General features: G+C 36.8%; 2 protein-coding genes across 4 annotated transcripts; one reads left to right on the forward strand and one right to left on the reverse strand.

Annotated features, from left to right (window-relative positions):
• Positions 1 to 43830: 43830 nt before the first annotated feature.
• Positions 43831 to 441987, reverse strand: CTNNA2 (catenin alpha 2; the record flags this gene model as incomplete). Of its 3 annotated transcripts, XM_079534790.1 has the most annotated exons (18): positions 43831 to 44118; positions 55049 to 55192; positions 68375 to 68509; positions 72326 to 72431; positions 74881 to 75062; positions 78367 to 78480; positions 84823 to 84974; positions 95313 to 95513; positions 98420 to 98576; positions 98829 to 98921; positions 134024 to 134176; positions 150815 to 150895; positions 369362 to 369565; positions 381446 to 381712; positions 383609 to 383728; positions 386888 to 387054; positions 399165 to 399360; positions 441886 to 441987. In XM_079534790.1, 18 exons carry the CDS (start codon positions 441985 to 441987, stop codon positions 43831 to 43833), a joined length of 2862 nt encoding a protein of 953 aa, XP_079390916.1. The 3 variants fall into 3 exon arrangements, with proteins under 3 accessions (XP_079390916.1, XP_079390917.1, XP_079390918.1); XM_079534791.1 differs by lacking the exon at positions 55049 to 55192; XM_079534792.1 differs by lacking the exons at positions 55049 to 55192; positions 68375 to 68509.
• Positions 192071 to 193636, forward strand: LRRTM1 (leucine rich repeat transmembrane neuronal 1; the record flags this gene model as incomplete). The annotated part of the gene is made up of 1 exon (XM_079534793.1): positions 192071 to 193636. The coding sequence occupies one exon, from the start codon at positions 192071 to 192073 to the stop codon at positions 193634 to 193636; it is 1566 nt and encodes a 521-aa protein (XP_079390919.1).
• Positions 441988 to 576716: the final 134729 nt, after the last annotated feature.

Raw genomic sequence — 576716 nt, forward strand, 5'->3', positions numbered from 1 at the left:
CATTTAAAGTAAGATTCATAAAAAGCTAAGTTATAGTCAGTGCCTTCAGAAAGCCACCGAAAAGAAAGTGAATTGCCCTCTACAAGATCTGCTGTGTCTCCAAGACCCATAGAGATCAAAGATATATGACCAGGTCATACAAGATGTATAAGATACAGGACCTGTCTATCCCTCATTTTCTTAATCTAGTAATAGCAAAAACTGCAACAGCTGCTATACAAAGACGTATTCCTCAGCATCCCAGGTCCTGCCGCTAGTGACAAGTATAGGGAAAAGATTTAAGAGGATAACACTCCTCTTTCTTGATGGATTTTGTAGTGCTGATATTTGTAGCTTCTTTAATCTTACTGTTACTGAAACTCCCAATTTCTTCAGTAGGTTTCTTTCCCCTCAGTCCCCCCACAATAATTACTGACATTATTTTCTTTTTTATATATAAGACCTTCTCTTTTAGATTCTCTTCAATGATAGTTTCTTTTTATTTAAATGCCTCCTAGAAGATTATATGTTTAGATAGAGATCCGTAAGTTGTTTTTGTTGGGTTTTTTTGGTTTTTTTTTTTTTTTTAAATCAGAGAATAATAATTTTATGTGTTGTTATATTTAGATTGGGCATCACTTGTTGAATTGTAAACTGTAACCTGTAGAACTACTATTGTGACTGAAATGTAATTTTGTTTGAATCAGGTTTATATGACATTTCTATTTGCCACCTATGTTGTTACACAACCTTTAGACAAAAGCTTAATAGAAATAAACCATAGTATTGTTAACTCAGGCTTCTAAATCTCTCTATGCTTGAATTTCAAACCCTGATTAAATCTGAACTACTCCTCAACTTTTAAACTGCCTGTGGGAAGCAGGTCAACTGGGGAAGAAAACAGCATCACAGGAGAGCATACATCAGCAGCTTTGGGGGTCAGGCAATATAACACAAGAGACACACCAAAAATTCAAAAGTCAGCTCATGATATATTGCTTTCCTTACAGCCTTTGAAATGAAGCTCTATCACGAGCAGTACAGTGATATATCGATGCTGTGTCTTCCTCACCCACCCCACCAACTCCCCTCTCCAGATCTTACACAAATCTTGATACAAATTCAAACCTGCACTTTTCTTATGTAGTCTCTGGTCACTGGGAAGTCTCCTTTGATTTCACTCTGGGGGAATTTTACCACAGAAAATTCAAATTAAGATACCAGCTACTCATCCCCCATTGGATTTTAGGGCTAAAATTGGGGTACGTTGAAAACATATGGCATAAGTGGTACCTAGATAGGAGCAACACCTTTAAGACTTTATAAAAAGTTACTTTGATAGAAGACATCTAAGCTGCACATTTTCCACCAATACTGGGTCAACAGTTGTCAGAGGAGCACCTCAGACACTAATTACAGGGAAGTAAAGGACTTATGGCAACGTCAGAGTGGGCAATCAAACTGAACAGCACTGAGATAAAAATCTTTAATAACCATCACTTCAAAAATCATATCTCCTGCTTCAAGTCATAGCTTTCCATTCTGACATTTTGCACTGTTCAGAATGATGTTATATATATTCCCTGCATACAGAAACACCTTTACAGAGAGTCAACCACAGAGGAACATACATAGTCAGTAAGTGAGCAGAAATAACTTGAACATATGCAAGGACACCTAAGGGAAAGAAGAACTCAAACTTCTCTGCAATTAGGCCTTCCACTTGCTGCACAGGTTTTTATTTCTGGCAGTAGAGCTTTAAGCAACTTCTGAAAACTAAGAGATCCAACCTTTCATCTATCGTCTTAATTATAGGAGTGAGTTTCACAGTTTAACTACAAACATGGAGTATTTTTTCAACAAGCACTTCAAAAAACAACAGAACTATTAAACTTTAATTGCCTATATCTTTGATTTTGCAGTTGAATAACATAACCTACCTCTCTTCTTCTTCCCTTGCACATACCTTTCTCAGCATAACACCCACAAAGTTGATTTCTCTTCCCCCTTCCTTTTATTAAGGGACTGAATAAACCCTTTACAGCTCTGCCTATGATGATTGCTTGAGTAGCTATTTTCTCCTGGCTACCAGGTGGGTGTTACATACTGCAGTTATGAGCAATATATCACACTTGGTGTTACAACCTAAATAACTTTCCAAACTTCCAGCAATTTTGTACAGTCTCTTCTGCCTCCTCTCCACGGGGTAATAGATTCATAAAAGAGACAACAAAAATGAAAGTACCAAAAAATGTCAGATCCTCAGCAATACCAAGTCAGACGTTCTCCAGTGGCTGTGCACTGACAAGATAACCAATTTCTGCCCTACATGGAAGTGCACAAAATGAGCTTTTCCTGATAGCAATGATCATTAAATCATCATTCCAATTAAGCATTTTACAACTTGAATCCAGAAGTTCTTAATCAGAGATGAGGGTATGTATTTCACAGTGGACTAAGCTACAGCTGCATCAGAAGAGCTTCCTGTAAGGTTCCTGTATTGTGGGTAACTTCACTCCCTATCTCATCCTATCAGTTACTGCTTGATTTGTTTACATTTGTCTCTCTCAAAAGGCATACCTCCTCACTCGTCCTTAACTTACTTATCTCCACTTCCATAGTAAGGAAAATCTATCTACAACACTTTGGGATTCCTTTTTCTTTCCTATGAAGTCTCTCCAGTGACTTTTTGTCCTTATCTCATTTGTCTCAAGGCTCTCCCCCTCTAATGCCCCTGACAGTTCTTTTAAAAATCTTATTATATTCCCATCAGTACTACCTTCAGTGTGACACTTTGTAGCCACTGTAACAAAGTCAGTACAAATGATCAGACTCCAGAGAACAAATCCACAAAAAATGTTTCTTGAAGAAGGACATAAGGAAAACAGAAATGAAATGGATTGTCAGAAACCACCTCGAAGCTACCATCTTCTCATTCAAAATTAGTGAGATTTGAACATTTCACAGGATCACAGAATTGGAGGGGTTGAAAGGGACCTCAAGAGATCACTGAGTCCAACTCCCTTGCTAAAGCAGGTACTGTACAATGAGTCACACAGGTAGGCCTCCAGACAGATCTTGAATATCTCCATAGGAGACTTCACAACCTCTCTGGGCAACCTGTTCCAGTGCTCCATCACTACTACTGTAAAGAAGTTCTTTCACATATTACTATGGAAATTCCCATGTTCAAGTTTTAGGCCATTGCTCCTAGTCCTATTGCTAAGCATGACTGAGAAGAGCCTGGCCTCATCCATTTGCATCCCACCTTCCTTTAGATATTTATAAATATTTATCATATTCCCTCTCAGTCTTCTCCTCTACAGACTGAACAGACCCAGGTTACTCAGTCATATGGGAGAAGCTTCAGGCCCTTCATCATCTCTGTGGCCGTCCATTGGACTCCTTCTAGGAGATCCCTGCCCTTTTGGAATTAGGGAGCCCAAAACGACACTGTATTCTAAATGTGTCCTCACCAGGGCAAAGTGAAGAGGGAGGATCACCTCACTGCTGGCCACGCTCTTTCTAATGCAGCCCAGGATGCGATTGGCCTGCTTGGCCACAAGGGCACGCTTCATGGCCAAACTGTTGCCCACCAGGACTCCCAGGTAGAATTATAGAATCATAGGATGGCTTGGATTGGAAGAAACCTCAAGGATCATCAAGCTCCACCCCACCTACAGCAGGCAGCTCATGCTCTGCAAGGCTCCTCTCCAGCAGGTCATCCCCTAAGCTGTACTAACACATGCAGTTATTCCTCCCCAGGTGCAAGACTTCACACTTGCTCTTGTTAAGCCTCATCCCTGTCTAACTCTTAAGTCTGTCCAGGTCTCATTGAATGGTAGCATAGCCTTTCAGTGTGTCTGCCACTCCTATCAGCTTTATATCACTAGCAAACTTGCTGAGGATGACTGTATCCCTTCATCCAGGCCACAGATGAAGATGTTGAACAGGACCAGACCCAGCACTGACCCCTGGGAAACAATGCTGGTGTTATTTGGTAACACAGATTTTCTTTGATATCCTGCTATACTCAAGCTCAGCAAAGGGAACCTGTTTTTGCTTTGGGTTTTCACAGTGAAGTCTACAACAGGTCTCCTTCAGTGCTACAAATGATGATTATAATCTCTCCCCTCTAGGAGTAACCTACATATATTTTTCTAAGTGATCATTTGTGAAGAGCTGGTGATCAGAAAAAGGAAAAAAGAATGTTACGATCCTGGTATGAACATGCAAAGACAGATCCATATTTTTTGCATTTTTTGCTTTCTACCAGAATTTATAAAAAAGAAAGTTTTTTCTAGTACTTTATGTTTATAGTCGATATACCAGCATCCATGCCATGTGACCTGACAGAAGGTGGCAGCTACATTGAAGAGAAATGTTATCAGTAGTCTCTAACATAATACTCTAATAACCTAGATTAGCCAAAGCCTTAGAACTACTCAAGATTTTCAAATGCTAATGAAACCTCATTGTGAAAATCAGTCTTTTCAGTAGGTAGGAAAGAATGTGATGATACTTTCATAGTTTTTTTCTTCTTTGTTTTGCTTTTAGTTACTTAAAGAGCTCAGAAAATTTCCAAATTTCAGAAAGAGAGGATGGTAAGAAAACATTTTTATAACTGATGTGGTTTTCTCCCTCTTTTCCCTTAATATCAAAGGAAGAAGGGAGAAAGAAAAGAAAACAAAGCAAAACCTGCTTGTTAATACAATTGAAAAATATCAAATTTAGAAGGGCTGAAAACATCCAGCAAGGCAAGAACAAAACAATTTTAGAACATTTGAGAAGCACTTAGATCTTTCCTCCCCCACTTTTTTTTTTTTTTTAATGCTGTATCACAGAGTAAGAGGATATTTTTTCCAAGTTCTTTTAGAATAATTTATATCATGACCAATGTGTCATGACTTATCCCATTTTTGAATTGCTGCGACATGACGAATGGCAGCTTGAGATCTCAGGGCCTATTCACATTACACTCTTTTCTTTAGCTTCAAACAAATTTAGCTACATTTTCAGCAACTCCAAGACAGAACAACAACTCCAATTGCTTGAAAGTCTAGTCTAGTTAAGGAAAAGAAAGTGAAAAGCAACCACTTGAAGGATGATTTGGGTAACTAATGACATTAAAGACTGAAGAAATTATTGAGCTGTAGCCATTCCTATTCCTGAAAACACCTCTTCTTCAGAAGAATCAGTTAAATCAAAGGTGAGTTTTGTCTTTTTATATTTATTTATTTAAATATATTTAGAGAAGCATATTGCCACTAGTGAATTTTCTTTATGTTCTTGTTGCCTTATTATCTTCAAGCTACCAACATATGCTGGTTCTAACTTTGCCTAAAAGTTCAGCAATTTCCAATTTTTTTTTTTTTTTAACAGTGTTAGTTTATTTTAGAAATCCTCCTTAATTCTTCCACCTATCCTTTCTATATGATGGCAAACTCCTGCTCCATGGTTACTTTCTTGCCTTCTAGGACTCCTTTTACAGCCTTTTTCCTACCAACAAATGACAGAAATATCTCAATATTTTAGCATCTTTCCCACAAAACAAAAGATTGTGTTTACTAATTTTTTTTTTTTTTTAACAACTCCTTAAGCTTTTAGGTCTATTTTTATAAATCATCTTGAATAAACAACTAACAAATGATACAAACTGGCTCAATCTTTCCAGGATGGTCACATCCAGATGTGAGCTTAGCACAAATAACAAAAGCTTCTGTTCACTAACATACATTAATTCCTTCACCAGATTTAATTTCATAAAGTATGCACATCAGTCCCCTATGGGAAGTTCCATTTTTAGACTATAACCTCAAAGTGCTTAATGGTGTCTGGGTATTTTGTATCACTACTCATATTCCCCCTTAATTTACCTGCTGTGGAGAGTACTGTGGGACCTCAACTGATTTTCCTCTCCCTCCAATTGTCAGAAATCAGTTTAACTCAATGCAATTGCATTAGTGGAAAATGATAATGGTCCTGACTCAATAAGGCACATTATTTGTTTGCTTTTTATCTGGTGCTAGTCTCACTGAAGTTAGCCAGCCTCAAGTATTTTCCAGAATAGGAATGCTTTCTGAGTAAGGATTAGAATATAAAGCTATTTAGCCTGAGCACTTTCCATTTAAGGTAACATATAGCCTCATGTAAATAATCCAGTGACCTATGATTCAGAACAGAGAGAAGAGGAGAAAAAAATGAGTTGACATGAATTACCCTATTGACATGCTTGTTCCAGAGGGATTTCTTAGGAATGGAGAACTATTGTATGAGAATTCCCAATCAGTGTCAAAAATAAAGGAGATTCCTAATTAGGAACACCAGTTACAAAAGCTGTAATTAAGAAAACTGAGTCTTTAATTTCTAAAAATTACATCCATCTCTCACATACACCAGTTCATTCTAAAACACCTGAACGAGTTAATCAGAAAAACTGAATTGAGCCACCCAGAGCAAAAAATTAATCTAATGAAAATCCAAGTTTTAATTAGTTATTGCCTAACATAGCTTTAAAACAAACAAACAAAGCAAACATACAAAAAATTTCTCTAAATTTATCTTCAAATTAACTGATAATCATTATCAAGATAGCATCACCATGGACAGTATCACCTTTCTGTAGCGTGATAAGCCTGTCTTATAAAACAAGACTTGTAGTAAGTCTGTACAAACTTCAGATCACATGAAGAACTGAATTTAAAGTCTTTTACCACAAATACCATTAACTTACTGTCTAGTAGAGTGCTAACACTCTAATAATGACAGGATATAATAAAGAGCAGATAAAGAGGAAATAAGAATAAAGTAAAACATGTTAAAGTCACTTAATGAGAAGCAGAAGCTTGTAACCTATACTAATGTTACATGAGCAATCCTGAAGATTTTCTTGGGGACAATCCATTTGCAAGGAATACTTGAACTTTTTTTTTTTTTTTTTTTTTCCCCACAATGCAAATCTATTACAAGCTCATTTTTTCAGTTTTTAAATCAGCTGAGGAACAGATTTGAGTTAATTTTATATATCCTACGTAAGATTTTTCCGTGCAGTCAGTGAACAAAATAATAACCCCTAGAAGGTTCAAAGGGAGTGAAACTATATCTTATAGTCACTTCTAACTATGATATTTATACATGTACAGAAACTAAAAGTTAAGAGGGAACCCTTTTTTTCAGTTTGCCAATTTTTAGTTCTTGAATAAAGACACAATACATGTGTTTTAGAATAATAAATAACATTTGCAAGATAATAGGTGCTTTGTTTTGTTTTCGGACTATCTTACTGTAAATAGAAAATGAATCCAATTCCAGTATAAGAAAATATACCGACAACCACGTGGTTCATGAGTGGGCCTGGTGACTCACTTCAATCACACGGTTCTCTCTTAAGTAAATTAACAAAGTTACTGATAACTCCAGTGGGTAATCATCCTTAATAGGAATCAATAGAAGAGCAGAACAGGAAGCACTGCATTTCTCAGATATTTGCTGAAAATAGAACTCTTTTCCCACATAAGGCCTGAAACCAAGCCCAAGATGCATCACACCCCTGGATGCAGATAGTTTTATTCCCTCTGAGTTTTTCTTCTACATTCTCCCCTTTCTTGAATACTGGTATTGATCTATCATATTTCTTAACATCTTGTTCAGCAACAAGACCACTCATTTCCTTTTTTCCCATTTCATTTTCATTTATCTTACTTGACTGATTATCTTCCCTGTCTCAAGTCAACTCTTGCTTTCACTTTAACCATTCTGCAGATATCCATTTTTAGTCGAGACAGTCAGTCCTCAATCCTAAACCTAATAAACTGCAAATATTTTATTTTTCTTACCACCTGTTTTATTCCCAAGATGCTCTTCCTAGTTTACTGACGCTACGCATTAGGCAGGATACCTATTAAGATGCTTTCAAAAGATAGTTTTCTTTCTGCTTTAAATCTGCATGCCCACATTTTCTATTCACTGTAGGGAAAAAAAAAAAAAAAAAAAAAAATCCCACCCCCCAAAAATCAACACAGAGCTGTCACCAAGAATGATCTTATTGAGATCGTACACAAAGAAAATCTTGTAGAGTTATAAACAACTTAAAACACAGCCTTACAACAAGAATACTCAGAAAAAAATCAAGCCATTTCAATACCACTTTTTCTAAATACCTTCTTTATTTAGTGAGTATAAACAATGCACTTATCCAATTTGAAGAGTGTTTTGTGGTGCACTCTTCACATCACTAAGCCAATTTTTTCCTTCTTTGTATATTGAAGTAAATTCCTTATTAAACCTGCAGCATAAAAACCCAGTGCTAAAATCATAAATCCTACAGCAAAATAATATTAAAAAAAAAAGTTTCTTTACTTCCCTCTATTGTACAGATTTTTGATTCCCAAGTGAAGAAACATAGCAATTAGTTGCCAGCTATACTAGCACCAGGATTTCAACCTGTCACAGCAATCTCTCACATTAGAATTGGAGGATGTACACTCAGTCGCCATGAAGAAGAAAGGCCAAAAACGCATAGCAGTTTTATAAAGAGGAGTAAAAAAACCTATGAAGTAGATGTCTATAAATCAGGGTTTAGTACAGTCAGAAGTTTCACTCGCAGGCAGTTAGCTACTACAACATCATAGCAATCTGCTCTTCAGTTATTTTACAACTACTCCAAATTAGGATGAGATCTTGTACCAGCTGAGCTTTGAGGCTAAAAAGAAGAGTTCGAGTAGGAGCTTCCTCTTAAAGCTTGATTCTCTATGTGGAATTTTAGTGGCTGAGGAACTTTGCCTTGCTTGACATTGCTTGCCTTGCAGATGAAATAAAAACTGTCAGGATTACACTAAGACCTTCAGGGGCTGTGGTAGACTCCTTTCAGAGCTAGGCTTTTAGGCTAGGGTTAGAATGACAAACCCAGCTGCCCCGTAAAGCAAAATTCACTGCTGTAGTGACTTTCTATCTAGAAAAAACTTTGCAGGTAGCTGAATCCCAGTCATTTGGCAGACAGCAAACTACTTCATCAAATCAGCCTGTTGAGTTGAAATCATTGAAGAAACCCCCCAAAACAGCAAGGGATAACTATTGCAAACTCCCAATTTCATTATTTATTGCAACAACAACAACAAATGATCATGCTCCTAGAAGCTTCTGCAAACACTAGAATGTCTTTTCCAAAATACTTATTTCCATATTTATGCTGATTCCAGATTGAACTTCAACTTCCAGCAAACAGGAGTTTCTTGTTTGTTCGTTTGTTTTCCTGTTCTGTTTTCTACTTTACCTTCCAGATTTTTCCAACAACTTCCTGGGAGCTATTCAATGCACCAATGTGATGCAGAGACAGGTTACCACACATTCACAGTGGAAAACCTTACTCCCTACCACATGCTCTCTGTCATGTAACAACTCCGTAAGCACCTTACTCAGCTTTCTCAAAATCAACGGATTTTACAGCAAGTTTAGTCTTAACCTTTCTAATTTCTTCTGAATGAGCTGAAGGAAACATCACCATCTCTCACATGATACCTCAGCACTTGATTGAGACTTTCCACTGTGGAATTTCCCTAACACAGGTAGGAATATATCAGCTTTCTATTTCTCCATAATCTCAAGACTCAAGTTGTGCCTTGTTACTTCAAATTACTTCGAAACAAATTAAAATAATAATAAAAAAACATTACAGGAAAAGCCACAACACTTCATTCACTATTACTCTTCCAATCCCTCCAATCACAGTGAGATATGAAGAACAATTTTATCATCTTTAATACCTCACATAAAGCATACCACTAGGTCAGGCAGGCAATGTCTATGGAAACAACCTGGTAGCATTCGGCAACCAAAGCAGAAACAGAATTCAAAGCTGATGAGATCATCAATATTTTCCCAAAGCGCTGATGAAAAGCTCGCGGTTTTGAGTGATAATGTCAGCAGACGAATTAAATGCTGATGAGACTCTAAGAAGCAGGACCAAATAAAATGAATATTGTTGCAGTGGGAAGAGAGAAATATAGTGTAAAATCAGTTTCTGGGTTTTTCTATCTCAAACTGTGTGGAAAACGTGCATTATTGATGGCAGAACATCTAAAGCATCTTTTCTCTCTGTATTGTCACCAGACAACAAAAATGTGAAGAGATCTTGCACCTGGTAGGAAAATCAGAATGAAAGTAGATCAAATAATACTTTAATAATAATAATACTAATACTTTATTCCTATACAGCGTTCTACCTACAGTTTTAACTGAATTTTCTGTCTTCCACACTGACTGTCTACTCTACTGCCTCACAGTCCATTGACATCAAGGCCAATCCATGCCTGTCTTTCTTATATTCCTTATGGAATCGTGCTCACTCTGCAGTTTCCTTTTTCAAGGAATATCCCTTGAATAAATATCACTGCTGCACCTTATGCCTTTATTATTTATCATAGCAAGAGCTTTGATATGCCCTCTACTATTTTCTCTGCTCATCCTTGCATCCATGCTTTCTCTGCTAGGTCCCATATCCTCTCCCCATTGTGTTTATATTGGTGCTAACTCTTCAGTGCTAGTTTGGTCAGGGTCTTTACATTTACATAAAATTCAGCACTGCATGCTACATTTTTTATATCAGTTACACGTGTGGCAAAATTAGAAAAATTGACAGGCCATTAAAAGAGTAATTGGAAACAAGCCCTAGAAGAAAAGCCTTCAGGCTTGTTGGATCTTGAAAAGAAATTAAACATGGAATCTATGGCAACAGTAAATTTGCACAGTGAGATCCAGTATTATTTCCATTTTTTGGACTATCCATAATCTCATAAAATATTGTTTCTTTTGCTGTGGAAAGTTAAAGCCTGGATAAATCCAGACTAACCCTGTTTGCTTTTATGGAATGCCACAGAAATACATAGAAGTACTGCAAATTCCTGAGGCTTTGCAGGCTTGAGACTTCTCTGAAAGGAGAAGATGATTTAAATGACTTGGAAACTGAGCATACACTGATGCACTAGTTAAATATAATGATATTATATATTATATATAATGATACAGTGAATCAAGAGAATGTGATTACACTGCTCTGAAGTTATATCTATGAAAAAAACCTATTGTCATGTTTCAAACCTGCAGTAAGGTCAAAAATTAACATGATAGTATTGTTCAAACCACAAGACTGTGCTTCAAATGCAAATAGCTAGACAATAAACATTTTTTAGAAGTACTAATTGATTATGCAGTACTGCTGGGTGCTCTTTCTCATGTACTACAGATGTTTGGGTACTTCACGTTCTAAATTTCAATCTTCTGTAAAGTGTATGAGCAGGCGTAAAGAAAATATAAGAATACTTAATGCCTTAGCTGTTATGTTTTCTTCTGCAGTTTCATTAGGTAAAAATAAGGGCAATAATATATTTTCTTTCTTTTCTAACATGTTTTTCTAAGATACTTAACTGTGCAAATGTATGTCCAGAAATATAATATATGAGAATGTAAAAAGGATCTCTAAGGAATCCTAACGTACCCTGCAGCTTTTTGATTACTGTGGATTGCACCTAGACAGGCACTGAGATTAGTGATGCAGAAAGCAGCACTTTCTCAAGGTAGGTCTGTTGTTTTTTCTTTTAATAATTCAGTATACATCTTTCACCAGATAGCAGGCATTCATCCCTTCCAAAGTGATATTCTTTTCTTACACAAAGTGTGTGCACAGCTGTGTTACAAATCATGAAAGACAACTCTCATTTGATGCTTTGTGCAGTGCCCAGAGCTATGTCTAAAGCAAAAAGGGGACCATTCAGATTACTTGGTCTCTTGCTGACTTCATGCATGCACCTTAAATTACTTCATCTATACTCAAATATTAACATTTCCAAACAAATCTTAGTATAATATTACTTTATCCACTACATTATTTTTGGCAAGGCAATCTCTTGAATAAATGTGCAAGCTGAAACTAGAAAGTTTGAGGCAATCCTCTTGATCTGTTGCTGATGTGAAAAGTGATGGTAGAAGAAAACATCATACTTATCAGCACTTATGTGATATATTTAAAAAGCTTTGTGATGGACTTGGCCTGGCAGAGAGCCTGCTCCTTTTTTGCACACAGGTGAAATATCAGCTCCGAGGTTTGGCAGAAAACAAGGAGGCTCATAGGATAAAGGAAGAAAATAGCCAAAACTGAAGACCAGATGAATGTGTGTAATCTCTACGTTTTGCCCTATTTTTGTGCTGAAAAGTGGAGAACAACCATCCTCCTTCCATCTAGGAACACAGGGAAAGGATATTTCCTTAGGTCTGCAGCTGGGCAAATATTCCTCAGACCTCATTTGCTACTGATGTAGGACCAATACAGCAGTTAAATATCCAAATTCCTAAGTGGATCAAAGAGCATTTTAAAACAGAAAGTAAATATTTAAATCTGTAGAGTTAAGAGTTTTAAATAGTGAATAAAGATAGGGATTAGAGAATATATATAAATCCTCCATATTTCCTAAGGAGCTTTCCTTGATGCCATGCATAAAATGACTGCATACTGTATAATATTTTGCACTGTCTACCAGACACCAGCAAACATATGATGCTGAAGAAGTAAATTCTCCAGGGAGGAATCCTTAAACAAAGTTCTCTTCCACCATAAGCAACCCAAATAATAGGATTTTTGAATCGAAGTTTTGAATTTTTGAAAGTATCCACATTGTGGCCCTGTGGGCTAAACCAGAGGAAGACCAAACAGAAGCAGGCAGCCAACAGATGATCTTAAAATGGTCTTGGTGTTTGAAGGTTAAGAGAGAAATAAATGTAGTTAAATATTAAGCTAAAAAATTGTTATTCTATTCAAATAATGTAAATTGATGGGTGTGATTTTAATTGTTATAACAGGATGTAATTATGAATAGATTAAGTTTATTCACAAAATAGTTGTGCCATTCTTCTACAAATAAAATGAGAAGAAACGTATTTTGTGGTTCAGAAGTTTAGCTAATACTAATGCAGTCACTATATTTACTGATGCGAATCTTGTTCAGTAGTCAAATGAGTTCCAATCAATTTTCTCATATAAGCTACATGTACGAATCTTAACTGGCAAATTAGGTAGATGTCATCTACTGGCTCCTTGGGGAAATAAGAACTCCCTGTACAGAATCATCAAATTAGTTTTCACCAATTGTATGAAATGATATTAAGTAGTACCAGGCTATGTTTTATTTATTCAGACGTCTGCATCAGGTATTGATAAGTCAAATCCAGCAAAACAACCCCAAGTGTAAACTTTATGAAAATGTCTACTACAAACCACTGAGTGGAGTGAATGTGACAAATGTTAATTTCTTGGGCAAAGAAGTATAACATACACCCACAAACTCTGTAATAGGTTAGGATATGGAAATAGGTTTCTATCTAAGATGTGGCATTAGAAGCTCAAAGGTCTGGAGGTGTAACCAGGTAAAATCTGCTCCTCCAAGATGAGAAACCAGTCTGGGAAGCCATTTGACATTGTCAGATGGGGGAAGTATAAAAATTGCAGTAATGAGGAAACAAGGTAGTCTCAGAGACCTCACCAATACATTTTTTGCGTAATATATTGTCACTTCCAATACTCTAAAACAATTCACTACAAATGAGTCAAAAACAGCATTGGCATTTTCACAACCTCAGCCAGAATCGCTTAGTAGCTGAACAAAACCAAACCTTACAAATCACACATAGAAAGAGATTATAGTTTACCTAACTGAGTTGCAGTGAGATAAATGATCACATTAATTTAATTAGAATTGGAAATTTCCTATTATAGGAACACTTAGCTGACATTAAAAGATATCTTTGTGCAGAGATGAAGTGAAATGTGAGATCTCAAAACCGCAGCTACCAATTACGAATGAAAATGTTGCAAATAAAGACACCCAAATTGACCTCAGATAGAGAGTTTTCCTGCAATGTTCCTACATCACTTAAGGAGTGAATAGGGTAAGCTTGTCTTGTGATCATGAAAGACGGAAGGTGTGAGAGACCAACAAGGGACAGCATAAGAAACATCCAATAGACTGTGCTCCTCTTCAAAGGTTTTAGCTAACTGGCTTTATTTTAGAATCATACAGACACCCAGGTTGGAAAAGACCTCCAAGATCATCCACTACCAATATTACCACACTACCACTAATATTTCCACACTAAACCATGTCCCCTTAGTACAACATCTAAATATTCCTTGAACGAGATGCCATTCCCACACAGAAAAAGCAAATTTACTGTGAGCATAGCGATTGCATATTGAGAGATAAGCATGTGTAAAAATATATTTCCTAAAGATTCCACAAATAGTGTAAGTACTTGAAAATCTAGTGTTATGAGAGAAAATAATGAAAAACAATTAACACAAAATTATTTTGCTGTTTTTGTAAAAATACTTGACATAGAGCACACAATCAATGAAACTAAAATTTGTTCTGAAAGAGTATTTTAAAGGGGGAATTAAAATGAATCATCTTTATGAGCATATGTATCTGGAGGAACAGAAAACTAGTAACAGCAAGCACATCTTATCTTCCTACTATTAAATTATAGAATTATAGCCTAAATTAGTCAAGATGTGACCACTGAACAGACTATACTTTGTTTTAAAACACCTAATCTTTGTCTATAGACATGAATTTTAGCCTTGGAAATGAAATATGTACACTGAAAAATATATTGAATAACCTGTGATACATAATGCATCTATACGTGGTGAAATAAATCACAAAACCCCCACAAACTTCATGGAACAAATATATATAGATACACACAGAAAACACCTCTTAAAGATAGTCCAAGCATAGGTTACTAAATAGAGACTTGGTTCAGAGACAGATTTGATATGTCAGTCTCACCCTCCTGCATAAGACTTATGAAGATAAATTTGATGCCACCTTCAGCTGGATTTAAAAAGACTCAAGAAATTCTTCTGGCATAACCCTTAAAGCTTAACTGTGTGTAACAGCCTCATGTTCTTCACTTTGGCAAAAGTAACTTCTTCTTGCATGCGTTTAGTGACGCAGCAAAATGTCACCGAGTCTGCTAGTTGAATAAAGATCCAAAATTAGAGTTAAAATCTGGCTGTACTGAAGTCAGAACAAATTTTGTAGGGTGTTTAAACAGAGCTGAGATTTCTTCCTTGTATTTGCACCAAGGGCAAATGACTAACATTGCTTACTAAGCTCTGGCATCATGGAAAAAAGAATGCAAAAGGACAGAGAAAAAGATGTTGAAAGATGAGAAGGGGGTTAATAAAGGCTTCATACCACCATTCCTGTATTACCATGTCAGTGCCCATTTGGAATCTGATAGCAGTGGCAACTATTTAATAACATGGGATATTAGGCAGAGAAGGGAGTGGTCAATCTATAACAATGTTTGCCTACTTATCAGAATATAGGTGTCAATTCTTTGAAGCTCAGTGAATTTTTTCCAATGATTTTCAATGATTTTGCATAAATAAGCTTTAAGTCCAGTGGCATTGGCATCCAAAACATGCTGGTTTTGCTCAACTCTTAGGGTTGGAAAATACATTTCTCGAATGCTTACTTAATGCTTATTTAAAAGAAAAAAAAAAAAAAAAGTACGTTTCAGGAAGGAGACAATATTTTTTGTTATATTCAATGTTACATGTTGAAACAATATTCCTTTTCACTATATGCACACAGCATAAAATGATTTCAAAAAGGTGACATCCAAGTAGACTTCGTTTGGGGCCAGCTGAAATCCAACTGAAACTTTTTTGGTTGGTTGGTTGGTTGGTTTTTTTGCACAGCTCCAGGCTTCAGTTGCATATTCAGATGGTGCTGAGTGGTACACTCAGCAGAACAAAGGAATTAAAATGGAAAATGAAGCAACAGCCAACAGCCTTTTCATCGTAGTCCTTCCAGATCAATCCTGAAGCACACAGGAGATTTTACTGCCATTATGTTTGCAGTACTTACCTGCTCTATCATTGAATAGGTAAACCAGTCAACACAGATACTGAATTCACCAGAAAAATGTTGGTCAGTGGAACCATGCCAGCTCAGAAAGAAATGGCCCACTGACATCTACCTCTCAGTGACAAAGGAAAATTTTCTTTCAGTAGCAGGCAGAATTGTCAAACTTTCGCTGTTAATTATAAAAATTAAAAAAAAATGTACTGCAAATTGACAGGAGAAAAAAAAAAAAAAAAACAACCCCAAATCCACCAACTATATTTGCTAGAGAGCCCATGAACCAACACTGACTCTGAATACTTCACTTTAGTTTGTGCTGACATTCTCGACAAGGTTCACTGACTCTTCTCTTTGGCACCGATTACCCAATAACATTAACAACAGTGATACTGACTCTTCTCTTGCTGCAATTACAGTTCCAAATTTGACAGCATTAAGTTGATCTATTGGATCAATAAAACATCTGCAGCTTCTCTCCATACAACAGTACAGAAATGCAGCAACAGAAAGCTGCAGAAAGGTTCCCTAGGTCCTTTCTGAACAGCTGTAATGGTCCCACATGTCTTGCATGAGACACGGTGTGAATAATGCAGCCCAGGATATGGTTGGTTTCTGGGCTGCAAGGGCATATTGCTGGAGAAAAACAACAGAACATGTAGCAGCTAAATATTTTTTCTACTGTGTACTTAACTGCTTGGTCTGAGCCATGCTAACCATGTGCAGAAAGCACAGTTACAATGCAAACCATCCCAACAAGGATTTCTGGGAGCACAGAAAGAAAAGTTAAGCAGATTACTTTATGTGAAATTCCAAACATATGCCCGTGAGAACAGATTTATTAGATTTATTGATGCCAGTGTCTGATCCTGTGCATGACAGCAGCTGCCCTGCTTCAAAGGATTCACGGTGAGCTAATGGGGGGTAAATGGCTCAGAATCCTGACATCTCTTTCTTCCTCCCCGCTCCAGGCATCAGTTTCTGTACTAGACCCCAGGCTCCCTGTGCTTGGGAAGCAGAACTCTGTCTTGCCTGGGGTAGACTCTCAGGAGGGAGCTGGGTAAGCTTATTTGCACTTGGCTCCCATTTCCCTAGCACCCACACAGGGTCAGGCACAATCAAGCCTGTTGTGTTTGAACAACTCTTCTATTCATTTTTCTCTCCGTGGGAGTTCACAGCTTGAGTAAGAGCTTATCTTTTATCTGGATGAAAAGAATATCAGCTGAATTTAGCAGCTTTTCTTGCATCCAGCTTGCATTAGGGGGTCTGATCTGAAACCTATGGCAGCTTTTCCAGTTCTTTCAAAGAGGTTTGGATTGTGCTTTTAGCAACAGGATTGTCTACTGATGAAACTAATAGCCCAACAGAAAATGATGAGGTACATACAGCCAAAGTATCCTGGACTGACTCAGCCATTCACAAGTTTGGCTAGGTGGCCCTATAAGTACATCTGAGGGAAAGAAAAGCATAATATGACTATTTTTTTTTCAAGTGCTGCGATCTTTGCAGCAGACAGAAGGGTGATTAGATTTACTCTGGGTAAAAAAATCCAGCCAGTGACTCACTGTGTACTGATTCAGTAATTTATTTCAATAACTTCTTGATTCCATTACCACTATAGAGACCACTAAGTAGAAACCAGGGATTCATTAAGCACATTCATTTAGTATGTGCCATTCATCCTTCTTCTAAATTCTACCAGTATTTATGGGTGCTATCCTGAAGATAATGCACTCCTGGAAGTTTCTCCACATTGAACAAATCTCAATTCAGAGGCAACATTTAAGGACAGATTTACTCAGATTTTCCCTGGTTTACACAACATATTTTAAGAAGGTCAGATGGCTACTGTTTTTTCTAGAAAAAATCAAATGAGAGAAAAAGTCAAAACTTGATTATTCAGCTATAGATTATTAATAGGACACGGAAGAGTACTCGTACTCAGCATTTTTCAAGTGATATCTATTCCTTTGGCTTCCTCTTTTCTAAGTTCCTTTAATATCCCAGATCTACTCTGTTGACAACCTGACACTTAAAGAGACACTTAAAGTCGCCACAGGACTTGTTTCTCCAGACCCAATATGATGTTTCGGGCGGTAGCATGGGGTACTGCATATGTTTCAAGCCACCCAGTGGTTACCTCCACCATAGTAAGCACATAATGCTTACCATTGCGAGATCGTGGCAAGATGATATAATCAACCTGCCATGCCTCCCCATATTTGTACTTTTGCCATCGCCCTTCCTCCCAGAGAGGTTTCATCCTCTTGGCTTGTTTGATGATGGCACATGTTTCACAGTTATGAATAACCTGTGCAATGGCATCCATAGTTAAGTCCACCCCTCGGTCTCTAGCCCATTTGTATGTTGCATCTCTCCCTTGATGACCTGAGGTCTCATGGGCCCACCGAGCTAGAAATAATTCACCCTTGTTCTGCCAGTCCAGGTCTATTTGAGCCACCTCAATTCTGGCAGCTCAGTCTACCTGATGGTTGTTTTGCTGTTCTTCAGTAGCCCGACTCTTGGGCACATGAGCATCTACATGGCGCACCTTCACAACCATATTCTTTGTTCGGGCAGCAATGTCTTTCCACAGTTCAGCAGCCCAAATAGGTTTACACCTTCTTTGCCAGTTATTTTGCTCCCACTGCTGTAGCCACCCCCATAAGGCATTTGCCACCATCCATGAGTCAGTGTAAAGATAGAGCATTGGCCACCTCTCCCGTTCAGCAACATCTAAGGCCAGTTGGACAGCCTTTACCTCTGCAAATTGGCTTGATTCTCCTTTCCCTTCAGTGGCCTCTGCAACTTGTCGTGTGGGGCTAGAAAAGATGTATTTTCCCTACTATGCCTTATTGGAAAATAATAGTATCCACCTATTATGGCATTTATTACACTAACAAATGTCATAAAAATACAAAGCAAAGAGAAACAATGGTGCCTTGAAGCTGGAAAAGAGCTGTGCGTGCTGGAGACACCTGAAAATTGAGCCTACTGTAGTACACTTCATGGAGCTCTCCATCAGTTAATACTTGTTCCATAGTGCCAGTTTCTTAAGAGCCCATTAATTCTTTACTTCCTTACATTTGTAATGCCTGAAGGTCACTGTTGTGAGCTTTTACCAGATTTTTTAAAGGCAATGATCTAATAAGAAGCAAACATACTTAAAGAGATTTTTCAGAAGTGTCTGCATCTAGCTGCATGACTTGATCCAAGGAATGCTATTGAAGTACTTGACTAACATGGACACCTGGCTTGGTCATCTTTCTAGTTCTTTATATTTGGCACTCAAAAACGCTAAGAGTTCAGATCCTTTGCTAGTGCAAAAAGAAAATGGTACAATAAATAATATCACTGCATGCTTTAACTGTCTCAATATTATCCACAGACATAACCACCATTCAGTCCGATTCTAACTTGGCAATAGCAAGCAAGGCATGAAGCCTATGACATAAATAGTCATGCTTCCCGGACCAAAGCAAAAATAAAAATCAAATTATTTTTAAAGTAGAAAAAAAAAACAACATTATTCCTTCACAACTGTACAATACGTTAAATTAAATGCAAGCAATGTTGAAGAATAAGCAGTTTTTAAACAAATTAATCAAGACCTATGACCCTAAGAATCAGACTTAAAGATTTTCCTGCAAGCAGAAGTACATTTTTTCTTTCCTAGTTGTCCTGGTCATCCACTATTGCACACACACATATTTCTGTAAAATAAATAAATTTTGACTGTCCCACAAAAACAAGGAAGGGCTTTTTCTGAGTCACCTACACACAGGAAATAAAGGATATTATGTAGCCTTGTACTGCTTTTATCTATGTCAGTCATCTGCAGTAGCCAGATGCTAGCTTTTACAGAGATTGGACAACAAAAATATTCTATAAAAGAAATACCACCAAGTATTGATTCCATCCCCTCAATACAACAGCTAGTGAAGCTGATCCAGACTGAGTGAGCATGTAAGTGGAACTAAGCCATGCCAAGCAGAGCATTGGCATACTTTCCTATCCTCTAGAGCAAGAAGCAAGTCTTTTAAGTTCACAGTTCAGATGCATTTCTCCATGGTAGGCAGCAAAACTGGGCGCTGACTCTTAGTAATGGCTAAGATTACTTTCATTAGCTGCCCCAGGAGTTTGATTAGCAGTATTTATGGGTATTTTTCACAACCCTGCAGGCAGTTCTGTCTTAGAGAACGAATATATATTAGGTCATCTAAGCAAGACGAAAATGAAAAACACCAGAAGATTTATTTCATGTTTCCAATATGCTGTGACCTTACAATACAAAGAATATGGACAATGCAGTCTTCTTATACGCTGATAAACAATAGCTCTGAAAACCAAAATGCTTCAGTCCTGGGGAAGCTCGGGTCTGATACTAAAAAGCTACCCAGCATACCCTACTTTCAGAGACTGAGATCAGTTTCCTTATGTGTCAAATACCTTGTTTTATGTTAAGAACCATAATGAGAAGTGAGATTACTTGTGGAAGAGATTGAAGGGTTAATTACAGAGTAATAAGTATCATTTGCAGCAAAAGGAAAGTAGGACTATATGTCACCTTGAACAGCACCAGCTCTTGAATTTAGGATGGCCTAATTTCAATCAGAGCTGCTAGTGACACAAGTTAGTAAGGAAATGATCAAATTGGCTAATGTACATGGGTTGGTTCATTTGTCAGTATGACTGCCACCTTAAGATTAAAAGGTCTAATTTCTGCTAAAGGCAAAAACTTGATTACAAGTGACAGAAATCACATGAGATCCCTTTTATTTCAGTATAACTCTCCTTTAATTCAACATGAGAAGTACAGCTGACACATGCATATTTCAGCTACTGAAATACTATTGACCATTATGTTCCGCTGTATTTCATTTCTTCTTTTGTTGTACAAATAATAAATCTTACATCGGTCCAACTCTGATCATCTTTTTAGTTATATTTCTTTTTTTTTATTATTATTCCATCACATATTTACAGTGCTTACTCAAAATAAATAAATAATAATAAAAAATCAAACCTCTTCCATTTTTTCCTCCTTCAGAGTTTTCATTTGCTCTCCTATCACTGTATCCTTTCTTGCATTAACATAAAACAGTTCGTCTGTGAAGACAGTCACTCATCAAAATCATTTTGAGTAATTTCAATTTCACACAGATCATGCAGATCTGAAGCCTCTCCATGCATAGATTTTCATCATAAGAGAAAATTTGGTCTCCTGTTGGAGTTGTTGACATTTCAGCTCCGACTCTTGTTAAACTCTGGAATAGATGTGTCATGGGAGCCTACCTACAAAATTGAATTGATCGCAACAATGACTCAGGATTAAACAAGATTATTATATTTCCCTTCCAAGGAGCATTTGCACAGCATTTTTTTTGTTGTTGTTGTTTCTTCTTTTATTCTGAAATATTTTGGACATTGTAAAATCGGTTTCTGCTCTTGTTCCATTTTCTTATGTTATTATGTTGTAGTCAAATCTAGAGTCCTCAATCAAGACCAGAGAAGCAGTGATAACAGGTACTGCACAGATTGTGGAGACTGTTACTATTCAAATAGCTTTCCATAAAGGCATAGTAAGTCTAACAGAGAGATAAAAACATTTCTCACAATTATACATCAGATCTAATAATGCATCCCAACTCTTCTAAGTTTTTCCAGCCATACTCAGTTTATGCCAGCTTCATTATTAACCATATGCAGTTGTGTAATAGACTTCTAGAGACTGTGAGATCACTGGTACTGATAAAACCTTACTTTGCATAGATAGAAGTCTTGGAAAGGAGAGGAACAAGGAGGAGAGAAAGCAAATTAGGAAATAAATGAATCAAGTTAAATGGCAAATACAATATGATTCTAGCTCTTACACTAGTTTTGTGCAGAAAGTAGTTGTATTCATTTGTTTTCTGATATATGGAGATAGATTGTTCAAGGCTATGTTCTGGCTTGTTTGCTTTTCTCCTCTCCTCTTGTGTACCATGAGTTAAAAAAAGATTTAGTACACATTCTAGAAAACTGACATGATAGATGATCTGATAATACATGATCTGAAAAAGACACTGAGGATTAAGTTACCTCAGAGACTTGCCCTTCCAGTAGTCTCAACAATGTTGTGAATTTTTTTTTTTATATTTTTTAAAGTGAATTCTGGAGAAAGATAAATAAAAATGACTCTTCAGAATTCTTCAAATGAGATTAAAGGTAAGCAGCATATCAACATACCCCATTTTTATGACTAAATCTAGTACAAATGAAGTTCAAAAACTTGGACATACATTTAATCTTACCCAATTTAGAAAAGTCTTACCAAGATTCTCCACACAACTCTATAGTTCAAGGGAAATCTTCAACCTCTACTATATTCCAAGGAGGTGGATCTGATGAGTCTATTTTTTTTTTTTTTTTTTTTTTTTTTTTAAGTTTTTTTTAAGTTTTTTTGTTGTGTTTTTAAAAAAGGCTTCCCCAGGCAGAGATTATCCCCCAAATATGCGTAAAACAAAGTGTATATTATTTTCAGGTATCTTGATAGTACTATTTGGAAACAGGAAATACTGAAAAAAAATTCTGTGACCTCTGGAAGACAAATATATGCAGATGACATGTAAAGATATCTGAATTCATGTTAGAAATAATCACAGAGGACGAGACACTGCTGGATTCAGATGGCATAAATCAATCAAGCCTTGTATTTCTGAGTAAGGAATGGTTTTATGGGGAAGCACACTTTCATTACATTACTTTTTCAGGTAGTGACTGCTTACATCTTTTCAGGCCCAACAAGTTATATGCTCATTAGATCACAGCCCCCAAGAGAGATTTGGAAGTTTGCTTCTGATTCTGTATCTAAACTTGCAAATTAGAAGTCATCCCATATGTCTTTATAGTAATGTTGAAATCTACCTCAACAAGGGTGATGATCATAAACTACAGAGAAGGAAATTTAGTCAGACACGAAAAAAAAAATAAAAAATTCAAACACTGGAACAAATTGCCCAGGACAACTTCTTTCACCTCTGAAGAAATCCCTGGACCATACCAGGAGCAACTGATCTAACATTAGTCTGAGATCCAATACCAACAGCCTTGCCCAAGGAGAAGGCAAGTCTCAATGTCCTCCAGAAGTCTCTTTCAGCCTTCATGACTCTGAGACTTGGATTCTAGTTTATTTTTCAGCTCTACATCTCCTTAAAAGATGGTCATCTCCATTTTCTTTAGCAGTTCAGAACTTACTGCACACACAGCCAGGATGTGGGATACATCTGGTTTACTCTTTCCCTTAGGAGAAACTATAATTTTTTCAAGAGGATACTGGCCACAACTACAGCCATTGTAGTGTGAGAAGAGGGAAGAAAATCATAGATTTTAAAGGGTAGGGGCTAGTTTCATTTAATACAACACAAGTGAAGATTCATTAGGTTAGAAAAAAAAGGGTGAGAATGCGTTTAAAACCTCAAGCTTTGTGATTGGTGGCTTCGTTTGGTAATATTCTGATTTGTGCTTTCTGCTCCTAAGACGTGTTCAGTAACTGTTTCATCAAGAAAACAGCCTTTGGTATGTTTAATACTGTCAGAAACAGGAAGCTATTTAAAAACAGTAGTCCAATGTAGATAATTTCCTCCTCTTAATTTTACCCCTACCCTCTTAATATTTTCTCTATAACATACATAATAAAAATAGTAATTTTTGTGACTAATGGAATTTCAGCATCCATCTTATTGTATGGATAATGCAAAACTCTATCTCCTGTTATCTCTAATTTAGAATATCTTCCTATTTATATTGTGATAGAGGGTGATTTGTAAATACACAGCCTGCTTCTCCTCCACATGACCACAATAATCTTCCACTAACAACAACCCTAACAAATAACCTATCTTTCAGTGACATCTACCTGACTATTATGTCTTTCAATTGACTCTTCTTACACAATTGAGTAACGGGATGGACAGAAGAATAACTTTTTAAAATATATTTCCTACATATAACATGAAATCTGTATCTATTATTCTTTAACAATGAGGAAGGTCTAACTCAGAGAAATAAAGGTATACCAACTCAAGACTGCAGACTGAGACATACTTGTGCTGTAAGAAACAGGAACACATGAGGAATAATACCTTGTTCCCAATGGTCAATCAGCTCTTTAAAGCTGTCAGAGATCTCTTCTTTTTGATTTATAAAATTTCTCATTAGGAAGTGCCAGATTTCCTTAAAATATTGCAGTACTGTTAATCTTGAGATGTAGGAAAACTCAAAAAGACTGGATTCTTCACACAAAATTGGCACATACTGTACCAATCTATGCCCTCAACATGTTTAATTTACCCGTCAGTTGAGAAGTTGATACAAAGTTTATTTCCATCTCAAAGCAACCCTGACAGTCAGGAAGAATCACAATAAAGCAATTTTTGGAATTCTTCTAGTTTTTACTTAAGGTGAGACATGCTTATTTTCTCTTCTTTTTTTATTAACAAAATAGTATGAGTCTCCCACTTGCCTATACATCCCCTAATGCTATGTATTCTAGAGCAGATAAGTTGGGATTAATCCTTCTTAACTCTTCATACTTCAACACCTGATCAGGTCATCTCAAATCCTCTTTTTAATTAAAGAAGAAAAATTCATATTTGGTCAGACATAAAACCTTTAGAGATATTTATGTCTACTTCAGAATACAACTAACAAAGCCTTATGTTTTCTTTTAAATGGATCTTTAGTGACTAGCTGGAATAAATTGAATAGCTGCATCATAGAGGTGTATCTGTGTTTAGAAAAATCTTACCCAGAATGAAAATCATACAATACAATTTTAGTCAGTTAAATCCTGCGCATCTAATCCTTTCTGATCACTTAGACTTCCTCTAGGATCATGAAGACTTACTGTTAAACACAAGTCAGACAAATCTGAATTGTATGATATCCAGAATATCATAATTTATTTTTGGGAATAAGTACTGATTTATTCCCTCTGGTGACAGGAACAGGGCTTAGGGAAAAGCATGGAGATCTGTCAGAAGAGAGGAAGATGGGAGTTAGGACAAGGTTCTGCACCAGAAGGTGATGGGCATGGAACAGGCTGCCTAGAGCAGTGAGCATGGCCCTGAGCCACTGGAGTTCAGGGAGCATTTGAACATCATTCTCAGCCATAGGGTTCGAATTTTGAGTGGTACTGTGCAGAGCCAGGAGTTGGACTCAATGATCTTTGTGGGCCCCTTCCAGTATTCTGTGGCTCTCGTCTATGATATTCTTCAACAATTCATATTTTCTGTGTTTTGTGTCACAAATAAAAAGCGGAGCAAAACAATTTATTTTCCTCCAGGCTGAATCCTGTTTCTTTGCTACTGAGAACTGTAGTGTTTGTGATTGAGTAGAAGGTGACCAGGAAACAAAAGCAGCCCCTTCTTCATTCAAAAGCATGAGCTACAAATTGCAGAATTCAGAGCAATCATTTAATGGAAACTTAAAGCTACAATAGCAGTTCATAACATTTGTTTCAATATAACTGGAATTTAGTTGTCACACAAAATCACATGAAAGATTATGACACCATCATAGAAAATGATGTTGTCAGAGGAGGTCTGAAAATCTAGTCCTCTGTGATTTTTACTTTTCCACTTACGTTGCAGTCATTAATTTTTTTCTTCTTATTGTCTTTTCTCTAGTGACCTATTTCTTAGGTAAACAAGATCCCTACTATCTTATTTTTAATTGTCTGCAATTATTAAAGAGCCAGTCTTTTTCAGTCACTGTTTTAGCACTTTCCCAACTAAAGACTATGGTTAACTCACTTTATATTACAGTAATCTTACACACAGCAGAAAGGCCGATAAAATAAAAACAAGCATGTTTAAGCTTCTCTCTGCTTTACTACATGCTGTATCCGTGCACAGCAAAAGGTATTCTTCCCTATAATAGCTGGAAATTGGTCAGTTACTGACAGTTAAAGAGGCTAAGTGGTCTGGGAGAGGTATTTTCAAGTCAGAGATAATAGTAACAGACCGTTGAGGCTGTGAAAAAAGGAGATTTTTTATATGACTACAAACTGTCAGTCACCATTACAAAAAAAAAAAATCTGAAAACATTTAAAAGTATCTAAATGCATCAAATTATTCTATCAAAATCTCATCTCCAAGATCCATTTGATTTTTAAGCCTGCAAAGCTATTACCAATTTTTCATTCTATCTTAGGTGATTTACACATCTTTGTAAGCACCATTCCTTGAAATTAAATCTCTTCAGGCAGGTGTGGGTTTTTTTTTTTTTTTTTTTTTTTAAACAGTCAGATGACCTGCAAAATGCAGAGGTAAAGCCAGGAGTCTTAAGGTGCAGAAGAACTGGAAAATTATCAGAGGATAAGGGGAGTCAGAGTATTTATGACTACTTGTGTTAAGGGGCACATTACTGAGAGCTCTTTTAACCCAGTGGGCTGAAACCTTACTGAAGTCTTCGTAAGTTCTCTTTCAAGTTGTATCAAACATGCTCAGGTCTTTATAATAGTTAAACAATAGTAAAATATATGATATATATCAGAAATGAATCTGCATTGGGATAGCTATAACCTGAGAATACTGCTATCTCCCAGCCATTCTCATTCAGAGTTTCAGAATAGTTTGGTCTAGTATTGAATGTGGAGGTTGGTGGCAATGCATGTGGCAGAGGGGTTGGAGATTCATGATCCTTGAGGTCCCTTCCAACCCTTGGCCATTCTGTGATTCTGTAATATTCTACACCTGTGATCACCACACACAGGAAACTTAGAGCAGCACTACTGAGAAGGGATTCCTCTGCCAACGCTCAACTGTAATCTAAAGAGCATCTCTACTGGTAAACAGTAATGCCAGAACCTAAATAATCTGAAAGATCAAGTTAAAACCAGCATATTGAAGCTAATGGGAATTGGAATCTCTTTTTAAATTGCTGAGACCTTCAACAGCTTTAGACCCAGAACTGATATTGATTCATCGAAATGAAGACCAGTAATAATAATAAAAAGCATACAAGCAGATAGAATAGGAAGTGGGGGTGGAGCAGATGGGGGAATAGGATGGAAAGAGACCATCTTGAGCAAGAACAAGCAGTTCCAAGGAAGGGGAATGCTAAATTATACTTCTTCAGATAGTATGCTATGTCTGATACATAAGACATAGTGTGTCTTATCTGGGTATTACATAAGACTGTAATTATATTATTTTTTCATGACACACTGATTTTATTAAATCATTCATCAGATGCTAATTTTAGAGTAGTTTTACCAACTAGTCATCACATTTCATGATTTCATGGGTTTCTCTACTGGTGAGTGGATTCTTCCACCTTTGCTCATATTTTCACCTCTTCAAATAATGCCTCGTGTTTCTCAAGGTAAAGTTGGTTGGATGTGCCATCAGCACTTTGGAGTATACAAGTCGTTCATTCAGTCTGAGAGTCAATCTAAACAAGATTACTCTTGCATATGATCCTCTGTATAGTCGATAGGAAAATTATATCTGATCTAAATGTTGATAGAGCAAACATTTTTGTCAATAACCAAGATTAAAAAAAAAAAAAAAAAAAAAAAAAAAAAGAGTCTTTTCCACATTAACAAGTTTAAATGTGACTTTTCCCATATGCAAATTTTCTTTTGAAAGCAGAAGAAAAATTTAAACTCTTACTTTAAAAAGTCTATTAGACTTTGTTAGATTGCTGGCAAGTAACTTCAAAAAACATTCAATAGAACAGCTTCAAACTGCTCTATTAGATATAACAGTGCTATTCAGTTTTCTTTTTCTGCAGACTGATAACTGAAGGAGGATTTATCTATCACAAGGAGAATGTCTGATCTGCTGCATATTATAACAGTTCTTTGGGTATTTAATATAGCAGCAAACATTTATTTATTCTGCCTGCACAATATAAAGTACTGTGGAAGTGATGTTTTACAATACCACACTTTCACAGCCTATAATATAGCTGACCTCAATTTTCTGCATGTAAAACAGGAACAGCAGTTGCACTTCTTTTTCTCTTCATCATTTTTCTGTTCTTTTTCTCCCCACCACCATTTTTTATTTTTATAAATGAGATCTCCACTGCTGAGAATATTATAAGACAATCAATTCTCTTATTTGTTCTTTATTCTCTTTGCTGCTTTCTCCAAACCTCCATCAGTACAGATCTCAAATGACTCTGCTGAAAGAATTTACAAGTGTGGCTGCAGGATTACTTTCACAAGAACAATGAATATGCGAAACGTCAGGAATATAAACTGTCTTTCCTAACATGCCCCAGTGTAAGTTCTTGTAATTCTGCTACTTCTAGCTTTCATGTTACCACTGACCAAACAGGTAAATCCTATGTCTAGGTTACTAACTGACTGAATCTTGCCACTTGACACATCATAACATGACAAAGAACCATTTATTTCCTAGGTGCAGAAAGTCAAGTAGTCAGCTTTTCACATTCTCTCTAATACCTAAGTCATGTATCTACACTGATGTCCTGCTTTGAGAATAATTCATAGAAGTACACAAAGTAAGATATAGACAGACTTGGAATTAGAACATGTCAGAATTTGAAACTTATTTTTGTGAGTGAAATGCTTTGTTAAAGGCACCAATTTTGAATATTTCCTAGTGATTTTAATATGGAGAAAATATACTTTTCTATGTTGTCTTTTCCAGTAATTTCCACTCCTCCCCCCACACACGCACAGCAACAAACACTCTAAATAAAACTTTCAGGTTAAAGATTCTTACCAGAAAACACCCAGTTTTGTATAAATCTGATTACAAATGACAGGTAGAAAGTTGATTGCTTTTGTTCTGCAGCTCTTTCAGTGAACAGGAAGGACAACACTCAATCAGAAACCAGTTGATACTCTCATTTAGTTTATTGGTCCTTCCTTTATTTACTCTGCTCTAGCCAACTCTACTGTCAGAAACATAATTCTTCATTTCTTCCTGAATCTTCTGGTGTGTTAATCGCTGTAGAAACCAAGTACTTCATAAATATTAATGAGTTAGCCTATTCTGAGAGTAACATCTCCATTCTATCAACAAGGAGCAGACACACAAAGATTAAGATCAACTGTACACACTAAATGGGAACATCCAGCCTGAAACCCTTGGAACATAGCTTCTTTCAGGGCACTTATCCCTATACATCACATTTTTGCAAGCACAGTACACAGCAACTAGGGTGCAAACTTCACAAGGTCAGGCTGCAGCCAGTCATCATCCAGAGTCTTGATGTGAGAGACTAGAAGAAGAAGGACAATTAATAACTATTTGCAAAGTCTGGATGGAAGTAACTTCCTGGATATCACACAAGTGAAAGGCAAGGGCTGGAATATAAATAACTCCTTGGAGCAGCATGTAGTTACCTAACCATGAGGCTCTCTTCTTTTCGCAATACTTTTTCACCACCGTTCCCAAAAGAAAGTGAGGGTGAAGTCTGTCAGAGACTGTATACTCCTCTCCTACACAGTCATGATGTATCCCCAGAAGCCCATCATACACAAGAAGGAATAAAAGAGGCTCTTATGCAAAAAAATTTTCTGTACTTATGTAATTGAAGACTGGGTCATAGTGTAGACCCATCAGGGAAGAGAATTTGGGAAGTAAAGCACACAGTCTAACAGAAAGAAGACAAACTAGAAGTACCTAATTTTGTAATATTAGTGATGTTTCTACCTTGATAATGGCTAATCATCCTCTACATCCTTAAGAAATACTGCTTATCTGACAAACTTTGCCTTTCTTGTAATGTCTAATTTACATTCTTTGAACAATATTTGAACAATTCTTTGAACAATCCCATGGAAGTTGTCCCTGTTTCCACTGCCTGTGCATTTTCTTCTTGCTCTCCAGATTGACCAGCAGGTCCCAGTTCAACCATATCAGTCTCCTGCCTTCCTTTTCTAACCTCCTGCATCTGGGGATGGAGAGTCTTTGAGTCCTAAAGAAATCTTCCTTAAAGATCTGCCTTCTCTGCTATGCTGCCTTATCTTGAAGCCAGATTCCCAGGTGGTTTTGTTGTAACTCCCTGAAGAGCTGGAAGCTGGCTTTCCTAAAATTAAGTAATTTTACTCCTTGCCTGTCTAATATCCCTCAGGATTGTGAACTCTACCATTGCATGGTCACTACAGCCCAAGTAGCCTACAATCCTGATGTCACCAATCTTTGGCAACTACCTCAAGGTTTTCTAGTAGCACAGGGGCCTCTAACTCTTCCTATTAGTTTTGTAATTAGATGTTAGGATATAATGAACTGGAGCTCAGCTGTACCTTGCAGCCTCATCTTTGACTGCAAGATTAATATAACCACATTAGCTCTGATTACTGTCCACAATTTCCAGTCTTGGACTAAAAATAATTCTGTACGCCCTGTATCCACATTCTTCAGACACAGACTGTTTTGGTATTTTAGATAAACAAAGTAATTTCAGGCACAGCAGCCTGACAGTGGTTCCTAGGAAAATAGTGGTTGACCCAGGATATGACAAATAAAGGCCTAAGGGAGGGAAACAATTCACGTTTTCTTCTGGAAAAAAAAAAAAAAAAAAAAAATCGATACCTTTTTTCATATAATTACATATTTCATTGATTAGGAAAGTTTATGGTGTCAGTTTTGAATACCTGATATTTCTACAAGGCAACTTTCCCATGGGAACATGCACCATTTGGTTTAAACAAATCAGAATAATAACCAACTCAAAGGTAGAATATTTAATAAGTTGAAAACTAGCTAGGCTATACACTACGTCTGTACTGAAATGCAAACTTAAGTGAAGAATTGTCACTGTGAGGTTGTGCTCAATGTACAAGCTGCACTGAAAATAGTTTTCTTTCTCTGTTAATCATTTTTGTTTCCTCAAAGCCACTGCATATATCTCTCAGAAAGCTGAGCTATGCCATGCAAAACTCCCCTAGAAGCCATTTCAGTTAATGATACCAATGAAATATTCCAGTCCTCTATCTATATGTTGAAGACACACAATGGACAGTGGCTCATTAAAACAGCTTGAAGAAATTCATTTCTGATATCAGTGCGAATATTCTGGCTTAAAGCACATCCAGCACCACTCTATGGGAAAGCCTCTGATCCACTTCAAAACAAAACAAGTTAGAAACAGCCTTAAATTTTTCTTCAACAGAAAAAGCTTCTTTTTCCATTGAAAGGTGTATCCGAATTAAAATTTGAACACAGAGAAAATCAGTGAACTATAAGCTTTCAATTCTTCAGTACAGATTTTTCTTACTTAGTATTGAAATACATTTGGTATTTTGGGAAAAGAAATAATTATCAGCTATAATTTTCTCCCAACAAAATGTCCAGAAAAAATACTTATAAATTAATATAAGGCTACTTTTTTTTTTCTCTCTGTACAAATACTGGCAGTTCCCTAGCTTGATCTGCTTGGAAAGGATGCAGTTAAAATCAAGTCCTAGGTGTTTTTTTTTTTTTTTTTTTTTTTTTTTTTTTTTTTTTTTTTTTTTTTTTAAATAGAGTTGACAGGAGAAAAGGAGGATTTTACTTAAGGATGCAACATCAAAATAGCTTTCCTGTCAGTTGTTGCATTGCTTCTCCTTCTAGGTAGCTATGGTGTACAGAAGACTTCCAAGCTTTGGATGCACTTGATAAACTAAAATTTTTATCACTCTTAAAATGCTAAACCACACTTCCTTTCTATGGAAGGACATAGGACATATCATTTGATTAATACCCTATTTCTTATTCTCCTCCAGAAAAATAAATAGAATCATCAAGGTTTTAAAAAACCTCTAAGACCATCCAGTCCAACCATCCACTTATCACCAGTAACTCCTAGACTCTGCCCAGCTTGTTAGAGAACTGCCAATGGCTGTTTCTTGCATAGAGCATCAGAAGAGTTCTCTGACTGACCTGGAGTCATAAGGGACAGCAAGATACTCTTCACTTCACTCTGAAATGTTATAAAACCAAAGCCCTATTTTTTCCAAACTTGATTTTCTTACCAATATTTAGATTTCCCATACTTGACATTTTTGCCATTTTTTACATACTCATGTCCACATCACTATGTTTCAAGACAATCTTGAATACTCCCACAATAACACGAATGCATTCACTGGTAGTAAGGTTTTTAAGACTTGACTTCTTAGAAGTTCACCAGAAAATTTAAGTAGCTTACTGATTTTAGGTCATCTGAACTCCCTGATTCAGATAGCCTTCCCTTCTAGCAAAGCCAAAACTATCTAAAAATATTTAGGATCACACTCCTGCTTGCATTGAGCCAGTCTCACATATTTGCACAGTGCACATATTTCAGAACTGTACACAGCTGTACAAATCTGTATAGACAAATCTGGGTCTGAGCCTGCATTAGTCAAGTATCAATAATCAGCCTTGTGTACTGGTAAAGGAGAGGGGCTTCACAGCGGAACTAAATCACTTCTTAAGCTGCTTTCCACAAGATGAGCTAAAACTAACACAAGATTTAAAGGTAGTGAGCTGCCACTGATTAAAATAGTGAAAGTAATTTTTTTTTTTTTTCCCCACCTTAAAAACAGTAAGTGCTCTTGGAAAAGATATGCTTGCTAGCAAAAAAATAAGTCTGAGTGAAACAACAACTGGTAGAGCAAAGAAACTTATAAGAACCAGCTCTTTATTGAGCATGAGCATATTATAAACTCAGTTAGCATAAAACTAAAGGGTTACCATGACAAAACACTAACAAGCAAGGGAGCATACTCTGAATTTTCTTCTGCTTTATTTGCATAAATGAAGGAAAAAATCACTAATGTTACTGCACATAATAAGAATCCACTTTATATTATTAAATTACACACGATTTCTTAACAAAAACTCAGGCAAATATAACTGGAATAAAGGATATTTGTGACAATTTTAAATAAGATTAATATGATTTCCTGTTAAAATTCTTCATAAGGAGGTACAGCAGTGGTGATATGACTCATTGCTTTAGCATTAACCATTCTTTACTGGCAGCCAATCTGCCAATATATGGATTTTTATGTAGAATTAATTGGGAGTAGATTTTACACAGCGTATTTCTGAAGTTCCTATTCATTTTGTTATTATTTTACCTTGCTATACGTATGCATTACTTTTGAAGTGTGTCTTTTGTCAAAAGTAAACTCATTTCTAAAGCTACCTCAGGAAGAAAGCTTGAGCTTCATGCGAACGTACAGTAAGAGCACACAGAATCATGAGACAAGCAGACAGAAGTGAGAAGTAAAACAAAGCAAATGGGTTAAAGATCTTCACTAGAATTCATGCAGTGTACACAGGCTGCTCCTGGGATTTCCTTTGCCAGCCCTACCAGTGGAGTCATGGCTTTGTTTGGAATTCAATGACCACCCAGAAAGGATAGCTTCAACACTACCTTGACCACAAAAAGCAACCCAAGTCTCCTCTGTTTAGATACTGAAGTTCATCTGATCACATCTAAATAGTCATCATACCTTTTAGGGGTGGTCTGGTTTTGTTTCCCCACCACTATAATTTTCCAGGTCTGCCTTGGGGAAGGAGACAACAAAAAATGTAACGAAAGAGAAAAAACATAGTCCACTTTCAAGTTTGTAGTAGCTGGGAAACAAAGGGTGTTCCAAAAGCATGTGGAACTGCCACAAGAAATTCTCCCCTGACCATGCAGTTGGGAGCCCTTTAGATGTTTTCCTGAGGAATCCCAACAGAGATGCTCTCAGGTACTGAGCAGCAAACTGAAAGAGGCGACTTAGACTCATGTCAAGGTTCACTGCTAAGAGTGTGTTTTAACAAGGTAATACCAGGAAAGCTATTGTCCCTCCTATCACTGTAGTCAGCACAAAGAGCATAATTCATGAGGAACACTTTTCTTCTGATAAACAGCCTGGGATAATACTGCTTTGGACAATTGTCATTCAGACATCTCAGACAACAGACATTCTTCACCATGTAACAAGCAGATAGGGCAAAGAATCTCAAAGCAGCTCTAACCAGAGAGATGGTGAGGGAACTGATAGAGAGCAGCAGGTCCTCCTGGAGAAAAGGGAAATCACCAATTCAAAATGGGACCAAAATAAAAAATTAAAAAAAAATAAAAAAATAAATAAAAAAAAAAAGGAAGAGAGAAGTGAGTGGGGAGCTCAAAGGAGGACACCTGTGCAGGTGGAACATGTTTTACAGTTATTTTGATTTCTTTTGTAAAGACTACTACAGTGAAAAAGATACAGCATTTTTGCATCAAAACCTGAATGATCTGAGCTTTTTCACATCAGGATTCTACTTGAACAGAGGACAGCTATGATGCAGCTATGCTGCTTATGGTTTCACACACAACTTTGACACGATCAGTCTATATCTCCAAGTCATGCCCTATGGCACATGATAGACACTGTCTCGGAAAAACACACAGACAATAAAGTAGGCTAGAGTCATCTAAATAGCAGGAGACAAAGGTCCATCGGAATTTCCTTTGTCATTTAAATCTCTATGCTATAGAGGCACTTAGTCCAGTCTCTCTCTTGCAGAAGGATAGAGGTGTTTGGCAGCAATATGCCTGATTCATCAACTCCTAAAAAGGCATTCTGATGCACAAACGGGGAGGTAACATAAAATACTACACAATTAAGGCAACTTAAGTAATGATAACTCTTCTTGAACACTGGGGAGGAAAGTGAAATTAACAGTAGAATCATCAAATCAATAATATTGTAAGAGACTGCTAAGATCATCAAGTCCAACTACGAACCCATGCCGCTAGACCACAGCCCTCAGTGCCACATCTACACGTTTCTTGAACACCTCCAGGGACTCCACCACCTCCTTGGGCAGTCTGTTGTAATACCTCACCACTCAGTACTTGAGGCATAATGCCAGTCTCAGAACCATCAAGTCACCAGTAATAAAATATTTATTTTAACAAGAACAGATCTTTCACTAGCTTGAGTGCAAACCTGAAATCCCACAGATTTTGGGAAGAATCTGAAAGCAATAAATTAAACAGCAAGGTACTCTACATGATTGAATTAACAACATAGAAAAGACTGCCTGGATAAGAAACACCAATCCTGGAAGGAAAAAGAGAACTTCTATGCTATCTAAAATAGTTCATCAATAATTAACGAAAGCTATTTTTGAATTAGTTCATGCAGGTGAGCTCAGTGCTTACTAAAGAAACATTGTGAATACAGGTTACCTATCATGAGTAATAGCACAAAAGGCAACCTGAGCATGAGCCTTTGAAGCTGTTACTATCACACTTGGACTAAAGAAACCTACATAAAGAAGTATTTCATGTTAAAATCTCCCTTACTATTAAGGATACCTTTACATCATAGTCTCAGATAAGAGTGACCTCTCATTAGAAGAAACAGGTTTTTATCACAGAAACCTCAGGGGAAACAATTAAAAGTAGTGATAGTTGCAGCTTCTAAATAAATACATCACTTACACAAAACAAAACAAAGAAAAGAGCTACTTACCCTCTACAGCATACAAAACACTTCAAGATCTTTCCACATCAACTTCCTCTTTGCAAGTTTAATTGATGCCTTCATTTCCTAACGAGCTAACTAAAGCAGCAAGCCATGATGAGGAGGGCATTATAGTGAGATAACTTCTAATGCCCAACACATGGTTCTCTACAAGTCAATCATAAGGTCAATTAACAAATATTTTCTCAGTTTTTGTTAGTAAGAACAGCATAAATTAACAGGTTTTAGAACTGCCTTAAGAACTTTTTTCTTTCTTTTAACATGTGAAAAGTATTTGAAAAGGGGATTAAAAAATTGGAGGGAGTGATTTCTTTGCATCTTTGTTAAAACCAGAACAGTATCTTCTGAAACGTCTGTCTTTTGCAGCTGTATTTGAGTCTGGAAGCAGCTTTCTGCTTTATCTTTCTGTAGCTGAAGGAAAGAATTTAGAACTCCTTGTGACTGGTGATGCACAATGCTATAGTATGGGACCACGAATAAAGTGCTTTTATTGCAGCCTAATGTAGACTGTGGCTTTGCCAAAACGAGGCTCAGTGTACAGGACTTGGTTGTTCAGTCTTCATAGCAGAGTATACTTTCAATGCTGCTGGAGCTCAGTGCTTTTTTTCTTCTCCTCTTCCCAAAGTTACTCATTTGAAAGCTATTAAGGTACAAAATATCATTCCTTTTACACAACCACTGTCCTTCAGCAATGGAATACAGAACTTGTGACGTTTTTAAAAGTAATGAAGTTAGAGAGCTACTTGCTTTGATTGCTAAAGTCTCAAATACCAGCCCTAAAGCATTAACAGGTAAAACATTTACAGAAGCCCACCCCTGTGATGAGACTTTCCATTGTTTCAATCATTCAGGTAAGCTGTGCCATCCATAACACACTACAGTTTCTTCATGCTGAAATAAAAGCTTTCCAACTAAAACCAGGTAGTACCTATAAAAGAGAAAGAGCAGGTAATAAGGATCAGTCAAACCTGGGAAGAAAACCATAAAGAAAGAAAGAGGAGAGACAACTAGCTAAGTTACCTAATACAATTTTTGATGGTTGAGAAAATGCCTATGAGTTGTGAGGTTATACTGCTCCTTTCCCACTCCCATAGATACTTTAAAGCAGGTACTGGGATGTAAGTTGTTGTGCTTTCACTTAATCATTTAACAAGTCAGTGCTGTATCCAAATGAAAAATAAGGAGTATGTCTGGGAACAGCAGAAGCATCTGAATATACACATTGGGAAAAGCTGGTTTTTTTTTCCAGTGGAGTGGTGACCAATATTCAACATGCAATATAGCTAATATATAAGACACATGGAGCACACTCCATGATCTCATGCAGAAAATATTTCCACCAAGCCTAACTAACATAAATCTGCAGTTTAAACTGCTTCCAGTGAAAGAGATTTCCCACACTGTCTGAGATCCAGGTACTGTGAGTTCTTGATACCACTGTCAGTAAAGGGAAAAGAGACTATAAACTACCCACATACACATGAGAGGGTGAAAATCAGTTTAGATAATGGCACTTGGGAAAATGGGTGGAGCTTTTCTTCCCAGGGTGAGTAAATAAATGGCTTTCTGAAATACCTCTGAGCTTCTCCAACCTGTTAGCTGTTCATACTGCAGATTTAAAACTCTGTCTTGAGGGATAAATGAAACAACGAACCCATAGGCTTTCATATAGCTCTATAACAGTCTAGTGACCTTAATTTATTCCACATATATGTCTCTAATAATAGATATTCCTTAAAGTCTCAGTTATGGACCAGGATCTAATTGATAATAAAAATTGTTTATGGCAGCTAGCAGGGTCTCTGTTACCACCTGAGGGTTCCTGACACCAGGTTGTGTAATACTGACTAATGCTGGGCAGTACCATTGAAGGCAGGCTAATGAGAATGAAGAGCCTGTGAGCCTGTGCTTTAGCTCAACCAGGCTTGGTTTCCATGTAGTCAAATATATAAGTGTATATATGTATATATGTGAACACAAGGTGTGAGTGAATAGATGATCTCATCTCACCTCCTTTCTGTCACAAAAGGTTGAACCTGATAATCTTTCAAGGTCACATTCAACCTTGAGCTGTTCTTTGATTCTATATGAGCTGCTCCAAAAGTAATGGCTCCTAGACTGTTTTGTGGGCCCACAACATCAGAGGTGGATGTTGGTGGTATGGCAATAGAGTTTGAACCTTCTCACAAACATTCCATTACATTCTATTGCTGTGTGATAGGTGGCAGCAAAGAGGCAGACTGACAAAATGACAGTGAAGTGCATATAGAGCAAAAGTGTGGAATTGTATTCCTCCATGCAGAAAAAAAATGGTACCCACTGACATTCATTAATGCTTGCTGAATGTTTATGGAGACCAAATAGTGGATGTGAGCACAGTGAGGTGGTGGGTGGTGCATTTCAGAAGCGGTGACGGTGACTGTGTGAGTCACCTCCGCTGGTGCAGATGTTTATGAGTGTGACATGCAGGCTCCTGCTCATCACTGTTGAAAATGCCTAGCTAATGGTAATGACTATGTTGAAAAACAGTGCTTTGCATCTGAGAATTTGCTCTATCAAACAGTGTTATTGTGTTCTTTGCATTGATTTTAGTTTCCATGGAAATAAAAAGGAGGCATTTGAAACAAATCCATACATATGGTCATCAAGGTCTTCAGAGATCTTACAAAGTTAGTACAGCTCATACAGAAGGTCTTGTGAACCTTAAAGATATTCCAGCTAAATAAAAGCAAACTGCTTTTTGGGGAGTAGTTTGCTACCTGCTAGAATTTTGGCCAGCTAAATATACTTGTGTCCTGAATGCTCCTATGTGTATACATGCACTCACACAAAGTATACACAAATACATACACATAATTAATGAAAAATCATCAAATAGCTTAAGACAAATTAAAAGGGTTCTTTTTTTTCTTTTCTTTTTTGAAATTATATTCATTTTAGAATCCAGATTTATGGTTCAGTGGGGAGATGGAACCATTAAGACAACTTAATACGACCTGCTGGAAATGCAGGCCAAAGAATAATTCTTTAATAATTTCTACATTTTCAGAAACAAACAAACAAACAAACAAACAAACAAACAAACCTGGATCAAATACATCCTTCTAGCAAACTAGTTAACTCGGAATATTATAGGAGGCTTTGGAAACACTGCTTTATTTTTCTTTCTTCCTTGTATTTAATTAGCAAGGGACAAAGCAGGTAGGTATAAAAATTTCACATTCTGCTTGTTCTCTATTATTACACAGGAATTACCAACCACCACCAGACCTTTGAAATTTTACCCAGAGAATCTGGTATCCCTATAATAATAGTAGCTATTCACCCATGACATTCCACCAGACATTAACAAAAGGAAGAACTATTTCTCAAGTAATTAAATATTTATTACTTTAAAACTCTAACTGGAGCAGGAAAATACAAAATTCCTAACTCCCACAGCTTTTATCAAGCTGTCAAGTTTTCCGTAATTTGGTGTTAACTGAGCCATGAAGAGAAAAATATTGAAAACAAGAGAAATGTGTGAACTCTTGCCTGAGGATGCACGTGGTCATTCAGTGAGAAAACAGAAAAATCCTTGAAACTATTATGATCTCTGTAGTTGTAAATTAGCATCAAGGTCAGTAGGTTCACCTGAAGTTAACTTCTTCCATTCTAAGATGACATATTTAACTCTATCCTTCCTTTGACACAGCTTCAGCTATGACTCCTTTTCTGGACAAACTATTGATGAAGATCTAACAAAAATCTTCCCTTTCTCTCTTCCAACCTCCTGCCTTTTTCCTATATATATTTTCTTTCTCTGCCTTGCAAACGTAGTTGAACAACAAAGATTGTTTGAAGGCATAATTAAAATAGAGTGAAATGAGCTACATTATATTGCCTTATTTCAGTTATAATAATTTTTTTAGATTGGATGATTGGTTTGAAAAAAAGTCAGCAGTGCACTTCTGTTTTTTTTTTCCTCGTCAATCTCATTCAAATATAAAATTTTATATGCAGACTCATTTTGAGCCTATAAATATACATCTTACTTATTAAATGCAAATTTTATAGAGAGGAAGGAAACTTGTTTTGGCCAGCTTTCACGTAGAGATGTAAAATAGTGTGATAGATATAAAAACAGCTAACCAGTATTTTGCCTGTGTGGTTTTATTTCCAGCACTGTGTTTCCACTCTTTGGTCCATCTCTTTTTAAAATGCAAAAGAACTGAAACATAGATTGGCATTTCACATTCTTCTACACAGAGTAGGAAAAAAATATGCGATGATAGTGAACCTGCATTGAGCTTTATCCTCTACTTCCTTATTATCAAAGCATTTGTTCAACTTTAAGCGTATGAATACTGCCATTTATATGCAGCCAAGCACATAAGTTCATGTATAAATTTAAAGATCACTGGGGATTAAGGATAAGAAATGCTATATGAGTAATGTACTGACTTATTTTACTAGGCTCAGGTTTCATTTCTTTGCCCCATCCAAAACTTCCACTCCTTTGTATTACCATGCTTTGTTCAATAGCTCCTTGATGTAAATTATATACTTAGCTGTTTTAACTCTTCTCACTTTCAAATTCTTAATTCAATAAATAAACCAACGAGGAAAAGTAATCCTAGGAAAATTATTCTGAAAGTTAAGTAAAAGTTTTCAGGCTTTCTGTATTCTGACATCTTAATTCAGAAATTGGCTGCTGTTCCTCCTGAAGAATTAATTTATAAAAATGAAATATTTTACTAGACCTTCTTCCATGTCTTGCTTGGGTGGGAAGTAGGGTTAGGGCCAAACTCCTTTCTCTAGACATCTCATGGCTTCATACCAATAGATACAGCCTTTCCTTGGATAAACATGTAAGTCACTTGTAATTTGGGTTGTTTTTCATAGAGAAATTACTGGCATTTGAATAATATGAAAGTGACATGGAAGACTGTGCTAGGATGAAAACTGCCTCTAGTTCAGGGATTCCAGGCTGACATCCACATTGATCTTCAAACCAGTCATTCTGTGTACATGTATCTGCTAGAAGTAAATATTTAAAAATAACTGAAGTAGGTATTTACAAAAATTACAGTTGTACTTGCTAGAGACAGGAATAGAACTGCTTCTCTTGCACTAGAAATACAGTCAGAAGGTAACATTTTAAAGGTTCTATGTGTTCAAGAATATGTATGGATTGTTTACATTCAGTCTGTGAACCAAGGTGACTGTCAAATGAAACACGCTTTCTGATCCAAGGTCCAGCACAGTTTTTCATTACAGTTCACCATTACATCACCATTCTAGTGATACAGATTCCCTTATGCTAGTGGAAGACTGAATGTACTGGACATTTCCAAAATCTTCATCCATTAGTTTACTCCTGTGTTTCATGTCAAAGATATTACGAAGACAGGCTGAGGGAGCTGGGCTTGTTCAGCCTGGAGAAAAGAAGGCTGCGGGGTGACCTCATTGCAGCCTTTCAGTACCTAAAGGGTGACTACAAACAGGAAGGGAATCAACTCTGTGAAAGGGTAGATAACAGCAGGACACCAGGAAATAGTTTTAAGTTGAGGGAGGGAAGATTTAAGTTGGATGTCAGGGGGAAATTCTTTTCTATGAGAGTGGTGAGGTGCTGGAACAGCTGCCCAGAGAGGCTGTGGATGCCCCATCCCTGGAGGTGTTCAAGGCCAGGTTGGATGGGGCCCTGGACAGCCTGGTCTGGTATTAAACACGGAGGTTGGTGGCCCTGCATGTGGCAGGGGAGGTTGGAGATTCATGATCCCTGAGGTCCCTTCCAACCCTGGCCTGTAATTCCGTGCGATATTGAAGACATGCAAGAATTCAAGGTGGAAACCATAGGATGAACTCCTAGTTAGTGCAGTGAATGGAGTTGTTATCATTGTGACAAGTGTGTCATTGTAACAATGAACTCTAAATTTACTTATTGAATGAATTAATTACTTGCTGATTGATAATTCATTTTGTCATCACTAATTTTTGTAACTTATTTATTCATCTTTTAGCCTATTTATTGCCCTGAAGTTACCAGAGATTTTTACCTTACTCAGTCTCTCCTTACATTAAACTAATTCCAGGTATTCATGTTGTCATGTATGTTTCCATGTTATAACACTTCTTTGAGATGAATAGATAAAAACTGCTTGAAGTATATACAGGTGCGTATCTTGCATGTAGTATCAACTAGTAATGTCTTCTTTCTGTTTCTTTATGGATCTTTCCATTCCATTGACTTTACTGAGTCAACCACTGAACTGATATGTTCTGGGTGCTTTATCTATTTATTTATGTTTTCACGTGCATCACTCTTCATTTCTCAATGGTAAATGTTAACATGTTACCACAATGACATTTTGAGAAGAGATGAGCCCCATCCAAAGACAAATAATTCGTCTTAAAGTAGGGCTTTAATTCAAGTGAACTAAGTTGCCCAGAATCATTATGGATTTTACCTTCACAAAATCTAATTTTCCTTAGCATTTTGCAGACACAGCCAATATTCTGCCTGAGTGACTGGCAATGAGTTTGTCATTGTGGCCAATTGTGTATATATATATATATTTCTTGAATGTGCCATCCTTGACTGTGACATTTTTGTTTGTCTGTTACTATTATTTTTTTTTTCTATAAATTTAAGATCCATATTTTGTCTCCGTAATTTCCTGTGTTAGTATTCCAATTATTTTTAGGTAATTTATTGATATCACAGGTTCCTCCAATCCATGTCAGACCACAGTGCACTGTGGGGAAAGCTCTTTAAGGACTTACCCACGTCTTTGACTGTATTTTAATCATATGTACAGTCTCCGATTTTTATTGGGGAGCCTTTTTATTTTACAGAACAACTGAAAAAAGGAAAAATCATAATTTAACTAGGAAGCATCTGAGAATATATTTCTTTATACAGACTGTATTGGAGAATAAAATTCTGTACATTCTGTTCTGAGGAATGATGAACATACGTGACGAAAGCATGCAAACACTATCTCAAAAACACTTCAAGGGATACACAGTCACTTACGGTATATCCCATTTTCTTACACTTTTTCAAATCCCTTATGATGTCATGAAGGTTCTTTTAATATATATATATAAATAATAATATTATAATTATATATTAATATAATATTATAATTATATATTATAATTATAATATAATTATAATTTAATATATATATATATAATGCAATCTGTTGAGCCAACAAAAAGAGAGTAAAAGCATATGATGCATTTCATTTTGTAGTAGCCTTTATACAGATCTACACAGTGTGGAATAATGATGATTTCCAAGGTTCTGAGATATCAAGCTTACTGAGTTATTAAATTGAACCATCTTCATGGTGTTTTTGAAGTGATGCAATCAAACAAAATTTCATCACCCACTTGACATAAGAGTTTTTGTTGAAGATTTAAACTATGGTTTTGACCCATTGCTCATATTTGGTAATAGAAAAAAAAAAGTATAATGTTGCTTTTTCTTCATGAAAAAATAAAAGGAAACACAAGGCAAAATTAATTGGCCTATCTCAACTGTGTTGCAGAAGGCATCTGCGCATCTTTGCATCAAAATAGACAAGCCATACAAATTGAGGATTCCAAGGTTAAATGAGTTTATTGAGTTAGTGGTTACAATGGTATGTCAGATACCTGTAATCCAAGCTACACCTACATATTTGCCTCTAAATTCTCACATTGTCAATTTCCGTGTCTCTAAACATTCCACCATCAGGTCTTCTATTACTAATATAATAATAATAATCATCATAATAATCATAATATAAAAGGCAATGTCAATCACCATATTGTGCTTCATACTCCACCATAAGGAATTCAATTGGCAAAAGTAAACCTCTGTTCATATTAATGGGAAAAATTGAAACGTGAGCAATCATAACACTACTAGAATATAAAGAACAAAATATTGTTTAAAAGAAGCAATTTTAAGATGAATTTGTTTGTATCTGTTTTAAAAATTCACATACTATAATGAAAATGACTTAAAAGTTATATCATTTAATTATTGGGCCACACATTTAAGCATATTGGCTAGTACATTTTTGCACTGGAACAGAAGCAATACAAGCTTTATGGTCTACCATTACAATTCCTTTTTTTTTTTTTTTTTTTTTTTTCATTTAATATACCTGCCAACCTAATGTTTCTTGCATGCATAAAAATTTCTGGGTTTAATCTTGAATTTGTTATTTAACCCAAGCAAATACTCCTGTGAAGCAAATTCTTTGGCCAATTTAATGCAATAGTTTAGTTTAAAAAGTAAGCTTGGACCAAGTCCACTGAACATTGGAAGAGAACGCCCTTAAATTTTGGCATTGCAGAAAGTAGTTACTTCAATAGAGCCTCAGGTTGCATGCAAATTGACACTGTTTCCCCCCCACCCCAAGCCAGACGCATACAAGTCGGCAGGTATGCATACAAAAAGAATATAAAACCCTGCTGGTAAAGCTTAGTGCTTTAGAATGAATCCATAGCTTTAAATTCACTTAAGGCCTGTACAGGGGAAATATGTTTCTTCTGAGACCCTCTTCTCACTCTTGTCTGATATTCTTCTGGTTTTTCTCTCTTTACTAGAGGTTTCTTCTCAGGTGCCTTCATCTTCCAAGATACAACTGGGGAGTTCACTGCAGCTGTACCATAGACCTTCTGATACTTAGTAGAAGCTACGTAAGATGCCTTCACTGTAAGGACCACAGCGTTCATCAGATTTTTAGCTGCCTGGATGAGTGAAGTGGCACTGTCCAGCTATGAAGAGAAAACAAAATGAAATACAGCAGGGTTACTCTGCGTCTGGATCGCTGGATCACTCCTTTGTTAAAGTCTAGATGCTCTGAGATCCCACTAAAGATATAATGAGTCCTTTGAGGATTAATAAACAGGCTTGCAGTAACAAGCACCAGAAGCAATATGCACCATATTAGGGGAAGACTGTGGTACTTCACATGAACGTTTTTAGTAATTCAGAGGGAAACCTTGTGCTGGCTGATTTTCCTGATTTTTTTTATATGGGTCAAGATTCAGTTCCCTTTTTTTTCTCCCTCTCTCTCAAAACAAAAACAAAAACAAAAACAACCAAAAAACAAAACTTCTCACTTTACAAATTTACAATTTTATTTTTGTCAGAAACAACAAAATAGGTCAGCAGACATTTTCCCAAGTGATTTTTTTTTTTTCCCTAATTATTCCTATGAATCCCAGGATAACATCCATAGTGATATCTACAGGAGTAATGTGAAGCCAGTGCTGAGCTTGTTCGAGAATCCCAAGTGAAAAGAGAAAAAAAGATGCAAAAACTCCTAAAGAATTAAAAATTTGAAACATTTAACCACATATTTTTTGGTTTCATAACTGTAATATTTACCACTCATGTTCACAAGTAGTAGTACTTTGTGATAAGCAAACTAACTTTGTACATACACCCCATGTTCCTCTTATGCTCAAATCTGCCTCAGGTGTATGGATACTCTGGATGTAGGAGGCCTCAAGAAGTTGTTAAACTTTAAACCATTGGGACTTTCAAATCAAAAACTTCCATATACTGAGATCAAGTACCTGTCCCTGGCCAAATATTTCAAAAGAATTAAAGCGGAAAGTGGGGCTTCCAAAGCAGTATCTCAGTGTTCCAAAATACAAACTAGGTGCTTGCCAAATCCAGCTAGGCATCCTTAAATCATTAGGTGCTAAAATATATGGACTTAAGCAGCACAGCAAACAAGTCTACTGTTTAGGATGTTCAATTATCTCTGTCTCAAAATGCAAAAAAATTGGTATTTACTTTTTGTGATGAAGCTTTTCATTTCTATCATGGAAGTTGGCTTAAAGTTTTATAAGTTTCTCCTAGTATTTAGCAACTATTAAGGATCCTGTGCTATTCTAGCTCTTTAATTCCATCCCACAAAAAGTTCTTAGGTGTTTTTAACTGGAATGAAAAGACTGTCCTCCTTCCAAACTTTTCCCACTCTATCTTTTGGGACCATACAATTACTTAACATGAATTTAAAACAAGGTAATTGGGAAAAATACTCATAAGGCAATTAAAAAAACACCAATGTAATTCATCTCAAACACACTGGATCATTAACAGAAGAAGAGAGTTCAGAATATAAATGCAGGAGAATCCTCTTTCTGAAAAGTATCGGTGACTGATGTGAAATAAGAATAGACATTATAAGAAGCCTGCACCGGGAAGCACATTCACCTATAGACTTACCTATTATTTTGAATTCCTCAGCTGTGGCCTATATTCAATATAATTCATTAAATACATAAACAGTTGTATACAGAGAGGTGCAAAACAGAAAAGCATTTTGATGATTGTCACGTAGTTGGTGCCATTTCCTGAAATACATAGTTAATTACCTGTCCACAGTAAGTATTTTTCTTCAGAACTAATTTGCATTTTCTGTTAGTAAAAGAAACTAAGTTAAAAGATGGAAAATTATATTATATGGCAGAAACATGACTGTTCAATAGGCAGTAATTAAATACAATTCAGTATAGTGTTATTCTATAACCGCACTATTGCATGATTTATAAGGCAATCTATGTTTGTTGCCAAATAACAGATCATACTCTATTAAATTAGGATATTCTAATTTACTGCTGAGATCTACAGTTAAACATTATTCACTATTAAATGATTCTTTTTGAAACACCAGTGGATTGATTCTGGGTGTAAAGAGATGCCACCAAGTAGTATTTACTTTGTAATCAGTGTGGGTAAACTGGATCAAGTCTATAATGTACATTCCCATTAATTCCATTTGTTGAAGATTTCTAATAGCCTTACATTTTCCGTGATTTCTTTGTGAAAAAAAAGTTCTGGTAGCTGTTTTAAATGTTCCTTTGCATATGCTAAGGAATAGAACGATGGAAAAAAGCAAGCTGAAATGAGGAAGCACATAAATAAGATGCTGAAATCCATACATAGATTGCAATCTACATCTTTAAACACATTAATAATTTTATGGAGCTTATTGGTAAGGTTGTGCAGGAGCATATGCAATTCTGCAAGATCAGTTGAGGACTGTAATGATGTCTTTTACATATTCTTATGCTGTTTTAATTACCTTTAGTTCCAATCTTCTGTTATAACACATAAGAGCACCCTATTTTCACCATTATTAATCTAATTATAACATGCAGGTACTTATACCTTGTCCTTAATGTTTATTTGTATTGCATTGCTTTCAAGTTTTGGAAACAGAAAAGAGACATAAAAATCCCAAAAGTGTATTTTCATATGACTGTTCTCCAAAATTTTTTGGTAACCATCCCACATATTCAGTTTAGCTACCTAAGCACTTCTAGTGATTTTCGTATTGCCTCCAGCTCCATGTTTGTATTCTGGCTCAGTAAAGAAGAATTTAACTGAATGAACATCATCACTCCAATTAACATTCAGATCTTAATACACTGCTGTGTTACAGCAGTTTAAGCTGTGCATAAGCTGCACAGTACAAAAGGCAAACTTCACCACCTAGCAATGGTTAGGGATGAATATAATGAAAGCTAGTTCTCTACTGGCATCACAAAGTGATAGTGTTAGATCTGCTTACAAATCCACTTAGGAAAAAAAAAAAAAAAGAAGGAGAAAATTTATCCTCACATTTAGAATTGAAAACATACTGCAAAAAACAAGAGAAAAGAGACTGCCAGAGAGTAAGAAAGTAGTATAGTAGTAAGAAAGTTTTAAGTGAGCTAATTGAAGAATGTTATAGATCATTATTGGTAGTTTTTATGAACTTTAGGAAGCAGGAAAAGAATTGTACATAGTTTTTAGTCTGGAAATATTTCATCTGGGGAAACAAAATGACCTCTGAAATTATAGGCCAGCTCAGCTGAGAGCATTCTCATATAAAATAATGCAAATTCTACAACACATTCATTGATAGGTGGATGGTTGGACTGGATGATCTTAGAAGTCTTTTGCAACCTTGGTGATTCTATGATTCTATAAATAAAGGGGGAGTAAAAAGCAATTAACTATAACCAAATGGTTTTGTCCATAAAAATATTTTCAAAGTAACCTACACCATATTTTGACGTGATTAAACTTAGGTTTGTTTGAAAAAATGCTGTTGGTATAACTGTAGCCCTTTGAATAGAGAACAATTGGTACAACATGACAGTTTGATTAAAAACACAGTTGATTCAAAATTACACAGAGAATGATTCTTAAATTCTCTAATAACTAAATTTTCAGAAGTATGTATAGGCAGTGGTGTCATCGTTACACTACGACTTTTCAGTGGGCTCTTGGAGAAACCAGTTTTCAGCTTTATATTATTTCTGGGGGAAAAAAAAAAAAAAAAAGCTGAAAAAAAACATCCTGGAAAAAAAAAGTCATTTGTACATGATAAGATTTATAGTTAACAGCTGGAAATGTGATAAGTCATAAAGAGGACAATTATCTGATAAGCTGGTAAAAACCACAAATGTAGTTCTCAGTTTGACTGATTTTCTAACATGTAATACCTACTTATAGGATAAGAAACACTTTTCTAGACAGAAGCAAGCCAACATCTCATCAATCACTATAGATTCTTAGGTAAATAGCCCTTTCCAAGCAATGCTGTGGAAAAGGATTAATATGAACCTTGATTAAATAAAAAGAAGGAAACTGATGAAATAGATTAAATAATCATATTCAATGATCATCACATGTCCCCAAATGCTGAATACCTCAATGCAAGAAGAACACTGAGGAACTGGAGAGAACATTCCACTAATAAGAAAATGACTGAAAATGAATTGATACAAGTCAGCAAGTAGATGGTAACAGATAAGTGACAATATTTCAGGTTTAACAGATTCATATCATATCATAGAATCACAGAATGGCCTGGGTTGAAAAGGACCATAATGCTAATCCAGTTCCAACCTCCTGCTATGTGCAGGGTCACCAACCAGCAGACCAGGCTGCCCAGAGCCACATCCAGCCTGGCCTTGAATGCCTCCATGGATGGGGCATCCACAGCTTCCTTGGGCAACCTGTTCCAGTGCATCACCACCCTCTGTGTGAAAAAATTCCTCCTAATATCCAACCTAAACCTCCCCTGTCTCAGTTTAAAACCATTTCCCCTTGTCCTGTCATCATCCACCCTTGTAAACAGCCATTCCCCCTCCTGTTTATATGCTCCCTTCAGATTAGACAAAGACATAACAGAACCTAATGGCTGGAAGGTAAAGCATGCAATTTTAGATATTAATTAGCTGAAAAAAATTAGTAGTGATACTAATTAACCACAAAATCATGAAGGATAATGATTCTATCTGTAGAAATTGTGAAATCAATATTGGAAGTTTTTGCTTAATATGTCTACTTAAGTTTATCATAACTTTTGGAGATTTTTAAATTACATGATTTCAGGGAGCCCATCTGTCACTTAGGCAGCTTAATGATAACAATGGCCCACACTGACCTTGAAACATATGAGTGCAAAAAATAGTATTCATAATTATTGAGGAATAAAGTTTAGTCTGTTTAATTGGTATAAATTGCGAAGAGCAACTTCTATTTAATATGTTGCACGAGAGGAAGTTTATCTTGGACATTAGGAAGACTTTCTTCAAGAAGAGGGTGATTAAGTGTTGGAACGGGCTGCCTAGGGCTCCCCATCCCTTGAGATATTTAAGATGTGTGGATGTGGCACTGAGGGACATGATTTAGTCGTGGGACTCAGTAGGTCAGGATGATGGTTGTACTTGGTGATCTTTACAGTATTCTCTTACTTAGATCCATGATTCTATATTGGAAAAGAACGTGGGACTCTTTGAATATTCTTGGCTAGAACTTGATTTGTAAGCCATTAGTGGATAATTTATGCATTGTCAAGCCATTAAAGTTATCCGACTCCTGAATTCTGGATGCATTCCCTGCTTCTCCTTTTTGAAGCATGTTTGTTACTACAAACTAAAAGTCAATTAACTCCCCCTATTGCAAAAAAGTTTACATTAAGCAATTATGAATTGGGAGGGTGAATCAGAAGTAATATTTTCCCAGGTTAACCTCTTATGCAAAATAAGATTTTCCTCCCAACTGTGCCTAATAGTAAAAATAGCACTATATATTTAAGATAAACATATATATTAAAAAAGGTTATATTCATAATACTTGTGTCTTATGCTTCTGTAGCATTTTGCATGCATAAACATGATATTATTACTGACAGCCAATGCAAGAATTGCCTATTCACTATTCAGATGCACTCATCCCTATGGTGGGAGACATCTGCTATTTTTCAGCATTACTACGCAATGCCTGAAGCTGTATTTCCATCAGTGGCTTGAGACTATGCATCAGGATTTTCCTAGATGCTCAGCTATTGTGAGTCCATTTGAATTTCTCTAACAAGCAAAAAGTCATTATTTGGAAAACAAAGTGGTTGCAGTGGGGATAAAAAGGGATATGTGGGTACACAGAAAAATGAAATTATGCTCCCATTTTCCTACCTGTTCATTTTCGTTTTTGACTGTGATTAACTTACTCCTTTAGACATGATGAATATTTAATTGTGGTGTTCTGGACGTTTTAGTATCTCCAAACACAGACAATCTTCAGCCAATCTAGACCAGCCCCCCCCCTTCCCCCCCCCCCGGCTTGAATTTGACTATCCTCATGGTAAAATGTTTTTCACTATATCTAACTGGAATCTCCCACATTCAAACTTATTTCCATTGCCTCTTGTCCTGTCACCCATGCACCCATCAGAAGTCTGGCTCTTCTATATCTTTCTCTTACAGTACTGTGTTAGACAACAATATCTTGACTTTGTCTTCTCCTCTGTATTCATGTAAACATATATATAAAGTAGTTTAGATGATGCTGATGATCAGTTCCACTGCTATAAGATGTCTTTTATCCAAAGGAAAAAAAAATGATTAACTGTAAAACTGAGGAAAAAAATATCATTAGTTATTGACATATGTTTAATAGGCCATTCAAGTTGTTTGTAGTACAACTACCAATTTCTACCAATTATTGTACCAAGTACAATACCAATTTCTTCCGGAAATATTCATGTTATCTTAGGAAATCCTAATTTACTTTGCCTATGTTTTCTTTTGAGAGTCAGTGTTTTATATAGCATTTTGCTTGAACAGCAATTCAGAAGTAGTTATAACCTCAGTGATCCATACTCCGAACAGTTATCGTTCATTAGTTGTCTGTACTTACTTGATGTCAAAAACTGTGACTGAATCTTTTAATATTTATCAGGATCCAAGAACTGTTCATGGCAGTAGAATACTCAGTAGCAGTTTTTCAGATGTCTACAATTAATCATTTTTTCTAATAATGTAGGCATGAAAAGTAGGTCTGCTTATAAAAAATTCAGACAATGTGTTTAGAGACCTATGCAAAGTCTATTTCTATAAATGAATTCTTATCCTGTGCTCATCCTATGTAGCTTCATGTGTTGGACCAAAGCATTTCAGTTTCCATCTGTACTTGGTGGAGAAGACCAAAAGCCAGGGAATACCTGAGATCTTTAATGAGCTCATTTTCTGTAAGTACCTCTCCTCTTTGATTATACCTAAACATATTAAATTGCACTAGAATCCTAAAGACAATATAGTGAACCTACGCCTGGGTGCTCAGCATTTCTGAAAAACTGTATTTGAATTCTGACTCAAGTGTTCAAGAATTTAAACATAATGAACAGTTTTGAGATTATTTTCCTTAATATCTTTGAGATTATTTTCCTTTTCATCCCCAAAATTGTCAAATGTTGGAAATGATAATGCTGCAGCCTAAGAAACTAATGAGCTTGGAACCTTCCTCAGAAGCTATTTTATTTATGTAAATATTCTCACAAAACAGTTTAAATAAGTCTATCCAGCAAAAAATAGGTAGCTTCCTTTCTGCCACAGCTATGTTCATAAAAAGTTGACATCAGTTACCTTTGAATACACACTCTTCAAAGACCCCAACACTAAATCCCAACTCTACATTTCTCTGCATGGTTCTGTTCATCTGCCTACACCTTGTTACTAATCTGAATAGAAAAGCCTATTGTTCTCCATCAATGGTAAAGGAAGTCTGGAGCGAGCAACTCAGATACAGATGTTTACACTTGGATAGATTAATCTCTCTCCATTTAACAATGGACATAATAGTCAGAAACTCTTCATAATTCAGGTAAAATGTTTCTGAATAATAAAATACTCAATTTTCCTCACACTATTAACCCATTCTTAAGTTTTTACTTTTTTTTTTTTTTTTTAACTTGAGTAGCGTTCTGTTTGTTACTGCAAGATCTCTTTCCCACTTTATCATTTGCAAAATGTGTTTGTTTACAGTGATCTCTTTCTCCTCATCTTGAAAACGTCCCGAGTCTTGGAGGAGCATATGGTGTTTGAAACTCATCATGATTATACAGATCAAGGGTACATAAGTGTGCTTGCTTGGATATGCTCAGATGGGATGGATAAAAATTCAAAGGATTTTGATCAAACAGAATCATGTTTAATGACGTTGAGTTTGAACTGTCCCAGGAATAAATGTCTGGGGTGTTAGGGTAGCTCTGCTCTCCTCTGAATCTGTATACTCAGTTCAAATGCTTTGTTGACAATTCAGACATGCTACGGTCACTGCAATCGAAATCAACACAAAGAGTCCCCTACAATGCTTGTGCACTATCATCTTCACCTCTTTTGCTTAAACAAGATTAAATCAAAATTCCTGTTGAGTCAATGGTATTACACCTGCCTAAAAGTGAAATAAGAGAGGGCAGGGTGATGAGCATCTATATGCTAGCTGACACCGTTTGCAAACAGATGGTGCATTTCACAGCTCTCCCTCATTTCTTATACAGAAAAAGAAGAAGGTAAGAACCAACCCACAAAGGTTTAATTCAGCTTGTGAGAGAAATCAGCCTGGAAAATACAGAAAATTTGGGAATTATAATTAACCATCTTAATCATACTGAGAAAACGTTTGATCCCCATATATGATCTACATTGTTAAAGTATTATTCACATCTCTACCAGTATGACTGAGAAACAAGGCTGTAATTTCAATGCTGACCTGCTTAATACATAGGTATAAATTTACTAATTTCTGGTTTGGGTTGGAGTCACTAACGCAGCTTGTGGATGGCAATCTAAACCAACACAATTTTAAAGAATGCTTTATAAGCAAATAATGTAATATATTGAGGTTTTCAGAACGTATAAGATTTAACAAATTTAGATTGGCATATATTGAGATAAGTTGTTCAGATATTTGCTTTCAAAAGTTTTCAATAAGCAAAATTATCTGAAAACTGTCTTATTATAATTCATTTTAATTTATGTACATGTAAATAATATAAGACTAAAAGAAACATTGTGTCAGAATATACATTTAAGCCAATGTTGTAAAATACAAGAAGCTATGCACTTTAGATGTTTTAATTTTTATACTTAAAAAAAATAATTTCAGAGGACAATTAGCACAATAAATGTAAAATTAAGCTATTTATTCTCCCGGTGAGGTTACTCATGCAAATCCACAGCCTGGGGTTGCATGACTAAAATTTAGTATTAGATTTGGTATAGGAAGATTCCAGATTAATTATCAAAATAGTTTACGGTATTTTGCCTATCACTGCCTATGCAAACACCCCTTTATAGATAAATATGCCAACTTCTGATTTACTCATCTTAAAAGACAAATGCCGAGAGCAATTTTCTTTGGATTTAAAGTAATCCACTGACATCTCTGTTTCATAATATCCCCCACAGTATCTCTAATTCACCTTAATTACTGAATGATACCAATTCTGATCTCCCATTCCCAATCCTTATACCACTTTTAAAAAGAATTTCTCTATGCTACCAATATGCTTTCATATAATTGCAGTGAGATTAGGGGCACTGTTCAGTTAGTCTTCATGCTTTGCCAATTCTGCGCAAAACTCAAAGTCTCCTACATTAAACAAGAATAATTATATGAAGAAAAAAACCAATTTTGTAAACTCATCAGCAGAAGACGTGCTTTGGATATTGATTACATTTTCCCTCAAAGCATTTGCCTCTCAGTAGTGCAAACCTCAAACCCTCTTTAACAGTTGAAATTCCTACAAAGATTTCCCAATGAAACATTACAAATTGACTAACCTGCTTTTTCTTTTCTACTCAAAAGATCAAAGTTTGCCAGGGAAGCTAAATTTTCTAGACACGATTTTGGCTTTGCATAGGAAGATTTAGAGACTTCATTGCTTTTACTAAAAGGAATAAGCAGTAATAATAAAACTCTTTGCAAATGTTATTCAAAGCTAGAGGAGCTAGTTATTTATTGGTGGCTCTTATTTTTCCTCTCTAGCAGAAACAGTTATTAGTGAAATTCTGGCAGCTTGCTTAACAAGATATTCACCCTTCTAGAATTTCACTAGGATCTCCTGTGCATTCATGCAAAAAGCATCAGTGAGTCATCAGAGTGAATACCTATCCATCACTAGTGACCAATTCCCAATATATGTCAGTGACCAGAAGATGGAAGGCTCTGCATCCTATTCCCAATTCCTCAAAGCCACCTAGTCACCTGAAAATAGAAGTATTTCATCAATCAGAGTAAAGACCACCTCTGCTGCAAAAGGCTGTGATTGCACTCTCTGATTTATAGACTATGCATTACTGCCTTTTAGTGCCTTTCACTGTGATATGACATGGCCCCACACGGAGCTGATAAAGAGCATTAAATGAACATTAACAGTAAGATTTGTGTATCCCCAGGGGCCAAAATCTTCATACGACCCTTCTTCTGCCCTTTAGTATGAGTGGTCTGACATCTTGACAGCTTGAGTAGATACCCAAGAGGCAGAACAAGAAAGGAAGATCTTCATAGTCCATCTCGTCTTTTTTAAAATGCTGAGGGATATTAAAACAGTAAAACAGTAATTCTTGGGGCAAAGAAAAACAGGTAAAAAGACAAGACTTTAAAATAAAAATAGTAATGTATAGGCAGTGACACAAGAAAAACACCAAGAAATCCAGAGAGCAACAACCCTATCAATCTCAAGTTCACATCACATGAAAAAATGAAAAGCTTGGACTTATAATTTCAAACATTAAGAACTGATCTCCTGGGTTTGATTTTCTGCTTCCATTTACTTATGAATTTTATCTATAAGACAACTCTTGTAATTGGTCTTGTAATTGGACTTGTAGTTTATCTATTGTCAATAGATAGCTTCATAAATATTCTGGATTAAAATCAGTAATAGAAAATACGGAAAATAAAAATCCTGTCCCGTAGAAGTTATCATTATCCATAATAAGTGATGATAAACACATAAACACCACCATCTATCTTTAATCACAAAGTGGTTGCTCAACACTACTGCAATTAAATTAATGGAAAATTTGCAACTGAGTTTAAGGTGATAAGAGAATACCTTTTTACAATGTAAAATAAACAAGTCAGAAGGATTAACCACCTGTAAATTGATCACCTCTGCAAACAAACATCATCCTTGTTTTATACATGACATTAGGAATTCAGAATGGTCAGGAAATGATTTTTCACTGGTGACTAAAACAATGCATGCAGTTCATTCTGTGACCCAGTGGTTAATAAAAAGATAAAAAACAATTGGGGAAAAACAAAAACACTAGAACACATTTTCTTTTCCCTCCACCCGCAGTCCTATAGAGAGAGTTAAAGACAGAGATGAGAGAGGAGGTTACTCACCGTTGAGGAGTCACCGCTTCCGGCCTCAAGCGTAGCTCCCTCAGCACAGGTAGGTGGGTGGGTAGAAAGTTGACTAGCCCTACTCCCATCTATGCCATCGCACTCTACCTCATAAAAGGTAGTGAAAGTGCTCTGAACTCCAGTCTGATTTCCGAGAGATACAGAAAAGAGAGAGTGAGAGAGAGAGCAAGAGAAATACTGCGCCGTAGCGTAGAGGTGAGGAGAGAGGAAAACGTGTGCTGAAGGAGCTATGCTTGGTCAAGGAAACAGGGACTCTTCCACGCTGAGTAACCCCGCTGTCTGGTGGTTCCTCTCACTTGCTCCCATAGCACAGGTTAGGCCTACAATCCCAAGTGGGATTGCTGATTGGGAAAGAAGAAACATTTTGTCACCTTTGGATAAAAATCAGAAAGGATAGAAAGTTCTATCCCCATTAAAGGCTGAATAACATCAGATCGGGCATGATTTTTATTGACCTTCTTTATCACATTATTTTAGGAATGGTTTGGAAAAGCATGGCAAAACAGGAACACTGAGGTAGTGATACCAACTTCAATTACGCTCATGTCCACCACTGCTTAATTTGATCAATAGACTTCAACAGTGCAGCTCTCTGGAATCATCACTGAACAGAGTCAGCCAGAGGGGATGCCACCTTCAGCAGTATTTAAAGGAAGATGGGGAAGAATTATTTTCTCACACTGAAATTAAGAATGGACAAACTGTGCTGAGAGAACAAGTGAGGGAAGTATAAAAAGTCTGGGCATATATTTATTTACAGAGCACACTTTAAGTTCCAGAAAATCAACAAAATTGCAAGCAGGTGATGCTTTTAAAGACTGCACATTTTTATACAATGAAACCATTACATGCTGCAGCACATTTTTTCAAACAACAACCTCAGAACTGAAACTGAAGGGCTTAAAAGGGGATATTCATTCTAATTTATTGCAAATGGAATTTTTATCATTCAAATTCTGGAAAAGCAAGTTTGAGAGTAAACATAATTGCTTGTATATAACCCAGCTGTGTACTGAAATGGAAGAAAAAAAGTAGTATATACTATTAAAATAACTCCATTAAATAAACCTGCTCCGTGTATGGGTGACTATTCAGTATCAGTAAAGAGTACTAGCATAAGAACCTGCTTATTGGAAGATGAAAAAATGAATGCTCCTTAAATCTATCTTAAGAACGTGTATTAAAAGCCCACAGTTAACACTGACATTTTCCCCTAGGTATTTTGTTGTTACAAGGATCATGTAAACTGTAACCTAATCATGATTATTGTCTTAGTCTTAGTCATGATTAATGTGTACACTTTGCTCTGTTTGTGTGCTCTCTGTTTTTCTCTATTTTTCTGCTAAAAAAAAACCAAGTGCCTGACTACTGTCTCATACTGGTCACTTCACCCAACAACAGAGGTCAGGTACTTTTCTTCTCTATCTTTAAAGCTTTTATCACAGCCTAGACCTGTAGTACCTACAGCTGCTAGTTTAAAGCAGTGGATTTTAAAACTCAACACATTAGCTAGTCCAGCCAACTAAATGAAGATTTATTGTGATTGTTAGAGATGATATATAACCTCAGGAACACAATGCAAAGCTAGGCTGCAGCTGATTAATGCAAAGTGATGATAGTGCTGTGAATTTCAGTTCTGAATTGAGTTAAACATATGTCTAACCAATTTCTTGTTACATAATCTTAATTTCAAGCCATTTGCATATATGAAGATAGGGGAGATGAAAAACACATTCTTTTATAAAAGAGTAGATTACGATATTCCATTCTAAACATCATGACCTATTGTCAAAAGGCTTTTCACTATAGGGCCTGATTTCCAATTTCTAGTATGTAATTCTATTAGTCCACCAGAAAGAAAAGAAATTTTGAACTTCTAAAGGCTTTTATGGTAAAATAAACCATGTTGATTCACAAGTCAGGTATCCTATGACCTGATCATTGCACCACAGTTGTTTTTGCCAAATAAAGTAGGAATAAATATGGAACTCTTGTGACCAGCAGACCTTCAGAAGCCTCTAATCAAGTGTGGTAATTCTGATTAAAAGAAGGATGTTCAGAGACTATATTTTTAAAAATTACATTTATAGCAGCAGTTCTAAGAGCTCCTAAAAAGAAATATATATGTATTTTAAATTGGAATAGAAACATATGAATGTAGCACAATTAGCTTCTAGGAAACTGAGGTTGGCCAAGGATATTCTCAAGGAATAAAACAAGAAATGTGGTCAATTTCATCACGATAATGTGGTATAAACAGTTTGATAGATTAGGTAGCAGATCATACCCAGATGGTATTTTGGCCTAGCACTGCTCCAATCTGAAACCTTGTTTTGATCTGTTTAGTATGATATCTATAGTTGACAAGATGATAATTAAAGAGGAAAAAAGACTGACTTGGGAGCAGACATTAGAATAGATAACTTGCCTAAACAGTGAACAAAAGCAGAGTATTGATATACTTAAATGAAAATATTTTTAAAATGTACATAAAATGAGGGAAATCTTCCAAGTGTTCAAAGGAATACCACTAAGATTAATTAAATGAATACGTGTAAGAGCAAAGAGACAGCAAATGAAGACTTTAAAATCTTTCTTAAGTGAAGCTCAGCTACATAAGAAAGCTATGTAAACTCACACAAGGTGACTGGTTTGATAACTTGCAACCAGGCACTAGCAAACAGGGAAAAAATGGTTCCATATTAATTCTGACATCAAAGATCTGTTGGAAAAATCACCAAAATATTTTTTCTTTCTTGCTCAAGAAGATGAACAGATCGTTAGGAATAAGCAGGAACTATTAAGGTACCAGTAGATACCATCTATGAAATTTGAAAACAGTAAGGTAATTAAAGACAGGGAGGAGTACCCACTGTATTGAAACGTTCTATGTTTTATTGGTATACCTACAGAAGGTAAAAACGGATGTATCTTGAGAAATCGAAACAACTTGAAAAGAGCAGTTCAAAATACCAACCTGACACACACCTTAAAAGATTGAGAACCTAACAGAGACACACACCAGACCCAAAGATGTCTTGTTGCTGGAGTAGATCAACTTGATGGATAGATTGCAAAATCTTTTTTGCTCATTAACCACCACAAAGAATAGCAAAACACGTTATGTAGAATCCTAGAATCTTTTGAGTTGGAAGGAAGGGACAGGTCATCTAGTCTAACTCCCCTGCAATGAGAAACACTGCAATGAGAACAGAAAGACTTGCGATCCATCAGCTTGCTCAGAGTCCCATTAAGCCCACTCTCGGGTGTCTCCAGGGATGAGGCATCCACCACCTCTCTGGGCAACCTGTGTCAGTGCCTCACCACCCTTACTGTAAAAAAAAAATCTTCCTTAAATCCAATCTAATCTAACATCACATCTGACTCCAGTCATAGAATCATAGAAAGGCCCGGATTGAAAGGGACACCAAGGGGGTGGCAGGGACTCCAAGGCCACAGGCAGGGCCACCAACCTCCACATTTAATACTTGACCAGGCTGCCCAGGACCCCATCCAGCCTGGCTTTGAACACTTCCAGGGACCTTCAAGTAGATGTTTAACTTTTCTAATTTTTTGACACTGAGAGTGCAGGTATGAGAAATTATGAAAATATTTCTGTATAATTTTGGATTAGAAATTACTATTTTAACTCTATAGAATTCTAATCGGTCTTTGATGACATTTTGGACAAGCTACTTGTATACTTTGCTTCATTTTCTGATGATACATTTAGTTATCTAGCAGCATAGTTTATACACTATTTTGACAAAGTAGTCAGAATGAGAAAAATAACTTGAGAATATCTAACCATAAGAAGTTAGGACTGACTTTCCTGATAATGGTTGATTTTTCACTTTGACTTCATACCAACATCTTAAATACATCGTATAAAAGAAAACCGATTTTATTTATTGATGAAGCTGCTTATCTGCTTCATAAGATTAAAGATGTGATGTGAGAATAGATAATTTTTTCATTTTGTTCTTGGAGTTTAACAAATAATAACAATAATAGCAATAATAATAATAAGAGTATGTTCACATCATGGAAGAAGCACTTCAGAAGTAAAGAAACAAGGCAATAGTTAACATTCCTAGTTTGGCTTGATCCTTTCCTAGAAATGCATTCAATGAAAATATGTCTATATTGTGTATTTTATTAATTTCTTTCCATGGGCGTCCAACTTTCTGGTATGGCTGGGCTGCAGTGAGTGAAGAGGAATTGTCTTAGGCCTCAAAAAAAATATCTAATATAGTTAATGTATATAAGTAATAAAACCTCTTTTTTTTTTTTTTTTACATAATTTTTATTTAAAAATATATATGTATTCATATATATATATAAAAAGGATGGCAACCAAAATACAAAACCAATGGGTTTGAAACATATGTAAGCTTGTTTATATAGTATTTGAAACTAATTTTTCTAAGCCTGGGATAACCTGTGTTTTTTTTCCCCTTAGGGGTATTTTTGTCTGAGAATCTTTCGATGTGTGCGTTACTTATCTGCAACTCAGGCTGTCAAGAATTATAATTAAAGTGAAAGAAATTCAAGAGTTTGAACTGAAGTTACTCTTTCATTATCTTCAAATGCATCATCAGATTATACTTTGGAAATGAGATTGTCTCACCACTATCAAAATGAGGAAGTGAAATAATTGTGAGATTTAAATGATGTTCTTCTGTATAAGAAACAGTTCAAATTGTCCTATTGTGTATTAAAGCCATCATATATGAACAAATCTCCATATTCCCACATTGGAGAAACAAATGTGATTTTTATTTAAGGATACACAACTGTGCGGTACACTAAGAAGGCCAACTGAGAATGCCATGGGGGAAAGGCATTCTTATTTAATACAAAATAGTGAAACTTGATCTCATGCCATCTCCTTTAAAAGAATGAAGATGGGAAAATAAGTGGATATGAAATAGCACAGAAATCTTCCCTTACATCAGTTTTTACAGGCATAGTCCATGGAATGTAAGAGTGGTTTCTAGGCTTTGCTAATTACTGAAGGGCTGGTGCAGTTTGTATCTCAGAAAGATAGCTTCTTCATATTCTCACTTTATACCTCAATCATTTAGTGTGACATAGAATAGGGAAACTAGCAGGACTGAAACCACAGATGCTACAATAGCAGATAGGCTTTGGATTTCTGAGTGGATATTACTTTAAAAATAAATGTAGTATGTAATGAATTATATGTTGAGGTTCAAATCTAAAATCCCTTTCTATGATAATATGTTTTTCAAGTCTATTTAATTTCAGTACCTTGCTTTGCTCTCATGGAATTAAGTGGTTTAATATTATGATATTAGAAATAATTTATCTGCAAAAAAACTCATCTAATGTGGAATTTCAGTAAATGATTCATTTTTACATTGATGTCTTAAGCTTCATTCATCTACTTCTCCTTACATTATACTTTTCCTCTGCATACACTCTGCCCACCACCAAGCCAACTTTACTCAGATGCTTTGAGGAAACAGCAATAATACTACTAAGAAAAAAAGAAAAATAGTTTTTCAAAAGTCTTCTGTGCCACTTTGCATGTGGAGCTTATCTATGATTCTCTAGATGCCCAAAGCTCAGGGTTTCTACATCTCCACAATCCACCAACAATTATCAAGGTGAAACCACGTGAACTCAAAGATTTAAGTAAGATCCTGTGGGATCTTTCACTTAGCTGAATCACAGCACCACTCAAATTTCACTTAAGGGAGACCTCTGGAGACCTCTTGCACAACTTCCCACTTGAAATTTAATTGATTGCCAACATTAGATCTGCTCAGCTGCTGTGGAGTCTGCCTGAGGCTTGGAAACCTCCAAAGATAGCATTTAAACAAACTCTCTGGGTTTGTGGTCTGTGCAGTCTTTACTGAGAATCAAAAGGTAATCCTTGTTATTGTTATATATTTGGAAGAGGTATTGTCAGCTGGATTTTTAAAGCAACTATATCAATTATTTATGTCTTTTTTTATTCTCTTCATCTTTGAGCTGCAGAGGATAATTAGGAAATCTTCACTGTTTGAACTATTAGAAAGCCTTAAAATAGTGTATCTATAAAATACATCATATATAACTAGTATATGACCACGAGGAATTTTAACAGCACTCATTTTGATTAATCAGCATAACTCAGTAATGCCTTTGTCCTTTAAGAGTAGTAACTTGACTCAGTGTGGGGATGATAAATTTTTTATGTTACCACATCAGCAATAGTACCTTTCTTGGACAGTGCACTGGGGGACACAGCCTTAGACAGCACGAGTTGGAGACTCCAGTATTAGTCACAAGTAGTAGAGCTCCAAAGAATTTGTCTCAAATAAAGGATAATTAAAGCCTGTAATGTGCTTCATACAACAGTACATTCTGAAACAGGGTACACTTAATACAGTTTTATTTCACCTTCTCATATATCAGTGAATCTGCAAAAATTCAAACACATGTGCAGAGGTTACTTATACGTATTTATCCCAAAAAGTACAGCTGAAATGTCTCCCTGTATTTTTCTCTTTCATTTCTTTCACAGAAGATAACATGAGCTACAGATTAACACACAATGTAAATCAAGATCCCTCATTTCCCCCATTTCCCCATTCTATCCCTCATCCCCTATTTTCCCTATCCTCAGCCTTTCTGTTCTGGAAGCTATCCTTTCACGGTGGTAACTTGTAAGATTACAAACAAATGCTTTTTCTCTCCATGCATGTTCTACTTGGAGTAATAGGAGAGTGGAGATTACTGCAGAGTCCAGAAAGCTTTATTTTCCTGAATTTACATCAGTCTTTACCCACCACTGAACTTCCTTGATTTCATATTCCTGTGTTTCTTTTTGTTTGTCTTTTTGTTGCTTCAATCTTTTTGTATCACCTATTTCATGGTTCCTGGGCTTATTTCCTTATTCTCTCTGAAGTCATTTCCTTTACCCATTGTTTCCATTCCAGGTCTGAAAACAGAACTCCTTTCCACCAATCCCTCCTGAACAAATCATTTCCTCTTGGTTTAATCTCATATAAGTTTGTTTTCATCCCACGAGTGCACATTTATGTGACTGTGTGTATACACACACGAAGTTTCTTATGTTCTATGTAATATAAGCTTCAAGCAAAATACTGAGAATAAAATTAATCAGTTTTGGCAGTTAATGGAAAACTACTGCTGCAGGTAAATAATACTATTCATATTTGGTAACTCATTTTTGTGCTACTCCTACTTGTTGTGGATGAAAGAATGGTTAAAAGTGAAAAAAAACTAGCAAAAAAAAAAAAAAAAAAGAAAAGAAAAAAAAAAGGAAGAAGGAAAGAAAGGAGAAAAGGGAAAAAAAGAAAGGAAGAAAAAGCCTAACATAAAAAAAGAAAAAAAAAACAACAAAAAACAACACAACATAAAATCAAATAATATTCTTAAACAATTTAATAATTATCTATTGAGTCCCTCTCTCACTTTCCTTTACCAATTGAGGTGTATCTATCTGTCATCTATTGCTATCACCCAAACCCCAGTTGTACAGCAATGTGAGTTTAGACAGGACTACATCTTCTCTCTGTGGCGTGTGACTCTGAGCACTGACTGTCAGCAATTATTCAAGAGTACCTGCTCTTAACCCTCAGCTTCAAGTAAATTTAATCACTAACAGATAAAACATAGAACTTCTATTACTGACATCCATTAATCTTTAAGAACAGCTAGGAAAAGTGTAGTTTAAAATGTTGATAATATATGTATTGCTTTTCGAAATACATTTTTTGGAAAAACAGCATGCCTTATCTCAGATGTTTTCTAATGACAATATTGAGAGCCTGTCAGGGCAAGCAGCCCAGCCCTGAAACATCTAAAAGCCAGGTTTTGTCAGTTTCTGTGATTTTACCTCATGTCTCTTTCTTCTGCTACAACTCAACAGTAAAACCTATTTTGTTGCTAGCTAAATAACCAGAGTGACTATTTTCTGCTTCTGAGAGGTTCAAAGAAAAGGAATCTGACACTTTTGTCAATTTGCAACTCTGTCCTCAGCAAACTTTCTTTTACAGGAAAGCCAAACTCTTACCTGATTCAGGAAGAATAAAATGACTACCAGTCTCCAACTTTCTCTCTCTCTCTCTCTCTATATTATAATATATATATATAATATATAATATAATATATAATAATATATATATATATAATATAATATATATAAATATATAATATATAATATAATATAATATATTATTATATATAATATATATAATAAATAATATATAATATATATATTTCTATATATATATATGTATATATATATATATATATACTCTTACAAACTTTAAATGCCAAGATTCTCTATGATTATCTACTTGCAAGCGAAGACAAAGTAAAAATAACAATAAAAGAATAACAGAACAGCTTACCGGGCTCAGAAATGAAATACTACATCAGTGGCTTAAGTAAATACATATCTATAGACTCTTACTTCAAATTCTATAAGAGATGAGCTTACTCACTTTTAACAGCAGATGAAGTCAAGTTACCTCGCTTTTCTATGGGTCTACAGGGCTTGTAAGGAGCTATTTGATAGCTCACTGCCCATTTGCACATCAACCTGTTTTTACAGCGCAGGGTAGTTGAGGCAAATTCAGACTTAAATTGAAAGAAAAAGATGTCATTTAAGATACTTTGTGTTTCCAGATATAGCAACCATAGACAGAACTGATGGACAAGCTATTTGCTAGCTTATATGATGTAACTGCTGGAAGCACACAGTTATTCTGTGATAAATAGCAAGTCTCGCTCATTTGTTGATGAGAACTACCTATTTCCATCACCAATCAAGAGAAAACATAGGGACAATTATTTTGAAATTTCTCATCTGTTCACATTCTCATGGGTCCAACGTCCCAGATCAGATGTTATGGGATTTTTGTAGTGTCACACCCTCAAACTCCAACTTGTGCCACCTCAGACAAAGTAATGAGTGGCTCCAGCCTTTTCACCTTTCTTATTCTCCCAAAGTCCTCACTTGGTTCACTAAGTCAGAACTTCCAGATAACCTTAACTGAATTGCTTTGTATCTTCAAAATCTTATAAGATTCCTTCTTTTATCATCACAGCTAAGCCTATTATGCTAAGATTAATAGGCTCTTGAAAATAATTGGAAATTGGACCCAGCTAAAATATAAGTTTAAATTGCACTGTGGCTATTGATTCAGTATTTTTGGACTGTGTTCAAAGGTACGTGGCTGTTACTCTGTATGACACTGCATTTTTATCTGGCTTAGAATTTTAGGACTCTTTGGATACATTTTCTCATAACATAGCTGATTATGTCTGTAGAGTTCTAAAACAAAACTGAAAAAAAAGAGAAAATAAAGGCATTCCTTAGATGCATCTTTTAGATACTCTTCAACATAGTCCTTTAGGAAACACCATAGCAAAGCTGCTAACATAAACAAGAGATAAAAAATCCAAGCTCGTAACTTAAACATATAGTAAGTAAATGAGGCAATCAGCTCCAGAGCAGCAGTGAAGACATAAGAGGATATTTATTCTGGGGTAAGAAATAAACATATTGATCTGTTTTACTGTAACAGTCTAGCTTACACGTGTCAGACAGGAATACTAAAAAATAAAGCAGCTCTGGAATTAGAATAAGTCAAAATCTTCATCCACATGCAAACATAGTAGTTCAAACCAACTCTATTCAACAAGAGTAATTTCTACAAAAATGTACCTATTAGCATAAGCTAAATATATGTAAATAATATTTACTTCATTGAGAGCAGCATATGCTCAGAACCTCAGAGAATTCATTCTACAACAATGGTGAAACTGATTATAAAGCAAATGCACATTGCATTAAATAAACAAAGGTAAAAGACAGAAAAAATGACCTTGATGTACTTTTCTTCTATGCTTATAATAACTGTGGTTGTTTAGTGTAAGAAGAGAATTAGAAATTGAATATTCAAAGTTAAAATTACAGAAACATGTATCTGTTTATTGACCAAGGTCAGAGATATTTACAATAAACAAAGATACATTTAAACAGATTTTTTAAAAGTCTTTTGATTCTTTAGGATATTTATTACTCTTTATATCATCTAATTACTCTTTATTTCATCTAATTCCCTCCTCTCTATTTTCTGTACTTTCTTCCCTATCGTCCTCTTCCAGTTTACAAGGTTCCTCACTGAAGAAAGACATCACATAGTTTTTTCTTATTTAGTATTTTATTTTTCAACACTCAACATAGAGGGCCAAATCAACAGATAGTATAAATTGGTCTTCTTCCATTGACATTAATGAGGTTAAGCTAGCAGATAGTATAAATTGTCCTTCCTCTATCGATATTAATGAGGTTAAGCTGATTTATGCTAACTCTCAATTGCCAGATCTAAGTTATCTGGGGAAAATAAGTTCACTAAGTGCATGCAAAGAATTTGAAGGGAAAGATTAAAGGAAAGAAAGAGCTAAGGGAAAAGGAATGGGAGACAGAAAAGGAAAAAGCAACACTGGGTTCTTTACTGAAGTAATTTCCACTTCAGGAGTTTGACATTTGCTTACTTTTTGATCAGTTTTTCTATTTGCAGCAAAGTCAATGATGCCAGAAAGAGCCCCTTCATATTTTATGCTAGTCTCAAATCAATCTACAGAGGAAAAAGCAAAGAGGATCAGCTGTATGTTTATTTTCAGAGATAAACCATATGGAACTACTGACTTGTGTGAAAAAAAATAAATAAATAGAAGTTTCACCTAAAGATATATATCACATTGTATACCATTATGCATGGTATTTTTGAATTTGTTGCAACACGTTCTCCCTAACGGATTAGACCTGTAGTAGCTGTGAAGTGGTTCTCATCTGTTGTTTAGCTTTAATTGGTTTTATGTCTCTTTCCTTTTTACATAAATATGCCCATACATAGACTTATTCATGCATATGAACATGTTATTTTCATTTATATATATTAATATGCTTAATAGTGCAAAAATTCAAGCAAAGATTATACTACTCATAATTATTCTGATCTTGTGAATCAATTTGAATTTTACTGTCATTCTTTCTAAACACAGTAGTTAATTATAATATTTGAATAATCATCTATGATAATTATATCAAAACAATTAAATACAATACATTCACATAAACTCCAATGGTCATAGCTTAAGAAGTTTGAATTCTGGATTTCTATTGTACTTCCAGCACTGTACTGTATGCAAGTCGCCAAATAATGGTATTTCATTTTAATGCAAATAAAATACTGTTTATTTGTAATTGGCTATCCAAGAGAAAATGAAGAAGATGAAAGCAGAAGCGGCAAGTAGACAAGCAGATGTAGATGTGCACTTGGATACCAGCTATCTGGATAGCAAAGAAGCATACAGTACCCAGCAGCTTGAAGATAAACAGCTTGAAAACACTCAGAGAAGCAGTGTACTGACTGTGTTACAGTAGGTAACAAGACAACAGTCTCTAAAAGGGATGCACAGCATCAACTTTCTACATCAACTCCTGTTTAGAGCAGCAGGAGAAGAAGCTGGGCAAGCTTAAACTTTTCTACATGTCTGTATTACCGAGTCTCTGTAATAGACCCAGATAATTTGTGGTTGAATCTAGTTTTGCCTTTGTCTACTACTGAGTATAAAAACCCAACCAAACAGAAAAACAATGGTGATGAAGCCTGGTAAGCAGCAGATGCTAACAATGCCAGACTGTAAATGATGAAGTCAAGCAGTTCGGCCACTTAAATTTCACAACGGATGGTGATGTTCCAATAACAAATAGATGCTAGAGAATCACGATGGCTTTTTCAGCATCCACATACACTGAATAAAGAGACTCGAAAAAGAAACACACACACCACAAAAGCCAAGCTGGTAGAAGCACTGATTTGGGTAACTGTTATATATAGATGAATATGAAAATTCAATGGGTATGAAAAGCTGGACCCAGATGGCAGTAGGTAAGAAAAGATCAAAGCATTTACTATGTAACACAGCTGTCAGTGATGTAAGGACAGATCACTCCATTAATACTAGCAAAATGAAAGAGGATTTTCCATTGCTGTGGGAAGATCAAGGTATTACAATTAGATATGTACGTACGTCAAGAAGTGAAGACCAACTGCAGGACAGATACAGGAACACTGAAGCAGCTCCTTTTAGGCTTTCAGAATGGTCGATCCAAGAAATCTTAACAAATGTTTAAGACCTTCTCCAGTGCTTTGCAATAAATCAAATAGTTATGTAATTGAGAATGTTTGTTCTGACTTTTGATATGTTTGAGGAAGGCCAGTGATTTCACTGGGGAATCTTATGGATGAAATGTAGGGCACAAGTTGTCCTAACAATCTTCGTACTTGATTGGGCTTAAACAATGAGAGGGTGCTTTTTCAAAACAGCATCTGAAAACAATCTTGTTTTGAGTGTGTCAGGATTTAAATCCACACTCAGTAGAGTCAAATGTATTACCTGTTAACATACACATGGTCTGTATTTGAGTTAGATGAGTTACAAAGGCTTCTTGAGGCTAATACTAGGTTTATCAGTTAAAAGAATGAAAAACAAAAAAGGAAAATATGAAGAGCAACAATTGCTACTACTTGGCTCTAGTAATCTCCCAGAGGTACACATTCAGCATTAGGAGAAGAAAAAAATGCAGAAAAGTCATTGATTACATTGAGCTCTGCTGTACACTCCTGTCTTTATTTCTAAAAAAAAGGCTTGTGAATAAAATGTTTGTGTTGTTTGTTAAAAATAACCGAAATAACCAAATGATAATTAGTATATAATCATCAGGCTAGGCAATGTATTTAAAAACAGCACGTGCATCAAAAATTGAAATATTTTGCTGGCCTTCCAAGAGCTTTTGCTGAACCTAGTGTGCATTGGAACCTGAGTGAATGAAATCCCATTAGTCATGACCATCTTAACAATATGCAGTTCATACAGAGCTGGCTTCTGCAGAGAAGAAGGAAATTACCAGTACTAACAAAAGAAAGAAGATTTATAATGAGCAAATATACAAAAGCTCCAAATAATTATAATATTCACAGCTTGGCAATTACTTTCTAAGCTATGGAATTACTTTTCTTTAGGAAGATTGAAGATTTTGCAAGGTTGCTATAAACAAAGGGTAATTGGAAAAATCAAATTGCTCTACTCAAATTATTGTAAGGTCTGGAATAATGGTGATAAAATTTTTGAAAAGACTACTTATGAATCACTTTTTTTGTGTGCTATACATTACTGACATAAAAAAAAAAAGCTCCTTTTTTAAGCACTGCAGTGAGAAACATAAATGACTAAATACAAATACCAGCTTACCCCTGATACAATAAGTTCTCCTCCCAAGTTCTGAACTTCTGCCTTCACTTTGCTGCAGATGTTGAGCTGGTGGCAGTAGAGGGCAATGCGCTGTAGGTAGGCTAGCAGATCCTGTTTGCAGGCTGAGTCAGGGCACTGCAGATGAAATAAATGCTTGATTAGATGTAGCTGAATTCATATGGTTGTTATGGAGAGGCAATCACAGGAGAGATTCGCAACATATATGACCATTATGTGGCTCCATTTCACTTTGTCATTCCTTGAAATACTTGCTGAAACATGAAAACTAAACTGTACACTATATGTAAGTCAAAGCTTATCAGTAGTAACTTGAAGATGCGCTGTAAGTTTTTTTTGCAAAAGGAAAAGAACATCTCAGTCAGATACTAATGAAACACAATGGAAGTAACAAAATTGTCATGTTTTGAAGGAGGTCTCTCTGGGATGTCAAGTTGGGATATACAGAATGGAGGAATCTATTGAGTAGCCAGAGATTCATAGGAAACTCCAAGTATCAGGGTGCCTGCTAGGTGTCCAGGTTAAGACGCCACAGGGACTATTTCCAACTGATGACATCCATTCCTGACTGTCTTGCCAGATTCCCTGGCATTTATGCAGACTTTCAGGGCACACAGCTCTGCATCAGATTTTATGGAAGCCTTTCTGGCACATTAAGGACTTAAGAGGTGAGGTTGCCTGGCTTGGGTATTGACAGACTTGGCAAAATTACTGTTAATGTCTAAATACCTTAGTCCGTGCCAGAAGGAAATAATTTACTAAAATGTGAGATATTACACAGTGTCTCAGCAGATGCCATGTGTCTTGCAGCCCTTCTTAACAATACAATGACACAAGTTCATGCATGTCTTTGGGATAGTTTTTTATACTCAAGAGAAGGCTATCTACAGTCCCGTACCATTTTAAACATTGTGTCAATTATGTGTTAATACAAATTACATTAGGTCAAATGTAATTTGACTTAGTGAAAGTTTCCTTAAAAATATAACTAGAAAAGGTCCAAATATAATTTGTTTACAATCTTTGGGACTCAATAGAAACTGCATAATCTCCCACAATAACAACACCATAATAAATAATTCTCTAGCAATTAATATTCTTAGTATTGCCTCAAGAGAACAGACCTTAGTAATTCACTCTGATGACAGAGAGCTAAAATTGTCCTTTGTTTCCAGCAAGTCTCCAACAAATACTCATTGTGGCTACACAAAAACGTTACACTGACAAGGACCTTTGAATGTACTGCTTGGGGATCAAAGATTTCCAAATACATTTATTCATATAAACATCCTAAAATGTTTATATTCCTTTTTTTTTTCTTTTCTTCTTTTTCCCCCATTGGTATGGTGAAAGATTCACAAAAATTGATAGAATTAAGCACATATGGGTCAATATCATCACAGGATATGGCTAGAGATAACTGTTCTGTCCTCAGCAGCCAGTAGGGAACGAATTCGTGGTGAAATAGATGCATGTACTGTCACCTATAGCCCTGAAAGCAGTCACTTAGTTTTTCCTCTCCCTTTGAAACTAACAGTAAACAAAGCTGGAGGTTCATTGTGCTGTTCAGTTAAATCTGTTCTGTATTTACAACAATGCTATAATGCCTCTCTTTCTCATGCAGTTGCCACATCTTTCAGGCATGAATTCCTAAGAGAACTCTTCTCCCTACTGGTGACAATTTAATACAGAAATATTTACCCTACTCCTGAAGTCCATGAACTGAAAGAAATGAACTTGAAAAAGCAATACCTCTAGAGAGCTGATCAGGCTTTAAATACAAGGACTTTGGAACAGCAAAAAAAAAAAAGTAAAACCTCTCTCACTGGAACAGTAATTAGAAGTGCAACTATCCACAAAAAAGTTTAGATCACGAATGTCTTTGAAGTTATGTAAGTTATGTAAAACATCATTAAAGTGTGAACATGAAAACAAACATTTCATTCTCACAATGATTTCCCTGCTTATTATTTAAGTGTGCATATTCCAGTCTCCTGAAACTGAAAATGTAACTCAGGACAATGCACTCCAGGAGTTGCATTATTTTTTTTTATTTTTAATTTTTACATTACATTCCTTGATAATATTCCATCTCTTCAGAGAATGTAGGTTAGAGATTTCATCAGCTAACAGATGCATTTCTCACTGTTACGCTAAAATGAATAGTTGCTGCATATGAAGGATAGGAATGGGTTTAGTGCGGGAAAAATGGTTGTTGACAATAAAGAAAACCTCAAAACCAAACTTTCAGAGGTTATAGGATAATAGGCAGATTTGGGTTTCTTGCCACTTTGGATGGTATTCCATGAGTAGTAAGTATTGCATGCTATTACATGCCTCCGTGAAGAAAAAAAAGAAATATTTATTTTGAAGAGAAAGACTAAAGACAAGGAAGTTGTAGTTCTCACTACCAGCTAATTTTATCCTGGTAGCAGTGAAAAGAAAGAAACCATGGGGAAAATTAAAAAAGAAAAGTCAATAAATTATATAATGGAAAAACTCTTCAAAGAAAGAATTATAAAACATTTCACCAACAGCGACAGAAGATTCAATTTCAAAACCTGCATAAGAAATACTTATAGAAGAATTTCTACAATAAATATCTGGTGATGCATCCACTATAATTACCACTGTGATTAAATTATACTTAAGGTTTTCACATGAATTTTCAAAACAATATAATCACTGATATTGTTATTGATATTCTTTGCTCTCGACCACTAGATGCACACTGGGTTAGAAAGATGGTCAGAAGGCTGGAGAACCTAACCTCTGAGGACAGGTTGAGGGAGCTGAATTTGTACAGCTTGGAGAAGAGAAGAGACTTAAATTTGATATCAAGAGATACTCAGAGCATGGTAAGGCACTGAGACAGGTTGTCCAGAGAAGCTGTGGATGCCCAATCCCTGGAGGCGTTCAAGGCCAGGCTGGATGGGCAGCCTGATCTGGTTGGGGGCACCCCTGACCAGTGCAGGGGATTTGGAAAAAAATGATCTTTAAAGTCCCTTCCAATTCATGATTTGGTTGCCAAAGGCTTGTTTGCTCAATGTATGCCAGCTAATTGGACATTTAAACTAGCATTAGGTGAATACACAAAATGACAAAAATGACAAACGACAAAAAGACAAAGGAAATAAGAATGAATTGAGCAAATTAAAGTTTAAAAAAAAAAAAATCACACCTTTTCATTTATTAATTCCTGCACATCCTCTCATGTTTCCTACAGGGTATCTTGGGGGATTGCTGGGGGAAAGATAATCATTTGTGAGGGAAAAAAAAATAATCATAAATCTAAAATAAGGTATCTTGAACCAAGAACTTGGGTTTGAAATCTGGCTCTTGTCTTCTTATTTGATGTTTTCTCTTGTTCTTCAGATGAATATATAATCCAGTCTGAAGGAAAAGAGCTGAAGTTCATCTTTAGAGTTGTGAAATGAAGTTAGTAATAGGACTGTGGAGACAGATTTTACAACCTAGAGGAGGAGGCTGTAAGGTGCAGAGCACAATACCGCAATGCAAAGGAGAAGACATGCAATGTCAAGGGAAACTGCTGGAAGAGGGAGCTGAAAGAATATAAGGAGTTATACACGTTCATCAAGGGTCACAGAGCATCCAATTGCTTTCATATCAGCAAACATATTAATCTAATCATAATAGAGTTTCCCAGTCCGGAATATGAGGCTATGGAATGCCTGAGGAGTTTCTGAGGTTTCAAAATTCATTTATTACTTTCCTATACCGCAGAAAAACAAAACAAAACAACCTCCCCTTCCCTCCCCCCCAAAAAAAACCCAAACCACTAAACAAGAAAAAAAAAGCAACTGTATGTTGATTGCTACAGAAGATTTTTCTTCTTTCTGCACAACTGTACAATGTGACTCATTGATAGAAACTGTGTTATTGTGTTGTATCTCTGATTATTTTTGCTATTACCTGATCAGCTACTGCCCGTGCTAGTTTGTCCATCCTTGATCCTGCCTCTGCAATCTTCTTGGCTGCATTAATGACATCAGATGTATTCTTCAGTGGTCCTTTACCTCTGTGAAATACAAAGAAATGATGAACAATATAGATAAATTATGAAAGGAAATAGTTTTAATGACCTTGTTTAGTACTTGATTTTAAAACAGTAACAGGGATGACTTCTTAATTTATTACAAATTCTCCTTTTAATTACTTTGTATAGTAGAGATTGATTAAAATGTGGTCTGCAATATTTCCTCTCTCTTATGAAATGCCTCTCTAGCAATTTAGTTTGATGGTGCCTTAAGCACAAGCTACACTTAATAGTATATGCATTTTTAAGTGCTTATTAAACCAATGTTCTTTCTGCATTACACAGCTATTAAAAACTATGCCATTCCCATGCCAACCGTTAATGTTAAGCCTATCAATTCTAGAGCAAGGCTGCCATGTTTTAGAAAGCTTTTCTTTTAGATATATCATAAAACAAAGATTCTCAAAGTATAATTCTGTTACATTTAAGACATGCATAATTTGCTTTAAGACTGATCCTATACTTTTAAGATACTGCACAAACGTCTGATTTTAATCACTATAGTTATGAATTGTATAGGAAAAAAAAATCATTGCAGACTTTTCTGTTTGTTTCAGACCCAAAACTTTTATCCTGTTTATAATAACATTTGCTATTTATAATAACATTTGCTATCTGCTCTACTAACGGTAGCAAATCCTCAATAATGCCTCCACTAAAAGCAAACTGATTTTCCTCATTTATTCATTTATTTTTGATCATATGTGGAGAAATGCAGCTTCAGACAAGACAGATGGAAAATTATGATCTTCAAGTATCCCCATTCTGTTGAACTTAAACTGGAGCAGAACTCCTTCATAGTGACCTCATATGCTTTCACATTCATTCCCTCAGCAGATCTGACCATCTCAAATTCCACACACTTGAAATTTTTTACTGTTTTAACACTGCAGTGGTTACAGCCAATCAAAATATGTGATGTGATACCTGATGCAAATAGGGACGCATTTGATTATTATTTTTTTTAATTTACTTCAAATGTGACAGTAGTTTTTCTCTCATATTAGTCCTGTTCTTTTGATGGTAGAAAATGCAATTCAGAACTTTCAGTTTGATGCTTAATGTATCAAACATTGTCCAGGAGGTTGCAGAAAGCATTCATATTCTGGGATGTTGCTTTAGAATGCTATTTCTTCATTATGTGAAATGATCACACTGCTTGGGCAGTTTTTCACTTTTTTTTTTGAAGAGAAGGAACAGAGAGCCAAAGAGAAGAATAATGCAAAGGTAACTAAGACTTCTCAGACATATCACCCTTCATGGGAGGCTCTGCATTGTCATTTGTATACAGGAGTTGTGAGTCTGCTGCCAAAAGAATAGTTGTGAAAGCACAAGCTGAGAGAACACTGAGCAAGCTGAGAGAATGATTGTTCAGAAAGAAATACAGGAGTCATCTATTAAAATGTAGATAAACTTTCTATATACATATTTAAAATGCATAAAAATGTTTGCTAATTGCTATACCAATTACCCATCCATGCAAATTAATTAACATACATATGTATGTAAGGTATGTGCAAACACTGTATTATCAATGCAGACACTGTTTCCCATGAAATACGCTGAATGCTTCAGACACAAGGCTGGATAGAGAAATCTATTTGAGCATCTCAGTAGATTGAATAAATAGATCTTTTACTTCAATCCTCAAAAAAACAGAAGGATTTTTGCCTAGTTTTATCTAATCATATTTTGATAAATATCATTTATACTCTTGGACTCCCATTAAGAGTAAACATTGAAATAGCTGTAACTTAATATGGTAATCTGTAATTCAAAGAATCTTATAAAAAGTTCTCCCTGGCGTCATTAACAATATAACCACATTTAAACAAAATAATTATGTTTATCTGATATCATTAGTGAATGATCTTTTGATGATTTGCAATTAGAAAAGAAGAAGACGTCGATAGAAAAAATGAAATGAAAGCAAAAAAATTAAAATCATTACTGACAGACTCCAATGAAGCATAAGATCAAGAAGATTTCATATTTAAATTGTCTTTTGAAAGAGACAATCTTTTTTTTGAAAGAGGTTCAGTCTTCAAAACGATACAAAGAGTTTTGCTGTTATTTTTAACACAAATCATGTTGAAATGTTGAAAGTTCATACAGGCACATGCTTTTACATTGGCACTAAACAAAATGTCACTTGAGTATAATAGGGTTGCAGACTGTCTTTACTGCTGATGTTCAAGATGATCTGCAAATAAAACTGATTCGCAAACAATACAAAAAATTCAAATGTTTTATCAAATATGGTGAAATATCTAGAGCAGCCATGCACAGAAAACCACCATCTCCTTAAGGACATAGTGTGTTATCAAGCTGTGTATCCCTCAAAACAGCACATCACATCAATAGGCTATGAAGTGCAACAAAAAGGAAAGATGTCTGAAGAAATCCTCAGCACAGACCATTTTGTTCTTACCTAGTGAAGTCTGTCATTTCCATCATAATCATGCACATCTGCTTTGCCAACACAATGATGTCATTACCACTGTCATCCCACTTGGCCACTTCTGCATCCAATTTGCTCTTTTCTTGGTGAAATATCTCTACCTGCTCAGCAATCTTAGCCTTTTCCTCCTGGGGGAGCTGAGCCATGATAGCCTGAAGAAAAAATATGGGAGAAACTGGACATGAAAAAAGGATGTGAGAAATATATACATTGACTCAAATTGCATTCTAGTGTCATTTCATGGCAGTGGAAGACACCAAACAAAATCCCTTAAGCATTTGACTTCTGTTAAGATGGACAGAAAGAAAGTATGTAGAATGTCTACAAGTTTTATTTTACTTTTAACATTTTTAAAAAGATGTGATATGCAGGTTATTCACTATCACATACAAGAAGATTAAGATTTAACAGAAATTATCTTTAACCTTTTGAAAATGAACAAAATCTATGGAAAAAGATAGACTGAATCGCTAGCATCTCCCTTAGTCTTGTTCTCTGTCAGAAGTACAGAGGTTTTCTGCTTAAATAAGCTATGACATGCAAGATAATACATTTGAAGTGAGTTGTAATGAATGTACTTTCAATAACTTTTAGTAATCTAATTGTATCATGAAAGATATGCAAAAAACTATTGCACAAGTTGATACTAATTTGCTTCGACATTATCAACAAAGTAGAAAATTCCCCCACCTCCTTAAAAAGAAAAGCCTGCAAAATTATACTAACTATTTTTGAAGATCAAATGGACACTTCCAGTAATGATTTCCAAGTTGAGCTACCATTTGGCTTTAGGGTTCTTAAGACCACATTATGTATTTAATGGGGTGTGACATATATTTAAGTGTTGTAACATTTTTTCTTGTTTATGTCACTTTCAATCAGCTGAAGTCTATCTCTACGTATTCTTAAAATGCTCTTGGCTTTTAAAAATTAATAATTGACCTTTTCCAAAACTGAAATTAAGAAAGGTTATAAACAGTAGATCAAAAAATGATAAATTTGCAAGCTAATCAAATTAAAATTCAACACACGATGTTTAATTAGGCCTTATCAATGTAACTCAGCAGCTGTAAATGTTACCATATTAGTCTTTTCACAGAAAAATGCATTGCAAGTCAAGCTAATAAATATATAAGAATACATATGAAGCACATACACTAAAACTGGTACATTAACTGAAATGAAGAGAATGTGATTAGGAGAATCAGAATTTGGAGAGCTGGTTTGTATGTCATGCACGTGTGTCTTCTCTGTGGGCATCTTCATTTGTACAGCCTTTAAACTGGTATACAGTGTTTTAACATTTCAATTCCAGCTACTAATACACTTTTAAACTTTTTTTTTTTAAACTTCTAAAGAAGCTATATCCTGTAGCAACTGCAGATCTTAAAGTTTTGTGGCTACTGAATACCGACATAAGCATTTCTACTGTAATGCTAATAGCTTTACAGAGTAAGCATATTAAATCCATTACAGTCCACAACTAAAAATCTAGCTTTTCTAAGGAAAGGCTTCAAATAAGTTACCACCATACTTTGCAGACTCACTTCAGTGAGTCACTCAAGACTGTGGACTGTGTGCCTTCTGCACAGTATGCTTTCATTTTGTGTTTTCATTCGTTTGTTGCATCCTGTGATATACTGCATTATAAGTTATTCAGTAATGGGACTGTCTTTATAGTATATTATGTTTATACAGCATGCAGCTGATCAAAGCAGAAGGTTTGAAGTGCAGCAGTGATAATAACCGCAATGAAAGTAATACAATTTAAGACTCCTAAGTCTCTAGGTGAACTAGATTCTTAGCAAAACTATTACTGCAATCTGTACTTGGTTTTCAGACCAAAAAAGGATTATGTGATACCTAATCCTACATGTAAACAAACAAAAACCAAAAACACACACAACCAAACCATGAAATTCTAGTATTACATTTCAGTACTTTTGTATTTGAGACTTACTTTAATAATCATTTAAATATTTCAAACAATATGTTATGCTTTCTAACATATAATAACTCCTCAAAGATATTCACCCACATCCACAACATCACCAAACCGGCGGGCATGGGATCTACAATCCAAATCACATCTTCCTCTAGGTGATGAGGCTACTAGTCTTTATATCATATCCAGGAGGCCCAACAGGAGAAACTACATTTTTGTTCTGGGGATGTAATGACAAAGAAACAGCTTTTCTGATATCTGCTATGGCTTCTGCCTTGCCTTGCCTTGCCTTGCTCTTTCCCCTCCCCTTCCCCTTCCTTTCCCTTCCCTTTAACATCTGTATTCAATATTCATGGAGATGAATCAAAGACAAGACTTCTGCACATTTCATTCCATCTGTCTTGCATTCCTCCCATACCTCTAAGTAAACCTAATTTAGGCTCACATTACCTTTTCAGTGTCTAAAATGTATGCTTCAAGCCCTAGCATACTGTTGTTCTTTATACAACAGCTGATAACCTCTCATGTCCTTTGAAATTTTTCATACTATCATTGCCTTTTGGCCTTCAAAGTTCTCAGCCTTGTAAATCCTCTTCCAGAATTAATAGTAAGAAGTCAACTTCCTTCCTACTAGCTTTTGCTATAGTGCTTGTGTATGTGTGTGGAGATGCTTCTTGTCTCATCCATTATTTCACTTCAGCAAGTTCTACTCTGAGAAGAAACATGTAGGCATGTAAAACAGCCATGGAAATAATTCAAGCATCTCTCAGTTCCCTGGTGGTTCTCTGCTAGAAAATTCTGGTGTTATTACTATTTTTCTTCTGTTATTCTTTTGACTTTCTTTGTCATACTGTTTGTCCCCCAAATTATATTGTTATTATTGTTTTTAATTTGAGCTGACCAGTCTGGTTAGTGTAAAATAAACATGCATCAGAAGGTTATGTAATCCTGTGTGTCAACAAATTTCACTTTTCCAGCACCTGTGACCCCTGAAGCACTCATCAGCTTAATTTGCAATCCCCATGTACAAGCTAAGGTCACAAATCACAATGAGTCTAGTTCATCATGATATAATTACCTTGGTAAAATTACATTGACTCAGTAACAAGTGTCTTCAATTACAATTAAATTACAGGGACTGCTCAGCTGTACTTGACAAGTTTGCACACTGGGAAACATGACTAATGTAAGATTTCTCTGGATATAGCATTTGGTGCCTTGACAACACTTATTTATTTATTTTAATTTGCTGAATACTCCCATAATTACAGTACATTTTAAACCTGTAAGGCCTTCCAGAGCAAACAGCTCATACAACGCAACACAGGATCATTCAATAAACTCGGTGCTTTTGAGATAGGTAGGACATGAAAAACTCTACCAGGGTTAGATTACTGCTATTGTGTCTTACATGACTCTGAAAGACCTGAAATCACTGCATTTGCCTTCTGAGGCATAGTTTTTCATTTGAAGCTACACCAACACTTAGCATACATGGGGTTTACACTCACCCTTGCACTCTGGCCAGCAATAAGCTGGTCATCTTCAGTCTGAACGCTTGTTCGGCTGCGAACGTCATAATCTTCCTGCTCAAAGTCTGAATCATCCTCCAGCTCTTCAGGGGTCTAGAAAATGAGACAGGGAAAGAAAGCAAGAGGAGAGATGACAATCTTATAAAGGATAAAATCCTGTGTACAGTAAGCTCTTATTTCATTGACTACCTGCCCAAAAAAAAGTTTCCCTTTTGTTTTAAATTGTGTGCCCTCTCAGTCAAGAATCGAAATTCAATTGTCTTAAAAATTAGGTTGTTTCAACTTGAGTTTCCTTTACAGATGGCATTTATCATTACCTTGCTGCAACTTTTCTTAATTCTGTTAACAAATGTAGTTCCACGAACAAACATCTTATGGAAACATTAACAACCGAATGCAGTATTTCAAAATAATCTTATTTCATTTATAAATGGATACTGCAACTGCTGTAATCTTCCAAATATGTATGCATGCAGAGAGAAAGAAAGAAACAGCCTGCTTTAAACCAGTGTTTAGTATTATATTCTATATGGATGGTGTAAGAACAAATATAGCCCTCAGAATGGAAGATTATATTGCTTTTGTCATTTGAACAGTGTCTAATAAAAGCAGTCTGTCCACAAGTAACTTTGGTTGGTACGATAGATGTAGTAAAAGAAAAAGGAGATCATAATAATTACAGAGAGATCCTCACCCTACTGGCTACCCACATACTTTAGTGTTAACCTAGAGGACCAATCAACACCGAAGAAGTCAGTCACGCTGGAATTTCCTGCTTGGAGGCACTGTCAAGTTTCCTAGCAGAGGTGCTAATCATTGCCAGTTGTCATTACAGCTCTTGAAGATTAATCTTGAAGATTAGCAGTCACCAGGAACTGTTCCAAACCCTCTAACGTAATGTAGAGAAGTCTTTTGTCGATATTTATATTACAGCCTGGTTTCCAACATGAAGTGCACATCACTGTAACAGAAAAATCAGCAGCTTTGCTAACTACATGGTAAAGTGCACATGACAAGAAGAAAAAACACAGCCATCTTCATATGGCTGAAATGAATTAGACATATATTTTGTTGCTGAACACTCGAGGAAGAAATAACCAAGTATGACAGTGTGGTAATGAAACACTGGCAGCATCTCTGAAGAGACACATGCCCAAATAACATGCCTAGCAAGTTGGAGAGAAGATGAAATCTAGGTTAGAAAATAAATGTCTTTTCTCCTCTGGCATAACAAAGAAAGGAACGATTGCAACCATTGTTGTAATGTCCAATGATCTTTTTGTCCAAGCATCTTTAATCACTTAACATCTTCTCTCTGCTAAATGACCTGAGGGCAGGATGTGACTTTAAAATCTGTCGCAAGCAAATCAGCTACTAACAAACAGCACATACCTCCCAAAGCAAGACAGAATATTTCCAGTTATAGGGCCCACCACTAGCCTGCAGCAGTAACTGGGTGGAATGTTTCAGACCCTTCACTGCAAATCAGCTGACTCTTTCCCATCTTCCAAGTCCAATCAGCCAGTCGGTTACACTGTCATTGTAAAACCAGCACCCTTCCTCAGGTACACTTTTTTTTTTGTTTTGTCTGCACACTTTTTTATATATAAGACTATAGAAGATAACAAGAAGCCCCTTCCCAGCTTTTTGTAGTCCGAGTTGCAGGGCTGTGTAAGGGCTATGATAGTTTAACGTGGAGAGAACAGCCAGGTGGAATATTCAAAATATTACATCCCAACAGTGTAAGCACACTAAGCACAGGAGGACTCTTATTAAAGAGAGAAAACATTCTCAAACTTCTCTGTTCAGGTAATTTATCCTTAAAGAAACATTCAGAAAAAAACGCATTGCTGTCACTTACTGCATAACCTTCACAATCTTAATGTCTGTGGTCTTTAAAAAATGGAAACTTAATCAGTATTGGTCTGTAACTTGGAGAAAAGCAGTGCCAAACAAAAGGACAAGGTAATGGAACAGTTATAACATACTACCAATTCAAGAAATTCCAGTATTTTCCCTATCTGCAAGTGAGATCTAATCCAGTACTAACTTTCAGATTCACTTTCTTAAAGTTTTCAAGTGTGGAGAATTCAACACCCTCATTTTCTTGCAAAAACAGCTACGCTTTTCATTAGGATGAAGAATAGCAGTGAATTGCTAACTGTAGGCTGCCATTTCAAACACATGGTATGTTTTTCACTGTTGTGCTGCTGCTTTGCTATATCTGATGTCTTGGAGATGCAGCCTCAATTTAAATCTCTCTGATTTGCTCAGAGACAAAGGAAAAAAAGAAAAAAGTAAAAAAAAAAAATATATAGGAAAGTATCTCTACTGAAGGCATTTTTATTCCTTAGCTGAGTCTTCCAAACTTATTAGAAGAAATCCAATTTTTGTGCACAACTAACATGACCATGGTATTTAAAACCCAGTTTCCAAGACAACAGTCTGTTACTTAATTTATCCGAGTTGGATGACAGAAGGACTGATTTGTTCCTGCAGAAATCTGAATCTATGGCCATAAAAACTAAGGAAACGTGGATTTGAAATCAGGGACAGTTTCTAAACAAAACTCTTACAACCAGCTGTGTAAGAAGGAGCCAGAGCCATTTTCAAAACAAAAGATTTTAAAAAGTCATTGATTTTGTAATGCCAATATGAATATGTGATTTATCATAGAATCATAAACACTGGAAAAGACCAAGATCATCTAGTCAACCATCAACCCATTTATGCATGAATTAGATGTAAAGTGATGCCAATATATAGAATTATAAAAGCTATTTGTTTAATATTTCACCAATTCAAAAATACTTAATGAAGATAAAGAGACTCACTATGCTATGTGCTTAAAAACTGTAAGATGCAATTGTAAGAAATTCAGCACTGTAAACATCAAGTCAAGTTAACCTTGTAATGAGTAGAAATGAAAATATTTCCCTATGTTCTACCACTAAAATACTTTCTACTTCTAAAAGCCAAGGAGAAAAAAAGACTATAATATGCTTTTATATTTCACTCCATGCTACACTGGGCTTTTTTTTTTTTTTTTTTTTTTTTTTGTACAAAGGCAGCTGCAGCCACAGTGACTCAGGTGCTTCAAGCACCATCTGAGTGGCAAAGACAAAGAACCTCTCTCACAGTATGTCCTCAGCTGTTTAATGATTAAAGTAAAAACTAACTGCACACACACTTGAAAAGCAAAAGGCCCTCAATACAGACAACAGACTCTGCTGTAGTGCCCTTTGGAGACAGACTTTTAAAAGCTGATGTGGTTCTGCACTAAGTCTACCTACCCAGAGGGTAGGGGATGTAGCAGGATCTTGGATTTCACCCCAGTGCTTATCCGATAGTTTATCAAGGCTAAGCCCCTATTAACAAGTAGAAGAGGATTCATACTTCCAAACTATTCAAGACCCCACACTCACACTGATCTCATCTCATTTTTATTCAGGCTAGGTGTGGTCTGCTCCCATGGAATGAAATTCCCACACTGTCAGGAGTGCACTTAATGTGTACATCTTCCCAGTTACCAAGTACATTCAAGTTAATGTCCTCCAAAACTGCTCCATAATGTGGATCAAAGTATAGCAAGTGGTAAAAACTGGAGTTTGGATGCAGAAGGGCACTCTTGATTTAAAAAAAAAAAAAAGAAAGCCTTGCTATTAGGGAGGCTGCCAGTAGTAAAGGCCATGTGTGAAGAGAGTGGTCTCATAGATGCAAAAGAATGTGGAAAGGTGCTGTTTAATTGTTCCTAGCTGTACAGCAGGTTTCCATCTAACAACTGAGAGAATTTCACAAGTATTTACGAAAAAAAAAAAAAAAAAGTGTAATTTGTTCCCTGTGCTGTAATTTCAAAAGATGTTGGAACAAAGCTATTATTTTCTTATTTTTAGATTCTATAATTATACTCCTAAATTTGTTTATACTACTTCTTCCGTTGTGAAAGAGATCTATTCTTCTGTACAGATTATAACAACAGCCCCCAATGCAAAATGAGCCTCCTTCCTCCTCCAAACAGACATTAAATTCTACCCTTTCCAAGGAAAAAGAGAAGATATGTTTCCCTCTTTCCTTCAGATTACTAAAATAATACCAACAAAAAATAATTTAAAATGTGGCTTTATTTCCTCAATGGAATGAGAGAATCATCTCCGACAAATTTTAATCTTCCATAGCATACTCAAACAATTACTGTCTGAAAATAATTGTTTGAGGCAGATGCTGTAAAAAGTTTGCAAGATTTATATATATATATATATATATATATATATATATATATATATATATATATAATTCTACAAGAAGTTTTGCAGCCTGAGTGTGCAGGAATTAAGAAATTATTAGATAAAAATATTCTCTACTTTGTTTTTTATAGCATAATGTCTACCCCTTAATTGCATTTTCTATTTCAACATGAGATGTCCGGATGGGAATACTAGAAAGTATCTCAAACTAAATTGTGTTTTACAGAAAATAAGGTTCTGAGTCAGCAAACTCTGGTTTATGTAAATTTATAGATGTGAATTTTCCCAGTTAATTCACAAGGATAATGAGACCATTTATTTGCTTTAGTTCTCTGCCTGGGTAAGGAGCACTACATTTAGCTCCATAAATAAGTTAATTGTTTGAATGCAAAAATACATCTTCCTAATCTGAGTAAGCAGAATTCATTAGCTCGTATCACATACAGAGTGAAAAGTGGTAGTGATACAATTGCAAAAGTAACCTGGGATGTTTCTAAGGAGACTGTGAAGCCTGCATGCTGATCAGCTTTGCAAGCTAATGATTAACAAAACAGCAAAATGGCACTGAAATAAGTGAACTTAAAATGGTGCTTTTTGCTAAGCCAAAAATCTCATTCCGGATAGAAGGTCTCATAGCAACCTCAGTGAGATAGATGTGCAAGTGGGTCCTGGGAGCCAAAACTCTGCGTAGGGGAGAGAAGAAAATAGATCTGTAGAAGTATCCATGCCATGATTGCATCTTATGAAGCAGTTTAAATGTCTGACTGTTGAGGACTGAAATGTGCTTAGAAGTGCCTTCTAGAATCACAGGACATCCCAGATAGGAAGAGACCCTTAAGGATCACTGAGACCTACTCTTTGTTCCACACAAGACCACCCAGAAATCAGACCATATGCCTGGGAGCACTATCTAGACTCTTCTTAAACTCTGGCAGCTTGTGGCCTTGACCATTGCCCAGCGGAGACTGTTCTAGGGCTCAGCCACCCTCTGGAGAAGAACCTTTTCTTGATGTCCAACCTGAGCCTTCCCTGAGGTTCACTTGTCCAAAAAAAATGTTTGGAAACATTTGCTACAGACTAAGAAACTGTATGGTCAAAGGAAGAACAGGTCTTCTTCTTCCATTCCAGACCAGAAGTCTTGCAAATATTCCAATGTAGCACATCTCCAAAAAGGATATGTTTGATCCAACAATGCCTTTAATTTAGGCTACCCAAGGGTTGCACAGGGTACAGGAACATGATTTATATTTTGCAGTTAGAAAATCAAGACTGTCAAAAGCTTTCTGTGTAGATGTTAATGTAATGTACTGTGACATGTATAATGACTAAAATGAAGCAATTTTGGAGTGCTCCAACTGCCTGAAGGCTTTAGTCAGTGCTATAGTAGATTCACATGCAAAAGTGTATGTTTTATGTTTACTCAGATGAGTGAGTTGTTGCTTTACCACTGTTGCTTCACAAGAGACAGTTTTCTTTGAGATCTTCACTATGAGTTCATTTGTATGTGGCCTTCATCAGGGCAGGTAAATTGTTTTTCATGCAAAAATTTAAATTGGGATGTCCAAAACAATCTTTTATTTTTAAATATTTGCCTTTGGACTAAATTGAAAAGTAAGATACAGATATACTCACAACTAGTTCGATATGTAAAAATAAATAAATAAATAAATAAATAAATAAATATGCCTGAGCAAATTGAATCAACTGGTTAGTCAACAACGAAATGACACATTCTTCAGCTCAGTAAACATTCAAAACCATCCCTGCAGAGATTCACTGGAGCTGCAAGATAATTTATTTATTCATTTAGATTTTAACCAGACTTACCTCATATCCTAGGCAGCACACATACATTAAAAAAACATTCTACACAAAGTTTGAAAATCTTAGTAATATATTGCTACTGCTATGGAAGTGGTTCTACTTAACACTGAGCTTCCATCTATGGGCAGTTGTGATCAAATAATCTCTAAAATGTTAAATAATATTTTCTTGCTCATCCCCTGATGTCTTTTCTTAAGAATACATTTTTTTTTCTGCACAGATTTTTATTATATGATTGTTTCAGTGTCAAGATTTTCTGGCAAATTATAAAACAAGGCTGAGTCCAAGTAGCTTTTCTATTCCTCTTATCCAGTGTGTGGCACTTTTCTTCAAGTCCCAACTTTTATTTCCCAGGTGCCTTACATACCCTTATCATCAGAACAGCTTTCCTGATGTCACGAACTCCATCATAAACCAAGCGGGAGGCATCTATGAACTCGTTCTCTTCAAATGGCTGTGGTACATTCGCACTCAGTGCTTCAATGGCAACCTCAACTTGTTCAGCAAAACGTGGCATAACTAGATTAAAGAAAATGAAAGGCAACAAGATTAGACACCTCCTTCTGTGAACATTCTCTCCCTGCCCTTGGGCATAAACACTTTTCAGTAGGCATGGTACATGTTGTTGTCACGACTTCAAGACCTAGGAAGGCTCACAGGGCAGTTTTACATGCATGCTTTTTGTACAGAGCTCTGGCACATTTTCTACTACAGACAAAACAGCCATCCTCATAGTCTTGCCACCAACTGAATAATAAAGAATATAAAAATCTCCTTTTAATTGATTCTTTACTAAGTTTTATATGACATCAATAGCTCATTATGTGAGCTATCAGGAAAATTCTTTTAAAACCTTTAAACTTGGAATGAACATAGTACAATATCTGTATCAAATGATCAAAGGAAAATATAGCTATTCCACCTACTAATTTAGATTGGGTAACTCTAGTCTGGCTCATATTGAATAGTAAAAGGGACAAAACACCTTTGGAATGCAAGAGTTAGCAAGCGGCCTCTGTGAAGGCATATAAAAAGACATTCTTTATTATCATCTTGTATATATTATAAAAAGTAGTCATAGCTATAAGGTAATGGTATTATCAAATGTAGCATGGGCTTTATGAAACATATCTTAAAGCAATTATTTGTTTACGTAAATACTTCAACAGCTTTCCTTGAAGTAACTGTAATAACAAAAGTAATCATTTCTTCTAGGAAGTAAATTTTCATTGTGACAGAAAACCCCATTTTCTTCTTAAATAAATGCCCTTAAATTTGTTCTTATTCATACTGAAAACAGTATATTTAATGCCTCTCACTTAACATCTGTTTTAAAGCAAAAATAATTAAAAAAAAAAAACAACACAAAAAACATGACGCAAGACTAGTTTACATTTTGAAGAGCAACTGGAAGCACTCACTGTTGTTTTCAGTTTCTGGCATTTCAGTAATACTCACTGAATGCTTTTTCTTAAAAGAGAAAACTTTAAAGGGATTAATCTATTTAAATCTTGCTTATGCTGACTTTATATATGTTTGTTCATGCACGAAGATGAAAGAACTGAATTGAATTTTTCATGCAGATAATGTTCAGTAAGCGCGAAAGTGCTTGGAATGTATTGGGGCAAACAGGAAAAAGTGATATTGACAACAGACTTCCAAAAAGTAAGCATTAATAAAACACTGCTAAGCAAAGGGGAAACATTTTAAGTAGGACTTGAAGAGTGATGGAAGTAAATACATATATCAAATTATCTTAATTAATGGAACACTTGAAAGGATATTAGGAGACTAAAGTAATTGCATAATGAACTCTAACCTAAAACAAACAAACAAACAAAAAAAAAACAAACAAAAAAATCCTTAAAAATATAATGAAAACAAGTTAACTAAGAATCACAATAAAAATATTTAGGGTCAATGGGATAAAACAAGCAAAGTTAGAAATGCAAAAATGGCAGTAGAAAAGGAGGCAAAGGATACTAATATTTAGGATTCCTAAATTTCTGTCCAGAATTTCCTAAACAGCAAATCTGATCAGGTATTTAACACAGTTAATAGTAAATGCAGCAGACCTGAATTACGAAGGGACAGTTTATCTATATAAACATACATAAATATATCTATCAAATATATCTTCAAATATACAGAATTTAATCTACAGTACTTAAGAAGTTAAAAAGCAATAACAGTTAATGTTTAGATTTAGAGATTTTAGAGAAAAAAGTAGGCATCTATTATTAGAAAGGTAAAAGAGAAGAGCTATAGAACATTCAATCTAATTATTAGAAAGGTAAAAGAGAAGAGCTATAGAACATTCAATCTATTTTCAGTACCGAGACAGAAGTGAAACATAACGTAAAGCAATAATGCTTTATTATTTTATAAATAATGAGCAGGTGTTGGACAGGCAAAAGGTTTGTCATGAATTGGGTGTATCAAAACATTTCAACATTTTCCTTGTCAGAGTAGCTAAATAATGGAGAGAAACACTGCCATAGAATCACAGAATGGTTTGGGTAGGAAGGGACCCTTAAGATCATCTAGTTCCAACAGGCTGTTACAGGGAAATCTTCCACTACACCAAGTTGCTCAAAGCCTCATCCAGCCTGAACTTGAATACTTCCAGGAAGGGGCATTCATAATCTCACTGGGCAACCTGTTCTGCTAACTGTAGTTTGACTTTGGTAAGGTTTTTGACAGTTACCCACATCCATTGCATGTGAAAGCTTCAACAATTTTAACCTTGCCTATGTGGCCACAAATTAGTCCATAATTTACATTATTACATATGAAAATTATCTGTTTTTAAAAATGGAAATAAACTACATTATGAATTGTTTACTTGCTTACCAACTGTATTTTTACATCAGTGCTTAGTTTTGATTAGATAAGCATGAAAAAACATCTTAAACTAATTAGATGCTATTTCCTAAAGGTTTTTCTAAGTTACCCTTTAACACAGTAAAGTTTATGAAAATTGAGTTGAGAGCTGTTAAGGTTATTGGGACACACTTGAGGAGCTCCATGACAGTGACGTATGGTAAATATCCAATTCAATTGTACCCACAAAAACTCCTGTTTTTCTTATCTGTCATATATTGTACAAAAAGGGATATTCTTAAGCTGAGAAGAACTCAGACAAAGATAACAAACCTGTATCAGGAGTTGAAGCTCTTCAATGACAGATGACAATTTATTTACCATGTAAAGAGACTTTGGCTATGAATTTGAACTTCAAAGATAAATCAGTACTTTAGGGAAAAAAAATGGCTTCAGTTTTCAAGCAATTTTTCTATCCAGAGGACTAGACATATATATATATATAATTTTATTTTAACAGCATCATTATAGCTACCTCTTGGAGGTTTCAGTTTAAAGAGACAAGTTGAGAAATTCTCAATTTTTTATATTCAGGGTTTTAAATCTAAGGGAATCAATCACCTTAAGACCAGAAGTTGTTCTCTGAAGCTAAACTGTTCTCAGACAAACTAGATACTTGAGCTCCTGAGAAACTATTGTTCTCAGACATACTGGCATAGTCCGCTTTGCACCCTGGCAAGCTCTTGATAAAGCTGCATTCATTTATTTATTTGTGTGCCAAGCACAAGTCAAAATAGTCTGCAAGTGACTGTAAAAAGTTGGACAAAGAGATTTGGTTAAAATTAATCAGAAAGCACATGCCATACTAAAGATTTTGACCACCACACTGTTGGAAGCTGGAGGGTCCCTGATAATCCCACACACATAATCTATGCTTCTACTAAAGATCACAGTTACATCACATAAATTGGTAGAACCATCAAGGATGACTGGCACAACTGTAAATTAAAAGTTACCAGAGGAGGTTAAGATAACAAAAAAATTCCATGAATGACTCACTCCACAAGAAAAAACAGTGCTCTGTTACAGAAACGATTCATTATTCAGATTTAATAGGTTTTATTAAAGGAAATATAACTTAACAAATTCGGACTTCTGGATGAAACTTCTTTCAGGTTTCTTTTTTTGTTGTTGTTTTGTTGTTCATTTTTTTACTCCTAAAATGGATTTCCAAATGGATTTAATGGTATCTTATTTATCTGAAGAAGGAACACCCTCTCCCAGGATATTTAAGGATTTTAAACAGGTATTTTAAAAATAGTTCTCATATTTATTTGACATATCCTGTCCAAGATGGCACAGTATCTCAATTGGATTTGGAGGGTGAAGTAGGAAATATACATGTCACCTGATTTAGTCTCAAGAGTTTGGTAAAATCGGGTACGATAAGAACTGTAAAATATTTACTAGAAAATTCTAAATACTCCATAAGTGGTTCACTAAATTGTAGCCCTAGATTATAGTGTAATTCTCAACATTTGAATCTTGATTATCATATTGCTAATTAAAATGAAAAAGCTTTATACCTGTCTATTAAAGCAATTTACCACATATGACAGCATTAGACTAACTGTCGAGAAGAGCAGATTTGATATAAATATTTTGTTGCTTGTTGCATATTGAGCAGAGACATGTGGACACATATATATTAATATTGTTTTGGTTGTCACATATGAAGAAGTGCTAGCATATAATTATGTTTATGTTTTATGTCACTGAGTTGGCTTTTCAGAGTTCGCTGTTCTGTGCTCAGAGATGTGGTCACTGATGTCTGTTGTAGCTAAATAGCCAGCAATACAAATGTAAATGCTCATTAGTTCAGGATGTTAAATTCTGTGTTTCAGGAAAGAACAAAAGTAAAAGTGAAGAAAAACTGGCAATGTGGTATTTTTAGTGCTATGGCAGAGAAAATGATGAAGTGTTACTAGTACTCAGCTGGCCCAAGCACAAGACCATCTTTTTTCTTCTTGTTATTCATTGACTCAACTTTTCCTTGTTGAAATGGTTAATGAATATACCTATTCCAGCATAGGAGAGAAATACAGCCTCTGTAGAAACAAGGAATATTTGCATGCAGCGGATTTGATGATCTTGAAGGTCTTCTCCAACCTGAGCAATTTTATGATTCTATAATTCTATGATGTGGTTATGCTACCAAGTACTGTGATATATGGACACATGTAAAAGAAAAAGCCCTTCAAATTTTAACCTGATTGAATTGTTATTAACAGGAAATGTCAGGGGAAAACTAAGGTAAACATTATTAGAGGAAAGTGCCTTGTGGCAAACATAGGCAATCATGTAATGAAAGGGTACTTCAAAAAGCATGCAAACAAGGATTGTAAAAGAAGGCTGTAGGGACATACGTGTCTCATCAATTTCAGATGTCTCACTCATTCTCCTGCCTACTTATGCAAATAAAAACCACATGCAGTGTATAGCACCCAACTTTTATTACTACTAAACAGAACTAACTTCAGGTTAATACTCCAAATAAAAGCTAGTTTTAGCTCTTCAAAAATTTAAATCCAGAAAGTAGTCGTGGGTTGTTGGATGCAAAATGTATCATACAACACAAACCAGAGCGAAATGCCATTTGTGGCATTAGCTATAAGTTTGTGTATATCTGCATGTAGATGTGTGTAGGCAAGAGGATGAAAGGGATACCAGTGATTTTATTTTAAATTTTATTTTAAATTAATGTAAAAATCACATTCATATTCACAAAACATTCTGTTGAAGCCAGTCAACCTTCACTGCATTTCCCTACCTATATTTTCTGGACATGGAATCACATAATCCTTAGAGTTGGAAGGGGTCTTTAAAGGTCATCTAGTCCAACTCCCCTGCAATAAATGCAGACATTCACAACTAGATCAGGTTGTCCAGGGCCTGATCTAGCCTCACCCTGTAAGTCTCCAGGGACAAGGAATCCACAACAGCATTGGGCAACCTGTGCCAGTGCCTCATCATCCTCACTGTAAGACCTTTTCCTTATATTCAACCTAAATCCACACTCTTTAGGCTTGAAACCATTTCCCCATTAGACATTAGTCTTATGCACTAATTTGAGGTATGTTGTGCATGTAAAGAGTATCTGTGCCCCACTGTTCACACTGCTGACACATTTCTTTTTCTGAGAGGATGAATTAACTCAGAGCCTTTCTGTCAGTGAATATAATGTCCTCAGTTTAGATAAATGTTCCTTTTACGTTGAAAAATTAAATAAAATTATCTTTTATTGTCATCTTTCTGATAATGAAGCTCCTGTACTCTCATGCATCTAGCATTTTTCTTTTGGCAAATTTTGCTTCTTTCTATTCACCTGCTGATTAATATGTCATACAGTATCAACCACAGCGCTGCCCCTGAAGTAATACAGGATGCATTTTTTTTTTTTTAACATGCTGAGAAATGGTCATTTATACTTTTCTTCTCTTTCTTAATCCATCAAAGACTTTAAAATTCACTCTGTTTTCTCATTTTCTAATCACCTATGTGTGAAGGATTTTATAAAAAAAAAAAAAACTTTGAAAAATCTGAATCAATTACATTATATTCTCCTTCAGTATATATTCCACTCTAAAGCTGTGAAAATGGACAGAAAAAGAAACAGTATTGAATGTGTTAGATACTGCTGTGATCTAATCATCTCTTACATGTCTCACGTAATTATTTTATAATATATTTTGCATATTTTCTCATTGTATTCTAGCTAAAAATTCTTTAAATCAAACCAAGCATTTCCTTGAAATATGAATGTAATTTTGAATCTTCACTGGCTCTTTGGTATAAAGTGATTTTTTTTTCCTAAATAATGTATTAAAATCTTTTTGTTGGTGATACCTTCATCTCTGCACTTCAGTTTAGCAAAACTCTAAAGTGTGGCAATGCATTGCAGAATAAAAGCCATAATTTCATAAACGTCCTTGGATATAGGGTCTCATTGTGAGGATGATAGTATCCATAAGTTGTACTATAACCACCTGGAGCTCACATAAAACATAAATTTAACATCATTCATTTTTAAAATAGTTTCCATTTTAGAATTTTTAGCTCTCCCTCAGAGTCAGTATGCCTTTTTGATTACTGATATGCTTAAATTTATCTTCTTGCTTCTGCATTTTTTTCATTTCATATCATTGCTGAAAAATCCATCTCTACAACATTTTACTATTAGCTCTGATAACATCATTTAGCTGCTTTTGCCTAATGATAAATATCTTCAAAGTTTGTCTTACTGTCACTGATAAAACTCCCAGTCTTTTTGCTGAATTGCCAGGAGTGCTTGTTTTGAACCTTAGTCCATTCAAATAATGACAAAATATAGAATTTGAGTCAAAATAGAAGTCAGAGAGAGAGACATACTTAAAAAGAAAAGCTAACAGGAAAAACAAAACAAAACAAAAGCAAACCAGTTATCGGGTTATTAGGGTATTTCTAAAACATGCTAAAAGCTGAAACTCCAGTTTCTGATCTGAATCATACAGTAGATGATTCCAAAGTTTCCAGTTTCTTTTGCAGGACCATGTAAACCAAAGAATTAGAGTACTGGTTATTCCCACTTGTTTTCCAGATATCGCAGTCCAAACTGAAGAAAACAACCACAGCCCTTTCCAGCCAGTTCTGGTTCTGTTTGTTTGGAAACTAATGCTTTTTCCCTTTAGCTGCTACAGCTTCTCAAGAAATTGCTGAGTAGATCGCGAACACCTCCTTATTAGAGGCAATGGGCCCTTTTCAGCAGGTTTCTGAGGTGCTCAGCTTTATGAAAGATCTCAAGATTCATATAGAAATTGCATTCTGCCTTCTCTTATTCCCTTGCCCTGCATGTTGCCCTTTTCCTTGTTTCTCACCTCCTTCTCCTCTCTCTTTTTTCCCTATCCTTCTGTCCTTCCTTCTTTCTTTTACCATATATAGTGGAATTATATGTGATGTATTTTTCTGACTTTTTAAATTGCATTTTTTTTTTCTCTAAAAATGCTAAGCAAATGCCAGTGGTAAACAACAAGGAGAAATTCAATAGGAGCCTACAGAAATCCCTGTCTGCCAATCTCTGGGCTGTTTTTGGCCCTGGTTCTGCCCACTGCTCCTAATCCTGACCCCCAGCCATGGCCTGACAAGGAAGCCACTGGCCCTTTTTCTGTAGGAAACCAAGTTAAAGATGTAGGAATACATTATTTTCTCAACTATCCCCAAAAAACAAGGACACAAATGAAAATTAAGCCCTGAAGCTTTAGTGTACTCCAGCGCACACTTAACATCCACTGAAATCTGTGTTTTGTCTTTGTTCTGAGTAAGACCCATAGATTCAGTGGTTTTATAGTTTTCATCTTAGATTTATAAGAATCTCAGCAAATGAGAGTCAAGCTTTTAGTTTGTTTTTAAAGGAAAATAAAAGTACCCAATTAAAAAGAGACATTAGCCAATACATCCTGATGTAATACCACTCTCAGACAATAATCTAGCCTCAAACAAGTGCTTGGCTGTTAAGTCAGTGGGTTAGTCAAGCACAACTGAGAAAGCACAGAAACAGTGGAAAGAAATAACTATACATTTAAAAGGAGATTTAGGCTATAAATTAAAACAACAAACAAATAAAACTTTAAGGTGAAAAGTTATTAAAGTAAGGCTTGCGTGATTGCATTTTCTCAAAAACTATCAATATCACTTACAGCAAAGATTAACTTTATTCCTCCAGTATAAGTTAGCACGTGCATTAGTGTTTCTCTTTCCAAAATATTATGTCTATATTTCTGATCAAATCCCATACTCACAGAACCCCATGAAATCCTGAGAGAAGGAGGCTTACATGTTAAGAGAAGATTTCCTTTTCTGAGCTGACAGTTAAAGGTGAATAATAGTTATAAAAGAAGTGTGCTCTGCTTATTTCCCTTCTATTGTAATTCAACTAAATTTTCTCCAGCTTTCAAAAGTACTTCATTTAGAAACAAAAGTTCAAGTAAAAATAAAGATAAACAAAAACGAAAAAGATGAGATGGTTAGAGTTGTGTTGCTCACAGATTTTGATATATGTCTATGGGCGGAGCCTGACTAAATGACTCATCATTGATTTATTCTGTACTAGATCTCAAGCTGAAGACTATAAGGAATATAGAAGAACACATTCATAGATAGATGCATATCTATATGCATAGCTATACAGATACATATGTAGATAGAGACCAGTTCTAGGGTAGAAAACACAGCATAAATTAGCAGGGCACAGAATGGAGCAGTGTCATCTAAATACCAATATTTTACTCTAGGGTTACAAAATGAGCCAATAATGCTTACTGTTTTGTTAATCATCAGCCGTTGAGAAATAGTATCCAACCACTTTGTAAGTGGCTTAAAAAGCCATAGACAAGAAATTGTGTTGCAGTGTGTAGTGTAATGTGGCTTTTCTCTCTTCCTGGTTTATTACTCATAAGTTTTTTTAAATTTTACTTAGTACAAAATAAGTAATTACGTTTGACTTTGAGGAACAGGGGATCAGTTTTAAGCACTGAGTCCAGCATTAATAAATTGATGTTGTCAAGAAGCACTTAGTCCAGAGCCCATAGCACTTAGTTATAAATCAGATTATATCAAAAAGTACATTAAGTAAAGAATGTAAGCATTCACTGTGTCCATTACTTGTTTATTTAATTGTGCTTTATAATTGACAGGTACTCCTTTGAAAAATTAGTAGTAAAATTTTTATATAACATTAGACGATAAACATTATCTCATTAAATCTGAAAAGATCTAGCTTATTATCTTATTTGTTTGTTTATTTATTATTATTAGATGTTAAGAAGAAATTTTTCACTCAGAGGGTGGTGATGCCCTGCACTGCTGCCCAGAGAACTGTGGATTCCCCATTCCTGGGGTGTTCAAGGCTGAGTTGGATGAAGCCCTGGGCAGCCTGAGCTTGTAGGGGGAAACCAGCCCACAGCAGTGGGACTGGAACTGGATGGGCTTTAAAGTCCCTTCTAACCCAAGCTATTCTGTGACTCTATGATTTTCAAATATCTACCCTTGTGTGCATCTACATAATACCTGGTTGTTTGTACCATGAGTGGAGATCTACTCTGTAAACTAAATGCAATTTAAAGTATGATGCACCTGATGAAATGCAGATCTCTGAGAGTGTTTGATACTACTGCCCAGACTGAACAATTCATGTGTACATACAGCAACAGGTAATACTGAGTAAAAAAGAGCCTAAAGTGTAGTTGCATACAGTTAGTCAGATGAATCATGCTCTTTGTCAGCGAAGGCAAAACCAAGTTAAAAACAATCCACATTTTTTTTTCCTTTCCATTCAATCTAGCATACTTCACAGTCTCTCAGATAATACATACTTTTTTTCAGATAATATACTTTCAGTTGCTCAAATGAATCTTCAAGGAAAATTTGTTTTGATTAGAATCACTTAAGTCACCAACGTTCACCTGCACAGACCACAGAATAATGTCTGTAATGATTTTATCATAGAATCCTTAGAGTTGGAAGGGACCTCTGAGGGCCATGTAGTTCAAATCCCCTGCAATGAACAGGGACAGCACAGCTAGATTAGATTGCCCAGGGCGTGATCCAGCCTCACCTTCGAAGTCTCCAGGGATGGGGTATCAACCACATCACTGAGCTACCTGTTCCAGTGCCTCACTACCATTTGATAGGGACACAAAATACATAACCAACAGCTTGAGATCTTGGAAAACAAACCATGTGCTATTTATTCAAATACACTGCAACTCTGATGAAGTATACAATCTTTGATGGATCACTGAATCTCTTCTCTTACACAGCTCTCGTCAATGTGACTTTTGCAGTAGCACTGAGTAGAAAACCAAAAAGCATATATTGTCATTAATTTGACTGCTTAGATTTTGTTTCCATTCACTGATTCCCGTCTAAGTTGTAGACTTGGTAAAACTAACTGGAGATTTTAATTGAGTTAATATTGAGCAATATTTCACACAAGCTTACCTGTTTCAGAAAGCAGTTTGGTTGCTTCCAGTACCTTCTCGGTATAAACTCCAGTTTCATAGTTTTCCATCTCTGCATTGATGATGTGAATGACTCTGGCTGCACGGCCTCGGATGGCCCCAGCAGTTCTATCCAGGGTATCAACATCTCCCTCCTGGAGTGCAATCACACATTTATTCACATCTTCCAGAATATGATTTTCTGGAAAGTGGGGAGAAATGCACGGATATAAGGCTCATTTCATTTTACTCTCCATCATAGCAAAGCTTACTGATTTTGGTAAAAGAGAAACATAAATACATTAAAAATTGTTATTTATCTTATGCAATCTTTATCTTTAAAATGTAGTTTTCTCACCTATGCTGAGAGTGCAAATCTGCAGTTTTTTGAAAAACAGTGACACTAATTTTAAGTATCACATTAAGTTCTATGATAAGAATATCGTAATAAAATTCATTGCAAAAAAGAACATGGACAGATATTATGCAGATACTCTAATAAACAGTTGGGCAATTTCCTGAAGATTAATTTACCCATTTCTATAAACGTTTAGTATGTATATTTCATTTGTGTCTAAGTAAGTTAGAAAAGAAAATGAACCATTTTGAAAAGATAACAGCAAATGGTCTTTGCTAATAGCAGGAGTCTGTGCATGAGCGGTTCATCTCCCTTGCTCCCTCCATTCCATCTGCACAAAGTATTAAGATGTGAATATTTCATGACACACAGTATAAGCATATATGACAGCATATTCTGAAGTAACAGTCAACTACAGTGAGTCTGCTCAGATGATGGAATATCAAGTAGGCTTATGGAAATCCCGGGAGTTCCATTAATTTTTCTTGGCACAGAATTGATCCATTCACTCTCACATGTTGCAGCATCATGGTTTATGTAGTACCCTCTCATACAGATAATGTGAAAGGATAAAGCAGACTTTGACTAGCTTGGACATCATTTTCCTCCAGCCAGTACAGATAAAAATCATTTCAATAATAAAATCATTATGGAATTTCTTATTTGAGCTAACTTGCTCTGAGAAACTCATCAACTCTAAACAGCAATTTACTTCTCCGTCACAGCCACAAGTAAGCTAAAAAAAAAAACCAACTGTACAAAACAAGTAAAACTAAGCCAATCAGTTCATCAGCAGCTTTTTGTTAATTCTCCTTTGCCACAAAAATAGAGTGACACTGTTAGAAACCCAATGTTGGACAAGTGGAGAGTTCATGAAATGGTTTACATGATGCTGAATTTTAAATGCAGAATGAAAACTGTAAGTTTGCTATGCTGTCACTCAGAGCCATTTGAAAGTCAAAACTCTCTGTCCGTATTTTAAAAACACTGCCTTGCTAAAATATTTCCTCACTATTTCCTCCAAACCATTTTCTTTACTCTGCCATGGTCAAATTTTACCCCACAAGAAGTCCTTCCTGAGCAGCAGCAGGTACTCTGGTTGGAATACAAAGTAACTGATTAAAATTAGGATGTGCCTTCCTTTGCAGTTACTGTATTAATAAAACATGCCATCAGTTGTGACACTCAATATGAAGAGGAGGAAGTGTCATTTTATGAGATACGTTTAATCAGACACCAGACCATTTTTGATGCTTCACTGGTTTAACAGCTGAAAAGAAAGCTGCTCTGTGTAATCCGAGGCTCCCAAGCTCAGAGCTAGTAGTGACAGGCTTTCTGGATGCATTAGATGTTTACTTATTTTTATATGATGGATATGTCTTTGAGCAGTATTAGAAAGAAATCTGAAAACAATACTTATACTAACTTTTCAGTTGCCTTGAGAAGTTTGGAAATAAAGCCAATTATTCCACATCAAAGCTTCTCAATATTATGTTATGATAAAATGTGATTTGAGAAAAAAGAAAAATGTCATCTGATTAAATAACCTCTAATTTTATGAATACAAGTGTTTGGAATGAGCAACCGTTCCTAAACAAATAACAAAATGGCCATTTAGAGCATATTTCCCAACATTCAGCTTGTGGGCTGGGTCTGAACTTGACATCATGTTCTGCCCTCTCCTTGCAGAACTATTTCTGCTGAAGTGTTTGCATTCTCAGATAAACCCCCACAATTCTGAAGTACCCTTGTATTCAGAGAATTGTTTTGGTTTTTTTTTTTTGTTTTTTTTTTTTGTTTGTTTTTGTCATGGCTTACAGTAAACACTCTAGCAGTGGCGCTGAATAGTGTAATTATGCTTGCAGTTCACCAAATCACTTCCTTGTTACAGATTATAGCGGGATACCACACCAAAAAAAAATTTGAAAAGCAAAGTGAAAAAAGTGAAAAATAAAATTAAGGTCTAAAGATAGTTAACTTTTACCAGGAAATGTCAAGGAAAGGATTTAGAAGAAAAGAAAATCAAGGCTAAGCTATCTTCTGAAGCTTGGCTATTCTGTGAGGTTAGCTTTCTGCCAGCTAGCCTTGGCAGCCTGTTCACACTTATTCACAAAAACTAAATTCACCTCTAACTGTAATAGAAAAATGATTTTTCTGCACCAATAATCATTATTAATCATAATTCAGGCAATTATAATATATATTGCATATATACTATATAATTTTAGTATAAATTGCATATGACTATCATAACAAAGTTGCTACAAAGTTGCATCATTGTTCAAGGAGAATGGAGAAAAGACAATGACTCAGTGTTCCTCCCTTGTCAGTTTCTTTTCTACGTAAGGTTTTGCTTTGTATTATAGTCCTTTCTAGAGAGCTTAGAGGTGAAAAAAAAAATGCTATTTCTACTACTATTTAATTCTTTCTGTTTGGATGCATTGTTACACCAATAAATGAGACCCAGATGCACATCTCTCTGGAAATGCACATACTGGTCATGTCCTAACAGTGTATCTAAAATGCGACTCCGTATATGCCTGAGTAAAACAAAATTTCTCTTTAGAAATAGAAGCACATATAGGATGCTATTTTCTGGAAGACAAAAGAACAACCACTGTTACCAGGGATTAATTGGCATGGCTTGGATGCTCCCACTGAGAACAGAAGATTTCCAGTAAGAAAGATGCTTTAATAATTATAGCTTTTTTCAGCTGTGGCCCATTGCTTTGATTTAGTAATCCCAGTACCTGAAACAGAGAGGAAATCATCCACTGAAGTGATGTCATCAACTGCTTCAGTAAGAACTCGCACTTGTTTCTCCCACTGATCCTTAAAGACATCCATGTTGTCCTGTGCTACTTTGCTCTGAGGTCTGGCAGCCAACGTCAGCGCAGCATTTATTACCTGTTATTCAAAATCAGTTTTACAAGGAGTGGCAACAATTTTCACAATCTAATGAACAAAGACTATTAAAAATAAAGCATTACACCCCATTCAATACCCAAGATATGAATGTATTTTTATTTTGTGCAACAGACACAGAAGACAGTTTAATGACAAAGGCAAGGCTAAAATCTTCAACCAGTGTCTGTCCTGTCAGATGCTCTCTAATGCTGAAAGAGTTCTCAGTTACTTTCCAGCACAAATAATGCTTACCTGTGGGCACAGACTATCAATCTGTGTTGCTGCCATACGCACTAGTTTCACACCTTCTTCATTATTTGAGATAGAACAGGCCAGATTTGCAACCTATAAAGAAATCAGCAGAATCAAGTTTTAGGCAAGTGACTCATGCCTTTTTCTCCTATTGAGCCTTGCCTAGAATGAAAGAATCAAACAAAAGGGGCACGATCCAGGATCTTCTTTGCTGATGAAGATAAACTTATGTAGATTATTTCCTAACTAAAAACAAAACACAAACTGAACTAGCCATTTTCTTTTGTTAGTTATTTCCCAAAGTCTTACCCTGCTGTCATTTTGCACTCTCCTGTATAGATTGAGAATAATCTCCCAAGATGTCACATGGAGAATGTAGAGCATCCAAGCAATTATCTGTGTACTTGCTTTTCTTTACAGGTTCATCCATACACTACTGAGTTTTGTAAAGATGAAGAATCCTAAAACATGATATGCTTTGCCACCCATAAACAAAATTTTGACACTGATACTCAGAAAATCCATATTTTTTTGAGTACCTTAATTATTTCAGATCCTGATAATCCTAAGCCAAAAAAGTCAAGCTAAAATTCAAAAGCTCAAAAAGCCCAAAGCTAAAAAGTCAAAATTACCTGAATTCTCAGGTTAATCACAAATGAGATCTAGAAATCAGCACATGCCGCCAAGCAGCACAGATCTGCATAACTGTGGTTTGGATACAAGCTGTAGAACGTGTTCTTGTGACTCCTACAGTGCTCTGTGTAAAAAAAATAAATAAATCCATCCTCAAAAGCTGTGTGCCAAGTCCATGAAGCTACCATGTGTTTTCAAAAGAGCAATTCATGCCACAAGGCACATAATTGTGCTCATCAGCAATATTTAAATCACAAAGGTATATTCTGGGCAGGGGAATACATGATTTTTCTTTTAATCATCTGAAAGTATGGCTCTTAATTCTAATCCGCATTAAGATAAACTTATAAAATTTTAAATATGCTTCCTTGATATTATTCACTGTGCCTGAAGGCATAACTATCAGTTGGAAATGATTCATGAATTAGTTCAAATACCCCCATCTTTCCAATTTTCCTCCAGCTTCCCCTTGTGGTATTAATCTATTCTCGTCTCCAATGCACACTGCAACATTAGCCCTGGTCCATCTGTTCTTCGTAGAACCTATTTCACTTCACAGTTATGTAGAACGTGGTTTGCATATATCACAGTGCCAAAGCCGAGGGAGGAAAAGAACCTAAGGCTTCGAAGTCTTACAGGCATTTCCTAGTCAAGATTTTATCATAATGTTGTGATTTTTATTTTCATTTCATGATGAGACAAATGAGTTAGTCTGTTTGTTAACCGCCTTATAGTGCTCATGTCAAAAATGTTCTCTGAAGCTGACAACTTCCAATTAATTTACCATTTCTCTACACTCCCTTCTTTGCGTACATCAAACAGATCACTTTAATCTTCATGAGAAACAAAAGCCAAGCAGGATAATAGTTAGAATGCAGTAACATGAGCAGAAATTACAGACCTTAAAAGCCACAAAATGGTATTAGGTTCAACAAAAGCCAGCTTCCTGTATTTAAAATAAGTGCTTTTGAGATTGCCCTTTCATTTTGTGATTATCATGATGAAAATCTGTCCTAAGGCTCTAGATGCACTGTACATCTTACTTATCAGACAGCAGCGAGATATGAGACTAAAAGAGACTGGGTGTCATGAAATGGCAATCAAGTGATTAAGAAGATCTTTCGAGTTCTCTTGGAGAAGGACTTTGCAGAACAAAGTCTGTGGAAGCAAAGCTTATTTATTCCCTGTCTCTGTTAATTATTCTTACAGCAGGATCTAATGAGAAAGTACTTAGCTATTGTAAAGTGTTCTGCTTTTCCAGGAAAGGATACAGAGGTAATTAGGGAAAACCTTTTTTTTCTTTATATAAAATAATTTAGAGTTCTGAGGAGTGTTTAGGGTCTTGCTACCAATAGTAGTAGTACAAATATAATCCAAGGCACCTTAAATATGCATCAAAAGAGCATTAGTTATCTACTTAAAGAAATACACATTGATATGTATCATGTATAATCCTAATCTAAATAGTTTTTGTGGTATATTTTAAGTCTTTTTTAAGTATAGTCCCATATCATCATCAGTCAGAAAGCAATATTAGTTTTGTAATTCAGCTGGGAGTATGCTGGCCTGAACCATGGGAAGATCTGATTAAGGCAAATAAGCAAAGAGATAAGGAAATTCTACAAAGGTAGATGCAACCTGGATAAAATTGAATTTAGCACTACAAATGAGAAGTACTATGAATACACTCAAAACTTATTTTTGAAACAGTGTGAAATAGACACTGCTTTCTAAAACTTACATTTCAGTGGTATTATTAAAATATAGATCTGTGAAGCCATACAAATCTTAGGTGCAGTCAATCACAAAATACCATGCTATTTAATTATTTTGATTGCCTTTATTATCAAGTACATAAGCATGACACCATCAGTTAATATTCCTGGCAAGATAAGGTCTATGCTGAATCCATAGAGTCCATGAGGTAATTCAACATACTTTAGCCTACTATAAATTTAACAAATCCAATATTTTTCCTGCTTATATTAAAAAAAAAAAACATGAAACAAACAAACAAAAAAAAAGCACCAAACAAACCAAAAAGAAGTTTAGACTCAATTCTACCCTGTTTAGCTGACATCAGGTGCTAGACCATGCACACAGCAAGGGGATGGAAACTAGATAACCATTACGGTCCTTTTCAACACAGGCCATTCTATGGTTCTATGATTCTCCCTTCTCATTTATCAGAGGAGGTACGCTATCCTTTGCCATTTTCTCTTCTAACCCATGTATCTATAAAATCTCTTTCTGTTTTTTACATCCTTAGCCATGTTTAGTTTCATCTCTGCCTTGGATTTCCTGATCCCACCCATGTGTGACCAGACTGCATCCCTGGATTCTTCTCAAGCCACCTCTACCTCTACTTTTTCCTTTTCCCTGAGTTTGACCAGCAGTTTTGCATGTACATATTAAATATAGCATGTACTGTGAAGAATTCAAACACTTCATGGTTGGGAATTCATGTAATATTCCACTCCAAAGATCTAACATTGGACAGAGTGGATAGCTTGGAAAGGAAAGTAAAAAGGGTGTATATTATCACAGCTGCCGATGTGCCAAAACTTTAATTTGACAGCCTTTATCTTTATGCTTCAAGTACTCTGTTGCTACTGAATCACTGAAGAAAAGAATTTATGAGAGGCTGTGGAAGTAACCAGGTAATGTTATTTGTTTATGTATTCAGTACTGTTTACTATGTTCCTGGAATTCATTGATTGCCTAAAGAAAACTTAACTTTGTAACCAGATGTGAACTGTCTGAAAAGTACATCTATGAATGAACACATTTTAAACACCAGCATTGATGAACCATGAATCATCCTCTAAATGTGTGGGGGAACTTAATAACAGCAAGCCTGCTGTGTGGAAAAACACTACTGTCCCAAATTTCAGGTCTGCTAAGCTACTTTTACACCATCAAAACAATTACTAAACACCTTAAACCTTTCCTTCAAGAGCATTGAAAAGTAATGAACAAGAAAATAAGCCCTGCAGCTCCAGTGATGTTGTATTTTTCTGAAATCGACAAAGCCACCGAACCAATCCTAGAACTGGGGAGGTGGAAAAGTGCACACCAGCTCCTTCCTATTTATTTCCCTGTCACTAGTATTGATAGCCCAGGATGCAACACTGCATTTTGCTAGGTATCTTTAATCATGTTTAAATTATTCAAAACATATGCAGAATCAGTCCCAATAAAAATTATTTGCATGGACTTGATTGTATTTCAGCCTCAGGCAGCCCCTGCATTAAGTGCAGATACAGGTGTGATGGAAAAGGTTTCTAATGTGAATTTTTACTACAGTGGTTGAAAGTATACATCAAGGACTGGATTTATTAAAACAGCAGAGATACATGGCAACTGGAAGTTTAACTACCACATAGGTAGACAATGCCTGCACTACTTTTTCTATAGCTGGTATGGGTAATAACCAGTGAAGACAGGCAGCACAAAGTAGCAGTGTAGACTGCTACTTCTCACAGCCTCATGTATTCCATCAGAATTTGGATTAATGCACTTCAGCTGGATTTGCCACGTGCACTACAAGTCAAGAAAACTTTTGCTATAGCATTGCACTCTACATTATTAAAGTAATCGAGGAAATTTTATGCCAACTCATGCTATTTTTACACTGATGAGAATTTGGTACAGCTATCTTTAGTTGTGTTTTTACACTACTCTATTTCAACTTTTGACTTAAGCTTGTTGTATTGTTATAGGTAATTAAGTATTATAACTATCAATTTATAATGTCCTTCAATCATAAGTTCAAAGATTCTTATTGCAGATAATATATATAGATGAGCTTTTAATTATTATTTTATTTTTTTTTATACCATGGGTTGTTTAGAAAGAACAGGATAAAAGCTCTATTCAGCTTCCTCAACCAACTAATCATTTAAGGCAAAGATTACAGTCTATGTCTTAATTTTGTACATTCTTTAGAAATGTGTCATACAAGTGTAACTTTCATAATGCATGCCTTTCCTATTCAAATTATTATAAATAAATGGTGGATATATTAGAAAATAGAAAAAGTAAGTCAACCTATATTTCCTTAAAACAAGGTTCAAGACACAAGCAAACTTACGTGCCTAATCCACACATCTGAGAAACTGAAATTTTCTGACTTACTGAGCTTGAGTTAAGTAAAACTCTTTTATTCTCAGTGGACTAAAGTTAAGTAAATAATGAGCTACCAGGTTTCAGCCGAGAAGAGGTTATTTGCTGAACAACAGCATCTTTATTAGTTTTAATTATCTCTCCATCCGTGTAGTAGTTAATACAGATACTGTTTTAATCTTTGAATCCTTCAAAATTTTGACATATATTAATGTTGGTGGTATTGCTGGAAACAGCCAGCAATATTGAGTGATATTTTTGGAGCCACAACTCAGATTTTCTAAACAAGAATTTAGAGCTGAGTTATCCAAGACCTTCAAACTATCCTGACTGTAGTCACTCAAGCATTATATTATGAGCAAAACCCTGTTCATCACTAGACAGGATGCTTTCGTACATACAAAAAGATGTGCCAAAAGTTACAATGTCACAGAGTGCAGTTTCTTTCTCTTCATGGACTTCACTGCCAATTTGTACTGCATCAAAAATTCTGTATAGTGGTACCTTACTCAGGACCTATTTCACTTGGGAATCTCAGCCACACAGTCATATAAGAGATGCATTTTTACAATATTAATTCACAAGTATTAGAAATCTAACTGAATGAACAGCAGAAAAAATGGAATTTCTTTTGTAAATTACAAATGATCTGAGTTTGATGTGTGCTCTGATTTTTTTTTTTTAACATCAAACCCTCAACATATATAAACTGCTCATACATTTACAGTGGTCTGTTCATATCTAAGCAGGTTGCTAGCAGAAGGACATTGGAAAGCTACAGGTAATTTCCAGCACAACAGTTGAATTTTTTATTGCATATTACCTACACTGAACCTACAAAAAACTCCTTTCACTTCTCAAAAAGTCAACAGTATATTCATTCATATAAGTTAGAGCAATGAGGCTTTACCACATATACAAATTCTCATGTGACTTCTACAACAGATTCAATGGAAAGAGCCTTAAGAGGCTTTTGGTAAAGTTCAAATTACCTCTGACTTCAAGAAATTCATTGTGTCTTGGACAAAGACATTGTGTCTTTTTCAAGAAATGTAAAAGCATTAGATGCCTAAGCCATCTGGAAGGTCAATTTAAAATGCAAAAATCCCAGTTTCAGATAATTTCTGTAACATACTATTAAAGTGACTTGTTTCGCTTCCATTTTCCAAGTCAGTTCTGGTACATGCCATGATTACTGTCTACAGGACAGAATGGAGGTGAGAAAAAATGAAGCACTTTGTAAAAATTATTCTACTTCACTGTTTTCATAGTTAAAAACAATAAAGTTAATGTTCAATTACAGAGCTGACATTAAAGAATACATGAAATGGATATTGTATTATGTCTGACTATCTTAACACAAGAATAATGATTTTAGACATGATGACTTTTCTATTTTTTTCTCTTCTAACATGGAATTTGAGCATACAACTGTTTCTTCCTAGAACGGATTAAATTTCTACATAGCACTGATGAGCTCCAACTGTGATAAACACTTCTGATTGGCTCAAAGGCCTCTTAAAACAAGAGGGGTAATCACTAGATGTGTTGGTGACGCTAATGTATATGTGTAGTTTCAGACTGATATTCCAGACAACAGCCATTTCTCAGCAGGGTAAGCTCAAACTTCTCCATGGAAAACAGGGGAAAGCAAACTGGTTATAGAAAATACAGGTGATTGTTTCTGAGCAATTTTCTGATTTGAAATGGAAAAAAAAGGATTCTGGAATCACTGATTTATTTAATCAATGCTGCTGGGTACTTATATTGGAGCACTGCCAGAACTATCAAGTCCCATCCTTAGATGGAGTGAACAGCTTCGTAGTTTTCCCACTTACCATACATGAAGATACATTCCCACAATTAGAACACACATCTGGTATGGGTTCTGTGTCCAACTATCTCTTAAAATAAACCAAAATTTGAGGAATTTAGAAAAGTGGCTGGAGATGTTATTGCCCTGAGTTGAAATCAATAGAAATGCGTCTTGCTCTGGGGGCAAACTTCCTTAGGAATTACACATGATCCTCTTTCTTGTACTTAAGAGTGCTTCCAAGTCATCCAGATGGAATACAATTAATTGTCAGTTGTAATGGGAAACCTACACTCCTACACCGTGGCTGGCTTGGTAAAAGATGGAGATAGAAGAAAAGGGCTTATCTCCTGGGCTCCCTGCCTCAAGGGTAGGAAATGCAGTGGGTTCTCGACTTCGGGTGATGGATGTGGATATGTCCTTTCAAAGATTTACTCCTTAGACTGGAGCCATTTCTGAATTCTTTTTCCATATTCTTACACTGTCTCTGCGCATCTCTTGACAAAATTATAACCAGCAAACAACTGTGGCAATGCATGAGGAACTAAGAGCAGGAGTTAGCCTAAAAAAAAATACTGCTAAAACCATATTACACCTTTAACTGGTCTACTTGAGAAACAAAGCACTGCACTGACAAAAAGCAGTCATTCTCCTACAAGAAAGCTGTTGGAGCTGTTAGTAATCTCTTCTCTATGGTCTATCTATTCAGGCAGCTATGTAGCAGATATCCTGCTCTAAACCACACAGCTAACACAGCTGCTGAGTTTTGGTAGGATAGGTAGAATTAGTGTGCTTTACTGATTTTCTGAGTTAGAGGTATAAATGCATTTTATATTGCAATGGTACGGGTATTTTCTTCCTGTCACAGAAAGCGAAGGTAAAACCTGTGACAAGAATTCCTTGCGTAGAGGTCAGAGACAATAACCCACCTTGATATTCCTTTACTTTAGTTAGTATGATCAGGTTACTTTTCTGTTTAATTTGACAGTAGGTAAAGGCTTTTTTAGAACTATTCTTCCACATTTTGCTATTCATACTAAAAACAAACAAACAAGCAAACAAACAATAAACAAGGAATACAGAGGAACAGAAAAAATGACAGCAACATTTCTGTAATGCCGAACAACAAAAAACCTTAATCAACAGTATCTTTTATTCCCCCAGAGCAAGCAAAAATGTGAAAAGAACATCTTGGTTTACATTCCAACAAAAAAAAGGTAGAAATTCAGCTTTTTTATATAAATCTTTTCTGTCCAGTTGTTAGGAAGGCCACTGTTATTAAAACACATAATGAATTATGAACAGTGTATACTGAAATACCCAAGGGACAAGGGAGCAATCGGTGTCCTACGGAAACAAGATTTAAAAGACTGCAGTGTGTATGAGTTGATCCCATAAAGCTGTTTTGACAACATACCACTGGCACTGCTATAATTAATAAATAGCATGTAGTTACCAAAGTAATCCATCTTTCTAATAACAGTCCACTAGTTTGGCAAACTATTCAGTGACCCTGGAACAGGGATGCATGCCTGACTAGGCTATGATAATTAAACATTAGCTACATTATCTGGGAGCAATATTTTGAATGTTGTTGGAGAAAAAAAAAAAAGGATTGTAGTAAGAACATAAAAAAAGACAAAGATAGAAACAGAAGCTTTGAAGATATTAACACAGTGTGTTGTCAGAGACCTTGGGGGATAATCACAAATTACAGTTAGTGAACCCTAAATAAATGCAATTTTTGAGCTAGATAGAACCAACTTTAGATCTCAAGTTGAGCATATTTAGAAAGAACTGTGTAACAATCTATTACAGCTGCTTGTGATTGATAGCACTGGTAGAGACATCTTCAAATTATATACGCATAACTACAACAACAGCAACTGTAACCATCACAAGGACTGGAGAAAAGCTGGTGGTACTGCATGAGAAGAAAGGTTGCTAGAGTGAAAGAAATCTGAGATTATCACGCTAGAGAGGATGTAAAATGCAAATTTTTTCAAGAGATCACAACTGATTAGTTCCATGCTCACAAACAAAAGCTTGTGAAAGATTATGATTGCCTTCCTAGGGCTGAACAAAGATATTTTTGTTTAGAATAATATATTAAAGACTTTATAAGCTACTTTATAAGCCACTTTATAAGCCACATTCAGAGAAAGAAAGATTTTGCCTGTAATTTTTGTGCAATGATTCTATAAAAGAGTTTTACAATCATTTAGAAATATTTCAACATTAGTGCACGATGTTATCATCTGCCCAAAGCAAGAATGTGTTGACTAAGTGTCAGTATTAGATGCCTCATCTTCTATTTATCCTACCAATATGACCTGGCATGGAGAGAGATCATGTTTGATCAAAACACCATTTACTTTACTCATCTCCTGAGTTGCCCGTTCTCCTGCAAGCACAGCTTCTTCTTTCTTGAAAAAGTCGTATTTATGAACACGATTTTTAAAATACAAGCATGTGGTATTAAGAAATCCAGATCATTTCACGGAAAAATAGTATGCAGAAATTAGAGGCATTTCACCAGTTCTATATTGTTAAAAAGAAAAAAGAAAAGAAGTACTATTCATTGTTCTATGTGCTGGAATTCAAATTATATTTTCCCTTAATTTAAGACCGCATTTTTTTCCTTATAATTTTATTTGTGCTTTGGTACTGATATAAACATGGAAATACTTGTCTTAGTTGTAAACTCAACCATAACATTTATTTGATTAAAAATTGTTACAGATACAATATTTCTGACTCAGTCTTACATTATATCCCTGTTCTCACACATTTGCAGTTCTATGCATGAAAGCTGATTACCTTTACAGAGGATCATTATTAGCTCATAAATACTCAAAACCATTTAACAAAACCAAGATTACTTTCCACGTTTTTAAAAGTGCTGATTTAGGTTTTTTCAGGCTTTTCCTTTGATTTATCCAAAAAAGAGGCACTTGTCATACCAATGCAGCTCACAAGCAAATAGTTTTTAATAATGAGTTTTGATATCAAGAGCTCTTTGTGCAACTTTTAGCATTAAACATTCAATGGGAACAACCATCTATCCAAGAAATCAAAACTGACATCAAAATTCTAGACAGGACTGCACACAGATCTTCAATTCACTGTGCTGCAATTTACTGTCATCTTGATGTTCAGAGACCAGTATAATAAGTCCATTCTCTCTGCTATTAGACTTAATAAGAATATGAATAATGTCTTGGGCTCCTTTATGAACTGCTAGTTCAAAAGGCCAATGAGTCCATGACAGAACTGCAGAGTCACTCCATCAGTCCACCTGAATAATTTTTTTTTAAAGCTTTTCATTAATTAATGTAAATTAGCGGATGAAGACCTCAGTGGTAATAATATTCCTAAATAATAAAGGAAAATAGGTCATTATTTTAAGGACACGCCTTATTAGCCCCTTAATGTGTCACTGAGGAATGAGTACACCTACTACCCCACACTGAGGAATCTGAATAGGTGAGAGGCTTCATAAATTCTGTGGAAAAACCTTCAGCTGGATCTGACATTTGGCCAGAAATACAAATCTCTAAGTAACCAATATTCATAACATCTGGTGTTCACAGAGCTGCTTGTCTAATAAAAAATATTTCTTCCTACAAACTACAAGAAGTGTACATCTGAAAAAACACAAGTAGGAATCATTACACTTACTGTTTCTGTGGGGTTATGTGGTGGTTATGAGAAGGCAGGTTTGTAGTAACAGGATGTTTTATCATGCTTTTTATAGGAACTTTTATAGTGGCATGTTGAAAACAACACCTTTGATACCATTCTGGATATGTGAAATACTAGGTGAGGCCAAGGAGTTCCTTTAGTGCTTTGGTTTCTGGCTTCTATATGACCTTTTCACTAAATCACCTTTAAAATCAACCACAGGCGAATGAGTGAATTATGGGACTAGAAGGGTCTATTTCTTCCCTATGTTGATCAGAAAGGTATCCTTTGTCAAATAAGAGGTCATCATTCAGCTTTCCAAGATCCATCTCTAAATGAAATGTTTCCTCATATATTCTCAGGAAGGAAAGAAAAAAAAAACAAAACAAAAATATAGGAAATATAAGCACATATCCAATAAAATAGATCATTATTAAGTCTCTGGTCAGGCCCATCACATGCTGTTTTAAGAAGCAATGATTTCACCTATGATCACATCCAGATATTTTTCTTTAACCCATGGACTGCTTGTCTGTGGAGCATTAATCTTCATTAAGATAAGCAAATCAAGCTTCTTTTAATTTTGGAAATATTCTGGTGAAGTTAGATTAGTTTCATTTGGAGCATCTTTTCTACTGCATAACAATATATCATTACTAGAAGTTGGGGAAATTAGAACCGAAAGCAGACAGATGATGCCCATCTGAAGACAGGATAAGGTCTTACAAATCCATGTGACAGATGTTTGCTAAACCCAGTCTCACGAATCTCACATAGATGATAGCTGTATGAATTTCTACTGCTCTACGTGAAACCTGCAAGTGGGGAAAACTTGCAACAGCATCTAGTGAGGTCAGATGTACCAGACCAACTGCAATGAGCAAGCACTAACCAGAACTAGGGCCTACTCACTTTTGTGATGTTAAGATTCAGTAACAGCATCAAGAAAAATGACATGGATCTTTTAGTGAATTTTGTTCACTAAAACCTGAATCTCAGCTATCAGATTTTGAGTGAAAAGAACAATACTCACCTACTGCACAGTAGTAAGGCTATTCTCATCCATTAAACAACTTTTGTATGATCATAATTTCACCAAACTTCAGTACTTGAAAAAATACAAACAAAAGCCCTTGAACTGTGATGTATTGGGAAATTTCATATGTCAGTGTAAAATACATTTGTATCTAAAAGAAATTTTGATGTTCCTTCAAAATTTTTATTCTGTATGTACTTTTCTTCACTTGAAACAACATCACAATGGATCAGTGTTTGAACCTAAGCATTTTCATCTTGTAAATTAAATTTCCACATATTACCTAGGTTCCTACACTACCTTCACAAGCTTGGAAGACCAAAGGAAAAATGTTAAAATACATCTTTGAAGGATTTTTATTTTTCTGGTGAGTTATCTTCAGAAGAGGTGACACACTGGTTTCTCTGATCTGCTTAATGCATTGCTATTGCTGTCTCTACTCAGATGTTTGTAATATCTTAGACACCCCAAGTAATGCAAATCTGATGTTATTTTTGAGCACTACTTGTATTATTTAAAATTTAACACTGTAAGCTCAACAATTCTATGTATTTGAAAGCCAATCCTTGTTCTAACAATGAGAAATGTTAACAGAAACCTTGAACTGAATAAAATGCCAGGAATTTATATATATATATAATCTTTAAATTGCATGTGTAAGAAGGAGGCAGAGGAGGTTCAAATGTTTCTCTAAAAAACATTTAAGTACTTGCAGAGTAAAGAACTGTAGATCGCCTTCGACATTTCAGTCAATGACAATTCTGAAGTAGAAATACGAAACTGACCAACGCTAAACCAAAACAGCCAAAACTCTTAATTGATTAAGAATTAGCCCAGCAAGACAAAGCTGAAGATCCTCAGATGACATACTGCATCTTCGCTTCCTCTTCTGCAAAACCTTAGCAATTTGCACCAGCTTTGACTCATGGAACGCACTCTTTGATAAACCAAAGTAGAAATGAATCTTACAACCAATCTAGTATAGAAAGAAATAAACAAAATAGGATTTTCTAATCATGGCAATTGATTATGAAAGCATTTCTTTCCTTGGGGAAAAAAAAAAAAGTCCACCGCAGTATTGACTGACTGAAGAATATGTTGTAGTCTGTATACAAATATATCTATAGTATACTACAACTAGAAATGAATGCTGTATCACAAACCCAGATTTTTCCTATTGCTTTTTCTTCTAACCTGCTTTTTTAATGGTTAATTTATTATAAATTCACTGAACCATCATCAGCATATATTAAACCGGAATTTATTCATCTAGCCACACACTGGGATTTGTTTAGTTATCAGGGGTCAGTGAACATGTAACACAGTTTTATAAATTGATATTAAACAGAAGAAACTGGCATCAGAATGAAGCCAGAATAACAAGAAACCAAAGAGCCAGTGAATATTTTGTTCCAGCTATTATATGCACATATTTCTTTTCACTGTCAGAGAACCGACGCTTTTTAAAAACATTTCATTTTATAAATCCTTGCTATTTTTTTCCATTGCAATATTTTTTAGCTCTCTAAACCCCTTGGCAACTTCCATGATGACAGCTTACTGCCAGTGAAAAGGGCAGGGGAAGGACTGGCACAAGTGCTCTGACAGTGTGTCTCAGAACCAAACATGCAACAGAGTTTTGTCCCAAAGACAGCAATTCCCAAATGGCAATACAACATGCTGCAACTTGGATTCACATTGCTACAAGTTTTTGCCACTAATTTTATTCTTTCTTCAAAAATTACAGCTTGCTATGAAATCGACACTACCAAACCATCAATTTTTCTCATGTATTTAGGACAACTTCGTCATCACCTTCAATAGAATTGATCCTGATATACATCAGTGCGAGTGATAGGAGAAATGAGCTCAGAAGTCTGAGCATAATGCATGGTGAAGTGTTTATTTACATAAACACAGGGAAACCAATTTCACTTATGAGTCAATGGAAACATAACCTACCTTAGGCTGTTCCAGTTGGAGAAACTACTCTGTTTGAATGACAGTCAACAGTCTGCAAGCTCTTGCTTGCTACCTGTTATACTAATTTTATGTTGTAATCTTCAGAAACACCACAAAACACTGTAAAATCACAGATAATTGTGTAGTGTAGTGACACAGAGTGCCATTGAAATTAGGTTACAAGTTTGTTGCTGCAATACTTATTTACCTGTTTGATTAAAATGTGATAATACAGCATCATACAAATATGCACACAGATAAACCAATACTCTTACACAACCATTTAGGGATTTTTTGATTAGGGAAAAAAAAAAAAAAAAAAAAAAAAAAAAAAAGGAAATGTTTTTCAAATTATTTGTCAAAATTCCTAAATTGTTTTTTCTTAGAAGCAAAAAAAAAATATATAAATGATGGTAAATGAACATTAATTGAGAATATTTGAGAAGAAATTGCGTTGAGAAAATACTGGTGTACTTCAGATCAGCTTTATTCATTTTTGGAATAGAAGATAAGAATAGAATAGAAGAACAAGTGATTTTTATGTTGCTCCATTCCCAGTTTAGGAAAGCACCCAATTTCAGAAGGGAGCACAGAAGTGATAAACTTCGAATAACCTGATCTCATTTTGAGAGAACGGCTTAAAAGAAAACACAGTCAAGTCGAAAGTCTTAATGTTCTACTTGAATTCACATGATTTATGGGAGGGAAAACAACCTACACTGTGTCAACAAGCTTAGGAATGCTAGTTTAATCTACACAGGCTAAAGGAACAAAGATGCAAACAACAAACTAACATTTAACACCCCTGCTGACATTTGACACTGACATTCAAACTAACATTCCAGCTAAGAATAGATCTTTAGAAAAAATCCTAAATATATAGTAGGACAGATACTGCATTCTTCTATGCTGGTAAAATTAGACATACTGGACTGAATTCATGTTATTACTCTGGATTTATGCAACGCAATTGAAGCCTGCTTCAAGCGATGTTTTTTTTTTTTTTCCTCCTAAGAAACACAATTCAAACTGGAATTAAGAAAAGATACCGAGCATGCCAGTGCAAGTCTGCACTATATTATGAAAGATTTCAAAGTATTTTGAACCATTTTTTATGCATTTATATAATACAGTATTGGCCTTTAGTGAGTTGCTCTTTTACATTTGAACTTCATACTTCCATTCCCAAATGGCCTACATAGAAGGACTCAACTTTTTTGTAAAAAAAAAAAAAAAAAAAAGCAAAAAAAAGCAAAAAAGCTTTGTTTTTAAGGAATGGCAGTATATGATTTCCAGATCTCTACATATTCACCTCAGTATGCAGAAAGTGGCCATATAATGATTAAAATTGACAATCATTACTCATAGTTTTCTGCTCCTTACTTCTCAATGTCCTTATGGTTCCTTGAAAGTCCAGGTCAGCCAGCCAGCAGCATATTCCTTCCACATTGGTATCAAAGTAAAGAAAGGAAAAAATGACCACTCTCCAAACCAATCTAGCTAGCTTATACAGAGTCATGAATATACTTCCCAGAAAAGAGTAACTCAGATTGCGGGTTCCCAAAAAGTTGCCTAAACTTGGATGTGGACAGAATGGATACTGAAGTCACAAGCTTCAAGAAGATGACTGAGAGAAAGTCTTTTACAAGCTGCCTATAGTTTACTTGTTCAAACTGAAATTTAAGCTCTTTATTTATCGAACAGCTACACAAATTCTTTAATTTTTCTACTTTAATTGGGAAGGGATTTTACACTTTATGTAATGGATAAGTCAATTAAAAGAAGAATTTATACCAAATCCAAATAATAATTATTATATCAAAATTGTAAACAATTTGCAGGACTGAAGTTTTCTTTGTTGGATTGCTGGCACACAGACTACTTTCAAATTAACTAAGATAATCATCTTCCTTAACATTCATTTATAGCACAGCTGCTGCTATCAAGCAACAAATTCTCTTCTTTAATAAGCTAAAACCTTAAGTCCACTGTAAAAGGTAGATAATGTATAATTAACTAGTATGTATTTGGAGAACATTTTAACTTATCAGTGATGCCTAACTCTGCTTTAAAGAAATTTTATCTTTTGTCTATGATAAAATAAAGTACAGACAAAGATTAACCAGAGACAATAATTATCTTTTTTCTTTTTTTTTTTTTTTTGCTGTAACTATTTTTCCCAAATGAGTTCAACATGTCATGGTGACTCAGTTCTGATGGGAGGAGCAGAAAGAGCTCAAGTTCTGTCAAAAATATTAAAAATTTGAAAACGTAGCTGATGTAGTGCTTGCGTACCAAAAAAGGTATTTATTTTTACCTAGCCTTATTCATTTTTTTCACAAAATCTAGAAAATCTCCCGTAAGTTGTCAGATTTCAGGTAGGCCATCATTGCTATCATTGAAAACTCAATACTTTGGGTTTTCATGCAGCATTATAGCAATGAAAACCAGCTTCAAGATCAGACAAATTGGTACTAAAACAACTTTACAAAATGTCAGGCAGGTTCTGCTTTCATAACACAGACAAACACTGAAGAAAGGCAAAAACTTCTGTCACCTCCTGCAAATGTTATGACCTCTCCCATTTTCATTCTGTTTCTCCAACACTAGTAGAGTCTTCTTGACTTTAAAATACATTGGGAAGAAAACACAACAACTCTGTTAGACATCGAGGGCTATTTCCATTCTTTGCCTCAAGGTGCTCAAGCCCACACCTTTAACTACTATAGACAACACTCAAACCAACTGGCTACAAAACACTTACACTTGTCACCTTCCCAGATATGCACTATATGTAGTCAAAAGTAAGTTTTCAATCTGAAGCCAAATGCAGTCAATTACATGTAATTCAGAACAGAACCTCTTTCAAATAGAGTTTTCAAATAGAGCCCTTGTAGCCAAAAAGGCCAATGGCTTACTGGGGTGCATTAAAAAGAGCGTGTCCAGCAGGTCGAGGGAGGTGATCCTCCCCCTCTACTCTGCCCTGGTGAGGCCTCATCTGGAGTACTGCGTCCAGTTCTGGGCTCCCCAGTACAAAAAAGACAGGGATCTCTTGGAAAGAGTCCAGCGGAGGGCCACAAAGATGGTGAAGGGCCTGGAGCATCTCTCCTATGAGGAAAGGCTGAGTGAACTGGGTCTGTTCAGCCTTGAGAAGAGAAGACTGAGAGGGGACCTGATCCAGGTCTATAAATATCTAAGGTGTGGGGGGCAGAATGGCGAGGCCAGACTGTTTTCAGTGGTGAGTGGAGACTGGACAAGGGGAAACGGCTGGAAACTGCAGCATAGGAAGTTCCGCACAATCATGCGCAAGAACTTCTTTACAGTGAGGGTGACGGAGCACTGGAACAGGCTGCCCAGGGAGGTGGTGGAGTCTCCTTCTCTGGAGATGTTCAAGACCTGCCTGGATGCCTACCTGTGCGACCTGCTGTAGGGAACCTGCTTTGGTAGGGGGGTTGGACTCGATGATCTCTGGAGGTCCCTTCCAACCCCTACAATTCTGTGATTCTGTGTGAAATAAAAAGTCATCCTTTTGTCAGATGCAGAATGAAGCAGTTAAACATCAGAAGAAAATTCTAGTTCTGGTAAAATCAATTCTACCCATTTGTTTACACTTAAAATGGGAAAAATATCACTGCTTGTTTATTAGTGTATTTCTCCAGAGTTAGAAAGTGAGTTGAAATAAAGACAATAATTACATATATCTTATGTCTAGAGTGAATGAACCCACATTAAATAGACATTCAGTTTAGAAACATTAACATATATTTTTTCTGTTTATTATAAGATTAGCTCACGTTTCAAGGTAAAACAATCCCTTTATTCAGTATGTTTTTTGAAGAGTAAGATGTATTTTCTTTTAACTCAAGTTATAGAACTAGTATCTCATCCAATGTATTGACTCAGAAGCAAAAAGACAATCATAGGAAATGAGATAGAAATGTTTCCTTTTAATGGCTTCTTTGCTTCTGGCCAACTGTGGCTCTAAAGCACCTTAAAATAAAAAAAAATCAAGATTTTTGAACAGGAAATAACCAAGATTATATGATCTTGTTATAGGGTTGTTTTTTCTCCTCTAAAATAAACATTAAATATTGTGAAGAAAAGTTTTACTTTCTTTAATAACTAACGCTTATCACCACAATCACAGCAAACACTTATTTATCTCACCAAACAAGAATGGTGGCTGTTATAATGAATATATAGGTGGTTCACCAAAAAGCCAGCACTTTGTTATTTTAGCTTAAGGAACGAAATGAAGAGTACAGTAACTGAACCAAATGAGTGGTATTGAGTAAAATAGTTCAATAACAGTAGTGGCATCATGTTTGATGTTGCACACTACTGCAGGAAACATGATCAAGCTTCTCAAATACGCAAGAATTCCTACATGCTTTAACATATTATTAATGCATTAATTTTATCCTCATATATTTCGTCAAGACTATTATTAAGAAGACTATATACAGAGGTGAGAGTGGAGCTCTACTATAAACATATGGCAGGTTCAGGAAAACTCCTTCATAATAAGAAAATAAAAATTTAAAACTGTGCTAAACAGACTATCTGTATATGAAATGCATGCCAAAAATAGAGCTGTTTAAATAATACATTTTTTCTATTTATTGTCTGCAATGAAAAGTCATCACAAAAAAATTGCCTCAGGTTGACACTGAATACATTTTATATCCTCTTCGATATATTCGACCCTCTCTGCAATTTTAAAGTAAAGCACTGCAACCTTCCAACCTTTGCTATTAATTTCTAGAACTTTTCTATTGGCCAAATTCAGTAAACATTCACAAACAGTTTATGTTGACCTAAAATAGCATTTCTTACTGGGAAAGCACTCATGAGAAATTTCTGGAGCTTCTGTCCAGTTCTAGGCTTTTCTAGAATAATTCAAACCTGCAGTAACACAGAAATGCACTTCTGGATTTAATATCCAATGCATTTATCTGTTTGGAAGACCATAATCAGCACAAGATTCATTTCAAAAGAATGGCTTTGCATGTTACTATGCAACAAACTGGCCACATTTATCTGCCACCTCCAAGCCTTACCCACTACTTACTGTCAGGGCTATTCTCTTTGGGATTATATTAGCAGCTGATGCCTCCAACACAGTTTAAGGAGCCATCCTACATCTGATTTCAGAGGCACTGTCATTGAAAATTTCCACTGAGTTTTCACGCAACTCACATTTTCCTGCACCATCCTGCCATTTTTCAGCCTTACACAGTCACATACTGATGTCAGTGCATTTATCAAACAATTACCATCAGTTACCTGAGAATTTGAGCTTCACAGACATTTTATGTGTTCCTGAGATACTTCAGGGTATTGACCTGACAAAATACACCTCAGTACACTGTAAAGTAGTTGAAACTGCATATCCAAAAAAGGAAGTTAAAAAAGAAAAAAGAAGCCCAAATTAATTTTCACTTGTTGCTTCCCATATCATCATCATTCTGTCTGTCTAGACATCAACAAGTAATATTCTAGGAAGAAGCCTTTATTTTAAAGGATACCCTCACTAGAGTCTCCAGGCACTGAGCGGATTTCTACAGATGACTAAACATTGTCTCCCTGCCACTTTAGGTCTATATATGTTCCCTACAATTCTTTCCTGTACCTCGTGTAACAAGGGATGCAAATGGTTCCTTCAAGAAGGTTTTCTTAAGAAAAAAAAATATATATATGTCAATGTTATTAATTAAGAGAAAGCAACTAAATATTACCAGTTCTTACATTTGTTCTCTGATCCTCTTTTATTTAGAAATTTAGATACATTTATCAGGAAAAAAAAAGACTTGGGTTAGCCCTTAGAGTATCTGTAGAAGGATCATATATTACCTCAATGTTCATCAGACAAAGAAAGTAAAGAAAAGATTAAGCAGAGATAGAAATTACATCGCCTCATGTCATAAGGAATTATAGTGGTTCTGACAGGTTACATACACAGATGATCATCTGTAATAAGCATCATACTTGCACAATCAATTTTAAAGTCCACAGAAAACAGATCAGAGATAAAGCATCCAAGAGATCGAAGCTGATATTGAAAAGGTTGAAGAGAAGTCAGTAGTGATAATTTAAGAAAATAAATTGTATTGTTAGAAAAAATACTTGCAAAACTTCACTTACAATATGCTCAAAAAGAGCACTGAGAACTACACTAAATATAGAGTTTCTAGGCAGGATGGGGAAATAGGACATCAGAGAAAGCTACGGTAATGTGTTACAAATATACCTGAGATGACTACAAGGGAGGTTCTTAACATTCTGGAATGAATTTAATTGTATACATGTAATTTCAAAATGAAATTTAGAAGATTTATGAGATTTATGATCATTATGCCAGTTAAATCCTGGCAGTGACTTCAAAATAGATACTGGGAAGCAAGAATCTCTTTCCAGAAGAGAGTTTGAAATTCTCTGGAATTTGCAGATTAGAAACCAACTTGAAATGAGAAGTTACTTTACAGAATGTTTGAGTAATTAGATTTGGCTAACTGCTGTTCTTGACAATGTTTCTTGCATGTCCATAACACTGAATATATTTGCACGATTCTCAATTACATCTATAGAGGCCTTTTTCCCCCATTGCTCCTTTCTTTAACAGCAAGCCTCCTGCACCTTTATGAAAAGTACTAAGATATTCTGCTTTCTTCTTAAGTGCAGAATTCATCCTGAATCCATATGCAAAGTTATATTCTACACGAGGAACTTAAGAAGAAAATTTTACCCTAAATTTCTTCTAACACAATGAAAGGCTCTTTTAAGCAGATATCAAAATGAAGAAATAATAATGATAATTATCACATAAGTATGACAAAATTGCATAATGAGGTACAAATACAAAGCTGAATTTAATCAAAAGGTCTTCTTGTAGGTGATTATTTATATTATATATATATATATTAACTTTGTAATAAAGTTTCTTATTAGGATGAAAGCAGAGTTTCAGATGCTCTTCTTTTATTTCCTATTTAATGGAGCCTGTTACCACCAGTATTATTTTGGTTTTCTTAGTGAGAGAAGTAAGTTTTCTAAGTATTTTATCCCCATGGTTCTCATTAAAGTCACTGGAAGTTTCTTTCATTTTCACAAAACTGCTGTGAAAACTGAACTCTTCATCTACTGCAATTACAGGGTTGCAATTGGCACTTGTTAACTATTCAGCTTGTTCTACAGAGTAAGAAGTTCCTGGAAGTTTATCTTATGGTAATATAATCATTTTAGCTATTTAATTTAAATGCTTAAAGTAGAGGTCAGCCAAGTTGATCTGTGTCCCATCTGTCGTGGTAAAATCACATGCCAAGATAGTTTCCATTGCAAATAAGATGAAAACAGGAACATCTCTGACCAGACACTGTGGACTAAAATAATGTCAGACCTCAGTCAAAGAGGTTGAAATTCAACTGACCACAGACAGCGGCAACAGATTATTCTTTTTCTGCAGCTCAAGGGAAAATACTAGAGAAACATATATCCAGCCTGTATGAGGTGGGAAACGTTGATATTTATGGACATGAGTCTTTGATTTTCTCATTTTCAAAGAGACTTTATATTATTAAAGCAAGGTGTCAAAGCAAGGAAAGAATCTGATGTAAATGAAGCATTCTGGGTTTTCATAAGAAGGTAATTACAAGAACATAATGCCCCCACTGTAAGAAATTGAATACAAAATTAGGAAAACAAAAACAATCTCTACAGGAGAAAACTTATACTTCAGACATTAGTAATTACAGGTTTAAGACCACTGGACATAACTCAGCATCAGCTGTTAAAAGGGCATTATTGCCACTTAGCAGGTTAGGCTCTCCATAGAGTTGCATGAGTAAGGTCTATTCAGCAGGAATGCATGGCACCTATTTTAGCTATTTTAGCTAAAAGCCCCTAACTTGGGACTGCAAAGAAGTCCTTGTTTTGTCAGTAAGAGATAAAGAGGGCAGAGACAGTAGCCATCTAAAAGGATAACTGACAAGTCTAAGGCCAAAGTCAGGGAAAATGAGTCTCATATTGTTTATCATTAAGTTCGTAGCTATTCAAAATTAATCCAGGAAATTTACTATATTTACTTTTACCGGTTTATATACAGCAAAGCGTAGGCTGCTTTTAATGGCTTCTAAACACTTGAAGATTCTTAAGATTCTTGCCTACTTCTATCTAGTTTACTATTTTAAGTGATATGTAAATAACAAGTCAACCAAAATCCAAGAGATGGTATGGTTTAAACCTAGAAACTAGAACAAGGAGAGTGAAAGCCTCAATGATGAACTGCTGAAAGGAATCACGATGATTAGACTTTTTCTAAATTTGCCAAAGGTCAATGGGCAAATCACTTTGCCTTATAGGATATTAACTGCAAAGTAAATATAATGATAAAGTTTCAAAAGTTTTCCCAGTGAGTTCAACACAAAACCTCAAAATTTCTAGAAGGAAGACTTTTGATACATGTACAAGTCAAAGATGTTTGAGGCAGGAAGTATAACCCAAATCTTTATGTAACCTGAGCTGCTGTATTTCCACTGAGTTCAGTCAAGGTGGAAGCCATGGATTGAAACCTGTTTGATGGAAGCTGTCACAGCTCCTGTGAAGATGAAGAAAGTCTTCTCATCTTATACTGAACATCTGCTTTTATATGCTTCCTGTTGGCTTTCAAAATGCCAAACATTTTTTGGAATATTAAATATTATCATAAAATGAAAAGAAGAAAAGTTTGAAGGTGTGGGAAACAATACTTCTCTAGAAGACAATTATGTATTCCTGAAGTGGCAGGTAAAAGCAAAGAATGGGATGTTAACAGTAATATTGGAAACATTTTTGTCTTCTGACATTAATGAAAGAAAATTATGGATCATTCTAATAACTGCCACCAAAATTGAATATATTTAGCTGACACCTATTTCATTTTTTAATTTAGTTATTTGCACATGGAGTGATGAATTTTTTCTCAACAGAAATTGATGAGTTTTATTAAAAATAAGAATGAACAGTAAGTATAAAGTAAAAGATGATCGTTGGCCATGACACGAGTGAGATAGAACAGAGGTTCTGCAGAAAAACTAAGGTAAAAGTGTACTTGCACATTGCACTCCAGAGCTCCTGCTGTTTTCTGGCTTTTTGCCATCTCATTCTCTGCACATCTTTTCAGATGGAAAAGCTGGTATCAGGGACTTTCACAAAAGAAAATATATGGTGTGACTCTGAACTTGCTCTCTAATCAAAAACGGATGAAGAAGAGAAAAAAATAAGATTCTTACTTGGGGTGAAAATGAGTTCTAGAATATTACATTACATTTGAAAGACTGGATGAACAGGCAGTAAATAAAAAGAGTGACTGAAAATAATCAAATGAAATGAATGATTTATGTCTGTAGTGCTTTTATATATTAAAGGTTTTAAAAATGACTTGTCTCAAATTAGTATGATTAATATTTTATGTTTATAGTTTATTTATTTTATGTTTATGTAGAACCTTTTGTATAAGGTTGTCAGTGATCTGTCCATGCTATTTAGACTTATTATTCAATGAAGTAAACAAGGATTATAGTAAAACTGAAATATATGACATTCTATGATTTTATGATAGAGATATGAATCCTGACGTGGAATTTGATCAGCCTTTGATTTTCTTTACTTAGACAGATTAAGTGAAATATTAAAGCTTCCTATAGTGTTTGACTTACAGTGTATAACAAGATAATAGAGCAATTCGTTCCCATCCTATCTATAGGAGACTGTGTAAAAAGTCTGCTGACCGCAATCCTCTGGCTGTGACGATTCTATCAATTCTTTATCCATCAAATAGTCTGTCCTTCAAATCCATAATTCCCCAATTTAGAGATAAGGCTGTGATGTGGGACCATATCAAAAGCCTTGCACAAGTCCAGAAAGGCAGTATCAGTTGCCTTTCCATTCCACTTCATCACAGAAGGCCAATAGATTGGTGAGGCACAATCTGCTCTTGGAAAAGCCATGCTGACTCACATATCGCCTCCTTGGATGTGCCTTAACATGTCTTCCACAAGAATTCCTTTCTCTCTTTCTTAAAATTGGGAGTGATATTTCCCTTTTTCAACTCACCACAGATGTCACTTGACAGCCATGACCTTTCAGATATGATGGAGAATGCCTTGACAGTCACATCAACCAGTTCCTTCAAGACTTGGAGATGCATGTCTTTTGGCCCCATAGATTTGTGCACATTCAGTCTCATGAGGTAGTCCCAAACTTACTCCTCTCTTAAAATGGGAAGTGTTTTGCTCCTCCAACCCCACAGTCTGTGTATGACTAGATGTTGACTTTTGTAGGTATGGCAGTCAGTAGCAGCTAGTGCCAACATTTCAGGTATGCACTTCAGTTTTTATAACACAAGCTAACAAAATTACCAAACATTCTTTTGTAAAAGGAATGTCCTTTGATACTGTCTGACAGGGATAACACAAAGCCTCCGATCTTTTCTTTTTTTTATTAACACTAGTCAGTTACACTAGTATTCCCATAGGAATAATTATCCTATCAAGAAAGTTATACTGCACATCAAATGAAATATAGCCATTGCTTCTTTTGCATTATCCCCACATCTGTCAAAAAATGTTCATTGCCTTATTCTCTTCTTAATGTATGGTGCTGAATACCATCACCTTTCTTCTGACATTTTCTTTTTTCTTCAACAAAAACATATTCGAAAGACTTTTCTACAGCATAACAAATGCTAGATTAGGATCTTATTAGGATTTTATAGTGGCTCTTAAATGCTTCCTTGAGCATGGTAAAATTTACAAATCCCTTTAAATGGTACATGTTATTTCTCAGAATGGTAACAGTTGATCTGCTATACGTTCTGCATGTCAATGTGTAAGAATCGTTCTTTTCTTATTTTGACTACAAGAGGAAAAAAAAAACCTAAAGCATTTAATTGATACTTCAAAGGGTACAATTGCAGAATTACAGGCTTTGAAGAGACAGTAAGAGTTTCAATGTTATGCAAAAAATACCAAAGTCAACTATTTGCCTTTGACAAAAGGTTCTGTTATAAAGCAGTGACTTGACTTTCTCACCTAGCTACAATAGCAAAGACATTCAGGTGACATCACCACCCTTAAATCACTCGCATTTTAGAAGCAGGGCCTTTGTCCTACAAATCTTTTAACTGCAAGAAACATAAATCTTGACTTTAGCTCTCTTCTCTATCATGTGCCTTCAACCATAAGGTATTGTAAGGAGATTAAGACTTGCAGAAACTCTTCTCTTGAACTTTTGAAGTCTTGAAACCACTTCAGTATCAACCGAATACATTTTTACCTGGTGTTTTATAACTTGTCTACCGTGACAATAAACTTACTGTGGAGATGACACTTCCACTCTAAACTCCTTTTCTCAGCTACTTACAAGTTTCTCAAGACCTTGTCTTCAAGCTGACATTCCTTATTTCTCTAGGGCCAAAGGAAAAACTTTCTGGAGCTTTGAAGAAAATCCACTTAACACTTTTAGTTGATGCTCTGAACTTCAAAATAAAGCAACAAGACCAAACATTTTTCATGCTATGCCATGAAGTCAATCCTTCTTACTATCATAGAATGGCTTGTATTGGAAGGGACCTAAAAAAATTTTCTATTGAATCGCAATACACACTTTTGTTACACTGTTATTCTAGCAGAAAAGTAAGGTGTATTTTTTTTTTTTTTGTTTAGAAATCTGTCTTCAAATCAACTTGTAAAAAGCATTTCAAACACTGAGGAGCCTTATTATCTGGATTACAGTCATACTCATCATACCTAGATATTTTCTGAATGAGTGTAGTATTTACCTAATGACGTATTTGCACTTCTATATATTCTCATTGAGCTCAAGTTTATATCTAGAAAGATAATGAACAATAGTTTACTAGATTCATATCTATCTGCAATGTCGGATTTTCATATTTATAATACATGGATTGTCAAGAAGTAGTAGTAATAATAATAACTAAACTCTTAAAAAACATCTAGTCCCATATATACTTGAGTTTCAGCACCAGTATTGCAAGCAACACTGATTTAACATTTTCCTCATATGCTTCTATAGAAAAGAACTTCCAGCAAAAGACGTGCAGTTGTCCAAACAACAACTATCCTCAGGGAAACAAAAGCATGGTTCATCTATCTCTGCTGGTTGCCTGAAAATCTATTTTCACAGAAACATATTTTAAAAGTAGCACAGGGCATTGAAGACTTAGATTATATGTGGGAAAACACAGTAACAGTTATTGAACTTATCCAGAATGGCAAAACCTGCATTTCCTCACTCAAAACAACAGAAAATCCCAGAAAAAGACACAAAAGCATTGACGTGACATGACCTTTTCAACTAAAGACAAAAAACACATGCTTACAAGTATTACTTCCATCTACTAAACGGTGAGAAAAAGTCATAAAGTTTGGGAAGTTGTTGGATGGATGTATAGGTAAGTATCTACATGAAGAATGGAGTTACTATAACAAGCATCTTCAGTCGCACAGATGAAATGTGGAAAAAAATATAAGTGCTAAAAATTATGAAATATCAATATTTAAATTACAGGTGGGGTAATGAAATTTACTACTAAGGGAAATTCACTGTGATGTTACTGTACTTTTAATCAGTTATTCCAAGAATCAGTGAAAAGTTTCCAATAAAAACTTGGCATAAAGAAGATTTAATTCATAATTTAGTCTTCCTAAATATTAATACAAGGTATTAATGAAGTCAAGGTAAATTGATCTGGTGCTACTGTGAGCACTCAAATATAGCTTATTGCAAGTTTCCCTATGTATCCTCCTTCTCATATTAAGGATTCCAACGAGTCACTCACATTTTGGCAGTGTGAAATATTTTGACACTTGTGCAGTGTCAACTAAATGGATACAGTACTGGCACGGATGCATACAGTACCATAATCTCCATGCTTGTTAGAACCTAGGTAACAGAATACAGGGACATAGCAGGATAGGTTACGCTGTGACCCACACATTGCATGAGCTCAAGCAACACAGACAGCCCTGTACAATGTCCAGTGAACATATGACATTGAGGTTTGGAGATAATGTTTTCACATTTACATATTTTGATCTAGATTAACAAGCATACTACTTAAGGATGCACATCTGAAATTTTGACTCATATCGCGAGACTGTATTTTGATTTGTTTATAAATCAAAGCTGCTACAGCTTTTGTTAGAAGTCATGAGATATATATATATTTTTTAATTACAATTTCTTTTTCTGTTTCAGCTAGAAGCCCCATCATTAATCAGGTCGTTTTCTCTTCAGGCCTTTGACGTGGCTTTTCCCTGTGAATCTCCTATGATTTTTGAGCATTACAAAATGCCCTTTATTTATAACTCATTTTCTTGCAAATGCTCTTTTCAGTCTCCTCAGAAGCACTTTGCTTGCGCTGAACTTTCTCACTTCCTAAGAAGTGCTAAACCCTCTGTTTCTGTTCAACAAGCTGAAAAAAGCTCAGGAGATCTACTCTCTTTTGCTACAATAATGTAAACTCTTAGCATACTTTCTATTCTGTCATGAGTTTGGAATATGAACATATTTAAACCTGTATTTAAACCTTCTCTTTGCCTCTCACTAATACCCTTATTTCTATCCTAAGTTACATGGTCTAAGAGAGATGTTCTTCATTTTTTTGCCCAGCAACATGCTGGATTCCCCATCTCTGGAGACATTCGAAGTCAGGCTGGATGGGACTCTTGGCATGTGATGGAGCTGTAGGTGTCTCTGTTCACTGCAGGAGAATTGAAACAGATGGCCTTTAAAGGTCCCTTCCAACTCAGATGACTCTATGTTGCTATGGTTAAACTCTCCTGTTTTACAGTGAAAACTGAGAGTATAGTTCATATCATCCACTGGTTAAAATATAGCCATGTTAATACATCATAACAAGAGAAAGATGCTAAATAAATGCTAAATAATTCACCGACGTAATTCTAAAATACCCAGAGCAACAAAAATTAATCCAAACAGAACTGAGAAAATATAGGAGTAAAAATACTATTTTTTTAAAGAAGCACTAGGAAAAGTAGTAGTTATGGTTAAGGCTTACCAATACAGAGATAATTAATACAATTTTCAAAAATCAAATGTGAGTCTATGAATAAAGAATGAGCATGGCTGGGTGGAGCTGTCTAGAAAATATCATCTCTGAATAAATAACATGTCGCGTACCTCATTTGCCCTGCCTTAAAGTCTTAACCTCTGCACCTCCACAGTCAGAGACTGGAAATGGGGAAGGTGTCTGAATTAGACATCACAGAATCATAGAATGGCCTAGGTTGAAAAGGACCTCAAAGATCAAGTTTCAAACCCCCTGCCATGAGCAGGGTCACCAACCAGCAGACCAGGCTGCCCAGAGCTACATCCAGCCTGGCCTTGAATGCCTCCAGGGATGAGGCATCCACAACCTCCTTGGGCAACCTGTTCCATGCATCACCACCCTCTGAAGTGAAAAACTTCTTCCTGATATCCAACCTAAACCTCCCCATCTCAGTTTAAAACCATTTCCCCTTGTCCTATCACTACCCACCCTCATAAACAGCCATTTCCCTTCCTGCTTATATACTCCAAGTATAGAAGGCCACAATGAGGTCTCCCCAGAGTCATCTCTTCTCGAAGCTAAACAAGCCCAGTTCCCTCCACCTTTCCTCATAGGAGAGGTGCTCCAGCCCTCTGATCATCTTAGTGGGCCTCCTCTGGACCCACTCCAAGAGCTCCACATCCTTCCTTTGTGCAGGACTAGGGAAGTAATCCTGCCCCTGTACTCAGCATTGGTGAGGCCTCAACTTAAGTACTGTGTTCAGTTTAGGGCACCTGAGTACAGGAAGGACATGGAGGTACTGGAACTAGTCCAAAGAAGGGCAACAAGGTTTGTGAAGGGCTTGGAGGGTATGTCCTATGAGAAGAGACTGAAGGAACTGGGGCTGCTTAGCATGGGGAAAAAGGAGACTGGGTGTAGAACTTACTGCAGCATTCCAGTATCTGAAAGGAGCAGAGTTGGTTTCTTCTCACTAGTGCCAGGACAAGGAAAAATGGCCTTGAATTGCACCAGGGGAAGTTTAGGTTAGACATCAGGAAAAACTTCTTTACAAAAAGGGTTATTAAGCACTGGAGATGGTTGAGCCACCAGCCCTGAATGCGTTAAAAAAAAAAAAAAAAAAAAAACAAAAACAACAACAACAACAACAACACAAAACAAACAAAAAAAAACATTTGGATGTGGTGCTCAGGGTTAGGGTAGTATGGATAGATTGTGGTGATCTTTAATGTCTTTTCCAGCCTGAGCAATTCTATGATTCTACAACTCCTGTCCTGGGGGCCCCAGGCCTGGATGCAGTACTCCCAACACATTGGGAGCAATTGCACAAAATAAAATGGAAGTCATTCTCAACAGTAAATAACACAAATCTTGAAGTCAATACAGTAAGAAAAGACATTATCTTGAAACAATCAGGGCAAAGATGTTTTGCATTGAAAAAAACAAAAAACATGATTATAAGAAAAAACAAAAAAAAACACAACTTGCTCTATGCAGTGCTGATTTTATAGTTATTCTTCTTAGCTAGCAGAGGAATAACATATGACAGCAGAGACGCAGGTGGCCTACAGTAGGGGGAGAGGCCTGACTATCAATCTTCTTCCAGATTCCTCTTGAGAACATATCCAGTGCCCTTAGTACATTGGAAGTGAGTAAAAAGATGAGAGAGTCAACAGAAGTCAGATAAGAAATTAGCTGCCCTTCTGCTAGGTATATCTTAATATTTGTTGAAAGATACATACTTCTTAGAAACCGCTCTACTTGCTCTAATGCATCCTTCTTCCAGCTGGAAACAATGGTCAATGACAGAGAAAATCTAGTGTCACAAGCAATACCCAGCTGCAACAAGAATAAATAGAAGGCAAGTGATGTTCCTAACCATTAGAAGGACAGGCAGATAGCACCTTCTGTTACCAACCTCTCTAAGATTTTTGTCACTTGCTGAACTTCCCACTTCCAATCACAGTCCATTTTCTGTGTTAAGAGAACTTTTTCTATGTTGTCAGAAAACTAATGGGTTGTTCAGTCACGAACGCTAGTAATAAATCTCAGCTGCTAAGTGAGGAGGCTTTCATATTTCCTGCCCAGTGGGAAGATATATCAAAAAATAAAACCCAAAACAAAACATAAAACAAATTGAAGGTAGGTACACCACATACCTGCACAGTGCTGATTTCTTGTTGCTAAACAGCATGGGCTGAGCAGCCATACAGTTAATAATTTAACACCACATCATGATAAAGATACCAAGGACTCACGCTAACCATCTGAAAGCAGTGACTCTGATAACTAGTTTTATTTCTCTTAGTGATGAGGGAGTAATTAAGGAGCTTCTCCCTAATTGCTTCAATTCCCTAATGGAAAAAAAAAAAACAAAAACCAACAACACGCCTACTGCAATTGTTTTAAATTCAAAATTTAGGCTCCAAAGGACCCCTTTCACTAATAGCATTATATACCACATCACTTCAAAGCAGTTCTTTCTATGGAAGATTCAGAGGATGACTCCCACTCTAGACACTGTGAATGTAGTAAGGTCATACATTTCAAACAACTGGTTAGGAGCTGTCATTAATCCCATAATACATGGGATCAATTAATTAAAAAGATACCAAGAGGTCCTATTTGTGTTATTATCTAATTTTAAACCACATAAACTGCTATTTGATTGGAGCGTGCAAGATAGACATAAACAGGTATTAAAACTTAAAAGGATTTTATCTTGGGATGATACTGTGCCACAGCAACCACACAGCAGAGTAGCAAGATCAGACTTGAAAAGTAAACCTCTACCCAAGCAGGTGTTATTCCCTGGAAAATATTTAAAATATTACACTGTAATTAAAAGGGGAGTAATTGGACTTTATCTCTTTCACAGACACAATATGTAAATGTAGTTTATAGACAAACTTTATATAAAATGTATAGGTATGTGGTTAAATAGACACTTTTGACTTATAAGTGGAAAATGCCGGGAAATTACTTGGAATAAATTTCTCAGCAAGAAGAAAACATTTTTTGTGAAACGAACTCTCTTAAGAGTAAGCAAACGAAAGCAATATTAAAGAATTGCAGAGAAAAGCAAAGTGGCCAAAGTACATTTTAATTTATAGAAAGTTCCCCATAAAAGTGCATATTTCCAGTAAGTGAAAACATAATGAAAGTGTTCAGTCATTCAGTAACAAATAGGGACCTAGTGGCTTTATATCTACAGTCCCAAAGGCAGAGATGTGTTCTATTTGAAATGAAGATGCCAAATCTATCACTTCCTTTCTTTTGTTTTATCTTCTACTCTTTTGAGAGTTAGAAAAGAGGATAAGAACAACAACAACCACCATTGCTCACAGGCTGCTTACGTTATGTAGCATATGCTTATTTTGTATATCACAGAAAGAACCATGAACAAAAAAGTTACCCTTGGATTCCTTTGCTATGAATATATTAAAGTGCTATGCTATGAAATAAAGAAGTTCAGCAATTTAAAAATAAAGAAAATGGAAAAATTAGTAGAAAATGATTGAGATAACACAATCAGTATCACAGCTTGTAGCCTGCTTGTTTGTTTATTAGAAAATTTTACAAACCTAACTATGTTGATGAAGCACCCCTCCAGTAAAGTTACTCCTCTTTTAGCCAGCCTGGATTTTATCAGAAAGTTTATGAGGGCAGGTGCTGAGGGACTGTCTTCATCATTTGCTGTAGACAATTGCTCCATTCCCAAATTGTTAACTTGCACCCATGTTTGTGTTAATAGTGCAGCCTGAAGATCACAGCAGGATTCTGTAAATACTTCTTCCTATGGAGGACTTCGCAAGCTCCAGAGCCAGATCCATACTGCCCAAAGGTAGAAATGACTTTTGCATGAAAGCAATCGTGAAAGTTTAGACATTGATTAACTCCTTTAATACCCTATCTTCTTCAGGGACAGGTGCACAAGAGCCTTGGAAGAGCAATTATTTCCATGCATCATTTTTTTGTAAGATGACTTCTGATGTGTTGATCTAAAAAACTAGAAGAGGAAATTGGTACAAATCCCAGCGCACTACAAATGTAGTTTATATAGTGGCTAACAAGTTAAAAATAAAGAGGCTCTGGCTTTTTTAACTTTCTTGTTTTTATTTAAGAGTTTAGTAGCAGCACAGCAGGAATTTTCGTCTCGAAAGGCTTCTGGTTCGTTTTGTCTTAAATACGTATACCCATCCAAGGTGAAGAGATGAACTACCTGCAGCAGGCATCCAGAAGAAATAACTGTAAAGAAGTTCAAGCCTTTCATATGCTCAGTTCAGATAATTGGACTTGTGGTTTTAATAATCTTCAATACATTCACGATGCTTACTAGGAATTAAGAACATCTGTTGCCCATGTGGGGAAGAAAGGCCTGAGATGGAAATTCAAACTAAAATAAGCACATGAAACATGAGGTTACAGAAGCAGCCCACAGCTTCAAAAGCAAATTTCTCAACTTGAAGGGCTTGAATTAATCTGATCTATGACCTTCTTTATATTCCTTGATTAGAACCAAGGTTTGTCATCTTCTAAATGTTATTTATCTAGCTAAATTAATGTCAAGTACAATAACAGGATAAAACCTCATCAGTTCCTAAGAGCAAATCCAGAGAGGTATTCATTTTTCATGATGGAAGTTGGATACAGAAACTCTGAAAGAATATTGACACTTTTATTCATTACCAGAAGCAAACAGCTAGCTGTATACTCTGATAATGCTGTGATGTGCACTTAAATAAAAAGAACAGAAAACTTCAAGTAGAGATAGTATTTATGAAATCTCTCATGTAGGAACACTCTTTGTTCCTTGAACTAAAGTTTCAGAAATAATGAGTCAATTTTTTTCTTCTTAGGCTTATTGCCTTAGCTTTGTGTCTGCCCTAAATTCCAATTCTGTTCATGAACACAAAACGAGGTATTGTAAATGCTGTGGGCTCCTTATGAAGATCACTAGTAGCTTCTGAAAGGAAGATATTATGCCACACCACAAACTCTCAGCATTGCATTGATATTACATGTACTGTAGATTCGCACCAAATAATAACTTCAACTGCAAGTCCAGAATCTGAACACTGCCCAAAATAAACCCTGGCTTTGCACTCCTTGTGGATTAAATGCCCTGAGTACCATTCTGAAAGGTGTTTCCAGAGGGGGGGAAAAAAAAAGCAAACTATTGGGTTAGATATTAGATGTTACTACTGGTGTAAATCAAGACTAAATACAGTGTTGAACACCATAGTAAAATTTCATTTTACACTTTCCACCCATGCCTCCTCTCCTTCCTGAATCAAGTAAGTAAGTAGAAGTCTCTGAGCAGGTCCAAATCCTCATTTTCTATGCTGCCCATGCTAGCAGTTATTCTTCCCTCCTGTCTTGAGTGTGCAAGCCTGTTACCATATTTATGATGAGAAAACATATGACCAGCCTGAACTTGGGAGCGACAAATACACTTCTTGAAAAATGAAGGGTAGCCTGCATTGTACGTTATGAAAGAGTTCAAACACTACCTTTTGTTCTTCTTGACATTTTAGAAGAAAAACAAAACAAACTAGAACAGTGATTAAAAAAAAAAACAAAAAAACACACACACCAAAAAACCCTCAACTCCCTGAAGTCATTCCAGTATCCTTTTCAAAATGACAGCTGCATGAGCAAGGGGAAGTTAATAAAGATTCCTGTGAGCCAAACAGGCAAAGGCACTATAAACCAAACAGGAACAGAAATGCTGTCGTTAGGTTTCACCAGCTACAAGCTATTATCCAACCTTGTGATGCTATTGATTTGCTTGCACTATATCAAACTTTAATCACCATAAACCATTGCCTAACACAGCTCTTCCACTAGCAAGTGTTCTTGGCATATAACTTGCATTGTTTTGGACAACCCTGGAAATCTTTAAGCTTATATGAGATGAAACTGATAGATACGTGTAGGCTCCATGAAGAGCTTCATAAAGAACAATTTGTATAAAATTGGTAGGACAACTTACTTTCAAAGTATTGTTTTTTTCAGTTTCAAACTTGGTGCTGAAACATTTCAAGAATAAGAATTCCTTTTTACAGTATTAGAATTGTTGGAAGTAAACTTCAAGGAAGAATAATGCAACTGACTTTAACTCCTCAATAACTAGTGAAGTCCTGGCAGACCTTGCATAAAAATACATAATAAACAACACTTAAATAATTAGTAGAGCTCTAGTGTTGTTTTTTCCCCCCCATCCTTCTTGTGAAGATGGAAAGCCTGATTTGACTCACTGCTTCAGTTGTAAGGTCCTATAATATGAATTCACAGTTATTAGTTAGAAGTCAAACATCTCCTCTTGAAAGCAAGCAAACAGCTTGCTTTCATAACTCTGTTGTCTACTGCTGTTGAATTTCATCTCCCAGAAAAAACTAACTGAATTTAGTAATTTAATGGGTAAAGTTATAACAAAAAACAGTCCAGCAAGCCAGAGTGAAACCTAGGAAGTTCTACTAAACAGAATAAGAGTTCATTAATAACAGTATTTGATGGAACAACTTCTCAGTTGCAAAACACTCTTCAAAATAACAACCACCATTAGCTGTGCATTTTCACCAGTGATGAACAAGAGCCTGAATGCTGCAGTCATAAAAAAAAATGCACTAGTGGAGGTGACTCACTGTTTCATAGCTGCTTAACAGCATTATCACTAGGAAAATATTGCCCATGCAATCCATCTTTCATCAGCCTGAACAGATAGAAGTTAGAAGGTACCAAATATAGATGGTATGGTAGAGCAGCATTTTAGGACAGCCCAGCCAAGACTGGCAGCATGCTCCATGGTCTTCAGACTCGCAAAGGGTATGCTCCAGACTAGCATCTTATTGCCACCAAAAAGATCCCACACATTTGTCAGAAGAACTTTCTACTTCAGTTGAGAGCAACAAAGAAACCCGTAGTCCTCTCAAAAGCTGGGCTGCTAGTGATTTAGGACAGAGTTCATTGTAAGAATCAAAGTCTTTCAGAAGTATAGCTCAATACTTGTCAAGTTAGTAGCTCCCTAACAACATTTTCTTTCCTCCCTGCTTAAGAACACATAGTATAGCTAGAGAGAAAGGATATTATTAAGCTACTACATATTCTTCAAAATTATGCTAATACAGGGAAGTTCATAATGCCACATAACACCAAACAAATCACTGAACCGCATTTGTCTTCAAAAAATACAAGCATTTTCCACAGTTCTTACACTCTCAAAGGGCAAATGGCAACAAACATTGCCATTTTCTTAGAAGTCTATTCAGTGAGCATCCAGCTTTCAATCATGATGTTTTATTCTCCCTGTGGGAGAACTGAGCTATTTCAGTATCACCCACGAAGCCTTGAATTTATTGCTTGTGACTTCGTATGTCTCTTCAGAAACACATAATACTAAGTACATATATGGAATACATACCTTTCAAAAATAAACATGGCATTAGATTATACCTTCTCTATTTGTCCTTCTCCTGTTTTTCCTTGGTACAACTAGCGCTGAATACTGAAAGCAGTATTGGTCAGTAGCAGATACTCTGAAGTACTTGCTTGGCTTTGTACTTTGAAATGGAAACCTTATGTGCTATCAGTAAAGCTGAACTGAAATTTACTTCTCATCGCTCTCAACTTTTGACAAAATACCAGAGACATATTTCAAATATGCTGAATTGCTCTAACAAGCTACTAAATTATAGCACATGCTTTTCTCAGCCATCTAGCAAGATATTTGCTGTGCCATCACAAAGTTGTCCCAAACTCCTGAAGCCTGCACGACATAACCGCTTCCTCTGGACTTCAGCTGATGGACTGCTACCCTTGCTTCTCTTAGAGGAACAATGTGGAAGCCTAGTGGCATCAATGAGATTGCTTACCTCAACGAGCTTGTTGGCATGCTCACGGAAGACCTGCGCATACTCCTTCACTTCTTTCTCATTACCGCTTTTGGCAGCCTCGATGAGAACCAGCAATGGCACATTGGTCTCCAGGAACGAATCTGATATATGATCCATTACTGCCTTCCGGAGCTGCAATGAAAAAAAAAAAAACACAACAGAGCAGTAAATAAAAGGAGAATTATCAATATACAGTCCCACTGCGTTCATTGGCCATTATATTCAAGCAATGATGTGAAACATCTCACAGCATCGTACAGGAGTTTAGACTTTTTCCTTCCTTCCTCCAAGCTATACATTTGCAGTAAGAATACAGACATTCAACTGCTAAAGGCCTGAGATCCATGCTAACTCATGTCTCTAACCCCAGTGGACTGAGTGGCGCTGTCTGGGATAATGATGATTTCTCACATAATACACTGAAAATTGATGAGAATTGAAAGCTGCACATTATTTATAAATAAGTTCAGCTCACTTTAAAGCCAAATATGGATTAAGAAGCTTAACTTCAAATAACCATTAAAATATTAGTCTGAATGTATCTAAATCTCCTCTAATTCCTGCACTGAATATTATTTTGAGTATATCTTCTAGCACGCGCCTTGTGCTTCATATTCTCCCAAATACCTCCAGTAGGTATAAAGAGAAAACCTAAGGACTTTCCAGGCAAGATTAACAAACATGCTACAATTTATTCCAAAGAAAAAAACGCCATACAAGTTCTCACAGATTAAACCTGTTATTTCATAAACATTGTTTGAGACAATATTATTCTAAGAATTGTGTCACTGATGACTTCTCTACTCTGCTAATAACTACTGATTCATGTTAAACTTCGCTAAAATTTGAAAGACAGACAGAAAGATGAAATCTTAATTCTATCTGGAAATTTAATTACTCTATAGTAGTATGGATCAGAAACATTTTTTAGCATATTTTACTCTGCTACTGTGTTGTTAAGAGTGAAAAAGAAAACTAACAACATGAATTCAGTGATAACAACCTGGGGAGCCATTTGCCCTGAAGCTCTGGTTAGCCACAAGTCTCCTTCAATCATTCAGTTAGATGAATGTTCAAGCAAGGTAAATTTTTCTATTTTACAGTCTAGACTAGAAAGCTCTCTCTAGACCAGGTATCACCTAAACACCACATCATATAGGAAACTGCTATATTATTAGGCATAATAAATACATTATTTGAGATACAGAGTGTGACAGCAGAACACGACAACTCTATTTCAATAAAGAAAAATCTAATCTGGAATATTTCTGTCCAATCCCATAGTGGTACATTAAAAACAAGCAGCAAAGCAACTTCTTAGAATATATGTACTTTCATGTGGTTCTTTTTACGTAAATTACAGTTAAAGAAGCTGGTGCATTAAGAACAGCAATCCTTAATTCCCACAAAAAGTTAATTCATCCCAGATCACACCTGGAAAATATTTTTCCACTTACAAAATGATTTGAGTCACTCAGAATGGCTGAGACAGCAATATACATGAAGAAGGAGGGAAAAAAGAATGAAAAGGATAAATTCATATGAGAGGCTTACCAAAGGCTAGGAAACTGGACTGTGGTGGCCACTACCTATGACATTGTCATCACCTTTTCTCTTTCCCTCCCCTCCATCTTCTCTACAAGAACTTCATCTATAGCCAATGTATGTGAAGAGATATTGCCACAAAGGGTAAGTCTCAAGTTTACTTAATCGCCCACTGCAGATGTCCATCTTCCAACACACACTGAGAAAACCTGCACCTAAACTACATGCCTCACTTTTAGACATTTAGTTAGAATTCTGAAGTCCAGCATGTTGAAATCACAGAATCACAGAATTGTAGGGGTTGGAAGGGACCTCCAGAGATCATCGAGTCCAACCCCATGCCAAAGCAGGTTCCCTACACCAGGTCGCACAGGTAGGCATCCAGGCAGGTCTTGAACATCTCCAGAGAAGGAGACTCCACCACCTCCCTGGGCAGCCTGTTCCAGTGCTCCGTCACCCTCACTGTAAAGAAGTTCTTGCGCATGATTGTGCGGAACTTCCTAAGCTGCAGTTTCCAGCCATTTCCCCTTGTCCTGTCTCCACTCACCACTGAAAACAGTCTGGCCTCGCCATTCTGCCCCCCACACCTTAGATATTTATAGACCTGGATCAGGTCCCCTCTCAGTCTTCTCTTCTCAAGGCTGAACAGACCCAGTTCACTCAGCCTTTCCTCATAGGAGAGATGCTCCAGGCCCTTCACCATCTTTGTGGCCCTCCGCTGGACTCTTTCCAAGAGATCCTTGTCTTTTTTGTACTGGGGAGCCCAGAACTGGACGCAGTACTCCAGATGAGGCCTCACCAGGGCAGAGTAGAGGGGGAGGATCACCTCCCTCGACCTGCTGGACACGCTCTTTTTAATAAGACAGACTGTAGTATTTCCAAAGAAACACAGTGTTAAAAAAAAAAATCCCAAGTGGTCTCCATTTAATTTCCAGGGAAAATCCCTTCAGGAAAACTCTTAGCTCTAGTTCAATACAAGACTCAATAAAACACACTGTTCAGTTCACTGTCTGAAAAATTACTTTAAATCTTAAATGAACACTTTTTTTCTGTTTATTCCTTAGGGAATGATATTTCAGAAGCTTAAGAATAATGAACAATTCTTTTTTTTTAATTTAAGATTAATATGCTATTATAGATCTGATCATTCAGTGGCATCAACAACAGGATCAAGTGCACCTGCAAGAAGTTTGTGTGTGGTTGACATGTCTTAGGAACAAGATGTTGTCTAGGGAGACCTAGACAGGCTCCAGAAGTAGGCCCAGGAGAACCTCATGAGGTTCAACAAAGCCAAGTTCACGGTATCACACCTGGATTGTGACAACCCCTGCTATCAGTATGACCTGGGGGATGTAAGTGTGGAACACAGCCCTACCAAAAAAGATTTGGGGGTTCTGGTAGATGGGAAGCTATACCAGAAGAGCCAGAAGTGTGCACTTATAGATCAGTAAGACAGCCGTACCCTGGGCTACATCAAAAGACGCATGACCAGCAAGGCAAGGAAGGTGATCCTGCCCCTTTGTTCCATGCTAGTGAGATCTCACCTGGAGTACTGAATCCAAATATGGAGTCCTTGGTAAAGGAGAGATATGGACCTGTTAGAGCACATCCAAAGGAGGGCCACAAAAATGCTCCAAAGGATGGAACAACTCCCCTGTGAGGACAGGCTGAGAGAGCTGGAGCTGTTTAGCCTGAGGAAGAGAAAGCTCTGAAAAGAAGACCTGATGGGGAAAGGGGGAAGAATGGGGAGAATGGTACACAAAGGGGGGCTGTAAGAGATTTAGATTGCATATAAGGAAGAAGTTTCTTCACTTCAGGATGGTGAAGCACTGGAAGAGATTGCCCAGAGATGCGATAGATGCCTCATCATTGGAGACATGCAAGATCAGGAGGACATGGCTCTGAGCACCCTTATGCAGCTGTAGATGTCCCTGCTCATTGTGGAAGAGTTGGACTAGATGGTCTTTAAAGATCCTTCCAACTCAAATAATTCTATGGTTCTATAATTATAAGAACACACCTCATGGAACCCTACAAAAAGTCTCAAGATATTTACATGTGTATTCACACATCTTCTTTTCATCAGGATTAAAATCACATGTTAGAAGACAATAAAAGAAAAACACAATAAGAGCATCATATAAGCAACAATTTGGGGCTTTCCACTGCAAATATGCAGCAACATAATATTTGAATCAAAATTAATGAATAAAATGGATATCCTATGGTAAATCTATGTGGCTTTCTGCAGATATTTTGAGCAGTTTAAAAAATTCCTGAATTCTTCCCTGTTATTCATAGAAGTCAATAGCACATTCCTAACCTCTCTCGTAAACAGGCACAACCATCTTCTAAAGAAATTATATTCTGAGTTTAAGGACACCCTCACATCAAAGTTAGAAGGTATATTTAATGGTTTTTATATACACAGGAGAACACAAATTTTGCTATCCATCACTACAGGCTATAAAGAATGACTTGACAAAATCATTTATTAGATGTGACAGGAGTATGAACACAAGACATTCATCCAATTGCTCAAATGGATACATGACAAGGTAATATTAATAGCACAAGACAAGACATTTAAAAGTATTAGCTCAGCATTACCAGTCTATTTGATTCAATTAAGGTAATTCATCAAGGTAAATAACTATTCGAAAACTAATCTTATATGTTCCTCAGTACACTGCAACCACGTCCAGCTAAAGTGATGGCTTATGCATCGAGAAATTTTATGGTTTCATACAACTGACATCAGCTCAGAAGGGAATGAGAAAATTCTGTGACCTGAATTTAAAACGGTCATAAAACATGCAGTGAAAAAGGTCAAGTTTTACTCTAAAAACAGCATGAGATCTCATGTACACTGGTAAATTAAACAATGTCTTCGCTATTCCTAGTTTTTTCCTCATATTCTGATGTAAATATTGTGACACATAGTATTACTCATATGGCAATGATTAAATTTTATTCTCTATAACTGAATTTATTAAGTTAGAGGTGGCTTCAAAATGAAGACAGTTTCTACTACATTAAACTCCAGTTGTTGGAGGAAAGGTCTACTTAATTCATTTTGTCTTGAAAACTTAATTAACATACAGTTAAAAGAATAGTAAATTGGCTATATGAGCATAAAAACATAAAAAGGGAAGCATCAAGACCTGCAAATACTTTCTAAAGTATGAATAGTGAAGATAGCTTTTACGTCTTTGCAGTTCAGTCAATTTAGTCAGTTTACAGTGCACAGTCAGTTGCTGTTTTTGATAGCATTGTGTTCTACTGTTCTAAGCACTATATAGGGCTGTTTTATCATCGTCAACTCACAGCTATAATTGAGCTCAAAGAGGTTAACCTGCCCACTGAAATGTTTTCCATGGCTACATAACAATTTTTAGAACCAAAATATCTCAGTATTACTTACAGTCTGGTAGAGAATTAAATGTCTAATCTGACATGGAAAGGGAACATCATAACAGGAGAGTAATGACTCTAACATATTCTTTAACTTTATAAAGACTAGCAGTATGAATTGATCCGCAAGTCAAGTTAATCAAAGAGCACCTTATTTGCCACTGCAGCCTGGAATGTCTTCAACCCAGTCCCCTCATAATATTCTTCTCCCCAGATCAGAAATACATGGATTGGACAGGCAGAATTCAGTTCAACAGACAAGGAACCAGTTGCAAGACCATACCCAGCATTGTGGCCAATGGCTCAGTGTCTGGATGGAGATTGGTCAGTAACGAGACCAGTGCTTTTAAATATCTTCATCAATGACATTGACAGTAGGCTTGAGCACACCCTCAGCAAGTTTGTGGACAACATTAAGCTGTGTGGCACACTCAACATGCCTGAGGGATGGGATGCCAATCCAGGGAGACGTAGACAGGCTCAAACTGTGGTCCAGGAGAATCGCATGAGGCTCAATAAATCCTTGTCAAAGATTTTGCACCTGGGTTGCGGCAATCTCCACTATCAATACAAGCTGGAGGATAAAACTCAGCCCTGCCAAAAAGGACTTGGGAATAATGGTGGATGACAGCTGGACATGAACCAGAAATGTGCCCTCACAGCCCAGAAAGGCAACCATATCCTGGGCTGCATCAAAAGAGGCATGACCAGCCGGGTGAGGGATGTGATCCTTCTCCTCTGCTACACACTGGTGAGACCTAACCTGGAGTACTGCATCCAGATGTGAAATCCTCAGTATAGGACAGATGTGGACCTATTGGAGAACTAGTGAAGGGCCAGAAAAATGATCCAAGGGATTGAATACCTCTCCTACAACAACAGGCTGAGTGAGCTGGAGCTTTTCACCTGGGGAAGAGAAGGCTCTGGAGAGAACCAAGAGTGGCCTTTCAGTATCTAAAGGGAGGTTACAAAAGAGATGACAGTCTTCAGCAAAGTTTGCTGTTGCTATAAAATCTCAGTCAATTCTACATACAAGCCATGAAGACACAAAGCAAAGAACAGCAACCCAGAAGGTAGTGGATATTCATCCTGTTAAATGTGTCTTCATAGACTAAACAGCAAAAGGATTAACATTCAAAGAATGCATCTCACAAAAACATCTAAGTTACAGATTTCTGGAATATAATACATAAAAGTTTTAAAATTTGAGTTTAGGAGAAAAAAATCATGAAGTGCAAAGACTGATTCTACTACTTTATGTATTTTTCCATTTTCTCTTTCAAAAGAGTCTTTTTCAGTCATGTGAAGACTGGGGATTAATTTACTGATGGAAAGAAACTTGCAATAATAAGCTTTGACCAGAAATTTGAAAGGGACCAAGACAAAAAAAAAAAAAAAAAAAAAAAAAAAAAAAAAAAAAAAAAAAGGAATTCTTCCTAGTCACTGACCATTACAAAGGAATTCTCAATATTGAGAATTACATATTACATTACATAGTTTTACATAGAATTACATTACATAGCCAGAACCATAGTACTGGCTATACCTTAAAGTACTTAAATAGTTAATCCACATTGATTTTTTTGCTTTATTCATTTTACATGCATATGCTATAGAACTCTTCAGAAGCTTATCAATTTTAGTGGCTTAAAAATTGTGATATCTATTAAGAAATAATGATTTCTGGACAAGAATGAACCTTGTATTTGCTAACAGCATTAGAATAGTAATACAAAAGTACAAAAGTTCTAAGAATGAGGGATGCTTTTCCCTCCTCACCCATTTTATGAGCATTATGAGAGTTATGTCTTGTTTCATGTCTGGATAAAACAATAAAATCCTTATGCTGACTGGAGGGTTCATGTAGTATCAAATATTTACAACTTATAAAAATAAGGAATGAGACAAGGCATTAACATACTAGGAAGTAGTACAGAGAGTACCATAAAAAAAAAAAAAAAAAACACAACAAAAAAGAAATACAGGCAGAAACTAAGGAGACAACAGTACCAGTGAAATCAAAATAGCCGGGGGGGATTAAACAGATACATGGTCACAAATTTTAATTACCTTGACTATGAAAATTCTTCATGAAATTAATGCTTACTACAACAAGCATACATTGTGACTTCACTCAAGAGCAGTCCCATCTACAAGGCTTAAAAGGGCTAATGGAGCAAGCATTATATTTGTAACACATGCATTCCCATCTAACCAAGCTGCCATATTAAGCATCTCTAAGATCTATAGATTTAGCCACAGCAAAAGCTTATGACAGCTGCCTGTGGTAGACCAATCCAATGGAATTACAAACAATGGCAGAAACTAAAAATTGATTGTGTTCTGAAAAAATGAAAAAAAAAAAAAAATCATCCTTCCCAAGAGTCACAAACTCATATTATCCTATGGACAATGATGAGAGACATTTGATGCCATGAATTACATCCATGTCTTTACAAAAAGAGCTTACAGCAGTGGGATTACAATCTTTGTTTGTTTTATAATGCCCTTGTCATAATTTCTGTAGAGCAGAAACTGAAAACAAAACTTACTGTATATTAGCAAGCAACACAAAAGACAAACTGCTTAAGAAATGAACAAAATTAATGGCAATTAAGAGACAACTGCAATGTTGAAATCCTATTTGGAAATTAGATTCTACATACTCATTGCCATTGCTCATAAATCCATTAGGAGGAGAGAGTTAAGAACATCTTTGGGAAGGGACTATGTTTTTCTTCAATTTATATTGCTCTCTTCCTCCTGTTACTACATTATTGACAATGAACATCAAAATTCGAAGCTCTTTATGAACTCCAGCTTCTACAAGTTTCATAAGCTAATGCAACTACAGGTCATTCTCTTGGCTGGTACTACAGAGCAGTCTAAACTTCATATAAATCATCATCAGTAGGACAGTATTGTTTTGTTCTTCGTTTGTTTTGATGGGAACATTATTAGACATATCTGATTAAATTCTCCTCTCTCATTTATATTGTTTTTAAAACTCATTTTAATTAGATGATATTTGAAACAAAAGCAAGCAGTGATTACAAAGTTCCCATAGTGAATAGAAAGAATAGAGAGATGAAGTATAGGAGATTTTAGGAAGATTCACTATTAGAGCAATAGTTGACAAACTATGCACAGTAATTTAGAATATATTTGTCAATGAATTAGTGCTCATAATTCCTCATCAGCCACTTTGAAAGCCAACATTCTGAAACTTGCAACATCATTCAGTTGGATTAAAAATAAACTAGATCCTAATTCAAAAAGCAAGAACAGCCATAGGTACTACAATATTTGGATTTTGCCAAACTAAAATAATCCATCACATATATTACATTGCAGGTGAGAGTTTTCTTCACTTGATGGAAATATTGCACACTGTAGATTTGCACAAAACTACCTGATATAGGTATAATTTCCTGAAATATGGCACCATATGTGCATCAGTAAACATTATGTATAGAGTAAATTAAACTGAGACCTACAATTAGGCAGTAAGGAAATTACTACAGACCTGAAAGAGTAAATCAGCAGTATTAAAACTCTCCATTTCCTCTGAAGCACTTCAGAGCACCGTAAAAGACTCAATGTCAATATGATAAACATTGGGATGAAATATGCTTTGAGATAAACAAAAAGGCATACATTCAAACAAATTAAAGTCAAAATCAAGACTAAGTGATGGTTCATCACCTCTAGTTTATTTTTTAGATTTCTTCTTCCTAGAACTTTTTCTAAATCTCCTTTCTTAAAGTAAGTAGAAAAGCAAGTTTATCAACCAGGAGCAGAGAAAATTTAGATGCACTGCTGAATAGCATGCTAGGGGGCTTACAGTTTTCTTAGTCCAAACTAGTGACATTCGGAGTATTTGATTAACTTCTATTGCTTTGAAGATTGGTTATAAATTCAGGGGAAGCTGAAAGAACAGACGGCTTTATCAAATAGAGCGTTATCATCTCTTCCTTACAACAGAGCATTACACAAGATTCCTGTCTAATACCCTAGCACAAGCTGAAAGGGAAACCCAGTAAAGAAAGTATTGACATACGCACAACAATGACATATGCACAACACAGTGCAACAACATAAGTGAATTAAAAAATTGAACATAGCTTCAGCACAGGAATAAATCTGTTTTAGGATTTGATAGTGGGCTTTCAGAAAGACAGCTTCCAGATCTCCATAATCAAGAGTGCTGAAGTCACTACAGGTGAAAACATAACCTGTTAGGAGATACATTTCTAATGAGCAAAGGCTTGATGCTGCAGGTGGCCTTAGGTTCAAAGGCATTCAGACTGACACAGTGGGATCACTTCTAAAAAAGAGAAGCCAACATTTCATCAAGGAGTGTTCTCATGTGACAGAATGAGGCAATATCATCACATCACACGCTCCCTTGGGAACAACTCCTATCTCATCTTTGGTAATACAGCACAAACTTGCAAGGCTCCTGTGTATTGTCTGGTTAAGTATAACCTTGCCTCAACTTTGTCTTCACAAAATAAATCTTCAGTAAGCATTCATGCAATATTAAATTTGAAATTAAAACTCTCTTGGATTTTCTGTTGCTGTTAAACACTTGCATTATGTACTGCACCTTCAAAACTGTCTCTATTAACAAATTCTCACTGTGTCACATAAGCTATGTGAGGACCACGACCCTCTCTCTGTTTCTAACTCCCCTTAAATTACACAGGTAATGAATTAATAGAACCACCCCTACAATTTATAACTTCAGACAATGCCTACTTATCTACAATAAAGAACACATCAAAGCCTACTTTTAGGATAGTAAGAACAAAAAGTTGATTCTCTAAGCCACCTTGATACAATCCTATTAATGTAGTGTTGACTAGCTCTACAGTAAGAAAGTAAAAGAACTACTTACACAACCCACCTTTAGGTTTCTTTCTTCGTGGTAAGTGAACTAGTAGACAGTTTCCTCATAATTCCCTATAAACATACAAAGATAATTCACCTTTTTCAAAACAAACCACCTCCAACAAACTACTCTCTGAAGGTGAAATCTCCCATTGTATAAGAGATTTAGGGAATGCCACCTTGCTTATATTATCACCCATCTTCCATAACTGACGTCAGCTGGTGTGAATTCACAGTTGGGATTTTTGGTTGGCTGGCTATTTTTTCTCCTCCCCATTATGAGTTTTTATTTATTAGGGTGTGTTGCTCAATTTCTTAAAAAATCTGAGATAAATTGCTTGTCTAATAAATTTAATTATAATAGACTTCATTGTGTTCTTCTGAAGCTCCTAGTTTTGATTTTTTTTTTTTTTTTTTTTTTTTTTTTTTTCCTCTCTCTCCAGGAGGTGTTCAAGGCCAGGCTGGATGGGGCCCTGGGAAGGCCGGTCCATTACCTGACTTAGTAGGTCTCAATGGTGTCTGTGGCAGAGAGGTTAGAACACAATGATCTTTAAGGTCCTTCCAAGCCAGGCCATTCTATGATTCTAACTGCTTACACTTGCATGGGGCTTTATCTTCACATGCGGATGTTGTACACACTTAAATCTAGTACAATATGGAATATCTAAATTGAACTAGCCTTACCTTCAAAAGCAACTTTACTTTTCTGTGTTTCGTATTGTTCTACTGAAAACTTAACAGTAACTGTTGCCTAACTTTTATCTGAGCATTTCAGAAGGGAAAGAGGAGAAACAGTTTAAATCAGTAAGTCGTGATTCGGGACAGTGAGGTTTCATTTCTAGGTGAGCTGGTCCTCCCTGTAACACTAGATAATTCATTATAAGGCAATAGCTTGCCTGTAAAACAGTGATGATACAATTTCCACTTTTGGTGGGAGGTTCTGTGTTTTCCTCAAAGCTTTTATATCCCGTAAAGAAGCAACCTATGCATGCACTTGAAAACAGAGAGATTTAAGTTCACATACTGAAAGTGTTATATAAATGTTTATTCATAACATAATTTGCATTGTATGGGTTAGATGTGAAGAAATCTGTTCCAAGAGAAAACAGTTTTTCATTTTTAGGTGTCCCTTTAGTCTAATTGCACTAACTAATACTCATATTATTCTGAGAGTCTCTACAGAGTCTACGTCAATTCTTGGCACGTTCCAAAGTGCTAAACTTCTTTTTTTTTTTAACCACAAATAGCTTTCATAAACAGTAGTGATACAACTTAATCTAAGTGGAAATGACCGACATAAAGAGCAAAGGGAGATTAGACTGCCTCTCAAGAGCTAGGAAATAAAGATACAACAAATAGTGCTAAGAACATTATGAAGCCTGTTATCTAATTCAAATTATTGTGCCCATATTAAAGAAAGTATACAGAATTGTGAGTACTTTCAGAGACCTAAAAAGTAGGAAAGAACTGAGTATGATGACAAAGCTCTCTTCAAGATCTGTTACTGAACTTGCATGGATAAATTATACGAGGTATTTTCCTCATCTACCTATCTTTTTCAAAGGTGTAACCTGTAGACTAATGTAGCAGTATTGTCAAGGACTAAAAGTTAACGAGTATAATAATTGTAGCTGTGCAATTGAATTAAAGTATGCTGGAGATTATGGCTGATAACTAATGAAAATTGTGTTGTAGTCCACCACCAAATATCTCACAAAGTTATACTTCAGAGCATAGTCAAAGGCAAAGATAATGTAAATGAGCAATCAATAATATATAATGGTCATGTAAAGGGATGCCTAAACTACATGACAATGAATTGATTAGAGGGATGCAAAGGGCAAACGTGACCTGGATTTTTTCAGAATTTAGGCTTCTACAAGATCTGTGACAGAACAAGCCTGGCTGTATGGCTGCAAAATGGACACCAAATGCAGTCAATTACTAATACTAGTTGATGTCTAAATGACTAAACTCACTCGCAGATAGCCAAAAGTATGTAGCTGTGTAGCAAGCAGCATGCTAGTAATGGCCATCAGAAAAAAGCAGACACCGGGAATAAACAATCAATATCCAAACCTCCATTAATATTTGTGAGAAAGAGGAAGACAACTCATCTGAACCATTTCATAAATCTTTTAGCTTGGAGCTTACAAAGTAGCTGAGATTACCCAATCAACCTCTAAATGAAAAACTAAAGCCATACATGAAATTCATTCTTGAAAAATCACAAGCTATTTGTCTCTCCAGAAATCATATGGAGGAGCTAATAACATAATTGGAGTTACACAATGCAAGTATGACTAGAACTGTAGCCTTAAAATAACATCTACCTTTGAATATTTGGAGTGCTGTTGCAGATGGTAACCGAAAAAAGACCGTAGACTTGACAAAGGTGCTATCAGTTTTAGACTGATTTTCTGAGGAAATGAGGCTCAAAATTCTATTTTTTTCTAATGCATTTCAATCTGTTGTGCAATTTCAAACTAATGTCAGGATACTGGAAAAGTCCTGAGGATGTTGAGCAATTATTTGATAAAAAAAAAATTGTTAGTAGGAGAAAGGTGACCCAGATTTGAGTTCTGTGGAGGGAAATTTGTAATGGGAAGTCAGTAGCTGGCTGATCAGTGTAGATACCAGCTGGTCAACCACCATGCAGAATGGAAGATGAACACAGATGATACAATTCTACAGAAAGCAGAAGTCTTCATTAATTTGATTGTTGTCAATTTTTTGACAACAATCCTCTGTCTACACAATATGTATATCTCAGAGGATGCTGTCTGAAAAAGACAATCTGAGAAAAAAATTTTTTGCTAAAAATAAATGCTGGATTAGAATGTTTTGCTTTGGAGTGGTGTGAAGAATGGCAACATTAAGCTATGTACTGGTGAGACCTGTCTGCTTCCAAGAATTCATATAACCATGAAAGCAAACACAGGTATTTCAAGTCTAGAAACAATGATAGCTTTCCACATACAAAATCACCATGTAGATACTAGAAGGTTGTAATAGATGGTTGATTTAAAAAAATTTTTTTTGATACTGCACATGTAGACTTGGATATCAAACAGTGGCACTGACTTCTCTCAGATATCCACTACATTAAAACAAAAGCAAAGGACATCAGTCTAAGCACTCAAAGTGTCAAATGTATTCATCAAAATGCAGCTGGTAATGTTTTCATTTCTAAACTTTACACTTTAATGTTCTTATTCAAATATTTTATTATAAAATTATGTTGCCTAAAACTGCAACAGGAACCAGAAATCCTATTTTACTACTATTTAAATTTTCCTTTGTTCCAGTTTGGATGAAACCTAGAAATTTCAAAATGCTAAATGATCAAAATGCCTTAAAGCAACTGAAATCATCCTTGAACATTCTGAAGCACTACTTTCAATTTTAATTTTCAATTTTCAATTATGTTCAATTTATATGTATATGCTTATATTTGAAATGAAAAGCTATGGTAAAAGATATACTCACTTTCAGAATGAAAAATTGAAGATGTTAAAAACATAAATATGACTCTTCAATAGTTGGACTTTTTATTATCTTCAAAACTATATTTCTGGATAAACAAACATGATTTTATCACGCTCTTCCATTTTAAAGAAAGAGAAAATTTTCTGCTGATTATTTATTTAATCAAGTGTTCCCAAGTAACTTTAGTAATAATACACAGCTGAGTCCACAGGAGGTGGATGCATTGTCCTTAATGGCTATATGAGAGCTACATTTCCAGTTCAGCTGAGAACAGTTGGTAAAAAAAAAATCTCTCTTTTCTCTGTGATTCCTTCCACTTGGATGCATATAAAGTATTAGTCTGGCTTGAATGGACAAAAAAGAATTATTATTTTATTTCAATCTACTGCAGACAGGCTGTACTGTTAAAATTAATGGCAGTACCAATATCTGCTTTTTAAGAGAAAACTAATGGTTTTGGTTATTGTACCTTGTGGGGAAACCGACTGGCTAACACAGACTGAACAAGCTCAGGTGATGAGCTGGAACAGTGCATACAGAAAAGGAATGAGAGCAGAAGGGTGGGAGGCAGCGGCACTGACAGGTGGGACACCAGTGGTGGTGACAGCAGAGCAGCTGGTGCCTTGCTCACACATCTCCAGATGATCTATGGACCGTGGTAGGCCTCGCTATACATCCAGTTTGTGCCTTAGCCAAATTCTTTGGGGTGTCCTTCCTGCTTATCCCTGCTTATCCCTGTGGTGTCAATGTCACCACAGAGTTGCAGTGCTGGAAAAACAGCGTGTGCGTGCTGCTTTATGATTAGATGTAGTATTTAAGGTGTTAGCATTAATATTAGTATAGGATTAGTATCATTTTTTCCCTAAGGAAAAATACAAACACACGTAAAAACTGGCATCAACAAGCACCCTGCTGCTATTCTCAGTGTAGCTTGCTGTTCCACACAGTGAAGGATGTTTTTGTTCAGCTTTAAGGTTTTGCTTTTTTGTTTGGTTTGTTGGTTGGTTTGTTTTTCACTACAGACTTGTGTACCAGAAAAAAAGACCCCCAAATCCTGCCAACTGGCACAACTTATTTATCAGACACAGAACTCTGTGATTTCTCCAAACTGTTCAAAATGAACTAGGCAATGGCAGCAGTAAGCTATGGGCGGTGAGACCTGTCTTCTTCCAAGAACTTATTCAGTCCAACCAATGTTAATAATCTTACTTGCAGTTTATATTGAGTTATATAATTAGATTCTCCTCAATACTTTTCCAATGCCCAGAAGTGTTTAAATGATAAGATAAAAGATATAATTCCATCAGAATGGGAAGTACTGATGTGCCTGTAAATTGTGAGATTGGATTTTAACACTGTGTGTCCCAGCTACCATCATTTCACACCGCTGTATGATAATTATTAAAAAAAATATAAATAAAAAATATTGGAGATAAAGAGCTAAGTAACCTGGGGAGAGAAAGAAAAATCAGTCTTAGATGGTTGGCTGCTGAAGACTAACTCACAAGGGCACCTGACTACCAAGTGAAATATATATACTTTCTTCACTAAAAAAAACACCACATTTTGTAGATTGTCCTGTTCTATGTATCATTAAGCTTCATAAATCTGATCAACAAGGCTGCTTCAAAATGCACTAATTGAAAATGAAAGGCATTATGGTATTCAAAGTTGGTTGTCTCTACTACTAGTAAGCCCAAAATTGAAGGACTGAAAGAGTGTAATTGTATAATCTCAGCCTTGGTTCATTTCTTCTACACCTTTAATCCCTTCTCCCCACCTATTAAAAGTAGTCCTTGTCTTGGAAAATTTAGCTGGGGATGTCTAGGCAGACCTGGGTAGATGTGCACGTTTCCTATACAACTGATTATGCATAGGACAAAGCACAACATTGATTATGATTCTAAAGCAGACCAATTCATAGACCAAATACACACTGTTGAAAGCAAAGACTCTTTATGATTAGATGTAGTATCTATATCTTCGTAGCACAGTTAGGATCTAATCTTTATTAGTTCACTAGAGACTGCCACAATTTAATAAACATTATACCTATGTGATTAACAGTCGTAAATATAGCAAACTATACTAAATACTTCATTTCTATGCAGGAATCTATTTATGTACATGCTTCACTTTACCCACATACAGAGTTTCAACATTTTTGTGATTGAATTTAACACCCATGGAGTAGAATATACGTGAGAAACAGAGAGTTTATTGAGAAAGGTGCCATTTTTTTATCACGTTTCAGAGTAAAATTGGCATTAGAGATGAGTAATTCAGACAACTGCTGAGAGCCTCGTACAGAACAGTAACTCATGTGTTAGTCTGCTACTTCCTTCAAGCAATAAGAACAGAGGTGGGAGGCAACACATGGTACAAACTCCACTGCAAAACCTAGGATCCCACAAATTTGGAGGTCAGAACAGTGGAGATCTTTCTTCTCTCATTAGCTGAGCAACAGATGTGATGCTAGGCTTTATGCAGAGTTGATGATTAATGTTTTCTGTAAGTCCATTGCAAAATTTTTATTATTTAGAGAATAAGCTCTGAGAATATTACCCTCAAACACATTTGCTGAAAATTCAGGACAAAATGAAAAGAGCAGGGTACTGTTTTTAAAGTCCCTCTTTCTGAAACTAGTTGCAAATAGGTAACTGGAGGTACTTTTAAGTCCTTCCTTGATCTTGCTGATTTGTAGATTTTAAATCATTTCCTTAGGAACAAGATTTGACTGGTCAGGTAGTGATATTTTTTAACAGAAAGTACAGAACTTTTTCATCTCAAAAGTGAAAAAAAAAAAAAGAAAAAAGTCAGTTCCCCAAAATTAACTTTAAAAATGTACAGAGAAACTCTTAGGATTCTCTCTCTTCTGCTTTCCAATCTCCCTTTATTCTATTCCATCTCAAGTTTTTAGTTTTTTTGTTGTTTTTTTTTTTTTTAATAAATCTTTCAGTCTTATTACCAGTCACAGAGCTAAAAGTAATGTGTTCAAACTAGGTTTTACAATTATTTATCAGCCTTCTGCCTATCTGTAGGATCTTCATGGCATGTAGTAACTTAAAAGTTCTACTGAAATTCTTATGAACATTTTTGTATTCTGCGAATTGATATTTCATTGAGAGTATTCATATAAATACTAATAAGCACATCTGGCAGTGTTTTTAGGACTGAGAATGCTATGAAGGCAGTGAAGGTTTGGCCAATCTTCCTTGATCCCACATATGAAGACCATTAGGTGTGACATTTGGAATGTGTTCCAGTATTCCTTTTTTAGTTAACACCAGTATTTCTTTTTAGTGTCAGCTGCAAAGTAGTGGTATATTTACGTAAAGCCACAAATTCCTTATGCTTTTACATATGTCAAAAACAAAAAAGCATTTAATTTCTAGGAAAATCAAGAAGTAGTATAAAAGCATAGATTACCTGTCTTCGAAGGTCTCGCGTTTTCTTGGTCATCTTGTCAATAGCAATGTTGAGTGGGTCCCCCTTCTCTTTCCTTCCAGTCTGTTAAAAATCAAATATTGGAATTAAAGAATAACACTTCACAATTTACATACTTTTAATTGATATAGTTAAAGCTAATTAAAACAAAAACAAAAACAAAACAACATTTCTTTTTTGTTAGCTTCCAATTAAGGCGTTATTTTCAACACTATGTTTTAAACGTGTTTATGTGTGTGGGGCACAGCAGATTATTTTAAAACAAACCTAAAATGATAAGAAGAAAGATTAAGGTGACTCACTGGAGGGTTTAGAACTTTTCCAACAATAAATTATGTGCATATATTATAGCCCATGCTCCAAATATCTGCAAGACCTTTCACTATAAAGCAAACATTAAGAGCTTCTAATCTCTATCCTGCTAGGCACTGGGAATGTTAAACATGATAATAAGCAGAAACACAGCTTGAGGACAGAAGGAAAACGGTCCTTATGATTGTAACAGGAATCATATTGGCAGACATTAGGTGCAATTGAAAGAAAACTTCCACTTAAAACATTTTCCTGCAGGAAGTCTCAAAGCAAAGATCCTTACAAAGAAAGATGAAAGGGGGGAGGGGAGGAGGGAAGGATAGCTTTCTGTGGCTACAATACACTGAAAGATACATATTCTTCTAGGTTCCACGGCACAGAGAGCATTAAGTGACTTTGTCAGCTGTATTACCTTTCTCTTAAGAGAACACTGCTTCTCTCAAGATTTGTCACATCCTGCATCACGTTGAACTCTGCTTGATAGTTTTTCATCAAGAACCAAAACGATCTTCCTTTCTTTCTAGCAGAACTCTTTTATTCTCAACACTGTTTTCAAATGCTCCTATTTAGAATTGTTCCTTACATATAGTTAAGAGCAGTTTTCTATTTCCCACTGAGCCTAATAGAATGTGTCTCCAGAACCTGTTGAGAACTCACTTTTGGGGTGGGATGAGTATTAAATATACCCTTTTAATAATGATCTCTTGCATGTCCAGCGTTGTGTTATCAGCCCTACATGGCCACACTGGCAATCCAATCCATTCTTCTGCTTTAAACAGAGGGAATGCCTGCTTTCCATTATTATCTGTCATTCCAATTATGATATCACGACAATGCCTTTAATGATCATTTAGAAATCTGTAAAACAGTTGGACTGGATGATCATTTAGGTCTTTTCCAACCTTGGTGATTCTATGATTCTATGATTCTATGAAAACCTATTTTCTTTATTTAGAAATTAAAACATAATGACATCAACTGCCACAATAATTTAATACAAAATGTAAGTTTATCTCTTATGTTTCTAAAAAGAATCCATTACAAATTCCAGACTTAACCATACAAATCAGAAAATTTGGTGTTTTACAAAAGGAGGCACCTCTATAACTACAGTCAGTTTCATCTTGTTCATCTCACATTCATTCTTTGGTTGAGTTTTGCTGGTCCCCAGCTAAAGAACCATGGCTCTTTAGCCATAGCCATTATGGCTCATGCTTTTATTTTCAGACAACCTGTATTCAACCCCTGCTAGCTTCTCTAAAATGGGTCTGCAAGATGAGCTGCTCTCAGCCAGGTTCCTGGTCTATTAGACTACAAAGATTCCCAGATTTTCGATTACCAGCTTTGTGCTGTGTGCTAGCTGCCTCAAGTATCCTTGGTGACATTAGCATTTTGGGATGCATTATTTTTCCAGTCAAATAATTAAATTTCTGTTATATCATTTAAATTCTTCTCTTGTTTCTCCTTATTTGGTGCAAACTGCAGTGAATATTAACACAATGTGAACAATTAAAAACCATCATGACACTGAAGCCTACATTGAGATGGTATTTTAGTGTTCTCAACCAAGAGAACTAGTTAGCAGTGATTTTGTGCAGGGCAGATCTGCTGTGCATTCACCACTGATGTGAAATCAAGCACGTAACCCTTGGCACTATTACAAGGGGCCATAACAGTGTCCAAAATACTAACCCAGGACTTCCTCCAAAGTAGTCAGTGAGAGAATACAGAGACACTAAATAAATCAGGCACCTGATAAAGTGCACAGCTTAGGAGCAAGAGCTCCTGACATTCCCTAAATGATCGCTGGAGGAAAGTAGAAATTCTCAGATTGACTTAAATGGCATTGGCACAGGCTTCCAAGGTAAGTGTTGGTGTCACCATCCGTGGAGGTGTTCCAGAACCATGGAGATGTGGCACTGAGGCACATGGTCAGTGGGCATGGTAGGGATGAGTTGATTGTTGGACTTGATGAGCTTACTGCTCTTTTCCAACCTATTTGAATCTGTAATTCTATAAGAAGTTTGATTTATGCTCCTAACTTAAATATTTGACATTGCTTTTTAGACGATCGACTGCTCTGTGGGGATAGATCCATGATAGCCTGTATCTAGTGCTTCTCTTAAACCTCTTTTCAATTTTTTGTTGTACCTTTTTAGTCTATTTTTAAATTATATAAAAAGTGGCTCTTAAGATACATCCTATGGAGATACCCAAGACAACTGGGAGCCCTTCTGTGATCCTTAGGCCACAGAACACAAACTAGTAATGTCCATATGGCCAACCTCTTCTCCTCTCAAAACAGCAAAAAGTCTCATCTATACTGCTTACAGGGAAAGTCCTCTGTGCAGTGATCTGAATCATGCTCTACATGTTATCTGAGATGCTAAATGGCATAAACTGATTTGTGCTGGAGAACAAGCAATCAAACCATGTGGACGGAGACCTGACTGAGCTCTCTCTATGGCAATACTTTATCAACACATAGGAGTGCAAATGAAATCCTAGAGACACTTTTCATGTCTTGAAGTTTCTCACTATCCAGGAATTTTAAGTGTTCTTCACCTTTTATGTGTGAAATGGCTTCTGCCTTTAAATCTGGATAGAAAAGCCCTTCTTCACTGTACAATTTCAAAGGAAGATAATTTTGTTTAGTAAATCACATTATTGTAAAATAAATAGCATGGCATGTGATGTTACATAGCTTCAGGCAGGTCTGTCAAACACCATCTGCTCTGCACTGAAAATATAAGTTTATTAAAGTTTATTTATTTAAGTTGTTAAATACTGTTATATTAAAGTTGCTCGCTGATAAATTTTTGGTCTCCACTCCTAGCAGGGATATAAAGGAATTTATCAGTTTCCTGTGTTTCTGATAAACCATAAAGCTTATTATTGAGACTGACAGCATTTCTGTGTTAATCTTTTTCCGCACAGGGAAGAAAGATACTTTGGAAATGGGATACAAGGGATGTAAAATCTGCTCCTGAATTGAGTTAAAAGTAGAATAAGCAGAAATGCGTAGAAACTTCGGAATGTCAAAAAATTGGCATTCAGAGTTCCTTTGAACACAATTACCTCTATTTATGGTAGTTTCCATGGGTTCTCAACTATGGGCTGTGCCAAGGACAAGTGGATATTGCGTTGCAGCTCTCCCCAAGTTATGCAGTCCCCTTTCCAGATCAGCCAATATAAGAAGCAACCCCCAAATATATTTTTCAAGTACTTTTAAGCCCACTCTGAGAAGCTGAACAGCTTTTCAATATAACCAATCTACAGTTACTGAGTACCTGAAGAAATCTAGTTACTATCATTTCCTTCTGGTAACTGCCTACTGTCACCACCACTGCCAACCAGAGACAGTCTAGAGACAAAGCAGTTTCCATGAGACACAGTCAACTCTGGAAGAGAATGCTTCAGACTGGAACTGTGTTTTCACCTTTGAATAATTCCAAATAAAACCATGAAAGTCACAAATGTGACATTTCAGCATATGAAACAGATAAGATAGCTGCTACTATTCTTTTTATAAAGAGAGCTAATGGATATGCTTTCATATGCTTTTACTAAAAAATTCCGTCATCATGTGCACAGTCATGTGAAATGAAAATCCATTATTAGGAGTACATTATTAATTTATTTTACAATCAACACAGATGAACATGTCTGACAATTGTAACCTGTTAAAGACAGGAAAAAATTGCCAAGAAATAGACAAAAACATAGCAATTGCAGGCCCACAGCATAATATAACAAATAAAAAGCTACATGCATAACTACCAAATGAGAGATGTTAGAGAAATACTTGCTCTGTTCCTTTAAAATGCATAATTTAGAAGGTCAGTCTTTGAATTTATCACAAATAATAATAATAATAAAAATCTTAAATGATGTCAGATGTTATGGGACGATTGTTTTCACACATTCCGTTGTCTTTTTTGCTGCTTTATATATAAGCCCAATGCCTGGGCTACCTCAATCTCCTAGCATATTATATGTTCCATGTCCAAGACACCCTTATTGCCACTTATCGAGTAATTTAGCCTCTAGGAGACAGGTGGAAAGATTATCTATTGATCCAAGAGCGACCAAACCTTGATATACTCTTATATTTTCATCATCCCCTCGGTAAATGGTTCAATTTTTTACAGTTTATTCAAAACTTCAATATCACAATGTTTTATTAAGGTGTAAACTGCTGCTCAAAAATATATCTGTCCTAATATTTTATTTTAAATGTTGAACAACATCACTCTTTAAAAACTATGCTCATGTTCAGTAGTCCTTTTAAAGGTGATGAAGAAACGCTTACTAGGAAGAAGAAAAACACTTTCAACAACAGACATAAGCTGCCTCGGTGCTTTTAAGCAGAAAGCTAGGTTTAAGAACACCAACACAGTCTCTTTCTGTCAGGTTAAGAAGACTAATTTCAGGTCAGGAAAAGGCTAAGCCATATATCCCAGCAGAGGTGAGTAGAGGTTAAATTTCACTGAAAGTTGAAAACCTTTGCTATTAGATAGGGATTTGGGTCAGGATGACATATTTTAGGAAAGTTGTGTGGTCCCTCTACGGATGAACTGAGCAAGACATTTTAGAATACATACATATACATACATTTTTTTTCAAATTGGTATGGTGAGAAAAGCTCTTAGGAACCTGGTGTGAATGTGAATCACTGTTTTACACAGCTCAATTATTTTATCCAGTCTTTATATCCATCAATTATATTTTTTTCTTTTTAGCACTTATTCTAAGTAACTAGATGGGAGGTTCTGCAATTACCCGTTTTCCATATTCATTTTTTCCTAGAGGATCACCTGACATAGAATGAAATGTTATATGTTTCCTTTTGTTCTTAATAATTCCCTTTTTTTCTTGTGGGGGAGGTGTGGAGGGAGAATAATTTTGCATAAATGGGAGAAAATGTTGCTTAGAAATTCTTCCTCTGCTCAGGTATTTTGACTACTGTTTATATGCAATAGCAGTTGCAAAGGAGCAAGGTTTGTATTCCACAGAGAAAGGATAAGACAAACAGATCCCACTATGTATATTATCTTGCCACTTTGCAATAAAACACTGAATTACAGTCTTTCTTCAGGGCACTTCCACAGTACTACCCAGTTCTACAGTATCATTCATTAACCTGCTCTTAAATGTAAGTTATGGACAAAAAGTTTTCCCTAAATGAAACAATTGCTTCCAGCAGTTTTTAATTACTTTGTGAAATTCTGACCAGATCACAGTGAGTGTAATAGGTTCCAACACAGCATAAAGGATCATAACTATGCAGAAAACTGAGTAAGCCACTTCCCTGCAGCCCCAGATAGTAAATAAATGCAACAGAACTTGAGCCGAACACCTCAGGTGAACAAACGCTGGTATTCGCCTGGATCCAAATAAGTTTCATCTAGATCTGCACACAGTTAAAAATAAATAAATAACCCCAATTGAATATGTACAGGGATGAAGAAGAGTGTCTCTTTCTATTTTATCTATATTTTCATGCAGTCCTCACCATCACAATATCCAAATACCTCAAGGCTGAGCTGGTGAACTCAGCAGTGTGCTTAATACTAGCCATGTGGTTTGCTCTTTTTTTTTTATGCTCTCACTAGATGAAGAACTTACGTGGAATATTTTAGTTTGGTTGTTTTGTGGGTATTGATTTGTCCGTTTTGCACAATTCACTACTGCAACTATTTCTTGTTTTATGGTCAAGGATTTTCAGAAATGTTATCACAGAATCACAGAATCACAGAATTGTAGGGGTTGGAAGGGACCTCCAGAGATCATCGAGTCCAACCCCCCTGCCAAAGCAGGTTCCCTACAGCAGGTTGCACAGGTAGGCATCCAGGCAGGTCTTGAACATCTCCAGAGAAGGAGACTCCACCACCTCCCTGGGCAGCCTGTTCCAGCGCTCCGTCACCCTCACTGTAAAGAAGTTCTTGCGCATGTTTGTGCGGAACTTCCTATGCTGCAGTTTCCAGCCGTTTCCCGTTATAAATGACAGCAATTTGATTTGAAAGACCTGTTAGGATTAGAACTGGATCAGACAAGGAATAAAATGTGCAGAGTTTTGCATTTGGGCTGGAGGAATCCCAGGCATCCATACAGACTGGAAGGAGCAATCCTTGAGAGCAGCCCTGTGGAGAAGGACCTGGGGGTCTTGATAGATGAAAAACTTAACATGAGTCAGCAGTGTGCTCTTGCAGCGCTGGAGGCAAACGGTATCCTGGGCTCCATCAGAAGAGAGGTGGCAAGCAGGGACAGGAAGGTGGTTGTCCCTCTACTCTGCTCTTGTGAGGCCCCATCTGGAATACTGAGTCGAAGTGTGGAGCCCCCAGTACAGAAAAGACAAGGAGCTGTTGGAGGGGGTCCAGAGGAGGGCCACGAAGATGATCAGAAGACTGGAGCATCTCCCCTGTGAAGACAGGCTGAGGGAGCTGGGCTTGTTCAGCCTGGAGAAAAGAAGGCTGCAAGGTGACCTCACTGCAGCCTTCAGTACCTAAAGGGAGCCTACAAACAGGAGGGGAATCAACTCTTTGAAAGGGTAATCATTTTAAGTTGAGGGAGGGGAGATTTAGGTTGGATGTCAGGGGGAAATTCTTTACAGAGAGTGGTGAGGTAGTGGAACAGCTCCCCAGAGAGGCTGTGGATGCCCCGTCCATTCCTGGAGGTGTTCAAGGCCAGGTTGGATGGGGCCCTGAGCAGCCTGGGCTGGTATGAAATGTGGAGGTTGGTGGCCCTGCATGTGGCAGGGGGTTGGAGCTTCATGATCCTTGAGGTCCCTTTTAACCCTGACCATTCTGTGATTTTGTGAATAATGCTGTTATTGATTGATATTTCCTCACAACCACGTACTGGAATTCAGGCTTCCTTAAAAAGGAATTGCTTGAAAAATTTATATTTATGACAAAACTAGCATTTGCCTATTGTGCTAACCTTTCTCAGTCTTGACAACAAAGGCAACAGAATGGTTATTTTTGTAGACACAGACAGAATAATTTTATATTTCTTTGCATTTCTGAATTAGTGTTTCCAAGATGACTATGATGAACATACAGCCCTTTTCTTCTAGGTACTATCCAAAATCGAATTTTACAGCATCATATGGTATCAAAATTGTAGAAAAGGCAATGGGTAATGAAACCAAAGGAATGATATTGGAGGAGCCAAGATTGATAAACTGAGATAGCCTTTTTGATACATCCTGAATCAATCTCTCCAAAACATGCAGAATATTATCTGTATCACTGCAAATGCAAGTGGTACAAGTCTTAGCATGCTATTCTCTCATTCTTGTTTGAAGGGGAGTGACTTTGTAACAAATTGATTCACAGTATATTTCTTTTAGTTAAATAACGTCTTTTCCTTTGCAAAGGAATGGATTCTTTGAGCGTCAGAGAATCTGAAAAGGAAAACATCAGGTTTGTCATAGAATAAATTGCATTCTTTACGCAAATTTATGCTATTACAGTTAAATTCATACTAAAAAATAGGAGAGAGCAGAAACGTAGTTGGTATAAACTATTATAAAACCATCAGTTCCAATGATATCACACTAATTTAAATGAGCTGAGAATCTCCTCACTCATCAATTAAATGAAACCTTGCAGATGCTTCCATTTAGAAGGTCAAAACAGTTTACTTGAGAATTTTGAACTGTTCTAATTTCTTTGCAGACATCCACTTGCAAAGGGTCCATCAATTTCCCCATTTAACCATCAACTGCTTTCCAGCTGTAAATTACAATCTGTTTTTAATTCACTTCTGGGTGGTTTCTTATCACCTAAAGTAACTGGAAGAAAAGGAGGTAGCATACATTTTGTCCTTCCCTTCAAATATAGAGGTCCATAGTGAAGAGCTATGCAAATTAAATGTCAAAATGTCAACTTTACTACAAGCTCTGAGAAAAGGCTGCAAACAGACTTTCTTTTTTCTTACTCTGTTTGAGGAAAGGATTTCATTCAAGACAATATTGGACCATGGCTTTGCAGTGTACATTTTAATGCATTTTTTTTTTTCAGTGCAGACACATTTTAGACACCTCTGAGAAATGATGTGACTATTGGAAGGACCTCAGAGTTCACAATATTTAGAGGCATTCAAAAATGTTGCCTTTTTTTTTTCCATGAACATACTGAAGTTCCAACTACACCTTTCTATTTACATGAGAATTTTTATTAATGGCATAGAACTGGGTATTACAGAGCCTCAGAGTTCAAAGCCCTCAAATCTGGTCTTTCTTTAAGAGGCACAGAACTAGCTTAACTTTACTTACAATTATTTGAATTTCAAATATCACTGAAAAATAGGATTTAAACAAGTTGGTTGCCTCTGTCACTATCTAACGGATTTTCTTATAAAAGGTGTATTGGGTATTGCATCTGCATTTCTTTCTTTCTAATTGTGTCATGCTTACACTCCTTGGATGATCCATGAGAAAACAAGGTCTTGTTTATATCCTATCAAAAGTGTGTTCAGCAACGTATGCAACTAGAAGTCAATGCTATGTGAGAAGAAACTAAATATTTGTACTTAGAGAATTAAATGCTTTTTCAAGCTTACTGTTACTTTCTTTGCCCTTCCAGTTCCCTCCAGACCACTCAGAGTTTTTTTTCCCCATTTATCTGCCAATCTGTTCTGAATGGTTTCAATTAAAGTCTCCATCAAAACAATATTTGAAATGATTTGGGCTGAAGTTTCGTGCATCCCCTGTAGTCACTAATGCTTTCCAGGATCTGACACCCTACTTGGCAGTACTGTGCAGTCTATATGATACCAGGTTAATGCACATGTCAGGCTTTCTCAGGACAGTGATTGCGTGTCTGACAGCACATTCTTTCACGTCCAGCAAAAACCTCACCTGCAAGCAAGTGATGTGCTTGAGATTTAATCAGACATATGTTATAAATTTACCTTCTGTTTTCAAATAGTGGATATTTCCCAGGAAAAGCAAGGGAAAGGAAAGAACTTAGATCTGACTATGGTAATTAATTGGTCAACTTGAGTACTGGATCCTTTGTGTCCACAAAAAAAACAACACCATAACCACGAGATGCAGAACACCATAACCATGAGACACTAGTGTTAAAATAAAACAAACAAGCAAACAAATCAAAACCACAACAAAGTAACACAGAAATAAACAATATGGATCTGTTTAAACTCCAAACAGAGATATTCAAAAGAAGGCAAGCTCAATGGACCAACTCTTTCTATTTTTACGAGGCAAAGCTGAGCCTATTCCTGTCACATCCTCAGATCAATGTGCTAAGTGATATCCATTCAAATTATGTGTCAGTTTAATCAAAGGAAGTGAAACACAATTACAGAGCATTAGTGTAAAAGCCTGCACAAAATAACAGAATGTTCATGTGGGATATCTGAAGCAAAAGTCTGTTGAAAACAAATCTGTGACATTTTCATCAACAGTTTTTATCAAACTGTTTTTTACAGAAAAACACACCAAACAACACCTTTGTAAATGCTATTACAAACTAATTAGGCATAAGATAATGCTTTGAATCTACGAAGTGATTAGAGTCCTTATTTCTCCTTTTTGATTTCAGATTTTTTTCAGCACTTGTTCTGTTCTTAGGGAAAAAAAAAAAAAAACAAAACAACACTAAATGCAGAAATGTAAAGTCCTTTCCTGAAGGGATAACTGGTGCATTTATAAAATCTCTCCATGCTCCCTCTCAAGTCACAATGAGTTTTAACATTATTTCCAAAGATTGAATCTGGATGTGGCTTTTTGCAGCCTGCTCTAGTGGTTGGCATGGTAGGAGGGTTGAAACTAGATGATCTTTGAGGTCCTGTTGCTATCACAGAAACATGGTGGGATGACTCCCACAATTGGGATACTGCGATCGATGGCTATAGACTCTTTAGGAGAAATAGGCGAGGTAGGAGGGGTGGGGGAGTTGCTCTCTATGTCAGAGATTGGATAAACTGTGAGGAGCTCCCTACGAGAAACAGTCAGGAACAGGTTGAGAGCCTGTGGGTTAGGATTAGAGATGGGACTAATACAGGTCAGCTGGTGTTAGGGGTATACTACAGGCCACCTGATCAGGGGGAGGCTGTTGACGAGGCTTTCTTGCTCCAGATGCGTGAGATGTCTGGCTCACGGGCTCTTGTCCTGGTGGGGGACTTCAACCATCCGGACATCTGCTGGGAAAACCACACGGCGAGCTGCAAGAGCTCCAGAAAGCTCTTGGAATCCATTGACGATAGCTTTCTGGTTCAGGTATTGGACAGACCGACCAGAGGTGAAGCGTTGCTGGACCTGCTGCTCACAAACGCTGAGGAGATCATCAAAGGTGTCAAAGTTGGAGGCTGCCTGGGCTCCAGCGACCACGCCTTGGTTGAGTTTGTGATCTCAAGCGATGTGGGCCTGGCAAAGAGCAGGATCAGGACGCTGAACTTTAGAAGAGCAGACTTCAAGCTACTCAATGGATTGCTGGCCAAGATCCCCTGGCGCGCCGCCCTCAAAGACAAAGATGTTGAGGAGAGCTGGCTGCTCTTCAAGGATGCCCTCCTGGAAGCACAAGAGGTCTCCATTCCTCTGAATAAGAAAGTGGGCAGGCGAGGTAGGAAACCGGCATGGCTCAGCAAGGACCTGCTGAGAGAACTGAGGGCGAAGAAAGGGGTGTACAAGCTCTGGAAACAAGGCTGTGTCACCTGGGAAGAGTACAGGGATGCTGTCCGGACTTGCAGACGTGGGATCAGGGAAGCCAAGGCGCAGGCAGAACTGAACTTGGCAAGGGATGTGAAAAACAATAAGAAAACCTTCTACAGGTACATTGGCCAGAAGAGACAGGCCAAAACGGGTGTACCTACTTTGGTAAATTTAAAAGGAGAACTGGCTTCAACAGATGAAGAAAAAGCTGAGGTGCTGAATGAATTCTTCACCTCGGTCTTCACTGGTGGCCAGGATTCTAGTCTTTTTCACGTCCCTGAGCCCTGCATCCCCAAACCTCTATGTGGGGACCAAGGAGGTAAATCCCTCCCCACTGTAAGGGCAGAGCAAGTCCGACAGTGCCTCCTTAGACTGAATGAATATAAGTCTATGGGGCCGGATGGCGTGCATCCCAGGGTCCTGAAGGAGCTGGCTGAGGTGGTTGCCGAGCCGCTCTCCATCATATTTGAGAAGTCGTGGCTGTCAGGTGAGGTCCCGGACGACTGGAGGAAGGGTCACGTCACTCCCATATACAAGAAGGGGAGCAGGGAGGACCCGGGGAACTACAGGCCGGTGAGTCTCACCTCCGTGCCTGGGAAAATCATGGAACAGATCCTCCTGGACAACATGCTCGATCACATAAAGAATGAGCATGTGATCCGAGACAGCCAGCACGGCTTCACCAAAGGAAGGTCATGCCTAACTAATCTTGTGGCCTTCTATGATGGAGTGACGGCATTGGTGGACGAAGGGAAGGCGACCGATGTCATTTTCCTGGACCTGAGCAAGGCCTTTGACATGGTCCCCCACCACATCCTCATCTCCAAATTGGAGGGAAGTGGATTTGATGGGTGGACGACCCGATGGATAAGCAATTGGTTGAAAGGCCGCAGACAGAGGGTGATGGTCAATGGCTCTATGTCCAGGTGGAGGCCGGTAACAAGTGGTGTCCCCCAAGGGTCTGTCTTGGGACCGGTGCTCTTTAACATCTTTATCAATGACATCGATGAGGGAATTGAGTGCACCCTCAGCAAGTTTGCTGACGACACCAAGCTGAGTGGTGCGGTTGATACGGTGGAAGGAAGGGATGCCATTCAGAGGGACCTCGACAGGCTGGAAAGCTGGGCTCGGGTGAACCTAATGAGGTTCAACACGGCAAAGTGCAAGGTTTTGCATTTGGGCCGGAAGAACCCCAGGCACCCGTACAAGCTGGGAGGAGTGGTCCTTGAGAGCAGCTCGGCAGAGAAGGACCTGGGGGTCCTGATGGACGAGAGACTCAACATGAGCCAGCAGTGCGCTCTGGCAGCTCGAAAGGCAAATGGGATCCTGGGCTCCATCAGGAGAGGGGTGGTCAGCAGGGACAGGGAAGTGATTGTCCCTCTCTACTCGGCTCTTGTGAGGCCCCATCTGGAGTACTGTGTCCAGGTGTGGAGCCCTCAGTACAAGAAAGACATGGAGATTTTGGAAAGGGTCCAGAGGAGGGCGACTAAGATGATCAGGGGGCTAGAGCACCTCCCCTATGAGGACAGGCTGAGGGAGTTGGGCTTGTTCAGCCTGGAGAAGAGAAGGCTGCGGGGCGACCTCATTGCAGCCTATCAATACCTGAAGGGAACCTACACCCAGGAGGGGAGTAAACTCTTCATAAGGGCTGACAATAGCAGGACTAGGGGAAATGGATCCAAGTTGAAGGAGGGAAGATTTAGGTTGGATGTTAGGGGGAAGTTCTTTACGAGGAGAGTGGTTAGGCCCTGGAACGGGCTGCCCAGGGAGGTTGTGGATGCCCCGTCCTTGGACGTGTTCAAGGCCAGGTTGGACGGGGTCCTGGGCAACCTGATCTAAATGTGTATGTTTGGTGGCCCTGCTAGGCAGGGGGGTTGGAACTACATGATCCTTGAGGTCCCTTCCAACCCGGGTGATTCTGTGATTCTGTGATTCTGTGATTCTGTCCTTTGCAAGGACTATTGCAATATCTATATCCATATAAATATATATATATATAAATATATATTTATAGATATAAAGACTATATCCAGGCTATTCTGTGATTCTGTGATTGAAACATTCACTAATCCTAGCTGCTCCAAATTTCCTTTAATGTAAGCTGCATTTATAGAATCTTCAAATAGATGGTGGATTACATGGATGAAATGGGAACAAAGGAGGGAAGGGACTCCTCCCCTTGAAGGCAGAGATGCAAGGCTATGGATATGAAAGGACAGACAAACCCTCCCCTGATGCCTTGCCTTAAGTCCCCAGGTAGAATATGCTGCTATGGTCCTGTGGTCCCTCTGACACTTTCACCCCAAGAAGCACCACAGCTCAGGCCAAAATGTGCATTCAGTGTAAAAGAAATAGAATTTGTGAATCTCCAAAACAGGAAATCAGGCCTCTCATTTCTCAGGTGATAACTCAATTATGAAATAAAATACAAGAGGAAGAATAATGACAATGTGCTTTAGATACAAAGGAATCTTACATAATCTTTTCAAAACAATAACTACATATACATGTCTACAGCATAAAGGATGAGCACGAGTCCTGCATTAGAAAAGGCCTCCTCCTTCCAGCTCCCTTTTTAAGTTTCAGAAAGCTGGGGTCTTGGACTCTACTCAGCACATTTAATCTCCTGGTTTGACATGAATTTTCTTTTCTTCAACAATAGCAATGTATAATGTATGTCCTGGTACCCCTGCATTAAAAAACACCTTAAATGTTCATGTTGTAATTCCCAGTTCATAGATGCTGAGGCATTTTGTTGCATTTGGCCCTTCATCTTCTTTGAGACAGTAATTAATTTGATCATCCCTACCTGGTCTATAGGGTAATTGAATGACTGGCTCAGCTCAGCCACACAAATGCCTCCAAAAGAGTTACTTGTGTGAATGTGCAATGTGATAGGTTCGTTCTTGTGATGTTAATAATGATGACATTGAAGCTGTTAAGCTAAGTGACACTGCAGCCTATCTCACTGCTAATGGAAATGGAGGAAATTAGAGGAGTATGCTGCATTCAAAACTGCTGTACAATTTATTTTCTGGCAGTCCTCTGAAAATAGTTGGAAAAAAAAAAAAAAAAAAAAAAGAGAATGTTAATCTTATTTTTAAAAATTACTTGAAACATCTCAATTTTCTGGAACAGCTGAAATACCCGAACTATCACAAAAGGGGTTAAAAGTAAGATAGTTCTTTTGGTAGGCTGCCACCAAGACTTCTTGTAGGAAATGAAGTGTAAAAAATTTTAAAGAATGTTAAATGAAATCAGAGCAGACTGAAACCTGTGGTTCTAATGCAAGACCTGAAATAACTTTGAAATAGATGCTAGCTGGCATCTTCTCTGTTCTGATGTTCATAAATGAAACTGAATGAGCCTTCAAAGGTGCCAATGGGAGTGTAGCTGTCCAAAGCACATTAAAACATGCTTGGATTTAGTTTATCAGCCCCAAAGTTATTTATACCCTGCTATAATATTTATATCGCTTTGAAAATTCATCCAGTGAGACAGATGTGACGGACTGGGTGATCTTAGTGGCATTTTCCAACCTTAACAATTTTATGTTATCAAAAGAGTTGAAGGTCTACGAATTTAAAATCTCAAATTATCTTGCATGTGCCTTCACAACCAATTAGCATTAATTTCTTTTGAGGTGAGCTACCAAACTGGAGTTAATTCATTGCAGGAAATTTTGTACTGGGGGACACAGCATGACTTGCACCAAGACTTGGATATGTGGTAGCTCAGAATGTTATCCACAGCTGTTTAGAATACCTTCTAATGGCATACACATTTAGGAACTAATCGCAAGTGATGAAAGTGACAACTGACCTCTATATCTGGTTTTCCTCTTTATATCCTAAGTAACATAATTGTGATGTTTAAAATGAAACCTTTCTTTAATGTATATAAGTATATATATATAGATAGATATCAAGGATGTAAAATAGTAATGAAATAATAATTTGGTTTTGAAGTAACTTAAATAGAAATTTCAGTAGTAATATATCAAAGAATTCCACACTCCCTATTTATTTCTCTACTGTTCTGTGCAATACCTTATAATTTCCTTGATATTAGTGACAGCGTTAGAATCTAATAAACATTTCCTTTAAAATCTACAGCTTCAATAAAACAACTATTACAGTAATTCTGTATGTTACAAAAGCTGATGATGTACACCAACAAGAAAGCAACTGAATCCAGTCTTTGGGAACAAGCCTTTACTTCAGTTTCCCAGTCTAGCTCTGCTTCTAATAGGCATTATTTTAGTGAAATTTTCTTTAGTATGGCAGCTAGTGTTAAGAGTGAGTCAATTCCATGGTGATCAAATGTCTGCAGAAATTTTAGAAAATAAACCAAAGCCTGGCAGGAGAAGCTCTGTGGCTTTACACACACCATGATATTTATCACTTCAAACCTACTAAGTAAATTACAGAGAAGAAAGTTACTGTGAATAAATGGGCTGCGCTGTGATAAGTAATTATCTCTAAAGAGTGAAATAGGTAGGAAGTTTCTCATCTTAAAGTAGTACCATAATGCATACTACCTCTCTAGTATAAAAGGGAGCAAGGAGGAAGCACTGGAAAGAAAACTTGATTTTTCTAATGGTCTTTTATGTGGACTACTGGTTCCGGAACAAACTTAAGGAGTTTTGTGAAATCTCAAGAGATGCCCAGTGTATTCTAAATATATTTGGTTAATGCTCCCAGTGTAAGGTACGGATTGAGACTGGAGACATTATCTTGGAGACGAACAGTTTTGGGAATGTTAAGGAATGCATCATAGTTAAGAAAAATCTGTAAGTATGCTTTGCAAACACGCATTCCCCAACCTTGAAAGCCAGAGGAAAATGGAGGTCATTTAAATAGAAAAGTTACAATCACAGCATGGGTTAGGAAAATATCCTTATGAGGATTTTAAGAGAACAGAGGGGATTCTTGCAACTAATTAATACTAAGATGCTATTTTAACAAGAAGAATTTTTTTTTGGATGGTTGTTTTTCTTGGGCAACTGTTATGAAAGATGCAGATATTGAGGAGTAGAAAGAAGACAACCGCAAAGGAATCAAAAACACTTTATCTGAGACAAAAGGTGACATAGATTGGTTGCAATGAATTCTGCATAGGAGGTGGCTAAAATACTGCATTTAGGGAAATAACTATATTTACATTACAATATTTGTACATCATAGAAGTGAAATTCAGTCCCAGATCAAAACCAAGAGGTAATGATTAAGAGGGCACTGGTCAGGGTTTAACAGCTGACAAGCACAAATTGCAGTAAGTATTTGTCATTGATCCTTTCTTTCTACAACACATAATCATGGAATGGCCTGGGTTGAAACAGACCACAATGATCATCTGGTTTCAACCCCTCTGCTGTGTGCACAGTTGCCAACCACCAGACCAGGCTGCCCAGTGTCACATCCAGCCTGGCCTTGAATGCCTCCAGGTATGAGGCTTTTGTTTTATTTTGTTCAGGTGAAGAAGATATTCATTCCAAATGATCAGAAATGGCTATTTATAATATTTTATAAGATATTTATAATATTTATATTTTATGATATGAATTTATAATTTATAATTATTGTAATTTTGGATATCTTACATTAAATATCCTGTGGATTTTAGAATAGCACTTTGTGAGGGCATGACTGCTGAATACACACAGCCATTTAGTGAGCTGCTCATGAGAAAGAGCAAAAATGTACCTACAAAGTGTAAACTCATTTTTGCCTCAGTCCTGCAACAAATTTTGAGGCTTGACCTTCAGAAGTATTTCACATAGCACTGATGGGTTGACTGGGGTTGACTTCAGGAATGTGCTTAACAAGTCAGTGTTGCAAAGCACTTTGTAATGATGCAGAACAAGCCTCTATATATATAATGTGAGCTCTTCTCTGCTGAAATATCTGTATATTAATAGCTTGTTCTCTAGGATCAGGAGATGCTACAGGAGAGTGAATCCAACACAATAATTTCAACACAGGACACTGATGCTACCATACTCCCAACCAAGGTATTTTAAGGTGAGGTTAATCTGTATTTTGAGTTAAACAATGGCCAATGCCAAGTGATTTTAGAAACTTCCCCATAAAGTAGCAAAACTATAACTTGCAGTTATAGCCCTGATCAGCATAGACATGGGTAGCGGACAACTCAAGACCATCACAATCATGTGATATCTTTATAAACATTTTTGATGAACCTGCTTTACTGGCATCATGTGTGTGCAAAAAACAAACAAAGAAAAGGAACTGTCTTTTCCAAATTAATATTTCAAGGGCTTCTCTTTTGGCTTCTTTAAAATATATATATATTATTTTTAAATCTGACTTACAGGCATAATTTTATGAACATAAAAACAGGTAATTGCATCCTCGAGAATGAAACTTCGTTTTGTAGATAACTTCCTAAATCAACATCAGAATGTCTATCTATCAATTAATTTAGCTGCAGTGTAGAAATATTGAGATACAGCGCTTTTATTTATTTTCTTTAAAAGAAATGAGGCTTGGAGAATGACTGTCTATGCCAGCATTCACTTTGCCTGATGAAAATCAGATAAGCTTACTATGACATTCTCTCCTAGTAAAATTTTCTACATCTAATATCATTCTGCTCTCCAAAAGCCAACTTTTTCATATAACAAACAAATTGTAACAACATGCAGAAGAACGACATGTTGACTCAGAGGGCTATTTCCAATATACCAAACAACTTCAAATTGTATCAAGAAAATAAGAAAGCTGAATAGCATGTATTTATGCCACTGTGTGTGCATTTGTAGTGCTTTTAGCATTCTACTATATTTTACCTTCATACAACCAAAATAATAATAATAAAAAAAAAACCACCATGATTTTTTGACTGATATGGTTAATATTTTCAGAGCTAAGAAGGGCAACGACCAGTATTAGGAATTATTTTAAGCATCTTATTTTTCTGTCTCCTCTATTTGTATGCTAACAGATTGTTGAAAGTGCTGAAGCACACACTAGAAAATAAAATATTAATATTACAGCTGTCTGCACAGCTAGTATTTCCCCTTATTTATCCACATGTTATTGTATAACCCTCAATCATGTGATCAAATCCTAATTTTTTCATGATAATTTTCCTAATGTAAATGAGTCTCATTTGTTGCTCAGCTGCTTATATAGCTAAAATATGTTGTTTGCAAAATTAACATAGAAATTAATATCGTAGTCTAAAAACTCACTATTTTGATACATTTAGTTTCTTATAAACCAAACCCACAATTTATATAGACTTCAAGATTGTGAGTACGGCAGGGAAGAACAACTTCTGAAATATTAGAAAGTTTCTCTAAGCAAAATGATATTGTTTAAGTTGGCAGGAATGTGAGGTTTACAAAGCATTGCAGAGTGTCTTGGAGATGCCCAATGAGCACCTTCAGGCACTTTTGTTTGCACTTTAGGATAGAAAGAAATTCCTTAGGACTGATGGGAAGAGGGCAGAGCTGTAGTAGTGCTGAAAAGATCAGGAAAATATGCAAAAGTTTAATGAAATAAATTCATGACAAAGTAAAAACTCTGATTTATGGAGAGAAATTCTGCAGCACAGTGAAATATGGTGTGGAAAAATATTTTCTTCTGAATACAGAATATCACAAAAGATTTTCGTTTGGGATCCTAACAGCTTGTGACTTAAACCGACTTTTAAGTTCTACTGAGTTAACTAGTTTTGCTATCACTTCTGATATCTTTTTCTTACAAGAAATGTGTTACTAAAATGGGTCACTTCTGTGAACCTTGAATCTAGCACATAAAGTCTGACCATGATTGTTTCCTTAGGAAATAAACCTCAATAATCCAATTGGATTTATATCAGTCTATTGTATAACATAGTCATGAATGTAAACTAATTTTCAGTTTCTTGGTCTAGAAACCATGGTCACTGCTAATCTCGGTGTCTGTCAGTATGTTTAGGATGGTCAGTAGAAAGGCACTTCAGCAGCCAATAAAGGAGATTACAAGCTATCTCATACAGCACAGATATTAGTTAACATATAAATTAAATAAAAATAAAACCAGCACTAGAAATAACACAAATATTCCAACTGTCATTTGTGCTGCTCTATACTACATGGGTTTTATGGCCATGATGACACAATAAAACAAATGCAGAAATATAGAGGTTCTTCTTCTTTTTTTTTTTTTTAGTGAGTATTTTAGTAATTTCAAAGTTTGTTGGGATTTTAGTGTGTATTTTTTATTCAATATTTTCAATACATTTCTGCTCGCTGTAGATAAAAAATTAATCCACTAGTCTAGATTTAAAATTCTGAAAATGTTTCAAGTTTCTTCTACGCTTTTCCACATGCTCTATGGTGTATTTGTGTAGTAGCTGTGAGAGTCCAGTTGTGCTCTGCTTGGAAAAGGGGAACAGCAGTGGTAGGATCACCTGGGTAATTCAGAAACCTGCTAAGAGAATCTGGGACCAGATAACCCCCCCAACAAAACAAGAGGCCCTAGTCCACCTATACTGGAAATCAAAAGAAGAGTTACTTTGTGACTTCTTGTGTGGATATGCACTGTAAAAATTATTACTTTTGGAAATAATGCATTGCATCTAATCGAGAACTGCAACATCAGAATTTACATACAATAATTTTTGTTAAAGAATGCACTGAAAGTGAACAGATCTGTTTACTGCTTCATAAACAGAGGGTGAAAGAGTCTGTTTTGTAAATATGATCTGCAAATATTTATTTTAAACAGCCTATAGCCTAAACATTCATCTACCCAAGTATTTTTAAATGTCAATTACTATAGCATCAGACAGCAATCTCACAGCTAAAGGATGCTTTAAAGAGTTTGCCATCTTAAATGCTCTACAGCTGTAAAAGCGTATCTATTAAATGTTCACCATTTGATGCAGTTGTTGGACCTGTGTTGAATTAGCAAGCCAAGGGAAGGGCTACAAACTCTCCTGCTGACTGCTAGAATACATCATATAAATTCAGCAGGAAATTTGCCGCAACTTTCAATCTTTAATATATCATTTTAAATTTCTTTTCCAAGCAACCTTGTGGAATGACTCCCATATTTATATTCCCTGCAGACAGCATTAGCATACTGTACTGAACATGATAGAGGTAAAATCCCTAAACATTATAATGGAAGTCTCAAGAATTTAAAGTCATGCAGAATATAAAAGCAAAGGAATGCTCCTTAAATTGCACAAGCTTTTTAAAAGCTAATATTGTTGTTCTGTGTTCTGCTTATTTGTCTGTTGGCTTTATGGAACTGCATTTCAAATATTTCTATGTATGCCCATCGGCTAGAAGTTTCATTTATTAAAACAAAACTCAGACCATTTTTTGCAGGAAACAAATACATCAGAACTCAGAGAAAACTTGGTGATACAGAAACGGAAGAGTTAGCTACAGCAGCTAGAAAACAAAACAAAAAAAATTGCAATCTTAATTAACCTCCTACTCTCTCATATCATCAAACCTCTTCTGTGTTGTAGGGCAGTAACCACCTACTCCCTCTAAATCACTTTGCTGAAGCCTGCACATGCTATGTAACATTTATTTTCTGTTACACAAACATATGCAAATGCTTATCCATATGTATAAGCACATAGACCTCCAGAATAAAACTCAATCCCCTCCATCAAGGTCAGTCTCCTTGGCTTGAACAGTAGCCAGGTAGTGTCCATCCCAAAGAGCCCAGAGTTTCATTAAATAGTGCCTTATGATGAGTGGAAAGGACATACTAAAGTCAGATTTTTAACAACAATAATCTTATACAGGCTAGTTACAGTCACAACAGCTTGATGCTTTTGTCATTCTTCTCCCCAGACCCTAGATTCCTACAGCCTTTCTGTTTTTCCTTGCCCACATTAATACTATGATCAAATTTGCTCATGTTAGGAGCATTTTGTTTATTGTTTGCTTTTCTTTCCATAAATATAGTCTCAAATTGACCATGCAGATACAGCTATGAGTAATTTTCCTCACAACAGAATCAAAATTATCCTCATGGTCCTTTTGATGAGCTCATTTCCTTCTTTCTATATATGAACTAAACAAGCTGGGCCCTGTCTTCTGCACACTCAATATTATGTGGAACATTACATCTAGGTGCTTAAGTATTTTATTTATTTTCACACAAATGTAAAAGTGTTTATGCTGCTTCAGTCTGAGATGCTATCATGGTTCAGGATGCTTTCTTACACCTGCTTGCTCATTCTCTTTCACCCATGGAACAATTTGTGGAATTGCAATAAATACCTGAGGAGCTCTGAGTTTTTGAGGCACTATATTAGAAATGCAGTCCCTCAAAATACCTCAGTTAAAACCCATCCTCTACCTTGCTGTTTTCAGTTCTTTAATGGTGCCCTGAGTTTTTGGACTAGTTGACCATTCAGTTTTCAGTCTCTACTGTCATACAGAGTAAAGACAAAGACTTATTTTGAATGGCAGGCTTCAATGTTATTCAATGACTGTTATGGTTACCTTCACAGATAAATATGAAGATCAGTTAAATCTGGGAACAATACAAAAAACAATTTTACAAGCTTAGGAAAACATTACTTTATAAACTGAAATCCTATGTATATATATATATATATATATATATTTTTTTTTTCCCCCAAGATTCAGATCATTAATGTGAGTGCTATTAACATTTATACATGAAATAAAAAATAATGACACACAAAATGTTGCAAAACACACAAAATAATATCACCAGTCATCTCCGGAATGGTTCTCCTCCTTGAGAAAGATAATAAAATCCAAACGTATGGACTTTCCTGGAAATTTCCCACACACTGTTTAAAGAGACATCTGTTCAAAGCAGAAATGTAGGGTAAATTTCTGGAGGGATAAGAAAAAAATAAATCTGTATCTGCCTCATTCTCCCTATAGATTACACTATCTAGAACAATTTCTTCGGGGCAATATTTGATCTCTTCTGCTTGCATGCCTTTCTGCTAGGTACAGGGGTCCTCACAGAGAAAGCCCTGCATCAACTCTTTGAGTCCTTTCCACTAGGAGCAGATGTGGGCATTCAGCTCAGCTTTGTCATGGACCCACATTTAACTCATCTGTCCCACTTAAATCAAGCACCTGTTATGAAGGGACATCCCCTCCCACCCACGGCAGCCTGATACAGACTGCTCAGTGAACAAATTTCATTTCTACGTCGATATAAGGACAGCATATTGCACTGATCAAAACCACATTAAACACTGCTGCATTAGCAAATAGAAGCAAGGTTTTAATTTGAATTCCAGTTCAAATTTCCATTATTTGACTTCCTCACTATTACTCTCTCTTCCCCTCGCCTTCCCTTCTTCCCCCCAACCCCCTTTTTTTTTTTTAAACTCAAAAGCTAGTGTTCACAGATTTTCACTGAAACAGGTTGCCCAAGGAGGCTGTGGATGCCCCATCCCTGGAGGCATTCAAGGCCAGGCTGGATGTGGCTCTGGGCAGCCTGGTCTGCTGGTTGGCGACCCTGCACACAGCAGGAGGTTGAAACTAGATGATCATTGTGGTCCTTTTTAACCCAGGCCATTCTATGATCATATGATTCATGTTACTTACATTCTCAGCTATTCCAAAATCATTAGGCATCATTACAAGGTGGCAGCAAATTAGGGTTACTTTATTTTCTATATGTGCTAAGCAAGTCAAACTACATCACCCATATGCTACATTCCTATCTGTTGTGAATAAATGCAGTACATATGGTCTTTGGATTTTTATATGTTGAATTCAGCAGATTTTGAAGTACTGAACAATTTGCTCACCAGGCATATTTGCTGCATGTCTTCCCGTAGGCTTACAAACACTAGACCTCTAGATGTGTATTCATACAACCTTTATCTCCAAAAGTAAACTTGTCTCCCAGTCCCATCAAGTTCCTGCAACTTTATCATAATATCATTACTTGTAAATTTATGGTTTTTCTTTCCTTTGTCTAACATTGTGTTTTTCCATATCAATATCTTTCTGTTCTAAATCCGTCTGAGTCAATTCTGCCTCTCTTTTCTCTCTTTTTCTCATTACTCACAATCTTGACCTCGCAAATTGTCAGTCCCGACTTTTCTGCCTTTCACAGCCAACTGTAATTTTTCACTCTCAATGCATAAACCATGCACTAATTCAGTTTCTCACAAACATCCGAAGAGCTTTGACCAGTTCAGGTTTATTCTGGACACACAAATGTCTGAGATTTGCAGGAGAGGTGGAAGGGCTGCAGGAATTGTTAGTAGTGGCTGCCTTAAAATTCCTAATTTATAGGTGTTTTTTCAAGTTCCAGCTCTGAAATTTCATTTTGGCCTGGGAGGAAGAGGAACATCTCTGTTGTTGCTTGTTTTAAGAGCAAAAATATAAGAGATGTGAAAGGGAGCTTGGAGAGAGCACTGAAAAGCATTTAACACGTAAGGTGAAAGTTCATGCTCGAAATATACATTTGTCTAAAGGGGATAATGGTCTTTTTAGAAGCTGTGGGGGCAAAACTGTTCTCAGAAAAGCTTTCCCCATGCTTGTGGCAGAAATATATCCAAAGAAACTGAAGATGGTGCTGAGAATTTCTCCTTCATCTGTAAGTCACGGCAGTAAATACCCAAATTCAATTGTGAATACAGGAAGACACGACACATCTGAAAATATTCAACCACATGCAGGAATGGTCTGTATGGCCCGCACTTCCCTTTCCTAGGGTAGTCAAGCAAGACACATGATACAGAACGCACATGGTCTGCAGTATCTGATTCAATGGATATGAAGACCCCAAAGGCAATGGGATGGCTATTGAGAGCTCCTACAAGTTTCTGCACAGGTGATGCTGAAGCATAGGAAAAACACTGCTTCAGTAGATGTGGCCGTCTCCTACTGCAGTCCCCAAGGGAAGCAGTAGGATTGGCTTGTGTTCTACAGGAATGAGGAGCAACAAGATTAAATGAGAAGAAAGTCATAACTAGTAATAGAGCAGACAGGTTTTACCACACAGGAAAAAAAAAATTCCCTTATGCTTTTAATAAGAGAGATGGGAATTGAGGCAGCACTGGGGGTCATTTTACTTTACACAGAGCGTTTAAAAGCTAAGCATGATTCAGCAGAATACTTCTCTGGAGATTTTAAGCCTCTGATTTGAAAGGATGGAGCAGAATATTTCTGAGTCCACCTGACCTTGCCAGCCCTTGCCAGACCTTGTAGTGAAAGCTGATGGCTGGAAGCCAGTGGAACTGATCTGGTCGGGGAGTTGAAGGGATTCTACATGTTGGGATAGGAGGAGAAACATGGGTGACAACAAACTTCTTCCAGGATTCAGCTTACAGTGAAACAAAACCTGATCTGAAGAAAGAAAAAAAATGAAAAGACAAACAATAGCAACAACTAAAGTACAGATCAGAAAGCCAGGTGTGGGCAAGCTGCTTCGCCCAACAGCCTCCTTAAGGTATTACAGTCTTTTAGGCACAAAATCACTATGTGGGGACAAGCTGAGAACGATGCGTTTTTTCCAACAAGTTTCAGGAAAAAAAGGGTTGCATGGTTGGGCTTCTATCTCCTGATATCTGAAGCCCCAGTTCTCTACCTCAGCAGTGGTGTTTGTCAGATTAATCTCTTTATACTTCCTCTATCTGTTTACATGCAGGAATATTTCACATAGATGTACTGAAGATAAGTAACATAAAGAAAAAAATAGTGGAATTTCAGAAATATCATTGTACGTAAGCTTAGTACTTTAAAAAGAAGTGCCTAGCATATTGGATAGGTGTCAAATAAACTGAAAGTAATAATATAATACATTATTCCACATGAGCTAAAGTTCCATGGAAATACTGTTAAGAGAACAAAAATTGTATTAGTTTGCCATTTATTGTGCAAGCCTGGGCTTGTAAATAACCATCCCAACAAACCAAACCAGCACTCTCTTTGTATATTGCTGGGGAAATAATATTATTGAATAAATAACTTTGCTTCCCTTCAACAAAGAAAACCAAAGCCATAAAGGTGTCCTAGTCAAATTAATTCTGCACAGAATAACTGGTGTGGTCACTGAACAACTGGTACAATGTGGTGTAACAGTTTCAGAAAGGCAAAAAAGGATCCAGTTTAATGCATACATCATATTCAGGACTTCACTGAAATAATTAATGCTTCTGAGATTCCTCAGAGAAATAGCTGTCCAGCTACATGATTTTTTACATGCAGTACAGGTAATTATAAATTCAAATGTTATGTCAAGCCGATAGAGACCTGATATATGAATATAGTAAGTCTTCTTATGGAGTATTTACAGCTATAAATGAGGATAAGTGTCTATTTCCATAGCAGAATGTAAAACATACTTTTTAGAATGTTACTAAAATGAAAATTACAAAAATACATAATTCAGCACAAAGTAATTTGTGCATTTAAGTGACTACTTGGCATCATTGAGCTCCATGGGGAAGGCTGTTACACAACTCAAATGGCAAATATTAGAACTGTATTTGAGTAAGTATCCCTGGAAACAGAGCTATCTCAAAACAGGAGGAAAACCCCTGTTAGTGTAAATTCTTGAAGGTTTTTGTTATTTAAATTACAAAGTCTATTTCTACCCTGGTGTCCTTCTGAGCATGCAAAATCTGAGAGAAAAAAGGAAATTTTGGTGTAGGTAAGTTTTTCTCCTTCTGTCACTGTTAAATGTGGATACTTCCTTCTGTTATATAGTTTCACTAATGTAATTATCCATGCCACATGATGAGCTTGCTACCTAAAAGCAATTCTTTGACGCACTTAGAAATGACACAGAAAGGTCTTTTCTGGGTCCATCAATGTTTCATATTGTCATTAATGACCGAGGTGATAGAACATGGACTACAATTATTAAATTTGGAGGTGACACCAAGCTGAGAAGCACTGAAAGTACTCTGGAGGGCAGAATAAAAATTCAACATGATCCTGACAAATTGCACTTATGTCCTCAAAAGGAAAAAAAAAAAGCAAGATGCTATCCAACAGGGTCATGTGCAAGATGTTCAGTCAGTCAGGAATAACCAGCTATAAAACAGAATGAGTAGTAGCTATGCAGAAAATCTGCAAAAAGAAAGAGTTCCAGGGGCTTTTGTGAATCATGGACTGAACATGAATCATCAGTGTCACCCAGCTGCGGAAAAGGCAAGCACTGTCTTCAGATGTAGAAACCTAACTGCAGCCAGGGAGACACTGTTTAGAATGAGCAAGGTCTTAGTTTGAATACTGCAGTCTTTTTGGCATTTTGTATCAATAAAATAGGCGTTATTTAGAATGGATGCAAGAAAGATCAAAGGCACGTATTAATGTAATCAGTCAATCAGTCAATAAATAATCTACAAAAAACAAAAAAAAATCAAAGAATTGTAATGACAAAAAAAAAAAAAAAAAACAAAAAAAAAAAAAAAACAAGCAAAAAATAAAAATCCGTCAATAGCATAAGCTTAGAATCCCAGAATCATAGAATCATAGAATCACAGAATGGCTGGGGTTGGAAGGGATCTCAAGGATCACCAAGCTCCAACCCTCCCTGCCACATGCAGGGTCACCAACCTTCACATTTAATACTAGACCAGGCTGCCCATCCTGGCCTTGATCACCTCCAGGGACGGGGCATCCACAAACTCTCTGGACGCCTGTTCCAACATCTCACCACTCTCATAGAAGCGAACTTCCCCTGATATCCAACCTAAATCTTCCCTCCCTCAATTTAAAATCACTTCAAACTTAAAACCAAACTTAAAACCATAAGCCTGGACATGCTGTGTTCATTAAACTTTCAGAATTTGAGAAACAAAATGTTAGAATAGATTTCCTTGAGAAATCTTCAATTCAGGAGAAGTTGATGTGTCAGGAACAACAAAACTGATCTGCTTTAGGGCAGAAAGGTAGACTGCACAAATTCTAAAATCCATTGTACTTCTATGAACTAGGAAGGTTTATTTTGCAATGACTTTTCCAGGAATGACCAACTGTAAGCTTCGCATGAAAGAAAGCATGGAGTTTTCTTTCAACTTAGGTTATAAATATGTTTTTGTATTCTTTAAGAAGACTGGGTTAGGTGGGAGCATCCTAGAAAAATGTTTTTTATGATGAGGCTCCAAAATAGTCATGGACTGAGACTCAAACCTCCAAAAGTTCTTAAGAAATCTAAATCCCATGATTGGAGTGAGCATCCATTTCAGCTCCTGATGATCTTTAGAAGAGCAAAAAAAAAAAAAAGACTTTAATTCCTGGTTATCCTCTATATTCTAAAGCAGCATCAGGAAATTATGACTTTTTAAAAACAAAAATAAACATACAATTTAAAAAATATCAAAAGAATGACAAAGTTGGACATCTAAAATAAGCTTCACTATTGTATTAGACTACTAGAGTTTAAAACAGAAATGAAATGGGAAAAAAAATCATAGAAAATTTGAAGTCTCTTATGTGTATTCTATCACTTTGACCAAAAATCTGATAGAAAATTCTAGGGAGGAATTAAATACCACTTAAGAGAAATGGATTATTATTACTGTATCTACACAGTCTATATTTTGATGGAGCTGACTGGATTACAAATTTCATATGATGATGATTGTTTCTTCTAGGTAAAATAACTTTTTATCCTTACAAACCATCAAGAAAAGCTTACCTATAGCCAAACCATACTCAGTTAGCCTTGCCATGATTTTAAAGCGCTATTCTCTAGAATTCTAATACAGATTAAATAAACACAAGGCAAGAAGGCAAATATAATTTTGCTGCCTCCTGTAGTTGCTAGAATCTAATCCATGTACTGTAGTTAAAAACATCTGGGAAACCTGCTCTAGGATGAAAAATAAGAAGTGCAGTATACGCCAGAGAGCAAAGGGAGGAGAATGTTCTACACTTCCTGCAACTGATACATTAGAAATAAACCATGAAAATGGTTATAGGGAAAATTTCACTGTATATATGAAAATAATTATTTATATTTAATATATAGCTACAGTTGTGGCATTTGAAATGCAATATCTGTCGTAACGTTCACCATTTGATTCAGATTTCAATGGCAGCTCCCCGGTAATGTTGCATTTGAAATGTCTGAACAGAACACTTAAGGAAAATCCAGTCAGCAAGAAAAAATAAGATGTGAATGTGAATGTGCTTGTGAGCCATCCAAGTAACGTGCTGAAAGTCTTTGTCCTTGACAAGCAGAAGGAAAAGCCAAACACCTGTTTGCCTCTTATCCATTATCTATCTTTTTAATATCAAACACCACTGCACTTGAACAGATACTTCTGTCTGTAAACACATCGAAAGAGAACAAATGCCCATATACGACTTCGTTTTGTAAATTTCATGCAATCATATTTTTTTTTAGAACGAGCCTGTAATGGGAAAGCTAGCAATTTGTTTGGGGATCATAAATCCAAAGCTTTTTCTACATTCATATTTTATCTTCCCGTTAGTATGAGCAGATTTTCCAAACCAGAGAAAAAATATAACTGATTTTACTTCATGAGGAAGCCGCGTACTTGAAGCAGTACTTGATCATATGAGTAGAATATGGACACAGACTTTGACTGGATTACTTCTGAACAAGGGCTTGCAGTGGGAAAACTGTGTGGTGCAGCAGGGAGATGTGTATGGTACTCCTCTCATAAATATTGTGCTCATACCACCAGAATGAGCTGCTGGATTTAAATGGCTATTAGCTGTAGGAGCACTGCACCAGCAAGTTAACTGGATCCTGCTCCTCCGTTTTGCTCTCTCCTTTAATCAGAAATCATGGGCAACAATCTCCCTAACATTTCTAAACTGGATCCTTCACTGATATGTGCAGGTCAATGGGGGAAAATGTGCTGTCGAATAGTTTGGGCAGGGGGAAGAACTTCAGCTGCATGCTTTGCTTTTACTAAGAGGTGCACAAGGTCTCTACAATACTGGAATGGAATTTTTGATGAAGTGCCTGGTGGCAAATTTGAAATACTAGCCTGGGGGCCCCGATGAGACATAATTCATTCCAATAGCTAGAACAAATCCAGCTTCTACATCCATTCCTCTAAAGTCATTATTGACCCAAGGGAAAATGCTAGCCTTAAGCAAGTTTTAATAAAGACTCTGGTGGAGTAGTTTCTGTAGCACTAAATGCGATAATGAGAAACAAGCCACTTAGCTGCAATAGACCCAGGACCTGTATATAACCCAAAAGCCAGTTTTCTAAGGTTCTTGGGATTCTTTCCAGAGATGAAACAGACATCCAAAAGAGATTTAATTACCTTGCTGGCTAATTTGTTACATAAAAATCAGTCAGGCTTAAATGGACCAATATTCTGCTTGTCTTATATGAGCATAATTTATTTTAATACTGTTTCTGTGAAGTAAAAATGTCCACAGAGTAATAAAGTCTGGGTTGAAAACTGAGGATTTTACTAAACCAATAAAAGTGTGAACATCTAAATCTGGTCTTAAACACTTCTATGCCTTGGAACTTTTTGCAGTTCATTTTAAGCAATAAGTTTCTATCTGTTTCTGATCATAAGAGCTAATACCAAATAGCATCACTGATGCTACAAACTGTGGTATTTGGAAAGTTTCTTACACGATTACTGGAAATGCTTTATGGAAGAAGTAAGTAAACAAAAGCAACAGCAACAACAGAACTGCAATGCAGCATGCATTCTTTTTAAGTTAGACCTGCATTTCATTAAAACAATAATTAAAATATTAACCGTTCCTCCCTCTGCCCCTTTTTAACCATCAACTGCAAAATAAAACCTTGGTAGACAGTGAAAGTGATTAGAAAATTAAACTCCGGTTTTCATACAGAGAGTTAGAGAAAAGATCCTTTGTGTGACTGTTATGATCATTAGTCTCTATCCCAGGCAGAGCAATCACAACCTTTTGTGCCTGCTGATGTCTGGCATTCACTCACAGAGAGATGCCTTGTTTTACGGCTTCAAATTCTACACTCAAGTATGTTGTGAAAGTCAGCAGAGGAAAATGGAGAAACAGCCTCCTCTCTGCGGATGTTTTAATAATAAAATTGATGGGACAGAATTGAAGTACAAAGGGGAAAATGAGAAAATCCTCATCTCCAACTGTAAACTCATGGTCCTGCTCCAAGACAGTCCTCATCATCACTGCATTCATAAACAAATATCATTTAAGCTTTTAAAAAGTTTACTCTAGTATTTAGTGTGTATAGGGAAAGTAAATACTTTGACAGGAAGGCTGGGGTAGGGTGGGCTCTCTGGTTTAGTCAAGTCATCAGACTCCAAGCTAGCATGTTGTATTTTCTGCCATTTGTTTCACATGAGAAGTAAAAATAGAATAGGTACTCAGCCTTTTTATGAAAACTCCTAAAATATTTTTAAAAGTTATGGAGGAATCAGTGTGTGCTTTATGATCCAGGAGAATTGGTGCTTATGGGCCTCTTTCCACCCCCACCCCACTTTTTTTTTCTTTTTTTTTTTCTTTTTTTTTTCCTTTTTGGTACTATTTGAGTTCAGATGCTGTGCAGTGATTTCAATAAAAGTAAAATTGAAACTCTTGGCCGTTTATATAGATGAGACGCAGTGGCAGGGGGGGCACAGAGAATATTTCTAGTTTGAATGGAGATTAAATGTCAAGAAGACTGGAGTTGCCATCTACTGGAGTGTGCAAAGAATGACAACTGACATGTAAAAATTCGGCACTGAAGGCATTAGTCAATGTAACAGTTTAGATATATTGTGTAATGCTCCTAAATAAAAAATAATAAAGGAGACCTCCAAAGACAAAGAATTATTCTCCAGTTTTAGCTGCTGAACAAGTCAGGAGATGCATGAGGAAGCCGTGCTGAAACAATCTCATTTGCCTAAGTCTTTTATCCACGTTCAGCAAAAGATTATACTTATCGCTTCTCATCAGAGCACAGATAATTCCACTTTCCAGCTTCAAAAGCACAAAACAATGTTAGAATGTGAAACACAGAGAATGGTAAATTCTTCAAATAAGAGTATCTAATCAGAGCCGCAATTTGAAATCACCACTTCTTTATACAAGAAAATATCACAGAATATCCTCAGTTGATGAAACAATGACAGACATAACGCCAATCTTCTTAGAGTTGCTTATCATCGGAGACAGATACTCAATATTCACTGTGCAGTTGCAATAATATGCAGTAAGTTCACATGCAAGAAAAATAGTTTTTACTCTTCTGCTTGTAGATGATGTAAAGAAGTTTTCTACATATAACTCATGTAAAAAAAAATACCCCTGTTATTTATATACGGAAATTCATAAAACAAATGTTTACAGCAGGACAGGTAGACAAAATAGATGTCTCTGTAACAGGTCAGAGAAGACAAGAAAGCAAACAAGTCCTTGAAGTGTTATGAATGAAATTGCACAAAATTAGCAGGAGACATGATGTAAATGACAATAACAGTCTGGAAATTCAGCACTTTTGTAGACACAAGCACAACGTGTCACACCTCACAAGACCAAAACCTACTCAACACCAATTCACATGCACTGGGATGTTTTAAAAGCAGTTCTGTATTTTCTCAACTATAGTGAAGATGTTTATTAGTCTCTCATTAAACATTTTATACAAAGTGACAGGACAGAAGTCTCTGACATGTGAACTATGTTATTATGATTAATGGAGTTCATACATAAAGGGTTATTTCTCTCGAAAACGTCAGATTGAATAATTACTGGAATTAATCCCAAAGGGCTTCAGAAAATTTTCTGCCCAGTTTCAAGTCACATTTTTATCACATTTTTCTTTTGACTAGAGGGCAATCTTTAATTGCAGCTTTAAGTAAAACAAGTACTGTAAGCAATTCATCAAACATTATGAAAACTGATGTATTTTTCTAACAGTCCTTGAAAGCAGCTAATTCACTTTTTATCATCGTCTCTAGGCAATATAGCAAAATCCAATCCATAAGCTGGTTCTGTTCTGCCTCTGAAACAAAAAAGCATCCTGTCCATATATTTTATGCATCAGGTTAGCTCTAGAATATCCTGGAATTGATATATTAGAATATTACTGGCAATATTATTAAGATAAGTAGGGAACAGATGATAGCATTATTTGGTCTCTTGGATTTCTGAAATCTAATCAGTATTTAATGGACACAACGGTGCCAGAAAATCCAGAAAGTCAAAGAACATATCTCAAAAGACTCAGCTGAATGTGCTTCAGGGAAGTTTCCCAAGGTCAGCATTACTTTGTGATGCTGCAGAAACATCCAGCAGGATCCATGATCCACCAGACTGAGGACCATGGAAAAGAAGCATCCATCAAAGGCATGATGCTGTTTTATTTGTGTTTTTTTTTTGTTTGCTTGTTTTTGTCTGTATGTATTTCATTAAATGCGATGGAGTGATAACTGCTTTCGTAGCTGCTATCAATACTATATAATTGGACAGAAGGTAAAGAAGTAAATACCACCCAATCTCATCTGCTACCTCTGGCCTTACAGAAGCTTTATCCCATTCCATCATCAAAGACTTCTGAAGCTCACTGCCTTCATGGTCCTCATGGCCAAGAAAACAGCTTGAAGGGGATTCTGCTGACCTCATGTCAGTGTGTGGTCCAAGCTCAGCTAACAAAACAGGCTGAAGAAAGACATGACCAAACCTCAGTTTTACAGGCTGCTTCTCTGGTACAACTGTAATTCACTTGTTCTTATCTAGCTATTATTGCCTTGAACAACCATGCTGTGTTGATTATTGTCACATTCATTAGCACATAGCAAAAACAGACTCCTGCTATGCTAGGTGTTATACAGGAAGAGACAAACCTTTGAGATCGAGAGTTGGAAACAGAAAAAAACAACACATTAGATGTAGGAAGAGTAAGGTCATAGAATAAGAAAAAAAAATGCAATGCAAATAGAAGTAGCAGAGTGAGGATCAGGACACATAGTATAGCTTTCAGGATGGTATTTTTTTGAAAGCTCCCTACCTTCAAGTGCCTCTTACTGCTCAGCAACTGAATTCTAACATATTCTGAACACTACCACAGCTCCCTTAACCACTTATAGTCCTCTACTTGCTCTTTCCCTAAATGGCCCCACTTGAGCAGTGTGTGCGATGATGACAGAATATGTTCCAGGTGGATGAAGGACAATACTGGGACAAAAAACCTACATGGTTGGAGGGAGAAAGGGATTCACTGGGTACAACACGCTGTGGGAAGTGAACCCTCAGCCTGCATTTATAGACTATGCTGAAGAAGGACCTAACTCAAGGATCTCACATCATTCATTTGTCACATCTTTAGGATTGCTCTTTGCCATATTACTGATATAATCAAGAGAGACAGTTACTCTTCCACAGACGTGTGCAACATGCAGCATCCAATTAAACACCTTTTGAAAAACAAAAATCTCTAAATAATGGGGAAAGATCTACAACATATCTTGAGCCACGGGCATTTCACAGATACTGACCTTTGATTTTGATTTAGAAGCTCTAACTAATAAAGCTTGGCACTACACCAAATCTGAAGAAAAAATCAAGCACTCTCTTGTCAAATTATAATTAATTTGCACTACAAAAAAAAGAGCAGAAGTAAGCCAAGTGTTCTTTAAAAATGGTCTCAGAAAAAGCACAGAAAAATATCCTATATCTTGAAAAACAGGCTGATCATTTCCTGTCTTTTTGAGCTGATTGTGTTTTTTCACTTGTTTAAAACATACATTGAGTATTAAGGAACAATAAGTTCTTCATGTAACATGAATATTGAAGAATTAATATAACAGCAGTACAAGAAATCCACCATTTCAACTCTAAAAACATATGTAAAGTGTAGGTAATGTACGTCTTTGTTATTGTGTATCTGTTCCTTATATGGTTTACATACTCCTTTTATAGCTTTTCAGATAAATTCAAGATCATTAGGTGTGCTCATTAAGTGTATCTTTCTATACATTTAGTGAGAGTAAAGGATCAGCACAAAGCTCTGATTACACTGTAATCAGTCTTAAGTATAGACAGACAGACACACTGAAATGAAACTGATCCAGAGGCAGGAAGGCTCCATTAAAAGCCAGCCACTGGTTCTCAACAAATTGAATTGGCTGTTGAGCAAAGCTAGGTGTGTAAGATTACATGTACGCCACACATTTCGCACCTCCACCTTACGAATATGCTTGGTGTTGCCTCATTATGTTTAAGTTGTTTATAAAACAGGTCAGGTTATCCTCTATTTTAAGAAGGCGTGACATTTTTTGTTATGTCTTTAAATATGTCCTTCTGAGACTCATGACCCATGATTATTACTCTTAGACATTACATCAGTTGCAAATAATACGTAATTAAGCAATAAATATTTCAGGTAGTCAACCAACCGTCTTGTTTAAGTTTGCAAAAATTACAATGACTCCTATGTGAAATGTGAATTTTCAACCTGTTCAATGCTTTGCGAATTCTGCGTAATGATTGAGATTCCCTCCAATATCCCAATAAAATGTAATACAAAACCAACCGCAATTTCAACATGCTTTAGCCTGAGTTTTCCCTTCATATTATGGTTCTCATCAGAGCAGAAGGAGGGAAACATAAAAATACTGCCTTCTTTAGCTGCCAAGATATACCAACAAGCACATTGAGACTAACTGATAATAATACAGTCTGCCAAGGAGCCGACTGCCTGCTTGCTATAGGCACTCTGCTATAATCCTTGTGTATCTAGTGATAGGACTAGAGGGAATGGTTTCAAGCTGCGCCAAGGGAGATTCAGGCTGGATTTTAGGAAATACTGCTTTTCTGACAGAGTGGTCAGGCACTGGAATGGGCTGCCCAGTGAATCTGTGATTCTGTGAATCCAACATTTCTATGATTCCATATTTAGCTCATATTGTTCTGGTCTTAACGAATTTCAGGAGTCAGACCTAAGAACTTCCATGAAGCAGGATCCAAAAGTACAGTTACCCAGTTTCCTCACAATGACTCCTTTGGAGTCTCTTAGAATGATATCCTCTGTGATGGAAGAAAACTGCCTTGGGGGTGTGGTATTAGAACTAGGTGATCATTGAGGTTCCTTCCAACTCAAGCCATTCTATGATTCTGTGATAGGATTCTATGATTCTAAAAGTCTTTATTTGATTCCTAAATACTATTTTAACAGTAGCTTCAGCACCAATCTACATTTGTTGTAGTAAGGTACCTACAGAGGCCAGCATAAGATTACTTATTTTTATGATTGTACATTAAAATACATTTGGAAAGAAGCAAAAGAAATGGATGAGGAACAAAAATTTGTCTACTACTGAAAAGAACAGATTTTCTGCTCTGGGAAATGTTTCCAAGAGCAGTTCACTCATTTGTAAAAAGACTTTCCAGGAGATTGCCAGGAACAGCTTTTAACTTGTTCATCCTAACTTTTAATAATTCATTTCAGAAATTCCTCTTGATTCTATTTCCGGCATCTTAAAAGTTTGAAAAGTGTTTACTGCCACCAAAGGTATGTCCTCGATAAAAATGGTGACCTGTTTTGCATCAGGATGCAATCTCCATGTAATACATATGACTTCAGGCTTGTTGATATGGCTATATCTATGTTCCCAACTCAGACTTGTCATTTTCCTGAGTGACACAAGTCATTCCAGGGGAGCGGAATGTAGCATCAATCTAAGTCATGGGCACAAGATGGTTTCAAGCCATAACTAACTTGGCTACTCTGGACATTTTTCATACTCCTACACAACTCAGCTTTCTGCCACTTTGTGTGTTTTCATAGCTGAAACATTATTCAACCTCTCTCAGGGTGGCTGAATCTAACGATAAAATAACCAACCAAAACAAGGTGGTTTCCACAGTCATCTTGGGTTAGCTACATCCAAGTAAGAAAATAGAATTATTTCAGCGAAAATCAGTCTTGAAAAACAAATATGAAAGCAGGTAGCATCATAGCTTATTAAAAACAAACAAACAAACAAAAAAGCTTACAGATGAACTAAGAAAAGTGGAAGAGGACAAAGCAGATACATTCATGTGTATGGATAAGCTGTGAACTTCTTTGTCCTTAAGCTAACTGGAAATCAATTGCATTTCATTCACTGGCACATCCAGAAATGCCTGGGAAGCTCCTGAAACAAACCTTTCTGGGGTGTCTAGCTTAACGTTTCTGATGGTGGAATTAACTGATTTCCAATTAACTATGACTAACTAAAACCATCAGAAATGCTAATCATTGTTCTCTACAAACTCTTCCTCCTAAACTTCCCAGAACATTTTTGGAAGTATGAATTAGCAAGAGTTAATTGAAAACAAAGGTAAAATAATTCACTTTACATGTGAAACGAGTTTCAACTAGGTGGTAACCTGACTGTAGCACGAGTCTTTGCTTGATGAGGATGCTAAAATGATCTTCAAGAATATGATGACTAATGAAAAAGGATAGTACTTTTTTTTTTTGTAACAATTCGTTTTTTCCATTATACCTAGACATTCACAACCAATAACACTGCCCAATGCTTTGACATCACATTCAGAAATTCATAGGCAATTTTCACTGATACCTAAGAGAATCTGTAACTCTATGGCTTATTCAAGTATTCTACAAATAATGAAAAGGTGAGAGAGGCTCTTCATCCTACCACTGATGTATTTTCCTGAGAATGGGCATTTCTGCACTTCATTGGCAATTCTACAGATATGTCTCTTCCATGAGTGACTTTATAAAGCCATACATGAATATCTGCTATTGAATATGGCTGATGATGATAACAGAGTGCTGTACTGAGAGATAAAAAGTGTTTATTGCATTGTCAAAAACAACAAGACGATTTGCATAAGAATATCTACTGTTTAAATGTGGTATCAAATCCAACGTGTCTGCTCTGCACTGCAAGAAATGAATGGCAGTTATGACTCTTTCTTTGGTATCGTGAATGTCTGAGACTATTTTGGTCAAGAATTTGTCTAATACACTTTATTTTTACAATTCCTCAAAAAGACAAGTTATATAGGTGATGGACTTCTTATTACCTGAAACACTGAATTCTGCATAGAAGGGAGAGCTGACCAAATGCCAGGGATGGCCAGGATATGAACATAAGAGAAATAACAGCTTTAATTTGCTTTACTTGGAGTCACATCTCTTCCTTCTCTTTTCTGTTTTTAAATGTTTCCTTTATATGAAATACTATGGTTCAGTGCACCTGAAAATTAAAGACTACTTTGTAAGATCAAGCTTTGAGTCTGTCCATTCATGAAAGGAAATTAAAATCAGCGCTAAAAGCTCCACTTTTTATTATACTGATAGAAACCACTCAGAAAATACCAGAAGGAAGAGGAATACTCATTACTACATATGTACAATAAAGAAGACAATTTATGGGTGGCAGTGGTGGTTAATACACTACAATGCGAACATATATAATTAGACATTAGGGTCAATATTCTGATTTTACTCACCCTGTTCCAGCCCTCTTAAACTTGGGATGACTCCAATAAATGGCTTCCCAGTAAAAATTTCTAAAACTTTAACTCGAGTTGCTCTTTTGTAACCTACTTTACATTGATTTAATCAATCTCTCTTAAGTACTTAGATACTTAGTTTGTGCTTCTTAAGATTGGTTTATAATAGCACATTTAATAAAGTTAATTTAAATCCACTAATTTATAGAGATTTGCCAGAGGCTTTGAAACTTCAGAAAATGTGTAAACTTGACAGTTTGGCTGTGATAACAGCTCAAACAGTGGAAATTAAGCCCTTTGTGTTACAATCAAGTTCAAAATGGATTCCCAGTTCCATAACAAGAAGAAGCACATTTCAAAAAGTTTAAAAAATATATAAGAAAACCAAATTTACAAAGGTACTTCAGGGCTAAGCTGAACATTCACCCATGTTTGTCTGTTCAGATTCCCATGCCCATGCACTTGGTCATCACTCTGCCTCAGCATCACAGCTCCCAACATACGCTGAGGTCTCTAGTTCAAAAACTATCTGGATTGTTTTCTACAGACACATTTTTGGACAAATAACAGCAAAGTCTTTCATGCAATATAGCTCTGACTGAGCTGTGAAGTTCTGCTTAGGGCCATTAATTCTGGGTTCCTAATTCTAGTTGTCAGCCTTCCAGCTAATTCTAGATAGGTTTTCTACTGTCTGTTCTAATTTCTACCACTGGTAACCAAATGATAATAGATTATATGCCAGCATGGCGATAGGCAGATTGGTTAGGACACAAAATGTATCCCAGGCGATTGCAAGAACCATCACAGAAAAAGAATTCAGCTCTTCACAGTGATGTATCATGGAGTTTCATCTCTTAAAGTGAAATGCTTCATTTTATACGTAGTATTTAGATGGTAACTAAGAGATCAGTATCGTCATCTGATTTGCAGAAAATGTCGGCTTTCCTTGAATACAGAATGGAAATTTTTAGGGCTAGTTTGGGAGTTCTATGCCCAAACTGTTAAATGGGAGAGGGAAGTAAGATCCACCTCAACAAGACTTATAGGGTTGCAGTTTTTAAGGGATACAACCTCTATGCTGTGAACCTTTGTTCAGTATTTATAAACTTAAAAAAAAGTCTTTTCTTTTTTCTCTTACTAATTGCATCAAAATATTTGGAAATGTAAGCTAGAATGCATTATTCTTGCACAGAGGTGTTTTTAATCACTTCTCCTGCTTCTATGTTCTTTCTTCCCGTTCTGTCATTGCTTTCCCTCCTGCTTCTGTGTGAGAAACAGAATTAAGGTGTACTTCAAACCAGTGGACACTTGCATAAACAGCCTGCTTTGAACAAGACAGCACGATCTTGGGAGAGGGAGAACACATTTGGCTCTCTTGCCCTACTACAACATACAAGAGGTTCATACAATATTAAAGCATCACATTTTTCTTTGAGACCCCTGAAATGTGAAAAGCAGAAGGATGTGAATGAATAAACCAGATTGGGAGCATTAAAGTGCATCGATTCCAGGGTTCTGAGACTGCAGACTGACTGGTTAACATTTGTCATTTATTTAAGAGTGGTTTGAGCAAATACATTTGTAATGAAACTCTTTCAGTGATTTTTTATGAACGAGAGACTAAGTTTACCAAGACTTCTGTAAAACAACTTCTACTGCATCAAATTACTGCATTCCTTGATCTATACCAACACACACACAGACAGCAGCCAGCCACGCTCACACACATGCAAAGCTCCAGCATTCCATACCTCTGCAACAAATACTTCAAAAAAAGAAGACTTAAATATTAACATGGCTATGAAAAAGAAAGGAAATGTAACACTTTTGCCCTGCCTCCAGTACTTTGCAACCAGTCTTGACTTCAGGAGAAAATCAGCACTATCTTCTGCATTATTTGTATTTCCGAGCGAAACTTCTTCACAGAGGATTCATGCAGGATCGTGAGCTGTCAGCTCTGATCGCATTCATCAACACACAGCCTTTAGATTCTATTTCATAACAGGAAAAGAAGATGGCCAGCGTTTTCCTGACAGAAGTAAGTATTGTATGTTTTTCAGTTGGTAAAAATTGGAGTAGAGCTCATTGCCGACGCATCTCCCATTGATAATGAGGGCTGCAAATTACCAGGCAAAAATTATTTTGGTGCACGGAACAAAAAGCAGCACAATCTGCAGAACTTAGAAGTGATTGGGTTTTCTACCCCTTCTTTGCATGCTGCTGACATGGTCAGAGTAACCTATATGCTGATCTGATTCCGAACGCATGGTATTCTTTATGCTGCAAGAATAATAGATAGTTTTGTGTGCCATAGCATACACTGCAGAAAAAAAAAAAAAAAAAAAAAAGCAAGCCTTTAGGAAAGGCATGTGCTGAACACACAGAGAATATGCAGGATGGAAAAAGACCAAATGTAATTAAAGCTTATAGGAAAGCAGACGTTCCTATTTGCAGAGCTCTGGCTGCATTTCTATGAGAAAGAATGCACAGAATTTCAAATCATCCTCTATTTAGACAATGTCAGAATAAAAACACATTCCACCCTCCCAATCCCCCCCACCCCCTCCCTTCAACCCCAAAGTCTCCGAAAAGCAAATATCCTCAGATTTACAGAGAAAAAGCAATCCGATGACACTGCTTTACATATTCCTTCCAAAACCAAGAAATCAAGTATCTCCCTGTCCCCGGCTAATGGCTTATACATTCAGATTTTAAACAAAAGCAAATAATAGTAATAAAGAATCCTAATTCTCAAGCTTCCTACTTAGCACTGCCTCGCTGTTGATGATTTGTGCGGCTGTGTGTGCGTGCGTGTTTGAGAAATGGAGAGATAGGCTTAAAGTATTTTCCATTTCATCAAAGAGCATATATTACTTTCCCGGTTCGCTCCAGCGTTTGGTTTTATGCCCACCCCTTTTCCATCTGCCCATGTCTGAGATGCACAGTGCAGGCGTACAATCATGAGCAGCTTACGACACTCAGTGAACACTAGGTGCCTCTGCATGCTCTACCAACATACTGCTCGGCTGAAGGGAAAGGATTCTTGCTGTCTCTCTGCTCTAAGCATCACCTAACAAGCAAAGCGAACAAAGAATGGGAAATAAAGCTACCCTTAGCCGGTCAGTGAATGCATGGTAATCTCTCTATGGAGTAAAGGTTGTGCCGGTCAATGGTCGTTGCAAATGATGGACATTAAACAGACTGCCAAATCCTGTGGAGTCGTTAGTAAAGAGTTTGGAGTTTTTTTCACGCCACAGTGTTAACTGCAGAGAAAAGGACAGAGAGAGAAGGAGAAGATCAAGCTCATGCACATAGTTCTGAAACTTGCAGGTCCTAGGAGTCAGCTAAAAGCTAGCTGGACAAGCCTTGAGCTCTTTGAGCAGAAGCGAAGTGAGACATTGTGAGCTTGCCAGCCTTGCACAGCTCTGAAAGGGACCGAATTTGTAGCACAGAGGGGTCTTTTTTAGCTCTGCATATAATTAGTCCAAACACAAAGGAAGCAACTGAATGGAGGTTGTCACTCTCTGGAAAAGGGTGGGTAAGACACTTTTTAATTAAATTCTTTCATGAAGAAAGATTTTTTTTTCTTTGCTGCAGCCTTTAACATGAACAAAATCACTATCATTTTACCTTTGAATGTCTGTGAACTTTAATGCTGCGCAGCTCCTGCATGCTGTAAAGTGAAATATTTGGCTGTGTTTGTTCCGTTTGCTGTTTTGCTTTGGTCTGGGCATTTTTTTTTTTGTTGTTGTTGTTTATTTTCTTTCTTGTTGCTATTTTTCCTCTTAAATAAAATATGATGTAGAATTTGAAAAGATTCAATGGACATTCTCGAGCATATTTGGAAATATTCTTGCTAATGGATTTCCTTCTTATCGGTCTCTGTTTAAACTGGCTGCTGAGGAAGCCCCCGGGGTTGATATTGTGTACACTGGGTATCTTTTCTAAAATGCTTCCAGCCGTGAATAGTGGGTGTCCACAGCTATGTCGGTGTGAGGGCAGGCTTTTGTACTGTGAATCACTGAATCTCACAGAGATGCCTCGCAACCTGTCGGGCATGATGGGCTTGTCTCTGCGGTACAACAGCCTTTCAGAGCTGCATGACGGACAGTTCACAGGGTTAATGCAGCTCACGTGGCTCTATCTGGATCACAATCACATTTGCTCAGTGGAGGGGAATGCCTTTCAAAAATTGCGGCGAGTTAAGGAGCTCACCCTGAGTTCCAACAAAATCACCCAACTGCCCAACAACACATTCCGACCCATGCCAAACTTGCGCAGTGTGGATTTATCGTACAACAACCTGCAGTCGCTGGAGCCCGACCTATTTCACGGGCTGAGAAAACTCACGACTTTGCACATGCGGTCAAACGCCATCAAGTTTGTGCCGGTGAGAATTTTTCAGGACTGTCGCAGCCTGAAGTTTCTAGACATAGGATACAATCAGTTAAAGAGCCTGGCTCGAAACTCTTTTGCGGGCTTGTTTAAGCTCACCGAGCTGCACCTCGAGCACAATGACTTGGTGAAGGTGAATTTAGCCCACTTCCCCAGGCTCATCTCCCTGCACTCACTCTGCTTGCGACGGAATAAAGTCACCATCGTCGTCAACACTTTGGACTGGATATGGCAACTGGAAAAACTGGATCTCTCTGGCAACGAAATCGAATACATTGAACCTCATGTCTTCGAAAGCGTGCCTCACCTCAAGTCCCTGCAGCTGGACTCCAACCGGTTGACCTACATCGACTCGCGCATCCTGGACTCCTGGAAGTCTCTCACGAGCATCAGCCTGTCTGCCAACACCTGGGACTGCGGCCGCAACGTCTGTGCCCTGGCCTCATGGCTGAGCAACTTCAAGGGCCGCTACGACAGCAACCTGCTCTGTGCTACACCCGAGTACGCGCAGGGCGAGGACGTTTTGGATGCAGTCTATGCTTTCCACCTGTGCGAGGACACGGTCGACCCCACCAGTGTCAACACCCTGTCCCCTGTGACCAACAACAGCGACCAAATGTTTGGCTACGGCTCGGCGGCCGCCACGGCCTATGTGCCAGAGGCCGACGAGGAGCCGACGACGTACGCCATCACCGTGACACTGCCCAGCGAAGGCGCAGAAAACGCCGTGCAGATTCACAAGGTGGTGACGGGGACCATGGCACTGATTTTTAGCTTCCTCATCGTGGTTTTAGTGTTGTACGTCTCTTGGAAATGCTTTCCAGCCAGCATAAGGCAGCTAAGACAGTGCTTTGTAACACAGCGCAGGAAGCAGAAGCAGAAACAGACCATGCATCAAATGGCTGCCATGTCAGCCCAGGAGTATTATGTTGATTACAAACCCAACCACATCGAGGGAGCCCTGGTGATCATTAATGAGTACGGATCTTGCTCCTGTCACCAGCAGCCAGCGAGGGAGTGCGAGGTGTGATTTGCCTTGGGGATTTACACAGTGTGCAACCAAAAAGCAGCGCGCAGACAGGGAGCAGAGTGGGGGGTTTGTGGGGCTTTGCTGAGGATTTCGCGGGCACTCCTCTGCTGAAATCACAGGAGGAGCAGCCGGCAGAACTTGATATTTTAGCTTTATCATGTCTTAAAATCTTCAGGACAGCCAATCTTAAGATTTCCTATGCTAATACTCCCTTTGAAGATCTGTCAATATTCAGGAAACTGAGAGTGTAAAAAAGGTACTGATTATTGATCTTTTGTAAACTAAGGAAAATGTTTAAAATAAAAAAAAATAGCATTTACAGTTTTTACAGACTGGTGTATATTACCTGAATTGTTCCCTGTATACAAAATGCAACAGTTTAACCTTTTTTTCTCTTCATTCCGAGTGTTGAACCAAAAGCCTGGGAGCAAAGAAGCCACGTAAAATAGGCTGATAAAAATTAACTCAATGGCTTCCTGTTGTAATTAGTGCACATTCACTTCCATCATTTTACTGGTAATATGAAGCATGACACCAGAATTCTATTTGTGCTCCTGCGCTACCTGTAACTGGATGTTAGTGCAGCCAGTGCACTCCAGAGGGGCTGAAGTTCTGCCCATGCCCAGGACTGGGTGTCAAAGGGGTTTTTAAGCACAGCTCACCTGTACGTTGCTGTAAGAGCCATAAAAACTGCATCGTAACCCCTAAAAGTAATTTTTCTAAAAATCAGATCATATTGCAAAGTCTTGTAAAGAAATGAACAAGTGAAATGCTGCTGAAAAAGTGCTAGTCATTGTCTTCTTTAGAACAAAAGTATGAGAAAACCCTAAGTGTAAGGGCTTTTGCTAGCATTTCCCACTTCTATGCTTGCTCTGAGTTATGACCAGAGCAAAGAAACCTTTGCTTTATGCACTGTAGAACCACACTGAGAGGCGAGCAGGAGCAGTTCAGTGCTTACTAGTGCAACCTGTGTGTGTTTGGGGCTCTGAGTGGGACAGAACTACCCAAGCATACTTCTGGGTTCTCTGGCATATGCTAGCAAAGCTCGCCTCGTGCTCATCACTGCCCTCACCAACAGAACAGCCTGAAACCCACACAGAGGCTGAAAGCATAGGAATCCTCCCTACCAATGACTGATCCATGGGATTTATGGGTATGAATAGTGATTTGATAATGGAGAATCACACCGCTGCTTTATTCTGATTGCCCTTAAATAAAGGCTTCCTTTCCTTGCATTTTGGATTTTTCATTCTAGTTACATGAACAACCTACTGCTTGATCTTTCAAACAACTCCCCTCATACTAATGAAGGTGAGGCAGTTTTATAACACCAGGCAGAGCATCTTGAATTTCTCTTCATATAGCATAACATGCTAATACAGTGCTGCAGATAGAGAACCAGGAAACATTTTTTATGCTTTGTACATATTTCCCTATCCCTAAGATGCAAGAGAGGAAAACTCCAGAAATCTAACAGAAATTTTAATGGAACATAGAGGAGTTTTTTCATTTTTTTTTCTCTTTTTTTAGTAGCATCCAAGTGCTATCTACTCTTAAAAGGATACAGCAGTCTTATAAAGAAGAGATTAGGCACAGCTTGTGTAATTTTTTACTGCATAGCAGCTTTTTAGCTGCTAATTTTAACCATAAAGAGTGAGCTTTATATTTTTCCTAACTAACACTACTTTTAAGGGTCAAAACTTATACCTTCCTCTACTTCGTATATACATCACGCTGTTTAATATTAAATATGAGATAGTCTTCTAGTTAAAAAAAAAAAAAAAAAAAGTATTTAAAATGACTAATGTTATCAATGGGATCAATGAGAATATGCATTGGGAGAGGATTCATCAGGGGAATTTTAATAAAAATAGACCTTTTAAATCAAAGCCACTGAAAAATTACCCCCAGGTTTGAAACCAGCTGTCAAACTGGCCCTTTATCCGCTTAAACAACTGTGCATTTCTGTTTCTTTGCCTCAAACACACAGGGGCCTTGTTCCATCCCCAAATTCTCAATATAGGAACTCTCAATAGAGGAACTTATGAGCAAAGGTACTGTAGGTAACAGAATAAATTATTTCATGTCATGCTGACTGAGACCAGAAATGTGTATTTTCCCCTTTAAATCCCTCTCCGAAATCAACTCAGATCTAAGGTTAACTTTGGACTACGTTATACATTCCTCAAATCAACATCCAGCACTGCAATCAGAAGGACTGATTACAGCTAAATGCCAGAAAGCTTCCAAATCCAACCAAGACATTGGAACATATTGTCTACATATGGTTAAAAAAAGAAAACGAAAAAACAACAAACCAAATCTTTCTTTACATAGTGACCCCCTGTTACTCAAAGGAAATGTATTAGTGCTGTCATGTTTTTGACCCTGTAAATCTGATGCAAATCTGATACTGACAAACAATTATCCTGTGCTTGTATTTCTATGTATTTTTCAGCATAGCTGTGAGTTGTATTTTAAGCACTCTCCCCTGGAATGATTCCTGTTGTTTATTGGTGTTAGCAACCTCAAGCAAAGTTTGCAAGATGTGAGCAATTCCACCTTTGCAATTTATTCACCCCGTGCTTCATGCTTGAGTGACAGCTTGAGTAAATTGAACAGAACATTTGGCTTTCAAGGGGCTTGATTCCAGAAGTGAGGGCAAATTTCAGTATTGCCTGTTGCCATTTCTCCTGGAGGGAGGTAATGACCACCAATGGTTTGCCACCCCAGCAGGATGATGAATGAACCCTCCATGGAGAGGATAGCACTTTATTAAACTGTCAAAAATGAGCTGTTTCACAATCTTCATGCAAAAATCTTTTATAACGGCAATGTCTTCTAGAGACAGCCTCCTGATGATCTCCAGATATCTGGATACTCATCTGCTGGTGCAAAGAAGACTGCCACCTGTTCCATGGCACAGAGGTGCTCCGTTGCCTGTCCACATTTATTCTAAAAGTTGATGTGATAAAAACATGATAATATAAAGGATGCAAGGATTTCATTTCAATTCAGCTCTTACAAACCCATTTATTCATCCTGCAACTGGCTGCTTGCATTGGTATATATGAGAAGTCTTCTATTTGTAATGTATTTATGGCAACTACAGGAATACATTTTCCCCTCACTATTCCTTTCAGATTTCATGTTTACCAGCTGTCCAGACATATGTCATTTCCTCTCTCTTGATCCCCTTGCTATGGCTCACTCTATGGCTCCAAAAAAAAAAAAAAAAAAAAAAAAAGGAAGAAGAAAGGGGAAAAAAAAAGAAAGTACTTTTGGTGTTAGCTGTGACAGTTTCTTGTTCAGATTATTGGGAAATATCAAAGGAAATAAAATATTTTAAATAGCCCACTTTGAATGTTCCACTTAACATGACTAATCTGCCTTTTATAATTAGGTAATTAACTTTTTTTTTTTTTTTTTTTTTAGTGTTCTTAACATACAAGACAGGGTGAAAGGGATGAGAAAGAGCCATCATTTTTGAGGATGGTTAACACTATCAGTGTTATAGATCTCTAATATGCAATCTCTTGCTGCTAACATCAATACACACTCACAGTGCACCCAGTGATGAAGGAACTGTTGCTGTGTATGCTATGAATGTATATAAGGGATAATTTATTTTCTTTTCTGTCTTTTTTCCTTTTGTTCTGTACTAAAGAAAAAAAAAAAGAAAGTGATATGAAACCACAGAATCAATGCTAATGTATCACATTCTGCTTCTGGCCTGAATATATAAAAATACAAAGAAATTCTGTGTTAAAGCTGCAAATTCCCTCCTTTACCATGCTGTCTGAGTACTGCAGGGGGCTAGTGAAAATGCAGCTCCATGCTTGGGTATTAACTGCCTTGCACATGGGTGCAGAAATCATTACTGATACCTAAGGATATTTTTGTATTCTGTAGTACATGCTCCGTGATTCTATGGCAAAGGTGTTGAGAGGTACTTGAAGTGCACCTAGTTGGTTGTTTTCTTTGGCTCCAGTAAAAAGCCCCTCATTTGCTTTTGAAATGGACTAAATTTGTTTCTTGAACATGTCTGGCTCTGCATTAATAGCGAAAGGATGCTCTGAATATCCCTTCCCTCCAGCTTCTCCAGTGGTATTCAGAATGGCAAATAAGTATTAATAAGGAAGCTTATTAGTAGTGCTATGATAATAATAATAATAATAATAATAATAATAAAAGAAATGATGAGGTGACAAAAAATGAGGCAAAGGACTGGAGAACTGAAAAGGAAATGAAGCTGTGGTTTGGCTTCGTCTGCCTTTTCATTTGAAAGATGGTAAATCTAAAGGACCTGCACAGATGAAAACCAAGACCGAATGTGGGTGAAGAAAGCAGTTTTAAAATCTGTGCAAGCAGGGATGAAACAGCTCCTGGAGAGGAAGGCACCGCAGCAAACAGCTCCATCGAACAAGAAAGAGAAAAGGAAGGGGCAAGGGCGCAGATGAAAGGGAAGATGAAACCTGGTGAGAAGGCGAGGGGACTGCCACACATGCCAGGTAAATGAGATTTCTCAGTGCCTTCACCTCCCACATGGCAAGGGCAAACAGCAGTGGTTTGAAGAAGACACCCAGCCCCTCTCTCTCTTTCTGTCTTCTCAAAAATACACGTTTTGACGTGGGTTAGTGGGCATAGTGAGGATGGGTTGATGGTTGGACTTGATCTTAGAGGTCTTTTCCAACCTTAATGATACTATGATTCTATGTTTGTTCACTTTTCTGCTGCCTATTCCACTACTTTTGCTGGTTGGTCTTCCTATCTACCCTCAGCACAGCTCACCGTACACCTTCTAGAAAATAAGGCTTATATAACCAACTTATCTCATTTTTTTCCATCCTTTAAGAAATATTCATTTACAGAGAAGGGGATGGTGAGCTTCAGCAGATTCTGCTGCTGAAATACATCCATGCTCGTTCTCCCTCATGTTCAGCCTCTGTATTCATGGCTATTAAGACAAAACATATCTGAGGTATTTTTGCTGGTTCCAATTTATCTTCACGCACGGAGGTTATACTTTTTCTTGACCTCCTCGACCCATTCTAATATTAACAAATTGAGCATTTATATGGGTTTCTTTCCAAACACGAAGTTGATTAGGAATTTAGGAAACATTGGTGATTTAGAGATTAACCTTTTTACAGAATTACTGACATAAACCAGAGCCTATTACGCTATTAGAATCTACGTAAAAGAAAGCCAACTGAAAAGCATATTTAGAGCCACGTAAAAGACTTTCCATCCACCAGTTTACTTCTTTTTTACAGCAGAGAAATCTGATGAAAGGAAAGGAGTGAGCGCAATCCACCTCTAAAGTTATCTAGAGGGAAGCAGGGCTATAAAAATATTACAGAAACCAAGCAACAATCTTCTGCTGGCATGACAGAGCCTGTAATCGGGTGGGTGGCTGTGAAGAGCCAAGCTGAATGCTGCAGAGCACTGTAATTTTATTGCAGTGTGGCTGCTTTAAAGCAAACCCATTTGCAATGAAATCTGTACTTCCGTGAGAACATGGCAATTGTTTTTGTTATAAAGATAACGTCACTTGTTGGCATTCAGAAGCAATTATTCAGCCTTTAAGCCAATTACTGCTCCAACTCACCCTTGCTGGTGTGACAGTTGGGTGAGAGAGGCAAATGTAGCAGGCTGCGGTGGCTAAAGAACAGCATTGTGTGTGCCTGTGCTTGGCAAACAGCACATAATATGCTGCTAAGGCACTTCGTATTTTAAACCATTTTGCTGCTCTCGTGTTCTTCACATCCTCACGCAGTAACTACAGCCAGAGATGTCCTTCAGCATGGGTGCTATGGGAACCCGACCGATCCCGTGCCGTGACTGAGCTAACAATGCCTACACCCGAGATTTCAAAGGTAATAGGTGAGTATAAAAATCGACTTCATCACAGAATTACCATTTTGAGCACAGCAGATTTATCTGACTGGCATGCTTGGAAACTAAGCTCATCCCCTGCAAAATTTGTTCTGGCCTTTTTTTTTCAGACGCACTCTTGTCCTAATTGCAAACCAGAGCACGGCGCCAGAGAGAGGACTTAAAATTGTATTTTCAGTAAAATCTGAGATTTAAAAAAAAAAAATAAATGCATGGACATATCAAACTGATTAAAAGGGCTTATCCAATGAAGGTGATGCAGCTTATATATAATAAATCTCAGTAAAGCAGCACACCTCTGTACCCTAGTGGTTACAAAGAGGTATGAGCAAGCATCCTAATAGCTGAGGGACTCAGCACAAAAACAGATTGCTGAATATCCTTTAAAATATATTAATTCCCTCTAATTTTTTTTATCTCAGCTTAACCATTCTCCCATTTTCCATTCCCAGAATTTCACAGGCAGAGTGAATCAAAAGTTGGTGGGAGGGACGCCCTGAAAATCCCAAACTAAACTGCAAGAACAGCCCACAGCTGCAGAATTCCAGAGATTCGGATTCCTTTATCAGCTGCCAGCCTTGTGAAACGCATCTGCAATCAAACCTGTTTGCAAGCTGAGAGCAAATCATGCTCCTGGGAGTAAACCCAAACCTGCCTCTAACCCAATGCCTCTGCTGACAATTTGGCTTGCCAAGAGGTCTGGTGGTAAATACTAAAAAAAAAAAAAAAAAAAAGTTCATAATAATGAGATAAACAACCTTGGGGGTTTTTGCCCCTTTTTTTCAAACTTTGCTCCATCCTAAAATTCATATTGACAAAGAACTGATTCTCCAATCCAGATGATTTCCCAAAGCAATTTTCCGACAGCAAACAGAAATTTGTGGCTGCTGCTTGAAAATTTGCAATCTTCATACTAAAGAGGCAACCACACGTCAGATGTTTACCTTTGTTTCATGTAAATGTCACTCCATGTTGGACATTCAGTATTTCTCTGCCAGCATATGCAACTCCCTTCATCTTCACACCCAATGCTGCTGTCAGATGAATTCCCCAAACAACTGCTTGTGATGAATTTAACATCTAATTGCTGTAAACTAATAAAGTGATTGTGAGTCCTATGGTCCTAACCATAAAGAAATGATAGAGACAATAAATGAGTAGAAGAAATGCATCAGAAGTTCGCTCTGGGGAAAGAAAAGAGGAACCCACTAAACCAAAAGACACTGCATATGGTGAGGCTTAGGGCTGCGGAAAGTGAAGGGCACTGAGCATCAGCTGCAGAAAGGTGAATTACACAAGACATAAGAAAACTGTGCTAAAAGAAAAGGGGACAGGTGCCCACAGTAGGTGAATCAGGAAGAGAATGAGGTTATAACCAACATAGGAAACACTCGTCAGGGGATAGCAAATACCTGTGGCAATATTAAATGACATACTGAGGACAAACAAACAGCAATCCATGAAGTCCAATTAAACCAGGTCCTGAGCTTATTTCCCTACTGCTGTGTTTTTGTGCTTTGGTGGTGGTGGTTTTTTGGTGGTTATATTTTTAAAAATCTAACTATTTGTTATCTGTTATCTTTATCAATGACATCTTTATCAATGACATAGGATTATCAATGACAGTGGGATCAAGTGTACCCTTAGAAAGTTTGCAGATGACACCAAGATAACTGCTGCAGTTTACATCAAAAAAGGAAAGGATGCCATCCAGAGGGACTCAATAGGTTTGAAAAGCAGGCCCATGTGAACTAAATGAGGTTTAATATGGACAAGAGGGGAAATTTAGGTTAGATGTTAGGAAGAAATTATTTGCTGAGAGGGTGGTAAGACAAAGGCACAGGCTGCTAGAAAGTCACAGAATAACCAAGGTTGGAAAATACCTCCAATATCATTCAGACCAACTGTCCACTTACTACTATTTCCCTACTAAACAATGTCCCTTAGTACAAATCCAAACATTTCTTGAACAAGAAGCTGTGAATGTCCCATGCTTGGAGTTGCCCAAGGCCAGATTAGATGGGGCCCTGGGCAGCTGGTGGGTGGCAACCAGCCCATGGCAAAGATTGGGGCTGCATGGGCTTTAAGATCCCTTTAAATCTAAGCCATTCTATGATTCTATGGCTATGCACAAAACTGGACCTTTGATTTTTGCTTCATGTATAAGTATGCCAAATCAATAGTTGTACTTCTTTGATGCGCAGCATGTGCAGGTTCTATTTTTATTATATTTACTATAACTCTATTCTATTGGTTTTATGCATATATTTCCCTGATTCCAGCAACTGTTGGGGATTACACAGTTATTCTACATAGCAGAAAAAAAAACTTCCCAAAAATGTCCCCCTAAGTTGTTTTTTGAAGTCACATTTCATGTCTTTCATAAAAAAGGGAGATGAAAAGTTCCCTGTTTTTTTTCTCTAGATATGTTTTCCTGTTATGAAGCACAACCTAGCCCCAATCTGTCATTTTTCATTAGCAAAGGAGTCAAGTTATGGCTGTTAATGACAACTCTTAATGAGAATTTGATAAATAAGTTCTGGAAAATCAAACTTGAAACAAACACTAAAATCTACGTCAAACCTATTGTTTTCAAGTAAGTGAGATGTTAGTAAATGGGAAATAAAACTTACAGCTTTTAAAGAAACAAACTAGTGCGTGTAAATTGGCAAATCATTAGGACAAAATGTTATTTACCAAGATTAAAAACAACAACAACAAAAACCAAAACAACAAAAAAGAAAGTGCAAAAATAAAGTGGAGGAGCTGCTAAATATGCAGATTTCTAGTAAGTGTAGCTGTTGCACCAAATACTTATCCTATCTTGAACCTGAATAGAGATTATCCTAATGGACTGATAAATCTTAAGCAGTAGCTTTTACATTAGTTTAAAGATCTGTTAAGGTCTGTAATATCATACAAAAGGGATAAATTGACTGGGCTTTTGTGGAGTAAGGGCAAGCTTCTTTATTATCCATTATTTCTTGCATTCCTTAACTTTGAACTGCCTTAAGTGACATAAAAGCAGAAAATTTTCTATCTGGATGTCCAAAGATCTTTTTAACAAGCTCATCTGAAAGATACTTAGGCTCCAGTAAGCAAGACAAGATCCACAATCATAGAAAAATACCTAGACACCCAAAGCTACAGTGACTTTTTACTCAATACAGCAAAACAGGGAGTGCAGCATGCTCCCAAGGCCAGGGCTGCTGAATCATCCTGGCAACAATCAGGAAATATTTGACAATGCTTTTCAAATGACAGATTACTTATGCTGCAAAAAGTAATGAAAATGAGGAAGATGTGCAGACGGACTTCCAAAACCTGAAGATTGCATAAGATTTGATGGATGAAATTCTCAATTGTCAAATACAAAGCAAAAGACGCAATAGAAGGAAAGCTGTTCATGCATGCCTTGAAAATGTAAGTTATATGCAATAATTAAACAACTATTATTCTGGATATTGCATTGAAAATCTCTGCTCAGTGTGTGGAGATTAAAAAAAAAAAGGAGAAAAAAAGAAAGGTTAAATAATATCTGAAATGTATGCATAAATGAACAGCACTTCAGAAATTAAATAGATTGATATTACTCTGCCTTCTGTTAGAAAATCGTCCCTAGCTCTGTTAAGCATAAGCTATGAAAGGCTATAAGTGGGTGATAAAGATAAGCTGCTGACAACTAAAAGGAAGAAAGATTTGGGGAAGTTTTTGTAAAAGGAGATGTGCAAAGAACCTGGGCATTCGGCTAAAGCACAACAGCAAAACGTGTATCCATTCCCCCTCTAGTGGCCAGTCCACACAGGGTTACTGCAGAAAAGGCAATACACTTGTAACTGATTTTAAAGCAAACACATACCTGCTCTTTTTCCACTCACAACGTTATGTGACCTCAAATTATATTACTGTTATTGTGCTACTCCTCATTAAACTGCCTGCTGTATTCTTTCCTTGTTGCTTGTCATTAGTCAGAGCCAAAGCTGGTTTACAGCAGAAGTAAGATTTTGTGATATGCTCTAACCTCCAACAGGATATGGAGTGTGATAGGGGCCTGTGTACACTTTAGCAACAGAAATACTCATAAAGTAAAGAAAAATAAGCTTTGGAACTCCTTGTACAAGACACCTATAAAAAAATAGGCATTAAAAAAGGAACAGCTGTATAAAATTGGGAACAGGAAACTAATTGAATCCATCTACCTTTAAAATCTTTTGGATTAAAAAAGGTGCTCATTTAGGAACAGTGGCTGGGATGAGACACACTGTGGGGTGGACATGGCCTTTTTTAGTTCCCAGCCATGGCCATATGCATGTGGAGAAGTTGAGGCTGGAGGAGACTCACCCAACCCCATGTTTGCAATACACGCAGGTTGTCCTTGCTCTAATAGCACTTCCTCTGTCTTCTATAGGACATCATTTAAAATCATTTTTAAAAAAGAGACATTTTTACCCATTTCTCTGCATAACACAGTGTAACAGGCCATGTTTTGTCTCCATCTTTTAGCAGTCCTACCCAAGCACTTCGGTGGACCAAAGGAGATGCTAAGCTGGATGAACAAAGAGGGGCTGCTGAGGAATGAAAAGGAGCTGTGCTCTGATTCTTGAAGAGATAATGCCAAACTGCCCATTGGGACTACTTGTGTTTCTTTTTTAATTTCCTCTCTTTCACAAAAACTAAGACAGAAGAAATCTGGTGGCTTGGAGCAGAAATGAACACTATTTGGTTGCATTCTCAGGGAGCCTGCTATGTCCTCAAGCTAATAATCTCTATATAAAGGTTGTGGTTCATTGGAAAGGCAAGAAATACCATGGGATTATGTTTTTCTCTTGTAAAATCTTTCTACCACTTAAGTTTTTCAACCTCTGCTTCAAACATCATCCTTAGGAGTGTTTGTTGTTGTTGTTGTTTTTCTTCCCAATATATATTAATTAGTATATGGGACAGACAGACAAATTAAGTAACCCTTTCTACAAATGATTTGTGAAGAAATTACCCAAGCACATGTTTCCGATTAAAGCTCACAACAGACCAATCACACTTGTAAATAATTGAATAAATAAATTAACACTGTATGTTATTGCACTGCTTTTTTATGGGTTGTTCTGAAATTACCAATTAACCATTGTAGGCTGTGCCTTTCTGTATCTTACAGTGGCTTTTGGTGAAGACCAAATTCTAGTTTAGATGGAGCTCACAGCTGGCATTTTCATGTTAATTTGAATATGTTGTTACTAATTTGTTCAACTGAAACTAAGGAATGACACAATAAACAAGGCACAGTTTGACTTCTCACATTTTAAATTAAAAAACAAAAAACAAAAAAAACATTTCCAAAGTGTCTTAATAATTTTACCTAATTAAAAATATATAGAAAACAGATTATTCAAATGATCTGTACATAGTAACGTGAGCAATTTGCTCTTCCAGCATAAAATGAATTCATTACTATCCACAGTCAGAGCAAATCTGATGGTGTATCCTTTAGTGATGCAACTTCTGACACGAGTTATATTTTAATATTCACTGTCAAGACAGTTTCAAGGTTAAGAATATAAGCAACTTTGCAGACAGTAAAAAACAGACAAAATGCAGTTGAATACCACTAGGATGGGCATAGGGTGGGAGTAAAAGCACACAGAGAAATCTAAAGACAATCTGCCAAATGTGGGAAGAATGCATCCACACTGACCCACCAAGGACATCTACTTTTCCACCAACACTTACAGAGAGGCACGTTACAGAAAGTGAGGCATAATTAATTGCAAGTGAATGGCTTGGAGCAGTTGGTTGAGCACATCATATTAGGTGGGTACTTTTTACCTATTATTTACTGTAATAATACGCCTATTCATAAACAAATTTTCCCAGATTTCTTGTCACAACAGACAAAAGGCAATCCTTGACCTTTAGCTAATGAGCCATACGTTCCTACAGATTTAAGAAATAGGGGTCCTTCAGAATGACATACAGATGTATGCTGTGATTTACTTTGAATGACATTACCGGAGTAAATTAAATGCCAGGTTCCAGACTAACTCATAGGTTTTTAATTAATAACATGAGCAATTCTTTTTGCATTACAGATAACACATTTTACAAACTACCAGAAGCGTTTTTATTACTAAACTTATCTCAAAGGCTCTCTCCCAGTGTCTGCCGCAATAAAATAAAATAAAATCAATCATAATTGCAATGGCAGATCATTTTTCCCTTCATGAAAATTAAATATTAAAAGCCATTTAATTAAATGGAACGATAACTGAATCACTTTAAGAATTCAAACGAAGGATGCTCTCCCCAGGTGCTGAAATGTGGCATAGGAATGTTTTGCCACAGGGAAACAATCCTGAACAAAGTAAGCTATTCTGAGCAGGCATTTGTAAACAAACTCCTCTGTGACAAGGTCATCTCTTGATAATTTCAGTTACAAACTTTTACCTTTGTCTGTCTGTTACACACAGAATGACAGCACAATCTTCAGGCAGGACACATGTTCTAAACAGTAAAACTGCAATTCTGTTTGATATTCTCACTTATTTTAGTAAAAAAAAAAAAAACAAAGAAGGAGCAAGTTTTGTGAGGACTACCTGCTTCAAGTGTGCCTAACAAACACCATTCTGTTTACATCATTCAATCAGCTTTGCCTCAGCTGCAGATTTAAAATACATAAGGTATGCATGTTTTCCTTGCAAACTCTGCAAGACGTTCGACTCTGCTTAGAGAACTGTTTCCAATCAGCAATAAACACTGGGAAAAAATTCCTATTATTTTTAAATGCTCTTTTTTTTTTATCCTACTTCATAGGTGTTATCTAAACTAGAGCTGTGTGTTAGTCTGCCTTTCCCCTTGATGAGTTAAAGGAAGAAAGTTCCTTTATATTTCTAAAGTAATTTGTTAAGTATTTTATGACTGTATTCTATTTCCAGACGATTAAAGAAGAAATTTCACTGCCAAAAGAGAAAGAAAATAGATCTGCAGATGTGGCAATCTTGTAAAAGCCAGAATTCTGGAAAAAAATTTTCACACTATCATCAAGAAAAAGAATAATTCCCAAAACCCAAAACAAGTCTCTTCCTACAGAGATTAAAAGGACAATGATACAACTCCTACGTGACTGTTTTCAACTGCCTGTAACAACAGACCAGTTTCAGTTCCACTCATTTGACTGTGCATTTAGGATTATTTCATGCCTGTCTCTTGATTCCTGTATTTGTTGATGCTAGGCATTTCTTTTTCAAGGTGAATACAAGATTTTTACTTAGAGCTGTGAGAAGAAGAACGGGTCCATCACTACAAAGTAAAGCATCAATTGGGATTAAAACTGTAGAAATCACATTTTTTGAAACTCTTGCCAACTACATAATGATGCCCAAACTGACTTTGTGCCAGGTGGCTTTGGCTAACAGATGGAATGGTGCATTTTTTTTCACTCTTCATAAACCAAGCTCCATTCCAAATATTGTGAGACAGAAGTATCTAAATTAATGATTGACAGTTACATATGCCTAATAATTAATTAAACCGTAACTACAAATTGCATTGGGTCCTTGGAACACTTAAGAGAAAATGAAATGTATGATGGTGTCTTTACAGCAATATCTTGAAATCAGAGCAACTAAAAATATTGGTATGAAAAGATGCAGTACAGACAATAGAGTTTTTGTGGCAAGTCTCTTAAAAATGCCTAAAACAGGAACATTTAAAATTGTTCCTGTAAGACTGTTTTTCCAAATCCCAAATCTCACCAAAAACTCACTAAAATCAACCAGTAGTTGTAACCAGACCTACAGCATGTATGATTTTGTCAACTAGTAGTGAATACAGCAACAATAAATCCAGCATAGTCTCAAAGCATTGGGCTTCCAGTTTATAAGATTAACTGTGCTGAGGATGCATTTCAGATTGACGAATATGACAAGTTATCAGTCGTTTTCATGCTTGAAACTAAAAGGCACAAGTAGTCTACAGTGGAGCTGATCTCCTCCCATTAAGTATTTCCCTAAACATCTCCAAACGTCACTGATTTTCCAGCCACGCAGTGACCCTCAACAAAATCTCTTGAAGCTGAGAATAACAATAAATCCATTTCCCCTTCTGCCACAAGAAAATAGCAATTAATTAAAAAAGAACAACAACAACAAATGCAGAAAATGAGAGAAGCTTTTTGTCATACTATATTAATAACCTTATTTCTCCTATCACAAAGCTGTGCCAGAAACACTGATTTAATAAGCGCTGCAAAGCAATTACCATGCAAATAGTAACAACCAGTAATTTACTTATTTATTTATTTATAGTAAAGTCCTTGTTTTGGCTAGCAGACCACAGTAGCAGATCCCAATAAGGTCAGATAATTGCAAGATATTTCAAGTGTCTAAACAGCTGTGACACCAAACATATGAACCATCAGTTTTTGCACTGGTCTGTTGGTCTCCTTGCAACTTCAACCATGAACAACTGAGGGAGCCAACAGAGGAACAACTGAGACAGCAAAAAGAGAACTGAAGCAAAAGGGAGGAAAGTGTTTAGGAAAGTGCTCTTTTGTCAGTGACACTAGCTAAGATTACACTGCAAAATAATGCAGGTTTTAAGCCTCCTATTAGGAAATAGCACTCCCACGCTAACTCCTTCCTTTGCCCCAGTCTTTATAAGAAACATATCATTTGGAGTAACCAAGTCAATTATTTTAAGCAACATACAACAATCTATCTATAGCACAGAACTGAAAACTTGCATAGATTATGCTAAAGTACATGTTCAGCTTTACAAGTTGCCTAATGATTTTCTTGTCCTGGACTGGAGCTACATGATCTTGCCTAAATCACTTCATTTCCTAGTTCTTCATTTCACTCACAGAAAAAATCACACCAGAGTGCTGTGACACTCACTATAAACATCTGTTCTACAGTGAATGGTCAAAATATGACTGTTAGCATTCCTTCAGTACAATACAATAAGTGATGGGTGGTATGATTGGTGATAGATGGACAGTTGGACTGGTTAATCTAGGTCTTTTCCAACCATGATGATTTTGTGTTTTTTATAAACAAAATGGTCAGAGAAGAGATTTGGTTGTATACTATCTTTAAAACTAAAAGTGAGTTAAGGTTCAATTTGCAAATGCAGGACAGGACTCAGTATTTTTTCTAATTCCACTGTTGTAGGATGGTAATTAAATGGTCAAAACATGGCATAGGAAAACTTTGCTTTGTTTCCCTCACCATTTAAAAATTTAGATGATTTCACATAGATTGCTTCTACGTAGGTCATCCCCTGTTTATTTCCATGGAAACGACAACAGATACTCCATGGAGGAATTCAATGACACACTTTTACTTCATAGGCACTTCCGTGTCAGATGTCATTTTGTCAGACAACACCTCTGCTGTCATCAGTCACATGGCAACAAAATGTAAGAGAATATTTATAGGAAGGTTCAACTGTTACTGCCATATTGCCAACATCCACCTCTGACGCCATGGGCCAACATAATAAATGAAGGCATTACTTTCAGAGTAGCTGTCATAATGAACAGTGAAAATGCTCCAAATGTAGAAACATATTTCTGTGTATCTGATGATGAGAAAAAGAAAATTAACACTATCATGTGTTCTAAAACTTCTAAACATTTTGAGGAGGAAGAAAGGAAAATGACTTTCTAGTTAAACTGATGAATATACAAATATCAACATTGTTGTGCTCAAGATCAAGTACAAACTGAATCTGTGATATCATTTACAGAAATAGGTAAGCAGTGGAATGCAATTTCTATCTATAAATCATTTTGCTATAGCCTTCTACTTCAGTACTCTTAAATAGGAAAATGCAACTGAAGTTATTTTAGTTAAAGGCTGTACAAAATAAATCCTTGTGGCAACACTCATCTGTCAGGGGATTTGATGCTCTCCAAAGTACTTGTTGGTATTAAGCAAGCAATCTCTCAATTCTAACAGACTTTGTTATTGATATGCATGATCTAAGTAGTTTATTATTTTTAGTTAAGTGTGAAGTGATATGTCAACAAAACCCACAAAATTAAGGAAACCACATATTACAAAACCTAAAATATTGAACTCCTGTACGAAACAACTACTGATAGTTGTGTTCTTGTAGATATAATAACATGGCTAACAATTAAACAATATCTCCTAGGAAACTGGGACAAGAAAATATATCTTGGTCAAGTCTGACATCTCTAGACAGACTTAGGAATCCTCATATAAGCAGCCCAGCAGAAGCCAGAAAGACCATGGGAAAGCTTCTAAAAAAGCTGACAATAAAACAGATAAAGAAATTGACACAAAAATTTCAGACCATTTGAGATGGTTAGTGAAAATGTCATTGGATTTCTAAGCTCAAATCATTACAAGACTAAATGAATCAAGAAGCCAGGTAATGGTAAATGGAAGATGCTATGTTCTGTAATGCAGGTTTATGCACAAGCTCAGCGCCTTTTTCTGAAAACACTTTAATACATATGAGCAAACAAATGAATATAAAAAAGCTATGTTGTCTTTGAAATAAAAATGTATTTTCCTTAGTTATCTTAAATCTTGAATAATCTTACCTTATCCCTTATTTTATGATATCATACCTGGTATGATAATGGTGTTAATGCTTCAGTATTTTGCAATCTGAATCTGCCTGATTTCCTCAATAATTCTTCGGGCAAAATGACAGTTGACATGACAAAATCAGGAACACATCTAGCATTTCTTATAAACCTACATCAAAATACATAGCCTTGACTCTTTTCCTTTGCCTAGAAGTGGGAGTATCCACAGGCAAAGAACCAAGTTTTAGACACAAGTTTTAAAAATACAGTATTGGTGGTTAATAAAGCAAACTGAACTTGAACTTAGCACAGATATTTAGAGCTTGCATGATTATATTGCTGGACTGATTCTGTCTGGTAGATGATATTGCTGGACTGATTCTGTCACTGCTAGATCAAATATGATTTTTTAGCATATTTTTTGGTATGACTTCCTCTCCAAGCATGAATCAATTGCTGTATTTTCACAGAAAATGGAAGTTGACCTAGTTATGCTGTGCCATTAACCTTTGAAATCATAATATGTGTAGATGTGTTGATTAAACTCCTCACTGCTGGACCCTTGCAGGAAGTAAAATGAATTATGCACAGAAGGAACTCACATAGAATTCCTCCTGTTTTGTTTAGGTTTTTGTAGCAAACTGGTTATTTCTATACCTGTCCTGAGAAATTGGCACCTCAACCAAGTTAATATCCAAGTCTGATTTTTAAAAAACTGAAAAGTATACCAGTAATACAAAGAAAACATAACCTTACAAGGAGATGATAAAACTAGCATGGCTTCACCAAGGACAAGTCCTGCATGATCAACACAGTGGCCTTCTATGATGGCATAACTGCATCGGTGGACAAGGGAAGAGCCACTGATATCATCTATCTGAATGCCAGTAAGGTCTTTGACACAGTCCCTTTAACATCCTTCTCTCCAAATTGGAAAGATGTGGATTTGATGGATGGACTGTTCAGTGGATGAGGAACTGGTTGCAAGACTGTACACGAGTGTTCAACAAAGGGTCTACGCCCAGATGGAGATGGGTGATAAGTGGTGTCCCTCATGCATCAGTACTGGGACTGCTGCTCTTTAACATTTTTATCAGCAACATCAACAGTGGGATCGAGTGCACCCTCAGCACAGGTGCACTTGTAAAATGCAAGGCCAAACATAACCTAATACAGGGCTCCTAAATAGCCTTTTTGTTGTCCAGTTTTGCTTTCAGTGGCCACCCATGTTAGAAAGTGGCTGATAGCTAATTAAGACAGAGGATTATACTATTCTTCTGCAAATCTATGGAAGGTTGGAGTTTGATTGTAGCAGAAATAGATTTTATGGTATATCAGAGCCATCAATGAAGAAGAAAAAAAAAACAACCCAAATGTTGCTGGTTTACTTATAGTAGCAAAAAGATTTGATTCTCTGATCAAAGGTGGTCAAGTTAATCAAGAAATTTTCACTTCCCTAGTGATGCTACAGACTTTGTTTTTTTTTAATGCTGGAATTTTCTTCCAATTTCTGTATTCAGTTGGTTGGTTTCAGATTTTTAAAACACTGTTAAAGTGAGGCTGCTCCAGAATGGCAAAGGAGGATAAATGTATCCAAGAGATCCAGCAAATCTTGGGTTTGTAGGACCAGGGTTACAGACAAGCTACATCCTCACACACCTAGAAAATACATGAACTCATATTTCTAAGCCATGGAAGCATGCATACATCCTATCAGATAGGGCAGAAGCTTGCTGAAAATGACTTTGAACTCCCAGAAGCAGCCATAATTTCAGCAGCAAATTTCACTCAAATTACTGAAATCACCTCCAGTGAGGTCTTTACCTCTGGCTGACTGTAATACAAGTTTCCACATCAGGGCTCAGAAGTTGTTCCATTCTAAATTCATACCCTACTTCAGAGTAATTTCTTCATGAAGTAAGCAATGTCTTCTGAAAGTACGGATTTGCTTAAAGTTAGAAAAGATAAAAGACTTCCTTGTAATAAGGTACTGCCATTGCCATATGCCTGAACTAAACTTCATTGAATTCTTTTTCAAGTACAGTACAATTTCAGCCCATCTAAACAGCCAGTAGAATTGCATCAGGTGATAATCACAGGATCAGAAACAAAAGTAGCTTTGCAAGAAACATGTAGTTTTCAAATGGAAATGGAAACTGTTCAAGCATTCTCTGTGTCTACAAAAGGTAAGGCAAAAAGTGATCAACTCAATTTGCAGCAAGAGACATTTGGTTTATGTATTAGAAAGCATTTTCTAACTGTAAATCCAATTTGACACAGAAGTTGAAATACTTTTTATTTGCGCCAAATTTTTTTGCATTTTAATCCATTATTGCAACTGAACTGTATCAGAACTCTTCCAAGTAACTGTCCACATTATATTGCTTTTTAGGAATAACAAGCACATTTTGTATTTTTTGTTGTGAAACTAACATCTTTTTTACTTACTGTCATCTCATCAATTTACTTAAACTTTTTAAATGCATAAATAACTAATGACATATAGAGAGCAATGGAATATATCCATGCATGCTTGCACATTCATAAGTTTTTGTCAGCATACACACTGACATTTAATGAAATCATTACATTGGATTAAAGCAATATGCAGGGAACAACCTTAAAGCTGGAACACAGAAATCCATACACTTTGAATAGCACAAACACCTGTTCCATGCCAAATTCCCAAATTACTGACAGCACTGGCAGACCATTACTAAGTGATGTTGAAAGTTAGAGCAAGTCTGACATAGGAACAAGGAAGACACTAGTTTAATTTTGTTCACCCACTGGTTTATAAATTGGATGTGTTTGATCTCTGCATTTTTCATTTACTTGTCATTTCAAGACTTTTTGTTCTTCTGGTAGTTCAAAAAAGAAAGATTGTCGGGAGAAAGTGGGGGTATGATTAACTCAGATTTTTTGTATTCAGAACAGAACTAATCATTTAACACTTTCAGATGGGTTCCTCAAATGGGATAAGGTATAGTTTAATTTGAAGATCATAGAATCATGGAATGGCTTGGGTTGGAAGGGATCTCAAAGCCCACCCAGTTCCAACTTCTGCAGTGGGCTGGCTGCCACCCACCAGCTCAGGCTGCCCAGGGCCCCATCTAACCTGGCCTTGAGCACCTCCATGGATGAGGCATCCACAGCCTCTCTGGGCAGCCTGTGCCAGGGTCTCACTGCTCTCCAAGTACATAATATCCTCCTAATGTCCGTCTTCAGTCTTTAACTTTAAAGCCATTCCCCTTTGTCCTATTGCTATCAGACCACACAAAAAGTTACTTTACCCATCCACTAGTAAATTCCCTTCAAGCACTGGAAGGCTGCAATGAAATCTCCCCAGAGTCTTCTTTTCTCCAAGCTGAACAAACCCAGCCCTTTCAGTCTTTCTTCGTATGAGAGGTTTTCTAGCCCTTTGATCATCCTTGTGGCCTTCCTCTGGACCCATTCCAGCATCTCTGCATCCTTCTTGCACTGGGGATCTCAGGGCTGGACACAGTGTCTTTACATTTTTGCTTTCTAATACATTATTATATTCCCAGTTTAATAACTTACTATTTAGCCTCTAAAATGATAGAAGAAAATGACTGAGAGCAACTGAAAAAGCTATTCAGCACATTCTCCTACAACAAGGCAAAATCATTTGTATCATTCACTATGTTTGTCCAATGTATTATCAAAAGCCTATGCTGATAAGGACTTTTCAGCACCTTCAGTGTTGAACTCCCTGCTGCTAATTATTTAATTCCAATCTGGAACTTTTCTGCTACAATGTTATTCCAGAACTATTTTTCCTCTCCACAAGGAAACTAAAATCTGCTTATTCCATTATGGTTTGCAGTAAAAAACAGTAAACAGTAAAACAGTAAAACAGTAGCAATTCTCACTTTCCCAGACTAAATAAAACTAGTTCACTCAATCTTCTCTTATCAGTCACACTTTATTCCAGGTTTTTGTCCTTATTTTTACCTCTTTCTTCAATCCATCTTCATCTTTCTTGCAGTCAGTAGCCCACATTGACACAGTACTTTAGCAGAGGTCTTACAAATGCAGGTAGGTAATGCATTCTGTTTATACACAGCTGACCTGTGAACATGTTATTATGCACAACAACTCACCTATGTATTATTTCTACAGAATCTCTAATGATGCATATTTTGTCATGCAAGCCTAAGAGTTGATAAGTAGATCAAGAAATGTATTTAGAATATTGTTTTCTTGTGTATAAATATTCTAACAGTGCATACATATGTTTATAAATATTAAAAAAGAATTTCTCATCATATTCTGTGTTCTGTTTCGTTAATAACTCAATTGCATTCATCAAGTTCAATTCTCTCAATGCTTTATATGCATCAAACTCCCTTCTTTTAAGAAACCACTTTTCTTTTAATGAAGCAACTCATTTGCCTAGATTGGTCACACATAAATACATTTGCACAAGTAGAGTTGTTAATTTATCTGCCTATTTCAGCAAGACACTTAAATACTTTTCACTGGAGATATACTTCAGAGTGACCAGGAATATGTTAGTCAGGCAATATAAATTGATAGATTCTTCCACTCGTACAGTCTGGAAGTATAATGCATTGGAAAGCACTTTCTAAAATTAATTTAAGACAATTTAGTTTCAGAAAATAATTTAGTCATCAAAATGAAGATATATTGGATAAGACAGTACTAAACAACATCAGTTTTAAAGCTACATTGAAAATTAATTTTTTATTTTTTATTTTTTTTGCTACTTGAAGATGAGTTTAATTTTCATATCTCTTCTAAAGAATGGCAGCTCTGCTGACAGCACCAGAGTGCTGTATCTGGATGGGACCCAAGTACACTGACATTTGATGAACATTACAGAGCTGAAATAAACTATATTAATTATTACATAAAGTCAAAACTGTCTTCAGAATATGTCAAGCAAAATCATGTAATTCTGTACTGCGTAGAACATGGGGTTAAATTATACCCCAAATATGAAGCACCAATCACTGTTGTATGTCCATTTTAATTAAACAAATTAGAACACAGACTAGCAGCAATGCATTTTACAAGAATTTGAATACTCTGAGGAAGAGATGCTCAGTTGTTTTCATTTCATGATAGGGGGCCTGCAGGAAAGCTGGGAAGAACCTTTTTATAAGGGCAGGTAGTGACAGGATGAGGGGAAGTGGCTTTAAACAGGAAGAGGATATATTTAGACTAGGAAGAAATTATTTACTATGAGGGTTGTGAGACACTGGAACAGGCTGCCCAGTGAGGCTGTGGATGCCCTGTCCCTCGAAGCACTCAAGGCCAGCCTGGATGGGGCTGTGAGCAACCTGGTCTAGAGGGAGGCGTCCCTGCCTATAGCAGGGGATGGGAACTAAATGATCTTACAGGTCCCTTCCAACCCAAACCACTCTATGATTCTATGATTCAAAGCCCACTGCAACAAATGGAAAGACATCACATATTAGAAGCCTAAGATCAGCCTCAAAGATAAATACTCACAAAGGTATCTTTTAAATTTCTGGTTTTGTCACTAATTCTCTTTGTTTCTCTCTCTCTCTCTCTCCTTCGTTATTTATTTTTGTTTGTTTGTTTGCTTGTTTGTTTTAAATAACCTTTTTCTCAAAGTTTCAAACACTAAGGACTTTGGTCTCCTCACCATTCTTCTGCACTTTAATCTCACACCAAGTTTGTAAGAAAGAACTCTTCCTTTTTTTTTTTTACAGCATTTAAACTACATTCATTTCACCACATTTCCCTAGACTGAAAACCTTTTCCCCCTATCTTTTATTTTAACACCTGGCACCCACGTCTTGCTCAGCTCTTACTTATCTTTAATGTCTCCTCTTCCCAACTAGCAAAACCACCTTTACATGAGCCCTCATGAAAGGATCCCTTGCTATCTTCCTCTACAGCAGACCTCGTTTTAAGATTAATTCCTCATATCTATCAACATCCTTGTTGTTTTGTTTTCTTCATTTTTCTCTAACTCCTCCTCTTCTCCCTTTACTAACCTGCTGCATGCATTTTCTGCATATGTTTTGCATCCCCAAGGCTCCCTGTTACTCAGTGTATACACTATATTTGAAGGACTTCCAAAAATATTAACTTTCTAATTATAGCAGCAATACCAGTTTTTAGGAAATTTATTAGAGTGACTTTTTGGGATTTAAATATCATTTGATAAATAATTTTTAAAGGTTTTTTAAAATTATTATTATTATTATTATTATTATTATTTTTAGCACAGTATCTGGACCTAATGAAATCTCTCATTGAACCAAAACTGATGTAAGACATACCTGTGAAGACTGGAAGTTTTCCATTATGTAAATGAAACCAGAGAATTAATCTACAGACATACAAATGAGAGTACTTACAAATACACATACATGCATATATATGCACATATATATATACGTATATATACTGGCTATTCATTTTTGTACATGCATGTATGAGTAACAACAGCCTGAGAATTCTTGAGTTTTTCAATTGCAGTTACTCCTAAAAATGATTACTATATGGGAGCACATACAAATGCTGATTACTACACTTTAGTAATTTTATTCTGTATATACAGGATTAAATATATTTTTTATGAACATTATTTTTTAACTGCCTCATTTTCAGGGTTTAGAGCAAGGGCTGCCAAGAGATTGAATTCAATCAATTTATTTGGGTGATCACATGAGTAATTTCTATAAACCGTGCTTCTATTTCACATAGACACTCCAAAACAGCAGCAGTTCATCTCTTAGTTTCAATGCAATCATCAGCTGAATTATCACAGCTCGGCCTTGATACGTCAATATTTGATTTAGCACAAACAGGGTAAGTATGATCCTCCTATAAATATATGTGTGTGTGTGTGTACATATGTAGGTGTGTACACACGCATATATATGTATACATAAAAGCACATGCACAAAGAGAATTTTAATAAGGTATATGTATCCTTGTTGATCAATATTTCTGTTCTAGCTATGCTGTTTCCTATTAGCCAGGCTAAACTTGATCTGCCTCTTGAATGACTTGTACTGTTTTTACAAATTAGTATTATCAGAATTCTTTGGAGTTCTTAAAATAAATTTTACCAGTGAAACTGTGGGTCTGCCCACCACACTGAAAATAGAGTCTGCATAATAAATACAGAGACCACACTTTGTTTTAATTCCTTCATTACCTCTAGTTTTATTTAGTTGATAGCACTGTTCTGCCTTTGGTTCTGCCTATTCTAATACTGAATCTTAGAGAAAGCTTAACAGTGATTATTAGGCAAAATGTGGCCACTATCACAGATACGCCATTCAGTTAGATAATAATCCAGCTGCTAAAAACAAGCACGTGCTCCTTTGCTGGGATCTTTATAAACGAGAACATTTTTCTTTTTGACATGTCAGCAGCCAAACTAACAAGACATTGGTGACAAATGATATATTTAACCCTCCAGAAAAGGATCCTGACTTGTTCTTTAGGACGGTTTTCATTTTTATGTCTGAAGGATCAGACAAAGATACATTGCCTTTCAAGGAAAGTGATGATGCAACAGCAATGTCTGGAAATGAATCTCATTCCTCTGGAGTGTTTTTGTCTTTTTGTTTGATTGCTTTTGGGGAAGAAAGAAGACGTATGTAGACTGTAATAAATATCTAATCTATAATGGCAAGATTGTCTTAAATTTCTGAAATGCTGTTTCCCTAATTCAGTAAGACAGACAAATTACCTATGTTTTTAACTTTGAAAGAAAGAAATGAGTCTGGAAAAAGCATACCTCTACAGATGTCATTAATGTGTTGATACAATGATAAAGTCAAATGGAATAGGTCTAGACAAGACCTTTGGAGGCAAGTCAGTTTGTCCATTCTTTCCTGACCCTATGACAACTGAAGGACTATTTCCCTCCGAATCTCAGAGTTTGCTCCAGTTACAAGTTTTACATAAACAGAAATGCAGAAGTCTTGTCAAAGACTAACTTAGCAAGAGATGTCATTCTGTGAGGGAGTTAATTTTCACAGATGCATAAAAAATGAACCAGAAGATATCTGCAAAATCATCTAGCCCTTACACAACTCCCAGAGAAGGTAACAATATGTTTCTATTGATTTCAGCATAAGGTTTATTAATTCCATTACCAGGAAATTATGTTCAGCTATAACTAAGCTGGTCAAGGTAATTGTATCCTTTGCTTTCACAGAGTCCTCGTTCTGTATGTGTCTTGACCTTCTGAATCAAGACGTTGCTGATCTTCAGCTCTAACCTTTCTTTGATTCATCTAATTTCTCATCACTGGAACTAACAGTTACATAATCAACCTCAACAATTTATCTCCTTTTTTTTCATATCCATGCTTTTCAACACCTACATAGATATCACATCCCCCTTGGTTGCTCTAGATTCAATTTTTTAACTAATTCTTCATGACAGGATGTTAGCGTTGAGGATTACTGAGCCTTAAACAGCATCAGAGATCACCAAATGTATGGTGATCAAGCATGTTCCCCATTATTACATAGCAAACGGCAGAGGGGAGGGATTGATACAGCTGCACTTACCTAAATTTCTGACCTCTTTTTTTTTTTTTTTTTTTTTTTTTTTTTCCCTTTTCTGTAAGCCTTGTTTCTTCTCCTTTGTTTTGAAAGGTGCAGCTGCAAAAAGGGCTTATATGAAAATTAGACACTACCTTCCTCATTGCAGCAGGAAAGGCTAGGAAACCAAGGCACAGTAAAGAACCCCTTGACAAATACATGTGGCCTAATTTCCCTTTCACAGAATCACCAAGGTTGGAAAAGACCTACAAGGTCATCCAGTCCAACCATCCACCTATCATCAGTAGTACTCACTAAACCATGTCCCTCAACACAACGTCCAAATGTTCCTTGAACACCTCCAGGGTCAGTGACTCCACCACCTCCCTGGGCAGCCCAGCCAAAGTCTGACCCCTCTTTCAGAGAAGTAGTATTTCCTAACGTCCAACCTGAATCTTCCCTGGTGCAGCTTGAAACCATTCCCTTTAGTCCTATCACTAGTTACACAAAAGAAGAGGCCAACCCCCAGCTCACTACAATCTCCCTTCAGGTATCACAGAATCACAGAATGGCCAGGGTTGGAAGGGACCTCAAGGATCATGAATCTCCAACCCCCCTTCCATAGGCGGGCCACCAAACTCCCCATTTAATACTAGACCAGGCTGCCCAGGGCCCCCCATCCAATCTGAACACCTGAACACCTCCAGGGATGGGGCATCCACAACCTCTCTGAGCAGCCTGTTCCAGCACCTCACCACTCTCTCTGTAAAGAACATGTAGTTATAGAGAGCAATAAAGTCTCCCCCGAGCCTCCTCTTCCTTCTACAGACTGAACAATCCCAGCTTCTTCAGCCGCTCCTGATAAGATCTGGAACGCAGGCCTTATGAGGAGTGGCTGAAGGAGCTGAGATTTCCTTCAGTAACATAATGGAAATTATATGATGGTGCAGTTTATGGAAGCTTTTCAAGGGCTCCTGAAAAATACAGAAGATTCAAATTTTCTTCAAATTTTCTTTAAATTTATAATTAGATCTTCTTTAACTCCTGCTCAGGTGGATAAATCCTAAATGTATGCTATTACAGGAACAAGAAAACAAAATTGTGAAAATAAAGTTTATTTATTTTTAAAACCACTGCAGTGTATTGCCAAATGATTTTATATGTACATCTTGAGAAAACAGAATATATGTAACAACAAACAACAAAACTGAACAAGCCAGGCCATACAAGTGGAAAACTGACATAAGAATTTTTTCTTTTGTCAACTGTGAAACTACTATTTTCAACCTGTAATTCAGCTGAACTGGTGATAGAATTCTCGTCATTATCATTGATTTATGAGCTTATCTTGTCAACATTTTACCCCTTCCCATGTTATTTGTACAAGCTGAGGATAAATTTTTCCTCTCAGAACAAATACCAAAATCTCAATAAACACTATCAAATTGTGTAAATCCACAATGAGCTTTTGAAATTAAACATATTTTGACTGGATGTGTTAGCTCAACCACTGAAATATTAGGAGATATTCAGAAAGTAAAACTAACAGAGCACCGAGGATAGGAGTACAGAGGATAAGAGTACAAACATCCAGCAGTGTGCCCTTGTGGCCAAGAGGGCCAATAGCATCCTGGGGTGCATTAAAAAAAGCGTGGCCAGCAGGTCGAGGGAGGTGATCCTCCCCCTCTACTCTGCCCTGGTAAGGCCTCAACTGGAGTACTGCTTCCAGTTCTGGGCTCCCCAGTACAAAAAAGACAAGGATCTCTTGGAAAGAGTCCAGCGGAGGGCCACAAAGATGGTGAAGGGCCTGAAGCATCTCTCCTATGAGGAAAGGCTGAGTGAACTGGGGCTGTTCAGCCTTGAGAAAAGAAGATTGAGAGGGGACCTGATCCAGGTCTATAAATATCTAAGGTGTGGGGGGCAGAATGGCGAGGCCAGACTGTTTTCAGTGGTGAGTGGAGACAGGACAAGGGGAAACAACCGGAAACTGCAGCATAGGAAGTTTCGCACAAATGTGTGCAAGAACTTCTTTACAGTGAGGTGACGGAGCACTGGAACAGGCTGCCCAGGGAGGTGGTGGAGTCTCCTTCTCTGGAGATGTTCAAGACCTGCCTGGATGCCTACCTGTGCGACCTGGTGTAGGGAACCTGCTTTGGCATGGGGTTGGACTCGATGATCTCTGGAGGTCCCTTCCAACCCCTACAATTCTGTGATTCTGTGAATATCACAAATGTCTTTCCCTTTTCTCCTTTTTCTTGCTCCAGAATTTATAGCGCCTCTTACCATGAACAACTTCATTATGACTGGTTGTTAGGACCTGGTAAATCTCAACAGGTGGGAAGAGTACGTGTGAATCTAAAACCTTTTCATGGTATGCAGTACTTTTTTTTTTTTTTTTTTTTTTAATCGCCCCCTCCCCCCCCCAGGTGGAATCTAATAATTTATTCCTCTTACATTTAAGTAAAATGATTTTTGCAAAAGCAAATGAATGATTGGATCATTAGCCAGCATATCACTATTGAGTATATGTGTAATAAAATGGGCAGTAATTCATCTAGTAGATTATCACATCAATCCAAACAGAGGCATTCTATAACTATCTATCTTCCATATTTACAAATTGTCAGCTGCTAATGAAATATTTCACATACTATAAAAAATAAGATATTGAAAAGCAACTGAAGTAAAAAAAATTAAATCAGAATGTTTAATTGATCTGCATGCACTCTTGAAAGATCTGGATGGTCAGTGCTCATGTCCATAACATATAAAGAGAATGGCCCTACCAATGGAATTTCAGTAGTTAAACCAAACAAAAATGGAAAGAGGAATTGTGTACCATATGCTTAATTTCAAGCTGGAATTTTTTAAATCTTACATTTTAGGTCATGGAACTTTACTTAATGTCTGATCTTCTTTATCTATGTTTCAAAATCCCAGACTTTAACCTCCCAAAATACTCAAACAGATATTCATCATCCAGTTCTTGTCTGTCCTTTCATTATCTCCTACAACATATGCATTTTTTTTTTACCTTATATCTTCAATAGAATGGATAAGAGTTGGAAGACAGCACGTAGACATCTGATTATGATGCATTTATTGAGTAGATAGTACATGTCCTGGCATGAAATTGAGAAACAACAGCAAGTAAAAGTGTCATCCTGACTTTTGGATTAGCTGTATCATCAAGCTGTTGTTTCTTCAAATGACCTCTCCTGTTACAGTATAGCTTACTGTCAGTTTCCCTCCATTGCTCGTCCTTTAAATACTGTTTTCTCTATTGTAATCCTTTCTTGAGTCAGGAGAATACCTTTTCTCCTTTATTTTTCTTCTGTTGAAATTGTCAACATCTCCCACAGTACCAACTATCATTCAGCACTTTGACCCATTAGATCAAAGTAATTGAACGCTTATCTCTTATTTAAATGATACTATTTAAAGTCTCATTTTAATATCAGTCTGATTTTATGCTATGTATGATGTGAGCAAACTTCTATAACCCTGCCAGTATATGAAATCTCTTCAGAAATATAATCCACTTAATGCTTTCAATTCACATGTCTAACATCATATTAGCTCATTTAATCTGAAATACATACAAGAATTAAGTAATTATTTTCAGGTGGCAAGCTCTACAAAAACCTGGTAACAAGAATATCATGTAACACTGTCTCAGGTACGTTATCCATTAACAGAGTCATGGAAAAGTCCACTGTCCTTAAATAGCAGTACTTGCAGGAACAAGGATATTTTAAATGAATAACTACTGGGGGTTCAAGTCCATCATTTGTATGTGCTCCTTTTTATTCTCAGCCCTACAGAGACAATTTAATTTACCTGCCTGAAATTCTGGAATAAAATAAAAAAGTGCAAATAGCTTACGTTGATGTAATTTATGGAGCTAGTTTAGAAAAAAACACATAATGTCAGCACAGGGAACTATTTTTATCACAGTATATTGTTTAACAACCCTTCACGGTCATCAAATTTAGTGCACCTATAAAATGCAAGGCAGCTGCAGAGGATGAACCAGCAGTTTAAAAATACTAAAGAGACAAAAATTATCCAATTTCCCATCTCCCTGATCCACTGACATTGTTATTTCTGCACAGAACAGATGAGTATGTGCTGTATTTACAAAAAGTTGCCAGTTTTAAAATCTGACAATTTTAAGTAGTTATTGTAATGAGGAGAGTGACTTCCCAGAGGTAGAAGCTGAATTAATGTCCTTAAGAAATACTTCCTTTTAAATTAAGCAGTAAAGTCCTTACAAGCCCCAGGTAGGATTAACACTACTGAGTCTAGAGAGGTATGCTGGTGTCAACAAGGGACACACAGATCAGATCTAGAGGGTGAAATTCATGCTTAATGTGAGCTGCTGAATTTCATTAACTTCTAAAGAGCTCTGTTAATTTCCATTACAGTAATACTGCAGCTTCCATTTCAGCTTCTCTTGAGCCCACAGCCACTCTTTCCCCCACTGAAATCGCCATCAGTCCTGCTATTCAACTTCCATACCTGCTCACCTCCCAGTCACCTGTTCAAGATGAATCCTTTTATCTAACATCTGTTCTCTTGGACTCAAAGATACAGCTTAAAATTCAGAAAAAAATACTGCTATGAGAAGCTAGCTAAAATCCTAAGACAGGCAAAACAAAACAAACAAACAAAACCAACCAACCAACTCAGCAACAACAACCAAAACAAAACAAAAGAATTGGAGACTTGTTCCAAGGAGCAATGAAGGAGATCCATTCCACACCTAGCACTGGATAACAACAGTATTAATGCTTAGCTGAGAAGCATTTAGCTTAGAAATCTGCTGCGTATTGTAGATGATAAATATTTACTCTGTGCTCTTACATGGCATGTATAATGCTTGTAGACTCACTCAGCACACAGTAAAAGATGCCCAAATAAAAGTGGTGCAGAGAAGAGATGTATAGGCAGTCAACCAGGATTTTTCTCATCTTGGCAAGAAAACATTTTCCTAATGATTTTGCTAGCGATAGAGCTGATGACCCATGATCTCATGTCACTGCAAGGATAATCTAATCTCAGCCAAAACACCACAATTTCAGAGAAAAATCATAGCCATTGTCAACTTTTTGCAGTAGCTTGATAAGTACTTACTCTATGCAGACTAACAGTTCAGTTCTGTTTTATGAAAGCTATTTTATCTTCCATTTTGCACTTCAACCTTACATAACAAAACTATAACAAGCATCCCTGCATCCACTATAGCACTGAGAGTGGAGAACAATAAGAACCTGTATTGCATCTGATTTTTCATTCAAATGGAGACAGCATAGCACAAATACTGGTCACTACTCAGATTAAACAGTCATGCCACGTTGCTTTACAATCCCTTATAGCTGGATCAGGTGGTTGGTTGGGAGTTGTATTTAAGTAACATTTTCTTACTGCAAAGACTATAGATCAATTTTTAACAGCACTTCATACCTATAGCTCTTGGTCTTCAACTAGTAAACCAAAATTTCTAAGAGGGTGTTCAAAAGTACTTTGTCCAATGAGTCCTATGAATTCTCCTGTGGATAATTTTGAATAAAAAGAGAAAAGAGATGGCTATTCTGTTGGAATAATGAAAAACTGATCAGTAGGAGAAGAAGGAATACCTAGGTTTCTAAATGGCTTACCAGAGCCAGATTTTGCTGATTTTCATACAGAAGTCTAATGCTAGTTAGTCACATACTCCACTTTTTCCTCTTCTTTTCGTATTTTTGGAAACAGTGATAAAATCTATTTAAATCCAACAAAATACAGGGGACATGAAGCATTATTCTACAGTAGAGTTCAGTTAACTCTTCTGCTTAGATCTTCTGTTTGGCTGTAAGCGGGATTCCTACATAATGGCACTTATTACCATTGCCTTTCAGCAGCCTTACATTTATCTTTTCACATTTTGCAAAGATAAATTTGTTTTCAGTTCTGAGGGTCACTTCAAGATCAAAATGTTAGTGTTGATAATCAAAAGCCTGAAGTTTTCTGTACCTGTAGATTTTGTCTTCAAAACTCTTACATAAAAATCAGTGCAAAAGGAACACCGCAGAATTTTACCGGTCCTTCTCTGGAAATCCATCCAGACAATTTTGGCCAATTATAGTATAGAAAGAGACAGCATTAATCAGAAATATCATCAACCAATGAATGTTCAATTTACAGATACATAAGTTGTGGTCTGATCAGCCTTGAATTTTGAAGACATCCAAATCATTCAAAAACATGGCAATTCTACCCGTCTTTCATGCTACGAGACAAGGAACTGTTAAGGAAAGAATTCCTACATATACATAAATATTGCTGTTAATAGTGGACATAACAGATTAAAAAATATATAAATATCCTTGATTAAGTGATTTGAATATATTGTTTTAGAGTTATAACTTGGTCTACTTAGGAAAGAATTGCTGTAAACTGGTAGATAATGTCTGAAAGGGACATAATATAATGTGCTCACCAATACTGTAGAATTGTATGCTTAACATGAAATGCTATGCTTCAGACTGCAGAACTGTATCTGCTGCAGTCCCATTTCACTGTGCTCGTATTTTCTACAAACTTTCACACTTCTCATATTGCTTTTGTCAAGAAATTATTTACTTTTTATGTTACAAACAGTTCCAATCTCAAAATGAAAACTAAAAACAAAACAAAATAAAAACAAAAGCAGAAAATAAGCATAAGGCAGCTCATGATTTACAGCTGAAATCAGCCTGGATGTGAGAACTAGCAGAAGATATGCTGAAAAAGTTGTTGGAATATAATGTCCTTTGAAGATCAATTGAAATTGTGAACATGAGGATAAAGAGATGGCTCCTTTGCAACCTTTTTTTTTTTACAGTCTTGTGAAATATATTCCTTGGATTCAAAGCTTCCATAAGCCAATTTCAGAGTTAGAAATCAGAAGCCACACAAAGGGAATAACCATCTGAAATTCAGATAAATGAGTGAGTTGACTTCACTCATTGAAATGGGCAAGATATTTATAGCATAAAACCATCACTCTGCTTACTCATCATCACCATTATTTACTTTTTCTAGATCCATCCATGATACTGTCTCCTGAGCTAGCAGGTGACAATGGAGCTCTTCCAGGAAGACAAATTGGTCTACAGATGCATGCTTTTTCCATACTCATCTCCCTCAAAAAAGATACATAAACAACGACGCCAAGAACTCCCACATAAATCAAAGAACTTAATAGCTTCTCCACCTGTGTATTTTTCTAATGTTAACTTAAAAGAAGCTACATTCTTTCATAACAGAAAAAGGAAATTCTTTGTCTCTGCAAAAGATTTGAAAACAGAAAAATAAGACAGTAGGTAGCCACAGAGTTAATGACTGGGATTATTCTATTTTGTTAATTAGAGAATACTGATTCACCAGTATTTGACATTTTTCTCATGAATTTTCTTCACTCTCCCGAGAGTCTCTGGAAGGAGGATGACAGGCATAAAATCATTCAGACAGAGGGCAGAACAAATAGTTCCTGTTTGTAAACCATTGAATCTTTAATTGCGTACACATACCAGAAGTTGCAATGGGAAACACTAATTCCACACTCTTACAGCCATGCAATTATTTCAATTGCCAGGTTCAAACTCATGTATCAGTGCTTCCACAGCAAAGCCAGGATTTCCTACATCCCACAGTTATTCTGTATGAAAAGAGCAGTGTGGGTCTGTGTTTCAAAATATATTTTTACACAAGAAACCTTCATGACTTAGGAACAGGCTTTTTAACCTCAGTTTCCTGCGATTCCTCTGGTTTTTAGACTAAACATGCACACATATGCATGTAGACAGAATAACAAAGGTGACATGCAAATGAGAGGCATACCACAGTGCAATGTATTCAATTATGATTTGATGAAAAAAGATCATATCCATTCTTAGAAAAACACACTTCATTCATATGTAAGTCCAGATATCTGCAATTCTTAATTACTAGACTAATCACGCAGCAAATTCTTGGATACTTTCAGTAAACTCTTCAGATTGTCAATGCTAAAAGTTCTCAAGGCTAAGATGTTGGGACAGTAAATTATCCACAGTAATGGCTTTTCAGCTCCTATGCTTTCTTTAAAGCTGAATCTAAGCTTCTGGGAAAGAGGGAGAAGATCACAGCAGGAGCATATTCTGGGAAAAGCAAACTGAGGAAAATAAGGGTTTCCTGTACTTGCAACTTTCTACCATTTGCTGAGTGTTTTCTTCATATGCCGTACGCATTTCATAGTCTAGATATTTTTAACAGTATAAACAAGGAAAAAAAAACTTTCAGGATCATAGAATTAGGTTGGAAGGGACCTTGAAGACCATCCAGTCCCAACCTCCTTCCTGTGGGCTGGTTGCTCCCCATCAAATCAGGCTGCCCCAGGCCCCATTCAACCTGGCTTTGAGAACCTCCAGGGATGGGGCAGTCACAGACCTTTGACTGGCAGTGCCAAAGCCTCACGTACTATGAGTGACAAATTTCCTCCTGGCATCTTACCTAAATTTCCTTTCTTTTAGTTTAAAACCAAGAGAGTTTCTCAGGTGGTAACCGACAGTGACAACTGAACTGAGATGTATAACCAAACCAGAATTGAATTGAACTCTTTCAAAATGCTCTGAACATTCCTCCAACCCACACATCTCTTTTCCATTTAACTCTGGTGCCAGATACCAAAGGGATTTCAGTTTTACACCTACTAGAAATAATTGATTTAGGATGAGCAAATGTCTGATTTTAAGCATAACAGTGATAACCAGATGTGGATGAAATCCTCAGAGAAATACATATCCTCTGTATGAATAAAAAGTTACTTAAGGGAAATTTAACCTGGAAACTGATTTTGAAGGCTGCTAAGAAGGATGTCCATCCTGATATGTCAGTGATACCAATGTCATTCTTTAAAGGAATTGCAGAAATCTAAGAAATGTATTGAAGACTACAGAGAGAAGTTCTTTGCCCATAATCGAAGGTGTTCCGTAGTGTTTAACAAAGCCCTAATAAAACAGAGACACTAGTAGCCATGTTTAGGTTAAACAGCACAATAAACAATTAGCAGAAGAGAAAATTCAATATAAAGCATATGGTCTAGCAGCTACACACCTTGTGGTTTACTGGTGCATGCCACAGAGATGATCACTAATTGGGCTGATAAAGATTGAGTGTTGCTGAACCAGATGCACAGTTACTTATTCTCATCCACACTTCATCCACGCTCATGTTTTCTTTTCCATTCTCACTGCCATTCTCACTCTTCAGTGGATCTTTTCTCACCCCATAATTCCACATAAATATTTCCCAGAAGATGCTTCAAAAGTGTGAAAAAGAAATAAAGAAAAACCAAGAAAGCTAACCACTCTAAATACTAGTGGGAGTACTTTGTTTGGAAGGGAGGCCTTTTTTTTCCCCCACCCAACTTACCTGGAATTGTTAAATGCTTCATGGCACATCAGGACCCTGCCTATAGGTCACTGTAAGCACAACTTCATCTCAAACACTCTTCTAGTGGTTTTGTTTTATTAGCAAATAAAATATATCATTTATGTATTTCTGGAAGGAAATGAATTAGCACCGATCCATTTGAAAAGAATGTAATTGAATTAAGAAATGAGTTAAATAGACAACTGTAAAATTCAATAGTAAAATTCTCTGCAAGAATGTAAAGGTTTAGGTTGTGCTCTAAACTTCTTCCATTCAGAATCCTAAGAACAAAATTGTAGCAGAATCACAGAATCGTTAAGGACTTCATAAAAGATCTCTAAGATCACCAAGCCCAACCGTTGACAGCCAGTAATCTTTAAAAGCATTCATTAATATCTGCAATACAATTGCAGAAAAAATTTACCTTCAGTAAATCAATCAATAAAATATCATAAATGTGCTTCATTCCCAAGGCTTATTGGTGGGAAACAATGGTAAACATCACGTATGGTAATTTACAATCTTCATGCTCTCTGAGGATAAATTGCAAAATGTCATCCTATCAAGATCATTTCCTACTGAAGTATTGGTGCATCAAGGCTTGAAATCAAATACCGGTCCTCTGGTCAACACACCATTTTTCTTTCTAGCATATCATTTGGTCAGACTGTAGAAATGTGCTCTTAAAAACTGGAAAACTCTGAGTCATAAATTATCCTACACCTTGCCAGCTGGAGAGGTACTAGAATAGCCAGAAAATTTAACTATTTAATCCAGTTTAACACTAAAAAGAGAGCGTGTTGAATCTCTGGGACATACAGGGATGCTTAACTTGAACTGGATGACTCTACCACTATGTTTTTTCTATATGCAATAGTATCAAAATGCAGTAGAAATATTAATTAGGTAAATTAAGTGCAAGAAATTAAATGATGCTGATAATATCAAAACTTTACGTCAGCTATTTTCTACTCAACATTCACATCAAGTTAAAGGAAAGAGGTGGCAAAAGCTATTCTCTATATCAAGCATGACAGTTTTCAAAACACAAACGATCTCTAATAATGAATTCACACCGGGAAGTTAAGAAATAAAATATTTTTTCAGACATCAGTGGTGGAGAAAATCTTTTGTTCACATTTTAATTTTCCATTTGCTGTAGGTCTATTAAAATAAATAAAAGAAAAAAAAATACAAAAAAAGAAAAAAAAAGAAAAAAAAGAACAGCCTGTAATATATCCATTTGTATATCGGATAGAAATAGATTGGGTATACAGTAGTAATAGCAATCCATCTTGTTTCTTATTTGCTTCTCATGCAGTTTCACAGGAGTTGGAGTGTGCTTGAATTGTCATGTATCTAAATTGTAGGATTTAGTGAGACTGCTCGCACTGACATAGCTCTCCTTAAGGTAAAACCCTAGAGGAGCAAAATGACAAGGAGAAATGCCACGTCCCACTGCTGCCTTCTCTGAGCCTTTCCTGAGCTCACATAGGCCAAAAGGAATATATGAATACCAAGATGGTTCAGATGCTTGATTGTAAAGTTTAAGGCAGGCTGCCTGTGATTTCTGGAAATGCAGAGCACCTCGATAGTACCAAATGACTAAAGCTGTCTGAAAATGGAAACTCAAAAAATTAAAAATCAAATCAGAAGAAAGGTGCTGAAAACATCTGCTCCAACTGAAAATGCTGGCTATGAACTCCAGGTTGCTTCAATATGCCACAGTCGGTTCTGCCATTTCACAGACATCAAATGTGAGCATTGCTCGACAGACACAAGATTTACATTTTATAGTAATAAACTGGAAATTTTGTTTCTCCTGTTTTACTCTAAATTGAGTTATTGTTCGTTCATTCATTGAACACTTTGTGCTGGGTAATTCTGTGCTTCTACAACTAGACTGTCAACATCAACACTGGCGTAAATGCTGAGAATATATAGTGCACTATGAAATGCTGCATCTACATCTAAATTCCAATTATATACACATCCCAGTGACTTTTCTTATCTGTTCTCCATATCTTGAAACTCATGTTCATTCCCTGTAGCCCTGGGTATGTTGCTGCACCTGATGTAATCCATTTGTACTGTTAATATTCCTTCCATGCAAGCGTTTCCTCACCTGCAAGGTTACGGGGTTATCAGCGCAAAGATATGTTATTGACTGCCATCACGCTTTAATTCATTGGTTTTCAAATGCACTCAAGCGGTTCTCAAATAAGAATTAATTCTAGTTTATTTTTTCATGGTTGGAAGGGACTTGACTTCACTTTGATGATTTTTCTCCACCTAGCTGGTCTTCCTATTGCTTCTACCCAGCTTTATTTGAATTACTTGCACCAAGCTCTTCCATACATGAATCTAACATCACTCCCTCCATTACTACCATAGTACCACACTTCTGTATGTTTCTCCTATATTTTGGTTCATCTGCTCTGGAACCCTCGGTGTCCAGTTGTTGCATGTGGTTTCTGTCTCATCGCAGTCTCAGCTGCTGTTTTTCACAGTGTGTGTGACTTTTTGATGGCATCAACTCCATCTCAGTTTCTTGTTTCCTTTGCTGCATTAGGCTGCCAGCACAACCTCGTTGTCTCTTAACTGGTTCTGCTTCCTTTTTATAACTTCTATTTTCTATATTTTTTTTAATTCTGGTATTACTCTTTCTCTCTTGAATTCCATCCCCAAGGGCATTCTAAACTTGCCCAGATAAGACCCTGAGCACTCTAACCCAAGAAGACAAAGGATCAGACCAAAGACCTTCAGAGACCCTTTCCAACCTACTTATTCTCTGTCTCATTATGCTTCTGGGAACAACTAAATGGGAAGCAGAAGACTGAGTTGTCCAGTCTATCTCTGTGCTGGGTTCTCTCTGAAGCACACATAGTGGCACCTGACTTTGCTTTCTATTTTCATTACTTACTTGCTTTCATAACAAAGTTTCACCTCTGGGTTGTTTTTCCTTTTTTCCCCAACTTACTACTTTTGTTGCATTGTAGATGTCGAGATGAAGTCATCCTGCACTCAAGTTCCATGTATAGATCCCAGTCCTTCATATTTGGAGGCATTTCATTTGCTCAGATCCGCTTCTCTCAGAATATGATTCACATATCATTAAAGTCCTGCTTCTAATTAGAGATTCATTAACATTTTCCAAGGCTGTTCCCAGACACCACAGTTCTAACAGTGCAGTGTCTATTCTTCTGCTTTTTTATTCCATACAAGAGAACACTTACAGATCCTTATGAGCAATCATTCTATCCCACTGAGGGTGAGCATCTTGAAAACACACGTAATTCCTTATTACTCATCCTACTCCATTCCCCTCAAAAATGAGGTAGAAAATCCATAATTCTGAACTTGTCTTTTTTGTTGCCTCCATACATTCAGAATTTTCATGCCCAGTGACTCCTGGCAGCAAAGCTGACAGGCTTTGCTCATAGAGCACCCTTCCTGCCTTGTTCTGGGATTCACCCCACCAACTGCCATCTAGGAGCCTCTGTGCCAGTGCTTTGTAAGAGGGCTCTAACAGAGATGCTACAACAGGTCACCATCTCAAAACTTATCAGAGTGACTTTTCCTTTGCCTCCTCCAAACTTTTATTTCCTACATCTGATCGTTTCTCCAGTTTTAAGATAGACTGCTATACATGCATAATTTAAGAGATGTAAAAAGCTCAGACAGGGCACACTGGGGAGCTGAGATTCACAAATATGTTTAGCTTCAGAATACTTGGTTAGAAAATCTCTCTAATTTTGGGAAGGGTTCTTATTTTTTATTTTCAATTTGGCTATCTTTGTTAACTGATTTTTATTTTTTTTTAGATTCAAATTTAATTTAAATGATTTCACTGTGAAGTGCAAAGAGAGGGCAGCTTCTCACAGTGTGAGGGTGAAAATCAGCAACAAAGGAGAGACAAAATTAACCTGTTATCAGAAAAGGAGTAATGAGGAACTCTAAACAAAATCTGTATGTAAACCACAGTGGATTACCAGCTGTTTTTTTATTAACACGTGTATCTGCAGTGGCAAAAGTCAGTCACACAGAGCACTCCTGAAATCAGTGTTGTCTGTGATGCTCTAAAGGAAATGAGATCGGAACCATGCAATACCACCAAACCCTACCTACGTCTGAAAAAGTCTCACTGATTTTTATGGGAATTGAAGTATTTCTTATTGTAAGAGTAATAATTTTATTGCTGGAGGAAGATGCATTTCATAATTTGTACGTTAAATGTATATCTTTCTTAAAATCAGTTACAACGTCCTGCTGATTTATCCCACTTCATTTTCATATAGATAATGCAGCAGTGTGCAGATACATTTGGGGGGGCACTTTCTTAATATTCCAAAATGATCAAGAAGAAAAACTCTGAAATGGAGCTTACTACTTTCACAATTTAACTATTTTATAATTAGGGTTCATTTACAAGTAAGGAGTGAGGCAATATTATTTTATAAGATTATATGACAACAGCAGTGGAACTATCACCACCAAACAGCTTAGTTTATCTTTCATAATCAAGAAAATAAATTAAAAACACAGCAAAACAATAGAAAAGAGCAATAAAAGTAAAGCTTATCCTCATAAGGTAATTTAAGCATTTCTGGAGTAGTCAAAGTGAAATTATCTCTACTGAAATTAAATGAGGATGATTGTGATTGCAGTATATTTCTGACTAAAATGAATTACTGAGAATACTTCAGCTTAAGTAAGAATCTCAAGACAGAAATGTATTTTTTAATAAAGAAAAGCCTCATTTTTATTACCAATTATGATGAAAACAGAGGAAATTTATGCAAAAGTGTGGAAAGGGGGGGTCTGGCCACGTGAGAGGGCTATAGAAACATTGTCAGGGCATGCAGGGATGCCACAAGGAAGTCTAAGACTCACTTGAAATTAAATTTGCTGAGGGAGGAGACAGACAAAAAGAGAAGCTTCTTTGAGTACGGCTGGAAGCTGGTGGCCCTGCCTGTTGCAGGGAGGTTGGAACTTCATGATCCTTGGGGTTCCTTCCAACCCAAGCCACTCTATGATTCAATAGCAAAAGGATGACTAGGGAAATGTAGGCCAGCTGCCAAATGAAGTGAGTGTCCTGGCAATGGAAGACACTAAGAAGGTAGAGTTATTGAGAGCCTTCTTTGTTTCGGTCTTTACTACTAAGACTGCATTCCAACCCCTATGATTCTGTGATTCAGTAGAACACAAATAAATAAAGGCTAACAAAAAAATTAAACATACTTAGGGCTTTAAACTAAATTCCAACATCTGTTTTCATGCTGGTTTTCTGCAGTACTATTATACATCTCCTAGCTGGCTAACCTCCTATAAAATAAATATTTTTCAAGCTTCTTCTTTGCTTCTATATATACTTCACTTTTTCCTCTCTCCCCTTTTCCTCCCCTGACAACTAATCATGTGCTTTTGCCCTATGGCCCAACCAAGACGGCACTGCTGCATCCCTGCTCCATCTATCACAGAATCACCCGGGTTGGAAGGGACCTCAAGGATCATGTAGTTCCAACCCCCCTGCCTAGCAGGGCCACCAAACATACACATTTAGATCAGGTTGCCCAGGACCCCGTCCAACCTGGCCTTGAACACGTCCAAGGACGGGGCATCCACAACCTCCCTGGGCAGCCCGTTCCAGGGCCTAACCACTCTCCTTGTAAAGAACTTCCCCCTAACATCCAACCTAAATCTTCCCTCCCTCAACTTGGAACTCCCATCTACTGGGATTTCAGCAGTGCATGCTCCAGCATCCTGGATCAAAGTGGAAAACAATGGTCATTGTGGTCCACAGATTGCAGCTTCTTACATGGCTAAATTTTAACTTTGAACTCCGTAGTTTATTTTGGAAAATATACAGCACACAGCAAAACTGTACTTATTACCTGGATAACAAAACAAAGATTGTACTTCTGACCACTGATGGTTTCACAGAACATCCCAACCTGTTTTTCATCTCCCTTGCATCAAACAAAAATAAACACAGATCATCAGCCTAATCTTTCTGCTCAAAGAACCAGCCCAGCCTAGAGATTTATGACTGAGAGGATATTACATGGGAAAGATAAATTGATGCAAGTCCTTCCCGGCTTTTGCAACTGACTGAACACCAATTTGGTCAATAAAGCATTTAAGCCCTCAGTGCTATGCGGGCTGCTGTAAGATTAATTTTTGAAAGTCTTTCACATTGTAACAAAGTCTTTAATTTATTTTCACTCCAGGCATCACAGCCAGCACAAGCGGAAGAAACATTTTCTCTAGTTATTCTTTTAATATTGAGGCTTTTTGAGCCTGGTGGACCAGCAGAATTCACATTTCCACCTACTGCTTTTATATACATCCACTATGCACTGAGCCCTGAAACGCTGACTCAGGGAAAGTCTGCCCTTAGCACACACTAAATAATCAGGAACCTCAACATTAGGCTCAGATTTACTCGTGGCAGCGACAGCTGAGTCAGCGTATGGAGAGTTCAGAATTTAAGATGCTCAAGTCTTAGGGCTGGTGAGGTAACCTCATGGGTTTGCAGTGTCTCATGCATGGTAATGTGACACTAAGAACACATAAAAACCTCAAGTAGAAAATGAAGACTCTGTGTTGAATCTAGGAAGGCTTGTGAAGATTGACCGCAGCCTCATGATTTTAGACTGGAGGCCACTTTCTGCACCTGCTATCCAACACCAAACTTGTTCTTCTTCAAGCTGTGTATATGGCACACATACAAACAACCACTCAAATACAAAATGGCACAGAAATGAAGACATTTGTATACCACTGCAGTATATGTGACTGCTTTAAGTATGGGGCAATGACCAGGTCAGCCACATCACAACAAAAATAATTTCCACTGGTACCTCTTTTTCAGGAGAGATAAGGTAAGTTCCAGAAACTGTGCAACAGTAATAATTCGAAAGTGCTATCATTTTTTTATCAGACATAGGGAATATATTTTTTTATAATGGTGGTGAGGCATTGAATAGGCGGCCCAGAGAATTTATGAAGCTCCATTCTTGGAGGTGCTCAAAGCCAGGCTTTGGACAATCATGGCAGAGAGGGAGGAACTGAATGGTCTTTAAGGTCCCTTTTAATGCAAACCATTCTAGGTATGTTTGGTATTACTTGTGTTACATGTAGGGTACTTGTCAAAAAAGGTCCAAGCTTTTAACTTACATTGGACTTTTCTTATGGGGGAAAGTAGATGCTATCTAAAGGCCATTTGGAGCAGAAATTGGTGTTCTGAACCTTCCATCCCCTTGGTGCTCTTCTTGAATGCTTTTGTGCCATAATACTTCTGTGCCACCAAATGTAAAATAATCAGCCTCCACAAGCGTCCAAGGGTACTATTATAATGCCAAAGCAGCCCATCTGCTCTGCACTCACACCAGCCACTCTGTTGACTTGGAGACTGAACAAACTGTATCTGTGATGTGGTTGCATCTCTGAGATGAGTACCAACCCAGTTCTGTGGTGTACCAGCACATCAGCAATAGCTCCTAGGGATGGATATCACGTATAGCACAAGAGATAGCATAACTGAAGTTGCTCTGGGACACAGCCTGTCTGTATGTTCAGTGGAGTTTACTCTCAGATATGTAACAATGTCTGGTTTGCATTTTGCTTAAGATAACACAAGCTCTTTTAGAGCAAATTTAGAACAATTTAATAAATGCAAATCAATGCCAATATCACATTCTCTCCTGCACACTGCATCAAAATTACTTATTTTCAGAGAAGCATTTAAATCAATCCTATCAAAAAACTTGAGTGTGAGATACAGGTGTGCAAACAACACTACCTTCCACATTTACCATTTGCATAGCAATCCAAATAATGCACTTGTTAGAACTCATTCTACTGAAGCTGCAGAACTCCTATAGCAGTTACATAAACTTAAGCATGGCAAACTTGGACTGCCTTCTTGAGTTGTCAACTGATCTAAACAGGTTTAAGCATTTTTGGAAGATCATGCATGGACTGAATGTAGTAGCTAGAAGGATACACGGTGAGACCAAAGCAAAGATTAGTCCAGACATCATCTTGCTGTGATGTATATAAATATAAGTCCGAGAGTAATTCCAGCTTCAGCATCCTACAGCACCGAATCCAGTCTGCCACTCCACTGCATGTAAAAGTCACACTCTCAGGCACAAATTGCCCCATAGATTCCGCTAGTGGTAAGCAGAACTGCTTTGCAATCCCCACCTGCTCAGAGGTCAAGACTTCATTATCAGAACCAGTAAACGAGAGATTAAAATGGATTCTGGCCAATTGAGCACATCTGCCATAGAGGAACATCAACCACCAGTACTTTCAGGGGAAATGGGTTATTAAATGATGTTTCTCCAGAGGTAGAAAAGGTCTAAAAGGCACAGCAGTACCTCAGTTGCCTCTCACTAGGACAAACCCTCCTGCTCCAGCATCCCCACAAACATCCTTGTGTATGTTATAACTCACTGATATGACTCTGCTTTCATGTCTACCTTGGTAAGAAGCAGATTTATCACTAAATCAACACAAAACTTACTGGAACAACACTTGCTTACTTTAAGATCAGACTCCAAAGAGTTTTTGATAAATTCTTCAATGTGACCCACAAGGAAATTTATAAAAGTATTCCGAGTTAGATTTAAAATAAATAAAAAAGTGGAACAACAGCCCTAAAAAGCATAACTTCCAACATGAACACAAGTCATCTGATAAACACAAATTGGCCAAGCACAAGCATTCTGATAAGCATCTGAGGCTGCAAAAGGCACTTGCAGAATTTTATTATTTTCATTTTCTTCAATAAAGCTAAGAACTAAAATGTACTTTTATTAGGAAACAAAACTTGACTATAAGATGTGAGTTTCCTTAACTTTTGTCTAACCACAAAAAAGAAGGAAGGCAAGTTTCATATTTTTCTTTCCTGGCATTTGAAAGCATCAGTAAAGATAAGCCTCAGCTTCCCAATAAATGTGAGACTCACAGAAGAACAACTGACTTGTTTGGTGAGATGAAGCTTAATATAATTAATTTTGTATAATTTTCAGCGATGACACTGCCTTGAGAAAGACCATGCTAACAGCCAACTGCAAGAAATACTTTGTTCCTTGTCAGAAAACATTGCTTTGCTATTTTTTTTTTCATTAACATAGCTTGGTACAAGAATTCTCACTGAAAAATAAACCTGATTTGTTTAGCATTAAAAATAGCCCCAAATGGTGTATTTATGATTCTACATCCTGCATCCTCAAGGAGTAATAAAGAAGTACCCAGTAGAAAAGCTCTCCCTCTTTCCACAATCCCTCAAGATGATCATTTTGAATAGAAGAAAGAAAAGAACTCTTGTATGATGCAAAATTTTCACATCTTTAAGAAGACAAATAAACAATCACTTTCAACAGCTCCAGGAATGTTGTTTTTTTCCCCTTTCAGCTGAACTCCGCTACTGAAAAGTTTTGTGGCACACTGCTGTAGTGAATGCTGAAGGCCACTAGGTGTCACCTACCACTACATTTCCAGAGAGATGATGAGCATGGTCACCTACAGCGTCTCGCGTTAATATTTCTACATATTAGTGATTTTTTGTCTGAAGTTCCCAGAAGATCTCTATAAATTTCCATTCTGTACATTGCTTATGCTGGAGGTTGGTGCCCTGCCTGTGGCAGGGGGTTGGAACTTGATGATCCTTGGGGTCCCTTCCAACTCAAGCTATTCTGAGTCTACAATTCCATGATTGTGCATGTATGTTATTATAACCACTGTTGCTACTCTTAATTAAGCTAATTTTGTAAGAAAATTTACTTTCCTCAAAGCGTGGAAAGCTGTCAGCGTTCTCAGGAAAGAAAACAAAAAACAAAAAACAAAAAAACAGTCCAACAAAACAACAAAACATATTTCTGTCTCCACATCCAAACTGACTCCAGAGGAAAACAAAACCTGTTCCATGTCTTATTCTGCGACATTCCTTATGCCTGAGGTGCTATTTCTAGACAAATGCACCATTTCTGAGAGACAGAAATTGTCGTTTTATAATAATTCTACCCCCGAGGTAGTGCTGAGGGCTTACAAAGTAATATGTATTTCTGCACGTACTGACAGCATCATCAAAATGGTGTTGCTGAGAGGCTGATATTCATTGCATAAGTAGCTAGAGCAAGCAACTGCAAAAAACAACAGCAGGCCAGAAACACTGAAGCATTTACTTCTAGCATTCTGACTTTCTAAATGTACTTTAAGACAGTGTTTATAACGTGCAACAATTCTAACTTTCTCATTATAAAAGCAAATAAGCTGTTCAGGTGAGATTTGAAAGCAACGGCAAGTTAAAGCCGCTTTTCAGGTGTACAATGGGGTTCATGTATCAGCCAGTAATGACAGATATCATTACTGCTGTGGAAGGCACTGATACAGCAACGTGATAAAAATATCAATCCTGTTCGAGATCTCTAAACCCCACACATAAGTACTGAAAGCAAATTGCTGTCAAAGTGCTCAGAAGCACAGGACTGCCTATGCAAGGAATGGAGCCCTGAGGAAACTGCTATGCTTACATGAGCACATCAAACCAGAACAGCACCATATTATGAGCAGCCACTACCTCTAAGAGAAGCACCAAGGAGCAGCAAAGACTGATTTGAGCTATAATGCAATTCTGGCTCAAGAATAAGTAGATACACTTGTCCTGATAATCAATTAATTTAGTTTAATTTAGAAAAGACTAATAATCCTTAAAAAGCTATTGTTTTTGAAGTCACTCCTCAGTTGGGAGTAGTAACTGGTCAATTGTTTTTAAGGGGAATGTTTCTCAGTTTATTAAAGCTATAGAACATGATTCCTGTTGGAAGAGGTAAACAAACAAACAAACATAAACCCCACAACACCACAGTTTCCTAAAGAAAATTGAGCTAAACATTAATTTCTGATACACATTGTTGACATAAGCCATGAAAATAAATGCATACTGCAGATTTAATTTTACTTTTGGCTCGTTTATTATGTTCAAACATTTTACCATCTCAAAACATTTCATGTATTTTCTACCTCAATGAAACAATATACTGTTATGTAGCAATCATTTATCTGTGATAAGGAACCAGATGGTCCTAGTCAAGAACAATTTCCATTCATTTTCATTGCATTATTTGTTAGGAACTGAAGTATGAGCTCTAATACATTTTCATACTGTAAAGACAGCATGACTAACAGATTTTTAATGTATTTACTTATACTTCTATATGTCATACCATACCATAATTTATGTTATAATATGCTAATAATACTGCACTGAAATATTAGTATGTATTATTATGTAGGTCTAATATTAGACCTACAAGCTACAGATTTTGAAATGTGGATTCAGAATAGTAGAAATTCACAGTTAATTTCTTTGCTGAAAGTTTGTTCTGTTCCTCATGGTTCATGCTGCAGACTGGACACTGAATTTGTAGGACATTTAAGTCAATATATCTGTTTCACAGTTAACTTACACACTGACTCAACGCTTGGCACACATTGTAGGATTAAATGATGGGCAAAAAATCCTCAGGTTGAAATTTGAGCATCAGTAAATATGAACAATAAAGAAGAATAAAGAAGAGTAAGCCATGAGGGGTATGGCATATGGTTCCCAGCGGGTAACACCAATGCAGGCAGGACAAGGCAGAACCCTGCTCTCTACTACTGGTGTGCAAGCACAACTGCTGTCATGCTCTTGGATCAGAATGGTTTACTGCTATCATGCAATCTCCAGCCGTACTTCTCCTGTGCCATTTTTTTTCCCAAAGTATTCTACTTCAAGGTGACTTTAAGGAGTCATATTTGGAAAAGCATCAAAAAAAGGAGAAAAAAAAAAAAAAAACAGAAAAAAATAAAAAAAGCTGTTCCTTTATAGATTTATTATTATTATTTTTGTAAATAGACAATGTTTAGTTCAATAGAGAACATTTCCTTTACTGTCAGTATAGACGGTGCTGCCTGGGACACTGCATAAATAGGCCTCCATTGTATCTCTATTTCTACAGTTTCTCTTCACCTTCACACAGCACCAATTTTCTTCATTTCAGTCTCTGTATAAAAAATACCCATAAAATATTGGCATATTGAACAAATAACAGTGTCACACCATATATTTGAACTCCAAGTTTCATATGCTAAACTCGCAAATGAGTTTTCAAATGGTTTCTCTCAATAGTCCCTTAGTGAAAAGCTTTATATAGCCCATAGATTTTTAAGTACCTGAATCAGCTTAAATTCCCAGTAGTATGGAAAGCTCTTCCCCTCACCTCCCATGTACAGTCACTTGTATTATTTCCATACACGCAGTGCTTTGCAAAAGATGCAGCAATTGGGCTGTTGAAAGCACTTAACATTGAACAAAACAGCAGTTTCCTTTGATTTTGGTAGGACTAGCTACGTCATTCCAAAAAGCCACATTTTGTTTTCCAAAGTAGCCCCACTCAAACCCCTCAGGATAGAGAACCTGCATCCTAAATAACAGCTGGTCTGCTACCATTCCCCTTTTCCTCACTCAATCAGCATGCTATTAGTGTTAACCAAAACTACAGACTAAATATCTTGCTGCCTCCCATGCTAAACCATGAAGTACAGAGCTTTCCCCTGACTTTGGGAGACGGTTGGAAGTTTGAGGTGTGAAGACCACAGCAGGTCTCAAAAGAGGTTGTGAGAGCACACGAGAGGCTGTGACGAATTCAAGCAAACTGGTGAAATTCAAAGTATGAGATAAATCTAATGCTCCCAGATGAAAGCATAAGGAAAGATTGACTATGCTTGTAGCCTTGCCCCACAAGTACACAGGGGCTCATGCTGTATCTAAAAAGGAAACCATGCATTTTTGGAACAAGTTGCTTGTCCCAGTATATTTATACACACCTAGCACAAAGCATCATGGATTGCTTGTAAAATGGAAAAGAAAGTGCAATTTGAACAATGGTTTTAATGAAGAAATGTTTTTGCAAAGTAGCAAACACGTCATATGATATTTTAACAAGCAACACTGAGTTCACAGATTGGAGTAACAAGAATAGAGTATCTTGTATCAGTGTGAGACATTAACCTTGCATGGTGAAGATGTGCTTGTTGTTGGATTTCCAGACACACTGTATGCTTCCCACCAATGTAATTATCAAGCTGTAAGAATTATTTATGCCTCCTTCCTCTTCAAACCCAAATCCTTCATTGGTAACAGTGAGAGTTGAGCAGACAGCTAGATCAACAGACTAACAACAAGAGGCAAAGAAATTATGGTTGTTTTTGTAATTAAGAATGTGTCTCTTTACAAGGTTAAAGCACAGGTATGTAATTACAGTGAGAATCTAATTGAGTTTCTGATTACTCATTAACACTTTCCATATTCAATTGCACAGCTAAAATTGCAAAATGTCTGTCTTGTGCTGAACAGACGCTCTGTCAGCACTGTAACTATCCCTCCTCAAACCCTGCCAGCTCCAGCCATCTCATAGTTCAAGCAGTCACTACTTATGGGGCTTCACTTTTGCCATTAGAGCTAGATTAGATAGTGGCAGATAAGGTCCACAAGGGTTACAAGTTACAAAATGAGATCACAGACCACCAAGCTCTTGCTCACACAATAAAGACTGTTTTATCTCGGTAAATAAACAAGTGACAACATTTGCAAAGTTTCCAAATGATTTCACTTTCTTGCAAGAGAAAGACTGTAATTGGGTAGGCTGTGCGAGCTCATTCTTCCTTCTGCTAGTTAAGCCACAGACATTCATCTTCCCACAAATAGCTCAAATTGCTCTGTCTGTGCTGCATGTTCTGTTGTCTCATTTTAACTGACCTATCAGACCATAAAGAGTGGAATAAGCCCTTCACATCCCTTAATTGGCTTCATTAGGAGTACTTTCTTCTTCAGTACAAAAAGGACTAATGTCTCCTAGAGAACCAAAATCTTATGTGTGACCTCTCAGATTTCAAGTCAGAAGCTACGTTGATTAAATATAATTCTTCATTAGGAGATACAAAGTAGTCAAGACTGGGTTTTAAGTATACACACATATCAAACAAACCAATAAAAAAGTTTCTATTGTGATTTCCCTTCTCCTGCATTATCCTCTATGGTCTGTCTGCCGGGGAGCAGCAGCATCCTTTCCATGTAATTCCACAGGCTCATTTACGTTCCCTGAATTAAATGAATTATTTTCAATATAACTGCTGCCAGAAAGCATGTATTATGTGAATGCTTTGAAACTTCAATTAAAAAATGACCTGTAGGCAGGTCCAAAAACACATAAAGCAGCATTAAACCATTGTTACATTAAACAGCTTCACAGAGCACTGAACAACTGAAGATATCATGTTCCCTTTCTACCTTCACAAAATACTTTCTTCCTTTCCCTTTCTCAGTGAGATACCTGGACTGCAAAACACAGCACTTGTGCAAACTGATGGTCTACACTGAGGGCATTGGCAAAGCTGTGGTGCAGTCCCTTGAGAGCTCCATCACTATCTGTGACCAAGTATTTAACAAGTCATATTGCATGAATATCCAATAATAAGGTTAGGCCTGTTAATGAGGCAAGCTTAAAGCCATTACCTCTTTTCTATTGTTGTTACCTGGTTCAAAATGCCAATCCCCTCCTCACTACAACCCCATTTCAGGCTATTGTACAGAGCCATAACGTCTCCCCTGAGCCTTCTCTTCTTCAGACTGCATAATTTCAGTTCCAGAGCCTCTCCCCAAACATTTTGGCCTAGATTTTCATTACTAGCTTAAGCATTTACAATAGGGAACAAAACAATAGTTAGAAAATCCCACAATGTATTCAAGTACCTGATTAAATTATACCATGTAACAATTTTGTTGGACTTTCAAGGGTTGATACCTGTTAATCAGACAGCTTATGGAACTCTTTCTTGGAAACGTATCATAGCTTGACAGCAATTCAGTAATTCTCATTCTGTAGGTGATGGAACTTGCACTCTAACACCTTTCAGGATTGCATCAGAGCCTACTTCCTATCTTGCTAACGAGTCTAATTTTTAAAAGAGCAGAAACATCATTTTTTACACCATTTGCAAAAATAAAGCTTCCTCTTGACTACAAATGATGCAAATAATAAAAGCAATCCAGGGTTTAATCTGCCCTCTGCCCAGAACTCTTACAGTCACTGTCGATAGCAAACACTCAGTTAATAGCAAGATTTCACTCCTAGTTAATAAGTGAAAACACATGATACAATCAGTGAAAGAAACAAGCCACATTACTGCTTAAACCTCTTTTCATCCAGGGCTCTATTTTAGTAGTCCTCCAAAAAATACACGGTCAGGTTGTCCTTGCTAAGGGTGTTTTTTTTTGTCTGTTTCTCCTGTTTCTTCATTTCAGTGATCATTTGATGGACCATTGACATAGTGCAATCCTATCTATCAATATTTCCACTCTGTCTGGTCTTGTTGACTTTCTTCCCACTGCACTGCTCAGCAAACATCCCAGGAATCGATAGGGAACCATGTCACCAGGCCAGCTGGCTCTCTTCAGCAACCAGCTTCTATATTCAGAATACAGGGGGTCATCTAGCTCATGTGTTTTCTCTACAGAAAGACTAGAAATTGGGAAGATCTCAAGAGTATCAGGTTCATACTGTTTACTCTTTGTTTTCCTAATAGGCACCTTCTGTGGATCCATTATCCCTCATCAGAGAGAGCTACAAGAATATATGAAAAGAGCAGTCCTGATGGTGTGCATTCTTTCCACTGATCAGGATGAGAGGCATAATATGCAACATCCCAAGCTATAATAGCTACTCTCCATTTTCAGCATGTCTCTTGCATAGGATACTGCAGTTACGGAGTGCTTTCTAACAAAAATTTCAGTCCAGCTCCTCAACATCAATGCAAAATGATATTAAAAATACCAATTCTGAGCCAAATGTACATCCAAGAGAGAGACTAATAATCTTGCAATGCTTTTTTTTTTTTTTCTTCTCAATTTTGTCTTAAAGAGACTATGTTAATGATCTCTGGAAGAAGGAAGGTTAACATTAATAGAGTTCATACATCCACATACAAACCAAAAGATGTATCCACTGAATAGCTACAAGTAGAACTGAAATCAGTTCCTTTTTCTGAGACACTCTACAATCTTCAGATGGGATATTTTAAATATTTATCGTGATGAATTGACACAAAAGCAGAAACTTGCATGTGGATTGACTTGCCTCTAAACGCTGGTCCTGCAAACTTCAAATTAAATGCAAATAATTTGTTTGTTTTCTGGTCCACTTTCACACCTTCAGTTTTACCACTGTATACAGGAGGGAAAGATTCTTATGGACTGTGATGTGTAACAGACATCCATTTACCACATTCATTACTTAGACGCTACAGGTAAACAAATTCAGAATACAAATAAACTCTTAAGTAAGAGCAATAAACCCAAGAGAAAATTGGTCAACACTTAGTGAAATCTAAGATCAGAGCTACATGGGAAAAGTTAACATCAACTAATTTCAACTATCTAAATTGCAAGGCTAACCTAAACAAGAGCAAAGGCACTGGATATCAACAAGACCCTCAGCTGGCAACCCAATTTACTATGTTTTAAGTAACCGAAATCCATGGGCTTGAAAAGTGCTTTTTTCTTTCTCTGCCCCTATTTACTTAAGAAAGCTGATAACACATGACTGTTTTTTTTTTTTTTTTAGAAAGATGAACTTAGGTTGTAGACATTATTTATCACCTTTCAAAAAGTGGTGGTTTAATCATAAAGCCTAATTCAGGTGGAATTTTATGTCACATGTTATGCCAAAGGTCAGATTGCACATAATCAAAATGGCTCTTTTGACTTTAAAAATCTATAATGGTTATAGATTAGGAACAGCTCCCTCAAAGGCAGTTACATGGATGGGGAACTGATGTTAGATGAAAGTCATTCATGACAACTCTGTTATATTTCTTTTTAATAATGGACGTCCATAAAGAACAGCTCAGTTCATTTTTAAATGACTGAACTTTTTGAAGCGATCTGCTAATCGCTCCAATGACATTGACAAAAGCTGAACAACATTTATCAGGTACATAAAGCTGAGAACATGGTCCTGTACATTGCATCAGGAAAACTTATCCTAAGCTGACCCATACTTGCTGACATCTTTAAAAATGCCTTTTTTTTTAACCTAATAAATATTAATATTGTCTTAAAAGACAGATTATGTAAATTCTTCTATTCATTGAGAAATCAATATATTTTATCTGCATGGGATATTGCTGTTTTCTTTTTCTTACTTTTTTGTCTGCAAATAATGCAAACAAGAGCTTTAATAAACACAATAACTCCATCGGGGGGAAATTGAATGACCTCAGACTTGCATCCTTTTTAAATAAAGATTTTCTGACAAGTTTCTAATATTTCATCCCATTCAGTTTGAATGCTTTTGCTGGGATTTGCTAGATGCATGCACTTAAGTAATCAGGAAAGAGATATAGGAGTAGAAAGGACTGGAATTTGCTGGTAAGACAGGTATATCAAGGTAGAACTAGAGAACAGATTTTTCTTTAAAAATGAACCATAAACCCTTAATATTTTTGTATCTTCATGATATATGTTTAAACATGATTATTTTCCTCAGGTAGGATACTAACATAGACTACTTCTTTAAAAAAAAAGTTCTCTATTGATAGAAGATAACAATGTGCTTTATTAAAATACTGACATTTTTATTAATAGACATAAAAGAAATAAAATTATAAACAACAACAGAAATTACTATTTAGGATAGCTGTGAAGGGTAGAGAGGTTCTATGGATAGGAGAAACCAGATCTCATAGATACAACTTTCTCTAAAGAGTTATTCATTTTATTTCCATTCTCAATACTTTAATTCAAATACCTAAAGACTACTAAGACGTTATTATAAAAACCACTTGCACTCTCAGTAGATGTTTTAAACTTAAAATTGAACTAGACGGTCTGTTAACAGTTTCCTCAGCGATCAGAAAACTCCTCAAAAAAAAAAAAAACAAAAAAAACACACCTTACAATTAATTTAAATCTGATAGCAAGAAGAGAACATGGCAGCTTACAACCATCACTAATGCCTTGGCTTCCTTTAACTGTCTGGATTTCATTGAATGAGGCAACACTAAACCAGGCAACTCAACCCCAAAATTCCTTTTTATTTGTTGTCACAAAGATGAAAAACAAGTAAAAAAAAACCCAACCTGCTGACTCCAAATCTGGTGGCTTTAACCTTCTGAAACTGAAGAATTTCATGCCAGTAGGAGAATCTGATGTGTAATTCATCTGTGTGAGCTCAGTAGCTTATAGGTAGGCAAAAAGAGTCAGAGAAATGCTGAAACCAGAGAATGAAGAGGTGTGAAGTCTTAACAACCACAAAAGACTTGGATTATGAGATGAATGTAATATAAACGCATTTCAAATCTTAGATGCATCAAAAGCTTTGCTTTTCAAGTGAAAAATTCTCTGAAAATAAGAAGTCATTCTTATAATATACACTGCTAGTAAAATAAGTAAATAAGTACTTCTTTATCATAGTCTTCAGGTTTATTTGGATTTAGGCCCTGTTTCTTTTTCACTTGCTATCACAGAATTGTTACTCGACTATATGAATTATGCTTTTCAGTCTGTTCCTCTCCATATCTGGTGCAGTGGTTGTGTATAAATACAGCACCAGGCAAATGTAAATGAGCAAGGTATAATTAAGACACTTGAACAATATCACCACATCACAGTGACTTTGTGATTGACAACAAGAGCTCGACAAGGAAGCACTGAGTATAAGGAAAAATTCTCTTCCAGATTTTCCTGCTGTTAAAAGATCAAAGATTATCAATTTACCTAATGACAGGAAATTATAAGAATCCCACTGGTATATGTTGTAGATCTTGGCTCATCTGTATGTCCATAATTCATCTAGGACTGGGTAAGGTAGCAAAATCTGCTAATGGTATCAAAATACTCAGCATGATGAAAACTAATGGCAATGTGAACAGATGCAAGGAGCTGAGAAATGAAAAATCAGATCAAATTCAGCATTAAAGTGCTTACAGCACCTCAACAGTATATTTACAATACACAAAAATTCACTGAGCAAAAAAAAAAAAAAATTGTTTGGGTTGTTCTCTAGAAATGAAGTCACAATATTCTTGGATGATCATACACTGGCAGAACTATTCTGAAAGGGCTACGGAATAAGATAGTTTCACCATGAATCTATAGAGATGTGGGCTACTGTGCCTGCAGTGCTGTAAGATTTAACAGAAATAACTAATAGACATATGTATTTTTTTCCATTCAGAATGAGCTCACTGGAGAAAAAACATCAGATGATCTATGCATTTATGAATTTCATTGAGAAGGTGAATAGAGGGTAATTAATTACTCTTCTCATTATACAAGGCCCTGGGGACAACTGCACTGAATGATTAGACAAGAGAAAATAAATACTTTCTCACACACAAACATTTGTCATTTATATCTTGGAGCAATATATATAAGAACTGGAAAGGCAGTAAAACAACTTCAAAAATTATTATGCAAGATATCCCAGATGCAATTTACATCTAAAAAAATTTCTCTTGTCCAGAAGATAAGGATCACTTAGCACTTGTACTGCTATGTTCTTCAGGCATCTGTAAACACCTATTCTCAGAAAAGGGTTTTTCCCACCGTAGATCCTTCACCTCTACCACTACAGATAGAACTGCAATCTTAACCTTATCCAAAAGACTCAACTGCTCCCCACTCCTAAATCCCTTACTTCAAGCCCCCATCCATATCCCAACATCTCAGATCGCTCTGCACTAAAAATCCACCAGTCCATAATATCCTCAAACTCTGTGTCATTCAAAACATGTCTTCTCAACCAGCTCTCCCAGCCTGATGAAGCCCATCCATCTCAAGAAAACCATGAGTCTGCACGCTCCTGTCTCATGACCCTGAACTCAAAGAACCCATATTAGTTTATATAGCTCTTTCTGCCTAGTTTGCTTGAAGTCATGCTTTGAGAACCACCAGCACATTGGCTACTTTCTGAAGCTCAGTTCTCCTACAACCTTTGCTATCCCTGGGGAACTAAAGCCATTGCATTTACTCAGAAAAAGATCAAAAACCAAAAAAAAAAAAAAAAAAAAACAACCCCTCAGGCAAAAACCCGTTATCAAAAATTGACTTAAATCGGAAGCCAAAAAAAAAGGAGGATATAAAGGAGAAAAACAGGTTTAAGTTGTTTCCAGGCAGAAGAGGTTACGCTTACTGATTTTTCAGAACATTTCTTTTTCTTTTCAGTGCTCTATTTGGGGGGAAAAACATCCTGTGTCATTTACTAACACAAAATGCTCTTCTGAAGTGTGAATGCTTAGTATCTTTAACAATCAGGCAATCTATTCAAATGTCTAAAAATGGATATAATAGAAAATGATTTCTTTTCTGTCAGCTTTAAAAAAAATAGTACAGAGAGTCAATGATTTCTGTACAACAGTATCTCTTCTTAGAAATGCTTAAAAAAAAAAAATTAAGAATGCGACAAGCCTGTAGACGGGTTAGACTTTTCTGTTAAAAATGTTGGGGTTTTTTATTTTCCTGAATAAATAATTGCTGGGAGAAAGATGATGAGTCTCATCCAAAAACTCCTACTGCCATCATCACACCTGGACTAAGCCCAAGTTTGTATTATAATGACTTTTTATACCGGCACTGCAACGGATTCCAACTAAAATAAAGATCTTAAATGCTAAAAGTGAAATAATAGCTTACACTACTATATCCAAGGAAATTTTGAGATGGATGTGCTTCATGCATGCAGGGCATCATTTCTGCTCCTTTATTCCTGTGTACAACAACATAAAAATCTCAGTAGGTGTAAAAGTCTTCTCATAATGTTGTCTCCTTTTCAATACAATCAAGACAAAATGCACTCCCTAAACATATTTCCCTTCCGAAACTGGTAGTTAAGTAACAATTTCATCTCTTTTCCTCCTCTTATTTAACTCCCATACCCCCTTTCTGCAGTTCTAAACATTTACAAACCTTCATAGTGTTACTTATTCTTGTTTGATTCAATTTGCAAATGTGCTTATTTCTTGTGGTGAATCAGTGGAGCTCTCAGCTTCCCAACAAAATATACATGGAAAGACATGCTTTTTTCTTTTCAGCTTTTTTCATATGCCATTGCTTAAATCAGACTAGGTGGGGGGATTCCAATCAATGGTACTGAAGTTCTTTGAGGAAGTTCAGCACCACAGGTAAGAAAAAGCTTTTGATAAATGCAGGTGAAAACCTTTATTTACAAACACAAACCCCTGGCAGACTAAAACATGAGTCCTAAATGAAGCATATTCCATGGGATAATTACTGATTTTATACTGCGCACATATAAAGTATGGCAAGGGAAAACCAGTGAGGAAGTTCATCATATTTGATACATCTACAGAAGCATTATGATAGAATACAAGGAAATTTTTTTCAGAGCAGAAATGATAGCAAAATCTCATTCTCTCACAAGTGATAGGCCAGCTAGGGTCACAAGCATTGAACCTGAATATCATTTATTTTCTTACAGGATATTGGATGTAAGTACTGGATTGGGATGCAGTGGCTTGTTTGATAAACAGTGCAGGACATGGTGAATTTCAGAGTGAGATGCTGTCTGAGAGATGAAATATGGCAGGAATAAAAGATTAAGGGCAAGAGAGTACAAACTCATTAATATTTGCACTTCTAGAGCATCTGAACATTGGCCAGATACTCCTGCACTGCCATGCCATAGCCCTTAATGTAAATAGCACTTTTTTTCCCCTTTGCTCAGTTGAAAAATGGTGGTAATTATATAAAACTGCACAGCTACCAAGAATTTAATTTTGTACTTTAACAATACAGAAATTAGGCACCAGCACAGCTTTTCTAAATGAGATTCGCTTCATTTTCCTGTCTTCTAGACAGAATGCTCCCTCTTTCCAGAATAAAATACACCAAAAAATGCAATAACCCAAGGAGTCCCTTTGGCGATGGATTCTTTGTAGAATATGGGCTCACAGAAGAAATGCTGGGGGGGCCTGCAGACAGTAAGTTGAAGTACATCCAAAGCACAGGCCTTTCCTCAACCCACCCTTCTCTTTTCTCCCCTACAGACATATAATGAAAATTTTTTTAGCTTATTCTCAGTTTACTAATTCCCCCTGGAGTTATCATTAAGTTTATTCTGCTGTATCTTCGCTGGTGAACACAGAAAAATCCAAGACCTATGGACAGATGTGGTGGGTTATAGCAACCCCTGTAGGTGAGAGCAACTCACAGCTTGATCAACCATGGCAGCATGCCACATTGTGCCATGCTTAATACCAGAATTAAAACTACAGAATTAGAAGTATTTCAGTGCAAGAGGATTTGTAAGAAAGGATTTGAACTTCTGAATCTACCTTGCCACTGGTTTGTTTTCTCTCTCTTAATTTGATCAAGGCTATTACATACCAAATGTGTAAAAATTACTGATTATACCACTGAACAAATTAAATAAAGGGGAACATACTTTATTGCCAATACTGTATCATATTTTAATTTATTGTATTTCAATAATATCCTCTGAAATGCCTCTTCTTCCACCAGTAATTTATCTTCCAAAATTGGTTGGGTTTTTTGCAATGAATATTAATGCCCTGCACTGATCTAATGTCACTGATATCAGTATTTACTGCAGGTTTTGATTTGTTCTGCTATTATAATTCACAGAAAACAAGGCACACCACAAAGAAGAAATGCTGTAAATCACCACAGAAAGCAGAAACAATCAGATTCTGGTTAGCCCAGATCTAACAAGGCACTTTATCATGCACATAAAGCTCGTCTATAAGCTTTAGATAAATTTTAAGTGCTTTATCACATCATAAACAAACTTCCAGAAATGTTAATGGAAGAAGTAGTGGTCATTATTAAAAATGCCAAGAATTTTGCTTTAAGTTTTGTGGAGCAGCCCAGGCTTACAGCATCTCTTAGACATGGTGCACATTGTTCCAGTGGCACAGCTATATCCACTTCTCAAGTTGCAATGCAAACTGATAAATCTCCGAAATCTGGCAGAAAAAGAACTTGATTCTACCTAACGCAAAATGTAAAATAAAATCATGAAATAATCCATACTGCAACTTCTTAAACAGAGCGAGTTTATGGCAAGTTTAAAACTTGTTGGAAGGCTGTCATTTGTCCCCAGCTGTGTCAATGTGAATGCTGGAAGCAATCTTAAAAGCAGTGCTACTGCTCCTCCACCCACATAGAGGCTGATGTAGTTTTTCAGACAACCATGCTTGCCTCAGATGCTAAACCCATTCATTTTTTCTGTTGTTGAGCTTAGCACAATGCTTTAATTACTCCTCAGGTGGCAGGCATAAAAGTACAGGGGTGCTTAACCTAGCAACAGAATTATAAGCAAGGAAGGTGTTTTAAAATGGGAATAAATTTCATGTAAGTATAAGTTATCAAGTAATTCCATTAACGATTGCTTCATTTATTTACTTACTTGCAGGCAGAAAAGAGGGGTAACTGCTAAACTGATGAAGTTATACAAATAAAAATTATTCAGATATTATCACAATGTAAATAATGAGTAAGAGCTACAGTGGTTTAAAGGAAGATCACTTGAAAAACCAGGCTCTTTCTATATCCAATATCATCAATATTTGGCACACTGACTTTTCTGAATGATGTAACAACACGGAAGTATCAATAAACAAAGCTTTACCGTAAAGAGCATAGATTAGAATCAAGTGGGCATAAATTGCAGGGAAGCAAAGACCAGGAGCCAGTATGTTGGGCGGATTAAACACCCTATTGAAGTCAGTTTTACACTATAATGGAGAATCTTTAAGCAAACTTCCATAGCAGATGACATTTATCTACCCATATTAACACATACACAGTAGCTACAACTATTTGGTACAGCTACATTAATACATCTTGCATATCCAAGCCAGAAATAAAATTTTACTGCTTCTAATCTTACTACTTAAAAAAACAGATTTCTGGGCACATTTTATACAACTGAATAGCATAATTCACAAATAAAAAAATCACAACACCATATGCAATCAGAGCAAAGGAACCATTATCACAGAAACTTCATATAAAGACCACTTTAAAAGACTTTGGTCTTGGGCTTCAATGAGCATATTGCCTCTCATACATTTAAGAATGCTCTGTAGATAATCAGTTCTTTAACACCAGTTATGGTTATTACTATAAGGAGAATACTGCTTGAAACCCATTCAAGAAGCAAGCCAGAACTTTCCAAGCTCTGCCAAGTTAAGTATGTTTGGAGGTGGAAGATTCTCAGAAGGCGAGAGGCAGAAGACATTTTATTATCAGAATTTAAAACATGACAGTAAGAGAAAAGTCTTCATTTTATAGGAAGATTGAGTGAATAACCTAGAATGGCATTTCATTCATCAGACACAAAATGCTGACAAGAGATGTAGCAAAATTATCAGCCAAATCAGTAAGACTTCCCTGTAAGAGATAAAGTGTGAGCTAGGAGAAATCACACCAATACATGGTGGATGTTTCCATAAAAGAATGCACAAAAAACAGATATCTACTACAAAGGGAGTGAAATGAGTTGGCCACAATTCATCCTACCTGCCACGAGCCACCCTCACACAAAACAAACACAGGAAAACACGATGGAAGGTACTTCTAACTATGCTATGAATTGAACTCAACTGTTACACTATGAACTAAGCATCTGTGCACTATACACTATGATGCCTAAGCATCGTGTTTCTGAATTATGAAAATGCTGCAAAATGGTCACTTAGTATTGATTTGTGCTTAATTCAGCCTGCTAAAAGGAAAAAAAAAAAAAAAAAAACAACAACAAACACAAGTCACATGATTTGTATGAACTTCATTGTGTGGATAGCATAAACTAAGTATGTTCTATTGAATGCTCTTCATTCTAGACCATGTTTGTGAAAAACATGTACCACTGAAGTGAAAGAATAATGTACAACCTCATTTGATGAATATGAATTCTAAGCTGTTCATAGTCTGCAATCTCATTTGAGATTGAGGTTTGTGCACTTGTTGCACCGTGAATCTAACTGCAGGCTTCCACGTGTGTACATGAACCTAAACGTTACCAACCTTTCTTCAGAGAGAATCCATGAATTCCTCTCTTATTTTCAGTATAATCACATAGGAGGGTGACTGCGTATCCAAAGATACTAGACTTTTAAAAACATATTCGGTAGCGTAGAAAAGAGTCTTCCTACTTGTTCTACCCCTTATAAAAAAAGCTGAAAACTCAACTCTTACTCTTTGCCAGAGCCCAAAGGTGAGGAACACATCTTTACAAGATAAATTCAGTAGATGTACTACACATAGAACTTCTCTTTTTTCCTAGACTAATCTAAGCACAGAAAACCTAAGTTCTAGTTAATTTAGACAAGATGGCCAAAGTCTTTTAAATGCAACTTAAGTCATTAATTTGCCATTTGGGAATGAAGTTGTTTCAGTCCAGTGATGCTGATGCTCACCTCAAAAATTGAGCTAGTAATATTGGGCTCAGTCCAAATCCCATTAAAGTCAACTGAGATTGTGCAATTTAGATTCCCTTGTGGAAAAATCAAATCATGGTTTCTTGATGCTACACTAATGACTGAGCTTTTCATTAATTCATTTTTGTCTTTTCTCATGTCTCTGAAGTTTTTATAAAAAGTTGTTAAATACTGAAATAATACTGAAAGAATGAACTTTTAAGATCAGAAGTAGGTTTTCCCTCTGCTTCACTCAATTTCGCAGGACTAGTTTAACTCAATTCTGCTCATTCCTCTGCATGGCTCTGGCAATTGCTGCTTTTATCTGATGAACTGTTTATGATACGTAGAGATTCCTAAATTAATTCCTCAATTTGTTTGGGATTTGTTTTCCTGGGTGACTCCTGCTGATCCAAACATGTTGGGCACACTTTGAATCAGTCTTAAGAAACTCTAAGTTGATCATTAAAGCATTATTGCTGAAATCAGTTAAGCAAAGAACACATCCAAAATTAATGTGGCTTGATTTACAGCCAGGGTAATATGCAATAAACCAATGAATTATATTGCAATGACAACAACCAACAGGTGTCTAGGTTTAATTGTTTTTCTTACTATTTTCTAGTTAAGCAATTAAGAACTGAGTTATCCTTGAACTTCTGCTCAATCTATTAAATACTGCCACTTCTCAACATTCTTACTTGCTACTGCAGGACAGGAATGATCAGATTTGTGAATCCAGTGAATGAACATAAGAATGGTACAGAACTCACTCAACACTTCACCAAGAAAGGAATTCCTAGCAACTCTGCTATAGTAGCATTCTCCATGCTCCAAGGCATTTTCTTTACAATTCCCCCTTTCCCTTGCCATTGCTGGGTTTCCATTAAACCCAGAAGTGCATATTCCAAAAAAGAAAACGCAAAGCATAAAATAAACTGATCTTCAAAAGTACATTTATTAGCCAGCATAAAAGTCATTTTATGCAGGGTTGATTCACAAACAAATATAGAGGACAATCTACGTAAGGGAAAAGTCCTTCTATAATCTCTTCATTAGTTCAGAAACATACATAAAACGCATAGAGAGAAGTGAGAAGATAAGAGAAGCATATACAGTGTGTGCATTACACACAATCACTTGGGCTCTAAGTACACTTCAAGGTCTTAATAGCACCATATGTTTTAGTTTCCAGAAAGAGTAAGGTAGTTTGTAGCAGAAAGGTAGGCATGAAGAGACCACTCAAATCCATCCCGTTACTCATAAGTTTAAAGGTAAGCATATATTAAAGACCTTGCTGAGCAGTAATAAAGTAAAAAAGCTTCTTGCACAACATATTCTTGGCACAGTTCAGATTGTCTAAACACAACAATATATACAGCCATGCTTTTCTGTATTTGTCTTTTTAAGCAACACGTACACTTACAACACTAAACTGTGAACTGACTATTACACTCAAATATAACTTAACGTCTCCTAGTTTTGTTTAATGTACTCTTCCTGTATTTTGATTCACCCCTTTATGTTCCCTTTTCCTTGTAAAAGGAAACAAAAAGCAAAAACATCTTCCTCATTGCTTGCACCCCATCTGATTGCAGATTATGTATTGATGAAGTCTCACCTTTATTGTAGTGAAATTACTGAATATAACAGCAAGATATTCAGGGAAGCATTCTCAGTAAAAATTAGTCATAGAACTCCTTTCAGCAACTTAGCTGTTCTTTGCAAAGGAATCATTATTAGTGGGGCTTCAGGAATGCATTGCCACTGAAGCATCATATCTTGCCAGATCACATAGGGACTATCTCATACAAATAACCCTTATGAAAAACCAAAAATGGTGCCATCAGGGTTCAAAATTCAGAAATGGATTTAATGTTGCAGTCATGAATAACCCATCCTTGGAACCCTGTTTTCCTCCTGGACCTTCTAACGCAAATGTAGGAAATAAAAATAAAAGACAATATTAATAAAAAGCATTCAAACATATGCTAGTTGGGAACACAAAGTATGTTCAGAACTCCTTGAAAACTTGTATACATGAAATGGATGACTTTTTTTTTATATACATGCAACCTGCAGCAAAATGCAGCTCAAGAAAAATACCATCTTAAACACAGCCTAGACAGGTGACAGCAAAACCCCTTCTTCGTGTGGAAAATATTTTTTACATTTTTTAATTCCTGTAACATAAGTATTCAAAACAAATATAATTTTAAGAAGACAATTAAGAGAACAAAAGAGTAAAACAAGAGAGTAAAACAAAAGAAAAAATAACAGATTTCAGAATGCCATTTGAAATAAATTTATCTCCATGCCAAAAAGGAAAATTACAAAGTTTGCCATGTGTTTTAATGAGACATTCTTTTCAGTACTAACACAAGCCCAGCTCGTCACACTGCAGCAGCAGCAGCACTTGCTGACTTTTTTCCTTTAATAATTAATTATCTTGACTTATACTTCATATGAGCTGTCTTGTCGTAACAACAGTAAATACAGCCACAAAGCAAAGAGGAATATCAGCAGGATGATGACACTAATTGCACCGTCTTGACTTGAATTAAAATTGCTGAACAGTAAATGAGATTACTAGCCTAAAGATAATCTTAATTTAAATTTTCAACTGCATTTATCTCATCACAGATGCAATTCTCTGAAGTGCTTAAAAAAAAAAATATATATATATAATAATACCAGACAGCCATCTAAAATAAACCTTTATTTCTCTCGGTTTTAAAGATAATTAAAAGTGCCTGCATATGTTTTGTTCTATTGCTGTATTTTATAACAAGCAGTTCTTTGCAGGTCAAGGTAGATAAATTGAGTAATTTCTTAAATAGTCTTAACTTTTTCTGTCTTTCATACTGACTTCTAATTGTATCTTTTTGTTTGCACATTTCCAACCTGAAATTTCAAAGAACAGATGAAGATCAGTTAAAGCAGATGAAATTTCACATGCTTGTGAAACAGAGTCTACCCTGGATATTATTTTCTTGCAAACACTGAAAAGCTTTGTGAAAATGATTTTAAAGCATTACTTAGTTTTTCAATTTTAAAAAGTAGCTAATATGCCATCTTTTTAAATTTATTAAATGATACATAGACAAGCTAATTTAGAAGATACATGAACACAAATTATGCCTTCAGTTTATTCGCATATACTTCTGTCCCCAGAATATGAGATTCCACTGAAAACACCTTTTTTTTTTTGTTAACGTATGGAAGTCATGAAATTAGTAAATTAAGTAGATTAAGAATTTAAAAAACTTTTCACATTTTAGATGAAGATTTTAACCAGTTTTAACTGGATTAGAGATTCAGCATCATTGTAGAAGATATCTCGAGCTTTCTTAAGGCTCTCTTCCAAATTTCCCATACTCTCATTGCTTTAAAGAAATATTATTTACTATCATCTACTAAAAATTATTATTACTTATTAATTCTCAGTAGCCAGAGGATGTTTTCTGCAATCCAAAGTTTTCAAACGCCTTCCTTTCCAGTGTAAATTGGAACAGAGCTGCACCTAGCTCTCTTGGAATGTAAAATGAGATTTTTCAACTGCAAAGACTCTTGTATACAGGATGACCTGGAGCACAAATGGTATATTATAAACTTTAAGGGCTGGTGCAAACTCTTTTCCTCATAAATAAATTCACACCTGAATTATATGTCTGTTAGCACAATCATTTTACTCACATGAAACATCAGCTTGAAGACCAATATACTAGAAGTTCTGGAATAAAACAAAACCACGTGGGAATGTGGAAGTTAGTACTAAAACCAAAACAGCATTTTAATCTATGCATAGAGAGATACTTCCAACATATTCATTTAGTCTGATAGATTTCTAAAGTCCCTATGCAGTCAACAGGGACAGAGCACTCTGAGGACACTATGAACTCATATTCAAATACATGCTTGAAGCTGAATCACTAACTAAATAATTATTTGTTTATCTCATCAACCACTGGAACATTACAGTTAGTTCAGATATAGGCTTTCACACAGTGAAAAGTGAAAGAGATGATTCCTAGTGTTTCTGCAAAGGACAGCTGGCTGCAGCTCTCTGGAAGACCAGAATTTGGAGTTGAGGATCTACTAAGCCTTGATATGCAAACTTCACCTCACAAGATCATAGATCTATGGAATGGATTAGATTAGAAGGGACCTTGAGGATCATCTATAGCTCAAACCCCAGCTTTAAGCTGGCTGCCACCCAGCAGCTCAGGCTGCCCAGGGCCCCATGCAACCCAGCCGTGAGCACCTCCAGGGATGAGACACTCGCACTTCCCTGGGGAGCAGTGCAAGGGCCTCACCTCTGCCTGAGTAACAAATTTCTGCCCAACTTCTATCCTAAATTTCCCATCTTTCAGTTTAAAACCATTCCCCTTCGTCCTATCCCTATCAGATCACGTAATGAGTCAGTCCCCCCCCGCTTTTAAAATCCCTTCAAGTATTGGAAGGACACAGTGAGGCCTCACGGAGCCTTCTAATCTCCAAGCTAAACAAACCCAACTCCCTCAACCTCATATCATCACATCCCAATAATACTTTCCTGTTGTTACAGCTAGAAACTATTGGAATTCTGATGAATGTCTGCCTATCCATGAGCTACCTTGCCACCAGGATGGGATGCAGTTCAGACAGACTCAGGCACAGCAGAGGTGCCCTCCTTCCCTCTGCCATTGTTAGTGCTGTCAGAATTACAAATACTTCCCTGTTTTTCTGCACCTGAATGCTTATGCGTGTAGCTCTGTTTGCCACAATACGTGGATATTGTATTGATCTTCATTTGAAAGGCAATTCTTTTTCTAACTGATCATCGTCCGTGCTTTCAAAACTCCAGGCTGACATTTAACAACAGACTCCAGCACACTGTGGAAGTGCTGAAATGTAAAGGTCAAGGACGAAACACAAGCTACCATGAATTGCAGCTCTCACACTACATGCCTTGGAAATTCAAAAAACTTGTTTGTAAGATATGTTGATGTTGAGCAAGATGTAAGAAAACAGACTTGGTTCGTCATCTGAATTCCATTAAATAAAACATCTTTTTCTTTCTAGCTCAGAATGCCTTACTGTTTTATCTATCTGTGTTGCTGATCTTGAATGTGCCATACCTTGTCAGGTATTCACACCGATTCCGAAATGCTTACTCTCTCAGAAACTGGAGAAAGCAAATGGAAACCTCAGTTTGTTTTGATAAAGTTTCTCAAGATTGATGAATCAAAGAGTGTAGCAAGAAAAAAAGTTCAGTTTTTTTCCTCTGTTTGTATAGTCAAAGTATTTGGAGTTAGTAAAAACAAAACCAACTTGTACACAAGCACCAAAGTAAACTTTTCCTCAGTCACAAGAAAACCAAAAACATAACAACAGAACTTAAGAGTAATAATAAAATTGTCAATGCCAAATAGATCCAGGTTCTGTCCTGAATGACCCCTCTATTTATAGTTTAGGTATACTTTCTTTAAAAAAAAAAAAACAAAAAAAAAACAAAAAAAAAAAACCTCTTTCCTTTGAGTAAATGCAATTGCATTTGGTTAAAGGCAAGTAAAACTCATATTTCAAGAGAACAATATCCAGTTAAAAATGCTCTGTCCTCTTGACTTTTTTTTTCCTGCCAAACATGTATTTATATAGCACAAATATTATTCTTTAATTCACCTACTTGTATGATATCCAATGGCATGTTCTAAGTAAATACAAACTCTTATTTCAGCATAACTATTATGCTGGATCTATTTTACTGAGCATAATATAATTATTAATACTGGTGACTTCATATTTCTGTACATTCCCCACCTTTTATAAAGACTGCATTAAACTTGTTCTATTGGTTTGTTTACAGTTACAGTTGTAACTCTTTGAAAAGAATCCGTATAGATATGAGTTACCTTGTTTAAAACCTACACAGGATTAAAGATATCTGTGTAAATGTATGAAATAGATTCATCATCATGGCAACTATGGAATTAAATACCAGAAAACTTACATGCATTCATTTCTATCAGAATTCATTCTATTTCTGTAGCCTATTCTTTCCACTCCCCTCTTTAAAAATAAAAAAAAATAGTAGAGCATTATGTATGCAGAAATCTGCTCCCATTTAGAGTAATCCTTTCATGACTGTTTGTAAAGATTCACTCTATGGTGAATAAAGTATATGATTCACCTAACTAATAGGAATTTACTGTCAAAATAAATAACTTAATTCAAAACATAAATTCTTTCAAATTCTTCTGCATCAGAAAGTCCACTGTTAACATATGAGGCAGATGGGAATCTCTAGAAGGAAGACTAACAAGCAGAAGGCTGGGGGAGGAGATTTAAAACACAAGAAATTGAAAATCTTTCATTTTTCTTGCAAGGAAATAGGTTCCAATAGAAAAACTAGATGATTAAAACTTTGTTTTAGGAAGTGATGGAGACTATATTGAGTACTTCACATCACTGTGATTTCCGACGGAAATGCAAAATACAGTTATATATAACTATTAGATTTCTGTTATACTGATCACCTATACTGCTCCTCTTCTTTATTTCACCTTTAGTGCTACGCACATGTAATATTCCAACACAATCAGTTCCCTGTCATATCAAATTATTTTTTCTACAAGAAATAGATGAAAATGAACCATTATTATCCTTAATTTACATGTGATGAATAGACCACAGACAGATTAAGAACTGGATTAATTTCATCCATCCCAACTCATGTAAATTATACACATTCACCCTGACCTTGGCTGCCTGCAAACACAGGAGGGGTGAAGGGTTTTTTTAGAGGATACCGGCCAAACATGATCCAATGGGACAAAATCTCTTCTGGAAATAATTCTGCTGAAGGTAGGGGAATCCTGAATGAGACTACATTTGATCCTTGCACTTTGGATGGTTAGAGTTTGGAGATGAACTACACTCTGATTTTCCTAAGACTGTGCAGCGTGACTAAGGAAGAATCACCAAGGTGTTAGTTTCATGAGTGCCTTAACCTCACGAAATTGTTCTGGTATGTCTCTGATGTTTTCTGTAATAGAGGCAGCTGACATTTCTGATGAAACTGATCATCAACTCAAGTACCAAAGATGGCATTTCCAAGCTTTAACTTGATGTCTGATATTGATATTTATGAAAAAGTATTTCAAGTACTTTTAAAAGTAGATTTTATAAGGGGAAAAAAAAAAAAAAAAAAAAGTGCTACTGGCTTAAGAAAGTCTTAACAGCTAACTGATGTTCTCAAGGTACAGGAAAAAAAAAAAAAAAAAGAAAAGAAAGAAAACCAAACCAAAACACCCAACATCTTTTAGAAGGATTTGCAGTATGAAATCTTTCATACTCTTGAAAGATGAATCTTTCAAGAGGATCTTCTGATCTTCTGTGTTGGTCATTAGTCATGGAATGTCATCTACTACTATGTAATCATAACATAAAATAAGAGCTATGGAAATAATAATTTCACTGAGGTTTTATTTATTTATTTATTTATTTTTAAAGTGAAGAAGAGGTAGATTAGACTCGAGAGAAGACAGGACTTCATCTGCTCTTGGACTATTGCAATATCTCCTCGGATACTTATTATATGACACACAAACTAATCCTAAAAATTAAGTGATACTCCCCAAACAGTAAAGGCAAACTCAAAGAAGGAGCATTGAAAATATTATATGATCTTTTCTTCCTTCTTTTTTTGCTGGAGGAAAAAGCCCCCAGCGCACACAGCCTACACAGTATCTGTAAAAACACATACTTTGTTGAGGCTGTAGAAGGCAGGGAGCTTTACCTTTCCCCTTACACAACCATTTTCTGATACTACTCTGGAATTTTTATTTTTATTGTTTTTCCCTCTTCAAGCTTAATCTCCTGTCTGCCTCCCCCCCCCCAATTTCTTGAATTTGTGCTTATATAACAGTCTTTCCTTCTATATTTTATTTTGCACTCTCCTTTTGTGGCTTCACAAGCTCATCTGCCTCTGGAATTGCCCTGAGTCAGCATGTCCCACCATAATTAAATGTTTTTCTACCACATCTACCAACTCTGTCTATGTCTTGAGAATATCTCTCAATTCCCCCCCTGTTAGACTCCTGTCTTCTGCAGAGCCTAAAACAACTTTATTATTATAAGCAAATTCACCACTATTTGTGAGACTTACCGGAACAACCACTGTTCTAACAGATGTACTACCTATCTATATATATTTACAAGGTTAGTAGGATTTTCTTTATCAAAATATATTTATGGAGAAAGAGAGAGCCCCAATCTTCTTGGTAAGGAGATTTTAAAAAATAGATACTTAAAAATTAAAGAAAAAAGTAGGACTCACAGCCTTTTAACATAATTGAAAATACTCTTTCAAGACAATTTCAGACCTTCGTGTGACTTTCCAAATTGCTTTAGAGCTCAGCTCTTTGCTTACTTCAATTGTAGCAGTGATAAATACAAGCTCCTTAGATGCCTCTTCATCCCTACTTTCCTATTCAACAGGGAACAGCACCTCCACATTATTTAAATGCCTGTGTGTATAGAACGGTATGTATTCACCATCATGCCCTCTTCAGCTATTTCAAACAACAAAGGTATCAGTGGGTATCAGTGCATGCGTGGATAGCCTAGCAGTGCTCAGTACTTACACAGAAAGCCTTCAAGAGCAATCAAGGGTCTTGCAGCAAACAGAGGTGATGTCACAAGACTGTAGCTGGCCTGCTTCTCTTCATGCTACTAGCAGGCTAAAAACTTAGCACAAACACACAGCTCACTGAGACAAAGTTAATAAGGGTACTGATATCAAATGACATAAAATCAACTTGATGTCAGTGAAAGTTGGCAAGCATTAGTCACGAAGCATTGCAAGTGCTACAAGAAAAATTGTGGTCTTAAAAATGCATGTCTTGCATGACTTGGGACATGCCGTTAGATTTCTCAGACAAAGATGGTGCTGCTCAAGTTGACTGTTATTACAGAAGTAGTCCCAGCAGTTAGAATAAGAAATTATTTCCTGGGACATAGCAGGAAGTCTTCCTTCCTGTAGCATAGCTCATTAAATTTAGAGTTAGACTGATAAAATACTCATTATGCATTACCTAGTTAGAATTTGTGTTCTACAGAGTAGAATTCTTCCTATAGTACGTAGTACTAAAGTTTCTTTAGTAAGTCTTCTGTAATGTGCCTCCAAAATACTTCTGGTATTTTCACTGAGAATCCCTATATTCACCACATTCTAATTTGTAAAATTACTTTTCTCTATCTGCATGTCTGCCTAATATTCATATCAATCAATACTTCCACATTTTTAAATGCTGTTGCACTTTTTGAATTTGTTACTATTTTTAAAGAGTGGCAATAACTAAAAGTAAACAAACAAAAACAGTGAAAATGCTTTCTATGCTTTGGAAAAGGATGTACACAAGTCATTTCAAGAAAAAGCACATCTTAGGAGGCACATGGATGTGTTCTTCTGTAGCTGTTTTAAACCTAAGAAGAGAAGAGAGAGGGAAAGACACAAAAAAGGGGGAAAGGAGAGGAAGACAATAACAAAAGAGAAAGAGAAAGTTAAGTGAAATAAATTTTATGAAGGTGGCAGAAAATGGAAATAAAATACAGAAATCTCCAAGTAATTTCTGAAAACATAATACTCACTTAGTTCTGAGCTACACTAGCTCATCTGAGTTCCTTCACCCCTCCCTCCCCCTTCTTTACTCCCCTCCTTCTAGCTTCCATTTCTATATGCTGGCACAACCCAAATTTATTCAAATCCTATGCTTTTCTTTTTTTGGAATCTGTCCTCAAACTTCAATATTTCAACCCCAGTTTGACTAACTTCTTTCCCAAAGCCTCTTAAGAATTGTCAGCAGATGCAAAGAAGTCATATCAATACCTTTATTAATACAATTAAACAATTTCTGTGCTATTTATTTCCCCAGGTTTTTCCTTAATAACCCTAATATGCTTATATAATTTACATTGGTACTTTGAGTTTTATCCAAGAGGTAGCAGCTATCAAGTTGACGAACTTAAGCTAAGCCTGATGGCATTTGGCCAAATTATAAGTTTCACAAAAGCATTATTTGCACACTTTAATGTGACTATAAGTTTGTCTGAAACAGCTTCACTAGCACGCTTCTAACTATACTGAGAAATAGCTCCAAATTTACTCATAGATCTCCCATGGAGTAGCACATATATGACATATACTAAAACTATGCTTTCTTCTGTGACCATAGCCCTCTGTAAAAGGGAAGTTTATGCCCACCTTGCATACAAAGAAATCATAAGGTCCATTGTCTTCTACTAACCTGATTTGAGTGGGTTTTCTTTTTCAAAATAGTTAATGATCATCAAATCATTAATGAGCATTAATGAGCATGTATCATAATGAGTTTGGTAATGAGTGCCAAAACCCAAAGCTGCCATGAATGGGAAACAGACCTAGATTTCCAATAGGATGGAGCAGCACTTCATCAATCTAATAAAGTGATGCTGTAGAAGTTGCATGGAAAATGGAATTCTCACTTAAAAACAAAACAACAGCAACAAAACCAGGATCTGGATATGCAGAGAACAATATTTAAAATAAAACAGAATCAAGTTTCTCTTCAAACAGCAAGGTCACAGTTTTGTGGAAAACTCAAGCAACCACAGAATTACCAAACATTTTCAGTCTCCCAGAGATATCTGGAATACCTGCAGCATGAGAAAGATGTGAAAAAGTGATTTGGGAGCTTGAAAAGATGATTCTGCCACCAGAATTTACCTCAAAATGAGAATTTAGATCGCAGTATTGCCCACCAAAAAGGCTATATTGGGAAATTTCCAATCACTTGAAGTTATCCTCTTTTCAGCGGGTTCAGCTACACCATGAATCAAAGGGGAGACAGATCTAGAAGTCATCATTCCTTCAGATCATACACCAGTATCAAAAGTAAGTTATTTTCAAAGCAGTTGCCAGCAACCCCAGTCTGGGTACTAAGAAAAGGCTGCACACCGAAAGCTTCCTCATCTTTTTGTTTTGCCACTATGCAATCTATTTCTGCTTTCAACTAAGAACACTTGTTCATTATCTAACACAGACTTCACTCACAACATGAGCCACTGATCAGTGGTTATAATGAAAGGCATGAATATTTAAGTTTAATAGTAGGACATGTTATGCTTTGGCTAACACTGACATATAACCGAGAGCCAAAACTCACCCTTAGTATTCAGAATTCATGTCAAATTTCTTTTTACTATTTTTACTCATTTTTTTCCTTCAGCTGCATCATGTCTATTTTGCACAACCAGTTCTTTCTTTCTAAACTTCGTCAGGGTAGAAGAGAAAACAACTTAACCTTCTGAGGTCATTCAGTTTGTATTTTATAACAACTGAATTTTTTTCTTGTTCAACATAATCACATTAAAAGTATGACACTGGTTTGGAATCAGAAAAACAGAACTATGTGATTACTGAAAACTGAAGTGTGGTGTGTTGTTGTTGTTGGTTTTTAAAAATTTATTGTATTTAATAAAAATTCTTCAAGTGTAAGCAGGTAGTTGGCAAGAATTGAAATTTAAATGTAATTGAAGCAACCGTAAAAGGGAAAAGAGAATGGATAGCTTCCATTTAAGTACTAAACTCACCCAAAACATAAAACAAAACAGATATTACAGGTCAAATGCAAAGACATCGTGTCAAAAATAGTGTTAAAAGTGAAAATGGAGTATTACAATATTACACTGGTTTATTCTAGAAGCAAACTACACCAGCTTGACAATTTCATCTTTTCTGTTGGGAAAAGAAGAAAAATGTAACAGAGCCCAACAAAAAGCTAACAGTCTATTTCCATGAAGCACAAAGGAAAGAAAGATGGATGATTAGCAAACTTGAAATCCAGATCAGCGGAGGGCACTTTTATACAGCAAGTGTAAAAGTTTACAAGTTATTCTTCAGTTAATTCTTTCTCCTACTGTGTACAATTTTTCAGCACCGTATCTCTTTTCACTTTCTTCCTTCTACATAATAAATCAAATATTTTCTGGCATTTTTCAGAGACAACAGATGCAATATTTTCATTGCTTCCTGATAATGCTGAAACATACTCTAAGCAGCAAATACTCGCTCCACTGCCAACCATTTTGTTTTCCTATTGGGTTTTTATGTACATATATTTATGCTTATATATATATATATATAAACTATTTCCTCACATGCACACAACACATATAGATACATCTGTGAATAAAAATCTACTCATCTTCTGAAACTTAACTCTATTTTTAACTGCTTATTTGTTGTGATTATAAAAAAGAGACTCTAAGAAAATGAAAATATATTTTTAATTGAAGTATTATTACAGGATCTTAGTTTTTAGCATAGAGTCAGCAGCCTATGGAAACCTTTCCACACAATCCCTCAATCAGCTCAATCTAGGCTGCAGATTCTCAGATTGCCTGCCCACACTGTAGCTTCCTCTGAAGTGGAAAACAAAGTCACAGCTGTTTCAGGTGATGCTTTTCAGATGCAGCTCGATCCTGCTCTCACTGTAACTAAGATAGGTAAACTGTGAAATCCAACCTGAGTCCATTTGACCTGTAAAATCTGTTATCTTTGCTAACAACTGATGAACTTACAGCCCTCAAACTGTAGCTATTGATCTTTTAAAACTACCAAATATTTGAGTTCCACAGATGTAGCATAGCCTATAACAATTAAAAAAGTGCTGGATTACCATTGTGACTGGGAAAGTGTAGTAAATTTTCCATACAGAAAGAACGCTATAATTTCATAGCAAAGTTTGTTTAGGTGATACATATGCAGCATGATGTCAAAACATGACGCTAAGTTTTGTAGAAGTGGTTAAGAAAGAGTTTTTAGTAATCAAAATAAAGATTCTGCAGCATATTTATTCTGAAGCATAAAACTTGTAAGCTTGGAAGATTTTGGAAATAAACAGGAAAAAAAAAGGTCAAAAGATGTCAAATGAGGAAGGGAGGATAATTTCTGCAATAAGCATCAAAATATGAAAATGCTACAAGGATCACAACAAATCCTAGCCAATAGGATGACTGCAAATTTGCCCTGTGTATCTTCTCATTTTAATATCAAAATGCCTTTGTTATTTTTAAAGAAGTTCTGCTTAATGCAGTTTTCTTCCTTTCAGTTGCAATGTAGCAGAAGAAAGGGCAGGAGTTGATAAGAGAAAAAAAAAAAATATCACACCCAAGGGGTATTTACTTAAAGAAAACATAGAAAGAATAAGGAATGTACAGACATTACACAAAGAACCCTTAGTTATTTATCAATTTAACCTACTAAAAAATATGAATAAACCTTTCTCGTAGGATCAGCAATATATCCAGCTTTCTTGGCAGGAGTAGAAAAGGCTAGGAGTTTTTTTTTTTGTTTGTTTGTTTTTTGTTTGTTTTTTTGTTTGTTTGTTTTTACTTCACAAGAAAAAGCAAGAAAGTAATTCAGTAATTCAGAGAAGTGACATTTTGAATGTTACCCTGTGACTGAGATGACAATTTAGAGTTTACTGCTTGTTTGGTTTATTTATTTCAATAGGGGTATGGATTTTATACACATGGATTTTATATGGTTCAACCATGAGTTAGGAGTAGAAATAGAAATCCAGTCTGGGTTGAAATCTTCCTGGAAACATCAAGTTCCAATCGACAGGAAAATTAGACATGGTAAAATGACTTGGGATATTACTGTTGTCTTCTGTGACTTTGAGTAAAGTCACAGACAGTACTTAGCTTCCCTATCTTCAAAATTCACTAGCAATAGTTCTTATCCTTTGGCATGTATTTTGACATCTCTAGATAAAAGGCATAAAGGCAGATAAGTAATATTAAATTCTTTATTTGTGATGAATGTAATTATCCTCATCCATAACTTTCTATGACTTTTTTTTTTTTATTTCAGCACTCAGGTATAGAGAGAGTTTCAAAAAAAAAAAAAAAAAAAAATCAAACTTTATATTATGCTAAGTGATATTATTTTAGAAAAAGAAAGAAGGAAAGATTATTATACTTGACAGTTCTAAGGGATAATTCATCCCATTGCAACTAGGTACCTTAAATAGTCTATGATTTCTTTCCCTCCTCTGTGTTTCACTCCATTCACTAGATCATCTCTAAGCGCCTAAGTTCTACACAGATGCAGTTAGCTGAGAAGAACACTAACCACATAGAAAGTCAAGATTTGAGGCATTATCTTAAACCTTTTGGTTATAAGCTATGAACATTCTTGATTTTTCAAATTAATATGAAAGTCTGGGGAGTTGGATTTTATTGATGTAATTTTTAACTTTTTGCAGAGGTATAAAAACAAGAGAGATTATGATGCATGGTCTTGATCTGCTTGATCTACCTGCAAATATAAACACATAAACTCCTTTATAAAGAAATAATACTTTCCAATTCACCTACAAATAAGCTGAATTTTCCTTGCTCAGATCTCCCTGAAAAACTGATATATCTCCATGTACACTCCAGCAACTCAAAATAACTTTCTAATATTGCTAATCCAGCTACAGCCAGTATTTGTTCTGCAGCAATAGTTTACACTGTTTTCTTCACAAAATTGTTTTAAACTGCTATAGACATCTCTATATTAAAAAAAAAAAAGATTTAAAATTAATTCAAAATTTATATTCTGATCTCATCACCTATCATACACCCAAAGGCGTGAATCCTGCTAAAAGGGTAAAGAAAACAATACTGATTATTTATAATTAAAATGGTTAAATAGAAGGTATTTGGGTCTGAAAAAAGCCAAACGCTTTGTTTTGTTCAGCCTGGAAAAAAGAAGGCTGTGGGGTGACCTCATTGCAGTACCTAAAGGGAGCCTCCGAACAGGAGGGGAATCAACTCTGTGAAAGGGTAGATAACATCAGGATGAGGGGAAATGGTTTTAAGTTGAGGGAGGGAAGATTTAGGTTGGATGTCAGGGGGAAGTCCTTGACAGAGAGAGCGGTGAGGTGCTGGAACCCTGCACCATCCATCCCTGGAGGTGTTCAAGACCAGGTTGGATGGGGCCCTGGGCAGCCTGGTCTACTATTAAATGTGAAGGTTGGTGGCCCTGCATGTGGCAGGGGGGTTGGAGATTCATGATCCTTGAGGTCCCTTCCAACCCTGGCCATTCTTTGATTCCATGAGCCTACTGAAGCTTTCACTGAGGTACAGGCAAGTTGTTGATGCAGTCACCACAGAGGTGGCAACTCAAGGGATAAGCATCCCAGGGCTCAGCAAACAACGCACAAAGGTTCTCATCCGCTCCTCATCCATCTCATTGTTCCCCAAGATTGCACTTCTGATGAGCATTAAGTAATCACTGATGGAGTTTATAACCAGAACCTGCACAACAAAGATTCTGTGATGAACCTGACCTCTGTTTCCCTATGCTGGCTGTCTTCGCAAAGCAGCCAGAAAAGCTCTGCAAGCACTGTTCTGCTTCTTGTGGTTATTCACTCTCGCTGGCTTGGCTGTTATAACCACATCTCAGAGCTTCAGGACTCAGTCTTTCATTGAGTGAATCTACACACTGGCAATCTATATATCATAAGGGCACACACACTGAAGAGAGCTAAAGGATGAAGTCACACACTAGAGGCATTAGATGTCATATACCAACACCACAGGTATCATTTTATGCCTGTGTAATGCAGTGGCATGCAATATCATTATATGTATACACAATATTTTAGCATTAAATCATTTGTGAACTAGTAAGTGCTGAGTACAGTGCAATAAGTATATTCCTTTATCTTCTGGTTACTCTCCTGCTGATCCTGCCCAGGCCCCAGTTCTGGTACTTTGCTTAAACAGATGCAACGCTGACACACATTAGGGCTTTTCCTCAGCCTGTCTGCACTTAATATGTAGGAAGACATAACTGCTGCTGGCACTAATGGCAATATTACACAAACAGAATGAATTTATAAACACTTGGATGCCTTTCTGCCAATGGTGATGATGACATAAAATGAGAGAGACTGGACAGTCACTTGAAAAGGAAAAAGTGGATGTAGCTATGTTGCACCAAAATATTTAAATAAGGACAGTTCCCAAAAGAAAACACAGCAGTTCCCTACAGCTGAATCATGTTGACTAACGTAATTATCAGTTATTTGCACAACTCTATTTTATGGTGAAGGTTTTGATATTGCTTGCCCTGGCAATTATTATCTGCCACTTAGTTTAAACATCAAAATAAACTTAATCACAGGATGAGCAAATCCAGCCAGTGCTATTTAAAAATAAGAACTTTGCACTTTTATAGTTTTATTAACATATTTTAATTACCAGACTCCACATTATCTGTCTTCAGTCAATTATCTCCATATGTTTCAATACTACTATAATTTCCACTTTTGCATTCCTAATATACTGCCCAAAAACCTAAACACATAAAAGGCAATGTATCAACACAAATTAAAATATTTTAGAAATGAAAATGTTAAGCTTATTAAAATACTTTTAATCACATTTTTAACATAAACCTGTCTTAGATATTTCAATGACTCCTTGCAGTCTACATTTTCTTAATTCTTTAACATAGTTATAACAGAGGATTTGTGAGATTCCATTGTAGGAACTGTCATATCTACCTATTGCTTCTAGTTTCTCTCCATCACAAAAGATTTGCAGCCTTCTACATTGCTTAAAGTCATGGATGATTTTACCACCCAGACAAGCAAATAGCCAGAATTTGGCTGGACAGCAGAAAGTCATTTTTCAAATTCTGCAGCTGCCTTCCACAGAAAGATGATCAGGCCTGGAGACTTCATTTTAATTAGTTTCTCTTCTCCCTTGGGCTGATCTTCCCTTGATTCAAAAGGGGTCAAAAACTGACCTCATTCATGGCAGCAGAGATGGTTTGGAAATTTTAATAGTAAGTTACCTGAAGGTTGGATTAACTGCCTCAGAAGTCAATGAGATATTTGTACCGAGTCAAGAAAAAAAAAAAACAAAAAAAAAAAAACAATCACTTTAATTTTAAACTATTCTTACTCCATGAGACAAGTCTTCTCTTATCCAAGATATTATAAATACACAAGATGCTTCTAAAGAGGTCTGGAGGTCTGTGTTGGTGAAATACAGGAACAACAGTTTACTTAATAGGCATTAAAGGCTAGGCTGGATGTTGCTCTGGGCAGCCTGATCTGGTGGTTGGTGACCCTGCACATAGCAAGGGGGTCAAAACTAGATGATCATTGTGGTTCTTTCCAACCCAGGCTGTTCTATGATTCTGTGATTAATACTATACATTTAGCCCACCAAATCATCTCCTTAAGTTCATTTCAATCATCTGATTATGATCCTTAATGCACACATTACACTTTATGATTAATAATGCATATAACTTCCCAGTAAGCCTCATCTAATAATGGCAAATAGTGACTAGGGAATGGATTCTTGATAGGTGCAAGCAATGATCCTATACCATAATAACATCTAGGCCAAAAGAAAATAAAATCATGTGTAAATCAGCCCATGTTAACCAACTGAAACATCTCAAACTATTCACAGTTCCCCAACATCCAGCAAGGTTTCAATTGCGATTTTCAAATAGAATTGAAATTGAATCAAAATAAGTAGCTTAAAGCCATAAACATAAAGTTTATCTAATTAAACTTACATAAATAAACTTATTTTTTTTCTGAGAATTACACAGCCTAAAATTTATGACTAGTTATTAGCTCTGGAACTCAGTTATGTTTCCTTTGTAAAGCCTGCAAGTAACTTTCACCCCATTGCTGCTAGCCAAGAAGCCATCGCTCTACTGGAAACTCAGGCTAGGAAAGAATGATACAGAAAACAGCACTGATTTCTCAGCTATGCAGGCTGCAGAGAGATCAGCAAGCCTGGAACTTGCTACACTGGAAAAGACAACTTTTTGTTACCTAGCTTGAAACTACAGAGAGGAAAACAACCACAGAAAATAACATGAATATCTATGCTCAACAGACATTCAATGTATCTATATGTTTGTCTATTCTTTTGTCTTCTTTGAAAGAGAAACACAGATTAAGGAAGACAAGGAAATATCTGGAGAAGAACATGAAGAATATTAGGCATTAATAAGGCAATGCCTATCTTACAGACAAAAGTATTTTAAATCTGAAAACAATTAAAGAATATGGTTGGAAGAAAACTGTTAACTAGAGAAGAGAATTGAACACTGCCATTCTTAGTATCAAAGAGACTTCCAACAGCTTCCCATGGTCTGGGAACCACCTGATGCAATCTTATGTCTTGCCATGTAAGTATGCCTTACATAGCAAAGAATATCCACTTCACAGATCTGAGAATTAAAACTAAAAGGAACTTGAACCCGGAGATTGTAAATCACAACAATCAAAAAGAAACATCAAGATCTCCCAAAAAGATTGCTGTTTTTGCACCTCTCTTCAGCATGCAGCTGTTTTTCATACTAGCCATACCTGAAGACAATAGCTTACTCTATCTGCCCATCACACACTTACCTTCTGTTAGTAGCTTAGACACAGGTGACTGAGAGCAGAGAAAATACTCATTTTCCAGTTTTTCTCAGTAGCTGCATAAATGATGATGAAGCTGTTTTCTAAACCATACTCTTCCATTTTTTTCAGCATAAGAAATTCCCATTCAAGATTATTTCTCTTGTTTTTCTTAACGTAGACTTCTAAATTAGGTCCTCCTGCAGTTAGTTCTATTTTAAATTCTTTCTAACACGCAATAGGATTTATCTACGTGAGAACACTGCTTCAATTTAACTGCCCACAGTTTGATTTAGTTGAACACGACCTTGCTTTATTTCCATTTATCTTGTTACAGTTTAAGTTAATGGGGAATTGACTGAAAATCTGGCTCAGCTGCGTCGAAGCAAACAGCTGTAGCAATTTAAGATGTTCTGCAGCTGCTCATTCTGTCCCTCCGCCAAATATTACACCGCTAGAAATTCTGCAAAAAGCATTCAAGCTTTGGCCAACATTGCTGACATTTGTGTATATTGATACAAACCTATTTTCACATTTTTTCTCTGTTGTATCTACAAGAAAAATGATTGTCCTCAACTAGGGACACAACAGAGCATAGACATTGCCAAATTTGCTTACCTCTTGCTGAACAGCACTAATGCACCACATAAGGGATATCCTTAAAAACTGTCCTTCCACAAACATGAAGAAATTGTTCAATTCCAAAATGTGATACATATTTCATATAATTAATAGTTTCATCTACACACTGCCTTGTTTTAAGACCTTGCTCTAAGGGAATGTATATACCTTGTATCTGCCAGGTTCATTTTAGCTAATTTCAATACCAGAAGTGATGGATTAAAAACAAGGAGAGATCTCATAATGAGAGATACTTTCCAAAAATATCCAAAAATAACAATCAAACTTTCACAAGAGAAACATTTAGCATAATAAAACCACTCAGGATTCAAATAAGATTGGTGGATTCTCTTGAAAAAGTAATGCGAAAGGGCATTACATCTATCAGGAAATATCTTTCTAAACTTTTCAAAATGATCTTTAAAGCACAGGAAAGGAAGAGGGCTATCTACTCAACACATCAAGTCCAAATTCATTTGCAGAAGTGCTCTGAAACTGCATACTTCTCTGATTTCTTGTTAAAAATAGGAACCCAAAACCACACTGGCTGAGGGATACATTTTAGAATTGCCTTCCTGTTGTTCATAAAATGTTCATGTTTGGTGGAGTATTTTTATAAAGTGTATCTTCCCCACGTTTTCACTTTGCTGTCAGATCTCTCAAAACACTACTGACCGCATATTACAGGTGATAGTTTATGCATCCAAAGCATTTTTTTTTTCTCCAAAATTATCCTTTCACCAAAATTTCAGGCTTTGTGATGTCATAACAATTACCAAAACTTCCACAAAACAGATCGATGTTAGAGCCCAAATGTCACAAGTCCATCTAAAATTACATTAGTTAGTCTTCAGAGAGAACAAGACTGAACATGAGAACTCGTATCAATTAAAAATGTTATTTTCTGAACACTCACACTGAAACTGCTTGGACAAAGTCACATAGAAGGTGAAAAAGAAGATCTAAAATGTCTATAGATGTTTATATTTGTTCTAGGAATATGTAGGAATTCAAAATGTACATAGCTATCATGGTTAAACATGCTGTTAACCATTACAGAGTTGGACAATTTGTTTGTTCCTTTTCCATGTATTTCTTTCTTCCCTTAGAGCTAAAAGGGATTTGTTTGTTTGTTACTGCTTTTGTTTCCATATATTACAAAACCACCTTCATGTAATTATAAGCATTTAATTGCTTTGGGATTCCAGCATCATTTCACTCTGTAGTCTTGAAAATATTTGCTGTCTGTAGGCTATTTTTCTTTGGGCATTGTAAAATTATTTATTTCCTTGGGTTTATTTTTTTACCAGATTAGCTGACAAAATTCTATTGTGCAGAAGAAAGTAAAAGTCCTGCTTCTGTTTTGACCTATTTGTTTAAAAAACAGAAGTTATTCAACTTTAATAAATGTGTTTATTACTGTAATTCCTCTATTCAAAGTCATAAAGTTAAACCAGAACCTCAGCATCTCTATAATTTTTATCTTCAAGCACTGAAAGCTTATGTTACATGCAGAAGCTCTTGAAAAAATAAATCTAATTTTTCTTAGAACAAGATATGCAAGACAGCAGCATTTTGACTGTAAGAGGGAAGAAGGTTTATCTTATGCTTCCTCACTCTTGGAATAAATCGTGCTATCCGAAGGACTCCTTCCAGCCTTTCTCTCACTGCATGGTTTATTATCTGGTATACAATAAATCAAGAGATACCTCTGTCCAGTACTTTTCTGCTGATCACACTAGACTCAGAGTCACAGGAGACTTTGTTTCTTGCTTTTCTCCACCATCTTGACAAGAAAGACATTGCCTAAGGTACTAGCCAAACTATCTGAAAGATAGCTCTGCCCTTCTTCACTGGTTAACAGCAGATCAGCGTAACCGTAAAATATTACCTGCTGTATATCTGCATTGAATAAAAGCACAGTACAACAATACCTGAGCCAGTGCAAAATCTGGCACACTTTGCTTGAGGTGGAAAACTGCTGCTCCTTCATCTGAAGGAGCAACCCTTTCATAAGAGCTCATTTGCATAATTACAAGTAATATGGACAGGGGTTCTGATGAAAAAACAAACAAACCAAAGAAATAAGTTGCACCAGTGGAGGTTTAGATGGATCAGGAGGAATTTATTGACAGAGAGGGTGGTCAAGTGTTGGACCAGGCTGCCCTGGAAAGTGGTTGAGTCTCCATCTCTGGAGGTATTAAGAGACATGTGGATGTGGCACTAAGGAACATGTGGCACTAAGGAACATGATATAGTGCTGGAACTCAGTAGGGCAGGTTTACGGTTCGTTGATGATCCTGAAGGTCTTTTCCAACCTAAATCATGAGATGATTTATTTATTCTCTATATATACACAAAGTCATGAAATCAATTGTCGGCACGAATTATGAAAATTGAAATAGCAGAGAAATGTTTCAAAATGGCTTCCACCATTCCTCCCGCAATGTCAAAAAGAAGTACAGAAGTAATAGGAACAGCTGAAATTTACATCACAAAACGGTGAAGAAATCAATTGATTTCTTAGACATATCAATGCCTACAGATACATCCTGTGAATACAGCATTCCAAAACTCCCCTAGCCCACATACTGTGTTTTCTGGTGCTTTACTCCACTTGTTGCAGACCGAATAGAAGATGGATTGTCAGCATTCACAAAGAGAGAGACTGCCCATGTATTTCTACTGCAGCATGTTAAATGGACTCTCAGGTAAAATGAAAATGGAAACTGTTTATGAAGGAACGATACGTACTGCAGTTCACAGCATACCACTGAGAAAAATCAGTGCTGTTAATCTTCCTAAAAAACAGAAGAGTGAACTGAAAATTTAACAGGAAAGGTAATTTACAAAGAAAACTGACACAGTTTCATGACTGGCTAGAGGGAGGAAACAATCCAGTTAGTGGATGAAAAGACTGACAAATGTTTCCTAGGAATCTTAAGATGGAGAACACTAAATTAATGCTTAATGCTGTTCAAAGGAATCAATAAGGTATTATGTTTGGTTGTGTTCTTGCCAGACTGATGGATCTCTGCACTCACCAAAAACAACCAAATTCTGCAGGACACACTGCTACCTCCCAACCACTATCCTCTTCTATAAGGAGCATCAGTAACCAATCTGTCCTGGCACGTTCTAAGGAAAGATGAATATGGAGGTAGTGGGTATCTGCAGGAGAGGGGCGCCTGAAGAGAGAAGCCAGAATGGAAATGGCATATAGCAAATAGGTTGCAGATGAATGGCTGTAGAATTAATGCTAATTAATGAACATGAATAGGGATTATGTGTTCAGAAGGATCCTATAGTTAAGAAAGAAAGCAGAGGGATCAAAATTTAGCCTGTATTCTCACCACTGACTCCCTCTGTTCTACATGAATTTTGTTGAAATTCATTCAAGTCTGCATTTTGAAAGAATAAAAAAGAGGAAAGAAACAACAAGGAAGGGCAATTATACCCAGATACACTTCTGAAGTTTCCCTGGAATTATGAAAACTTATCTAGGACTACAAAGTTTTTTTGTTTTTTTGTTTTTTGTTTTGTTTTTGTTTTTTGTTTTTTTTTCCAGAGAAGTAAGAATTTTAATTGCAAAGCAATTAATTATGGTATTTAATAATTAGGTTTTCATCAAAACAGACAGAAAACTATTTTTTTTTTTTAGCTTTGATTTTGAGGGAACCAAAAAATTGAAATTCAATTACAATAAGAAATTGAAGGGAAAATAAACACTACAAATAATCTTTTCTAATGCTTCAGTGCAGCACTCCAGCCATCTGCAAACCACCTCATAGCCTCCCACTGATTTGACTTTCCTAATGCACTGCAGGTTGACATCTATTGGCATCAGACTTTAAAAATACTTCAGTCAAGATCTCTCTAATCCTTGTAACTAAAATGTCTTTGTTCTGCTTAATGATCAAACATTTCTGAAAACACAGCCACCACTCCCAGCATTCAGGATGCTCACAGGTGAGTCAAGGCACAATAAAAAGAACAATAATCTAGCAAATCTCTTTGGAGAATGAGTTTATCACCATGCCTGCAGACTCTTACACTACAAATGCATTGGCAACGATTTCTAGCAGATCATATACGAAGACATGAATGTAATTTGAGAAATTTAGAGATGCAAAGAAAAAGCAATCAACAACCTCGATAGGACATTTCAGGGGGGAAAAAAAGAAAGATTTTGTAAACATGACTGATTGGAAAGTCCTTCAAAAGAAAAAAGAGGGAATGGAAGAAGCAATGACCTTTCCTACCCATCCTTCAAACAGTCATTTTTAGAAAGTTTTGTATTACCCATAAAATTAGCTAGAAGATAAATCTCACTATGGTGATTTGCTCTTTCCAAAGCCAGTGTTCTGAGCCCTCACTGTATAATTACTTCAAATAGATAAAGCATGAGTCATCTGTTCTAGTCTAACCTTTGCATTTAAATTTGAATTTTATTCTTGCTTATCTTTTTTTCCTAAATTGATATTACTGTCTACTATGTTTATTAAAAACAAGTTAAAGCCACGGTGCATATCAAACTCTGCACTGAGGCGCCATTTGTTGTGTTATTTTAATTAACATGTCTCAGAGAGATTGCAATTCCAATCATTTCTATTAAGTATATCATAGTTTTCTTTTCCTTAAATGTCAGATTTTGTTTTTCATTTCAAATTATGTCCCAATACCCTAGAGCCTTTTAGTAAATGCTCTGCACAGCCAGGTATGAAACTCAGAGGCACTCTCTTGTTTTTCTAACTTTGCACCGACTACTGTGGTTGATGAAGCAATGTCTTTCAGCAGGTTGGCAAATTTGCTCTCCCTGGATCACTTCCTCCTCTCCCACTCTTAGTGAGACTTATGTTCCATTGATGCAGACTTCATAACTAATACAGATGGAATAGAAAACACTAAGTGATAACCAAGCACTTTCTGAAATCCAGGAAATACATTCTTTGACCAATAATGAGGCCAAGTAGTCTTCCCTTCCTCCTATTCATAAACTCATACTGTACTCAAAAGGAAAATTAAAATGACAATCTCCTACATCTGAACTATATTGGCAGCAGATTTCAGGGTTACATCTTGGTTTTCTCTATATGTTTTTGGCCATTATTTATCACTATTCTTTAAATGCATCCTTGTGTAGTAAACTGGATCTCAACATACTTGAAAGACTTCAGGATGAACCACTGGGAACGGAGAAGAGGTTCAGTTAACACCTTTCTTAAGTGAACTTAAGTTCACTTACATACCTAACAGTGCCTCAAAAACACTGAAAGAAAAAGAAAAATAATTCACTTTTCTACATTTTAGGGGGTCCTGGTTATTTTTGAAGATTCCCTTTTCTGCCCATCCCTTTCCTTTCCAAGATATCCTATAAAAATTATAATAAGATGCTTCAGTGAATCCAGTGGGGACCAAAACTGGTAAAAGAGCTGGAGGGCATGTCCTGTGAGGAGGGGTAGAGGGCACTGGGGCTGTCCAATCTAGAGGAGGACAAGAAGAGATCTTACTGTTCCCTGCAGCTCCCTGAGGAGGGGAAGCAGAGCCATGCACTGCTCCTTCCTGAGAACCGATGGCAGAAGGGAAATGGCACAGAGCTATGGCAGGAGAGGGTCAGGTTAAGCACTGGGAAACATTTCTGTGCCAAGAGTGAGATCAAACACTAGAACAGGATTCCTAGAGTGGTGGCTGATGCCACAAGCCTGTCAGTGTTCAAGACGCATTTGGATAACACCCTCAATAACGTGTTTCGATTTTTGGCTAGCCTGGAAGTGGTGAGGCAGTTGGACTTGATGATTTTTGTGGTTCCTTTCCAACCAATCTATTCTAATTCAGTGATTCAACCTATTCCTTTCCCTAGCCATTACAAAGCTGCATAGTCAGCTGATCAAAATAAATGAATCCACAGCATTTATTCAGCATTTTGAGCAGAATTCCTTTACTTGGTTAAATACTCCTCTCTGTTCCATGACCAGTGGATGAGCTGACTGGAAGAAGCTTTTACAGAGCCGTAAGAGCTCGCTGCTCATCACAGCTGTCAGACTGCTCTGCAGGTAGCTGAATCTGGAGCAAGTTTTGCAAATCACTACCAGACAAAGCAGACAAAAGCATGTCAGTCTCAAAAACTCCCACACACCACACAAAGTACCATCAGAATAATTCTTTGTCCCCCCTCCCTCCCTTTTCTTTTTTCTTATACATTATAGAACGAGTGGTCCATTTACTATCATCATGACAGTTTCCTAGTCTGAAAGACTACGAGTCTCCAAGCTCCTAGTTTTCAGACAGTGGGATGCACTGACAGGTGAAACTTCACTACTGCTAATTAAATTCATTACTGCTGTCTAGCTGTTGCTTTGAAAATCCAAACAAAACTAATTAACTCTAGATTGATTTTTTTTCTCAGTATAGAAAAAAAGAGAAAAAAAGAGTGTATAGAAGTTTAAACGCACAAGGCAATCCGAAGAATTGTGTAACTCATCTGCAAATATATGAAAGTAGATTTTTTTCAGTGCAGACTTTTGTTCAGTTCTTGCTTATAAGTAGGGGTCAGTATCTTTGAATGGAACAACTGAAGTGTCACTTATGACAGAAAAATCCTGAAGTCTCTACACAAGGCCAGAGTGCTCTGCCTCTCCAACTGTGAAATGCAACAGTGACTGCAAGAGAAAGCCCACTACTGTGTCTGTATTTGTATCCTGCAGATATGTTTAAAACTAAAGTCCTTTAATTCTACCCATCCTAACTTTTAATTCTTACCTATAAGCATGGCATGCTTTCCATCCTTTCATCCATCCATGCATTTTTGTTATTTTATTTTCTATTCTTCTCTAAATTACCTGTAGTATATTGATGTAGAAAACTGGAGACATACAACTACAAGTAGGATTCTGTACATACTTTCACAATTAGTTTGCAGAGCTGTTAATCTTCTCACTGCTTTTCGTATCATAATAAGTGAACCAAGGGCCTCCTGAAATTGTAGGAAAGTGTTCCCCAAGGAACAGATTTTCACACACAAGTGGATTTTTAACTCAATCACTAGAAACTTCTTTTTCCTTGCATTTGAATTTATTTCTTTCCATTTGAATATATTTTCTTTGCATTTGAATTCTTTGCATTTCTAACTTTCCCCCTTTTGGTGATCAAAGTGATTTGGATTTGAGCATCTTCTAGTTCATGTTCAGAAAACACATTTTGAATATTTGCATAGAGGAAACATAGGAACAAGGAAATAAAAGAGCTCTTTACCCCAAAAATTTACCAAGAGGCATGAAAGGAATCTCAAAGGTGATGCCATCGGCCTTTCCAGTATCATTTGGAATTAGCACTACAGTAACATTCACATTTGCTCACACATCACTTTAATCCCAGAACAGGATTTTCTAGTACTGCCCTAGCTGCAGAGAATGGAAGTTGTGTCTCAGTGCAAGGAAGTATTTCACCCTCTCTGATAAAACCCTGTATGACCAATTTAAATAAAAGAAAATGAGCGTCCTGTCTGGGTGCATATACTGGAGCTCAACGCCAGTCCTTTTAGAAATTGCAATGCTTTCTGGTTCAGCATGTATACAGTGAGAGTAATTGCTGAGCACAAATATTTCCTACCCCGCATAGAGCTGGAGCAAGGACATTGCCCTGCCCTGGCACTCTGCTGCAACCCTAAGGAGCCTTGACTGAAAGTCTCACAAATGCTGCCAGCTGATGTTGGCTAGACTGTAGAGGGCACTTAAAACAACACAGCAAATGCGGGACTTCGGACCACACACTGTCCCATCCTTGTTTGCCTCAAGCCCCATTGGACTGAAGCAGTTAAGCAAAGTGGACAACAGACAGGTAAAAGAGTTTTATAGTCCGAAAACTATAATGCAATGCTTTTTCTTTCCCAGCAGACAGTCTAGCTAGAAGAGGAGGACAGTTCAGCATGAGAAATGGGAAGCAGATAAATTTGGAAACCCAAGTCTGCCCTCCTGGGAACTGTGTTGCAGAAATGTTTAAGAACTCCTAACAACCGTTTTAAGCTCCTGTGGAGAAGCACTTAATAGGCAAAGGACTCTCATAAAATGACATGCTGGCCTTAGAAATACACCTGTAGCAGTGACCACACTGCAAGAACACTGAAGCATGACTTGGCCATAAGTCTATAGAGCTGCTTAGAAAAGTGTCATATAAAGACTTTCATGGGATTTTACATCTTTCACACAATTGCCTTCTTTACTGATCAAGGAGATGCAGAATGAATTTCCTAAGAACCAAAGTCTCCCCAGTTTTGACCTAGACTTTGTTAACATTCAATGTAAGGAAATTCTTCACATCTGACCAATGTGAAGTTAGGATATTTAAAAAACAAAACAGAACAAAAAAATGCAGATTTCAAGAAGCATAAAGCAAATACTGCACAAGATCATAGTTTGAAACAGTTGCTAGGAGAAGAGCAGAATGGGAACAAGGAAGATAAAGAAGTCAAGGAAAAATCATCCGTGTGAATTGTTTTGTATTCACATCTCCTCAGTTAAGCCTTTGGTGCATTAGTCCATGTAGGTCTTACCAAAGCTTGGGAAGTGACAGGACTGCAATACAATAGGACTAAGAAATAAGTAATTTCCTGTGGCACTGATGATCCCGGAGCAGCTTCCAGATTTTTGACATTCACCAGCACTACCAGAGTTCATATAGATTTTGACACAATTTTAACCGAGCAAACTCTTGCTAAGGAGAGTTAGAACACTTAGCAAGGAGATTCAGAGATTGTTAGATAGATAATTAACATTTTTTGTTACTTTCCAGTATTTTGTCAAGGTATTCAAAATGATATGATATGAAAAAGTTTTTCTCTTCATTTGTTTGGCAGCCACTCAGAATTTAAGTAGAAAAGTGGCTGCAGTGCTCAGGGCTGAATTATATCGGATTATATTTGTACCATTTCATCTCCAGAAGTCAGGAAAGAGAGCAACACAAAGTTTTTAAATATTCAGTCTTTACAACAAGCAAACAACCTGGTAGAGTAGATTTCAAACTCTGGTTAAGGATTAACATAATAATGTTTTGAAAATGAAGGATATGTGAAGACAACTACAATTTTCAATTATCTATTTCCTAAGGCTTTGCATTAAGCAATTTTTGGTATCCTGAGCTGTAACACCTCTGTCTTTAGCATTATCTGCCAACAAATAAACATCAAAAGCAAGTGATTTCAGTGGCATCCACTCAAAGAAAAAAGGTGTTAAGAAATTTGTAGGTAAACAGAAAATGAAAAAAGAATTGTGTATTTTCTTCATAAAATATATAGGGTTGTTTTGGAGCTCTCAACTAGCCAAAGTTTTTGCTCTTGTCTGTGATAGTAAGAGAAAGCTGAGGCACCAGATATATATTTCTTATTTCCTAGGTCTGTTTATTTTAGGATTTAATTGCTATACAAAACAAAGTTACTGATTATTGAAAAAAAAGGGTGCGTTTGTGTGCCTTTCTCAAATTTTATTCACAGTTTGTAAGTAATAAAGAAGTGTGAGTCAATTAACTGTATTGAATGTAATCATAAACCCGTAAATTCTTTTTACTGTATTGAGTTCCAGCTTTGCATACTAATAGCTCATATTCATTCTTTTTCTTGGAAGTTTTCAGTGCTACATGCTAATTAGATAAATTGCAGTATTCTTTTTTAGTGGCTATTGCAAACAAGCAGTTAAGAATTTTAAAATAACAATTGCTTCTTTGCTTTAAAGGGAATCCCGCATCTGTTCACCCGACCATAACATGCTTGAAGGCTGTACTGTAGAGAAATATCTGCCACTTACACAACTGGAGAAGTTCACTAAAATATTTTTCAGTGTGCAAAGAGTCAAGAAAAGAGTTAAACAGAAAGACAAAGGAAAGGTGTCTCTGGCTGGGGAACAGATCCTCAGATAAAGCACCGAGTCCAATTAGGGCACTGTGCTTTGAGATAACTGCAATCTTGTTTGAGAATGTACAAATGGAAACTGCAGACACCTTGAAGAGGTGCAGGGAACGTGGTGTAGGAGAGAAGATTCTTTATTTATTCTAAAAGGGAAAAAGAAAAGATGGATTGTTCCACTTTAGTCAACTACAGCATGAGTAACACTGGGATCTAGAGAACTTAAATGGGCCAAAAGAACATTTTTTAGAGATGAACTCTATTTTATCCTCCCACTAAAAGAGAAGAAGGAATAGGGTGACTTCCTCAGGTGTCCTGTAAACAACTGTAGACTGCTTTAAAAAGAAGATGAAAAGGCAAATCTGAAACTGAAATAAGCCTTAAACTAGTTCATTTAAATTTTTAAGATATACAAAAGCCAATTACCTTTCATTTCTAGGTCACTTAAACCATGTTTTCTTATATATTCATTATATGACTACATTTAATTTAAATGTAAAAAGCATTTAAACTATCCTTGGCCACAGGAATTACCATGTTCCTCAAGAAAGTTACTGAATATCCTTAGCACATCTCATAAACGCCTCTACACTAATGATCTAATTCATTGTTAGTGTTCTTTTTGCTTTTCAGTTATTACAGTCCAGTTTTGGAATATAAAATATGCTTTCTGAAATAAGAGTTTTCATCACTTATGTACTTCCAGCTAGCAAAGCAGAAAATAGAGAAAATGGCTATTTCTATTTCATATTGCTTAATATCCATCATTTTAATGGAAATGAGATAAAGTAGATAATGGTAATAAGAATAGCATTAGCAGCACATATATATATTACATATTTCTCAGAGGTACCATTGTTGTACCATTTACATTGTTAATATTAAAATGTCTCGAGCAGTACAACCCAGTGTAACCAATACTATAAATATTACCTTTAATAAAAAGAGTTGAATGAGATTTTAACCTTGAATTTGATAAAATGTTGAAAATAACTTTTATATGTATATGACCTAGCTCGTGTGAATAGCTAAGTACTTTTTCCTTCAAATAAATCTTTCTCCAAAGTAAAACTTCCTTGGACTATTCTTAGCTGTAATATCTTCTGCACATTAAGCGATCATAGACCTTTTCTGTACTTCTTGTAAGCGTAAGTGAGAAGCAGAAATGTCAATTTAGATGAAGCCTTTGTAAGTAGAATTAAACACAAAGAAACACTTTAAGAAATGTTCAATTTTGGGGTTACTTCAGTAGAGAAAAGTGTTCAGAAAGTTATCCACATGTTCAAATAACTTGAGTCCAGGTAGAAATACAACGTAAAATAGTTTTTGAATTAGAACACTTTGCAAAAGAAGAAAAATAAATTTAGATTCTACGAAATAATCAGGACACAGATCATCAAAACACTGAGGTTGGAAGAGTCCTCAGGAAATTTCTAGCCCCATCTTCTAGTTAAGGCAGGGCTGGCTGTCAGAGAACAGTGCCTCCTCGTGCTCATCCCACGTGTTTGTATCCTAACAGATCAAATTCCAGCGTGGAAATGTGTATTGCATTCAGAGTGTAGTTCTGTGCCACTGGAGCTATGAATGAGAAGGTCTTCACCTTGCTTATCTAAAGGTGACAGGGTCAAGAAAAAGGCAAAAATGAGGACAAAACATTAATGGTAGGGTTAAGCCAAAGATGGCCACTGGGGAGGAAATGGCAAAGCTTAGGCAAGGGAGAAATGTAAAAATCAGCCTATGAGAAAAGTGAATTCTTAGCCAAATGTTACTAGCATGGGATGGTCATACAAAGTATATTCTGTCTTCTGACCAATGCTGCTGCTTTGACTACTTTGATAAAAAGATGGTTGATCCGGATAATATATGACCTAAAGTATTCATAATTGCCAGTTAACTAAATAACTATGGAGAATTATTATTTTTTAATGTAGATAAGACAAAGCCGATAGTAGCCTTTGATATTCATGCTGGCGGTCATGAAATTTGATTAAGCAAGAAAATTGGAATGAATCTTTAACATGCAATTGGATGAAAATACCACACTTGAAGAAATGGATAACTGTAAGGAATCATGACTTAAATATTAGGAATGGGTTAGAAGTTGAAAGTACAAAGCTCAACTTCTTACACTATAGACTATTGATACTAATTTCTTTTTGGCTATAGAATTCCCAGGTGTATATAGTAATGAAAGACCTATCATTCTAAGTAAATATAATCTAATGTATTAATATATAGGATCTGTAAAAAGGCAAATGCAATATTATGAGTGTCAGGTGAGCACAGATAGGAAGTACTGATTATACCGTGTAAGGTAATGGCAAGTTTTCATCTGGAACTCTGTGTACTTCAGTCATTTACGTTCAAGAAAGAGGAATTTAAATCATTAGAGAAAGGTGTTAGGAGGATGTGCTAGGATGATAAAGGGTAACAAAGCTGGAATTATATAGTTCCACCAAAAGGAAGGCTGCTGGGAGACTGTTCTGTTGAAAGATACCATGAAAAGCAACTGTCCAGAGTAAGATTTACTAAGAATAAAGGATAGAGTTAGTGGAAAATGAATGGGCTGTGAATGGGCTGGAACCAAATACAAACTGAAGACTACAAGGTTTCTGAAAATAACAAGATTGAGGTTCTGAAACAGCCCTTCAGGAGGAACAGAGAAAAACATAAGTCTTAAATATATTGAGAACTTTCATAGAATCACAAGTAAGATTAAAAGGTCTGTCTGCAACAGTGGATGTCTGGTTACAAGAAATGCAGGAACTTTATTTTCAGCTTGTATTCCTTTTGTCTCAGATCAATATATAGGGAAGTATCAATTGTTTAACAGTATGGGGCTTTCATTCCATATGCCAAGACATAAACTGCTATCTCCATGGTGCAATAGAAAGAATAGAAAGTCCACTACTGAGAGCAGAAGTACTGTTTTATTTTTCATAAAATGCTAGGATGGAGCAATATAGCAGCTAAGAAGAAGAAGAGGCAAAAAAAACACATTCAACTTCAGATCTCCCAAGAATGACATTAAAAAGTTAAGCAGCACTTAGTCTTCTGTAAGATGTCATTTCTGTTTAGTGTAACTGTTAGACACTTAATGTGGATAGATAGTCTAAGCAGACTCTGTGAAGACAGAATTTCTTCCTTTACATCCCCTCTAAAAGCTTTTAAAATCTCTCTGTCAGGAACAATTTGACTGCATATCAATTGCATTCCCATACTACAGCAATACTTATAATAAGGGAATATCACGGGGAAAAAAACCACAGATTTTGATAACTCTGACAGTAAAATGAAACACTGTCAATCTAATCTGCTGGAAAGCTGGGACTGTACATTAACCTCACTTTGCTCATTAAAGTTCTCATTCAATTAAAATAGCAGCTGGGACACGTCTGAATGATACCATGCTGTCATGCTGCCAACAAGTTCATTTCTGGTGCTTCTCCGTTGACCTCAACAATAATGGGATCTGAGACTTCAAAGTTTTTCAATGCATCCTCATGGTTTAGAATAGAGATCAGCTTACAAAACATAAACTGCTTATTTATATCCTTGACACAAAGGATCTGCAGGGCCTATCTGTAACAAATGATTCAGACATTTCCCGGTTATTTTCAGTGCACAGTATGAGGTTTTATGTCTTTAAATGTGGGATTTACATAGATAAAACCATTCTCCTTCAAAAATGAAAGATATGGAAAAGGTTTTACTTCATCTGCTTTTGTCTTTCTCTATTGGTTTTCTTTCCCAAGTTAGAGAAGAAGAAACATGAATTTTATAATTTAGCATAGAGTTATCAAAAGAAAAACAGTTTTATCCTTGACTGTATATACTTAACATACTGAAAGGAATACAATTGAATCAATTTCCATATATATCTCTAAAAAATCGAACTGATACCCAGGGTGAGAAGCATCACTCCCTAAATGCCTATATTCTATGCATTAATACAATTATAATTTTTCAAAAAAATTATTTGAAAAAGAAAAATTACAATTTTTCTTCTTACGTCAGTCTCCATTTCAGTTTTCATGGTGCTCCTAATAAATAGTAATTTGTATACTAGATGTAGACGTATACACGTATATTTGTATACTAGATGTAGATGTAGACGCCTTTAGATAATGTATGAGAATCACAGTATGAAGTCTCAGTAGAGTCACATCTACAAAGAGAAGGTAGTCAGGGATCCAATTTTTAACTTGCCATTTCAAACTAAAGGAGGAAGGAATAAAAATTTCATAGCATCAACACTCTCTGAAAACTCTTTTGTGCTTAAATAGTTTGCCCTGAAAAACTTTCAAGCTGAAAGTAATAAAATTAGCATCACAATTCATTACATCTACTGTGTCCATCCATGAATCGGATAATAGACCTTTGGATATTTCCAAAGGACAAACTGGTGGTTTTATTCTCAATTCCTAATATCACCTAAGCAAAAGCAAAAAATAAAATAAATACTAGATATTTAGGGAAGACTGGGAACAGCTCCATTAAAGTCAATAGTTATACATAAAAATACATAAAACTGGAGAAGGCAGAATAATAAACGCCTTTAGATAATGTATGAGAATCACAGTATGAAGTCTCAGTAGAGTCACATCTACAAAGAGAAGGTAGTCAGGGATCCAATTTTTAACTTGCCATTTCAAACTAAAGGAGGAAGGAATAAAAATTTCATAGCATCAACACTCTCTGAAAACTCTTTTGTGCTTAAATAGTTTGCCCTGAAAAACTTTCAAGCTGAAAGTAATAAAATTAGCATCACAATTCATTACATCTACTGTGTCCATCCATGAATCGAGATTGTTGATAGAACAGCTGCCCAGAGAGGCTGTGGATGCCCCATCCATCCCTGGAGGTGTTCAAGGCCAGGTTGGATGGGGCCCTGGGCAGCCTGGGCTGGTATTAAATGTGGAGGTTGGTGGCCCTGCCTGTGTCAGGGGGGTTGGAGATTCATGATCCTTGAGATCCCTTCCATTCTGTGATTCTGTGATTTTGTGATTGTTATTTAGCAGGACTGTCAATCTGGCGTCTTCAGCGTCCAATACATTGCTTAAAAAGAGAGGTCTAATTAGCCAAGGACAAAATATTCGCATCCAAAAGAGTTAAGAAGTCTTTTCTTTTTTTTCATTCTTTAATAAAGTGGCAAGCTTCTCTGATTTTCACCTCTTTACCATCTCAAGGTAATAAGGAGGAAGATTTTTTTTGTTTTGTCAAAATTTTATGTTTTCCTTTAAAGAGATAATACAAGCTTCTAAATAAGCAAGTTCACTAATAACTGTGTTGATTTGAACTGCCTGTGTACTAATAAAAGAAACATCACTGACATTTCTAAAATATACCTTTTTGACATACCTTTCCAAGGAATACATAAAAAGCTGTATTGGATTTATTCAACAAGAATAACAAAAAATCCCTATTAGCTTCTGAACAGGAAATCTGGGCCAGGGGAAGGATCCAGCAAAAAGGAAGACACATTTCCAAGTCTGTTCATTTTTGAGTCTTCTCTGCTTGACTTTTTAGAGAGCTAAGATATTCTAAATTAGTGTTTCACTATTAAAAAATAAAAATTAAAAAAGCCTTTGGTGAAGAGAAAGCTTTTAGTCCCCCAACAAGAAGCAATTATTACATGGTTCTAGCCAGCCTTACACCTTTATCTTAATGACTGTTTACATCAGAGCTAACCCACTAGGAGGAAATCTAAACTTTCCATTTGGTTCTCTATAGCATCTCTAAGATACATAACAAAAGTATTTACCTCCTTAAAATTAATTATATTTTCCTTTTTTAGAGGGTGAAAATAGAATGAGAATCATGACAATCATCTCAGGGATGTATCTCACCCAGATTGTAAAGACACACCCTGATGAACATAATAGGGAAGTCTTTTCCATTCTTCTATCCAAAACTGTAGATGACATCAATGACAATTTTGCTACCCCAAGTATGACTATATGTGCTTGTTAATGTGGCTGTAGGAGTGGTCTGTTAAAAAAGTACTTTCTCAAAGAAAAGAGGGCAGAATATTCATGTTGCTAGAGACCACCTCCACTTCTCCTCCACTATGTGCTTGGGTTTTGGTGCTGACACCCTCATGAGAAGCATATTCTACATTACTATTCATTAAGAGATTCAGGTATTAGGGAAAAGATGAAGAGATTTTTACCACGAGAGAGCTGCCAGATACTACAGGGAGTAAATATCATGATAAAATGAGTTTTAAAAGAAAACAAAACTAAATATTTTCTTTTAATTGACCTTTTTAGGTACCAAGAGGTTTTTGATCTCCAAATACTAGCCTTCTGCTCCCTTAAGAACACATTTAAAGAGTTAAATAAAACACTTTTTAATGTACCAGGACTTCCCTGTTTTGCTCCATGGACATGATTTGACCTAAGACTTGACATCTTCTCTCCTATTTTTTTTTTTAATTTTTTTTTTAATATGTATTTGTTTCCGTGATCTTTCTCTTAGTGACCAGTGGGGCTCTTCACTATTAGGCAGTGCCAATGAAATGCTGAAAATATGAGACCCCATAAAACCCAAAGATTTATAGCAATATAAAATCCTTTCACAGGAGAAAAGCCATGTAAGAAAAAAAAATGTGCACCACCTTGTCTCTTCTTCCAAGTGACTCCCTTCCCTGTGTACCAACCTTGTTTTCTTTCCTCCTCTCCATCCACCTTCTTTGCCTTCTTTCTTTACCAAGGCGGTTAGCACTGAGTTATAGAATCATAGAATTGTTAGAGCTGGAAGGGATCTTCAAATGGATCATCTGGTCCATTGCCCCTACAGTGTACAAGGACATTACAGAGTACAGGGATATGATCAGGGTGCTCAGAGTTCTGTCCAGCCTCATCTTAGTATTTTCAGTGACCTGTTCAGGTACATCACTGTCACGGGTAATTGGTTACACCAGATTACCCTGTGCAAAGTCTGCAGAAGTGCAACTCTAGGTGCAGGGACCCTGTACACAGCCCTGCTATTTGCCTTAGAATGATGCTGTACAAGTTGCACCACCTTCCTGTCCTTCAAATTTCCATCCAAATGGAGTTATTAATATTTAATCTTTCATAAGTCTACAGCAAAAAAGCGATACTATTTCCTTTTCTTTTTCATAATTAACTCTTCTGATGTTCTGACTTATTTTATTCCCACTCTTCATTCTAAGTTTGCTAGTGGAGTAGGAGGAAATTAAGTTTGGTAGCATGTTGCAGTATAGTCTTTCCCACTGAGCCTTTAAGATGTATATTCAAGCTCCAATATCTGGAAAAAATCAAGAAGCAGTTACATGGTACATCCAATTGGTTTAACAAATACATTCAGGCATTATGATGCTTTGGATTCTCATCAGATATCTGTTTGCTTTTTAAGAAAGGTATTTTATTATTTATTTATTTTTAATAATACATGAACTGAATAAATGAAATGCCATTTTTTTTTGCTGTATATTTTACAAAGCTGTCACCTAGCAGTTAAAAATGTTCAATAGATTGATAATGATCTTCACTGTCCCCAGCTGCACTTTGTTTTTACATTCTTTCACACCTAATCCTCACCATCTGCGCATTCAATATTAGACACAATCCCTGGTGGAGCTCACAGCAGATAAGCCTGCAGCTCAGTGGTTCTGACAAATTTCTCCCATCAGTCAAACAACATCCCAAGCACCTACAATTACTTCACAGCATTACAGAGAGAGATACTCAGCTGAGTCAGAGAAATGCATTAATATTACTTTGCAATTATTCAGTACCTGGGAGAACTATACTTCTAAATTACTCATAGATCATTAGCACACAGATGTTACAGGTTTTCATGTATTTTACATTTTCATAACAAAATTGTAGTGTCTGTTTATCTCCATATTAGCACAGTGCCTGCTTTCTCTTTGTAACAGACGCAGAATTTGAAATAGAAGTTTGATTGTTTGCAAACAATCTGGGTATAAACTATGTAGAAATATCATTTAAAGGTCAGTTTTAAAACAGTCATTACAGTTTTGGAATGTTAGACTTTTTTTAGCAATTATTTGAAATAAGGCTAGCCTTATTTCCTAGCCTTAGAGCTATTTGCACAGAGAAATACGCAATGCAGTTAAAGAAGTCTTTATACTTAAGACAGAAGGTGCTGTATAATTCACTTTTCACATCATTCAAAGATGCTTCAACAGCTTTCATTAATGTTGAAAAGTTCACAGCAAGTTATTTCAGCAATATTCATTCCTACAATGCTTTTGAAGTCATGATTATGTCTGACTTCAAATCAAACAATGATCTGACACATCTGCTAGGTTAATAAATGCTGTCTACTCTGTTGTTTATCATTATTTTTCTATGAAGCAGATCTTGTAGTCTTTTTTCATACTAGAATTAAAGCCTGAAGGATGCAGTCCATTACTAGTGCTCTGTGCTAGGGTGATCTACATGACAGTGCTACTTTTGTACTTGGCAATTTAAGAAAGAGAAACATAAGGTTACCAAATCAGTATGGTTTTGTGTTGGTTTTCATCAAATCAGTATGGTTTATGTTGTTTTTTGTTGTTGAAGTTGTTGTTATTATCACATGTAACTTAACATGTATTACACGTGTCACACATTATTAACACGTGTAACTTAAATGAAGAGTGCAGAAAGTAATTTGTGCTACTACAAAGCAGGAAGCCAACAAATTTAGATTACCAGCACAGAACCACTGTAACTGAATCTGACTGCATTCTTTTAACTGAACAGATTGAGCACTGCTAGATTGTAAAACTAACAATATTTTCAATTCAATACAATATTTCTCTTCCTTTATAAAAATCATGGCTCCCAGATAAGTTTGAATCTACGGGAAGTACCAATTTCATGCTACAGTATTTTCCTTGTTGCTTTCGAAATAATGAATAGTTTTACGAAAGAGAGAAAATAAAGTTGTAATTTCTGCCTCAGAAAAAAAAAAAAAAAAAAAAAAAAAAAAAAAAAAAACCTCAATTTTCCAGAAAGCAATAAGCATAGTTATCTTCTATTGAAATACGTGAATAATGGGTTTTAATGATGACTCTTCCACTAATTTAGTAACACTTTCTCCCAGCTGACTAAAACAGGCTTTATTCAATGAACCTCAATGAATTCAAACATCTGAACACCATAAGGTAGCACTGCTGCAATGACACAGTGCTGCATATCTAAACAGTACAAATGCATACATTTTAGCTAGCTTCAGTCGATAATGGATCGGCTGTATTTGCTCTCCTCAGTAGCAAATGTTCTTTACAATAAAATTAGCCTTCAGAAAGAATATTTCAAAGCAGCCAGTGAACACGCTTAGCTGGGTGAAACGCAACGCAAGGTCCACAATAATATGTCCTCCAGTTCCTTGCTACTGGCTACAGTGATTCTCCAATGAATTTCCTTATCCCTCATTTTAGGAAACAACTGCCTCACTCATCAATTTCTTGAGTATAAAAGAATAATTCCCAGGAACATTAAATGTTGATGTTAAAAACCTTGGATGGTCTGCAAATATTACTTGTGTGCAGATCCAAAATTTAATATTTTTTGGATCAAAATGGGATTCTTATTCTTTGAAGGGCTACACATAATCGGTCAGTTCATGTTCTCTTCCAGAGTCAGTGGAACATGATAATATTGAATTTAAGGTACACGAAGCTGTAGTGTACCAACTCATCTAATCTGACCAAAGCTTTCTGCCACCTGCAGTCCTGGATTTCTGCAAGTCAAGCTAGAAATGGTTCATGAAACATAACTGCAAGTAGGATGAGAGTGCCACCATTTTTACTAGAGCACTTGTCTAATGAATTCCAGGAACTGTTCTTGAGAGATGTCAAGAAAAATACTTCCTGAGGAACTTTGCAAGGACGTTAGGATGATGGAGAAAGGGAAGGGACCTGGAAATTAGATCAGAAAGGAGAAAGAAACACATCTAAACAGTAAAACTAAGCAGTACAACAGAAGTAAATACACAGGGTAAAAGAGGTGGATGTTTGCAGAACGGTGTGAAATGAACGAGACAGGATATCTGCTAGGATAACAGCATATCATAGTATAATTAAATATTTACCATAATGAGTAGTCACAAGGCAGTAGCCATATGCAGAACTCATATTTCCTTCTGACTGCTTGGCCTTGCAGCCCTAGTAGTGCTCTTTTGAGAAGTCCATGTGGTGTGTCTTCAATGTAGTTATATACACACACTACGTGCCACACACCAATTTTCATATGGGCATATTATCATTCCTTACAAATTAATTAAGCCTAACAGAACCTATGATTAGACAGGTAAGGATTATTATTGCAGTTTTACTATTGGGAAAAAGGCAGAGTGACATTAAGTGTCTTACCAGAGTAAAGGAATCTCTAAATGATGGTGAAAACACAAGCCAAAGTCCCTGATTCCCAAACAAATGATGATAAGCTTGAAGATTTTATGCACAGGAATAAAACAATTTTTTCTCTGTTTGTTTTTTAATACGGCCTTTTCCAGCTGAAAATGACTTCTACAATTGGATTACTAACAGTAATACTTAGGAATCTCTCCTGCCTAAATCAATCCTACATCTTTCTAAACTTCTCATGTTCTTCATTTTATGGTTTTGTTTTCAGATGACTTTCAGCAACATTTACTCCATTTATGTGTATTTCTGTGACATATGGGAGAACCGTCTTTATAAAGCCATAGGTCTAAACAGAATGGAACAGTCAAGTTGGAAGGGACCTACAAAAATCATCAAGCCCTACTTCATTTAATTAATTGAAATGTCTTTGCAGATTGACAAATACATTAGAGAAATTACAGTTTCTTGTATCTCTCTGGCCAATTTAGACAGGAGCACACACAGACATCAAAGTATCATCTGATTATTTTTAAACTTCAACTATACAACAACTTGGTAATAAGAAATGAGATTTTAGCAAATGACTTGTAATTTCAGATCACAGACTAATAAGTAATGAAACAATACTTTCAAGTGACCATCATTTTCACAGGCCATTTATAACTACTACACAGTATAAAAAAAAAAAAAAAAAAGGAGAAAAATAGTAGTGTTTTCCAATGTTTAAAACTACAGGTAATGCAAGTTTCAAGAATCCAGAAGAACTGAAATACCATTAGACTAATCCAATGTAGCAGTTCCTATATTCCTGATGAAAAAATGCCATATACACGTACTGTTATATCCATTAGTAGTAGCAATGACCAACTGAGCCCAAATCACATTTCTTACTCTATGTTTAATCGCAACATCTGTGATTTCCTGTGATTTGCCCTTATAAAACCCTACAAATTAAGTGAGCCCTATCTGCTCCTTCCAGTAGCAGCTGCCACTGAACATGCAAATGTCCCTCTGCATACTGCTCAATACCTTGAAAGCCAACCAGACAGTTGTCTTCTTAGACTTGAAACCCCTTATTTTTGAACTAAGGAATATTAATGTTTTTCATACTTTGTTTGTTACATAAATCAGTATCCAGAATGCATTTTTAAGAAAGAACAAAACATGAAACAAAGATAGACAAACCTCAGTGGACAATCAAGTTCTGTTGACGCTCTTTAAAAGGTCAAGACTGTCAGCTTCCACTTCAAGAAAGACAATGTAAGAGATTCCTATAGAGCCCCTCAGAACTGATCTCTTACTTCAGTTCTTGTCCAGCTCTGTGCACCAATTATACTCTTCAGAGGACATAGAAACCTTGTCAGTTTTTCAGAAATCTCCTATGTTATCTTAAAATTGCAATTGGACTGGGCTCTGCTACAATACTCCCCACACAAAAACCTACACAAACCTACTCTGGTCCTTCCTTTAAAAAAAAATAACAATAATTTAATTTAATTTAATTTAATGTTATTTCGTGTGTGTGTGTGCATGTGTGTGTGTGGATTCCCCTCCCTTTCTGATCAGTGACTCTTCGGTCTGTTTCCAATATTCTTTGCACACAGACCCAATGTGATATGACACAAAATTACAGCCAGTATGAATCATTACAAAAAAGTGACAGAAACATGAGTTTCTACACTAAGCAGGTATATCAGCAAGCATTTTTTCCACTTAGGAGAACTAATCTTGTTCTTTTCTGTTGCCAAAGCAGTAGGCATTCCATGATCACACCATTGCTCTCTTATTGCCAATAACTCTCCTCTTCTGACTTAGAGCTCTGCTGCAAGTGCACTCAGAAAAGCCCTGAGATGCAAACACCAGAAATTGAGGAATAGCCTCTATCAGCAGCACAGGGAAACAGAATGACTCCGTCAAAGTGCAAATATAGGGTAAACTTGTCTAACACATCAGATAATGAGTTTGGAATCAGCCTCCAATGTAGCTGAAGGAAAGAAAATGAAAGTTGACTGAGCACTGGTTTATTATTCCAAAGCATTCAAAATGCTTTGAACCCTTCAGCAGACAACACATTTTCCCATTCCTAAAAACAACAGATAAAAAGAAAATATCAAGACATGAAGGATGGAATGGAATGGAAGAAAACGGAACAGTAACTATTTGGAAGAAAACTTCCAAATAGTTCAGTTGGAAGAGACCTTCAAAGATCAGCTAGTACTTGTCCACTTCAGAGGTAACCAAAGGTTAAAGGACATCATCAAGGGCATTTTCTAAACATCTCTTGAATTTTCTGCTTTCTCAGCTCTAAAACCTGTGAGATAAACAAAAAAAGGAGTGCCTTGAAGTCCTCCAGTTTCTGTCCTGATCTACAGAGGCCATAGAAGGTCTCCAAAATCACTGTAGTCAACTGCTGCCTAGAATCCAGCTCCATTTCTGGCCCTCAAAGAAATAGCTTAATGTGTGCAAAATGGCGGGAAAAAATATGAGAATTAACAATTACTAAATGGCAAATCTACCATCTGAGAAAATGAAAATAGTTAACTATTAGAGAAGTTTCCTAATGGTTATGTAGATTCTGCATAATGGACTAATATAAAAGAAAGGAAGGATTTATTTCTGGCAGATCCTGTCTGCTTTGAAAGGGATTTAATTGAGGGAAATTTGTTGCTCTGTGTTATGCAGAGGTCAAAACAGATAATCAAATCTATCTTCCCTTGATTTATAATCTGTAAATCTACATTTGTCTTTCACTAGAAATTTCATTTATCTTTTCCATGAAGAACGATGGGAATTAATTAAAATTTTAGAAAATTTTACTAGTGTAGCAGTGACAGTGTCTTTTTTCATTAAGATAATATTATACAAAGACTATGCCACATTTACTACTACTTAGAAGTAATTAAGGCAGCCCAAATAATGAATTCAAATTGTTCATAAATCCTTACCTGTTGCAATAGCAAAGGGTAAAATCACCTTTAACTTGATGTGATATGCAACAATATATTAGCTAAAGCAGTCATAAGACACAGACAAAAATAGGGCAACCTAAATTACACAGTTAATGTATGGTGACCTGATAGTTACAAGATATCTCATATCTTAATGATGTCCACTAAACTTGCACAAAAAATAATACAGGCTCCAAATTTCTGCTGTATGCATACTTCCCAAATACATTAAAAAAAAAAAAAGTTTATTTTAGAAAGCAAGTAGAAATGTTTCATGCTACCTGATGTACAATTTTTTGAGGTTCTTTTCTGCTTGTGCTTTGTGTTTCTGTTTTGTTTCTTTTCTGTGTGTTCTTAATGCAGCCTTATGGTACCTTGTGGACACTGTATTACACTTAGCCTTCTCATATATTTTTCATGGCTTCATGCTTCCTTACTGTGGAAAAGCAATACTTAACAAGACCTTTCTTCACAGAATCTTTCTTCTCTGCTTACTAATAAGCTTAGTTCTAAGCAAACTCTCTGTATTGATTTCCTTCATACTTCAAATAAAGTCTATCAGAGCTTAAGATTTACAAACAATGTGCATGCCATTCTTCTCACCTATCCTCATTTAATCTCTATCCTCACCTCCCTTTTTTTTCACATTACTTTTTTTAATTCTAGCAGTTACACTGTTTTTATTTATCCACTGTCCTCTTTCTTTTCTCACTTTCTGCAGCAATCCCCTTTCACCCAGCAGGTAGTGCCTGTGCTGTGTGGATGGTGGGGCCAAACCTCTTATGCAGAGTTTATCAGGAACATGGAGAGAATAAGAAAGAAATACGAGAGGGAGAAAATAACTATACTACAGGGAACAAATAAAATGTTTTTAAGTTGTGCAATGATTCTTAGAACAAGAACAAAAGCATGGTGACTCACAGGTCTTAACAGTCTCCTGCAGAAGAATTAATGCTAGAAATGAGAACTTTGAGTTTCCGAAACAAAAGACCCCATAAGATGTATTTCTGTTTGTAGGCAGAAATAAAGTAGACAAATACAGTGCAGAAGGAGTATTCAAAGGCTTGCAGGTTTTCAAACCAAACCTTCCTTTCATCTAGACCTTTGACACTCCTTGTGTGAAAATTCAGCTTCTAACAGCATTTCCTTCTTTAACTCCTAGTTTGCTTTAACTGTGGACTGCCTGCTCTGCTGCTCCACGGTGGAAGATGCTGATAACAATTTGACACCGCTTCCGCCAGTGTGCTGATCACCTTCCAGCTCTTGCTCCTACTGACTGCAAATGGGGCACAGGGATCTCTCTGATTCACGCTTATTTTGGTATCACAGTGCATTGTGTCTTGAAGGCTAGCAGTACTTATCTAGCAGTAAAAATCTCAGGAATAGGAAACAGAACACTAAAACCTAGGGTGGACAGCTGCTATCTCCAAAAAGAAAAAATACAGTTGCCTGCCAGTAAGTTCATATGTTAAATACGCGTGTTGAAAAGGGTAGGAACATAGTTTTATCCTAAATTGCTTCCAATCTGAAAGACAAGAAACAGACACAAACACACACAATGCAACAATGAGAATGCTGACTCCAGAAGCATGAGATCAAATCACAATTGCAAGCAAGAACAGTAAATAAAATTATATGGATGTCAATTAGTTTTCATGTCTTTTAGCAATAACCCGGTGTCCTGAACAAGAGACCAGATCCGACAAGCAATTTCAGTACATCTAATTCTTATTTATCTACTTCTACCTCCATGAGCATCCAATAACTTTGTGGAGCTGTATCCAAATTCCTGTGTTATGTATTATTGGAATAAATCCACATGAAAACTTTGCCTCGGTTTCCCTAGAGTACTTGACTGCAACAACAGATAGCATCTCATTTCCATTATACAGCTATGTTCATTCTCCAATTACCACTAATGACCACCTTGCTTTATAAAAGATCAAAGGTGCTGAAAGAACATGAAATAAATATACCTGGAGGTGTAAAGAAGCTGGCTGACAGATTCTGAAAACAGATGGAAAAAGAAAAACAAATTGACAAAACAAAGTTTTTAGTGTTTTTTTGTTGTTGTTTTGTCTTGTAGGTGGGAAAAAAGGTGGAGACAATAAAGAGAATAGTAAAATTATTTTGCTTATGAAAAGAAAGGAAATATGCATATGAAGTATAGAGCTTGCTGTGATAGTTCTTGTCTTCTTTTTTTTCCAAATAATTCAACACTTGGAAGATATTGGGGTGTGGGTTTCTTGTGCTGTTTTTATTTTCTCAGTCTCCCCTCAAACTCTAGTTAAAATACAGACTAAAAGCCTCATTCACTGATTAATTTCTAGAGACGTATAGAGTTACAAGAATAAGTATGCTAAGTATAGATATTTAATGAAGTGCCAAAGCATAAAATAGAAAATTTTCACCGTTTTTCCCTACACGTTTACATATCCCTTTTCATGTGTGCATATACATACCAAATTCTTTTTGGAAGGGAGAGCATTATAATTTTGAATTCTACTTCTCACCTTAACAAACACGATTTTCCCATGCACTGCTCTATGCTAAAGAGTAGAAACATTACAGCCAGCTCTATCCTTCCACAAGCAGACTCAGTAAGCCTCATCCAATTAAGATAACAACAAAAACTATAATCTAGGAGAGGCCTGGCTTAAAAAAAATCCCAATTCAGAAGGCACCAGCAGAAGGAAAGCAGCACAGCATTCACATCCCTTTCTACTAAAAGTATGAATGAAGTACAACTGAGAGTGTGGAACATCATTTCTTTTTCCCAATGGCAGCTTCCCAAGTGCTGAAGCTGCAGCCAACTCACCGCAGACACCACACTAATACTACAGTTTCAGATTTTGACATTAATGGCTTTTCTTTAACTGATGATGGGGAAAATGCCTCATTTCTCCTCATCTCTCAAAAAGATTTTAAGTTTCTCCAGTCAACCATAACTATATCACCGCATATGAATCATTCGTACAATTTTGAAGGGAATTGGAAATATTTCCATTGTGGAGAAAGCAGCAGGGGCTGACGTTATCTCACACAAAAATAAAGAAACCTCCAATTAATAAACAAGACACCATTGTATGTTTTCACAGATAGGAAACTAGGATCAGACAACTTTATCAGAGCCATGACAGAAATGGAAACCTAGCTGATTGTTCTGGAGAGAGCTGAAAATAAATACCTTCAAAAAAACACTACAGCACATAGCGAGTTGTAACGCACCCACTCCCAGTATGTGAGATCCAGGGCTCTGAATCACAGAATGGCCAAGGTTGGAAGGGACCTCAAGGATCATGAATCTCCAACCCCCTGACACAGGCAGGGCCACCAACCTCCACATTTAATACTAGACCAGGCTGCCCAGGGCCCCATCCAACCTGGCCTTGAACACCTCCAGGGATGGATGGGGCATCCACAGCCTCTCTGGGCAGCTGTTCCAGCACCTCACCATTCTCTCGGTAAAGAATTTCCCCCTGACATCCAAACTAAATCTTCCCTCTCTCAACTTAAAACCATTTCCCCTTGTCCTGCTGTTACCAACCCTTACACAGAGTTGATTTCCCTCCTGTTTGTAGGCTCCCTTTAGGTACTAGAAAGCTGCAATGAGGTCACCCCGCAGCCTTCTCCTCTCCAGGCTGTACAAGCCCAACTCCCTCAGCCTGTCTTCATAGGGGAGGTGCTCCAGCCCTCTGACCATCTTTGTGGTCTCCTCTGGACCCTCTCCAACAGCTCTTTGTCAATGGATGTGTCATTGTATCAAAGCAGCAGGAGCTGACTTTAAAATCCCAGCCTGAGCCCCACAAGCAAATACCCACATCAACATATTACTGCACAGAGCCAGGCACAGTGGGATTTGCAAGTAGTCACGTGGCTGGTGAATTCAAATTCTATTACTTTAAAAGATGTAGGTCAAAAGGAGAAATTTATCTGGCATTTAAGAGTCGTGATGACTTTTATTCATGTAACAGTTTAAAATTCAGATTTTATTAATTATCTATGCCCTATTATTCCATAATAGTATTTTTGACCCTGCTCCCCATCACTGCTGTTGTTTAGTGATATAGCAGTTACCTCCTACAAAAGTGTCATTAGAATAGATGCCTACCTCTCTGCTGCTAAGAGGACATAGTGAATAAATAATTCAGAATGCAGAAAACACGAGGAGAATGCAGAAAACACGAGGAGAATTAGTTGAGGTTTGTATTGTGGCATATTATTCAGGCTACACCAAAACCAAAGGGCAAGTCTCTGCCAGTTACTCATTAAGCAAATTTTCCTGTGTACAAGCCATTGAGGTAACAACAAAACTCCCACAAAAGCAATTTAAAAGGTACAAACAGCCAAGCCCTTTTACTGTGCCACATGAAACTTGTTTTTGACTTCATGAGATACCCATGATTTTAAGTTTTTCTTTCATGACATAAAGCAAGTGAGAAGATTTATTGTGACTTCATTCTGTCCACAAGACCACAGGCAGACAACTAAGAGCAGGTGCTGTGGCACATTGTCTCCTTACAGAATGAATTTCTGGCATCTTCAGCAAGAAGATAAATTGTCTCCCACAGCATTCAGCTAACCTCCCAGTCAGAACTGTAATTCTAACGATATCTCCATGAATTTAGAGAAAAGAAATAGGCAGTGTACTTTTGTGCTGGTGTTGAAGCACACAAAGTAAATACACAAAATATTTTATTGGGTTGACATAGCTTTCAGCACTGACAGTCTGAAGTGCCCAGTAATGCAGAAAGAACAAAAGAGAATGGGAGAAGAGGCTGGGATTAATTTACTCTTGCACCTGAAAAGGTCTTCAGCTCTGTACACGCGGTACGAGGTTCAGTTTCTTTCAATTCCCACATATAATTATGTATCATCTTTTCTACACAGACTCAGCAGGAAGAGTTTTGTTGGTGGGCACTGTTGTTCTTTTTTCTTCACATTTTTTCCTGGATCACAGGAAAACAGCTAAACACAGCAGCTAAAATCCTCAGGTTTTAGAAATGCACTTTTCTGCCTCAGAGATCCTCACCTCCTGTTGGCATTGAAACACTCTGATTCCCTTCTGGTCAGAGTATGTCTTTATTCTCCTGGTTTGTTTGCCTGATTGTGTGGGTATTACCTGGCATTTGACCTGATAACACTGCCAGATGGGAGGAAGGGCTTGAGCCTTTGCAATGAAGACTGGGTGACTCCAAGGCACCCAGTGCTTCTGGTGACCAGAATTTAGATATACCAGCATGGGTTCATGCCTTGCTGACTTTTCTTTTTATTTTTTTGTTAAGAAGGGAAGAGTGCAAAATGTACCCATGTGGCGTAGGCCAAGAAGACACAATGACATTCATACATGAAGCTGATCAATTCCCAAATCACTGACATAGAGAACTGAAGACTTGGCACTTTTATGACACATCTCTGTAGTAACTCTTTGCTGTTCTTCATTAGCCAATGGCAATAATAATTTTGCCTGTGCTAAAAGGTGACTATCAACTGATGTTACAGCTTTCAGACAGGAACTAAAAAGCACGGCTTCTCTAAGTTTGCTCCCACAAAAGCCCTAAAGACAGTGATAGAAATGATGCAAACTAGTCCTTGGAATTCATTCTACTTCTAAAGACAGGTAGCAAAATATCTGAAATATACCCTCACTTTCCCTGTTAAGACTAAACAAATATATTATACATTATTAAGTTAGCATAGACAAACAGGTGAGGTTTTTTTAGCCCTTCAGTGTCAGACAGGTGAAGGGAGACTTTCTGTACAATCAGATACCAGCAATCAACAGTTTTTTAGACTTCATTAAATCAGGCATTTTTATAATTTATTTTGTTCAAACTCAACATCTGACGCATGGTTGCCTTTGATTCAAGACATTCAGAGTGACAGGAAAAAAGTTTACTGTTAAAGATTAATCATGTTCTTCTGTTCCCACTCTCCTTCTGCTCTTGTCTTTTGGAGGATGAGCTGAACTGTAACTTTATTTTCCCATTATGGAAAAATCTGTTTTAGCTTCCATTTATTTGTAATTTATTCTACGACATTTCATTCTCAATAAATAAAAGCATATATTTTGCATGTAATAAACGTTTATTTCATTCATTACTTTTGTACTTGACTAATAAATGGGTAACTGCTTTCACAAAGCCCTTCTATTTATTTACAATAGTCTGTCTTTCTCTTTTCTTTTTTTTTTTCTTATGTTTAAGAAGTCCTTATGGCCATTAATCCTCCATTTAGTATCACTTGGCAAAGTTCTTAACCTTGCCGTGCTGTTTTTGGTATAGCAAGCATTGCTTCTTACTTTTTTTCAAATGTTTTTAAGGCACAGCTCCAACTCTTATCACAATTCAGGAAAATGCATGGGCTGTACACTCTGCTTGATGATCCACAGGTTCTAACACCCAATTATGACATTTTCCTCTTTAGCATATCTGATTTTATTTGCTATATCAAGAGCATAGGACCTGCCACTGCAAAACTGTCCATATGTTTACCAAATCACATTTGTTAAGAAAATAAGAAAATAAACCTTTTTTTTTTTTTTTTCCTGCTTCAGAGTATCTCATGCATTTCTTATCCTCAGCTTAACAAAGCAATATCTTCATAGAAAGTAGGAATACTTCCCACATGATTCCCATCAACGTCTACAGAAGTATAGCTTTTATTTTAAATGAATTAAAAAGAGGTTCTGTCATTTAGAGTTGTAAAGATAACTGCTGAAACATGAAAGCAAGAATATCAATGCCATAGCTGCCTCCTCAGCCTGACAGCTGCAGTGCCTCTGCTGTTGCTTAGAATGAGATGCCAAGCAGCCACACGGTGAGGAAAAAAAAAGAGAACACCACACAAAACCACACACACGAAAAAGAAAACTGCAACAGAATACAAAAGCAACTTTTCTCACTTTTTCAGAATGCCTCCTCCCCACTTGCTGTTGCACCTAACAAACTTACAAGTCAAATCCTTGCTTTTCTGCTTGTCTAGTATGACAGCTTCTGATTATATAATGTAGACAGACAATTGGAAAGAACTGGAACTGAAAAGCCTTCCTCATTCTAGAAAGCAAGCACGGTATCCTGCATAAAAGAAAAGAGAGGAAAAAAAGGGGCTGCAGGAGAAAAGGGAGCTCCAGCTTTATCACAGAATCACTGAGGTTGGAAAAGACCTATAAGATCCCCATGTCCAACCCCAACCCATCCCACCATGCTCACTGACCACATTCCTCAGTGCCACATCGCCACGGTTCTTGAATACCACCAGGGATGGTGACTCCATCGCCACTCTGGGCAGCTTATGCCAGTGCAATATCATTTTTTTCTGAGAAGAAATTTGTTCCTGATATCCAACCTGATACCCAGTATGTTCCTTCTGCTATCACAATACGTTTTGTCCTTTCTAGACTTCCACAAATACCAGACCAGTGCACATTTCAATGAATCACACAATATCCTGAACTGGAAGGGACCCACAAGGATCACCAAGTTCAACCCCCAGCTCCACATGGGACCACCTCAAACTCAAGCCCTGTGTCTGAGGGGTTAACAGAATGCAACCCTAGAACAAAACATAGAACAGAAAATGCATTATATTGTCAATTATTTATCAATGTTTAGATAAGTAAAGTAAACAAAAGTAGCATTTCACTTTCAATAAGCTAAATATTGGATGTCACGTTACTGTCACTAGTAATAATACAATTTAGCTGTATATTAAATAAATGAAGTAAACATAATAGTATAAAATACAGTATCTCTTTAAAAGAAGGACAAACTGTATTTCTAACTAAAAGAATAGGGAAGAGTGGAATTAATACTGGGTAAACTTCCATTTTACAATTACATTAGCAATTACAGCAGCCATACAAAGTTAGTTACTGCTCTGTGATTGACCAAATCTTTCTCTGACAATGTGCATTGCATTCAGAAATGAAGGATGATATTTTATGGACTGCTGGAGGCTTTTAATTCTTTTATAGCACATTAAAATACAGTCAGTCTTTTAGCCATTTTAACCTTGTTTAGCATAAATAGTTGAACTTGAAATTCATTTACTTATGCGGTCCATGGAAAATATCATTAAGAATTGCTGCACTGGATTTTTTTATTTTTTTTTTACTTGTAATGCATTTAATTATTAACGTCTCTCTATCATTTATGGCCCATTGTTTTTTTTTCAGATTTCCCACATCTTTCCCCTTACTTGTTCAAGGAGTTAATGGAGCCATAACATGATATTCCAGATACAGACAAAGCTGTTATCACTAGATCCTGCTTTACTTGAAAGTACCTTGAGTCCTGGTGATTATACAAACACCAAAGGTTAAACTGAATAATGACCCAAGGGCAAAGATATCATATACGCAAGACAGTCAGCTCAGTGATACTATATGATCATACACCATAGAATGTAATTTTCATGTCCATACATATGCATTACTTTATTTGTTCTAGGATAAGATGACCCCTAAAAGTAATTTTATGTACATTTCTGTGATCTATGATACAAACTCAGGAACACAAGTTAACTATCTTCTTGTTTTCAGTAACAAGAAGGGCTGTAACCTTCACAGGCTATTAATTTTCATAAATTTGCCTTGGAAAAAAGCAGTGTTATTAGATTTTAATCTGTGAATTGCAAAAGATGATTTCCTTTCTTCAAAATCCAACAGCAGTCAGACAAGAAATACTCATTACTGGAATTAAAAGAAAAAAAAGAAAAAAAAATCTTATGAAAACTAAACCCAGTCACCTAGCTGATGCTTGTCTTTTTCTGTTCTTTTTTGTTCTTTTACAACAATACTGCAGGAGTCAAGGACAGTCTTTATTTACCATACAAGAAAGGCAACTGCATGAATAGAACACTGAACACAAAGCTAGTTATCATTCATTGAATCATTAGCTTTTGGACACTGTTTGTAAACAGCACCAGATCAGATCTTCCCAGGATCCCTCTGGTTGGTATTTTCATATGGATTTGGCTGCACATCCAAGCCTAAGTTATTGAAAAACATAACTTTCCCCAGGTACATGAGAGCCACCTCAAATAAAGGGCCATCATCAATCGCAAATAGTTAGAGCTTAAAAGTGAATCTGAAGGAACAGAAAAAAATACAGAAGAATTCAACTGAGTTAATGGATCGGTCGGGTGTGAAATATATGTGATCAAGTTCTCTCCGATGGCCAGAAAGGTTCAGGTTAAATAGGCTGCTGCAGAGCTGCCCACAGTTTTCTCAATCTTTTGTCAATGCTGCATAACTCATATATGGCAGCAAACACCATCGTGTTTGAAAAAAAATAGTATCAGAAAGATATACTGGAGGAAAAGAAGGAAACAGTAGAGATAAGAGCCCCAAATTTCGCATACTCATGTACTACCTGGAAAACCCATCTCTTTATGTAAAGAAATATAGCAGATTTTTTTTTTTCCTTTCTTTTACCTTTTTAAGTTCTTTATAGCTTTCTTTTGCGATGCTGATTGATAAATTAAACTATTTTTGAAGATAGTAGACATTTGCATATGTTAAAGCAATCAATAGGAGAAAAGATATGCAAAAAAAAAAAAAATTCATTGCATAGTTCTGTATTTTTATGACCTATACCTTCCAATAATGGCATATTTTCTGCTGTAGGAAAGGCTAAGATAACAGTAAACTTTAAATTTCATGAACAATAAATCTGAACCTTCTCAAATAACATGTTAAGTCAGCGTGAATATATGCATCCATTTTGAAAAACACTTGTGTGGAAGTACCTTAGAAATAAAGTAATGAAAACAGTCTTTTATGCATCCTGATTCAAGTTAAAAAAAAAAAAAAAAATCAAGAAAAAGAGTAACCACTTAACTACAACACTTTAGAACGATGTATATGAGATACATATTTATGAAATCTGCAGAAGGAACTATTGGAAATAAAACTTGTCCACCAACTTTTCAACAAACGCATTTTTCATTTTCAGTCTCTTCTTACTTTACAAGCTGTGATTTAGCACAGGCTGGGAAAACATTGAGGGAACCGTCACTCCGTACTTCTTCTATTAATATATCTTTTTCCCAGGCACCTCCTGTTGCCTCTGCTGTTCTATTTTTTCACAAAGTTGCAGGAATTTTATTAGAGAATGCTTTCCAAAGAAGTTATGCCATTTGTTTGGCATATTAAATGATAGCCCCCCAAAAAATAAAAGGCATATGCAAGGGTGTAGTCCCAGAGGCTTCTTTCCAAGCTGGGAACACAGAGGCAGCAGCTTCCATGAGCAAAAGCTGAAACATATATATTTAGGTCTGGAAATTCAGAAAAGCAGCACAGAATGTATTCTCAATACATGAAGTCCAAAATGAAAACAACACTAAAACCTGTTCAATATAGTCACAGAATAACCAAGTATAGTCCTAAAATTTCTGCATAGTAATGAAGAGAAACCAAAGCTTCCAAAGTTGAATAAGAACAACTTTTACAGAGTACTTTTTGTCTACATTAAGTGTCCAAGAAGCATTATAATAACAGTAGCAAATCAACAGCTATGTCTGCTACCAGCACCCATTACAATTTCATAAGAAAGCATAGCTCCAACTTGGCTTCTACTTTTCTTCTGTGAAGAATGGATAAACAATGCATTTTATCAGTGAGATTTCTTCAATCAATAGTCCACAAAGAATAATCCACTCTCAATAATCTATATAGGATGGCACTATGAGAATATGGACACAGAAGTACATTCAATTTTTAATCTCCAAAGAATCATTAGCTTGGGCCACAGTCATTTTGCTACCTTTATTTACCTTTACTGCTGTAGTAAAAACTTGATTAGCAAGATATTTGTATCTAGAGTTTATATACATACATACATTTATTCACTTATTCATTGCATTACCTAAATGAAATATTAGGTCAGAAAAGAAACTAATATGTGACAGACAAACCTATGGCTTTAAGTTGCTTTGGCACAATAAACAGAAAAATAATGAGGAAACTTTTTGAGAAGTTGTCAATGAACAAGTCATATCTCAGAATTACAATTAAATTAACCTCCTGCTATTTTGTAATGTTGAACATTACTATAGAATCTCAGCAAACTGCTTGATACAATAAACATTCAAACTATATCTCCCTTACACCACAATCCTTTTCACTTTTGTGATACAAATTAATAGGCCTAGGAATGGTTGAGACATTGTTGCTCATAAATACGTACACAGATAGTACACAAAATAGAAATTTAAATCACGTTACATATTGGGTCTGTCTAAAGACATGTATACAAATAATAATTTAAAAATTTAATGAGTAAATGAATAAAAGAATAAATGTGTGGTCCAATTTGCACAGTAAGAAATGGAAGTCAAACGGGAGAAGAAAAAAAAAAAGTGAGCTGTGATTTTCCCTTCAAGAAAAGGAGGGAAATTATTCTTTAACAAATATTGCTACTATTTTTTTTCCTTCTCCTGGTGGTGCTTTTTGGTGCCCCAAAAGTACCAGGGATTTCACAAATACTGGATTGCCCCACGTCTATGAAGAGCCCAATTTCATCTCCCGCTGTGTTTCCAAAGTGATAATTAAGCTGCCTCATCACTTATACTGCAATTCATTTATAGTTCATAAGTAATTTGAAGTAAACATATCTGCTCAACGTTAGAAATAAGAATGTCCATGATTACTAACTAGTCCCGTTTCCCGTTGCAGTCAATCTCACATGGAAATCTATCAGTTTCAATTCAATTCAATTCAATTCAATTCTCTCTCCTAAAATTTGCTGCTGACAGGAAAACCACATGATATTAATGTCAGTGGGACTAATTCTGTGTATAGAAGTATAGCTGTGTTGTTGTTTTTTTTTCCTTCATTATTACAAATCATTAACCTAATAACTGGGCATGAATCCGTTTTAATAAATACAGTTTCAAAAGTTTCCTCCAGAAGAAAATATAGCTCAAATTACATAGTGTGTGGACTTTCTCAATTTATTATTATTATTTAAGTCCATCACGACATAGACTTTTGGAAATGTAATATTTCCTCATTCACCAACAGTAATACAAGCTCTTCTAAGTAAAGCAGTACAGAGATTGCACTGAGCATTTCCATTCTCTTGATTCAACGCTACTCGAAAGTGAACTATTATTTTTTTCTAAATCATAATTCAACAAAGGTGTTATAATCAAGCTCTTTGTGTGTGGAAGGGAGAGGAAATGAGGAGCATGCTTGGGTCTGAGTATTTTTAAAGGAGAGCTGAGACATTTCCCAGTGAAAGGCTCTGTTGATAAACGGTGGTTAGGGGAAGAAAATTGGTTATTCAATGAACAAAGTGGTGTGTAATTTATTTTACTTCATTAGATGCTGAATTCTTCAAACACTGCTAGGAATTAGAATGCTTTGAAACTAATTATTGTAAGTATGTTTAATGATAGCTTTGAAGTTACTTTCAACATAGAATGCTTTTTTAGATTAAATTATATATTTCTACCATTCCACTGTTACCACCCAGCTCAAGGGCAAAATAGGAGCAAAAAAAACCAACCCATTAAACATTGTAAGAAAATGTAGCAATGGTTCAGCTGTTTTTTCAGACATGTTTCCATAACCTCATACTGCTGCTAGTGTAAGAGTTTCCACAGAAGCATGAGTGCAGTGTAGTCTACAAAATCTTACCATAAAACTTAAAAATTATGCTTCCAAGCAGAAGAATAAAATAGAAAGGAGCAAAAGGTGAACAAAAGTGGAGTTGTAAATTGTGGATATTCTGGTGTAAGAATTAAAGAAACTTAATAAACTCTTTCCTTCACATGTCTTTGCTAACTTGTACATACGGTATTCAAGCACTTAGATCAATGATGCTAGTCCTTATAATGAAAAACAAGTGCTGAAAGGAATTACTGTAGTATGGGACTGATACTTGCTTGAAAGGAAAACGTGGTTCTGTGACTTAAGCAGGGCAGAGCATCAGAAGCCTCCGCCCCAGTCGTAGGATTGATTTGGACATTACCTGCTTCAGTTCATAAAATCATAAAGGATGGAGAAGAGCTCTAAGATCATCTAAGCCCTCTAAGATCCAGCTAGCTGAGGACAAAGGCAACTTGAAATTGTATCAGTTTGATGAAAGAATGCAAACGTAGTTTCAAGTTTTGCTCATTTCACCCATTTCCAATCATCTTTCCTATTTTTAAACATGCATCTTGTACTTCAGGGATTTACCGAGATTTTAACTGGTTCCGGAGAAAGCCTTAAGTGAAGAGAAAGATGGTTTTATGCACTTCCCTCTTAGTACTGTTTTCTCTCTTTTCCCATTATGTATAGACCAATACAATATGGCAGGAATATGCATTACACTAGAAAAGCCTTACTGTCTCAAACAGAACTAATAAATGGAAGGAGAAAATAGACATCTTCTATTCTTTCTTAAAGAACAATACATGATAAAATTATCTTACAGTAGAAGTTCATGAAATTCAGACAAATAGTATATTACACATATTGTAGCATTTCCAAATTTAAAGTACGGGTACTTGATTGCATTTGGGTGAAGGGTTAAGAAGGTTAACTAGCTAACATTTATTCATCTTTATCTCATTGCAGAGATACTCCACAGCCAAAGGTAACAAACAAAGTCTAGTAGACATAGAAAGACAGAGGTAATAAATAACAATTAGCAAAACTGCCTTAGTTTCATAATAGACAATATTACAAAAAGCTGCTTATGTAGATACAGGACCTTAACGGGAATACAAATAAATAGTTGTAGCATGGGCACAAAAGAAAAGGTACAGAATGTTATCCTTGACATATGGAGAAAGAGAGGAAATAAGAGAACATCTTTTCCTTCAGCTCAAAAGCAGAATATTCAATAAATAATTACAGCCTATCCCCAAAATGTCACCCAACCAAAAAAAATCCTTAATAGCACAAAGAAGAGGTTCTGCTTCTTTTTCCTTCTCTTTCTTTTTAGTGGCATATTCCATCAGTTCTGAGTTTGTCAGAAACAGTGATTAGAGAGGAAAAAAAAAAAATCTTTTTTTTATCTTCTACCTAAAACTTCAGATCAGCAGTGAAAGTGAGTGAAACACAACCCTATCAAAGTGAACATTTTTCATTTTGTAAGATTGATATTTATAAATTTACATGGCTTTCCTAACCATGCTTCCCAGAACTATCATAAAAGGAGCACATTACATAAACCTATTCCAAGGCATCTATTTCTGTCTTGCAAGTACCCAAGATCTTTGGTACTGTCACTAGAGATGGGAGAAAACAAACAAAAAATCATTATATTTGTCTACATCTACAGAAAAGAAGAGTCATAAAGTGCTATTAGACATCATTTGTTCCACACACACTTGCTGACATTCATTAACTTCTAGCATTGGCTCATGAGTTTTCACCACTAGTTTTGCAAGGGATTTTCTTCAGAAAATTCTCACATTCTTTACTCAGCTTCCCTGGTCACACTAAGTTTGTTAGATGCCCTCTGAGCATCCTTCTGGTCTCCACTGAACCTGCTCTAACCCTACAGATGTGTTCAGCCTACATTGGAACACCCAGAGCTCTAGGACATGACGTAAGCTCTTCACCTGGTTTTCACAGGATACTGATGTACCACACAGAGTTTCCTAATCAAGAAATTCCTTTATTTAAATTAACTTCTGGATTATTTCTGAATAAATTGAAAGACTCCCTAACATTGGAGCTGGCCAACAGTCATAGGCAATTTCCAAAACAAATCATATACACAATGTCTCCTTTGACAGAGTATGGAAATAATTTACTGAAGGTCCTTCCACACACATTTTCAGTTGCATAGGAATCAGAATGGAATGACCTAATATTTTTGTTAGCTTTTGTAAGAAATTTTGCCTGTGTTGTCATGCATATTCTTAAGGTCATTTTCAAACACTCTTAATCACAGAAACAAACAAGCAAGCAAAGAAACAAACAAAAAAAACAAACCACCAACACTACATTTTACTGTGGAAAACAAACAAACAAACAACATCTTAGTATGTTAACTAACTTTTGCTACATACATGCTGTGCAAGCATGCATTTTGAATATATGTAAGCTATTTTTGGAATTAGATGTCAATGATGAGAAGAATAAAAGCATGAAATGAAATGAAAGAAAAAAAAAAAACAACAAACCTGTATTTTTATAATCTTAAGGCTTATATTAATTCCATGTATCTTACAGCATAATATAAGAATGAAAGCTTTCCAAAAGAGAGAAAAAAAGGATTTTTCAATTTTTTCAGCAATCTGAACTCCCTGAAATCAGTGCTTAAAGGCCAGCAGTTGAAGAGATGCTACAAACTGGTACATTTATTCCCCAACTTTTACTAACTGAAACAATAAAATGCAGCAGGAAGCATCTGCTGCAAATGCCAAAAACAAATTGCTAAATAAAAAGTAATTTGAAGTCTGTTGGTTGTGGGTCATATAATTAGGAATATGATTTTAATAAGATTCTAATTTTTAAGTCTCTGATACCAGTAAGTTTTAAAATATTAATATACTGCTTTTATTACTTCCATGTTCTGTGTTTTAATGTAGCAATTTTCATGCAAAAATGCTACATTATCTGGGTCCCTGAATTATTCTATTTATTTTTTAGTTACCTACATCTCCATTACATTTTACATCCAAGCCCATTTCTCAGATGTATCTGTTATAAATACCCCTTAGCAAAGGTAAACTGTTAAATCACAGGCAGTTTTAAGTGAAAATAATGTAGAAAATTTATAGTTTTACCTAGATTTTCTTTCTTAAAATCTCTCTAAATGTATTCTCTTGAGCTTATTGGAGTTTTTCTACTTAAGATTCAGCAAATTTGTAACTTAAATTTAAAAATATATATGTTAGCTTATGACAAACTGCACACAGTGCTGTAATTATGTGCCTTGCTGAAAATGCATAAACTCTTTTCTTTTTTCTTTCTTTTTGTTTTTCAGCAGTATAAGCACAGAAACAATGAACTACAAGAATCCTAAGGCAATTCCAGTGACAGACAGGAAGGGGACAGCAGGAAATTGATGTAGATTCTGTTGGGTGTCTGTATTAAAGCAGGTGTCAATAAACAATGCAAGAAGGGTTTCAACAGCGAGGGTGATTTTCCAAATACATACATCATTGTCACTAAAAATATGAATAGTTCAACATTTAAATCCTTATTGAAGAGGGATTTAATTTTACATTTCAAGCAAATACATATATATATATATATTTAGGCTATTGCGCAGACTGATATTCCAACAGTATAAGTTCTCTACAAGATAACAAAATGTACAACTGTCTAATAAAAGCTCAATATATTATAAGGGTTGAAAATTCAAAGTAGTCTATTCACATTAAGAACAAAAACATCCAGAAAATGTAACAGAGAGGTGTGATTTTTAGTCCCACACTAAATTCAGTACTCTGACCTTCATACAAAGACTTGGCAAGCTCACAGTCAGCACAGCTCTCTAGGAGACCAAGGAAACCCACTGATGGTCAGCACAGAGCTCCTCTGATTAAATTCAAAAAAGAAAATCAGATTTTCTCTCTGTGTTTTCTTGTGCTTTCCAAGCATCGTAATCCAAAGGCTATTTGGCAATTAAAGAATATAATAGATGTTTTAAGAGACATGTTATCTTTTAGTAACCCCTGCAGGTATTTTACAATCTTGCTTAATTTATAACCATGATGTTCTAACAATCACTGGGATGATAAGAATAAAGATGGAAAGAACAACTAAAAAAAAAAAAAAGTGTTGAAGGAAGACTTAGCGATAACAATACTGGATATAATGAAATGTTAATGCTATAAATTTAACAATTATCTTTACAACATACAGTACCAAAGAACTTCAAAATATTCTGTATGGCAGAAAAATACAATTAAGAGGGGAAAAAGGGGAAAAACTATGCAAAATATATGATAGCTATGTGAAATAATCAGAATTTAAAAAGGTTCTCTGATGTGGAAGTTATTTGTAGAAGTCAACAAAAACAAAACAAAAAAAAGCACAAAAAGAATATAGTTGTTATCTGATAATAATGAAAACTTCAGAATTACATTATTAAAGGTTTATCTAAGCAAATAGCTGTAGAATCATAGAATGCTTAGATTTGGAAGGGACCTTTAAAAGCCATCTAATCCAACTTCCCTGCAATGAACAAGGACATGCACAGCTAAATCAGGATGTCCAGGGCCTGATCCAGCCTCAACTAGAATGTCTCCAGGGATGGGGCATCCACCACATCTTTAGACAGCCTCTTCCAGTGCCTCACCACCCTCACTGTATAGATAAGATTGACTATTAGACATTCCATTACATTTCCGTATAAAACAATTAAATAAATAAAGGAGATAAACTACTCAAGTTGCTGCTAATTTATAATTTGCAACGTGATCACATTGAAGTGCCTATAATGGATTGTTCATTTGAAGTATATTCTGTGTTTTTGATGGAAAACAAAGAGACCAGTGAGAAATCTGCAGAATCAGAAACGTCTATAATTGACCTTTGCACTATGACTTGAAAAGAAAACCCTTACCTTATTTCAATAGTATTGAAGAAATAATATTAGCACTAAGTAGGAATGCAGGTTCAAATCTACAAATGTACAAAACCTCCACCAGTGCTTATGTGGAAGTTGCACTCATGGAAACCTGAAGAACTAAAATTCCCCATGAAACCTAGCTAATATACAACTACCCTACACCAAATTGGCCAATCCAGGCAAAAGCCATCACTCATTCAGCACTGCATATCCATTAAATATCCTGTATACTTTGCCAGTTGTTAATCATACTAAAGATTCTTCCTTTATAGCAAGAATTCAACATAAATTTTGGGTACAAATCAGCAGTCTTCTGTTTAAATTATAAAAAAATAAAATTAGTCATAGATACTATTCACTCATATTACAAAAGTTTAAATTATTATGATTCAATTTGATAGTATAATTGTGCAAAGTATATCACCATTTATGCAATCTTTTCATTCCCTCATTGTATCTCATTGTAATTCTGTAATAAAAATATTGGACATACAGACCATAAAAGGAGACACAGCCAGCAAGAAAAATCCAATTTCTTTGTCATCCTCACGGAAAACAAATAAAACTGGAAAAGATGAAAATCACCTGGCAATAGCAGATTGTTTCTGGCACATTTTGTCATGAGTTTTGCAATATTTTTCCAAAAGGGGAAAATCAAAAATAAGTAAATTCTCTTTATCGTTCTTTCTCTTTATCATTATTTATATTGATCTATATGTTTTCAACTTTCACACATAGAAAAAAAAATCAACACCCTTCACTGTAGGGAATCAGTACACTGCAGATTTATGAGGTCTTCATATTTCTACAGAAAACATCAAAAATACTTCACACACCAAAATGCTGTCTACAATGTACTCACTTTAACAGATGGGCTGTTTGTAGTACAGAAGCAGAGAAGGAAGGAAATGAATTACATCAAAGCACAAACCACAGTGTTGGTGTAACCGGCTGTTCTGCGACGCACAGAGCCCCAGACAGCATACACACTGCTCCTGCTCAGGTTCTAGAATATTCACGGTTTTTCAGAACAAATTTGCAACCATTACTGACAAATGACTCTACAGGGAAGAAAAAAAAAATAAAAAATCACAAGGAACAACTTCTGCTTTTCTGTTGTCAATGATTTTCGTGCACAAAGCCCTCGCTTTCAATCCCTAACTGATCTATTAGCTAATCTCTAATATCTAGATGTACGTAGGATTATTTACTTCTAGCAAGTCAGATATTAAAAATCTATGATTAAAAATAACTAGTTTACTTAACGCTCATCTTTATGAGTAATATAAAAAACTGTATGAACATCACTATAACATTTTCTCAGATTCTGCAGTTTAGATGCAAAATGTATCTTGTTTTGGCAATATTTCTGCTGCTTTTGAGAGCCCTATACACAATGGCATCCAGCTATGTATACACTGACATTAATAGTGCATTCTGAGATTTCCTCCATTGTTCCTACACACCTCACTGCAAGACATGCCCACAAGGAGGAATTCAGAGGTGGAATACAAAGCTGGAACAAGTCTCACTGGAGAATAACAAAGAAGCTTTGTGGCACATGAATGGGAACAGAGAATTCAGGTGTCTAGGGTAAAACAAGTTTATTCTTGGCAAATTCAAACCACCTTGGGAATTCTCCAAAAATAACCTCAGGCAAGAGACAAACCAGCCCAGTTGTACTGACAATGACATTTCCAGAGCCCTGACTTCCTTCGACAGTTTAGAAACTATTCAGTTTAATTTCTGAGGCTGCCTTAAAATACAGAAAAGTATACTTGTTAAAAGGCACGTAAAAGCCTGCGATACATTCGGGAAACCACCATTTAATGTAAAAACCTGAACAAGATGCTGAACTTTGTGAGCAATGATAAAATCCCCATTAAAAAAGCATTCGTTTTTTTTGTTTCCTCTGTCACCTCACATCACTTGGGTCAAACTTCCTTCTCAAAGCTTCAAAAGTTCATTTTAATGCAGATAATTAACTGAGAATGTCAGAATTAGGTATTAAATATGTCTTCAGCTACCGAACATCTCATCACGCAAGCTGATAAACCATCCAAAGCCAAAACAATGTAAGTAATTAAGATTTGAAATCATGTGCAAGAATTTGTGTGATTTCCATTAAAATAAAAATGCAGATTTGTTTGTCTAAAACAGCATTATTATTTTTTTTTTTTCAAAGTGCAGCCTTATCAAAGGACAAACAGCATTGGGTCATTCTCAAAGCTTTCCTATTGCACTGCGGGTGGCTGTCAGCCTATCAATATATTGCACCAGTAGCATATAACAATGATTTAAAAGAACAGTTTAAGGAAAAGCCTACGATGCTGGCTGTTCTACACAGATCCTCTTCCAGAACAAACAGTCCATGATAGCTTTTTTTTCTGGGCTTACCTCATTAATGAGAAAACATGGATTATATTCTGAAAGTCAAACTTCTCACCTAGCTTCCTTCATCTGCTGCCATTCTACTTAATGGCAAAATGATTTATTTTTTTTTATTGTACCAGTGTCTGTCTGAATATACTGTATGATATGACATTTCATACTTTGACAACGTTTAACAAGAGAAGATTTGCTCATTTCTGCAATTCCCTGTTGTCCAGGACCTTATCTATAAAATGTTTTTGTGAAATTCAGTGATCTAATTAGCCCGTGTGATTATCTGAAATAAAATCAACTCCAGAATTATTAAATTACCATGTACTTTTCCATCAAGTTACTTTATTCTAAGAATAAAAAACCTGAATATTCCCTAGGGCACAAAAAGAAGGCATTCCAAGAGCACCTCCTTACCCAATTTAAACCACCTGTAACAACTTATGACAAACAGTCCAAAACCTACTTAAAACAGATTCCTATCACATGCAGATTAGGGGCTGATTGAATTCAGGGACATCTCTCTCTTCAGTTCTTGATTATTCCAATTCATAGAGCACGCTCACAAAAACATCTTTCACATGGAATACCTCCAGCAGAACGAATCTGTCCATCAGAATCTTCCTCTCTTGGAGTTAAACTTATAGTATAGTCTACATTTTTACTGCGTTTTGAAAGCAACATGCATGTGGCATACTAATAAATGTTTGTCACCTATGAATTCTCTTCTCTAACACTGTATATTTTTGATGCATGCAACTCAAAGCACTACAGCATAGTTATTCAAAGGGAGATTTTAGCTCCTCATCTCACGTACTTAGCTTCTACATACTGCCCTATGAAAATCCATCCTCATGTGAAATACATACATATTTAACAGAGGAAGGAAAAAAGTTATATATTCCAAATAATCCCATTTCACTCTTCTTTATTAATATTCTGTTAGGCTCTCTTCTTCTTGTGATTAATATCATTATTCTTTAATTAATTTGGGAAGACCAGCAACTCATTTTACATTACCATAATTATTTTTATAATGCTAGCAAAAGGAAATTATCTTAATACATTACAAATTAACATACGATGGCTTGCATTAATTTTTTTTCCTCTAAAAAAGTACACACAAATTGAAAAAATCTAAGAAATGTGCCTAGCACTGCAAATGAATCTAGGCAAAATGGAGAGAATGCATGTCAAATCTGCAAACTTATTTTCCCCATCATCACATCCCATTAAACAGCTCGCTGTAACTTCATTACTCTCATTTTTTCCAAGCATCCACTTCTTATTTTGATCCCTTGTTTGTTGTTAAAATGGCAGTAATGTTTTACAGAAATAGCCTAAAATTAAGGCATTGTGCTTATTGCTGCAAGTTTTGAATTCCTTCCCCAACATCCTTTTCCAACATCAAAATGAAACCTCCTGAAAATCTCATTTCAAGAGTAATTAGCAAATTGTATTAAAAACAAATTAAATTGATCCAACCTAATTTGTCAATATTATTCAGCTGTAGCAAACTGTGAGCCAAAGGTCACTCAAAGATAATAAATTGCATTGCATCAGCACAAACTTGCCATCTTGTATTTTCACTGCTGCTGGTAGCCACCATGAATACCAATGAAGATACCCTCTCTAGATATTCACCATTCCAGGACAGTACCACTAACAGCACTGCCAATTCCAAGAAAATTTTACTGGACCTCTTGGATTAAAGCCAATCCTATACAGATCAAGATTTGACCTCAGTCTTTGCAATTCAATACAGATGTAAAGCAATTTTCTAACTGTCCACCTAAGGTTAATAAGTTGTACTGCATGACTTACCACAACAACTTCCTTTTGAATGTATTATTCAACTGAACATGAGCAATGCCCTCACGTTTTTAAATTAAATAATTTCAAAAAGACGACCAAGTTTGTAAGCATTTTATGAAAAAAGGATTTAAAGAGCTAATCACAGAGTATTGCTTCTTTAAGAATAAAATGACAAAGTAAAACATACATTTCAGAGCTTAACATCTCTTGAGAGCTAATACATGGAGCAGTCAGATATTCTGTGAAGAAAACAGTCATTAAGACTACATAACAGAAAGGGACAGATCATTATTTTCTAACTTGGCCATTAATCAATAAATTAGGAGATCTAAAACAGAATAATAAGGTAGGACATTTAAAATGAACAACAATAATTACTATTTCATATAATATCTAATTAATTTCAGAAAGTGTTGCAGGAAAGCTCACGTGTATGAGTGGGTACAATAAGTCTTTAGAAAAATGAGTGGATTATAGGTCCATTGATGGCTATTAAAATGGTAATTCAGAGGCTAATTTGAGCTCAGAAAGTTTCTAAATCACAACTGAGTGGAAGCTTAGCCATGAAAAGCTCACCTCATGCTTTCCTTGCCGCCTGCACTCTTAAACACCTACTACTAGAAGTATCAGCAACAGGACATCAAGTGAAAGAACATGTGGTCAGAGCCACTATGGCAGCTATATCCTGGTCTTATTTTTTTTTTTTTTTTTTCTTCCAAAACTTCATTTCTTTCTAACTTCCCCCCCCCTCCAGTTATGTTAGTTTTTGTTTGTTTTCCTTTGAGAGTCCATCACTCTCTACAAAGGAGGCTGTAGCACCATTCTCTTCCCTCAAGCACAAAGTGATAGAAGAGAAAGAAATGGCCTCAAGCTGAGATGCTGAAGAATACTGGCCCCAAGACCAGCCACTGGGGAACAACACTCATCACTGGTCTCCACGACAACATGGAACCATCGAAACCAACTGTCTGGCAAGGATCATTCAACCAGTTCTTCATCCACTGAATAGTCCACCCTTCAAATCCACCTATTTCCAAAGTAGAGATAAGAATGTGGTGTGGGACCATGTCAAATGACTTGAAGAAGATGAGGTATATTACATCAGTTGTTCTTCCTTTATCCACTGATGCTATCACTCCAGCGCAGAATGTCACGAGGTTAGTCAGGAATGATGTGTCATTAGTGAAGCCATCCTGGCTGTCTCAGATCATCTTCCCCTCTTGCATGTGCCTTAATACAGCTTCCATAAGAATTCCATGATTTTGTTTATCATAGAGTAACATTAAATTTATTTTGCAATCACTTCGATAGGATGAAGTTGTTGTGAAAAGGAAGTCTGCTCTATTACTTACTTGGTGCTGTGAACTTGTTGCTTCAAAGGAACAATGAAATATTTTGATTTTGATATTACCTTATGAGTAATTTTAAAGCGAATCTTGAGATTGGCAATACAGCATTTTGAGACCTTACAATTCCAGTGAAGTTGAAGCTGATTTATGCTAGCAAAGATAAAAACAGAAGCTGACGCTAAGTCCATGGACAAAAATTATTAGTTGATGTAAATTCAAAAGAGCAAGCAACAGATTTATATTACCATTACCACATCATGCTAAATTATATACTGTTATACTCAGTTATAGGACACATTATTTTATTACATTTTGTTCTGAAATAATTCCATGCTGCTTATTACCAACAAATTACATCTTTTACTCCACAAATTTTACAAAATTTGGAAATTAAGGCAAACAAATGAGGCAATAGTTCAGGAAAATATGATTTATTTATTTATTTATTCCATTATGGAAATTCTACACCATTTCACTGTTTGCTTGTCGACAACTTTAATTCTTTTTCTTCTCTCCCCCAATTCATGCTTCATGGTCTCTCAATTTTTGGTTGCCTTTAAGGTTCATTCCAGTGTTTCTTTTCCTCTTACACTGAATTTTTCTCCAGATTTTGAAGAACTCAGAAATCAGGAAGGAAAACAATCTAATAGTACCAAGAGAAGGAAAGGAATAAAACTGACTAAGGAGAGGAAAGTCCCTATCAGACATTTAGAAGGAAGGTACTTTTAAAGAATTTACTTTTAGTGATATCACTGTGAATCTTTTCTATACTGAGGAGAAATAAAATATATGGGGGGGAAAAATAGTCCCAGTTGATTAGATGAAGTATTTAAGATTTAAAAGAGGGGAAAGAAAAGAAGAGGGGAAGGAAAAGTAGCAGGAAGCAAAGATAGCAAAGGAAAAAGCTCAAGTACTTCACACAAAATGCTAAGTCAATAATAAATAAAATAGCATGCATCCTAATTATTGAACATTTTCAAGCAGAACTATGGAAAAAACCCCGAAAGAGTTACACGTCGCTCTTGTTGAATTTAAAGCTTCATTTTGAAGACTAAGCAAAGACAAAAGAAAATTTGTTGAAACACATTACTTGTCCACTACATCTGAAACCCTGTAATTCTGCTTACTCTGTATTCCTGCATGCAACATTGAATTCATCAAACTGTTGCCAGGCTTTCATTCCATATTGTGTATTATTGAAGTGTAAAACTGCTGAATGTGTTCCAGAGTGATTTTAATCATGTTATAGAAAATGTTCCAAGCTGATGTAATCAGATGCCTTTAATTAGGTCAATCAAATGTATTATCAGTTTACTATTCACAGAATCAGAGAATCAAAGAATTGTAGGGGTTGGAAGGGACCTCTGAAGATAATCTAGACCAATGCCTCTAGTAAGCCCTTATAGAAGGTTACACGGAAAGCATTCAGACAGATGTAGTATATCTCCAGAGGAGACTCCACAGTCTCTCTGGGCAGCCTGTTCCAGTGCTCTGTGCCCCTCAAAATAAAGATATTTGCTCTCATGTTCATATGGAACTTCCACGTTTCAGTTTATGCCAGCTGTCACTTGTTGTGTTGCAGGGCATCACTGAAAAGACCCTGGTCCCATCCACTTGACACCTACCTTTAAGATATTGATAAGCATTGATAAGGTCCCCTCAGTCTTCTCCAGGCTGAACAGCCACAGGGCTCTCAGCTTTCCCTCACGAAGGGGATGCTCCATGCCCTAACCATCTTTGTGACCTTCTGCTAGTTTCTCCCTAGAATCACAGAATTGAAGGGGTTGGAAGAGACCTCCAGAGATCACTGAGTCCAATTTCCCTACCAAAGCAGGTTCCTTACACCAGGTCGCACAAGTCGGTGTTCTTGCGCACATCTGTGCGGAACTTCCTATGCTGCAGTTTCCAGCCGTTTCCCCTTGTCCTGTCTCCACACACTGCTGAAGAGTCTAGCTTCGCCACTCTGCCCCCCACACCTTAGATATTTATAGGCCTGGATCAGGTCCCCTCTCAGTCTTCTTTTCTCAAGGCTGAACAGAACCAGTTCACTCAGCCTTTCTTCACAGGAGAGATGCTCCAGGCCCTTCACCATCTTCGTGGCCCTCCGCTGGACTCTTTCCAAGAGATCCCTGCCTTTTTTGTACTGGGGAGCCCAGAACTGGACGCAGTACTCCAGATGAAGCCTTACCAGGGCAGAGTAGAGGGGGAGGATCACCTCCCTTGACCTGCTGGCCACGCTCTTTTTAATGCACCCCAGGATGCCATTGGCTTTTTTGGCCACAAGGGCACACTGCTGGCTCATGGCCAACCTGTCATCCACCAGGACATCCAGGTCCCTCCCCGCAGAGCTCCCCTCCAGCAGGTCATCCCCCAACCTGTACTGGTGCAGGCAATTATTCCTCCCCAGATGCAAGACTCTGCACTTGCTTTTGTTAAACCTCATCTAGTTTCTTACAGCCTGTCCAGGTCTCACTGAATGGCAGCACGGCCTTCAGGCATGTCAGCCTATCCTCCCAACTTTGTACCATCAGCAAACTTACTGAGGATGGCCACTATGCCCTCCTCAAGACCACTGATGAAGATGTTGAACAAGACCTGACCCAGCACCGACTCCTGAGGAACACCGCTGGTTACAGGTCTCCAACTGAACTCTGCACGACCAATGACGACCCTCTGCGCTCTGCCAGTCAGCCAGTTCTCAACCCACCTCACTGTCCACTCATCTATCCCACGCTTCCTCAGCTTTGTTATAAGTATGTCGTAGGAGACAGTATCAAATGCCTTGCTGAAATCAAGGTAGACTACATCCACTGCTCTCCCCCAATCCATCCAGCCAGTGACAACATCATAGAAGGCTACCAGGTTGGTCAAGCATGACCTCCCCCTGGTGAATCCATGCTGACTACTCTTGATAACCTCCTTTTCTTCCAGTTGTCTGGAGATGACATCCAGCGCAAGCTGTTCCATCACCTTTCCAAGGACAGAGGTAAGGCTGACTGATCTGTAATTACCTGGATCTTCCTTCTTGCTGTTTTTGAAGACCGGAGTGACATTGGCTATCCTCCAGTCTTCAGGCACTTCCCTCATTATCCAAAATCTCTCAAAGATGACAGAGAGCGGTTCAGCAATCACCTCCGCCAGCTCCCTCAGCACCCATGGATGCATCCTATCGGGTCCCATGGATTTATGAACATTGGTGTTGCCTAGGCACTCTCAGACCACCTTTTCCCTGACTAAAGGGAAGTCTTTCATTCCCCAGACCCTCTCACTAACCTCCAGGGTCTGGGATTCCTGAGGGAGAGCTTCTTCACTGAAGACAGAAGCAAAGAAGGCATTCAGTTTCTCAGCATCCCCCACTACCAGAATACCCCCCTCACTTAATAGAGGAGCCACATTCTCCCTAATCTTCCTTTCACTGTTAACATACTTTAAAAAGCCTTTTTATTATCCTTTTTCACCTTTGCCAGATTCAATTCCAGGCGGCCTTTAGCCTTCTTCATCACATCCCTGCAGGCCCTGACAACATTTCTATACTCTTCCCAAGTGGTCAGACCCTTTTTCCACATTTCATGGGCCTTCTTCTTTCCTTTGAGTTTGTGCACGAGCTCCTTGCTCATCCACACAGGTCTCCTGCCACCCTTTCCTGATTTCTTGCTCACAGGGATGCACTGACCCTAAGCTTGGAAGATGAGCTGTTTAAATGCCAACCAGCTCTCACAGGCCCCCTTACCTTCTAACACCCTAGCCCACAGGATAGCTCCAAGTAGGTCCCAGAAGAGATCAAAGTTGGCCTTCCTAAAATCCAGGGTAGCAATCCTACTTTTTGCTTTGCTTCTTCCACTCAAGATCTTGAACTCCACCATCTTGTGGTCACTACAACCCAAGCTTCCCCCGACCTTTACTTCCTTGACAAGCCCTTTCCTTATTAGTGAGAATAAGGTCGAGCAGTACCCCTCCCCTCATCAGTTCCTCCACCATAAGCATCAGGAAGTTGTCTTCAATACATTGCAGGAACTGTCTGGACCACGCGTGCCTGGCCATGTTGTTTATCCAGCAAATATCTGGATAATTGAAGTCCCCCATAAGCACCAGCGCCTGGGATCGTGTCCCTACTTCCAGTTGTTTATGGAAGGCTTCATCAACCTTCTCCTCCTGATCAGGGGCCTGCAGAACACACCCACAACAGCGTCAGCCATACCAGCCCACCCCTTGATTCTCACCCACAAGCTCTCCACTGCTACACCACTGTCCCCTAGGTGGAGTTCAATACATTCTAGCTGCTCTCTCACATAAAGAGCAACTCCACCCCCCCGCCTCGCCAGCTGATCTTTCCTAGAAAGCACAGAGCCCTCCATGATAACATTCCAGTCATGCGAGCTGTCCCATCGTGTCTCCGTGATCGCAATGAGATCATAGCTGTGCAACCGCACGCAGATCTCCAGCTCTTCCTGTTTATTTCCCATACTGCACACATTAGTGTACAGACACTTTAGGGAAGCAGCACCCCCCTGCCACTCTCCATCCTTTAGAACTCCACTCTCATCACCCGTCAAGCTCTGTTTTGACCCTTGAACTACCCACTCGGTGCCCTGTCTTAAACTAAGAAACCAGGAACTGGACACGCTATTCTCACCAGGACAGAGTAGAGGATGAGGATCACCGCAAATAACCTGTTCCCACAGTCTTTACAATGCACTCCAGAATACCACTGGCCTTCAAGGCCAGACGAGCATACTGCTGGCTCATGGTCAACCTGGTGGCCACCAGGACATCTACATACTTCTCAGCAGGTCATCTACTCCTCTCCAGCAGGTCTACCGGTACTAACCTGTACTGATACACGTGGTTATTTCTTTCCAGGTATAGGACTCTTGTCCTCGTTCAACCTCATAAGGCTTCTCCCACTACTGCTAACTTCTATTCAGTGCACCAAAATTACATTTTGAACCATCCTAGAATGGTTTGGGTTGCAAGGGACCTTAAAGTCCATCCAGTTCCAACTGCAGTCACTGACAAGGACAATTCTCACCAGATCAGAATGCCCAAAGACCCAACCTGGCCTTGAACACCTTCAGTGACGGAGCAACTACAGAATCTCGGGGTAGCCAGGACCTCACTACCCTCGTCATGAACAGTCTCTTTGTAATATCTCACCAAAATCTACTCTTTTACAGTTTAAAACCATTATCCCTTGTCCCATGACTACACTTCCTGACAAAGAGCCCTTCTCCAGCTTTCTTTCTGGCCCCCTTTAATGAAAACAAACAAAATGCTAATTATGAGAAATTACTACTTGGGACTTGAAGATAAATTTATAAAGCCAACAGTGTAGAAGCCATTGCAAATCTATGCCTTTTATACAGAGGGTGAAAAAATCCCTGGAAAGGATTGTGCGAAAAACTATGAAGCAAACACAGAGCCGAGGCCTTTTCTAGTAGTTAAGCTCCCCTGTCAACTCAGATCAAATAAATTGATGGAAATCCTATGATACTTATAACTCCCAAAAACACTGGAATCTCCAACCTTGGCAATATTCTGTTTGACAGAGCAAGGATCTGAGATGTAACACTGAAGTTAGTTTTGCTTTGATTACATTTCAAACAGAAAACTTCCAGTGGCTCCTTCTAACCAAAATTATTCATTGATTTTAGCATAGTAGAAATAGCTGTTCATGAACTTCTACGTGGTAGTGTTGACAAAAAAAGAAATAAAGAAAAAAAAAACCAACACCCTAATGTGGCTATGCAATTGAGAAGATAATTCACAGTCAGATCTCCCAAGAGAGGGGTAAGTTTCCTTGTTAAGTACATTGAGTTTGATTATTTAAATAAATCATAATTTCTTACTAATCAGACCATCCTTTCCAGTGCAATATAATAAGAAGCTGCCATAGTTACACGAGTGAATCAGTTTGAGTGGGCTGTGAGCGTTTTCATGATATTAGGAATTCTATTTTGGGAAATAATTATGCACACATGATGAAAATGATCAATCACCTCAGAGTTAGTAACAAATGTGCAGTCTTATACGGCTCATTAGAATCCATGATGCAGATAGAAAACAGAAAGTTCCTTTGTCACTGATAGTTACAAGCACTGCAATATGTTTTTGCTTGACTCAAACAGATATGAATTCTGTGGACAAAGAGAACATCCTTCTCTTTTTCTCCCAAAATAGTGTAAGGATTCAAGACTTTGGCACCATTGCAAGGCTATATAAGGAAATGCCTAATCACAAGTCATTTCTCACATAAGCTAGTGTGAAATAGTAGACTTAGAAATAGTGTATGGCAGGACAACTCAAAAAGTGTAGGTGACATAAGCACTGCAATGATCCTAAAGGGATGAGACCAGCAATCTACTCCAAGTACATAGTGTAGAGTAATTTTAGTACTTCAAAGACAGGAATGGGATTCACTGATGATATTAACAGTCATTGACACAGATTCACTCATGAACAAAGAAGAGCTCTGAAGTTGGAGCTTGACAAAGGATAGGTCAAGAGATCTGAATTTAAGCAGACTGGGAGAAATCCTGAATCTGAGAGTTACTAATCATTGGTTGTAGAAGCATCATGTATTTTTGTAGTATAGCCAAACTCTTATGAATAAGAATTTATTTTGTTTGACAGTAGGTACCTTATTACAAAGAGAGCAGTGTTTTGCTATGATGGCCTTGATTCGTGACATGACTTCAATACATCCCTGAAGTCTTAAATTACACAAAACATGAAGTATCTCTTCCATGTACAGAACAAGTTTTCTCAGTGGGAAATTAGATTCATGACGTTTGTGGGCTTTTTCTTTTTTGTTTTTTTTTGGTTGTGTCTTTTTTTGGTTTGTTAAAGAAGTTGAAGCTCCTCCAGTGAAAAATCAAGCCTAATTGCAAGTTTTTTGAAGGAAGAAAGAAAGGGAGCGCTACAGTGGGCTGGTTAGTAAGATCAAACCCTGCTGATATTTACAATTTGTGGGTTTTGCCAATGTCATCTGAAACATACTCTGCCTATTACTTACAATGTGGACATTGGAAACCATTTGCTACCACCACTGCTGAAGATATTTTCTGACTTGTGCTTGTTAGAAAATAACAGAAATGATAAAGAAATATTAAGTAATTTTATAAAGCCAAGTGCTCATGAGAGAATGTGCGTTTAAACAAAAAACCTCAAGGCAGGATTATCATCAGCTTAGTCATATTATCCCAAAAGGTCAGGTAGTTCAATTCAGATATTTGGTATTTCTGTATTTTGCATTTAGCAATATTTAATTCCCAGATGACAATCTGGATCTCAAAATCCTGTCTTCTGAAATGTGTTTAATGAAAAGCTTACAACAGTTTATCTGGCCACGTACTCTGCAAAGTTACAAACACAAGTATCAGAGCTTTCCATAAATACCATGAGAAAACTGAAAGTGGAAATTCAGATTAAAAAAGGATCATATAACTTAAAACCTTGCAACCACAAGGTTCTGTGAGCAAGGTGCAGCTTTCCAACCCATATGAAAAATTGACCTGAGAAGAGAGAGTGAACCAGACATCAGGAGTGGAAGAAATGAGCACCATTCAGATCAGTGATCTTAAGCAGCTTCAACTACAAAACAGAAGAACAGAAGAAGTCAGATGATATCTGAGAATTCACAAAGTACATAATAGCTTATCAACTGATATATTATTTCTCTATTCTTTTTTTTTTTTTTTTCCAGGAGAAAGCACTAAGTGATATCAAGGAACATCTCATATATATTTCAGTTGAGAAGATGTCTATTTAGCATATATTTCAGATTTTCAAATATTTTCCTCATAAGCTCTCTTCCCCAACGTTCATTAGCTTGCTATTTGATATATTAAAGAGCTCTAATATTTGCAGACTGTCTCAGAAAACTCATTAATCACCTCCTAAAAGCACTGTGCCTATTAGTATGTACAGCACCTACCATAACAGAACTCTGAACTGTGTTGTTACCTTCTTTCCCTGTAATAAACTCTGCTGTCATCATTATTACCTGCAATGGTGACCCACTGTAGACCTTTTAAAACACACACGCAAAATGCCAGATTTTAAATCTGTCAGTTCTCTAATAAATGATTTCTTCAAGATTCAATCAGAAGGGAAAAAAAGACAGAGGTTCAGTAAGTTAATAAGGTTGTTCTACATATTTAAAACTCAGTCCGAGTTTTCCCTCCTTAGTCGAAACAGTCAATGAAGAGGAACCCATGCAAACCAACCAAGATGTCTTTTCAGATCTTGCTTTAAAAAGCTGCATGGAGATGTGGGAGTATGACACGCAGCTTTTCAAACTATGATTTTCAGTTCTTCTATTAACATGAGTTTGATACTAAAGATTTAATGAGGATGATTAACTGCAGAAATTTAAACCACTTATAGGAAAAAAAACAACTACAATGTCTTTGAAGTAAAAGAAGTACTAACACCCATCTTATTTCCAGTGTGATGTAACAACCTATGCTTCAGACAGCTAAAATATCCACAGATTACCTATTTTATTCATAATTAATAGCATCCTACACTACCATTACAAACTGCAGTGTAGCTATTATTTTGAGAATATCTTTTATCACTTCCAAGTAAGAATGCAAAAATATAATAGCTTAACTAAAATATAAATTGCATCACTTCTAAATATATACTGATATCTATAAGAGTTCCTTCTCATTTAATGATTTCACCAGGCAGTATCCCAGCAGCACGTTCAAGAATTAACAGGAAGCAGAAAGGGGCAATATATTTGATTTAGGTCAGGCAGCCTCATGTTGCATTGCATGATTTCAGAAGGCTGCCAGGCAACAACACACTGTCTAGCAATTCTTTACTTCCTAAATTTCTGTAATTGAAGGAGAAGAGTGGAATGGAACATTCATTAATGAGTAGAGGATTCCGTCTGTGTACCTTCCTCCCCAATGTATCCCACCTGCCCTCTCCTCTAACCTACTTGTTACCATTCTTACAGGTTTCGTACTTCCAAAAGCTGACTTTCTGGAGTAAAAAACAAAACAAAACAAAACAAAACAAAACAACCAACCAACCAATTACCAAAAAACAGAAAAAGGGAGGAAAGGGTACAAATGTAGTTCAGTAGTAAATCAACTAGTATAGCCAAAAGAACCATTAACAGGTATTCACTGCTTTCAAAAAATCTGTAAATGATTTGAATATTGCTTAGCAACATCAACACTATTTAAAGGGCTGCAACAATAACATATGTATGAGTGGGTCCAGAAAATAACAGCTTCATGACATTCATACGAGTGCTTTATGCAGAAAGCAGTGCTTTTCTCCCTTGTATCCTTCCTCTCTTGAAGAAGCAGGTTGTCAACACAAAGCTTAAATGAGTTTTGTGGGATCTACATGTGGGAAACTAAAATTATGTTTCAGAGACCAAGCAATTCTTGGTTTAAAGCCCTTAAGAATGTAGGTTTAAAAATTAGCAGTTAAACTCATTATTTCTTCTTTGATCAGGTAAATTAACCCATTCTCATGTCCTGTTCTGTGCTTATAAAATCCAAGAACGTCCTGAAAATTGATAAAATGAAGGTTTACCTAATAGAAAAAAAAAAAAAAAAGTGACTTTGAGGAGTTCCAGATCCTATTTCAGAACAGGAGTAGGGGACTGGAGAGGGATACAGAGATGCATATGCCAGCTTAACTTTTCCCAGCAGCCTCCTCCACTCCCACATGGAACTGGAGAGACTGGAGAAAACATAAATTCCCAAAAGCAAAATGGTGTCAGCAAGTCACCTAGCATCTGCTAGTTCAAAATAAATCAGCAAATGGGTCTTTGTACACGAGCTGGCTTCATAAGCATAATGGACTGTAACTGCTGCATGGGTTTAAGAGTTAAACCACAGTAAGATATTGAAAAGCAGAGGCCAGGCACAAAAAAGACGACCTAACATATATTTTGCTACAGAATATAGTAACAGGCAGCATTATAGCAAAAAAATATATATAAAATGGAGATTTTGAGACATTATTTTCTTGAAGTGGTACATGTTAGGTACGAAAGGACTAAGAACTTAAGAAATATATGAGTGTTGCAAGAAGAAGCTATTTGCAAGGCACAGTTAAATTTTATTAATCTTACAAAATCTACAAACAATGCTACAGGGCTGCCACCTACTGGAACCTTCACTGAGTGAACATACAAATGTAAAACAGAACTCCTGCATTAGTGGTTGCTGGATGGAGAAAAAGAAGAGGGAGCGGCTGGTTACGAGGGAAATTGTGATATTTATAGTTAGTGCATCAAGATAAAATCGGATTAGGTTCACGCATCTAAGAAAAGGATAATGATAAATGCTCCAGACAAGAACACATTTAGGAATCCAGACTTCAACAACATCTCTACACCTTGTCAGGAACATATTTTTTTTTCCAAAGATTTTGGGCAATGGTCCAAGACATGCAAAAAAGATATAAGAGCAAACAGAAGCATTCATCCTAACGTAATGCATCTCAGCTGTAAATCTCGACCATTATCAGAATCATAAAGCCATGAAAACATCAGAAAAGACATGAACCAAAGGGTTGTTTTGGTGGATTTATTTTCAGTATTTCAACTGAATGGAGAAATGATTCTTATTTTTAAATGCATTGATCAAACTGACCCATACTTCAGGTCTAAAAGGGAATGTTTTTCCAAATAGGACAGAATTTCTGAATCAGAACAGTAGCCAAATCCTGAGTGTCTTAAAACTTATTGCCTGCTGCATGCCTTCCTTTTTCTTTACTTCTGCTTCTTTGTTTCTACCTTTTCATCTTCTTCCTACAGTTCCTTTTACTTCTAATGTTTCCATGGCAATGACAGCAACGGAAAAGATTAAATATCCTCTGTGCATTTATTCCTCTTTTACATAAAATCTTAAAAGGAAAAATAAAACACAATCCCTCAGAGAATGATGTAAAAGTCAGGACAATACCTCATTATGCAACAACATAGATTTAATTGCTAACAGCTATTTGTGAAGTTCAACTTCATAAACATTTAAATTGAGAATAACTGTTGTAAACACATCGTATTAAAAGAGGGAGAGCAAGTAAGAGAGTGGAATCCAATGGAGACTGAATGATAAATTACTTAACTGCTATATCTTAAATCATATTTTATACAGGGTGATAACTTTACAATAACCTGCAAGGGGCATTCTACATTTTTGCCATTGAAGCCTTAACATTATATCTAGAAGTGGAAGACCTAGAGTTACAAATAAGTGGAGTGTGGAATCTGAAATAAATAATCAAGAATTCCACTTGGGAGAACCTATCCAATATCTGCATTTTCTTTAAGTTTTCTCAAAGCACAGGATTCTCCTTTAACAGCTCATTACTTTGAAAAGGAACTCTGCAACCAGGTTGTAATTGCCACAGCTTGATAACCTGGCACATAGCATATAAAGACAACCAAGACTACTGAAGTTCGAAATAATTCCAAATATAACTAGAACAAATTCATTCTATTTTACAAAAACCTTCACCTGAAGCACTCATGGATCAACAGCCTACATTCCCATCTCTTATATTAAGCAAGATGCACTATGTATCTTCTGCCTAACTTAAAAAAAATGTACATTCAGATGTGTGTGCCAGTGTTAAGAACATACCAATTGTGAATTCAAACTATCACACTTCCCTACTTGGAACTGTGGAATGTCAACAAATTTGAACTTTCCTTCTCTCCTGCCCCACAGCCTGTCCAATTCAGTCAATATATTGCCTATGAAAATGTGAGTTTAGGAACATCCAAACTATGTGCTAAGGTAGGTAAAAGGTTTACTAATATTGTTTTCTTTGTTTTTTGTTTGTTTTTAATGAGAAACAAAATTATATATAGGTAAAAACATTGCATATGATATGGTGGCAAGGTTTCAGTGTTGTATTTCACTTTTCAGCTTGGCAATTAGATTTTCCAAATTGTTTGGAGAATTCATAAGAAGTTACTTAATCATTAAATAAAACCCAATGTCTAGTTATAATGGACAAGAATATCCAAATTGCCCCAAAACACAACTGTGCCCTACTTAATTTTAGTTAAAAATAGCTAATTCAACTCTCTCTCACGTTCTTATATGATCAAGTACCAAATAGCCAAATATCCAAAGCTTTGAACCTTGAAAATTCCACTTTCTTTATTTAACTGAAATGTTTCCCTTTCCTATGGTTAAATTGTAAAAGGAAAAAAAATATGTACACTTATACTCATTTTAATCACATGATTATTGAGAAAAACAGAACATATTGCACCTTCATGAAAGTAAAACGGATTTGAAATGATAGGGAAAATTGATTGCTTCCCACCTATATATAATATGCTCTAAACTGAAAGGCTGAAACATTACTGGAGCTACTTTTCCTTTTCTGTCTTAAAAGAGCTACTTTAATCACAGAATCACACAGAATGGCTTGGGTTGGAAGGGACGTCAGGGGTCATGAATCCCTAATAGGCTACATGCAGGCCTACCAACCTCCACATTTAATACTAGACCAGGCTGTACAGGCTCCATCCAACCTGGCTTTGAACAACTTCCAGGGTGGGGAATCCACAACCACTCTGGACAGCTGTTCCAGCACTTCACCACTCTCCTAGTAGATTATCTCCTGCTTCTACTAATAAATGTGAAACACTATTTCTTCTGCCTATGTAAACTATATTACCAGTGTTGCTTTAGCCTTGAAGTTTTCAAGATTCCTACAAAATTAACATTATTCTTGAATGCACAGAAACATAGAATGGTTTGGGTTGGAAGGGACTTTTAAGATCATCTAGTTCCCTTGCTATAAGGCAGGAACACCTCCCTCTAGACCAGGTCACTCACAGCCCCATCCAACCTGCCCTTGAATGCTTACAGGAAGGAGGGCAATGTTTCAAGGGAAGGGGCCTTTAAACGCAATATGAGTCTTTAGATGAAATGGAGAACACTGAGTAATCCCTAAACCATACTTTGGTCCTTGGGGAGTTTATTGCACCATGTAAGTGCAGAAAAAAAAACACATTTTCCAAGAAAATTTCTGATGACTTGTTTAAAGAAATCCATTATAATAAATCAATACATGTTAGAAAAGGGAACATTACTAGTGACTCATTCCCATCCCACATTTTAATTTGCTTACACAATTAATCTATTTACAAGAAGATTCCTTTTGAACAAATAACCTGGAATGTGTATGCCAAGAAGAATAAAAGTTAAGTAAATAAAATATTTGATTTGTCTCCAGAAAAGGAACCATACTGGCTTCTCTTTGCACGTATAACAATTACTTTAATGTTCCTGTAATGTGAGCAATCTACAATGTTTTTCAGTGATTAATTTCATTATTTTACTTTAATAAACACTCAGTTAAGTGACAATAAGTACTATTATAGGGGGAAAATATGATATAAGTATACACTAAATTATATTTCAGAATATCATATGACAACTTACATTCTTACATTCTTAATCATTATCCATCTTAAAATACATCTGCGTTTCTCTTTGCTTTCTACACATTGAGTGTTTGCAAAGGTTATTGCCATTTACAGAAGAAGCTTAATTTTGAAACCTCTTTCAGGCATTCTCTCCTCCTAATGTGAGTTTTCTGTAGATGGGTTCACACCCATCACTCTTACTTCGAAATCTTTAGATACAAATTACATTCACCTGTTTGGGCTGATACCTGTAAACCCTTTTCTTCCAGAAGCCTGTGACAGAATAAAATTCCTATAAATTCCTATATTCTGTTTTTTTTTTTCAGAAGATGTTCTTTCCAAAAATAAAGCAGAACTCAATTGCAAGGCAAACACACAATTTCAGAAGATGAATCTTTCTTTCTTTCTGAAGTGTAGACATATTGTTTAATCTAACTTATCTAAGCATAATTCAACTTAGTTCCAGAATCTCCTTTCTGCACCCAAGAGCATGCATTATGCAGATCCACTGCCTGTTTATGTATTGATTTGTACATCACTCTGCTCAGGCAGTTGACAGTACTTTCTCCAGATCTCTTCCCTTATTTGCAAGATGAATCCCTTAACTGTCCACTGGCTTTTGATTGCTTTCTTTGCTACTTTTCCACTGTTGTAATCTAAATCAGAATCTTCCTTAAAACTAATTACCCCAGTTATTAAGGCTTAGGTGTTGGCTTATCCAGATCACTATTCTGACTAGTCCTCTAACTACCATTTTGATCTGATGTAACACAGATCAGCTGATCATAAACAGTCAGAATGGACAGAAGGAAAATGCTAATGTGAATATTATATCAACGTTCTCACATGCAGAGACGGTCTATAATGACCAGTTTGTCTTTTCCAGACAATAAGGCATGTAGGCCTTGTACCAACAGATCTGATGATTCCTATGTAAATAAGTTTGAGTCAGAACAATCTCAAATCCTTCCACCTATAATTCTATTTACTCAGTGTTCTTCCCCATCCATTTCTCTCTGTTCCTTTGGCTTTCATGCTTTTCTTTATGCAAGTTCATCATTTCTATGCTCAATATAAACATTAATTTTAAAGCATTACTTTAGAGCACAATGGAATCTATTGCTCACATGACAACACAACACCTCATTGGTGCACTGGTTTCAAACTAGATAAATAGCCCACATATCTTTGAGGGCATGAAATATAGACTCCAGCAGTATGTTATGGCTGCTAGCTTCATTTTTCCACTAAAATGGAGGCCAAATAAACCCACACTCCTATGAGAAAAGACCTAAACACCTAGGAGTGATTGAAGATCAAATGTCTATTAATTGAACAGTAAAGCAATCTCCAGGGAAGCCAGCAGTGAAGTAATAAACAGCTTTGTCTGATAGAGTTTCTACCTTGTATCTTACAATGCCATCTTGATAATGACAATGGGGATGGATGTGTCCAATGGTGAAGATAACCACATTGGATTACTTTAACTCAGAAAAGTTGGTAGAAGGAAACTCTCTGGAAGCAGAAGATATTCCTTTGATCCATTACTTTCTTGGAGTATTAAAAGAATCAGAATGACTTCCCACAGAGTTTTTCAAGCAGGGAAATAATCTGTTGTAATAGAAATGTGTTCAATATTGGAACTCCTCTAAATGCTTTGTCTTGAACTGTATGCTCTCATATTCTTTCATTTAATTGAGGTGGGGGAAAAAAAAAGATCTATGAATATATAAAAATGAACTAAATACAAAGTAAGCTAGGAAAACGAACACTGAGAAAAGCCCTGATCATTGCAGAATGAAATTAGAAGGGAAAACTACAGAATGAAAGGTTTAAATCACTAAATTAGAGAACCATGTGAAGGTTGTCTATTAAAAAATATTCATAATGGTATTTGTGACAGCTTAATTTGCCTATTTAAAATAAATATACTCTGATTCACTTTTGAAATGTTCTTTTTCCACTTTCAAGCAACACAGGCTTATTTAAGTGGTAGTCAAACTTGTTCCAACAGTAGCAAAGCAAAGTGCTGAAGATTATTACAGGCAAAAATAATTCTCACATTCTAAAACAAAAAAGTGGCTGGAAATTAGTAATTTCAGTTGGCCTTTTCCTCATAGTATTTAGCAGAACATTATATTTAAGCCTTACAAAAATGTGCAGAGACTATAAAATCTTAAATATAGATCTGCTTGCTAATTCTCCTTAAAATCAAATAGATAAAATGCAAAAATATGGAAATAATGTTAGAAAATAGAAATGGAAAGACCATATTGGAATATAAAAGAAGTCCTTCAATTAATATTCCTATGTTGTTTGTATCACCTTTTGATATTCCATTAGAGTACTTCCATGAACATAAAGAGTAAAACATCCATGCAAGTGTATCTTGAAACTTGACAGAGTCAAGTGGAAATTAAAATAATCACTTTTAAAGCACTGAATTTAAGATGTTTGCTTTTTTCCCCTATGAGTTTAAACTCACAACTCCTACAGGTTTTTTTAAACACACCAACAAATCCAGCGCTTGTTTTGTCAGAAATGGCCCAAACACACTTGAGGACTTCAAGAAAGCATGGACAATCCAGAGGATTACTTGATATTCCTTAAAAAATATTCCCAATTCTTTTCTACGGAAATCTCTACGTTATTTTATCTAATAACATGATCCTAAAACAAAGTTTCAATGACAAATCAACTGCTCCAATCATTCCTTTTTCACCTTCAACATAAATCATTTGATCATTGAAGTTTCTGGACATTTAGATCCTCTACAGATCTCACTTCCCACATACACAACCATAGCAAATCCTGTTGTGCTGAAGCTGGAAAAGCATAACTTCATAAAATTCACAGTTTCCCGAAGTTCTTCCTACATCCTTTCTCTCTCTCGCAAACACCTTCTCACAGACTGTTAGGACAGCATTATGTTCTATCTCCATTTTGGAGCTAGTACCTGTACATTCTTTCATGTGATGAAAACTCACACTGTCTGCATTTTCTCTCCCCCGGGTTTAAATCAAACAAAATCACAGAATGATTTGGGATGGAAGAGACCTTAAAGAACACCTAGTTCCAACCTGTCATAGGCAGCAACACTATTTATCAGACTAGATTGTCCAATGCCTCACCCAGCCTGGCCTCTAGAACCTCCAGAGAGGGAACACCCACAGCTCTCTGAGCAGCCTGTGCCAGGACCTTCATAGCAAAGAACTTCTTCCAACTGTCTAATCTAAACCTACATATACTGTCTGGTACGTATAGATAATTGACCTTTCTCTTACAAAGAGGACCGCAATTCTTGTTTAAGATAACTTCCCTATCAGGATCAAGGCGAGGAAAATTTCAATGAGGTGTTGAGGTCTTGAATTTGTGAAGGACCCAACAAAACAGAATTGATGTCTTTCCAAATGTTTGTTCCAACTTACAGTTCAGGAACTTCAGTGAAGCAAGAAGGAAATCACAAACAACAATATATTTGAATGGCAATTATTTTCTATGCCTCAGCTGGATCTAGCAGTTATTTCAAAATGTCAGAGAATTCATCGCATTTTGATGAAGGCAGTTGTTATTTCTTAGCTGTGAACAAGATGGTCCAGGGTACAAAGTTCAAAATGCAGCATTCACAGAAAGCAATAATTAGAACTATTCAACTATATTAAGATGCTCTGTCTGCTAGGGTCAGAAATTTAAAGTTGCAGCATTTGGTGCAATGGCTGTGATTACTGCTTGCTTATTCTCAAAGCTACAGTGGAAGGTAATTAAAGTAAGATCCTTTTATTCATAATTAAGTTGTAAATTGAAATAGAAGAATTAGAAAAAGCAAAGAATCGGAATAATGAAGAAAATACTAGATTTTATAGTTAGCTAGCCTGAATCTTTGAAAAATTGAATGTATATCAGAAATGAAAGTTAATTATTAAAGGCCTGAGAGAATTAAATGTCTCTAGACTTTACTCTCTTTTTTCATTCAAAATACTAAAGGAATGAAGTACGATTTTTATATTTCATTCTTAGGAAATAATTATATTAAAATGGAAGGAGAAATAAATGAATAAATAAACAGGAGCCACTGAATATTCTGATTCATTCTCCCTCACCCACCCACGGGATAAAGGTAAATGGGTATATCACTGAACATATACAGAAAACATATATAGTCATTTGAGAGAAGCTTCCTTTACTGCTGAATTCCATTTAATGACCTACTTGGAACTCTGATGAGGTGAAATCTTGCACTGAGATTAGAGAAAGAGAACCAGCTCAGTCTGACAGGCATTTGATTTATTTGCCTTTAATAGCTCTGGCATTGCAACTTTCAAGAGGACAGACAACTGACAGCCAAAAAGACGAGACAAAGAAGTCTGTAACTACAAGCCAATCCCAAATAAAAGGCTGTTCTCCCGTTTTATTTTGCCTTTGAGTTGTTTTTAATGAACACATTTGTTTAATTGCTAATTTCATTTTTTTAAAAAAGTCTCTTATTTTAAACAAGAAAAAACACTTGATCACTAAATATATTTGTATCATGTGATCAAATGAAAACTTGTGGCAGTTTGAACCCAGAACAGTAAAAATGTTCTACACATGAAGATAGTTCATAGACTCACAGAACCCTTAGAGTTGGAAGGGACCTTTAAAGGTCATCTAGTCCAAGTCCCATGCAATGAGCAGGGACATGCATGATGATGCACAGCTAGACCAGGTTGCCCAGGGCTTGATCCAGCCTCAACTAGAAAGTCTCCAGGGATGGGGTATCCACCACTTCTCCAGGCAACCTGTTCTACTGCTTCATCACCCTCACTGTAAAATACCTTTACCTTTTATCTAACCTGAATCTCTCCTCTTTGAACTTGAAAACATTTCCCCTTGTTCTATCACAACAGACCCTGCTAATGAGTTTGTATCCTTCTTTCCTGTAGCTTCCATTTAAATACTGAATGGCTGCTATCAGGTCATCTCACAGCCTTCTTTTCTCTAGGCTATACAGTCCCAGCTCTCTCAGCCTGTCCTTGCAGAAGAGGTGTTCCATCCTTTAGACCATTTTTGTGGCTCTCCTCTTTTTCAGGTCTTTTTTAGCAGGGCTGTGCTCAATCCTTTCTTGCCCCAGCTTGTATTAGTAATGGGGGTTGTCTTGATCCCAGTTCAAGACCTTGCACTTGGATTTGTTGAACGTTATGAAGTTCACCTGGGCCCACTGCTCAAGCCTGTGAGCCTGGGTCCCTCTGTATGGCATTCCATCCCTCTGGTGTGTCAACCATACTGCACACATTGAATCATCTGACTACACAAATCAATATTATATATCTGTTTGGAGGTGTTCTGATTTTAAAACCAGGTACAACTGCAGAAGATGTCTTAAATAAACAAAACTGTTTCTAATGGGGCAAAATTAGACCACAAGAAAGATCTCAAAATCTTTTTCATATTATTCATTTCCGTCTTGAATTTAAATGGTGAGTTTCACTATTTCTCATCTTAACTAGCTTGAGAAACAGCACCTACACTCATCTGTTTTGCCTTTATATTTCAAATGAAAATATAAGTGACAAACAAGTCACTCAGTGTCTTTTTTCTTACATGTGCAAATGTATCTTCTATAATTTCCCAGTCTTGAGATGCACAAGATAAACATAAATGTTAAAACACTGAAATAACATGGACTTGTTAAAGGGTAAGCTTCTCTTCAATGAAGTGCATAAATGGAAGCTAAATTTTCTCAATTACTTTCTGTCTACTGGGACTTAAAATTCTTCATATGAGCTTGGCTGGAAATTAGTATATTAGTGCTGGGGAGAAATTTCTGAGTAGAACTACCATAGGAAAGATTAAGTATTCTGTTATCAAGCAATATGAACATTGTGCACAAGAAAATCTTAAACATGAAATCAATGTGGCAATTCTATAACTAGAAGAGCCTCAAACTGTATGTTTAAGGAATAATAATTTATTCTATTGAAATGATTTTAACAGGACTAGAGTTTTAACAGCATTTTCTTGTGTCAGGGCTGAAAAATATAAACAATTAAAGAAACAGCTATTAAGATTATTTACCAATTCAGCTAAAAGATTAACTTAATGCTTCAGTGTTCACATCATGTAATTTTATACAGAATTATAATGACACTGTTTTTCAATTATAAGTAGCAATATTTGACATATGAATATATATGAAGCAAAATCCTGATTACTTGTCTTGAGAATTTTCCCTGTGAGAGACATAGGCTTCCTTAAATTTGCTTACAGAAGCCTCTGGGTAATTACTGATACTATTCAGAAGTTTTATTAAAGGAGAACCTGATTTTTTTTTGGTCATTGGGTAAAATTCTAGTTAGAGACAATAACAACATACAGGGCAAGAGAAATAGTTTTAGAAACTATCTAATGAATTGTTGGTTTTGCTTTTAAGTTTTTTTTAAAAAACAATCCCCCTCCTTCAGATACAGTACAGCTGTTTTACCAAGAAACAACAGAGAAACTACTTTATAAAACAATATTAAATGATGCTGTTAAAAATCTGTTTCAGTAATAGTAAATGTCAAAGCTCAGTAATAGCAAATGTCAAATTTTTCACAGTCTCTGAACCAGCAGTAGATTCTGCAAACATGATTTATTCCTTCTACTTAGCATGCTCCTATTTCTTACCTGATTTTGCCTAAGGAAAGAGATTCTCAATCTCAACTGAAATTACTGTCAATACACAAGAAAATGATTGCAAAAGTAGGGCGCTGAAATGATGATGAAATAAAAAGGCAAGAGTGAACAACTCTATGTAAGACTGAGAGTCAAGTAGAACAGGAAAACTACAAAAGAAAAAAGAAGCATACATCTAACTTGTCAGTGTTTATCTGGCTTCATAAAGCAATAACATGATTTGTATATAAAAGGCAGTGGATCATACAACAATTTATTTAGGAGGATAAACTGGGGAAGACCTTGGAGATACCCAAAAAATTGAGAACTCACAATACCAATGATAATACAGTTTAAAACTGTTGAAAAATAAGTTATGAATCAAGTTGTAGCAGACATTTCTTGCCTTTGGGTGATATGCTGTTGATAGAGCACTACTGAGGTCTATGGGGCATTCACAATAGTAGATTGAACAGTAAGAGCTCTTTCTGCATGCTTTTAAACTTTCAGCAATGCTTTTAAACTGAGATAGGGGAGGTTTAGGTGAGATATTAGGTGGAAGTTTTTCACTCAGAGGGCAGTGATGCACTGGAACAGGTTGCCCAAGGAGGCTGTGGATGCCCCATCCCTGCAGGCATTCAAGGCCAGGCTGGATGTGGCTCTGGGCAGCCTGGTCTGCTGGTTGGCGACCCTGCACATAGCAGGGGGTTGAAACTGGATCATCATTGTGGTCCTTTTCAACCCAGGGCATTCTGTGATTCTAAGACAGATATCCTCCCTATACCTGAGAAGAAATCACTAGCACTGAATTTTCTGAAAAGGCCTTGGCATAAATAGCTAACATCCAGGATGAAAGTTTCTTCATGAGAATAGAGGATCTTTCTTATTTAAATCCTTCTGTCCTTCTTGCATAATCTGGTAGTCTCTAAGAAATTGCTAAAGATCATTAATTCAGAGTAGGTCGAAATAAAAAAGTTTACAAGCAGTCATAGAAATGATCACACAGGCATTTATACTCGTGTTTTCAAGATTTTGAAGGCAACTAAAATAAATTACTAGATGACTTTAAACCCTGGTCATGATTTTTTTTTTTTTTTTTATCCTAAAGTTTTTAATAAATTAATTTAACAAAAAATCAAAAACACACACACACACACAAAATAAATAAATAAAATAAAATAAACACCAAACTGCCAGGAAGGCATATATTTTAGCAGCAAACAAGAAAAGAAAAAAACATTATTCAAAAAAATCACTCCTCTTTACTCAACAAATAGTCTCGGTAACATTCATCGTTCATTAAAAATGATTCATCTCCCTTGGTCTTTATTCACTGTTTAGTATTTCTAATGAACTTAATGTAGCAGGTGATGTAATCAGACAAAAGAACGGTAAGAGCTCTTTCTGCCGCTATAAGCATAATTGTATTTAATAAAGAATTTATTGTTAACTGGATACATTAGTTAACGCTTAAACACCACAGACACTGGCCACCTTACAGAAGCAATTCCTTGAATAACACACAAGAGCCGGGATCTAATTGTTGCCTCTTTAATCCTTTAGATGTGTTAATATCTTGTTAAATATGCCTCATAGTACAAAATGATTTAATATAATCGGAATGGACTAACAAAACAGTAAATAAAATTACATTCCAATTAGTGAATCGGGAATAAAATTTTAAATCTGTAATTCAGTGGTTCACAAATATTTTGGACCACCTACAAATTTTATTTTATCTACTTCTACACACACTTTCAAATATCTATTCAAGCCTATTGTGTATACGTTGGCAGTACTTCCTTCATCTCCATGTATTACAGTATGGATAAGCCTTCAATTTTGTGGATTTTTTTTTTTTTCTGAAGGTTTATATTGTAGTTTTGGAAGATGCCAGTATACATTCTGGCAAACATTTTGTTTCTTTTCCTTTCATTTAATGAATATTCCTTCCATAATCTCATAGGCCAACATCCCTCTGATTACCATGGATACAGGATTCGTCTTAGAAGCTGTATGTTACTTTGCTCTTAATCGGGCAGCACCATTTCTTAAGAAGGTTCCTAACATATTTATCTTTCAAAGCTAAAAAAACAAATACTGATTATTACTAAAAGGGTACAGTAAAGCATTCAAGATATGTTTAGTTCTAATTAAACAAGTCTAACTATCAGATGGTAACTGAGAAATGTCTTTCAACATCACCTTTGGCAGATCCTTCAAGTAATTTTTGTTCAGAGATTCAATGAGCCAGAATTCATAACTTGGTTTTCACATAACTATTAGATTCTAAAGAGGATCTAATAGATTAGGAGAAACATACATTAATCCTATATCTTCTATTTTCAACTGACAAATTATGTAAGATAAGGCTCTAAAAAAAATCCTTTAAGGAGCACTACATTGAGCAATTTGATCTGTTATTGCAGTCTTGCAAAAAAACATTTGCAGAGTGTAACAGAGTAGTTCATATTTAATGACAATGCATACAAAGCAGTTTAAATAATTTCCTTATTTTTGTTTTAATTTTTAATTTTTAATAAGAGATTGGCTTCTTTTCCTTTTCACCTTCAAGATTTTGTTTCACTACATGAAAGCAAGCTGCTTAATATTCTGAAGAAACTGTTAAAAATCATTGAAATTTTAGATTGACATGCAGAAGCAAACTTGTGCATGCCTTACAGTCACTGCCGTAAAGATGTAATTCTAACTCCTTGTAGTCCAAAAGAAACAAGACAACAATGTCAACATAAAGTATTCACCTACAATAACAGATATCAAAGAGGTACCAACAAAGATCAAAACACCACTTACTTTAATTACTAGTAAAAATTCACATTGATTCACATTCACTGCATGCACAGCTGCTACACAGCATCCACTGCACCATGATGAAATTGCTGGGTGTTCTTACACATAAATCCATTACAAAAGGCCAAACCCCTTTCACTTAATGCCATAAAAGTTTAATATTGACTTGAAGAGTTCCTGAATAGTGTTTATTACTGCCTTTTGTCAATCACCTTAATTATCACAATAATTTAGGTGCTTACAACATTCACTATACTTTGGTGTGTCTAACCAGTCTGAACCAGTGATGCTGGTTCAACGTGCCTAATGTCTTTTGAAAATAAAAGGAAGGTTTCCATTTTCCTCCTCCAACAAAGATTTATATATTCTCATGAAACACATTAGGCTACACTTAACATGACAATAAAACATCCTCTTCATATTTATTTATGTAGATCTCTTGTGACACCAAAAAGAAACTACAGCACAAATACTGATTAAAACTTCAGAATTCCTAGGGTAGTTGTAATGGAAATCTGACAGTGGAAATTTTACTAATTTCATCATCAATCCACCTCATCTTACAAACAAAAGGAGACACACGAATCAGATGCTGTACTAATTGTTTTTTTGCATGAATAAACTACTTTTTATGTAAGAGAAAGCAGATTCTTATATTAGCCTAATGGAAAACAGTGTTCAATTTCTTTTCAAGTTTTAAGTGCTCAACTTTGCATTAGCCATTAAAAAATCCATTTAAAAAAAAGAACAAAACATAATAGAATACTGGAAGTCACCAGAGATGAGAGAAAAGTCTATTTATTCATATTTTGACTTATAAAATCATCCTTCTCGAAAAATCATTTTGATAACAGTAATTAGTGGGTCCTATCCAGGTTTAATGACTATAGTTGAAGAAAAGACACCTCAGAAGTTAGATTCAGGCTTCAGACTTGTGAATTAATTTAAGGAGACAACAGCATGACTTCTTGTTAAAAGTGAGAACTTAAGTAACAAAAAAAAGTAGTCCTAATGCTCAGTGTTGGGGATTTAACTCTCAATTTTAATTTTTTTTAGACAGGTTAATCTACTTTTCTATAGCCAGTAAAACTATTTTAGAAAAGCCAGAGCATGTACAGTGCAGGAGAAGGAAAATAAAAAAAAAAAAAAAACAACTACAATGAAATGGGGAAAAAACCAAAAACCACAGTATATTACCTTTCAAACACACATAAGTGAATATCTTTTCAATATACTTACAATGTCAAGGCCATTAAGTGCAGCACTTCCCAAAATAAATATCCCAAGGTTATATCAAAATATACAAAAACATACCAGTTGAAAGGAATAGTAGAAAAAGAACACTTGCATGTCTAAGGATGCTCGCCCATAAATTTCCATAGAAAGTTATAACTGCACCCTTTGGAACAAACTTTAGATAGATAATAGCAGTTTCGATTTACCTTCACAAATAACTCTAACAACCTGCGTGGCTGTTGAAATCTACACAAGATTTCCAATTTGTCATGTCAAGGCCGTTACAACAGAAGGGCTTATATACAGTGTAGTCCCAGGACTTTATATCACAGTGAAATATAACATAGATAGGAGTAAGGGACATCAGTCAGCTGAAAGACACAGTGCTGCAGTCTGTGACTGCAGTTATCCCATGACTTATTTCTGAATTAGTTATTCATTTAGAATAAGGCAGGAAGTGATATATGAGAAAATGATAAAAGAATATTTGGGCCATTTGAGCTGACTTTACTGAATACTCCAAACAAAATAGTAAATCGTGCAGGGTAGTATCTTTTATTAAAGACAAACCCAAAGCATTTGAAAATTTGACCAAACTTCCACAAAAAGAAAAGCTCTCTCCTGTGACAGAACATATTATGGCGAGGTGGGGGTTGGCCTCTTCTCCTGCGTAACTAGAGATAGAATGAGAGGGAATGACTTCAAGCTGCACCATGGGAGGGTCAGGTTGGATATTAGGAAAATTTCTTCTCTGAAAGAGTGGTCAGGTGCTGAAATGGACTGCCCAGGGAGGGGCTTGAGGTGTTCATGAGCTGTTTAGATGTTGTACTCAGAAATAGGGGAAATATTGGCGGTAGGTAGATGGACTGGATGATCTAGGAGATCTTTTCCAACCTTGGTGATTTTACAATTCTATGATATCATAGAGATATACTTAAATTCCTGCCCTTGCTCTCTACTTAGGGCACCTGGGGGTAGCATTCCTCCCTTACGTTTTTATTTCCATTTCGTTCCCTTATTTCTCATTTTAGGGATTTGGTTTCCAGATCAGTCTCTCCACAGGATTTTAGAAGAACAACTTCTCTTTCTGAAAGCTACGATAGAACAAGGAGCTATTCTGTGCAACCTTCTATTTAAAAGATACGGAATACAGTATTTATAATTAAAGATATTAAATGATGCCACAAATTCCTTTGACTAACAATGTTGTCTACTCCCGTTACTGATATAAGTACTGAACTATTTTTCTGAGTGCACAGTAAGAGTTTTAGGCTTTCCTTCATGTTCCAAAATGCTTCAAATTTCCTTTCCTTTTCAACTGCTGCAATCTTCCTCTTTTCTTTTTCTTCCCTCCCCTTCCCTCTCCCCCTCCCCCAACTCTTCTAATTACAACTCTTCTGCTAAGTGCTTAAGCAGTGGTTTACCAGACATGTTGGACTTTGTTATTTGATAACTGTTGAACAATTAACATGTGTGTACTTTAAGAACAATGCTCTCTGCCCGTCAGAATATCAGCAATTAAAGCTATGACAAAGATGTTCATTGATTTAAAGGATTTAGCAGAAATTGCCACTGAATGCAAACAATTTATGCTTACTATCAGCCTTCTATTAAAATAAATACAATGAAATTAAAATACCACGTCATGTGCTCTGTATTTTTCTCTCTGCTTCTGTGTTTGCTTGCTTCTATAATATTTATTACATTGTGCTCCCCCTGCAAATTCTATATAAAGGAGAATGCAAAAACCATCATTTTGTGACTATTAAATAACAAAAATTTCCGTAAGAATACTTTCCTTGTTTCCTAAACATGGCCCATCATCTATGGATTCTGGTAATGATTTAAATCTAACACAATGAATCTAAGAAGTTCAGAAGATAGTCTAGAAAAATATGTATACAATGTTTTGAAAGCAGAAGATTATGCCACTGAGAAAATGCCAATAAGGAGACAAATAAGTGATGAATTACACCCTGACGTCATGTTTGCAGTTGCACTCTCAATCTACACTGTTAAGCTTTATTTTCCTGTAACTACTGCTGGTAAGAGCGACAAGCAAAAGAAAAGGAAAGAAAAAGAAAAGAAATAGGGATTTTACTTCATTTGATTTCTGCAAGAACATGCCAACGTTTGATTATCTATCCCTTTTATCTATAGCTAGGTGTAGGAAATCCATATCAGTATATATCAGTACCCAGATTATATTACGTGTCTGCCTTTTCCATGGTTGGAATCAGTGCCAGTGAACTCCAAAGGCTTTTTATTAATGATTTCAGTAATTCTAAAGAACTTGCAAAAATACACAAAGCATTTTTGAGAGATACATAACCAAAATCTTAATTCAAGATAAATATATTTCTACGGTAGAAGAAGCTACCAGTGCTCTTCTTCGGCACCAGACTTATGCAAGAAACGTCCCTATAGTTGTGGTCAATCCTTTAAAGTTCTGCTAGATATACAGAATTTAAAAAAAAAAAAAAAAAAAAAAAAAAAAGGGATGCAGCCATTCTAATTATCTTTATTGAAATGTGACTTAATAGATGTACACCCAATATGAATTTCAAACAATATTGGTAAGAATGCACTGATTCTGGAAGTAACTTAAGGTGCTCAGGAAATTCAGCTGATAGCAACTGCATAAAGAAGTGCAAGAAATGTAAGGCCTATCCAGGAAATGTTAAAATTCCTCATTAGTTTGTCTTCATGCACTTTGTATACTATAAACTCTTAAGGTGATTATAGAGGACCATCAGGATTAGACAACACCAAATGTTCTATCTTCCATGGATTTAAATAATCCCACTTTGAAATCACTGAAATCCCTTTAAAACATTTAAAGGTGAAGAATTCTACATGTGAGATGCAAAAGAAATTACTTCTGACTTGTTTGCTTTACATCTGATTTTTTTTCTTTATGGTACAACAGAGTGATTGAACAGACAGAATTGTGCAACTGAGTTTCTATCATGGCGTCACAGATTTCATTGTATATTTAAGCATTATTGTCAATACCAGAAATTATTTTTGGGGTGAGGAAGTAGGTAAATATACAGACAAGTAAATTCACAGAGTTTTGCCCCATGGATCAATAGAAAGCAAAGAGAAGGAGGCCAATAGATCGTCTAGCATTATACCTAGTATAACTCATATGATTATTCTTTACCCAATATGCTACAAAAAGACACCTTCTGTTTTGTTAAAATTTCAAATCCTGCTTGCTCCTGTCTCTCCCAAACAGACAAACACAGCACAGTAAGAAAATGAAAAAGGCAATGACAATGTCAAGAAAGTAATTAGGAGAAAAACATGAAAGCAATGCTAGCAAAAAGCAAAAGTAAACCAATAAAGCAAACATTGTAAGTACCCCTGTCCATCTGAGCTGGCAGGAGATTAAATTACATTTTCATCTCTTGCATGAATGCTAGAATGCCTGTAAATGATTTTGGATTTGCATTATAGGAGTCAGGTTGAAAAGGTACATTACTATTAGAGGAAGCAATCAAAATGCTTCGAACTTTTATTAAAAAAAAAAAAAAGCAGGTTTCTGGCAGCAAAGTTAAGATTTGTGAATTTTTTTCAGTGATGAGTGGAGACAGGACAAGGGGAAACAACCGGAAACTGCAGCACAGGAAGTTCCGCACAAACATGCGCAAGAACTTCTTTACAGTGAGGTGACGGAGCACTGGAACAGGCTGCCCAGGGAGGTGGTGGAGTCTCCTTCTCTGGAGATGTTCAAGACCTGCCTGGATGCCTACCTGTGCGACCTGCTGTAGGGAACCTGCTTTGGTAGGGGGGTTGGACTCGATGATCTCTGGAGATCCCTTCCAACCCCTACAGTTCTGTGATTCTGTGAGATTCTGTGAATACTGAGGTAGTACGTACTCCTCCATACTGCAAGCTGATGGCACAGCTACCTAACCACAGGAACCGGGCCTGACTCACCCGTCCTCACGTACCCAGCACCAGTACCCATTCAATTCCCAGCATCCTGCCAAAAATAGCCTCCTCCTGACATTATACCTAACCCTCTAGGACAAGACCAAACAAGCAAATGATAGGAACATGCAGAAAGATCTTCTATCATTCATAATGCATCATCATATTCACTCACTGAATAAAACCCACGCTGACACTGTTCAGTAGAAAAAGCTGAATATTTTCTATCTCTCTTAGGACTTTGCTAATTCCCTTTGGTGTTCTGAGAGTCTGTACGCACTGAGGAAGGGCAGGAGCCTCACCCAGCTGCTGATACAAACCCCTTACCACCATCCTGTACAGCAGAAGAGGACCAAAAAGAGAAGAAATGGCTCAGAGATCCTTTATCTCATTCTTTTCCTCTGCCAAATCACTGATTAGCTCCTTTCAGACAAAAGAAGATTTTGTTGCCAAGGTGATCTCATTTCTGAGAACCCAGATCTCTTCGAGGTTGATTACAATTCCATGCTGGAGCCCTGAAGGAAAATTCTTCAATGCTTGTATTTATTTTAATCTCTGCACTCATCTATAATTGTTAAAATTATAAATTGTATTATATTTGATTTATTTATATAAGATATATTAGATGTATGTATATGTATATTAGAAATCAGTAAAACAAGAAGAAATGAGTTAGTGGCTTATTAAAAATGCACAGAATCTTAACGACCCACCACATTTATAATGGACAGACAGATTTTTCCAAGCATGTACAATATAAAGGCTCTGAGCAAAAGATCAGTCACATATTGTTGAATGTCACTTACCTTCACCTTGGTGAAGGCAGAGAACAAAGAAGCAATTCCTCTGTATTTCCAATATTTCAATTTATTCGCTGAGTAACACAACCATCACTCCTTAAACACTCATCCAAAGTGCTCAACTCACATGATTTCATAACAATTATTTTTTGGAGTGAAAAGTATTGCAAGCGTATCGAGATCCATATGAGAAATCTTGTGGGGGTCTTTCCACAAATGGAAAACCACCAGCAAAAGTGAAGTTCTGATCTCTCTTCCTTCTCTGAGTATGCAATAACAGATTCTTCCAGAACCTGAGCTCTGATAATAAACTTGCTTCTCTGAGCCTTTAAAATTAAACAATTTTGAGGTGCTGCCTCAAATGCACATGCAACTTTTCTACTGCTTGTTCTCATCCTCAGTACAAAGTTGGAAAGTACTTTCAACCCCCCCCAAAATGTCAGATTCAGACCTTTCTCAAGTGAAGGATATAACTACATGAAACTTCCCTTTCCTGATCATGTTTGAGTAGCGAAGAGTGGCATTGATAATCAACAATTATATCATCAAAAAATGTTGGCCCTGAAAACAAAATTTGTGGAAACAGAATAAGAAATTTCTGATTCTTTGATGCCTCAAATATCTAAAAATTCTTTTAAGGCTTATTTTTCACGAAGCAATTAAAGTGTAATTGTGGTTAAGAAAGCTATTTACTGTGGATTATCGCTCAGATTTTACTAATACTAATTTAAGAAAGATTATTGTGGAATCAGCACACAGATTCATCAATTGGAACTCCACACAGAAGCCACAGTAACGTAACTTGTCCAGAAACTCAAAAACAAAATGTTTTTGTCCAAGTAAATATGTCATTAAGAGAAAGATGAATTAGGATAAGAATATCCCCTTCTTTTGTTTCTGTTTGTATGATGTCATACGGTGATAAAGTTATTGTTCGTTCATCTTTTGAAGGCTTACATCAAAGCTCTTTCATCAGAAAAGAATATTCTACATTCTCATAAAACACATTTTAAAAGCCTGTTTCCCATGGAAAGCAGTTTTACTTCCATAGTTTGAACAAGGGTTAAGTGAGAATCAATGCACTTTAATTAGGTTAACTGAACACATGGTACTGTCACAGAATGCAAAGAACTGTAGTGGAAAACTACAAAAAGAAACTTACTTCAAAGGTGAGCTCTTTTGCTTATAAATTAGCATGATCTAGCACAATCTAATGCAAATCAGTGTTTCAACAGATTTGCTGTACAAATACAAATGCATTAGGAAATCTGATGCATTTGCAAGGAAACCTGATTTATTTTCTAAAACCAAGATGGCCCTCATTAGTCTTCTTTTGCTTTATGAAAGATGAGGTTTGCAGAAAGTCATTTTCCCTAGAGTACTCATAAATCATTCTTTCTATTGGAAATGATAAGTAGCAAAGAACTTATCTGGCAAGTGCTGTTTTGCTGAATTTTTACAAGGAATGGAATACAAACATGTCCTTAAGCTCTATATTTAGTTAATTCATTAGCAAATTGCAATCATATTTGGGGGAAATGTGGGGGCAGTTTTTCAAACATACTGGCTAAGAAAAGAAAATTTAAAGTATATTTTAAAAATAATTCCAAATGGACATGGAGAATGCTTGAAAGTATAACTGGGTACAATTTACAAATACTACTTTTTGTCATAACGTGCAGAAGCAAAATTATACTGAAAAGCAATGACAGAACAAATGCCTCTCAGTTAAAAGAAGACCCTTCCACCTTCAACCTCTAATCTAATAAACCTTTTTTTTTTCATTAGTCAACTATTAAGTATTTCTACAACTTGTGTTCTTTCTTTTTCTAAATGAATTAGAAAAGCAAATGAATGTGGGTATTTGTGGGTATGTGTTGTTGTTGGTCTGTGTTAACATTATGCTCAAATAGTCTTTTCTTGTAGAATACAGGACTCGCACAAAGAACCAAAGCCCATGACTTCTGTACAGAATTTACCTCACAAAGTTGAGTATATTTTATAGTAAGGCCCTTTTAATTTTTCTTAATTTGAGTAAAAGAAAAAAAAAAACAAAAACACCAAGACACTATGATTCTTTTTCATTTATATTAATTAGCAAAAGAGGAGCAAGTGTGATGAAAGCAACCAACACCTGCTTGTAGCTTAAAAATTGGCAGAAGCATATGGAGAGTCAGATTGGAGTTAAGTGTACCTGGGTGCTATCCCTTCTACAAGAAATCAGTATCCATTAATAATTAATATTCTATTTCTGTGCTGCTTTTTAAGCTGACAAGAATACCAGTTCCAGCACATACTGCAAAATGCCAGAAATAGCTTGTTGTCAGCTGCAAATATGCAAGAATTCTGAATGTCAAATAGCCTGTTGCTGTGTACAAACTTTCTTCAACCATAAAATCATACAGGCTGGAAGAGACTTCAGAGTTCCCCTAGTCCAATCTCCTGCACCAAGCAGTGTCAGCTATGAGATCAGAGTAGGCTGCTCAAGACTTTATCTACCATAGTCTTCAAAAGCTGCATAGTTGAAGACTTCTGGGCAACTTGTTCCAAAAGCTGATGGTGTTTTTAATGGAAAATTCTCTCACTCTTCTTAGGGAGACAGATACAAAGACAAGTTTGCCATGTTTCCTTTGGTTTCCCTACAAGAAATTACAGATGCTAGCAAATGATTCTGTAAGGAAACCAACAACTGGAAGACCAACCCTCCCCATCAATGTAGACTTCCATCATGACTGTCCTGCTTTCCCTCACTACTTAAGTCCAAAATACTACTGCTAGGTACAAAAGCACCTTCTACAAAACATGCAGTGTTAAGTGACTGTCAAATTCACATTTGTCCCTTAACCACCCTGATATAATAATAATGACAATAAATAAGAATTTTTCTTTTCCCAAATATATTGTCTCTCCACAGAATAGCATTTTATAAGAATTCAATGAAAATGTTTTTACGTTTCAAAAAGAACAGAAAGAAACTGGGTCTTCCCAACATCCATGGCCAGCTTCTGCCGCTTACCTGTTTAATCAATTAAATATATCAGGATAGGAAGAAATATCTTTTCTGGAATATGAAAGAAAATTGAATATCTTTGCAGGCCCCTCAAAAATATAGAATTCCAGATATGAAGAAAATAATAATGAAAACCTTTGTAAAGAAGAAATCAGATGAGTTTATAACTTATCTCAACTACATTTTTTACCATTCACGTCAGAGAAATAGGGCTGCAGGTGCCAGGCGTGCTTTAATATCAAAGTGACAGGAGGAGGCTGCATTTCATATCCCAGTGTCAGGCTCTTTCTGCTCCCTTTCAGTTGGGGTCTTCATGCATTATTTTCCAGGTAGATCTTGTCAGTTAAATGTCAGGAAATTTTGAAAGGAGCCAGAGAAACGAAAATGACTCTACTAAGAGTAATACAGACATCAAGATCAAGATGAAAATGGTAAGAATTGTTCTGAATTCTTAATAACTCTTTCAAAAGGTCACTTAAGGAACTCTGAGTTTAGGACCTCCTTCTGCTAGAGAACTGAATGAAGATAGGAAGACAAACTGCATGTTGTTTTCCCTAAACTAGCTAAATTAACTGAAATACACTGTTACGCATTATGCTTTTTAGACACTGTGCTCTATATATAGCAAAATATGCACACAGAATAATTTCTTTTGGAATAATATATCACACAATGCTGAGAACATGGATCATCTTATCATTTTAGGCCATGATAAACCTATGTAGGATGCAAGTTTCCTCTTTCTTTGAATTCACAAAATGTAATTATAGCAACCCTTAGCAGATTGCTATGAATCAGATGAAGTGCATGAAATATATTTGCCAAAACCTCTACCATCCAGCAAATCAATGAAAGTAACTGTTTTCTCAAGTGATGATCTTTACATCCAAAATCCAATAATTAATTTATTTCACCTGTTATTAGAGTGGCTTAAGTTGGAGGGGATCATAAAGATCACCTAGTTCTAATCCCCTGCCAATAGGATGGGTTGCCACCCACCTTATCTGGCAGCCTTTGTCAGTGCCTCACCACACTTTGAGTAAAGAATTTTCCTCTAATACACTAATCTAAATCTTCCCTCTTTTAAACCACTCCCCACTTTCCTATTACTAGCAGACCGTGTTAAAAAACAAAAACCAGTACAGAAGCTGCTAGTCAAGCACAGTCACTACACACAAAGAAGTCAGGTGAGGGGTCAAAGCAAAGACAGGAACTTTATTTTCTTTGAGAAAAAAATAAAAAATAAAAAAATAAACCAAAAAAAAAAAAAAAAAAAAAGAAGAAGAAGAACAAGAAAAAACATACATCTGTTGATGAAAGCTTTTAGTATCACAATATTTGTGCAGTTTCATTTCAACCCTATTGCAGCAAATAGAAATTTGATGCATATATATTTTTAGGTTATATTTTTAGTTATTATTAGTTATTTTTAGTTTAAGTTATTTTTAGTTTTAAGTTTGATTAGTTCCTTTAATCAAATGTATTAGTACTCATTCACTGAAGCATGATGAATTTCCAATCCAGTGATGCTTAATGATACACAAATGCATAGCAGTCCATTCTCTTGAAAATTCTGTATACAGTCTAATAGCATCAAAGCAGGGCTAGATTTATATTTTTCAATCCCTCAAACAGGCTTATTTTTAATTTATCTGTCACCAGGAATGGGAAGATATTTAAGAAACCTCATTAAATATATTTTGCAAAATGCATATGTCACAATTATGTGGCTTTCTGTTAAAGAAGGTGAATATCCATGTACATGCATAAGCATTTGCTTTAGGAACTTTCTGAAGAAATCTAGGAGAAATGATATTATCTGATTGTTAGCTACTTTTTATTTATAGCTGGTTGTAATTTAACATTTTAAAACTACAGAACTGGTCTGTATTCTATTCTTAGTGGATGTCACTTCTTTATTACTGAAGATAGATTTAATTTTATTTCCCTCAGCTGGTGTTGCACTTCAGTTATTATAGTTCCATTGACTGTAATGAAATGTCACTGCATTGCAATACCAGAGTCAGGAAAAACATTATAAAATCAATATGATGGTTAGGATATTCTTGGCACTCATAATACTTATGGTGCATTTTATAAAAATAGTGGTTAGTAGCTATATTAAGATTTCTTTCCCTCATATCCTATAATTTCTAGTTTCCTATGATACTGAACGCTTCAACTGTTCAACAGAAATTCTCTACATTTGGTGCTATCTGGTATTCAGTTCTTTCAGAAAGTCTGATAGCTATTGCCTTTTGGAAACAAAAAAGCAGAAAACTGTAAGACTATTTAAACTCTATACTAGGCATTGCTGAAAACTCTCTCCCCTTTCTTTCATCAGATTCTTATTTGGATTCAATAATCACAGTCAGGGATTCAACCAGCGCTTGAATTGTCTTGAAGATGATCCAGCCCACAAAAGGCTCCATCTGAAATAAAACCTTAACACCTCCCTCAAAAAGATTCCCATGCTGAAAATGTAGATTAACTCAGCTCTTCTATGGATCACTTAGGACAACCAGGGAGAGATTCATGGCTTGCAAAGGATGCAAAGATCAAGCACTGCAGCTGGTTCCTCAAAAGCACAGAAAAAGTTACCATGGTAGATGTGCTTTGTTCCTTAACTCCTCAAATATTCAAACTGTTCTAACAAGGCAATAAATATCCAGGATTTTCAGAAAAACAAAAACAAAAAAAAACAATAAGACTAAGTTTGTCTACTATATTTTAAAGATGTTTCCACAGCATAAAGTTTGGAGAGCATTATTATGTATTTGGATGGCAAAGGCAGAGCTCACGTTTTGACACAATAGGTAAGAAAGGAGATGGACTTCTTTTCTTTTTTTTCCAATGGCTTTGGTTTTTTTCTTGTTTTCTTAGACCCACCTTGCAATGAACAATTATAATCAAAACATCAAATAAACATTCCCCCTTCTACCTTATGATTAAAAGTAACAAAGGATGCTACACGAAGAAATGATTATACAGACTCTATTCCTTCAGGCCTTTAAAATCTATTTTAGCATGCTCTGGACAAATCCTCTGTTTTTAGAAACAGTGAGAATATAATGTTGTACATCACATGGTCACTATGGTCTCCTGTAGATAAGACCATGCAGATTACCACCCAAATGCAATGCACCTGAATGCAATGGCTAAACGTTCTGTCAAAACCAGATTACCTTTCATACCAAAATATTCAATGACAGTATCCATATCAGACACCTGCAAGCCTAATGCCCTCGTGTTCTAAAATTCTGAGTGCCTGCTGTATTATTTTTGTTTTACTTTCCTGCATAAATCCGTTAAACTCAATATGTTACAGCAAATTCACAAAACCAAATGCAATCTGCTGGCCTATAAAACACTGGTTACTGAAAATCGAAGGGTTTAATATAGTAACAATTCAAGGAGTCAGCAAGCAGTCTCTGTGAGATGAAGGTCGAATCACATGCTAAGTAACCAAGTTAGATAAGCCATGCTGTAACACAAGGTATGTGTCTGCTATACATAGCATGGCCTTGAACCCATTCGTGTATTCCATACCTAATAAAAATCTGAACAGTTGGTCTGATTGGATTTCAAGTGATGCAAATTTGAAAATCAAATAGGCAGACTCCTTTTAGACTTGGTCTACTTAAACTATAATTGTAAAGAACTGCAGATAACATTTACAGTGCTACTGGATTCTCAGGAGACTTTTCGGAAGGAAATGTATTTATCATTTTAAATTTGTTATTAACAAATAAAAATGTACACAGTATATGATGCTCTATCATTTTGTTATTACAATTTTGCTTACAGGGCAGTAAAAGTGTAACCACTCTTCAGTGAATGTGAAATGCTCTTTAGTTTTCATAATCATTTAATTATATGGTTTGATTTAAAAAAAAAAAAAAAAAAAAAGACAGTTAAATTATTGTCATTCTGTTAGTTTGGCAACACGAAGCAAAGAGAAAAAATACTACTTACATTTCCCATACTACAAATTAAGGTATGACTCAGACACCAGCTTCACATTCTTAATTAGAAAGTAGAAGTTCAATCTCCAAAGAACAAATCTTGAAAGTAACGACAGATTTGAAAACAGCTTTTACCTAACACTGAACACTCAGTGCGAGTTCATTTGGCTTTCGGTAAAGAGAGACGAGTTAAAAATGTGAAATACACATGCATATGAACATCCTAATATATCGGGAAATGTGTAGTCAAAGAAATATGAGCACAAGTCAGAATAAAACAGAAAATCACCTCCTCTTTTCCACCTTGATTAGTATCTCCTTCAGAAAAAATATCTGTTTCCCAGTTCTTGAAGAGAGATTTATAAGCACTGGCAAATCAAAACAGCATTAAGATTTTCTTGCACTTTCACATCTAAATTCATTTACTTTTCTAATGTTTTGACACCGCTTTTCTTCTTCCTTTCAGGAGAAAGTTATCTCATGTAGTTTTGGCCCTGATTCTGACTTTCACTGCTTATAGCAAAACTGTTTTACTCAATCAAAGCTTTTCTAAACATTTTGCAGTATTTTCTGGCAAAGAAAAGTGCATTGCCTTCTCTCCATTTTGATTACACGATGCCAATATGCAATGAAAAGCACCTGAAGACACGGCACCTACCACCAGGACTTTATAAACATGACTTATTTAGGAAGCGTGGCTTATTCCTGCTTCCAGAGGGTGCCAGTCCATCTTCTCTGTATCTTTACAGATAATTTTAGGGAGATTTCCCATCATGGAAATCTCCATGTTGCTTTGGAAGTTATTGTAGCTGGTGAGAGGCAGGTATGGTTGGAAAACAAAAGCACATGGATATTAGGCAAGCAAATCTCCATGTATTGGACTTGATACATTTAAAAGACACGACACTGTGTCTTAAGTTTTGTTTCAGTATTCCAAATGTAATTTTTTAAAAAAAATCAAATAAAAAAAAAAATGCAAGAAAAGTTGATGATTTCCTTAAAGAACTGATTCAATAAAGTTTTAAAATACCTACAAAGAAAACTACCAAAGAGTTATAGCTGTTGCATTTCTCTCCTTTCTGATCTGTCCTGGACTATACAACTCATAAAGCTGAAGGGGGAAAAAGGAATAAAAAAGAAAAAGATGCTAAATAGCTACTCTAGAGAGTTGTGTACATCTCTAAAATCCTTAATGCTCTACAGACTGTTTAAGAAAGGATCCTAAATTATTCATTTTTCAACAAAAAAAGATCACCTTTTGTGTTGGAACTCCCTGGACCATAAATTGCTCGAGGCAGAGAGAATAAATTTTACAAAGAATCACAATCACAATGTTTGTCAGGTTCTTATACTCTTCTTTAGTCACCCCCTGTGACCATTATCAGAGAAGAGATACCGGGCCACATAAATCTGACCCATTTTATGTTCTTTCCTTCAAATGTAGCCACCTCCTTTCAAGATAAGAGCAATTTTCAGTGCTGAGAACCTATATAGAATTATTTAACATCACTGCAACAAAAGCCCATAAGATATGTGTAAATCATCATCTGAAGTTACTCACTATATCAGACACGAACAACCTATCAAAATTTCTTTCAAATATGGGATTGCCAAAAGGACACGGATGCTCATTCATGCAGTGTTTGAAACACTCTTTCAAAGCCATCTCCAGAACACTCTTTCTGACTTTGTCTTTTGTAAACTGCCCTTCTATCAAGTCTTCCTGTCTTAAGGCCTGTTCTCTATGTAAAATTTTGTCTTATTTCCAAATCTGTCCTGAGGACACTTTAGACAATGGCGAGTGAAAAGCATCCCTCAAAAATGATCAACGTAAAACTTAGCATATTTTGAAGGTGTCAAACTCTTTCAGCTCATCAGAGGGATCCAAAATGCCCAGGTTCCTCATGACTGGAAAAGGTTTCTCCAGAAATACAAACCCAGGCCCAAACGAGCAGCAATTTGTCATCGCAATCACCTGAGACATCTTAAATTCATAAAGACAATTAAAAATTCTGGATGAGGAATTCTAGAAGGTAACAGACATTAAAAAGCAAAAGTATTCTTTCCCTTTCACCTGTGCGGATCATTCTTCTTTCACGTTCTCTTTTGTACCCAGATATGAGGCAATAAGGATGGATTTGATTAATTGGCTACTGAAAAAAAATCCAGTAGAGATGAAAAACAACCAAACTAACTTTCTGTTCAGAACGTGGGGATAGCATCTAACAAACTATGATCACTCGAAATGAGCAACTGTATTAGAAATTAATACAAAGAGCCACGTTAGTCATTTATCTTCTAAGGCAAAATACTTCGTTTGACACAGTTCTATAAAAAGCTGTCCATCAGCACTGCCACCAGCTCCAGTTTGTTAATTAAAAAAAAAAAAAAAAAAAAAAAAAAAAGCAATTTGCCTAAAAATCTAAATCACACTAATGCAGTTAGACTACTGTGGGGTTAGCCATCTGGCTTAGAGGCTCATTAGTAAAGAAATGACCCCTATGCATAAAACACAGTTGGGTCATTCCAGGCTAATGAGCCTTCAAGCTTTATTGTTTGGTACATACAAATGGTTGGATATAGATGTACTTTGCAAGCTTAGTCCTGCACACTTGCAATCAAGCGTATCTTTTATTTATTTATTCATTTTTAAAAATTATTATTATTTACATTGAAAGAAGAAAAAAATGCTTCAAGAGAGAAATAAAAGGTTTTTCACCTAAGGCAGATTTGTAAACAAAGTTTCTCGTTAGATTCTGGGAAAAATAAATAAAGAAATGAACTGTCTGCGTATTTCTGTTTCAAAATGTATTTCATCAGTTAAACCCGATGTGGAATTGCAAAACATTAACTACTTAATGCTTTGTTTTTTTAAACATTTGATTTCATAACTTTTAATTTAAATTCACACTGACAAAATGCTTGAAGCTGAACCTTTGGATTCATAGTCTGCTGGCTATCCATGCAGAACACATGAGATGAACCAGCACCCATAAAAACTGAGACCCAAACCGAACAAAATATACAATCACATTTTAAACCATTAGAATTTGCTTTACTGCCTTTCATGAAGATATCTACATCCTACAATTCTTACATTTTAGATCCCTGATAGAATCTTTTATGCATTCACATAATGACAAACAACTCTTTGCCGACACTTGTGGAATTTTCCTCAACATACATGCGGGCACCAAAAGGCATGCATAAGGGTTTGTGCTCACCTACCCATTCAGAATGATGAGACATAATTTTATGATGAGCCAATGCTTTCATGATTGACTCAAACAGCAAAAAATTCCTCCCCCACTCTTTTTTTTCTTTTCAATTTTTCTCTTTTTCTTCTCCTCCTATATATCTAGCAATTCATAAAACTAATTGATGTTCGGAAAAAAAAAATCATTATGATAGTTCAGAAAGAAAAGGAATTTACAAGAAATGATTACAACAGCTTCACATCACAGCAACTTCTGATGTTCCATATAAAAAACAAATAACACAATTCAATAGCCTCATAAATCCCTTGGGTGAATGGTCCAACCAGGTTGGAAACCATTAAATGTGGGCTTCTGTTTAATTGCTTCTTTTGTCTATGATAAAATACAGCTAATGGAACGCCAACCAGTTTCATGGCTTCCCTGTGTTCCAGATAATGCAGTTATGTTACTGTGTGTTTAAGTGATTACATCTGATACCATCATTTGTCTTACCTATCACTGTCAAACTCTTTCTAACCCAATACAATGTCTCTTTTCAGCTGAGACTGAATGGTGTTTAATACAACAGCTTAAGAGAACCAAAGATTTCATTAAATTAATATGTCTCTGGTTAATTCTACCTTATCTACTTATTCAGCTCACCCTTAAAACCTAATTAAAATCTCATTTATCTGATCCCAGGATTCAAATACGATTTGGCAATGAATTTGACAGCCTTATAGTAACTACATTACTACACATTGTGCCCCCAGGTATTTTAGATGCTATCAGAAAAAACTCAGTCACTGTCCACTTGAAGCTCCAGAATTGCCTCTTGGGGATCTCTGACTTCAAACTGAAATGTTTCACCACAATGCAAAAAATCTGTGATGCTATGAAAGGTATGAGTCAATCCTAGGCATAAATTGGAAGAATTTCCTTTGAATAAAAGGAATTTATAACTTGTGTGCTTAACTCAAAACCTGACCAAATGCCCAAAACAATTTCCAACGTTGTCACATGCTGTAATGCGTCCAACTGGGTTTCTCCATTTTTTATGTTTTTTTTTTTTTTAATAACTGACAAGCAAATGAAAGAATTAGTCAAGGCATCAGTTAATTAATTGACAAACATATAAACAACCTACATAACATATGTATTGTGAAAATACAGAGTCAATATGTTACCCTAAGCTTAATCATAGCTTACTTTATAAAGCATATAAGCTTAAAGCCTTATTATAGAGAAATAGATTTCACAAAACATTTCATTCCGTTCTGTTGAAGTCAAATACATGCTACAACATTTTGACATAGTTTTAATCTTTGCTAAAAGGAAAGGCTCTGGAAAAGTCTCCAAATGTTATCAAATATTATGAAAACTGAATCAATATGTAAAAATTACAAAACAAAAATCCAAATATGGAAAGAAATTATTCCTCCAGCTCAGCCCTTAAAGAAATGAAACAACAGTTTCCTCTTATTTCACTAAGTTTCAGGGAGCTGCTTACAGTATAGTTGCCTTTCATGCCTTTCATTCCTCAAGTAAAGACACAAAAATAAACCACACATCCTCCCAGAGTCTGTCTAATACATAATTCTGAAAAAGTGATGAGTTACTGGGTCAGCAGACACAATCTGTCTACTGTATTTATGAAACCATAAGATAATTCTCCAGGTCAAACGTCAAAGCCCAACAAACTTGGATATATTTCTTTGTATTTTATCTTATGTCTGTTGTAGAAGGCAATTTGTAAATTAGTCTTTACTAAATTGCCTGTGTTCTTGAGTCTTGCATCATAAATCTGAAATAATTTCAGAAGGGCAGAGGAAGCTCTTATCCCTTGCTTGCCAAATCTGTTAGTGAAATATAAAATTATCAAGGCATTTAAAAGAAATGCAAGTAGAACTTAACATTCAATTTGTATTTGATAATTAACACACTTAATATTAACTTGATTTAAATATATATATTTTCTCAAATAAAATTTTGAATCTATTTTCTTCTAAAAATCCCGTAACTACTAAAAATTAACCTCTTCATTTTATATTTTATTACATTTTCTTTGATTGCAGCTATACCACATCAGAATGCAATCTCCAGTTAGGTAGAAAACATTTCTGGTATGCAAGTGTGCCCTCTTCTGGACATCTATTACCATGACTTCAGATGTCATTTCTCTAATATGAAATCTTCTAAGTTAAAATCATTCCTTGTGTAGGTAAAAACATGAATAACTCAAACCAACACAGTATATGCAAAGCAGAGCTTAGTGGACAGTACTGTAACTCCCTGATTTTGTAGTTTGGATTGCTAATTGGAAGTGTAAGCACCATAATAACATTCATACATAGATTTGCGTTCTCTGCCTGTTTGTGGGAAAGTGGATTCTTGATGTTTTTTTTATGGTACTCAACCGCATCAATTTCTCTTCACATCCTCTGTCCTTCCCTTCCTTCTCATTAAGAGCCTTTCTGCAGGCTCTTAATGAGAAGGAAGCAAGTCTACCAAACTGCTCAAATCTGACTTCATGCATTGCTATGGCACATTTTGGCAATGCTCAAAAGAAGTGATATAAACCCATTTTCTAAACTGGAACACAAATGCCCTGACAAAGAACACATTGATGGTACGCACTCATACTCTCATGAAGTCCCAGTGTCTCTTTATAGTTACACCCTCCTCTGCTCACCTGCAGAATAATAATATCTCAAGGACACAAATGTGTATAGTTAATATACTGCTTGAGTTTCCATTGATACCTTCAGATTTTCCTCAGTGGAAAGAATGTGGATATACTGTGCATATAAAAAAAATCATTAAGTGAACAGAAGATGTTACGGAGCCTTCAGGATACAGATTTCTGATGCTTACTAATGTTATTCGGTTCATGCTTATTTTGATGCATTCCCAATAACACTAAACACTGGGCAGCTTGGTATAGTATTAAATGGGGAGTTTGGTGGCCCTGCATGTGGCAGAGGGGTTGGAGATTCATGATCCTTGAGGTCCCTTCCAACCCTGGCTGTTCTGTGATTCTTAAAGGCACTCTGAATGTTTTACCTTGCATTCAAAAGCCTACACTGCATAACAATATGTTATCTGGACATACTGTACAAGCATTGAAACTGAAATGCATACAAAAAAGGCAGATGCACATGGAGATAATCATAATGCTACAAATATAGCATAAAATGTGTGAGAAATCTTTCTCACTTCTCTTGACTTGTAGACTAGGAAAAATAACAAACTAATGACCCATAAATGCTAACTCTGGTATGAAGAAAAATTATTAAAGTTATGAATCACACCACATATTCAGTCTTTCCTACAGGTGAAAAAAAAATAGCTTTAACAATATTATTTTCAGATAGCCTTAACCTTACAAACATTATCGCTGTGCTTTCCAGCATATTAAAATCAGTGATGCAGAAGTCATTACTTCTGTAAGAACACATTTTAGAAAGATCAAAACTAATTAATGCAAGATAAAATGAGTTAAAATACAGCATTCAGTAGAAGGAAAATTAATGCTTTTTTTTTTTTCTTTCAATACTCCTTTGGTCTGAACATACTGAATTTAAAAGAAGCAGGCACTCTTAGTATACTCAGTACTTCTCAGTTACTGAAATATAATTGCATGATTTCCAGTAATGAATCTGTCTGGTATCAAAAGGACTCTTAAAAATGCATTTAGTTAATAATGGAATGGCAATGAAGACATATTAAGGAAGAGAATTCACAGAAGGATTGTAACATAACATCATTTAGACCATATTTTTTCCGACCCTTCATGTCAACTACATCATTAATTGTACATAGAGATAAAGGAAAATGAAAAAATAAGTCCTCACATACAGGCATTTAGTTGAATTCACTAGGCAATCTAGGAAACTCCCATGCTAATTCGGAGGGAAATACCTTGTCAGAAACATCATTCAACCTAATACTGCAATTCAGCCTCAGATTCCAAAAATCTCTATTTGTTTACATGTTATCAGGAGATACAAAGCTTTCTCAATGGCACATCATGGTCCAGCTTTACAAATACAGCATACAGTAGGTACCTAGAGAAGGCTCTCCAATGGACAACACCAAGCCAAAGCCATCAGTAGTGCAGTTCAGAAAGCCCCACAAGTCATAACTCAGATGAAATGTCACAGGGCTGTGTTATTCTATGACTAAAGAAAGGTCAAGAGAAGTCAAGGCAAATTTTTTTGCATGTTTGCCAAGGCATTCCCAAGGCATCAAGACTTGTTTTGCAGAGGGCTTTTCTATTTGTTTTTGATAAAAAACAATGTTGTTAACTGAATCTCCTCCAAAAATAAATGTAAACGTGGATTTGCAAAATGAGAAAATGCAGAAATGAGCAAATAAGACAAAAAGTGGGAAAAAAACACCTCACTTGTATAATTGTAAGCAGTGCAGCATTTCTGTAAACACATCATAAAGAAACTAGGCATCTCCTATGAGGCCCCGATGATCAAAAAATAAGACTCAAAAGGTTCCTTGAAATGTGGCTGAATTCTTTTGGAGTTATAATGTAGGTGGCATACTTAGATAGTGATTTATGTACAGTCAGGAGAAGTTGAGGCACTCAGGAGAGATGCATAAACGTAAAGCCTAAAGTACTTGAGAAGAAACACCGTGGCACATCATAAAATATTTGCAAATTGGGAACATATTCTTCTCCTCCAGTCATAACTACTGTGTTTCTAGTTGTTTATTTCAAGTTAGGGAAGACAAAACTGCTTGTATAACATCCCAATGTGTAAAGTGGGTAGTAAATGAGCTTATCTCCAGCTTGAAATACAATATGGACAATTTCAGACAAGCTGTTCTTCTCTAGAAATGCTTCAAAAAGCTCATTGTTCAACCACAGTACCAACAAGAATCTTGTCCAGCCAAAGTGGTCATGGTCACATCAGTCAGTCCTGGTGACTCAGCGTTCAGTCGCCTGTCACTCAGCCCAGCCTCCATCCCAGGATAGCTACAGACATCATCCTATTTCATAACAGTAATTTACCTCTCACTGTCGCCCAGGCTAACCTTATGCAAGGTTATTCAAGAATTACTGCCTTTCTCTTTTAAATATGAATTCAAATGGAGCTGTTAAACACAGGAGCTGACAGTATCTTGAGAGTTTATAGATTTCCCTTTGCTATCAGTTTTTTTCATTCTCCAATCAGGCACAGTAACTTTAGCTGTCTTTTAAGGACATTTCATTTTCATGTAGTGCAGCATTACAGTTTTACTTTGAGAAGTTAAAACCTTCTACTGATATATTTGTGAAGAAAAACTGCCTGGAGACTTATATTTTCCCTCCCTGTTTTCTTATGTTTTGCATCTTCAAGATATGACATTTTCTTTTCTATAGAAACAGGAATTATAGCCTGTAGCACCTCAGTTGCAGTGAACAGCAGTCAGCAATAGGTAGCAGCTTTAGAGAACAAGATTAAAAAGAGCAAACACTAGGCAACATTATTCCTATGGTAATATCAGTAAAATATCAACAAAAACAAGCCTAGCCTGTAGAACTCTGAAACTCACACCTATATATATTATATAGCAGTAATACAAGGAATCCAGAAAGATATGTTCAATCCAAAGAGTAGTCAAAAAAGTCAACAAACAATACTGTGCATTCTCTGTCCTGAAACACAATTGTAATAAATTGAAACCCAAGCTCTTCTGAAATGGTAGCAGTAGCTGAAAGCAGGAGCACTGGGTGGGAATGAAAGTTAACAAGTCCAAAGGCTAGAGAAGATAAGTAGGTATTTGAACCGGATGGGAAATATCTTTTCAAATGTGCAATTGTACTCCTTCCAAGCCAGAACTCAATTGGTTACAGAGATCTTTAACAGTCATGGCTTACTCACTTGTCAACCACTTTCCAAATTTGTCTGCGATACTCCACAGCAACCCAAAATTCACAGGCTGTCTTTATTTGGCACTGAAACCAAGGATGTCAGAACATCTTTTTAAAGCATATTTTTCTAAATATATCATTTTCTTCTTTCCTCATTCTAACCAGACATCAACAAGCAGCACTATTGTGTTTGCAAGAAAGAGTGCCCAGAGCTGGTTTACATGAATTTGGCAATACACTGCTAACCCACGAATCTAAGCTTAAGAGCTGGAGCTAGAAAGTACCTAGGACTGCTGTTTCCTACCAGCCTGCAACACAAGTCATAAAGGACCCACAAGAGCAAAATAGCAGGAAAATTGGCCACGATCAGAGCTAGCCACTAAACAATGCCTTCACTTAAATAACTGGGAAACAGTTGTATTAACAGCTTCTGCTGAACTATATTTTGTTCTCTGCAGGACAGGAGCCAATAAAGGTTTATTATTATTTTTAAACAAATGATTGCGTTTATTACATCTATCTAAGATTTTGAGGAAAAATACTTGCATTTTTCTAAGAGATAAGATACGCCATATAATCTAATCAACTGAGATGTTTCTTGCCTCCGCTTCTCAGAAATAAAAGATTTTAAAGTTGAGTTGAGTTCAGCATGGAAATAAGAGAGATCATTCTGGGAAAACACTTTGACAGAGCTACTGATAAGAAAAATGGAAAGTATATATTACTAGATATCTGCTACAAGATATACAATCAATAATGAAACAGTATATATGTCATCTCCATAGAAGTTCTTTCTTAGTTCTTAAATACTGTGAGATTCTAGTTATACAAATACATGATTAATGCTTAGAACGCATAAAGATACTAGGAAAAAAAATCTGTAGCAACAATAATTCAAAAACCTCCTACAACAATAACACCACTTGAATAACCTCTGAATTGGGTCTGAAACATCTGAGTTGAAGACATCTTGAAAAAAAAAAATCTCATTCAATATGTAGGACACAGAACAAATCAATATTTATCTGAGAAGATGGAACAAAGAATCAGAACACACCTCTCCAACCATGTCTTGTCACAGTCCTCTACTGCTGTGACAGTTCTTTTCAGGGAACTGGGCTTCTTTAGTTTGAAGAAGAGAAGGCTCCAGGGAGATCTCACTGAGGCCTTCCAGTACTCAAAGGGAGTTTATGAACAGGAGGGGGAACGGCTGTTTAAAAGGGTTGATAGTAATAGGGCAAGGGGGAATGGTTTTAAAAAAACTGAGGCAGGGGAGGTTTCGGTTAGATATTAGGAGGAAGTTTTTCACACAGAGGGTGGTGAAGCACTGGAACAGGTTGCCCAAGGAGGCTGTGGATGCCCCATCCCTGGAGGCATTCAAAGCCAGGCTGCCCAGAGCCACGTCCAGCCTGGTCTGGTGGTTGGCAACCCTGCACATAGCAGGGGGTTGAAACTACATGGTCATTGTGGTCCTTTTCAAACCAGACCATCCTATGATTCTATGATGATGATTCTTTATGACATAAAAAAGGACATAACTACTAAACTAGCACCATTTTTCTCTTCAAAGTTGAAATCTGCCCTGTTCTCTCTAACTGAACTTTCTGTTTTGTTTTGTTTTTTCAGATTTGGATGCCAACATTCTGAAAGTGGCATTTGCATTTTTTTACACTCATATCCCTAGGCCACATATCTGGAAATTTAGTTTAACCAATCTTGCATCTCGCTCACCAAACCATATGATGACTTGTGGTATCTATTTATCCAGTTTTCTGAACTGCACAACAGTTTTAACTTATTTGGTAAACTTTGGGTAACACACAGAGAGATTTCTCCCTGACATAAAACTAACCTTAGGAACATTATAATCTACACAGCAGCCTGTGATGGATCCATAAACACTGGAAAAGCAAACAGGGGAAACAACAGCATTGTGTGTGTGTGTGTTAAATCTTCCTTTGCATTGCAGCAGAGTATATTGATCTACCAAAAGCTGCTAAAGCAGCTAGCAATGAAAACAGACCACAGGTGCAGGGAATATCAGGAGATACGACGGATGTACTTTAAAAGCCCTGCAGGAGCACAGAAGATAAGATTCATGCCTCTCCACAGGCAGCTTTCTAAGAAAGAGGTGGGCACAGTGGGTGTTCTGCAGGTGGAGGAAGTTTTCTAACGCAACCTATGCTACATAAAAAGCAGAAGTTCTTACATTGTTCAGCCTGACGCTATTTCCTTATCTTGGAGCAAAATCTGGAAAACCCCCTTTTTTTCTCCTTGCATTGCCTTTAGCATTTAGACAGAAAGCACAAGCAGCTTGTATCATCACACAGCCAACCTTCTTTTTCATACAACTGCCTGTAACCCTCCCAGTTTCCTCTTTGTGTCTTGAATACCATCCACAGATACAACAGCAAAAAATAAAAATAAATAAATCAGTGTAACTTCAAGAGTGACAATTCCATTCTGAGTGTTTCTTTTCCACTATATTTTACTTTTGTATCTACTGAAATTTAATGTAAGATAGAATGCAAACTACAACAAATTTTCACAGTTCTACGCAGTGTCAATGTTTAACACGGAAAAAAGGATTACAGAATCTACTTGGCTACTAAGCAGTTTGAAGTCCCCTGTGATTCCCAATCATACAAGTAGATAACAAGAAAGAAAAAGTTTTATGCTGGGGAACAACTGACCTTGCATTCACTCTAAATGACATTACAAGTATCCAGCAATTGCATTGTCTGAAACTGTACACTAGGAATACTGAATATTCAATTTGTTCTATGCTTTCTGTATGTCATGACAAGTATCAGAGGAGTATGTAGATAAGATCAACAATTATCAGCCAAATTGATCCATCATTTTCCAGGTATTATCAAAAGAAGTGAAAAAAGGACAAATAATATTTTATGTGATTTGAAATGATAGAAGGATTTCAGTGGTTTAAGCCTCTGCGGGCAGAAGTCAAATACGTCCATCTTCACCAAATCATCTCAGAGGTACAGACTCAGACTTACAACTTCATCATGTTAGGCAGCTTGGTGTTCATGATTCAGTTTCACCCTTTTAAAACTTAGCCAAGCTTTTAAAAAACTTCGCAAATAAAACCTTCCATTCTCATTAGTTCATATATTCTGAGATCTTCAGATAGAGTTATTCAGCTTATAATACATCAGATTATAAAATGTAGCTTATGAAAGGCCTTAACAGGATTCACCTGATATTAATCAGTTATAAAAGAAGCTTAAACACCTCAGGCTCAATTGATTTGATTAAGGTAGAAGCCAAGCCATTTGCTGTTCCTACAGCACATGGATGTGGGGCTGGCAGATACAACACAAGACCTACAGTAGATCCAAAAGCTTCCTATTGGCACACTGAGGCCAAGAGCCTCAGTTCAAATGATCTGAAATTACCCAAACCAGTAATTTAAAATGGCACTAAGCATCTACTTTAGAGGAACTGAGATCCTCAGCTAGCTATACGTATCTACATGTTAAAACATATTTCAGTGTCTTCAGATGTAAACTGAATCTCACCTCTTGTATCCACTATGAACAGCTCAGGTAGTGTTTAGTACAACATCATTCTTAAATTCTGCTCTCACAGGCACGTTTAAGTTAGAAGTACTTAACTTTTTAGGAAATCAATTATATATTGAATCGTTACAATGTGCATTCAATCACTATAAAAAAGAGCTTAAGTCAATTATATTCCCATACACAACATGAAAAGTCATAATTATAGAAATGGTGTGGTATAGCTAAAATTAAGAAAAAAAAGGAAGAAAAATTGAAGATACCATGGTAACAGATATTCACACCATTATGTGTTTAAGCAACAACTAGGAGGCTGTGAGCCATCTTCAATGTGTTCATAAATGCTTACAGTCACTTAAAACTTTCCATTCTCTGCAGACGGGGTCAGAAATAAAATAAAGAGTGTTTCTGGTCAGAAGGCAAAGTGCATTTCGCTTCCAAAAACCTGTGCCCTTAAAAAGATACACTGCAATGACAAATGACAATCCATCAGATCTCTTTTTGAAAGACCTATAACAATGACACCTAACTAATAATTCCACATAGCAAGATTTCATAGCAAGCGATCCAGAACATTTCCTTCCATCAAAGCCTCTTCATAATGACTAACCAAGAATGCAAGAGCTTAGACTTTGCTTTCTATCACATTACAAGAACTTTTCAACCATCACTCAATTTAACAATAACAAAAAGAAAATATATTCTTTCAAATTCTCCACCAGCATTAAGTTACTTCTTACAGTGACTATTTGGAATAAATACCTTAAAATGCCAACATCGTTTCTATCTGTACCTCAAAATAACTCAATTTTGGTATTTATCAGCATACCATATAGCTGTGTAACAATGTACACGACTACGTTAACAGCTCATCCTTGGACAGTCTTACTAATGATATGATTCCAGAAAAATAGATGAAAAAATTGCAGAGGTAGAGAGGACAGAAAAGCATAAAGTAGGTATGTCATTCTGAGAATGTATGTTTACATATCTGTTTGCAGATATTTAAGATCATAATCATATCATATTTAAGATCATTCTATTTGTAAAGAGGATTTAAAAGTTTGCATTGATATTACATTCCAGTGCCCAGAAGGTCAAAGAAAGGTGATGATAGCCACAAGGACTGTTAGCTTCAAATGGTGACTATCATGTTATTTTAAAGGGAAAAAAGAATTTATTTATAGTTCTCCCAACAATAAGTTGACATTTTTAAGTTTTTTATACGGCTTAGGAATTCACACATCCTCCACAAGACTCAGGAGTAATTTTCTGGGATAAGTTAGGTACAACAAAGGCTGCGCACTGCAAATACCACGTTGTCAACAGCTCTTGAGTCCCTCCACAAACAGCTGTACTTAAGGCATGGCAGGCATCTTGTGGGAACAGCAATACTGATTAATATTACTCACTGCTTCCACAGATACAGAATATTTAATAGCTCCAACAGAAAGCAAAGACCTTCAGTGGATTAACCCACACAGCTGACACATTATCTCACATGAGCATCTACAGGTATCATCTTAACAAACATACACCACAACCATTACTGCACAGAGAATATCCTTTTGATAATGAACTGTTATTCATTTTCACTAGTGAAAACTGTTCTCAGGCCATCATCCATTGACACTTCTTGCCACTAGGTTTCATTTAAAAAGTATTTTGTCCCAATGTGATTATTTGATGGCTGTTTAGTGTACAAGAAAGAACTTCAATGCTACTGCTATGGGGAGCAAGGAGTTCCTTCACAGACCAAAAGACACTGTGAACTTCTAATTGCACCAATACTGTGCATTCTCTGTCCTGAAACACAATTGTAATAAATTGAAACCCAAGCTCTTCTGAAATGGTAGCAGTAGCTGAAAGCAGGAGCACTGGGTGCGAAAATCTTGCAAGATATTTAAAAATGAAATGATTCAAACCACTCATACGAAGAAGCATAATTGTTCGGGTTTTTTAAACAGTTAGAGCCTTTTGCTAGAGAAAAGTTGAATAATTTAGCAGAAAAGAAACCAGTGCTAAGCATGCATCACTTACATTGTTCATGTACTCGCTGAGCAGGTCCTGCAGTGCCTGCCGCACAGCGTTGCATTCGGCTACGATGCGCTCCCGGCGGTCATCCCGCGTGCACGAGGAGTCTGCCATCAGCGCCGCCCCGCTGATGATGCTCTCCAGCCTCTCCTCCAGTGATGGCCTGAAGCGGGCCTCGCTGAACGTCATGGGGTCTAAGATGATTTTGTTCTGAAAAGCAAAATGGTAACGAGAAGATGAGCGGGAAAAACGGATCACCATGAAAGATGTGGATCTGTTGGAATGGGTCCAGAAGGTCACAAAGATTATCAGAAGACTGGAGAACCTCTCCAACATGGGTTGAGGAAGTTGGCCTTGTTCAGATTGGAGAAGAGAAGATTCCAGTGGGGACCTCACTGAAGCCTTCCAGTTCTTAAAGGGAACTTCTACACAGGAAGGAGACTGACTTTTTACATGGTCTGACAGGGATAACACAATAGTATTAGACTAAAGGAGTGGAGATTTACATTATATGTTAGGAGGAAATACTTTATTCGCAGGCTGGTGAGGCACCAGAACAAACAGGCTGCACAGAGAGTTGTGAGTGCCCCAGCCCTGGGAGCATTCAAGACCAGACTAGATGGGGTCCTGGGCAACCTGACTTGATGGGTGGCAACCAGCCCACAGCAAGGGGGTGGAGATAGATGGGCTTTAAATTCTCTTCCAAGCCATTCTATGATTCTATAATTCTATACCTTGATTATTACTACTTTTAACGTTTCTTATTTCAGCAGTTTCAAAGAGTTTCTAATCTTCCCTATGGATAAATTATCTACCAAAGAAATAAATTTCCTTAGAAATAAATACTAAAGAAATGCCCAGCAGCTAAGAAATCTCATTGTATGCATGAAAATGATTCACAGCATATTTTTTAGCATATATAAACATTACTGTTACAAACAGAACAACTGGTTCAAATACCAGTTTGGGAAGCATAAAGTAAAAACAAACAAACAAACAAAAAAAAACCACAACCTACTGGGTTATGTATGCAATGATTGTACATCTCTCACAAATATACACTTTACATATATATATATATATATACACATATAATCTTGATATACCATAATTTCACAAGTTTTTTTTTTCCTCTCAACCATCAGAATTTTTTTTCTTAGTCAGAAAATTCATTTGAAAGATGCAAATATTCAATCACCATTTTAGAAGTGCAAGCTTTTTATGACTGAAAAGAAAGTTGGATTTTTTCTCTTACTAGATTTATACTGCTAAAATGTTACTATGTTATAGCAATATATAGCAAGATGATACAGTTAATTTGAAAAAAATAAATTATATTAAAATGTAAATCAGGATTTAGGTGCATGATATGATAAACATTCTCTTTTAACACTGAAAACTGTATCAGATTATTATGAAGAGCAGATGCTCAAACTAAGTTATTCTAGGTTAAATTCTGATTCTGTTACATATGGGGTATGGCATCTAATTGACATCAGTGAAACTTCCAATTAATTCCTCTGCACACACATACACACACAAAAAAAATTAAAAAATCCAAAGAATAAAAAATATTAAAGAATTACTCTCACTACTGCACAGGAAAGAAAAGGATCAAGCCCTGCAATATTTACAACCTAACTAAATGCAAGGCAGTTAAATAGCAACAAGTGTAAGGATGTCATGAAATGTATTAATATTCATTCATTACTAAGATACAGAAGAATTCTAAGCAGATATCTTACTGTTCGAACTCCAGGAACTGCTGACTTCACAGAAATGAATGCAACATTAACCAGAATGTGAAATAATGTCTTGCATGCATCTTCTAGGGTCTATGTTTCATTGCTGCAAGCAAAGCAGTTTTACAAGCATATAAATTAGAAATGACTTCTCTAATAGCTGGGCCTACGCATATTTATACAGCAGTGCTTTTCAATCAAATGTTAATACTTAGAGCCCACTGCAGTACTTACGTTCATAGCATTGGGACTTTCAGAAAGGAGCTATATAAATTCATGTTTACAATAGTATATTTATTTCTGTCAAAACAAAAATGAAACTGCATCGACTGACCCATCTTAGCAATTTGTGTCAATTATAAGAAGCACAGGTAAGATAAATTCCTTTAAAAACCTGTCTTGAGGACAAGTCTCAAGTTTCCATCACTTACTGACAGGCAGTCAATGAATGATGAATGTAAATGAATTGGAACATTTAATATGTTTTAATCAATTAGCTAATATTAAAACCATAAATCAATGACTGACACTATAATCCAGGTTTTATAATTAAGTGTTTCAAGGCTCTTTGCGACTGCAGACTGACTGGTATCATCTGTATCTTTGCAGTGAGCTATAAAGTACATTATTTTGGCTTTATTTGCTGAAACAAATTCCAAGAAAATTAATTTCAACATAATTACAGACTTAAAGAGTGTAAAACTTGGAATACCTTCTTTAGATATTGTAGGTAAGTATATCCTCAATTTTTTAGAAGTCATAAACGAATAGTTGCAATGTATTCATAAAGAACAAAGGCTTTCAGAAAATAGATGCCTCCTTACTAATGAGTAGTACATGCCATTTCTTTCTTGCTCAAAGAGGAATAATCTCTCATAAACATTAATAATCTTCTGAAATCCAAAATCTGAGATAATTATCCACATTTGAACAAACAATATTGAAAATAACTACATACTATGGCCTGCTCCAAAGAGGCCAAGGGCAGAGACTATAATGGATATACCTTTAAATTTTAACCCATGATTTTAGTTATGTGTTATAGGAAGTCCTATAGCAGGAACCACTCAAACCAGAAGAGGATGAGCCTCACAAGAAGCAATGCAAGTGCAGCAGTGACCTGACTAGGCTTTGGTGCCCTATACCTGTAAGCAATGCATTATCTCTCCTGTCCTGAGCTACCACCATAACAGAAGTGAGCCAAGTCATGGACTAAAGGAACCCAGCAAATGTTTTGTGGTAAGTTTATACGATTGATCTCTGTGTACATATCTTAGGATGGAAAGAGGGGTAATGATTAATGAGGATGCAACTGATAGTCTAGGATTCCAAATCATATGATGTCATTCTCAAACAATCTGGAAGGAAAGAAGGAGGAGAAGTGGATGTTTGGGCTTACAGTACTTTTCTTTCCAAGTAACCATCACATGTAATGGTGCCACTTGCCTGGAAGTGGTTAAACAACTGTTCTAGTTTTGCCTTCCTTCCTGTGTACACAGCTTTTGCTTTATTTCCACCCACAAGTTCTGAGGCTTTTACCTTTCCAGTTCTTTTTGCAATCTCACTAGGGAACAGTAATCAAGCAGCTGTGTGAATCTGAACTGCCTGCTGGGTTAAACAACACAATGCATTTACGTAGGTGTTGTGATCAGAGAGCATACAATCATTCAAACTTCACCACAGCAATCTCAATTGGAATATATTTTTCAACAACATAAAATAAATAAGGTTTAATAAAAACAAAAACAAAATGTTCAGATGAATTTAATCTTTTAAAGCAATTCTGGAATCCCATAAGAACTACTGCCAGTTTATAATAGTCTGCATTTTCCAAATTAATGCTTTTAATCTGCTCTTGCAAAAAGTTACTTACTTAAGGTATTGCTGTCTCGTTCATGACAAATTTCCTTACCTGTTGGTTTACACAAGTAGACTTAAAATTTCAGGAGTTACACAGAACCACAGCATCATTTAATTTTTATACATAAAAATAATTTTTAAGATTTAGTTAGGGAAAAAAAAAAGTCCAGATCTGCAGAAGCTGAAAAACAGCCAAAATAAAATAGATCCAAATAGATCCTAAGTCAATGTATAGAGTCATAACCTTTGATACTGCTCAGCATTTTAGCAAGCTTGAAAAAAAAGAAAAAACAAACACATGGAAAGCATTATCTTCTTAAAGTTCTAAATTGAAATAGTGAAACCACTTCTACTTTACTGCTTCAGAGACAGCAACAAGCTAAATCTTAAACATAATAGCTCAGCTATAATCTACAATGTATATTCAGGCAGGAAAAGGTCTCAGATAGCATTCTTGGGAAGAACAAATGAAACAGGTCCATACTGTTTTCTTGTTTATACAGATGACTGTATGAGAACTGAAGAGCAGATTCTCACCTTCACACAAATGGCTGTTTGAGAATTCCCCAGTCAATAACCTTACAGAGTGAAGAAGGAGGAATTCATGATCTCCTTGAAATTCCTGCATTTTACTATTTCCTAACATCCAACCTGAATCTCCCCTGGTGCAACCTGAGGCCATTCCCTGTAGTCCTCATGTAGTTGCATGAAAATGGTAAACAGTAATAGCCATTATGTCACTGCCATACAATTATAGAACCATAGAATCACCAAGATTGGAGAATTCCTACAAGATAATCCAGTCCAACCTTCCACCTATCACCAATAGTTCTCACTAGAGCATGTCCCATAACACAACATCTAAACTTTCCTTGAATACATGTCCATCAGAATCTCTGCAGATGAAGGAAATAACCTAGACAGAACTATCTTTCAGTAAAATCTTCATTATACAGTTATGCACATATGCATATCTAATTCCACTAAACAGAACTAATACATTAAACACCGTGATGAATAGCAAAGCACAGTAGAAGAGATTCTTAATCAGGAGTTAAGGCTCTGAGGTCCCTTTAGTGACTCTTGTATTAATCTGCTGCTTGACAGGACAAACAATTCCTTCCTTCCTCTATTTCTCTTTTTACACTTTGTTAGTTCTTTTATTTAGAATGTAAAGCCTTCAGGGCAGAGATCATTTCATAATGTGCATCTCAGTGATTTAGCACAAGGAAAATATCATTTTTAAGGCTAATGCGACTGCAAAGTCAATAATATTCCACAACAAGGAACTATATTCCCAGTGACAAATGCCTTTAAAGCATCAAGTTGATAAATATCATAAATGAACAACGTCACACACACAAAAACCCAACAACAACAACAAAAAAGAAGTCTTTGTGTAAAAAAGAGCATATAATATACTGAGGAACCAACTTCTGTGAAGTAACATGGGAGCTAATATTGGTTAAGCGTTGCTTTGGAGAGCTGCCTGCATAACCATGGAAAGAAACCTGCTCACAGGTTGTTTAATGTATGTGCATCTATGTGCACCTAAGCTGCTAACAAGGCTATTTAACTTTTCTTTAGAGACAAATCAAATGTTTGTGGCTGACACTACGTTGTATTTCACAGAGATACCACATAGCAGAGGTTTGGAAAACCCAGTACCAACAGTGCAACAGCTCTCCAAAATTCACTCTTCACATTCCAAAACCCCACCTCTACCACCAGAGTTCATGATGGATTATTCAGGTCAGAGCAAGACACAAATGGCATATAGTAGTTATTAGTATGAAAATGTCTATCATATGAAAGCTTTCATTCTTTATGAAAACGTGACTACCCTGAGTGATTTAATAGTATTTAAATCTCTCAATTACACTGTTAAATTTGTGATAATATCTTCCTTAAACAAATTACATGAATAATTAAGGAGATATTACTTCCATGAGATATTGGTGATGTTCTTATGTGAGTTACATAAGCATCTCACAAGTGCTAAATCAGCACATGCAAAATAGTGCCAACTGTAATTTAATTGGATAGTTTCACTAAATATGGAAAAATATTTAATATATTTTGGATATAACTATTCAGATATTCATAACTATTATTAGCCAAATTCCATTACCCACAATGGAGAAATTATTTTCCCGTAGAAAATCTGTGTAATGCTTAGAGATATAAATATATTTATGTTGATTCAATTTTTAGTGTGTGTTTCATCTGTGTTTCCACTGTCTCTAACAAATTTGTTTGGATAAGAGTTCACTACAAAATCTCCTCTGCAAATAAACTGGTCATTGTCCTATTATAGCTTAAATGCATTTGAAAGGAAAACAGGATCAAAAGAAGTGGCAGGAATAAGACATGGTTAAGCTTGCAAACAGCATTTTGCATCGCTAAATTTTTCTGCAAGGTTAATTTACTATACAAAAGAACGGAGATTCAGCATTTCAGGGGAAAAGAAAAACCAATAAACCCACTAGGTGGTGCTATTAAACAGAAAATATTCATCCAGAACTCACCAGCAGCATTTGTAGTGCCGAGAGAAATGAACGCACATCACTCCAACTGCCAGTAGGGAACGGTGTTTCCCTTTACAAGAGGTCCTGCTATGTTTCTGCTACGTATCTGACACCAAGATCTCATCACTTCCACTGCTGTCACTGATGCTATGGAGCTGATGTTTCCACAATAATACTTTCCCATTTATACACAAACATAGACAAAACATTAACCAAAATATGTACAGTGCTGGCTACTAAGATTGTAAGTAGGAAAATAAATTAATAAATGTGTTAAAGAATTTATTTCTTGCTGCCATATGGAAAATTCTGAATTACAGCACTTTCCCCTCTTATACAACTCTTACCTCAACAGAAAGGCAAAGGCTTTTGCAGAAGGTAAACAAAATTCAGAAGTTAATTGCAGAAAGAGGGAATAACTTGAATCCACTGCATTTTCCCTCTTTCCTAAAGTATCAAATGATGTGCAGCACACTCCTGAAGTTCTTGAAAGCCATGAACAGGAAATTGAGAACAAGAGGCTAATGATGGTGAAGGAAGGGAGATTTATTTGGGGAAGGAAGGGAGGGCAGCTGCAAAGCTGTTGGCTGAAATAACCAAATTATGTTAGAAAAGTGGGAAGTTCTGTTCCTTCCAATGAAACATAATATGTTTTCAGTAACTTAAAAATAGATTCACCTCAAGTAGGAAAAACAAAAATAATTTTCATAGAATCATAAAGGTTAGAAAAGACCACTAAGGTCATTAGTTGAACCACTTTCCCATCACCACCATATCCACTAAACCACACTCCTTAATGCTGATCACTTCTTTCTCATCTGTAGCAGATCAATTCCATTATAAAAGAAATTATTACTGTATTTAGTCAAAACTCAATGCAATTTTGAAACCAGATAGACCAGGGGTGACACACAGGCACAGCAAGGCCAGATGTAACATGGATGAATGTTCCTAGTAAGCAAATTTAATAACAAATGAATGCATGCACAGAGAAACAATAAGTCACTGTTTGTTTGCATTAACATCTATTAAAATCAAGCACTCTATATATTTTAACAAATACAATTTCATTTCATTCCATCTATAGACACAGAACTTCCTAATTTAGACACAGAGCTCAAAGAGAAAGTCAGCTGAGCAGTCTCATCAGTTATGACATTTTCTTCACTGAGCAGTACAGAAAATGCGAGGTACTTGCTTTTAGCATCAATGGAAAAAATATTTTTGCTCCTTTTTCCAATAAACTCTCTTTTAACTTTAATCAGAAGCATTACTTATTTAATCATTTACTCAATTTATCACAGAAAATCCAAGACCAACCATCTAATTGTTAATTTTTAAGGATCTATGATGCATTCACAGTAAGCATCTTTATATTTGCTGATATAACTGCACAAAAATGATTAATTTCTCACATCAAAAAGTAAGTGCGCTTCCCTTGGGAGCGAGTTCCAAATGGTAAAGGGGTCCAGGAAGGCTGAGCACTCCTCAAGAAGATGATATAGAGGTGCAGGAGCAGGGTGTTCTTGTGTACCATAAGACAACTTGATGGGAAGAAGGCTGGTGTGGCTGAACAGAGAACTTTTGCTGAAACTCCAGGAGAAAAAGAGAGTTTACCTTCTGTGGAAGAAGGGCGAGGCAACTCAGGGAGAGTACAAGGAATTTGCTAGCACATGCAGGGAGAGAACTAAAAAGGCAAAAACCCATCATGACCTCAATCTGGCTGCTGTGGTAAAGAACAGCCAATAATGTTTTTACAAGTATATTAAAAGTAAGAGGAAGGCGAAGAAGAACCTTTGTCCTTTACTGGATGTGGCAGGGAACTGAGATGACACTGAGGATAAGGAAGAGGCTGAGGTTCCCGATACCTTCTTTGCATCTGTCTTTCATAGTCAGAACAGTTATCCACAGGGTATTCAACTGACTGACCTTTAATTTAATGGTATGGACAGTGGGATCAAGTGCCCCCTCAGCAAGTTTGGAGATGACACCAAACTGAGTGGTACAGTTGACACACTAGAGGAAAGGGATGATTCCCTAAGGATCTGGGCAGGATTGAGAGGTAGGGGTTCCAGGTAGCCAAGAAGGCCAATGGTAACTTGGCTTGCATCAGAAATAGTGTAGTCATCTGGACCAGGGAGGTGATCATCCCTCTGTGTGTGGCTATGGTAAGGCTGCACTTCATGTACTGTGTTCAGTTTGGGGCCCCTCACTACAGGAAAGACATCAAGGCCCTGAAATGTGTCCAGAGAAGGCAACGAAGCTATGAGGGACACAAGTCTTATGAGGAGCCACTGGGGGAATTGAGACTGTTCAGTCTGGAGGAGGCTCAGGGGAGATCTTGTTGCCCTCTACAAATACCTAAAAGGAGGTTGCAAGCAAAGTGGGGTTTGGCCTCTTCTCTCAGGTAACAGCAATAGCATGAGAAGGAATGGCCTCAAGTTGCACCAGGGGAAGTTCAGGTTGGATATTAAGAATAAATTCTCAGAAAGAGTGGTCAGGCATTAGAACAGGCTGCCCAGGTAAGTGGAAGTTTTTAAGGAAAGAGTAGATGTAATACTTAGGGATATGGTTTAGCAGGCAATATGGGAGATAGATGGACAGTTGGACTGGATGACCTTAGAGGTATTTTCCAACCTTAATGGTCTTATGATTCTATGATTCAAAACATTCAAAGGTATTTGAACATTAAACATTTTAGGGTGACATATTTGAAATGCTACAATCTGAATTTCAGAAGTGGTTTAACTTTCAAAGTGTTGTTAGGATACCCTACATTTCCAGAAACTAAGAAATCCCAGCCCTGGTCCATACGGTGACTGGAAACACTATCTGACTAGTTGAACGTGCCCTGTACCCAACAAATACCATTTCAGCCCACCACTGACAACAAGTGACAGCAGCAGTCCTTTGACAATGAGAAAGGCTGAGACCTAAAAAACTGTATTAGAGAGAAACTGCCATGTGCTCAGTGTAAACGTTGTATTTTCAGAATTCACAGCAAACTCCTCTACGTACCTTGCAGAAATTGGGATAATTTTCTCTAGAGGAGCCAAAGGAGCTCCCTTAGTTGTTGCAGTAAGATCCCAGAAATATTTAATGACTATAAAATGTATAACAAACTTTAATAATAAAATCCTTCACTATTAAATCAAGAAATATCCAGAGTTAAATGATCTGTAAATGAAAAACATGAATAAGGACAATTAAACATATTTTTGTTAAGTTTTATCTATTTCAAGCAGTAATTGAATGCAGCAAATGCAGAGACAGGACAGATTCATGAACTCTCTTCATTTCTACATAAATAATCTCTGAGAAGCAATAAGTGATAATTCTTTCCAAAGATTTAACTCCTAATAGCTCACAGGTGATTTTATACCACAAGTCACGGTGCCTCTACAGAGTATGACAACGACACCTATAAACATACTAGCTGAAGTGATTAAAATAGGTTGGGTAATGATTTATATTACATGTGATTATATTTTGATAGAGAAAATATTAAGACTAATGACACTGCAGTCATTTAAGTGTTAAGCCACAGAGTGCTGACTCTGAAATCAGAAATACTCAAGTCTGAGAACTGGTAAATGCTATGGAAAAATATGCAAATATTTTTAATAAGCAGAATTAACTTACCGTACAATACCAAGTTTAGTATGCACTTCATAACAAAACCAAATGGCCACTGTAGTAAAAACACACTGTGAAATCTCTCTCACTGCAACAAAAAAACCCTCCTTTCTCATGCACTTTTTGTTTTGCTGCCATATCTGCGCTCAAGACATAGCTATATGAACCTGGTAATTTTGCTTGCTTTCCTACTCATACAGTATAAGGATAAATTTAGAATCATCCCACGGCTGGAGCTACAACTTTGGTCTTTCCCTGAAGTTTAGGGAACGTTGACTCCGTTACAACACTATGTCCAAATAAATCTCAGTTAACAGCTGATCACTGAAGAGAAATAAGGAATGTAGTTAGAAAGTAGATAAAGCAATCATTTCAATCTTTGCATCCTCACTGATAAGAATTTTTTCATTTCCTAAAGCTGGAAAAAAAGGATGAAAAAAATCTGTTTCTCCACATGCATCTGTGGACAGAACATGATCCTATGACTACATATTTCCCATGCACATTTACGATGCTGCCACATGATGTAAACCAGGAAAGACTTTACCTGAGAAGAAAACTGATGAACAAATGTGGTCCAAAAAAGGCAGGGTTCAACATCAGATGCCTCGCATCGTCTCCACAGCCCAATGAATCACTAAAATTACTTTCACTAAGCACAACAGCCTTTTCCAGAGAGCAGTAGCATCATCAGTTTAGATCTGCTAAGAGTCACATGTTTTCTGTGACTGTTTGTGAAACCTCTACTGTCCATAACAGCAAAGTCACACACAAAAGCCAGAGTACAATCAGATAAACAGGGATATTATTCCCAGGACCTTACCAATAAGGGATCTGTAAGCTGAGAAGGCCTTGCAAACCAGGCAGAATTCTTTAAATCTTGACCCACAATAATTTCACAGGACAAACTACATAATTAGAAATACAGATACTAAAACAATATCAGTACTGTCAATGAGGGCAGTAGTATTTTTCTTTTTACCTATCAGTACAACGAAATTTATCTCTGGGTCCCACAGCAGCTCTGAATGGTTTTAGCAGTGTTTCACATTCTGCTACTCCTTTTCATTCGTTACACTGGCAACTGCTTTGACCCATGAAGGAAGAAATTTGATCAAAGCACAGCTTCTTGTTGGCAGCATGAGGCACCACGAGAGGCAGAGAACATGTTAACAATGGCACAAACCCTTCTGCTAGTCAGCTACCAGCCCATTGGCTTTCCCTATGCCACACACATTTTGAGTTGACATATTCCCAGATTTGTCTCCATTTCCCTTTTGCTATCATTTCTGCATTCATTCTCTGCCTTTTTTATTATTGTTATTATTATTACCATATCCTACTCAGTCACTGAGCCACTCAAATCCCTTCAGTTACATTTACTCTTTCTATTATCATTTCCAATGTAAACCCAATGATAGTAAGCTGCAGATTCATAAGAGGAGCCCAATCTTAGGACAGGAACCACTAGTACAAATGCCTCCGCTTCCAGCCCTAAATACAGCAGGACTGAGTAGCTCCTCAAAAGGTGCATTGCAACTTCATAAATTAGTCTAAGAAAAAAGTACCATTTCCTAATAATAACTTTGGTTAGATCTTCATTAATGTCAAAATTAATTTATCTAACACCAGAATTTTCATATATTGTCTTGAATTACAGTTTTTTCTCCTTTCTAAAAAACACTCAAGAATGAAGAGGAGAAAAATGGTTACAAAAAAGATTAGTAGTGAAATTAACATGTAAAAAGTTAGGTGCTCAGAAAGTTACTTAAGCAAAACTAGCTGTTTCCGGTGCAGCACCTTGTCTGCAATTAACGGGACCAGCTTCATCTGTTATCTGTTCATCTGTGCCTTATTTGATGAACATAATCCATGATTCAATACACTTTGTTAATGTTTCCAGGATGCTCAGCTCCACCATCGTCTTTATTTTCCTGTATTATCTTCCTTCCTGACATGACAGATAAATCTGATTTCACCATTCAACAAAACACATGACAAACATCACAGAAATAAACTGTCAGATTAATCACACTTTGTGCTATTTATGTAGCTGGATTTTTAAAGGATGCTAGGGCAGAGAAGTTCTTTCCCTCTTGCACAGTTGCAGCATAATAGAACAAACACCTTATAATTCAGTCCATTAGCAACAGATAACTATTCCTTGTTACAAATAACACAAATCAACATCTGCACTTTGCCTCTGCATTCTAAGAAAGTGGACCTGAATGAAAAGAAAAATGTGAGTCCTGTCTAAAACGCACTTAGTTAAAAGCACTGTAGATTCCATGGTGAAACATTTTCCACAGACTTCCGATACTCACATCAAATTCATTTAGTGCAGCAGCAAGCTCTCCTATGCCAGTATGCCCCTTGTTTTCATCAGTGGGTGAGGTGGCCTGAGCAGCGTTGGAGATACCAGCAATTGCTTCTTGAACTTGTTTGAAGACATAGTCTCTGTTGGCCCTCGTGGCTGCAACATCAGGGTGACGAAGAAATGCCTGGGATGCAGTATACAGCATTGTGGCATTCTTCTTCAGAGCACCTCGAGCTGCAGCCATTTCATCCCTGCAGTGAGGATCTTTCAGCTCCTGTAGAAAAACACACAATTATTTAGTTGTAAATGAAAGCTTTAGTGTTAGAAAGTATGATCTAAACTGTCACCGTCCAATGGTTTTGCAGAGATGTCATTAATGACAAAATTGATTACAATTCGCACAAAATCTTTTTATGTGTGTAGTTACAGTTTTATTAGGGGTACTGAATTTACAAAACATGTATTTTGTGGCTTCGTAAGAATTCTCAATATTTCATGACTTGGATTCCTTATAAAAATACTTTTTTTTTTTTTTTTTTTCCCCCCTTGATGTGAAAGTCCACAAATATGTTTTCTTTTCATGGCTATGACTGCCATGCTTATAGATATTTTTCCCAGAGTTTTCCTTTAAATATAATACACATTTTGCTTTCTCTACATTTTGCTCTATTTCTCGTATACTTTACATTTTACCTTAGTGACTTGTTCTTCCTTTTGTTTCCTCTGACAACATACAACAGATGTTCTGCAATGCCTTACCAGAATAAGATGGCGCTGTATTATATTTGTTTATCAACTAATATATTCATGTATATATAATATCAACTTATTTATGAAAGCTCTTCAAACACCAAGTAAAGTACTCCTAGCAATGCTCATAAGCAGTGAGGAAAATGCTACTCTCTTTTAAAACTATGAACAATGAAGTTTGGGAAGCTGAATAGTTTACTTGTGCTCACACACAAATCAAATGCAAAAACCGAAAAAGAATCCATGCATTCTGGGTTTAAAGATTTTAGCACTTGATGAATTTCAACCACAGGATTCACTGATACAGTTCTCAGAGAGAATTAAGTTCCTAAAAGTTTTGCCAGCTACAAAAGAAGAGATTAAAGGAAAACAAATGAATGTCTAATAAGTACTTCCAATCCTGTCAAGATATTCCACAATTACATGGAACAGCTTGCTGGTACTATATAAATGAGCTTTAAGATGGAAATCTTAAAAGGTTTATGCCAAGATTTGCTTTCATCTTTTCATATCTCCAAGAAGAACATAAGAGACGTATAGCTTCGTTAGCTTTCCCGTTAATGTTTTTTAACTTTTCCACATAATTTTCACCACATCTCTGAAGAGAAGTGTTTGAATGTACAAAATCACATTGTTTATGTGATACTAGCCTTGCATTTCTGATTTGTTAGAAATGTACAAGTGATACAAAAATAAATCAGTACCACTGCAACGCAAAAGTAAATAGAAGGATGAATGTATAAAGCCAGCTTTCCAAACTGAGTGTGCTCTGCAATCTGCAATACAAAGACATCCCTGAATGATTATCAATATTCAAACATAACTTTGTGTTGAACAAACCTTACACAACTCCAGAATGACAAAATATCTGGACTCTTCAGAAGAACAGCATTCAGGAGAAAGTTCTGTTCAATGCAAAGTTGAGTAGCTGTGGGTGCTGAACAAATGCTGTCATGACTTTTTATTCATTTTTTTCCCATATGCTTAAGTAATAAACCCAAAAAGAATTGGGTACTTGTCTTATTAAGTATCTGAAAACTAACAATGTTGGTTTTATACACAAATTAGACACCCATTCTTGAACCTGAACTAGACCACACTTCCGAAGATCTCACGCTTTTCAGCTGTTGGAGTGCCCTCAAAGCAATTGATTGGGAACATCTCCATTTGAAAACAATTCCAACCCCCCCAAACAGCTTGCCTTTTCACCTTTACTTCACTGTTCATTGAATTCACTTGAATAATGTTCTTTAAATAATTACATTTTGAAAAATTTCATCACAATCAGAAAAATCCGTATGATTCAATGATGTGCCATGACACAATTACTTACTGTATGTTTTAAAAGCATCTTGAACGTGAAACAAGATCTTTAGAGTCAGGCCTAAATTTCTCAACCACTCCTTTGGACCGTACTCACCTGCTGTCGTCGTGCAGCTACATAATTCAGTTTCACCATCTCTTTTCCAAATTCTTTAAAGCGATTTGCTAAATCTTGTTCATTCGTTGCATTTTTCACCGCTTCTAGTGCTTCCTCTACCTAGAACATAATAGATCAGCAATGTTAGGAGTTTAATCCAGCTGTACAACACCTGTAAGTATGCCGTCCATTGCATATCCACTCCTCAACAGGCTTGAAAAGTGGGCCGGGGTGAACCTAATGAGGTTCAACATGGCAAAGTGCAAGGTTTTGCATTTGGGTCAGAGGAATCCCAGGCAACCATACAGACAGGAAGGAGCGGTCCTTGAGAGCGGCCCTGCAGAGAAGGACCTGGGGGTCTTGATGGATGAAAATCTTAACATGAGCCAGCAGTGTGCTCTTGCAGCTCGGAAAGCAAATGGTATCCTGGGCTCCATCAGAAGAGGGGTGGCCAACAGGTGACAGGGAGGTCCCCCTCTACGCTGCAAAATAACTTCTTCTGAGATGAAATAGGAATTCAGAAGTGTTATTTTGCTGCCTCACGAGACAAAAAAAAATGCAATTCCGATGAAAAAATTGAGAAGTGAACATGTTCTATTCATCCTTCATTCTAAAATCCATTTGTTCCAAAACACATTTGTAATGACAACCATGGGCACAACAACCATTTCAGTAAGCCCTGACAGTCCCCTATTAAACAAATTTTCTGGAATATTCATAATAGATTCCATTCCATCTGATAATCAGATTTTGAACAACGTTGATCATACTCTATGGTGTATTATCACTGCACAATCACAGAATCATAGAATGGCCTGGGTTGAAAAGAACCACAATGATCATCCAGTTCCAACACCCTGCTGGGTGCAGGGTCACCAACCAGCAGACCAGGCTGCCCAGAACCACATCCAGTCTGGCCTTGAATGCCTCCAGGGATGGGGCATCCACAGCCTCCTTGGGTAATCTGAACCAGTGCATCAGCACCCTCTGTGTGAAAAACTTCCTCCTAAACGTACAACCCATTATGTTTCAAAATGAGTCAACTGATTACTAGAGGAATTTGAAACAAATTCACTTCTGAGTAACTTCTCTGCTCAACAAAACGCAACCACGCTTGACTGCAAAGATGTGCTCCTTTGATTAAGTAGCAGGTAATTTATTACAATACTGATAATGCTAGATGTCTACCATCCATACTGTATTACCAAATACTTCAAGTGTTTCACGAGTTTCACTGTAGTAGTCACTGTTATTAATTCTAATAGAGCAAAATATAATCTGAAAGAAACAACTGAATATCCTTCCAGATGACAACTGCATATATTTGCTCTGAAACATTAATTAAAATGTACTATCTCAAATGAAGTCTGTAGCACAACTCCTTTGACATGCTTTCAATGAAAACTGATTACAGTACTGTTCAGGATCCTTACAGTATAAATTAGCTTTCATAACTCCGACATGCTGCATGGCTTTAGTTTGATGATATTATGGTTAACTTACACCACTCTTTGAATGCTGCTACTGAATCAATACAGGATTGATCCCAATGGATTTTTTTTTCACATAAACTTTTTTTTCCCCTAATAACTTATTTATTTGTCTTAAACATTCGCATTATAAAATGATAAAACTATTTTTCAAAGTTAGTCCTCAAAAATAGGTTACTCTTTTGAATATTACAAAAAAAAAAAAAAAAAAAAAAAAAAAAAAAAAAAGAATGACATTTAAGGTCCTGAAATTGAATTTAGCTACAAAGAACAACAGAAGTCTGGGTTCATTGAAACAGAAGGCTGGGTTATTCACAGTGACATCAGACAAATGTACAGATTACAAACCACAGTACCACAAATGCCCTTGCAAATCTAGGGAGCAAACTGTGTTAGTAAATACACCCACTTACAAAAGAGTATTGGAATATATTTTTTTCTAAGTAATACAACACAATGTTGTATAACAAGAGGAGGAAAACTCTGATGTGAGGAAAGTGTTTCTCACCACCTATGAAAGAGCTTGGATCAGAAGTTTAATCACAGCATTTACATAAAGCTTTTGTTCATAATATTGTGAGCCTCACTAGCAAAGGGTTATTTGAATTACAATTGCATGGAGTTTTATAGCAGGGAAAAATTAAAACATGTTCACAAGAGAGATGTTTACACTGAAAATTACATACTGCAGCTATTCTATTGCTACAGCATTCTATTACTAGAGCAGAGCACACTAGAAGAAAATGCTGCTTTTTTTTCTATTATAAAACTGTTTTCTATCTGTTTAGCCTATCTGCCCAATTTTCCAGCTGAAAGGTTCTCACTTTTCTGAGAACAAATCTTTTTGTACAATCACACTGTTAAAAAGACGAAGTAAATTCATCTAAAAACATAACAAAGAAAATCCATTGCAGTTACAAAACTTTAATGTGACTGCATAAAAATATGAACAATAACAGCCAAGTGTAAGTACAAATTTATATCAAGCTAGCTGGTAATCTATTATTCCTCTTTATACTGTCTTTCCTCTATGATGACTGATAAGGCACTTATACTATTTTCTGACTGTAAATAAAAGCACCAAACTCCTGGTACCTCCAGAATTTCTGCAGATATCAAGAACAACTGCAGTACCTAAGCTCTGCCACAAGATAGCAACACTTCACAAGCACTGAATCAGAAAATGATCTGAATGAGATGAAAGGTCAGTTAAATAGATGCGTCTGTTCAGTGCACTGCCTTAAGTTTCCAAAAATTAATTACTTCATAATAAGGAAATGGATGAGAACAGTGTAAAAATTTGCTTCATCCCAACCCTCGGTAGCACTTGAAGGAAAAGCAAGCAGCAGTTGAGTACGAAGCGTGAGCACTTATTCATGGAGGAGGCTGAGGGAAGACCTGAAAGGTGACTGTAGGGAAAGTAGAGTTGGTTTCTTCTCACTGGTGACAGGATGAAGGAAAATGGCCTCAAGTTGCACTAGGTAAAGTTTGGGTTGGATATCAGGAAAGACTTTTTTACAGAAAGGGTTGTTAAGCACTGGAATAGGCTTCCGAGGGAGGTGGTTGAGTCACCATCCCTGGATGTGTTTAAAAAACATTTAGATGTGGTGCTCAGAGACGTGATTCAGCAGAGAGTTGTTAGAGTTAGGGTAGTTTGGTTAGGTTATGGTTGGATTCGATGATCTCTAAGGTCTTTCCCAACCTGAGCAATTCTATGATTCTATGATTTGCCCCAACTTCTGTATATGTAAAAAAGCAAAAATAATACAGAACCTTTAAAAATACATACAATTTTCAGATGTGACAGAAGCCTCATGACGTCCGCCATGTCAGCCAGGATGAGCAAGCGGGTAACAGCAGAAAGCAAGGCACGAGCAGCCCGCACCATGGTGCCCCGCTTCACTGAGGAGCACGGGTCGTCTGCAAATTCTGAAGAGGCAATTCTCATTGTTTCTCCTAAAGTAGGAAAGAAATGGTCATTAGAGCTTTACAATTTTTTTTCAGAAAGTATTAACCGTTCATTTAAAAAAGTGTTCTTAGGAAAACAGGTCTTGTTACTCAAAGCTGAACTGCTTAGGGGAAATAAAGTTTGAATCTGTGCAGCCATTTTTCTTTATTCCCCAAGTGCTGTTCTTCCAAAGCAGTTATCTGTACCAATTAAGAAGGCAAACAACGTACCAGAATAGACAGCTGAGCGCAAGAGTACAGCACCAGATAGACAGCACTGTGTTACATGGACACAGAAGTCATTTCTATTAGCAGAGAAGATAAGACAGCATAACCAAACAGTACTGCTCCTATTGCATCTCTCTACAATTCCTTCTTCCAGATACATCTGCTTTCACTCCTGCTCCCTACTCTTTGCCTTCATGTTCAGATAAAAAAACACCTGCATTTTTTTCACTAAGTTCCATTGCTCCCCTTGAAGATTCTTCTCCACTCAAAGAAGCATAGTAACTATGGCTGCCACAGCTTTAGAGTAAAAGGGAGATTTAGGTTAGATGTTATGAAGAAATTCTTTACTCAGAGGGTGCTGAAGCACTGGCACAGGCTGCCCTGTGAAGCTGTGGGTGCCCCATCTGTGGAGATGGTCAAAGGCCAGAGTGGGTAGTTTGAGCTGGTGGGGAGCAACCAGCCCAGGGCATGGAGATTGGCATGTTAACAGTGGCAAAGGCATTTAAACAAAGTTTGGAACATGTTTTTCCCTTACTTACAGAAAGAAATACAATTGAATGTAAAATATTTTTTAAAATCATAACTGTCTTTCAAAGTTTTGCTAATCCATTAAGCAAACACATAACATGAAGCTCAACTGAAAGGGAAATACTGTATTAAATTACATAGAAATGTGGTTAACATCACACAGAGATCAGGTAAAAACCCTGATATACAAAATAAATATTTTTAGAATGTGAATGAAAAATAGACAATACAGCTCTGAAAGTCAAAGACTCATACAATAAAGCAGAGGTAATTGATGGCACGTACGACACACAGATGACAGCGAAGAGATCTCTACTATCTCTTTTTCTAACAACCAGAGAAGCAACAGAAAAATGCAGAACATGCAGAAATACAGAATATATTCCTAATCATGATGTTATCAAGGATGAATTCACTAGAATATAAATGCCAGTGTGAGTGCGGAGGCCCCAGGAAAAATCCACTGATTCAAAAAGGTGATTGGAATGTTTTTAAGTAAGCAGACTGCACTCTTAAAAATTGTTCTGAACTTATAAAGTGTTATTCTAGGCAACACATGAAAAAACATTGTCATGTTCATCCTTGTAAGGAATGGGTGATTACAACAACTTACTTATCAACAGTGTCAGCTAAAAAATAACAAACTGTAAATATATAAACTGTCTTATGAAATGGGAGAAAAAAGATATGCATTCAATGTAGAAATTTGGAGATGCTACTGTCAATCCAATCTATGAGAAAAACACTTGTTTATTTTCATGGACTTCAAAAAGGTTATGGAAAATAACCAAGTATAGAATCACAGAATCAGTACAGTTGGGAAAGACCACTAAGATCACCTAGACCAACCATCAGCCCTTCAGCACCATGTTCACTAGACCATGCCCCCTGGTGCCACATTAGTACAGAAACCTCAAAACTAAAATCCAAGAAGCTATCTCTGCAACTAAAAGCAATTTAGCTGTATCTGCAGTGTTATGGACCAGCTGATGAGCCCTGCTAATGCCAGCTCTAATTAATTTAGACTGACCACGATGATGGTTCAAGATCCAAACTACCATAGGGCTGCCTTGCTGTTAACTGCAGACCAACTTGATTCTTTTCTAATTTTGCTGCTGTGTCAACTTGTTAAAATTAAGAGGCAGCAAGGGGCAAAGGCAATGGTAGATTGCACCTGCCTTGCTCTTAGTGTAAACATGAGTCTGTTTTTTGTTCTCTTTTTCCAGTTGCTGATTTTCCTTTTATTCTTTTTTTCTACTAGACCACAATAATTAACAATACTTTTAACAACAACTAACTATAGATCAATGGCTATATAAGTCTAATTTCATACGGAAATAAGGTAAAGGAGAAAAAACAATTTAGATTGAGCTTTTATATTAACACAAACTTCGCCATTATGTTGGAAAAATTCCTCCTTCTCTCCAATGTAGAAACACAAAGTATTTCTAATGTGAAATCAAAGCTTTGTTACATTGCCTTTAAGATGATTATAACATTCAAAATCCTCAGACAGCATAACTTCCCATAAGACAATGCAAATAGTGCAGGAGAGACTTAAGACAGCCCCAGTGAATTATTCCCTTCAGAACTCTCTTCATTATTTTATTATCTTTAGGACTACATGTTCTTATTGTAATTCATGTGCAGTGTTTCTTAAAAGGCAAGGAACAAATAATTACTTCCAGATAAGGAGACAATAAAGCAATATCTTACATGCTTAAATGTTATATTGCTTGGCACTGAAATATCCAAGTTGTTGTTAGCTGGTCTCTAAAGGAAAAAATGAAGGTTTCTGCAGGGTCACCATAGCCTGCTGCACCTAAGTCCCCATGCATGTTGTCCATATGACAAAACTCAACAAGCGAGGAACTCTGAGGTCACAAGCATTTTTCTGCAGTGCATTTTAAACTGATCAGTCACTGGAAAATTTATCAACATAATTCGGTTCAAAGCGTAGTAAGAACCTGGAGTTAAAATTTGCTAATCTTTTTTAGTCAATGACTCAAAATACCCCACAGAAAGTGAGAGCGACCACAGAATTACTGAGAGTTTAAGATGTGGCCAACATTCTAACATTTGAATATCCTAACCTTTGGGTCAGAATGTGGACAACTGGATACACTCAATCTTTAACAGCTCAGAAGGCATCAACTTCCCTCGTCATTTATTAAAGGAAACTATCACAGCTTTAAGTAGAGATACAACTCTTGGAGCATATCTAGCTGATTGAAACCAAGGGGGTATGTGCAACAATATGAAAATCCCACCAAGGCTTTCTCCTATTAAAGCTCTAAATTGGTTTCTGATCAAGATGGAAGTGATTATAGACATCCAGTAACAAACCTTTTGTATATAAAAGTGTATTTAAGTACATCCAGGAAGCTTTGGAATTTAGAAGCAGATGCCTAAGAATTGTTTAAATTAAATTTTTGCTTTAAAAAAGACTTTCTGGATCTGTACCAAATTTTCATTTTGTAGCTTCAGATGGATATTACCATTGAACTATAAAGAAGTTAATAATATTTGCTAAAAAGCCAGTGGAACCAGAAAGCAAGCAGGAAAATTACCTTCTTATCCCAGGAGATATAGCTAGCAAACATATTTGAATGAACACTAATGGACAGAGGGAGAATACATGGAGAGTCAAAACAACAGCTTATAGGTTAGGATTAGATCTTTAACATTTGAAACATACAGTTAAGTGAAGAGAATCTCCTTACATGTAATTAAGCAGAAAGTACTTAATATATCCACATAACTAAGAAAAAAATACAAAACTTCATAGTTGTCTTGTTGTTTTTTTTTTTGTTGTTGTTGTTGTTTTCCAATCTTACAAAGAACCAGCATTTCACAGTCTAATAACCACAGAATCATAGAATTGCTAGGGTTGGAACAAACTTCAAATTCCATCCATTTTAACTTTCCATGCCATGGGCAGGAACACCTCCCACTAGACCAGGCTGCCCAGGGCTTCAATCCAATCTGACCATGAACAGCTCCAGAGATGGGGCATCCACAGCTTCTCTGAGCAACAAGCCCCAGTGTCTCACCACTCTTTCAATAAAGGTGGTGAGGAAGAATTTCTTCCTTATGTCAAATCTAAATCCCTTCTCTTGTAGTTCAAAAAACTACCTATCACTATTGGATCATGTAAAAAGTCAGTCTTTCTCCCATTTATAAGCTTCCTTAATGCACTGGAAGGCCACAATCAGGTCTGCAAGAAGCCTTCTCCAAGCTAAACAAGTCCAGCTCCCTCAGCCTTTCTTCATAGGCGAGGTGCTCCAGTCCAGCCAACATCTTCAAGAGCCTTCTCTGGACCCATCCCATCAGCTCCACATGTTTCTTGTGCTGGAGCCCCAAGGTCTGGATGCAGTACTCCAGATAGATACCCAGGACTGAACAGAGCAGGACTCTGCTGGCCACCCCTTATTGCTGGTTGGCTTTCAGGGCTGTAAGCGTGTACTGGCTCATACCACCTTATCCTTATCAACCCAATATCAAAGCCACTTCTTTCCAAATTAAAGATAACAATGTAATGTAGGACCATAGTGAAGTTGTGCTGGCTATCTCAAGATCACTTCTTTGACTTGCATGTACCTTGACATATCTTCCAGAAAGAGCTGTTCCAGGCACAGAGCTGAGGCTCACCTGTAGATCCCAGTCTTTCTTACTACTCTTCTTAAAAAAGTGAGTGATGTTTTTGCAGTCACCATGGGTTTCCAGTCAACTGACAGCCATGACTTTTCAAATTCGATGAAGAATGGCTTGGCAACTACATCAGCACCATGTTATGCATGTTACTGGAGAGAGGTGGCTGTCTATCTATTAATATGTTCTTGTCCTTGTACAATAGTGGTATTAGACCTCTCCTAGGCCAAAGGTTATGTTGAAGTTACATCTAAGAAAATTACGTATTAAAGAATCCTTCTTATCTGAAAAAGCCAACCCTCCTTTCAGTTATCCATTTCTTTCCAAATTCATTTCAAGTTGTTCTGTAGTCAGTATTAAATTACTTTCAATGAAAATTAGGTCAGCACAAGAAACACAGACATCTTGAGTCATCAGGTCTGTTTCCTTGCTACTGCAGACAGTCATGTCATAATATAATTAATAATAACCTTAATATGATAATAACTGTACTCACAAACTTATCAAGCTTCTGTCTTTGAAACAGCCCAGACATTTAACCCCAATTAATCCTACTGGAAGTAGGAAGTTCATTCTAAATGAATTCTAGCATCTGACAGTTTTTTGTAGGCTTTTCTTTTTTTCATTAGAGCCTCTTTAATTCCATACTTACTGAGTTTATAGCTAATTTATACCCATTTCTTCTTATGCCTCATTAGTCTCTCTATTTAAATAGTTTTCTTCTTCCACTGTGCTTCCTATTCTCTTTTTTTTGCCTCATGCATTTTTGTAATGAGTCCTGATTGATCAGTGGTGATATTTCAGTCTCTTCTTGCATATACTATCCATTTCTGTAATAATTTAATCAGACCTATGAAATTGCTGTTTCTGGGATATATATGATAAGAACTGCAATTTTTTAGGAGATACCTTATCATTCTGAGCTACTAAAAATGTTTCACCTGATACCCTGGAAAGATTTGCATAGATTTTTTTTGTAAGCACATTAAATTTCTCACTAATATTCATATACTGTATTCTTTGGCACTGAGTTTTATGAACAAATTGTATGTTTAATTTACATTTCTTAAACGAGGAGTATTCGTAAAGTTAGAAAGTGAGTTGTAAAACGTAGGGCACTCAGTAGAGGAAGGACCTCTACACAGAAGAACTGTTCATCATTAATAAATAATTAGACAAACAAGCAAAGACAAATAAGTAAAGATAAAACGAAACAGAAATACTGAAATCCAGTATTTGACCAATGATTGGATTTGTTTTTAAAGTTACTATTATAGTTTAATGAAAAAGTTATTATGTAGGTGTTGAGATCTCATCAGCTTCATTCAGAAGATTCAAACCTACCAATTACTACCTCATAAGATCATTGTCAAACCACTTAGGTTATTCTGATGGGATTTAACTGGGGAACTTACTCTATCCATCCTCACATGTAACACTAAGTCATTTTCTCCCAATTAAACAACAGCAGTTAAAAATTAAGTCTTAAATTTCAGTCTCATGGAAAAAAAAAGGGGGGGGGAAGCATGGAAAAAAAAAGGGGGAAAGAAAGGGAAAAAAAAAAAAAAAAAAAGGAAAGTTTCCTTCGTTTTTCAAAATAAGATGTCATTTGATTTGGGATATTACATTTAACTCATACAGGAGCAGATAAAGATGTCTTTACATTATCTATCCAGAATCACACACACATACAGGTCACACAGCAATCTGTGCAGGGTAATTCAAGTAACACAAGCTTTAGTTTCCTTAAAAAAAAAAAAAAAAAGATATCATGGGATGATTGAGAAGTTTACCAGAATTTTGATACAGCACACACTGGCTCATCCACTCCACAGTCTAAATGTCAACAGTGCAAGAGGAAAGGTCAATCCACTGCGTGTCTCATACTGAATCCTATTGAAGTTTCTGCTTCTCAATTTTAAGATTAAGGCTTCAGACAACAGAATAGCGTTAAGTGAATACTACATAAATGAGAGTGAAAATCATAAGAAGAAAAACAGATGACACCAAATCTTCATATGTGTACACATACATATGCACTCACATATATTTAGAAACTGTTAGGCTTCCTCTATTTTACTGACAATATTTTCATTACACCAGTAGCCAGGAAAGCTGCTAATAAGCAACAGAAATGTGCAAGTATTCCATATTGTTCTTTGACAGACATACACACACACAGATGCATGTATATATATAAATATATCAGACCCACATCTTAGAAAAAGTACTCCTATTTTAGTCCAGTGCAGTTAACACTTGAGATAATATACAGGAAAAAGAGTAAAGGGGATGGCAGACGTGATAACTCTCACTCACTTTTTTTTTTTTTTGGTAGAAGTATGCAATAAAGCTATTTTGGGTACTGGAAATTTTGGAATTGTAAGTAGATTTAAACATAAGCATTTATTTGGTAAGAAAGAAATGGACTAAATCTCATAATGGATAATATACCAAGGAAATGCTATTTTTCCAAAGGCTTTTATTAAGAAATGTATATGGTGGGCACAAAGCAACAATCTATTGAGCTTTTATGACCAGTGAGGCACGATGATAACACACCAAGCACCTGGAAACAATTAAGGAATCCGTGACAACTTGATTGCAAGTACCATTCTTGAACAGTTCTCAAATGAAAGGCATTAAGAATTTACGGTCTAAATAATCCATCTCCTTTACATTTAGTCTTTTCTTTTACATGTCCAAGATTAAAAAGATGTGACAACTGATTTATGACCTATTCAGAGCACCGTCCTTGTAATTACAAACAAAGTTTGTAACAAAATTACAAACTGCTACAAAGGTATTCTAAAGTATAGCAGTATGTAGACCCAAACTGATTTGCAGATTCCTTATAGAATACTGATTATATTAGATGATAACTCAAGAGATTTGAACAAGCCATAACTGCTAATAGGCTATGTTTAAATAATGTAAGCAGGCTTTTTTCACCCTTCCTTCATGGATGAGGTCAAGTTATTAAAACAAACAAATTAACCCTTCAAGATGCAAAGGTCCCCAGTTTTATTATCATTGTACTCATCTAGAAATTCACTGAATAGGTTGGTGACCATCCCTGTATTCTCAAGAATAATGGTCTAAATGCATTCTTCAATGGATTTGTTCTCACTGTCTGTATTCCTTCTGCCATATAAATCATATATGATTATTTATTTCCTATCTTAAAGCATAATGTTTTGTTCATTGTACTTTAAAATCCATGTAACTGAAATGAATACATTATAGTGGTAATCTCTACTTAGATGTTGTATAATCATTTGTTAGCATTTGGAAGCCAGTTGTAAAGCATTTCCATACTGAAGTATCCTGTGTACTTACTAAAAATAAATATGCATTTAAAATGCTAATCAGAATTCCCAAAGCTTTACATGAACAACTGTTAAATCTGCATTGCAACACCCATAAACCCTTTTTTATAAATCTTTACTACTGTGTCTTCTAAACTTACTTCCCGTTTCATTTGCAGTTGGGATTTTGTTCCCTTTCTGAGGAGGAATGATCATTCTTCAATATGTTAATATATTTCAATGCCAGGAAAGGCCATGTATGATCTAGCTTGATCTTTTCCCATTAAATTTCTGCGACTCGAGCTGCATCTCTCTGGAACTGATTATACAAGCAATCTAGCTGACTAAAACTTGATTCACTTTACATTTGACATTTGGAATCAGTGATAGAAGATGAATACGTATCTTACAGTACAATGGATATTATTAAAGCTAGTATATACTTTCGATTCAATATTCACATTTACATCCAACACCACTATCATTTCATTCACTTCACAGACCATTGAAATTTATAATTTTAATTAATCCAACTACTTTTTTCCTAAGGGACTGTAAAATACTGAGAGCACCGAACTTGGAGCCATTTAGCCACAGATCTGTGACAATCTCATACAATTATTTCACAAGTGCGAACTTTAGAAAGAACTTTTCCAATTAATAAGTCTGATTAATAGTTCATTTGAAACATCACTGATACACTTAAGTACAATAACGCATTAATTAAATTTCAATTCAAATGTAAATTGTTTTGAATGTGAGAACATATCATCATTTCAAATCCCTCTTTGTCTGCACCTCTCAGCTACTTCTCAGTCTGTCAACCCTGAGGGATAAACTAAAGACCTGACTAGCCTTCATGGAATTGGAAAATTGACATGAACATCAATATAAAAATTTTAGAAGATTCTGTTTGATGCTAGGGAACGTACACTAGGCCTCTTAAGATATGAATAAACACAGCAGCAAATTCCCCAAATATAATCTATTTCCTTATTGCCCTTGGCAACCTTGATTGCTTCTCAAGGTATTTAGTAGATGTAAGGCCAATGGACCAGCAGCTTCTGGTAGACCCTCATGCAAAATACAACCTGAATGTCTCTTCCACAAGGAACATCCTTTTCCTCTAATGATCAATAAAGGATCAATTATAATTATAAAATAAGAAAGGAGCAACTGCATTTAGACACCTATGCTATAGAAACATGCTGCCCAGACTGTATTTCTTATTGTTGTGAGTTGTTCTTTGATCCTCTCTACTTCTCAACTCTGTAGTTTCAGGATCTAATGTTATTACAAGCATAAAAATACATTAAAATCTCACTCCTAAAACTTCAATAAGCAGACAACCGTCTGATATCCCTCACCTCTAAAAATGACAACACAAGCAATCAAACATCAGCCTTTCCTGAGTCTCATCTTTTCCACAGCTCTCACATGTGAATGAATATTCAAGCAGCAAATTATCCAGTGGTGGATAATTTCACTCACACGGTTCTGAACTAACACTCGTTTTCACTATTTTGGCCTTTAATGACTGTGAAACCAAACTGAAAGTATTATAGAACTATTGTGGGATAAGCATACATACACAATTGGGAGTTCTGCATATAAAATATTTACTTTTTGATAAAATCATGTAAAATTAAAAAAATATATAGACATTTAAAATCCTTCTTGCATTTACACAATTCAGTCTTGTAAACCAAAACTGTTGATCATCAGAATTTTGTACAACTATCCAAATATAACTTATGCTCTAAAATTCAAAGAATCTCAAACATATACATTCTTTTCCATCCTGCTCCTTCCAAAACATTTGCAAATTATTATTTAAATGTGTTTCTTTCACATCTGTCAATGGAAAGCAATTCAGCCCAGGATAATTTCAATTGTATATAGTACCATGTGAGTATAAAGCAATATAAGATGGGAAATGAGGAACCCCAGAGCCAACTGTCGCTGCTGGAGACATTCATAGGTTGATGGTATAATTATCCAAGCTGGAATTTTGCCAGAAAAATCAACACTAGTTTATTAATCCATCTCTTTATGTCACTGAGCTAAATATGTCATTCCACGCTGCATCAAAGCTGGTCTAGTTTATGCAGTTCCTGTGTGCCAGCAATAGTGCTTGGTGTCTCCTATTCTCTTCATTACAGACTCAGGTTTTATATGTCCAAAAAAACTGCTCTATTTTTCTGACATACATTTTTCTAGACTGAAATGTTGACAAAAGATGTCTGTATCATTCTGCCCAGTGTTATTTACATTCTCTATTCCTCTCTCTCTCTGCATCTTAAATGTTTGTCTTGTTATGAATTATAGAGTCAGGAATTCAAGAAGAAAACCAAAATTCTCCATAGCACTCATTTTATATGTCTGTAGTTTTACAAAGCACAAATATGCAACAAACAAACAAACAAACAAAAAAATAAAATCACTCAACTATTATAAAGCTCTAGTGACAAAGAAAGATGCATAAGGAGCTCAGACACTGCTAATGAACGTGGTGTATAAGCCTGGATCAGAAAGTGTGCAACAGAATAGGTTAATAATTCTAAGACAGTGTAAGACTCCTTGAGAGAGGAGCAAAACTGAGTCAGCATCACAACCCCAAAGGGAGACAGTTACAAATTCAGATGGAAAACTGAAAATTCTCTTCTAGACTATGGCATAGCAAACAATAAAAAAAAATGTCAGCAACAGGAAACTGAAAGACACTGAAAAAGGAAACTGCAGATCAGCACAACCAAGCCTTGGCATCAAAATTCTAAAAGAAAACAGAAAGAATAAGCAAATGGAGAACACCGACATAATGCAGTACATTAAGAGAACACAGCAAATACTGGACTTATTAAGATGCATTGGCAATTGAATGGTAAAAAAAAAAACAACAACTGCATGCAGAAACAGGAAAACAGTGAAAACAAACAAACAAAAAAGATATAGAGGATAGAAACAAGAAGCCTCAGGATAGAAAAGATTGGAATAAACTCAGATCAAGGTTTTCATATACAAGATTTAACCCTGTCCACTCATATGATCACCGAAGTTCAGTTTTTAAGTATTGAAAAAAAAATAAAAAATAAAAAATAACAAGTACTGGGGGCCTCACTGAACATCGGTGAGCACTTTATACCAAAGTCCTTTAGACTCTTTGAAATCTCAGCTGGAAATCTGCCAGCCTTTTTCTAAAACCTAAGAATTATGATACTGGCAGATGTTATTTTTAGATTTTAGGATTTAAAATGGAAAATACTGAGAAGTATTTAATTCTGTGGTAATAAAGATAATTACAATCAATATCAATAATGGAATATTTTTCCTACGGGCACAGATTGAAAACATATTTTTCCTCTCTGCACATTTAAGTCTGAAAGCATCTGACATATGGTTTTACCATTTGAAGGAAAATTATCAGATGAAAACCAATGCACCATGAATACGGTATTTCTGATATTTCAAAGCCTTGCATGAAAAACAGTTTTCTTATAAACTCAAACTAAATTTCAAAATTAAATTTCCTAAAACTGGTTAGTTCTGACAGGAAAGAAAGTGTTATGAGGGTCACTCTGAAAGTAATATCTCCTATTGTCTCACATTGTGCTCACATCCACTGTTTGGTCTCCTTAAATGTTCAGGAAGCATCAATGAATGCCAGTGACTGAACGTCAATATTTTCTGCACAGAGAGAGTCATTACACACCTTTGTTTCTTATTCATTTCCATGTCAGGCACCATTCTGTCAGAGAGCCCTTCTGCTGCCATCTGTCACACAGCAACAAAATGTAACAGAATATTGGTGGGACGATTCAATCTCTACTGCCATACTACCAACATCCTCCCCCGACGTCATGGGCCAACAGAATAAAATAGGAGGCATTACTTCATGATATCTCACGACTGTCTGATGTCCAACAAAACTATTTTTCTGTAAAGGTGCGTATCTTGGAACTTGCAGTTTTATTTATGCAGATTGAAAAGTAATGTTAATATTTATCTTATTATCACCAATATCAAGACAAAAAAATAATATTTTATATTTGTGTATTTTCAGAATATGATAATATTTATACAAATCTCAAGTGTATTCTTGAAAACACAAAATTCTTGTTTGCTATACTTGGTTGATAACTGTTAGATTTTTCAAAGTTGCATGGACCATAATACTAAATCTAGATGATAGGACAGCTAAAAGGAAACTCAATACATATTTCACTTAAATACATTTTTGACACCCATGGCCAGTAATGAAGGTACGGTTATTTTAATATCTGTATATTCTGTTATAAATATAGTATAGTTGAAGACACAGTAGTTTTCAAACATTATCAGAGATACATTTGTTTTGAAAAGATTTAACCATAGCAGTTAAACAATTAATTAGTTTGTTCCACACACCTTGCTTGCGTACATCCTCTACAGCAGCAACCAGTTCCTCCTTCAGATCCTGGCTCTCTTTAGCAATTTGATCTCCTTTTTCTAAAAAGTTTTGAGTAGCCTGCTCTACAGAGGCAGCCAACACATGGGCCTTCTTGGAGCGCCCTTTCTTTTTTCCAGATGGTCCCTTGTTGCTTGTGTTAACAAGCGTCGTTACCTTTGGGAAAGGAAAAAAATAAAAAGTTTATGTAAGTTTCATCAATTCTTCAGTTCTAACAGCAACATACATTGTTGTCTAATTCGTTGTTTCCATTTTTTTTTAATGGTAAGGTGATGTAATGGTCATGTGTATTGAATAAATACAATTTAAAGTTTTGTGTCATCTGAAGGATGGCAGCACATGCCACCCCAAAAAAAGGTTTTTACTTTTAGCTTAATTTATTCTGGTCCAAGCAAATGAACAGTCAGTGAACTAGAGAAATAATACACATTTTTGTCACTGGTCTTCATTTTAAAAAATGACAAAGCCGTAAGATGAAAATGTAACAAAGGTCAGTAACTGCTCAAAAAGAAATTGCTTCTAGATGTAAGTGTCACTGCTTATATTCGAGCAGCGACAAAAGCACTGTAGCTGTTCTCCAGACATTAACTATTCAGTGCAACGTTGCTTCAATATGTTTACAAGAAACAAATGTAAACAACAGTGAATAGTAGAATGATCATACTTATAATATTTAAAAAGAAATGCACACTGCTTTCATAATTTCTCCTAAAGTTTCCTAAAAGAATTCCTTGTTCAACTGTGCAGGAACAGACCAGAAACCTGAACCACACAACTTAATAATGCAATGAATCACATAGCTTCATAATAAGTTCTTCACAATATGTTATAGCTTTTTAATGGACCAGAAAATCTGACATCACTCCAGTGACAGAATCATAGAATCCTTAGAATTGGATAACAGGACCCAAATACTGCCCCAGATATCATTTGGTGTTAAATGGATGGAAATGCACCAATGGATCCATGATGTTCTGTGATCCATTTCACCTTTGCCTGGATGAAAACCAAGGCAGTCTACATAAGTGCCTTACCTACATGCTAACCCAAAAAATGTCCTGTCAGAAAATCAGAAAATCTTTGCAATAGACAGAAAATATGAAAAAAAAAAAAAAAAAAAAAAAAAAAAACCTAAAAGCAGTATAAACACTTGCTGCCATCCCTTCCCTTTCCTATTATGAGAAGCATGACATTTACAATGTGGTACAGTTGTGACCAAAGAGACTTTTATCACAGTCTCTCTATTAGGTTTTTTTTCAATTACTCTGAATACAGGGCATCTGAAGAAGTAAAAAAATAAAAATGGAACAGAAAAGGTTGCCAGAGCATGAAAGCACCATAAACACACACATACAAGGAAAAACTTCCTGGCCACAGCAAGTTAAATCTCTGCTATCCTTTGGTTTATTCCACTGTGAATGGATTTCTCCAGTACATCATGCAGATGACTAAGAAAACCTTTCAGATGCAACAGGCAATGAAATTGATTATGTATCTACTGAACTTCTCATTGGAGACCTGAAGAGGAAGAAAATAATGCTCGAACTTGATCTTAATTATTTTAACTTCTTGAACCAATTAGAGGTAGACTGCCAGAGCAGTTCAGACAGTAAAGATCTGAAATAAAGAAAATGCTAATCGATAAAGTCATAAATGAAGTCAAATCAGACTACTTTATAGGTCTCTCTCTCTTACATACATACAAAGGTCAACAATTAAAAGGGAAAAAAAAAAAATTGAATGCTTCAAATAGCACTAAAACAAATAAGTTGTAGCTAGATGAACTGCTGAAGTCCCCTGAATACAGAAGGAGCAGTCGAGTTGCACATCTCTTTTGCTACCTAAAAATACAAGTTTCCATTAAAAATAACCATAATAAATGTTATAGGATTGTGCCATCTGCAACTCTGATCTTTCCATGAATAACTCAACCATAAAATGAGATTCTTTTCACCTAACTTCACCCACAAAAGAGATACACATGTATTGTAAAATCAACTAGAATTACTGAACTGCTGCGGTGCACTATAAGAACAAGGACCATACCTACCATAGAATAACATCTTTTTTTTTTTTGAGAAATACATACCATTCAAGTAGGAAGGAAACACAGAAAACCAGACTGAGAACAAGCAAATAGTTATGATTGCTAAATTAAGGGAAATAAATCCTAAAAAGAAATTTTTACCATCATAATATCAAAAAGAGTTTGACGGTATATATAAAATATGCATTTTTACATATGTATGTACTCTTTATAAAATGTTTCTATATGTTGTATTTAGTAGTAAAACAAAGTTCTCAGTAGAAGTAACAAGGCATTTTACACATAGCCCTCAGAACACAACTCTCTCCAAGGAACTTCAAATAAATTAGACAGAAAAGTACTTAGAAAAATAAATACCCTGATTTAACTCACACAAACTTTATCGTGCCACAAGAGAGAATTTCAAACAGCTAAATACAGGACAAGAACAGTAAAAATCCACTTTTTAAAATGGCTAAGAATGTATTTGCAAAGCACTATAATCTACAGAATGGAAGATCTTGACTTTGTATGCTCTAACGCCATTTGTGTATGAGGAGAGAGAATGCATTAATTTCAATCCTAGCACAGTCACTCAGTTCTGCAACTTGGTCATCAAGTCTCCCTTCTCCAGTTTAATTTCACTTCTCAATTCCAGATGTTCCAATTTGCTTGGAAAATTATTCAATATCACATCCACTTAAATGACCTTAATAGAAAAAACTAATTACACTGCTGAATGAGGGTCCCAAACTAATTTGATCAAGACAATAGTTCATTTTGGAGACAAACTCATTTACTGCACTAAAAGTAAGCACGAGGGGCTGGTTTCCTTAAGGAAAGAAAAAGAAAATGTGCATTATGGCCTGATTTACTTTAACATATGCATCTTTCAGCTTTTTTTAATGAAAGCATGAATTGAAATCTCTACCACAAATAATGATCTATAGATGCAAATATGTGTCTTTCAAAAAAAAAGTCCACATTCTGAATGTAACAATTGCAGCAAGCAGAGAAATATATACAGTGATGCCCACAACATGGTGGACTACTCCTAACGTACAGTTTCAAAAAGTAATGGGCATATTAGAAGTAGATGAGAAGTTCTGAGCACAGCAAAACATCTAAAATCTCCATCTGCCAGAAACCTTATTCCCAGAACAATTTCTGAGCGTATAAGAAAGTCTCAGAGTGCAGAAGGGACACGTAAAGAAAATATTAACAGCAGACACAGAGCATATACATTATTTCCAAAAATGTAAATACTTTCCAAAGGACACGATGAAATTTCCTAGTCTTGTGTCATGAGCCAGAACTCTCTACTGTAACTACTATTGCTACGAATAAAAAACTGAGAACCTCATTCAGTGAAGGTCATCTTCTTTGTGCATCAACTCAGAGAGAATTGCCACGGACTTATGGGATTGCTACAACAAGAATGTTATCATCAGTATGCCTCATGCTCCTCTGTATTTATTTTTATTTGACTTTTTAATATGTATGAGGAATGGATTCCCTGATAAGGAAAAATAAATTATTCAAGTTCCCCAAAAATATAACTTTTCAGTAAAAGGCCTAACAAAAAAAAAAAAAAAGAAAAGAAAAGAAAAACAAAGGCAAGAAAAATCCTGGACCCTCCCTGATGTCAGGCGACCACAGTGCTGGGGCTCCCTTAGTTCCAAATGAGGCAGGACCATTACCCTCTCTGGTGACCACCAAAAGAACCTGAAGGAATAGCATAGAGCTGCATCAGGGGAAGTCAGGTTGGATATCAGGAAGTGGTTCTTCGCTGACAGGGTGAGGGGCCACTGCAGTAGGTTTCTCAGGGAAGCGGTCATAGCACCAAGCTTGCCAGAGTTCAAGAAGTGTTTGGACAATGCTCTCAATCATACTGTGATGGAACATCCATGTTTGGAGCCAGGAGCTGCACCTGATGATCCTTATGGATCCCTTCAGACTCGGGATATTCTATGGTTCAGCCTTTACATAACCACTCACAAAAATATTGCTGTTTCACCAAACTGGGATATCTTTTAGCAACTTAATTGGAATTACCAGTTTGAAAAGCTAAGAAAGTAGCTCCTGCTCAAATTAGAAGTACCATTCAGAAAATTCAGAAATACTGGGGGGGGAAGACTTGTATCAGTAAAAAGAAAATCATTTCCATTCCTCTTCTAACAAAGCCACATATCAGCCTTTATCGTATGTTGTAGAATAAAAAGAAAAATAAAAGAAACAACCTGTTATCCCATTAACACTGATATTTTTTTTTTTTCAGAAGCATCTTCCAGAAGATTTTAAGTGTGTTCATGTTAAATGCATTCATGGGAAAAAAAAAAAAAAAAAAAAGGAATAAGAAAAAAGACCATAGTTCAGTTCCCTTGGCAAGGCTTTAAAGCTAACTGGTTTACTTTAAATAACTTATCCTACCCTTACTGGTACAAAAGAAAGAATGTTGACTTCAGTTTCTTTCAGTAATTAATGCAGATCTCACAAAAATTCAGTACAATTATTCAATATATCATTTGATAATTCCCATAAGCTCATTTGGAAATCCTATAATGAACCTGGCTTTGTGATCACACTAGGGAACCTCGTTCTTATTTTATTAAAGAAGTTTCACACAGTAGCATAGATCTCTGCTGGAAAAACAGAACTTTACTAATTAATAGTTCAGTCCCATCCTCAATTAAGTCTTCCTTACACAGTTCCAGCAACACAAAAGAAAGGTGAGGATGTCTTTGATAAAAGAAGAAAATTGTATTAGCATGGATTTCCCTACTGCTGAGGTCACCTGTGGGCAGGGATATCAGCAGTGAAAGGGGATGGAACCTGATCATGTACTCATCACATTAATCCCTAATCAGCAGCTCCACCTCAAAGAAAAACATTCCTGACTGTCTGAGTTAAACTGTCCTCCCTACAGATTTCTGAAATGAATGGGCCAGAAAGCTGAAGAGTTGCAACACCTTTCTCTAGTATTGAATTGAACTGGATTAGTTAATCAAAATTTTCACACAATCACAGAATCATAACATCTTTTAAGTCGGAGCTGACCCTTAAGGGTTATCTTGTCCAACTCCCCTGCAATAAACAGGAACACCTGCAGCTCCATCAGGTGCTCACAGCCTATCCAGCCTGACCTGGAATGTCTTCAGTGATGGAGCATCCACCACCTCTCTAAGCAACCTGTGCCAATGCCTCACTCAAAGCACTAAAATTTTCACTAAAAAATTCACTAAAATTTTCTGTAACTATGTTCCACAATATGCATATATTGACACTTTTGGGGAAAATATTGACCTGCACTTTTTCACTGTACTACTAGCCATCCTGGATTGTCACTGATCACCCACCTTCTTGCCACAACCTTATTATTTTTAAGCATTGAATTTTAAATATTGAATACACCCATCAGATAGAGTGGGGTTTTCCAGAGAGTGGACAACATTTACGTTTGCTTGTTTTTTATAAAGCAGGCAAATGTAAGATGGCTGTGCAAATGTACATTATGCAAACGATTCAGGACAATCATTCGGATTAGATGATCTTCCAGGTTCCCTTCCAGCTGAATTATTCTAAAACAATTCACATAAATGGTTTGGTTGCAACAGGTGCAATTAACATCAGGGTCTCTCAGTAAGACTTATAATGGTCTGTAAGAAATCCTGCTATTTGCCACTGCCCTTCCTGTTTTCATTAAACATTACTTGCTCTTCCCAGAGGCATTTCATTGAATATGGACAGCTACGAGATATTCCTCTCTTCTCATATACTCATATATCATCAAGTTTCTGGAAATACCCAATGACCTGAAAAAATAAAGCCCTGACATTTTAGCATAGGGACACTTTTGCTACTGGAAATAAGATGCACTCAAGTGGAAGGCAGCCTTATTACTTCGCTGGCAGTATTAGTGGCATCAGCATCCCCCCTGAGCACCGTTTTTAAAAATCCTCCTTTTTCTGAAAGAAGTTGGTTTCATCCTGGAGAAAAATCACTACTGTCTGGAAAAGCAATAATTTAATTTTCAAAATTGTCTTGGCATGCTGGGTTTTGGGTCTTTTTGGTTTGTTTAATCAAAATTTGTTTTCTTTGACATGAAGAAGAAACAAAGACTTTCCAAAATACTCCATGAGAGAAATGGACTAAAGCAATGGGCTGAAGTGTTGCCACGGGCTAAAGAACTGTGGGAAGATCAAAATCAAAGAATGAACTAATCTGAACACTGCTCATGACCTTCATGTTGACCATCCAGAACTGGAGTAAAGCCATGGGGGACTGCTGGCTTTATATATCCTAAACCCTGCATACTGCAAAGTTGCTTTATGAGATGGCTCTCAGCAGTATCTCATTAGGTAATCCTATTCCAACCATGAGATATTACTGAGCAAAATGCAGTATAAAATGCTTTAAACAAATTACATCTTCTTCATTTACATACAAAACAGAGGAGCTGCTAACTCGAGGCTTTTTTTCTCCCTAGCTATGCTTAATATCCTGTGTCACTTAAAAATTTGCTTTTTTCCTTGCTACACCAATATAATTTTGAAGACACATTCTGAAACATGATTCAGTCTTTAATATAGCTTCTTTTTTTAATAATATTTTCAAAGTTCTCTATCAAATTAAAGTAATTTGCCACTGCCCTTAGTCTATAAATCACAACTCTTTTTTTCTAACAACTTCCATAATTAACTCTTGTAATTATCTCTGCACAATTAGCACCAGATGTCTACCTAATTCATAAAACTAAAATTCTTCTTCTGTTAAAAAACAGATATTTGAATTTTCATCAAGCAATGTAATTCTCCACACCAACTCAGCCTTTTTGTACTCCTTCCAGTTCCCTTCAGCATTTGCAAACATCTGCTGTTTAGAAGAACTAATATATAAGCAGACTATAACGTATAAATTATTAGTGAGGATATTACAAAAAAACACCAGTGACATACCTACCTTTCAGATGCCAAGTACATAGATAACTCAAGGCATGCTGATCAAAGCCAGTGTATTTTCACCCAGCCTAGCCTAAGAACAGATAGCTGCTCTGATTCACTTTTCCACTGCCTTACACAAATTCTTGGACAAATTTGCATATTTCTATTCCGTATAAAGGATGTACCTTTAGGATGTAATTCAGAGATAGAAACTCTGTTACTGTTCATTTATATTCTTCTTATCAGCATTCACACCAGTGGAAGAGACTTATATCCTAGCTCATGTGAATGAATATTGTATAAGGCACTTACAAAGTTCTTCAGTAAGCATTTTAAAGTTCTTAATTCTCTGTGGAATTGCCCATTGCTTATTCTGTTAACAAAAAGAAGCAACAACAAAAACAACATCTCATTTTCCTCCCACAAACCTCCAAGTCAAGTTGCCCTGACTGTTACCTCAAAAAAATCCCGAGACACAAAACTGCTGTTCAATTCCGTTTGCTGATCCTACCACTACACAAAATCTGACATGAGGAGTGCCAATTTGTGTCATTTATAGCACTGCTGCTCTACGATGTGGACATGTCAACTGGTAGCTTCACTGAGACCAGGACCATCTCACAAATGCGACAGGTCAGATGGTGACAGTGATTACAGGGCACTGTCTATATATATATATATATATATATATATGTGTTGCTATGATTGTAGAACCTTTCTTAAGGATGAAAAAACCCTCTTCCTACATAGAGGTTCCTAGTATCTTGCTAGGAATTTTGCTAATTCTAGATTGTGCCAAGCTAGAAATGCTTAATTAAGTAATATGTAATTACTTCTGGGTTACTATCAAGGTGATACAACAGTCTTCAACAAAATTATTGGCTTCATTTACCTCCTAAAATATCCGTTCAACAACTTCAGTACAAACAAAATTGACAAAAGTCAAGCGTTAAGATGATTCTTTGCATTTCTAACCCACTGTGCTTTGTTTAGTCACAGAAAATCACTCTCAGAAAGGTCTTGTTCCCAGTCAAATGCAACTGCCAAAGACAGTATGAAATATGCAAATTCCTATTATTTTATTTTTAACTAAAATCTGTCATATCTCACAGACTGCTTGATATATGTGAGCTATAACCACTTATTAGATCATCTATTCATTTCCACAAACCACTAAGTACCTAAGAAAGTCTTCAATTATAATAAACTGCTCAGATGCCCCCTACTAACTTATTATAAACCATCCAAGGTATTTGATTGACATGGACATACTTTAAAAGTGCTGCTTATATCATGTATTTTTTGGGTTTTCACATTACATCAAGTAATCTGTTTGTGTCATTTCAAGTTTGTTACATACAGGTAAGGAAGGCTGAAATAAAAAATTTTCAGCAACTGTTCTCTGGACACTTTTTTTTTTTTTCCTTAAGCAGTCACTCCATAAAAAAGAAAGCAGTACTCCTGGCAGCACACCCCAAAACCTCACCAAAACCTTTCCTGTAACTCCTGTGATAGCTGGAGTCACACATGCTCACAGTCAACACCTCTCCAGGTCAATGATTTGTGACTTCTTCCCCTCCCCACAACATCACGTGTTTTGCAAAGACTACCTTACCTCGCTTAGAGGAGCACTGTCACAGGGATGCCATCCAAAGAGATCTGGACAAGCTTGAAAAGTAAGCCCATTTAAACCTAATGAGGTTCAATGAAGCCAAGTGCGAAGTATCCGAGATATGTATACAGACTGGGAGAAGAACTTGAGAGTAGCCCTCTGGAGAAGGACTTGGGGGCTGTGACACATGAAAAACTTAGTGTGAGCCAGCAGCATGTACCTGCAGCCCAGAAGGCTAACGGAACCTTGGGGACATCAAAAGAAGGTTGGCCAACAGCACAGGGAGAAGATTGTCCCTCTCTACTCTGCCCTAGTGAAGCCCCATCCACAGTACTGGATCCAGGCCTGGAGCTGCCACTGCAATAAAGACATGGAGTGCCACGAAGATGATCAGAGGGCTGAAGCACCTCTATTACAAATAAAGCTTGAGGAAGCTGAGCTTTTTCAGCATGGAGAAGAGAAGGCTCCAGGGAAATCTCATGGCAGCCTTCTAGTTCTTGAAAGGAACTGAGAAACAGGCTAAAGGCCCACTTTTTATAAAGGTATGTAGTGACAGGACAAGGGGAAATAGTTTTCAATTGAAAGAAGGTAGATACAGACTAGGTATCAGGAAGAAAGTCTTTACAGTGAGAGTGGTGAGACACTGGAACAGGCTGCCCAGAGAGGTTGTGGATGCCCCCCTCCTTGGAAGTATTCAAGGCCAGCTGGGATGGGGCTGTGAGCAACCTGGTGCAAAGGGAGGTGTCCCTACCTATAGCAGGGGGTTGGAACCACATGATCTTAAAGGTCCCTTCCAACCCAAACCATTCTATGATAAAAGAGAGGGCATTCGGAAGAAATTAGGAGTGATGAGGCACTGAGACAGACTGCCCATAGAACTTGTGGATGCCTCATCCCTGGAAGTGCTTAAGGCCAGGTTAACAGGAACCTGAGCAGCATGACCTGGTGGTTGATCACTCTGCCCATGGCATGGTGTTGAAACTAGACGATCTGTAAGGTCCCTTCATACCTAAGTCATTCTATGATTCTATGATTACATATTAGACAAGAGAAAAATCAGCAAACAAGTTCCATATTTGAAGTAATCAGTATTAGCCAATGAGAAATGAAACCACCTTATCCTAAGTACTGGGTAGTAGATCATCAAAGTCTCGAAAAACAAAACAGACAAAATGCACGCATCTGTTGTTGAATCAGAACCAAATGTTAGCAATTTTTTTTTCACCTTCAAGCACCAAATCATTTTGTACAGAAAAAGAAAAGTATTTAATATGTAGAAACCTACTTAGTCTTAGAGACCTACTTAGGTCTCTTTTCCTCTGTTTTTTAGCAGAATAGAGAATACATTTAAATGATGATAGACTCACTGAAGGAATGTATTTCATTTAACCACATGAGGGCACACCACACTACAGTAAACAGAAGAATAAGCAACTTGTGAAATCCCTGCTTTTAGTTTACTTTTGTGCTATGAACGATTCTTACCACTAAATAGCACACATTTGCAAACTAATGTTAGCAATATTGAACTTGTGCTGGAAAAGAAACACTCCCAGGCACACACAATCCAGGATGTTCCTGAAGTATGCGTGAAATATAACTTTCTAACACAGGTAATGGAGAAGCAAAAAGGAGAGGTGTGTTGCTGGACTTTGTTCTTGCAAAGAAGGATGGACTGCTTGGGAATGTGAAGGTTAGGGGCAGCCTTGGATGCACAGCAATGAGACAGTGGAGTTCAGGATCTTACATGGAAGAAACAGGGCGATAATAGAATTGTTATCCTGAACTTCAGGAGAGCCAGTTTTGACTTCTACTTAGAGGCATCCCATGAGTTAGAGGCACTGGAAGGCTAGGAGGCCCAAGAGTTGGTTGACATTCTAGCACCACTTCTTCCAAGTTCAAGACAGGCACATCTCTAAGAGTAAGAAATCAGGCAAAGGTGGCAGGAGACCTGCACTGATGTGCAAGGAGCTCACAAAAAATCATAAATGGAAGAAGAAAGTTAACTGAATGTGGAAAAGACATCCGGCTACTTGGGATGAATATAGAAACATCAGGGCATGCAGGGATGCTACAAAAGGAAGGCTAAGGCCCACTTGGAATTAAGTCTGCTGAGGGAAGTCAAGGACAACAAGAGAGGCTTTGAGTACGTCAAAACCAAAAGGATAACTAGGGAAAATGTGGGCCAGCTGCCGAACAATGTGGGTGCTCTAGTAATGGAGGACACTGAAAAAACAGTGTTACTGAAAACCTTTTTTGCTTCAGTCTTTACTGCTAAGACTGCCCCTGGAGAGACCCAGACCCTAGAAACAATAGACAGAGTCTGGGGAAAGGAAGACTTCCCCTTGGTCAATGAGAATCTGGTCAGTGATCATCTAGGCAAACTCAATGCACACAGACCTATGGGCCTCGATGGCAGGCATCCACAGGAGCTGAGAGAGCTGGCAAAAAAGACAGGCAAACCACTCTCTATCATAATCTTTGAAAGGTGATGGAGAATAGGAGAGGTACCAGAGGGCTAGAGGAAAGCCTGTACCACTCCAGACTGTAACAGGAAAGTTATATGAACACAGGGAAAACCTTTACTTTGAGGGTACAGAGCACTGGCACAATCTGCTCAGAGATATTCTGGTGTCTCCTTCTCTGTAGATATTCAAACTCACCTGTACACATTCCTGTGTTACCTACTCTAGAGAGCCTGCATTATTAGCAGGAGAAGGAAGGTGAGCGATCTCCAGAGGTCCCTTCCAACTGCTGTGATACTGTGATTTCTTAGACACTTCTTTTTGCTATAAAAATCTGTTAGTGTCTTTAAGATACCATTATTTATGATTTAGTTCTTAAAAGAACTTTCCCGCAAAGCAGGAAAAAAAAAAATAGTATTAGGATAAAAAAACCAAGATGGCAATTACTTTTGTAAGTCTCTGTGGCTTTCACTAATAATTATGGTTTCACTTGTATTGAGGAAAAAAAAAAGAAGTTTATTTTCTTAATGGACATCACACTTAGAATAACAGCTTCAATATTTTTGGTTTTCCAATGACTAAGGAAATTACTAGAAAAACACCATTTCAAAGGATTTAATGTTTAATAGGATTCTAAACCAACACAGTAAGCAACTATAAAGACAGGCAGTACTACTTTTCTATTTATCATAGGAAGGTGAAAGAAGTTGGCCTTCCTAAAAGGAGGCACGGGGAAGGACACTGGACGTGGAGGTGACTTCCAAAGCATCTCTGCAGTAGTTATTACAGAATCATAGAATGGCCAAAAGGGTTGGAAGGAACCTCAAGGATCATGAATCTCCAACCCCCCTGCCACAGGTAAGGGGTAAGGCCACCAACCTCCATACCTAATACTAGACCAGGCTGCCCACAGTCCATCCAACTTCAGCTTGAACACCCCCAGGGAGGGGGCATCCACAACCTCTCTGGGCAGCCTGTTCCAGCACCTCACCACCCTCATAGCAAAGAAAGTTATCGATAAGACCTTGAAGATTACCTCTCCTAAGCTAAGTATATTGTTTCTGAGCAATCCTAAACAATATTCAAAATGATCTCATGCATCACTAAAGTAAGAAAGAAAATGGTTCCCGGGAGTTTGAGTTTCAGTTAATATAAAGTAATGCAAGTGAAGGAAGAAAAATATTTTAGAAACATGCAGTGAGTTAGCACTCTAGTTTCTCTGTAACAAGCAATATATCTTTCCTTAATGAAAACCTTTCCCAGAAAGAACAGCAGAAAACAGAAGCAACCAATCCTCCGTTCTACTTACAGAAATGGTAAGAATCAAAATCTCCTGGAAATGGACATGATTCTATTTTCTGGGAGTTCTGTTTCCAATAGTATGAAGAATAATGAAATTAATTTATTCATCCAGTGAAAATTCCTTAAGTTTTTTGTTTTCATTTTTAAATAATGAACAACTGAGGAAAATGAAGAAAACAATTTTCTTAATTGGCATTTTAAATGGAAAAAAAAAAAAAATCATTTTTCCAAGAAGACTGTGCAAACTTCTTTAAGGTAAAGTCTGGACAGGCAAAAGCAGCTGTTATTACCATGTTATTTCAGTTCTTTTCCAAAACAACTTTACTTAAGTAAACCATAACTTCACAAAATGATTCAGTGATCTAAAAGAGAACAGACTACACTATTACAGCTTTTTGTTTTCTTCCCACAACATTATCATTTATTTTTTAACCTCTGATTCACCAATATGCAGAGATTTGGGTTTCTCACGTATGGAAAGGAAGACTTGAATTACTGAGTTTGAACAAAATACGATTTTTGATGAAGATTCTTCAGGGCTGGTGCATTTCACATTCAGCCACTCATTTACCAGTGATGACAATCTCCAAATAGAAGTATCCATGCAAGGAGAAATAACTGTTCCGACTTTCCATTTTAGCTTGCCGATTGTTTCAGTCCTGAAATAACTTCAATGCAATCACAGCAGTACTGTTAGCCACACCTCCACCATTCAATTGTAGTCAAGCTTACATAATGAACAGAAACGAAAACACCTTCAGAGATTGTAAATATATAGCAATGATAAATTTTTGGTCAAAAAAATCCATCAGAGAATGTTCAGTAAGTTTTCAGGCTCCTTATTCTGCATATTTCCCAGCCAGATAAAATTTCTTTCACTGGTGTAAAATTAAGACATCAAGAAGTTATACGTATTACCATATTCAGCTGGAAGGAACTTCTGCAGCACTCTCACCCAGCTTCGCATCAAAGTAAGGCTAGTTTAAATGTAACATTAAGGTCGCACCAGACCTGGACCAGTTTTGAGTGAGTCCAAGTACTCAGACTACACCACCTCCTTGGCCCAAAATTTGTAATGTTTGACCACCTGCATGACGTAAAATTATTTCTGGATATCAACCAGACATCAGTTAGATATCTTGGCAACTTCTGCCCATTGCTTCCTTTTCTATTACATGTCCTCCCTACAATATTATGGCCTTTGGCTTCACTAAAGCTCATGGTTCCACCTTCTCTGCAATCTCCCGCCAGGCAACTGCAGAGAGCATTAAGTTCTTCTCAATCTCCCTCATGATGAACGAAGTGAGATCTCAGCCTTTGTGTTTTGCACTCCAGCTCCCTGCCCATCTTGACTAGACTTACTTTAGTATAGCCACATCTTGTGTACTCATGATTGCCAAATCATACTAAAAAAAACTCTGTATTTCATCTACAGTCAAGATCCCTTCTCTTGACAAAGCAGCTGATTCTTCTCTTTTGTGTGCTTTTTACATAACATTCTAAGAAAGAAATCAGTCTTACAAAACTGCAGGTAATTGTGTAATTAGAAACAAACAGTCTGAGAAACACAAAGGAACTTGATGGAAGCTTAAATATTACTTTTTTTTTTTTTTTTTTTTTTTTAAATTGAGATTTCCAGTTAATACCATCCAATTAAAATAAGATTCATAGAATCATAGAATTGCTCATGTTGCAAAAGACCTTAAAGAGATTATCAAGTCCATCTGCAATGTAATCATACTATCCTAACAGCCCTCTACTAAATTATGTCCCTGAGCACCACATCCAATTCACTGCTGTATGTAGAAGGTGTCTGATATTATATACATATATGTATGTGTATGTATGTACTTATCTTCTATTACAGATCAGCAATCTCACCCATTAGAGCTGTGGGCTGCCATTATGGTCTGGGAGACTGTATTCACTGTGTTAAAAGGTACTGTTCTGTGTTGGCACACAAACATCTAATTTTATAATTTTATCTTTTGGAGACCTGCCATACCAGTTGAGACTGCTAATTCAAATTGCCTATTTAGAGACAGAATTTGAGAAATGGAAAGAGAACATCTACAGAATCAGATTTTAGTCAACCTAGAAGCAAGTCCTTTCCAACAAGTCTTTTCAGGCTACCCAGAGAGATCGTGGATGCCCTATCCTTGGAGGTGTTCAAGGCCAGATTGAATGGGGCCCTGGGCATCCTGGTCTGGTATTAAATGTGGAGGTTGATGGCCCTGCCTGTGGCAGGGGGTGGGAGATTCATGATCCTTAAGGTCCCTTCCAAGCCTGGACATTCCATGATTCTGTGATTCTAACATCATCTCCTTGGTTTTCTCCCAGGATTTGCTAGGAAGATAAACCATTTCTGTATCACTTCTGCTGTTCTTGATTTTTTTTTTTTTTTTTTTTAAATCAGAAGAACATAGAGCAATAACATCATCCCACACAGATCCAACAGCTTCTTATGTCCCACACATTCCACACACAGATCTAGTTGGGTAGAAATCAACATTTTTTTTCTTTGTTTCAACAAAAGCATCATGAGTAATACAACTAATTATCCTGCTGCATATGGTACCTGAACCTGGCTAATCACCCCAGTGCTAGGCATTTGTCTGCCTACCTTACAGTTGGCTTGTGCTCCATTTTCCCTGCTGATAAAGAGATGGAATTCTTTGCCCTCCTGCTACAAGTGGAATACTTCTTCCTAATCCACTCTCTCTTACCATTAACAGTGTCGGCACTGACTTTCTGAAGAGTAGCACAATAACAATGGCTTTGGTTTAAACTCAACCATATGGAGAAAGAAAGTACAAAACTACAAATTTGTGGAAAAATAACCCTAACTGGCAATGGCAGCCAATAAAAGCCTTAGAAATGTACAAGAAGAGATATAAATATATATTGCCAGCAGTAAGTGGCAATTGGCAGAACAGAACAGCAGGTGCCAAAGGAAAGGTGTTATGTCTGAAACACATAAAGTGACATTAAGTCAGTTTTTGACTCATTCTGGCACAGCCTATAAAGGCACACAAAATAAGCTTTTTATTAAAGAACAAATGTATTATTTAATATTAAAGTATGTAGACTTCAGGCTGTATTTTTAACAATAAGCTATTTAACAAAGATGTCATCCTGAACAATGTATAATTCCATTATTACATTTTTACACCAATTATCTCAGTAGAATATTACTGCTGAAAATAAAAAAGTAGATTTTCTCCAGTCACCTTCCTAACAAGCATTTCTAAACTGTGTTTTCTTTAATTATGAAATGAAAAGCCTTTCCAAAATGCCAAAAAGTCTGTCTAACATGACTGTTCCAGAATAGAACATAACTGTTCCATAGCATAACTTTCATCTACAGCTAAGTAACTTCTCAAGTAAAGAATCATACTCCTTCCTAAATACTGCAGGAGGTATTGAAAGCAACCCAACATAGTCTTTGAGGATGCAGGTTAGTTCCTACATCAGAGCAATGTATATGAGTCAGTCTAAATTCATAAACCTCTATCTAAGAAAAGAAAAAAATAAACAAGGTTTGACCTGTAAAATATCAAATAATTGCAAATAAATACACTTGAATGGATAATAGGGAAAATTTGAGCCAGTTACCACAAGGAATGCATAGCAGCTTATAAAAAAAACACTGTCTGCAGTATAACATCAAAGAAATGGATAACAAATATTAAGATTAGTATGCACAAAGGGAATAATTGTGTAAGCACTATAGTAAAAGTAGAACAAAAGATCAACAGTTAGTAAAAATAAACAAAGTTTAGAGTCCCTTCTGCCACTTGAAAGGTTACAGATTGTGACATGTACTTCTCTAACTGCTTTTCCAAGGAGTTTATTTGTACTTGGGTTGGACATTGTTGGGTACATTTCCTTAGATACAATGAAACAAAATAATAAATTTATCATATTATTTGATTTTAGTTCCATTTAAATAAATAATCTCCCAAACTTCATCTAAATAATTGCTCATTTTAGTCATAAATACATTAACTTTATCAGGGAAGGACCAAAACTTATTTGCCCTTCTATCTTTGTGTGAAGCACACAGCAGTGCACTGTTACAGAAAATACCCCCTTAAAAAGGTTTACCAAGGTACTTTCTGGAAGGAGCTAATAAAAAGTGATTATGCTATAAAATCCCAATAAAATATAACCAATATGACCATCAATTTCACTAAGATATATGTAAGAACATAAACTGAATTAATTTTTACTTACAGGAATTATCCACAAGCATAACAGAACTATGAGCCTTTAAGTGAAACCAATAAGTTTTTTTTATTGCTAAAAAATGTAGACTGGGAGCCGTCACCAGAGGTTCTTGGGAGAATGCATAAAAGAGATTAAAAAAAGCCTAGTTTAAACCAAATTACTTCTTTTGGATTGTTGTTTAACTTTACCTGAGGCCAGATCTGTACTAGACTTACTGCCTGAACCATTGTTGATGGCTGAACGTCCTCTTCCAGAAGCACAGCTGATTTGTGCTCTGCATTAGGGCTGTTTTGGGCGGCCTGCGACTTGTGCCTGCAGATCCAGCTGTACCAACAGATCATATCCACACTCAACTTTAACTTTACTCACTTACATAAGTGGTTTTATTCAGAAACTGTTAAGCTGGTACAAACTCTCTATGGCCAATTACTGTGAATTTGTGAAGCATATTTTACTTCAGTGTCTTGTCTGACTATGAATAACATAATATACAGCATCATATAATGTTACTCAGCATAAATAAGGGCTATTATGCAAAGATCAATTGTATTATTTCAAAGCTTAGATTCTGCTTAGTCTGTAGCTATCTAAAATGATGATCTTGCATTTTTTCCACCCCATTTGTATATCTTTGACACCTTCAAGGCAATTTTCCTCAATCAGCTTAAAATTTAAAAAAACAGTAGGAGAAACAAATGAATTTTCTTACATATAGTACAAGTCAAAAAATTTAGATTATATGTATCAATTATAATGGTACATTTTAAAGTCAAAGCAGTGTTTGACTACAAGTTGGTTTTACTCTTTTAGTTCACTTCATCATTACTACATTTGGCCTCAAGTTCTTTAACTTCTACAGACCCCTTCCCCATATAATTTTCATGATGGAGCTCTAACCAGAAGGTATTTCCTGTGAACTGTATCAAAGATTTGGCATCAGCCTTTCAAATTCAACACATTTGGTACAATGCCTTACTCAAAACATCTACTATTAAAATCCCTTTGCTATGCGAACAAATTTTCCAAGAAATTCTAGGCCAAACAAACATGATTCACTCTGTTGACAAACTGTCAGAAAGGTGGAAAGAGGTTTTAGAAGTAGATGTGGGAGTATGATACATAGAAGCACATGCCTAACACTTCATTTTTAACTATCTGAACTGGAAGGAAAAATACTGAATGCATACTTTGGTGTACCCTTCTGAAAAGTTTGCTCAACTCTACACAATACCGAGCTGGTCCTCTACATTCCTTTGCAAGAGTAGATTTAATTAGGTTAGACTATATAGAGAATATTTCATTTAAACCCTGAGTTTCACCTTATGTCAAATCACCATTCTCAAGGAACAGGAAACTGCTCAGTGCAATTATTTCAATCAAATAAAACTATCAGCTCTCTAAAAAGCCCCAAATTAGGAATTCCTTGCAATTCACATGCTTTAAAGTAGAAGTACACTTCAGTACAAACTGGTTCATATCCCTAAGAACGTTTTTTTTTCAGCTGGGTGGTTATATTGTTTCTGAAGTAGGAAAACAACCTCCAGAAAGAAGTAAATTTGTATGAGTGTATATAGATAGATAGATAGGTAGATAGATTTATGATGGACTGTGGAGAGCTAATCTACCCCTTCAAGGTAATAAAAAAAATCTCACTGCACTCTTCCCAGCAGATGGACGCACAGGTCTTCAGCAGAGCGACTACTCAGAAATAACCAAAGTTATTAAAAATATTAATTTGTGAAAGAGTAAGGTAGCTTTGATTAAACCATCTAGTTGTGAGTCAACAAGAAACGCTGTAAAACATGACTAACATCTTGAAAGTATCAAAAATTAAAAAGAAGGGGTTGAAAGAAAACAAAGGTCTTTCTTCGAAGTATTTACTTGCAATTAAGAAAGGGATTATAAACGCTGGGTAATAGGAAACATTTGTTTTCAAGAAGATAAATAGATCAATGTGCCAACTTAAGAACAATTAGGAAGATTTACATTTTCTCAGTGTCATTCTCCTATCCAGTATTCCACTGCATATTCAAGGTTCTTTGTTGCTTTTAACAATTTGCAAGATTTTCATCCATGACTGTGAATACTAAGCATGAGGAAACAGATTAATAAGAAAATAATCAGCAAGAAAGGTTTCGTTTTTAAAGTAACAAAACCAATCAAAGTTAACATCCAGAGATTCTCCAGCATTGGATGAACTGTCTCTGTAAATACAGATTGTCAGAAGAGCTAGAAGCTACTTGAGTACTGTAATAACCATTGGTATATTTATCCTCTCCTAAAAGTTGGGGGGCTGTTTGGGTATTCACAGACAGTTTTGTGCATTCATATATATTTTTTAAATAATATTGACAGTGATAGGACAAGAGGGAATGGTTTTAAGCTTAAAGAGGGAAGGTTTAAAATGGATGCTGGAGGGGAGTACTTTACAGAGAGGGTGGTGAGGTGCTGGAACAGCTGCCCTGAGAGGCAGTGGGTACTGCATCCCATTGAGGTGTTTAATAACCAGGTTGGATGGGACCCTGGGCAACCTGGGCAAGTGCCAGATGTAGATGTTGGTTGCCCTGCCTGTGGCAGGGGAGTTGGAACTTGATCCTTGGGGCCCCTTCCAACCCATGCCATTTTATGACTCTATAAAGTAGATCAATGAAAAAATTAAGATAAATATCAATGGAAATGGATAACACAACATGAAAACAAGTGGCAAACAACAAACTTTGCCTCCAAGTGAGGCAGAATATGCCTGCAAGTGACGCATTCTCTTTTACAAAGAGAATTTGCACTCAGATTTGCATATTTCCAGTATCTGGCACCGACAACCAACTTCTAAGCCTAAATCTAAATAACCAAATCTGAACACATAAGCCACTGCAAGTGGAAGCAAGGTGTTCAAGAGGCTTAAATAACCACTTTTAGTTCCTAAGTAAAATTGGACTCACAGAACGGATATTGAGTTAGAAAACCTTAACAAATCACCATAGAAATCCATTCTGCATGTGTTGAATATTTTTGGCTGGAATATAAATTCGAGCAGCTAGTATGTAATTGCTATGACCTCTTTAATACAATCGGTTATGAAATGAAAATTAGCGAGGTTCTTGTTTTTTGGGGGTTTCGGGCAAGATTTCACACCTACCAGCCTTTTGAAGACAAAGTATTTGCTATTTAAGTATGGATGTGCTTTGAAGGATGCATTTCCCCCCTTCATTACAATATATTTGAAAACAGACACACATGACCATAGCCTCTGTAGCAGTCTTGCCTTTTGTTTCAGACAATCCATTCCTGAACAGCTTTCTTAAATTCAGCATAGGGAGCTTTTAAAGGTAGATGTGAAATGAAGTAACAAAGCAGGAGAGCAGCAAAGACATAAGTGAGCAAAAAGCTCTTGGAAATATGAATGGTCACTCTGTTGTGAGTTTGTACAGCACATGGCACAGCAGAGCTCTGATCCACAGCAACAGACTCTAGAAGATGCTGAAGTCCAAATAGATGCCATTATTCATTAGGCATATGGGGCTAATGCCTGAGCAGTTTGCAATGAATCACAACTTCACCTTGCTATGACTTGGGGGCACAGCTTGCACTCAGAGATAAAGCCCCCATTTAAAATCCTGTTACCAAAGGAAGAAAGTCTGCTGATTTATCTGTCTGATAAATGCCCCACTTTTGAACAAGGCGTGAGGTCGCTTATTAGCCTCAAATTTGAGCACACTCTGGGAGAAAGCCAGAACTTCCTTACAAAGAATATTGAGCTCTTCTAGACTAGCGAAGTAAGTTGCTAGCAGAAAAAGATGCCTCACTGCTGACCTGAAACTTTGCACTTAGTTACAATAATAGAAATGAAAACCTACTTTTACACACGCACACATAACACAAACACATTCCCTGTTTGTCTTTAATAGAGAGATTGGAGCAGCAGTTCCAAGAGATAACAGAAAATTTTCACAGAAAGGCAAAATACCATAGACTCTGACAATATTTAGAGAAACCTGATTGCTCATTAATTCTGATTATCAGTCTCTGAGATAGGACAAAGCTTGTGGCTGTTTACTCTTGACCCAGCCCTTGATCTCAATCCCAACACTTAATAGAAATGTCACAATTGACTTAGAACAGTAGAATCCGGAAATATTCAAGGAAAATGTCATGAGAATTAAAGTGAGAGAAAGATCAAAACAGCATTGTGACCTTTCCTGCTTTCTGTAAGACAAATATATTAATACTATGCCTTGAGTTCATTCGAATCCTTTTTTTTTTCCCCCCAGGAAATTGCTCAGATTGTAGTCACAATTCACAAACTCAGAATAATATAATTAAATAAGTAATTAAAGTAATTAAAGTGTAACAGCTAAGTTTCCCAACCCAAGCTCTTACATGTGAAACAACTTCTGACCATCAGAGATCTCTATTCGTTTTCTTAATTCCCCCCTTGACCTGTGACAGATTTTAACTGTAACCCTTCAGACTTCAAATATAGTGAAGGATATACATAGAATAAAAGAGGAAAGATGCCAGAGAATTAAAAAACAATTACTGTGTTTGATACATGAATAAAGTCATACAGAAATAAATGATACAGTATGCATAACTAAAATACAGTGTTAATGAAATTAAGCAAAACTAAAGTTGACCACAAAGAAGCACTAAGGATACTTGCTACCTTTAATGGCTCAATGATATATAAACTTCAATAGTGGAAATATTAAGATGTGCACAGTGAAGGGAAAAAGAGGGATGTGCACAAAGTTGCCATTGCTCAGAAGAGATGAAAGATGCTGTGAACAGTGCTTTACATGACAAATGACACTACTCACTGATGGTCAACAATGCAAAGACTTAACACAGAAGTAGTTCAGGAAAAAAAAAAATGGGAAAAAAAGATCATCCTGCCATACATGCATGGGAAAGTCCTCAAAAAGAGTTTCCAAGCCATCTCATCAAAAAACAGAATCAGTTTTATCTCTGCTATTCCTGACAAGGGTACAGGAGAACCTTTTTCTAATTATTCCAAAGTCTTTGAATAGTGGTGGATTGCATGACTTCCTTGGGAAGTCTATTTCAGTGCTTTGCTACTTTTAGTACTAAAGAGCTTTTTCTATTATCTAGCAGGAATCTCTCCCTTTGCAATTTAAGGCCATTATTTCTTATCCTATCCACTACAGGCATGAAGAAGAAATTGTCCCATTCCCTCTTAATGTATTTTAAAACTGTTACACCCCACATCTGTCTTCTTTCCTTAGAATAACAGCTCCAATTTATCCTATCTTTCACAGAAGGTCCCAATTTCTAGACTTCTGATCACAGTTCTTGCTGTTATCTAGACAGCCTGTGGCTGTTCAAGTCTTCCCTCAAGTGTGGTACTTAAACTGGACATCATATTTCACTTTATTTAGCACTGAGAAGCACTAAAGGGTTGTTTTTCGGGAAGCTGAAGTTCTGTTCTATAACTGAATTTAGTGAATGCCTGTTAAGTAAATCTTGACACTCTTTGCTTATGCTTAGCTATGATCCACTGCCATTCCTCATCTCCTTAAGTATGGCAGGTCACTAATCTGTATTTATGCAGCTAATTACCTCTGGCCAAGTGTAAAGCTTTTTAATTACCTCTCATGAATTACATTCTATATTTTCAGATCATCATCTGCAACTTGCCTAGGTTGTTTCAATTCTCAACTTGTCTACCAACAAGCTCACAGCCCCAGCTCTAGCTTGGCAGTCTGAAACATAGTAGGCATCCATCATAGAGTCACAGAATGGTTTGGGCTGGAACGGACCCTTAAGATCATCAAATCCTACAACCTCCCATAACCATGTCCTGGTGGACCATTGCTGGCAAACTGCAACTCAGCCCAACTTACTCACTTCTCCTTACAAGCATTATGTGCTTATTGAAGCAACTGTCCTTGAGAACATTCGCCCTATCACAGCTCTGATAATTCCTGTATCAGTATGTTACAGGGTACACTGGAAAGTTTGAAGTAAACATCAGTAGAAACAAGATTTCTTTTTTTTTGTGACCAAAAAATTATTCGTCTACCAGACCATCAAAAAACATACTCCCATCTGAAAACCTTTTTAAACAATGCCAATCAAATGGGTCATTCAGCTCCCCCAACACATTAAGCAAACAGTAATAAATATATCCAGACCTATTACTGCATTCAATTCAAATGCAAAGATGGTTTAGAGTGGCTGTGAGAGTCATGTAAAACACTACTCATGCAGTGACAGTGTATGGCAATAAACACCCCTACTGCTGCAGCATTTTTCAACTGCCTTCTGCAGCTTCCAAAAAACTAATTTTTATCCTAATATCTAGAAAATTTGAATTTTAAAGGTAGAGTCTACATTCTAATAAAAATGCATATGTAAAAAAAAAAAAAAAAAAAAAAAAAAGACCTTTTTTTAAAAATAAAGTTCCTTCGCAAGAAAAAAGTACTTGCACATTTACTCCAGGTGTCTGGATTTTACTTATACTTGAAGGAGGTTGGTGGCCCTGCATGTGAGGTTGGTGGCCCTGCATGTGGCAGGGGGGTGGGAGATTCATGATCCTTGAGGTCCGTTCCAACCCTGGCCATTCTGTGATTCTGTGAGGCAATTTATAAAAGCATACTTGTTTTAAAACTACTCCAAAGATATCTGAAGAACATAAAACTAAAATTCTTAGGAAACTGAGAGCAATCTGAAGAACATAAAACTAAAATTCTTAGGAAACTGAGAGCAACACTTCCTGCTAAGGAGACATCAAGAAAATACCTGTAGTTGGTATGGCACTTAAAAACATATTTAAGATAAAACAACCACTTACAGTAGGATTAACAGAAGTTTAAATTGTTCTCATAAATCAAATAAGGATGAACCAGCACATTGCCTACAGTAAATCCCATAGTCGTGCAATAGAATTATGAGGAACCACATTATAAATCAGAAAGATATCTTCTTGGCCACAATATTTCTAACAATACAAACTTGCCAGAACTAAAAAGTAGAGAATTGAAATCCTATCAAGCTCATAAACAAAGAAATATGTAGTGAGTACTTGAAACAATCTACAACTAATCCTCTGTTTTCAAGTGGTTATAAATTTGCATGAATTTACAACATCCCACTTGTTCCAGTTAAGCACTCTGGATTTATGGATTCTACTACATGTTTGTGAAAAAGGACATCAATAAAGGTTCTACCATTTCTAGACCAATTATTACTCTAAATTTTTTATTTGTGCAATAATTTACAGTTCTTTTTTCAAAGTCACCAAGCACCTCCATGTCTTGCACCCCTAAAAGCAACGCAAAGGAACAAAAGAAAGACTGTTCCATGAGAAGGTGAGGTTGGTTGCCCAGAAGATCTGTGGATACCCCAGGATATCCCAGGAGGTGCTTAAGGCAAATCAGACAGGGCTTTGTGCAGCATGATCTGACAGCGGGCAAACAGCCAACGGCAGAGGTTGAGATTGGATGGGCTCTAAGGTTGCTTCCAACCCAACCACTCTGTGAGTCTACAACTGGCTTAGTTTATATTGTCATTTCAAAAGTTTTCCTGAACACAGCCTCACCTCTCCTAATCAATCTCTCTACTGCAGAATCCCAGAGCGAACAATAAATAGAAACCACTTTAAAGCTCATAGGATCTTTTCCCAATTTTTTTTTTCCCATGCAGTACAATACAGTACATACACCCATGCAGTAATAAAAAGCTGCCATTGTGAGTAAATTAAGCAAACACAGAGTAGATGCTCTCCCAGAGTAACTACTTTTAAATAGTATGTCTTTACACAGTCTCCGCAGTCTATTTATTCTAAAAGTCTAGTGAGCAACTGTTTCTGGTTGAAAAGAATATTCAAATTTCCATCTCTTATATCAAACTATAATAAATAACACATTATTGCCTTATGCAATACAGATCCTAAACCAGCAACTTAGGCATAAATATTTTTCTGGAATTAAAAGCAAACATTGATAAAAGTCTATACAGTAATGGCATTTTACAATAAAATTGCTTAAAGCACATTGATATATGATCATTTCAACACTACAGCACCTCAGAAAAGACCTCACAATGATAGCAACATCTCCTTTCAGCTCTATAAATTTTGAACACCTACAGAACTCTCCAAATGCAGTATTTTTTGTTAGCTCTCTTCTCCTTTGAAAAGAGAAGGAGATTGCTCATCTGTCATACCTGGGAATGTTTTTTTCCTTTCAGCCATTTAGGAAGCAAGGCAAAAGTAGGTCTGATTTTTACTAGAACTAAATTTATGCTAATATCTTTTACACAGCGTTATCATCATACAAAGATCTACCTTCAGAGGATGAGTCTTCAAGTTGTTTCTTTGTTTTGGATGCATGCTCAGGAAAGTAAAGCAAGACTATGAGGACCTGTTCTAACAGCATCTTGCTTTCCAGTGGTTGCTTTATTTTCCCCACTTGCTTTGCACCACATATTCCCACCCCTGCACATGCAAATGGGCTGATTTTTTGCTACCACATGCATGGGAATTGATCAGCTGGCTCGTGTTTCCTTGTGTGGACCTTTCAAACAGAAATACCTGATAAAGAGTGAGCAACGGTACACATCTCATCTCTAAACAGAACCGGTTTTAGAATAAAAATTGTGCTGGGAATACAACTTAATGCAATTCCTAACATGGGACATACATGCAAAATATAGTTTCTAATTTCACTTAAGACCAGAACTAAATAACCTGATCAAATATTTTTGGGGGGGGTTGGGAGAAGTGATGAATAGGTCATGAAGAAGTGAAGGAACCACTAAAAGATCTCCTCCTAAAGGGAAAAGTAACAGAGGAATATATGATTGTTGCCATAAAACAGAGATTCAGGACTAAAGTGATTAATCAGAATTGATTAATACAGTGAACAAAATGTACTGTCTTTATCAACATGGAAAATTTAATGTTATGTTTTTCATTGACGTACCTTATAACAAGATAGGATGTTCATTAAATGTAGAACATTAAAACCTAGAAGTCTACTGAAGTCACAGAACTGTATTAAATATACAGATTTAGTTATTTAAAAAGCAAATGTGTCAAACAAGAGCAAAACTCAATAAAAGGCTCTTATCATAGTTTTATAAAGGTCTTCTGTATCATGCTGGCTGGAGGGCCGGGCGCAGAGAGTGGTGGTGAATGGAGTCAAATCCAGCTGGCGACCGGTCGTGAGTGGTGTTCCGCAGGGGTCGGTGCTGGGGCCTGTCCTCTTCAATATCTTTATAGATGACCTCGATGAGGGCATCGAGTGCACCCTCAGTAAATTCGCAGATGACACCAAATTGGCTGGAAGCGTGGATCTGCCTGGGGGTAGCGACGCCCTACAGAGGGATCTGGACAGGCTGGAGAGCTGGGCTGGAGCCAATGGGATGAGTTTCAACAAGGCCAAATGCCGGGTCCTGCACTTCGGCCACAACAACCCCAGGCGACGCTACAGGCTTGGGGCGGTGTGGCTGGAGGACTGCGTAGAGGAAATGGACCTGGGAGTATTGATTGATGCTCGGCTGAACATGAGCCGACAGTGTGCCCAGGTGGCCAAGAAGGCCAATGGCATCCTGGCTTGCATCAGAAACAGTGTTGCAAGCAGGAGCAGAGAGGTGATTGTTCCCCTATATTCAGCACTCGTCAGGCCGCACCTCGAGTACTGTGTCCAGTTTTGGGCCCCTCACTGCAAGAAAGATATTGAGGCCCTGGAGCGTGTTCAAAGAAGGGCAACGAAGCTGGTGAGGGGTCTGGAACACAGGCCATATGAGGAGAGGCTGAAGGAGCTGGGAATGTTCAGCCTGGAGAAGAGGAGGCTCAGGGGAGACCTTATTGCTCTCTATAACTTCCTGAAGGGAGGTTGTAGTGAGCTGGGGGTCGGCCTCTTCTCTCGTGTCATTAGTGATAGGACCAGGGGGAATGGTTTCAAGCTACGCCAGGGGAAATTCAGGCTGGACATGAGGAAGTATTACTTTTCAGAAAGGGTGGTCAGGCACTGGAATGGACTGCCCAGGGAGGTGGTGGAATCACCGACCCTGGGGGTGTTCAAGGAAAGACTGGATGTTGCGTTGAGGGACATGGTTTAGTAGGAGCTATTGGGAATAGGTGAACGGTTGGACTGGGTGATCTTCTAGGTCTTTTCCAACCTTAGTGATTCTATGATTCTATGATTCTATGATTCTATGTACAAGAGTCGCTAAATTAATACTGCAGTAAATAAATTTACAAGAACAAGCAGCTCCAAAAATCTCATGAAAAATAAAAATGAGATATGAGTAGTATAAAATGTAAGTGTTAATAAGGGATTTATGAATATCAAGTGGGCCACACTCTCAGTGGATGAAAGTAGAACTTTAATGGACCCAACATACGGCACATTTTGATGAAACAATTATCTTTCTGATAGTTCCACCCTGCATAAATGGAAATGCAGAAACCCAACATAAGCTTCCCTGTTGGACTTCTGTGAAATTGCATGCTGATTACACACGCTCATTGTCTGACTAAATAAGCTTCTTGCAGAGTGTTCAAAGGCTGTGCTGCTCGAAGTATTATCTCGTATGGAGGGTTCGCTGTATCATACACTCACACAGGAAATCACAGTAACTCAAAGCATACATCATATAAACTACTGCAACTGTTGACAAGGACATTAGCAAAGATAATGTTCTATACAGCAGTGGGTAGTGTGATGGGGAAACATGATCTTTATATATATTATATTCAAATATATATCATCATCATACGCAACCACTGAATCTTTAGCTTTCTGCTGATGGTCATAAAACACACTGGAAGAGTGGCTGACTCACTGCTGTTCTTCATAGTGGTATTTGCAAGTTGACTCATACAGAGAATCCAAAATATCCATTTCCAAAGGATTTGCCATCAGTTCGGTGAACAATAAGTCATTAAATGTGAAGTTCAGACTGCCAGGTTTACAGAAGAAGCTGTTATATGACTGTGATTTTCCAAAGAATGAATGAGATTCCACTAAGTCTTATGAAACTCGATATATAACCAGCTGATTAAAACAGACACAATAGCCTGTTAAACAAAAGCATTTTCTTGAGAACAAGAATTTCAGAACCAGAACATGTAACCCTGCCGGTTACTAGCCTTTTCTGTTATAAAAACACAACAACTTAAAAGCTTTGTCAGAGTGAAGAGAAGAACTTCGGAACCAGATGTTATTTGGGAGTCCTCAGGAACATGACAATCCTACTGTAAAAGACAAACTTTTACATCTGGAAGAAAAAAAAGAAAAAACAAGGAACACCACGGAGTGTGATATAAAAGAAAAAGGCACAAAGAAATTCAGGCTTAAAATGAGCACTAATTTTGTAAACGCATTGATTTTAAAAGAACTTATAGTCCCTTGATACTATACCAGGAAGTAGAAAAAAATAGAGAAATTATCACAGGATACAGCTGATGATGTAATAGCTACAAATTCTTTGGCCAAAGGATGCGTTTGAAGGAGTACACAGAATGGTTAGTAGAAAGAAATAAGACAGTCCTGAATAAAATTAATACAGAAAGCTAAAATCTAAAATTTAACTTCTAAAATCATCATTTCTAAAGACATAAAATTGTTTTTCCTCACTAAATTTCCAGTCCATAAAGAATGAAAGCTTGTATATTTTCAGTAGTTTTCTTTCAAGTTCAAATGCATTTAATTACATTTGCTTGACGTACAATTCATAAGTTTTATTGGTGTTTTGGCACAGAATGGTGACTGGGGACAGAAACAGGCAATTGGCAAAAGTAAAGGACTGGAAGGAGAACAAGAAGGACAAGATGAGAGGACTATGTTACATTAACTAAAGATCCATTGGCTTCCTTATAATACCTTTGTTAAGACCTCTGGTATCAAACCTACTGAAAGCCCCAAGGTTTAGGTCAGCAGAAGCACTAGCAGATAATCATTTCAGGTCAAGGTTTTGTCCTTCAAAGCAGCTCTGAAATTTCAAGTGGTTCCAAAATTAGGACAGAGAAATTCTCTGCTATCATTTTAGGTTTGCTTTTTTTTTTTTTTAAAAAAAAAAAAAACACATTAGTGAGCCAAACGCTTCTTCAGAATTGAGATCTATGAAGAAAATACTACCTCAAAAATGAAGTGTTTGACTTTTTCCTCAGGATTCTCAAAAATTATGTCTGTGACCACTGACGGTTCCAATGGCATCTCTTTATATTACTATCTCTCCTTTGGAACTTGGTCACAGTCACCTCTTTGACTAATGACTCATTAACCACAATTGGATGTGGCTGTATTATGTACCTATTAAAAGGTCACTTAATAACACACAAGATTTTAGTACAGAAATAAAAGATACAGCACCAGAGAATAGTACTTCTAACAAAAGTGCTGCACTCATTGAAGTCCTCGATCTCAAGTAGCAGAGGGACAGAGGAATTAATGGAGTAATGGATTGTTGAGTACATGTGAAGATAGTATTAGCTTTTATCTTATTGCATCGATTATTTTTAGATATACAAAACAAAAACTGTTATGACCAACACACTTAAGGCCATATATAGCAACTTGCACTTTGATTCCTTACAAGAATAGTGGCCTCATTTCCATGACAGCTAAGTGTCAAATTATTAGCTAGTTATAGTACTTTTATCAGCTTGCAAATGCACTGTCAGTGATATCTGTTGATCTAATTGCAGCTCTTCAGCTACACTCTGTGGTGGTACGTCATCAGAAACAATGTCAACTTTACTTATCTGTTCACTGAAGGGCAGTTGGACTAGATGACCTTTGAAAGGACCATTCCAACTCTAAGGATTCTGTGACTTTACAATTCCACAGCAGTCCTGAAGGAATGGCGGTGGACAGCAGACAGCAGTCTAAGGACGCATCTGCGGGATGCATCCTGTTTCAATGCCAAGCAGCATTAGCAATATCTAGATCCTTATGTATCAGAAAGACCTGGAAATACTGGGGTGCAAGGGGAGGAAGCCAGACCCAGCTAGGCAGTGCCCAGGGCCAGGCCCACAAGTAGTGGGCAGAACCTGGAAGCCCAGGAGCTCCCCATTCCCATCACACAGAGCTGCTGTGCTAGGCAGGTGCCAAAGCATCAGCACTGGAACCAGAGAACTGAGGGGTCTTCCTTACCCTTGGAATGTCCAAAAGGCACCCGGACACAGGCATGGGAACCAGCTATGGGTATTCCTGTCAGGGCAAGGTTTGATAATCTCTAGAAACTCCTTCCAATCTCAACCACTGTGTGACTGTGATCATTGTAGATGAATAGAGAAGAATAACACCAACTTTATTTCTACTTAGTTTCTGTCACAATTCTTTGAGAAAGCCTGGAGCATAGAAATTCTATCTCATTTCCATGAGAGATGTGAAATAAATGACCTGTGGACGTTTAGCATCCTTGCTAGCTCATCCAGCCCATAGGGCTGTTGCTGGGTTGTAAAAACTAAACAATTGCAAATGCAAGAAACAAAACAAAAGAAAAAAACAGAAAGAGCTACATTCCTACGGTTAACTGAGGACATTCTTTGAAGTATGAAAACTACAGAGCCAATCACTTGAACAGAGAACATGATTGTACAACTTGATTATACCAATTTTGCTCTCGAAAATTCGTAGTTCAATGAAAAAGGCTGAGAAGTGTGAAGAACACATGCAGTACTAAGCTCCCTTTAAAGATGTATAAAATATTATACAGTGAAGTCTACACTGAGCTCAAAATTTCAACCTTCGTTTTCCAAGCGCTTAGTAACTTTTGTTCAGAAAGTTTAAACACCCACAAAAGCTCTAGAATGAGGCATGTGGTAATAATTTCCAATCCTCCTGCAGTTTGTGTGCTATAGTTCTTAAAGAAATCTAAAGACCACAAAGACTAGTACAATTGCAGCCATTTTGTTAGCATCACAGACAAGCCCCTACATCCTTTTCTTTAATACCTCCTGCTACTTTGCACATAACATTTAAAGCAAACTAAAACAGAAATGAAGGAAAGCACTCACAATATGAACTCTGAGAGAAAAACAAACAACTTTTGAGTTACATCAGTTCATTTTGTACAGCACATCATAGAATCATAGAATGGCGTGTGTTGAAAAGGATCTCAAAGATCATCTAGTTTCATTCCCTCTGCTGTGGGCAGGGTCATCAACCACATATCACTGGTACGTTCCTGTGATAGTTGACAGGCTTTAATAGTAACATGTACGACTCATTTTTCTGTCCAAATAATTTTGAATAACAAAATATAATTGCATAACAGAGTACAACAAAAAGAATGTAAGCCTCTTATGTTACCAAGTTTGCACACCAAAAACAAGTCTGGCTTTTTCAATTTTAAGTAACAGTCAGAAAAACGATGGCTCAAGAATGATGATAGAGTACAGGTTTTACTTTGACAGAGAAGGGGAGGTCAACACTTGACCCCCTACGCTTCACTGAAAAAAACAAACAAACAAACAAACAAAAAACCAATAAACCTATAAAACCAGAAAGGCAATTAAGCAGGGAACACAGGAAAGTCTCTAACAGAGAAAGAGACTGAAAGTCAAATGATCCCATGAAAAACCAATGAAAGATGATCTAGAAAACAACGTTCGCAATTACTTTTTACCTGCCAAGGTAAACCAGCAAAGGAAGAGAAAATTTTCTTTCTAGATCTGTCTGCCACACTGGGAAGAACAGCTAGATGCAGCCTAGAGCCTGGCATTTCTTGTTCTGTCCAAATGTGTACACTACCTTATCAGTCCTCAATTCTTGATCTCAGCAAATAGTGCCATCAAACATATGTTCTTAACGAGCTGGCATGTCTATAAGGTGCATTCATTCCTGGTTGGAAATAATTGATGTAACATTGACTTGAACAAGCCAGTTAAAGCCCTGTTGCATTCAGTGTCATGAACACAGGTGTCTATTTGACAGGGAGTTTATTCTTCATGCAATTTGCTCATAAAAAAGCTTATTTTACCTGGCATGGACCACTATAAAAATGAGCCAACTGATAGTAGCCAGTCTTATAGTAAGAATAAAGTTGCACTTTTTCAGTTACTCTAAAAAGTACTTCCATTATGTCAGGCAGAAACTTCTCAAATAAAGTCCATTTCCCCTTTTATAAAGGATGAAAATACTGCCACCAACTTTTAAAATCCACCACATTCCATAGCAAATGAGATCATACTGCATATATGTGAAAGCACAGCGTCACTTGGTTTCAAAAAAAAATACAAGTATGAATATAGCAGGTTCTCAAAAACATTCAAAGAGACCTTGTGTGGTAGAATGAAGGAAGCAGATTTAAAGAATATGACTTAAGTATAAGACAGGGAAGAAAGAGAGAGATGAATATACACTGTGCCTCATGCATGCATTTTCCTTAAGTTTTTGAATCCAATTCCTTTTTCAGAGAAGTGAAAACTATTTGCCAGTGGCACAAGAAAATAATAATCAATCTGTTCACTTGGTTGGAACTAGATGATCTTTGAGGTCCATTCCTACCCAAGCCATTCTAAGATTCCCTTCAAAAATGAAGAGGTGTACTCAAGAATGAAGAGGTGCAAGCTTCCCTTATTTTGGACCTCCATTAGAATAACCTTACAAGATAATATATGTTTAATTAAGATATTTCAAGGAGAGTAATAAAAGCTTAATCATTCTCAACTGTGGAGTGTAAATATATGCAATTTGCTGGGAAAAATTCAATAGGTTAATATGTATCCCCTGGAAACAAGTCAATATTCTGTAACTGTTCAGTATGCTTAGGTTCATTACGCTTCTGCATGAACACCTTCTAATAAAAGAATTTACTATTAGCATATACAGACATATTTCCATTACTATGGAGCAACATGAAACAAACAAGGAAAATTAATTCCAGTTGCAAGTCTTATTTCTTCAAAATCCTTCTTTGAAAAACTTACATTTTAACCATCCGTAGAAGGAGGTAAGATTTGAAACAAGGAAAAGAGGAAAAACAAGCCTGTATCATAGTGGGAGGTGTAATGCCACCTTTAAATGTGGCAAAATTGTCTATATGCACTTGTCTAACAATACGATGTTCGCAAACACAGGTTTAGTTTAGCTTGCAGTTTCACAACCTGAAAGGTCAGCACACTGTTATACATCTTATGTTATACTCTTTTTTACTGCAGATCACAGCCGGAATACTGGGTGCAGTTTTGGGGACCGCAGTACAACACAGAACTCGACCTACTGAAAGAGTCCAATGGAGGGTCACCAAAATAATCAAAGGACTGGAGTAGCTGTTATGTGTGGAGAGTCTGAGAGAGCTGGGGCTACCACTCTTCAATAGTTGCACTACTTGGAGAAGATACTTCCTCAAACTACGAGCATTTGCTGCTCAGGCACACAATATTAGAGAACACTGCCTATTTATGAAGTTGTAGGAAGGGATACTACAGTCGGTTTACAAACAATTGTGCAATTCTGACCACATGATTAAAACAAAAACAAAATTCATATCTAAATTTCTCTAACTGCAAAGCAATATCCTCTTCAAAATATCCCAAAGGCTCAGCTCTGGTTAGCTTCATACTATTGCATTTTACAACCCAAATCAAACATACCTAAATATACTTACATGTATTTGGATCTGTACAAAGGTGTATACCCATTAGAATCAATATTCCTAAACAATTAATACAGGAAACAAAATAAATACCTTATCAATGTATCTATACCCTGGATTCTTTTAACTCAATGTAAAGTCAGTCTTTAGATTTTGAAGTGAATTTGAAAAAATTACCACTGCTTTTCAGAACATGGATCTCATATAATTAGGTTAATTAACACTTCAAAGCAAAGTCTTGTAATTAGCATATTCTTTTAACAATCAAGCTTATTTTGTAGTCTGATACAGATTGATGATGATATCCAGCAAATTAAGTTATTGAAAAATAAGAAAGTTAAAGAAGTTCTTAAAATTACTTTCAAGAATGAAGCTAAAAAGGATTACAAACTTGGATACCCAAATCTGTTCCAAAGACTATTGAACTCATCAGAAGTGTACATAGGGAACTCATACTGCTTGAGATCACAGCGCCTCTTAGATTTCTAAAGCAGTACACCAGAATTCTTGCTGAATATCACTTTCATGTTGGAACATTTTCATTTCAGAGCATGAATCATATATTTGAAATTTTAAATTAGTTCTAAAATAACTCTCTGGACACTACCAGAAATAGCCTGTAAATCTGTAGTGCGCCTTAACACAATTTCTCTTTATTGATAAACCTACATAGAAATGAAATACATCCCAAGTCATTAGAGTACCACTAAAAGACAAAACTTGAATCACTCACCTAATCTTCCTTGATCCGTATCCAATTTGTCAACATCGTTTCTGAGAACAGGGAATCCTTCCAATAATAATCTAATTAATGCTTTGTTGTAACAATAATACCGTCTCCCTCAATTTATTCAATACCCACCAGTTGGATCCATTTAAAGATCACTTTATCTTTTGCTACTTTTACTGCTCCTTTTGTATGTGTGATTGATGATATTTATTTCTAATACATTTAATTCGCAAGTTGTTTTTTCTTCCAAGATAACCCACCTACAACATAAAATACTTTCATATGCACAAGTTTACAATGCCAACAAGATTTCGCTTATCAGAATAAAAGAAAAATCTACAAAATCAGAATAAAAGAAAAATCTACAAATCTATTGCTTGTTTCACAACAAGGCCACCTACCCACTGATCAATGCAAAATGTTATAATTATGTGATCACCTTTTAAAACATCACCCGGTTTGCATCTTCTGCTTTAATTAGCATGTTGACGCTAAAGAGACTAATTTGCTAACGTATTTCTATCTATTCATTTTTAGAACAGAAAGCTTTTGGAAGTGACACATTATTTTGGAAATACATATAATTATGCTTTTCAAAAACGCTGAGAATTTACAACTACACAACCAAAGTCAATTTTACCTCAAAACTTTTAGATCTTTCCCTGTTAGATCTTCTATAGCAATGACCCTGTGTAAACTAACAGGATTACTAAAAACGAGCTGAGCTGGGTTTTTGAGGACAGAAAAAAAAAGATCAACATTACTTAGCTGCATCTTGCTCTATGTCTTCAAGGACACAAGTAGAGGAAATACCTTACAAAAACTATTCAGATTATTCTGAACACCATGCTTAGTGTTTGGAAATCCCTGGAAGGAATGTCACTTCCTGAAAACTATTCCATGAAACATTTGCAAGAAAGTGGGACGTAGGAAAACCAAACTGGAGAAAAGATAGACCAGCTTCAATATCCCATGCCGCAGTTTCAGCAACCAAGAAGAAAGTTATTTCAGCAACCTTCCCAGCTTTCAGCTCTGCAATTGTTTGCACTAATTCTCGTCTCTTGAAAACTCCACACATACGGGAAAGATTCATCCAAGTCCCCCTCTCCCCTGCTTGCCCCACTATGATTGATTCATTGCTGCAACAGAGCAGCAACCAGAAATATTGACAAAACTTCCTAGTTTTCATTCTAGCTTAATACTCAGGTGGTTCTTTGTTGTTGTTGTTGTTGTTGTTTTCTTTTTTAATATAAGTTGTTAATATAAGTTGTTTTTATTTTTAATCAAGACAGTAGCCTCATTGCTGTTTATTCAGTCACGGTGGGGAAAACTTCAACACAACCCTCAGGCTCTTCTTACAACTGATATTGCTGCTACCTAAACAATGAGGTCTAGATGCAGCATTAAAATGCATACAGTCTACACAAATCACTTCTTTTTTTTTTTTTAAACCATACTGCATATCTTCTTGTCATTGAATGCATATTTATTCTGTATGCTTCTTTTTCTTGTCTGGTTACAGTCACAACTCTGGACCCAAAGAATCTGACTTCAGAAAGATAGATGGGTCTTACTCTGTGAGATCAACTTTGTGGAGAGGAAAGAACACTCACATTTATACAGTAGAGAAAGCCATAACATGACCTACACAACTGCATCAAGTCAGATGATACATATATATTCACTGTAGTAGCCAAGACACCCAGCAAATTCCTTCCCAGAACTCACTGCACATTAATATATTAATATTAATATCAATAACACTACCTCTCAGATTGAAGAGAGAAAGTAGTAATCTCTTTTTTTTAAGTTATACCATGATGACAATGGTTTTGGCCATACCAAATAAAGTTAAGAACATTTTGGACTTGCCTGGTAACCTTAAGTGATAAGAATTTGCTAATGCTGACTGAGATCAAAGCCCTTCTCAATGGAGGAAATGCAGAATGCAAAAATACAAAGCTATGCAGTAAAGTAGTTCTGTTTAGCCATAAGTTTTTTCAGTCACTATTTTCTGCAAGTCTACAGTAGTCCCATCAAAACTTACATCTCCAGCTATGACACAGCATGAACAACTTTTTCTCACCATCTCTCCACACTGGTTTGCTTCTGTGACTGAAGTTGCCAGTGTGTTGGCTTGCTCTAAGTTGGAGCAGTGGATGAGACTTGAACCCTGAACCCTCTGAGCCTTTGTTCTTCCCACAGAAAATGCTATTGTGCATATGCATGAGCCCAAATACGCAGATACCTACATTAATATATTTTAATAGCGAATAATGTCATTGTAAGAGATCACAAAACTTATAGAGATTGACCAAAGGAGAGCTACAAAGATGGTGAAAGGTCTGGAGGGTAAGAGATGTGAGGATGGCAGCCTCCTCATAGGGCACAGCCCTGAACTGCTGGAGCTCAAGAAGCACTGGGACACTGCTCTCAAACATATTTTGGGGTGGTCCTGTGCTGAGACAGGAGTTGGACTTGATGGTCCTCGTGAGTGCCTTCCAACATGGTATATTCTCTGATTCTATGAAGGCAAACAGACTGACAAAGTCCAGACCTTGCAGGATGCTACATACTACAAATAATTCACCATTTTCCAGTCAGGGATAACATTAATAGAAAAGATAAAATCCACTGAGATGCTCTTTCAGTCAGCACAAAAACTCTAAGAAGTACAAAGAATATCCCAACTAAGGTTCAAAGGGAGGCACAGATGTCAGTAAATCTGATGATGAAAAACAAAGTTGACTGCAGCAGACCATTCTTGCAGAATGCAATAGAATAAAAAGCAGCCTTGAAATTAATTAATAACTTTTCGTTCAGGTGGTATTTTAAATGTTGACTATAACAATGTCAGAGAAAGTAAGGTGAATTCTGCAACTTCTAAACAAAGAAATCTTTTTTAACTGTGATTTGAAGTTCAGTTTCAGTTAGAAAAATTCCAAACAATTGTTGAGAGGATGCAGCTTCGCTGCTATTGGGCATCACATAACGAGCCCACGTTGGAACAGCTCAACCTCCTGCTCTCCCCAAAACATCGTGAATCAAGAGAAATAGAGATTTCATGGAAAATAACTTTGCAATTTGGAAAATAAGTGTTGTTCAAATAAAACATAATAAATTGGACCTTATAATGTCACTGAATTGAGCTCAAATGATTAAAAAAAAAAAAAAAGCCTTCATAAGTCATTTTCTTTTAAGTCTGTCCTGGAGATAGTTTCAGCTGAATCCAGCTATCAAATAGAGAAATTGCACAAAAATGCTCCACAATTACTAACACAAGTGGAATAAGTGCTTAAGCCATGCAATCTCCATCATCTCTAAATGTACTTCTGGAACCTGTTTTAAACATGGGTACACACTCACTAAGCCTCCAAAAGGTATTCTGTGCTGAATGGGAGTGCGAGCAGAGGCAGCTCCTTGATGATAGCAATCGATGATATATTTCCTGTGGAGATTAATTAATGCACCAGGTTCATGGTTGAAATGTAATGAAGACCAGGCTCACCAAATACAAATAGAATCTGAATAATTTGAAGGGTTAGAAACATAAATACGTTTCTCATAGCAATCAGTTCACTTTCAAAATAGATTGCATAAGGGATTAAATTAGGCTCAAATTCTTTGATGATTTTCTACAAAGTTCCACTAATTGAAACTATTTGGAATTTTGTCTTATGACACATTTATTTTTCATGTAGGTTACTTCATTGTATTGATTGATACTATGTGCAAGGAAAAAAAAACAATGACATCTGTCTGCCGTAAAACATGTTATTGTTTCAAAGTTATTATAACAGGCCTCAGATTTCTGCAGAAAAAAAATAAGTAAAACACACACAAAAAAGTGATCAGGAATGGAAATATGGAATTCTCTCCTCACAGTGAAACTAGAAGGCCAAAAATATGTCAGACTAAAGGAAAATGTAATCAGACATGAAAAATCTACAAGAGGAAGACTCAACAATTCCTATTTGCATTTAATTATTATGCAAAACCCCTAGATACAAAAAACTAACCCATGAGACACTATGGACAATCTCCACAAGCAATCTTTTCAAGCTACACATAAAATATCAGATAAACGTACTTAAGCCCTTCACAAAAATATATTTCTTCTTTCCTACAAAAGCCACCCACAGTCTGACAACTCAAACTGTAATTCATTTTGTTTACTAGATTGAAACTGAGACTAAGAGGCAACTAGCCGTTAAGGATATATATTGCATATTTAATTTTACATAAAAATATTGCAAAGAATTAAAGTTACAAGCAGTTATAAACTCAGAAAAAAAAATTACCTATGGAGGGACTTGGATAGACTGGATCGATGGGCCAAGGTTAACTGTATGAGTTTCAATAGGGCCAAGTGTCAGATCCAGCATTTTGGTTGCAACAACCCCAGACAACCCTACAGGCTTGGGGAGGAGTGGCTAGAAAGCTGCCTGATGAAAATGGACCTTGGTGTTCTGATGGACAGTCAGCTGAATATGAGCCAGCAGTGTGCCCAGGTGGCCAAGAAAGCCAATGGCATCCTGGCTTGGACCAGGAATGGAGTGGTGAGCAAGACGAGGGAAGTCATCCTGCCCCTGTACTCAGCATTGGTGAGGCCTAACCTCGAGTACTGTGTTCAGTTTTGGGCACTTCAGTACAGAGAGGACAGTGAGGTGATGGAGCAGGTCCAAAGAAGGACAACAAGGCATGTGAAGGGCTTGGAAAATCAGCCCTATCAGGAGAGACTGAAGGAACTGGGGCTGTTCAGTCTGGGGAAAAGGAAGCCAAGGGGAGACCTTATTGCTCTCTTCAAATACCTGAAAGGTGATTGCAGTGAGAGCAGGGTTGGTCTCTTCTCACTGGTGACAGGATGAGGGGAAATGGCCTCAAGTTGCACCAGGGTAAGTTTAGGTTGGGTATTAGGAAACACTTTATAGAAAGGGTTGTGAAGCACTGGAATAGGCTCCTCAAGGAGGTGGTTGTGTCACCATTCCTGGATGTATTTAAACACCATTTGGATGTGGTGCTCAGGGACATGATTTAGCAGAGGGATGTTAGAGTTAGGGTAGTATGGTTGGACTTGATGATCTTTAACGTCTTTTCCAACCTGAGCAATTCTATGATTCTATTTGTAACTATTTGTGAAACCGAAGCCAGAGAACAGAAGCACATCTCAGTTATTAACTTCAACAAAGTTGAGAATGGAAATTCTAATTATTCTTCTGAATCATTTTTTTTAAATAAATAAATCTCACTAACACTGATGTGAAAAAAGACGTGGCAGGGTACATCTGTTAGACAATGACTGGGTAAATGGGTGCTCCAGCAAGTTCCACTACTGTTAGACCTGTGACAGCCAGAGAAAGTTTTAATTAGTTTGCTAGTTCAGGGCTGCCTGGAATAAATGTAATTCTGTCATTTCTAATGTGGTCTCATGATCAGTTAATGGATTTTTTTTTTTTGCCTCCAGCTCAGACAACCTTCCTTTCTTATAATTTCTCCTAAATCAATTAATAGGTTATCTGTATTTTCTCATCCGGAACACTAATGGACTTGTCTAGAATTTAAGTTTTAATGCACCATTCTCCTCACTTGCTGCCGTGTTCCTTCTCAAATCCAAATCATATTTCTGCATTATTTCCTAGAATTTCAGAATTCACTGAATCTTCCACCATCAGCAAACCTGTCATACGTTTATGGGCCTATATATACATAATAAGCTTAGAGCCTTAATCCTTCGCCATATACACCTTAAAGAGAACAAAAAGGATTGATGAGCATTTTTGGAGCCTAAAGACAGACCAATGCCTCACAGTCTCCATTTTTTCAAGCACTCTCAGAAATCATACAGAGTTTGTTACCAAAAGATTCTTCTAAAATACTGAAGTCTGATGCCAAAAATGAAACATGGATTTATCCTGATGGTGCTATAAACAAAATTAAAAAAAAAATCAAAACAAATACATGTGCTGTGGGGGCAGGGCTGCCAACCAATAGAACAGAATCTATCTATGACAGAATCATAGAATGGTCTGGGTTGAAATAGACCACCATGATCATCAAGTTTCAACCCTCTGCTACGTGTAGGGTCACCAACCAGCAGACCAGGCTGCCAAGAGCCACATCTAGCCCAGCCTTGAATGCCTCCAGGGATGGGGCATCCACAACCTCCTTAGGCAACTTGTTCCAGTGCTTCACCACCCTCTGAGTAAAGAACTTCCTCCTAATATCTAAACTAAACCTCCTCTGTCTCAGTTTAAAACCCCTTGTCTATCACTATCCACCTTCATTGCACTTATGAGTTCCAAAGGAACAGATTAAATGTTTTATTTATTTGCTAAAATAAGCTAAGTTCTCTTTGGGCATAACTTTCAAATTTTTTAAGGAGAGTGAAGTCATTGCACCTAGTGTGTTCGTGCAGTTCTTGTGGAGCTAGTCACAGCATAAGCAGACTGCCATTCAAGACCAAACAAAGATAAACGAGATACTATTCTTACTTGACCAGACTGTTTATACAGTTTTAAGAAGGAACAAAAAAAAAAAAAAAATTCTTTCAAGCTGGGATGGTTGTCAATTTGTCTGAGAAACACAAAGAGAAACTGAATAACATAATCTAAAAATGCAACAGATAAATACATTCTGAAGATAACACATTTCTTCTCACTTGAAGCTTTCAAGATTGTGTTTATATGGCTCACAAAACATGCTTTTGTCAAACATACTTTAATGGATTCAAACAAGGAAAATAGGTAAGACCAGTTATTTCTCTAGAACAAGAAATAAAACACATGTTCAAGATACATGAACATATGAAAAAGAACCATCTAGAAAACTGAAATAAAGAAGTTAGAATGGAAATATACAGAAACTTTGAATAAAGCAATAGGCAGACATTACTCTTGTACATCTGGATTGCATATTATTTCCTCTAGCCTTACTGACACACTACTGAAATAGAAAATATAGAAGTAAAAAGTAACTGGAAGGACCTTGGAAATCGTAGTTGAAGAAATCCACATCATCAACTGCTAATTTCTGTATGTACATTTGTTGAGGAACACTATCAAATTAAAATCTAGCTAAACCCAACAACTGAAGAAAATTCATAAACTGCAAAATTACAGTGCAGCTTTTGCTGTTGCATTCTCTCTTCTGTAATTTACTTTTTTCAGCAACAGACTGTGGTGGCATAGCAGCCTCACTTGCTCTGCCAGCAGGCAAACCAGACTCACAGAGAGCTCACAACCTAGTTTTTAGTTCATGTTACAATGACTTCTTGATTTTAGCTCATCCTTCATATCAACAGCAAAAATGCAAACGTTTATAATGAAAGTTAATGATCACTTCATCAACAGATAGATATACGCATACATTCATTTCCTCCTTTTGAGTCTGGAAAGTTATATGTAGTATTAGATACACATCCAGAATAATTTGTAGAGAGACTAATTTTTTTCAGAATAGGATTAACTTCTTTAGAAAGCAAGTATCTTTAAGGAGTATACATTGATATCATTTTTAGAGACTTAAAGTAGTAGGGATTTATATTTGATAGCTGTTTTATTTTAAAAACAAAGCCATCATGAAGTCTAGTCTCATGCTCAAAACAAGATCTAAAATTTCTATGCAGCAGACCAATCCCCAGGATCCACAATGCCTATGAGAAAACTGTTAGTAACAGGTGGTTGGACAGATGGCATTGGTGGAATTCTTCATCATAGCTATCATTATTAGAAAAATGATTTGTGCTCAAATAATGGGGCAACTCATCTTACTAGGATAGTTACATAACCAGCTACCTATTATGAACTGCAGTACAGAAAAATAAGTGCACCAGACAACAATCTCAGCAGATTGCCCTAATGATGGCAGAAGTTTGATATCTACTGCCATATTTCTCCAGTCCACATTACCCCACCTCTGTCCATGCATATTTATGTCTGTACATTTATGTCTGTACAAATACAGGAATCTTGATACGCATATATATATCTTGATAGATATATAAGGATGTTCTCTGAATACAAAAAACGTCATCTCTTGTTAAAAACTGTATATCAGTAATGTATGTGAATATGTTTGATAGGATGAGAGGGAACGGCCTCATTTTGAGACAGGAAAGGGTCAGGTTGGATATCAGGAAAAACTTTTCCACATGAGTGGTCCAGGTGTTGAAATAACCTGCCCAGGGAGATGATGAAGTCACTGCCCCTGGAGGTGCTCAAGAACCACGGAGATGTGGCACTGAGGTACATGGTTTACAGCCAAAATTGATGGTAGGTGGATGGTTGGACTAGGGTAGGTGGACGGTTGTACTAGGTATCTTGGAGATCTTTTCCAACCTTAATGATTATTCATCATGTTACAGAATCACAGAATGGCCAGGGTTGGAAGGGACCTCAAAGTCATATCATTTTAGTTAAATGTTTGTTTAATTAGGTTTAACTAGTTTGTTTAATTAGGTTGTTTGGTTTTGTCTTCAAGGTGAATTTGTGTACAACTGCAACTCAATAAACCAAGGGCATGTGCTCCAGTCAGATACCTAGCTTTAAATTGGCCAATTCATAAATTTCTTATCAGCTGATGAAAGTCAAGCATAACTAAACAGTTGTTGTATTAACACTCATCTCTTCACACTATAAATTATTTAGAACTAGAACTTCTGAACACATTTAAACAGAGTTTTCCTCTAGAGATCACAAACAAAAAACTACTTAAGAATTTATTATCTACAATTATTAAGATAATTATATATAATGAGTAAGTACAGCATCATGGTAGTAGATGAAACAAAAGAAACACAAGATGCTCACCTGGGTAACAAGTGGCTCCAGTAGCCTCTCTACTGTGAGAGTCCTGATTTCCAAACTTTTGGGGTCCCATTTCAAAATGATAGGTGATGTTGCAGAAGTCATACTCCCTAGAACAGACAAAACAGCACGAAATGCATGAATATTCATAGTGTAATGTCAAAATACTGAATATGATTTTAGGGAGTAGCACACTTGCTGTTCCTATGCACGTATATTTCTTTGTAATCTTGCTTATCTTGTTCCTCTACTCCTGAAACCAACCTCCCAGGTGCACCATTGCCACATCCACTGAGTGATTAAACATTTCAATTGAGAAAATCCTTCTCTCCTACACCCTTAAGGACAGACATGTTACCAAGCATGAATTTGGTAGCAGGGATCTTCAAGGTGTATGTGAAAAGAGACCGCAGGCTCTAGCGCTGAACAAGGCTACTTCCAACCAACTTCACAGCAAAATCAGTTTGAGAAACAAATCTGTGAATCCCAAACTTAGAAAAGGAGGGGAAGTTCCTCTAAAAGCCCGGAATTTTTGCAATAGACCACAGTGAAGCAGAAGCAGTCCATGAAGGACAACACCAGAGCAGGTGGGATTTTCTGCAGGGACTGCAGCCTGGGCAGAGCCCTCACTGGAGCTCTCCCTTAACAGAAACCATGGCCCATGGATAGGAGCAGGCGCACTCTCCCCAAGCACTGTGGCTCATCACCAGGTAAGGTCAAGTCACCACACGAGGAATACATTCTGTCTTTCAAACAAAAGTACCCTGCAGTAGCTAGGATTTCTCAATTTTAAACCAAGAACAGTAGTATTCATTCAAAAAACAAACAAAAAGAATGATTTTCTAGACCATGTTGTTTACCATTTCAGGTTTTCAGGAAATTTAAGACAGTTATCATTTTTAAAAATTCAGACTGAAAAATCCATCTATCAGCTTGCAAGATGCATGTGAACCAGCCTTACAGAACTGGAAATCTGCATGAGAAGCATTAGAATTATGAGGTGACAAGTCACGTCACTTGTTAGCTAGTTTATCCACTAAAAAAACAATGAAAAATATGATCAAATAAATGCTAGCTATAGTTTAATTATTTCCTTCATTATAATCAGGAATAATTATATTGTATGTATTATATTGTATTGTATTGACCGTGCTGTAAACACGGTCAGTGTGAGAGCAATTCTCATTTTTACATCAGATAACATTTAATTATCTTTCAGAACCTACGTCTCTCTAGAAAGATGGTTACTACTCCAGCTGGACTCCGTATTCACAACATAAGTCTTAGACAGACTCTGATTCCAGTCAATAATTTATGAGTTCTGATACTTATAAACCTGTGAAATAGTTTCTTTTTAACAAGCACACCTTTCCTCATTAACTATTAACACAGATACAGAAACATTCACTTCTCACAAAGCAAAAACTAATTAAAAGCTGTAACATCGACCAAAGTCTACAAAAGAAATGAGTTTCAGCGGATGGCAATCATAGAGGTAACACAACATGTAAAGTAGACAACTTATTGTTTCAATAAGAATAGTGCCTCAGTTTCAACCTTCATTAAGAAATAAGAAAAATATTCTTCAAATTTCAATATGAAAGGATGAGCAATTCAACTACAAAAGATAAACATACATGATAAAGCCTCATTAAGAGCTTATAAAAGTTTCTCATTTGCAGCAAAATTTACTCCAACAACACAAAAAAGTAAAATAAAACAATTAGTGCATTCTTCCTCAACATTCTCCAGCTGCTGGCATAATAAAAGTTTCAAATAACAAAAGAATGTAAAGAAGTTACCTGCAGAACTACAAGTATGCGAAGAGTTGATATTTCCTTGATATTGACTAATTCTTCCTTGCCATTTCTACAACAACCTTCCTGTATTGATTGAACAGCAATAAGGATTGCTCAGCTGGAGAAAAGAAAGGATGCTGACCATGCTTTATTCCTGCTGGTCCAGAGGAGGGCCATGAAGATCATCAAGGGACTGGAGCACCTCCACTATGAAAACAGGCTGAGGGAGCTAGACTTGTTCAGCCTGGAGAAAAGAAGGCTGCGGGGTGACCTCATTGCAGCCTGCAGTACCTAAAGAGAGCCTACAAACAGGAGGGGAATCAACTCTGCGAAAGGGTAGATAACTGCAGATGAGGGGAAATGGTTTTAAGTTGAGGAAGGGAAGATTTAGGCTAGACATCAGGGGGAAACTCTTTACCGAGAGAATGGTGAGGTATTGGAACATGCTGCCCAGAGAGGTTGTGGATGCCCCATCCCTGGAAGTGTTCAAGGCCAGATTGGATGGGGCCCTGGGCAGCCTGATCTAGCGTTGAATAGGGAGGTTGGTGGCCCTACATGTGGCAGGGGGGTGGGAGATTCATGATCCTTGAAGTCCCTTCCAACCCTGGCCATTCTGTGATTCTGTGCTCTGACCAAATATCCCCTAAACTGTTCCCTTCCAGTGCTTCACTGAAAACATCCTGCTCATAGTTTGAACCTGGCTCGGGGTTGTGCAGTACACATAAAGAAGACATCCTGTGTGATCAGAGAATAACGGCATCAAATAACATTTTTTATACTAACATAAAGGTCTGTTATCATAGACAAAAAAAAGGAATAAGGCAAAGAGATCCCCTTTCCTATTACTGTCTAGATTGAAATGATACCTGTTATTTCCTTTGGTACCTTATTTTATTTTTTACTCCTCTCTGGAGTTTCCAATTTATTGCCTTTTTTTTTTTTTTAACGCTCAGCAACACACTTCAAGAAAATTTTTTTTTTTTTTTAAATATTATAATACATTTCTCATCTAAGCTCCAGCCTCCGTAACTCAGAAATATGAACTGATCATTCTTTGGAGTAAATCCCATTGAATTAAACTTCCATGACTGTGTAGTTAAGAAGTCATTCTTAATAGAAAGTGTCATTCAAAGTTACTCACTGTTGTTTGCATATATTATCTACTGGAAGGCTACTGGAAGGCTGTGGTTAGTAAGCGGGAATTTAAAATTTGACATTATTAAATAAGGAAAGTCTGTTAATAGCACTTCAGACATCAGAATTCTAAAGTGACTTTCCATAGATGACTGACAGTACTAATCCAGAAAATAACTCCATATTAATAATATATTGTAGGAATGTTATTGTCTAACTGTACTCCTCTCCCAGCATACGTGCTACAGTACATCCGCCTCGTTTTCAGGTTTTCCTCAACACAGCAATACAGAATTTTCTGTTCCCTATGCAGCTCAGGAAGGTGAATAAAATTGCATTAGGAAGTCTGTCTTCAAAGTATCATCGATAAAAAAAAAAAAAACAATAATAATTGTTTATTTTAATCATGGATCCACTGGAATGGATTTCACTATAGCCAAATTCTAACTACGCCAGTGGAATTCTGTATTAAAATAGCAGCCTCTAAAAATCTAACCCCACAATCACCCTTATCCTCAACGTGTTGTAAACAGAACTCTTTTTACCATTTGGAACCTTCCACAAAAGCACAGCACTTTGCATGCAAAATTGCTTGTTCCTGCACCATACTATAACACATTGTTTCCTGCACAATGGACTCCTTTCCCTTGTGACTTACATATGTAAATGCCCAGTGAGGTGGACAAAAATTGCTTATAAATGACAGTGCATCTCATTTCTGTGCCACAACTTAAATGTCATATTTAAGACACTTTGAGAGCAAAATGAACTCTACAATTATTTTTTTTTTTTTAGAAATGTAAGTATTACCAACACAGAATAAGTCTCCAGTTGTCAGTCCAGTTCACATCTGCCATGCTGGATGTTGCGGAGATGAAAGAAACGATAAATGCCTCATGTTGTACTAAAGAAATACTTTAGTATTTCTTTATATAATTCCACTGGATTCCTAGCAAATCTATAGGACTAATCTCGTGGCAAGACTAGATTAGGTAGACTGTTAGCACAGATCTGTACTTACAATATTACTACAGCAAGACAAAAAAATGGCTTTCAAAGTAGAGAAAATGTCCAGAGATGGCCCTGTGCACTGCAGATGAGTTGGGCAAGATGACCTTTACAGGTCCCTTCCAATTCAGACAATTCTGTGAATCTACAATAAAGATGAAAAAAACCTGCAACAAATTTGCAAAAATGCAAAATAATAGTTAACCTTTTTTCCAAAAATTAAATTTATAATACTTGAAAAGATTTATGTGGACTATTAAAAAGAATGTATACTTCACAAATCATTCCCTCACATCAAGTCTACGAGCCCAAACATGCTTTCATTCATGCTTTAAACCAATGCAATCTTCAAGGCTGAGAGGCCAGCTCAGCTCTTTTTGTATGCACTTAAATTTTTGTTATACCAGTGCAATAAACTGTTATAACCTGGTTGAAATATAACTAACCCTACAAACTTAAAATGAGTTTTCAGCTCCCTGCTTCACTTCAGAGCTACAAGAGGGACGGCAACAGCAGAAGGAAACACTCTGAACACAGCAGAGATGACGGGGAGGACTGAATTGCATCCGCCTCAGCAGCATGGACACAGATTGCTTGAAGGTGCCTGCAAAACTGATAAACATTCTGTGCTTTCTTGGATGATGTCCTTATGTTTAGAACTGTGTCAAAACAAAAACTTTCCAACAGAGAGATGCTTATGCTAAGAGTATGGAATTCCTTACGGCAGGATACACAGTGGATTGCAACAGATACAGAAAAATTCTGTCTAACTTCACAGAAGCATTTTTGTGCTTCACTGAGAGTTACAAACCTAAACACTTGACTGGTTATATCCCTTAATGTGTGCATGAAGTTGAACTGTTTGCCATCAGTGATACACAAGCAGGCTCTGAATTACCAAGCATGATTACAGAGCACATAAGAGCACAAATCAGCTCAGATCCTAGCATTGTGCACAGTCTGGGGATCTCTATCTCTGAGCTAATCTGTCTGACACAGGACTGTGGTGATGTATATATAGCTGAGATTTTTCTATTATCATGCATCTATTGGCAGTATCAGCACTGACTATGGTATCTGGTCTGAATGATGAAGTGCCGTTGCAAGAAATCTGATATTTAAGAAGTCTGGCTTCCAATACTGTCTACCATCCATTTGCCCATTTTCTGTCTCAGGTACTACAGGAACAGAAGTTGAGACATTCTCAACCCATTTCCCCTTTTTCTACCTCAATTAATACAAGTAAAGCAGAAAGACAGAAAAGATAGAGCATGCATATCAATTGCAAGGAAAGGAAATCAAGGGAAAATAGTGACAGTCCAGAGATTAACAACAAGGAGTAAAAGAACAATGGAAAAATGAGTAGAGAACATCACTTTCTGCAGACAAAACCACATCTCATTAGTCAGCGACAGCCAATACAGCTTCTTGCAGAGCTGGCTGAAATGATAAAAGTTGACATGGGCAGTTCCTGTCACCTTGCTTAAAAAAGGGAAGAGAAAAAAAAAAATAGGGAAAAAAAATGGATCAAGATGGTTTGGAGGAGTATCTGTCTCTACATGTTTAGATAACAAGTTTGTGACATATTTGCTTGTTTTGTTTCATAAATGTGATTCTTCTCTCTTCTCTCCTAAAGCTCAGACAGGAAAAACAAACCAAAATAAACCTTTTGGCCCCAGTCCCAACTACACGGAATTTTTAACTTGAGCTTTTCTAAGCTTTCAACTTCCTTTTGGATTCGCAATCCTCTCCCCTTCTGCTCACCCTCCACCTCCACAGTGGGTTGAGATTCCCATCTGCCCTCAACAAAGTTCATACGTGGAATCAATCCATTAAGGAAACCTGAAATTCAACCCAGAAAACCATTGATTAAGGAGGAAAAAGACCTTGACAAGGGGAAGATAACCTTGGTAACAAAGTCAGTGAGATGGTGACCACAGAGACCCCTGACATAGAAACAGAAAAGTTATAATAAGGCAACATCTGAGTCATTCACATTTCTCAGGCACGTTAAGTGGCTCCTTCTAGGAGACAACTGCCTACACCAGGAGCTGATTGAGATGAGAAAGTAAACTACCCTTAGAATTTAAAGAGACTGGAAAAAATCATACGGAAGGTGTAAACTGCAGTGTAAGGGTCAGGGTAACAGGAAGATCCCCCCCCACATCCACCCACAGGACTTACATCCCTTTCTGCTTTAAGTAAAAATGACAGCATTTCACAACTCTTCACAAAGCATAGCTGCATGCAACATTCAAATTGTTTTGAATGTTACATCTATACATGGCTTAGAAAAATAACTCCAGTTTAAAGGCTTACCAATCTGTGGTTCTGTGTTGACTATCAGGCATTCCTAACGTGAGAGCCCAACCTAAGAGGCAGTGGGTGCGTATCCCGTTGGGTCCAGCAAACCTTTGACCTGCAACTGGTCATACCAGGCCCATTTCAGGAAGAAAGTAGAGCAAACAGTAAGAAGAATCTGAGGACAATTTGTGGACAGTGGGACCATTACGTCAGCCCTCTGCTGGAGTTCTGTATACAGAAGGTCCTCACTTTAGAGGATGCTCGACATAATTTCCAGTTCTTAAATAAGAATCTATTGGCTGTCTGGCTATGAGAAAAAGATGATTTGGAGAAAGCTACCAGTAATAAAACAAAAAAAAAAAAAAAGGGGGGGGGGGCTAGGGGGATGGATTGCCTTCCATTTTGTTCTCACAAACATTAAGACTACAATTGCTTCATATGAAAATTAGTTTACTCTAAGATGGTAGCATTCATCCCGAGTGCTTGAAAACTGATTTAAACAGCCAAGCATGAATCCCTATGTTTGAATATTTTTTCTTGTATTACACACAAGAACATGTTTTTGTCCACTGCATAACTTTTAAAGTAAAGGTAGAGGAGCTTCCTAACGTGCTAGGTGAAACAGAATTGGTAAAAAAAAATCTCTATCAAAAGGGAGTCAGAGCCCCAGCAAAAGGCTGTCAAGTCACAACGGTACAAGTAAAGAGTTTCCCACAAATCCTTCTGCATTCACACAAGCCCTCAGTGCCTCCTAATAGAAGTCTTCTCACAGTGTGTTGGAACTGATCAAAGCCTTTGAGATCAATGCTGCTGAGATGCTGGTTCACACAGAGCCACATTGCAAGATCAGAAAAAAAACAAAGATTCTACATCAGGTCCTCGGCTCTGTGCTATGCATTCTCAGTTCATCACATTTCCCCCCAAAAATGACATGAGATATGTAAATTGGTCATATCTACAGGTATATGAGTAACTTCAAGGTATTATTTCACTGTAGTTACATAAGTAGATGTTATTTTTCTGCTAATAACTTTTAAAAATATTTCTTTTGAGCTCTGTTCCTACAAGAGACATACATTAAATTAAACCTAAGTCTTGCAAAAAGAGAAAAAAAATTAAATTTTATTCACTAAATCTACCTCCATTTTGTTATTTTTATTCAATGTGTACAACTAGCAAAGGTAATACCAGTTTACATTTTACAACAGCATAGAGCTATCAAGTATAAGTATCTTTGTTTTCAACTATTGCACATTTGCTCACCTTGAACACAGAATCACTCAATAATCAAAACAGTTCTTTAAAAAATAAAAACTCTTAAACGTGGCTCTTCACCATGAATTTGCAAACTTCTGCATGTAGGGGTCATCCTTTCACTAACAGTATCCCATCTGCAATTCCTCAAACTTGGAAACTGCAGTTAACATTAACTCTGTATTTCCCTGTCTTCACTGCTCTGAGAGAAAACCATCTATTCCACAAGATCAACCACTGCTACTTACAAATTGAATAATTTATGTGTTTTTCCTTACCTATAGCCAATGTTTTAGGGTGCGGTTTTGGTGTTTTTGTTTTGTTTTGTTTTGTTTGTGCTTTTTAGTTTGGTGATCTTTTTAAGGTAACAATTTTCCTACTAGTTTGACTACAGAAGCGATGTTGTCATTATAACCTCTATACATCCTTTTTCTTAATTAAGCTTTAAAAGCTTTTTGCTTTTATCACACCAGTAGTAAAGCCGCTTTCCTGCATTGAACAGGATCTATTAGTTACCTGACTACATACAGAACCAGCCCAAAGCTTGCTCAATTCCACTGTGACATGGTAGATGACATCAGTCTCCCCTTACCCTTGTAAAGTCTACAAGCTCCAATACCAGAGAGGTGGAGGTGTTTCATTTTCCAACTCCATAATCAAATCATTAATACAGGTTTGCTCTCAAACAAAGCCCAGTGGGAGCACAGTCGACATTTCCCTCTGCAAGAATTTATAGCCATTAATAACCTTTCTGAATGCTCCTACCAGCTTTTAGAAGCAGATACCAGCAACAAGAGAATATGTGTATTTGTCAAACTGTTCATCTGCTGCCTAGAAGATTCTGAGAGAAATCACCTAACCTTGTTGTTAAATCTGCCTCTTCCTTTGAATGTGTTAGGCTTTTTTAAGTTGTTCTTTCCCTAGCAAGTCCATTCAAAGTAGGTCTCATTGAAGCCATATATATCATTGCATTATCATTTACCATGATTTCATTCATACCAAAAACAACAAAGCAAAACCCCGTAATGGTGAAAATAAGAAGTTTTAAGACTAAGAACTGAATTGTTTAATGCTACATGGTCTCAGATTACTAGAACTTGACGTTATTCTTACGTTGATGGGTATTTCAATTTAATCACACTGTCCAGATAACCAGCCACGCTGATGTACAAAAGCTTTTATCTTCCTCAGATTCTGTGTGTTCACAGAATTTGCTGTACCTCCACTATTTAATCCTGAAATACTACGCAACTGCATAAGAATCACGTCAACTTCGGTATATTTTTTAATGAATTAATTTAATTAAAGGATAATAAAGGTCTGTTTCTTTTTGGGACACAGAACCACAGAATGGTCTGGGTTGAAAAGGACCACAATGATCATCAAGTTTCAAACCCCTTGCTATGTGTAGGGTCACCAACCAGCAGACCAGGCTGCCCAGAGCCACATCCAGCCTGGCCTTGAACGCCTCCAGGGATGGGGCATCCACAACCTCCTTGGGCAACCTGTTCCAGTGCATCACCACCCTCTGTGTGAAAAACTTCCTCCAAAGTTTCTTTATTCAAAAGGAAATAAGTAGAAGATATGAGTTGTGATTGTCTACATTAATCTAAAAGATGATATCCAAAGCCACAACAGCACAAACAACATGATTAGTGACATTAAGAGTCACTATTTCTCCTAAAAGCTATACATAATTTTGAAAGATTTAAAAAAATATATATATACTAACATGAAGAGATCAGAACTCCTAACACCTGCTGCCTCTCTAATCTGTTTTATTCTTTGTCTAATTTTGATTTTATTTTTATTTTTTCCCTCAAAATGTGGAACACTGAAGACATTCTAGAAGAGTAGGATAAAACCCTGGGACTTTGTGTTTTATATTTTATATTTATTTTATTTTCTTTATTTTATTATCTTTAAATTAGAAGGCAGAATGATCTTAGTAAGGCCAACAATCCAACATCAAACTCACAAAACAGAGTCACAAATAAGGAGAAGAGGATGCACTTCATACTCTTAACCAAGAATTAACACAAGGGTTACCAAATTACCATAGCTATCATAGATCTATTTTTAATTCTAAGTACTTTAGATAGGATGCTTTTGTTTGTTTGTTTTTCTTACAAAAAGTGTTTTTAACAGACTTCTCATATCAGGCTGAAATTAAACAAATTCTGTGTTTGAATTTTCTGAAATAAACAGCTTTGAAAAATAATGCCAAATAGCAAAACTACTTACAAGAAGCAATTTATAAGGACTTGAGATGGATTTTCTATCACTGCTTATTTCAAATTCAGAACTTCACTGCCTCAAAGGTAAGGATTACTGTAAACAGGGCTTAATTCATTAAAAGATATGATGCGTGTTATGCAGGCGATTACATTAATCACATCTTTTCCTTCCAGCATTCCATTCAGTGAATGCATTGCACCTTCAGAACCTTGCTATTTCACCTTAAATGCATGACAAGACAGAAGAGGAAAAAAAAAAAAAAAAAAAAAAAAAAAAAAACACATAAAAGCAAAGGACGAAGTTTGGCTTCCTCTCACAAAATCCTGTGTAACCATTCATACTTTGATAGCTACCTGATGGGACCCAACAAATCAACAGAGAAGCAGATTCACATGCTCCAGCAATAACAAAGTTTTTTGTTGTTGTTGAAGTGAATTCCAAAACTGCTGGAATCTAGCAGTGAACACGGTACAATCTACCACACTACTTACCATTGAGAGAGGCATAGATTGAAGAATTCCAGCTAATTATAAATGTTCCTGTTCAGGTCAGGCAGGCCACTGACATCTAGACATTTATGTCCATGGCAACTTAATTTGTATGGCCAGACACCCACAGGCACTGACTGGTACAATTCACTCACTACTTCATTAAGGCTATCTACAAAATACAGAAAATGACCTGATGTGAAGAATTAATACATTGAGGTTTGTTTGTTTTAAGCAATGTTCTCCAGCTTTAAGCAGAAGATGGAAAGACAACAATCTAGTCACAAAATGACTTAAATTAGAAAGGACCTCAATGAACACTGAGCAATATGTTGATATTTCGACTACAGTTGATATTTCAACTACACACACAGAATAGTAGCATAAAAACTTACTAGCATTGTGGGTGATTTTCTAATTACATCACTATTTTAAAATTTCTTCCTCGATAAGCTATAACAAGAAGATGAAAAGGAGATGGACTTGAAGATCGTTATGGGTCCCTTCCAATTCAGGATATCCCATGATTCTAAGTGTCATCATCACTTCTACTCACTGCAGAGGGATGGAAAGCATCCAGTATTACCACTTGTCCTTGAGCACAGTATATTCATTCTTAAAGACAAGTACTTTTTGGTTTTGTATACTGCTCTCAAATATCAAGTAAATAGGTGATCTCCTGCTAATCCACAGCTGTGCGCTCAAGATTTTCCACAGCATCCTATCACTTGTTCTACTGCCATGTACTAAACATTGTGAGCTTGTCCCTTGTGGCTATGTAGCGATTATTGTTAGTTGTTTCTTACTGCCTGTTTACATCCTACTTTTTAAATTCCCTATTTGCCTTAACATAATTCCACTGTGCAATATTTTTTTTTCAGTAATTCTTATCACTGCAGTTCCAGCTTTCTAATATCTGAGAGCAGACTACACGTGGCTGCTTCTAGTCTACACAGCCTACACTCTAGCTTGCATTACAAGATCTAATTTATTATCATCACTCTGTAAATTGTTGCTTTCTGTGCAGAATTCATAGCTTAACATTTTTTTCTGCTTCATCTTATGAAGTGAGAAGTCAAGCAATTAGAGTCTACTATTTCAATGACTACCCTGCTCATACATTTCAAGACTTACTCATTTCTTTTTTTTCCATTACGGTGCAACTGCTTCATACTCTTTGCATTAACTCCAAGTCCAAGCGAGTGCAACCTGCAACACCTGCAGAACGAACAGCCCTTCAATAATGCTCTTTTTTAAAAGCCTCAAAGTCTTTCCTCAAACTTCTGTTATAACCAACCAATGAAACACGGAGAGGAAACAGAGGCAAACCAAATTTACAATTTTCTCAGCTTCGGTTTGTTATGCATAGAGACATTATTTACTCTGGTTAAAACCTCTCCAGTGATTGTCCTGGAAACCTTTAGAAAAAGATTATTTCTTTTTAAATTAGCTGCTGAAGTCTGTGACATTACCACAATTTGAACATAGGACAGTTCCAATAAACCAGTGACAATGCTAGACTCCATCTGCAATTGCTAACAGATCGAGAGAGAATTTCTCATAGCCATCACTGTCACTGTAATTAGGCTCTACATCAATTGTTAATTTGAGGTGGATTCCCTTACAGCTTTTCTTTCAATTATGCAAGCCAAAACTACAAGGGTTTTTGTTGTGGTTGTGGCTGGAGTAGAGTTAACTTGATTTGTAAAGATGTATGTGATGTCATGTTTTGTATTTTTGATGAAAACAGTGTACAGTTCCTGATAGTACAGTAATGTTTTAGTTGTTACTCAGCAGTCCTGCTTCCCATCAGTGGCTGATGGGAAGAAGCAAAATAATTCCTTTTTGTGATTTCCCTCAATATGTAGTTTTTGCTTTACCTGGTAAACTATCTCAAACCATCCATTCTTACACTCTTAGCTCTTCAATTCTCTCCCACCTTGCACTCCCATTCCACTTGGGTAAAGTGTGCGAACAGCTGCAAAATGCTGAGCTGTCTGCTGAGGTTAAACCACAACATGTCTGAATTAGTAAAACTAGATGCTATTAGAACATAGTTTAGCCATTACAATAAGGAAAATTCAGACAGAAAAGAACCAAAATGAAAAGTATGTATGAACATCCATTTTCCCTCTCCACTGTGCCCTACCAGGGCAGGTCCTTCCTTCTGTCTCACTTTCAGATCTAGTACTTTCAAAGGCTTGTTGGGTAGCAGTGCTTTTTTATTATGTCTTTAATCAAGTATTTCAGTATTTAAGTATTTCCAACACTTTAAAACATATCAATTTGGGTGTCTATACCTTACTTTTCAGATGCTTCCATATTTCTAGTAATGCCACCAGGTTCAGATTTGGTTTGTATCTCACATAGAACTCCATATCCTTGTAATTCAAACAGACAATAGATAATGAGTCTTATAGTTTGTTTTCCTTTTATGTGTTTTCCCTCTCCTTTTATATTCTGAGAAACAAAGGTACTGACAATAACCTATCTCAAGAGTGGGTACAACTGTAAAAGTACAAAATGCCAACCTGCCCAATCCAATCATTTAGTCATTTTTTTTTTCCCTTCCTTCCTATCAAGCATGAACAACAAAACAGAAATTACACTGAAGTTCTTAAAATGATAATGAATAAGATGGATGAAATTTAAGTTAGATAAAAGTAAAATGATTGACAATAGGAAAAAAGAGCAGTTTTCTCATTATAAACATGATGGATTACATAGTATTCCTGCATATTAGTAATAAGTGTGTGAACTATAGCTGTATGAAATGAATACAGAATACAGCACAGAATAACAACAAAAATAAAGTAAGGAATTATTCTGAATGGGAAAGAAAATGCAAACAAAATAACATTATGCCACTATAAATCTGCATCACCATCATTTGGTCACTACTTTTCTAAAAAGAGTATTGCAGAACAGAGAAATAAGCAGTGGTAACAAACACAGTCAAAGACTTTGAGGAACACCTAAATGGACTAAGAATCTTCAGGGTACAGAAAGGAAGACTGAGGGGGAATACAGTAGAACAATAAGACCTTAAGTATTTTGAAAAAAAAAAAAAAAAGTGAAACAATCTTTGCACATCTTTCTCAAAAAGAAACAAAGAACTAAAATAAACTTGCATTTTCAGTTATCAGCAAAGAATTTGGAACTCTGTCAGAAGGTATCACAGATGCCTTAAGTTACACATCGGGTAAAAAAAGAGACTTAATACATTCCTGAAAGGAAAAAAAATAACAAAAAAAAAAAAAAAAAAACAAGCAACAAGAAGTCCACTAACCTGCAACCCCTGAAGCCTGGAGATCAGCCTGAAAAAGCATCACCCAGTGCTTGCTCTACACTTTTGCTCAGGGGTATCAATTACTTCATCTCATCTTTCAATGGAGCCTATCACTGTTCACACCCTGGCCTACTGCTTGCCCTGGTGTAAAGAGAAGCACAGATCACCTGAAGACAGTCTCTTGGGAGAAAAAGGAAGCCTCAAGGTAATAAAAGAATGAAATATCTTCTCGGAAGTGAAATTACAGAATTATAAAAGTTGAGAAAGACCATTAAGATCATCAAGTCCAGTGATCAATCCATCACTTCCATGTTCCATAAGCCACGTCCCTAAATAAATCGACATCTTTTCCTCTTCCCATGTGATAAGATAACCAGGATGCACAGTGCCAAGCAACGACAGCAGGGAAATACTTCGCCTTGTCATGGCAAATCAGGAATCCAGCAGTCCAGAAGATGGGCAGGGTAAACACAGAGGTGGCAGGATTATATTGCTTTTCAAGCATGAGTAGCATAATTTACTGGAAGAGGCGTACCAAGGAGTTGTTCAGCTTAGTACACAGGCATTGAAGAAAATAACCTTATATCATATATATTTAATGCTCCTGGAAGTGAAGAACCAGTAGTAAGAAAAACAGGTGTAGTGAGTAATTCAAGTGTTGAACTGCTGGTGACAGCTTCATCTTTGGTTCCTAGAAGTCTGTACCATTTCCAATGCATCCCGCATCACTAGAAGTCAAGACAGAGGTTCACAGAATCACAGAACCAGCAAGAATGGAAAAGACTTTCAAGATTATCCAGTGCAATTGCCCACCTATCACCAATATTTTTCACTAACCAAGTCCCTCAGTACAACATCTAAATATTTCTTGAATACCTCCATATTCAAACGTCCAACCTGAATCTCCCTGGTGCAACTTGAGACCATTCCCTCTAGTCCTATTCCTAGTCACATGGAAGAAGAGGAGGACACTCATCTCATCAGAACCTCCTTTCAGGTGGCTGTAAAGAGGGATAAGGTCATCCCAGAGCCTCCTCAAACAAGGATCAAGGTTAAAGAAACTGAAGACAGATCAGAGACAAGGTATACATGACCCACATGACCCATTCCCATTCCAGGACTCTGTCTTGTCACAAAGACAAGCACTCTTTGAAGGTGCCATTCTCTCCCCTGTGCCACATCTCAATAACAAAATATGCAATCTCTTGTTAGTTCATCTCAGATTTATCAGCCCCTTTTAGTTTGACAGATATATGTCATATCTAATCAAATATTCACATTGTTTTATTTTTGCACTTCTTCCCTTCTTTATTTTCAGCTCTTAAAGGATTTTCAGTAGTTCACAAAGTTATACAGTTGCTTTGTAGAATGTAAGTCCTCTATACCGCTTTTAATCCACAGCAATCTTGTACAACTACTGGTAAGAAAACAGCTAATGAGAAAGTTCCAAAGAAAGCAAATCTGTGTCAAGAAATTGGATTTTATTTAATAACATTGCTACTAGCAATTAAAAACATGTAATGTAAACAGGCAAACTTCTTAACCAGATAATATTAAGAAAGCCTTTTTTTAGAGACAACTTTTCTGTGGCATGAATAGAAAAGTGCGCTGTTAGAATACATCCAAATAATTTGATCTGACAAAAAAAAAAAAAAAAAAATAGAAGACTTAGCAAAACATACTCCACTCCATAACTGGATGACTCTTAGGATTATTTTTCTTTTGACACAGAATCATGGAATAGAATCCTTAGAGCTCAAAGGGACTTCTGAAGGCCATCAACTCTAACTCCCGTGCAATGAGTGGGGAACGTACTGTAATGCTGATGTAGAAGACATTACTTTTCTCCAAATACAAAACTACTACAAGTTTCATATTCCTAATTTGATCCCATTGTTTATTTTATTTAACTGCAAAAGCATGTGATTTTTTCCTAAAATTTAATGCTCAGCAACTCCCAACATATAAAATACAATATATTCAAAAGAGATATGAGTAAACTACAACCATTCTAACTTTTCTAGCATGAAAAACCCTTTATAAAATCCTCTCAGGAGGAAAAAAAAAAACTAAGAAGTGATATCTTGAACTCCTATCAAATTATCAGCTTTCTTCCATTCAATTATATTGTTTACATGTTAACTTACATTTTCTTTCTTAGAAACTTACAGATGCATTGCACAAGCTAATTCCAAATTTGCTGTCAAAAAGGCTGAAATGTAAATGCCAGAAGGATTATTTAAAAAAAAAAAAAAAAAAAAAAAAAAAAAAGAAATTCCATCCACTGCTTTTTATTTATTTTATCTCGAGAGACAGCACGTCACATTAAAACTTTCCAAGAGCTGTAACGCCAGAAATTTACTGACCTTAACCTACTTCATATATATCAGTTCACTGAAACACTTATTCAGCTACCCCTATAATTTCATCATGATTTTGCAATATTAATCCTTCCGTAGTTTTTAATTTCCTTGTTGCATAAGAGGTGAATATGAATTTGGGAGCACTGCCAGGCAGCTGGCACCGTGAACAGGAACTTTTGATGTAGGTATATAAAGTAAACGGAAACTATCAACTAAATCTAAATCTCAGCTATGTAAATTTTGCATCAATTCATCACAACAAAGAGCACATTTGATCAAACCTATAAATGAATCTGATCTATAAACATACACAAGTCAAACCATGATGTCACACAGAGTATTACCAAACTACACAAAACACTTCTCCCAGAAAGCTACCATTCAAACCTACTGTTTGAAATCTAGAACTACATGCAGAAATTTAAAGTAGTATTTGTTAACTTCCAGTATTCTAACTTTAAAGTTCATTGGTCAGAGCCTTTTGCCTGGGCTATCAAAGAAATATGTATGTATATACAATTCTAAAGTGAGTTAAGATTTCAACCTTTTTTCCCCCATTAATAAAAGTTATAAGACAAAAAGATCACATTTTTATTTGTATTGTCACTGAAATAGCACTTTCAGAGTGTAAGTTCAAGAAGATCAAGTAGTGCCGATGCAATAAATATCTCAACTTATCAGACATCTTTATTGGGTAGGCTGACATAATTTATGATGTGGATGAACATTTCTCCTCAGTTTTACTCATCTCAAGACATAAGGTGCATTGCCTCAGAGAACATGATGACCTAAAGGGGACAAACCTCTAGCATTTACCTTTGCTTTTATACAGTGTTATCTTTCATAATTTCTATACAACTCTCTTCAGAATGGGGGATTTAAATTTATCTCTTTCATTAAAATTTTTGATGCTACATCGTTCACTTTGAAACACAGTACTTTCTACTCATGGCTGACAAGGAAGCATGAAATCAGCAAGATTATTTTGTTGAATTAATTTTGATCCTGTCATCAGTAGGACAAATGCCTAAGGGGAAAAAATGATTATTTGTCCTATGTTCTTGGTATAATCACTGTCCTAATCATCACTCATGTGTCTCACTTTCATTAACACTATCTACTCATCTTCCATAGTGCTAGTCACTCAGTTCCTTAAGACAATCCATTCCATCTTCCCAGAAAGTAACAGAGGAATGAAGCAGTTCAGCTTACCCTGGCTGGAAATACCATACCCACAAGAACCCTACCAGTTCCACTAAAATAAACTTAATATAGACCTGCTGCTTTTAGAATGAGCTTTGTTGACCTTGCTTCTGAAACCTTTTACACTGTTCTGTTTGAATCACAAAAATTGTCTCCTTTATCACTTCAGATCCCTCAGATCCCTATGGCTAAGATTTTTCCTTATCATATCTTTATCTCATTCTTTATCAACTGCCAAAGTACAAATGCATCTCAAAAAACATGCCATCTCAAAGGACCAGCACATAATTTTATACTGTTACTGTAAGCTACAATTCAAAATTACAATCAAAAGCAAATGGAAGTCTACAGTTAGATACTAAATATTTAATTTGCCTTCTTGTGAGATAATATGAATACATTTCTTTGACTGAAAGTCTGCTGCTCTTTTAGTAATTATCTCCTCTTCATTCTGTATTCTTACTGCCCTCTGCCCTCCTAAATATAAGACAGACACATACAGAAAAAAAAATAGATTCAATTTAGAATTCAGAATCTCAAGCTTTTCTTTCTAAGAAAAGGAAAATGGATGTACAGCTCTTCTGGAAATTAAAAAGATAAATTTCTCAAGTTCCTCTTAATTTCCATGTTTACCACAGAAGATAATATACAGATAAACTTTAATAATAGTTAAAAATATATGCGTGCAAAAATAACCTTCTATTGTAAAAGACAATTTGACATTTTTGTTTCCTTAGTTATTAAATAGGAAAGAGAACTAATTTTATTTACCAAGCATTTATACGCAGCTCCACAAATACCAATTACTGAAGTGTTTGCAGATCCATAAGTAGATAAATAAATTCATGGAAATTGCATATAACAGCTTTAAAATTTTAAACCCCTTCACATCAGAAATTCCTCACGATTGCTAGTCAAAAAAAAAAAAAAAAAAGTAAATTCAGTTCTAACACAATGATGCTGTTCAGACGGTTCCATGTCTTACCTGCCTCTCTCAATTTACTCCCAGCTTCTCACTGTCTGCTGGGTTTCCAGGCAGAGCTGGCAGCACCAGACTCTTTTACTAACCCCATCTCTTCCAGGGATTGGACTGATTCGGACTTCCCAAGCCACACAATTCAAGCTGCAATAGGATTTGTCACACAGGATGCTTTTGTGTAGTACACAGACAGCTTAACATTGCACATTGCTGATCCAATGGAACACTGTAGCAGCTAACTACATAGAAGTCTGAATCCAACAAATCTGAATCACGGTGGTTGCTAACAAGCCTATTATGAGTTTGCCATGCATTTGCCTATAAGTTTCCATTTTCCACTAGGTGCCATTAGACATGAAGGTTGGTAACACACAAATTCCAATTATTGGCAGTGTTAGACCATCAGTTCATTAAAAAATTACCTTTAAATCCAATATTTGTATATTTCCTGGTCCATCTACCCTCCTCCAGATTACAGTACATATGATAGACATAAAATCACAGAACTGTAAAGGGCACCAAGTCCAACCTCCCTGCTAAAGCATGCTCCTTATAGCAGGCCACACAGGCAGGCAACCAGGCAGGTCTTGAATAGTCTTGAACACCTCCAGAGAAGGAGACTCCACAACCTCTATAGGCAGCCTGTTCAAGTGTTCCATCACTCTGACTGTGAAGGAATTCTTCCTTGCATTAGTATGGAACTTCCTTAGTTCCAGGTTCTACCCACTGCCCCATGTTCTACTGTAACCAAAAAGAGTCTTCTCCCATTAACTCAACTCCTGTACTCCAGGTATTTATAAACAGTAGTGAAGATGAAGTAGTGAAGCCCCTCTCAGCCTTGTCTTCTCCAAACTGAAGAGTCCCAGGTCTCTAAACCTTTCCGTAGTCATCCTCCATTGGACTCTTTCTTGGAGATCCTTGTCTTTTTTGAATTGGGAGCCCAGAACTGGATAAGGTACTCCAGTCATAGCCTACCCCACAGCAAAGGAGGATTACACTCTTTTTAATACATTCCAGGATACCATTGGCCTTCTTGGCCGCAAGGGCACACTGCTGACTCAGCCAACCTGTTGGCCACAAAGACACCCAGGTCCTTCTCTGGAGAGCTCCTTTCTAGCAGGTCAGCCCTCAAACTACAGCTGGGGGCACACAGTTATCCCTGGTGCAGGACTCTACAACTGCTCTTGTTGAACCTCATCAAGTTCCTTCCTGCTCAATTCTCAAACTGTCCAAGTTTCACAGAATATCAGCACAGCCTTTTGGTGTGTCAACTGCTCCTCCCAGCTTTGTAACACTGAAGATGATACAGTCATTTGAAGAAATATAGGTTTCCTGATTTTAACCTAGGATCTAATTTGGTCATCATTCATACCACCTACTAGGTCATCAAAACTACAGAATTTGAATTTGTCTTCAGTTCAAATACTGTAATCAAAGGGCATGATGATGATGCTCGACATAAAAAATTATTTCAACTCAATGCAATACAAAAACTGGAAACTGACTGACCTGTATTGAATTTCCAAATAAGGTTGAATGGCATTTCCAATTTCACTGAAGTAAAGTAAGATGTATTGGGTTACTTTCTGTAACTCAAATTACTGAAATCTACTGTTTAAAATGAAATCACCATCTACTGAAATCATTTAGCTTCTTACTCCTCCCTGAGTGTGTAAAACAGAAAAATAGAAATCACATTTCTGAAAAGAACCTGGTTGAAGGATAAAGGAAAAAAAACCAAACTTTTATTCCTTTATATAAATGTAAGAAAGTATTATCAAACCATTATGGCATGATCTACATTGTAGTCCAGCAGAATGGGAACTGTGCCTAGTCCCTATGCTGTTTAGTTACATTAACATATGGCTGCAACGTGCTCAGTCATGCCATATGCTAATACTACTACAATCAACACATTTGATGAATATATTCACCCAACCTACAGCATTTTCTGCCATTTCAGTCCTAAAGTGCATTAACCCACCCCATCTGGAAGATGAGTAGTGCTATCTGTCAGTTGGTTGATCACATCTTGCCTCTTGACTATCATCTGGAAATGTACTCTGTCTTACAGTTCTGTCACAGCTCTGCATGAAACAGCATGAATCTACAAAGAGTAACTGAAAATGCTATATTTCAGATAGACATATTACCTTAATAGTTTCATCTTGACTGAAAATAAAATTTAAAAAAGCACTTACAATTGACTGATGATTCCATCAGCCATGATGGAATCCAATGGGCATAGAAAAATATACCTGCCTTCAGGCTGGTGCCATAGCTTGATGTTCCCCATCTTTTGTATTCCTTGGGTATTGATTTTGTAGGTATTCAGATAGCTTATATGTAACAAAAAAGCCCAAAAAAGGAAAAAGAATGCAAGTAAAATATACTCAAATTCTCTAATGAGAAATGAAAAGTAGTTAAAATATGCAACCAACTCCAAAAAGGCTAAATGGAAAGCCACACTGATTTCTGACATTTTCATGAAAGATCTTGGGATGGAAGAGAGCTAAGCTTCATAAAATAATAATAAGAACAAACCACGATTTTATATAGATGGATATGAAATATTCATATATTCAAAATTATCATATATATTCATACATATTCACGTGTCTATATTTGTATACAGGACTCTACTGCAACAACTTCAGGTTTACCTTCTGCTGTATAACTCCTGGAGAAATTACTGAATTTTTCTGGTACTGAAGCAAATAGCATCAATTTTTTTCCAACATTCTCTGCCATTTTTGTCTCCACCTGTCTCTTTTGTTAACTACAGACATTTAAAGCCTCAGGTATCAAGGAGAGATCTCAGCAAGATTTCAGATGGAAAGAAATTCAGTATTTCTCACAGATGCACGGGTGCTTAGCCAAAATGTTATAAGGGCATCCAGTATGTAACACAAAAGAAGCAATCACATGAATAAAGACCACACAGAAGAAAATCCGGTACCCAACAACACAGAGCAGCAAAGTATCATCTTCCACACCAGGCTGCACAAGCCACTACAAATTCTAAAGCAAGTATGCTAAAAGGTCTATTTTGCACTAGAAGAGAAAAGATATAATATTGGGTTTGTAAAATCATGTTTTCATTTATATAATCTTGGAACAAGGCCAGATCTGACTGCATACATTCTGTTTGACCTTTCAGGAACACTTATTTCACTGCAGAACCTCCACACTAATACACAAGATTGAATTTTACCAATAATACCACTGCCAGATGCCCCCTACTAGTTGTCTAGTAGTTATTTATAAACCCTCCATGGATTGCCACTAGTGAAGTATTCACATTACAGATTAAACCAATGATATTGGCTGTTTAAAAACAAGACCGTAGTGATGAAGTTTACTAAGTCATTTTAATCAACAAAGTATCTTGTGTTAATAGCAGAGATTACTCGCTAAAAAGTAACTACAATTTCCTGTGGCTTAAATCCCAGAGCCCAAACTCTTCAGCCAAGAACAGAAACCTACTCCACTGACAGAAGGTGGCTGCAACTAAGGCACAATGAAGACAAACTACCTGCAGAAAGAAGTCAGATAATTCCTGCTTTCTTGATATGTGCTCCACCAGATGCAGCTCTCATTCTCATCCCTCATCCTCACAGAATGGCTTAGGTTGGAGGGAACCTTCCAGGAATGAAGCTTCCAGGAACCTTCCAACCTAATACCATGGGCAGGGTTGTCACCCACCAGATCAGGCTGCCCAGGACCTTATCCAGCTTGGCCCTGAACACCTTCAGGGATGAGGCATTTAAAACTTTTCTAGGCAGCCTGTGTTTGTGCCTCACCATCCCCTGAGTGAAAAGTTCCTAACATCAAATCTAAACTTCCTCTTTTAGATTAAAACCATTCTCCCTTGTCCTACCTCTATTGGACCCCATTAAAAATAAGTCTCCCTCATGTTTATGAACTCCCTGTAAGTACAGAAAGGCTGCAATAAGGTTTCTCTTTTCTTCTCCAAGCTGAAGAACCACAGCTCTACCAACCTTTCTTCATAGGAGAGGTGCTCCAGCCTTGGAGGCCTTCTAAAAGCAATCTCTTGCACACAGTTATGCATGTTTGCATATGCTCAATATTTAGGGTGTGTAAGCAATACAGAACTGAATTAGAAGCTAAAAATTTAGTTTCAAATTCATCCTCAGCTTTTGTCTTTTCTAGTAGCGTCACAATGTCCCTTGATCTGCATTATTCTCTTGCCTAGCAATAAACTAACGTGGGATTTGCTCCTGTTCAAAGTGCTGAAAAAAATAATTGTATGAGAAAGAGTTGTCAAATGTTATGATAGCAGAACAACATGAGGTATATCTGTAGTGTATTATACAAGAAAACATTACATATGACACTCAGGAAGAAATGGAAGCGTACTTGAAGAAAGTGGATGTGCTACTTGCTTGAAGCTACCAGCATCTCATTCACCTAGAAGCTAAAGGAGTTACAATCACCTCGAATGATATTTCTGATTTTCTTAACATCTAGAACTTTGTATCACTTCACTTCTCTAATATTTACTGTTGTTTACTTAAAAATCAAATCACGTGGCAAATATTTTCCTGATAAGTCAGGAAAATCAATATAAAGCTAACAGAAATTTGGAAGCTGTATTTGTTCTGTGATGCTCTTATTCTACTCCATTTACTACACTTGTCTTTTTAATAAATGACCAATTTACTCACAATAATACAAACAATACCTACAATTTATTAAGCTTTCAAGCCATGCCATTTACTAGCACCTCAGTAGAACCATTAAATATCTTAGAAAAAAATCAAATTAAAAAAAAAAAAAAAAAAAGACTACTTGCATAGTATAGGAGTTTCAAAGACTAACCAGATTAATGTGACTTTTTCAGACTTTTCATCATGAATCTAATGACAAACTTAAGACTCAACTCTCAAATTATACTTGATCACTACTGAAAGAACTTTGGGTTTATTTTTTGAGAATATACTTGCTGGTGCTGCACTCAATCCACCACATTTAAGGTATAATTACAATCCTGACTTGTACACATTAAGATAGCATTCATTGCCAATTTGGCAGTTCAAAAGTATGTGTCAGATACAAATGAATCTTAAAGATGTAATTTTTTTTCCCCTTACAGGCTACAATAGAGGCTCCAATTCTGTTTTATTGAATCCATCACCTATTTTCTCTATTGGCTACAATAGAGAAAAGATTAAGGTTCCTATTTTGTAAGATTGATGATGACTATGTGGCACCTAAAGCGCAGAAAATACAGAATTGAGATTCCCTTCTTAGTCCTTTTGAACATGACCTTTTGGGAAGCAAGTTCTCCATTTCCTTTATATTGCATGCACATCTTGTTCCTTTATTAACAACCTTTGGAGAATATTTTTAAACAAATTGTACCAATTTTTCTTCTCCTAAAAACATTTCTAAAAATACCCTCTCGCAAAAGTTCAGTTTTGAAAAGATACGCTACCTTCTGATAATAGTTTTTTTGTTATCGTCGTATCTTATTTGAAGCATACTCTGACCTTCAGGTTATGTTCTTGATATATTAAGCAGAGAAACAGGACAACAGATTTTGATTTGCATCTGCCTGCTTTTACAGTAGAAGTTTAATGGTATGCGACACACACAGCATAACTGAATTACGGATCTCATTTAATACCCCACAGTAAATAAGAAGAAATTCTTACTTAGTTACAGCATCAAGCTGATAAGAGCAATAATCATCATTAGAATGCAGTGTTAGTTCTTTGTTTACTAACTACTCTAGGAAGCTTATAAAGTTTTAAGATTCAATTCAGGGAAAGCAGATGAACTGTTTACAAAGAAATAATGCGATACTGAGAACCCTCGACCTAGATCCGTTCATTTTAAAAGCCAAGCATTTACTGAGCTTGAGGGGAGACCTGGACCTTGAAACCTACTCCTGAGTAGGGTCAACAGCATTTTTATTCTTCCTGTCTTTGGGCAGGCAGATATAAAAACATCAGATATAAAGCTAAAAACTAACATGGCCTGTTTATTCTATTGTGGGCAGTCAATTTGTGAACAGAATACATAAAACAAAAAGAGAACAGGACCATTCTATGTGGTCTAGATTTCTGAACACTCCCAACTAAAAGGTTTATTTTTATTTTTCAAACTTTCTCAGTGCTTTTTTTCTGTTCTTTAAAAGCATAATTGAGTGTATAACAAAAAAAAAAAAAAAAAAAAAAAAACACCACACCCACAAAACAGAATTTCCATAGCAACTATTTCAAAGAATACAGCTCAGCAACTCAGAACAAAAACAACTTATGTACTTCGAACCGACGTCTTGATTTCTGGGGATAGATTTCTTTATCAGTGTTTAAGTGGAAGTGGTATATTGGTTGTGAAGAATTTCACACTAACACATTATTAAAACATTAAAATTTTTCCAAAAGAATTTCACGTGACCCTCCAAGAAAGTGAGATTAAATTTCAAAAACGCAAATCGGATTCTGAAATTCTGAAGTTACTGTAAAGACATTTCAGCTGATCTGCAATAAACTTTAATATTTGCTTTAATATTTGAAATATATATATATTTTAATGTCACTACATACATATTTTTTTTTAAATTAATTAAACAAGGATTTTCCTTAGCATGAAAAAAATAGCGAAGTAAATCCTCTGATTATAAAGCTGAAATCCATACGTTGCCTGGCTGCGTGTAATGTTGCTTTGTGCTTTTTTGTTTTTGTTTTTTAAATTTTCCTCATTAAGAGGGTTTTCTTTAAAGGTTTGCAGTAGATTATTCTTCGTACGTCTTTTTGTGCTTGATATATCACCATTCAAATCTCTCCTGGCTACCCATTATAACAAGCGATGTACATGCAACAGAATCATTCCTTTAGCTAATTAAATATGAAGTATTATTTAAGTGTGAACCTCAATCATCACTGTGCAGGTTCTGACTGCTCTATGACAGCATCGTCCGAGTCTCAAAACAGAATTTTTAGGCTTATAATGATAGAGTTAACAAAATGGATGCTACTCTTATAAGAAGCTTTTTAAAGTGAGAATATATACTTCAGACATAACTCAATGCATTCTTCTCTATTACAAAATATATTTATATCAGCTTTCTTGACATAAACATGATGGCCCTTGTTAGGAAAAAATACCTATCCAACAAAAGTACAAAACACTGCACTTTTCTACCTTTTTGTTAGAAATACTTAGAACTTAGAAATATTCCAATAACGTTACTCCACACAAAAATTCTTGTTCAGCTGGTAAACTGTATTGGAGATCTAAAACAGAAAGCTGTTGCCACTTCCCGTCTAATTTTCTGTTTGTTTTACACAACATGCATGTTGTCAAACACTATTATTAAGTCTCAAGTCATTCTCTGTTGCAATAGGTAACTTTTTGGAGGGACTCCATGATGGGAGGCAAGATTTTAAACTGCCTTGGCAATAACCTCAAACAGCCTCCCACCAATGAGCCACTGAGCAGAACGCCATTTTAAATAACTGAATGGAAAGAATAAAGGTAAGTTTGTCTGAAACCCACTTTTTCCTCAAGGCTTTTAGACTTGGTTCCTGACTAAAGCACTGCACACCAGGATTCAGACTGGCAGTTCTCTCCTATTGCAAGCCATCCAAACAGGACAGTTGGTCACTCTCTTTATTTGGAGACATAAACAGAAGTCAGTGCCTGATATCATCACCATACTCAAGCTAACGTGACTTGAAGCAGACTGAGAGAAAACTGCCTTTGACACCTTCCATACCCAATGTCCTTAAAAAAGCATCACAAGCAGCAGAACACAGCTTACTTCCCTTCCAGTTTGTCCTTGCAGTACTAGCATCCTCAAGTTCTCCCTTTGCAACTAAATTCCATGAAAAAGTAAAAATAAAAATACAAAATTCAATGCAAGCAGTCCTGAGAAATTTCTGGTTTCAAGACACTAAAGAACAGTACCATTATTTATTTATACTACCATCATTAATAAATGATCATATTGAAATAGAAATAGAGCATCTAATGTGACAGCAATGACTGAAGAAACAGTTACTGTTGAAAGTGAAATCTTTAATCAAAACGAAAACGGAGGTGTTCTGATAACTGAATGACCACAGATACAATTAGCTGTTTGATCAAAAGCACACAAGTTTGTTTACAGTTTCATAAAATTTTCCTTAATCATATTTAACTTTAAAAAAGTACAGGTCAGCATAGAGAAATGACTACATTTAGGCAGAGGTTGTGATATTTGTTAGGAAATCATTAAAATGAAATGCATTAAACGCGTAACAGAAGTTCACATACTTCAAGACAAAAAAAAAGCCACAGTAGAAATAAGAAAATTAGGTTTTGTAACATATTTACTTGAGAAGTTGCATCTATTTGAAGTCATCATAAAAAAGGAAATCATCATCAAGGGAAGGAACTATGAAAGCTTTACAACCAGGGAACTCAAGAAGATGCTCCAAGGTGTTCATCTCCTGCTTTCACCACTGATTTTAAAGATAAACAAATAAACAGAACCAAGACATCCAAATTTAACCCAAGGTAATAAAGCTCAAAGACTTTGATCTGTTAATTATCCCTACTAAAGCGTGCAATGGAAAACACAGCAATGGCAGCATAGTAATAAGGTCTTAGGTTGCAGTAAGTGAGGACATGCCCAGATGTGGTAGCTATGGACACAGAAACAAAGGAAAAAATCTACTTAGCCTTGAAAAGCCTCAGGTACACAGGCATCTCCAGCAAGATATCCCTGCCTCCACTGCCAACACTTAAATGAGGTCTGGGAAGGGGTGGATCCTGGTGGTTCCTGGCCCCACCCCTTACAGTCACTCAGGTGCTTTGCTTGCACCTGAGCTCCCCTGGGTTGGCCCTGCCTTCCCACCAGGTGCTCAATCACTGGTTCAAGCTGTGACTTAGCACTGCCACTATAAAGTGCCTACAAATAACTTTGGCATAAAGAAAAAAAGCAAAAGGTAAAAGAGAATGTGAAAAGGATAAGTATTGAAAACACAACTTATGTTCACTTAAATCACATCAACCTCAAAAAGCATCAGTTATAGGAATATAATTTCACAGCGAAACCTTCCATAAACTGGGTGTAGTTGGATCACCAGCAGAAACACTCAGGCCTTCACAAAAATCAACAATTGAAGTGACAAAGGCCAAAAAACTTATTTTAAATATTTTAACAAAGGATCAGTTGACTAATCCAGAGAGTGAGAGGTCTTAAAAATAAAACAGAAAGTAAATAAGCTACTCAATGAAAGAGGAAGTAATGACATTTCCTACATCGCCCCCTAAACTTCTGTAAAGTGTTAATGTCATGCATATGTGGGCAAAAATCTTTCCTACAACTCAGATGTTTATTGATTTTTCTTTATAATTATGTATTTAATCCTTATGTTTATTGGTATCAATTCATCGAGGAGGGCAGGAGAGGAGGAAAAAGAACCAAAGAAATCTTTTCTAGTCTCATCCAAAAAAATGCTTTTCAAATGTGCTGTTCTGAAGTTTCCCTGATTCTAATCAATGGATACTTTTCCCTCCTGTGGACATTTATGTGGCTCAGCTGCTTCACAACCCATGCAAATACATTGAGGATTATCTGAATTATAATTTTCAGATGTGCTTCTACATCTTTGATTTTGAAATCTCATTGTATCAGTGAGAAGCACTTTAGAGAAAAGGAATAGAAGGAAGTGAGCAGCTGGGTCCAGGTCAGAAGGCAGCTTATGGCTCAGAATTTGCAGATGAGAGCAGAAAAACATTTTTCCCCAAACTACAATGTCAGTATATGTATTCATTTTCTTGACACATGGATTTTACATTCAATGTATTCTGGGAGAAAACAGGTTTTTTTTTCCATATTCTGCATTGCAAGAAGTGTTTATAGTCCTAAGGGCAGCTACAGAAGGAAAAATACATAAAAACTTCTCAAAGACAACTGAAATATGACTGCTGTGGTTCTACTCCTTTTACACAAAGACAGACATATACAGCAAGAATATCTGCCTATAGGGAAGTTCCACACTGCAACTCTGTTTGCCCCCCCCATACATTTCTCAGTGCTCCACAGTGAATGACTTCACATTCCTAAAATACTGTTATAAAATAGTATAAAAAAATAAGTATTTATTAGCATGCTATCCCTATTACATTGAGCCTCCAAAGTAAAAGAAGAAAGATGCTCTGTCACTTGGTGACCTTCATACGTATCACATACCATGAATTATTAAAATCAGCACGGATCTCATCCATTTGAGCAAATTAACAAGATTCTATTGTATTTTGAAACTAAAGCCACATCAGAGATGTTGGTGTTATCAGTGTGCGCTGACAGTTTTTAATCACATAGCATTTAGAACTTCTGATCAATACAATGGACTTCTAGCTCGCTCACAAAGATGAAAACTAATGAGCAAAACTAATTTAAAATTGCAAGTTCATCTGCTTATAATGAAAATAAGCATGAAAGACTTCTTTTTTTCTTTTTTTCCCCCAATGGTACATTCTTTTACTTTCAGATAACTTACACTATCTTTTTAAGAGTTACCTAGAGGAAGCAAGAGAATAATTAGTTCTAAAAATTCAATCAACAACAGCTAAGTGAAAGAAACCTGTCAGATCAGTGATATGAAAAGGTGGAAGAAAAAGAAGTAGATTCAGAAGAATAATTTATTGAAAAAATCTTGTCCTAGGTTTCCTTATGTTTTTTTTTTTCCAGGAATACTTTTAAAAATCATATTTTTAATATGACTCTTTTCAGCAGTGTGTGGAGACAGGACAAGGGGAAACGGCCGGAAACTGCAGCATAGGAAGTTCCACACAAATATGCGCAAGAACTTCTTTACGGTGAGGATGACGGAGCACTGGAACAGGCTGCCCAGGGAGGTGGTGGAGTCTCCTTCTCTGGAGATGTTCAAGACCCAACTGGACTCATACTTGTGCAACCTGGTGTAGGGAACCTGCTTTGGCAGGGGGGTTGGACTTGATGATCTCTGGAGGTCCCTTGCAATCCTACGATTCTGTGATTCTGTAATTTTGTTTTATTTTGCCATAAATAAAACATTAAATTTAAGCCAAACATCACTATGCTTGCTGGTGTCCAAACAAAAGAGCCTGACAGGTAGAGTGGGTGCTCTATATTCTTTGCAGGAGTTATGAGGTCAGAATGTTTTCTGATGGCTACTTAGTGTTATGCAAATTGTCTACATTACAGTTGGTTTTATGTTTCTGCTCCAGAAGCAGGAAAAAAAAAGAAAAAAAAAAAAAAAACAGGTTTTTTTCTGTGTCTGGAGAAGAAACATAAGACTGGGAAAAAAGAAACCATAATAATTGAGACATATTTTGAAAGTGATAATATCTCACTAATACACATTAGCCTTAATTAGAGGGCTTATAGTGAAACTCCAGACTGTTACCTTGCTGTCAATCTAGCCAAAACCAAAGTTCTGCACATGAAGCCAACCTTTTCAGGAGGTAAAGAGAGAAAAACATTTTTGTTTCAGTCCCTGGTTTTGTTGTTGTTTGTCCAAATCACAGAACGACCTGAGTTGAAAAGGACCACAACAATCATCAAGTTTCAATTCCCCTGCTATGTGCAGGGTCGCCAACCAGCAGACCAGGCTGCCCAGAGCCACATCCAGCCTGGCCTTGAATGCCTCCAGGGATGGGGCATCCACAACATCCTTTGGCAACCTGTTCCAGTGCTTCACCACCCTATGTGTGAAAAACTTCCTCCTAATATCTAACCTAAACCTCCCCTGTCTCAGTTTAAGACCATTTTCCATGCTCTATCACCAACCACCCTCATAAACAGCCGTTCCCTCTCCAGTTTATACACTCCCTTCAAGTACTGGAAGGCCACAATGAGTTCTCCCCGGAGCCTTCTCCTTTTTTCATTCTAAGTTCAGAAACTAACATGTACTTGAAATTGCAGGAAAGCTCTGTTCCTTCCATCCATTTGGACAATTAAAAAATTAATAATACCATTTCTAAAATAGAAAAGACACACAAAAATACATTTCTAACTACAGACAACATTTCTTATACTGATGAATGCTATATACAAGAAGAATGCTATATACACCCTGCACATACATTTTATTAAAATAAGAACATTTTAATTAAATTTTTAAATATGAATATGAGGTAGGTTCCTGTTTTGTTTATTTTTATTAGGAATTTAAGTGACAGATTGTATTTAAATGTAAATCAACCAGTTTTAAAGGTCACTGATCAAGACGAATCGTCTGCCTCCTAGAAAAATGACTGGAGAGGGGAGAAAAAAAAATTGAATAAACATCAATTTATTTTTTCTTTAACGACAATTCTTTCACATAAATGAGAAAGATGCCGAGGAAGCTGCACAACAGGGAATATTTGGTGCCTTTCCAACTGAGACTTCTGCTAGAAAGTGAAATAGTCTTTTGGAAAGAGCACTTGTGATTAGAACAGCCACACGTACTTGATGATGTTGTTTAAAGGGAAAAAAATAATGTATTGTCAAGAAAATGATCCATGTAACTTGACAGGTCGTTTCCCACTCTAATTGTTAGTACTGACTCAAAAAGCAGCAATAAGATACCAGGAAAGAAATTATCTCCTTTCAAGTTAAAATTGTGTCTGCTAGCAGAGCATACTTACATTTTAGAAATTCACTTGTAGCAGTCCTATACCATTTTAAAATGTCTAATAATTAGAATACAAATTTTGAACAACAAAGACAACAATTCTTCTTCAGTCGTAAGAGTACTATTAATTTAAACACAGTAAAGTAAAAATGTTTCATCTACCATAGATACAGAAATAAATACGTATAGATAGAAATATATATAGCTAAATAATAGTGATACTATATCAATTTTCAGAGAGTAAGAATAATTAATACCAAAGAATATTCCTCCTAAATGAAACTTTGAGATTTTAAAGAACAAGAATTGTGTTCATGATTTATTCTCACTATTTCCAAATGTTATTCTGCTATCCAGACTGGTGCTTAGGCTGTTCTCCACCATCACCTTCACAGAAACTGAGATGTTTCACACCACTGTAAATGTAATTTTAAGGCAGTTATGTGAAGTCAAATATGGTATTGAGATTTAAATAAGCTTAAATGCAACAGAACTGCTTATAAAAAAATATTTAAGACAGAAGTGAGCAATACATTCAACAAATTGTTAAGCATCTTTCTAATATACAGTTCCTTCTATATAGGTACTATATTTATCATATTTTGGAAGGTGGAAATAAAATACCTCACTGCAGGCCCTTGATTTCTGATCCTTATAAACCTGAGAATTTGGCCATTGAAATGCCATTAACTCTTTGTCTCAAGTGGATTGGGTTGGTTTAAATTGTTGCTTTAGAGAGTAAGGAAACAGGTTTTAACAAGAATAATTCAGTGAATTCCTAAGAGCCCCAGAGAAGGTAAAAAGAGGTCTAGGAATCCAGGTTTCAAAAATAACAGATTCCGTAACTCCAAAAGTTGATGAAGAAAAATCCACATTTCATGAGATGCTGAGGATGGGGAAGATTTCCTTTGGACAGATTTTTGACAAACCAGCAGGTTTAGTTAGCGTGAGTTTGAGGGGGTAAAACTAAATAAGTCCTGTTCAAGAACAAATTCTCAGAACCTTCCTCTTGCAGTAAATCTCAGATCTTAAAAATGAGCTCCACATGTGCTGCAAATGCAACCTTTAACTTTCCTTCAAAAGAAAGACTGAGCTAGTGGGAGACCATGGGAATTGATTTAAGCTCTTCCACTTAATGGAATAAGGACATTAAGCTTGGTGTTTAAAACTAACCTAAGAGTACACATGATTCTCCAAATTCTCTCCCTTATTTCCTATTCCTCATTACTTAGTACAACTGGTTTCAAAGTTACTTTCCTAACAAAGCAGAAATTATAAACCCATATAAAGACGTGTTTCAAAAAAGAATGCATTTCTAGAGCACGTTTGTCGTCGGTGCCAGGCTTCAACCCACCACATGTAACCCTAGCATGCAACAACCACTTACCAGTGACATAAGCCACGGAAATTCTTCTTGCTAAGTCTAGGGAGGATAGCATAGCAGGGGATAATAACTTAAACAGCTGCTATTTCCACTTTTTTTCTGACCTGAAAAGGTCTAACTCTGTACAAAGGTTGTTAACACTGCTGGCACTGCTCACCTGCATAACAACAAAAACCAATTCATTTGCGCAATTTTCTTTTTCTTTTCTATTTTATGAGATCCAAGACACTGGATTATTTTTTTAAGCTATTTTAAAATAGTTCCACAGCAAATTCAGACACTGAGAAGTTGCAGTACTGATACGAATTCCAAGATTTCTATTTCCAAAACTTTGGGTTGCATACAGAAATAATCAGAACTAAAGGAGTGATGACTAATTAATTTCTCTTCAATGAAAATCATTAAACAACTACAAAATACACATTCTATTAAACTACTGATTTATTCAATGAACAAATCATGTGAAGAAAGAAAACGGTCAGCTGAAAAAACAGGTTAAAACATCTTAGAGGAAACCAAGGCATTTTGTGTCAATACTGATAATTACGTGTGCAATGAAGCTGTCAAAAGTATCAAAAGTATAGACAGAAAACTGGATTAAAGGGAACAAAATACTATCATTACTTAGAAAAGCTGGTTTTGGAAGATATACACGTTCTAAGTTTTTTATATTTTAGGGAGGAAATATTATTACTACTTAATTTTCTTAACTTTTTTTGAGAACGGGTGTCCTGACTCAAGTAGAACTGTCCCCAGTGAGTTGCTTCTCATTAAGCTTCTATACATCTCCAACGGGTTCTCTTCTAAACATCAGCATGAATATCCCAAAAAGGGAAACCAAAGACTGCAGCAGCAAAATGTGGGGACTCAGCTCTCCGCAGGTGAAACTGAACACTGCAACACCCACAGCAGTGATTCCCATTCTTTATTTTAACATTCCCCAATCTGAATCTAACTGAATTGGTGGAAGAAGAGATGGGAGGACACTGCAGATAGAGCTGAGCTACAGCTGATCTAATGGATTTGCTAGTTTGAACTTCTGCTTACAAATGGTTGTTGGATAGATCACTTCTCTGGTAGATATTACTCAGAATACCTGCTGGACAACATAAACTGCTGTTTAAAATACATACATGAAAGCCTAGTGTGGTTTTTACAACAAGTTTCTTCAAATGTGAAGCCTGCAACTTCCCATCATTAGCAAGATTGCTACAACAGTCATGAAAGCAGCACCACTTAAATGCTGAGAAAGATTTATTATAACCAGAAAGAAGAAACATACTTTTGAATAAACTCGATACAATTATTTCCTGTACCTAATAACAGGCCCTGGATTTTCCTTCACCAGCAGATCTGATTATCCAGACAGGGAGCCAAGAAATCTCTTCCTGCCTGTTGTGCTGAATCCAGCCTTACCTCTGCAGGTCCCAGCTGGGATTTCTTAAGCACTTAATACTTCATGTCACATAAAGAATTTGACTGCACAGATAAGAAATCCAGCATTTAGGCAAATCAGTTCTCTTCAACACAAGAAATATTTATGTTAGGTCTAAAATTCTTTTTTCTTTTTTTTTTTTTTTTTTAAGACAGATTTTGACAACAGAGGCATTTTCAGGCCTCTTTAAGCTAACAATTAATTTAAATAATTTTAAAGGCTTTTTTTATTATTATTTTTAAGGTTTTCTAGTCTCTGAAAATATCTCAGATTTGTATTTGAACTATTTCACAAACAATACATAGAACATCCCAGACTCTCAATGTAATGGGGTTAATGTCAAATACTAGTTGAATATGCTCTACTTAATAATATTCTGTGCTGATTCTAAAATTCGAAGTTCATTAAAGTATTCGCATGACAGAACAGAAGGCTGCTTGATGACCTCATTGAACCTTAAGTACCTAAAGGGAGCCTACAAACAGGAGGGGAGTCAACACTTTCCAAGGGTAGATAACGGCAAAACAAGGGGAAATAGTTTTAAGTTGAAGGAAAAAAGATTTAGATTGGATATCAGGAGGAAGTTCTTTACTGTAAGAGTGGTGAGGTGCTGGAACAGCTGCCCAGAGAGGCTGTGGATGCCCTGTCCATCCCTGGAGGTGTTCAAAGCCAGGTTGATGGGACCCTGGGCAGCCTGGGTTGCTATGAAATGTGGAGGTTGGTGGCCCTAACTGCAGCAGGGAGGTTGGAACTTGGTGATCCCTGAGGTCCCTTCTGACTCAAGTCATTCTGCGATGATAAGATGATGGTGACAAAAATATTAGGTATCTGATGACTCATACTTTTCCTCAGGTTTCTACTAACACTGTGAAGGCAGCAATACACCACAGCTCATCAATATAAAAAGTAACTAATAGTTTCTATAACGTACATCTCCATACAGACTGGACTGGAGATGTACATTAACCTATGCAGAAAGTTTGCTTAGTCTTGCCAGGTAACTTGAACAAAGCCATCAAGTAATTAATTTTTCACTTATTCAGTGCATCCTCTACATTAATTCAATAATTGACACACATTGCACAAAATATGTCCTATACCAGACATAACATTTAAGAATACTTGCATGGCAAGTTTCCATGTGGAGTAACTGGCAACATTCAGGTTACCAGTATAAATAATCACTCAAAAGGATGCTTCACGTTCTTTTTACAATAACTAATGAGCTTTGATCAAATCAAAGGCTTTTACTACCTATTACAAGTCTTCTCCAGTGCCAATGTCAGGCTGCCATACTCAATTTATGTACAACCTCAAGAGAATCCATTTAGAAACTGGTATCTGCTATTCAAGGAGGTTGTGGATGCCCCATCCCTGGAGGCATTCAAGGCCAGGCTCTGAGCAGCCTGTTCTGGTTGGTGACCCTGCACATAGCAGGGGGTTGAAAATGGATGATCATTGTGGTTCTTTTCAACCCAGGCCATTCTATGATTCTATGATCATTTCTTATGCAGAAGATAATTTATCAGCCTCTTCAGGCTGATAATCCTTTACTTGAATTAAAATATTTTTCCAAGCACCTCATATTTTCTACAGGGGAAAAAAAAAAAAAAAAAAAAAAAAAAAAAAAAAAAAAAAAAAGTAGGTAAAGTGATTAAAACTGAAAACATCACAAGATAAATACAAAAATAAATGTAAGTCAGCCATAAAATCTGAGTTCTTTGGTAAATTGGGTTGATTCGAGAAAATTGTTTCAATATTACAAAAGGTGAAAGCATAAATCAAAAAAAAAAAAGAAAAAACAAGAAGACTAGTTTAAGGGTTGTATGGTAAGCAATAGAACTGCTGTACTACATTTAATCCTGACATCCAGATTTTGGAACAGTCATCAGACCCTAGTGAGGTATAGAACAGAGTTACACGGCTTCTATTTCCTATGTTTGGATAATCACAGTAATTTTTATTCTGACTTTGGATATCTCTTGGTCTGTTATATAAGCATTATTTCTGGACTTCCGTCCACATTGTCCAGTCTAAGCCATATCTAAATCTTCCAATATTATACTCTTACTACATTCTGATTCCATCCATATACCTGAAGCTCAGCTTTCTCCCCTCATCTTTTTGATATTATCACCCCACATCTCACTTTCTGTACTTTCTGTTAAAATGCAATTTTATTGCATATTCATATGTTCTCAGGAAACTATTACAAAGACAGTTTAGTTTTTTGGTAAAGTTACTGCTTTTTCAAAATTCTTCCACTAATTCACTTTTCTACACTACATCACTTCACTTTGAAAACTTTTTGAAACTTTACCAGACACTTGCTGGGCTTAATGAGCCTTTCCCTCTGCAGTAGTGATGGTTTCAGCAGCATCTACTTATACCTCATCACTTCTTCCCATACCTGAACTGTGCTCTGAGTTCTGTTCATACAAGTATTTTTTCAGGTGAGTAATGAAACAACAACAACAACAACAAAATCCAGGCTTAAAATAAACATTTTTAAAAAGGAAAGTTAACTTAGCACAGATCAGATGTGCACAAATAGTTATAGCACAGCTCAGGAGGCAGTGCAGAATGAAAATCATCAACGGCAGCTGCTTAAGTCAACCCTGGAGCTAACTATTCAGAAAATAACCTTCAGCAACAGGAAGTTGATTTCAGCTACAAATATCCATAAAGCAGCTAAACTGTTAAACACGTAGCTTTGCACCTTCTCATAAAGCTGTTCTTAACATCTACAGGGAAACTATTCCAAAACTCCATCTCCTCATTGCTTTCTTTCGCTTTCCTCCTAACACACAGTGCAGCCATGGACAGAAAAGATAAACTGTGGATAGCTTGGATAAGTTATTGTTACCAAGCTTTACCTTGCTACCACTGCTAACTTTGTCTGTGTTAGCATTCCATCTGTATAAATCCAGCTGTTGCCCTTCACTTGAAATGCAGACAGAATCTATTTTTGTCGGGTGTTTATACAGCACTTAGCTCAAACAAAATGGGACCTTTCTCCAAGACTCAAAATAAATGGCAATAAAGTATACAAAAATCAGCCTCCCATTCCCCCTCAAAAATCATAGAAAACTTTATTACCAACATGTAATAGCAACTACTACGGGAAATTCTCTTACCTCCCCTACACCTACAGCCATAATTTTAAACACAGGAGTTAAGCCTAGAAGGCACTCGTTGCAGATCAATTGCTGTATTTATGCAGCAATAGTTATTGAAATAATTAAATAGCCACACAAAATAAAAAGACAAAATCCATTCAGAGATTTCAGAGATTATTAAACAGATACCACTTATCTGATATTGAATTTTAAGTCATGAGAAGCATGTACAGTTATATATTGAACCTGTAATTGTTGATCTCTTAAAGCACGCACATAGTATTAAAGACAAAATAATTACTAAAAGAAGTTCTAGTCCGTAAATTAACTTTTTTTTGTCATATCTCTAACCTGACATTTCCTTCAAGTTGAACAGATGGGTTTGGATTTTTTAAGCACCATTTTTACTTACTGTATACCTTCCTGAACAGGTATTTTTCTGCAATGCAGATTTGACTGGCTCAAAATAGACCCTCCATGTAACACTCTTATAATGAGTAAATTATTACCATTTAAAACAGCAAGACTGTAATGAAAGCTTAATATGTTTGCTGAAGAAACTGATGCCATGTTTAAGTCAATCCTGATTTTTACTCACAGCCTCAGGCAAACCAGCAAAACCACAACAAACAGCATTATTTTACTAAATATATATTTACAACGAGCAGTTTTCTTCTTTGAAAATGACTGACCTAAAGGAATACTCTATCTTAACAACTGCCAACCGACACCAGGTACTAGAGGTATTTTAATTCACCCAGAATTTCCTACTATTGATTGATGGTGAAAGAATCATGAACACTGAGGGAGACTTAAAATCAGTCTTAAGAAGCCAGGAGCATATGAATTCTAAACACAAGAAAAGTATAGCAACTTCATATGAGCTGATGGCTTGTCTGCTATCCTTGTAAAGCAGTTCAAACATTGCCTCTATCAAACACAGAATCACAGAATGGCCTGGGTTGAAAAGGACCACAATGACCATCCAGATTCAAACCCCCTGCTATGTGCAGGGTCACCAACCAGCAGCCCAGGCTGCCTAGAGCCACCTCCAGCCTGGCCTCGAATGCCTGCAGGGATGGGGCATCCACAGCCTCCTTGGGCAACCTGTTCCAGTGCATCACCTCCTTCCAATGTGTCAGCTTCTAAAAGGATGCTCAGAACACCTGCTGACTTCAAGGAAATCTGCAATCATGAGTTAGAAACTGCCTTGATTGCAGCCATTTGTACCCAGAAGTAGGACTGCCTTTGCTTTGTGAAAGCATTCTATGCAACGGGTGAGAGCACAGTCCTTAAGCCTTGCAGACGTAAATCTCCATTTCTGAGAAGTATAAAGCAAAAGGGTATCAGACAAACATTCAGAAATAACTCAAGCTATTTGTTTTTATCGCAGTCCCATAGAAGGAAAAGACTGGCTGACCCTTTTGAAAATGGTGAAAAATTCATATGCCAGAAAACAAGTAGAATTTACGTATGGGATCTTTCTACATCTCTTACATAAACAAATCCAAAGACCAGGACTTGATCCTTAAAATAACCACACTCTGCATTTTTACTTTTTGAACCAGTAGACATATAATCAAACATGGATATAGACGGCCTGGTTCCAGTGGGAGATATATATTGCTGGATATCTAACAGAATCCTAAAGAATTCATCTGAAAAAGAAACACCATATCCACACAGTAAAATTACTCAAATCTGAGCTGCTTTCCATTCTACAGCACCGAGTTTCGTAAAGAGCCATTTCAAAATTGGTATGAAACTTTAAAAATTGTAAAAGAAATGGAAACTCAACAGTTAAAAAAGAAAAAATCAGACTGTTACTTGAGCTTCCCTCTGTCCTGCACAAGGACAGTGTAAAGCATTAAAAGCATTTCTTCATTGATGTTATGGTGCTATTCTCAGAATGTAAATTCAATCTCATCAAAACTAAGAGAAAATATACAGTAACTACAGTTTCAAATTGTTTGCAACCCACCCAAAGTGATGACAGTTGTGGTTTTTTTGCCGTGACACCAAGAAGGCAACACAACCAACTTCTTTCTTTTTCAGTGTTCAGAGCATCTTTCTGCATTGCCTCAAGTTGCACCAGGAGAGGTTCAGGTTGAATATATTTCTTCTCAGAAGGAGTGATAATGAATTGGAACAGGCTGCCCAGGGAAGTGATGGAGTCACTGTCCCCAGAAACATTCAAGAACTATAGAGACATTGAGACATGGCCCTTGAGGACATGATCTATGGTGGGGATGGATTGGGGATGGACTTGGGGATCTTAGAGGTCTTTTCCAACCTTAATGATTTTATGATAGGAAGAATTTTGCTACCTCAGAAAATCCCCTAAAGCTGAGGAGAAAGAAAGAAAATCCATTTTTCATTACTGTCATTAAAATAAGAAGTAACTGTCATTAAAATAAGAAGTAACTTCTTGCATAAATTCATAAAAAACATCAATTTTCTTGAGATTACTTAACAAATGACCAGCCTTTTGCAGGCTACAGGTAATGCAGATAACAAAGATGCTAGTTCTAAAAATAAAAAATAAAAAAAATATATATATATTTTTTTTTAAAAAAAAGGAATTTAGGTAATGCCAGATTAATTTTTCTTGAAACTTGAAAACAGCAAATAGACTTTTCAAGTCATCAGGTAAACAAGCTACTTACTATAGGCCAGTCAGTGGAATACAAGTAGTGTTTATATAGGATTAGAATGGAAAGAGTGATGGGTTCAGGAAGGTGAAACTGTCACCATTCATACCTTTTCAAAAAAAATATATCAGCACTGACAAAAATTAGCAAAATCCAGATCTTGATCCAAGAATTACAAATATTAAAATGAAAACAATTAATTCTCACCAGTGTATGAAACACAACACTTACGCCAACCATCTGGGACACAGAAAACACCAAGTGTGAGATAAATTATTAAAAACACAAATGAACATAGCATGATCTAAAGTTAAAATAATAAAGTAAACCCTCAATAATAGTGATCCAATTCTATTCATTGTATCCATTACTTCTAAAATCCCTTTAATTAACACTTCAGTCTCAGACACCTTTCCTTCCCCCTAGTTAGGATGCAGAGAATTTCCTCAGCTTTCCCGCTTGGCAGGAAACACAATATTCCCGTTCCCACCTCAGTCCAGCACCAACAGCCAGCCCCATGGAATGGCTCTTGCTTCCAAAGGATTAGAAATAGATTCATGATTAGTTTGTTTGCCCTGAACTTCTTTGCAGAATTATTTTTTGGCCTCCTTTATAATAATTTGGACATTTAACGTTTCAACACTGTTTGGAAGATACCTTTTCAAAAACATTTATCAAAAACAGCTTTTTCTATTATCCTAAATCCTCATTCTGATTACTCTTCATTCTCTATTTTAATGAATTAAAAAAAAAATTTTTTTCCTTACTGTCTTAAAGTTTCTTAAGAACAGAAACTGGGGGAAAAAAAGAAAAAAAAAGAAAGCTTTTTACTGTTCCTTATAATTTCTTTGTAAGCATGTCTTCTTACATGTGTATTTCCTTCTGGAAATTGAACACTACTATGGTTGTGGACTCTTGGAAAGAGTCCAGCGGAGGGCCACGAAGATGGTGAAGGGCCTGGAGCATCTCTCCTATGAAGAAAGACTGAGTGAACTGGGTCTGTTCAGCCTTGAGGAAAAGAAGACTGAGAGGGGACCTGATCCAGGTCTATAAATATCTAAGGTGTGGGGGGCAGAATGGCGTAGCCGGACTCTTTTCAGTGGTGGAGACCGGACAAGGGGAAACGGCCGGAAACTGCAGCATAGGAAGTTCCACAGAAATGCATGAAGGAACTTCTTTACAGTGAGGTGACGGAGCACTGGAACAGGCTGCCCAGGGAGGTGGTGGAGTCTCCTTCTCTGGAGATGTTCAAGACCTGCTTGGATGCCTACCTGTGCGACCTGCTGTAGGGAACCTGCTTTGGCAGGGGGGTTGGACTTGATGATCTCTGGAGGTCCCTTCCAACCCCTACAATTCTGTGATTCTGTGATGGTTAATTTGGCTTTTCTCCCCACCTCCTACAAGGATCAGAATATAAATGTGTATGATCACAGTTTCGTATCTTCAGTAATCATTTTAGATAGGTCCAACAGTTATTCAAATCCAGAAATTCCATTTCCTCATCTGTAATGCTCTGTAAAGCAGTCCTTGGATGGACAACTGCCACACACCATTGCTGAGCTTTTCCTGCTTTGTTGTGAACTTCAGTACATAGCAACACTTACTGCATTACTGATTAAAGGAGTTAAGTTTTTAATCTATTTGAATTCTAAGCTTTCTTGAAGGTGAAGTGCAACACTACACCTTCCCTGTATAACTTCCCTAGTCCATAAACTGAACTTCTATCATTCTTCAAGTGCAATACTGGCATCAATATACTTATTTGAAATCCAACATTCAAGTTCCGTTATTTTCTACTTTAGGACAGTAACCATAAAATGGATCAGGTTGAAATGAACCTTAAAGACCATCCAGTTCCAACTCCCAGCTGTGAGCTGGTTGCCTCCCACTAGCTCATCTGCCCATGGCCCCATCCAACCTGTCCCTGAATGCCTCCAAGAATGGGGCATCCACAACTTTTTTTGGCCTCTGTGCTGTTCAGGCTCTTTTTCATTGCTTTCCACTTAAGATTCGTCAACTGCTTTTATATCCTGTGAGATATTAACATTTCAACCAACAGTACTGTAAAGATCCTAATACTCAGTTTGCTGCATCACAGCATTCATTTCCCCCTTAGTACTTTTTCTTCCACATGAAATCTTATCTGCAGGAGGACCTTGATACCCCTTCTGCTGCTGATCAGTCCTAAGAGGCTGTCTGGACACTGGGAGAATTTTCACCTGTATTTGTCACCTGCAGGAAAATCATCATGAAGTCCTCACAGAGAAGAATGAGAAAATGAACCCGGTTTCCCAATAGCCCATGCTGTGAATCCACATTCACTTCTATATTCATACACATCTTGGAAAAAAGGAGGTGAAGAGTAAAGTGACTATTTGCTTATGACAGGAGAAAAAAAAAATGCATATTTAGGGTACTCTAGCATAAATCTCACTAAGCAGAACTGAAGACTTTATACTCGGTGACTGGGGTCAAAGATGCCACATGAAATTACATTTTGTACCAGAAAGCAAACCTGTTTCACATGTAATATGATTTAAGTTAGCAATTGATACTAAAGTCACAGCTGGAAGTCATTGAAAAAGCAGTTCTGCACAGCTTCATTTGGAAAGGAAAAGGAATGGGAAGTTGAATACTAGCATGTCACTGCTTGAATTTGTTACAAATCTAATCTGTAATGTTGTGCGCTTCCTTCTGCAAAAAGGTCTACTAGAACTACAAGATGTATTTGTAAAGTCTCAGTGAGAAGCACTGAATACTTTCTGTATGAGTCTTCAACACGAAAAAGGAAACTGACAAAATCAAAAATTTAAAGACAGAAAGAACGGAGGCGAATAGAACTGAGGTCACTCTACATTATATGCCTCAAAAGGCTTAAAAGCACCTCAGAAATTCTTCAGTGAACAGTTTTAAAACGTTCGAAAGGAATTACTTCTTCCCTCAAATTTGGGGAGCGAGTTGCAATAGAATGTTTCAGAGATAAAGAAGGCAATGCTAATGAAGGAAGTTATGAAACATTAATGGAGCTGTCTTCATTTAAAAGTTATCACCCAGATGCAACCCTGAGATTCACGAAACCCACAGGCAGCTATTACAGGCTGGGATAGAATAACCAGGAAAGTATCAGCCCATACACATCCTCTTTGTTTTCAACCACCGCTACGGAAACAATACCACATTTTGCTATTAAGCATGGTGATTACAAGAAAAAATTGTCAAAAAGAGTTGAAGATATCAACATATACATAATTTGGACTTAGGCAGGCATTGATTTTTCACACATTTTGTCAGATGAGCTCACATTTCAACTAAAAAGCCTATACTTGTTCCAACTCTTTGACAAGCTACTTAATTGTCTAGGAGTTTCATCAAAAGTTTGGGATTCAGTTCTCTTTTAGACTTCTAATGTTCGTGTTTAGGGTTAAGAATCAAAGTTCTTTCAATATTATCAATGCAAGCGCCTCCAAAAATGTTTAAAAACCACTATGGATGATAATTGTAGTCATAGTATAGTTCTATGAAATAACCAATTCAGCCCAATATCAGCAGATTAAAGAATATGAGCGAGTGCTTTACAAGTCTAAATAAAACTTTCCTAACTTGTACATCTGTTAAAAGCAAAAATATACAATAAAAAATGCATGCTCTGATTCTATGATTCTATGCTCTGCTTTACAAAGCTGGATTTCATTCACAAATGTATCAGGTTTTATTCCACACAGATGAGTCACTGAATATTCGTTGTCTTCAGTCTTCAAACATTTGGTTAATATATGCAGGAAACACAGAGCTACAATAACTTGCTTATAAAAAGGAAGGGGGTTTTTTGGTATTGAGGAGCTTGGCAAAAAAAAACAAACAAAAAATAGAAAAGACTATTTACTTAGAAAGGTATATTTGGGGTCTATTCATTGGGGTCTATCCATACCTCACACAATAGCAGAGAAATAACAGTAATGAGAAACTTCTACTATTATGAAAGCATCGATTAAGTTTGGTCCAAATGTGAAGGGAAATGCCAACTAATTATTGATAGCGATTCAGATTACTTTCATTTAAAAAATAACAAAAAAAGTATAATAATAATAATAATAATAAAAACATTTTAAAACAATGTGCTACTTTTGGCCAAAATGTAATGGAAAATACTGAAACTAGTACGAAAAAAAAAATGTACTCAGTCTTTTATCACAGTCTATTTTTATGTTATTTGACAGTGAGCCACCCTAGCAGCTCCTAAAAAGTATAAACGTAACAAATCTTAGCTTTATTGCCCTTTTCGTAGAAAGTTCTTCAAAAGCTCATTTTTCATCTGTCTTCCTACTCAACTTCTTTATTGTACTTCAATGTCAGCTTTTTAGGCATCGAAGTATTTTAAACTGCCTTTCCTTTTGTGTTTCCCAGTTGCATCTAACCTCTTTCATAAGAGAAATTCCTTCTATTCATTTTTATTTCTTAAATGCAAGCCAGAAAAATACCTCAATTACTTTTTAACTTGCCTTTCTGCACGCAGCAGAAACTTCTGAATATCAAATCAAACAAAGAGGAGGAAATAAAAACAGTTTTAAGAAACAAGACAGCTTCTCACATTAACAGAAATTTCTATATTATGTTCAAAAGCCATCAGACATAAAGACATAAGAATTTACCTCTTCTGGAGCCGAAATAAAATCTACAATTCCCTTAAATTATGCAATAGGCTTCAGTCTGTATCAGCCATAAACATTCCTCAAATCTGATTCCAACATCCAAATGCCTTCTGTTAAGGGAGAAGGAAAAGTAGGAAGACCATTTTTTCAAGCTGAAGTCATATTTAACCCTCACAGGAACAGATGAAATAAAGAATTGACAATAAATCAACAGTAAATGACTGATTACAAGAGTGGATAGTGATAGGACAAGGGCGAATGGTCTTATACTGAGACAGGAGAGATTTGGGTTGGATATTAGGAGGAAGTTTTTTACTCAGATGGCAGTGAAGCTCTGGAACAGGTTGCCCAAGGAGGTTGTGCACCATCCCTGGAGGCATTCAAGGCTGGATGTGGTACGGGGCAGCCTGGTCTGCTGGTTGGTGACCCTGCATATAGCAGGGGGTTGAAACTACATCATCACTGTGGTCCTTTTCAACCCAGGCCATTCTGTGATTCTGTGATAAGTAAGTAAAAGAAACAAAACACCTACATAGGTCCTACCAACATGTGCTAACTGATGCTACTCTGACTTCATGTGAATCTTCAACGAACTGAAAACTCACCTCTGCTTCCACAACCTCCAGAGAAAGACTTTTTTACATCTTAGCTTAAGTGTCCTTTTGAACTGCTGTCACACAGAGTTAGGAAATAGAACTGATAAATTGGAGCATACATTATTACATTTACCCTTGAAGCATTTTCTGTATGTATGCTTCACTGTATTTTCTTGAAGATTTCTTTTGTAAGATACTCTGAATATAATGGAGGCAGATTTCAGTTTGCTTTTCCTTATTAAATGTGTTTATGACCGTATCCCATTCCAACATCTTCAGTTCAATACCTGACTTCTACAGGACCTGCACTTCTCCATCTCAAAGGGGTCTCAGCTAAAGCAGGATATGGTATATCAGCAGCAAGACTTAATATTTATGATCATTCAAACTTCTTATTACCTGGATCAATCACTTGGCCTCAGCCCCCAGGTTACGAGTCTTAAAATATGACAGTATTCAATAAACATTAGAAAAGAAAAAAAAACACCTGTTTTTCTGTACTTCATACCATATAGATCTTTGGCTAAAGGAATAAGATTGCTATTTTCAAATAACATTTCTGTTTAAATTGATCACAAGAGCTTGTAATTGTGCAGGGAAATTACTCTTTTTTTCCCCTCTCCCTTCTTGCTCTATTTATCACTGCATTACTGTAGAAAATAGTAGATCTGCTCTATCTGGAGGTGTCACTGCTTGACCTCTCCATGCAAATTACACAACAGTCCTTAAGGCAGATAAAGCTCAAAATGACAGACACGTGAGCTGCAGGCTTCCAGGTAATAAAGACCATATCCAAAAGGGCTCCGGTTTGTTTGCCTCTGAATTCAGTCTTTGAGAAGGAGGCTGTGCAAGTCTAAATGAAGAAAGAGACTTCTTGTACTTTTTTTTTTTTTTTTGGTAACAAAATAAGTTGAAACCTTAATAAATAAATAAAAGGAATTTCACTTTATTGTTCCTGGTCTGTCACCTCCTGGATTTAAGTGGAAGCAGAAATGTGGAAATGTAAGATCCTTCATCATTTCAGAATATATATGGAACTGCACTACGATAAATCAGTGCACTGGGCTGCAACAGAAAAGCTGTTGTGAAGCCAGCAATAAAGTAAACAGTGATTTAATATCAACCCCACCTCACTGAGCTGTAGGTGGATGCTACCAGAAAAAGGAAAGCCATCATCGCTGACAAAACTGCTTCAGCCTCCCCGCAATTGAAAGCACTGACTGGGGCAGAAGGGCTGTAAAACAGAAGAAAACCTCACAATGGGTAAAAAGTGACATTCTTTCTAAGGGACAGGCAGCTGTTGCTAAGAAACTGTTTACAGACAGACTCTCAGATCCTGCTGGTGTATCTACAAAAATTAGGTCACTCTTGGCTCTAGGTAGGAGTAATCTTTGTTGATATAAAATCCTCTGTGTCTTTGCTTTATGATTACTGTCAGTAGTTAACAGTGCTTTAAGAAGGCTGTTTAGATGGTCCTTTTACCAACTAGCACACATTCCCCACCACAGGACTGCAGATTTAAATGACCTGAAGGGTCAGCAGTGGATTCACATCCCCATGCACTGCAGGGTCGGAATGCTGGCTCCAGGCTTAAATGAAACTCGTAAGAGGGGGCTGGCATCAAAAGTGCAACCCGAAAAGGGGGAAGAAGGTGCAGTTCATCTTTACACCTCTCTCTTAATTGCTTTAGGGAAAAAAAAAAAAAAACATAGAAAAGAAGGAAAGAACATACCAGCGACAGCAGACCAGGAACAATCTCAGTGCTGCTTTTAATGAAGCCTGGTCTGCTAAAAATGAAAGGGGAAAGGCCACAATGTTCTCTCCTGAAGCCACAAGGAACAAAGTTTGCCTTGAAGAAGAGAAGGTAAGGTCTGAATCTGATCATTTTACCCAGGGAAATGGCATAAGGAGCTCCTAACTATCTAAAACAAAGTAGAACTCACTGCACAGAGAAAACAAATTAGTTCAGAGAAGATGGGAAAGAAAAATTGTATCCATCCAGAGCCAGTTGGTTGGTTATTTTTTTTCCCCTGCATAAATAATCCAAGCATGAGCAGTTTTTCTCATATAAATAACTGCATTTATAAGAAGCCTCGAGTAAGATGCCTCTTATATCATTATTCACTTAAAAACCACTCCAAAAATTCAGACAAATCACTGCTTTCTAACTGAAAGAAAATAAAATGCACCGCTTGTGGTAATAAACAGCTCATTGTCATCATTCTTGAGAAAGCCATTTTTTCTCTTCACTTAAAAATAAATGCAATGTGGATTTGTTCCCTCCTATTAAGCAAAACACATGAAATGAAAACAAGGACAGTAAGCACTGCTGCACCAAACTGACGGTAGGAAGGGTGCAGGTGTGATAGCCATAATCCTCCAAAACCAAGTGGTATTTTAGCACCAACCCCCGTCTGGTTTAAACTTAGGGGCACGTTCTCAGTAGCATCAATATAAGGTCACTGCATCATTTAGCAGGCAGAAAAAATAAGGATCAGGAAGCACATGTAATTTAATCACCGTTGCTCATTTCAAAGGACGAACGCAACTCTGAGTTCTGAGGAGTAACAACTTACGGGTACTAAAGCTGGAGGTAACATATAAGATGTGTGCTTTAGTTTCAAGGGTTATCACAAGTTCTGGCTCTCGGAACAAGCTCCCAATGTGCTGAAAAGATTGGCATTTTTGTTGCTGTATTTGCCTAAAACCTCCTAACAACTAATCAGCCAAAGCTGGAGGGCAACGCTGCTTCAGTACGTCAAGCTGGCTTTGTTATCTGCAAATTAATCTAGAAACATACTTTCAATAAAAATAACCACACAAAGAATGCTAATTATTTACAAAATTAAAGATAACGTGGCCCATTTCCCAATGGTTCATAAAGCTGTGGAGGAGAGCTGTGAAGCGTGGAGGAAAGGCCAACCTGATTTTTATTCATGTCCTTCCGTGCTTATCTACATGGAAAACAGAATTCTTTTTCCATTTAGTTCTGTCAGGTTTTTCAGGTTTTAAAATAACTGCTAATGAAATCACAAGCCTTCACCATGAAAAATAGTTACAAAAATAGCAAAAATGACAACAAACACTGGACTGGAGCAATGCTGAGCCAGTCTGTAAAAAAAAAAAAAAAAAAAGAAAGAAAGAAAAGAAAAAGCATCTCATTACACTCAGTTGTCTTGAAATAAAATGTAAGGAATAATAGATCACACTTTACTAAGGCTTCAATACAATGATAAGAATTTGTTAGCACAGCTCTTAAAAACCAATTTTTCCCCAGGCTTAAGAACATAATTTAGAATAAAATAGTTCAGCAACAGAACTGTTTAGCACTATAGCAGCTATTAAATCTGGAAATCACCTGAAGCATTCATAATTTATTATAATAAGCAATAAGGTTGTCTGTTTTTCATCTTTTCATTGTATTCAGCAAAACTCAATTTAAACACATTCCGATGTTTTTAAACATTAAAAACCCCTGCTACTACCACCACATTGTTCACTAAATTATTTAGAATTATGTAGACATGCAGTTTTGGAATGAAATCAGGACTAAGGTTTAGCATCAGTTAAAAAAACAACAAACAAACTTTCCTTAACAGAAATAAAAGGTGTACATACCAAATTTCAACACTTAGTGGTGATTAAAGAGTGCAGGGACTAAAAGTGGCAGTGGCACTATTGCAACACTATTAATTTCCATCATAAACCTTTACCAAATTCTTATCATTCATTTACCGGAATCCAAAACTAAAAACCATTTGCTATTTGGTCTTAAGACATCCCTGGAGAAACAAATAATGAAACCTTTCCAACACAGTGACAACTACCACCACCTTTCGCATAGCTTGCATTTCACCTTGGAATATTTTCAGTAGTGCTTGCTGCACTAAAGAGACATCAGCTCACAAATTTAGATTCTTCATCCAGGAAATCTGCATATAGATATGCATACTTACAGTAAACTGCATTTGAAGACAACAGCACTAATTTCCCTTATTTTCACCAAATTTCATTATTACTTTGCCACCTTAAGACTAACCAAGAATTTTGCCTCTTTCCATGGAAGGAACCACTCACATCAGAGCAATTGGAGAGAAATCTAATAAACTTATCAAATAATTCCATGCTCTGATACCACAGTTCTCACTCAGAGATGTTGTATAAGACATCCATGACAGATATGGATGAGGTCTTGCACAACACCTAACAAGAGCAAGTAGAACAACGCAAGACATCCACAGCAGCATGCTGCAAGTTCATGTTAGTCAACCAAGTCCATCTGTAATGTTTTGCTCAACTGGCCCAACATGACAGAACTGATTTCTCACTTCATCGGAAAATCTATCTTTAGATCAAAACAGGAACACACAGAAAATAGCTCATTAAGATGAAAATATGAGAAGAATGCACTATCTATTCATGGCAGATGAGAAATGGATGCAAGAAGCACTGATGTACTCAACATTGAGTGCTCTTTTTTCTTATCCAAATATTGAAATGATAAGAGCCCCCTCAGATGAACCACTTGCTAGAACACAGAAGAGGTACACAATGCTCACAATAGCTTTGTGAGGTAATACAGGGAAGCTTTCTAATTTTCCAGTTGCTTTAAGCAACTTACGTACAAAGGCTGCACCGAAAGTAATGCCTCCTGTTTTATTATACTGGCCTACAACATCAGAGGTGGATGTTGGTAGTATAGCACTAGAGGTTGAACCTTCCCACCAATATTCCATTTTGTTACTGTGTGACAGAAGGCAGCAGAGGGTGAGTCTGACAAAATAGTGTCTGGCATGGAAGTGCATCTGAAGCAAAGGTGTGTCGTAGTATTATTCCTCCAAGCGGAAAAAAATGGCACCCATTCAACTTCATCACTTCTTGCTAAATGTTTACAGACCAAATAGTGACTGCACAGTGAGATGGTGGGTGGTACTTTTCAGCAGTGGCAACAGTGACATGAAAGACAAGCTAGGGAGACCTTAATGTGGCCTTCCAGTACTTGAAGGGAGCATATAAACAGGAGGGGGAATGGCTGTTTAAGAGGGTGGATCATGACAGGACACAGGGAAATGGTTTTAAACTGAGAAGGGGAGGTTAGATATTAGGAGGAAGTTTTTCACACAGAGGGTGGTGATGCAGTGGAACAGGTTGCCCAAGGAGGTTCTGGATGCCCCATCCCTGGAGGCATTCAAGGCCAGGCTGGATGTGGCTCTGGGCAGCCTGGTCTGCTGGTTGGTGACCCTGCACATAGCAGGGGGATTGAAACTAAATGATCATTGCGGTCCTTTACAACCCAGGCCACTCTATGATTCTATGATAAGCCACATTCTGGAGCTCCATGTAAATTTTTGAGCACAGCACGCAGCTACTTGTTCACCTCTGGCAAAAGAAATAATGGTGGTGATTATGTTGAAAAATAGTGTTTTGTAGATGAGAATTTATCAAACTGTTATTGTACTCTTTCTGTCTATTGTAGTTACCATGAAAATAAATAGGAAGCATTACTTTTGGAACTACGTAGATATCACTATAATACCACACAGGACTGGATTTGGCCACAGTGAACTTAGAAAATATTTACACATTTCATGGCCAAAAGTAGAGACAGGACTGAGTGTTGAGTAAGATGTTTGCAAGATTAATTCTGTCATTACTTTTAAAGGACTGAGGGTATTCAGCTTTTGCAAGGTGAAGACCTAATCTGTCCATTAGCTAAGATGCACAGAAAGCTGCCTATAATGCTGAAAAAAAGCCCTCCATTATGTCAATGCAGTTTTTGTTGGGTTTTGCACATTTCATCAAATTGCAGAAATATAATTCAGATTTGGGACTAAGGTTTTGTATGGGTGCATTTTGTTTTTAAATGAATAAAAGAATAAAAGAAGTTCATCTTCTCAAATCTATTTTTCCTTTCTATTTACATACTCTCTCCTCATTTGAAGAAGCTCTAGGTACATGAAGCTGTTGAAAGTCTTCCTACAACACACCTTTCCTACGGCAGCCATGCTTTGTCTGTGTTTCCTATACTCTAGCTTTACTGGCTAGGAGGTAACTTCACATCTGAGCAGCTTCTGGTCCTTCCTAAATAAACATTGGTAAAAATTATTAAAATTATGTTTCATCAAGAGTGATTTCAAAATTCTCTCCCCACTTAATTAATCATAGTTTCACCCCATTTTTAATGAAGAATAGTAATAAAAGAGAAAAATCCGAACAGTATTGTCAAGAGCTGAATAAGTAACAGCACAAAATCTTGGAAACCCAGGTTCACATTGCCCAGTTCAGATCACAGAACTCAAGCACACCTGAAGAATTCTTCAAGCTACCAATGGATTCATTCTTTGCAGAGTGCAGCCTTCAGTCCCTCCCTAGAAGCTACTCCTTATATGAACTGAATACAGTGACTCCTCTGCCTCTTAATTGATCTTCTTATAAAAATAAAAATAAAAATAAAATAAAAAATAAAATAAAAAAAAACAGTGAAGAAGCTGTTCTTGGGCTATGTAATTCTGTTTGTTTGTTTCTTTTGGCTGCCTGTCAACCACTCCACAAAAATAAACTCATTAAGCCAACAGGAGACCTGAGCGCACTCATGTTGTCAGTTCATCTCTGCATCACTCTCACGAGCACAAAAGCTCTAAAACAATTCACGTTAAGCTGACTCTACCCTTAAGATGCAACCAACTTAGGAAGGGTTTGTCAACGTGAAGTCGATCAGTCACAGAATCTGAAATTAAGGGAAAATTTTTGGCACCTGACAAGCCAGAACAGTCCTGAAAGTAGCAGGAAGGAGAACATGGAATGCAGAGCCTCAAAAAAGCAACTGCATTTGTGCCACCACTACAGCTCCTAACCTCATTCTGCTTGCAAGCCTGCTATTTTTGCATCCAAACCACAACAGTTTTTGTGTGTTAAATCTGTCCACACATCTATGATTTTCTTTTGCTGCCACCACATTTGTAGCTTGCAGAACTTGTACCCAGCTTAAGGCTTATATGAAGGTACTGAGTATGAGTACTCAGTGATGTTTCTACTTGAAAGCAAAAAAAGAAGTCTACTTAGCTCCCACAATTGCTCACCTTTCTCAACTACTTCAAGGCATTAATTCTGAAGACTTTTTGGCTACGTTTGCATAAAATGTAATCTTACTCTTCCATTTTACTCTGTCATTGTCCATTAGGCTATCGCACAGCATTTGAGATCATTGGGGAACATACAACACCTCCAGCTGGTGCTGCAGGAAGACTCTGCAAGAAGTAAGCCAATTGTTTCTCTAGTTAAATAAGGAAATTTACATATTATAATAAAAACAAATTTAAAAATACTATTTCTTACGCTTCTCAATGAAGGTGAATACTGAACATAGATAGTCCTTACATTTTACTGTTCTTAGCTGTAGAAAATTGTTTCATAGAATCATAGCATGGCTTGGATTGGAAGGGAACCCAATGATCATGAATCTCCAAACCCCCACCACATGCAGAGCTACCAACCAATCCATTTCATTCCAGACCAGGTTGCTCAGGGCCCCATCCAACCTGGCCTTGAACACCTCCAGGGATGGGGCATCCACAACCTCTCTGGGCAGCTGTTCCAGCACCTTACCACTCTCTTGGTAAAGATGCATTTTAGAAGGTGAGGAAAACAGGCAGGGGATGTTAGTGTTTATATACACTTTGGTTCTGTTTTCATGTGAACAGAGCACATGTAGAAGGCACTCCCACTCAGGGCTTGTGTCCTTACTGCTTTTCGCTCACAGGAAGCAACCTGGTTCTTACACATGCACTGGCCCAGGATTCCCAGCACACAGGCCTGAATGCAAGGGCTTGAATTTGAGTACAAAAGAAACACTTTGTTCAAGGGTACCTAGAAACTTTCAGAGTGCAAGAACAGATTAAAATATCTTTGCATTCATTACGCTGTCTGTCTTAATCATACACCGAATTCTTCCTAAGTCATAGAAGTAATAAATGAAAGCGTAAGATAGCAATAGCTCTTCCTCTTAATTTTTTTTTCCCTTGAAAATGTTCCTATTCTTTCTAGATACCAGATGTGACCCAGAAACAATATTTACTAAGTGTGAAAGTCCAAAACGTTTTCTCAGATAGGCTTGAATTTCCCTGTAAGCATGAGCAGCCCACCTGAGCACAAGTGACAGCTCCGCACACTTCTTTCTGGGGTAAAGTGCTCCTGGAGAACATTTGTTTGAATCTATTTATTCCCATTCTACTCCTGCACAGCCTCATCCTTCTTCATTCAAGGATTTCCTGAGAATTTATTTTTCTTAGAAGTATTTCTGCATAGCATCCAAGCACTGGAAATGTAGATTACAGAAATAATAGACACGTTTAAAATTAGACTAAGCAGCTGTAATTCCCTATTTGCATTCCTGACTTGATTATAGTTAGCACTCAAGACTATTTGTATAAGAATCAGAAAAGAGTTTGTATGTTGCAACGAAAATACATTAATCCCTCTAAAGTTGACCCTAAAACATGGGGAAAATTGTCATTTGTTTCTTTCTAGCTTGTAATCTGATAATAAATTGCACTTGTTTCTTTGCAACTCTGTAACTTCATTAAAAATAAAAATAAAAATAAATTTTTTAAAAAATGAACCTATGGATTTTAATTGTAACACTAAACTTCATTGGTTTTCCTGTATTTTTCAAAAAGAAAAACTGTTTTCATACTTCCAGATTAAATCTGTTAGTTATGTCAAACAAGAAATCTAATGCTGATGAATGACAGTGTAAACTTATTCAAAAACAGGAAAGAATTAAACACATGTTAGAAGCCAATTTTGGCTTTGTTCAATCCTGGCCCTATATGATGGATATATTATTTGATCTCACCAGTATACCAACAGAAGAGAGATGCTTAAAATATACAACCTCCCTTCTCTTGCTATTTCTCACTGGAAATTCCAGTTGCTATCTTTATTATACTTTTCCTTGAAAGTCTTAACAATCTTTTGTTGTCTAACAGTCAATTTTTATAACCATGAGATAAGCATTCTGAAACAGTTTTGATAACTTCTTGATCAAAAAAATCAAGCATAGGCGACAATTTCTTTTACTTCAATGTTTTAAAACAGTGAGGGGTGGGGAGAGAACTTTATTAATCACCCCTCTTAAATTTTGGTAACAATAAAAAATGGTGGCATATGTTAAATCAACTGCAGGAATTCAAGCACAAGGTTTAGTCCTCTCAATAGGAAATATCTACTATGATTCTGTTATTGTTATTGTTAGATGAAACAAAAGATGTTCTATTACACAACATAAGCCATAAACAAATGTCACCTACATACATTAGCCCCATCTTGCCTAGAGATGCAATCCTGCATCCATTGGGAAATATATAATGCTACAGATATGAACTCACATCAAAGAATTAACCACCATCACAGCTTGTTTTATATTAGAAAAAGAGACCATTCATTTCATTAACTCTTAAGGAAGGCAATACCTAATGATAGAGAACATCAAATCTATTCTGCTTATTAAGTAAACACATGAATGCAAATACTATTATCTACAACAACTTTTAAATTGACTCAAGATTTCAACAAGACCAAAAAAATTTTTATCACATAACTATGCCTGCCCCCAGATTATTCAAGGCAAGTTAAAATGGCAAAGAATTTTTATGTCTCTTTTAAGAGATTTTATTCACGTTTGTTAACATAGTTCCTTTGGAACAAGCACAGCTACTGCTGTATTGCAATAATAGTACAAGAGAAAGAAAAAGCAGCATCAACTAAAATTTCAGAACACATACAATAGCATTTCTATTCCATAATCTAACCTGAAAATTAAATCCTTGGGAAGAGATTTTGGAGCTTCTTTTCATAGCATCATATCATAGAATTGCTTGGATTGGAAGGGACCACAAATATCATGAAGCTTCAACCCCCCTGCCACACAGGGGGGCCACCAACTTCCATATCTAATACTAGACCAGACTGCCCAAGACCCCATCCAACCTGGCCTTGAACACCTCTAGGGACAGGGCTTCCACCATCTCTCTGGGCAGCTGTAACAGCACCTCACCACTCTCATAGTAAAGAATTTCCCCTTGAGATCCAACCTAAATCATTTCTCCCTTCAACTTAAAACCATTTCCCCTTGTCCTGCTATTATCTACCCTTTCAAAGAGTTGATTCCCCTCCTTTTTATAGGTTCCCTTTAGGTACCAGAAGGCTGCAATTCCTCATAAATCCCAGTTATGTTGTGATGCATTCTTCTTGAAGGCTGATTAGTTAAAGAACCGATTAAAGCAGTTTCATCAGCTTTGGAGAGAATGGATGCAGTTTCTCCATTTAGAGTATAAGGAATAAAAATATTTCCCACTGACCAATTTCTTGTAAGTAAGACTTAGCAAACTGAGCAACTCAGCCACCCCTGTGAGGCTACAAAGGTTTTAACAGAAATATTTTACATACTTCTTTAAACACTAATATAGCAGAGAGGCTTTTGTTATTAAATAAAAGGGTATTAAAAACAAAAGTTAATTAGTTGTTAAAAAGGACAAACCGATTAATCCATTTACAAGAAGCCTTAAGTAACTTAAAAGCTTAAGTCTCATTTTCGGAAGTCACCTGGGCAACTGGGAGCCTAGCCTGACCCAGACAACTTCTTTTGTTCAGAACAGTGTGCACAGGATCTAAGCTCCACTTCCAGTCAGATTGTCTTACTTTCTAATATCTTTGTCTCCTTTAGGCATTATGCAACGTATACTTGTTTTTAAAATGCAGAGCTTCAAAGAAAAGGGCAAGGACACAGGCGAGAGAAATGGCACGTAATAATTATTACACCAGTGATAAGAGCAGATTGGACAATTTATAAAAATAGCCATAAAACACACTGAATACAGAGATTCTTTTGTGTAATTGAATACATACATACATATATATATATATTATTATTTTTTTAACATCTCAAATGAAAACTCTGTGAGATGCTCTTACCGTGTTTCAGGATTCAGCTTCACTTAACCAAATAATTCTCATTATTTAAGAAGCTGGAAAACTTGGGCAGCCTCTGCAGCAGTGTTGAAAACAGTTCTCTACTGTTCTCAGTACCAGAATACTAATGCAGGGGGTGATGCAACTGAGAAGTACAGCTGGCCAAAAAACATTCCAAAGGAAAAAAAACAGTTGCTGCCAGAAAAAAAATGCTGATTCAGCAGAGTTACACTAATTCAAAGAAAGGTAGGATTTCTCCTCGTTTGGGTGAAAAAAAATTATTTTGCTTGGAAGTTTTAAACTTCATTTTCCTGTCAACCCAAAGCAAAACGTTACTGCAAAACATGATCGTTTTCTGACATAAGAATTCTTTCTTTCAACCAACTGTACTGGTAAATGCTGGTCACAAAAATCTTCCTTCACACAGCAGAAAATGTGTTATTTAAGTATGAACGCAATCTATTTTACAATGCAAAAACTTTCGTGAATGTCTGCTGGTATACAAACACTGTTTGGAACGAGATATGTTAGAGTGGTGACGCACTGGAACAAGTTGCACAGGGAGGCTGTGGATGCCCCATCCCTGGAGGCATTCAAGACCAGGCTGGATGTGGCTCTGGGCAGCCTGGTCTGCTGGTTGGTGACCCTGCACATAGCAGGAGGTTTGAAACTAGATGATCCCTGAGGTCCTTTTCAACCCAGGCCATTCTATGATCCTATGACTCTTAGTGGCGTGATATTGAGGAAATATCAAAATACTCAGAAAACTGAGATGCATCACTTTTATCCAGGAAGTGAAGTATGGATTGCTGAACCTGATTCAATTCAACAAAACAGTGTTATCGCTCTGAGATGTGTTTAGAAAGTACTCTATGGATAAGCTTTCTGGTAACAGCAATCGATATAGATCAGTAAAGTGCACCCATATAATAACACAAAAAGGAATTCAACTTTGTTGCTTTCAACTCCAGGAAATCAAAAGCAGTCACGACCAAATGGAAACACTCAGGATAAATCTGAATGTAGGGAATTATGAATTTCTAAAAGATAATAACATGCTGGAGTACAAGAATAAATTCCTTATTAACCACTTACTCTAATATGCCCAAACATGGTTTCTGTTCTTTATTGCACCTTCAACTCACTTCTTACTGCAGCTTAATCTGTTTTGTCTTTTACGTTAAAATGAATTAATACAACTAGTTTCCAACAATGTTGAAGGTCTGTGAAATGGGGCAGCAGCTTGATCCCACTAATGCTCTTGGTGTTGTTGATACAGCTGGCAGACCCTCCCCATCAGTAATGGAGTCCCACTGAGGAATGGGAGTCCTGACCACTTCTGTTTCCTACAGAAGCCTGATGTGTTGGAAGCTCTGCTTTGGGAAAGTCCTCGCTGGCCAAGTGGTAAACATTATAATTTATCTAATTCCCCCCAAAAGCTTATCTTAACGTGTTAAGTTTCTTTTAATCAAGCAGCAGCTCTTAGCCTCCAAAATACAACATTCTTCTTGTAACTTTTTATTATCCTCCCTAATTCTATTCTTGTTTTATCCCCTTCTAGTATCTTACCTCACATTAGCTCTGGGGGACAATATCTATGGACCTGACTCCCAAAAACTCTAACAGGTTTATAACCTAACTATGCTACTATGGTTACTATCAGATTCATGCTGTTATTCTTTATTCCTCTATATCTCCCCCTCACGTTTCCACATACACATTGTATTTTGTATATCTGAAACCGATGCCCTATCCTTTGTGCTGGCTATGAAAAAAAAAGGAGGTAATAAATAAACAGCTTAGCTTCTTTTATCTAAGCCTTGAAATGTGTTGTATTAAAGTAGCAAATGCCTACTTTGCCCCACAATACATTGGATTGTATACTTGTGTCATTGTACATAGAAAAAAAATCCCACAGTCATGTTCAAACAGCATGTAATACGTAGAAGGTATTGTCATAACCACTGTAATTTGGCAACATATTTCAATCAATGTTGCTATCAGGAATAAGAAGCCACACAAAAGAAGAAGAAAAGTTTTAAGAGAACGGATTAAATATTTCTTGTGTAAAAATTGATGGGTGAAGCTGGAAACACTTCTTGGCAAAAGGGGAAAGCAGGAGTGGGGGGGAGGGAATTTGTAAGAACAAAAGACATCTCCATCCTCACAAAGGTGTGCTACTGAACAGGGAATCTAATCACACTAATAGCGCAGAAGGGGCTGATGCATTCAGGAAGCAATTCTGCATTTGGAAAGAAATGAGATGACTTTCTTGTGTCTCATGAGAATGATGAATTACCTCTTCAGCCTGTGGCACAGAGCAATGTTAAAACAACGTTACTTTGCAATGCCTTTTGTTCAGCAGGACAGAAAACGGTCATCACAAAAAAGGGGTCCCACAGAAAAATCTGAGATGGCAACTCCACCAACATGAATTTTTAATCATTCTGAAAATTGCAGGGAAATTCCAGAATTCTAACATTACAACCATGCTCTAACAAGCGAGCGAGATTGTGTTTATAGCTGTAGGTTAGCACGATGCAAATTTTGAGCAAAATAGTAAAAAAAAAAAAAAAAAAAAAAAAAAAAGTGAGCATCACTATGCACACTTAAACTTTTATGGCACTTGGTATAGTATTCTGTGATGGTCTGATTACAAACTAGCAGCAATTAAATATGTTAAGAATGGGTTAAGGGACACCTCAGGACAAACTAATCAGCCTTCAAGAAGAATGCGTCACAACATAACTGGGATTTATGAGGAATTGCAGCGTTCCAGTACCTAAAGGGAGCCTATAAGCAGGAGGGGAGTCAACTCTTTGAAAAGGAAGATAATAGCAGGACAAAGGGAAATGGTTTTAAGTTGAAGGGGGGAAAATTTAGGTTGGATCTCAAGGGGAAGTTCTTCACTATGACAGTGGTGAGGTGCTGTTACAGCTGCCCAGAGGCTGTGGATGCCCGAACTCTGGCGGTATTCAGAGTCATGTTGGATGGGGTTCTGGGCAGCCTGGTCTAGTGTTAGAAATGGAGATTGGCAGCCTGAGGTAGGGAGCTTGGAGCTTGATGATTCTTTAGGTCCCTTTCCAACCCAAGCCATTCTATGATTCTATGAATTCCACACAGTTTGAGCCGCTACCAAGAAACAATTTTTCGATTTATTGTAAGTAGATATGATCCATCATGACAAAGTTTGCACAAGTTATAGACTGACAGAATGCTGCATAACTGGGGTAGACCAGTTGGGACTGTCTGATATACTCAAACATATGCTAGAAACAAAACAAAACAACCTCTTAAATAAAGCCACATACAAAGCTGTTGAGCTACGAGCAGAAAACACACTCTAGTCCACAAAACTACAAAGTCTTCTTGAAAGTCACAGTCCTGCCAAGGTTTTGATAGGGCGAACATTACCAGTGAAAGTGTGATTAAAATACAGTGCCACAGCCAATGGGGTTAAAATGTAAACCTGATATATCAACAGAAGCGTAATGCTAAAGAGGTAACACTTAAACTCACACAACACTCCTGATAGAGGCACTGGCATTCTGCACCCAGCTCACACTGTCACAAAAATGTTGAAAAAGCAGATTTGGAGAAGAAGAAAAAAACAAAGAAGGCCACAGAAATTGAGTAGTGAGGAAAATGTATGCAGTGACGATTTAAAGTAATTTTAGACCATTTGTTTTTTTCCAAACAGCAAAGAGAGGGATTTACTAGGTTCCAGCAGATAAATGCCTCCCTCCATGGTAAGAAAATACTTTGAGTTCTTTAGCATGCTGGAGAAAGGCACAGCAGTAACCAGTGACTGGGAGCTGGAGCCAAATAACTTAATAAGCAGTGGATTCTCCACCTCTTACAGTCTTCCGATCAAAATTCCTTTTTTTTTTTCTGGGAAACGTGCTTCAGCCAAATACAAGTTATTGCACTCAAAAGTAACTGGATAGAATCCAACTGACTATAACAGTCAAGAGGTCAGAGTGGAAGATCTAATTGCTTCCTTTGGCTTTAAAGTCTCAGTCTATGAATACTCTCGGTTTTCAGTTGTTCAAAGGCACGCCAGAAGTACCATGCGTGTTCACCATTAATATTAAAAAAGAGCTTTCAAAAATCTGCATAAATTAGGGCTGCATTTCCATGCTGGTCTCCAATGACACTGGAGCTTTCCTATGGAGGCTTTTGTCACCAGCAGCACCCATTGATGGCATTACAGCTACCTTCCCCACAGATGAGGGTGTTTCTGCAGCAGCCTATAAACAATGACTTACACAATTGAGTGTGAAAGTTCACCCTTCAGGTCAGTACTTTTTCTATTCTAGAAGGAACTGTTTGAATGCCAAAAGCCCGATAACAATACATGATATTAATCACAGAAACAATAGGTTAAAAGGAAAAGCAGAAGCCCTGCGATAGCCACAAAGCCAACCAGATCTGTTATGTGCCTCAGCATCATCTGAGTTCTCCTATTCATGCTACTTATCTCGGACTCCTAAACACACTGCTGCAATCTTGACAAGTTCACGTAATGAACATTTCTTAGGTAGGGCAGGAGATGCAGGATTTTACATGTTAGGGCTGAGAGAGTTTTGCTATTGTACATGCTGCCCTAGGAAGTACAGTAGATAGTTACAGTAACGGGCCTTGAAACATTATATAGGAAGCATAACTTTAGGCTCAGGCTTGACAAATAGAAGCTTCCAAGGACTGAAATCATTGCAAGCATGCTAACAGCTAAACACACTGATAACTAAAGGTCGGGCTATCGCACAGCAGAGCAGCAAAACACCATGCAGGGAAGGAAGCAGCACCTTCCCAAGCCTTCAGGCACCACATCCCCATCACTCCAGGGAGAAGCAGGTGCCATAAACATGTCAAACTTACTTCCCTGGCCACCCTGATGTTTGGGAGCAGAAGGACAGTGACACACTGCTTCCCTTCATCACCCAAAAGCCAAACTTCTTCCACTCCAGACACTTCACCGCTTCACAGCCCAATTCCACACTGCTTTCCATCAGCTCCACGCACGGACCAAACCATTTTCATCGCTCTGCAAACTTCTGACAGCAGCCGGGAGAGCTGGGGCTGGGCTGGGGGTCACCGCAGAGAGGGACTGAAAGAGGCCTAAAGAGGAGGGATGGATGGAGGGCTGCAGCCCCCTGCCCACCCCACGGCCCTGCAGTGCGCGACAGGGAGGGGTGGGCAAAGGCATGGAGAGATTCCCGTGCTGCCTGAAGAAAGGAGAATAACGAGAAACACAAAAGGAGCGTTCGCACGGGGCCACGTAAATAGATGGTAAACAGATGGATAAGCAAAACAACGCACCTCCGACCCTCTCTTTCTTCCCTAAACAAAATCCCCCTCTCCCCACAATACACGCGCCACCCAATGACCATTAATTCAAATCCGTTCTTTAAAGACAGCGGATTATCTCTGTCTGTGAGCAGCTCTCTCAGCCTCTTCTCTTTCACAGGGCAAGCAATTAAAAAAAAAAAAAAAAAAAAAACAAAAAAACCAAAAAAACAAACAAACAAAAAAACAAAAACAGGCGTTTTGAAATAAAGAGAGAAAGGGGAAAAGGGAAGGAGCGATGGGTGATTTGGGGTGGGTGTGAAACGTGTGGAGAAGGAGCCTGGGGGATGGGGAGGAGTGGAGAAAGGTGGCGAGGAGAGAAGAAAGGAAAGCAGGACCGGGAAGGATGAGATGAGAGGAAGGAGAATGATGAGAAAGGGACGAAAGGAAAGAGCTCGAGAAGGGTCGGGAAGGATGAAAGGGAGGAAGGGATAAGGGGAAGAAAGGAGGATGCTTTGCCCTGGCCTCACCTCAGCTCGGTGGGTGGGGGTGGGAGAACCTCTCGCCGCCGCCGCCGCCGCCGCCTCCTTCTCCTCCTCCTCCCCAGCAGCGGCGGTTACTGACGGGCTGGGTGTGCAGCACGACTCCCTCCTCACACAACGCCCGGCCCCCGCCTCCAACCCTCCTCCTCCTTCTTCTTCTTCTCCTCCCGCTGCCGGCCCGAGCCGCGCTCGCTCGGCTCTCGGGGGGACCCGCGAGCGGCCGCCGGCCTCCCCGCAGCAGCCACTAGGGGAGGAGGCAGCGCGCCTGCGCCGCCGATCCGGCCGCTGTTACCGCGGCGCTCGGGGGCGGCGAGGCGGAGGGGAGGCGTTGTGTCGGGGCGGGTTGAGCCGAGGGTTTGCAGGGCCGGCGGTAGCGGCGGGCTGCCGGCCGCCTCGCAGTGCGCAGATGCTGTGAGTACGAAGACGGCGTTACCAAGCGGGGAGAGAGGGAGGTGTCGAAGGGTGGTGGCCGTACGGCGGCAGGTGGGCGGGTGGGCGGTGAGGGCTGCCCGGGCTCGGGGGGTGGTTCGTCCTCGGAGTGCCGTGGGACGGCAGCGTCCATCCGGTGAAGGGAAGGTGTGTAGGGATGCTGAGGGATGGGATGTGAGGGAAGATGCGCCTGACGGAGGGCTGTGAGCGAAGCGAGGTGGATTTACCAGCGCGATGCTTCACGTACCTTCCATAGGGCAGGGGGAAGTAATTTTGCTTTATTAATTGCTCTATTAATTGCTTTCTTGTTGGACAACTAGGACTGACTGCCGGAGCTTCCACTATAAAAAGCTTCTCTTGCAGCTTTCTTGCTGCGCACAGCCCTAAATTATTTGCACCAAAGTCCAGCTTTTTGTCTTTCTGTTTTAAATTTTTCCTTCTTCAGTGCTATTGCTAAGCTTCCCAAGCTTAGGGTGGTTTTGCTACCTTTCAGTACCTTCCTTCTTCTTTGGGCAATGGAGCTGTGAAGGATCTGGAGCACAAGTCTTACAGGAGGCATCTCAGGGAATGGGAAGGTTCAGTGTGGAGAAGAGGAGGTTTAGGAGAGACCTCATTGCTCTACAAATCCCTGAAAGAAGGTTGGAGTGAGGTGGGGGTCAGTATCTGTTTCCAGGTAACAGCTATAGGATGAGAAGTGATCACCTCAAGATCACCTCAAGTTGCAACAGGGGAAAGTCAGGTTGGATATTAAGAAATATTTCTTCTCTAAAAGAGCAATAATGCATTGAAACAGGCTGTCCAGGGAGATTGTAGAGTCAGTGTCCCTGGAGGTTTTCAAGAGAAGAGTGGTTGTGGTGCTGAGGGACATGGTTTAGCGGGAGTGGTGAAGGTGGGATGACAGTTGGATTTAATATTATTGATCTTTTCCAACCTTAATGATTGTATGATTCTGCTCTGGAATCACTGAGCCTGGCATCCTGCAAGTTCCAGTGTCAGGGATCCCCATAGTGTAAGTGGTGTCATTGAGGAACTTTGCCATTTCAAGGCAGTGCAAATCCCGCTGATGTGCCCTTGCTCCATGCACCCCCTGCACTTTTTCTGGGATGTCCATCTGCTCTCCCATCTTCCACATACACTGACAGGCAACAAGGAAGGAAATGGGATGAGTCCTTACAGACTTTTTTTTTTTTTGCCTGTTTTAGGCTTGAAGAGGTTTTGCCAAAATAATTTCTCAGTCTATAAGGGATTCTGTAGAGGTGTCTGTCTACCCTCAAGTAGAATCTCCCCACTCTGAGAAAGGTCTTATCAAGGTCTACATTCATTTTTCCAACAAATAAATGGGGAAAGGAGCTGGACTGGAGCCTTGTTTCCCATTACCAAGTAACAGTAGAATCCATGGGAGAGTCTGCACCTGGAAAACAATTTTTTAGCAAAAAGTCATTGAAATATGATTTTAAATGTGATCTGCTTTTTTATAGCTTATGTACTTGATAGAGTCATTTAACAGATATAAGTACTCGAAGGTGGTGTTACACAGAAATACTTTTAATTACGTTAACCTTCTCACAGCATCACTTAAGACTGACACACAACCAATTCTGCATGTATAAACAAATCATGCTAGGCTGACCTGCCCTGTACGATGATGTATAAATTGTTGCTGCAAGCTAGGTATTTAGTTTGTGTCTTCATTAGGCTTTCAGTTTGGGTCAGATTAATTTTCTAGGTGCTTTCTCATGATATTGAATTGAGCCATGTGATGGTAAGAAAAATTTACCTACAGACCTCCTGTTTCTTGCCTTCACTTCTGTACTCTGTGTCTTTTAGACCACTAATAAGTGTCTACTGTAAATGTTAAGGGAAGCAAAGTTCTCAAATAGAATATAGGAAATCATCATCTACTCCTTTATCACACTGCATGTCATCACTAATTGAATGTCAGCTAAAAGTGTCTCGAGGCATTTGATTAAAATGAGCATGAGCTATAGCGTACATGTAAGAATGACAAATAGTAAATAAGCATGATTAAGAAAAATGATTGAACCTCTTCCCTTCACCAGTAGCTGCACTGCAAAAACATCTCCTGTAAATTGAAACCAAAGGACTCGATCAACGATTTGTACATATTCGTCTTTAAAGCATGTCAGTTTAAGAAGCAAATCAGATTACTTACCTACTCCAGATTATTTTTATCTAAGACAGAAGGCATGTTGTGCAGATGTCTGCCAGAATGCGATAAGGAAATCTAAAAATCTGGAAGTTTTGTAAACTTGTTTTCTGTGGTGCTGAAAGAGGGCTTTGTCCACTGCTTAGACATTTCTTTCCTTTAGGTTATTAACTGTTTTAACTGTTGTTTTTTTGTTTTTTGTTTTTTAAATTACTTTCATCTTTTATCACTGCTAACTGTCTGGAAGAAAAGTAAGTAACCTGAGTTTGTTACCAGTGTTTACTGAAAACTGAAACAAGGTACTGCTCTGTAAATGAATGTAGCTCTCATTAACCAAGGGGAGCCAGCTACCAACTTCTAGCAAAAACTTGCAACTGCCTTGGGATCTCTTCCTGCCAACACTGAGCTGCGTACAGAAAAGAATCGTGATAGAATCGTGATAGAGCAAACCATCAGGTATACTGGGCAGTGTGATCAGCAAGAGAGATAGACTGTTTTGCTCTTGTGAAATGTACCTGGATGCACGACAGCTCATGCAGACTTGCAAGCTACAGGTGGAATTTAACTTAAAATATTTTAACCTTCTTTTAGGTTCTGTTATCTTTAAATAATATCTTTCTTCTATAGAGTACATTGTTGCCTGCCTGTAACGAAGGGAAGTCATCAGCAGCTCTGAAAGATATTGCAGTAATTTGTATTAATAAGTCATTGCCTTCTAGATTTGGCTGCCCGAGTGCACATATATAGGGAATGACTGAAGTCATTCACTACCTCTGAACACACATGGATACTTTTTGGATAGGTATTGTAAATATCTGTATTCTAGTTTAGGTATGTCATTTTTGGCACATTTGCTTAACTGGGTGGCAAATATTTCTTTCTTCCATGCAGCTATATACTTGTGTGTTACATATTGTCTTGAGCAGTGCATTTCAGATCATTTAAATTGGATGTTGTACGAAGAGTAATCTGCAAGGTGAGTTCTGACCTTCAGTCTCTTGCTGCCATGCCCTCTGCTTTCCCTTTTGACTGTTTTATCTGGCTCAAAAGAATCTGTCAGTCATAGTATCCAAGGACTTACCCTGAATTGTACCTCTGAAGTAGCTAGAAGGCAAATAGCAGATGCAGTTTATTTTGGAGGAAAAAAATATATATGTATGTATGTCTATGCATTTCTTTGCTATGCTGGAGAGAATGGTGCAACTACTTTCACTTCTTTCAGAAAGTTGACTTTTAAAGCTCAAATTAAATGTAAAAATAAATCTGTTCTTTGCTGCTTTGCAAATAATGTAGGCTAGGTTAATGTCTGCCATTTCACTCTATGACAAAGCCTTTTCTTTAGATGGTTACTTCTCAAAACCACAGGAATATATTTAAAATCTGTTTGTTTTGAGCTTCATTTGATACCTCTTATTGTCAGAGCAGGAGTGTGAGTGGAGGTCCTCTCTCATCCTTTAAGTGCAAAACCAGACAATGTGTGATAGATACATTGCCCTTCCATATATCAAAATGGGATGGGGAGAGAAAAGTTTTGAAACCTTGCATCTAATTAGAGAATGAATTGTAAACATTTGAATATTCAATGCAAATGCCATGAAACCTCTTTTATAAAATTATTCATGTAACCTATCTGGACTATGTAGCAACTGGAAAAAAAATGGGACCCAGGAAAATGTGACTTATCAGGTCTTTCCCAACCTTCCTTGAGTGATTGGCTTATTTAAAGCTGTATCTAAATTATCTTAATTATACATAATTACACATATATTTTTTTCTATCATCCCTTAAGGTTCCTGACTTTTACTGAAACCTTGAGCAAGCAAGCCGCTCTCATGCAGAGACCAGTGCTTTCTGTGTTGACCACCACCTTCTAGCTGTTTCCCATCTGTTGTTTGTAAATACTTCACCACTTGTGCTGCTGATGTCGTTAGCTCTTTGCAAAACAAGCTCAATTTTCTTACATCTGCATACTGCATCAAAGCAGCAGGAAAACTGTCCACAACTGTGAATCTATGCAGCGCCAAGATATTTTTTTTTCTTGTTGGAGATCTCAATTAGTGAACCTTAATGGAAGTAAACAATTGTGTTGCAAACTACAGGGCATGTGCACAGCACATATTTAGGTAGCCTTATCTGTGTGGGAGAGCAAAGGAAAGAGATGGGCTGTGTAAAGAAAGGGAACAGGAGGTGTTAGAGGACCTAGTAGAAAGTGCAGAGATCAAAACTTGCAGTATTTTTGTCTTGTTCCTTTGCAGAACTTGTTGAACTTCCTCTGGCACTTCTCTGTCCTTGCAATTCCTTTCTTTATCAAGGAAAAACTTAGTGAGAAAGCTTAATGTCTGAATCCTAACAACTGTCACACAGTAAGAATCTTTCCCTTTCAGTCTGAGGAGCAGGAGAGTTGTTCTGTGCTGCCATGGCTCCAAATGGAGTTTAAAAAGTATTCCTCCATTTAAAAGAACAGCCAGCAGACTTGCTTCACTTCAGGCAAATGACTGTCCTCAACCTTCTGCTCTTTCAATTATTGCATCCTGCTGTGCTTTCTGTATGTACAAGGTGGGGTGGAAGCATGTCTGGTACTTGCTCACCCTTGTGAAAATTGCTGAATTCCTCTTCTGAATCATAGTCTTTCTCTGCAGTGTCATTTAAAAGTATTGGGCTAAGTTTTGATTCTTACTAAGGTCTTATACAAACTCCTGTTGTGTTTATGAGACTTGCAGTAGACAAAACATAACAAGGAATATTCATATCTCTCATAGCATCTTGGTAATCTAGATATAAAGAGTTTTAGAACTGTTGCTCTACAAGAAAAAGATAATTGTTTTTATTAACCTTTCTCTTAATGATGTCTGGTTTTTAATACATTAAATATTCTCAATATTTAATTAAGGTTTAAAACAGATACTTGCAACATATTACTTACTAAATAGTTCTTCTCAGAAGAAATGCTATTACTTAAATATATTTTCTATCATGTGGGCACAAAGCCATGAGGAGAGATAGCGATGTTTACAGAAAATATCTCCCACATCTTAACATATGTAAAGTTTGTAACTTCTTTCTTTTTCTACTGACAGAAGCCAAGATGATACATCTTTCCACTTACACCTGCAAAAATGCACAAGAGACTTATAACCGAGACATAGCCTGAAGAAAGTTGATGAGGTTGTTAGTAGTCTCTGTCACAAATAACAAGTCTATGGACGGTTCTGGTCTTTTCTTCAGACTCTGATGAAACCTACAAAGGACAGAAAGTTGATTTTGCAGAAGGAGCAGCAGCTGTAAGAAGAAAAAGAGAAACATCAAGCAAAAAAAGCTGGAGGAAGCCAATAAGAAGAACTACAATTGGTTATGACTAATCTGTTACATGCTTAAGTTTTCTTGTACCTTAATGGATCTTTTAACCTTATTTATAGAGTCTATTTAATTTCTTTTAAAAGTTAAGACTTTTTTTCATGAAGTGCATGAAGTATACGAAGCTCGTATACTTTGGCTGAGAAATCTATTAGCATCTAGAGCAACACTACAGCAACAGCATTTCAGATTTTTTATTAAATATAGGTTACTAAATCACAAGCAATAAACCTGAAGTATCTCGCACCCCTTTGCCATGCCCTCACTTTTCAGTGATAGTTAAAGAATGATATAAAAAAATTTCCTTTTTGTTTGTCTGTTTGACATGGTCAATGCAAATAAATCACTTAAGCTTAGGAAAACAGGTAATTATCTATCAGCAGGCTCATTCATTTCCAGCCTGTAGGTGGATATAGTTTCAAACAGAAAATGACATTCTAAATATCCACATGGACCTGTTAATTGTGGGAGAAATGTGTAGAATGCCCCATGTAAAATGAGCACGCTACTTTTCCATAAAAACCTTTATTTCAGTGTCAAAAATGCAATGTGCATTCAAGTTGAACTACACATCTTGTTACTTCTAAAGATGGTTGTGCCTCCTGGTCGACCAGGTCAAGAGTTTCATAAGACTTTGCATGCTTTACATAAAGTATACCTCAAGTGGGAATGACACCACAGGAATATTTACATTTTCAAGGCATTCTTTGTATTTGAATGACAGCTGAGTGAACCATTACTTAAAAGAAAGAAGAAAACAAATGATTTTTTTTAAATTAATCAAACTGTTAAGTATGGGAGGAACATCTAGCAAACTATAACGATCGTTGAAGTTGCAACAGTAAGTTGTGGAGGAAAAAATACTACTGCTGTCCTATTTTGGAGATTACTATGACAGGTTTCTAAATTCCACTCCACTTAAAAATTTCTTCCCACAAATTAATAAAGTATTTTCTAAAAATTGAGCAGAGTTCCATAATGGAATTCTGGCGTATTGAAACATGTTGCTGTGACAGTTCCTAAAATATTTCTATTTTATCTTTGTTTTGTATTATAAATATGTCAAGGTAAGTCATTTACATCTGCATAATCATAAATCATAATCATAAATCCACATAAATACAGCTTTAGTCTTACAGATGAGTCTTAAGTATTACGTATGGTATTAGCTTTGCGTTTGGCTACTGCTCTGTATAACAAGTGACTAAAAAATAAATGATATTTAACATTGACAAAGCCATTCTTAGTGATTTCTCAAATAGAAGTCAGTGGCAAAGATAGAGGTCATTGCCAGAAAATATTAATGGTTCTGGGTTTTATTCAATTAGAACAATACCATGTAAAATACCATGTAAAATGGGTGCAGGAAATTGCATCAACACCTTTCTAAATAAGAAACAGATGGGCTCAGAGATATACACCAAAAAATAGCAGATTTATCTTACAGATTTTATTGATGAAATCTTTCATAAGGAGCTTATTTAATATTTGTTCCAGTAGACCACTGTAAGCGTTAACTGAGTAAGTTTAAATCAAAAGTAAAACAAATGTATATTTCTGCATCCATTTACAATGAGGTGAAGTTAACCCAGAATTTTTATGGGGAAAAGAATTTACCAAACTGAGAGCTGAGTCTTCCCATTCACAGGCAGAGAAAGAAGGATAGCTTTTTGACATCAAGATATAGGAAGCATATGTTGGAGAAGGAGCTGTGAAAGATAGGCATCACTTGTGTGGGGCCATAAGGTTGGTAAATTACTGTTAAAGATATTTCTTCAATTAAAATTTGAAGGTTTGCCCCAGAATGCAGATATCAGCTCTGTCCTATGTACATTGATCCTAGATTTTAAGGCAAAGTTTTTTTGTTTGCTTGCTTTTTGTATTGTCTGTTGATTGTTTCTCCTAAGATAATTTGGTGTCTGCAATTGGTTTCTGGCACACTCTCTCAAAAGGCGATTCAAGTACAACAAGGGCAGCAAGGTTTTTCTTGAGTTGTGTCAAGACATTAGAAATCATTTGATTAATGACAGTGTATTATTGCTTCTTTGAAGGTGCTAATGAACAAGAAATGGGATAAGTCCCAAATATAGGAACAAAATGACAAGGATGCATATGAAAGGAGAGACAGCATATAAGTCTGAAAAAGGATCCAGATGAGAGCTGATTTAAGGCATTCTGCTTGTAGAGTTAGTCTTCTTGTTCTTTCTAAACCATGGAGTTTGCTCACATTTTCAGTAGTTGGAAATGAAAGAGGAGGATGCCCCATATGACAGTATATGAGCAGCTAATATTTTCATGAAAAATTATTGTTATTAAAAGAGCGGCTCTTGATTGTTTTTAATTTTCAAACTCTAGCTACCTCCACTGTCCACACATATGCTAACACCGGTAATTCTTTTGCAGTTGACTTACAAAGAACAATATACACTTATTTGATGCTTTTATTTTAATGCCTCAATGTTTTTGTCTTGTTAGCACGTTATAAATACTGCTGAATAATAAAAAGAAAAGTGAAAGTGCTTCTGGTCAAGAGCTTGTGTGTATAAAGCCACCAAGAAAAAAATGTGTGGGTTCTGATTCTCATAAAGAACAATCAGCTCAAGGATGCCGTGTGTTGTCACAGGCATTTAGGTGTGTCTGTTATTACACTGTGTGTGTTGTGCTGAGAAAAACAGCGTGGATCAGATGCTGTATTATGCATCTATCTTTGCTGACTCAAACATGACAGCGTATGTATGGGTATGTACAGGCCTTATGTTGTGCCATGGGCAGTTCAGGTTGGGTGTTAGGAAAAAATTATTCTCTGTTAAGTGGAGATGCATTGGCACAGGCTGCCCAGGAGGGTGGTGGAGTCACCAACCCTGCAGATATTCAAGAACTGTGAAGATGTGGCACTGGAAGGACATGGTTAGTAAGCATGGTGAGAATGCGTTGAGGTTGGATTTGGTGACTTCAGTGGTTTCTTTTTCCAACTTTAATGAATAATTCTTTGAAATTGATTCTGTGAACTCAAACATCCAATGAAGACTTTTGTTATCAATCTGAGCCACAATACGTTTTCTAGACATGGAGAAACCACATAAATGCATGTAACACAATTCATTTAAGCACTCAACAGGTGTAAATCTATGTAGTGGTACAAAGAACACAAGCACTGCGCATTTCTCTAATTGCTACAGTAGCAACGGACACATTTGAGGGAGCACAATGATAGAATGTACCCATCATAAGAGCAAATAGCAAAGCTGTAGGAACAGAAAAAAGAAGGAAAAAGAAAGCTTGCCATAAAGCATCTGATTTTCTGGGAGTATACAGCTAGTACAGGCCAGGAGGTTGCTTAAGATGTGCACTGCTGATGTACTGATACTTTGTCCACCTACAGTTAGGAGCTGTGAAAGTACTTCAAATCTGTGACTTACTCAACTCTGTATACATGTTTTAGAAGCTGTACTAATGACTTAAAAAGAAGGCATGCAAGCAATCATAAAAGATGTACATTATTACAAAAAAATATATAGGTGTGGTACCGTTACTCATTTAGAATACTAACAAATATGCTGTAATTATGTACTGAATAAAAATTGTCATTATTTATTGAGTCTTAAGTGCCGTTTAAGTAACGTATCCCTTTATGAAATGTGGGGTAAGGCTTATGTAGCCTGCATTTTACAGAATGGGTCTGTGAAAAATTTCAAGCCTACTGAGCATGTTAACACAAGGGGTCTAAATCCCATAGATTTCCCTGAGCACCTCTGACATTCAGTTGCCCAAATGTGAAGCAATAGACACAGGATATGTTCTAGTACATAATAATGACAAAATATTTTTCTGTAATTGGGCTCAATGACCCTTATGGATCCCTTTCAATATTCTCTGATTCTATGATCTTCTGGAACACTGAAGGTAGAGTTCAAGTGTGCTGATGATGTATCTTGCCTCCTCAGCCTGCCTCCATGTGAAATTGCCTATTTGCCATTATAGGAACAGCAGTGAGGCTCTGGTGATATGAGGAGGCTGCCAGGTTGCTGCCTGTGACACAGGACTGTGCGAGAACAAAGGAACAGCGTAATCTGGTCTGACCATAATGAAACACTTAATGCTGATTTGCACATGTGAGCAAAGGCTGTTATCAAAAGATCCTCCATTTGATCAGTAAAAAAAAAAAACAACTTTAATTGTTGTATCCTTTGTTATTTGCAGGGCATTATAAAGACATAAATTATAAGGCTGGTTAAGTTATAGCTGTACAAAACTATTACATTCTGAGCAAATCCGCAGTACTGCGTCCAGACCTGGGGCCCCCAGTACAGAAAGGACGTGGAGCTCTTGGAGCAGGTCCAGAGGAGGGCACTAAGATGATCAGAGGGCTGGAGCACCTCTCCTGTGAGGAAAGGTTCAGGGAACTGGGCTTGTTTAGCTTGGAGTAGAGAAGGCTCCAGGGAAATCTCATTGTGGCCTTCCTGTACTCGAAGGGAGCGTATAAACAGGAGGGGGAATGGCTGTTTACAAGGCTGGACAGTGATAGGACAAGGGGGAATGGTTTTAAACTGAGACAGGGGAGGTTTGGGTTGGATATTAGGAGGAAGTTTTTCACACAGAGGGTGGTGAGGCAGTGGAACAGGTTGCCCAAGGAGGCTGTGGATGCCCCATCCCTGGAGGCATTCAAGGCCAGGCTGGATGTGGCTCTGGGCAGCCTGGTCTGCTGGTTCGTGACCCTGCACGTAGCTGGAAGTTTGAAACTAGATGATCTTTGTGGTCCTTTTCAACCCAGGCCGTTCTGTGATTGTATGATCCTATGATTGTATGATATACACTTTAATGCTACAACATTATGCATCTCAGTTCTCTCAGCTAGGGTTTTCTGTAATGCTGTATCCAAACAGTACATTTCTGAAAGAACAATTTCTTAGTATGCCAACATTTAGATATTCCAATGCATTCTAATGTACTGAATATTTTTTTTTTCCTTATACAGAAATCTTTCCTTTTTTTTCATAAGGTGACAGAACATATCACTTGAAAAATTGCCTAATCCCTCTCTGTTTTATCTCCAGGTTCTCTCTGAGAACTGTATCATTATAAATTATAATGAAACTCAAAAAGTGACCAGAATAGTAATTGGAAGAACATTTGGCATCTTAAAAATGAGACTTAGATGCTTAGATAAATGTGATAGAACAGAACTAATCTGCCCTTCAAGAAAGTTCAGAGAGGTTCTGGTTGGTGTGTATTCTGCAATACAGCCATTAAATATGGCTCATCTGTAAAGATGGAAAGGAAGCAATTTAATCACTGAATCACAAATCATTGAAGTAAATGATCCTAACGATGTACACTTGGAAAATTATCTCACGATAGGATAGAGGAAATTAAAAATAAGATGCCAGCTATCTGGAACAAAACATAAGTTAAAGTGAAATTGAACACCTTTCTTCTGAGGTGATGCAATAGTAATAGAGTGCTTCGACCCAGGACTGTGGCGTGGGGTGAAAGATGCTGTTTTTGGACGTAATGGAACCCTCCCCCATGTTGACTTCTGTGCACCTTCCAAACATTCCTGTGTCTTTACATTTCAACCTACAACCATCTTAGATTCAATAAAATGGAAATTAGAAATATGTTCTTTCCATTGTGGACTACCCACCAGTAGAGCACAGATTCAGCTAACACATAGATTCTAATTTCTTTATTCATCTTGCCAAACAGTAGGAATGGGATCTGCTCTCCTTCCCTACATCTTCTACACTTTATTTAGCAAGCCTAAAGACTCTTAACAAGTGCTAAAATTTAGGTTTCTCCTTTCCATCTATCTAAATTTTTTGGCTCCACAAATCCCCAGAATTATATTTTTTTGTATGTATATGCACAGGTTCAGGTAAAGGACAGTCGTTTCAACAGTCATGTCAGCAATTCCAGCTTTGTGCCCACTGCTTCAGGTGAGAGCTGTGGGTCTAAAAGATATCAGACAGATCAGCATCCAATCCAGACCTTCCTCCCAGCCTCTTAACAGGTTGGCTCTGCCCCTTATCTGGGCTTAGCAAGAAGTCATAGAATCATAAAGGGTGGAAGAGACCGCAAAGATCATCTAGTCCAACCATCAACCCATACTTGCCATGCCCCCTAAACCACATCCCTCAGTGCCACATCTACTGTTTTCTTGAACACCTCCAGGGACAGGGACTCTGCCACCTCACTGGACAGCCTACACCAGTGCCTGATCACTCTTTCTGAGAATATTTTTCTTTTAATATCCAATCTGAATGTCCATTGGCACATCATGAGGCCATCACCTCTCGTCTTATTGCTGTTGCCTGGGAGAAGAGGCCAACCCACAATGTGCTCCAACCAATATCTCACTTTGAGATTGGAGTCATATAATCGAAACTAAAACAAAGACATCAGACATTAGTTCTTCTTTCATGAAATTATTTAGTCTACAATGCTACAGAGTCTAGCACTCTCACCCAGACCAAAGAAATATTAGTAATTTCAACAAGGAACATAATTTTTTATACTGCAAATTTAAACAGAGAAAAATGTTTTCGGTCATGGACTCCGTAAATTAATTTTTAAAAAAATTATTTACTTATGAGATACTCTAAGATTGACAATGTATTGAAGCAAATCCATGTTAAGAGGACCCCAGTATACAGCTTTCTATGCGTAAAGTGCAATAAGCTGTTCCACAGACATTGATGTAGAACTCTCTTCCTATAGATTCCTGCTCCATATTTTCAACATGTTTCTCAAAGTCTTAAAGTATCCCCCATATGTTTTTACCCCCTCATTTCAAGGAATGGCATGTGTTGCTTAAAGCAGTGCTTGTGCCAGTTGTCCTGCAAGGCCACATATGCTGTCAGACCAGCTGGCTGTTGGCAAACAGCAGAGGTAAATGTCAAGCTCTTGTCTGCCCCCCTACTCTGAAGGCAGCATGGAATTATTTTCCTGTGAACATAACTTGTCCACATATTGAGTTTTGTTTGGATAATTTACAATAGTGCAGAAACTAAACAGCAGTAAGGAGATCAGTCACATATAAAGGAAAAGAAATGATCTGTACTTAATTTCTCAAAAGAAATTTAAACTTCATGTTTTTAATTAAATTTTCCCAACTTAAACCAAGTGGTGTTCCAAGAGGAACTGATAAACAGCCTCCAGAGCGAGTTTTTTCTTTTCCCCTCCATCTATAAAAATGTATTTATTTCCTACTAATGAGAAATGAAGGGCCACATCATCAGATGGTGGAAAGCTGTGTTGCTCCATTCCACTAAAAAGAAATCAATTTGTACCAGATTTATATCTGGCACTCGTTAGTTCTGGTCTACTTATATGCCCCTAGGGTTGAAAGAAAAAGAAATCCTCCTACGTGATTTTGTCAGAACTGTCTTGTTAGGGATCAGTTTGACCTCCTCCTCCCCCGCTACTCACATTTTGGTGGGGGGGGGTTTTGGCCAAATCAGTGCTATCAGCAACGTGAGACGATGATGGCACAGTGGGGGACTCGTGCTCTGACATTCTGGGGGTCGTGCACAGCTGTGGGTTGAACGAGGACAGACATTACTGCGGGATTTATTGTGCTTTAAAAATCTTGGGGAAAAAAGTATGTTTTTATTGTAGGAAAAATGAGTGATGAACATTCTTGGGCTACACAAGACAATTGAGAATAAATGGGGCTGTTGAGCAACTAGCAACACTGCATGAGAAGCGCTTTCGCAGGGGAACAAAAGCAATACTGTTTTATCTTAACTGCTGATTAGAGTCTGTAAGTGCCGTATCTACAAAATTATGCACATTTTAAACAAAAATCTGCAAGATGTCACAGGCAAGAAAAACAAGTCACAGGGTACAATGCAAAGCTTTTCTCCGGGGCATTGATGTTTAATCAGTCTGCTGCTACTGTCCCCCTCTCACAGTGAGAGCAGTGTCAACCAAGTTGTGAGCTTATTGCATGATTCCAAGCAGCTGCCATAAGACAGCTGTTTAACACTTTACTGTGCTCAGCTGAGCCATGAGAAATATCCCGTCTGCAGTAAACAGAAGCTTATTTAAACTGATACTGCCTCCCAATGAAAGAGAAGTTGATTGTGAGATAACTCACCATACGGAACATGCCCTCTGCACACAATGAAATATAAACCAAAGAGCAGACATAAAATATGAGAAGAGAATGCCATGGGAAGGATAATCAATGGTCATGAAATACTGTTAAAGAAAGTCACTATGTGGAAAGGATTTAGTACAGCCAAAAATCAGTAATAGTTATACAACAGATAAGAAGACCCAAAGAAACTCTGGATAGAGCTTCAATACATATTGAATGGGTTAATGATTGGACTAGATGATCTCAGTGGTCTTTTCCAACCTTAATGACTTTATGATTCCAAACGGCGATGAAGCATCTGTACTTTTCATTCGTCACCAGTTATGCAGAAGAGCATTTGATTCAGCAAATTATAGAGAACCAACCCTCCAGCTTTCATAGAGAAACCAAAGAAAAGGAAGAGTTTATACAATCTTGATATTATCCAATTTTCCATCACTGTACATAAAAGAAAAATTACATCTTTAAAATATACAAGGCCATTTCTGAACAGTTGACCATTACAATATAACAATTGCTTACTCCTGGAATGAGCAGTTTGCAAATATACTGAGAAGATTTTTTAATTTGTTTTTGTTTTTAAAGCTGCAGATTTGTATCACCACATACAAAGGACTTCAGATCTACATTGCCAAACTTGCACCTATTCTTACAGTTTAAGCCTGAGCTCCTACCCCAAAATACAACCTTTTCCTTGCCAACTGTATCACTGAGCATCCATAATATATCTTCTACTTTATTCCTTTCCACTTTCTCTTGAATGGTGTGTTTCAGCAGTGATGACAGTGACAATAGTGGGTCACTTCCACTAATGCAGATTTTTTATGAGTACAGCATGCAGGGCATGCAGGGCTATTGTATACTGCTGGTAAAAATGCAGAGCTGATGGTGGTGATTTATGCTAAAAAATAGCATTTTGTAGCTGAGAATTTGTTTTATCAAACAGTGTTATCGTGCTCTTTGTATCTGTTGTAGATTCCACAAAAACAAAAAGGAGGCATTACTTTCAGAGCAACCTACACATATGGCATAATCCAGAAAGACAGAAAGAAAGCGTAAAGCTAATGCAGTAATTAGAGTACACCAGCAGAACATCTATTAAGGTGTGTCTGTATAACATGCTTCCCTAAGGAGTGTCTTCAAGATTGAAAGCATGATTAGTCTTCGCTCAATCTGACCATAAGCCAAGGTGCTTGAAATTACTTTTTGATCTGAATGAAGGCTGCGATACCATGTTGTAGCAAAAGCATTTGGGAAGTGTCAGAAGAATGTCACCTCACAGGAATTCCCAATTATTGTTTTCCACTTCTACAGTATAAAGAGCTCAAGACAAAAGTTACTTTCAGAAGCTGGATCAGGTTGTAACATTCCCAAAATGCAGGACTAAGCGAGAAATGTCATTCACTCAAACCACCATCATCAAAATGTCTCTAATAAGATACCTGACTAATTACATGACCAAATACTTTTTAAGTAGTGGTTTTAAAATTACAACTCTCTGCTCAGAACTGATTCCTTATTTTTAGGCAATTCCTCCTATCAGCTTGAACCAACAGTGCTTAATCAGATGTTAAGTTTCCACACGAAATTGCTGATTATAGTCCAAAAACTGCAAAGTGCCACAGAAGAGAGAGAATCAGTGAGGAAGGGAAATAAAGGAGTGGGATCATATCGTTCTATACTTAGGTAGGAATAATTAGTGCAGTTATTTTATATGATATCCTAAGGATATACTGAATCTTTATGTCCTTCGTGCGGTATTAAGAAAGGACACTGCAGATCTTAATTGAAAGCAACCCAGTAGTTTCATAACTCCCCTCCAGCATTTCTGCTGCTGAAATGGACATTCCCATAGAGCAAGAAAATTCTGCATAATGTATTTTCGTGGGTGAGTATAGAAGACAAGCCTAACGTGTCATTATCTGTGTGTGATTCTGTGCTCTAATGTGAGGTGTTCCTGCCTATAGCAGGGTGCTGGAACTAGATAATCTTAAAAGTCCCTTCCAACCCAAACATTCTATGACTCTGTGATTCTATCTTCTGACTCTTAATTTGTTTGGCTCTGATGTTATGAAAAAGCCATTGGTCTAGAAACCTAGAGAAGTATAGTATCCAGTAGCCACGTGCAGCCCATGAAAGAGCACAGAGCACAAATGTCTTTGGATAGACATGACCTGAGGAAGTTTGATTCAGTGGAAATATAAACATAGGTTGCTCTGAAAGTAACGCTTTCTATATATTCCGATGGACCCTGTAACAGACACAAAGAGCAGGATAAAACTATTTGATAGAGTAAATTCTCAGCTACGATACACTGTTTTTCAACACCATTAGCTATGCATTTTTTTTTTACCTGCAATAAACAAGAATGTCATGCTCGTAAAAGTCTGCGTGGCTGTCCAGAATTTGGCTTCTCTTTCATGTTACCGTTGCCACTGCTGAAATGCACCAGCCACCACCTCACTGTGCTCACATCCTTTGTTTGGTCTCCATAAATATTCATCAAGGGTTGATGAATGTCAGTGGATGCCAACTTTTTTGTATGGAGAAATTTAGTTCTACACCTTTGCTTCATGCACACCTCTGTGTTAGACACCATTCTGTCAGACTGCCCTTCTGCTGCCATCTATTGTGCAGCAACAAAACGTAATGGGAAATTGGCAGTAAGGTCAGGCTCCCTCTACTGCCATACCACCAGCACCCACCTCTGATGCTGTGGGCCAACATAATAAAATAGGAGGGATTACTTTCAGAGAAGCCTTTGTGTATACACACATACATATACACAGTACCCATTTTTCATTTGACTCACTAGACACCTGGATAGACAGACCACTGCTCTGTAGTTGGATGCTTTGTTTTGTCTTCCACACACAACTTCCAAGAACAGCCACATGCAGTAAACTCAATGCTCCTCCAGTACACGTGTCCCATTGGGTTTCGTTTAAAAAGGTATTTAAAGCACAACAAATATGGAATTCTCCTGTCCAACACTTCTGAAGCACTTTTTAGACCTTTAAGCTGATACCTGAAATAAAAATTTGGCAAGACAAAGCAAGAAAATCTTAGAGAATGGATGCAGAAAAATTCTTTAAGGAATACATCATCATTTCTTGCCAAGATTCTTGCCAATATTTATGCTCATTAATATTTTTATTCTCTTAAATTAAGTAACCCCTAAGTGCTTCCATTTGAAACTATCAACACCATTATTTTATGTGAATATTTCTGTTTTCAGCATATTTGTTATGAGAGACCTGTTCTAAATGTAAACCTGGAAAGAACAGGAAAGGTGGGTGGTGATTTCCACCCATGACTGGTATTTGTGTTAGAACATAACCAAGGAAGGCTGTACTAAGAGCCAGACGTCTTACAGCAGGTGTTACACAAACTCTAAACAGAGATGTTAGAGTCCAAAAGACTTCACAGGTTAAAAACTCTATGTGGGTGCCTCCACCCTGAAAATTTTCAAGGCCAGGCTGGATGGGCTGTGAGCAACCTGGTCTAGAGGGAGATGTCCCTGTCTATAGCAGAGGGTTGGAACCACATGATCTTTGAAGTCTCTTCCAGCCCAAACCTTTCTATGAAAACACAAACACATGAAGGAAGATACGAAGACTGAATTTGCACTGACAAAAGGAGCTCAAAAATATTGTTAAGTCATCTGTTCCATTTAAGCTTGTAAGCATGGGAAATTTTTCTTATTGATTCTTTTTGATGAAAGTGAAAAGAAACTGAATAATATCAACCAAAATATGAGCATACTATCTGAAAAAAAAGATGGAAAAACTAGAAAAAATCATTTTTAAATTAAAACAATGCTTCTAAAAATCAATTCTTTCACTATAAAAATGAAGCTTAAAGTATGAATTACTTTGTTTGCGGTCAGACATTTTCTACAATTGAAAATAATTTCATCTTTCTTTTCATTTTTGCTAGACTGATGAGAGATGGAAGTAAAATGAATTATCTAAGAAATTGATTTATTTTTCATTTCAGTCAATAGACAATAAAAAAATTAAATCATGCATTCATCCATTTCTAGTATGCTTACTGTAGATAACCCAAAGGCAGAATTCAGAGGACAATAGCAAATATATACATATATTTGTGCTATTATGATGCGAGTAGGTTATGAGATGAGCTGGAAGTTGGAAATTGAAGATAAGACAAGACTGTGGATGTTTGGATTTTAGTTTAGAGCTTTTACTGTGTTCAAACAGTAAGGAGCACAGGGGAAAGTGTTGAGTGATATACAGGATAAGTTGACAGCTGGACAGCAAAATCTGAGAATATTGCCAAGCTCAGTGTCATAACAGATTAAAGGGTCGAAGAAGCTGGACCTGGGGAACGGATGCCTTTAAACTGCCTTTTCAGACAGGAAGGTATTATTTGGTATAGACAGTTCTAACACCTGAGTTACTCTAATATGTGGTTAGCTCCCTCATGTAGGAAGTACTAAATGTTGTGGATCGAAACACTATTTCTTTCCATCATTTATGCCAGCTTTGCTGTTTAAAAAAAAAAAAAAAAGAAAGAAAAAAAAAAGTACTGTGAAGTAAAGCTTGGTTGGTTTACAAGGCGTTTGGTTTCAACCAGCTTTTCAAAGTTTTTTTTTTTTTTTTTTTTTTTTTTTTGCCAAAAAGGAGAATAAAACAAAATGATACTTCCAGAACTATTTGTATGGTACTTGAAGCATACTGTGTAATCTGCCTTATTTATTTCTTAATTTGATGCACTGGAGCAGGTTGCCCAAGGAGGTTGTGGATGCCCCATCCCTGCAGGCACTTAAGGCCAGGCTGGATGTGGCTCTGGGCAGCCTGGTCTGCTGGTTGGTGACCCTGCACATGGCAGGGGGTTGAAACTACATCATCATTGTGATCCTTTTCGACTCAGGCCATTCTATGATTTCCTATTGATATAGGATATAAGGTCACACCTATCAGGCACAAATCCTACGTTGAATTTTACCTCAGGTATTTCAGCTGTTCACTGTTAAACATTATTTTTCTATTGCGCTACAGTGTTTAAAAAGCACGTTCACTCTGATAACATACTTGTTTTTATTACAGTCAACATACACTTTGATCTTTACTGCGGTAACGGTACATCCTGCACCCATACTGTGTCACTCAGGGTTTTGCACAGGTGAAGAATGAAGTTTAGGTAATTAGAGTATATATGAAAATTAGAGTATATATGAAATAATATATACCCATATTTATCTAATTCCTCATAGAGAAATACAGAATTATATACACATTAAGAAGAAAGATTTTTTTTTATTCCCAGGATGCTGCTGACTGTAACTTAGAAAAAGCATTCTTTGTTAGTTCATTTTTAATTTTGCTTTTTTTTTTTTTTTTTTTTACAAATTTCTCAGAAATTTTCTACCTATTTTACTCCTCCAAATATTCACACTTCTTCAATTTCAGAAGTATATCCAAGTACTATAAATTCTCATGCTATGTTCGTTGCCCATTTCCATGACGAAAAAAAAAAATACTCTAACAATTAGTAAGCATAGAAGAAAAATTAAATACCACTTCTCCAAAGAATATATAAAAAGTGTGCTAAGAGAGGCTCACTCGATAGATGACTTCATACATATTTTTATTTTAGTATTTGCAGAAAGATGGATCCCAGCCTATTAAAACAAAAATTTGCAGGAAGATAGGGACTCAATCATCTGTCAGTGTAAGAGTATTAAGAACCACTAGCTGACTGATATGATGGATTTTCGTTTTCTTACTCACCTCTAGAAGAAAGCGTGGAGCTGAACAGCTGGTAACATTTGCTAAAAGATTATGGTGCTGAGATTCTAATATGAATTTGACTTCTTAGCCATAAACACATGAACAACACAAGAGATGTTCCTATTCCTCAGGATATTTTCTCTTGAGAAGAGTTTCTTCAACTTCTTTTTATATAAAAGCCATATAGGATTAAAGAGCAAAATGATATCCAACTGGAAAAAAATATATATATATATTCTATATCCTGTAAAAGGAAGTCATGCAAGAGGCACAATGCTCTCTGTAGGGCAGCTGCTACCACCTTCTGTAAGACTGTTGAAACACACATAAATGAGCAGAAAGGTTAAAAAAAAAAAAAATGCTTTGGCAACGTTTTAAGTCTGAATTGTCCCCTTTAGGCTTAGAGCTCCAAAAACCTTTCCTTGTACATGTGACAGATTAACCAAGTCAAAATATCTCTGACTACTCTACCGTGTGATGCAGCTTGGAAATATTTTAGCAGTGATGTGAAACTAGCCCATATGCTACCACAAATACTGTTAGCACCTCTCATATGTGCAGGTAAAGAGAGTAGACTGCTGTATTCACAGTCTCTGACCAACCAGTAAACTACTAGATGCTTTGATAAATTTAAGAGGCAGATACTCTAGTCTTAGTGATCAAATAAGACCACTAAATCTGTTTAATTAAAAGAATGAAGACATGATGTTTTCCAAACTTTGTCATCAGAAGGTGGCTATGAAGCAGCCATCCAGAAGCTAAGAACTGAACCAGAACGCAGCAAGCAACCAAAACATGCACAAGGAAGATACTTCTGCATTTTCTTTCTGTGAGGAATCTTCGCAAATATACTGTAAACATATAACATCAAAAATCCTGCATTATAACCATTCTGCAGCGTGACCTTAGGCTTTGTGCCAGGGGAGGCTCAGGTTGGATATTAGGAAATATTTCTTCCCACAAAGAGTGGTCAAGTCTGCTGCAGCTGCCCAGGGAGCAGTGGAGTCATCACCCCTGAAGGTGTTCAAGAACCATGGAGATGTGGCACTGAGGGACATGGTCAGTGAGCATGGTGCAGATGGGTTGGGATGGGACTTGATGACCTTTGTGGTCTTTTCCAAACTTAGTGATTTGATGATTCTATAGAAATGCTGTAAGAGATCAGTCAGCATCCCTACACTGTCAATGAGAGCTCTGAGTTATAAGAAATAACTGCAGTGATGGGCTGATTTCAGAAAGCATTCAGAATCTGTTGATGAGGTGGTACAGTTTAAGCTACCTGGCTGAATAAAAGCAGGTAAATGTCAGACAAGGACAGAAAATACATCAGAGATAGCAGATATGGGACCTGCAAATCCAGGTCTAGAAGAGTATTTTGATACACAGAGGTCTGGAAAGCATTCTTTCTGGTTAAAAAATAAAAAGATTTTTTTAGTTTGTCTGACAAAGGATTACAATTAACTCACCTTCTAATCTCTAAAAAGGAACTTGGAGAGAAGACTTTCACAAACAAACCTCTTTAATCTAGCCGAGAGAAGCACAGCATAAGTTAATGGATAAAATCATTTTTAAACCATGGGGGTTCTGTGTAATAAATTACTAAAGCATAGTCTTGATTCACCGTCATTTTAACTGTCAGGACACTTATCTAGAAGAGGCCAGAAGTGCTCAGGGAAAGCAAATATTGTGAAGATCAGACTAGATTAATTTAATGGTTTCTTCTGAGATTATAATCTGTAAATATTCAATATTAGGCCATGGTTTATGCACTTCTGTAGCTGGTGTAATAAGTTGCATTGTCCTTTGGGGAAAACCTCAAACATATTTCTGTTGTTTTCCTTCTTTTGTTTTGTGGCACCTCCTCATCTAGCTGGTTGGCTTGTGCCTGCTGAGAAGGAGCATTGGTATTATTCAGCATTTCACAGACACATGGCATACGTTCTTGGGGCTTTGTCATACACACTACAGCTCACTGACTCTCAGTTGATGTTTTCTGTTCTTCTTTCTCACATGCACCTCATTTACTTAATTTTCTCTCCCTGATATTTTTGAGAGAGTCACCAGGAAACATCCCAAATACTCAGACCTTATTTCCGTATTTTGAATCAAGCTGCCTTGCATTGCTGAACCTGTTTTAAAAGTTAGCCTCAAGTGGGAGCAATCCAAGTGGGCGTATTTGAGGATGCTGCTATGAAGAAAGATATTGACAATCAGATCAATTTATTGAGCAGCAGGCAAGAAATTAACAGGCCTTGCTTATTGTTAATCACTTCATTAGGAAAAGTGGGAAAACTTGATTAACTATCTTCTGTACCTGCAGCTACATCTCTTTACATTATGATTGCTGTAATCTTAGAGGCAGAATAGCACCAAGCTGGTAATGATAGCTTTTCTTGCAAAATGCTCCCCAGTTGCTAGCTATGTTCCCTTTGCAGAATTATGGGCAAACATTTCCTGATGATTAAGAGAAAAAGGATGTGTGGAAATCTAATCTGTTGTTGATAATTGTTTGTTTGGCAAGAAAAATTAAGATAGACTATTTACATAGAGAAAAACACATGTAGAGATACTCAGCCATAGGGAATGTTTCTGCTAGTAAATGCAATTGGGGATAAATGATTTTTTAAACAGATAATGCAGGAAATGGCAGTTATTTTAACAAACAGTTTGGTGGTTGGAAACCTACTGTCTCTAACACAGCAAAGACTTTATTGTTAGAAGTACGTACATTAGGATCCTCACTACTTGAAATCACCACAGACATAACGGCCCACTTTATAAGAACAGGAAACATTAAACAAATTGACCAATCCAGTACAAATAACCACACTAAAAATTATTGAAACCTGTTCACCAAATGATACTTCCTGCAGTTAAATATAGTGGATTTTGGTCTCTGCATACCTAGATTCCATGCACCTGTGACTTCAGCTCAGCATGACTCTTCAGAATACTATAAAATTAGCAGATATTTCAGTGAAAAAACTACATTAAAAAAGAAGCATCAACAGAATTCTTATTCTGTATAGATAAAGAAGTCTTAACACTATGACTCATCTTCCTCAACTTTAACTATCCAACAGGTAGGTGTCGAATCCCAGTTAGTCACCCACTATTTTTTTTGTCATATGTGGAGGAAGATGCATCCTGCTTGCTTGAAAGAGCTACTTTGGGAATCACTCTTCAGAAATATTTCCCTCTCTCTGTCATTGCTGCTGGAGGACGCTCAGAGGAGTAGCCATGGGGAAGCTACATCTTCCATCCTAAATTTAGACAAGAAGGATCATCCTAAGGCTCACTCTGTGCTGAAATCAAGGATGTGTTGTTCAGTCTGTTCTTTGGGAAGAAAAGGATGGTTTGTACACACAAAAAAGTTTCAATTACAGTGATTAAATAGAAAAGAAAAGATAGAGAGCCAGAGGCAAAGTAAAACTCAGTGAAGTGCAAGTCCTCAAGAACCCCACTTGCCTCTTCAGCCTGTAGCAAAAATAAGAACTTGATCCTAATCTCAGTGAATTGAGATGAGATGTAAAAAATGTCCAACGAGGTGATTCAACAAATATACTGTCACAGTGTTGTTGGAGGTTTGTCAAATTAAATTCTCAGCAGACAAAGTACAATAAAGTAGTGAAAAAATTGGATTGGCATTTCAGTTTTTAGCAGCTCTGTGGTTCATAATGATTTACTGCAGAGTTTGTATTGATTTACAGTTATTAAGCATTTATGTAATTTGTGCTTGAAGCAGTAAGGGAGTACTGAAAATATTTATTAAATGTGAGAAACTTAGTAACGCTCATGCATTAATTACAAAGTTGATCACCTACAATGCATACACTAATAAACCATTAGTGAATGTTTAACCTGTGACAATACAACGAGCTGATAACTTCCTTCAGAAACAGAAAGACTTCATGGGAACTCGGAATTATTTTAATCCCATGATGTACCACAAGCCCAGAGTAAGAAGTAACTTTTACCCTGTGATTTTCTTTTTCAGTGTCTGAGTCCCATCAGGAAAAGAATTCTAGAACTCGTTTTGCTTCTTGTTGACATTCGGAATTGAGGGTTTTGCAAAATTCTGCAACACTGCAAGAGTGAGTCAGATATTGCCTTGTACAATGAAATTGGGCAGTCTTCTCTGATTTACATATATCTAAAAACCTATGTATAAGATCAACTGCATGAGAAAAGCCTGAAGGGACTAAGACTCCTCAGCTTTTAGAGTCATCAGAAAAGATATCTATTAAGGGCCAGTTTGGCAGTCACGTAAGAAACCCAATTAATCAGAGATTAAATGAGCATTTGTTCAGCAAACCATGCTGGTCCTCTCACCAGCCAAGCCAGCTTCTTCTGAGGCAGAACCCTAGGACAAAGAAAACGTTTCATGCTCACCCTCATCCTTGAAAAGATGAGGAGAAGCTTGAACCCTTTAGGGGCTCCCAGTTGATTCCATTTCTGCCTCAATTCTTTTTTTAATTCTCATGCCACTGATATTTTCTTTTCAGGAAGGACATCTGTAGGAATTTTATCAGCTTCTTAGAAAGACACACCAGTGAAACCAAACCCAAACCTAGCAAGCTTTTCCAAATGAAATGAACTATAAAGAGCTGCAGACAAGTTTTGGCTTCATTCACATAAATGGGAGTTTTGCAGTCAGTCTGCTCTCAGGCAAAATCTTCCAACTGACTGACGTACATGTTACAAGAATTTTAACAAGTGCTTGTTTTTAAGTTAGGAGACAGAAAATAAAGAAATGGACTATTAAAACCATACTCAGTACTGGTGAGCTACATAACAGCAACCAACAATAATAGCAAAAAACAGTAGTAGCAAATCAATGTTACAAGGAGAGAATGGATGAGAAATGTTAGGCTTTATAGGTACGTAGACTCACTACACAGAACTTACACATATTGTTTCCTTTGGTAATTATAACATCACAGAAGGTACTGAGGACAACTACAGCAGATTTATGAGAAAAATTAGAGTGAATTAAACTATTGTAGCTAAAGGTCTTTCAAGATTTGCACAACACTCCCAGCCCCCTCCTTCCTTCCCCCCACCTCCTCCTACAACACACTCTCACTCCATATTGGTTGCACTGCAAAAAAAAAAAAAATCATTACGTACTAAACATTTCTTCTGCAAAATTTCGATCTGTGGACTACTCATATTTTATTCTTTTTTTAGTTTATCTTGTGCTATTTACAAATGAGAATTGACTGCCAAGGTAAACAGGTATTACAGGGAGTTATTCCATTACATGGAATGATTGCTTTTGTTATTCCCTATCACCACCACCCCAGTGAAAACCGCTCAGCTATTCTGCTTATTCACAGAAATGACTCTTTGCCATGTTTTTTATTTCCCAACCACAATAATGCATCCATTTCTTAGGTGTTCACAGCATGCACTCCAACAGTTCATCAGTTACTAACACCCTGTGATGCATTACTTGTTGACTGTGTGGCTTAGGGGCAAAAAGGGGTTAATTATTTGGTTTGAACCATGCCTATCACTTGTTTAGCAAAGTAAGCAAGCAGAAAGGGAAGGAAGACAGAGGTGCTGTTGAAATCTGTATCCAAACATCATCAACTGATGCCACATCACTATGTGTAATAATGACATAACCAAGCATTAGTAGACTAATTGAACTATTAGCAGAGGTCTGATTTTGAAGCACTTACGATAAGGAAACTGTTGCAGAACGTCTTTGTGAAGACCCTGCTTATAGACATCAGATGACAAAGTCTATCTCAGTATACACCATGTTCAATTATAACGGTACCCAAACATTTTCCACTCCACGTTCGTATCCATAGTTCCTTGACTGTCCCACTTTGACATTCACAGATTTACTCCTGCAGTTGTTCAACGTGAAGACATAAACGGTCCCCATTATAGAGTAAAGGCCTCCTACACTTCATTCTAATTAATAAATAAAAGTTACAAATGAGAAGCTACAAAATACTCTCTCAGCTCCTGGAAGAACTGCATTTCTTTCTCTACTTATACTGGCAGTGAGTGGTGGTAAGAAAAGACCTTATTAGGCATCCAATGACTTTCTCCATGCTGGCATTTAGAATAGGAAACAAAAACAACCAACACATGCTTCGATTTGATAAATTCTGGATACAAATATTGCTTGCTATAATACTATGTGACAGAAAGTACAACAGTAATAGCAGAGTGGCACAATCCCAGGCTGCAGCAAATGAAATCAAGCCCAAATACAGCTGTGGATGTAGAAACAAAAAAAAAGACAAGCTGCTTACCTTTAGAAGATCTCCAGTAGGCAAGGATCTCCAGCGAGATATCTTCACCTCCACTGCCAGCCCTTAAATGAGGTCTGGGAAAGAGCAGATCCTGGCTCCAGCCCTTCTGGTCACATAGGTGCACTGCATACACCTGAGATCCCCTGGATTGGCCCTGCCTTCCTACCAGGTGCTCAATCACTGGTTCATGCTACAACTTCGCATTTTCTCTACACTTGCCCTGCATGTTTTAATGTGTTCTAGGTGGAAATTCAATAGACTCAATGATTCACCAATATCTGCAGATAGCACAAAGCTAGCAAAGGTGCAAGAATAACCTCAGTCCTTCCATTACACTGCTGGCAGATGATGCAGCTAGCAGTTCCCAAAACCTCCTTTCAGCCTTTCTCTGTTGAATTCAGATAACATGTCAAAGAAATGATTTTTGTCTTTGATTACTGCAGTGGAATAAAAAGCATTGAAAAAGCGACTGAAAAAAACACCACAGTTACATGACATAGCCAGCTCCCTACAAAAGGTATAACCACTAGGGAGCCAAAGCTGTTACTCCAGCCACAGGCAAGCTCTCTTTACAGCACTTCATTATTACAATGCTATTTCAAGGCCTTTGTGGTATGAAAGTAAGAAAGCGCATGGTAGCAATCAACTTCATTGGCCAACAGGCTGAGAGACATCAGCACTAACGTTCCTGGGCTCTGCAGAAGTTCTCTTTGTCAACTGAACTGCAGAGGCTGGAAAAGAACAACATTTTTCTATTCTGTTGACGTTTTCTATCTCCTTCCATCTGGCAATAGTATATAACAATTAAAACAGGAAGTGGAGATGAGGCTCTGAAAGTTTAAGATGTGGTTATTGTCTTCTTAAGAAAACATAAGCAAGAAAATCCACAACCCTAAGTGTATTCAGGTACTTAAAGTCTTACTAACACAATTCAGAATTAGGCATCTAGCTGCCTCTCAAAAACCTACAGATTCTTTTAGTGTGCAGGTGCTGCCATTTCTACTCCTTTTAAATTTCTAAGACAACAAGGAGCATCTGTGTAAGTGGCTTTATTCTCAGCACTGCCAATTACATGTTGTTCTAATTAGAGTCAAAGAGAGGTGTGGGCTTTCATTTCCCCTAGAAAAAGCATTATCAAGTGAAATAAGGTATTTGATTGCAGCCTTCTCACTTTATTCAGCACAAGCATGGGGTATCAAAGATATGAATGCACCCTTGGAAGAGAGAATCAGGAAAAAAGGGGGAGTTGATCTTTTGTGCTAAGAGCAGTGTCACAGCTGTTCAGTTGTCTGGGTGTACAACAGGGATGAAGGGAACATGGAATGAGAACACACCAAGCATAGCTTCCTAAAACATGCAGTTCAGAAACTCTCCCTACATTTGCACAGTAAGAAGTAACAACTCTTTTAGTGATATCATCAACAAAAAAGGTCATCCAAGGCCAAGATTCATCACACACTGCTGAGTGACAGAGCACTGTCATAGGGACCAGAGAGGTGAGGAGTCTACTCCGAAAGCTACCAGGGTGTGGGCCTGGGCACCAGGTCTGGGTGTCCTTATAGTGGAGCAGGGCTGGGCCAGAGGGACCCTAATGTACCTCCAGCCCCAGCCAAACTGTGGTTATGATGTCATTATCTCCTGTCCAATGCTCAGAAATTCCCTTTCTCATGCTGCTACTGAACTTGGCTGGCTCCAAAACACATTACGTAGCTATTTTTTTTATCTTTTTGTATCAAATGAAATTTATTTTTTTTAAAAGCCATATATATCACAAATGAAATGAAAAAGGGAATTTAAGTCAACAGGGGAATTCAGAGGTTGGAAATTCCTAGTAAAGATTAACTACAGGGTTTAACTGCATAGAAAACTATTGACCTCTGCTTTCTCATCCCTATTAACCATCAAATAGGCCTGCAGCTACATATTTAACTGAAGAAAACTATAAGTAGAAAACAGAGGTTGTTCAAGTCAAAGATCAGCCCTTGTTGCAGCCCCAGCATCTCCTTGCAAGTAACACTGTCAGAGCATAAAAGAATGTTTTACTCCTCAAAGTGCATTCAGGACACAGCACAACAACACACCACTTCTAACAAAACAGCAGAATAATTTTCCATCAAAATTCATTTACCCACAGCTATAGGATCCCACGTATTCAACAGAAAAATAGGTTCCTCTGTAAGACTGTTCATTCTCTTAATGGATTGAGTTATTTAGGAAGAAATTCCTATTCAGCTATCTGTGTGGTTATAACAGATTGCTAGTTTTTATATTTTTTATTAACTTTATGAAATATAGCATGGTCATTTAGAATCAGCAATGAATTACCTGATTGGAATAGATCTGACTTTTGTTATACTCTGCATAATGCCACTAATTTAAGTCGTCACTAGTACATGAAGTTAAGGCTTGGCATTAAAATTACAGAGTCATTAAGGTTGGGAAACATCCATCTACCACCAAAATTGCCCACTTAATCACATCCCCAAGAACAACATCTACCCTTTCCTTAAAGGCCTCCAGGGATGGTGACACCACCACCTCCCTTAGCAACCAGTTCTAATGCATTACTACTCTTTTGGAGAAGAAATTCTTCCTAATATGCAACCTGAACCTCCTCTAGCACAACTTGAGGTCGTTCCCTCTTGCCATATCATTAATAGAAGGGCTCACCTGAGAAAACATCATTTAGAATAGGAATTAATTCCAATTATTGAGTCTTTATGACTTTGAGATGCTTTCTAATTATCTGCAGAAAAAAATAAGAATAAAATTGCTGGTTCTCGTGAAAAATACAGTACAAAGTTATTCACTGAGCCATCATAAAACATCAGTAAGCTCAGCTAACATCAGGCAGATAAGCACAAAGAACTTTTTCAAGAAAAAATTTTGAAAAGGGACATACTCAGAAGTTATAACAACATTACCTCATGGTCCAGCTGTTTGCATTGCACTTTCAGCTTTTTTGAAATGATGCCAAAATAAAGTAAATTTGAATATTATCTGCAGTGGAGTTCTCTGTGGAGTAATCACCAGAATGCTTTTCATTATAATACAATTATATCATCAGCTTCTAATGATCAGAATGCTGAGCAGCTGATTATTTTCATAATGCAATTACTTCATAACAAACATTTTAGAATAGTCAGCTGCATTCAAAGAGTTCTCTGGAAATACCTCATTTGTCTGATTACTCATGTGATGGGAACGCCTCTCTCCTGCCCCTTTCCAAATGCTCACCTGCTTTCGCTTTGCTTCAATGCTAACTTAGACACAATAACAAACACTCAGGGGGAAGGTGGGCTGTTTATCTGAATATACAGACTGATGGGCAGATTTTCAAGGTGAGGCAAATGAAATTATTCGCAGATATTTGCCCTTGCCATTTTTAATGCCTGTAAACCCCCAAGGTATGCACATGAATGAGGTGTTTGAGCACGGGTTTTATTCGCCTATAAGTGCAGGTAGCTGATGTGATGCTCTGTTGTATGCACACCCAAGAACTTGACGTGTCTTGTGGGTATTTTTATATACAGAGATTTCTGAATAGTTGCTTTATACCCTCTGGTCCACGCTCTCAATATGAATCTCTAAGGCTTTTGCTAAAAACTCCTGCATTTCATGTTTATTTTCAAATAACAGCGATCCTAGTGGAACTAACCACAGAAGGCAATATAAAAGCCTTCAGTTGTTGATTGTTCAGCAAGATCATTTATACACAGGTGCTGGAATAAAAACAATTAGCATTTCTAGAGACTGTCAGAAGAGAAACTAAATCCCTATGTGCAAAGATGAGTTATCCTTACATTTAATCCATCCATTTTACCAGGATCACTGTCTTAAACAGAGGAGGCACAGTGAGGGCGTTAACCTGTCTCACTATTGAGACATTATTTTTTTTTAAAAGTACTGTGCTGAAGTTCACAAGTCTTAAATGAGAGGGCCAAGAATAGGACTGCATGTCTAGATCCCAATCCCTCTCCCAGTCAGGTAAACACATTACCTCTGGGGATCGATAACTCAAGGTGAGAAGTTACAAAAGCAAAGCTTACAGGAAAGCCTACTGAAATGTAGGCATAATAAACATGATATTTACTTGAAATGGGATCCGAATTAAATGTGTATATGAGAAAGAGTCTAATGAGATTAACATTGTAATTAATATTGTAGAAATTGTAATGGAAATAGATATAGGTCTCTTGTTGTAAATTTTGCCTGTGTCATTTTGTGTGGATAATTTACCCGTTTTAATTTCTTTATACTGGAAGCATGCACATTATCTGCTTTACTCAAAAGGATTTCTTAAGAATATGAAAGGAGAATAAATGTGTAAATGTAAACTATTTCAGGTTAAAATTTGATTGCCTGTAGAGGAATCCGCTCTGCCTAATAATGTGGAATATTACATTGGTCAAAGTCATGTATTCCATACCTGGGTTTCTCTACAGCTATTAGCACCTCTGCATTTTAGTTGTGTCAGGCAAGTGATGAAAAGGAAGCTCAGGCTAGGTTTTTAAGTAGCATGTTACCCTGTATGCATTTTTAGCATTTTCTATACCAAAAATACATGAATAAATAAAGCCATTGATAAACATTCCTGCCTGTACTTTATTGTAAGAATTATGGATCTCACTTAGGAAAAATGATTTGTTTCAAAGCAGTTTCCCCCTTCTTTCTGAATGTCTTGAGAAATTGCTTCTCAATATCTAGTATAGATATCCCCTGCATCCCACACAATCTCCTTCAATATGTGACATGTTGTTCTGCCCAGCGGGGGACTTCACACCAGGAACATAAAAACAAATCAACAGCATGTTTTGTCTGCAGCTCAGATTCCAATCCATTGCGTTAAGCTAGTTGAATTGGCTCTTTGCACACATCCACTTATGGATTTGGAGAACATCTGTGAAAGGGTTTATCTGAAGTAGTAGGAAAAGAAAAATGACAAAATACTTGAGAAGAAATGAAACAAAGTACAAACTGAGTTCAGAGGGAGCTTTTGTCTGGGCTGTGTATATACATATACATCCTGCTGGGGTGGATTCTTATGGGTTATGAGAGTGCAGGAGAGCATTTTAGGGAGCTCTAACTGAAGTTGGGGTTGCTCATTTCTGTGGCAGTGGGGTTGGAATTATACCTTTGAGGCCCCTTCCAACTTAAGTCATTCTACGATTAGCTGTGGAAGGTACAAGCATCCATTCTCAGTGCATCCACTGCTGGGTTACAAACATACATCAGGGGCTTTCAAGGTGGAAAATACATCCCGGTGAATCAGTGCAAGCACTTTCTTAAACCTTGAGCCAGGCTGCCCCTGGCTGAGCAGTAGGGAAGATGCTGCCTTTTTCCTCCTGCACTGGCAAGCAGATTTGGTAAAAATAGATCTAAGTTCTTACGGATTCTCCTTCTTGGGGTTCTCCTTCTCAACTGCTCTTATTCATAGCAGCTCTGGGAGACTGTTAGTTGAACGCCTTCCCATTTTCTTCAGCGCTTTAAATCAAGCCATTTTGCGTTAGTCATTTTTACACTGTTTTTTAAATGCGTCGTCACCAAAGCTTTGGCTGCATTTTTAACACAAAACTCGCATTTGTGGCAAGTAAAGACCTTAGATGGTTATTTTGGAAATATTTTGGTTAAAATGGCCAATTTTTTAAATAGTTAGCAGAGCAAACTTTTCTTAACGTTTAATCGTAGAATTTTTCAGGTTGGGAAAGACCTTAGAGATCATTACGTCTATTTCAGGGAAGAAAAGAAAAGAAAAGAAAAGAAAAGAAAAGAAAAGAAAAGAAAAGAAAAGAAAAGAAAAGAAAAGAAAAGAAAAGAAAAGAAAAGAAAAGAAAAGAAAAGAAAAGAAAAGAAAAGAAAAGAAAAGAAAAGAAAAGAAAAGAAAAGAAAAGAAAAGAAAAGAGAAAAGAAGAAAAGAAAAGAAAAGAAAAGAAAAGAAAAGAAAAGAAAAGAAAAGAAAAGAAAAGAAAAGAAAAGAAAAGAAAAGAAAAGAAAAGAAAAGAAAAGAAAAGAAAAGAAAAGAAAAGAAAAAAAGAAAAGAAAAGAAAAGAGAAAAGAAAAGAAAAGAAAAGAAAAGAAAAGAAAAGAAAAGAAAAGAAAAGAAAAGAAAAGAAAAGAAAAGAAAAGAAAAGAAAAGAAAAGAAAAGAAAAGAAAAAAAAAAAAAAGAAAAATATTTTAGACCTTCCCAAAATAGCATGGGAAATATCTTGATGTAAAATGGTAACATCACATTCTAAACAACTGGCCAACATACAGCAATACAAAGTGTCCATATCTTTATCTTGGTGCTGTATGTGGCAGTTACTTAATGAAGCATGTCACTGATTGTGTGCAAGAGAAACAACACCCTGCACAAATCTTCCTCTTTTCACTCAGCTGGACTTTTGCCACTGATTTCAAAGGCAGCATGCTATCCCATAATTAGAGAAAGCCAAGCAAAAACCAGAAAAATAGGTCAGCATGTTCAAAACAACCACAACTTGATGCTTCTGGCCAGTTATTTTCATACACTGTGATTAATTTAAATTAATTTAATTTAGCTTGTTTTAATAATTGTGTAACTTTTATCCGGATGTCCATGCCAGATGGCTCAACCAGGCTGAAAACTGGAAAGATGCCGTAATCGTGGCAGTGCAATAACATTTATTTACTACAAATCTGACTGTCTCCAATCATGATCAGAGCTTTGCAATAATGTGCTTTGCAGGAAATCATTTCAGTGAATTTCCCTTTTATTCCACACTACCTTTTTCCTCTCTGAAATTATTTCAGTAAAATTGGTTTTTAAATGCAGTTTTTTCCTTTCCTGTGTCTTGTGACAAGTCTGCCAGGTTGCCCAGCTCTGGGCTGTGCCTACACAACACTGCAAATCATCATAGAATCACGTAAAGTCTTGGGTTGGAAGGGACATTTAATATCATCTAGTTCCAACCCTCTGCCATGGGCAGGATTGCTGAACACTAAATCAGGCACCAGGTCAGGTTGCCCAGGGCTTTATCCAACCCGGCCCTGAAGATCTGCAGGGGTGGGGCATCCACAACATCTCTGCGCATCCTGTTCAGCACTATTCCAGGATTAAATTGGTGTCAGGCTCCATTCTGCCAACTGTAATCATCGCCTGGATGATATTTATGTTTCAGGAATTCTCTCCTAACTCCAAGGTTAAGGGATTAATATATCTTCATGTTACTAATTGTCTTATACAAAAATTTGGGCATACTCTACCTTAAGTTCTTGCACAAAACCTTTCATTATTAGAGATGGAAAATCAAGAGCTTGCTGTTTCCATTAGAGACAGCTCTGATGCTATATTTCTTTTGGCTTGTTTCAGCTTATTTAATGTACAATCACACATGGTAGGAAGAAAAGTTATTTTAGCTGTTGATGCAAAATTAGTGACTTTTAATGATCTTCTTCACAGACCTGCAAGTATGAATCCCATTTGCTCATGTGCACCCCAGATTTCATGCCAAAACACTCCCATGTTTTTTGAGAAACTGAGCAAGAAACTGCGAATGCCCTATCCCTGGAGGAGCTCAAGATCAGGTCGATCAGGTCCCTGGGCAGTCTGATCTGGTGGGGGCAGCCAGCCCATAGCAGGGAGGTTGGGACTGGGTGATCTTTGAGGTCCCTTCCAACACAAGCCATCCTATGATTCTTTGATGTAAGAAAGATTAAAATGGTAATGAATTATCATTACTATTTCTGGAGGGAAACACCTGAATTATGGATTGACATTGGTGCATTTGGGTCAATTTCTCTTCATTCCTATTTTGTTGCAACTACTACACTGCATGTCATCTGCCCTGGCAGTTTGCTACCTCACCTGGCTGCTCTCAGGCAAAGGAAGGACTGACATATGCCAAAATCATGGCTGTGCAAACTGCAGATAGTCCTGGTCTGGAAGGAAGCCTCATACCCATTCTTTGCATGCAAGACAGACAGATACTCTATTCCTGCTCTCAAACAGATTGCAAGCAAAACTCATGACAGCTCATGCTGGAGCAGGACCAGCAGCCCAGCTCTGCTGCTGACTGCTTGACAACCAAAATGCTGACTCAAGCTGTATACAGAAAATATGGATTTTCCAGAAAAATCAAACACTGCTGCTTCCTTACAATCCAAATAGAGAAAGAGATAACAATAAATACATATCTATGAGTATGTCGATGAAAGTACTTGCAAAGCTTTTGCACTGAAATTAAGTACATCCATTAATATTCATTTATTTGAAGTAATTGATGCTTTTATTCAAATCCATGTCTGTCTAGCAGAGATTCAATCAAGTGCTTTTATGAAGCATGCCACTTCTACGTGTGCTGAACTGTTAGTCAGCTAACTGATAATTGTTATGAAGGTTTTTGGTAATGGGAAGCTTTCATTGCGAAACGGAGCCAAATACTCTCCTCAGTAGAGTTGAAATCAACTGATTTGAGAATTCATTAACATGGGCCAAAAGCTACTTGTATTGAAATCAGATGAGTGGGAAATAACTATGCATGATCAGGACCCCACACTCTAATTACAATTAATCAGTTATCCAGTGTATTTGGCTGCTCTTTTTCTGTTACAAATGATTGCAAATCGCACTGATTTTCTTGCATGCCTATTTCTTGTTTGCAATAGTTTGATGACTAATTTAAGCAAACACATTTCATCTGAAGATGTGTTCATGCACTATTTATTTAGATTTAAGAGGTTTTTTGCTTTTTCTGTATGAGGCCAGCTAGTCTCCTTCCTTTGATACCATGTCTGGAAATTTCAAAGGAGGGATGATTCAAAAAGAAATGATCCTAATGCACTGGGCACACTCACCTTATTGTGTTTGTTGACCAAGCGAAATGTGTATGTTTTTTTATTTTCCTTTCCCTCTCACAAAATTGTCCATTAAAAGCCACAGGGAAAAGAAAGATTAAGAAGAAGGTAGAAGACAATAACCAAAAATAATAACATGACCATTTTTCTAATTGAAAAACCAATGCTAGTATGTGCTGGTAAAAATAAAAAATATCTCTTTTCAAGAAAAAATAGTTTTGTTAAAAAAAAAGAATCTAATAGGAGGTTAATGAATTAGGAATGAAAAATAACATATAATAGCATACATGTAAATATACAGATACACAACAGCTTTTCACTGGGTAAACACCTGATTATACAAGACTCAATGATAAAAAGGGACACAAGGTTGGCTGAGTTGAGCAGCCATTTAAATTCTAAATGAAGGTTTGTAAATGCTGATTTTACAGCAGTTAAGCAGCTCTAGACTCACTCTCTCAGGAATGGTTAAATTAGGATATGATCCAGTGCCCATTTAGTGTCAATGGAAAAATTCCCCTTGGCATGAATTGACTTGGGTCAAGAAAGAAAACAATGAAATGTAAAACTGCAGCATCAGTTGTATAGGAGGCAACTTCTATGTCAAGTCAAGCCAGTCCATAGGAGGGCTCTTGTTGTATATGCATAAGCCCCAGTTAGATAAACACAGATCTGAATAGCTATTGAAGCCAGAGGTATGGCATCCTGACATTTTGTGGAGGATTTTTGAAAGACGTTTAGGCTTCCCTTTTATTATAGCTCTAAATTCTATAGTTTACCTGCTTCCAGCATAACATACCATTTAGTACTTCAGCTTCATTCTTGGCATTCACAGTTTTAATTTAAATATTTTAGGAAAATGTAAAAAAAAGTAGAAAAAAAATAAGAACTCTCCAAATATGTTCTATCAGATACTTAATTTCTCTTAATTATAAGATGGTTAACTTGCTTCTCTAAGTGCTCTGGATGTCTCAGACTTCTGTCATACTGAATGTTTAGTGTTATCTCTTGGTTACCTGATAGTGCACCTGCTTCTAATTATATGCAGATTCAAATGACAATGCTTATGTGACTTCCAGTGCTGTCTTTCTGACTTAAAGCTCTGATATAAAACAGTTGAAATCAATTAATCATGCATCTCGATGTCCTAGCTTAGGCATTGTGGCCAAAAAAAACCAGAAACTGAGGCCTCATGCTTATGAGTTTGGCCATTACCAGGGATGACTGCATGAATATTTTAATATGAAGTGATTTTGAATTACAGTGGTATTTTCTTTTTCATAATTCCCAATCTCACAGGTTACTGTATCAGTAAAAATTTGGAGATCGATTTAGAAGTTAGTAACAGCCTCATGAAACACCTAATTCTGTGATTTAGAATCATGGAATCATTAAGGTTGGAGAAAATCTGTCAGATCACCAAGTTCAACCCCAACCCCCAACACGACTACTGACCACGTCCCTCTGTGCCACATCTCCAAGGTTCTTGAACATCTCCAGGGACAGTGACTCCATCACCTCCCTGGGCAGCCCGTTCCAACACATTGCCACTCTTTTGGAGAATAATTTTTCCTAACTTCCAACTAGAAATTTCCAGTCATCTAAAATGTGATTTTAAACATAAAATATTCTCACTGAGCATCACATTCTTTGAATTAAGATCATTACACATTGTGATGTCATTACATCACAATGACAGTAGAAAACATTCAGCTACTGATAGAAACAATATTTTTCAAAAGAATTCATTACATGAATAATTGAATGAGCAAGAACAGGTAGAATACAACAAAAGATATATTTTTTTTGCCAGAAAAGTATAGATGTGGCAAGGTGGCATGAGTTACACGGGTTAGTGGGCATGGTGGGGATGGGTTGATGGTTGGAATTGATGATCTTTGTGGTCTTTTCAAACCTTACTAATTACATGGTTCTACATTTCTATTAAATACATTTCTTTTTCTTAACATGCATCTCATTTTAGTAGCTAAGTATTTTCTGCATGTTGGTGGCATGTATGAAGTAAAGCTCGTCACAATACATGCTTGCACATGGCATTTAGTACCTCTGCATAAATTATTACTGCTGTTACTTTCAGAGCAGAGGTACACCAATCCTAAAAATACCTCCTCGTCCTCTCCTACTGCCAGGTGTCTTCATCTGCATGCTGCCAGATCTGTGGGCATGCTGCCAGGATGCTAGGTCATGCCAGAAAGCTCTGCATTCCCACCAGCCGTCTCGATCTTGACAAGTGGAGATTAACGGATGCTTCAAGTCCCCTTTTGATTTACATAAACCATTTTGAAGTGACATGATTAAAGGTGGCAGTGCAGCAGAAACTGCATAAGACTGCGTTACTAAACAGCTCTGCATCTACAGAAAATAATTAAAACACACTCCTGGCAATAGCATATGCAGAGTGGTAAAAGGCAGCCATTCCTGGTGCAGAACAACTTTACTAACACACCAAAGCTATCTGCTGTGTTTATTTTGGCATCATTTATTTATACTTTATCTATTAGCTGACACAGAAATGTAATTGGCTGTCTCAGCTATGCTAGATGTGAAGTGATACTTTCCCTGCTACATTCAAATCACATACAAAGACATGCACAGACTTATCCTGTGAGAATGTCTGGACTGAAATGCGAAATAAATGCTTGCTTCATTATACAGTGGCTTCCAGCTTTTAATGCTGGCTGGTTAAAACCCTTACAAGCCCTGGGAGTGAGCTTTGGGTTGAGAGATTCCTAAACGATACTCTCCACATCTGCCCTTCCATTACATTCTCTGTTCATCTCATCCACTAATTGCTGAGAGCAACTGCTGCTTTGGAGCTATTTATTACCAATTTCAGCAGAACACAATTGACCTTATATTTGCAGAATGCTTCTTTTGACCTGTCTGCTTCAAAGAAAGAAAGCAACAAACTCAGACCAGTTGATAATGGTGAAACAGAGGGGGAAATATAGTGGTAATGATGAAATGGATATAAGAATACTTAGGCTGCGTTTTAATTTAGTTATGGTGTGGTTTGCATCGAACAAAATTCCTCTCAGGAAATTTTTTAAGCTTACCTCTTCAAAGTAAATCATGTCATGATTCACTGTATGTCACACAGCCAGTTTTCATAATCTCTGTGTGTGAGATAAAGAAGAATCACACTGAGGCATGCAGCCAGTGGACAATTGCAAACTATGATCCCTCTGAAAATGGGCAGAGAAATTCAATTAATGTTCTACTTTAAGAAGAATCAGTGAGGATGTCATTGTATTTGTTCAGAATAGGAAATGACATTCATGATATCAGCATTCAGTATAGCTACATCCCACTGGAGGTGACCTTGTTAACAAAAAGACAGTGATTCCTCTCCAGTTGTGGCTTACTGTGTTGATTCATTCCCATTTCTTCATTACAGAGTACTGTGATACCATAAAACCAAATCTTTAGGGTAAAATATTTGGAGCTGAGCACCTGCCATCCACACTGTATGTGTTTAAGATATTTTTATGCTGGAGTAACACCTATCCACAAAACACAATGTCTAGCTGCTACGTGAAGACTAACATAAGAACTAATATGTTCTAAATGAAGTTGAGTTACTTCCAAATCAAGTGGCTATCCAAATTAAGCATTGAACCTTTTGGGGCCTGACCAGAGACACAAGAGGAGAAGTAAATGTCATCCATGGATTATGAAACATCTCTTCATGTGGCAGTGCTTAAATATTGTACAAAATACACTTCTGGCTCTGTAAACTGTGGTTGCATTCCACACTGGCAATCTGAGAAGGTTTTCAATGCTGTTTTTCACACTGTATAATGATTTGCATTAAAACCACTTCTTTCTCCCCAGACTTAATACTGTTTTATTTATTTTTTAGGTAGGGATCCACCTATAGGATGGCATTAGATACCTTCTGCACGCTCTGTTGAAACTATATTTGCTTATTATATATGGCATGTTAGAAGGCTTAAGGAAACTTTTACAGAAAAAAGAAAATCAGCTGCAGTTGCCAATATTTTCAGCCGTATGGTCCTAATTTACCCAGACTCAGAGATCAAAACACAGAGGGAGAGAATGCTGAAATAGCTTGCTAATTTATAAATTTCATAACAGCATACGTGAGATGGAAAATAGACCCTTACCCACTAGTGGTATGAGTGCAAGCAAGGCAAATTAACAGAAGATGAATACATGATTTCCTAGTGAAATTGCATAGTCTAATGGAAGTGGGGAAGATATAGGTCCTTCTGTCTTCATCCCATTTGTCCCTACCAGTGTGTGAGCCCTCATCTCACTAGGAATGATTCAATTCTGTTTTTTGCAAGTGAAGAGACATCCTTGCCTCCTTACTTGAACTGATTGCAACTAAGGCTAATTGATTGCTGGCACACCGGTTTTCTTCACATTAAAATCAGATTTTTTTCCACTCAGGCACTGTGGAAAATACACATACAGACCTGTGGGAGTGCAGTCAAACTTCAGAAAATGAAATGAAAACATCACAGCTATTTATAGGAAATTTCTTGATGAGTGTGGAGTCATGAGTTGGACTGACTCAGTTTCTTATCATAGAAATCTTTTTTCACATTTTTGCTTGAGTTTCTACGTTTTCATGTGCAGTTACTGACATCTCTGACAGAAGGCAAAGGTGTTTGATTTGTCTTTGCATAATTTACTCTATAAGCAGATGATGGGAGATGGAAGACTCCCTTAGGGACTGAGAGGACAGTTTTTCAAGGTGGGAAATCAGTGCTGGAGAAAGGGACCTATCCTGCAAGGACATGAGGAATAAGGAGTGTTAGTCTTCAGTATCATTTGTCTCAACAGATTTAATATTTGCAGATACAGAGGGCTCTCTTGTTGTAGTTGAGTATTTTTGTGGTGCAATTAAACATAGTGATAGTACTTACTAAGCTTTGGGGGTCTGTACTTGTAATTGAGCACAACTTAAGTTTTTGTCCATGTTTTTTTGAGGAGATGTGTTTCTGCTCTGATGATAGCCTTGTTAGTTACCCCTTTGAAGGGAAGACATCATCCTTCAAATTTTCTTTATGTTCCTTATTTGTATTCCTTTCAAGGTAACAGCAAAAGATGCACAAGGGAAAAGCAATATCCTTTGCCATTTATTCTTCCTCATTTTACTTGTATTTAGGTTGAATTCCCATCTTTTTAGTTTTATTTCAAAATGCTTTCTCGGAGTAGTTCCAGAAAATAAAGCATGTGACTTCAGAAGAGAGCTGTAATTTTCCAAGTGGAGCATCTGGTCTTCTGGTAGTAAGCACTGCTAACACTGCACGAAATGGAGACGGAAGACTAATTATCACACCACTGAATTGTGAGAAGAAACCACAGAACCACAAGAGGATTAGCCACTACATGCCTAGTTGGCCGAAAGGCATTTTATTCACAGATGAATTTTAACAGCAAAGTCAGCTAGTGTCCAGAGAATACAGCATTTCCATAGCAGCCAGTGGCACGAGATAGAAGAATTTAGAAGGCAAACAGAATGGAAAGCACAAAGCTCCAGAAAATACTCTGATGCAGCAAGACAGCCCATCTGCACAAATGACTTCATAGCACAAGAAATTGTCCCACAAGAAAATCAGAGGAGATGCAAAAGGATGGTAGAAAAATCTATGCATCTTTGCAAGCACACACTCCTTATTTTCTTGGAAGAAATGTTCATTTGCTGTTTTACAAAGTATGGACAAAATGTTAGAATCATCACAGAATCATAGAATTGCTCAGGTTGGAGAAGTCCTTAAAGATCATTGAGTCCAACCACAACCTGACCATACTACCCTAACTCTAACAACCCTCCGCTAAATCATGTCACTGAGCACCACATCCAAATGGTTTTTAAACACATCCAGGGATGGTGACTCAAGCAACTCCTTGGGGAGCCTATTCCAGTGCTTAACAACCCTTTCTGTAAAGAAGTTTTTCCTGATATCCAACCTAAACTTACCTTGGTGCAACTTCAGGCATTTCTTCCCATTCTGTCAACAGTGAGAAGAGACCAACCCTGCTCTCACTGCAATCACCTTTCAGGTATTTGAAGAGAGCAATAAGGTCTCCCCCCAGTATCCCTTTCCCCAGACTAAACAGCCCCAGTTCCTTCAGTCTCTCCTCATAGGGCACACTCTCCAAGCCCTTCACAAATCTTGTTGCCCTTCTTTGGACCTGCTCCAGCACCTCCATGTCCTTTCTATACTGAGGTGCTCAAAACTGAACACAGTACTTGAGGTGGGGCCAAAAAATCATAGAATCATTAAGATTGGAAAAGACCTCTAAGGTCATCTAGTCCAACCATCCATCCAGCACCAATATTGCCCAATAAACCGTGTTCCTTAGTACTACAAATCAGAATGGTTCCCTAATTCACCTCTGCAAAGGTGTTCAATTTGACCACTCCTATGTTGTATCAATATCTCTCTCTGCTATGGATTTCCTTTTGCTGTGGGAGATGCTCACGGCATTTCTGACACCTTCCAAAATAATCCCAATGTCAAGACTGTCCCAGAACAAGCACCTGGTCTTGTTACCTTGAGGTGAATTTTATATTTAAATAATTCTTCACAGGAAAAAAAAACATGATGAAGAATATAAGAAACCCCAATAACTTCCAACACTTTGGTGTTGCAATCTGTAGTATTATGTACTCCAAGAGACTCTTAATCATTTTGGATTATTGGTCCTATACCTATTCTGCTCGAAGTGGTTGTGCATGATTCTGTTCTCATTAAAAGCAATTTTTTTTTTTCATCACAAGCTTTTTAACATTTCAACTTTGAATTGAGGAAATATTTCAATACAATCAGCACTGAACCCCCATTATTTATTTTTTTTTTTACCAAGACTTTCTTATCACTAATTGTCCTTTATATTTTTCTTTCATGATGGTTGTGCTTCTCAAAATAACAGAACTGTGAATGCAATGCTTGGCTGCCACTAGCTCTGATTGTGTTCCAGGCAGCCATGGTTAGCATGAAGAACTTCATTTGGCATAGAAAATAAATAAATTCCCACATGCATTTCAGTGCCTCCCAAAAACCATCTATCTATTTACAATGGAGTGACCTGAATTACCTTTTTATGTATATAGATGAACTAAGACTCTGCAGGTAATCAAAAGACCATTGCACAATTTATATGCAGATCTCTGAACAGAGTGGCAAGAAGTCCAGAATTTTGATTAGTGGAAAATTCATGTTTCAAAATATATTTTCCAGTCTGATGCAGCACAGAACTAATATTTTGAAAATGTGTTTTCAGTTACAGATACAAAACAAGCCCTCTCCTCCCCTAGAATACATTGACGGTCTTGTGCCTAGAGCCCTATGCTGAGCTGCAGGATGACTGAAGTCAAACTCCTGGTTTGCTTAAATCATATAAAATTATAGAATGGCTTGGGTTGGAAGCAACCTCAAAGATCACCTAGTTTCAACCCCCTGCCACAGGCATGATTGCCAACCACTAAATCAAGCACTAGACCAGGTTGCCCAGCTCCCCATCTAACCCTTTTTTTGTGCGTTCTCTTCTCTGCTGCCCCAGAATGAGTATCATCTTGGACTTTTGCCAGCATAGCAGCATGTCTTCCTTTGGAAACTACTCAGCAAGGCACAATAACAACTTACAATCCCTGTACCTTCATGAGATGTGCCCATTATTACACTATTTGGTATAGTTTTTACCCTTTATTTTTAACATTTTATTACTGCAGAATCACTCCCATCAGCAGCCACTGGTGGTCTGCATCACAATTTCTTAGAGCCTTCCACTCTTGCTTATCAATTGAAAAAAACAGATGTGTTGTGCCACAGCTCTAAGTCACAGGACTTAGAGTACATACTGGAAATGATTATATATATATATATATATATAATATATATATTATATTATATATTATATTTTATATATATATAAATATATAATATATTTATTATATATATATAATAATATTATATATATATAATATATATAATATATATAATATATATATAATATATTAAATATATAATATATTATATTATATTACATAATAAATATATATATATATTTAACTTTAATTTGGAGGAAAGTCATAGATGGGGTAGAGAAGAAATAATAAATCTGCATTCTGGAAAAAAATAGCAGCTCTCGTGGTTTCCATCAATAAAATCAGGAAGGAAGGCCTTAAGACATGAACATTTAAACAAACAAGCTGAAAAATTTAAAGAAAAGACAGTGGGAGCTCTGAAAATAGTTGCCAGCTTTCCAAGAAAGCCTCCTTTGTTTGTTTGGATTGTTTTTGTACAGTAAGGCGGCAGGGAGAGAGAAAGCATTTTAAGCAAGGGCCCCCTAACCACATGGGTTGAGGTGGGAGACTATGCTTTCATGTCGGTTACATGCAGAGAAATAATTATTTAAAAATTTTAATGAGGAAGCTGTTCAAAAATAAACAGGGGGCAGAAAAACAAAGAGTAGTAACAACCAAAATGGAAAGCCTCTGAAATGTGAAGCTCTAGGGAAAGAGTAAACAGGAAAAAAACTCACTGTTAGATATTTGTTTAACATAGGAAAAGTTCAGCAGGAGGAGGTTGCCCAATTCTCTTCTTATTCATGCCTTCCATACTCATTCAGAGCTCAGCTACATCCACAAATCTAAAAGCCCTTCTCTTCTGGTTCCTGAACACTGTGCTTTATAATCTGTGATTTTTCTCCCTCCATACTCTTGCAATAGCCAAAAACTCACATGGAAGCTCCTGGCTTGCAAGCAGGTGTGTCTTCCTAAGTTAAACACTTGAAGAAGAAGAGTGAAAATATATTACACTTTTTTTTTTTTCCCCCCATATTTCATTATTTGTTTCATTTATCAAATTTACTGAATCACTGCATCTTGCATCCAGTTCTCCTTTAAGATTAATGACCACGAGTAAGCCTGCATATCAACCTCAACTGCCATTTCTCAGTGTGAATTTTAGACTCTTTGCTTTACAGATTAACTGCGCCCTAACTTGCTATCATTAGTTCTGTGCTAGGATGCCCTTTTACTTTCAGTGCTCTCAGACGTAGGATTTGAATTTTGGGCAGTCTGCTGTAGAGCCAGGAGTTGGACTCGATGATCCTTGAGATCCCATTCAACTCAGGGGATTCTATGATTTATGGCAGTTTTGCAAAAACGTAATCCAACAGACATGCAGCAAAGACATTTTTGTTGGAGAAAGAGCTAGCCACAAAGCTGATTTTTCACATCTTATGTAGCTTATGAAAATCTCTGCATTTTATTTGCTAGCTGAGCAAAATGGACCAAGCTCCCCTGCAATATTTCATTAACTTTGAAGGAGAGACACCACTCTGTTCGTGCACTATTTGATATTTATCCATAGATTCCACTGTCAAATGCTAGCATTCTTTCTATAGTAACAACAATTCATGTTAAGAATTCACATCACCACTTCATTTGTGGAAGCTGCATCCCTGGAGGGATTCAAGGCCAGGCTGGATGTGGCTCTGAGCAGCCTGGTCTGGTCTTTGGCAACCCTGCCCATGGCAGGGGGGTTGAAACTAGATGATCATTATGGTCCTTTTCAACACAGGCCATTCTATGACTGTATGATTAATAATTAATTATACTTTAATTGGCTGTCATAAATTCATTTGTCCTTTTATCTGCTATAATGATTCTGTGGAGTTGTTACGACTCTGCAAATATGACAGGTGAGCTTGACTTCAGTGCAAAGATGTTACAGCACTGTTGGTGTTACAGCTGAGGTGACTGGAGAAGTAGTGTTGTAGTGGGAGGATGAAAAATAAAACCATCACACACAGCCTTCCAGCATTTCACAGCATGATCATCTCACACCAGAGAACAGAGAGGTGTAGACCAGTCAACCTGAATGGTGACTGCAGTCTACAGAAACAGCTGTTCCTGTAAATGGAAATAAAGTGAAAGTGAAGAAAAAAAAAAAAAAAAAAAAAAAAGAGCAAAGGAGCAAAAAGATGCTGCCTGTAAAACAAACAAGGTAAGCTAACTGAAAGGTCAGGCAATCTGCCACGCTTAACTGAACTCTCAGGACAAGTCATAAGTTCAAGATGGCTTATTGCAACGCAGTCCTGATGCACCACACAAATGCGTCAGGTCATCCTTTATAAAAGGTGCACAACAGTTTTTGGGTGTGGAGCCACAGCAGGTTGGAATTAAAGCAAAGAGCTCTTCAGATGGCGATCCTGGAAGATATGGTTTGTGCTTGGAGTCCAGTCCCCTGGCACGGGTACCTGGCACAAGATGCATAAGCCCTGCAAAATTTCACATCCCTTCTGTCACTCTCCCACCTCACAAGACAAATTCCTCTGCCAAATGCCCTACAAAAAAAAACACAGGTACGTGCTCAAAATGCTAAAAGCCACAAAACTGTATGGAGGCATATAAAAATAGATATTTTTAGCTAATACATAGCTTGATGTATATATATTCTGTAAAATATACTCCTTACTACTGTTCTACTGAATTTTCCATTGGAAAATGCATGCAGAACATAGCAGCATGTCCCAGGCTGTATGAACACCAGCCACTGACTTTTGTACGAGCAAGTTGGTGGCAGATTTGATCCAGGTCAGCAGTTAGAGCTAGAACATCCAACAAAATTATACAATTTGGCATGCTCCTTCCTTTTCCAGTCTCCTGCATATTCAATGTACATTACTCCTAGCAACGCGAAAGTACAGGCTTTGGGGGGAGATTTAGCTTTAATTCTGGATTTTCTAAATCCTGCTCTGAAATAGCCTCACCTCTTTTCACCATATCTCACGTGTTTCTTTGAAAGAAGTCAGAAGCTCCTTTTGAATGGTGCAAACTTTTCTTGCATGGACCCAATCAACCTGAGGGGTAGATGTCACTTTGCTCTGTTTGCAAGGAAGCAAATTTCCATGGCATTTTCCGATTCTTTCACTGTTGTTTTTCCTGAACTTGGATAACCTTGGGATGAGTCCCTCTCTCTATTTGCCATTTCTAACTTGCTTCCTGCATTTATTATTATTAATACAATAGTTTGAAATTGCATTTTAAAAAGGCTGAAAACACTGAGATTTTATGACACCCCCAAGTACTTCTGCTACTGTTTCTTGAGAAATGAAAAGGAAGGGAAAATAAATTCTACTCTAATGTCTTCAAAAGACACCCCAGGGGTCCTAAGGGAATAAATAGATCTAAATGCCAGAGGAAGTCAAAGAAAGAATGAAACTCCATTCTGTTACAGGATTTATCTTTCTTGCAACAAACAGCAGTGAAAAAGTTCCCAATTGTTTGTGCATCTGTGTGTATTGCTGCTGTTATATTCCATTTCACTGGGTTTGTTGTTTCTAATTTCCTCTTGAAATGAGAGGGTCAGTCTGACACTGAAAGATTTACAGAGTTTTTAGGCTGCAAAGACATCCTGTGAGTTACACAGTTTCTGCCTGCAGCTCCCCAGCCACCCACAGGGCACCCTGTCATGCACCCAAATAAACTGCGCTCGCCATCTTCACACCAGAAAGTGTGGAGAGTTTTTCTCTTGGCAGTACAAGAGCAGAGCATTTCTTCCTGAATCACAGAATAAGGGGGGGGGGGGGAAATAAAAATAAAACAAAACAAACACAAAGAAGTACAAATAAACCAGCAGCAAGGAGCTTTTGTCCCCTCAAAACAAGTGAGATACTGAGGCCCTGAAGAGTGTCCAGAGCAGAAGCCTTACGAGGAGCTGCTGAGGGAAATGGGATGGTTCAGTCTGGAGAAGAAGGTGATCAGGAGAGACATTATAGCTTCCTGCAACTCCTTGAAAGGAGTGAGGTGTGGGTCAGACTCTTCTCCCAAGTAGCAGCAATAAGACATAACAGCTTCAAGTTACACCAGAGGAGACTGAGATTTGATGGCTGGAAAAATTTATTCTCTGAAAGAATGGTGGAATCACTGTCCCCAGCAATGTTGAAGAACTGTGGAGATGTGGCACTGAAGGATGTGGAAGGTGGGCATGGTGGGGATGAGTTGATGGATGGACTTGGTGATCTTAGAAGCTTTTCCCAACCTCAGTGACTCAGTGAGTCCATGATTTCATGAATCTCACCTCATAAAACCTTGACTCTGCACTCTGAAGATGGAGAGGATCCTTAGACCAAAGGGATGGAAAGAAAATTAACTAGCATTTAAAAGATGCTCACAAGCAGACAAAACATTTGGATTAATGGAAAAAAAAAAAAAAAAAAAAAAAAAAAAATCAATATAGAGGACATTTTGGAGTAACACTGCATTCATCAGGTGAAACTTAGCATCTGTTGGTGTAGTTCTGATTCAGTCCTTTTCCTTCTGTATTTCTATTCAATACTGCTTTACATCTGTGGGAATCCATTTTCAAATGTCCACGCTAATTATAACTGCCTCTATTTTTGGTTACCAACTGCTTTTACAGGGCTGTGAATATCTGCAGGCTTCACTGATTTCAACCAAATTTGTTGGCATGGAGTACGTTGGGTAACTGGCAGCCTTGTATGTGGCTCACGGCATACAGAACGAAGAGATTTTTTTCTTGATTACTTCAGATTTAATGATTCAGTCAAGGAAACATAAGTGATATTGTTATAAAACAGGAAAAAGAATCCAGGGTCCAGCAGCATATTTTCGTTACAAGAAGACTTTTCAAATGAAACAGCAGCCATGAATGCACATTCTTCCCTTCCCCAAATTCCTTTCATTTAAAGGGAGCCTTACATACCCTCACTCTCCCCTACTACTGATATCAGACTTCATTCTTCAGTAATTACTGGATGTGCACACAGTCATTAAGCATTAGTTTTTTTTCATCTCTCTGAAGGATTGAAATCCCCATGTCTAGCACAAGCAGTATCTTCTCCTTTGACTCACTTAAACTCAAAGCATTTTGCACTCAGAGCAAGTGCTGTAATTTCAACAAAGTGCTTTTTCCCAGCAAAAAATCTCAGAGTTGCTAGTAATGACAGACTCAGAAACGTGTACTGTCTCCAGCACTTGTAATAGCAGTAGCTCGCATTAGCATCCTGTGGTCAGTCACATCTGCCTGCATTTGCTCTCCAATTTATCCTTACATCACCTCCCCATGGGAGCCTACAGGCGACATCAGCAGCAAGTCACCCACCAGCAGCTGAAAGCTGCTCATCTCCATCAAAGCCTCCATCCCACTTAACCTCTGTTCAGAGAGCTAGAGAACGGGAAGCAATGACTCACAGTGTGAAAAATTGATTTTTGGGTACTTGTGCAAATGAATTTGAGTTTAAATTGATTTATTTGTGGTTTTCCTTCTTTACATTGTGTCAAGCTTTCTTCAGGTGAAATGCATCATTTCTGTCAGTTTTCTTCAGGCCAGATTTAGCTACTCTCATTCCCATTACAACATATGTTTTGTGACTGAATTCAGAGGATCAGCTTCCAGAATAAAGCACTTTTCGGTTCAAGGAAATGGGCAGAAAGACACCTGCACATGCTCACTCACTGAAGCCTTTCATCAATTCATCAGTAGACAGAAAGCCTCAGGGACTTTACCATAAGCCTCAGTGATGTCTCTGCCAGCTGCAGATTTTCCAACCTTAAACAGATTTGTAGCAATCAGCAGTTCCCAGTTTCCAGAGGGAAACAGCTAGATGTTCCTGGACCATTGCTGATTTTTTTTTTTCCATCTGAAATCTCTTCTCCCCACTCAAAAAACACCAGGGCAAAATCCAATACAATTGAAAAACTGCCTTTCAGGCTCCCCAGAGCATGTCCAGTGTTCATCAGCCCCTTATCATGGCTGACCAGTGTGGTGCACCCACCTGCTCTGAAAAGATCAAAAGTAAAACAAAGATTTTTAAAAAGGGAGATAGAACATCTTGGACAGATGGACCATTCCTCCCCCCCAAAAAATAATATTCCATAATGTTAATACAAGAGAAGTTTACATATTCTAAAAGCTTTTAGACTTGGTTTTTATTTTATTCCTTTTTCTTTCCCCTTGTGGATATAACACCATCAAAAAATTGTTAGTTTAAAAAAGTCTCTTATAAAAACAAAACAAAAGGCATGCCCATTGAAATTAGGTGCTTTTGTAGAATATCTCCCACATGACTATGGAAGAGCATGCTTAGTTTTTATTTTATGTTATTCTTCATCTGCACGAAGTGTTTAATGGGAGCATTCTAATTATTCTGCCTATTTTCCCTGCTAAAGTTGTTGAAACTGATCTAGTTTCTATCATTTTATTGGCTCTCAGTGTGTCCATTTGCTTCACATCTTATGCTGAAAGCAATGAATATTATATTAAACTCAGTGATAGGCTCTCTGAGTCAGTGGTGAGACATTCTATCAGATTGTAATATAATGCTATGCTGCTTTTGCCTAATTGTGTTTTACCTTCGGAAGCGTAAATGCTCCAATTTTCTCCATTTATTCAGATACAGCAGGCTCAAGAAATGTCAGCACTGCTCTGAAAATAGATATAAAAGTAACACCTTATATCAGAACAAGGCAAATCAGATTTCTCCCCAGAAAAGCATATACAAGAAATAAAGAGTAAATGAAGGCAATGACTCTATGCATATATTCCCAAAGCAGCTTCCTTGCCACACTTTGATATGAGCATAATGACTTGTAACACTGTATACGAGCAGGACAAATACAGAGGAGAAAAGTATTTCAAATATTCATGCAAATGAAAGTCCGGCCAGTTTGTTGCTGAGGTTTTGTTCAAGAACATTCAGGTGAACGTGCTGACATTTTCACAACGAGGGCAGAAAACAAAAGGTTTCCAATTACTGTAAGCATGCCAGGATAGCCTCAATGGGACTGCTCTCACAAACATTTTGGAAAGCTCTCTGTTCAAAAAAATCACTATGCTAGTGGATTGCATCCTGTTGTGGCCGTGTCTCATTCTTGCACGTGATTAGATTTAGAGGATCAGTGAAAACTAGTTTGGGACATGCAGAAACTGGGCCCTTTTTGCACCATGAGATGGTGAAAAAGGGAGAACAGAAAGATATGTAACGGTAAACTGAGAATTATTACACACAGAAGCATAGAATAGCTTAGAGTGGAAGGGATCTTATTAGCGTAGATACATGCTATACATGGATGGTGATAATCCTAAAGAGGTAGGTCTGATAATCTGCTATGTTTTCCTCATGGAACATAATCCCAAATATATAAAAATCTTCCTAAAAAAAAAAAAAGGTAATTAGGTGTCAGACCAGGGAAGATGATGAATTCTTCATCTCTATACATTTTAGAGGAACGATCTAAGAGAGATAGCTCAAATGTGCTTTGTCTGTCTCTAGAGCATTGAGTTTACCTCTGTAAGCGGAGATTATATAGCAAAAATCCATATAATATCTCCAGTTTTATAGGAGACTCTGTAGAACTATAGAATCACAGAATCATTTGAGTTGGAAGGGACCCTCAAAGGCCATCTAGGCCAACTCCTCAGCAATGAACAGGGACACCCACAGCTCCATCAGGTACTCGAAGCCCCATCACAGGGATGTGGTATGCGGAGACCTCTCTGGACCTGTTCCACTGCTGTGTTAAGTGGACTCAGAAGGGAATGAGAGCATGGCTTGCAGACTGAAGTAAGACTGACATCGTAGCATGTCACTTTTGAATATGCAGTACTACTGCTGACTCTGAGTGCCTCATAGGGTAAATATTGCATGGAAATCTTTTATAATCTATTTTATACAGAGAGTAAGAGCTGAGGCACTTACAAATTGTTGACTGTCAGCATAAGATTGTCCAGAAGGAATTTAGGCAAAGATATGAATGTTGTTTGAAAAAAAAAAAAAAAAAAAAAAAAAAAAAAAAAAAAGGTGAGATTTATCTTGATCACTTGATCAGGAAGATAAATATATCCCTTTGTATTAGAGGGTTTAGGAATTTAAGGAAGCAGCCTGCTCTGATTGTAACAGATTTGTTTGCTGTTTAACAAGCTAGCTATTATTTACAGATTAGTGAATAGAAGTTATTATCTCTATCTATCAAATCATAGCCAGATAGGATAACACATAAGGCTCTGAGTATCTGTCATTTCTCTAAGTACTTACAGTAGTATTCATAATGATTTTTAAAAATGGTTAAAAAAAAAAATAATCAGGATATCTAAAGCTATAAACTGACTAGCACTCTTATCCCCTTCATCTTTCCTTCCTCTTCCTCTTGTATGGCAAAAAGCAATGGCCAATGAATCCCAGTAAGCCAGTGTTACAAGATGCTGCGTGTGTAAATAATGGCATGTGTCTGTTCTGTCATGTTAATAAGCCAGTGGTCAGAGAAATATCTTCAGGATGCCTGAGAAAGCATCCTGAAGAGATGGAGACAGGAGAAAGAAGCAGAGTACAAGTTAAGTATAGTCTGTCTGTTATTTAGCTCATTTATTACTAATATGACAGCAGTTTTCCAGCGATCTTTCATGAAGGCAATCTATAACTTCGAAAGTGTCTTTACCAAGCAAAACCTTTCCTTCCTATTTAATTACGCTCTTCAATAATTTAAGTCCTCTTTAATGTCTCATTGTATGTAGTCATGAGGTAACCATTGCTGTCAATAGCTGCTCTGGCTTTGGGCGTGGGATGCTCTCATGGTGACAGCTCAATTTGTGTGCTGACCTTTAGCTGAAAGACAGTGCACAAGATGGATATAAATTGGTAGCAGAATTCAGAGAGAAGCAAGTAACAGCTCACAGGAAAAAAAGTAGTTGGTAACTCTGTCCCCAGCATAGGAGGGTTGGAACAAAGATATTTTCAAGGCCCCTTCCAACCCAAACCATTTCATGATTCCATGAAATGATTCTGTGAATAGGAAGAAAAAAGAATTCAGACCTTCCTGTGAAGCAAAGAAAAATGTAATGAACTGAATACATTTAGCAAAACTCCTCCACAATCTGACCATCCTGAAGAGATGGATTAGACTCTTTGGGATAGAAATTTCTTATTAAGCCTCTGTGAAACTGCTGCATTGGCTTTGATGCATGTGACTTTATTTGAATTAGTCAGTTTCTTTAATGGCTCCAGTAAATGTAAAGTTTTGAGACTGACAATTTGGATCTGTTTTCAGTTATGTAGATCATAAAATCATAAAAATGCTAACTCAAGATAGTGAATAACAGGAGGTAGCATTTTACCTCCAGTTACAGGCCATTTTCTCAACAAGACACGGTCTTTACAATCACCATGGTTGGAGGAGATCTCAGGAGATCTCCTGCTCTAAGCAAGGGAAGCTCTGAGATCAGCCTAGATTGCTCAACATTTTGCTAATTCATCTCTTGAAAGCCTTCAACAACGTATAGCTATGTTCAGGCTTTCTCTCCTGCATATGCAAAGTAAAGGTGTTCAGACTTAAGTTAGTTTAGGTTTATGTTTTGCCTTGCCTTTGTAATAAAATAACAGTATGGAAAAGACAAGTAATTGCAGTTGAGCCGATAAAGAGATCTTCATTACTCACAACAACTTGACTACTTGCAATATTTCTGAACAATGTTAAACGGAGGAGATTATTGGCCCAGCTCAGAGCTTCTATGATAACATTGAGTTTAATACCAGATATTTAAATATAAAAAAAATCATATTGGTGACAACAGTCACTGTCTGCAGAGAGGTGGGCTATTTCAACTACTCAACTACTGAATGCGTCAAAATACAACTCTATTTAAGATGAATGGGAGTAGCTAGCATGCTGAGATGAAGAGAGTACATGTCAGATAGAAGAGATGACTACCAGCATATTTCTAGTCTGCACATTTTTAAGGTGAGATAGGTCTAAAGAAAGCATAGTATTACTGATGGCTGTTTGATGTATCTTTAAGAAATTGTCTTTTATTTGATAAAATGAAGTTTAATCAGAACATTTTTTCTTGCAACAAACAAGATATCAATTTTCTTAGAAAAAGCATTAGGATGCAGGCAGAATTTCTTGCCAAGTTGAAAAAGCATAGGAACAAGGGACACAAATACCATCAGCTGTTCCAAAGTGCCATTAGTTCAGTGGAAATGAGAGTCTACACATTACATCTTGTACTCCGAAGACAAGCAGGTAAATCTTTGTGATCCAGTTGCTGTACATCACCAACACAAATCACAGCTTTGTCTCCTCTCATCAAGGTTTTCATTGCTTCTTTCTAACTTACCATAGTTAATATTGCTTTATAACTACACAGACAAGCAATTCTTCAGATTGCACACAATTTTGCAAAGAGAGAAAAACTGTTTCATGGCTTGCTTGGATTTTAACGGGTTGGTACCTTGGTTTTGATCCCATTGTTGCTCTCTGCCCATAAATCTTGTTTAGTCAATAGGATTTTTGCTGCCTGAAGGAATGCATGATCAACTGCACAGAGAAGCATAAAATAGATTTTTGTGCTTCAGATCTTTAAAATGTTTTTGTCAAGAAATAATTCCCAAAGCTGTATTTGGCTTGTACTTCTTTTCCTACATTGAATTTCTTTCATATGCTTTTTGCATGCTGAAGGATATGAGCTTCATGCTCATTTGCAAAATCTCAGTCTAATTTTTACCTCACTTCTTTTCTCATCTTATTTTGGCATGATGCTTTCTCTCACAATAATATTTTGTATGGTGATGCCAATTCAGTTATCATTCATTCGGGTTTAGGAATAATAACATGCTGATAATAATGCAGCACAGTAATAATATATAGTAGATTGTAGTGAAAATTCTTGCTAGTATGCTCTTCCACTGATGTACTTTTACATATGGTAGCTGTGATACATCTCTACACGTGATAAAACCACAGAAGATAACATAAGAAGTCTTTGGAATATGCTAGACAAATTGGAGAATCCACTGCGGGAAAACAAAAAAGTCCTCAATTAATTTGAAACATTAACTAATCTACCTTTTCCCTACACATAACCTTACCTGCCACTTGGCTGGCATCTCTTTGGTTGGTTATGTTCCTTCTTTGGGTTGCCTGCTTCTAAGGCGCAAAATTAATGACAGTTTTGGGTGTTGTTTTTTTTTTTTGAAAGTGATAAAGATCTTTAAGTACTTCATATTGCAGGAATATACTGTACACATTAGTTGCATAAAAATTCTGATTTCTGTCAGTTTGTCTTTTAGGCAGTGGCCAAGTCCATAGTGTATACTCTACAAGAGCAAAACTGAACTTTCAAATCATGTTTGTATTACTTCAACATTACCCTTATCTAGAAAATCTCCTAGCCACTGATTTCATAATTTTTTTTACTGATTTTTTTTTTTCCTGAATGGTTTCTAGTTCTACTACATTACTTATGAAGTAGGGTGACAACAATTGGGCACAGCCATGGCATTATAATGCTTCCAGCCTTATATCATAACCCTCTCAATATATTTTGACTTTTTTTTTTTGCATCTTGATCACTGCTGTGCACTGAGCAGATGTTCTCATGGAGTTGCCCTCGGTAATAGCAAGTTCTCTTTCTTGACTGATTACAGATAATTTATAACTCAGCTATGTGTACGAGCAAGTGAATCATCCTTTCTCATGTGTATCACCTTGAAGTTATCTGCAGTGAATTTCATCTGTCATAAATGTTGTGCAGATAGTTTAGTCCGGGCATCTCCAAAGCCTTATTTAATCTTGCCTGATCTAAATTCTGTCTGATAAAACAATTTTCCTGGCAAAAAAAAAAAAATATATATATATATATATGTATATTTTGCCACTTTATGGCCTTATTCTAGATTATTAACAATATGTATGGGTATTTGTTTCAGCTACTGCTGGAACTATGCGAGATATTTTCCAAGTAAGAAAGAAAGCAAGAGCTATTCCCCCAAGAAGTTCAGCTATTAAATGTAGGTTTGCAACAAAAAGAGCCTGCCTGGAATATTTGGGATGATCATTATCTAGACCTGCTTAAACAAGAACAAATATACTATAATTTATTATAAATTTTGGAAATTAAACTGTTCATTTACTTTTCAGACCACACAGCATACAGAGCATGCATCCCTACAAGCTACATAATTTCATACCTGTTGTAGATACCCATGACAATTGTCCTTCTGTAATGAAGTATCACTATCATGTCTGACCCTTTTTTTTAGTCTTTCTACCAGTTTTCACCCCCAGGCAGAACCTTGCTCCATGACAGATCAGCTTCCTAAGGAACTTCTTGCAAGGAACGCAGTTAAAGCTTTTTAATAAATAATGTTGACTGGATATCCTTTAGCCAGTATTTTAACACGATCCTCAGGCTCACATTCAGCAGTCAATCTACATTTAGCAGAGCATTTTCACCGCAAACCAGAAATTAAATACATGCCATAGTGCTTTTTCTTAAGAGAGATGAACTTAAACAAGTTTCCAGCTTCGCTGCACGCCAGGCTTACAGAATAGATAAAGTAGAAACTGAAGCTTTCAAAGTAATCTTTATATTGTATATTGTTGCCTTAATCTCTCAGCATACTTTTCTATTTATCACAACCACCTGCTATGTATAATACATCAATTGTAATCCTCCTGGGACATTGACTGCTTTACTACCTGCCTATCTGACACTACCTTGAGAAAACACCCATCCCCACTTGTGTATTCTAGGTGATATGTTGGAGATCTCTATATTACTGCAATTATCTTAAGAGATCATAGTCTTTCCAGAACTCAACTCTGCTCTTTACACTACTCTTTCTAACTGTATTATCTTCACGGAATTGACCTAGTCACATCCTTGGCTACCCAATGCTGAAAAGCATTCATTCTTCAATAGCTTAATCCCATTGAGATAAAGTCTCAATATCTCTGTTGTGCTTGTCTAAAATGCCTGATACCTACTGCTCACCTAAACATCATTCAGCTGTAGTTCTCTCTTCTTTCCCCATTTCATGCTATACTGATATCCTGCAAATTATTTCAATGTCTGGCAACACAGAAGATTGATGTAGATCAGGACTTTCAATTTCCCCGATCGTCAACTTGGCAACGATAACTAAACAGAACAACCTTTTAAAGCACTGAATGAAGAATAAATCTATAAAAATTTAATTAACCTCTGCAGAGTGTATTGAATCCTAACTGAGTTTAATCACAGTTTTTGCAAGTTAGAAATTGTTTGGTGTATTTTTCACTTTTGCACTACAGTTTGTATATAAACAACCCAGTTTTCAACAATTAATAGAATCTACTGGCTTAAGAATTTCCACCTATGAGTGCAAGCAAAAAAACTTTTCTGGTATAATTACTGCTTCCACATATTTTTCTAAAATACAGACAAGTAAGAAAGAAGGAAAAAAAAAAAAAAAGTGGTGTGAATCAATGCATGGAAACAAAAGAGCAACATGCATTATTTTCTTCTGACTGAGCTCAAAATGGCTTGTGCTCTTTTGCTCCCACAGATGTCATTGTGAGTTATATCAGTTCATGCTGAAAGTGAGTTGGTCTGGATTGATCCATCTCCTCACTGTATCTCAAGAGGAAAAAGTTAAATACTTTTAGTCCAGATTTAAACTTCTACAAAAACTGGCCTTGTTATTTACACTTTCTATGGCTGTCACATCTCCATCTCAACATCACTGATTAGGAGTCCATTGAGCAAGGTAATTTATGGAAATGGTGGGTGGATGGAAACTGATGTTTTGGCATTGAGAGATTAGCTCTGAAAATAAAAGGAGACAACTGAGTCAGAGGGAAGTACAAGAAAGGAATGAAAATGGATCTGGATAAAAGGCAGAGGAGCGATTGTGTCCATGGAGATATAAATAAGTAGCGGGGGAGATCTGGAGGAAAGACAAAGAAACCTGCCTTAATTATTTTGAGTTTGGCTTGACAGCAGAAGAACTGAGAGGCCAAGATGTTAACATGAACAGAAAGAGTCAATTTTATAAGATTGATTTATGATTCATCTGCATAGTAATAATGTCTAAAGTTGTGTGAATATGGTTACTAACTTGCAAGAAAGTTAAAAGCAGTAGCAGAAACGAAATATGAAGTGTTTGTAATGGAGTCTCTTATTTTTATTATTATTATTGTTTTTATTACAGAGAATTGCAGAATCTGAATCATCAGAATTACATAGGTCTCACTCCTATAACTCATCAGTCTTCTCTGGAAGTCACTGTTCACAGAAAGGCACTAATCTGTAGCCCTACTCAAGAGAAGTTTATCTCTGTGTTGGATGATAATTTTGACTGTACAGGGGGTAGAGGAAGTTAGCAATGGGCAATATCCTGTTTGGGACAAATGGATGAAACAGCCCCAGAAAGTGTCAGTGTTGTTCTTTGGTACATCTATGCTGTCTTTGGATGCCTGTGGCAGAGTCACTGTCTCTGGAGATGTTCAAGAACCATGGAGATGTGGCACTGGGGGACATGGTCAGTGGGCATGGTGGGGATGAGGACCTCAGAAACCTTTCTCAAGCTTAATGGTTCTATGATTATTCCCAAGGATTGATGTTTAATTTTATCAGAATAGAATGAACCTCTAGGATTTACTTCCCTTTGCAGCTAAATCCTTGTCCAAGTTTATTTCTTCTCTTCTGGAAGCACGTAGGATAAATTGTAGCTTGCTCCAAAATGCTGACATAAGATCTGATACAACAAAATTTCGTGCTTTGTAGCAGTCTCATGAAGCCGCAAGATCAATTCAAAGGGCAAGTAATCCTAATGCAAATATTACAACTTCCACCAACTGCCTGTGGTACTATATTCTCCGATTTTCCCTTCCTCCTGCACCAATCAAAAAACCACTGGGTTAAAAGGGAGCTCAGGTGAGTGTCTACCCGTTTTCCTGTCATGGTACCAGCCAAAAGCCTGGCTTTATACAAAGAGGAGGATTTGACAAACAAAATTTTAACCAAAATAGCAATGTAAGAACAACAGAAAGTTTGGTTCACCCATTAACATTCAGTCTTGTCATTTTAAAGAAAAAATAAGGCATTTTTCCATTAAAAAAGAAAAGGGAAGCATAATTTTTCTCTTCCCCCCCCAGGACTCAGGGAGCACAATTTTTTTTTTTCCATTTTGAGGTGGTTTGAGAGGACAAGCTCTCCAGTGAACATTTGGCCCAGAGGCTCTTCTACAGAGTTTTTGCATCTGTACCCAACTTCCTCGGCTTTTTTTTCTTCCTCTCTCTTTCTGGCTGTCTCTGTGAAGATGTTTTTGTCTCTCTATCAGTTTTCTTCCTTTGTTTTTTACCCCCCCCTCTCTTAATAGTCCAAGGAGAAAAGCAATGATATACAAAAACTCTCCTACTTACCCTCCACCTCCCCACATTTCCACTACTGGACTAACATTTTCAACAAACTCAGATTTTTGACTAAGATATATCAATCAGATATTTTCTTCTCCTTTAAAGAAAACAATGTTTTACATTCACAAGCTCCCTTGTTATCTCCAATAATTAGGACATGGGCTCAGAATAACTAAAAGAACGCAAGAATCCCAAAGGTAAATATTATGGCCAAATGTTTTTTTTGTTTGTTTGTTTTTTCCTGCACTGTGATTCTCTTCAATACAGTAAAAGCTCAGGTGAGCAATTAGTTAATTGAGGGTAGTACAATATCCTTATAAATCTAACTATCTTTCTGTCAAAATAGCAGAATACCTTCTCTATTGCTTTTTAGCTTTTTATTTTCCTATCTACGCTTTTCATATTTTCCTGAAGATATAGACTTAATAAATGAAACACAGCCTCCTCATACTCAAATTAGTATGATTACAAAAGATAAAATAAAAACAGATTCTCCAGAACTTGTTTTGCCAGAAAAGCAGAAAAAACATATACAAGAAATATTTTGATGCTGTACTAAGTGCAGAGAAAGGCAAAAAGAAAGAAAAAAAAACTAAGGCAAAAGAAAGGCAGAGAACCAGTCCTAAGACATCCAAAAAAGGGATGATAAACACAAGCCAGCTAAAGAAATTAAGATTCACTTACCTGTCACAAGAACCACAGAACACAAAATACTCCAGTAGAAGGGATCTCCAGGTAGAAAACCATCCCTGGTGGCAGCCAGCCCTTAAATGAGGCTTAGAGAGGGATGGAAAAAGGTTCTACCCTTTCCGGTCACATAGATGAATTGTTCACAGTTGTGCTCACAGGGCTGGTTGTATCCCTTCACCAGGTGCTCAATCATTGGTTCAGGCCATGACTTAGCAACTTCCATACAGCTAAAGGACCTGGTTTAGTGAGAAATATTGGTGGTAGGTGGATGGTTGACTGGATGAGCTTGGAGGTCTTTTCCAACTTCAGTGATTCTGTGACACTAAGAACAAATGTGGCAAATGTTATGCTGATCAGTATGGTACTGAAAAGTGTTCACATATTAGGAAATCATCTCAATGATGATGCCTATGTAAAATACTCTAAAATAAAAATGGTCGTGGTCAAGTCCTAATAGTTCAAGATTACTTGTGAAAAAACATTAACTTTTTTTCCCATTCTAACTTCAATATATTCATCAGTAGATTTTCTGTTTTCATCTTCCACTCATAAATGGAAACTTTTCACGGCTGAAATACCATTATTCAAATCATCAGCCAGCAGAAATCAGCCAGGCTTCATTATAGGTCTATTTGCACCACCTGAGATTCTGACCAGGGGTATTTTCCTATCTGTGGGTAGGAAATTACAGAATGGCCAGGGTTGGAAGGGACCTCAAAGATCATGAATCTCCAACCCCCTGCCACATGCAGGGCCACCAATCTCCACTTTTAATACCAGGCTGCCCAGAGCCCCATCCAACCTGGCCTTGAACACCTCCAGGAATGGACGGGGCATCCACAGCCTCTCTGGGCAGCTGTTCCAGCACCTCACCACTCTCTCTGTCAAGAACTTCCCCAACATCCAGCCTAAATCTTCCCTCCCTCAACTTAAAACCATTTCCCATTGTCCTTCTGTTATCATCCCTTTCAAAGAGTTGATTCCCCTCCTGTTTGTAGGCTCCCTTTAGGTACTGAAAGGCTGCCATGAGGTCACTCCACAGCCTTCTTTTCCCCAGGCTGAGCAAGTCCAGCTCCCTCAGCCTGTCTTTGAAGGGGAGGTGCTCCAGACCCCTGATCATCTTTGTGGCTCCCCTCTGTACCCTCTCCAACAGCTCCCTGTCTTTCTTGTACTGGGGGCTCCAGACCTGGACACAGTATTGCAGATGGGACCTCACAAGAGCAGAGTAGAAGGGGACAACCATCTCCCTGTCCCTGCTTGCCACCCCTCTTCTGATGGAGCCCAGGATACCATTTGCTTTTCGAGCTGCAAGAGCACACTGCTGGCTCATGTTAAGCTTTTCATCCATCAGAACCCCCAGGTCCTTCTCTGCAGGGCTGCTCTCAAGGACCGCTCCTTCCAGTCTGTATAGATACCTGGGATTCCTCCAGCCCAAGCGCAAAACTGTGCACTTTGCTTTAGGTTCACCCAGGCCCACTTTTCTAGCCTCTCGAGGTCCCTCTGAATGGCATCCTTACCTTATACCGTGTCAACCACACCACTCAGCTTGGTGTCGTCAGCAAACTTGCTGAGGGTGCACTCAATTCTATAATCAATGTCATTAATAAAGATGTTAAAGAGCACCAGTCCCAAGACAGGCCATGTGGGACACTGATGAAGCAGTAGGTGAGTTTGAAAGCTAGAGAGCCCTAAAATCTTCCAAATAATATGTTCATAGAATAGATTGAGTTGGAATGGACCCACAAGGATCACTGAGGTCCTCACAGACCACCCAGATCTACACTCTATGTCAGAGCATTGTTCAAATGCTGTCTGAGCTCCTGCAGCTCATAGATGTGCCCTCTGCCCTGGGCAGCCTGTTCCATGCCCACCATCCTCTGTGTCAGATCTATTTCTCAACCTGACCATCCCCATGTCCAGAACAAAAGGTGTGCTATATGTTCCTATGGACAGAACCTCTTGAGTTTTGAAAAGCTTTATAACATGGGAAAGAGTGAAGCAGTGAATGCTCACACTTGTAGAAATGTGCTTTGGTTACTGCTAGTTTATCTATAAATGAAAAAATAGTGGAAATATGAGCAGATGTTTGAAAAGCTTTTAATGCAAAATATTATAAAACAATGCTTTACATAATTGGAGCACAGTTGTAGGTTAGGATGTAGGTGTAAATGCTGCACCTGTTATGGAGCTGAAAATCTTCATTGTGCAATGGCAAAATTTCCCTCCTTGCTTATGGACTCAGTGAATCATAAAAAATCAGATTTTCAACTTGAGTAGAAACACTATTGTTCATTCCGTATCCGACTGAGAGCACCCTAAGCTCAGGGAAGAAAAATACCATGTTGAGACAAAGAGGAGAAAAATCCCCAGAAGATTTACATGTTTATATTTAAAATAAAATATTGATTGCTTGAAGCTATTCAGGGATTTTTAAGTTATTATATAAAATATATATAAAATTATATAAAATATTTAAATTTTTAAGTTAATTTGTAAAGAACTCAGAGCGGGGAATAGACTAAAGGATACAGTGCAGGTGGGGAAGGCATAAAAATGCAATTTATCACCTGCTTATGAAGTTTATTACATAAATTTCAACACCAGGTGGGTTTTTAAATGAGATGTGCATATACTCCTCAAAGTTTCCTGCAAAATATCATCAGCCTTCACAGTAGTTTAGCACCGGGTGCAAGTGCATTAGAAAGATGCAGGCACTTATCAGTACATAAAATATATATACTCACATTCTGCAGTAATGGTCATTACCATGGGCTATAGGGCAAATAGGTTTCAATTGGTCTTTTGAAGTTCTATTTTAAATACTGCCAGAAAATTACAAGTGTTCTATCTAGTTGCAGGGAGAACTTGGGAAAGGAAAACCTATTATCCAAATGTGCGTTTAGCTCAGGAAAGGCACTGAGTACCAACACTTGTGAGCAATGCCATGAGATTTGCTCACTGCAGGTTGTCAAGGTCTTGTCAATTTATAACCTTTAACTATATAGATTTTATGTCATAATTACACCTCATTAGTAGCTTTGGTTGTCCTGTTGTCGAGGCATTTTACTGATTCCCATTTCCAGATAAACTGTATCCAAATGCAAACAGCCTATTAAGATGATTATCTTTGCTAGTAGAAAACAATCTAGCTCAAATCATTTTTAAAAGGGCTGCTAATTATTCTTTTCTGCTTACTTTAACAGGACTTCATGATATTATTTTTTTTCTGAGAGTAAAGATATTTTCAATCCTACTTCTTACCCAAGAAAAGGGAGAAGCTGGAGGGTAAAGGAGAGGGAATCTATGTCACTGTTCTGTGCCCTTTTAGAGAATAAAGTTAGGGTTAGAGAATAAATCTATCACTCTGCAACTCCCAAGTAGGAGAAACAGTCATTACTAAAAACAAGAATTTCCACAGCTGGTGATAGGTATGAAGTACAAGGGCTGCTCTGAAGGTAATGCCTTCTGCTTTATTTTGTTGGCCACTGATGTCAGTTGCAGATGTTGGTGAGATGGAAGTACAGGCTGAACCTTCCCACCAATATCCCACTACATTTTGTTGCAGATGGCAGCAGAGGGGCAGTCTGACAGCATAGCATTTGACACAGAAGTGTGCATGAAGAAAAGGTGTGTCTTTGTATTCCTCCATGCAGAAAAAAAGGCCATTGAGATCCCCTGACACTTGCTGAATGTTTATAAAGATCAAACAGTGAATGTCACCACAGTGAGACAGTGGGTTGTAAAATACTGTGAAACAGTGGGTCACCTATGCAGGAGCAAATATTTACAAGCATGGCATGCAGGCTCTGTTATCACTGTTGAAAATGTTTTGCTAATGGTTGTTACCATGTCAAAAAAGAGTGTTTTGTAGCTGAGAATTTGCTCTATCAAATCAAACAGTGTTATTATGCTCTTTGTATTTGATGTAGTTTTTATGGAAATAAATAGAAGGCATTACTTTCGGAGCAACCTACAGATAACCGTTGCTGTCAGTTGGCTTTCATTACTAAGAATGAGATTCGTTTCCTAAATAAAATTAATTCAATTTCCTTTTCCATTGTTCATTTTAAAATCAAAGTCAGATCTTCCTGAGGATGAATTCATAGAACCGTAGAATATCTCAAAATGGAATGGACCCATAAGGATCACTGACTCCAGCTCCTGGCTCCACATAGGATCATCCCAAATCCAAACCCTGTGTCTGAGAATGTTTACAAATGTTTCTTGAATTCCAGCAGCTTGGGGCTTTGACCACTGTCCTAAGAATCCTGTTCCATGCCCACCAGCCTCTCAGTGAAGAACATTTTCCTGATAATCTCCTCTAAATTCCTTGAATGTAGGTGTCAAAGGCATAGAAACTGTAACTGTATCACCATGATTTGGAGCTACATTAATGCATATAGAACCACAGAAACAATGAATAATAGAATATCTTGGGTTGGAAGGGATCTCAAAGATCATCCAGCTCCAATCCCCATGCTGTGGGCAGGGTGGCCAAGCACTAAATCAGACACTGCCCTGAACTTCATCCAGTATAACCACGAACAACTCCATGGATGGAACATCCACAACTTCTAGGGCATTTAGTGTTTCATCTCTGGGTGCCCTTCAGTTCTAGAGCAACTCCTGGTTTATGGGGGCCTAAGCACTAAGCATCTCTTCTGAACCCAGGTTACCACAGGGTAGCACTTGTGCCCCAGGTGTTCTTGTGCTTCTCTGTCCTCTTTGTAACAGCAAGGGTGCAAAACAAGAGCCTCAGTTACCAGCATCATGGGGATGTGACTGAGTAGGGCAAGCTTCCAGGAAGGGGGAAAGCAGCAGAAAACAGTGGGATAAAGCGGAGGGCATCATGGACCTCCTCTACCAACATGCAGCCACTACTTATGGTACAATCTCCTATTAAATAATGATGACTCACTCTCCAGACAGTAATTTATTTATATGCCTGCTTTAATGTTTTGCAAATCGCTGCTTAAAAAATGCCCAGCTGGAAGACAGGAAGGCTTGGGAGACAGAGAATCAATTTGATAGAGAATCATATTAAATAAAAATGACATGAAATTTGACAGCAAGTGCTCACAGTTGAAAATAAAAACTATAATCATCCCCGAAGCAGAAATGCAGCCTCATTGCTGGGACTTACTGTTATAGCTTGAGAGACCAAGTTTTTACTGTAACTAGTAGAACAGCAACAAAAAAGACATGAAGAAGAAAAGAGGCATTAATTTATACTCAGTTACAGCATTTCTTCCACTGAAACATCCTAAGAGCTTACGGTTTTTCAAGCCAGAAAAGAATACTGTCTTGAAAATCTTGCAGTTTTTAAGTCAGAAGGGAGTAACATAGTCCTTTGAAAAATTTGCTATACCTTGTAAGGGAAAACCAAGAGAACCAGTAAGAGAATAAGGAAACTTTTAAAGTGCTGTCAATGTCAAAGAATTATGTCAGGATCTAGGATTGGAAATTAGCATATAGACCACAGAGGAGGCTTCTGTGCATGCCAGAATGGGTATAACATTCTGGATTTGGTATCTGGATTGGAAACAAAATAAGGACAAGTGGATGAGATAAGTGTAAGATACCTATTTGATTTCTAGGCCACATTTCTGCCACTGAGGATTTGCCTTGCCCTTGGGTGTGCAGAGAGGAATGCCTGCCTCCGTGAAATATATTCAGTTTCACAGCTATTAACTGCTTTGTGAAGGGCCAAAGTTTCCAAGGGACTTCAGGTGAGGAATTCCAAGGCGGTGGGGCTGAGGATCAGCATATTGCACACCTTTGTGAAAATTTCTTCTAATTGCAGTGAATTTGAAAAGATTTCAGCTGATGTCCTCAGTCACTGCCCCAAGGTGTTCTGTCATTCCCTTCATGCCCATGACTTGATGGAAGTTAACTACAGTAGTTGGGTAACTTAGAACAGGTCAGCTGCTATTGGCATTTTCTCTTTGATTCCTGTTAATTGTAATAGATATTGCTTCTATTGACACTATTTCCATCTCTATCCATCCTCCTTACTCTGATCTGCTTTCTGTTTGGAGCTGGTGCTTGAAACAGAGACAGGATTGTTTACAGGAAAATAAGAATTTGGCCAACAATAGTCACTATTTTCATAAACTAAATTAGGGTTGCTCCAGTGATGTGGCTAAACTGCAGTGTTGCCTATTGTCCCTCCATAGAAGATGCCAGACGTTTCATTGCAGATTTAAAGGTAACCAAGGTCATGCCTGCATGGATGGTGCAGACAGTGCCTTTCTCCACTGTGCAAGCTCTTAGCTGCCTGGATATGAGCCAGCTCCTGTCAGGAAATCATAAAGCCCCATAAGTCTAACACAGTTAGCCTTCTCCAGAACTACTAATGCTCTAATGCAATTATGCAACTTCTGGACTGGAGCATTGGAAAAGAAAGATCCTGGTGCTATGTAGATATAGCAATGCTTTTTTCCTTCAAATGACAACTTACTGATGGCTTGTGCTTTCCAAAAAGCTACTGAGAAAATTTGCAGCCATGTGTTTTATCCCCCCTCCCAGACACGATGTCCTTTGCACATGCAGTTTACTTAAGGGTATCTTGCGTACAAAGATAGGTCATTTAGTGGGAGGCCAAACACTAGTGGAAAGAGAATCTTGTTACTGTCAAAACTCTCTTCATTCCTGATAATAAAGCAGCATAGAATGGTGTAATTCTAATGTTATCATGAGAAGCACAATAAAAAAACAGTTAAATAACCTTGGGATAAATCCAGAGGTGAAAAACCAACTTGCGCTCCTAACTTGTGCCACAGTCTATTTTCACCTGAACTACTGGCCCATGGATGGCTGGTCATCTGAGATGGGAATCGTGTTGCCTATCCTCAGTCTCTGCAAAATTAGGCATCTTAAGAAAGCATCTGCTTTTAGGGATAATATGAATGCGCTGTTGGAACAATCTAATGCTCTCCATTGGCTATGGAGGAAGCATTTAATTGGCTTTACTAAACACTTAACTGACTATGAAGTGATTCTGACCTTCAGAGTCCAGCCATGCCAGCCCCTGATCACAGATGTGATCTGAATGTGGTGATCTGATGTGCAACATAAATTCAGATTTCTTAATATTAACATGAATTTAAGGACTATTGTTTGTAAAGATAATTAATGACAAGATTAGGATGAAAACACGAGCAGCCAATGATTGTGTCACATCAGGTCTTCGCTTGTGTGACTTTGTGCTTCATGGTGTTATTTGTACTGAGTTTTTGTGGTGATTTTGGTGACAGAGAAACATATACTGCATTAATGGCTGCACAAAACCTGTATCTGCTTTTATGCACTAGAATAAGTCAGACCTCCAGAGAGTGTGTGCTTTTATGTTTGCAATGATCTATCCCAGACCACAGCATAATTCAATTAATGCTGTATTTCTGTTTAGCGTGTCCACCAGCAATTCAAATAAAACCCATTCCATCAGCTGCTCATAAAGTGATCACCAATAAATCCTAGCCTAGTGGCTGCTTAATGAAGCAGAAACACATCTGGGTTTGGGGCTGAAGTGCTTAAACCACCACCTAGGGAGGCATGTGGAGGCACAACACAAAGGGGAGTTTGACAGTGAGATGCCCCCAGAAGGTCTGGGACAGCACTGGTGACTTTGCCTTTGGGAACACCAACAAGGGACAGAAACAGCAGCCGTGCACGGAGAGGCTGCATCCTTCTTTGTGGCTTTTGCAAAAACACACACATCCAGGAGCTGGATATCATCCACCTCAATGTGACCTTTCATGGTGCAATTCAATTGTTCTCATTACCATTATTGCATTGGGTGCTGTTATGCAGTTGTCTGTTTTTCTGCTAGTTGCTATCTCTCTAATTTTCCCCTACAGTTCTTCTCTTTGGCTGGATGGCTGTTGAGAGCTTTCAGTTCCACTTAGTTTTGAGTTCACTGAAATACTTTCTGACATGCAGAAAAAAAAGCTAGAGTAGGGTTTTTGTTCTCTATTCTCTTCCTGAGGTATGTGAATTTGCTTCCATACTGCTGTGTAAACTATACCCAGTCTTTCCTCCTCAAGAGAGAAAGAGGAAGAATGTTTTGATCCTCTGACACTGCAATTTCATAATCTCTTTGTGCAACACATTCAAAATTTAACAGTAATAAAAATTAGAACGTGTAGGATGGATTACGCACCACAGCAGTGAGTCTTGGTAATTTTCCCTCTTAAATATGACCTTCAGTGTGGCTTAATTTTGATGTTTGTTTTTCCCTTCTCTGTGCTCTGAAATGCATATCAACACTACAGCGTTGCTCAGTTCCTGCTTGCCAAGACTGCTTTCATTTGGATTTGCAGACAGACTGCTGAAATCTGTGGAATTACCTTTGTGGAAGACCCAACCTCTATTCTCAGGCTACACCAACAGTGGAATCTCTCTCACTTTTCTCTCACTTTTATTTCCCTCTTTTACCAAACAAGAATGTAACATTGACTTAAATATTTTTATTGAACAGGAGTAGCCAGAACTGTATGAACAGCCTGAGATAAGAAAACTATGCTGTTTTGGAAAGAACATTTAATAATTTATGATATCTATTTGATGTATTCCGTTTGATACCCCTCAGAATCACATTTGTCTTTTCCATGACAATGCCATGTTGGTTCACATCTATACTCTGATGGACTAGTATACCAGAGTATAATCTTGCAACTTCACTAGATTATTTGTGCCTAGTCTCCATGTGTGTGACCTTATAAATTTAAAATATTATATCTCATCCAATTTCTCTGATTTCAGTTCCTGTTCAACTATTTCAGTATACTGTAGTCCTCTGTATCATGATGCTTCCCAGTTTTTTGTCGTCAGTTTAATTAGCATCTTCTGGCTTTTTTCTAATTTAATTAGTGAAAACATTAAATAGGATCATTCTTATCGCCTAGTCTTTGAAAATCTCATCAGAAAAACTCTTTCCTTCTCTGGCTTACTGACAACCTCTCACTGCTTCTTACTTTATAGCTACAGTTCCTCCTTTATTCTTCCACTGAAACAGATACTTCCTTTGGAGCATCTTCCTAATAATTTAATTTCTATTTAAGGGGGTCAATCTGACATCAGTCATTTCCAGAGGGCAAATGTGTATTGCAAACAACTATTTTCCACACCAGTGACAAAGAAGAAAATGTTTTTCCTTCCATAATGTCAAGGTTCAAAGCCAGCAACTTATGCCATGAAGTTCATGGAAAGATAGCATATGTTTGGAGCGGGAGGTTGGACTGCACAGTCCCCTGATGCTCCATCCCATAATAATATTTTGTGTGATTAAAAAAAAAAAACATGTTTGAGTGACCAGGAAAGAAGGAAGGTCTGATTGTTTGGCTAGAAGAACAAGTATCCCAGATAGGCTGCACAGTTTCCAGCCTTTCTCTAGCCTGCATGAAGTCCTACGTAGACTGCATGGATGTCACAGTGATCCTGCTTTGAACCTAAATTACTTCATAATTCTGTGTCCTCATATCTTACTGTAGTCCATCTGTCCAGAAAGAAAACTATCTATGCTCCAGGTCACCTATATCATCAAAAGAAACATTAAAAAAAAAAAAAAATCTCCAAGGATAAAGCTTTCTATATGTACATATATACATATACATGCATATATATGCATTCCCAGTTGGAATGAACCAGCAATCACTCTTCACTGACTCCAGAAGGGATGCTTGTAAGTGTCCAGCTTGGATTAATTGTGACTTTATACGGCTAAAGTTATCAAATGAATCCTGTATCAAATCACAGAATCCTTAGAATTGGAAGGAACTTTTAAAGGCCATTTAGTCCAACTCCCCTGCAATGAACAGGGACACCCACAGCTCCAGGTGCTCAGAACCCCATTCTGCCTGACATTGGGTGTCTCCAAGGATGGGACATCCACCACCTCTCTGGGTAACCTATGCCAGAGCCTCACCACCCTCACTGCAAAAGACTTTTTCCTTAAACCCAACCTAAAAGCTCTTGAGGCTTGAAACTATTTCCCCTTATCCCATCATCACTGTATTCTATATTTCACAAACTGCTACGTTAAAAACAGTGTAGTAGAAGAAAATCTTATTACAGTTATATACACATCCACTTTCACTACTGTCACTTGACTGGCTTTTTGGGTAGATATCTTTGTTTTGGACTTCTGGGACTAAGAATGTGAAAAAAAGAATGGGGTCTGAATGTCTTGTGGCTTTTTTTTTTCTTATACCATTTGATATGAGAAACATCTCACTATTCTGTCTAGAATTATTAGGAAAAAGCTTTCTTCACGGTCATGTTCAGAGAACATAAAATAAAGCTGTCTGAATCATTCAGAATAAACCTCAAGTTCTTCACATACACTCAAAACAAACCACCATGTGCATGTAACATCCCACACAGTCCGCAGTTTCTCCCATCCTATAAATAGTAACTGTGAAGGAAAATGTTGGTAAAACATCGCCTAGGGATGGAGCGTTACTGAGATTATGATGCAATGCCCGGAGCCAAAGGCTGAAACTTCTTTGTGTAACACTGAGAAGTCTTTTTTGTTGTACTAAGGGCAATATTTTCCTCTTCAGCTGATCAAAACTAAATGCCAGAAGAGTATTCTGAAGACATCCCCTGCAATCTTTTCCCCAAACAAAAGTGTATTGCCAACGTGGTTTCACTTTGCATTTTGACACCATACACTGGTGAATAATGTTCAGGTTGCATGTGTTTCGTATAAATAATAGACAATAATCAGAATCACAAATGTTATGCCTGCAAAGTCAAAATATGTAAAACTCAGGAAATGCCACAGTTAGGTTTTGTTTATGCAACTTGACCTTGCCTATCTTGCTCTGTCCTGAGCTGCCATCGTTGCATATTACTTTCCAAAGGCATATGATGTAATTATGTTACTTCAATCTGCTGCTTTGTGCCCCCACTAGAAAGCATATTTCCAAAATGTTCACATTCCATGAACTGCTTGTTTTCCCTTTGTGTCTTCAAGCCTTCCATCCTTCCTGTCCACCACTTCTGCTCTTCTTGAAAAACAAAATTAAACAAAGTAAAGGAAGAAAACAACCAATGAGAGGAAGACCTGGATATGCCTTGCAAAATTTCTTATTATGAAATATAGGAGAGCCAGGAGCATTACTTACTTGAGCTTTATTTTGCTCTTTGTGTGAGAAAGTGTGGTTTAAAACCAATTGGAAGGTGGCAGTAGAAATCTTCACATCCTTCCACAGATCCTCTTGAAATGATCAATGCTTTTCACGGGATTGTTGGAGGCTAGTGCTGCTATTTAGGTATTCAGTGCTCCAATAATGAGTGCTATCTCTATGGTCAGTACAAAAGTAACTCCCAAGGTTACAAAGGGCGTTTATCATTGCAGAGAGAAAGTGAGTAGAACACAGAATCACAGCTCAGCACCTTAACTGTGGGATCTTTCTGCCACTTTTCCCATGCTGTTCTCCTTTCCTCCTTTTCTCCTTCTTAATTCCTACATCAAACAGGAGGATTACCCTAGGGATGTGCATGGTATAAACGCCCTGACAAAGCATTTTACATTGCTCATAAGGAGGTTTACGAATCTCCTGTGAAACTGCTCCTGCCTGATAGATTTTTGAAAACTACATTCTACTATTAGTTTTCTTTCACATATGGAGTGGATTAATTTTACACAGTTGCTGTCTGTCAGTTAATATTATGTGTGTCATGAGGTTTATTTGGAAAGGAAAATCAGGGTGCTGCTTCTTCAAGCATAAAGCAGATGTTTAATGCTAATGGTGAAAACAGCACCCCCTGAAATCAATTTAATTATCTGCCCGTGGGAGGCTAAACAAACCTACATGCACTTACAGGATTGGGGCCCTATTAGTTTAAAATAATGCATGTATTGTGTAGATGTGCAAGATTTCCAGCTAAGACAGTTGATCCAAGATTAGTCATAGACATGTTAATTTCTGTTTGTTTTTTCTTTTTAACACTGACCTCTTGATAAAGTGTATATTGGAACAAGGGCATAGATCTGAACACAGAAATAGTAATGTTTTATTGCATTTGTCTGTGTATTTTCAGATGCCACCAGCATATGGTGGCTCCCCCTCCACATCTAACCTTCTCCTCTCTATATCTAATTAAAATTGATTGAGAAGGGAGCTATGTAGCTATGAATCTTTCTTCTTCTTTGGCATCACGTATCAAAAGGTGACAGGTCTATCATACCACAGCAGTGAACCTTTGCCAGATGCCTGAGTCATACTGCATTTATCCATGCAGAGAGACTTGTTATTATTCTTACACTTTCTAACACGTGGCATAATTATAGAGCACACTGTAGCTGTAATATATTTAGGAATTTGTGCTGAGTGTACTATGCCTTGCGTAATGTTAAAGATATTTCCATGTTTTGTTTTCTTAAAAATGGCATCTAGACTTATTTCAACTGTTTTTACTCATACCTACTTGTAATTTTTTAATACATAAAGCATAAATATTTTATTTGTAATTAATTATTGAAATAAACAGGAAAAAAACAAAATTTAAGCTTTTCAGGAATAGCATACTTGGTTCTTTATTCTTTTAAATAAAACTTAGCATACTTTTTATTTCCTTTCTGACAGGAAACATGGATGGACTTGGAGTAGGCTCAGAATTTTTTCCCATGGCAACTCTAGGACCATATCCCTTGTGTGCTTATCTAGCCTTCCTCTTCCATCACAGGAAGCACAGCATACTGAACAAACTGCACTCCCACTCTGCCAGTGTGCACTAGACTTGGCCCAGAGCTTTTTGACTTTCCTTCATCAGTGCAAGTGAAGTCCATCTGCAAATCTCTTTCCTCCATTACATGCCTGATCTCTTTTGTGGGTGGGACTTTCTCACTGAAATCACTCCTTGACTTACAGCACTGACAAGAGCTTTGCAAATCCCCCTACCTTGGTATAAGAGAGCCAGACAGCACACCATTATTAAAACCCTTGTATTGATAATGAGAAAGAAGAAACCTGTGGGCTCACAACCACACAGATCACAGAATCTGAGATTTTCACGTCTCTCTGCAAACTCAGCTCCTTCAACAATGTGCTGCACTTTCTAATTATTCATGAACAGCAAATCTCTGTCTCTGAACTGCAATTTTAATTGTAGAAAAAATTGTAAGGAAAATAAAAAAGAAAGAAAAAAAGAAAAGGGAAAAATAAAGAAGAAAAAGGATAAGGAAGGGGGAAAGGAAGAGGGAATGAGAGAAAGAGAAAAAAGAAAAAGGAAAAGAAAAAGAAAGGAAAAAGGACAGGAAAATAAAAGAAAAGGAAAGACAAAAAGAAAAAGAGAAACAAGGGAAAAAGAGCATTGTTCTTTTCATTCAGGCTTGTAGAGCACTAATCCGGGTTAACAATTATATCATGAGTGAGTCCTCTTAAATCCTGTACAGTTTTCCTCAGGTATGCATTTGTATGAGAGTGCAGTAAGAAACTGATGGCATATTTTGACTGTTTAGGTTAAATTATGCTTAATGCCTTTAAAATGAAGGAGGTAGAGAATGAACGATTTGGGGAGAGAAGGGGTGAGAAAACAATGGAAAAAAACTGATTAATATTGCCATGAATAAATAGCTCCCTTCAGGGGACAACAAACCAGGTTGATGTGCCATGCATACCAGAAGCTGGAAGTATTTTCAGAGCATGGGAGTTTATTTTCCATTTCTTCTAAACTAATTTTTATTTCCTTTCTCTCCCCACCACCTAGTCAGGAAAGCAGATAGTTTAAGGGCAGGGAACCTGAGATGCAACCTGCCAAAATATTTTGTGCATTAATCAACATGAAATTGCTGATGTGGAATAAAAAAGAACAAACCTGGTCTTAAATGCAGGGCATATCTCTGCATATTTACATTTATCTTAATCGGCTTCTTTCCATTTAGTCTACCAAAAATCAGAAGACTGATTCTTGACAACATAGAAAATAATGAATGCCTATGCAAAGCACTATGTATTAGCTGGCAAGGACTAACACGGGCCTCACTGTCAGTGAGTGATCCTATTTGGAGACATCTGAACTCTTTCATCAGACAACTGTATGTGCAGAATCGGGCTCATATAGCTGAATTCAAATGTTAACAATACTTGCAGTTTCCTTGTCTTCTAGGTGTTGCTGACTCCTGTCTTCAATGTCATATTGTTAATGAATCATAGAATCATAGAATGGCCTGTGTTGAAAAGGACCACAGTGATCATCCAGTTCCAACCCCCTGCTATGTGCAGGGTTGCCAACCAGCAGACCAGGCTGCCCAGAGCCGCATCCAGCCTGGCCTTGAATGCCTCCAGGGATGGGGCATCCACAACCTCCTTGGGCAACCTGTTCCAGTGCCTCTCCACCCTCTGTGTGCTGGCATTTATTGAGGAGGGTTCAGGCAATATCAGATCCAACTTCTTCATTCCCTGAATTCACGAAACTCAGAGCAGTGAATAACGAAATATTTTCCTGCCTATATTTTCTTTTCCTTCATATATTTCTCTCAAAGAGATGAAGAGGGGAGTTTCAAAACAAGAGCTTCCTCCAAGCCAAGACACTTTAGATGCTGAAAGACATGTTTAAGCAGGTAAACGAAACACTGCAAATGTTGAGCACATCCTGTAGGATGGTGACCTTTCAAAGGCACCTACCTTGAAGTCTCATCCTAGACATGTCTTGTGCCACCAACTTTTTCTTGTACCTAAGGATTTTATTGAAGCCATAGCTGATTGTAGATAAAAATGAAAAAG

This window comes from Tetrao urogallus (assembly GCF_951394365.1).
Source record: "Tetrao urogallus genome assembly, chromosome: 4".
Classification (NCBI taxonomy): Eukaryota; Metazoa; Chordata; class Aves; order Galliformes; family Phasianidae; genus Tetrao; species Tetrao urogallus.